Below are 576,716 nucleotides of genomic sequence, written 5' to 3' on the forward strand. Positions count from 1 at the left end.
TTTACTTATACTAATTTAAGGGGTATCTAAGAGGAATCATCTTTCAATAAAGCATAAATAGATTTTACCATCTCTAATTCTGTAATTCTGTGATGACATTTTGTATACAACCTACATGCAGAAATGAAGTTAAACCTCATAAGGATCCTATAATATAGGTACTATTAGAATCACCACTTTACAAATGAGAAAACTGAGGCACAGAGAAGTGACGTAACTTGTCCAATGTCATTCAACTAGTATTTGAGGTCATTTGGTTAAGAATCAAAAACAGACTGTGTCGCTCCAGGATCCACACTCTAAAGAACTATCTAATTCACAACATATCAATCATTTTTCTATGATTCAAATAATCATATTTCAGAGAAGGCTGATAGTAACTCATAATTTATTTAGTAACTGCATTAAGCAAAGTAAAACAATACAGCCATTAGAAGGAGCTTGAGAAAACCATGAGCATTTGGAATTATGAGCCTGATATGCAGATTAAAGTCATAAAACCTTTAACCTTCCTTTACAGAATGCCTCATTGACCATCCTTTCTCAGAGGAGTTACAAAGAAGATTGATATACAATAAAATCATTATGAAAATAAGGGTATTTAACTTTCCAATGAATAAGCAAACATGAACTAGAGAGTAATAAGACCAAATATTTATTAAGCACTCAAGAGAGCTTGAGTAACAGTTCTTGCACAGCTGAGAATCTCTTTCCAGTTAAAATAATTTTTGTATATAGCCTTCCTTCTGTTATATCATATGTTTTCTTAACATGAGACATAAGAAGCTAAGACTACTGTGGGATTATATTGAAATTTTTAAAGTTTGGGGGTTTGGGGTTTTTTTTACTAAAATTGATACCATTTTAAGATAAAGCCAAATACAATCTCTAAAAGTAAGTTTTAAAATGTTAATAACCAAGAACATAACAATAATAAACAATGCTATGTTTTGGATCATTAAGAAATAGACAATACTAATCTGCTGTTTATACTCTGAGCCCAATTCTCTGAGGTACAGGAGAAATACAGGGCAAAATTCCTGCCAGTAAGAGCATACAATCTGGCTTGAAAAACAAAAGGAACCTACATGAAACAAGCACAGACTGATAAATGAGGGTATGTTTTGTTATTTATTTATACTCCTAACCCATTAAAATATGTATCTGGTCAACTTCAAATAGCAGTATATAATCCAGCTATACATTGTGGGGATACAAAATAAACATCTAACAGAGAAGGACAAGAATGGGGATACAATAGTCAAGGATGATATTTTGTAGCAAGAAAGTAAGACTTTCTTTACCTTATCCTCCAAGATGAGAAGTATTTCAATAAGCAGAAAGAAGGGAAGAATTCATTTAACTCCAGAAAAGCAGCATAAACATAAGCTTGGGGACAGGCAGTACTATACTGTGATTGTCCTTCCAACATCCATTCTTGCCTGTAGGTTAGAAGATAATGTACCCAATTCCAGGAATGAACCGGGCCCCAGGCAATCAGGGCAAATCCAGTTTTTTATCCACAGTCACTGGTCCAGATTATCCAGACCTAAACCAATCAGTAAGTGGTATCCACTGGTCTGAGTGGTTCAAAGGAGGGCTGGATTTTGTTGTGGGAAGGGGTGCTTTCTCACATAGTGAAGCTTATATTCTTCACAAGTATTCTCAAGTATTGAAACATGAAAAGTGTGATTCTTCTTACTTGTGGGAAATAGAGATGCTTTCTACTGAAGAAAGCCTGTCAGCTTGTAATACCACTGATTTGTGATTCTATTCACAGTCCTTAAAATGTGACATCTATAAACAGGAGTTTTGTGTTCTGGTTGTATAATATTCTCATTGATAATATATATCAAGAATGAAGATTTGCAAAACATTTCTACTGTGTATGATACTGACCAATCTACTTGACTTCAATGATTATCACTTCATTAAAAGTGAAATACAATGCTTTTGTCCCTCTGTCTCACAGAGATAGTTTGAGAGCCATTGTCTATAAAAGCAGGATGTTGTGGTGATGCACAATAAGCTTTTAGGAAGGATACAAGCATAATTGCACTAAAACGAAAATCACTACTAAGCCAAATTTATATTCTTTTTAAATAAATAAGTTTCATTAATGTGTTCTAGTTTCTAAAACACCCAGAACACTAGTCATAAGGCTTCTTTAATCAGAGTTCTTCTGAATCATTTTCTTTTCCAACATAGTTGAGACATTTGGAATGACCCAACATAGAGTAAAAACAGTAACTTTATATAACTCCTACTTCAAATAAGGAAAAGTACAATGAAACTAATCCATATTCTTTGGAATGAAAGTCAGTTACAGTATTACTTCAAACAGCTGAATTTCTTATTTTTCTCTTGAAATCTAAACAGTCCTTTCATAACTTGCAGGCAGTGATTTTTAACTGCAATTTGGGTCACCCAACTGTCCTCTTTTTTCCCCTACTCTAGTTTCTAAATCTCTAAATTTCATCAATTCATTTTCTGTCAGCACAATACATAAATACACAAAATCAATACTCAATCTGAGAGATACAGGACTAATTTTAACAAAATTTCAATCAAACCTTATTCCAGATGTTATCTTTATTTTAAATGCCCTATATTACTTAGTGTTTTAAAGTTATTTTCATTTCACTCTCAACACCTCTCTCTTCACACTGTCAACAATAGCTTGTCTATTTTCTCTTATTTTCAATTTGGAAATTTTTGCCATTGAAGAAGGAGCAGGAATTGATTCCTTTTTCACCTCAGTTACATCTTTCTAAACATTTTTAATGTACGGAAATAATGTCTTCCTCCTGAAAAGAATACTAATTAACCCTCATAGATCAACAGTTCTGGTTTATTAGACTTCCATAATACACTTAGATTTGGGGCAAATTTTAAAAGAAAAAAAATTTAAGTCAATCTCTAAGAAATTAGTTTTCTAAACTCCTAATCACCTCAACAGAAGCATGAAATTAAAACTTTACAAGAAACAGAAATCCTATTTTTGTCAAAAGGTATTTGTGTAATATCTTGCTGAACCCCCCAAAATATCACCCAACAACCTGTTAATAAAGCCAAACCAAGTTCATTTGGACTCACGGCACTAAGGGAGAATACCACCTCAACAGAGTGTTAGCAGTATCTCAGAAGAAGGATGTCAGAAGTGAAATATTTATAAGACTTTGGAGTTTGAGCTTAAGTGGTTAAAGATGAGTCTTTCAAGACAGGGAATTAGTTAAGATTCAATAAAAATTTGTGATACAATAGCTTAGGATTGGTAGACATAGCAAAGTGAGGGTCTTGAAGAGACTCTTGGAAAGTAAACCTCTGTTTGAAAAGTGAGCAGTTTGCCCAGGTGAGCAGATTATATTGTTTCCAATAAATTGATCTATAGGAAATTCCTGAAGCAAACACTGAAGTTGTTTATTGGTTTATAGCTGTATCTCTCCCAGGCAAAATTTTCTTGGAACAAACAACTAAGTCATGTTGACAACGTTGGTCTAAAATCTTACTGAAGTCCTGTTGATACAGATGGTAGTTCTCATTCTTCCCTTTTGATCATTCTTTAACCTGACCTGGAGTATAGATGGTTATCATAAGGGGAAATGATTAAAGAGATGTTTGTAGAGCCATCATTAAATATCAGGGTCTGTTGTTCATCATTTCAACAATTACACACATCAGGTTTTCTTGTTTTCTGTTGTATTATCGTTTGATGGAACAGTGCATATGAAAGGCACTTAAGATTCTAAGGGTTACATATTTGAACATTATAACACAAATACTTAGAATACTATGATCAGATTCTATAGTCCACATCTAAGCCAGAAGCTAAGGGTGATCTAATTAAACCAAAAGAACAGATTGCATCCATAAAAAAACCTCAGACTAGATATGGGTATATTAGCCTAACTGCCTAACCTCATCATTTTCTTTGTTTCCTGGACCTTCTTAGTAATATTAAAATTCTCAGAAGTACCTATAGGAATGGAAATGCAATATTCTCTTCCTAAAGTGGTATTTGTAATACCTCTGCAGTTCAGTTATGTCTAGGGCTTCTTCTTTTTATTCCTTTTTTTGGCTGCACCGCACGGCATGTGGAATCTTAGTTCTCCGACCAGGGATCAAACCCAAGCCCCCTGCTGTGGAAGCATGAAGACTTAACCAGTGGACCCACAGGGAATTCCCTAGGGCTTCTTATTCTTTGAACTGAGAAGGAGTTCTATGGATTTCTGACATTATCTAACTCTCCTTTCAATCTCTGAATAATGGCATGTTAAGATTTTCTTTACCATCCATGCCTCTAGTAGAGTGATATAAAAGCCTTAAGGACAGAAGAAAATCATCCCTAATGTCCCTTGAGTAGTTAAGCTTTCAGATCTCAAGAGAAGCTCAGTTTGTTTTTTCTCCTGCTTGAAACAAGCTATATAATTATCTCCTTTCCTGAGAGTGTCAAATAGTGGACCAAAATGTAGCCTCAGTAGTATCGTAGACTCCTGACTACCCTGAAACAGGTATCAATTCACTAAGATAAGAAGTAGCTGTCTGATTTGTTGGTAGTAGTCAGTAGGCTTTTGTGCCACAAATTCAATACCTATGGTAGGAGGCTGCCCAATGACAAATTCTTAGGCAAAATACCCATGGGTGGATGCCAAGTCTTATATAGTTTCAGCAGTATTCAAAAGTATTAGGTACTAGCTGGGTGAATATATAGTAAAGATGTCATGAAATAGATGAAATGTTCTGTTTATAGGAAATCCAAAGATTTCCTACATGGTAAACCTTGTTTGGAAGGGCTATAAACATGAGACAGGTGTTAAATAAATTATACAGGTTCCCTTTCTGAGTCTTACCTCTTAAGTTCAGTTATACAGAGATGTGCTCCTACAAGTGATACCTGGGTATTACATAATCCTCCCTTTCTATCTTCTTAGGTATGACATAACAGGGTGTTTTAGTTTTTGGTTATCTGCTTGATGTGCTATCTTCCACAAAAAAAAAAAACAGCAACAAAAACCACACATTAGTAATTGAGTCATATGATTGATGAAAGCACATTTTTTAATTGTAAAGAACTGGAACGAAAGGGAGCTAGTTGACATGGAGAAAATGGTTACAAGTTCAGCCATTGGTTCAATTGTATGTTTTACCCAAATCCAAATCATGAACAAATTGCATCCAGATATTGGACTTATATTTAGGTGTGAATAAGATGGAAGAAAGCAATGTTGATCACAGAGAACTCATAAGTAACATAGTTTAAAAAAACACAGTTAAACATAGTTAAAAAGTAACAAGTGTGTTTCTTTAAAATTCAGATTTTTAAGCCAGAAAAAAAGGGGGAAATGGCTAAAAAATTAAATAACAAAAGCATGTAGATTAAAGAATGACAATCTGTGGCTCCAGTCCTTTAGAATCTGCTCCATAGCTCTGAAGTAGAAGCTATCCATGTCATGCAGCTGTCCTCTTCATTCAAAACTCTTGGTGGAAGCTGTCTCCTTTCAAAGACCGTCTGCTGCTAAGGATTCTAAGAAACCTCAGTTTTATAATAGACATTAGAATGGCACTCCAGGTATCAGTGGGTATTGTTGCCTACCACTTCTTGGTACTCACACCCTTGTGTAGTCCCACACTGTATCAGGTTTGGTCTGTGTGATTAATAGATTATGGCAGAAGTGATGGTATGTCACTTATGAGATTAAATGATAAAACACACTGGCTTCCTTCTTGGTTGTGTTCTCTCTCTCTCCCTCTCTTCCTCTCTCTCTCTCTTCCTCTCTTTCTCTCTTGTCTCCAATCATTTTTGCTCTGGAGAAAGCCAGTTGCCATGTCGCATGCAACCATATAGAGAGGTCCACTGATGAGATACTGAGGGCTCCTAGCCAATAGTCATGTGAATAATCTTGGAAATGGATAGTCTAGTCCAGTCAGGACTTCAGATGATTGCAGCCCCAGCTGATAGCTTGACTGGAACCTCGTGAGAGACCCTGATCCAAAATCACCAGCTATGTCATTCTCAATTCTTGACCCTCAGAAATTATGTGGAATAACAAATGTTTACTGTTTTAAGTCACCAAATCTGGGGGTCATTTGTTGAATAATTTGCTCCTCAGTGATAGATAACTAATACCGAGGGTGAAATCCTGTGTCTTTTTAACTAGAAGACATAAATCTAGGGATCTACACTGTAGAGTTTAACTGCCGCTAGAGTGGCTGGAAGTATCTGATAAAGTTCTTTCCAACATGCCTCCTAACAGTTTTGTTTTCCCCTCTTGTGTCTTTTTCCTGAAGAGGAAGTCTCCAGGTTTTAGCCCATATAGAGTTGCTTAGGAGGATGTAAAGGAAAGACAACTTGAATCTGTTGCAATAAGAATGGATATATAGCATGAATGGTTTGCAGTAATTTGCCATGTATGTCTGAAGTAGAGTCCAAAACCAAGGAAGCAATGTCATAGGGTAACTTGTAACAAGTTCACATGGTAAGAATTGATGAGTGCCAGAGGGTGTGAACCTCAGGATCTTGAGAGTCAGAGGAAGCCCAGAAGTGTCAGTTTTGCTAGCTTCAGTTTTAAAATATCATTAATTCTGTCTCATTTTCTTGAGGTTCGAGGAGATGAGAACAATGAAGTTTCTGAATAAGTTCAAGGCTTTACAAAATTTTCTAACAGTCCCATTAAAATCAGTGCCTCTATCATTGGAGAGATTGATTGGACCTCCCCAGGTTGGGAACATAAAATCAACAGTGTGTTTGCTACTGTCAGAACATAGCTCTCCAGGAAGGAAACGTTTCATCCACTCTAAGAATAAGCAAACAATGATCAGAAGGACATATTAAAAACCCATAGAAGGAGGCAGTTATTTGAACTCCTTCAAAAATGTCCATGGGGACCTAGAAGCCTGGGTTCTTGTCCATGTCCATCCTTACAAACATGTACAATCCTAGTAAAAATTTCCCCATCAGTGTTGACTGACTATAGTAGTCAATTTGTACTTCTTATGGTAGGTAATTTCATGTGAAATTTTTGTCAAGGTTCTAGTTAAAGTCCTTGAGTGACACCGAGTATCCACTTTGAAGTGTCAGAGATTATCTTCATGTAATTTACAACTGGAATTTTTCCAATAACTCTTCATATTCTGGAGCCAATCACTGCCATTCCATAAAAACTTCCTTCAACCTCTCAAAAGAATGGGCTTCTAGGGCCATCATGGGAGCCAGAACCTTAGTGAGACCTGCCTGCCATATTGATTATCTAGGCTTTTTTTTGTTTCTCCATGCTGTTTTTGCATGGCTTCAACCTTTATGACAGCCAACTCCTTAGGAAGTACTAGAGCATTTAAAAGTTACTTAATCTGTTAATCTTTTTTTTTTTTTTTTTTTTTTTGCGGTACGCGGGCCTCTCACTGCTGTGGCCTCTCCCGTTGCAGAGCACAGGCTCCAGACGCGCAGGCTCAGCGGCCGTGGTTCACGGGCCCAGCCACTCCCGGCATGTGGGATCTTCCTGGACCGGGGCACGAACCCGTGTCCCCTGCATCGGCAGGCGGACTCTCAACCTCTGCGCCACCAGGGAAGCCCTGTTAATCATTTTTAACTGAGTTAACTGCTAAGGTGAAAAACCTTTACTGTTACTACTTCACACTCCTTAGGATGGATATTATTAAAAATATGGAAAATAACAAGTGCTAGCAAGGATGTGAAGAAATTGCATTACTAGCAGGAATGTAAGGTGTTGCAGCCACTGTGGAAAATACTTTATGTTTATATTAATATATTTACCTTAATGTTATGTTATGCTAAGTGAGGTAAGCCAGACACAAAAGAAAAAACATTGTATGATTCTGCTTATATGAGGTACCTAGAATAGGAAAATTCATAGAGACAGAAAGTAGAGTAGAGGTTACCAGGGCTGAGAAGAGTGGGCAGTGAGGAGTCACTGTTTAATGGGGATATAATTTCTGTTTGGGATGATGAAAAAGTCCTGGAAATAGATCATGGTGATGGTTATAGGCACCTTGGACTTGGACTTCCCAACCTCCAGAACTGTGAGAAATAAATGTTTGTTGTTTAAGCCACCCAGTCTATGGTATTTTTGTTATAGCATCCCAAATGGACTAAGATATATATGTGTGTCTACACAGATACATAACCATAATTTTTAAAAATCTCCTTTGTTTCCAAAGCATTCCAAAATCATGGACCACTCCAACAGCCTACCTTCTATAAGTGTATATATTAACTCTTGTCTCTTATCAATTGGCAAGTACAAAAAAATTTGACCATCTGGGCTAAATTTACTTCGGATGAAGGGTCATATCCTAAGAGTGAAATGAGATATGTCATGACATATCTTGTCTAATATTTCCCAGTTTCAGAAGTAAGAGTTGACTCATCAATAAACAATACTAAGCCAGGATTTTCTATGGATGTTTATAACAAATCCGTTCAAGGCATAGTCAGTTCTTGAACAGACTCTAGACAGCCATGGAATTCCCTTTTCTGGGTAATAAAGATTAGTAGAATTTAAAATACTACAATGATGGATACAATGTGTAAGAAAAAAGCAATAAAATTTCATTGGAAGTAAGCCTGCTTGCTGAATAATGTCATCTATTTTCAGCAAGTAGTAAAGATTACACAGTATGAGATACCATCATGTTTAAGGAAGATCCTGAAGCCAAGTCACTATAATGTTCTACTTGTTTGGCGGCTGCTGCTTAGACGAGGAGATATGGGTCTAGGAAAAGGCTGAAATAAACACTTGGTCTGTGATGGTTCCCATGGGTTTGTATCAGAACATTAAGAGAGTATCCCAGGGCATTGATGTAGAAATAGGTAGAAAGTTTTGTAGTTCAGAAGACCCAGAATATAAGGCTTTTGAAGAAGTCACAAAACAGCTGCTAATATTTAGATTCTCAGGAAAGAGTTTCAGTTACCAAGGACTAAACAAGTTATATGGAGATGTGACTCGCAGTAGCTAGTGAAAACCAGAAAATCTGTTAATTGCCTCTTAGTAATCTGTCTAGGAAAGTTTTGAATGGCTTGTAATCTGTCAAGCATGAAAAATTTACTCTCCTTAGAATAAATTATATTCTGGACAATGGACTCTCTTCTGAGGAAATTGTAATTTTTCTTTGGAAATGATATAACCTTTAAAAGTTAAAATAGTAAGTATGCAGAAGCTAATCTTTAAGCCCACCTCATCTTGAAAACATAGCAAAAGGTCACCCACATATTAGATAAGAAAAATTTACAGTACTGAAGTTCCTAACTAAGAAGCTGTGGAAAATAGGAAGGTGTCTCAGTAAATCTCCAAGGCATAACTGCCCAAAAAATTGTTGAACTTCCAGTTTTTTGGGGGGAGGGGCAGGGGTTGACTTTTTCAATCTAGAGAAAAGCAGAACATGTACTTATAATGTTGGTACTGAACATAAAGTAGTATTGGGGTTTGGTACCACAGGGAAGCAGAGATAATATGTTTATTTGGGCTTAAGTTCCTAAACAAGTCTATATCTTCACTCATTGATTTCTTTGACTAGAAGAATTGGAGTATCACAAAGACCATTATAAGGTATGACCAATATTCTGTGTCTACTTGAATTTCAACTATTGACTTGCCTTTTTTAGCTTCTGGTTTTAAAGGATATCATGAAAGCTTAGGATATTATGAAATCTGAACCTTGATGAGTTCATCCCCAATAATTCTGCCAATATCACTAGAATTTTTTGCCCACAAAGAACCTGGCATCATGCAGTGATTTTCAATCAAGGCTGGATTTACACAAAAAAATACTGGAAAGCCAAAGTTTAATTTAGCTGGGCAGCTATGATTTGATAACCATAGAAATTCTGAGAGACGTGAAAAAAAAGACTATGAAGAGAGGTTTTAATTTAGCATGCCACTGCTTTTCCAAATCTTTCTGGGTTCCTGTGCAATTCAGAGTCTTCCTAAGTAACTGTATGCAAAATGCATCATTCACTGCATTTGTGCATTTTCTACCAAAAGGGTCCATATCTTTCCTCAAATGAAATCATATAACAACCATAACCCTTTTCTGGTTCCTTTTGATGAATACCCATTATGTGAAATCTGTTTTTTTTTAAACATCTTTATTGGAGTATAATTCCTTTACAATGGTGTGTTAGTTTCTGCTTTATAAAAAGGTGAATCAGGGCTTCCCTGGTGGCGCAGTGGTTGAGAGTCCGCCTGCCGATGCAGGGGACACGGGTTCGTGCCCCGGTCCGGGAAGATCCCATATGCCGCGGAGTGGCTGGGCCCGTGAGCCATGGCCGCTGAGCCTGCGCGTCTGGAGCCTGTGCTCCGCAACGGGAGAGGGCACAGCAGTGAGAGGCCCGTGTATAACAAAAAAAAAAAAAAAAAAAAAAAGGTGAATCAGTTGTACATATACATATGTCCCCGTAATTCTTCCATCTTGCATCTTCCTCCCTCCCACCCTCCCTATCCCACCCCTCTAGGTGGTCACAAAGCACCGAGCTGCCCTCCCTGTGCTATGTGGCTGCTTCCCACTAGCTATATTTTACGTTTGGTAGTGTATATATGTCCATGCCTCTCTCTTGCTTTGTCCCAGCTTACCCTTCCCCCTCCCTGTATCCTCAAGTCCATTCTCTAGAAGGTCTGTGTCTTTATTCTCATCTTTCCCCTAGGTTCTTCATGACCGTTTTTTGTTTTTTTTAGATTCCATACATATGTGTTAGCATACGGTATTTGTCTTTCTCTTTCTGACATACTTCTCTCTGTGTGACAGACTCTAGGTCCATCCACCTCACTACAAATAACTCAATATCTTTTCTTTTTATGGCTGAGTAATATTCCATTGTATATATGCACCACATCTTCTTTATCCATTCATCTGTTGATGGACACTTAGGTTGCTTCCATGTCCTGGCTATTGTAAATAGAGCTGCAATGAACATTTTGGTACACGACTCTTTTTGAGTTATGGCTTTCTCAAGGTATATGCCCAATAGTGGGATTGCTGGGTCGTATGGTAGTTCTATTTTCAGTTTTTTTTAAGGAACCTCCATACTGTTCTCCATAGTGGCTGTATCAATTTACATTCCCACCAACAGTGCAAGAGGGTTCCCTTTTCTCTACACTCTCTCCAGCATTTATTGTTTGTAGATTTTTTGATGTTGGCCATTCTGACTGGTGTGAGATGACATCTCATTGTAGTTTTGATTTACATTTCTCTAATGATTAATGATGTTGAGCATTCCTTCATGTGTTTGTTGGCAATCTGTATATCTTCTTTGGAGAAATGTCTATTTAGGTCTTCTGCCCATTTTTGGATTGGGTTGTTTGTTTTTTTTGATATTGAGCTGCATGAGCTGCTTGTATATTTTGGGGAGTAATCCTTCATCACTTGCTTCATTTGCAAATATTTTCTCACATTCTGAGGGCTGTCTTTTCGTCTTGTTTAAGGTTTCCTTTGCTGTGCAAAAGGTTTGAAGTTTCATTAGGTCCCATTTGTTTATGTTTGCTTTTATTTCCATTTCTCTAGAAGGTGGGTCAGAAAGGATCTTGCTGTGATTTATGTCATAGAGTGTTCTGCCTATGTTTTCCTCTAAGAGTTTTATAGTTTCTGGCCTTACATTTAGGTCTTTAATCCATTTTGAGTTTATTTTTGTATATGGTGTTAGGGAGTGTTCTAATTTCATTCTTTTACATGTAGCTGTCCAGTTTTCCCAGCATCACTTTTTGAAGAGGCTGTCTTTTCTCCACTGTATATTCTTGGCTCCTGTATCAAAGATAAGGTGACCATATGTGTGTGGGTTTATCTCTGGGCTTTCTATCCTGTTCCATTGATCTATATTTCTGTTTTTGTGCCAGTACCATACTGTCTTGATTACTGTAGCTTTGTAGTATAGTCTGAAGTCAGGGAGCCTGATTCCTCCAGCTCCATTTTTCTTTCTCAAGATTGCTTTGGCTCTTTGGGGTCTTTGTGTTTCCATACAAATTGTGAATTTTTTTGTTCTAATTCTTTGAAAAATGCCAGTGGTAGTTTGATAGGGATTGCATTGAATCTGTAGATTGCCTTGGGTAGTAGAGTCATTTTCACAATGTTGATTCTTCCAATCCAAGAACATGGTATATCTCTCCATCTATTTGTATCATCTTTAATTTCTTTCATCAGTGTCTTATAATTTTCTGCATACAGGTCTTTTGTCTCCTTAGGTAGGTTTATTCCTGGATATTTTATTCTTTTGTTTGCAATGGTAAATGTGAGTGTTTTCTTAATTTCACTTTCAGATTTTTCATCATTAGTGTATAGGAATGCAAGAGATTTCTGTGCATTAATTTTGTATCCTGCTACTTTACCAAATTCATTGATTAGCTCTAGTAGTTTTCTGGTAGCATCTTTAGGATTCTGTATGTATAGTATCATGTCATCTGCAAACAGTGACAGCTTTACTTCTTCTTCTTTTCTGAGTTGGATTCTTTTTTTTTTTTTTTTTTTTTTTTGGCAGTACGCGGGTCTCTCACTGTTGTGGCCTCTCTCGTTGCGGAGTACAGGCTCCGGACGTGCAGGCTCAGTGGCCATGGCTCATGGGCCTAGCCGCTCCGCAGCATATGGGATCTTCCCAGACCGGGGCACAAACCCGTGACCCCTGCATTGGCAGGCGGACTCTCAACCACTGCGCCACCAGGGAAGCCCTGGATTCTTTTTATTTCTTTTTCTTCTCTGATTGCTATGGGTAAAACTTCCAAATCTATGTTGAATAATAGTGGTGAGAGTGGGCAACCTTGTCCATTATGTGCAATCTTGGTGAAAATATCAAAATGCCATCTTTCCATAGCCAACAGTTGAGCACATAACCTAAAGCAACCAGTTTTCTTCTCTCTCGTCTCTCTTCTCTCTCTTTCTACCTCTTCTCTCTTTCTTCTTTTAATTTTAACTAAAGTGATACAAAGGCATCAAATATAAGCATAATAATAAGGCTCTTCAAAAGATACTGTTAAGAAAATGAAAAGAAAAGCTACAAACTGAGAAAACACTTACAAATCACATACTTGATAAAGGATCTGGATTAAGAATATATAAGGAACTCTCAAAACTTAATAAAAAAAAAGCAAACCAATATTTAAAAATAGGCAAAACATATAAAACTATTACCAAAGAAGTACAGAATACAATTACAATAAAATAATACTTTCACCTATCTAAATGACAGATTACTTGTTCCGTACTTGCAAGAAAATGTGAGGACAAACATTCATACTTTTGTAGGAATGTAAACTGGTAAAACTTTTCTAGAAGGAAATTTTGATGCTATTTTAGTCTAGAGTTTTAACTGTGTTCATATTTTTTGACCCATATGTTCCCTTTTGTGTAGGTAAACTAAGGAAATAATTATACACATAGTCAAAGATACATTCAGCATAGGAAACCATCAGCACTGAAAGGCAGAAAGATGTTCTCTCTTGTCATTTATAAAATATAGGTTTCTGGCTATATATTTTTTTTAGATTGTGGATAACTTTGTCTCCCTTATACTTTACAATATTTTGTACAATAAACATGTATTTCCTTTATATAGAAAAACAGATTGTTTTCTTTCATTTATTTTAGGTTGTACAGGAATCATTCAAGTGACGGTTTTCAGGTACTGATTTATCACAAGGGACAATGAAGTTGAAATACAGATCTGGCTTTGTGTTAATCTTTTTAAAACACAGATTAAGAATAATAAACTCAATCAGCATGTTCTTCAAGAAAGCTAAATCAAGTGACAATTTTCAAAGTTTTATGTGAATACATTTTTTAAAATATTTATTGAAGGCCAACTATATATATATATTTTTAATTCATTTATTTATTCTTGGTGTGTTGCGTCTTCGTTGCTGTGGTGAGCAGGGGCTGCTCTTCATTGCGGTGCGTGGGCTTCTCATTGCGCTGGCTTCTATTGCTGCGCAGCATGGGCTCTAGGCACCCAGGCATCAGTAGTTGTGGCTCGTGGGCTCTAGGGCACAGGTTCAGTAGTTGTGGTGCACGGGCTTAAGTTGCTCTGCGGCATATGGGATCCTCCTGGACCAGGGTTCGAACCCATGTCCCCTGCATTGGCAGGCGGATTCTTAACCACTGTGCCACCAGGGAAGTTCCTTATGTGAATACATTTTTAAGGTTGAGTTTGAGAGTGGAGGGCAGAAAGTAGAGTGAATCAATGATCTTTCCTTTGACATTGCAGATGGACAGAAAACATATCGCTAGGTAATGGGTTGACTAATTGCTTTTTATAAGAAAAATAAATAGAGATTGTTTTGCTCAACCTTCTCACTTTATAGATTGAGCATCTAAGACCTTACTACAATCCCCATGTTTAAAAATCTACTAATACTAGCTAGTTACTATTTTCTATCTCCAGATTCAAAGTGCCTACCACTACTCAGAATTTCATTGAGACTTGGGACATCAGTTACCCTTCCTATTTGTTGTGGTAAAAGACATAAAGGAATGCAAAGGCAACCAGTACAATAATAAATAATGGTGAAAAATGTGGCCCAAAGTATGTCGGAATGAGCTTCTGCTAGTTTTATTGCTACAAATCGTCTCCCTTTCAAACTGTGCCTGAGTGATTTCAGACAATTTTCCAGTGTGCTACCTCTCATGTGCTCTCATGTCCTATCATCAGCTGCTCCCTCAGGCCAGCACTGCTACTTTGATGCTGATGACCCTCCTAAAATTGCTTTACCATTGGTTATAGCTACCCTCATCCAGTGGCCACCTCCACTATCATCATCTGGCCTCAGAGCAAGAACTCTGCCCATTCATTGTCTACTTTGCCATAAATGTTGACCAGGTACTTCTCTTTAATTCCCCATAGCACACCATCAACCCTTAATTACATGGGAAATTGAAATTTGTGACATGTCTTTAGTGAAGGATCAGGGATAACAGAAAGGAAACTTAAGGAAACCTACAACCCCCCATGACCATCACTTGAGTAAATCACACAAAAGTAGTGCCAATGGATTTACACCACAAAAAGGCGGGGGGCGGAGGGAGGGCTGTTAATCACACATTCTATTTCCCCTACACCACTGTGTCCTCTAGTAAGCAAATAAGCCATGCCCTTTCCAAATGTCCAGAGTCTTATTTTTTCTTAGATGGCCATTTGCTTGTCAACGATACATCTAAATCGTAAAATCCCTTTCAACCTGAGATAAAAATGCTTTTCCCATCACTAGGTTTTACTACCGTGGCTCCCCTTCATATTTGCCATTCCTTTTTTTTTTTTTTTTTTTTTTTTTTTTACGGTACGCGGGCCTCTCACTGCTGTGGCCTCTCCCGTTGCGGAGCACAGGCTCCGGACGCGCAGGCTCAGCGGCCACGGCTCGCGGGCCCAGCCGCTCCGCGGCATGTGGGATCCTCCCGGACCAGGGCACGAACCCACGTCCCCTGCATCGGCAGGCGGACTCCCAACAACTGCGCCACCAGGAAAGCCCCATATTTGCCATTTCTGAATTGTTTGAATATTTACATTTGTAACTCTGAAGGATAGGTATTACATTACATTTGTTTCATTTATCTAAATTCCATCTCCACAGCTAAATGGCTAACATTTCAAGGATAGGAACTACTATTTCTTTTTCACTTTCCATAATACTTTGTACAATACCAGATACAGAGTAGGCTTTTGATACTCAAAGACTTCAGTGAATTTGACTTATAGAACTAGGATAATTTGAGATTTGAGATACGATGGCAATGGTCTTTCTTCAAATGTTTATTCTCTTTCTTTGGTGATTGAATTTAAGTGCCTTTGCCCTAAATATAAGAGTGAACATAAATCATTGTAAACACTACCAGGAAACAATAAGGAATTAAATCCAGGATTAAAAAGGAAATAACTATGTATACATAAGATTAATTATTTGAATTTTACAATCCTGTGTTATTTTCTTTCTTTATGTAGCTTGCTTAAGCTTTTAATGACAAAAATCTTATTTGAAAAATGTATTCTATTTTATTATCAATCCAAGAAAACACACGGATCAGTAGCATCCTAAGCACATTAACCTGCTGACTAGGGATTATCTTAAAAAACAACAAATCTAACATTCATTCACTGGAACAAGGACAAATAGAATAGAAAAACTGTTCACCTCCAGACTCAGGCAATTAGTTTTAAATATGTCTAGATGAGTGTTGCTATGAGAAATAAACGCACTGAATAGTAACTATGAAAAAAGATAAACTGCAAAAGAAGCCAAGGTATAAGTAAATACCCTAACAGAAGGCACTTGAAAATAAATCCTCACTAATATTGGAGGTTTCAGAATATAAAGATCTATTAAGTTTTATTTTTGAACTTCTATAACTGTCCCCATGGTAACAGTCCAGGGCAATTCAGATGGAAAATTTAAATTAAGAACCGTAGTTTGGACAGAAATCACAAATGTCCATAAATCGCTAACCTAATTGAGAAAATGAATTCTAGCATTCATTTTGTAAAAATAGCAATAGGCCTTCTGTCATGATCAGGAGATGGGGTAATCTGAAGACAATCCGATAATACTTTGTTTAAAAATGTAACCATAAAAATACAATGTGGCAAAAATTGTGAAGATAATATTTTTCCTTCCCCAGAATGGCAGATATTCTTTTCTAAGTAAAAAGTCTTCTATTTTGCTCTTATTATAAGGGTAATAGGTGTAATAGAAACAAAAATTTTAAAAATACAGAAGGGTTTAAAATGAAAAGCAAGTCTTTCTTCCTGCCTCCCACTCCCAATTCCATTCCCCATAGATGACAATTTTTTATACAATTTCTGGCTTTAGTTCTTCTAGCGATTACCTTCGTTATCCCCTTAATAACAAGGATTATCTAGATTCTAGGTTATCTTCTCGAGGTTATCTATATAAGCATATAACAATATTGCTGATACCACTACACCTCTATTTCTTTTATTGATTGTTGTCTCTAGCAGAAAAAATGAGAAATTAGCTCGTTTTCTGCACCTTCCCCTCCCCATTCAGTCTTTATTATATTTTTATTTTATTAGGTTTACTTGAAAATTTTAAGTAATCTGCTTAAACGTCTCGTTCTTTAATTTACATTCCCTAACTCCTTGCTATAAACATGAAAAATATTAGTACTTCTGTAGCTCATTCTACTTCTCCAAAACTCAGTCAGATATACCATTATTTTACTGTCAAGGTCTATAGAATTTGCATCTTATTCTCTAACTAAGATAAATTTTTTCACTTTGTCTATATGTTGATTCTGAAAACTGAAAACCAACAGAAAGCATTTCCTTATCATTCATTACAGAACGACATTTCATGATTGGATTTAGAGAAAGAAATCTAATCTACAAAACTGAACCTTGTAAATAAATATTCCAAGAGCATGGGTCAAAAGGATTCTCAGTGTTTACTTGGCTGCTTCTCAAAGCCTTTGACTAGGAGGGAATATCTGAAGAAATAATGAAGTTATATTTTCCAGAATTTTTTTCTAAAGGTGAAATACTTCAGATTGAAAAGGTCCTTGAAGTGTCAAAGAGAAGAAACAGGGAAAATCCACCTTGAGACACACCAGAGTGATGTTTATGGGCATCAAAGACAAAGACAGGCTTCGCTAGTGGCACAGTGGTTAAGAATCTGCCTGCCAATGCAGGGGACACAGGTTCAAGCCCTGGTCCAGGAAGATCCCACATGCTGTGGAGCAACTAAGCCCGTGTGCCACAACTACTGAGCCTGTGCTATAGAGCTCGTGAGTCACAGCTACTGAGCCCGTGCACCCAGAGCCCGCGCTCCACAACAAGAGAAGCCACCGCAGTGAGAAGCCCGCGCACCGCAACGAAGAGTAGCTCCCGCTCGTTGCAACTAGAGGAAAGCCTGCATGCAGCAACGAAAACCCATTGCAGCCAAAAAAATTAATTAATTAATTTTAAAAAATAAAGGTTACAAAGAGAAAGAACAGAGAATATACAAAGGAATAAGAATTAGACTGACTTCAGATTTTTCAGTAGCAACACTGGATGAAAGAAGTCAATGGAGAAAAGTCTCCAAAGTATTAAAGAACAAGAATTTAGAATCTAGAGTTTTCTATGTAGCCATTAAAATGTGAAGGCATGATAAGGTATTCTCAGATCTATAAGACCTCGGAAGCTTTGCTGCAATGGGATTTTTATTGAATTCTCAATTCTTACCACAATGGCTGACACAAGGTAGGCACTTAATGAATACACAATAAAGAAAGGAAGGAACAGTGGGTGGGAGGACAAAAGGAAATGAGAGAGGAAGAAAGAAAGAAAATCCAAAAGTAAACTCAGTCCTGAGTTTTATGAAAACACAGAGACACTATGTCCTATGTAGTCAAACAGTATTTGCTACGTAAAGACCTACATTAAAAATAATTTTGGATACTTAAATAAGAGGAGAGAAATTCAAAAGATGTTGCGAGAGAAATTTGAAGTAAAGGTGATAAAATATTTTGGTAAAATTTATTGTTGCCTTTTAAAAAATCACTGAAACTAATTATTCAGCCTTGGACAAAACCTATGCTACACACAAGTGAAGCTTGAGGACATTATGCTAAGTGAAATAAGCCAGTCACAGAAGGACAAATACGGCATGAATCCACTTATGTCAGGTGTCTAAAGTTGTTAAACTCTTAGAAAGTATCAATAGAATTGTGGTGCCAAGGGCTGGGGGGAGGGAGAAGGGGGATTGTTGTTCGATGGGAATAGAGTTTCAGTTTTGCAAGATAAAAATTTTTCTAGAGGTAGCTTGTTCAACAACATGCATACAGATAACAATACTACACTGTACATCTAAAAATGGTAAAAAAATAAATTTTATGTTATGTATTTTTTACCACAATTTAAAAAATAGCTGAAACTAGAGCTTTTGTCTCTGCAATTCACTAGCAACATAGAATAGCTGTCTTTCGAGTTCCTTAGAGAAGACATATTAGCTATCAGGTTTTTAAATAACTAACACTTTTTCTCCTATCTTCTGCTGGGTATTGATTCCACTTTCCTCACTATTTTGACTTCTGTGACTGTGAGCCTAAACTAAGCCAGTGAGACTCCCTTTCTCAGTGTTATGGACTGAATTGTGTCCCCTGCTTCCACCACCATCAAGTTCATAAGTTGAAGCCCTAACTGCCAGTTCCTCAGAGTGATTCTATATGGAAACAGGGTCTTTAAAGAGGTAATTAAGTTAAAATGAGACCATGAGGATGGGATCCTAATCCAATATGACTGGTGCTCTTATAAAAGAAAGATACTCCAGGGGTGCACATGCACAGAGAAAAGGCCATGTGTGGACACAGCCAGAAGGTGGCCACTCGCAAGCCAAGCGGAGAGGCCTCAGGAGAAACTAAACCTGTCGACACCTTGATCTTGGACTTCTAGCCTCCAGAATATTGAGAAAATAAATTTCTTCTGTTTAAGCCACCCAGCCTGTAGTATTTTGTTATGACAGCCCCAGCAAACGAATATACTCAGAAACCTTATTTTGAACAGAGCCACCAAAGACTAAAGTTAGTTGGTGTGATAGAGCAGCTAACATTCTGGGGCAGGGGTGGGAGGTAGAGGGAAAGATAATACACACAAATAAAACTCAGTGTCAAGAAGCAATCAGTCCAGGACTTCCCTGGTGGCACAGTGGTTGGGAATCCTCCTGCCAATGCAAGGGACACGGGTTCGATCCCTGGTCCGGGAAGATCCCACATGCTGGAGCAACTAAACTCGTGGGCCACAGCACCTGAGCCTACATGCCACAACTACTGAAGCCCGTGCACCTAAGGCCCATGCTCCGCAACAAGAGAGGCCACCACAATGAGAAGCCTGCGCACTGCAATGAAGAGGAGCCCCCGCTCGGTGCAACTAGAGAAAGCCCGCATGCAGCAATGAAGACCCAACGCAGCCAAAAATAAATAAAGTTCAAAAATATAAAAATTAATTAAAAAAAAAGAAGCAATCAGTCCTATGAAAAAAATTACATGAGAATAAGGGAATATAGTGATGGAGGATGAGGGCCTATTTTAAGGTAGTTAGGGAAGAAAATATTGAGAATTTTTGTTTATTACATGTTTTTCTACAAAAAGGAAAAAATCCTCTCTAGTATCAGCAAGAGTTTTCTGTACCTTTAGGCGCAACTGGTTCATTGTCACCATGTTAAAACCACAACACTTGTGACTGTTCACATTACCCATGTAACATTTGTGATTTACCCTTATCACAGGGTTACCAACAAAGGAAAGACAACTGGATGGACAGCTGACAACAGCAACAACGGAAGACAGAAAACATAAGGAAAATATTTTCAAAGTGATGAGAGAAGACACCATCATGAGATTGTCTGAAGTCATATTTTAAATGTAAACCACCTGGGTCTAATAGCAGGTGTGTCCTTGTTATGGAGATGGCTACATCGGCTTACTGATGTTGAACATTTGAATCAGGATAATAGCTGATAAAAATGTCATCTGCCTACAATGCACATACAATCTCTAATCCTCAAAACAACCCTAAAAATAGACATTATTACCTCTATTTTATAAAACAGAACCAGAGGCTCAGGGAAGTTAAATTACATAAAACCATACAACTAATCGAAACATCCACTGTTACATTTCATATCCCATATTCTATACATTAAATCACTGGCCTTTCTAAATTTGCTCTAAATTTATGTCCATCAAACAAACTTCATAACATTTATGCTTATATAAATTTTCTCTTCAGGGAAAAAATTGCATACTGATTATTCATAAAATTCATGTCAGAAATATATTTGAAATATTAGGGAATTTACATAAATTTTATTTACACAAATCTTTAGAAGCATGTCTATGATCAAAATCTTTACAAGCATGTCTATGATAAAATGTATTTAGATTTACAGAGGTAAATCTTACAAAACCCATTTTTTCTAATTGTATTTGTAACCTACCATCTTTAATAGATAAAGTACTAACCTATCATCAGAAGGACTTGAAGACTGGGATTTTTCTCAGTAGAAATGAAATGTTAGTACTTCTCTAACTTGCTTTCTTACTTGATTTAATTTATGCCTCTTCCACCCCCCCAGTTGCAAGATGGTCATGATTAAGTGTTTAACTCAGCCATAGAACATTCTGACCCACAAAGAAATCAAATTCATGTCCTTGGCCTTATTAGAAGTTTCACGAATCATCGTTATCCAAATTTATGTTTTAAAAATTCCAATAGTAATTATTGTCTGTAGAATCCTTTTGGTAATTAATCATGTACTGCTTTGTGACAAACCTATTGTTCTCTTGAACTGTTAACTATTCTGTTATTTATCTTGATGCTACAGTCCCTCTTTTATACTGTCAGAAAATTATCTTCCTAAAGCACAGATATTATGGTCATGTTATTGCCCTGCTCAAAAACTATGAAAGGCACGTTCTCAGGATTCCCTCTGGCTTTCAAGCCCCTTGCTTCCACTGGATTGGTGCATTTTACAGATCATGACACTGTTCTACCTGTACTTTCTGTTCTTCCCTACAGGGCAGAGTAATGGACCCCCCAAAATGTCCCCATACTAATTCCCAGAACCTGTGAATATATTAGCTTGCATGGCAAAAGGGACTTTGCAATTGTGATTGAGGATCTTTGTGAGTGTGTGTGTGTGTGTGTGAGTGAGATTAAGAATCTTGAGATGGGGACTTCCCTGGCGGTCCAGTGCTTAAGACTCCATGCTCCCTATGCATGCTCCCAGGCAAGGGTTTGATCCCTGGTCGGGGAACTAAAATCCCGCACGCCACATGGTGCGGCCAAAAAAAAAAAAAAAAAAAAAAGGAGAAGAAAGGAAAGAAAAGAAAATCAAAGCATCATATAAGAAATTAAAAAAAAAAAGAGAGAGAGAATCTTGAGATGGAGAGATAGACCTGAATTATGTAGGTGGGGCCAATGTGGTCACAAGGGTCCTTATAATGGAAAGAGGACAAGAGAGTCAGAGTCAGAGAAGAGGTGACAACAGAAGCCAAGATCAGAGGGAGAAATTTGAAGATGTGATGCTGTTATCTTGGGAGCGGGAGGAAAGGGCCACGAGCCAAAGAATATGGGAAGCCTCTACAACTGGGAAAAGATGAAACAGATTTTCCCCTAGAGCCTCCAGAAGAAACCAGCCCTACTGATACCTTTGTTTTAGGCTTATAGGGCCCATTTTTGGACTTCTGACCTCCAGAACTATAAGATAATAAATTTGTGTTATTTTAAGCCACTAAACTTACATTAATCTGTCATAACAGGAATAAGAAACTAATACAGACCCAGTTGAGGAAATCAGTCCCTTCTCTCAACTTGTAAAACAGGACTCCCAAAACTTTACTGCAGATTTGGGGAGCTTGAGCAGGGAGTTCACATTTCAGAATAAGGAATATTAGACATCTCTGCTTTTAAAATACTCACCTATAATTTTTTCTCTCCCTCTCTGTTGTACTCTTCCCCATTTTCTCAAATTATTGTATATCATAAATACAAGTTAAGCTTTCCCCTCTGTTTGACTCCTGATAATCCATGCCCTTAGGATCTCATTTCCCAGGTCAAGTGATTTTTATCTAAGCATTTCCTCAGTAAATTCAAAAGGAACTCTGAAACCAGCTGTTACTATAACTGTACAAACTACATGAGACAGAAATCTTATATATATTATTTTTACCTCTACAGGTCCTTTCTTATGGTAGATGTTCAGCACGTTTTTCTTTAAATTTACTTGATGAGAAGTGCTATTATCTGAATTCAGCATATAAGTTTTATCCACATACATAGTTAGATAACCTTCTGCTGAAAGCTCCTGGAATTGCCTTTGAATTTCCTGTCAGGAAGAGGTCAATGGATCTAAACTTAGCAGGACATTACTTTATTTGCTCTCCTTTAGTGCTGATAGTTTACACAGAATTACACGCGACCTCTCCAAATACTCTCTGTGACTAATGGTATATATTTTTGAAATGTTTGCCCATAATTTTTCTTTCTCTGCTCTGTTTTCCTCATAACCTGAAACAAACAGAGGTCTCTGAATTAGAATTATGACCATGACCTACGGTTTTTTTCAGAGAAAGAGATATACCTGAGACCAAGAGATTTATATTAGACTATACTAACCAATAAGTCTAGGAACACAGACGGTTAGAAAGCCAGCAACAAGGCAGGTGGTCAAAAGTCAAGCACAAATACTGACAAAGAAGTACAAGGAATACTACAGGATACTATTATTAAGCCAATTTCTTGTCTTTATTTCCTAACTTTGTAGAAAGTTAATAGCAAAATCATTGAATGTGGCCAATATGAGGCAAGTCTAGGCTGCCTGGAGTTTTTATCTTTTGTATTTACAAGAAAAGTGTCTGATTGGTTTGACAGGAAGGAGCCAAAAAATGTCATATGTACCACTCTATAAAGGAGTTTATTTTATAAACAGCATTCTCCAACTCAAGGTAAGGAAACTACAGCACATAAGCTGAAGTCTGCATTTGACTTTATATTACCTGAGTGGGAACATATTATATCCAAAGAAGGTTTTCTGGTATTTGACCCTAGCATACCCCATTCAGAATGGAGTTTTATTTTTGAGATTTAAAGATCAGAACAGTTGAAACCTGACTAATAGTGGTTAATTAGATACTCACAATTTCAAAAGGCAGAGATATTTGATCATTTGCTTAAAATCCTATAGTTCAGGTAAATAGTAGAATGTGACAGAAAATTATTTATTTCCAATTCACTTCCACCATGGGAGACTCAAATTACTTATAAAGGGCATCAGTCTTTTAAAGCCCTTCCTTGAAAAACTAAAGTCTCAATTTCTCACCAATTCCTCACATCTAAGTTCAATAGACACAATATAGAAACATGAGATTATTACTAAAATAAAAGGAAAGCCAATAACACAGATAATATTCAACAGACATATGACAGTAGATCAGATGCTTGCAAATGAGCAAGCAAATCTCAGTGTCACACATCGTTTCGTGTGAAAATATGCTAGACAGCATGTCCCAGCCTCAATTACATGGCCCTCCCCTTGCACTCTCCGCTGAAGTAATCATTCTCCTGTGACTGCTAACAACCTTCTTTGGCATAAGCTGCTTTCAAAAGGTTTTGTTGTTATTTTTTGTTTTGTTTTGTTTTGAATTGTCTTCTACCCTACTGTCTTCTATGTTTACCCCTGCTGCAGAAGCAGATATCACCAAGTGTAATTCCAAGTGTATTGCTGAGGAGTATTCTACTGTGAGATATTCCATAATTTATTTATTCATTCACCTTTTGATAGGCATTTGAGCAGTATCCAAGTTTTAGCTATTGCGAATAATATTGCTATGAACACTTCTGTTCATGTCTTTGTGTGGAAACCTGTTTTAATTTCTTTTGGTAAATTCCTAGAAATGAAATTATTGGATCATACAGAAAGTGTATATTTACTTTCTTCAGAACTGGCAAGCTGTCGTTAAAAGTGGTTGTACCATTTTGGTTTTTTTTATAGTGATCTTGGGGTCTTCTTATGTATTTATTTTTATTTTATTTGTTTTTGGCTATGTTGGGTCTTCGTTTCTGTGCGAGGGCTTTCTCTAGTTGTGGCAAGCGGGGGCCACTCTTCAACGCGGCGCGCAGGCCTCTCGCTGTCGTGGCCTCTCTTGTTGTGGAGCACAGGCTCCAGATGCGCAGGCTCAGTAGTTGTGGCTCACGGGCCTAGTTGCTACGCGGCATGTGGGATCTTCCCAGACCAGGGCTCGAACCCATGTCCCCTGCATTGGCAGGCAGATTCTCAACCACTGTGCCACTAGGGAAGCCCCTGTACCATTTTTATATGCCCGGGAACAGTGTATGAGAATTCCATTTTCTAAACACCTTCACCAAAAGGTGGGCAGTCTGGTAGGCTTGGTTGGCCCCCAGTCTGGTTGGTTGCCAGGCCCCGCCTTGTACAGATGCTGCTGGCTGCTGTTTACTGGGGCCTGGTCACGAGGCGGCTGGTCGCTGGCTCACTGGTGGACAGAATCAGAGTCCTGAAGACTCTGGGGCTGTTGCCTATTCACTGGTGGGTGAAGACAGATCCTGGGGTTAGTGCTGGACTACTGGCAGCAGAGCTGGTTCCTGGAGTATAGCTGCAGGGCCGAGGGATCCCAGAGCTCATTTCAGAGCGTTAGTGGGAAGGGGTCGGTTCCTGACACAGTTGGTTATAGGGTCGGGAGTGTCCCGAAGGTTGCATTGGTCTAGTGGGCAGGGCCAGGGCCCTGCTGGCCCCAGGGTAGGGTCTGGCCTGCGTCTGGTACCTGCCCTCTGGTGGTGAGACTGGTCTGGAGGCTTGTGGAGGCTTCCTGGTGTGAGGGGCCAGTGCCTGCCCACTGGTGGGTGGAGCTGGGTCTTGGCCCTCTGGTGGGCAGGGCTGTGTCTAGGGGCGTGTCCAGAGGTGGCTGTGGGCTCTTTAGTCTTTAGGCAGCCAGTCTGCTGATGGGTGGGGCTATGTCCCCCAACCCTCGCCCCCCAGTTAGTTGTCTGGCCTGAGACACCCCAGCACTGGCACCTCTAGGCTGTTGGGTAGGGCCAGGTCTTGGTGCTAATAAGCCACCAGTGGGAGCAGTGTTCACATGGCAGAGTGTTTTGCCTTATGCATGTTTTCCCTTATGAAATGTTTATTCTTTTAGGCTATAATTTGTTACACAGCAAGACATATCTAATATACTGGAGTGCATTCCTTTCACTCACATTTCATTTAGTTTCTTCGACCACATATAACCAAAAGAGTCTAGGAAATATAGTCTATTTATATACCCAGTAAGAAAGGGAGAACAGCTTTTGGTGGAGAGCTGGCATTCTCTGCAAAACACATTCTAGTATCTGGACATTATTTGACCTGTGCTTCAGTTTCTCCAACTACATTGTGAAAATGGAAACCCAAATTTTAGTGACAATTAGCTATTTCTGCCATAGCTGATTTGTGTTAAATGCACGCACTTGAACCAAAGAATGGAGGCCAAGAAACTGGATTAACAGCTACTAATATGACAGCTGTCATGGTATACAACTGGAGACAAAGGGAGTAGTTTTCAGAAGATCCATGGACGGGAGCACTAGGAAGGCAATTGCATAGACACACACTACATTTCTCAATAAATATCTTCAGAATGAATTAATTAAATTGGACTTTTCTACGAAAGAATGTTTAAAATATAAGACTGTTAGTGGGCATGAGATAGACGTATATATCATGACATGGAAAGGGCTCTGTGGTATACTGTTAAGTGATAAAAGCAGATTATAGAATAGTCTGTATAAAATGACCCCACTTATAAAAGCAAACAAACGAATATGAATAAATATATATGCATGAAACAGCCTTGGAAAAAAATGTAACTCAAACTGTCAGCAATTGTTGCCCCTAAGGATATTCACTTTCTTTTTACTGTTTGCTATTGTTTGAATTTTTCTACTATTTTTTACACACTGCATTAAATTGTTTACAATAAATATCTATTACTTTTATAGGGATATGTAGTAATAAAAAGCAAAAAGAGCAATAAAAATAAATATATTCTTTGGGGAAAAAAAATCTTTCTCTCTAAAATGCTTCACAAATCTGCCTTTTTCTCTCTATTGCATGCTATTTCCTTAGTTTAGTCTTTACCATTTATTAACTAAACCAGGATTCAGCAAACATTTCCTGTTACGGGCCATATAGTAAATACTTTGGCATGCAGACTATATGTTCCCATTCACATCTACTCATTCTGTTGTAATAGCTTGAAAGCAGCTGAAAATGATACCTAAACTAGTGAGTGTGGCTGTGTTCCAATAAAGCTTTATTTACTAAAACAATTGGTGGGCTAGCCCACGGGCCATAGTTTGCTGACCACTCACTTAGACTACTTCAAATTATATCTCTGACTCTAATCCTCTCCTCCTCCCCCTCCCATATCTTACACTGTTCCTACATATGTCACATAATTTATTCACATCCCATGTTTTTACTTAAGTCTCATCTGTCTGGAAAATTCTTAGATTTCTGGTGACATCTAGATCATTTTTTAAGACCCAAAGTGCCTTCATGACCCTGGTAAACAAAATTGACTGTTTTCTTTCTGTGCTTCCACAGTCTTTGTACATACCTTGATTGACACCTTGTATTGTAATGATTTCAATATGTGTCTCTCAGTCAGACACAGGAGGGCTGAGACTATGCTTCTGAATTCCTGGAACCTAACAGAAGACAGAGCAGAGAACAGGGATTCAGAAATGTTTGCTGAGTGAATAAAGACACAGAGAGAGGTATCTCTTTGGCCTTTTAGACTTCCAAATTAAGTGCAGAAAATTCCTCCTTCCAGCAGTCCTTTTTCCCTCCACAATCAGAGCAATCAATACCTGTTAGCTTGGATCTTTCTTCTTTCCTTCCTTTTTATATCTCTGCATGCTTTAATGCCCAGAGCAAATAAAACCATATAGATAATATCAACTTTTTGAATCTAATTTGTCATCTGATCCAAAACAATACACTAAGCATTTACAAGTTACATCATTCAGGGGGATGGTTCATATTTGCCTTCTAGTCCAATTTATAAGGATTTTCCCCCAACCCAGGTTCACCAGATGGTGAGCCACTTGACTATGGGGAGTATATTTTTGAAAAGCTGAAAAATATCTAGTGCATAAATGAATGGCTCCCTAGGTCACAGCCTGCCAAGTTCAGAATGTGCCCCAGGTATGCTTAGGACCTTTTCACAGGGCTTGTACATAGGAAAAATATTACTTATATGCAATAAACTATCAAAAAGCCCATTACATGATTTAGCTTAATCCTCCCTCAACCCTTCAAATGGCTATTATCACCAATTTGCTGATGAGGAAACTGAGGCTCGTGGTTGTTAATTATCTAGCCCACTGTCATAGTGAACAAGGAGGGAGTCCTTCAGATTTTAAATCCTGTGTCCTTTTCTCATACGTGACTTACTCCCATCTTCCCTTGACTCTTAACACTTGGATGATAACCTTTTGCATATCATTTAAAATGAGTTATTAAGCTATCCTGTTCAGTACTAGAGCTTTTGCAGCTGACTTTCTGCTTAACAATATGGTTAATTATGCAAATTATTGTTAAAAGGGGTTCCAAAAGTTTGCCTGTTGAATAGTTTTTAAATGTTTAAAAGAGATAATTAACATGGTTTTAAGCACCAGTCTATACTGAGCTTTGTTGAGCTGTCCCTAGGTTTTGGCGGGCAGTGAGATGGACTAGACTGAGATGACCCACATCTGAAGCCTCAATAAATATCCATCCACAGAAAAGGCAGGTGAGCTGCTAGATCTGAGCAGCCCGAAATGGTCAGGAAAGGTTAATGTCAGTCATAGTACTGGAAAATTCAACAGTAGGTGGGAACTCCAGTACATGTACAGAATACAATAACAAAAGATCCAGAGATCTACCCATCATCCGAAAGATCCTGAAGCTAATAATAGAAATCTACTCTTATGGGTAGAACTGAATCAACAAAAAACCGGGAAGAAGCCCAGCCCCATAGGAGCTAGAATACCTGTCTTAGGACACAAGGCTGAGACTCATGCACAGGGGAACCAGACAACACATCAGGGGCAAGAAGGAGGCTGCAAAGTTAAAGTGACAGCAGCTGACTTGACTTAGGGCCTTCCCATTCTCTCTTCCCAAAAGGCAGAAATGTACCAAGCAGTTATATAGGTTGAATTCTGTGGGTGATGGATACAATCTTCCAGCTAAGAAGAGACAGGAAAAACAAGTAGAGATTGCTGTGCACCCATCTCCACTTCACTCTTGTCTGCCTCCCTTTATTCATTTCACCTCAATGTTCAAAGGTTTTAAGTAACCAAAGTATACTTTGGAGTATTTGTCTTAATTATTAAGTGATGTTTATTTTTCTTGTTCTGAATTTTTAAAATAATTGAATTTTTTGTATTTCGCTATAAAAAAATATAATATCCAATTGATTTTTCCCCCTTTGTGTCAACAGCCCTCTGTAGAATCCCTAACCTTGCTTTAACCAACTCTTTATTCACCAAACTGAAAATTGCAATTAATTCAAACTGCACAGATTAATGTTTTTAAAAAAATCTCCACACTGGGAATTCCCTGGTGGTCCAGTGGTTAGGATGCTGCGCTTCCACTGCAGGGGGTGCAGGTTCGATCCCTGGTCAGGGAACTAAGATCCCACATGCCGTGTGGCACGGCCAATAAAATAAAATAAAATTAAATTAAAAATCATTACACTACAAAAAAATTAAGGGTACACATGACTCTTAAATATTCACAAATGATGAAAGGGTTAATTATTGTGCATTCTCTTGATGAAATATTATGCACTGACTGAAATGATATTTTAGAATGCCAAGAAACCAAGTACACAAATGCTTATATTTAAAAAATTAAAATCTGAATCCATAACTACAACTAGATAAAAGTTTTATACGTGGGCAAAAATGATAAGAGAATACTGAAAAAACAAAAATGTGGTTTTATAGAGAGACAGAAAGAAAGACTAATAATATAATAAAGACTAAATAATAAATAAATAAAATAATAAATAAAGACTAATAATATAATAATAAATTATATTTTATTTTTTGGTGTTATAATGTTGTTTGGGCAATTAATGACATTTCTTAAAATGAAATGTATATCCCTCACCTATTTTTATTATATTTAACTTTTAATTAATTGAGATGAGTTCATGAGCTTACATAACATATAGTTTCACAGAACCACCGCCCTAAAAATGCTCAGCTGTTCCACTGTGGTACATCTAAAACAAAGCAATTCAAAGAATCTAGTATCTTTGGGAAATGGAGCTGTAACTTCATGTATCTAAAAAAAAAAAAAAAAGTCTTTCCATGCTAGACATGATAAAGGAAGGTGTCATTCAACACAGCTTAGAACAGAGTGTCATTCAACACAGCTTAGAATAGAGTGTGTTCCAGGGAAATCTCTATCTGTGACCTCCTAATCACCTCCATCCTAATCACCTCCATCCCCTAACTCTATCCCTCCCATCCTCCTGCAGTTTTCATTTGTGATTTGAAATTTTTCTCTAATCCTCAGTGTTTTCACACAGAACGCTAAAAGATTTTGCCCTTCTGCTTTTTGATATGCCATTTTTGGTTTCTAATTTGAATGCACTTAAATCCTGCACAAAATTAAACTCTGATTATGCATTCACTTACCTTTTATTCCTTAAATGTAGTTTTCCTTCCCCTGAGTTCATAGTGGCAGGCTGATAAAGGCCTGCTTACATGGGCAATTTTATTAAATTAATACACATTCAGTGGAAACATTCAGATATGATTATTTTACTATGCATAATACATAATTTGTTTCCTTTGAGGAATCGTTTATTCTTCCAATAAATAACTTCAATAAAATACAATAACATAAGATTGAATACATGGATAGGCCTTTTTCATTGCAAGGAAGTATTAAAAATATGGTCTTTTCCCAAAAGAACTTTTTAAATATCAGTGCTAAAAAGATGAAGTAAAATGAATTTTTATAATAGTATTAAAATTTTTGGCAGCTTAAATGAAAGAAGATTCTAATATGAAAATGGTTATTTTTTATTGTTTATATCTTCAGATTTATTGCCACTATATTGTTTTGGCTGCTAGCTGTGACCTAGTTTTCATTTGCTTATATTTTTTATTTGCTTTATTTTAAAAATCTTACGGCAAAATAAAAAATACTGAAAGTTTCTTTTAAATAACATCAAAGATTTTTATATCAACTGTACTACAAAACAACCTGAGTATTAATGAATATAAATTTGGAGTGGTGATTCTGAGGCAGGAACTTGCTTAGAATATTCAACAATAGCAAGGAGGCAGGATGACTGAAGCAAAGAGAGGGAAGAAGAGGGTGAATGTAGAAGGTAACATCAAAAAGGTAACTAAAGGGCAAGACATTGGGCCATCGAGGTCTTTAGATATTATTATACATGCAGTGGGAAGCCATTGCATTGAACAGCATAGTGACATGACCTTCTTTAACTTTGAATGACTTTGACTTTGAAAAGTCAAAGGCTCACTCAGGCTGCTGTGTGGTGAGTAGACTGTGGAATGAGCAAGAGTAGAATTAGGGTAATGAGGACGGTGGCTTTGAGGTAGCTTGTTTTTGTACTGTGTGGTAAGGTGTGGTTAGATTTTGGAGATACAGAAACCTACAGATATACCCATTACCAGGTTCACCTGCTGCTAATATTATATCCCATGTGCTTTATCATTTCTCTCTCTCTCTCTCTCTGTGTGTCTCTCTCAGTCTCTCTCTCTTTCTCCCAGGCCTCATTCAAATAGTTCTTCTGAACTATTTGAGAATAAGTTATATTCATCATATATCATGGTCCTTTACTTCTAAATTCCTCCATGTGCATTTCACAAATTCAACTTCAGTAAATTTAACATTGACACAGTATCTAATTTTATCTAATTTACCATTTGTATTCCAATCTTGTAAGTTGACTTAGTAATGTCCGTTATAGCACTGTTCTCTTCCAGTACAGGATCCAGTATTACCTTTAGTTGTCATGTCTCTTTAGGCTCCTTTAATATGGAACACTTCAGCAAACTCTGTCTCTTATGAATATATCTTTAACGTAGAGCCAACTGACAGGACTGAACATTTATACAGATGGATTTGACATGGGCTTTGAGGAAGCTGAGGATGATCCCAAAATTTTTAGCTTGAGAAACTGAATAAATGTCATTTATTGTGATAACCAATACAACAAAGATGAAGGGGGGGCAGGTGGTAGGAGTAGAAACCACTAAGGAGGTGCCTCTTTGTGAAAGAGACTTATAGTTCTTACTCATGTCTTATTCTCCTCTCCCGGACACACTGCAGCATTTTACTTCCCCACCACCTTACACCTACCTGGGGCTATATTATCAGTTCTAATAGATTGTGTAAAAAATTAATAAACAGAAACCTTAATTAGAGTTGGGACTCTCATGCCCTGTGATGATAGCAGAGCCCAACAGGAAGAAGAAAGACCTCTCTCCTTTTCTAGCAAGGATTTAGCCAATGAAAGGTCAAACTCTGTTTACTGTAGCCCTCCCAACTTCCTTTTCCTCTATATAAAAGCGTCCTCCTTCCCTTGCTGTGTATCTGGGAACTTGCGCATGGCTCTCTGTGGTTGCAGACCTTGAATTTGCAATTCTCTGCTAATCCCGAATAAACCCATTTTTGCTGGAGAAATATCTGGCAGCCTATTTGGTCTGGGTCAACAGCTGTAAACTGAAATGATAGTATCACACCCCAAGTGAAGCATTCTATTCTCCTGTCTCACTGCTCAAGGAGGCTGCATGTTTCAAGTGGTGCAGCTGCAGGATGGTGGAGGCTCCATCATTCTGGATTATTGAGTTGTCACATGAAGAGCATTTGCCCTGGAGAATTGCCCAGACACACAGCAGACTTTGTATGAGGAAATAAACATTTGTTATGTTAATCCACTGAAATTTGGGGGTTGACTGCTACCTCGCCTGTCATGACTAAGTCACTATTAGACACGCAAGTGAAAATGGTAAATAGACATTTGGATATAAGATTTTGGAGTTGGGATCGGGTCAGGTCTAGGAAAGTTCGGGAACCAACAACATGCAAATGATGGTTAGAGGCATGAGATTCCCCCATCTAGAGAGTGTAGGCATGGATAATTGATTAATAGGTGATTGATTGATTGACACATACATATAGACATGATGGCCTAGCCCTCTACTACCTGCCATAAATGATCATTCCAGGAAAGAGCATATGACCAAAGTCAGCCACTCAAAGTCTTTTTGCAGGATTTTTCAAACTAGAACAAAGAGAACCAGTCTCTCTTATGTGGTGGGAGTCAGAGACCACAGTCTATGAGGGTCAAGAAGTTATGCTCCAAGCCATGTGTATGAAACTAGAAACAGTGGGTGAGAGGAAAGTAGAAGCAGAGAGAAAAGAAGAAATAAGAGGGAGTCCCAACACCATTCAGTTCCCTAGTTCTCATTGTTCTTGAGGCCATTTCCTTCACGTCTAATGGATAGTTTGGTCATTCAACAAAACTATTAATTACAAGAACCAGTAATTCCCATATTCTCCTAATATAGTTTGAATAGATTTCCATGACCTAAAGCCCAAAGGATGCTGGATAGTAAATGAACGTTACCAAGTTAATAAAATATAAACTTCTAACTTAAAAAAGTCATGATTGGCTTCTCCTGTTTTTACACAGAGCTCTAAGTGAAAGTCATCATTTACTTCCTATCCCTTCCCCCATTTAAGATCCTATTCCAGTTATCTATAGATGCATAAGAAACCACTCCAACACTTAGTGGTTTAAAGTGACAATCAATCTGCAATTTAGGCAGAGCTCTGTGGGGAAGGCTCATCTCTGCTCCACATGGTGTCAGCTGGAAGACCTGAGCAAGAATATTTGAGTACAAAGTGACCACTGGCCACGCCTGGTTGTGGGGTGTGTGTGAGTAGGTGTAACCTCCCAGGTATGGCAACTCCACTTAAGTGAGGGCTGTTCTCCAAAGGCTGCAGTTGTGAGTGCTTAGCATCCAAAACTCACAGTAGCTGGGATGGATATACCCACCCAAGAAAGAAGCTCTGAGCAGGGCAACAGCATGTTCGCTACACATCTTCTTTTGAATGTTTTACTAGAAGTTGTATATATCAACCTGATATCTAGGCATAAACTGAGAAGAAAATTTGACTAGCCCTTAACTAGATACAGAGTGAATAGCAAGTCTTACCATTGTCTGTTGAGTAGAACTCTCCTTGTTTGAAGATGAAGGTAAAAAAATCAACATAGTATCTATGAGAGGGACTTCAAGAAATTTTAAAAAAACCATTAAACTCAACAAAAGTGGATCACTGGGACTTCCTTGGTAGCGCAGTGGTTAAGAATCCGCCTGACAGTGCAGGGGACACGGGTTCAAGCCCTGGTCCGGGAAGATCCCATATGCCGTGGGGCAACTAAGCCCGTGAGCCACAACTACTGAGCCTGCACTCTACAGCCCGTGAGCCACAACTACTGGAGCCCACGTGCCTAGAGCCCGTGCTCCACAACAAGAGAAGCCACCGCAATGAGAAGCCCGCACACTGCAACGAAGAGTAGCCCTGGCTCACCACAAGTAGAGAAAGCCCGCGCAGAGCAACAAAAACCTAATGAACCAAAAATAAATAAATACATGAGTTAATTTTTAAAAATATATTATAAAAAAGTGGATCACTGAAAATTATTTATTATATACAAAAGAATTGGGTGATTTTAATAGTTTTGTTAAAATACAATTTATATGTCATAAAATTAATTGATTGAAATAATTGAATGAATAAATGTTTTACGTTTACATATACAACCTTCACTACAATCTAATTTTAGAACATTTCCATCATTATTAAAAAAAATCACATGCCCATATACAGTCATTTCCCAAGGCCATCCCTCTGCCCCCAGCCCTGGGCAAGCATGTTGTATCATGCATCAGGACATCTTTGTTCTTTTTTTTTTTTTTTTTTTTTTTTGCAGTATGCGGGCCTCTCACTGTTGTGGCCTCTCCCGTTGCGGAGCACAGGCTCCGGACGCGCAGGCTCAGCGGCCATGGCTCACGGGTCCAGCCACTCCGCGGCATGTGGGATCTTCCCGGACTGGGGCACGAACCCGTGTCCCTTGCATCGGCAGGCGGACTCTCAACCACTGCGCCACCAGGGAAGCCCATCTTTGTTCTTTTTATTGCCTGTTACTACTGAAGAGTATTCCATTGTATTTTGTTTACACATTTACCAGTTGATGAACATTTGAGTTGCTTACATTTTTTGGCTATTGTGAATAATGCTGTTACAAATGTTCATGCACAAGTCTTTATGTGGACATTTTTACTTTTCATTTCTCTTAGGTAGATATCTAGGAGTGGAATTCTTGGATCATATGTTAACGCAATGCTTAACTTTTTGAGGAACTGCCAAACTGTTTCCAAAGCAGCTGCACCATTTTACATTCCCACTAGCAGTGTATGAAGATTCCAATTTCTCCACATCTTCCAACACTTGTTATTATATTACTTTTTTGTTGTGGCCATTCTAGTGGACGAGAAATGACACCTCATTGTCATTTTGTTTGCATTTCCCTGATCGCTAATGATTTTTTTTATGTGTTTATTGGCCATTTGTGCACTTTCTTTGGAGAAATATCTATTCTGATCCATTGCCCGTTTTAATTAGATTATCTATTTTTTTAGTATTGATTTGTAAGAGTTCTTTATTCTGGATATAAATCTCTTATTATATATATGATTTGCAAATATTTTCTCTCATTCTATGAATTGCTTATTGACTTTCTTGATGGTATCTTTTGAAATGTAGAAGTTTTTAGTTTTAAGTCCGATTTATCAATTTTTCTTTTACCCCTTGTATTTTTCTGTCACATCCAAGAATCACAAAGGTTTTCCCCTATGCTCTCTTCTAAGAGCTTCATAATATTAGTTTTTACATTTAGGTGAGGTCTGTGATCCATTTTAAGTTCATTTTTGTGTATAGTGTGACATAGGAGTTGTGTCATTTTTTGCATGTGGATATTCAATTGTCCTAGCATTATCTGCTGAAAGGACTCTTTCCTATTGAATTTTCTTGGCACCTTCATCAAGAAAACTGAATGATTTTAGAAAAGCAGTAGATATACTCAGTCTGACAAGTCCCTGACCTATATCAAAGAAGAGTAGACCATTAGGAGAAAACAGTGTGACATTAAAACAAGAAGAGAATAATATGAAATGGGTAAAATAAAGAAATAATGCAAAGGAATAAATAATATAACAGAAGCATTAACATGCACAGTACAGAGCAGGAAAGGAACTACTGAATGTTTAACCTCTTCCAGTTATATACATATATATGCACATATAAATAGATAGATGGATAGCTTTTTAAAAAAATTGTAAAGCAGAAGTTGATAAATATGACAGAATAAAAATGCAATATAAGAACTTTAGATGTTTTTCAATTAAGAAATTAGAATAATTTGAATAATAATTAAAGACATAGCTGAAGAAAGAATCCCTTAAGTAAAGATGTGAGTATATGGATGAGAAATGCTCAGAGCTTCCCTAGAAAAAAAATCCAAAAGAAATCTCCACATAGATTTATTATAGAAAAAATGTATTAAAGGAAAATTCCTTTATAATCTAATTAAAATGGGCAAAAATCTATGAGGAAAAATGCTTTCTTTGCATGAGAGAGGCAATTGGATTGCTCCAGTTTCCTCTACTAAACAATAAATGTTAGAAGACAGGGGAAACATTTCAAGTTTTGAGTAAACAAACCTTTTATTTAAAAAAAAAAACAAAACAAAGACTTTAAAACCTGGGAATGTTGTCTTTCATTTGAAAGCACCTAAAAAACATCTTAGAAATTCAAGGGTTTGCTCTCCACCAATTTATTTGAATAATAATCATAATAATCATAATAATCATGATAATAACAGATAACACTTATTAATGTGCCAGGCATTGTTCCAAGCACTTTACATATATATATATATATATATATATAAACTCATTTAATTCTCACAACAACTCTATGAGATGGATACTGTTGTTATCCCCATTTTACAGGTGAGAAACTGAGGCACAGAGCACTCAAGGAACTTGCTCAAGGTGACATGATTAATAGGAGCCAGATTTAGGTATGAACCCAGGCAGTATGGCACTGGAGGTCATGCTCTTAACCACCAAGATAGGCTTCCTCCACTACAGATGGTACTATATTTTTCTATATTCACAGCTCCTAACGTCAGTGAAAGGCACTAGAAGTTGTTTAGAGGTTGAAAGAAAGTATTCAACTTTTAAAAACCTGAATTGCGTATTATGTACTAGTCGCAATGCTAGTCATGGGGCTACAGAGAAAAAGAAAGACTCAGCAACAAAGAGCTCCCCACAGTCTAGCACGAGAAGCAGGCGAGTCAGCAAAGGCAGTCCATGAATGTAGCAGGGGGATGCAGAGTGCACAGGGAGAAGAGGCACTGAACTGGCAACCTGGGGGCTCAGCACAGTATTCCTAGTTTCAGTCTGCAACTAAACTCATTCTCTGAGTTGGACCAAAAGCCCGTAGTATTAGGCACCCACAGCTGGGCCCACCAGTCTTGAGTGAACTAAAGATAGAAGTTTTGCAAGTTCAAAAAGCAGCAGCAACAATTCTTTTTCCCTTTTCTTCCCCCTAAACAATGACTGGTTGTTACCCTTTGATTCTCTTGTGCCTAATTAGACGCTGAAGAAGCTAACCAGGCTTCCGTTAAACTTAACTGGAATGATGTGTTTTACAGAATCTTGCAGACATGAAAAGTGAATTGGTACCCACTTTCAGGTTTGACTCTGTTCAGCAACTGTCCAAGGCAATGGACAATGGAAGCTACAGGAGGCTGAGCAGTTAAGACTGTAATTCTCGGGCTTCCCTGGTTGTGCAGTGGTTGGGAGTCCGCCTGCCGATGCAGGGGACACGGGATCGTGCCGCGGTCCAGGAGGATCCCACGTGGCTGGGCCCGTGAGTCATGGCCGCGGAGCCTGCGCGTCTGGAGCCTGTGCTCCGCAACGGGAGGGGCCACAACAGTGAGAGGCCCACGTACCGCAAAAAAAAAAAAAAGAAAAAGAAAAAGAAAAAAAAGACTGTAATTCTGTTTCTTTCATAAAAACCATGGTCGAATAACCCAGAAATAGACCCCCATAAATTCAGTCAACTGATCTTTGATAAAAGAGCAAAGGCAATACAATGGGACAAAGATAGTGTTTCAACAGATGGAGCTGGAACAACTGGACATCCACACGTGAAAAAATGAACCTAGACTCAGACCTTACACCATCACAAAAGTTAGCTCAAAATGGATCACAGACCTGAATGTAAAATGCAAAACTATAAAACTCCTAGAAGATAACAAAGGAGGAAACCTACATGATGCTGGGTGTGGTGATGCCTTTTTAGATACAACACCAAAGACAACTCATGAAAGAAATATTTAACAAACTGGACTTCACTAAAATTAAAGACTTCTGTTCTGTGAAAGACAATGTCAAGAGAATGAGAAGTCACAGACCGGGAGAAAATATTTGCAAAAGACACATCTGGTAAAGGACTGTTACCCAAAATATACAAAGAACTGTTAAAACTCAACAGTAAAAAAAACAAACAGCTTGATTAAAAAATGGGACAAAAATCTTAAGACATCTCACCAAAGAAGATACACAGATGGTAAATAAGCGTGTGAAAAGTTGCTCCACAGCATGTCATCAGGGAAATGCAAATTAAAACAACAATGGGACACCATTACATACCTGTTAGAATGGCCAAAATCCTGAACACTGACAACAAAGGCTGGTGAGGATGTGGAGCAATAGGAACTCTGGTAGCATTACTGGTGGGAATGCAAAGTGGTACAGCCACTTTGGAAGACAGTTTGGTGGTTTCTTACAAAACTATACTCTTACCACACGATCTGACAATCTCGCTCCTTGGTATTTACCCAAAGGAATTGAAAATTTATGTCCACACAAAAACCTGATATGCAGTTTTTTTTATAGCAGCTTTATTCATAATTGCCAAAATTTGGAAGCAACCAAGATGTCCTTCAGTAGGTAAATGAATAAATAAACTATGGTACATCCAGACAATAGAATATTATTCAGCATTAAAAAGAAATGAGGGCTTCCTTTGTGGCGCAGTGGTTGCGAGTCTGCCTGCTGATGCAGGGGACACGGGTTCATGCCCCGGTCCGGAAAGATCCCACATGCCGCAGAGTGGCTGGGCCCGTGAGCCATGGCCGCTGAGCCTGCGCGTCCGGAGCCTGTGCTCCGCAACGGGAGAGGCTGCAGCAGTGAGAGGCCCGCGTACCGCAAAAAAAAAAAAAAAAAAAAAGAGCTATTAAGCTCATGAAAAGACATGAAAGAAACTTGAATGCATATTACTAAATAAGCCAATCTGGAAAGCCTATATACTATGATTCCGACCACGTGACACTCTGGAAAAGGCAAAACCATGGAGACAGTAAAAAAGATCAGTGGTTGTAAGGGCATAGCAGGGAGAGAGATGAATAGGTAGAGCACAGAGGATTGTTAGGGCAGTGAAAATACTCTGTATGATACTATAATGATAGATATATATCATTATACTATTGTCCAAACCCGTAGAATGTACAACACTAAGAGTGAACTCTAAGGTAAACTATGGACTTTGGGTGATTGTGATGTCAGTGGAGGTTCATTCTTGGTAAAAAAATTTTACTTTCTCATGAGTGATATTGATCATGGATGGGGAAGGCTACGAATGCATGGGGTCAGGAGGTCTTTGAGAAATCTCCATAGCTTCCTCTTAATTTTGTTGTAAACCTAAAACTGCTCTTAAAAAATAAAATATTTTTTAAAGGGTCAAAAAAAAAGAAATTCAAGGGTTCAAACTCAATGAAAATTTCATTGTCAAATTCAATGAAAATATGACATCCATGTACCTTACTGGTATATTACCGTATGGGAAGGTGTGATGGTCTGCCCATACTCTTTCTGAACCCCAAAGGAGGAAATATAATTAGATCTGGTTTTCAGGTTGGTGGAGGAAGGAATGTGGAGGTGGGAAGAGTGTGAACCTGTGATGCTTCACTCAGCTGTTTCATCAGGCTCTTTCTTAATGAAATGTGTTATTTCTTGAATTATGACCTATAGTCCACAACTTAGGAGGCCTCACACTGTCAATTTAGTGCTTAATTTTCTCCTGTGAAGGGAGTAATTTATTGAAAAATATCGTTTCCTTATCCAGACCATGTGAGCAGAATTCTTCTGCAGACTTACCTCCCTGACGGTAATTTGCTAATGAGAAAAGATAAGGGAAAAGAGAGTGAGTGCCCTTTGGATATAGCCTCTTTTGGAGTGAAGGTCATTCAAAAATGCAACTAGCACAGAGGTCCAAACTCTGAGATTAACTGAAGTTTCACTTAGATTTAATACCATACGAGCACAATACATTTCAAGATTTCCAAGTACCTCATAAACTGTAAGTTTTCTGTCTTGATTCGTTCAAAATTGTACAGCTAATGCACTTAACCTTCACTTGGAGGTTCATTTCCACCTCAGATACTGAAAGCAGTCTTCACTGATGAGTGTTAGGAAGAACCCTAAGTCAATTTGGTTTAACTCAACACACTTACTTTTATATTTGCCCTGAACTTGGCACTATGCAAGCTACTGATGACAAGATAAATAACCACAAAGAGAAATCAAACACAGGCTTTATTCTTTAAGTGACTGCATAAGAACTGCCTGAGAGGTTGTTAAAAATGTAGGACCTGGCCCAGTTCCCAGAGGTTCTGGTTCATTAGTTCTTCTAGCGGATCCGGAGTGAGAGACTTCTTTTTGGAAACATTTGTCTAGAAGCCAAGCACAGAATAGATAGCTCAATACGATGTCAAAATTAACCATTATTTTAATAATGGTTAAAATCATAGACTTTGGCACCAGAAATTCTAGATTTGAATCTAGTACTACTACTTACTACTATATGACATTAGGTAAGTTATTATTATATCTCTATAAAATCTTACCTCCTAGGGTTGTTGTTGATGATTATAATAAATGAAGGAATTTAAGTCTAAAGAAATGAATTAACACTTATAGCTTTAATAATTCTGTTTTACTGAGGGGTACTGTAACAAAATGTCCCATTACAATAAAGGGACTTGGGAATCAGTGTAGGCAAAGGGAGAGATGAAGACAAGATCTAGAGTCTGCATGGATGAAGAGTGAGATTTTGAAATGAGAGATGAACAGAAATATCTAATTAAGAAGGTTGCTTAAAGTTTGCTCTGTTGTGTGCAAGGTACATTTCCCAAAGAAAACTTCATAACATTTACATTACTAGCCAATGTTTTTGAAGTTGGACTTGCTTTTGCAGGGAATGCCAGAAGAAGTGCTGAGTCTGTTCTCAGAGTGGGCTGGGTGCAAGAGAAAAGGCTGCTCAAAGGGTATAGTCATATTTTTATTACATAAGTAAAATGCTACTAGGCTGACATATAACAAACCTCCAATAAAGCTATGATTCACAGGATGCCACGTGCTCTAAAAAGACGCATGTAGTAGGTTGCATAGAGACTCCCCATAAAGACATGTCCACACCCCAGAACCTGGGGTTGTCTTATATGGCAGAAGATGTGATTAAATAAAGGATTTAGGGCTCATGCACAAAATATCTGCATGGGCCCTAAATGCAATCACATGCATTCCTATAGATATGAGGCAGAGAGGGTTTTGAGACCTAAGAGGGGGAGGCAATGAGATTGGAGCCATGAGGCTGCAAGCCAAGGAACTCCTGGAGCCACCAGCAGGTGGAAGAGACAAGGAACTGATTTTCCCTCAAAGCCTTTGGAGGGAGCAGAGCCCTGTTGACAGCTTGATTTCAGATTTCTGGCCCCCAGAACTGTGAGAGAAAAAAATATCTGTTGTCTTAAGTCACCCAGTTTGTGGTAATTTGTTACAGCAGCCATCAGACAAGAAACAACAATTTTTTCTGAGAAATATAAATGGTGGCCATATGGAGAGATAAGAAATAAAATCAGGTATGTTCAGTTCGGTCTTTGAATGGCACAACTAAGAAGCCAGAACTCTAAGGCCTTGGTACTCAAAGTGTAGTTTTTGGAGCAGCAGCATTACCTCAGAGCTTTTTAAAACTGTAGAAGTGGGGGCCACATTCCAAACCTACTCAGTTAGAATCTGCATTTTAACAAGATTCACGGATCATTTGTATGCACTCTAATATTTGAGAAGCATGCTTCTAGGGAAAGGCTATTGGAAGATTTTGAAAGATTTAATGCAGATCAGTGACAAGGTAATATTTGCATTTTAGGTCAAACAATCTGGTGGTATTATGAAGAAGAGATTTGACAGGGGTAAAACCCAAGGCAGAGACAAGTGACTGCAACAGTACTAGTAAGAGATTATGAGATGGTGGTAATAGAGGTGGTAATAGAGATGAGGAAAAAACAACACAAATTTAAGAAATATTCAGACCCTGGTCTGATGTGTACTAATGCTGCTCACACCTAGGTTCTATAACGTGTCCTTATTCTTTGTGCTTCTATTTCTAAGAGGATCTCAAAATGGGATTCTTTCTGGCATAGTTTCTACTGAAGCACCAACAGATGACAGGATACCTAAGTGAGTATGAGATACCTTCTCCTCTCCATAGGCAGGTTTACAAAGGAAATGTGTTCAAGAAACTGTTACATGGGACTCTCTCTGAGTCTGCCCGTGTATCTATCCACAAGTACTATACTTTTTTCTCCTAATAAATACTTGTTAAAAAAACAAAAAAAGAAACTATTACATGATTCTCTGAGCCTTCAACCAGATTTAGGATATAAACAAGTGTCACAGAAAGTAAAGAAGCTTCTTCAGAGAACTGCAACTATGTTGTAGACACCTACCCCCTGCAGGGAATAGAGTATGATCTTCCAATCTCACATCTAGTGGGGTTACTGCCAGGGGACCAGAGGAGAGCTTTGAAATGTGTTTTCTGCACGTGGAAAATGCAAAGAACTTGTGTACTGATGTGCCAAAATGCTTAAAGTGCACTGTACACTGAGATGTGATTCCACTTCCACCCCAGGAAACTTAGAGGCTAAGAGCATGACTGACTACTTGGTGGAGCCAGAAGCGTGCCATTGCTTTAGGACTGGCCTTCACTCCCAAAACTTACCAGGGCAAGGGGCGTAAGCCAGGGAGAAGAGAGCTAGAGTGGCTCATCTTGGGGTCTGTCCAATAAAGCCATCTGGAGGAGAAAGAGGTTCCCCTCAGAAAGAAAGTATAGGTGCACAGCTAGCTTCCCAGGGTCTGAGGAAGGAAAGATGCTTCAGTCAGGGGACTGCAGGAGTTGGGAGCATCTAGTTGAGAACCTTCAGAGTCCTCAAAAGTACCCCCCAACAGAAAGAGTCTGCTTTAATCATTTGCCTTTAATCAGGACCTGCCAGGGCCCCTGCTTTTAGAATCAGAGAGGGAAACCACCAGGCTGTGTAGCCAAGCAAGAAATTTCCTCCATCTCCTGACCTCCATTCAAACCCCAGCTTGTAAGGAATGTGTGTGTCCCTGGAAATGACAGTGCTAAGTGGGGTGGGAGGATGTTGCCATACGTAGAAAGGAGAGAGAAGGCCCACCCCACTTCTTCAGTTCAGGCCTTCGGCTCCAAGTAGGCTTAAATAAGCTGGTGGAAGGGAGAAGAATTTACACTAAATCCAATTCTTCACTTTCGTTTTTATACTCTAGTGAATAGTCTAGTATTAAATAGTCTACTGAATCACAATAGCGTTTGTGATCCAAAATGACAGTGGAAAGTTACATTATCTAAAAGTAAACAATAACAACAACAATAAAACTATAATCTCATGGGAGTTTTCCTCTGGGAACAAGTAATCCATTCCAATAAAATTTAAACGAACTGTGAGAGAAAAAAAAGGTTTCATTTTGGCTATGTCAAAAGCTATGCTTGCTCCAGTATGTAGACTAAATTAGAATTTTAGTAAATATTGCTCATCACCCCTCAGGCCAAGAATCTAGTAAAGTGACAGATGACCTTCCAGAGCCTGAACCTTCAGGAGCGATGCCGGCCTCAGAAGGCTAAGAGGAGGAAGGGGCCCTGGAGGCCATGCTGGCTGTGCCTTGCAGGTGGGGCCATCCTGTTGGGCCCCTGGCTCTTCTCACCGCGCTCCACGCACACACCTCTGAAGCCTCACTTGCGCTGCACCTCTATGATGAGGCATCACATTCTGGAGGAGTTCTTTGCTAATTATCTCTTCAGTCTTTGCAGAGGTTTTGAGATCTCATCTTCAGGAGTATAAACAAAAGGATCTTTTGTGGGGCTGGGCAATGAAGTCCATCTTCTTGCAAAGCACTTCTGAGAATGGATTTGATTGCCTGAATATTGAGGACTATGTACATTTTTTTGTCTTTAAAACACATAAATGAATTTTATATAAATGGGTTTCAATAAATTTCTGCGTTAACAATTTAAAAACATAACTAACTAAATAAAAATAATACCTTAGATGTTGGCTTCCTCAGAGGAGTGTGGGAAGTTGAATTGGTTCATTTAGGTTAGAAGATGGCTAAACAGAAAAAGACGGCTTCTGGCACTTGTGTCAGTTGTGGGCATTAGTAACCCCCATTCATTTCTGTGGGACGTGGTCTCAACACACTTAGGATATGGTTGTCTATTTCCAGAATTTCAAACTATGAGAGGATATTTTACTCTTTCTGCTTTTATAAAAGGAAACACTATAATTGGTGCTACACACTTAATAAAAAATTGTTGTTTATACTTGTTTTGCTTATATATGTATTTATAATTTCTTGCTGTGTCTCTGTGAAAGCTTAAAAAGAGAAATTCTCCCATAGAGCGTATATGTCAGAATTTATTTTGTAAAATTCACTTTAGGGGTTGTTAAATAACCAGGTCTGTTCAGAGATGTGTAAATCTGAGGCTTTATGTTCAAGCAGACAATTTTTATCATTGTACATTGATTGTACCTAGATTTTAAATTTTCAAATGACGCAATTGATGAAATCCATATCACATTTTAAATGAAGAACTTATTTTTAAGCAACCTTCAATATATATTTTAAGTACTAATACTAAAATTAATTATCTGTCCCTATTTTTCTATCTTTCTTCTGCATAATAGCAACATAAACACCAACAGACAGAGCTGTAACCAAAACGAGTCCCTTCTTCTGGTCTAGAAAATACTAGGATTCTAGATGATAAACCATTCAATAAAGAAGGGAATGAGGTAACCCTTGACACCTTTGTCATCAGTCCCCAGGTCAAGTCCTCCTTTATGAAGTTCCACATCTTGCCAAAAGATGGGGCTCTTGTATCCAGCACAGAAACTGAAAGTGAGAGAAGAGAAGGCTACGCAACCCGCGAGGGCCTTTTGCTAGCAAGAAAGTTCAGCTTTGGAGGATGCGCCAAGAGGCCTTTAGACGCATTGTCAACCTCTTAGAGACTCAAATTTCCTTACCTGTGAAATCTAGATAATAAAAGTGAGAATAATAGAGTTCTGGAAGAAGTGCTTATTAGCACAATGCCTGGCAAAAGGGCAGATAGATGGGCAATGAATGTTAGCTGCCATCCCTAAAAGCCAACAGTGTTTGTCTTCTCTGCTATTGTGTCTGCTGACCCATAGTAGGTATTCAATACACAATACAGCACTTGAATGAAAGGCTGAATGAAGCTTTGAATCAATCTATAGAGTTAGCTAAACATAGCTTTTAGTCTGAGCCTCCTGAGCCTTTGAGATCGGAATCTTATCCATGACTTGAACCTTGCGCTTCCTGACCAATGACTCTATAATATCTGCCTGCCCGACCAGTGATTTGATAGACTTTAATTGTTCTGGTCCTACTAAGGTGGTGTTTCAGTTTTCAGCCTGTTTCAGTTTGTTTTGTGTCTTACTATATCTTAACAAGAACAAAACAATCACAACTCATTTTAAATTAGGAAGAGAGCTAAACCTATCAAAATAGTAATAAAAATTATTTTAAACAGAAATTTGACATAAACAACAAGTGGCACCTTAACTCTTTAAATCTTTTAATTTCATTTTAAGCCATAATGGCATTAGTTCCTCAGAGACAATTCCTTAACACATTCATTTTAATTTCATTTTAAGCCATAATGGCATTAGTTCCTCAGAGACAATTCCTTAACACATTCATGTAAAGAAAAAATGTTCAAAATATAGGGACGATTTTAGACAATTTCACCCTTCTTTATGGAGGTTTTTGGGAGTTTACACTCTTTCTAGGGGAGTCTTACCCAATCCCCAAGCCTCAAAATCACTGAAATGTTGCTAACTCAGCCTTGTTTTTTAGTATTGTCAGTTCTGGTATTATTGCTCCTGGAAAACTCTCAGTTTTATTGTGTAGCAGTTGCCCAACTTTCAAAAGTACAAGTCCGTAATCTTGGTAGAATCCTTGTATTTATATATATTGGACAATTAGGGAGAAAGAAAATGTTATTGCTCCTGCTCCAATCTTAACTCTCTTGTCAAATATGCTGAGATACTTCATATAATTCAGAATCCTTAAAAATACAAACTCATGGGCTTCCCTGGTGGCGCAGTGGTTGAGAGTCTGCCTGCCCATGCAGGGAACGCGGGCTCATGCCCCAGTCCGGGAAGATCCCACATGCCACGGAGCGGCTGGGCCCGTGAGCCATGGCCGCTGAGCCTGCGAGTCCGGAGCCTGTGCTCCGCTACGAGAGAGGCCACAACAGTGAGAGACCCGTGTACTGAAAAAAAAAAACAAAAAAAACACAAACTCATGAAATTAATCATTGAGAAAAAATATTTTGAAGAAACAATTTAACTTCAGGTTTCAGAAACAACAAATTCTCCAGTGAGAGAAGTGAAGATTTAGGGGTTATGTAGTAAAGAATTGGGGCTCGCCCAAAGAGAAGGCCTGGCTTTTGCCCTCAGCCTTACAGTATCTGCCGTTTGCCTGAGGGCCTTGGGTCCTACTGGGTTGTCTAACAATAGGATCTAGGGTGGGGACTGGCCACACCCATACAGTCTTAGGTTGGGGGCTGGCCCTTCCAAAGGTCCAACTGTGTGAGTTAGGGTGGGGGCTTTGAGTCACAAAGTATCCATAGACCTGGAAACTGGGGTTAAATAACTGGGCAATCCATCAAGCCTACATAGTAAGGCCCCCCCCAAAACCTCTGGACACCAACCTCAGGTGAGCCTCCCTGATTGGCAGTTCACTGTGAATGTTGTCACACATCAATGTTGGAACAGTACCATGTCCTGACTCTGTGGCTAGAAGACAACTGAAACTCTGCATTTGAAACCCTCCTGGACTCTGCTCTATGTGTGTCTGCTTTTGACTAATCTTAATCTGTATCCTTTCCCTTTAATAAAACATAACCATGAGTATAACAGCTTTCAGTGAGTTTTATGAGTCTTTCTAGCAAATTATTGAAACTGAGGTAGTTTGGGGACCCCCCACCCACCCCTCACTTCTGACACCAAGACTTGCAGTTGGTGTCAGAAGTGAGGGTGTTTTTGTATAAGAATGGTGCCTCTAACTTTGTAGTTGACCTAAACTTCTCATAGGGGATTTCCAGATTTGTCTGAGTAAAAAAGTCACAGCAAGTTAACTTGACTGTCATTTTGGAACTACCAAGCTGTACTATAATAGTGCAGGATGGAGTTACGCTGGCCTTGCCTACTTAAAGTAAGCACAAACTGTCTTTGAAGTTCAAAGACCAATGACAACTCTAATGTATATTACTACCTACTAAACACCTTTTCCATACTTTTCTAGGGTTTTTCCATAAGAAAAGACTTTAAAATGGAGGGTGGAAATCTCTCTTTCAAGTATCAACAAGCCTCACAAATTAAGATCAAGGTAGCAAAAACCTGAAAAAATGTTGCGTGATATATTATTTTATTTATATGAATTTTAAAACTAGGAATATAATCTATATTGATAGAAATCAGAATAGTGGCTTCTTTGGGGTGGCTGCGGTGGAGTGAGGGGATTTGAGTGCTGACTGGGAGGGTCATAAGAATATCTGGTAGAGTTAGAAATGTTCTATAACTTGATTTGTGTAGTAGTTACATGAGGTGGTATATGGCACTGTACAATTAAGATTTGTACACTTTGGTACATTTCAGTTTTTTAAAAAAGCTATACCTCAGTAGAAAAATGTTAAGTCCTTTGTCACATAATAAAAGAAACACTGAGGGTAAAAGAAAAATTGTATTTATTTAACAGATACTTGGTGTCTAATATGTGTCAGAGCATTCTGTTGGTACTTGTGGATACAACATAAAGCAAAAAACAGAAATGGCACTTGTTAATAGATGACCAAATCAGTCATTCTTAGCCTCTAGGCTACCATCAGCAACAGCTTGCACTTTAAAATTCAGTATGTGTTTATTCTCTAGGATTAATCCTACAAATAAACCTTTCATAATTTTGCACATGAAACATTTTGTTCTACCTATTCTTATATGCCCAGTTCAGTTTTCACTATTTCCACAAAGGTTTTTAATGCCTTGTATCCAGAGGTGGCCTATCTTTACTTTGAATTCCTTTTGCACTCATAAAGTAAGTATCATGCAACTCAGCACTTAATTGTTCTTGAAGCGTCTTGAGTGTTAAATTTGTCTTCTACCCAAACTGTAAATTCCTCTAAGTTCCTTGAGACTAGAGATCATATCATGTGTTTCTTTGGAATGTGTCACACTGCTTAGCAAAGTGTGGATTTTGTGATATATGCTTAATTTCTTGTGGGTAGAATGAATGAAAACTTCACTTTGACGACATTGAACATGCTTAAGAATAGGTTAAACTTCAGGAAAAATTAATCCTTAAAGTAATTACTGTTCAGGATTTCATTTTGCCAATTTTTACTAGCTCACTTTTTATGTGTTAGAAAGAGATAAAAGTTATTCTTGACATTCTCTTCTGTTCCCTTTGGCTCAGTTCTGGTAAGAAGGGAAGAGAGGCTATTCTTATCTGTTTAATACCAGTATATTTGCTTTAATTAAGAAGGAAAGTATTCTGGGTGAAACATTTGTCTCCAAATATTTCCTACCTCCTGATTATTTAACTTAGTAAAGGGTTGCCTGAAATAAATACTACATTTCCCAGCTTCCCTTGCAACTCAGTATGGCCATGTGACTGTGAGTGATAGGTATACTTTCAGTTTCCCAAGGGATGTCCTTTGGTTCCTCCTCTTCCTTAGGACTGCTACTTGGAATATGGTCATGACTGTGAGTCATCTTGGACTATTAAATGAGGACAACACCCTAGAAATGGCAGAGCAATGAGAAGGTGCATGTGTCCCTGGATGAATAAATCGAGAAAGAAAGTACAACATTCTAGGATCATCCAGGCATCCTGTATATGAGATGTCTATTGTTTAAGCTACTGTTATTCTGGGTCTCATTATATATAGCTTAAGCAATTTCCCACCTTATCCATGGGGGTAATCACAGAAAGGCAACAGTTAGCACAGAATGATTCTTCCCTTCCCACACAGTACTTTAAGGAATAAACATGTTTCAGCCCCAAACTTAGGGTGGATCATTTGCTTGTATAAGACAACCAGACCTAGCTTCTGCTATCAAAAGACTAGTTAAAAATTAGTTTTGAAGCTAACTGCCTCTAATCTTTTTTCTCCAAAGTCCCATTCACACACACAAACATATACTCAAATGCATTCTCACACTGACCACGGGGTATCACCTGGCATTTGGGAAAACCAATTGGATATCAAGTTAAAACAGCCAATAAGAACTGGGTGAATAGTAGTTTTCATCGCATATTTTATATTGACTTTGAGTGGTGTTGCTTTTTAATACCTAACCTTGACTGCATCCTTGAAATTGGCTTTTGTATTTTGTAATATTTTATGAAAATTTAATGTATCTTATTATCTTATAAGAAATAGTTAAAAATATTCATCCACTGAAAATTCATAATTTCAAGGCTGCTAAAAGATGCACAACTTTCATTTCATATGTTCAACTTGGAAATTTTTATAGCTACACATACCTCAATACCTTGAACTTACTCCTGTATATTCAAGCATCTTCTACTTCTTCTGTCCTATCTCACAGAAAAACTTCCTTCTACCAAGATAAAGAAAAACCTCACTCATGGTCTTCAGTGCATCCTTGTTTGCCCTTACCTCCTTATTTCCTTACTTAGCTCATCTCTTTCTTATAGGTTCTTTCCCTTTATCAATCCTTGCCCCTCCTCTTCTATCTTAAAAACACACACAGACAAAAGTCTCTCTCGGACTCTAATATTTCTTCATGTATTGCCTTGCTTTTTTAGACAAAAATGATTATCAGTGGTGTTTTCATTTTCCCACTTCTCATTTACTCGCTTACATTTCCATATGATTCCGTCTTTATCAGCTTACTAAAAGTGATTCCAATTCATCAATCACCTAAATCTCCAAGGACATTTATCCAGTCTCTACTCTCCTTGACTTTGTGCAGGAATTAACCTTGTTGATGACTTAAAAAAATAATAATTCTATATATCTTAGCTTATCACTTATCTCTTTGACCACTCTTCTCCTTTGCTAGCTCTCTTTCTTCCTCCCAGTCCTAAGTATAATGGATACATTTTGTTTTGATCCTTTTCCTGATAATACCTTTTCTGAATTTCTTTTAAGGAACTACCCCTGTCTACATTTTACCCTTGCACCATTTGATTTACTACAACTTCATTTTTTTCAAATCCCCTACCTTACCATCTATTCTACTGAATGCCCCCTCTACCCACCCCTGCCCCCACCCCTGCGTTTCCTCCTCTAAGATTTGCTCCTTGAACCCTTCAGCTTTGTGCTCCCATCTACACTGCTTCCTCTCTAGACGATGCACGGCACTCTTCCATGATTTTTTTCTTTGCCTTTTTCTAGGATTGATACACCTTTTCCAGAATTCCATGGTTTCCTCTTGGTTTTTGCCCTTATTTTGCTGGAGTATATGGTCAAGTAACTTTCTAAAAGATCATACCAGAGGAAAGTGTTCTGTAGTTCTCTATCCTTGCTGAACTGAAAATATCTTTAGTTTGCTCTTGTAGTTAATTGATAAATTGAATGAGTACAGAACTATAGACTGAAAAATATCTACCATTAAAACTTGAAAATATTCTGTAATTGTCTTCTAGATCCAGTGCTGCTGAGTAGGTCTTATTTTTATTCCTTTGTTGGTAAAATGTTTATGTCTGGAAAATTTGCAGGTTTATTATTATTATTATTCATAGATTTTATTCTTGTTTTTTTTTCTCACTTAAAAAAAATCTCTTTCTCTTCTACTGATTAAATTGGCTGGTTGGATTGGCTCTCCATGACTCATCTGTTTTCATGTTTTCTGTTTATGTCTTTATATCTTATGTTCTAGATTTCCTTGATTTTTATCTCCAATACTTCCAATGAATTTTTTATTTAAGTATTCATGTTTTTAGTGTCTCGGAACTCTGTTTTCTTCGGTGGTTGCTCTTTTTTCAGAATATTTGGTTTGCATCTTATAGATCCAATATATCCTGAATACTGGAGTATATAAATTGGAGTGCTTTTAAAAAATGTCCTTTTTTATTTCCTGAATTTTAATGGCTTCCTTTGGAGTTAGTTACTCTGTTTTTCTCTGTCTTTCTCTTTCAGAATGGTGATTTTCCTGATTTGCCTGTTGATTCTTCACTGTATGTTCCTTCATAAAAAGAGCTGGTCATTGATGTGGTTTTCCTTTGCTTTTAGTAAGTAGGATGTCTTCCAGCTCTTTCTCCTGTGTGGAAATTGTGAATACACGGCCAGGGTAGGGCCAGAAATCAGGTTTCACTTTAGGACTGGTGGCCAAGTAGCTAGCTGGCTCTCTGAATGCTGGCTCTGAATGCCAGAACAATAGTGGTTTTGCTCTGTGTTGTCAACATAAAAGTTTTCACTTCTTCTCTACTATTTGTGCAATTAATTTGGAGGAGACTTTGGGGTCTTTTTGGTTTCTGTTTTTTTTTTAAATTAATTTATTTCATTTATTTTATTTTTGGCAGCGTTGGGTTTTCATTGCTGCATGCGGGCTTTCTCTACTTGCTGTGAGTGGGGGCTACTCTTCGTTGAGGTGCGTGGGCTTCTCATCGAGGTGGCCTCTCCTGTTGCAGAGCACGGGCTCCAGGCACACGGGCTTCAGTAGCTGTGGCTCGTGGGCTCCAGAGCACAGGCTCAGCAGTCGCGGCACACGGGCCCAGCCGCTCCGCGGCATGTGGGATCTTCTCGAACCAGGGCTCAAACCCGTGTCCCCTGCATTGGCAGGCGGATTCTCAACCACTGCACCACCAGGGAAGCCCTTGGTTTCTGTTTTTGTCTGGTGGCAGATGTGTCTTTGTCTGCTCACAGTGTGCATGGATGAGAGAAGGAAATGTGTATTGTGACTGATTCACTTGTACCATATTTAGAATGTTACCTCCATTTTCAGCCCTTATTCTCACTTCTGCCCTCTGCCATGCTCCCAACCAACTCTTTTGTAGCGTCTTCACTATATTTTTTTAGGCGTTCGTTTTGGGTGTTATTACTAGTCAAATCACTACTATTAGCTTTTTATCCAGGAAATTGTTGAAATATCATTTACTTTTCTCCCCTTCTCTACCTACTGTCCTCTCCTTAACGTAAGCACATACATAAAAACACACATATCTTTATTCTTTTATTTACTCTTTGGTTTTTCTACTTCTACATTTTTATTTCAGTAGTGTCTAGGAAAGAATAGTTGGCAGATGGTATGCCAAGTTCACCATCTGGAACAGAAACCCAAGAACAACTCTCTATATTTTATAAGCATATATTTTGCCATTTGAATAAAACATATTGCAGAATCCTCCCTAGCTGACTATCCCTTGGACATGTGACCACCTCTACAACATTCTTATTCAAACAGAAATAGAATTACTACCAGGGTAATGGGAGGAGCTCACATTTCTTTAGTTCTTTGGAACTTTAACAAATTCATTTTATTAAGTGAGGAAGAGGACAAAAATGGTGGTTGGGTAGGCAACCAACAGTCTGCCATGGTAGTGATCTTTTTTTCCTTCCCAACTCAGTTCATTAAAAAGTTTAGGGAGGCTTATTTTAGAATTGAGGTTTTTTTTTGTGTTTTTTTTTTGTTTTTTTTTTTTGTGGTACGCGGGCCTCTCACCCTTGTGGCCTCTCCCGTTGCGGAGCACAGGCTCCGGACGCGCAGGCTCAGTAGCCATGGCTCACGGGCCTAGCCGCTCCGCGGCATGTGGGATCTTCCCAGACCGGGGCACGAACCCGTGTCCCCTACATTGGCAGGCGGACTCTCAACCACTGCACCATCAGGGAAGCCCCTAGAATTGAGTCTTTTATTATTCGGTGTCCTCCAGCAGTTAAGTGTCAGCTCCAGGTAAGGAACTGCACTGGGGTCTATCAAAGATGGACTTTTAAGACCCAATGTTGCAAGCTGGGGTAGGGAAGACGGCAGGACATTGGACTGAGAATAGGTAAAACCAAAAAAGGCCTATAAGCTAAGGCTGTGGGACACTAATGAGCTGGGCAGACCTACTGGTCTTACATACTGAGATACTAAGAGCCTGATGGGCTGGAAATGAGTCTGGAGCTTATTAACCCATGCCAACAACCCATGAGGTGACAAAGGCTGAGACTGAAAGGCTAATTTCCTAATATGATGGAACACAGACATGAAAGAGCCAAAAACATGGATGACTTCGTTGAGCCACTGAAAATACCCCACCCTGAGATTTTGTTTTTGAGACAATTTTGGAATAATTAAGGTCATTTTAGTCAAATGATGTAGTTACATACACATACATATTTAATTTTTCATATATGGGGTCATATTGTATATATATTGTTTTGTAAACTACTCAATTGTATATCTTGATATGTTTCCATATCAATTGATTCCACTTTATAGATGTGCTATAATTTATTTAAATCAACCCTCTATTGAACGTTTTTTGGTATAATACATTTTTAAGAACAATGAGTTTTAATTGGTTGCCCAACCACCCATTAATTTCAACCCACTATACTCAATATTGCCAAGATAATCTTACAACCCCAGTTGGTAACTGCCAAATCCCGACTGCCTATAGAACTAAATTCAAAGTTGAGTCTCTCCTTACAGACCAGTTTCTAGCCAATTTTCACTTTGTCACTACCTTCTAATAAGAACCTTCCACTATAGACAAACAGGTTACTCACCACAGAATGCATCTGCAGTCTTGTTTCCTTGTCTTTGCTCATGGCGTATTTTATGGACAGTCTTCCTTCTCTTCATGAGGAATCTTGTCTTTCCATTAATGTTTTGGAAAATACCCCAAGGACTACAAAGGGTACAAAGATAGTTCTTAGAGTTCAATGAAGTATATTTCCTTCTAGGTCAGGACTATCTAATAGAACAAGATACAAGCGACCTATGTAATTTAAAACTTTTCTAGTAGCCAAATTAAAAAAGTGAAAATAAGTGAAATTAGTTTTAATATACTAACCCAATATCTACCAAATATTTCAACATGTCATCAATATAAGAATTAAGCTATTTTACATTTTTTTCTTTGTACTAAATCTTTGAAATCTGGTGTGTATTTCACACTTACTGCATGTCTCAATTTGGACCAGCCACATTTCAAGTATAAATATTCATATTTGGCTAGTGGCTACCCTACTGGACAGGGCAGTTCTAAGCAGTCTATTTTCGATTTCCTTCTTGTCCCCTAAGTCTCTGAAACTGTGATGAGAACAATCTGTCATGTAGACTTCTAGAACTTATTGTTAGTACCTCTCATTATCATATAGCCTCCTTGCATTTTTTACCTTTTGATGCATTTGACTTGTCTCAGAGCTAACCTGTAAATTCTAAGGCTGGAACCATTAACTGATTGACTCTCAAGGCTGTAAACGCCTTTAACAAAACCATCAACTAATTCTTCTCTTGATGCCTGTCTCCCCCGCACCTAGTTCCTATTAAATAAGCCTTCAGAATCTACTTAAAGTCAAATCCAGGGGTCAAGGCATCAATGTAACCTAAAGCAGACACCTTCTCTGGCGAGTGCTAGAAGGGGATCCTCTTTTCAGGGTCTGAAATCTGTTTCTCTCAAGTCTGCATCTCTCTTTTTTTTTTTGCGGCACGCGGGCCTCTCATTGTTGTGGCCTCTCCCGTTGCGGAGCACAGGCTCCGGACGCGCAGGCTCAGCCGCCATGGCTCACGGGCCCAGCTGCTCCGCGGCATGTGGGATCTTCCGGGACCGGGGCACGAACCCGTGTCCCCTGCATCGGCAGGCGGACTCTCAACCACTGTGCCACCAGGGAAGCCCTCAAGTCTGCATCTCTTGAGACCACATGAAACAAATCTATGTTACATGATGAGTTTTTACATATTTAGAGATAGTCCCAGTAGCTTTCTCTCTTCTGTGAGAATCTTCCTAAGTTCAAAGAGTACTTCTTCATTTGTCATGCTTTTGAGCACTCTTCATCATTTTGCTCTTCTCTGAAATAATTCCAACTTCTTTGAGGTCTTCTTAAAGTGCCTGATCTAGAACTGAACGCAGAACTACAGAAGTAGTTAGGGCAGTGAAGTGTATAATTGGATCACTATTGGCTGCCTCTCTATAAAACACGGTTCTATGAGGTGTCAAGGCACATTCCTTACGAGAGGGGTATGGAAGTGAAAAAAGGAGCCACAGCACATTATTAACTCATACCGCCTTTGCATGCGCGGCTTTTAGCCTAGAACTGTACACACATACAGCACATTCTTGAGGTTAATTTTTCTTAATGTCATCTTCCTGATTCAGTTGAGCCAGGGAATCTTCAGGCATTTTGTTTTTGGTGGGGTTCGTCCGACAAAAGGACCGACTAGAAGAGGTAACTTTAAGAGAGCTAAACTGAGAATCCAGAAAGCTTAAGGAAGGCGGGACTTGAAAGGAAGGAACCGTATATAAAGTGACCAGCAGCCAGGATTTCTGGCTGGCGATGACAATGACAATTACTTGGTTCTTCACTCATACTCAGGGCTCCTCTCTACTTTACCTGTAATAGGAATTACCTCCTCCGTGTCTTCACCTCACAGAGAAGGGCGGGGAGAAGATGGAGCCGACTCAAGTAACTACAGGGAAAGATGCTCAGGTAGCGATCTGGAGGTGGCAGGCCCTGCCTCGCAAGGGCACCCCACAGACACCGAGTCCCGGGAACGCGCGCGCCCGCGCCCACGCCCGCCCGGGGGCGCGCCCTCGCCGCAGGCCTGGTCCCCCTCAGCGCTGGGCGGGCGGCGGGCGGGGCGGCGGCGCGCGCACGCGGGGGGGTGGGGCTGGGGGAGCCGACGTGCAGACGTTGGCGCCGCTGCGGGCGGGTGACGTGTAGGCCCGCGCTTGCTCCGCCCCCTCCCTCCTCTCCGGATCTGTGGGTTTGTCCGGCTGTCTGGCTGTCTTCGCGTACCCTGCCCCGTGGCTGGAGGGGACCCGGCAAGCCCGGCGTGGGGTGCGGACTAGGACGCGGCGGGGCAGCTGCCCGCTGGCATCCTCTGCACTGCCCTCCGGCCCTCACCCGGCGTGGGAAGTAAAGATCAAACCGAAATGGAGGGAGGCGCGGAGGCAGGAGCTGGCGGAGAGATGGGAAGCGCATGAACCGGGGCCGAGAGGTGAGGAGAAGGAAGTGGGAGGAGGAGAAGGGGTGCTGCGGCCCTGAGAAGCCGGTAGGAGGCGGGGCCAGGGTGCCCCTTGGACGATTCCCGTTCGGCCCCGGAGGCAAGCCCGGACCTGTCATCCCTCTCGGGGCCGGAGACTTGTCTGTGGTCTCGGATAGTCTCGTCCTTTTCATGGAATTTGTAGGGTGGGGGTGGGAATCAAAAAATGAACCAGAGTCACATGTTGCCAAGGTGTTAGGCCACAACGTGATGACCAGATGGGTAATTTTTTAAAATTTTTCCTGTGCGTGGGTAATTTGTTTTCATTAGGGTTTTTTTTTTGTTTTTTTTTGTGTTTTTTTCCCGTTACAAAAATGTAGTAACTTTTTCGTTTTCTTCACGTGGACTTGGGAGAGAAATCAGCTTCCTTGTGTTTTTTACCTCCACACTGAAAAGTAAATAAAGTGGGTGGGGAGTGGACCATGGTGAATTTAGCAATCGAGGAGTCTAGAATGTTACTTCGAAATAAGTGTTGTATGTGCAAGCGTGCTGAGGTGTTGTGGGTACGTGGGCAGTTCTTTTAAATAGGCTTCTTATCACACATTAACTCATTCATTGACTCCAGTGTGTTCGTGTATTTTGCTATTTAGTTTAAAAGAAACATTTTAGCGGAAGCTAAAAATTTTATATGAATGGTATCACATGTGTAGTTCAAACTAGTAATCATATTTTCTGTCTTTCTTTTCCTAAGTAAGATTAGATTGAAGAGCGGTCACCATCACCAGATTGCATGTTTCATAGATTGAAATCACTTTTCTGATTTTCAAAGTGTTCTCAGAAGTTGAGAATTCAGCTTTTGATTCCACTCTGGATCGTGCTTCTCTTCATGTATCTTTCATTTTTAATGATAATTATAATAATATTCTTGCATAAGAAAAATGCTTCTTAGAGATACCAGTTAAGTGTAAGCTAAATAATATTATTTAAATGAATTAATTTTTCATAGCTTAAGTTGTGATCCCTGCTGAATAGTTTTAGTTTTTGTTCATTCGTCATTCACTTATTTATGTCTTCATATGTACCAGGCACTATGCTAGGCCTAGGAAATCAAGAGACATAGGATGTCGGTACTTATGGAACTTTCTGTAGTCCATCACCCTTTTAATAGAGAATCTGGACTAGGGCTCCTCCTCATGTCATGGATCTCTAGTTGACCTAAGCAAGGCTTTTTGCAAGAATAAGTTATTGTCAGTGTTTATATGTAAGTGGCATTGAAAGAGGAGCAGATTATTTTACTTGCACAGTATGACTTGATTTTGCCTTTGATCAAAAAGATGGTATGCATGCTAGTGTTTTGCCAGTTAAGAGGAGTAAGTTTTCTTTTTGCAAAGTTGGCTTAGTTGTAAAATTCACAATTGGAAATCAGTTTCTACCTGAAAAATAATATTTTATTTTTCCAGTTTTTACATTGGTCTGAGTGATCTATGTGTTAATAACTTGTAATTCATAAGCATTCTATGCACAAAGCATATTCATGAGGAAAATGTATAGTACTTGTTGAATGAAGTAAATTTATTGCCCCATAGTACCTTCCATGGGGAGGTAGTTTACATGAGCCCTTTAAGTACAGAATAATCTTGATGTAATGTGACACAGTTTTTAACTTTGAGCAGATATCTACCTGAAACTGAAATTACAGCAAAGACATTTATGGAAAGAAAAAGTGCATAATTACCAAGGAGGAGAGAATAAGGTATCTAATATGTATTTAGTAATCATCCAAAGGGAGGCATTGTGTGTTATACTCTAAAGTTACTTAAAGTAGGGACTGGATCTTATTTCTCATTTCTTTTGCCTGGTATAATACTTAGCACATAGTTGACAGACCCATATAGATGTTCATTAATTCAATATGTACCATCTCATTTGAGTATTTTGCATGTAGATGAGCAAGTATGTTTAAGTGAGTTTGTCTATTGTTTGTTCATTTTCCAGCTCTGCGTTGGCTGTGGTAATGTCTTATAGGTTGTCCTAATTTATTTCTGAAACTGTCTCTGTGATTCAGAGTTAATGCAATTCAACCCATGTTTGAGTATTCTGATTTTAGTCAGATCATTCAGCCTGAAAGGGGCATAAAAAATCATTTTGTTATTCCTCTTCATTTTATTGATCAGAAAATTGATATCCTGAGAAGTTAGCTTGATTTTCTACCATCAAACAAAAATTGGCATCTGAATTAATTTCTTTTTATTTTTATTCTGCTTCTTCCTACTACAGTCTGTCTCTCCTTGTTGTTATTTGAATAGAATAACTCTTGGAGACCTTTGTAAATTAAGATAGATTCCCATTTTATCTTCCTGGTTTTGGAGTTTTTGACTAGTTTTCCTCTACTTCTGTGATTTCCTCTTTAAAGATAATTCTTAGGAATTGCATTCATCATCAAAGGTTTGAACTGACATGGAAAATAAGGGTGCAATTTTGAGAGGTACATGATTTAAAGATATAATATGTAAGACAATTACCGGTAACAGTAAGCATTCTCAGGATATGTTTTAATAAGATAATTGACAAGAAATATTTATAGTTGAAGAGAAGAAAGTTCATACCTAGTTATTTAATGACTAAACCAAAGATTGTCAAACTGCTGAATCATACTCTTGGGGGATGGTGTCTAGAAATGTCTTATTTTCAAGCAACTCCCAAGTGAGTCCAGTGCCACCAATTCATATTGTGAAGAACTTCTATATTAAAGCATATGAATTCAAGAGCCTCTTAATTTTGGATAATATCTATCTTATTACACCAGAACTTCAAAAGAAGGAAGGTAGTTTATCTCAGGATTATGGAGTAGTCAGGGAGGCAGTTGCTAATGTTTTCCAGCATTTTCAAAGACTTGCTAGGTCATTTTCAAACGAAGTCAGTAACTAGCAAGTTACTCAGTTGTGTGTAGCTAAGAAACATGGCATATGAATTTGATAAAGGAAAATTTATATTCCATTCCAGGTGAGGAAATCCTTGCTTACCAATGAGACAACTTGTCCTTGTAGAAAAATTCTTGAAAGTGAATAAAATGTCCAACAAGCCAATCAAATAGAACAATGTAAAAATGATAAATGCTACTCTTATTTATAAATATTGATAGATATAAGTATGTCTTAATCTTTATTTAAGAAACTTAATTATAAAAGTCTACATAAATGATTTATAAGAATAAATTAATGACAGTATACAATCTGCAAAAATAATTTCAGTGCATCCTTTCCCAGTGCACATATATTTTCTAAAATGAGACCTGCTTTAAGTAGTACCTCTGACACCAGGGAGGCTCACTAAACGTTCTTTTTGAGCGTTCTTTAAGGAGTGAAGGAAGCTTTGCAAAACTATTAGCAATGCTTTTACTCTGAAGATTGGTGTGGTAAAGAATAACCTAAAAATCAATTCTGGAAAGCTTCACAGTAATACTCTGAGTACACATCATTGAACAGATACTTATTGAGTTCTTTGGCACAGACCAAGAACCATACAGGGTACCAGGGAAAAGAAGACATACATCACTTTTGCACTCTTGGAGATTATAGTCAAGATGTTGGCTTTGGGAGACTGTTCAATGAAATTCTTTAAGGAATTTGAGGGGTGGCTTGGCTGAACACCAGGTTTTGAAAACTCCTCTGTTTGTATTTATTAGAAACAGAACACTGGAAGAACATAGCTAAAATTCTATATCCAATGGACATTTTACCACATGTCTTGACAGCGTTTGACATGGTTGACCATACCTCTTCCTTAAAACTTATCCTTTCCTTGGTTTCAGAGACACCACCCTGGCCTTATTTGGCCTCCTGTTGTTCAGAATCTCCTTTATAGACCTTTCTACCCATTTATTCTGTAAGTCTCATGTTCCTCCAGCTTCTGCTGTTCTTGTCTTCTTAGTCGTCACACAAATCCTTGGGTGATTTTTATCTCTTCCCATGATACTCTTTATGATTCTCATGTTTGTATCCAGACCTCTCTCCTGAACTTCACACCTGAATATTCAGCCCCTACTGACCGTTTCTACTTGAATGTCATACAGACATCTCAGACTCAACTCATCCGAGATTGAACTCATGATATTCCTAACTGCCCCCCCTACCCAAGAAAAATTGAGCCCTAATTCAGTGAATTCTGTCATCAACCTGATCTATACATGTGGAGGTCAGCTGAGGTCCTTGCCTCCTTCCCCACCACAGATAGAAATAATCAGAGTAAGCCAAATAAATTTAATTGAATTACCTGATTCCTCCACTTTTCTCTAAATCACTACCACTACTTCGTTTCAGGAACCCATCATCTCCTCATCTTCATCTCTTCATCTGGATTACTGCAGCAACCTCCTAGTATCTTTCTGCTTCAGGTCTTGCCTTCCTGTGGTCCATAGTACTGCAGTCATAGTAATGTCTATTAAACACAGCTCAAGTCAAAAACTCTTCTGAAGATTTCTCTTACTATTAGAACAATTTCTAAACAACATAACTTATGAGGCCCTTCACGACCTCATTCCTACCTATCTCTCCAGCTCCATCTCTTGCCACATTACATACTCTTTGACCGCTATGCTCCAGTCATCTTTTCAGTTCCTTGAGTGTGAAATGTTCTCACCCCTCATCTGGAATATGTTGCCCTTTTTACCTAACACTTCATCCTTGAAGTCTCAAGTAAGAAAGCTGCTTTTCCTTCCCAACCTCCTTTATTGCTAGGCTAGAGGCACCTGCTTTGTGTTCCGATAACACTCATTACTGCCTCCTTTTATAGATAGCAGTCTTAGTTTGTATTGAGATAGCTTATTTAATTGGGTTGTCTTCCCCACCAGGCTGTGAGGTTTGCAAGGGCAGGTAGCAGATTGATTTTGCTCACTGTGGTTCACCCAGCCTGGTGTCCAGCATGCAGTGGAAATACTAGTTAAGAAATATCAATTGAGTGAAAGTTGTTCCTGCATTCTTCTACTATGATATTCCTGCTGAGCCCACTCCTACCCTAGAGTTTCTAGCAACTGTTGACTATCCTTTTACCCTTGCTTTTGCTTTTCTACTTTATTAGCTTGAGATTTTGAAAAAAACTTACCCCCAAAATAAGAATTACATTTCTGCATATATAAGTTCTTTGAAAAGAATGGCATCATGAGTTGAATAAATCACAGTAGCTTTTGATTTCTTTTGTGTTTGAGTAAACTTCCTTGTTTGTAAGACCTCTTTTCTTAGGGACTGAAATAAATTAATCAAATAATTAAGCTAATTTCTGTGAAACTATATTTTTGAGGTCTTGAAATAAAGATGATATAAGCTTCAAAAAATAAATGTATAGGAATCCAGACCTGTAAATTCTGCCTCTTTTTTTTGTGGCAGCTTTGGCTTCCCTTTATTCTTCCTGTCAGTCCATCCATCCAGCCATTATACAAATATTTACCGAGACTGCACGAGGCCCCAGGCACTGTTGAGGTGCTTTGGATACTGCAGTGAACAAAGCAAAGTCCCCACCCTTGTGGGGATCTTACTCTATTGGATGTAGCTGACAACAAGCACAGTGATAAGTGCCTTGAAGTAAAGTGGGTTGGGTGCAGAAGGATGAAGGAAAGGGTGCTGTTTTAGATAGGGTGGTCCGAGAAGGCGTCTCTGGTAAAGAGATGTTTGAGCAGCAACCTGAAGGAAATGAGGGACCTACCTTTGTGGCATCTGGGGGAAGAGTGTTCATCCAGAGGGATCTGCTTGGTATGGTTATATCACTGCACCAAGGCCAGTGTGGATGCCCCAAAATGAGCAAGGAGGAGAGTTACAGGGGATCAAATCAAAAGGTTGGAGAAAGCCAGATGCCTTGGGAGTTTTGAAGTTTACTTAGAGATATGGGAAACCTTTGGGGGGTTTTGAGCAGAGGAGAGCCACAATGTTATTTGTTTTAGAAAAGAATCATTCTTGTTTATATGTGGAAATTAGATTGTTAGGGAGTAAGGGTGAAAACAGGGAGACTAAATAGGCCATTGCAGTAAACTGGGGAAGAGATGGTAATGATGAGAAGTGGTCAGATTCTGGATATATTTTGAAGGTAGAATTGGGAGACTTTACTGATAAGGTGGATGGTGTAAAGCATAACTCCAAGTTTTTTGGTCTGAGCAGCAGGCAGAGTGGAGTTGTGATTTATTAAAGTGAGGTAGACCATAAGAGGAGGTTTGCATGGGAGATAAATTTTGACAGTTTTAAGTTTGAGCTCACTATTAGACATCTAAGTGGAGATGTGGAAGAGGCATGGGTAGACAAATCTGGAGTACAGGTGAGATGCGCAGGATGGAGATAAGAATTTGGTGTTAGAATATAAATGATACTTAAAGCCTTGAGACTGAAGGATCACATGGGGAATGACTGTAGCTAAAGAAAAGGTCTGAACTCTGAGCTTAGGGGCAAAGCAGTGTTAAAGGATAGGAGGATGAGGAGGAACCAAGAAGAGTGGAAAGAGCCAAGAGATAATGTAGGAGAAAAAACAAGGCATATTGGTGTCCTAGATGCCAAGTGAAGCAACTGTTCAGAAGGGCTGGGTCAAAATCTCCTGACAGGGATCAAACAAGGACTGAGAAGTAACTGAATTTGGCAATGTTGAGCTTATTTGTGACCTTTATAGCTCTTTTGGTGGAATAGTACAGGTTAAAGCCTGATAGGACTGGAGTGTCTGCTGTAGATAGCGATCAAAAAAGTGGGGTGTTAATTGAAAAGGGCTGTGGAGTTTTTAAATATGGGAGCAGCTACAGCATATTTTGGGGTTTTGGAAATCATCCAATAGAGAAGAAAATATTATTAACAAGGAGAGGGGGGACTTTCACTTCAGCAACTTTATCACTGTGTCCCCACTGAATGTTTTTCTTTTTTTTTTGGCTGCGTTGGGTCTTCGTTGCTGTGCGTGGGCTTTCTCTAGTTGCGGCGAGCGGGGGCTACTCTTTGTTGCGGTGCACAGGCTTCTCATTGCAGTGGCTTCTCTTGTTGCGGAGCATGGGCTCTAGGCTCACGGGCTTCAGTAGTGGTGGCATGTGGGCTCAGTAGTGGTGGCTCATGGGCTCTGGAGCGCAGGCTCAGTAGTTGTGGTGCATGGGCTTAGTTGTTCTGTGGCATGTGGGATCTTCCTGGGCCAGGGCTCGAACCCGTGTCCCCTGCATAGGCAGGCGGATTCTTAACCACTCTGCCACCAGGAAGTCCCTGAATGTTTTTGTTGAATGAATGAGTTAATGGATGGGTAGAAGTATTTTCACCAGATGCAGTATAATTTTTTTTAATCAGTGCTGAATAAAAAGTGGAAGAAAGAACACTTCAGTTAACACCTCCTTTTCCAGATCTTGTGGGATTTTTTAGGCTTCAGTCTTCTTTAGTTAGATTACCATCTTGAAGTTTACTTTTTCACCCTGGTGAACCTGGTGTTTCTCAGGTCTTTGCAGCTGCCCTCACAAATGATCTATTAAAATGTGTCACCACTACAGACTTGTCTAATCTTTTACTTTTTGTTCATTTTTCTCATTTGAACTTTTAAAGAGTTGGTACCTATTTCAAAAATTTTGAGACCTCTTGTTAACTATTATTCTTGACTTAAGAAGATACAGTATTTGCCAGAAGAGTGAAGGAATACAGATTTTTGAATGTTCAGAGTAGGGTTGCCAAATAAAATACAAGATGCAGAGTTAAATTCGAATTTCAGGTAACGACAAGTAATTTTTTTAGTATAAATATATCCCATGTAAGTATGTCCCAAATATTGCATGGGACATATTATACTAAAAAATTAATTGAAATTCAAATTTAACTCTGACTTTATATTTTTATCTGCTAATCTGGCAACTGTAATTTAGAAAAAAAGGTTTGTATGATTCATAGTCTGAGAGTATAAACACAAAGGTAGATCTTCAGAGTCTGGGTCTCTGGAGAATGTAATACTGATGGTGTATTCATACATAACTCTGATGATCAAGAAGAGAGAGGTATCTCAAGAAACTGATGTTGCTGTGCCTGAATATTTTTAAAAAATATAAATTGAACATGGAGAAGGAGTACACGAACTAAGAATGAATTAAAGAAAAGAGAGTTTGTGGGATCTGTGATGCGTATCCTTGAAGAAACATAAAGGTTAGCAAAAACAGTTTTTAAGCTACATTCAACAGTGTGTTTCTTGGGGCAGTTACTAGGATGTTAAAAGAGAATATAGAGTTCATTAACTACTTGATCTCTTCTTTCTTTTATGCTAAGGAGAATGGAGAATGGACTCTGGATTGAAAATGGCAGAATTGATTTGGGTTAAATGGAATTGAAGCACATTATGGGTAGCAATATTAAAAGAGCACCCAAATGTTCGGCGTTCAGTCTCTCATAAGCCTGAGCATTTTCAGTAGTGCTTTCAGACCTGCGATTTGGCAGACATTCAGTTTGATGCTTTCACAACTCTTCTCTCTCTTATTAGGCTTCTGTGTTTATTTAAAACTTAATTAAAACTTTTAATTGTGGAGTATTTCAAGAATATGGGAAATTTTCAGAAAATAATGTAATACACTCCTATACTTGCCATACAGATTTAACAAGTAGTAATTTTTGCTTTATTTGCTTCAGTTCTTCTCTTTTGAAAAGTATTGCTAATTTTTTTTCCCTCTTCTGTCACTTCTGTGCTGCCTCTCAATCCATTACCTTGAAGCTGGTGTATATAGTTCTCATGCATGTTTCTACATATTTCTGTGTGACAGGATATAAGCCAGGGATTAATGAGGGAGATTGATGGAAAGAAATGGGATTGATTAGCTTGGTGAAGAGAAAATTTAAAGTAGGATTACAGGTTCCTTCAACTATCTAGAAGTCACTCATGTGAAAAGAGTACTTAACTTTGATAACTTATTGACATTAGGCAGTACAGATAATTTTTAAAGTACTTTTAATATCAGAAAGCAACATGTAGTACTTAGTGACCTAATTCTTTTATAGTCTATACTTACATGGAAACTTTTATAAAACATTGAAAAACATCAATGTTCAACCTACACAAATGTCATTTTTTAAAAAAAATCAACAACAATCATGATTTTCCTAATGTCTTTACTGTAAATATGGTTAACCAGCAATCTTTAGAGAAATGACTATATTACTATTTAAAAATTTGTTAAGGGTACTCATCATGAAATATTTAAGACATCAGAGAAAGTGAATTTTAAAAAAATGTTCTTCATGTTTTTATGCTTTTTGAAGCATGGTGTTTCTTTCAGTAATTGCATTCTAAAAAAGGTGGGAGGTATCATTAACAAAACCTATTTTTCTCTGAACTGTAGTATATATAATATGTTGGTAAGAAAAATGGCTTAGAAGTTCGAATGTAAGAAAGAATGAGAGATATGGGTCTGACCCTTTCACACACCTTTCAGTTTAGGAAACTGAATACCAGAGGATGGAGTCGATAGGGAAGTGAGAGTTCAGCTCAGAACAAGGCACAGAGAAAACATTCTTATGGACTATATTTGCCAGGGCACATTTCTGACTAACACAAAGTGAAAGAGAGTACACTGTTTTTGTAAGTAATTAAGTTTTTATTCATAAAGATTGAAACAAACAGTTCAGACCAGAATGTTAAATAATGGTCATGGCAATACATTCTTTCAGAAAGATTAAGTAAAGCATACATGACATGTAATATAGTAGCACAATAAAATTCTTACCATGTGTTTGTTCTAATTCATAATGCCCAATAAATTAGTGATTTACTTTCCTGTTTTTGTATTTCTTGTTTACCACGTAAATTCATCTGAGTCCTGATTTTAGTGTCTAGTTTTTCTCTACTTGAGAGAGAGGGGTAGAGATTTCATTCTGCTATTACGAGGTAGGTGCCAACTTCTTTTACACAGCGTCAGTGTTAGAGTGATTTAAGAATTTCCTCTACACCGACCTTCAAGATGGCAGAGGAGTAAGACGTGGAGATCACCTTCCTTGCCACAAATACATCAAAAATACATCAACATGGGGAAAAACTCCTACAGAGCACCTACTAAATGCTGGCAGAAGACCTCAGACTTCCCAAAAGGCAAGAAACTCCCCACGTCCCTGGGTAGGGCAAAAGAGAAAAGAAAAAACAGAGACAAAAGGATAGGGACGGGACCAGCAAATCTGGGAGGGAGCCGTGAAGGAGGAAAAGTTTCCACACACTAGGAAGCCCCTTCACTGGCGGAAATGGGGAGTGACAGGGGTGAAGCTTAGGAACCACAGAGGAGAGCGGAGCAACAGGCTTGCAGGGGGCAAAGCGGAGAGATTCCTGCACAGAAGATCAGTGCCGACCAGCACCCACCAGCCTGAGAGGCTTGTCTGCTCACCCACCGGGGCCGGCGGGGGCTGGGAGCTGAGGCTCAGGCTTCGGAGGTCAGATCTCAGAGAGGACTGGGGTTGGCTGTGTGAACACAACCTGAAGGGGGCTAGTGCACCACAGCTAGCTGGGAGGGAGTCCGGGAAAAAGTCTGGACCTGCATAAGAGTCAAGAGACCATTGTTTCAGGGTGAGCGAGGAGAGGGGATTCAGAGCACTGCCTAAACGAGCTCCAGAGATGGGTGTGAGCCATGGCTATCCGCGTGGGCACCAGAGACGCACATGAAACACTAAGGCTGCTGCTGCAGCCACCAAGAATCCTGTGTGCAAGCGCAGGTCACTATCCACACCTCCCCTCCCGGGAACCTGTGCAGCCCGCCACTGCCAGGGTCCCGTGATCCAAGGACAACTTCCTTGGGAGAACACACGGCGTGCCCCAGGCTGCTACAACGTCACACCAGCCTCTGCCGCTGTAGGCTCACCCCACATTCCATACCCCTCCCTCCTCCCGGCCTGAGTGAGCCAGAGCCCCCGAGTCAGCCACTCCTTTAACCCCCGCCTGTCTGGGTGAAGAACAGAAGCCAGAGGACGACCTACATGCAGAGATGGGGCCAAATCCAAACCTGAACCCCAGGAGCTGTGTGAACAAAGAAGAGAAAAGGGAAATCTGTGCAGCCCCAGGAGCAAAGGATTAAATCTCCACAATCAACTTGATGTACCCTGCACCTGTGGAATACCTCAATAGACAGTGAATCATCCCCAAACTGATGCGGTAGACTTTCAGAGCAACTGTAGACTTGGGGTTTGCTTTCTGTGTCTAATTTGTTTCAAGTTTTATGTTTGTCTTAGTTGACTGTTTAGAGCTAATTATCATTGGTGGATTTGTTTATTGATTTGGTTGCTCTCTTCCTCTTATATGTGTATATATATATATATATTTTTTTTTTTTTCCTTTTTCTCTTTTTGTGAGTGTGTATGTGTGTGCTTCTTTGTGTGAGTTTGTCTGTATAGGTTTGCTTTTACCATTTGTCCTAGGGCTCTGTCGTTGTTTTTAGTATAGTTTTTAGTGCTTGTTATCATTGGTGGATTTGTTTCTTGGTTTGGTTGCTCTCTTCTTTTTCTTAATTAATTACTTTATTATTTTATTTTAATAATATATTTTTTAATTTTAAAAACTTTATTTTTTTAAAATTTTTTCTTTCTCTCTTTTTTTTTCTTTTCTCACTCTTCTTCTGAGCTGTGTGGCTGACAGGATCTTGGTGCTCTGGCTGGGTGTCAGCCCTGAGCCTCTGAGGTGGGAGAGCTGAGTTCAGGACATTGGTCCACCAGACACCTCCCGGCCCCTTGTAATATCAGTCAGTGAGAGCTCTTCCAGAGATATCCCTCGCAACGCTAAGATGCAGCTCCACTCAGTGACCAACAAGCTGCAGTGCTGGACACCCCATTGCAAACAACTAGCAAGACAGGAACACAACCCCGCCCATTAGCAGAGAGGTTGCCTAAAATCATAATACGGTCACAGACACCCCAAAACACATCACCAGACGCGGCACTGCCCACCAGAAAGGCAAGATCCAGCCTCATCCACCAGAACACAGGCACCAGTCCCCTCCACCAGGAAGCCTACACAACCCACTTAACCAACCTTACCCACTGGGGGCAGATACCAAAAACAACAGGAACTACGAACCTACAGCCTGTGAAAAGGAGACCCCAAACACAGTAAGTTAACCAAATGGGAATACAGAGAAATACACAGCAGGTGAAGGAGCAAGGTAAAAACCCACCAGACCAAACAAATGAAGAGGAAATAGGCAGTCTACTTGAAAAAGAATTCAGAGTAATGATAGTAAAGATGATCCCAAATCTCAAAAGTAGAATGGAGAAAATACAAGAAACGTTAACAAGGACCTAGAAGAACTAAAGAGCAAACAAACAATGATGAAAAACACATAAAATGAAATTAAAAATTCTCTAGAAGGAATCAATAGCAGAGTAATGGAGACAGAAGAACGGATAAGTGACCTGGAAGATAAAATAGTGGAAATAATTCTACTGCAGAGCAGAATAAAGAAAAAGGAATGAAAAAAATTGAGGACAGTCTCAGAGACCTCTGGGACAACATTAAATGCACCAGCATTTGAATTATACGGGTCCCAGAAGAAGAAGTTAAGAAGAAAGGGACTGAGAAAATATTTGAAGAGATTATAGTTGAAAACTTCCCTAATATGGGAAAGGAAATAGTCAAGTCCAGGAAGTACAGAGAGTCCCATACAGGATAAATACAAGGAGAAACACGCCAAGACACATATTAATCAAACTGTCAAAAATTAAATACAAAGAAAAAATATTAAAAGCAGCAAGGGAGAAACAACAAATAGCATACAAGGGAATCCCCATAAGGTTAACAGCTGCTCTTTCAGCAGAAACTCTGCAAGCCAGAAGGGAGTAGCAGGAGATATTTAAAGTGATGAAAGGGAAAAACCTACAACCAAGATTACTCTACCCAGCAAGGATCTCATTCAGATTCGATGGAGAAATTAAAACCTTTAAAGACAAGCAAAGCTAAGAGAATTCAGCACCACCAAACCAGCTTTACAACAAATGCTAAAGGAACTTCTCTAGGCAGGAAACACAAGAGAAGGAAAAGACCTACAATAACAAACTCAAAACAATTAACAAAATGGTAATAGGGACATACATATCACTAATTACCTTAAATGTAAATGGATTAAATCCTCCAACCAAAAGACATAGACTGGCTGAATGGATACAAAAACAAGGCCTGTACATATGCTGTCTACAAGAGACCCACTTCAGACCCAGGGACACATACAGAGTGAAAGTGAGGGGATGGAAAAAGGTATTCCATGCAAATAGAAATGAAAAGAAAGCTGGAGTAGCAATTTTCATATCAGACAAAATAGACTTTAAAATAAAGACTATTACAAGAGACAAAGAAGGACACTGCCTAATGACCAAGGGATCAATCCAAGAAGAAGATATAACAATTGTAAATATTTATGCACCCAACATAGGAGCACCTCAGTACATAAGGCAAATGCTAACAGCCATAAACGGGGAAATTGACAGTAACACAATAATAGTAGAGGACTTTAACACCACACTTTCACCAATGGACAGATCATCCAAAATGAAAGTAAATGAAGAAACACAAGCTTTAAATGACATATTAAACAAGATGGACTTAATTGATATGTATAGGACATTTCATCCAACAACAACAGAATGTACTTTCTTCTCAAGTGCTCATGGGACATTTTCCAGGGTAGATCATATCTTGGGTCACAAACCAAGGCTTGGTAAATTTAAGAAAATTCAAATCATATCAAGTTTCTTTTCCAACCATAATGCCTTAAGATTAGATATCAGTTACAGGAAAAAAAACTATAAAAAATACAAACACATGGAAGCTAAAAAATACACTACTAAATAACCAAGAGTTCACTGAAGAAATCAAAGAGGAAATCAAAAAATAACTAGAAACAAATGACAATAAAAACATGACGACCCAAAACCTATGGGATGCAGCAAAAGCACTTCTACAAGGGAAGTTTATAGCAATACAATCCTACCTTAAGAAACAAGAAACATCTCAAATAAACAACCTAACATTACACCTAAAGCAATTAGAGAAAGAAGAACAAAAAAACCCCCAAAGTTAGCAGGAGGAAAGAAATCATAAGGATCAGATCAAAATTAATGAAAAAGAAGAAAACAGTAGCAAATATCAGTAAAACTAAAAGCTGGTTCTTTGGGAAGATAAGCAAAATTGATAAACCATTAGCCAGACTTATCAAGAAAAAAAGGGAGAAGACTCAAATCAGAATTAGAAATGAAAAGGAAGGAACAACTGACACTGCAGAAATACAGAGGATCATGAGAGATTACTACAAGCAACTCTATGCCAATAAAATTGACAACTTGGAAGAAATGGACAAATTCTTAGAAAAGCACAACCTTCCGAGACTGAACCAGGAAGAAATATAAAATAAAAACAGACCAATCACAAGCACAGAAATTGAAACTGTGATTAAAAGTCTTCCAACAGACAAAAGCCCAGGACCAGATGGCTTCACAGGCGAATTCTATCAAACGTTTAGAGAAGAGCTAACACCTATCCTTCTCAAACTCTTCCAAAATATAGCAGAGGGAGGAACACTCCCAAACTCATTCTACGAGGCCACCATTACCCTGATACCAAAACTAGACAAAGATGTCACAAAAAAGAAAACTACAAGCCAATATCACTGATGAACATAGATGCAAAAATCCTCAACAAAATACTAGCAAACAGAATCCAACAGCCTATTAAAAGGATCATACAGCATGATCAAGTGGGGTTTATTCCAGGAATGCAAGGATTCTTCAATATATGCAAATCAATCAATGTGATAAACCATATTAACAAATTGAAGGAGAAAAACCATATGATCATCTCAGTAGATGCAGAAAAAGCTTTCAACAAAATTCAATACTCATTTATGATAAAAACCCACCAGAAAGTAGGCATAAAGGAACTTACCTCAACATAATAAAGGCCATATATGACAAACCCACAGCCAACATCCTTCTCAGTGGTGAAAAACTGACACCATTTCCACTAAGATCAGACCAAGACAAGGTTGCCCACTCTCACCACTATTATTCAACATCGTTTTGGAAGTTTTAGCCACAGCAGTCAGAGATGAAAAAGAAATAAAAGAAATCCAAATCGGCAAAGAAGAAATAAAACTGTCACTGTTTGCAGATGACATGATACTATACATAGAGAATCCTAAAGATGCTACCAGAAAACTACTAGAGCTAATCAATGAATTTGGTAAAGTAGCAGGATACAGAAGTAATGCACAGAAAACAGTTGCATTCCCATATACTAATGATAAAAAATCTGAAAGAGAAATTAAGGAAACACTCCCATTTACCATTGCAACAAAAAGAATAAAATGCCTAGGAATAAATCTACCTAAAGAGACAAATGATCTGTATGCAGAAAAGTATAAGACACTGATGAAATAAACTAAAGACGATACAAAGAGATGGAGAGATATACCATGTTCTTGGATTGGAATAATCAACATTGTGAAAAGGACTGTACTACCCAGAGCAATTGACAGATTCATTGCAATCTTTATGAAACTACCAATGGCAGTTTTCACAGAAGTAGAAAAAAAAATTTCACAATTTGTATGGAGATACAAAAGACCCCCAATAGCCAAAGCAACCTTGAGAAAGAAAAACGGAGCTGGAGGAATCAGGCTCCCTGCCTTCAGAGTATACTACAAAGCTACAGTAATCAAGACAGTATGGTACTGGCACAAAAACAGAAATATAGATCAATGGAACAGGGTAGAAAGCCCAGAGATAAACCCGTGCAGCTATGGTTACCTCATCTTTGATAAAGGAGTCAAGTATAAACAGTGGAGAAAAGAGAGCCTCTTTAATAAGCTGTGCTGGAAAAACTGGACAGCTACATGTAAAAGAATGAAATTAGTACACTTCCTAACACCATACACAAAAATAAACTCAAAATGGATTAAAGACCTAAATGTAAGGCCAGGCACTATAAAACTCTTAGAGGAAAACATAGGCAGAATACTCATGACATAAATCATAGCAAGATCCTTTTTCACCCACCTCCTAGAGAGAGGGAAATAAAAACAAAAATAAACAAATGGAACCTAATGAAATTTAAAAGCTTTTGCACAACAAAGGAAACCTTAAACAAGACGAAAAGACAACCCTCAGAATGGGAGAAAATATTTGCAAATGAAGCAACTGACAAAGGATTAATCTCCAAAATATACAAGCAGCTCATGCAGCTAAATATCAAAAAAAAAAAAAAAAATCCAAAAATGGGCAGAAGACTGAGTAGACATTTCTCCAAAGAAGATATACAGATTGCCATCAAACATACGAAAGGATACTCAACATCACTAATCATTAGAGAAATGCAAGTCAAAACTACAATGAGATATCACCTCACACTGGTCAGAATGGCCAACTTCAAAAAGTCTACAAAGAATAAATGCTGGAGAGAGTGTAGAGAAAAGGGAACCCTCTTGCACTGTTGGTGGGAATGTAAACTGATGCAGCCACTAGGGAGAACAGTATGGAGGTTCCTTAAAAAACTAAAAATAGAACTACCATACGACCCAGCAATCGCAGTACTGGGCATATACCCTGAGAAAACCATAATTCAAAAAGAGTCATGTACCACAATGTTCATTGCAGCACTATTTACAATAGCCAGGACATGGAAGCAACCTAAGTGTCCATCAAGTGATGAATGGATAAAGAAGATGTGGCACATATATACAGTGGAATATTACTCAGCCATAAATAGAAACGAAATTGAGTTATTTGTAGTGAGGTGGATGAACCTAGAGTCTGTCATACAGAGTGAAGTAAGTCAGACAGAGAAAAACAAATACTGTAGGCTAATACATATATATATATAGAATCAAAAAAAAAAGTGGTTCTGAAGAACCTAGGGGCAGGACAGGAATAAAGACACAGATAGAGAATGGACTTGAGGACACGGGGAGGGGGAAGGTAAACTGGGTTGAAATGAGAGAGTAGCTGACATATATACACTACCAAATGTAAAATAGATAGCTAGTGGGAAGCAGCCACATAGTACAGGGAGATCAGCTCGGTGTTTTGTGACCACCTAGAGGGGTGGGATAGGGAGTGTGGGAGGGAGTCGCAACAGGGAGGGCATATGGGGATATATGTATATGTATAGCTGATTCAGTTTCTTGTAGTGCAGAAACTAACACAGCATTGTAAAGCTGTTATACTCCAATAAAGATGTTAAAAAAAATTTACTATGCATACAACAGTGAGTAAAGATCAAAGCCATCATATCCTTTGATAAATACTTTTTTGGATTTGGAGTATATAATCCTAGTTGTTTGAGTATAAAAACTTGCATCAGATTTCTAAAAGATCACCAGAGCTCATATTCGGGAATGTAGTGGTGTTCCGTATAATTGTGGTACAGAGGAACAAATAAGTGTACAAAGTCATGATAATTCTTTCTCTAAACAGCTAAGGCTTGCTCCAGAGCATCACTTGAGCTTTGGTTTGGTGTATGAGGGTACCTCCTGAGAGGTTTCAATTCAAATTAATCTTTTCAGGGCTTATTAGGGGACAGGCACAAATTCCTTGGGTCTGTCTTTAAGAGGCCCATAGATTGGGATGGAATGAGAATGTTGCCTTTGTTAGCTAATCTGGCCCCAGACCTTTTTCACTGGAATGGAAATATGTGCTGCCTCGTATGTTGTGGGTCTCCTCCATGTGTTCTCTACAGTATTGTGTGCTGGTTTGTTCCTTGTGGGATGTTCTTTCTTACTATTCTTGTTCTCATCTGTGCTGATACGTTATTCTAGCCTCTTATTTTCGCAAGAACATTTAAAAGAAAACTTTTCTTATCCTTTGTTAAAATATAACCATGGGGGTCTTCTGTAGACTCTGGTTTATAGTTATGAGCCTGGCTAGGTTTTCTCCCCCACCTTTGGATGGGAAACCTGGAGTTGATATAAGTAAGTAATTGGAGGGAAAAGTTAGAGAACAACAATCTCATTTAGATAAATTTTATTCTTAACAAGCCATTATAGATTTTGATTTATACAAAAAGTATATATGTATATACTTAATCATCTTTCCCTTTCTTTCTCTGTTCTCCATGCTCTGAGTGTGTTCTAATTTGACTGGAAACTATTCAAGAGCAGTTGCTTCATGCTTGAGAATGAGTTAGGATCTAAAGTGAACTTGTTGGCTGGAAACTATAAATAGTTAAAATTTCCCTTGAAAATTCTTTAGGAGGACACCAGGTTGTCACAACATACTGTCTCTAAATGTGTTGTATGCAGCCACGTTTTTCCTCCAAACTTGGAACATATCACAGTTTCTGAGGGTGCACCAGATGAAAAAGTTGGCTTGTGTTTAATGGCCATGTTGTATATTTTTTTAAAAGGGAGCTTAGTTTTAAACATTGGAGTCATGCAGTGCAGCAAGATTCTCAGTTTGTTATGCATGTAGTGATTGAAACAGATTAAGAGAGCATCATATTCTTGTTGCTCACCCCCATTCACTCTAGAGCATGTATTGAGTACATGAAATAGTGGGCAGAATCTCTAATATTACTGTTTATGTCTGTCTGTGCCTTATATTTGGCCTCTTATGTTTGATTGTTTCAAATAATTAAATGCACCTGTAATGTGATTCCACTACATTAACCAGTTGGTGGCAATAAAATACAATAAAAGTAAGGAATACAGGTTCAATACGATTAAGTTAAAATTTTCTATAGGATTTACCATGAAAAAAACCACCCCATTTTGAAATGACATAATAGAGGATTATATATATAATGTTTTACATATATTAAGGCTATTAAGGCTGATGTTTTCTGAATTCTGATCTAAACAGTGTAAACTATATCACAACTTGATTTTTTTAACTTTTTAAAAATAAATTTACTTTATTTATTTTTGGCTGTGTTGGGTCTTCGTTGCTGCACGTGGGCTTTCTCTAGTTGTGGTGAGCGGGGGCCACTCTTCCTTGCGGTGCACAGGCTTCTCATTGTGGTGGCTTCTCTTGTTGCGGAGCACGGGCTGTAGGCGTGTGGGCTTCAGTAGTTGTGGCGAGTGGGCTCTAGAGCGCAGGCTCAGTAGTTGTGGCGCACGGGCTTAGTTGCTCCGTGGCATATGGCATCTTCCCGGACCAGGGCTCGAACCCGTGTCGCCTGCACTGGCAGGCAGATTCCCAACCAGTGAAGCCCATGGCTCGATTTTTTAAACTGGTGAATTAAAATATAAATATTTTAGCTTACTTTTTTTAACGATATGGTTTGTGGGCATATAATTTTATTTTAAGTATTGAAATTTTAAATTCTAATTTTTACTCCATTCATAGGCCACTCAGTCTTTTCAGTGTTTTTATTCCTTACCTACATTATATCCCTTTTACTTTTTCTTTTTTCTTCCTAATAATTACCTGGTATCCATGATCACCAACAAGTAATTGCTTGGCTTTATACTCATTAGGAAATACGGTTTGTCTCTTCTGGAGTTTTTGTTAATTTTTTATAATTAAAAATACTGTAATTATATTTTCCTAAAGTTGCTATCAATCTGTTAGACCCTTTTTAGACTTGAGAAGCACAGGTTTGGAATATGAAGAATAAATCCTACAATTTTTTATGTGATACTTCAAAATAATGTGTACTAGAATTCTAACTTACTCATTATTGGTTAATATCATTTCACAAAGGGAAATGCATTACTGTCAAATTTTTATCTTCCCTATTTGAATGTTAAAAAGGGCAGTTAACTTCTTCAAGACAGTTCCTTTTTATCTGTACATATATCTAATCACTGTAAAGATTCATTCAGATAACCATAGTGGGGGTTACTTCAGGCCAACAGGAAAATATTGACTTTTAGGGTTTCAGTCTTTTAGCAATTGTATTTGTTCAGAGGGATCTTTTTATGTGTGCATTTGTCATTTAGTAGGCCACGCTAAATGTGGAATAGAAATTACTGTGGTAACAATTGCTTTGCAGGCCAGTTTATCTTGATGAGCATTCACTGTGTCTTATATATCAGAAATTTTAACCATAAACATTATGACGTTGTATCTTTAAGACCTCCTAGGTGAATGTTTTTTCCTTTCCTTTGGATCTCAAATCCAGCACTTAATCATTTGCATCATTTAGGCTCCACTGTCCTCCTACTGTCCCTGTGTTATAAAGCCTTAACCCTCTATAATACCAACCTTCATTCCTTTGCCAGATTGTTGCCATTCTAAATTTATGGTTTCCGGTATGAGATGAGCATTCATTTGCCACCTGAAAAATCCTTTTATGGTTTATTAATCAATTTCCTCTCATTTTTGGTGGTAAGGTCAAACTTTTGCCTCTGTCTTTAAAAATTCCATCTCATCTTCTTTTGAATAGTCTTGGCAGATCTCAAAGAAAATAGGAGTCATTTTGGTGGAACTCTCTTTTACCATATTTTTTCTCCCCCATTCACCTTCTGCTTCCCATATTACAAACATATCTGCACTTTGACTCATCCATCCCTCCATGTTCATCCTTCCATCCAAGTCTTATCACTAGAACCATGATTCTCTCTCCTGCGTTCTCAGGGACCCGGCTCCCCTAAGTCATAGTCTTTCTTCTGGTTATTCAACCTCTCTCTTTCTCTATTGGCTCTACTCTGATTATAGAATTGTGCTCAACTCTCTCCTGTATTTCTAAAAACTCTCAACAGCATGCATTTTGCTATTTCTTGCCTCTTCTCCTTTTCTTTTCAACCAAGTTCCTTGAAAGAGTAGCTAGTACCCATTTTATTTCCCCATTTCTTCCCTTTCTGTTTATCTTTTCTTTAAATAAATTTTATTTTTATTTTTGGCTGCGTTGGGTCTTTGTTGCTGCGCACGGGCTTTCTCTAGTTGTGGCGAGCAGGGGCTACTCTTCTTGTGGTGCACGGGCTTCTCATTGCAGTGGCTTCTCTTGTTGTGGAGCACGGGCTCTAGGTGCGCGGGCTTCAGTAGTTGTGGCTCGCAGGCTTAGTTGCTCTGCAGCATGGGGGATCTTCCCAGACCAGGGCTCGGACCCATGTCCCCTGCGTTGGCAGGCGGATTCTTAACCACTGTGCCACCAGAGAAGCCCTCCATTTATCTTTCACCCACTGAAATTTTCTTTCACTGACCATTTTTTTTGAAACTATGTGTACTAAAGTCATCTAAGACTTGAGAGTGGCTAAGTACACTGGACTCTCTAGCATGACACCTGAAACTTTCTTTTTTCATGTGATACCACTTTCTTCATATGACAGCTCTTTGCTGATCTCTTAGGACGCTGTCCTTGGCCCTGTACTGTCTACTCTCAAGAGGTTTTTCGGGGTACATGGATAGGTTTCATGACATTCATGCAGCCTCTGAAATGGATTACAAAATGTTTATATGTGTATATGTCTATTTTCTTAGGGAGAGGGTCCACAGGTTTATATATATAAATAATTTGACTTAAAGGAATATGTTCATCCATGATTTTAACTACGTTGAAGTGATAACACTAAATTCTGTACTTCCAGCCCAGACCTGTGATAGGAAACCCCAAACTGTATATCCCACTTGATGGCCCATGATCAAAACTTTCCAAAGCAGAATTAATCATCTTTCGTCTTCCAGTATGCCCTCTGTACCCATACACTCTGCTGTTCTGCTTCTCCTGAACCAGAAATATGGGTGTCCTGCCCTTTTCCCCTTGATCTTCACATCCTGTCCCGTGATTTATTCTATCTCCCCAATATAAGTATCTCTCAGATCCATCCTTTTCTGCCTTTCCCTGCCTCAGTTGTATCCTCTGTCTCTCACCTGGTTTCTTGAAAAAACTTTCCAACTGGTTTGCTTGTCTTCAATTTAACCCCACCTTTCATCTGTTCACTACACTTATATTTGAGTCATTTCTGTACAATATGTTAAATTTTTTATCAGGATAAAAAATGCTTAAATTGAGACATGTTGTTGGATCTCTGCTTACATCTTTAGTCTTATTTCATGAGTCTCCAAATGTACTATTATATAGGGATTTTTTAAGCAATAATCTGTTATTTTAGTTTTCTTCTTTATATCTCTACCTTGGAATAACCTTTTCTTCCCCACCAGGTCAGCTCATTCAAGTCCTTTAAATCTCAATTTCCTTTCTTCTTATCTACCTTCCTTCTCACCCTCTTAGGTGTTTTCTCCCTTGTCTTCCTGCAGTTATATCTACACAATTATTGCAACTATTTTTCTTTCTTTTCAACCATACTGTAAACTTGTTATTTAGGGCAGCTGCAGTCATACCAAAATTTTTATTCTTTTAATCTCTAGATCCTTGCAGTGTATCTAATATATTGTGGGTGATCTATAGATATTTGCTGATTAAATGAATAACCAAAGATTTAAAATAGGCTTTCTCATTTTGACCTTTATACATTTCAGATACCCTTAAATGTTGGTGATCTTTTTACTGGTACAGAATACAATGAGTTTTGAAGAATAGAGTTCTGTAAGCCTTATTTATACTCAGTGCCTAGCACAGTTCCTACTAGATAGGAGATACTCAAGTATTTGTGAATAAATGATTTATAGGTGACTATGAGGAAATGAGCTGTTACATTTTACAGTGTTGGTCATTTAACTGGAGGAAGAAAATAGATAAAACCAAATTAGAAAACCAAGTAATGTGCTTTACTTCATTTTTTGACAAGTATAATTCATACTGATGATTTTGATGAGCCCTCAGGAAGCTTTAGAGTTTCCTGTTCGTGCAGTGTATAACAGTGTGACCTCATTACCAGGCCCCATTGTTAGATCTCTTCTTAGAGTTTCAGTGTGAGTGGTATCTTGTTTTGTTAGGGTTTGTTAGGTTTGTGAATTAGAGTAAAAATCAATGAACTCTTACTGCCTGCTTTTTAAAGAGAGGGACAGGACATTCAGATTATTGTGAGATATGTCTAAATGATAGAAGTAGTGGTCCCAAATACTTGTTAATTCATAAGACTTTGCCTGAGGCAGAATAGCCCATGTATCCCATGTCTCTTGTTCTGATTCTACATTTTGAAAGCACTAACGTGTGAGGTTAAAAAGTAGGTTCCGAGGCAGAATACTGTTCAGTTTAGTGTCAAGACCTTTCTTTAAAGACTTCTGACTTAATGTCAGTCATCATGAATAGCGTTCTTGTCTTTGAATAGAATTCTCTCAATCTAGGTAGAGAATTTAAACTCCAGTGCCCTAAGGCATACATTGTATGCTTTACTTCTCAATGGATGATATTAACTATGTTCCATCTGTAGGAGAATTGAGAAAAAAGTCATTCAGTTCACTTTCAGTAAGACCTTGTTGAGAAAGACTGCTGGGAAGCAGATTATGCAACCTAACTCAAGCCACCCAATTCTTAGTATAGATGGAAACTCCTTGGTTACTATTGATTTGAGACAAAATTGAATGGTGACTTCAGAATAAAAGATACTATCTCTAAAACTGGTTCTCAAAGTATGGTCCTTGACCTGCTGCATCACTGGAGAATGTGTTGGAAATATAAAATTTTTGTGCCCCATCACAGTGCCATCTGATCTGCTGAATCAGAAACTTGGAGGTGAAGAATAGGGTGGTGGGGCTTAGCAATTTGAGAAGCCCTCCGGTGACTTTGATGCACACTAAAGTTTGAGAGTCTCTTTGCTGTCCACTGACTCCTACTTTCATTTCTTCTTCCAGATGCTCCAGAAAGTACGTTATCTAGTGTTAGAAAAATCCAGATGTGGTTCTCGGAATCATCTCGTTTCCAGAAATGCTCTCCTAAATTCACTCCCAATGGATACTTGAAATTTGAAGTCAGCTAGCTAGGGAGTTTATTTGCAAATTGGATCATTTTACTTTTCTGATTAAAGTTCTTCAGTGTGGTGTGGATAATCCATCCATTTTTTGCCCCAGCCATTCTCATACCATTTCCTTACAGATTTGTAATGCAATCATCTATGTTTTTTAATCTTTTATGTTTCTGATTTCTAATCTAATTGTATTTTGCTCAGAAAATATGAGCTATATCAGGGGTCAGCAGACTAATTTGGTCACCCTGAGCCCAAGAATGGTGTTTTTTTGTTTGTTTTGTTTTTTTAAAGAAAAAAAAAAAGCAAAGATTATACAGCAGAGACTGCATGTGGCCTGCCAAACCTAAGTATTTACTCTCTTTCTGCAAAGTTTGTTGACCCCTGATCTATATGATACTTATTTTTTGAAATTTGTTGAGATTTACTTTATGGCCTCGTATACATAGACCATTTAAAATTGTTACAAGTGTTGAAAAGAATATATATTTTCATATATGTTAGGTTAAATTTACTGATTTCACGGCTCAAGTTCCCTATTTTTTGTTGAATTTTTGTTGATTTGACCTATCAATAGTTAATCAATTATTGAACTTTCACTTTGATGTTGGACTTGTTACTTTCTTTTGGAGGTCTATTTGTTTTAACTATTTTGAGGCTATTCCATCAGGGCATGCAAATTCAAAAGTTTTATACCTTCTTAGTGAGCTGTATCTTTTCTTATTATGTAGAGAAGTGGGTTTTTTTTGTTTTTTTCCCCCCATCCCTAATAATACCTTTCGTTTTTAGAGTCTATTTTGTCTGATCTGATACTATTGATATAGCCACCAGCTACTTTTGGTTATTATTTAACCAAATATTATTATTATTTATTTGGTTATTATTTACAGCTACTTTTGGTTATTATTTATAGGAGGATCTTATTCTATCTCTTAACTTTCAACCTTTCTCTGTCCTATTTTAGGTATAGCTCTAGTGTTTACTTGATTGCTGTTTAGTAATTCAGTCTGTCAATCTTTTGGGTGTTAAGATTAATTCATTTACATTTATTGTGAGTATCGATATATTTGGACTTGTTTCTCTTTGATCTACTTAATGTATACTTTGTCTAGTTGTAACAGCATACTGGGTTATTTCTTCAGATCTCTCTTTCAGGTCACCACTTTTCACTGTATTTAATCTATTGTTTAACTTATATATTGATAGTTTTTAATTTAACAAGTATTTATTTTTAAAAGTTATATTTTCAAATTTGCCTAGTCATTTTATTATTATTCATTATTTTTAAATTCTCTCTTATTTTGTTAAACATTTCATACAGTTATTTTATATCTAATTACACTAATATAGGAGCCAGAGATTTTTCCAAGTATTAAGCTTTGTAATAACTTCAAAGGGTATATGCAATCAAGAAGAGCAGAAACAAGGAGTGGTCTGAGACATCCTGTATGTCCCCCTAGTTGTTCTTTCTTTCAGTCTCACAATAGACACATGCTCTTTGGCCCAAACAATTAGTGAGGTCTCTTAATTGAGTTTTGTTGGTCTTTTCACACTGTGAGAAGTGTTTGGGTTATAAAACATCTCTGTTTTAGACTAGAGTAGGTTTTTATAAGCTCTGCACTATTGACATTTGGGGCTAGATAATTCTTTGTTGTGAGGAGGCTGTCCTGTGCCTTATAGTATGTTTAGCAGCATCGCTGGCCTCTACCCACCAGAAAACAGTAGTACCCTCCCAACCCCCCAGATGTGATGTCCCAAAGTGTTACCAGATATTGCCAAATGTCCCAACGGGGGCAAAATCATCCCTATTTGAGAACTGTCCTAGGGACTTACATAGTTTATGTGACATTCTCCAGGCAGTCATGCCTTATAAACATTGTAGTTTTGTTGTAATAAGCTATCTTAAACCAGGATAACCCTCTAAGAGTATTCCATAGATGAGGACTCCCCTCATAGCAAATATAATTAGTCTGTTTGCCAAAAGATTAGTTGTTTAGTTGTTAGCATATAAACAAGATTAGGTCAGATTACCTGACTTCTTTCTTTCCCTGGGAATTCTCCCCTTCCTCAGCTGCTCTAATTCTTTTCTCATTCTTCAGTCTCCCTGTTACCATGGTCTCCTTTTCTCCAGTTTTCTTCCTTTTATTATTAACCAAATAGTTAATGAGTGCCAAAAATATTTTAGTACTGTTTTGTTTGCTAGGGGAGATCAGTGAAATGAAGGTCTTTTTTGTCATGAAGCTTACTCTTTGTGGGGTAAGACAATATATAAATAAGTAAATAAATAAGAGAATGTCAAATATTAATTAGTGCCTATAAAAATAATTGAAATGTTGTACTATGATAGACAGTAACTGGGTAGCTGCCCTGTCTAAGATTGAGTGGTCAAAAAAGGCCCCATCTCAGGAGGCATCTTTTAAGCCAAGACTTTTGTGTCAAGGAGTCAGCTGTATGAGGATCAGAAGAACATTCCAAGTAATGCAAATGCAAGTAGGTGGAAACATGCTTGATACTTTAAGAAGAGAAAAAGCCAGTGAGACTGAAAGTAAGGGATAATGTGAAATGAAATCAGTGAGTGTAAAATGAAATTGGAGAAAAGATGGGCAGGTGCTTTTATCTCTCTCAATATTATTGGCTGTAGTAATAAAGTATTTGACACCTGTACTTAGGAATTGGTAGAATTCATTTGAAGGAATGTTATGGTAGTACCCACAAACAAGTGGGGTTTTTTTTTGTCTGTTTCTTTTTCACCTATAAGCCAATGAATTATTAAATAAACTACTTGGGTAGAAAATGTGTCAGGAGAATTTTTCAACATTGGTAGCAATTGCTTTTTAACTAATTAGTTTCTTTTTTTCTTATACAGGCTAATTTGTTGAATTTGATTACCTCTCCCACCTCCTCTCTACAGATAAATATCATCTTGTTTTGTTTCAGTTTCAGGCTTCTCGTTGTATGGATCGCTGATTGAATAATAGATGGCTTTACCTCGTCTCACAGGAGCCTTGCGCTCCTTTTCAAATGTCACCAAGCAAGATAATTATAATGAAGAAGTGACTGACTTACAGGTAAACGTTTTAGATGAAAACCGTTATAAACATAAGATACGGGTAAATATTTGGCATTCTTTTTCTCAATTCTGTGTGCTTTTTTTTGTTTTTTTTTGGCTGCATTGGGTCTTTGTTGTGGTGCACAGGCTTCTCTCGTTGTGGCACGCAGGCTCAGTAGTTTGGTGCCTGGGCTCTCTAGTTGTGTTGCGCAGGCTTAGTTGCCCCGCAGCTTGCGGGATCTTAGCTCCCCGACCAGGCATCTAACTCGCGTCCCCTGCATTAGAAGGCTGATTCTTAATCACTGGACCACGAGTGAAGTCCTTGTGTGCATTTTTAAAAATGGAAAGTTTTACCTTTTTTGGTATTATACCAAGAAGGGGAATGTGCATATTGATGTTTGCTGTGGGAATACTTATCTTAAGTACTTACAAGTTTATTGTGAAAGAGAACAAATAGAACTATGATATTGAATCCTTTGTTAACTTTTCTGTTCCTAAGATACCTGCCTTAATTAATTTTGTAATTTAATCCAGTAATTTACCTCTAGATCATCTGAGTAAGTTTTCAGATCTCTGGTCAAATTCTTATCAAATGTGAATATTAATCTTTTAAACTCTGTAGCTGGTCTCATAATTCACTTCTGTCTTGTCCTTATAATTGGTTGTGGATGTAATAGGCCTAAAGGTCCATGAACTGTGCATATGAAGGAATGAGCCATTTAATATAGTATATGAAGGAACTGGCCCTATGCTGTTTTTTAAAAAACAGCAGTCCCTTTTCTGACTCCTTATTTGACTCTTGTAGAATATTAACATTGTTTCCTAGTAGGTTGGAATTTTATTGCTTAAAGCCCTTATGCAGTTTTACAATTAATAGCTTCACTGAAAGATTGATACTAGGAAAAAAAGATTTGTAACAGTCTTTAGGTAGATTTTTCCTCTAATGATGATACAGAATTTTGCTACACACAAAACAGTTAACCTTCTTTATGATGGGAGCTATTTTGCATTTTCACAGCAATTAAAATAAGGATATATTCTATACAGTTAATTAATATTGCTATCTTAAACTTGAATTATTTCCTCTCATTGCCTAACCAAGGCCCTTTACAAGTTATTTTTTATTTATTTATTTATTTATTTTTTTGCGGTACGTGGGCCTCTCACTGTTGTGGCCTCTGCCGTTACGGAGCACACGCTCCGGACGCGCAGGCTCAGTGGCCATGGCTCACGGGCCCAGCCGCTACACGGCATGTGGGATCCTCCCGGACTGGGGCACAAACCCGCGTCCCCTGCATCGGCAGGCAGACTCTCAACCCCTGCGCCACCAGGGAAGCCCTACAAGTTATTTTATATAAGAGACGCAACAGAAGATTTTAAAATTTGTAAGTTATAAGGACGACATGCTCATCCCATGTCATTCAATTTGTTTTTGTAGGCTTTTAAACACATTTTCCCCCTCTGGGGGAAGAAAGTGGCAGATATAATGAGCCTCATTTTAATGTAATTTTTTATCTTGGGAAATATCCAACGTATACAAAAGAGAGAGAAAAGTAACGTGAAGCTTTGTGTACCTATGACCCATTATAACAATTCAACTTTGGGCCAGTCTTATTTCATCTCTACATTTGCCTGTTTTCCTCCCCGTAAACCCAGATTAATTAGCTCCATTTCAGTTTAGAAAACTGAGGCAGGGAAGTAATAGTGAATTATGAAAGTAATAGGAATATTGTCAATAGAACCAAGAGGAAAATTACAGTTTTCTGTCAGACCTGCTACTTTTCATTTGGTCACAAGACATCATGAAGTTTAATCCATGGATCAAGTCCAATGATATGAAGTAAAATTTTTATTGCTTTCTGTGTCAGTTCTTGAGAATGGAAAGATTTATAGTCTCAAGGAAAGTGTGTGTATAGATAAGAATCCCCTGGATGCCTAACTTGTTCTAGGATCAGACTTAGGAAAGCAATACTGATTTGAATATATTGAACCTGTCATAGGAGTCTTATTTTCTTTAAATGCCTTTCATCAAAAAGCATCACATAAAGTTCTTATATACAGTATGGTTTAAGCTATGTTAAAAACGAGCAGGAGGGGCCTTCCCTGGTGGCACAGTGGTTGAGAATCTGCCTGCCAATGCAGGGGACACGGGTTCGAGGCCTGGTCTGGGAAGATCCCACGTGCCACGGAGCAACTGGGCCCGTGAGCCACAACTGCTGAGCCTGCGCATCTGGAGCCTGTGCTCTGCAACAAGAGAGGCTACGATAGTGAGAGGCCCATGCACCGCGATGAAGAATGGCCCCCACTTGTTGTAACTAGAGAAAGCCCTCGCACAGAAACGAAGACCCAACACAGCCAAAAACAAACAAACAAATAAATTAAAAAAATAAATTAAAAAAAAAAGCGAGCAGGAAAATGGAAAAGAGGTATGTGGGGTGTTACCGATTGTTATCTGGATGTTGGACATTTTGCTTTTTACTTTGCCGTATGAAAATTATTTCATAATGAGTATTCATTGTGATTAAACTGTAAAAAAAAGAACCTTTTTTAAAACATATCTTTAAACAAATGAGATTCTTTTAAATCACAGTTAAATAAAGCTCCTTCTGGGAGATGTAAATTTGGATGTGAGTAGATACAATTTTGAATTCTTGTGGGTAGTGCCAAGTTGTATAATGTAATGCAAAATATATGTAATAAATGATAGAATTGAGAAAATCTTTAATCAGTATGTTTCTGTATTATTCTGTCTGTTTCAGTTGAAGCGGTCTAAACTTCATGAACAAACTGTAGGTTTGGACCTGACATGGATGAAGATTGTAAAATTTTTGAATGAAAAGCTGGAGAAGAGTGAAATGCAAAGTGTAAATGAAGACTTAAAAGATATATTGCAGGCTGCAAAACAAATAGGTATAGTTTTGTTATTTTTTTTAATCCACTAAAGTTCAAAAATAGATGCCTTTTAAACTATATACTATAGAGTGAAAGGTTAAAATTTCCAGGGAAGTATTCATAATTATGAGACAGCCTTATCTATCAAGGAGCTTAGGATTCAGGGAGGCAAAAGTAAGTAATTATAATACAGTCAACTTGAGGGATTTATAGGAATTTAGAGTTTTAAACCACTGTCTTTATTGAAATAAGGATTAGGGTAAATTAAAAATTTTCTGTAGTTGGAAGGAACCTTAAGATGCCCACCTAACACACAGTGAGGGCCAGTACTGAAGCTGAACTTTTCTTCAATTCCTGTTGCACACTAATATTTACATCATTTGATTACATTTGAAGGAAATTGTAGTTAGAGATTGTAACACTCTGTTACAATCAAAGTTAGTTTCCCAAAATTGAAGACAGAGTAAAATCATGTGACTCTTTGGTAAAACATCTGAGTTTGTTCATGGAAATTCATTGTCCCGTTCCAGACTCTGATAATTAAAAAGCATAGTTAACACTACTGTAGTTCTAACTTCAAATTCAGGTTTCTACCTATAAAAAGTTCAGACTGATAACTTTGGCTCTGTATGATCTGGCCTTCACCTTTCTTTCTGACCTTGAGTCATCCTTGCTTTCACTAACTGTGCTTCAGACACATGGCCTTTTCTTACTTCTGCAAACTCACCAGGTTGGTGCCTATTTGGGGATCGTTGTACATGCTGTTTCCTGTGCTGAGAATGTTCTTCTGTCCTAATCTTAGAGTGTGTAGATCCTTTCTTGTTATTTTGAGCTCACCTGAAAATTATTTCCTTAGTGAGGCCTTCGCTGATCATCTAATCTTAAGCGGTTACCTAGTCATTCTTTATCTTGTAACCCTCGGTAACATTTTCTCCATAACATTTATTATCTGATATTTTGCTTGTTTGTTTATTGCCTGTGTTTTGCTACTAGGATGTAAGTTTCATGAGAATAGGATCTTATTTTTCTTGTTCAACACACTCCATCCCCAGTGCTTAGAATAGTGCTTGGTATATTTTAGGGTCTTAATAAAATTTCACTTGATAAATAAATGAAAAAGTTTTCTCAGGTGATTTCTTAGTAGAACGAAAATTTAGATCCTAACTTCACCATATGCTGGTTGGCAGTTTTCTTCCCTTCACCAGCTTTGTAAGGTGTTTCTATTATATCTTGTATACTTGAAGACTTTTTATTTATAATCATCAAATCTTAGAATTTATTATTCAAATATTTTGACTTTGATGTATTATTTATCATTGGTTTGTAGTATAGTACAATATTGAGTTTAATGCCCCCATAATTTAAGTTGTGAAAGTACAAAATGAATGTCATGTATGTTTTTGCAGTTAGATGATCTTTTGAAGTTCAAGGGCTTTGGTGAGAATTGAGATTACTTACTAAGCCTAGGGAAAATAGAGCGCACTGATGTGATTTGTGACAGCATTTGACATAGACTTTATGTTTTAAGAATACTGAGGCAGTTAGGTTCATTAGAAAATAGTAGCAAAAATGCAAAGTCTCCAATCTACCTAGATTACCTTGAGTAGGATCGTAACCCTTCTGGGCTTCACTGTCTTCATTTCTAAGATGTTAGAATTATTTGTCGGGGGGTGGTCTGACTTAAGCAGTTTTCAAAAACTGTAATATCCTTCCTTTAATTTTATTATGAAAATACCTCAGAATATTTAGCAAAAATAGTATAAAATATTGAGCTTATTCAGTACCATGACTAAATATTTCTTTATTAAATGATGTGGAAATTAAGATTATTAAAAAATAAGTTATTCTTTAGACTACTTCCCCCAAATATCTCTGAAAAGTCAAAACTTATTGTTTTAAATAGCCGATCATTAAACATAATTCTAGGAGTTTTGCCTGTTAGCAAAGCATCTGAGTCATACTCAGGAACTAATCTATTGACTGACGTGTTTAAGGAATTGATTATTTTGAGATGTAATGTCTCAAAAGAATATTTTCATGACAGATAAAATCTTAGGGTTGTATTTAGGAAAATGCTCTATTATATCTACTTTTTAATGGTGTGTTTAAGTTGAAAAACTATTAGTGAAACTAGTAGTTGACTAGTAGTCATCCACTCTGTCTGAATGAAAATACTGCTGATACTGGAAGTGTAATTAAAACTAGCAGCATTGAAATGATTAGTCTTATGGAAAAAATGTCTTTGTGTTTCCTCTTATATCATTCTTTTAGCACAGGTAATTTTGGTGTAATTGTGTTAAAAACGTGGAGCAAGAGAATAAAGTAAAAAGAACAATGACTTATATTTCAGTTGAGCATAGTAGTATGAGGTACATGTGTATTGACCAGTCAGAGTAATAGGTATTTTAAGCTGGAGGGGACATCAGGGAACATTTTGTCCAATCCCTTCATGTTGTATGTGAAGAAACAGGGTCCTTGAAGGTTAAGTGAACCCCGTGGTTGATTTGTGGCACAGGCAGGCCTAGACCAAAATTCTGAAATGGAAACATGATGGAAATCCTAAATTCTTTCCTTTCCTTGTAGTTAGAGATCATGTTCTGTCCAAGTCTACTTTTCAGCTATTCTCAGATTGACTCCCTTTGCATATTTGCCCTAGTTTAGGCTTTTACTATAGCATGTCTGAACTACTGCAGTAACCTATCGCCTCACCCTTCCTTTCTTATTCAACTTCTTCACAGTCACTAGACTTATCTTTTTTTTTTTTTAGACTGATTGTTATAAGAAGCAAAGCTCATTTTTATTCCCAGCTTGCTCTTTAGACCAAATTCCTTAAAATGGGAAAGGAAAAGTTCCTTTATGAATTGAAATAATTTACCTTTTCATCTCCTTGCCATTCTGTCACATGCGGCCTTTGTTCCTAACATATATAATGTTTACTATCTTACTTTCCTAAGCAGTCTCTCTGTCATTATATGTTAGCATAACTTTCCCCATTGTGATTATCTGGTAAAATGCTTCTCATCTCTGAAGAAATGGCTTAGGCTTCATCCATGTCCTTTGTTATTCCTTTCCAGTGTTAATAGACAGTGTTCCATTAGAATGGCATCTATTCTATATTTTTTCTCATTATTTGATATTTACCTCTGTCCTCTCCCTCATGGACTGTGAATGCCTTGATGATACAGGGATTCTAGGAATCACAGTGCCTTTGTACTCCAGTGCCTAATGTGGTGCAAGGGATACACAGATGTTCAATAAGTAAATGAAGTATTGAGAATCCAACTAAAAGTCAACCATGGTCTCTACTACCTCTGATGCTGACATTGTCTTACAAGTGGTAGCTTTTTAAAAATTTTTGTAATTTTAAAGTACTTATTTTTCTCTCAGGTTTATATTTGATATATTCTTATACCTTTTTACAATTTCATTCTCCCCACAAAGAGTATTTTAATAATAAAACTTAGCTTGAGGGAGAAAATACTATAAATTATTTAAAAATAGTATTCTTGGCACTTAATCTTAGTTTATTTAATTACTCATTGTAGATATAGCTATCTCCTCCATGGATTTTGAAGGATAAGCATAGTCATATTAACCTATATTCTGCTCATAATGAAACTTTGTCAATATATTTTATGTGCTCTAAGTAAAAACATTTTTGAAAATAAGAGGTCAAGATTGAGAATGACAGTGAGTAAAATGCATTATGTATTAGGCATGTATTTCTGTTATTTAGAGTTTTAAATGATCATTTCAGGAGGCTAAGATTTACACAGAGTACGTAGAAAGTAGGATGGGGGTCAAGAATGGTGGAAAGATCAGTAGAAAGACCCAGCAGTTCCCTAATCAGCTTTGTAAGTGAATCTCTCTCCTAAGGCCAAGCAGAATGATGTAATAATTTTACTCTGAATCCTCAGTACAGATCAGGACTCAGCCAGAACTGAACTAGTTGTTGTTTTTTTTTTTTTCAGTGTTCAAGTTATTTTGCCATACACAGACACATTTGTTTTGCCTTCTTTAATTTATAACCCCTGCTTTATTTGGATTTTGGTGTTTTTATACATTTTACTTTTAATAACTTTATCTTTGAGAAAAGCATGAACCAAAAGGTAGGACAGGAGTAACTTACAAAGTGTGATTTAGGGAATTTGGGAATTCATTATGTTTTTTGAGTTGTCAAGGAAATAAGATTTTACTATAAAAAAGTGAGGAATCAAAACTGAGAGTGGAAAGCAGTTTATAAAGTAATGACTGGAAAAAGGAAGTATAAGAAGGTATTAGCAGAATCTGGCAATTCTGTCTATGGAAGCAAGCGTAGGCATTTAGAATAATAAAGGCCTGTTGTGTATGGGATATGGCAGGAGGTTTTGCAGAAGTATTTGTGAAAATAGCTATCTTGAAAATTGTGGATTCCAAAAAAGTTGACTTCTACTTCTCATAGATTGGCAGACAAGGTAATTTGGAACAACTCTCTGCTGAGAATAACTAGAAAAACTATAAAATATAAAATTTGTTTGACTGCATCAGCATACTACCAAAGCAGTGAAGAATTATGGGGCCAAGATCTAGAAGCAGGAATAAACCCCAAAAGCATGACCCTGGTTTGGGCCACTTTTTCCTAAAGGTGACTGTCCATTCTGGAAGAGGAGGCCAGATGGAGAAGAAGAAGATGAGACAATGAGCAAAGCTTTTGACAGATTCAAAGGACCAAGATGACAAAAATGACTAAAATGGACAAAAGAGGAAATAGAAAATCTGAATATATGACTATTAAAGAAATTGAATCTGTAATTAAAAACTTGCAGACAAAGAAATCTATGTGCCTTTTTGGCTTTACTGGGCAAGGTCATTCAACGTCATTTAAAAAGGAGGATATTGTTGATTAAGGGAGGTTACAGGCATATAATAATCAAATGTAATATACTATCCTTGATTTAATCCTGAACCGGAAAAAAAGTATAAAGATATATTTGGGGCCATTGTAGAAATGTGAATATGTGTTGGGTATCATTAGGTAATATTAGGTAAGATCTTAGGTGAGATAGGTGGTGTGGCTATGTAAGATATCCTAAATCTCAGTGTCATGAAGACTGCAATATACTGTCAAATGGATCAGTTAAAGAAATACATGTGAGAGAGAGGGCGCAAGTGCATGTGAGTGCACAAAATGTTAATTATTAAATTGTTAAATGGGAAAAATAGTGTGATTTCATGTAAAGCAATAAAGGTTTAAAAGCCATATGATTATTTAGTAGATGAAGAAAAAGCATTTTATGAATATCTAAAATCCAATTGCGATTAAAAAAAATACTTAGCTAACTAGGAATGGAAAAGGAACTTCCTTAATTTGCTAAAGGGTATCTATAAAAAACCCTAGATCAAATGTTATATTTAATGTTACAGTGTTGAAAAATATTCTCTTTTGAGATGGTGAATTAGAGAAGAATGCTATCATCACTTCTGTTTCTCACTGTACTTGCTAATGTAACAAAGCAAGAAAAAGAAAGAAAGAGTATAAAGATTGAAAAAAACTGCCATTAGTCAAATGACTGTATTGTTAGAAAATGAATTTAGCAAGGTCAGTATAAAAATCAATTTTACTTCTACTTACGAGCAGCAGTTTTTCAAAAATGCCATTTTCAAAAGTGTTAAAAATCATCAGATACCTAGATATAAATTTAACAAAAGGTGAGCAGGGTTTTCTCTTGGAAAACTAAAATATTATTGAGAGAAATTAAAGATGCCCTAAATAAATGGAGGGATATACAAAGGCTTGAAACACTCACTACTATAAAGATATCATTTTTACCCAAATTGATCTACAGGTTCAATGTGATCCCAGTCAAAATCTCAGCAGGTTTGTGTTTGTGGGTATGTGTTTGAATGTAGAAATTTACAAGATAATCTGAAAGTTATGTGGAAATTCAAAGGTGAAGAACAGCCAAGTCAACCTTGAGAAACAAAGAGGGAGAGCTTACTCTCTGGATATTGACTTATTATAAAGATCAGTAATTTAGACAGTGAAGGATTGATCCAAGGATAGACGAATAAACCAGATGGAAGAGAGTCCAAAAACTGGCCCACAGATATTAAGGATACTTGATTTATCATGAAGGACTTCAAGTAGTGAGACATGGCTGAATGTCTCACTACTTGAAGTCCTTTTGGGGGAATAAACTTCAGTTATTTAACCTTTCTATATCTGTGTTTCTCTGTAAAATGAGGAGAATGATTGTAAGGTTCATGTGACAACTTTAGATAACATACTTGTTAGAAAAAAAGTACATTAACAGGCAGTGGACACAAATATGTAAGAGGGAAAAAATGATGAGAGTATGGGATAGTTATGTTTAAGTTGAATCATTTTTGTACTTTTTTATATGTAATGCTGTCCTAGGAAAGTTGCTGGTACAAGTATTTTACATACTTGTAAAATAAATCGTCATAACTATCAGTTAGCTAATCTCTATTCAAATATAAAATGTTTATAGCCACTTGCCTGCCTTGCTGGTATTTTTAACAAATGGAATGAGTTTAAGTTAATGATGTGATGCAGGGTTATAATATATTGGTATTTACAGTTACAGATCAAGTGTCAGGGATAAAATGGACATTTAAAGTTTGGCCATAACATGGAAAAATACATTTGTAAAATACTTTCTCCTACACATTGAAGAATTAATTGTTCAAGGAACTCATTTGTTGACAACTTCTAAATTGAATATTTAGCAATTAAGGATGTAAACAGTTGATGGATATTTTTATTCATTTTTCAATTAAAATTTCCTACTCATCCTTTTTGAAGAATTCCTCAACTATAAAGGTAGGCAACTAAAAAGTTATAATTTACAACCTTTTAATTCTTAATATTATGTAATCAAAAGAAAAATACATAAGTAAATTGTGTATTGAGGATGATTTGATTGTCACTACTCTAATTTTACAAATTTGTTTTATGTTACAGTAATCAGTTACTAATTATATATTTACACTTTTACATTTCACATACATCTCATTTATTCTCAATATAACTGTAAAGCAGGCAGGGCAATGATAATTTATTATTAATAAAAAGTATTCTAGGGCTTCCCTGGTGGCGCGGTGGTTGGGAGTCCGCCTGCCGATGCAGGGGACACGGGTTCGTGCCCCGGTCCGGGAAGATCCCACATGCCACGGAGCGGCTGGGCCCGTGAGCCATGGCCGCTGAGCCTGCGCGTCCGGAGCCTGTGCTTCGCAACGGGAGAGGCCACAACAGTGAGAGGCCCACGTACCGCCAAAAAAAAAAAAGTATTCTAGTGAACTTTTAAGCATATCTCTTTAAATGTATTGCAGTTGAAGTGCTAGGTGCATAGAGCCAGTTTTCTGGGCTATAGCACCAGTGTTTTATGTATAGAAAATTAGATGTTCAAGTGGTAGGTAACTAGACTAGCTTCCTTAAAGGTTTGGAGATCTTAAGTTTCAAACTTTAGTCAATTGATTATTTAATGAATATTTTATTCTTTACTGAGACTTTATTTTGAGGACAAAACGAATTTCCTAAAATCCCTATTCCTCTCAGAAAGATCAGCACAGTCAGTGGTGTAATTGACCGAAGAGTTTCAGACTAATAATCATTTAATCTTAGCAGTGGCAACAAATGCTGTTTGCTAATGCTTCTGAAAAACTGGAACTCCCAGACTCTCAAGTAGCGCGCTACAGAGATTCAGTTTTGAGAAACCCCTTTGTGGTGTGGACACGTGTCCGTTCTTAGCAGCCCAACGCAGAGATGGGATGGAGTAGGTTGTGCAGAAGAATTAGTAGTTAGGCAAGGATATTCACCTGAATGAACCACCCTTACCGAACAGGCTTAAGAGTTTAAAGTATTTGTTATTTTTGAAATTTTGTAGATTACAGAAGGGCTTAAATTAAAAATTTGAAACCTTGAGAAAATTGGTTTTGATCTTTGTAGATGTTTTATGAATCTGCAGTTATTTTTTTTCTTCAGAAGTGAACTCATAACTTACATTTTTTTCTCACTTAACGTATTGTGGAGGTTATTTTACGGCAAGATATATGGATCCACAGCATTATGTTTAATGAATGTAATGTATGGCTGTAACATAATTTAACCAGTGACCTAATGATAGGTATTTAAGTTAATTCCACTTTTGGTAATAAATTGACTATTCTCAAATTTATTTATTTCCTACAGTGGTGATTATTTGTTTGTTTAATAAATGAGAATTAGAGATAAATCTACTTTCTAGAAGTGTAGTGTAGTAGAAAGAACTTTTTTTAGGAGTTAGAAGATTTCTTTGAATCTTTTTTAATAACTAAATAGCTATTTGATCTCTCCCAAATTTAATTCTGAATCTCTATTTTAGCATCTAAAAGATGGAGATGATTTTGTTAGGAAGAATTGAGATAATTTAATGTAAAAGTTCTTAGTAAGTTGTTTAAGGAAAATCCCAAGTTGCAAAAATGATACTATCTTTACCAAAGAGTAACATTTACAATGTTAGGTAAAGAATGAGTTTGTAATTGTGAATTCCGGTTTTGGTCAGACTTTGGTAGTCCCAAACCTGTTGAATTATCTGTAGAGTTATTACAATCCCTAAGTTATCCAAAACCTAAGTTCTCCAAACCACATATGTAGACTGAATAAGTAAAATATACACAAATCCTATTCAATTAATTCATTCAAAAGCATTAGTTAATTTCTAGAAGATTTTTGTCATGTATTCTCCTAAATACTAAAAGAATAATTATATGTCAGATGGTGTTTTATAAATTCTTTATAATTGTAAAAGTAGACTTCATACTTAAAGAATTAAATAACGACATACATCGTAAAATTTCCTATCTTCACTTACATAAACTGTTAGTCTTCTACACACATTTGTAAACATCAAATGAAAAAAAACAATAAAAAGTTACTCAGGCAATGTGGTATAATGTAGGAATACTAGTTTGGTGTCATTGAGGCCTGGGTTCACTTCAATTCAACAGTTTAAATCTCTGCTGAGACACCTATTTTTGGCTAGGTAACAGTGAGGGAATACAGGAAGGTACACAGTATTATCCTGACTTTGAAAGAGGCAATTGAGCTGGATTCTGAAACATGGGTAGTATTTGAATAATCAGAGGCCTTGGGGAAGATTAAAATAAAGGCATAGGAAATAGGCATAGAATAGAACAGGACCTGAGTTTTGGATGTTAAGAAATTCTTGTTGGCTGGAGCAGGAAATGTATAATAGCCAGTAAAGCTGGAAAAAAAGAATGGGGTCAGTTCCTGGCATGACTTGAAAACAAAGTATAGGAGTTTGGGTTGAATTTCTGAACTATATCATAAGCTGCTCAAGATTTGTGATTAATGTGATTGGAGCCATGGTTTCAGGAAGATGATGGTGTTAATTATATTATTGCTAACTTTACCAATATTACTTTAGGTTAAGTCCCATTGACTTTTGGGACCTTTTCAAGATTGAATTTCCTTTTTTCTGCTCTTAGAATATTCTTTGAATTCTATGACACATATACAGGTTCTTCTTTTATTTGAGGGAATCAGATATGAGATATTAATGCCTTAAAGAAATTAGGGGCTGCTCCTTTTTACTTCCTCTTACTTTAGTAAGAATTTACCTCTGGCCTCTTCTCAAGAGCAGAATTTAAAAGAAAATGTGTAATATGGCTGACTTTATTTTAAAAGATTCTTTTTATGTTCATCCTTGACCTTTCTACCCTTGTAGAAAAGGTATTAACTGTTGTTAAAACTTTATTTTTTATTGAAGTATAGTTGATTTATGTATTAAATATTTTTGAATGAAAACTATGTAAATTTATTTCTTGCCATCTCAAGTGTATAGTACGTGGAAAGGAAGTTAGGGATTTGTGAGGCTTGCTTCCAGCTCCAAAAGTCTATAATTCAGACTTTTTTTGCACCTTACTTATTTAACTAGCTCATCAAATCAGTTTTTAAAATTTGGTTTTAAATAAGATTTAGCTAATGCTTCAAATTGTTTTTAGAAAGAGATCAGGGGTTGTTGTAGGTAATTACTTTGCTATAACACTGATAATGGGTTATTTACCTAATACAATTCTTTGGGAATTTGGGAATGGACTTAAAGGGATTTACCTGTTCCTGAATTGGCTATCTTTATCCATCTATAGCAAAATGTCAGTGTGTTTTCACTGTTGGATTTACTCAAAGGAAGATTTGTAGTAGTTTCTTTGAAAATGGAAACTTCAGCCATGATCCATTTGAGCTAATGCTGTTTCTTTTGTCTGAATAGTTGGAACGGATAATGGGAAAGAAGCAATTGAAAGTGCGGCTGCATTTCTCTTCAAGACATTTCACTTGAAGGACTCTGTTGGTCACAAGGAGACAAAGGCTATCAAACAGATGTTTGGTCCCTTTCCCTCATCATCTGCCACTGCAGCTTGTAATGCTACTAATCGAATTACTTCTCGTTTTTGTAAAGACAGTCTTACTGCTCTCGTCCAGATGACAACAGATGAATATGGTGATAGAGTTTTATTTGGTAAAAATTTAGCATTTTCCTTTGACATGCATGATTTGGACCACTTTGACGAGCTGCCAATAAATGGTGAATCCCAGAAAACTATAAGTTTGGATTACAAGAAGTTTCTGACTGACCATTTTCAGGAGCATTCCGCCCCAGACCTCAAGCCTGTGGAAAAAGCAAACGACTCCTTTTTGTGGTGTGAAGTTGAGAAGTACTTAAATGCAACTTTAAATGAAATGGCCGAAGCAACAAGAATAGAAGATCTTTGCTGTACTTTATACGATATGCTTGCTTCTGTTAAAAGTGGTGATGAACTTCAGGATGAGGTATAGTTGAAGTAATTGCAGTTTTATCTTAATGTGAATTATCTTAATGAAATAGCCTTTTAAAATATGGGTGGCTGGCAAAGAAAGTATTTCTTTAATATTGTGCTACAGTGGTCAAATATATAGCCAAATGGTTTTACATAGTAGACATGTGTATCTTTCCACTACGTAGTTGTAGGAGGACTGTGGGTGTAATGAATAGTAGAAGAGTCTAGGGCAGTAGTTTGGGTGTCCACAAGTCCTGGTTACTGGGACAGTTCTGGTTAAACCTGTTGTTACATTGTAATAATTAGTAGTGTCTCTTCTTCAAAAAGTATATAGGTTTGAATGATAAATTATATGGTTAATCTAGTAATAACTGTTTACATTTGTACAGCATTATATATTTCTATGAGTTCTTTGATGAAAATATAATAAACTTCAAAACATTAGAAATTTTATCTATATACTGAATGACTTACTGATTTAGAAAAATATTTTTGACTAGTTTCTATGATTGAAAGAGTAAGCTTTGAAAAACAGACTGATCTAGAAGTAATTGGACTGTTTTATACTACTTGTTCAATAAAGAATTGTGTCTTTATAAGTTTTTTATATCACACAAAGGAAACATTATTTTAATTCCTTTCTATGCCACCATTTGCTTATGTTATTCAAAATGATGAATTACTCTTACCGTCACATGAAAAGTTCAGTTTTGCTCTCAGTTACTGGCATTATATTCATTATCTGATATAAATTTAAAATAATGTCAGCCCAGTTTTAATACTGGATGAGTAACATATTTGATGAAGTATTAAGAGAGGTGGCATATTGTTGTAGAAAGGGCAGAGACTGAAATCAGAAGTCTTTCCTTTCCCACATTTTGGTAGTGAGAGTTCAGGTAATTGAATCCCCTAGAGGCTTTTTTTGCTGGGTTCTCTCAGGATAAAAAGAATGTGTAGATTATAGAATTGGTATAAGCCTTAAATGAGATACCATGTGTGAGATGATAAGTAGCATTTAATAAATACTCGTTACGTGGTAGCTGTGATTATTTTTGTTATTTTTGTTATTATTGAAATTAAGAATTTGAAAATCACATGGAATATCAGGAATGTAGAAAAAAATCTAGGTTTCCCCCACCCCCAGAGGAGAATTAATTTAGGGAATTATCTGTTTCCATATATCAGAGTTTTATTAGAGTGTATACCTGATAGATCAGTAAATAAATTTTTATCTATGTCTTGTTATATATAGATGTTTCAAGTAATTAATAAAATGATGCTTGGAGGCTGGGTCTTAATTCAGAGAATTATTATTTTTACCGCTATTTTTTTTTTTTCTGTTTTGCTTTTTTAAGTCTCACTATTCTAAAGAAAATCTTTTGAATTGAGTTTTTGAAGTGAGTTCTGATTTTAAGTCTTTGGTAAAATAGAAAAGGTGTTAATAGGAAAATACTTGGGAATATTGGAGATGGCATATACATATCTCTTGGTATTATTTCAATATTAAATGCTATTTGCAGTTATTAATATTGATGTAAGTATTGATAGAGTTCTGTAACAAGTTCTTTGGGAAAGTGAATTTTGAGTTATTGATATTATCATAGTTCGTGGTTGTACAGCTGGGGTTCATTCTTTATAGCATTTCTTTTTTTTTGCGGTACGCGGGCCTCTCACTGTTGTGGCCTCTCCCGTTGCGGAGCACAGGCTCCGGACGCGCAGGCTCAGCGGCCATGGCTCACGGGCCCAGCCGCTCCGCGGCATGTGGGATCTTCCCGGACCGGGGCACAAACCCGTGTCCCCTGCATCAGCAGGCGGACTCTCAACCACTGCGCCACCAGGGAATCCCATCTTTACAGCATTTCTAATTTTACATTTGCTATTAGCATTATTTCTTGACTCTATGCGGATGGTGTTATTGACCCATGTGAGTTCAGTCCTGAACCTAGCCCTGTTCCAGATATGTGCCTGATCCTAAACTTGGTTAGAATGTCTTCTGAGGGAAGACTCTTTTTCTAGTACTTATTTGCATTATAGGTGATTCCAGCATCCTTTGAAATTTTGATATAGAGTAATTAGCATGGTTTAATACAGTAGTTCCCAAACTTTGTTCTCAAAACTCCTTTACGCTCTTAAAAATTACAGAGGATCTCATAGAGTTTTCCTTATGTTGTTTATCAATATGTTCTATTGATATTTATTGTATTAAAAATTAAAACAAAAATTTTAATATATTATTAAATATTGTATTTATTAAAATAATACTAAAATAATACTAAATCTATTAATATAAGTAACTAAATCTATTACATTGATACTAATAACACTAAATCTGTTACATTAATATAAGTAGCATTTTTATGAAAAGTAACTTCTCTGAAATAAAAAATAGTATGAAGAATGGCATTGTATGACATTTTTTCAAATCAATTAAATGTCTAGCTTAATATAAGACAGCTAGATTCCCATATGTGCTTCTGCATGCAGTCTGTTCTGATATTACACATTATGTAGCCTCTGGAAATCTCCACTCACTTTATACTCATGGGAGGATGAGATGAATGAGGCAAAGACTATTTTAGTGTTATTATGAAAATAGTTTTGGCTTCATGGACCTCCTGAAAGGATCCTGGAGATTCTAGACCAGACTTTGAGGATCACTGATTTAATGTATATATTACAATTTGGTAAGGAGGCTGTCGTGATGTTTTTGATACCCAGAGTAGGAAATCTAATATTACCATGCTGAATGATTAACATTAATGTTTCATGAAAAGGTTTTATATCTATTAGGTATTGTACATTCTTTTTGGTAGTCTTAGCCCTGCTAGAATATAAGGACACCAACATTAACCAGGTTGCCATTAAAATAATGTCTCTTCAACTGTGAGGACAAAATATGTGCTGCTTTTTCTGCCGTCTTTCCACCACATAATCAGAAGAGCCCTTCCCCTGCCCAGAGTTTGAATAGAGAGCTACCATTGGGTAAAATTATACTTAGAGAATATTTAGAATCATTGAGTTCCCCCACCCAATGTATTATTTGTGTGTCTAGCATTCTATCCAAGTGGTGCCCATATAATAAGGGCTACTTACTCTAATGAAGAGTTTCTTTTTTTCAAAAAGCATCTTATCCCTTGCTTGAGTAGTCCTCATGTAACTTACTTGTTTTGCTGACTGATAACTGCTCCTGTTACGTCTGCCATTTAGTCTTGTGTCTGTACAGGGGCAGTGAAGTTGTAGATGTCTACTCTTTTATATGACTGTGTTTTAGACATGTGATGGCAGTTAAATTTTTCCCTTCCTTAGCCTTTTTTTCTAAGTGTAAAACTCCTTCAGTTTTCCTCTACATTAACATTAATCCATTATATCAACACAGTCTGTGTACAATTGTTCAGTTCTCCATAGATCTAACAGTATTGACCTGTAGAATGCTTTCATCATCTCATTTCAAAGATATCAAACTTTCAGTTGCTTATCCAATCTAAGAACAACTAACCTAATAATCTCATAGGAAAAAGAATTAAGACTATTTTGCCATGATTTTACTTGTGAATTCTGTTCTTCTGTTACATTTCCATGTGTTGATATTTAAGTTATAATAATTTTCACAACCCATCATTTTTATCATTTCTTTTTTAAATTGGGGAATTTTGCCTTCATCTGGAACTTCTGTTTTCCTTTGTTATTTCTCAGAGATATTAATGACTCTGACCTCAACTCTGTAAGCAGTTCTTGAACCTTGGGATATGATTCATCAAGGTCTGAACACCTGAACTTATTTATTTGAACAAGTTAGGTAATTCCTTACTACTTTCTTCATAAGGTAGAACTCAATATTTCTCCATGGGTAGCATTCAATATTTTTGGTATTTGTTCTGCTCTTTCCTGTCTTAAGCTAATATTCTCTGTAGGAGAAGATGCATGCAAAGTGAGAATGGACTTGCTTCTCCCATCTTCCTCAGGGAAGAACATATATCCTGGTTTTATTTCCTTGCTTCAAGCTTGGTAAAAGAACTCTGTCATTTCTCTCGTTTTTACGTGCCTAGATATTTTTAGAGCTTTAACCATATAGACACTACTATAATAGGTTTTAAAAACATATATGTAATTATGATAGTTTTTATTGTGATTTTGCTACCATATTGTCTCTCATGTCCCTCTAATATTTTTCAGTTTATAGTTCCTGCGTAGCCATAGTGTTTTATTAAAATCCAATTTTTTTCTCTTATTTTTTTCAGGATTGTGGTGGAAATTCTCGTCTTTTATGCCATTTCATTTTTTAATGCCAACTGTTCTTTACACAACTTTATTTTTCTAATTTAAAACAAAGTATCATTGTAGAAAATTTAGAACATAAAATGTAGGAACGAAATCATCTGTAAGATTCTCACTACTATCTAGCGATGGCCACTGCAAATATTTTGGAGTATATATTTTAAAAAGTATGAATACTTAAGAAAATGGGTCCTATAGTATATGTAATGCTTTTTTGTTACTTAACACTTCTATGCATGTTTTTATGACAATAAAACATGCAATATATTATCTATTGTATTTTTTTTAGTTGAAGTATAGTTGATTTACAATGTGATTAGTTTCAGATATGTAACATGGTGATTTGATTAATAAATTTTAATGGCTGCATAGTATACATTTATCATCATATCCTAGTTTATTAAATTAATACTCTGCTATTGAAGATTTAAGTTAAATGTAGCCTTTCCCTATTATAAATAACATTGCAATAAAAACTTTTATGCTAAATATTTGCTAATACATATTTTTCCCTTGAATATATTACTAGTACTGAAAATTTTGCATGCAAAAGTACTGACGAAATTCTTTCCTGAAAGAATCTACCAGTGTACATTTCTGCCTATAGTGTATAAGAGTATCCTTGTACTTACGTTCTTGCCAACCCTGTTTATTAGGGAGATAATTATATCTCACTGTTTTAATTACACTTCTTATTACTACTGAGGTTAAAGATTTTTTTCCCCATATATTTATAGGCCACTTACTGCTTTCTAGTGAGAATTGCCAATTTTTCATTTGATGAAGTTCAATTACTCTTTATATGAGAATTTATAATGAGATTAAAAAAAATTTTTGTGATGTTTTGAGTGTACAAATAGGCAAGTCTATTCATCTTTTCATTTAGGAATCTTTTTTTGGTATTATGCTTAGAAAGGCGATTCCCAAGACATGATTGAACCTCCCATCTCTCTTGAACTTTTTTCTTTTTAGTCTCACTGGTTTTAGTCAGAATGTTACTTGGATCAGATGTATCTTTGTATTTAATTTGTAGGTGCATATCTGAATATGTCCATATTGCATACTCGAAAGTGATCTAGCCATTTTCTCCCAAGGTTCTTATTACTTCCACATTGTCTGCCATTTTAGGTTATTCATTCCTACTTTTACTTTTTAAGGGATGAAATTTTCATGAGGAAAGTTCATGTTCTACTTTTAGCTGAATGTAAAATTTAGGAAAGGTCACGATGGTTGAAGTGTTACCTGCTATAACAGGTCTCTTAAGTTTTATGGTCTATATTGGGAAAGCACTGGCTGTATTTTTTTATTTATCTTGGTTGAATGTTGCTTTTACCTCCTTCTTTGTGGCTCAAATTGTTAGAATAATGGGCTGAATATTACGATAAAATAGATAAATATAAGTTCATATACTTGTAACCAGGAACACTGTTAATTATAGGTAGAAGATCTAGTTCAGCAGCTTTCTCTAGTTGCGGCGAGTGGGGACTACTCTTCGTTGCAGTGTGCAGGCTTCTCATTGCGGTGGCTTCTCTTGTTGCAGAGCAGGGCTCTAGGTGCACGGGCTTCAGTAGTTGTGGCATGTGGGCTCAGTAGTTGCAGCTCGTGGCCTCTAGAGAGCAGGCTCAACAGTTGTGGTGCACGGACTTAGTTGCTCTGTGGCATGTGGGACCTTTGCGGACCAGGGCTCGAACCCATGTCCCCTCCATTGGCAGGCGGTTTCTTAACCTGCGCCACCTGGGAAGTCCCGAAAAGGTATTATTAATATGTTAACTTAAACTCACAATGAGGACTTAAAAATACTTGCTTGTTTCCAATTTGTGGTAATAACAGATTCCAAACTATTTTGCTCATAGTTGGAATGGTTGTTCGAGGAGTAAGACCTTTTACCAAATTTCATACATTTAGTCTTATTCTTCTCTGTTTGGCACTGTTCATTCACTCGTTTATTCATTCATTCTCAGCTGTGTGTCAAGTACTCTTAGGTTTGGGGAGACAAAAAGGAAAGGTAACAAAGTTCAATCAACTCACTTCCATTATCTTGCTTTCTTAAGTCTCCTCCTCTTGGAATTTTCATACATATATTTAAAAGGAGAATGGGCATGAAAATCATGTTTGATATAATGAATCTTATGACTAATTTGGAAGAGCATATGGATTTTATAAGTTGAGCAATATCTGTAATGTTTCGATATGGGAAAGAAGATAAATACATTTTATTAGCAGAATAAAGAATAAATTTCTGTGTTTGAGATGAGTAAAAAACGTTCTGGATAATGTTTATCCAGTTGAAAAACATAGATAAGTATGACTTAGATTTAGAAATTGCTGTAAGCATTTTAAAAATATTTAAAATTTAATACATTATTTGTCCAGCTTTATACGTACATGTGCACATACGCACATACATACATATGATGGCTGTAAATTTCTTTTCAGTAAGGCAACTAAAAATCAGCATATTTTGTTTTTAAGAATCAAGGAAGCTATCAATTTGCCATGTGCATGAAAATGTAAAGTAAGCTTTTAAATATACAATGGTACCTAGCTTTAACCTTACTTACTATACATCTAATTAATTATAGTATGTGAGGAATAAATAGCATTTACATTCCAAGTAGTTTTAACTAAGTCGTGACCTTGGTTTTAGCTTTGTTAAGTTGTTGTGTTAGATTAAGTACCTGTAAATAATGAACATTAGTTATTCTGAAAATATAATTTATCTCATTCTCTGCAGTGCAACAACAATTTGCATAGCACATTTTTCTTGAGAGATAAATAAATGCTAAATAAATGCTGTCCTAATTTTCACAGTCATTTTCCTTTGTTGTTTAAGACTTTATTTTGGAATGTATGAATACTTAATAATTTTTTATGCCACAAACCAAACTAAGAATAATTTACAATGTTATAAATAACATACTCTGCTTTATGTAATTATTCTGATACTGAGTTCCATACGGACTGTTAATTCAAAACTTTTTTCAGAATTACTCAGTTAACATTTTCTTTTAACATACTTCATTATTCTTTGTTTTCAATACGCACATCATTTCATGTGCTAATCTAAAATTGCTTGTTATCTCAAAGGAAGACATTCCCTAAATTGAGTATAGTTTTTCTTTGAATACCATGTTTACTACAGTGTATAATGTATGCTGTTTATGCAGTAGAGGTGTAGATACAAGTCTAAGTTTTAAAATGCCTCCCTTTATAATTAAGAAAGGAAATACATGGATTTGCCTTAGTTTAATTTATGAGAATCAGAATGCCTCCTCTTTTTCTTGGGGCTTATTGGATAGTCACTGGTGCATCACATGGTTTTCCAATCCTTCTACTATTCTTAGAATCCCAGCCTGAGTAGAGAATTTGTAAATTACCCTGTTTTAATACTAATACCTAAGGTTATTCTGACTTCATAAAATAAACTTCTGGAACTTTATTTATCTGTTTTTTAAAAGGTTTCTATAAGAAAGCAATTATTTCTTTCATGAAAGTTTGAAGCAAGTATGCTTCTAAAACTATGTTGCCTGGTGTCTTTTTGTAGGGCAGACATTAATTAGCAATTCAGATTTTCCGGTCGTTGGCTTATTCAAATTTTCTATTTATTCTTAAATCAAATTTGATAATTTTATATATTTTCTGTGAAATTAGCCATTTCACTAGCCAAGTATTCAAGCTTTTTGCTCTAAAGTTATTCATAATGTCTTCTTATTTAAAAAGAAAATTTTTTTTACACTAGCTTTTGGTTATGTTGCCCCTGTATTTCTGTCTGTTTTCTACTTTCTAATTTTTGATAGAGGAGTGTTTGTTTTCAGAGAACCAGCTTTTAATTTTGTTGCTCTTCTTTTTATTTTTTTTCCCCACATATGTTTTAGCTTTTATTCATATTGCAGGTATTAGTTTTAAATAATAAGACATCTGGCAGTTTCCCAATCTTTAGATATGAAGTAGTTGGGACAAGCCTGATGTCCTTGTAGTCACATCCAGTTATAGCAGGTGTATTTGTTTCACAGTGGAAATGGGTTTCTTCTTTAAAAATTTTAATCTGTTTATAACTACTTGTTTTCTTATGCAATCAATAATAATGATGATAACATTTGAAATACTCTAAAAATATAAAGTGACATCAAAGACATTTATTATATCTGAAAAATAAAGTAGATTCCAATGAGAATGTTAAAAGAGATGTATATTTTATGACCCGATAACTAATGCTGATAGAAAATGACCTCATATTGATCATTAATTACCTCTTTTCATTACTTACTCATTTTCTCCACAAAGATTTGTTAGGCATCTTTTTTATATTTTACTAGGTAGTTTTTGTTTAAACCACAAGTGTACAATCATTTAAACTTTACAAATATTTATCAGCAGTAGGAGAATAATCACCTTGATTGATATAGATTTAAAATTCTTTTTTCCTTGAATCATTTATCATCTTTTTTTAATTAATAAACTTTTTAAATAGCAGCCTTAAGTTTACAGAAAAATTGAGCAAAAAGGATAGAATGTTCCAATATACCCTCTTTTATTTTGTTTCATAAATTCTTTTAATGGAAGCAACTGCTTTGTTACCTCTTGGAGCTTTGTAATAGTACTTACTTGAAAGTCTTTATCACATTGTTCCATATTACCTTCTTCTGGAGTGAACTTAAGTTCCATTGTTGATTTTGTTGACTGTCATTTTTAGTTTAAGATTTCTTCATATGTTTTAGAATTTTAATTATGCTGATGGTGATGTTGATTTGTAGCTTCTTCCTTCCACATTCCCCCTCCTCCCCATCTTAGATTGCTATAGATTGTGGCCGCAAGTCTCATTTTGGTAGTAGTTCTTTTCAGCCCCATCTTATAAACAGGGGAGCCCCATGCCCATGCTCTGGCCTCAGCTAAGCCTTGTTCTGCTTTGCACATTGTTTACAAGGAGCACTTTTTTTTTTTCTTTTTACATTTTGACCATGCCGCAGCATGTGGGATCTTAGTTCCCCTACCAAGGATTGAAGCCGTGCCCCCTGTGGTGGAATCGTGAAGTCTTAACCATTGGACTGCCCGGGAAGTCCCCACAGAGCACTTTTCATCTAGGTTATCTCACAGGAGCCAGACTCCTGGCCTTGCTGTCTAGAACTGGAGCTCAGCTTGTTACTTTAGCCCTACTCGGTGTTTTACTTTTTTTGGCTCAGTTTCTGGTCCAGGGAGATATTTTTCTTCTTTTTAAGTTTGAAGTGTCTTTTAGGTTTTTCTCTTTTTCAGTCTTACCAAAAGAGGTGCATTCACCTTCTGCAATCTTACCAGAAGTGCATTCACCTTCTGCAATCTTACCAGAAGAGGTGAATTTTGTGCCATACCTTCTTTTTCATCTTAATCGCCAATACTTGTTTTCAGAAGTCAGCTTCCTTCACATGTTAAGCATAAAAGGGAAGGGAGTTTTTTCAAGATAGTTTTAAGAAGAAATTTAAAAGTAAAATATATTTTAGTTTAGTTTTTTTTTAAGAGAAATGACTGTGATTATCCTTATAGGATCATCATATTTTTTATTGTGACAAACTGCTTAAGGGTTTTGTTAGTTAGAAACACTCTAAAACTTGAAAATAGTAGAATAACTAAATTCAGTATATAGAATGTCAATTGTACTGTCAGAAACAGTGACCGATAAACACTTATTCAGCTATTCTTTCTACTTAGGGTTAAAATTGAAATCTTAAGTTTGCTCAAGGCAATGGAAAATTAATCATGACAGTTATGTAGTTTTAATAAGAATAACTTAACTATAGACTTTACAAGTATTTTGATAATTTCAACAACAACAAAAAACCAAACCAGGAGCTCATGGTTACTTATATTATTAGTAAGCCTTATATATTTTTTGCTTTATTTTGGTATTTTTAACCCTGTCTCTTGTTTTATATGAGTACCTGGTTATCATAACTTCATTGCTTATGCATTTTATGTATCACCTGATACCCAGAAAAAGTGATGTGTGGTATAATATTCCTGGAGATTCAATTTCTGTATAGAGAGTTAAGTGTCTTGAAAATACCCCAAATAGAAAGATCCCCTAATAAATGCTGTGATTTTTATTGTCTATGCCAATAAGGAAAGAGGCTAAACATTATTCCTTGCATATTATCAGTCTACCATGAAACATAATAAATCTCATAACAATAGTAAATGTGTATTTTAATAGTTACAGGTATTGCTTTCTGTGAAAAATGTTAATTTTCTTTTGATATACAATTAAATAAGCTTACTTGGAGAGTAATACTTTACCCACTTGCTCCATTTTGTAAATCTGGCCATATAGATGCTCAAGCAAATTTTTCATTTCTGTTTGTAAGCTGCTCTTCTTTTCCCTAACCAGCTTAGTTCAAAGTGCCATGCATGGCTCTTCTACTTGGAAAGAATATAATGGACATTCTGCACTTATTGCATCTCTTAAGTAGTTCCAGTTAGATATTAGGATAAGGGATTTGCTTATTACCTCAAATGATTAAATTGTTAAAACATCTATTTTATTGCTATTATGAACTAATAATAACTATATTATTAAAATTACTGAAATAGTTTTTCAGTGATAAGAATTTTTAGAAAATGGTGTATGTTAGCGTGATTCCTATGTGGTTACATTGTGCTTGATTAACAAAAAAGGTTTTTCATTTGAAAAATAAGATTTGGTAGAGGAAATAAAGTTTAAATTATTCATTGGTCCTTGTACTATTAGTTATCAGCTGATTTGTCTACATGATTTTTTTGGTTTATATAATTAGTGTTCATTCCAAATATGGCAATTTGTGAAAACCTATTTTATTTATTAAGTTAGTGATGCTTTGTGTCCTTAGCGGACAAAAAGTTAAAAAAATTGGTAAATCAGGGCTTCCCTAGTGGCACAGCGGTTGAGAGTCCGCCTGCCGATGCAGGGGACATGGGTTCGTGCCCCGGTCCGGGAAGATCCCACATGCCACGGAGCGGCTGGGCCCGTGAGCCATGGCCACTGAGCCTGCGCGTCCGGAGCCTGTGCTCCGCAATGAGAGAGGCCACAACAGTGAGAGGCCCGCATACCACACACACACACACACACACACACAAAATTGGTAAATCAGAATCTGGTTTGTATTATTTTTATTTATTTATTTATTTTAAAAATAAATAAATATATTTATTTATTTTTGGCTGCATTGGGTCTTCGTTGCTGTGCGCAGGCTTTCTCTAGTTGTGGCGAGCGGGGGTTACTGTTTTGTTGCGGTGCGCAGGCTTCTCATTGCTGTGGCTTCTCTTGTTGAGGAGCATGGGCTCTAGGCGTGCAGGCTTCAGTAGTTGTGACTCGTGGGCTCAGTAGTTGCGGCTTGCAGGCTCTAGAGCGCAGGCTCAGTAGTTGTGGTGCACAGGCTTAGTTGTTCCTTGGCATGTGGGATCTTCCCGGACCAGGGCTCGAACCCATGTCCCCAGCATTGGCAGGCGGATTCTTAACCACTGCACCACCAAGGAAGCCCTGGTTTGTATATTAAAAAATAAATAAATAAAACCTCTTCTGATTAAATAGTATGTGTTCATTGTAGAAAATTTGGAAAAGAAAAAAAATGAAAAGTGTGAAATTTAGTGACATTCTTTCCTCATTTCTCTGTATAGGACTTGCTTGCATATTTTTATGGATGAGATAATTTGAGTAAAAAACTGAATTTAATGAAATAAAAAATAAAGACAACTGTCAGTAGCAAACAAGATATTCTTCAGTAGGGAAATGGATAAACTGTGGTATTCAGTGATAAAAGAAAATGAGCCAGCAAGCCATGAAAAAACTTAGAAGAACCTTAAATGATTATTGCTAAGTGAAAGAAGTCAATCTGAAATGGGTACACACTATATGATTCCATCTATGTGACATTCTGTAAAAGGCAAAATTTTGGAGATAGTCAAAAAATAAGTGGTTACCAGGGGTTGGGGAGAAGGGAGAAAGGGGTGAATTGGTGGAGCATAGGGGATTTTTAGGGCAGTGAATCTCTTCTGTATGATACTGTAATGATAGATACATGTCATTGTGGTCATCATACATTTGCCAAAACTTGTAGAATATACAGCACAAAGAGTAAATAAACTCTAATGTAAACTATGAGCTTTTTAAAAAAACCCTAATTTGATAGTCAGTGTGATAAACTAGACAGATAGATTTTGCTGTGTAAACATATTCTATCTAGATCTAAGCAGTGTTTTACAGTACAATCAAAATATCTCCTAGACCAGTGCTGTCTTTTTGTGATGATTGAAACATTTTGTTTGCTCTTCAACACAGTAGTCACTAGCCACATGCGGCTGCTGATCTCTTGAAACATGGTTAAATGTAACTGAGGAATTGTATTTCATATTTTGTTTAATTGTAATGACTTGGCATACAAATAGCCTTGTGTGACTAGTGGCTACAATACTAGATATTGAAGAATCTAAATTAGACAAGATATATCGAGAAATGTCAGCAGTGATTAATACAGTTAAATGGAGTTAATAGTTGATTGAAAAACCTTATTGTAAATATTGGTTCATTGCCAGTTTGGAATCAGGTCTCCATTCTTTATCTTGTAGTTTTTTACTTTTGTCCTGTCCTCAGTACTTTAATCAGTAATTTGTATAAAGGCACAGTTATTGAACTTGTGTTCTGGACTGGTTCAACACTGATAGTGTTTACTGATATAATAGATTGCCAGAATCCAGATTTTAAAGGCTCTCTAAAGACTACTAAAACAAAAAAAAAACAAAAAAAAGAAGAAAATTATAAGAGATCTATTTGAAATTTTGGGCTTAAAAATTATTATATAAAGTACAGGATATGGGAATCTGCCTACTAGGAATTTATGTGGAAAAAAACTAAAACCAAATACTTTTACTTGGCTACACATTCAATTTGAGCCAATAGTGTGATATTGTTACCAATTTAAGCTGTGTTTAGAAAAGTTTAACATCTAGTCCAGAGTTGTTTTAATCTCTGTGATCTGCCCCAATCAAATTATATTTGAAATGTTATGCTCAGTTTTGGATGCCATTAAAAGTAAAAGGCTCAGTAAAAGGTAGATTTCTAAACGAACCTGGATAAAGAATCATCAAGAAACCAAGTTATGTGACTAATAGTAAGGAATTGATGTATTTTTACCTGGGAAGCAAAAAACTTACGAGTGAAGTGTGCCTAATACTTTACTTGGCCTTATCTTTAAATTTTTGAAGGGCTGTCTTGTAGAAATATTATTAAGATCATTCTCTGTAACCCCAGAGGGCACAGCCAGTGTTAGGTGAAAGCTATAGTGAGTCTGATTGGGCTTAATGTACAGAAGGATTTTTTGACTGTAAGCATCCTCTAGCAGTGGCATGAGTTTCCTTATGAAGTGTTCTACTTGCTGGTGGAAGTATGCTGGGTGTTCATTAGCCAGGAAAAAAAGAAAAGTCAATAACAGCAGTAAATATGTATAGAGCACCTGTTGTCAGATACCATGCTAATTTCTTTTAACAGAAAGGAAAGCTGAGGCACAGAGAACTTAAGAAAGTTCCCATAGTCATATAAGTAGGAATTGACAAAATTGATAAACTTAGTTCTGAGTCCAAGCCCGTGTTCTCAGCTGTCCTGTTTTTCGGACTCCTTTGGCAGTAATTATTGATTTTTGAGAGCTTTGTTTAGATGTCCTCCAAGGTCCCTTCTAAACTGAGCTTAGATGAGATTACCCCATTGTAGTTTCTACAATGTATGGGTGCATGTGAAAGCTGTGAGGGAGATTCATCTGGTTCTTTTATTTAACAGACTGAAATGGAGGAGACATACTGGTGGTTGTCAGGAAGGTTAAGGAAGCTGTGATCTAACCAGTGATTAAAGTTTTAGTTGAAGCAATGGTTTCAAATCTATCGCTGCTTTTTACAGAACACTAGTATATATTGTATTTAGTTTCACCATTGAACCAAGAATAATTTTACTAGCAGAAGTTGGAGTTAGAATATATGCATGCACATATTTACAATCATGAGCACACTTTCTTGAGAAAAAATGCTGAAGTAAATATGCATGTCAGATATTTGTGTTAATATTTGTTGTATGTTCATTTATTTCCTGACAAGTGATAGTTGATTATTCATACTTTTGCAGTATTTTCTTTGAATTATTATTCTATCATGATTGCTTTTAAATGATAAGTGCATTAGTATTATGTATATTTAGCAAAGATTCACTGAATATTTCTTCAGATGAAGACTGTGAAAATGTTTGCTTTAGACGTAAAGCACTTAGTTACTTGCCTGGGACATAACTAGTGTACAAGTATTAGGTTTTGTTATCATTTTCACTGTGATACAAATTATTTTGTGTACTTTTCTTACTCCCTTATTTGATTATGATTCGTTTATTTTGGTAATACTAAATACCTAATGTTAATTACTTATTATATGCAAGGCACTGTGTCATATACATTTACATACATTATTTAGTTCACATCACAACCCTGTGAAGGGTATGTATGTACCCTTATTCCCACTTTACAAATGAGAAAAGGAGGCTCAGAGCAGATGTCTAAGCTCCTAAAGCCAATGAGCAGCAGGCTTATGATTTGAGCCCAGACTGACTTTCTCCTAACCTAAACTGCTGTGTGTTACTAGTGTTCATAAGCTTGGTAAATTATTAAATTAAGTTGACTGACAGGGGGTAATATAAAGTAAAAACTGAGTTGCTGATGTAGAATGCACTTACACAAAAGTTTTGAAAATATGAGTAGCAGTGGTATCAGTGGATTGTACCTAATCTGTATTTCCTTACATTCTATAATTATAAATTAAATATAATTTAATATTTAATATATTAAATAATTTATTTAATATAATTTAATTTATAATTTACATATAATTATAATTATGTGATTTAAATTATAATTTTATAATTTAAATTATAATATTATAATTCTACTGACCATTTTCAGAAACACCATTCATGTAAGAACATTTTCAGAAAAAATATTATATTAAATATAAATATTGGTTATAAGATATATCCAAATAAGAAAACTTACATTGTGCAAAACTTTCATAACAGAATGATACTTTAAAGCATTCGTCTCCAAACTTTTTTGATTATACTTTCTAACCACGTTTGATAATGTATCCCTGATATAAATGCAGTTATTTAATTTTAAACTGTATATGATATACAGTATAATTTTAAATTATGCTATGATACCTTACGCTCATTATAAAACATACATAGAAATGGAGAATTAAAAAGGATGCTGTTTTAAAAAGAGTATTTAACTTTATTAATGATATTAAAATTCTTTCTAGTCAGAGTAATGTAATTGAATATACATCAGTATTTTTGACTCTTAGTGTAGCACTTTTTGATGTTTTGAGGTTCTGCTTCTGTGTTCAGTTCAATTCAGTACTTCATCTTGAGAACAATGGAGAGCAATTGGAAGTTTGTTGGCAAGGGTTGGAGGGAAGGTAGCATACGTTGATCAGACCTACATTTCCTAACATCTTCTGTCATTGCTATGTGGAGAATGGACTGGAATGTGTTTTGGATAGATGTGCAGAAACTATTTAGGAAGCCCTTTGCATGGTACAGGCAATAACTGTTTGGGATCTTAAAACAGACAAGGAGAAAGGCTTGAAATCTGTTTAGTAGTTGAGATCGAGAGAATTTAAGAGTGAAGTGGATGACGGGGTAGGATTGGGTGCGATGCATAAAGAGGTGGTAAGGGTGCATTTTAGGCTTTTGTGTAACTGGAAGGATGGCAATGCCATTCATGGAAATAAAGAATACTTAGAGTGAAGTGGGTGGAAAACCAAGAGATGGTTTTGGACATATGTGGAATTGTGAGAGGCCTTAAGATCTCCAAGTGAAGATGATAACTGGACAATTTGTTAAATGAAGCTCAGAGTAGAGATCTGGGAAGGATGTGTTATTTTATGAGTTTTCAGTATATGCTTGCTAATGGGAGCTGAGGGCTTGCATGTGAACAGCTAAGGAGAGAACATGGAGTGGAAGAGAAAGCCTGGGATTAAACCTTAAGGAACTCCAACATTTAATAGTCAAAGGGAGCCTAAAGAAGAGATAGGAATGTACCAGCCAGAGTGGGAGGATACATATCAAAAGAATGGCATGTCTAGAGAACAGACTTGTGGTTGACAAGCAGGAGAAGGGGAGGGAGAGGGATAGACTGCGAGTTTGGGGTTGGTAGATGCAAACTATTACATTTAGAATGGATAAACAACAAGGTCCTACTGTCTAGCACAGGGAACTATACTCAATATCCTGTGATAAACCATAATGGAAAAGAATATTAAAAAAGAATGCCTCTATGTGTATAACTGAGTCACTTTGCTGCACAGCAGAGATTGGCACAGCATAGTAAATCAACTCTACTTCAATAAAATAAAATAAAACTACTTAAAAAAAAAGAATGGTGTGTCAAGGATATCAGAGGAAAAGTATGTTTCAAGAAGAATAAGGGGTATTTAGCCATGTGGCGTGATGCATGGAGGACGATCCAGGAAGATGGGACCAGAATAATATTCATTATCTTTATCAAATCTATGAATGAGTATCCTTCAAACAGAATGGATAATAGTAACATCTGCTATCCTTCAGACAGAATGGATAATAGTAACAGTTTGCATAGATATCTTATTTTTACTTTCTTTTTCATGTTCTTTTCTTTAGTTTTTTATTGTAACCTTCTTAAAAAGTATAGATTAGAATTGAACTCAGCCCTCTAAATATGGTTCAATCAGTGTAGTATCCTTTGAGATGCTAAATGGGGTTTTGGAGATACAGTGTTGCTATTACTACATTAAATTTTTCCCTAGCCTTTATTACATTATTTATTCATATTGAACCTGTAAATATCCAACCCCCTACCCTTTCAGGATTTTTCTTAGGAATTTATTTGTGGGATAAGGTTTCCCCATCTTGTACAAGTACACATGAGTTTTTTAAACCTAATTGTGGGGTTTTATATTTACCTCTATTGCTTCTCCTTAGGTCTGGCCAGATTATATCAGACTATTTAGAAAATTTTAAAATTTTGATTCTATCATGAACTAAATTGACACCTTTAACAAATTTAATTTAATATCTTCTAGTTTATATATAATTGATAAAATTTTGAACAGGACAGAGCCATGACCACTCTTTAAAGAACAACTTTAGTGGGTGATCTCCATATTGAGAATAATTCCATACTCTGCTTAACTGTATTGTCCAAAAGGATACCTCATTCACATCAAGATATTACGCCTACCGTGCATCACTAGCTGTTTTTCAGAATGCCCGTTGACTATTTGCTAGGGAGAATGGTTGGTCTCTCTTTTTTTTTTTTTTTTTTTTTTGCGGTACGCGGGCCTGTCGCTGCTGTGGCCTCTCCCGTTGTGGAGCACAGGCTCCGGACGCGCAGGTTCAGCGGCCATGGCTCACGGGCCCAGCCGCTCCGCGGCACGTGGGATCCTCCCGGACCGGGGCACGAACCCACGCCCCCTGCATCGGCAGGCAGACTCTCAACCACTGCGCCAACAGGGAAGCCCTGGTCTCTCTTTTGAAAGAGGTCTTTTCGGAACTTCAGATGGACTTATTTTTGACTTTTTATGAATTCTTTAATATTGACTAGATGGAAACAGAATGGAACTGACAAACCTTTTATAAATATGAATTTTATTATCGTTAAAGCCTGTTTTAGTGATTAAATACTTTGTTCAACATGTTTTGACTAACCTGAGAAATAGGGTTCAAACAGGACATTAACATGACCAGAATTGCCTTTTACTTGGAAATAATGTTTTGCCTCTAAATCTTTGAGTAAACCCGTAATGCAAGTGTGTTTGTCATGTTTATTCTGTGGTTTCACAAACCCTCAGCATATCTGCATACCCCAGCTCTTGAACAGATTTATAGTTCTTATTTAGGCCCATTATAACTTTTTGTTACCAATTTTCCTAAGATTTATAGTATAATTTTCTGTTATATTATTTAAAGGTTTTCATTACTTTATATTTTGCTTTTATGATGATGTAATGTGTGTGATTCATTTTGACACTGTGTTGGGGATATAGCATCCACTAGAGCATCGTTCCTATTGGAATAAAAATGATATAACACAGAATACAGTGGAAAGTGGTGTTTACCTTTCCTGAGAGATTCACAAACTACATTCATCTGTTACAAGTGTAAGAAATAAGGAAGTAATGCTGCTTATTAGTAATGTTAGTCTGTACAGGGACTTCCCTGGTAGTCCAGTGGTTAAGACTGTGCTTTCAAGGCAGAGGGACTGGGTTCGATCCCTGGTCGAGGAACTAAGATCCCACATGCTGTGCAGAGTGGCCAAAAAAATTAAAAAAAAAAAAAAAGTTTAAAAGGTAGTCTGGGCGTGTTCTGCAATAATTTTTTTTTGTGGCATCTCAGGAACATAGTCTGTTGGTTAATTTTTTTACTTTAATGAAGAACTACTTTAATTTGATAATTTAATTTAATGAAAAAGGAATTATAATAACAATGAGAACCCTGAGCACCTTTGTCTATTGAGAAGTTCCTTAATAGATAATAATGGCTTTAGCAAAATCTACCAGGAAAAGGATATTACCTGTCTATTCCTATTGTGTTTCCTTTGAATCTCATATCCTTAATTTATAGCCAGAGTAGTAAAACTTGCCTTTTTATTGTTTTGAGAGCTGCATTTTTGTTTTTTTAAACTCTGTAGTTGATGCCTGTTTCTCTACCCATAGCTAAATTTTCCTGCCTTTTTTTTCAATTTGATAGCTTCTGGAACTTGTATCAGTGTATAGAGCAATGATCCAGACAGTTGCACCTTTACAGACAGTCACTCTCAGTGCCAAATTAGTTTGTAGTGCGAATCTTGAATGAGAACTGCACCTGCTCTCAGTGTAGATGAAAATGACAAATGTTAGGGAAAGCGTAATTTGGGATTGCTTTAAATCTGATGGCAGCTGATCTCAGAATTCTGCTGGGGATTCTTTATTTTGGGTTATGGAAGTCCTGCTATTCAGAGCAAAACAGGCTTCTTGTCTCTTTTGCTAGGTCTTAGGTGTATTATTTTTAAGAAATAACATGGTCTTTGTGCTGTGTTTCTGTATCTGAGATGTTTTATCTAGAAGTTATCTTCCAGATACATTGGTGGTTTCCTAAAATTATGTTGGACTAAAAATTTCTGAATCTCTAATTTATCATATGTCAACATTATATTTCAAATATGCAAGGGTAGCTGCCACAATAAATCACATTCTTATGGAGGAAATGGTCTCAATTTAAGAATTAACATGTTCTTTGAAGGTTGATAACATATAAAAGACATTTCATACTGTATGTAGAGAGCATTTGCTACTACAATTTGTTTGGAATATGAGGGGAGAAGGTATCTTTGTAGGTATGTATTACATTTATCTTTTTTGAATTTGCTTATTCTTTAATATCACCCTTACCTTAAGCATGGGACTTGTGTCTAAAAGCAATTCAAAACACTCACTTAAAATGCTTATCAGGAAAATTGTATTTAATCTTTATTTTTCAACCCTCAACAGTTTATTGGTTACTTTTAATATCTTAAGTCATTTTGGTTCATAATTTTTAAAAATAGCTTCATTGATATATAGTTCACATACCGTACAGTTCACCCACTTAAAATGTTATAAAGCAGTGTTTTTTAGTGTATTCATAGATATGTGCAACCATCACCACAGTCAATTTTAGAGCATTTGCAAAACCTCAAAAAGAAATCCTAAGCCTTTAGCTAGTATTCCCCTACTCCCCCGCCCCCTTCTCCCAACCCCCAAGCCCTAAACAACCACTAGCCTACTTTCTGTCTCTAGAAATTTCCTTATGTAGGACATTTCATATAAATGGAATCATAATGCGTGGCCTTCTGTGACTGGCTTCTTTCACTTAGCAAAATGTTTTGAAGGTTCATCCATGTTGTACACTACTTCATTCCTTTTTTTTAAAAAATAAATTAATTTATTTATTTTTGTCTGTGTTGGGTCTTCGTTGCTGCGTGCGGGCTTTCTCTAGTTGCGGCGGGCAGGGGCTACTCTTTGTTGCAGTGTGTGGGCTTCTCATTGCTCTGGCTTCTCTTGCTGTGGAGCATGGGCTCTAGGTGCACGGGCTTCAGTAGTTGCAGCACACGGGCTCAGTAGTTGTGGCCCACAGGCTCTAGAGCACAGACTCAGTAGTTGTGGCGTACAGGCTTAGTTGCTCCGTGGCATGTGGGATCTTCCCTGACCAGGGTTCGAGCCCGTGTCCCCTGCATTGGCAGGCGGATTCTCAACCACTATGCCACCAGGGAAGCCCTACTTCATTCATTTTTATGGCTTAGTAATATTCTGTGCTGTGGATGTATACCACATTTTGTTTATCCATGCATGAGTTGATGGACATTTGGGTTGTTTCTACCTTTTGGCTGTGTTAATAGCCCTGTTTGTGTGTAAGTTTTTGTTTGGACACATGTTTTAAATTCTTCTGGGTATATACCTAGGAATGGAATTGCTGGGTCATATTGTAATTCTGTGTTTAACTTACTGAGGAACCAGAAAACTGTTTTTCACAATGGCTACACAACTTTGTATTCCTGCACTGTATGAGAATTCCAGTTTTCTCCACATCCTTGCCAACACTTACTATTTTCCATTAAAAAAATAGTTGTTCCAGTGGTTCTTCTTTGCATTTCTTTGATGACTAATGATGTTGAGCATCTTTTCACGTGCTTATTGGCCATTTATATATTTTCCTTGGATAAATTCAGATCCTTTGCTCATTTTTTTCATTGGTTGTCTTTTTATTATTAGTAAGAATTCTTTATGTGTTCTGGATACAAGTCCTTTAACAGATATATGATTTGCAAATATTTTCTCCCATTCTGTGAGTTGTTTTATTCACTTTCTTGATGGTGTCCTTTGAAGCAGATGTTTCTTATTTTGATGAAGTCCAAATTATCTGTGTTTTCTTTTGTTGCTCATGCTGTTGATGTCATATTTAAGAATCCCTTACCAAATCTGAGCCCATTAAGCTTACTTCTGTAAAGAGTTTTATAAGTTTATATGTTAAATATAGATCACTGATCCATTTCGGTTTAATTTTTGTATATGGTATAATGGTCCAACTTCAGTTTATTTCATGTGGCTAGCCAGTTGTCCCATCATATATTGAAAAGACTGATCTTTCCTAACTGAATGGTCTTGGCTCACTTTTTGAAAACTTTACTTATTTATTAGTTCTAATAGTATTTTAGTACATTCTTTAGTATTTTCCACATAGAAGATCATAGTGATCTATAAATAGAAATAGTTTTACCTCTTAATTTTCAATCTGGTTGCTTTTTATTTCTTTTTTCTTACCTAATTACCCTGACTTGAACCTCCAGTACAATGTTCAGTAGAAGTCACAAATGCACATTTTTTTGTCTTGTTTCTGTTCTTAGTGGGAAACTAATCCAGTGTTTCACCATTAAGTATGATGTTAACTGTGGGATTTTCATAGATGCCGTTTATCAGGTATTAGAAGTTCCTTTCTAGTCCTAACTTGTTGAATGTTTTTACCATGAAAGGATGTTGGGTTTTATCAAATGGTTCTTCTGCATCTGTTGAGCTGATCTTGTGATTTTTGCTTTTTATTCTGTTGCTATAATATATAAATTGATTGTCTTATGTTGAACTAACCTGATATTCCTGACATAAATTTCACATTGTCATGGTATATAATTCTTTTTATAAATTGCTGGATTTGATCTGGTTTGCTTGTATTTCACTGAGGATTTTTGTGTCCATATTCCTAAGAAGTACTGGTCTTTAGTTTTCTTATGACGTATTTATTTGTCTGGTTGTGGGGTCAGAGTAATATTGACCTCATAAAATGAGTTGTGAAATATTCTTTCCTCTTGTTTTTGGAAATGTTTGTGAGGAATTGGTTTTAACTTAAAATGCTTTGTAGAATTCATCATTGAAGCCATCTGGACCTGCCTGGACTTTTCTTTGTGGATGTTTTTTGATTATTAATTTAATCTTTCACTTGTTTTAGGTCTATTCAGGTTGTCTGTCTTGGGTTACTTTTGGTAGCGTGTGTCTTTCTAGGAATTTGTCCATTTCATCTAGTCTACCACCTCCAGGGCTTGTTACTGTCATTTGCTTGTTTATTTGTTTAGTGACCTGCTGGATTATTTTAGTGCAAACAGTTCCTTCTACCCTCACTCCACAGTGTTGAGCTTCTGATGTCGTTCCCCAGGGAGCCGCACCTGTGAGTATACCCATAGTCACTTTGGGATGAAGGTAGTGTTAGCACAAACAACCCTTTTCTACGCTTCCCCTGACTCCATTCAGCTGTTCAGATCGGGACTTGAACCCACATGTGATCTTTACTAATTCCCAGCTGACCATTCTGATGTTTACAAAAATGCCCCTGGGACATAAATTCCTCCATAAACTAATCCAGTAAATTTGTGACCCCTTTGAAGGAGTAATTCCAAAGGTCAGTGTTGATACACAGTCTCACCCCAAGAGGGTCGTCCCAGTTGTCTCTCCCCTCAGTTCTCTCTTGTAACTTAGTTGTTGAATCTGTGAATCTTCTCCTAATTGTGGTTCACCACAACCTCTGCTCTTTCTGAGATAGCCCTTTGGCTTCAACTTCATGGCCTGGTTGCAGATGTGGTCTATTTCTTTGGAAGAGATTGGGATCTTTCTGTTTTATGGCTTGGTTCTACCCTCAGGCAAGATTTCTGAGGCAGAACTCTGGAGCTAGGAGTGGGGACAATGGAAGGCTTCTTTCTGAGTGACACCCCTGCTTTCGAATCTGAGTACTTGATGGAAGGGGTAGGCTGTAGCCTAAATTCTAGGCTTGCCTCTCCTTGTGTGGAATCACTGCCCTATCAGCCAGAGTGAGAGTGATTGGATCACCAGTATTTTCCTTGATGTTCTGCCCAAAGATAAGGCCTGTCCACATTTGGGGACAGGGTGGAAGACAGGTGGCCTTCTGTTTAGATAGCGTCAGTAAAATGAACAGCAAAAAGAAAATATTTACTAAATATTTAATGCCTTATTATATACTCAACATAAAATTCCTACTTTTAATGATATTTTTATTTGTGTGGATCCTCTAAGAACAGTTGGAATTTGTTTAATATAAAATCTTCACATGTAGAATTAAAGTATAACATTTCTGGACAGGAAATATATGTATACCCCCAAACCATATTTGAGGAAATCTAAAGGCTTTCTGGCACAGTTGTTTCATACAGTTATATAATTGAAAGTCTCTGAATCCTAAAACTGGTTCTGTGACTCTGGAATCAACTTAATCTTTGGCAATCACTCTGCATAGGAGAGTAGAATATGCATAAAAACTTTTAATAAAGTTACAGAAAGCACTTGCAGTACTGTGTTTCAGATTTCACATATATTAAGCATTGAAAATTATTGATACTAATTAAGCAATAATAAAATAATAAAAATACACTTTAACAGAAAAATACAATTAATTGTTTTTTAAGCACTAAAAATTTGGCAGGTCATGATTTATTAAAACATTCTAATGATTTTTAACTCTAAAATGATAGCTCTTATTAGTAAGTTGTAAGAAAAATGATACTCTGCACTCTATTTGGGAAAAGCAGAATGGTATGTTAAAAAGCAAATTAATTTTAGAATTTCACTTGGTTATACCAAGAAAAAAAAAAGTGTCAGAATTTTTTATTCTGTGATTTAGAGTTTTATATATAAATCATAATTATTTTAACAGTTGGATCGTGCTCTTTAATTATATAATTGCAGATAGTCTTAGGAAGCCGAAAGCTCCTTAGCAATGTGAAGCAATGTAACTTTCCTAAGTTATTATTTTCTTATGATTGTTTTCTAAATACTTTTTAGTTTCTTCTGTGTTAGTTTAGCTTCACAGCTGTGTTGAATAGGGTGTTAATAACTTGAAAAAATAATTAATTTTGAGGTAACAGTTTGTTTTGATTTTCCTCTTATAAGCTGTTTGAACTGCTGGGACCTGATGGACTTGAACTTATTGAGAAGCTCCTCCAGAACAGAATTACGATTGTGGACAGATTTCTTAATTCTTCAAATGATCATAAGTTGCAAGCTCTTCAAGGTAAGAAGTGTTCAGTGGTAATTCTATTTTAAAGGAAAAATTCATTGTTTAGCAGTCTATTTAATACAATTATACTTTTAATATTCTTTGGTTGATTATGTAGCTTACTGATACCATTCTCTTAAGTAGATTTTAGGTGTGGCAGATTATGAAACGTGTCAATGCCCTAAATAGGGTATTATGTCAGAGATTCTGTTTATGTTTAGGTATAGCAGAAGATTTGGAAAGACAAAAAAGAATTTTAAGGAAATACATATAGTGCTTAGAGTGGGTCAAGTAGAGTTATAATTTATAACCACTTTTATTTTGAAAACTTTCAGACCTTAGTAGTGGTTCAAGGATAGTGTAATGAATACTCACGTACTCTTCATGTAGATTCACCATCACTAACATTTTGCTTCCACCCCCCCATTATCATTCTCTACACACACACACACACACACACACACACACAGGCGTATGCACACATGGACACACACATATGCACATTTAAAATTTTTGCTGAACAATGACTAAAAGTTGCAGACATTATAATACTTCAGATATAAAATTTCAACATACAATAAGAGTCTCCTGCTTACCTGAAATACAGTTATCACACCCAGCAAGTTGAACATACATATAGCTATGTATTACATATGTTTGAAAACCCCAGAAGAATTAGAAAGAGTTGTCAAGGAAGCTAAAATTTTTTTTTTTTTTTTAAAAGCCTGACTTACTATGAGACAACTGATGCCAAACTCAGGTTTTAGGTGGTAAGTAGGAAAACTGAGTTTCTTACCTTTACCCAAATGTCTTTGCCAGCTTTATAAATAGCTTGGAATTTTTAAAAAGTGCATGGGCATAAGAAATTAGACCCCCTTCTTCAAACTAGTCAACATTTACCCTTCTTTTATGTAAGTGACGTCACCTTCTCCTTATGAGTGTGGCACTGAAAGGAAATTACAAAAAGAGCCTTAATTTAAATCCAAAATTTCTTATGGGTTTTCTTTATCCTACACTTTGATTACTGATAGTTGCCTTGGAGTTACTTTGAGATTTCTAGAAACTTTGAAGATTGGAGTTTAGCCACTTTGTCTTTCTGCAAGTCTCTTGGTTCTTTAAGTATATTGAACACTTATAAACTACCTTGCTGTAAGAGGACTTTCACCTGTTAAACAGTGCTTAATCAGACATTGCAATAAGCCAGCAGAACTTAGGAGCATTTAAAATGTATATCTGCCAGAAGAAAAGGAATGAATTTAAATATCTGGTCTCGTGATGTAATTTCTGAGGATTTGATGTTCATTTTGTCAGCCTTTTAAGTGCTGATACGTACTGATTCCACCTTTTATTAGTGCTAATTTATTAACAAAAAGTTCAAAATGAGTTCAGCTTCACATATTTTTTTAAGAAAGCTGTGGATGATGAGTTAATGTTTTGTAGTTTCATTATGTCCATTTTTGTTTAACATTTATACACAAACTTTATTCTACTAGGATAACTTTAAGAAGCAACACACTTTTTAACCTAAAACCAAATATTAAATTTGAATTATTAAAAAATATTTGAACCATCAGTCTGCCCTGAAATATTTTCTACTCTTCTCAATCAGCTTTTACTCTTTTAGTCTATGCTAGATTGTTACTAATGTTGCTACTATTTAAGAATAATAATTATACCATAGAAAATTGGGGGCATTTAAACAAACTTCTTCTAAGGACTGTGGTAAAAGAAGAGCTGACAAATGAGCATATTAGGTTTTTTGTGTATCTTCATTAAAGATGATTTTCCTTATTTTGGGGGGGAGGGAGAAAGAAATATTCTTGAAGAAAAGAATCATTAGACTCTGTTACTTTATCACTGTTCTCATCCATTTATATCTTTTGATATAAATTTTATGTTAACGATCCTTCAAAATTCTCTTAAAAATACCAAATTGTATTTGTATTCTCTATTAAGCTACCTTAGTAAGACAGCTGCATCCTGCTCTTTTCTCTGTTCCAAAAAATCATGGTCTTAGAGAGCAACAGCTTCCTGCCATTTAGCATTTTCTAGCTTTCATACTGATTTTCTTTGAATCCTTTTATCCAGATATATATACATCCACCCTACTTTATCTCTGTTCTTATAACCGGGAAATGTAAGGTAGGTGAGAAGTGGGTGGGTATTGTGTACTCACTGCTAAATTGAGGATAGTTGTGAATTAAATTCTGTTTTGGGGATGGTTGTAGAGAATGTTTAGTACGAGATGTATCATAAAATAAAAATTAAGTTAGCTCATGCTGTCAAATGACAGTGTTTTGAGTAGTTATACAAGACTTTTTCTGTCATAATAACATTTTAAAAGGATACAAGCTCTACGTGTTCTTCAGTAAAATTTTGTTTTAGAATTGCTGTTAAGCTTATTCGTTTCATTTCTTCTTGTCAATCTCTACAGTTAACTGAACCCAACAAGGGGAATCATGCACTTAAGCATTTGTGCTTTATAACTTGATTTTTAAAATCACCTATTATGTTCAATCTTATGGGGGATTTCAGTATATTCTGATTGAGGCCTTATAAAGCTATCAATGAGGTAGACATATTTTCTTCTTATAATTTTAATTTCCTTATTTTGATGATCACAAATGTGTCCAGTAGTATTTTGTTACTGTCACATTTGTTTAAAATGTTAATGTCATTAGCATAAAATATAGTATGTCACCCAAAGTATTTAGTTTCACGTACAAAATATTTAACATTCATTTATAGTAATAAGTACATGGCATTAGTCACATTTTAAAAAATCCTGCTTAATATCTCTGTCATTGAATGTGTGACTTTGAAAGCAGGTTAATTTTTTTCATAGTTCAGAGTACATTTGGAAAATGCCAGTATGTTGCTTTCTTTCTCTAACACTGAGAGTTAGTTGGTTATAAATTCAATCATTATAGTAGTATATAAGATTTATTTATAAAGTAAAACATATAAGACTTACTTAGAAAAATACTTTTGAGCTCTAAAATGTAGTTCTAATATAGATGGGATTATATCTTATTTCATAATTTTGAGATGTAATAAATCTTTATTTCTCACTTTCCTTTTTGCGACTTATAGAGCCATTATACGGAGGGGTTATTTCATGTGATTGAGAGTTAAAATGACTTATTCAAAATCATGTAATGAGATAGTGACAAATGTCTGAGAATTGTGAAGATTTGACTTAGGAAGCTAATTTCCCCCTCTTGATGCTAAGCTTAATTCCTTCCTTGTTCTGTATTGGATCTTGGAAGTTGATAAAATAACTTGCACTGTGCTCCTTCAGAGTATGGACCAATTCCATTCTTCATTGTCTTCCTAGCCTAGCAGCAGTGCCTGGCACCTAGTAGGTCCTTAACACAATAACAGTATTGACTTGGTTTGCTTTCAGTGACATTCCTATCAGTTCTTTTAGGGCTGGGGCTGCAGTGAGCCAAGATACTACTACTTGGAAAGATTGAATTAAACACAGAAAGTAATCCTGTTGGAAGAAAATTTTTCCTGTATATTGAGTTGACCAACCACAGGTTTAAATTGTACCTTGTAAACACTGAGCTTTGATTGACCTGATTCCTCTTAGTGGTTCTAGACTTCTTCCATTTTTAAAATAACTGCATTTCCCAAATCAAAACTACAATGAGGTATCACCTCACACCAGTCAGAATGTCCATTGTTAAAAAGTCTACACATAATAAATTCTGGAGAGGATGTGGAGAAAAGTGAACCCTCTTGTGCCTTTGGTGGGAATGTAAATTGAGACAGCCACTATGGAGAACAGTGTGGAGGTTCCTTAAAAAACTAAAAATAGAACTACCATATGACCCAGCAATCCCACTACTGGGCATATACTCTGAGAAAACCATAATTCAAAAAGAGTCATGTACTAATATGGAGGTTCCTTAATAAACTAAAAATAGGGAATTCCCTGGTGGTCTGCTGGTTAGGACTCTGCACTTCCACTGCAGGGGCCTGTGTTTGATCCCTGGTCAGGGAACTAAGATCCCACAAACTATATGGCGTGACCAAAAAACAAGAAAAGAAAAACTAAACTGAAAATAGATTCACCATATGATCCTGCAATCCCACTCCTGGGCATATATCTGGAGAAAACTCTAATTTGAAGGGACACACGCACCCCAGTGTTCATAGCAGCACTATTTACAATAGCCAAGACATGGAAGCAACCGAAGTGTCCATTGACAAATGAGTGGATAAAGAAGATGTGGTATATGTATGCAATGGAATATTACTCCACTTTAGAAAAGAATGATATAATCCCATTTGCCTCAACATGGATGGACCTAGAGATTATTTATTTTTTTTAACATCTCTATTGGAGTATAATTGCTTTACAATGGTGTGTTAGTTTCTGCTTTATAACAAAGTGAATCAGTTATACATATACATATTCCCATATCTCTTCCCTCTTGTGTGTCCCTCCCTCCCACCCTCCCTATCCCACCCCTCCGGGCGGTCACAAAACACCGAGCTGATCTCCCTGTGCTATGCGGCTGCTTCCCACTAGCTATCTACCTTACGTCTGGTAGTGTATATATGTCCATGCCTCTCTCTCGCTTTGTCACAGCTTACCCTTCCCCCTCCCCATATCCTCAAGTCCATTCTCTAGTAGGTCTGTGTCTTTATTCCTGTCTTACCCCTAGGTTCTTCATGACAGTTTTTTTTTTCTTAAATTCCATATATATGTGTTAGCATACGGTATTTGTCTCTCTCTTTCTGACTTACTTCACTCTGTATGACAGACTCTAGGTCTATCCACCTCATTACAAATAGCTTAATTTCGTTTCTTTTTATGGCTGAGTAATATTCCATTGTATATATGTGCCACATCTTCTTTATCCATTCATCTGATGATGGACACGTAGGTTGTTTCCATCTCTGAGCTATTGTAAATAGAGCTGCAATGAACATTTTGTGGACCTAGAGATTATTATATTACATGAAGTAAGTCAGACAGAGAAAGACAAATATCATATCACTTATATGTGAAATCTAAAAAAGAGATACAAATGAACTTATTTGTAAAACAGAAGTAGGCTCACATAGAAACAAACTTATGTTTACCAAAGGGGATGGGGAAGGGAGATAAATTAGGAGTTTGGGATTAACATATACACACTACTATATATAAAATGGATAAATAACAAGGACCTACTGTATAGCACAGGGAACTATATTCACTATCTTGTAATAACCTAAAATGGAAAAGAATTTGAAAAAGAATATATATATATGTAGCTGAATCACTTTGATGTACATCTGAAATTAACACAGTGTAAATTAACTATAATTCAATTTAAAAAATGGTTAAAAAACCTGCATTTCCATGAAAAGGTGGATCATACTGTTTCTTTATTTGCTTTAGTCATCTTCTAAATATATCCTGAGCTGTATTTTAGTTTTATGTCATGTATAAATTAGTAGTGACATATAGACAATTTAACAGAGTAAGGCCTATTACATAGGGAAAAGTATCATATATGTAAAGAATATCTTTATTTTATTATTATGTTAACAGTAAATGCTAATTAGTATTGATAATTATTATATTTATTGAAATTATATAAACAGATTTCAAAATTGTGAAATAGAAGTTTTAGGTTTCTGATGTTATATCCAAGAATTTATAACATTAAACTATTTAGTCTGTAAGAAGAAAATATCTGCTGACTTTTCCAAAACCAGTATACCATTTAGAAATTGTGATTTAGAAAAACTCTCCTTAAAACATATAATTGAATGTGTCAGTTAAAAAAAAAAAGAATTCTTAGAGCATTGTGCTATCTTATATTTTGGTGAGAAGGAAAACAATGGTTTTCCTAAAGGTTAAGCTTGTAAAATATGATCTTAAATTTGCTTTGCAGACAATTGCAAAAAAATTTTAGGAGAAAATGCTAAACCTAATTACGGTTGTCAAGTCACTATTCAGTCTGAACAAGAGAAGCAGTTAATGAAACAGTATCGCCGGGAAGAGAAAAGAATTGCCAGACGAGAAAAAAAGGCTGGAGAAGATGGAGAAATTGCAGAAGGACTCCTGTGCTTTGATCCTAAGGAACTGCGGATACACAGGTAATAAAAGCCAGAAGCTGAAAAATGCTTGTGTTGTAATTGCTACTTTAATGTATCATTATCATTATTTAGTTTAGTTTTAACAAATTAGATGATTCTTATTTCTAGTCATGTTTTCGTACAAGAATAGAATTTTGTTGTATGAAAACCTAATTTTCTGGGATAAAAAATCAGTGATCCGCTTAATTAGAATATTCTTGGTTGCATCAGCATAGGTGAGAGATTTTGGTGCTGTGCATACACCACTAGGTTAAACTTTATGAAGCGTACACAGATTTATTTTGAGACTTTTTTCTTTCCTACCTTATTGAATACATTTTCCCATTTTGTTATCAAGAAGTAGAAAGGAGAAAAATGAAATAAAGGCATTATTATACATGGTGTTTAAATATTGAAACCCATTTAAAAAAAGGATTTTACACTTTGTTAAATATCTTTGGATTGTGACAAAGAAAATTATAAATAAAAAAACATTAAGTCAAACTTATCAGATGATGTTATCTAAAAATAGTACCTGAAAATGTGTTGATGCTTATATGGTTACACAGAAAATTTCAGGATTGCTAATTACTTCCTTTGTGTAGTTTAATTTCTTCACTTTTATAGTGGAAGCCTGCGTGAAATAGTTATTATAATGACTTTGTTTTAGTATATGCTTTCCTTTGCAAGATAAAAATTACAAATTTAGCCTATTATTTTTGTATTTACAGAGAGCAAGCACTTATGAACGCTAGAAACGTTCCAATTCTGAGCAGGCAGAGAGACATGGATGTTGAGAAAATACGTTATCCACATGTTTATGATTCCCAGGCTGAAGCCATGAGAACATCTGCATTCATTGCTGGTGCAAAGGTATGCATTGGTATATGACCACTTTTGGATAACATGTCTGTTCTGAGGAAATGACACATTGATTTTCCCTGTTTCTTTTGTGATTCTAGTACTAGTTGACTCTTCTATGCTAAATTGTATTTATAAATATTGAGGAAAATGAGATAGTGCAGTTTACGTAAAATTCTTAGCACATGGTAGGTTTTCAAAACGTATTTGTTCTCCTCCCTTTCATTATTTATGCACCTTGTGTTTTTGAGTTTTAGTAGTTGCATCACTTTTTGCCTAAACTTTACACTGTGTATTGCACATTTTCCCTGGCTACATGACTACATTTGTCTTCAAGAATACCATCTAATTAATGTACACTTAAAATTCATCAACATAATATGGTTCGTGTGTTATATGAGATATCTGATTCATGAATGCTTTGTGTGTGTGGTTTTTTGTTTGTTTTGTTTTTTCTTGTTTTCCTTTAAATTAGCTAAATTTATTTACCAGTGCTATGTCATAAAACAAATAGTGTTCTTTTTTCTCTCTTTACTTAAAGAATCTTTACCAAAGTAATTGTTCTGTTTTGTATTATTATTGGATTTTAATTTTTGATGTTTATAGATGATTTTACCAGAAGGAATCCAAAGAGAGAACAACAAGATATATGAAGAAGTAAAGATTCCTTATAGTGAACCAATGCCAGTTGGGTTTGAGGAAAAACCAGTTTATATCCAAGACTTAGATGAGGTAAGATTATCATTTTATAAAGTTGATATTTTTGATGCTTGTTATGTTTTTGAATGCATTCGTATTGGAAAAATTATTTTTAAAAGTTTAGTTGGTTAATACAGTAAAGAGATACATGCAGTTGGTTACTAATGAAGTAGGAGAGTTTAAATTAAAAAAAACAGATATATTTCTTTACACATTGAACATATTTATGTATATTTTGTGTATGTATTTCTATAATTTTATGTTTATTTTGGTTATTTTAGCTAATATTTCATTTAACCTACATAAGGTGACTTAAGTAAACTGTTTTAAAGGATTCATGTATTGATAGGTCAAATGTTCAACCTATGATAAAATAGAATATTATTTGGGGCCAGGACCAAATTCCAAACTATTTAATTAACTTTCCCTCAGCTTTTTTTTTTTTTTTTGCGGTACGCGGGCCTCTCACTGTTGTGGCCTCTCCCGTTGCGGAGCACAGGCTCCGGACGCTCAGGCTCAGCGGCCGTGGCTCACGGGCCCAGCCGCTCCGCGGCATGTGGGATCTTCCCAGACCGGGGCACGAACCCGTGTCCCCTGCATCGGCAGGCGGACTCTCAACCACTGCGCCACCAGGGAAGCCCTCCCTCAGCTTTTAAATTTTGAATAATTTCAGTCCTATGGAAAAGATGCATGAATAGTACTATTCTTATACCCTTTTGTCTTGATTCACCATTTGTTAAAATTTTGCCATATTTGCTTTATCTCAAAGTAAAATATTTCTTCATTTAGTTTAAAGTATATACATTATTTAAGGTTAACCTTTTCATCACCAAAATGAAGTTGCTTTATTTTCATATATATATTTCATATGAAGTCATTCAGAAATATCAAATAATATAGGCAAGCAAAAGGAGCAGCAAAAAGAATAACTACAGCCAACCAAAATTGACTCCATTCTATACATGTGTGTGCATGTTTGTTTTGTTTTTACAAAAATAGAATTATATCACACATTTTGTTCTATGTTTGTATATATACTTATATACATCTTTCTATGTCAGTAGACATATTTCTACAGCATCATTTTAAATCACTATACAGTATTCCATTTTATGTCTTTATTAGTTTTAAACCAGTTTGTTATTATTACAATTTCAAGTTGTTTCCTTCAATAAGTTTTTATAATAGACTAAAATTATAATTAAATCTTATATTAATGGGTTTCATCCTGTGCATCAGAATTATCTGTAGAACTTTTTCAAAATCCAGATGCCTCGGTCCCTGTTACATCATAATCTCTTGGGAGGGGCCCACATATCTATATTTTGAATATGATTTTTAGAGCTCTGTAGTTGATTCTGAAATGCAGCCAGGACTGAGAGCCTATAGGATTAAATAATTATATATATAATTCTTGTTAAACCTTACCAGTCATTATAAGGATTATCATCATGAAGATTTATTTAATTTTATATATTAAATATTAACATTTTTTCATATAAAAGCATCATGGACATTCATTGTCTATGTAATGAACGAGCCAGACTTCTTAGTTTTTTTCATACTTATTTCAAATAAATACTTTGTTCATTTTAATTTAGATTATAGGAATGGGTTAATTCCATCTGCAGCCTTAATGTCTCTTTGCCATGTAACCTAATACACTTGTAGGTTCCGTGGATTAGGATGTGAACATCATTGGGGATCATTATTCTCCCTGCCACACATGATATGGATGACCACAGTTTAGCTGTTAACCTGTTGAAGGACATCTGTGTTATTTACAGTTTTTGGCTGTTATGAATTTTATGAGTCTGTTTGGGCTGCCATAACCACAGCCTAGTTGGCTTAAACAACAGACATTTATTGTTTCGCAGTCCTGGAGGCTAGAAGTCCCAGATCAAGGTGCCAACAGATACGTTTTCTGGTGAGGACTCTTTTCCTGGATTGCAGCCAGGTGTTTTCTCTCTGTGTCCCCGTGGCCTCTTCTCTGTGTGTGTACACAGAGAGACCTCTGGTTTCTTTTCCGCTTCTTATAAGGACACCAGCCCTATCGGATTAGGGCCCCATTCAGATGACCTCATATAACCTTAGTTACTTCCCTGAAGGTCCTGTCTCCAAATATGGTCACTTTGGGAGTTAGGGCTTTAATTTATGAAACTTGGGGGGGGGACATAATTGCATCTATAACATGGTTAAAGCTGCTCTAGACATTGTACAGGTTTTTGTGTGAACATACCTTTTCATTTCTCTGGGATAAATGCCCAAGAGTGCAATTACTCGATCATATTGTAGTTGTGTGTTTAGTTTTCTAAGAAACTATCACAGTTTTTTTCTAGAGTAGCATTTTATATGCCCATCAGCAATCCAGGGTTATCTAGTTTCTCTACATATTTGCCAGCATTTGGTGATATCACTATTTTTAATTTTTATTTTAACCATTTTAATTCATATTTTTATATATTATTTATATTTTTATTTTAACCATTCTGATAGCGTGTAGAGAGTTCTCATTGTGGTTTAAATTTGCACGTTCATAAGGGGCAGTAATTGGGGAATAATACATTCAAATGCAATGTGTCATTATAAGTACATAAGTAAACTGTTTGCCGTGTTAGCAATGTAGATAATGATCCCACCAGATGTCGTTAACCATGGATATTAATATAGAGCTCAGGAGAAAAATATAGATGTTAACAGAATGTGAGTTTAGTTAGATGCTTCTGTTGGTTTGGATCTTTTTTATGCAAGGCATAAAATCTTTAAAATCATAGGATGTTTCTGTATCAGGAAAAGTGCTCTTGAATATGGTATCTTTCTCTTTTCACTAAGATCATAATTGCATGCCATTCCTGACAGTCCTATGGAACTATAGATAAAACAGTTTTATGTCCTCCCACTGACTGAATGTCGCTTCAGATAAATTTGTCCTCTCTACTTAAATTACTTCTATAATTTGATTAAAAAGATAACGAGAATTTTAAAATTCTAAAATGATGTGCAAATTTTCTGTTAATACTGTTAAATGGGTTTTATACTTTCTTGGAGAGGGAATAATCTAAAAAAAAATTGATGGATTTCTGTATTAGAACTCACTCAGTTGGAAGTTAGAGAAACGAAACTGAAATCAAGTTTTAGCAATGCAGGCAGAATGTTGGCTTTTCTAACCAGAATGTGCAGGAGTAAAGCTGCCTATGTGTCCAGATGGATATATAGGTTCACATGATGTCATCAGATCTTTTCCTCTGTCTTCGTCGTTCTCTTTCTCCATCTCTTTATTTCCTTCTCTTCTCTTTCCTTTCCCCCTTATCTCCTCCTCCCTCTCTTTTACCCCTTCTCCCCCTCCTTTTATTTCTCTGGTTCTTTTCATCCCAACTCCCAGATATGCTTTCTCCATATAATCAGGGAAGAACATAGGACAGCAACTCCAAGCATATCTGCTTCCCTCTCCTCTAATTCTAAAAGCAAGACGGTTTTCCCCACAGAAAAGCCCTGGGATGCCATCAAGAGTCAAGGAGGAGTTTACCAAAGAAAGATGAGTGCTGTTATTACCTAAAAAAGGAGAAAGAGAAAGATGCTAAGCAGATGGAATTATGTCTTTGATATTTTGGTGAAAGAGTGAGGTTTGCTTTTTTGTTGGTGTTAAGTAAGTTGACTGCTATCTATTTCCACAGTTGGGAGTTATATTTTTTAAATAGCCAATAGAGTGTTATTCAGCAGAATTGAAATACTGATCCAAATATACTGTTTAGTTTGGAAAGGTAATATAAAAGATGCATATAATGTTTCATTTGAGAAGTTAAGAAAGTTGAGTCCTATGAAGTCTGAATGTAGAAAATTTGAGATTTTCTGTGACCCCAGGTTATTGAATTCCATGCTTACAGGCTGGGTTCTGGGGGAAATGATGAATAGGGTATTATCCCTGATCTTAAGTTATTCTGTGTAGTGTATCTGCCCCACACCATTTCCATGGAAATAACTAATACAGTAGGGTATGTTGTACAAATTTCTATGGCGGCACAGAGAAGGCAGACTAAGTTCACAGAAGAAGCCATCATGAAGGTGAATGAGGGCACAGGATTTTGCCAGATAGACAAAGAGGGTGGGGGGTGTAGATGAAGGATGCTCCATGAAACAGTTTGTGACCTTTTGTAAACAAGTATTTCAGTATTATTAGCATGTAAGCTACATGTGGAGAGTGGCAGCAAATTAGTTTAAAAGAGACTTAATAGTGCACACGAAGGGCTTTGAAAACCATAGTAGGTTTAGACTCAATATTGTGGGAAATGCTGCTTCTTAAAAATAAAAGTAAATGATCAAGTATTTTCACTTCCAGAATTACTGTGGTTGCAATAAAAAGCTGATGATTGAGGGTAGAACTGCTGCAGTAGTTCAAGGGAGAAATGCTATGTGCCTGAATGAAGAAAGTGGAGCCTATATAGAAAGTGGGACAGTGGAGAATAGTTTAGCTGTTAGTACATGTAACGTCTGATGACTGGTTTAAGTGACAGGAGATGAAGCAGAGAGAAGAAACTGGAATGACATCCAGGGTAACATGGGCGAGTGCCAGTATCATTTATTAAGATGAGAAATAGGAGAAAAAGAAAAGGTTTGTGCATGTTAAGTCCGGGAGGCAGTGTGTTGGTGAAGCGCAGGGCCTGTGAGTCCAAGCTGACAGCTTGAATCTTGGCTCCCCACATTCTAGCTGCGAGGCTTGGGGCAAGTTACTCTCTGAGACCCAGTATTTCACTTGTAAAATTGGGATGATAGTACCTACCTCATAGTTTTATTGTGATGATTATATGAGTTAATATATGTAAAACACTTTTAAGTGTGTTGAGTACTTAAGACATTTTGGTAAAATGTTTGCTTAAAATGATAAATGTAAACTGACACTGTGAGAGCAATCATAGTATGGATAAAATGAAAAGACTTATTGTTTCTTTGGAAATTATATTTATTAAATAAACTACTTCTGTGTTCATTTATGCTCCTCAGCTATTCTGTCATTCCAAATACATAAGTCACTCTATGAAGACATAGGGTAGTTTTCAGTTAATTGATAGAAACTAAAGAAACCAGTCATTATAATTATTAACGTTTGTGGTTATCGCAAGACTTAAAGTTTGGGAAAAGGGAAATAGAAGAAGTATAAAAAATGTTACTTTTCCTTTGGTTTTACTTTGTTCTCTGAGCCTGAGTGCATCCTAAAGCTGAAGAGTTTAATGACACAGTTTGATTCAATCAATTTACAAAGGCAAGAAAGCTAAAAGAAGCATCCAGAGAAACACTTCAGAATGTGAATCTTTTTTATGAGATCAATTTGAACAAGATAAAATGTCACTAAAATCTGGACATAGGCCCAAATAAAAAGCCTTTCCCTGAAGCATCCCACAGCCCGCTTATTATACTGTCAAGCATATCATCAGTTTCATCAGAACATGACCTTGAATCACTAGCTGCCTTTTTAAGAGGTGGTATCAAGAAATAGTTACAAAATATAAAGTTTAGAACTGAAAAGTGAGTTTGCAGTGTTTTTCACACTGATAGGGATCTTAGCAAAGAAGATTTCATAAATTTCATGATGAAGGAAACAGTGTGGCAAAAATTAAATTTCTAATCATTTTAACAAATTTGAATTTCCCTTGATGCATGCATAGCCTCACCTGGCAATTAAAGCCATGAGTATTCTGATAAATTTGCTGCCATATTTGTTTGTCAGATTTTCACCACTTATTACCACTAAAACAAATAAATGAACAAACAAAACATGTAGATGTAGACTCCTTCTACATCTATTGTAAACTCCACAATACATTGTTATTCTTTTTGCCTTAACAGTCTTTTAAAGGTATCATTTAAGATATCTAAATAATAACCAGGAAAAGTTTTTATACTCGTGCACCTATCTGGCACCTTTATGCCTTTGTGTAGGTAGATTCAGATTTCCATCTGGTATTCTTTTTTTTTTTTTTTCCAACCTTCTTTTTTCTTTTTGTCTTTGTTCTTGAAAGATATTTCATTTGTTATGGAATTCTAGGTGGACAATTTTTTTTCTAGTACTTACAGATGTAGCTGCATTGCCTTCTTGTTTACATTGTGTCTGCTAAGCATGCCCTCATTCTTAATCTTCCTCTCTATGTAATATGTCTTTTTTTTTCAGGTTGATTTTTAAGATTTTCTTTGTATCACTGGTTTTAGGCAGTTTGATTATGATGTGACTTTGTATTAGTTTTCTGTTATTGTATAAGAAATTACCAGAATACTAGAGACTTAAAATATCCATTTATTATCTCAGAGTTCTAGAGGTCCAATTTGGGTGGGCTTGACTGGGTTCTCTGTTCAGGATTTCACAAGGCCCAAATCATGGTATTGGCTAGACTGAACTCTCACCTGGAAGCTCTGGGGAAGGATTCCCTTTCAGATTCATTCCGGTTGTTGGCCAAATCTATTTCCTTGCAGTTATAGAACTGAGGTCCCCATTTCCTTGCTGTTATTCTTAGCTCCTAAAGGCTGCCCACATTCTTTGGCATGTGGCTCACTCCATCCTCAAAGTCAGCAAAGGCTAGCTCGAACCTCTTGTGTGCTTCAAATATCTGACTTCTCCTGGCAGCTGAAAAAACTCTCTGCCTGTCACTACCATGGTGTGGTTTTCTTCAGGTTTTTTTTTGTTTTTGTTTTTTGTGCTTGGCATCGGTTAAGCATCTTGGATCTGTGGATTTATAAAAGTTTTCATCAAATGTGGGAAATTTTCAGCCATTATTTTTTCAGAAATTGTCTGCCCCCTTCCTTCCTTTCAGGAACTCTTATCATAGGTATATTAGGGTTCCTGAAGTTGTCACACAGCTTAATGATGTTCTATTAACTTTAATTTTGTTTTGTTTTGTATTTTTCTTTCTTTATGTTTTATTTTGGGTAGGTTTTACTGCCTTGTCTTCAAATTTAGTATTCTTTCCTTCTGCAGTGTCTAAAGTGCTGTTAATCCCATCCAGTGTGTTTTTCATCTCAGTCATTGTAGTTTTATCTCTAAAAGTTTGATTTGAGTTCTTTTAATATCTTTTATGTCTCTACTTACACAATCATTTCTAGAGCTTAGGGGGTCATAAGACTTTTTCTGTAGAGGAACAGACAGTAATTATTTTAGGCTTTGTGGACCATATAGGGTCTCTGTTCCATATTTATTATTGCTTTTTTTTTAAGGTACCCTTTCAAAATATAATAACTATTCTTAGGTTATAGGCTGTACAAAACAAAACAAAACAAATGAAAACAGGCCTCAGGCAGATTTGGTCCACAGGCCGTAATCTGCTGAATCTTGCTCTAGTTTCTTGAACAGTCTGTCATTTATGTTATTTCTGGATTGGTTTTAATCAGTTTTTCTTATTTCTTATGATAATTTTTTTCTGGTTTTTAGTTTGTTTGATCCTTTTTGACTGAATCCCAGAGATTGTGATTTTACCTTGTTGAGTACTGGATATTTTTCTTATAAATATTCTTGAGTTTTTTTCCCTGGGACATAGTTAAGTTACTTTGGATCGGTTTGATTATTTCTGGTCTTGCTTTTAAAATTTCTTAGGTGGACCAGAACAGCATTTTAGTCCAGGGCTAATTTTGCCCCACAGCTGAGACAAAGTCTTCTGAGTACTCTACCTAATTCTCAGTTAATTAGGAGGATTGCTGCTGTGGCTGGTGAGAACAAGAACTATTCCAGATGCTGTGTGGTCGGGTTTGAATTTGCTTCCTCTAATTCATTCGGATGGTTCTTTCCCTGTACCTTGGGTAGTTTTCTCATATATGTGTGCTGTTTAGTACTCACCTAAAGACTTGAGGGAGACTCTCTGTAGATCTCTGTAGCTATCAATTCTCTCTGATTATTTTTTTATAATAAAAATATCTTCCCCAAAAGGAGAAACTCAGCTCTAGGGAATAAAGTAGGACATAAAGCTGATGGAATGGAACGTGAAGCTGTGTTATAACAGAATCTTCAGTGTTTATCTGTGGATTTTATTTTTCTTTTTTAAAATCTGTGGATTTTATTTTCTGAACCAAAAGCAGCAGATAAATCTGGAAATTGGGAATTACAGTCAGCCCTTCATATCTGGGGGTTCTGAATTCGTGGATTCAACCAACTGTGGATGGAAAATAGTCAGAAAAAAAATTCCAGAAAGTAAAACTTGAATTTGCCACCAACTATTTATATAGCATTTACCTTGCATTAGGTTTTACAGTAATCTAGAGATTACTTAAAATATACAGGAGCTGTGTACAGGTTATATGTAAATACTACACCATTTTATATAAGGGACTCGAGCATCTGCATATTTTTTTTATCTGCTGGAGTCCTGGAACAACCCTCTCAGACACTGAGGGACGACTGTATAGCAAGACAAAAGGTATGTTTTCCCACCTCTCTCTGAAGGAGGCTAATGGCTAATGCGTTCCAGGATAAGTTGTTATCAAAGGAAGGAAAAAGCCTTCTTCTCACGGTTAAATTATGAAAAGTAAGGTGTACTTTCAAGTAAGGTTTTAAGTAAAATGAGAAAGGAAAAAGGAGTTGACCCCACCTCTCCTTTTCCATTCTTTACCTACGATGGCGGTTCTCATTCAGCATTTTGCCGCCTCCCACATCCTCCTCGGGAGACATTTGGCAATGTCTGGAGACACTTATTTGTCACATCTAGGAGGATGCTACTGGCATCTAGTAAATATAAGCCAGGATGCTGCTAAACATTATACAGCGCATATGACAGCCTCTCACAGCAAAGAGTTACCAAAATGTCAATAATGCCAAGATTGAGACACCCCTAAAGAACAGAGCTGTCCGCCAGAACTTTATGCCGTCCATAGTTGGATATCTGGAAACTTGGTTCTTTTCTCTTCTTCTTCTCCTCCTCCTCCTCTTCTTCTTCTTTTTTTTTGGGGGGGGTCTCTTCTAAGCATTGAGCAGATCTAAAACTATTACAGAATAAGTTTGTTAAAACTTTTAAACTTCAATCACTTCCTTCCTAACTTCTTTGATGTTGTTTTCATGTACTTTAGTTCTATCTTGTTTTAGTTTTTACACCAGATACTATTATCGTTATTATTATTTTATAGTCAATAGTTATTTGGATTTCCTATATATTTTGCTCATTGTTTTTTAATTTTATCTAGTGCTTTCATGTTCTGTGACTTTTCATTGCCTAAATTTTCTTTATTGGGAATCTGGTGGTGGCAGATTAAGTTTCTTTTAATCTTTGTTAATCTAAAATACCTTTATTTTACCATTATTTGCAACAGATATTTTAGCTGGTAATAGAATTCTAAGTTCACAGTTATTTTCTCTTAGCGTATTAAAGATATTACTGTGTCATCTGCTTTTCATTTTTGCTTTTGCAAAGTCTGCGATCAACCTAGCTGTGATTTGTTTTAAGATAAGATTTCTCTCTGGTTGCTTTTCAGATCTTCCCTTTGCCCTTGGAATTTTCTAGTTTTACCACCATGTTTCTAGATAAAGCTTTTTAACTTCTTACTCATTTTCTCATTCTGTTGTCTGCTTAACATCAGCAGACAAAGAGGAAGGAAAAAGGACTTTACGTTTTTCATGCACCTAAAACATGGCAAACATCGGTAGATAGTATTTTTAAAAAATCAGCAAGATGTTTCCCCTGTCTTCAGTGAGCTTGCAGCATAGTTGGGGGCATAAGATGGCATCTCTGTTGAGTATTTACCAACAGTATACTGTGGAATGTACTAAGTACGAAATCAGTAGTTTGGATTTAATGTAATCTTAAATGGAAGGCAGAGGGATCAGTGCAGGTTATAGCTGTTAATGAAGATTTTTTGGAGAACTTGAGACTTTAGTTGTTTCTCGACTGCTATGATCTGGGGGATTGGGCTTTTTCTGAAGAATGACAATGAACTGAACAATGTTTTTCATGATGTGGGGTGTATAGAGAAAGGAACAGTTCCTGATTTTGTGTTGAAAACTTTGTGTAGACCTTGTATAGAATATTGGAGATTATGTCTTGTCCATATTACTTTGTATATAGAAACTTTAAAATGGTATTTTTCTTATAAAAACTTGGCCATTGTCAGGAGGGCCATTATATTATGTATTCAAGTATTATTTAAAGTATTACTATGGAAGGTGTAAGGAAAATCTTTAAAATTTCTCAGCTTACTCTCAAAAGTAATTGGGATTGGATTTTGATGCACTCAGTCTGCTGTGTGTGGAAGTATGCTTTTGATAATATATTGTCTTCTGTTTTAGGGGTCAATAAATGTTCAATATGTAAAAATTTGTTCCATTAGATAAGCTTTCCTATAAATGAGATTTTTATATATTTTTGACTCAGCAAGCATTTAAATTATATGATTAAAAAGTAATGTTTACTTGCTATGAAATTTCACTATAGTTCAAATATATGAAATAGCTAGGTCTCATTTGAAGGGAAGTGCTATTTATATTTTCTTTTCTAAAAAAGAATTAATTGTGTCTGTATGCCCTGAACTTTTTCAGGATTGCAGTACCATAAAGTCTACTGGGAACACTTGCAAATAGCTAACTAGGAAAAGGGCACCAGCTGCTTGAAGAATACCTGCTAAACTAAGGAGAGTTATACCTAGCATCTAGCTAGGAATAATCGAACAAAATAACTTTCTTTACAACTTATACTTTATTGATTTTATGGGGAGGGAAATTAGAAGAGAGAGCATTAAAAGCATAATGGCATATTGAGCTACGCCAGAATGATAATTTTAGAACTCAAATGAATTCAGAAGTCTGAAAAGTAGATGAATTTAGCTTATAATGTGGGAATTTCAAGTGCTTTAGAAATGGACTTAGTCCATATCTTCCAACATATCTATGTATTGTGGTTACACAGGCCTATCATAAATAAACGAATATTGGGTATGATTGTATTGCTACTCACAGGTTTTCATTATTTGTCTCTGAAAATATGTACGGATTGGTTATCAGTCATCAGCAGTCATTTCTTGTACTCTTGATTGATGCAAGGCACTGTGCTATGGTGGGTACCAAAAGATTTAGAATTATGATCGTGCCTTTGAGGAACTTACTATCCCATTAGGCAAGTAGAACTGATGTTGAATTCTCAGCTTCACCATTCGCACATTTTGTGGTATGGATCAAGTTACGTAGCACATCTAAATTTGGTTCCTCATCGGACTATTTATTCTGAAAAGATTACATGAGTCAGCACACAGAATATGTGTAGCACTATCTGTGATATATTTTGGGAGATTAGCCACCCAAACTGCAGTATGATATTGCAATCCTGAAAAAGTTCAGGGCATACTTTGAATCTTTCTGTTAAGAGACACTGATAGGTGGAATTATTTTGGTATAAATAACTTTAAAATTCCTCAAAGATGAATACTGAACGTAATACAGAAGATAGCTTTAAATTAATAAAGATAAAGCACAGGAACTTGCATTTTTTTAGTTAATACTGTGCATTTCTTTAGGTACCTTATATCACATTATTTAACTTAATCACCTTGTATAAACACTGAAAACAAGAGGTTTTGGAGAGGACAAGTTTAAATTTGATCCAATGGTGCAAATATCCAAGAGTGACTAAATAAACGTAGGTAGGTCACCTTGCTTTTTGCATTCTCAACAAGCTCTTACATTCTTGATAAATTTCAGAGTTGTATGAAAATAATAATTATGTAATTTTGGGTAATTTTAAATGTATCAGAGGAAATCAATATATAAAGAAATCTTAATGAATTCTTAAGCAGTCTGCATAATATCATGTTTTATTGCATATCTTTCATGATTTCTTTAAATGTTTTGTTTATCCTTTAAATCTTTACATATTACACAAGAAGTTCAAGTAAAGCATTTATCTTACAGGGGGTCCCCTTACCTAACTTCTCCCTTCTAATTTGATACATGTTTAAACAAGTTTTTCTGAGTAAAATGTACTTTGTTCTTTCCAGAGTAGGTTGTGTTAAATTATGAAAAAATCAGATGACTAAGAAAACCTTAATCACTGTGTTGGGAGTGGGTAGGGAAGGTTGAGCTAACAGTTCTCAATCCTGTTTGTACTTGATAATCACCTGGGAGACTGTTAAGAAACGTCCAGATTACTGTTCCCCACATTAGCAAATAAATGAAGATCTCAAGGGTTGAGTCCTGAAAAATCTGTCATTTTTCAAAGCACCAATACTCCCTACTCCAAGTAGGAAGAACCTGTTCTCAAAGCATCAGCCGCCTCAGCACACCCTCAGCCGAGCTCCTCCCTAGCAGTCTTTGACTAGGTCCTTCCCCCACTCTTTTGGGTGGTGGGTTCAGTGTATTTGTAACGCCTCTTTTTTTTTTTTTTTAAATACTCATTTATTTATTTGGCCGTGCCGGGTCTTAGTTGCGACACGTGGGATCTTCATTGCCGCATGAGGGATCTTTTCGTTGAGGCATGCGGGATCTTTAGTTGTGGCATGTAGGATCTAGTTCCCTGAACAGGGATCGAACCCGGACCCCCTGCATTGGGAGCCTGGAGCCTTAGCCACTGGACCACCAGGAAGTCCCTGGAACCCTTCTATGTGAGCTTCAGATCTCATGAGGGGAATGAGCAGTAAATTTCAATTTAAGGAAGCCATTTATAAGTCCAGTTTACTGCTTGTTTCCCTAGTAAGGAAAATTCTGAGATCATCTCTTTAATGGGAATGAGTTAATGACATTAAATTGTGTTTTTAAAGTATTGGAAAATTTAAAAGGTACCAATTTAAATAGGCATTTATAAATTTTTGTTCTTCAGGAAGTCAGTACCAAGTATGTTATTAAGCATTGGAATGTTTGAATACACACGTGTGTGCACATTTGTATATTGAACTGACTATTCTAAATAAGTCATTAATACTTTCACTTATATAACACATTTTTGCTATATTATTATTACCTTACATTAAATGGATTCTTGGATTAAAATCTAATCTGTTAGATTAGTGAAAATAGCCTCTTATCCTTCAAAACAATTCATTTGATGAGGATTCTGTTAATATGAAATTTTCTTCTTTAAGGAGATATATATTTAAAATGACATCCTTGCTTTATTTAATTAGTTTTGGAAAGTTTAAAGTCATTTGTACTGTAAAAACATTTTAAATTAAGAAATTACCTATAATTTAAGAACTGTAACATTTTGTGAGCTTGACCGCATAAGTGCCCAGATACTTTACCTTCTTTAAAGATTTCAAGCAAGCTAGTGAAAGTAATTTACAAGTTAAGGTCAAAGCTGAAACCGGTTATTGCTACAAATATCAGCCAAGAAACTGAAAACGACATATTCTGTGTGGGACTTAACAGAATTTGACAGAGACTCTTTTGCCTCTATTTTATTGCTGTGGTTAGAAGTGCGGCTGTTTATTAGAAGGCAGGCCCCACAGTTTGGGTCAAAAAGACTATAATACCAATTAAATAATAGTGTCTTACATTTTTAAGATCTAACACTTAAAGTGACATCCTGGAAGGATATTTATAATATATACATGTCAGGATAAGTTTATCTCCCTTATGAAAATAATTGATTAACTTAGTAGAAAATGCCAGGTTCTTTATCTCTAATTTCTTTATCTCTAATTGCATCTGAAGTTTGTATATGTAATTGTAATACTGGTTTTGTGAATCAAGCCCTCGCTTATTCTGATGCTTCTGTCTAAACACAAGCAAACAAAACCTAGCCAAATCAAACTCATAAGTGAGGTTCAGTCATGTCTTTTGCTGTCTTCTTGTGCATTGGGAATGTGACTCTCGGCATAGCACGTTGGTGAAGGTGTTTCAGAAGGACATCTGACCTGCTGACTTGTTAAGAGTGTGCTGGTAGAAACCCACATGTGCAATCTTATGGTTCATTGGTGGACTTTGTTACTGTGCAGCCAGAATCTTGTTTGTCTTTTAAAATTCCCTCTTGAGGTTTTTTCTTCAGTTTTCTCAGCAGGTAAGCCTTAGCTCAAACCTGGGAATGAGGAGCGTACCTTACGCTTCCAAGAAGAGGTTAGTGCTCCTTTCTAACACCCATTATGCCTTAAGTCCTCAATTAAATCTAGCAGTGTTGCTATTATTCGTTTTTCTCTCCTTGTTTTCTTCTCTTCAAGGCCAGTAATACCTACTTATTTATCATTTTGTCATCAGGGAGTACAATATATTTAGAAGTCCCATTTGGTTGTTGTGAAATGGACTATTTTCAGGATGAGAGAATTTTTAGGAATTGACACTTAAGGGCATATTGAGTATTTTTGGTTACTCTTCTAAATGATGTAAATGCATTCCTTTAAATAATATGAAAGGATTATGAATTATGCATTGTGATTTCTTACTGCTTTTTTGTATGTAATGCAAATTGGCTCAGTTTCATTTTAGACAGTAACTAACTTACCTGTTTTTCACAAAATTTTACAATCTTATTTCCTTCAAAGACTTAACAGCAGATTACTCTCCTGAGGTCTTTTGTTGCTAAGACTTAATTTCCTCTACCCAGATTGTCTGGTTCAAAATGAATTAATATCATGAAACATTAAAACACACAACTCTTCAGTAAAGAGGAAATAATAGTGGCCATACACTGTCTTTCTTATCTCTTTTTTCTTTTTTTAATCTCTTAATTAACAGAATTCAGTAATATTTCAGTTTTCAAGTGGGAGTACAAATTGGAAATTTGGGGTTTGGTAAAGATGTAGAACTCTTTATATGACAATGAAAAACAGGGTGAATCAGTTACTTTATATTGACATAAAAACATTAGGTATTTATATCTGTCAAGAAAGAAATTATTATTACTTTTAATACATAAGACACCATACAGTAGGTCTTCTTCCCCTTTTGTTTTTCCTTAAGATAAATTTTTTTTTTATGTAAAGAGTAAAGCGTTTTTGTGAAGCTGATTATAAAATCTGTTCTATAAAAAAAGTAATATCTAAAATGTAATATCTAAACTTACAAAACAGAAGGTAAAACTTCCTTTATAATCCCAGATCCACTGGAACAGTTTGATGTATATCTTTCCATAATTTTTTTGTATTAACAGATTATATTTAATTATGTTACCGTTCTGTGGCATGTTATAAGCATATATATCTTCCTCATCCTATTTAACTACTGTAATTCATAAAGAATGCATCATGAATTACTGATCTCAGTCTATTTATGGACATTCAACTTGTATTAGTTTTTTTTATTATAAATAATATTTTAGCAGACATCTTTTTGCTTATTTATCTGACATTCTTGTTGTTAGTTTAACTTGGATACATTTTTGGAGGTAGAATTTTTAGGTTAAATGATATGCAAATTTATTAATGTTGATCATTTAAAAGCAATGTGTATGATGCATATGAAGATGTAAACATTACCAAGAATAATCAGTTTTTAAAAAATCTTAAACACCCAGATTAAAAAGTACTCTGACTCTATTTTGCATTTATTTGATTATTAGTATGGTCAGTATTTTCATTGACTTTATATTTTTATATTTATTTTTATAAAATTAAGTTACTTTGTTAAAAAATCAGCATAAGGAATAAAAGTGTAAAGTAATGAAATCAGTAAGCTTTACAAGTTTTTAACTTGGACTTTAAAATTTGAACTTTTGTTCCAGTCCTTGCTCGACTACTTACTGGCCATTTATCCTAGGGCAAACTCTCTAATCTCTCCATGCCACGTTTCCCCATCTGTAAAATAAAGGTAATAAGAAAGACCTACTTCGTGGGTTTTCTTTTGATGTTGAGAGAAATAATCCCCTTAAAGCATTTAAAGCAAAGCCTAGTGTGTAGTATGTGCTCAATTAGAAGTGGTAGCTAACTGGTACTATTATCATTAAATGGATTAGTGAACAACTTAATTGCCAACTTAAATAATAAGGAATATATTATCTTATGTGTTTATCTCTAATTAAGAGCATTAAAGATAACTTAACATTTTAGGTTTTGTTTTTATAATGTATTAGTCTACTGATCTGGCCACAGATCATCAGTTTGGGGTTGGCCGTCAGTGGAGTAGCGTGCCAGGTCTTCCCTGGTTCCGTTCCTTCAAAGGTTAGGGTGTGGACGTGTGTGGTAGCAGAGGTATAGTTGGGACCCAAGTAACAGACTCCTGGTGGTCCAGATTCACTTGCTTCGCCTTTAGCTCTTGAGGACAGAGAGTAAGTCCTCACAGCTTGGCACTTGGTAGGCAGAGTTCAGTGTACGATGAACGAATGGGAGGGTACGTTTTAGATAATGGCCAGGTGTGGTTTAGGCTTTGCAGTTAATAACAGGTCTGTACTTTTGTTGAAACCATAGAGTCCTAGGTGAGGTCCCAGCTCTAATGCTACAGGTATTGGATGTAGGAAGAGAACCTGCTGTTTCTTCTATTCCTAAACTTTTAATTGAGAGAAACCTTTGAGGAACTCAGCCTATTAAGACCAAAAAAGAGAATGTTGAGGAGGACAGTGAGTGGAGGGACATATGACTTAAATTGAATTACTCTTCTGAAGGTTTTTTAAATTACCTTTTTGTCTCTGGAGGGTAAAACTCTAGGAATAATAAGAACTTTTTAATATGAAATATTTTTGCAATACTTGAGAGCTCATTTAGGCATCTCCATTTAATCAGACAGATCTTTAGTTTTTCCGTTTTTTTAAGGAAGTCAGTTGTATATCTTTGTGTGTGTGTGTTTTACCTTTTTCTTTTTGCATAGGTATTATCACATTTTAAAAGCTAGAAATCTTTAAGTAGTGAAAAGTCTCATAATTTATCCTTGTCCCCTGTCTGCCCAGATCCTTATTTCAGTCTATTAAAAATCACAGTATTAGATTTTATGTATTCTCCCAGAATGTCTACAAGCAAATATAAACATATTTTAGTGTTAACTGTTAAATATATATAAACAGCAGATTCTTATTCCCTACTCCCCACCCCCACCATCTTTGAGAAAAGTAGCATATTATAATATGGGTATGCATCTTGCTTTTTTCAAATAACAAGATCTTTCCATCTTAGTGAATAGAATACCTTCCATGGCTGTTAAGTAGTTTGTGGTGTGGAACGTGGTTTGTGGGAAGAATTAGAGTGGTGGATTCCAGCATATAGAACTTGGACTGCCTATACCGAGCTGTGATCATCTCTGATTCTGAAATTTTGAACCTAAGGCACATGCTATCTAGAGCCAGAGGAAACTCAAACTGTGAAGATTATATAATGTATGTCTTTGGTATCTATATGATTTTTCCTAAATACATGCTGAAATTGATGTTTGCTGTTAGAATATTTAAAACTTAAGCTTATGATACATATACTAACTTGGAAGGGATGACATGATCCTTGCTTCATCTTAGATACCCAGTTAATGCATTTTAACTGACTGGCAGTATAAGTACCTACATTTGATTACTATAAACAGTTAGTGCAGTATGTGTAGTGTACATTTTTAAAATAAATTTATTTATTTATTTTTGACTGTGTTGGGTCTTTGTTACTGCACATGGGCTTTCTCTAGTTGTGGCGAGCGGGGGCTACTCTTCGTTGCGGTGCGCGGGCTTCTCATTGCAGTGGCTTCTCTTGTTGCAGAGCATGGGCTCTAAGCTCATGGACTTCAGTAGTTGTGGCGCATGGGCTCAGTAGTTGTGGCTTGCGGGCTCTAGAGCACAGCCTCAGTAGTTGTGGCACACAGGCTTAGTTGCTTCGTAGCGTGTGGGATCTTCCCGGACCAGGGATCGAACCCGTGTCCCCTGCATTGGCAGGCGGATTCTTAACCACTGCGCCACCTGGGAAGCCCCTAGTGTACATTTTTGTTCTTCCAGGTAAATAGTATCATCCAGATTATTTTTTAAAAATAAAGCGTGCATTTGGTAACGGCCTGTGTAGCTAGTGTTTGATAAAGTATATCAGAAACATATTTTCTATGGGATTGCATATATGAGTCATGTCATTTCTGTAAGATTAGTAGTCTGATGAATCTGAAATATACATAGACAAGTGGATTTAGGATGAAACTTGTAACGTTTTCATCTACTGATTATGATGTTTTGAAAATGCTTAGTTAAAACTAATTAAAAGGGAAAATGGTACATATTTCAAATGACTGTGCTAAACATAAAGCCTTTATGATAAATTAGCCATGATACTCATTTTTCTATTTAAGAGCAAATACTAAGATGCTAAGAAAAATAATTGCAGTTCAATTTTGTATATTCATTCATGTATAAAATGAACACCTGTGTTTCTTCTAAGTTAGAAGAATATCAAATATTTGGAAGCAATGATTGTTAGTGCCATTTAATTAGACATTAGTGTATGTATGAAATATAAATAAAACAATGAATATTATTACTACATAGTTCTAAATTTAAGTAAAATAGAGTTTTGATATAGTCACACTTTTTCTTCCTCTTTAATCTTTTGTTTTCTTAAGATATTCGTGAATATAATTTGAATATTATATCAATACAAGAAATTCCTTATGCTCAGTGAACTTTAACTTAATTATCTCATGTTCTAGTAGCTCACAAACATAACTTGAAACATACTGAATCCTCTAGTGATATTTTTTAATACTGTTAAAGTTGCTGCCTGTACACATTCCTTTTATTTTTTTTGCCAACAAGTTTATTTTGAAAATTATTTCATCCATTTTTCTAAATTTAAAATGAAAAACAAAAATAAACTTTGGGGGGAGGGGGCAGAATGTGGGCTGTGGAAGTAATTTATAAATTTTTGTAGGGGTTTGCTTTTTTTTTGGTAACTTGTTTCTCATCAGCATATTCTGTTGCTAGTAAAGACTATATATATGCAACAGTAATTTAAGGAATCTTTTGCAATGGTTTTTAAATGAATGTCGAGACTTTTTAATTGGCAAACTGAATCATTGTATGGTAGTATTTTAGACGGTATATTTGGTGGTAATTTGTGTTTGGAGCTAAGACAAACTCAGTTCAGGTTTCATCTCTTCCACAGTTTACTAGCAGTGTGGACTCGGGTGAGTTGTTTAACTTTTCTAGGCCTTAGTTTCCTCCACTACCCTATATTCTTTCAGGAAAATCTTTAGAGGTAGGTGAGTCTCTATGGTAGTCCCGTCTTCATAGTCTGGTCATAACCTACTTTTCCATCTTCATTATCTCTGCTTCCCCTTCCTCCCATCTCTGTCACACAACTACTAACTTTTAACTAGTTCCAGGTGTTTTTCTAATAACTCAGTTCCTTCTACCTGAAAAAGCATCCTTCTTAGTGACGCTCTCTCCCCTCAGATAGCTCAACATATAGTCCATGTCTTTATTATAGACAACTGAAATGACGTAATATAATTTTATCACCTTTTTTCCCCCTTAAACCACAAGCTAAATATTCTAAGGATCATTTTAGACACTGTCTTACTTTTGTTAAGAGAAGAAATATTTATACTGACATAAATTCTTAGTATAGTAATATTTATACAAGTGATCAGTAAATGATTGTTGAATTGAATAGAATGTTATAAACCTCCATGTGTAATAGGTTTGTTTGTGAGTATATTCTTCTAATGCCTTAGTTTGCTTCTTGATTGAACTGTAACCTTTAGGAACAAAAGAAATGTTTCTTATTCAAGATTGAATATAGGTTTTTTCTGGAACTGCTACATATTTTGCTTAGATCCAGTTTACTCTTCCTTTGGAAGATATTGTGAATGAAGTGTGTATCTTTTTAAGATTTTTAAGACTTTTTCCCTCATTTATTCAACTGATTTATCAATCAGTGAAAATTTATTTAGAGACCTATTATGTTCCTGGCAATTGGTTAGGTACTATGGTAATGCAGAGAGTAGTAAAACTGAATCCTTAGTTTAAATCCAGTGGGCCGGATATACATATAAATAAATCATTTCAGTGTTTGTGGTTAAGGGCCATAATGGCAATATATATATAAAGGGGGTGGTGTGAATGTCCAGCTGCTGAGAGAAATGGGAGTTCCCTAAATCTTTTGAAATATGGCAGAGTATAAATGCATAAATATATTAATTGTGTATGGAATTGGAGGGGACCAGAGATTACATTTGAACTTGAACTTGAATGATAATGAAGAGCTTCTCAATGCTGGGAAAGGTATTATAGGTTGTGCAAAGGCACAAAGAATGTCCAGAGAATAGTATGTATAGATGGCAGTAGTGGAAGATAATAACAAGGGTTCACATTTTGAAGGGTTCTATTTGCTATACCTTCTGTGCCTTGAAAGATCTTGTATGCTACATACCCTGTATAGTTAAAATGGACAGTGAGAAGTCTCAGAAAATCTTCAAGCTGGAATGTGACATGATCAGATTTATAGTTTAGGAATAGTGGACTTCTGTCATGAGTCTATAAAGACTGGAAATTGTAGGATTCACTTACCATAGTATTTTAGAAGCTTCATATAAAAACAAAGATGATATATGACAGTGATGATAATAGATGCTATTAATTTATTTCAACACAGTTGCAAGTACCTACACTATGTATGGTTTATACTATATGGTTTATAAACATTAGCAATTAAAGACTATGATTCTGAAGTTACACTATCTTCGAATCCTAACTTCACCATTTATAGCTGTGTGAACTTAAGTCTTTTGAAATCTCTGTTTCCCCATCTGTAAAATAATCTGGTATGGTTATTACAAATAATTAGGATATTCATATGAAGGATTTACCCTGTGATTGGCTCATAATAAGAACTCTGTAATTGTTGGCTATTTTTATTATTTTTTTAATTTCCTTGTGTGATAGTATAACCTTATTTTACAGATGAGGAAATAGAACTCAGAGGTGTTAATTATGTTCTAAGTTACATTGCAAATACAAAGCCAATCTTTTGACCTGGGCCTCTGACCCTAAGCCTCGTGTTCTGAAAAATGTGCTGCACTGCCAGTCCAAGGCTGAGTCATCAGCAGAGATCGATGAGAAAGTATCGCTGGTACTCTCAAGGTGTTTAATCGGTCTGCCCAAGAGTTTCTAGGCCCTAGAGATACTACTCTGATATCTTCAAGGTGTGTGTATCCAAATGAAGGCATAAGTGGATATAACAGATAAGTCTATAAAATTATTTTTAATTTTAAAAAGACAGCTTTATTGAGGTATACTTGACATACAATAAACCATATATATTTAAAGTGAAAATTTGATAAGTTAGAGTATGTAAACACATGTGAAACCATCACCACAATCAAGATAGTGAACATAACGGTCACTTTCAAAAGGTGTTTCGTGCCCCCTGCAAGCCCTCCGATCTCTCCCTCCACCCACCTCCCTACCCCCAAGCATCAACTAATCTGCTTTCTGTCACTATAGATTAGTTTGTATTTTCTAGATTTCTATATAAATGTAACCATGCAGTATGTATTCCTTTTTTTGTCTGGCTTCTTTCATTCAACAATCATTTTGAGATTCATCCTTATTTTACATGTTTCAGTGATTCATTCCTTCTTATCACTGAGTAGTATCCCACTGTATGAATGTGCTACATTGTATTTATCCATTCATCTTTTGATGGACATATGAGTTGTTTCTAGTCTTAGCCTATTACAGATAAAGCTGCTATGGACACTTGTTTACAAGTTTTTGTACGTACATATACTTTTTTTTTTTTTCTCTTGGGTAAAACCTAGAAGTGGTATGGCTGGATCACGTGAAGTGTATGTTTAACATTTTAAAAATTAAGTGCCAGTTCCTTCACGTCCCCACCAACACTTGCAATAAGCATTTAAAAAATTTTGAGGCATTTTAATAGGTGTATAGTGTTATCTCATTGTGGTTTTAACTTTCAATTCCCTAATGACTCACGGTGTTGAACATCTTTTTTGTGTGCTTATTGCCATCCGCATACTTTCTTTGGTGAAGTGACTGTTCAAATCTTTTGACCATTTAAAAAATTGGATTGTGTGTTTTCTTATCATTGTGTTTGGAGAATTCTTTATATATTCTGGATGCAAGTCCTTTAGCACTTGTAAGCTTCACAGAGATATTCTCCTGTGCTGTGGCTTCTTCTTTCATTTTCTTAACATTATCTTGAAGACTATAAGTTTTTCGTTTTGCTTAAGTCCAGTTTATCAATTTGTTTGTTTATAGATTATGCTGTGTTTAAGAAATCTTGGCCTAACTCAGGACCACAGAAAATTTATCTTTTATTTTCTTGAACACGTTTTATAGTTTTAAGTTTCATTTTAGGTCAGTGATCCATTCTGAGTTAACTTTTGTATATGGTAGGAGGTATGGATCCAAGTTTATTTTTTGCATGTGGCTATCCATTTATTCCAGCATCATTTATTGAAAATGCTATCCTTTGTCATTTGCATTGCCTTTGAGCCTTTGTCAAAAATCAGCCATCCGTATATGTGAGGGTTTCTTTGTGGATTCCTTATTCTGTTCCTCGATCTATTTATCTTTATGCCAATACCATGCTGTTTTGATTTCTCTAGTTTTTTAATAATCCTTGAAATCAGGTAGTTTTAGCTCTCTTACATTGTTCTTTTGTTTCACAGTTGTTTTGTCTCTTCTAGATCCTCTGTGTTTCCATATGGATTTTAGAACCAGCTTGTTAATTTCTATAGAAAAGCCTGCTGAGATATTGAATTGGATTTGCACTGAATCTATATATCAATTTGGGAAGAACTGACATCTTTCATAGATTTTTTTTCATTCTGTTAGCAAAATTACATAGTTTTTAGTACATAAGTGTTTCCTATCTCTTAAATTTTTTATAATTTTGATGCTATTGTAATTGATTTTTAAAAATTTTTTACTTTCAGACTTTTCATTGATAGTATACAGAAATATAATTTTAAAAAAATGCTGGTCATGTGTCCTCCAACCTTCTTAAATTCACTTATTAGTGTTAGGAGATTTTTTGTAGATTCCATCAGATTTTTGCCTAGGAAATCATGTCATCTCTAAATAAAGACAGTTTTTCTTCTTCCTTTCCTATATGAATGCCTTTATTTTTAAATTAAAAAATAATTTTTTTTTCCTGGATTGCACTGACTGGAACCTATAGTACTATGATAAGTGGTGAGTATAACATATAGTATGGCGTTAAGTGGTGAGTGTAATATCTTGTTCTTGATTTTAGGGGAAAGCATTTAGTCTTTAACCATTAAGTATAGTATGAGCTGTAGGGTTTTTTTAGATATCCTTTGACAGTTTGAGGAATTCCCTTCTATTTCTAGTTTGCTGAGACATTGTTTTTCTTTTTGGTTGGGAATGGGTGTAGGATTTTGTCAAGTTATTTTTCTACATCTATTGAGATGATCATATGGCTTTTCCATTATAGTGTATTATTATGGTGAATTACATTGAGTTTGAATGTTAAACTAACCCTGCATTCCTGTGATAATCCCCACTTGGTAATGATATAGTATTATGTTGTAGAATTCGATATACTAAAGTTTTGTTTATAATTTTTTTCTATGTTCATAAAGGATATTGGTCTGCAGTTTTATTTTGTCTGGTTTTGGTATTAGGGGAAAGCTTGCCTCATAGAATGATTTGGAAAGTATTCTCTCCTCTGCAGTTTTTCTGAACAGTCTAAAACTCCATGAAAAATTGGTGTTATTTCCTCATTAAATGTTAGGTAGAATTTACCAGTGAAACTGTTTGGGCCTAGAGTTTTCTTTGTGGGAAGGATTTTAACTTCAGCCTTAATTTCTGTAACAGATACAGAGTTATTTAAGTTGTATATTTCTTCATGAATGAGCTTTGGTAATTTGTGTCTTTTAAGAAAGTTGTCCATCTGATCTAAATGGTCAAATTCATTGGCATAAAGTCATTTATAATATTCCCTTATATTATTTTAATATCTGCAGCATCTGTAGTGATGCCATCCTTCTCATTCTTGGCATTAGTAATTTGTGTCTTCTCTTTTTTTTTGGCCACACCACGTAGCTTGTGGGATCTTAGTTCCCCAACCAGGGATTGAACCCAGGACCTCGGCAGTGAGAGTGTAGAGTCCTAACCACTGGACTGCTAGGGAATTCCCTGTCTTCTCTCTTTTTTTCCTGATCAGTCTGGCTTAGGGATTAATCAATTTTATTGATCTCAAAGAATAAGCTTTTCTGTTTTCATTTCATTGATATCTACTTTGATCTTTATTATTTCTTTTATTCTGTTTTACTTCGGTTTTAATTTTTCCTTTTTCTAATATCTTATTTTGAAAGATGAAGTCATTCATTTGAAACCTTTCCTCTTTTTTCATATAGGTGGCTAGTGCTATATATTTTTCCTTGAATAGTGCTTTAGCAGCATCCACAAATTCTCATACGTTGAGTTTTCGTTTTCTTCAGTTAAGAATAGTTAATTTCCCTTTTGAGTCCTTCTTTCATCCATGGGTTATTTAAGAAGAACGTTATTTAGTTCCAAATATTTGTATATTTTCTAAGGATATTTCTAGTAAGGATTTCTAATTTAACTCCATTGTGATCAGGGAATATATTTTGTATGTATTGCTTCCTTTTCAATTTATTAAGACTTGTTTTATGGCCCAGAATATGGCATATATATATATATATATATATATATCTCTTGTTAAATGTTCCATGAACAATCGAGGAGAATTATTGTTAGATGAATAAATGTCAGTCAGGTCAAATTGGTTGATAGTGCTGTTCAAATCTATTGTAGCCTTGCTGATTTTCACACCTACTTGACTTATCAGTTCTTGGAGAAGGATGTTGAAATCTCTGACTGAAATTGCAGATTTGCCTATTTCCCTTTGCATGTCTGTCAGTTTTTGCTTCATGTGTTTTGAAGATCTGTTATTGGGTATATAAACATTTAGGATTGAATGATCTTCTTCATGAAATGACTGGGTCTCTATTCCTGGTAATATTCTTGGCTTTTAAATCAATTTTTTTCTGGCATTAATATAGCTATTCCAGTTTCCTGCCATTAATTCCATCCAGTGTTTTGTTTACTCTCAGACATTGTAGTTTTCATCTCTAAAGACTTTTCGTATAGAAGATCTTAGGAAAAATTAATTAACCACTCTGTGTCTTTAATTTCTTCTCTATTAAAAGGACATAATAATGGTACCTATACTATAGAATTGTTTTGAGGATTAAATAAATAAATATATGAAAGTGCTTACAATTGCATGTGTCACAGTGTAAGTTCTGAACAGACATAATCTACAGCTGTTATTCCTACTCTTAAGGATGCCTTTTCAAAAAAGTATCTTTAAAAATCCATAACATATTGAAACAGAATTTCTTATTGATTTATATCCCCAGGAATTTTCTTGTTTGCACTTTCATTTGTTATCCTCAATCTAAATAAACTAGGCTATCATCATATGAAATCAAAAGATACCTGTTTAATTTTGTTTCATTACATTATTATCATGGTTTTGTACTTAGGATTGTGTACAAAGATACAGGTATAGTCTCATTATCATATTTTTCAAATTTAGTGGGTTACAATTCCCAAGTGCATTAGAATTGTACAATAGTTGTGAGTTGTCAACTGTGCACACTTAGTTTAAATACAGGACACATTGAGAGACTAAACAAATTAGTCATTTGGTTTTTTATCACTAAAAATTTGCATTTAATGTTTTGTATGAGACCTTCACGTATTATCATTTATAGTGGGTCATGTCGTTTTTAGATTGGACAGCTGGCTTTTAAAGGGATGAGAAGACTCAATAGAATCCAGTCAATTGTGTTTGAGACTGCCTACAACACCAATGAGAACATGCTGATTTGTGCCCCTACTGGAGCTGGAAAGACCAACATTGCAATGCTTACAGTTTTGCATGAAATTCGCCAGCATTTTCAACAAGGTGTTATCAGAAAGAATGAATTTAAGGTAGGAAATTAACAAGTCCGACAACAGCTTCTTCTTTTTTTTTTTTTTTTCCCGACAACAGCTTTTTAAATTGTAAAATTTAAAATCATTTTGCAGTTGTACATGTTACATGAGATCTGGAAGTTTTTAAGGATATTATACATGAAGTCATGTAAAGAATGCTGCATGATTTACTTCATTACTTTTAGGCAATCCCTATTTGTGTTATGAAAATCCCACTACCCCTGTGAAAACTATGAAAGGCACTTAGCTTTGAAGCACCAGTTTTCAAAGTGATAAGACTATATCAACAAATTCCATTGTCCTGTAAACAGCTGCACACTTATACAACAAAGATAAGTACTTTTCATATATCACTATTAAGATTTTTCGCCCTAAGTGGCTAGAATCATATTTCACAATAAATAGTGACTTGTATTGACGTTGTAGTTTTTGCTCATTCATCAAGCTAGTGTTTCTTTGGCGCAGATTGTATATGTTGCTCCAATGAAAGCGTTGGCAGCTGAAATGACAAATTACTTCAGCAAACGTCTAGAGCCACTGGGCATCATTGTGAAAGAATTGACTGGTGATATGCAGTTGTCAAAAAGTGAAATTTTACGAACTCAGGTATGTTGTATACTTAGATTTTTGTTGTTGTTGCTTAATACCATTCTTTTTTTTTTTCCAAGCAATTGTTAAACAACTATACCTTAAGTAACTATAAAACATAATACGAATGTGACATGGTGAACTTCTTTTTTTGTAACCACAGCCTATCCTCTACAGAAGAGGTTTTTGCTGGTGCTTTGTTCTATTATAGCCCTTCTAATAACTTCCATGATTCTTGCCATATCTTGAATATTGTTAGATTCCTGGTGTAGATTTTAAGTCATTGATAGTAAATGTTGATCTTTTAAAACAATAGGCAATGAGGATTTTCATAAGACCAGACTTCAGTTTTAAGAACAGGAAAATGTATCTTTATACTTTATATGTTATAGATCTTTAAAGGATCCCACTAGCATTCTAAAGTATTCCATAAGGATGGTTTAACGTATATAAAAAAGTTTTTAGTCATTCTGTATTTTAGCAAATAGGAAGCTACTAAATCTTACACTGTATATAGCACTATATTAGGTGAAATGTATGACAAGCAGGGCATTTAAGATACCGTTCCTGCCTTCAAGGATCTTATGACTGAGTAGAGAAAAACTACATTAGAACTACAACTAGATTATCATTAATGGATGCAACATGTAAGTAGGTGATGTTCATAGTGCTTGTAAAAAATAAAATAATGTATAACCAGATATTAATGGGACAATTCAGGGGAGTTTAATGGAAAATAGATGATGTAGCTTTTGAAACAATGACTAGACATGTGATTTGAGGGGCTTCCCTGGTGGCGCAGTGGTTGAGAGTCCGCCTGCCAATGCAGGGGACACGGGTTCATGCCCCGGTCCAGGAAGATCCCACATGCCGCGGAGCGGCTGGGCCCGTGAGCCATGGCCGCTGAGCCTGCAGGTCCAGAGCCTGTGCTCCGCAATGGGAGAGGCCATAGCAGTGAGAGGCCTGCGTAATGCAAAAAAAAGAAAAAAAATGTGATTTGAGGGTACCTTCATTTCCTAGGGCTGCCATAACAAATTATCACAAACTTTGTGGCTTAAAATAACAGACACTTAATTCTCTCACAGTTCTGGAGGTCAGAAGTCTGAAATCAGGGTGGCGGTAGGATTTAGTTGCTTCTGGAGGCTCTGATAGAGTATCCTTTTCGCATCTCTCTCCTAGTTTTTGGTGGCTGCTGGCAGTCTGTACACACATCACCCCAGTCTCTGCCTCAGTCCTCACATAGACTTTTTCCCTGCATTGTCCTTTCCCCTAATTTTCTAAGAACACTATTTTTAGATTTAGGATCCACCCTAATACATATGATCTTATCTGCAGGTCCTTACCTTAATTATGTCCGTAAAGATCCTTTTTCCAAATAAGGTTACAGCCACAATTTCTGGGTAGACATGTGTTTTGGGATGCCACCATTCAATCCATGACAATGGGTATGCCAGGTATACTGAACCACAAAGCAAGGAAAAAAATCAGGTTCCAGTTAAATGTATTTTGGACTTGATAAGGATAGAGTGCATTATAATAAACATTTCAGTCAGTTTTACCAGTTATTCTTAAGTTTGCCTTTCATAGACACTATTTTTTTCATAGACACTCTTGAAAAATCAACTCTTAATATTTATATACAGGCATGTTCATTGTAGTATTTTTAAAAAATATAAAACAGAAAGAGTAAGAAGAAATTAAATATCTATGAATAGAAGACTAGTTAAACAATATGAAATTTCACTTGATAAAATAAAATATTCCTTAAAATGATGTTTTCTGGGAATTTTTAATGGCCTTAGAAAGTGAAGTTTAGAAAAAAATACAGGAACAGCTCTTTATGTTAATACAATTATGTATTCTATGCAATAACCAAAACGCTATCAGGAGGAATAATTATAGTAGTTATGTCTGGTGGTAGGATTATGGAAGATTTTTTCCCCACTTTTTCTACTGTAAGACTGTGTTAATGTTATAATCTAAAAAATAAGCATAATTTTTATTTTACTCTAGGAATCATTGTTTTATTCAGCATAATTATTTTTCTTCGATATAGTTGTTTCATAAGCTATCACCCAATTACCTAATTTTTTGATAAAGGCTAGGGAAAGGAAACTAAAATTTATGGGACACCAGCTAGCATGATGCTCTTGTCACTATGCTAGTTGCCCTACAGACATAACAATGCAGTTCTGTTAAGGAGAGTAAGGCTTATTGAGGTAACAGGTCTTGCCTGGGCTCCCATTTCCAGTAAATCATGTAGATAGGATTGGATTCCAAGTCTTCAGATTTCAAAGTTTGTGATAAATTTCTACTAAAATATGTCACTTTTGCCCATCTTTTATATCCACAGTTTGTTGTTTTAGGTGGTGATGGTGGTGGTTTAAACCACCAAGATACTGAAGGAGCTTGGTAGTATTTGAAAGAAAATCAGTAAAATGAGGGTTTGTCATGTGAGGGGAAAAATGCCTATCTATAGATGTTTAGTTTTCAGGTCAGTTCAATATAATGTGTATAGCAAATAAATGAAATAATTAATTTTTAAAGTTACTGAAAATAACAAAATTACCTTATTTAGAGATCAAAAGTTGGGAAAGTAAAGGTGTGTTAATTTTTTAAAGAAATTCCAAAATGCCACCATTTTAGGACTTAGTGATTAATAATGAAGGCTCTAGTTAAGAGTACTTTTAGAATTTTGGAAAATTTCCCAAAATGTAGAGATAGTGAAGGCTTTAGTTCACTGAAGCATTTGTTTTTGTATTAATAGCTTTAGTTTTTGGAATGCTAAAATTAAAAAATTTTAAACTCATCTCTAAATTGTAAAATAGAATTTTGTCATATCAGTGGTGACAGTATTTGTTACTATTCTTTTAGTTTGTGAAGGACTGATATTCAACTCTTCTCAGGGTATACGACAGTACCAGTTGTTAAAATATTGAAATACTTTTTAGCTCGTTGGGAAATGGATACTGCTAAGACCCTCCAAGTGCAGCTCCTACCAACTCATAATCCAGCAATTAAAGGGTTAGTACCTGGACCAGCAGGAGGCCTTTAGGATGTAGTTTTAGCCCTAGGGCAGCTGTTCCTATTAGTTGGTTTTCTTGAAGTTAATTACCCTATTTCCTCCTTTCCTGTACCAATGCTGACTTCCCCAGGCCTCAGTGCTTGTCTGGGGTGGGAATGAAAGAATACATTTGCCTGTCAGTCTGGCATCCTTACCACCCTGCCTTTCTGGTGGACAGTTGTCCATTCATACTGGTTGTTAAATATTTTAAATATTATACCTGATTTTTTTATTAATACTACTAGAGTTTAAAGATTTATTAGTGAAGACCAGTATCTGTTTCAGTAAAGGTTAGTAGATAAAAGCAACGATCAAGGATGTAGCTCTGGTTATTAATGAGAGTTTCCTTCAATTAAAAAAATTTCTTTTACCATATTTATAGTAGCCTCTTTAAAGTCATTGCTGAACACAGCATGTGGCCCATTAGGAGCCAGATTTCATTGACTGCCTTTTTTTTTCTGTGAATGAGTCACATCACCCTGTTGCATAGCTAGTAATTTGGGGTTGAAAATAAAAAGTTTTAGCAACTCTAGATTCTATTCATCCAGCCTTTTCCTTGAAACATTTTAAATTTGATTTTGTTAAAAAATATAGAGAATTATCACCTAAAAACAAGAATAACAATTATATTTGTATATAATCACTTTAGCTAAGAAATTTTTATTCTTTTTATATAATTTGTAGACTTGGCACTTTGAACTGAATCATGTTTAAAATATTGTCTTTATACAATAAAGAGAAAGGATTTTTACAGATTTGTGTAACAGTACAATGTTATGTACAGTTTCTATATTTATGGACACATTTGTAGAAATAGTGTTATGTATGATAGCTTTCAGGGCTAGCTGAACATATAATTGCAGAGATCATTATCTTAAAACTACACATCAAGGGGCTTCCCTGGTGGCGCAGTTGTTGAGACTCTGCCTGCCGATGCAGGGCACACGGGTTCGTGCCCTGGTCCGGGAAGATCCCACATGCCGCGGAGTGGCTGGGCCCGTGAGCCATGGCCGCTGAGCCTGCGCGTCCGGAGCCTGTGCTCCTCAGTGGGAGAGGCCACAACAGTGAGAGGCCCGTGTACCGCAAAAAAAAAAAAAAAAAAAAGAAAAACAAAAAAAAACTACACATCAAGATAGATATTTTTTGTGTGTGTGATTTTTACTTTCATAATGTCTTATGAAGTCACACAAATTAGATAAAAATTTGACACATAACCATCTTTATTAAAAATAAAATTTCCTGAAACTGGAACCATTCTAGAGCATCTGAGACCATACCTATGATATAGCCTACCTAAAGAAATGAGTTTTATATCCTGGTGGGTACAATGAAATTAAGGGAAGAAATTAAGTCAGTTTGTTCCTCTTTTATTACTTGCAAGTCCAGACTTACAAAATTTTCTGTAAATGTTAAGTTTGACTTTGGTAATCTTATCTCACTGCTATGCTGTATCCAGGGTTCTTCTTCTGTATCTTTCTGCTTTAGTCTTTCTGTATACCGTTAACAGACCAGTTAAGAAAACAAAAAAACAAAACAGACCAAAAAACCCCCTGCATTGACCTACTAGAGAATGGACTTGAGGATACGGGGAGGGGGAAGGGTAAGCTGGGACAAAGTGAGAGAGTGGCATGGACATATGTACACTACCAAACGTAAAATAGATAGCTAGTGGGAAGCAGCCGCGTAGCACAGGGAGATCAGCTCGGTGCTTTGTGACCACCTAGAGGGGTGGGATAGGGAGGGTGGGAGGGAGGAAGATGTAAGAGAGAAGAGATATGGGGACATATGTATATGTATAACTGATTCACTTTGTTATAAAGCAGAAACTGACATACCATTGTAAAGCAATTGTACTCTAATAAAGATGTTAAAAAATTTTAAAAAACCAAAAAACCCCTGCATTGATTTGGTCTTTTGCGTTGCTGTAGAGAGGCAACTCTCAAAATTGATATGGGGACACCCAGAGTTTGCTAAGACTCTTCACGGGATCAGCGAAATTAAAACCAGTTTTTGTAATAGTATTATGATGTTATTTTCTTTTACTCTCATTTTCTCACAATAATAGAGTTGAGTTTTCCAGAGGCTACATAACGTGTGATGTCATCATCACTGACAACTAATGGAATGAGTACTTTGTAATTTTGTGTTGTAAAAATTTCTTAGTTTCAATTTCTCAGGTAAGAAGTATTGACAGATATAACCCAGAAAAAGAAAAGCTGTTTGGGGCCTCAGTAATTTTTAAGAGTGCAAAGGAGTCCAAAAGGCAAAACGTTTTGAGAACTTCTATTATAGGGGAAAGCTCCTTATGTATGACATTGGATTCTCTTCATAATCTACATCCAGCCTGATTTTCAGCCTAATGTTCCCAGCTGCTTTCCAATATAAACTTCAGCCAGACCATTTCTGCTTTTTCTAAAATAACATTACTCAACATTTTCTCAAATGAACTTTGCTAATTAGTAAGTTTCTGTCTTGCGTTTTCTTTTTCATGATGTCTTCCTTTATTCATTGACATTTCTCTAAATCTTATCCATTCTACTAAACTCAGTTTGAACTCTAAGTACTTCATTTCCTCTTGCCTGAGTCCAACAGCACCATTCATTTATATTCATGAAATAATACCTTGACCCCAAAGAACATGCTTTTGGATCTTGTGTGGTCTTAGAAATCTGGGCAATCTCAAACAAAATTTTGATTGCTCTTATACCGTATTCAGTTGTGTTAATGAACTGATGCTAGTGAAAGAGTATTTATGGAAAGAAAAGGCAGGTAACATTTGAATTCAAATTATGGGCCAGTCACTATGCTAAGTGCATATATACCTCCTCAGTAAGTCATTACAAAAGCCTTGTTGAGTAGTGTCTCCATTTCACACATACAGGAAGCAAAACTCATTAAAATCTATCTCGATTTATATATTATATATTCAGAAGGTTGATGAGCATCTCTTTGTCTCTCATTTGCTTGTCTCTGTACTTCCCTAGATCTGGGCAGGGGCCATGTGCTTGGCCTCTGTAATAGTTTATAAGTGGAACCTCGTATTTTGTGCTTGCTCTTTATTCTCCTCCAATGTACCCCTACTATCCATGATGGTAATTTCTGTAGACCTGAAACTATATAGTTATTAACCTCTTCACACTATCCTTCTACCTATTCTCACATGCTCACAGATTAATAGACTGTGCTGCTATCACTGCCTTTGAGATTGGGCTGTAGAGAGAGCAAAGCAGGAGTATTGCAGGGCATGTGGGAGTACAGACACACTCAACTTTTATTTTTGAATTTCCTACTTTCCCTACTTTTTCCACTTTTATAATTTTTAATAGCTTTTTAATGATTCCCATTGTATATTTCCTTTGGTAAGTAAGTTTCCTAATAATTAACACAATTAAATATAATCTTAAATTTTCCCTCTTTTTTTTTTGCTTTTTCATATTTTACTACAGAGGTACTTCTGATGTATTATTAGTTAATATGTAATTTGTAAACTGCTACTTCATATCCTACCCATACAAAATCATTTTACAAAAATATTCTAAAAACTAGTAGATAAAACGTGTTCTGTGCTGGGCTGTTACTGGAAGGTATCATTCCCTGTCATTTTTAAATACGTTTTCAGTGTTGTTTGTTTATCTTTTTTTTTTTTTTTTTTTTTTAGTATGGGAAGCCAAATTAATCTCATTTGCAAATTCTCTGTCATGCTCTTCTGATCATATTATTTCCTTGCTCATAAATTTTCATTGGTTCTTTACTGTTTAGTGAATTAAGTACAACTACCCAGCTTGTTAAGAATCTTGTATAAATTAAGTATAATGCGAGATGTGATCTGTTTTGTGGTTCGCTAGGGATTTTCAGGTCTAGCAGCAGTTATGATTTTATTGAGGTTTGATATAAAATTTCCTTTTACAAGAGAGAATTATATAATTCTAAGATTTATTGTCAGAAGAAGTAGTCTGTGTAGGCAACAGATACCTCTTTGGTGTTCAACTGAAAAGCAACTTTGAACAATTTAGTAAATTTGTCATCAGTGAAAACATCAATCTACTTTTCCAACCTTATTTTTCATTATTCTACATCTACTGTTAATTTCAAATGTCTCCCCCTAAATGTACTCTTTATCAAAAATTGCTATTTTAAAATATTCATTTTGCTTTTCAGTGGTTCAGTTGAGCAGTTGAGCTTTTTCTTATACTCTTTCCTCAACTCAGATTATCCCTTCTACATTCTTTCCTAGTATCATAGATGCAGTATTCTTTTAAATCTCAGTGAAAATACCGGTCAGAAATTTTAGAAAAGGTTTCTCCTCTCCTAGCAGTAACTCTGTATCAAAGCAAGGCATTTGCTCTGAGTTCTGAAATCATTATCCTTTTCAAAAAATTTGTTTGCTCATCCTTATCCTGGGCGGAGTTTATCTCTGCAGCTTTGGAAGTTGAAATGGGTTATTTCAGGTTTTGTTTTTGTTTCCATTTTGGCTGGGGATGAAGGGAGCTTTGTCAAATCTGTTAGGCCCAGGCAACAGCAAAGGGAACCCTGAATTTCTGCTGTATTATTCTGCCAGCTCAGAGCTCATCCAGCAACCTTAGTTGGGAGGGTGTGTGTGGTGTGTATATATGCATGTGCTTATGTCACATTCAGTGTTCCTGCCCCAATTTACTTTTCTATTAAGGGGATTCTTCCTCTGGCATATATTTTCTTGATTATTTCACTGAAAAATGTGTATATACTTAAGGGTGGAGGGGAGGAAAAAGGGGAGGAAAAATGGTTAGAAATTACACATGCTCAGGTTACAGTTTTATCTGGATATATGTGTATATGTTTCATTTAATGTTGCTACCTTTCTGTATAAAATCGGAGAATATCTTTATTGTATCTCCAGTTCTAAAGGGTATTTTTGCTGGATATAGATTTGTAGGTTATAAGTTCTTTTCTTTCACCACTTGAAAAATGTGTCACTTTTTCTGACCTCCAAGGTCTCCAAAGAAATATTCACTGCCATTCATATTACTGTTCCCCTACAGGTAATTTGTTTTTTCTTTCTCTTGATCACCTTTCAAGATTCTTTCTTTAACTTTGCTTCGTGTCTATAGATTTATGTCTTTTGTCAGGTTTGGGAAATTTTTATCCTTTATTTCTTCAGCCCTTTACTTTTTCTCCTTTCTTTGTTGGACTGCACTGATGGGAATGTTAGTTTTTTTGTTATTGTCCCACAGGACCCTGAGATCTGGTTTTCTTTTTCTATTCTTCAATATGTTTTCTCTGTTGTTCAGATTGGATAATTATGATCCATCTTTGAGTCCACTGATTCTTTCATCTGTTGTCTGAATTCTTGCTATTGAGCCCTACCAGTGAGTTTTTAATTTAGGTTGTTGTAGTTTTCAGTTCTCAAATTTTTTTTGGTTTTGCTTTATGTTTCTTTGCTGAGACTTTGTTTCATTTGTTTTGAGTGTGTTTGAAACTGTTCTTTAAAGGATTTTTATGGTAGTTGCTTTAAAAGTCTTGTCAGATAATTCCAACGTCTTTGTCATCTCAGTGTTGCATGTTTTTTCTCATTTGAGTTGAGATTTTCCTGGTTTTTATGTTATTTTCAGTCATACTCTGTACATTTTGGGTATGGTGTTATGAGACTCTGGTTCCTACTTAAATCTTGTTACCTGTTACTCTCTGGCTGGGATAGTTGTCAGGACTTTTTCCACACGTGTCCCCAAACCCTCAGTGCTAGTCTCATTACACAATAAGTTTGGGGAGGAACAATTTTTTTTTTCATGCTGTTTGGCTGGTGTTGTCAAAAAGTTTCTGTTCATGGGACTTCCCTGGTGGTGCAGTGGTTAAGAATCTGCCTGCCAATGCAGGGGACACGGGTTCGAGCCCTGGTCCAGGAAGATCCCACATGTCGCAGAACACCTAAGCCCATGTGCTGCAACTACTGAGCCTGCACTCTAGAGCCCGCAAGCCACAACTACCGAGCCCACAGGCCACAACAACTGAAGCCTGCATGCCCTAGGGCTGCGTGCCACAGCTACTTAGCCTGCATGTTGCAACTACTGAAGCCCGCGTGCCTAGATCCCGTTCTCCGCCATAACAAGAGAAGCCGCCGCAATGAGAAGCCCGTGCACCCCCACTCGCCACAACTAGAGAAAGCCTGTGCGCAGCAACAAAGACCCAATGCAGCCAAAAATAAAATTAAAAAAAAAAAAAGTTTCTGTTCATCAGGGCTGCCCTCCATCAGTACTTTGTTTAGAGAAACTTCTTGTATCTTGGGTGTTTTGTTTTATTTTGTTTTGTGGGTGAGTTCTGTACCCTTTCACTTTCCTAGTTTTGAGCTTCTTCAGCACCTGGTTGGGATATATAGGAGTCAAAGAAAGAAAGAAAGGAACTCACTGCCAGGTTATTCCTTGAATCCTGAGATCCCTATGCAGTCTCACTTCTTATTTCCAATTTATAGAGTCTTCTGATGTCTGTTTCATGTATTTTGTCTAGGTTTTTTAGATGTAATAAATAGGGTAAGATGAAATGTGTCTACTCTCTTTTGCCCAGCCATACAGACTTAAAATTATAATACAGTCAAATTTATCAACATCCTCTATGGTTTGTGCCTTTTTTTTTTTGTTATATTTTCTTGGAAATACTAAGCATGATTTGGAGATATTGCTGGTTTGGTTCCAGATGACCACAGTAAAGCGTATATTGCAGTAAAGCGAGTCACATGAATTTTTTGGTTTCCCAATTCATATGAAAGTTATATTTATACCATACTGTAGTATATTAAGTGTGCAGTAACATACTGTAGTATATTAAGTGTGCAGTAACACTGTGTCTTAAAAAATAATGTAATACCTTAATTTAAAACTACTTTATTGCTAAAAAATGCTCACCATCATCTGATAGTGAAGGGTTGCCACAACCTTCAATTTGTGAAAAACACACTATCTGCAAAGCACAACAAGGTGAAGTGCAATAAAACGAGGAATGCCTATACTATGACCCAAGTTTATGAGATCCTTTTCCTATATTTTTCTTCTAATACATTTAAGGTTTTGTTTTTCACATTTAAGTCTTGAATCTCTCTGAATTTTAGTTGTTATTTTGGTGAGGGCAGGGTTCTAATTTTATTTTTTTTACCTAAGGAAAGCCAACCATTTTCATCCTCATTTTCTCTCTATACTTTCCTGGTAACTTTGAAATGCCATCTTTATGATATTCTAAATTCTACTGTTGTCTTATGGGTATTATGGGGGCTTTTTGTTGTTACATTGTTGTATATGTCTGACCTGGCCTCGGGACTATGCCATTTTAATTACTATTATTTCAGAATAAGTCTTGAACGTAAAGCAAATTCCACCTCCTTATTTTATTCTCATTTTTCAGAATAACCTTAGCTATTCTTCAGCCTTTACTTGAGCATTTTCATTTTGAAATCAGACTCGTAATTTCAGTACATCAAAGGACCTGTTGAGATTTTATAAGAATTGCAGTGGGTGTATGGAATACTTCGGGGGAGAATTGATACTTGTATCATGTCATCTCTCCATCCATGACCATTGTATATTTTCCACTTTTTAGGTCCTTTTTGACCTTCAAAAATGTGTTATAATTTTCGTCATGGGTCTTATATTATCTTTTTTAAGATTTGTTTCTGGGGATCTTATATTATTTGTTGCTGTCTTTTAAAATTCCTCTTATGTAATGGTTATCATTGGAGTTTAAGAACACTATTAATTTTTGTGTGTTTATATTATATCCCACAATCCTGCTAAATGCTCTTATTAATATTAATAGCTTATCTATAAATATCTTTGGTTGTCTATATACATGGTGATAACAATCTACAAATTAAAGCAGTTTGGTCTCAATAACTTTGAGAGTAGCCCAGCCTTAGACACTGATGTCTTTGGCTTTTCTATCTTAGTGTATGTGTGTTTGTGTTGTTTTAAATATTTCCTCTTATATGTTTTTGAACTAGAGAGGGTAGTTTACATCAGCTCATTCTGCTTTATTGAGTGAAAGTTACAAAATTCACTGTTCTCATGCTAATGGACAGCAAACAATTAAAATGATCACAGAATAATGACTAAGCTATATGTGTGTGATTACTAAGAAAGTTTTTTTGTTTTGGAAGTCTGGAACTTCTAAATATTTTACTATTTAAAATTACTATTTTATTGAATTAAAAGTTGAAAACAGAGGACCATATAGTTAGCTCTGAGAAGAAAAACTTTCATAAACAGAAATGTAAAAGTAGTATAAAGTTCAGAAGTGCAAAAGCATTCAGCCTATATTTTTTACTTGTGAAAAAGAGGCTTAACTATATTTGGAAACATCATTTGTCATTTTAAGTTTGGCTAATTGAATATAAATATACACTTAAAGCAAGTTTTAAAGTACTAGTGCTTCTTTGATTAATAGCAGTTCCAGACCTCATTTTAAGGGAAAAATCCTGATAAATTACTTTTGTGTCCTATTCTTAAAAAAAAAAAAAGATTCTTTAAATATATGAATCTTAAACCTCCTAATGACATCTGTAACCCTAAAATATTTTATTTTGTATTCTTTTCCAGGTAGACACATAACTGAAAAAAGTAGAGACTACTTTTAGTAACTTCACATCTAAAAAATTCATATGTATTCTATTTATAATAAAGATAAATTGACTCTTCTGACTGAATTAACCAGATCATTTTATAAAATTATCACTCGACCTAGTACTTTTAGATAGGAAATATAAAATGTTTTGCAAAAGAATCCTAGAAGTGAGTTGTAACAAGGTTGATGTTTTAAGGGACACATTTGAGGTATATGAAAAACCATTCACCAACTATTTGCTGAATTATGAACTTGTATCTCTAAAAGTGTCTTAATCCTATATGCTTCTAAAGGGCTAATTTGTTGTGCCTCATTAGTAGTTTGGAAAGTATCAGAGTATTAGTTTGTCTTAGCTGATTTTAAATGGGTCTGACTAGTCTGTGTAAAAGATGAAAGAGAATAAATAGCTCTTGGTGGATTGTGGCTGTGGGCATGAGGTATCAAGAAGATGTTCAGTGGGGGGACAGACGCTACTTGTGGAGAGAGCTACCCTGAAGTTTTGTGTGTGCCTAAGATAAATTTTGCTGCACACTTTTTCAATATTCAGTACGAGGATTTTATGTTAAAGCTAAAACTAGGAACTTATTAACTTTGTGATTTCATTAGTTCTTTGTTTTATTTATTACTGCTTAGGGAGCAAAAATGAAAATTACAGAAATAATTAATAATTTTAACTTTTATTATACTCAAGAACAGATTGTCCCACTATATGTGTGGCAGTACAGTATTTTGGGAAGCCGCTGAGTGAATGACAGAGTTCTATGGTCAGATAGTCAGGTAGTCTGATCCCTGTGAGAGACTGATAATCCTATGAGTATAAGAAAAACTAAGATGCCTTGCAGTGAACTTAACTTATCTAACTTTAACTTAGCATTTTCCAAACTTAATTGAATATAGATCATTTCTTTCCCAGAAAAATTATTACTAGAACTTGATTTGAGAAATGCTACCCTGGAACATTTTCACAGATTTAGTGAAGTCATGTTCCAGGGGGAAGAGTTAGTCTTACTTTTGATAGTTTTAAGAAATCAACCTCAGGTAAGTGTTCTATGTTGCTGTGGTCTTTGGTATAATGTATTTGGTTCTGACCAAATCTGAATATATTAAAAGTACTTTGTTTTAAACCAAACTTTCTTTTCAACATTTACAACTTCTTAAAATATTTTACGGATAATTATGCTTTTAAAATTTTGTACTGTTGATACATGTATTCAAGAAAATTCTATTTGTTGTTAGTAGTGGCTTGCAAAGCATTTTTTTCTTAAAACAAATAACTCAGATACATTAATTATAAAAGGAGTGTGAATTTTCAGCACAGTTACTGAATGGTTGAATATTTGGACTTTAATCATGGTCTAAAACTAATGATAAACTAACTCTTCAGGTCTTCCCGAGAATACGCAGAAATTGCAGTATCAAATAGTGTACAGATTAAAGATTATATTTTTCTAGACAGTGTTGTTCTGTGCCAAAATAAGATCTCAAAAAAATGTTGTCTTTTTTAACGTAGTGTCTTCTTCATTGGTGTCAGATTCTGTTTTAGAAATGTCAAGATATTCTTAGAGTAATGAAACTTTCTCCTCTAGGTAGAAGGCGTTTTTTTATTTGTCCATTTTTCCATGCCCTTTTATGACATTTAACGCAACCTCCTTCCACATCATATCAATTTAATTCTGATTCTGGTATTTTAGGACAGCCAATAGCCATTTTTATTGTGAGAAAATACAGTTTTTTGCTGTTGAATATTTTAGCAACAAACTACTTATCAGAGATCTTGGTCAATTTCTGTCAAATTTAAGACATTAATTAAAGTTTTTACTTCTTCTTTCTCTAATTTTCAATTTCAACTTACAAGAAATTTAAATATCACCAACTTTATTTTGTTTATGTTACTTGGCACTTATGTGTATATTAGGGTACAAATTGAATAGAATGTCATCTTCAAAATGTTAGATTGCTAAAAAATCTTTGATCAAAAACCTTAGATCAGAATGATTGATTGGTAAAGCCCAGATCCAAGCTTTAGAGACCCTCCCACATCTGTGTTCTGAAGAAGGCCCTTTCATTTCTTATGTATTTCCTATTACATAGAAGCAGAACAAGCAGGAAAAATAGCTTGATGGGTATATTTTTAATTTTGTGCTTATTAGATTATTTACTTTCATTTTTCTCATACTTAACTTCACATTTGAGAGTTTTGCACTTAAACTGGTATTCTGGATTTCAAAAGAAACAATAATATAAAAAAAAATACTACACTTAAGCATATTCTGAACATCTTATGTACAGAAACTTGAAGTGTTTGTTGCATAAGTCATACAGTTTGGTCAAAATCTATGCAGTGGGCATCGTATAACTTTTGGTTGGCTCATGTAAATAGAATTTGGGTCCATTTAACATTCTGGACATAGTTCTGACAGGTTGGAGGGTAAATTGGATGTAATATACCAAAATAACATTTTCCTAGCAGACAGTTTTGAACCTGAATACATGGTAGGACAAAATAACTTCTTATAAGAATAGTGAGTTTGGTTTTAAACATGTAGATCATGAAAAGATGTCTGGAGTTATAAACAAAACTGAGTTGGAAGGGCAAACAAATCCAAAAAGACTCTGGTAACATTTCTGGAATAAGTTAGAAATATAATGTCACCTGGGTTTTCACATATAATTCCTAATGGATCTGGTGAAACGTGCTAAATGCTCTGTACTTGGGGGTTAGGATTTCCTGAATCTTATTAACTTTGCCCTTCCAGTTTCGTAAAAGGTTTCATCTCTTTTACATGGGTGTATTTAAACAAACAAACAAACACAAAACAGCAAGATAATATAGACTAAAGGTAGTTGAGAAAGGCAAAGGAAAATATGGGCCAGGTTAAAAAGAGGAGCCCAGAACAATACTGATGCACTAATGCATGTAACATTATGGAGAGAGGCCTGACCTGGTTTATATATCACAGTGACCCTTTCTTTGCCCAGGAAAAGCTATTCTTGAGGTAAGAAGCAAAAATATTTCCCAAGGGCTCTTAAAAAGAGAAAGATAAGTGATCTGATGAAACAAAGTGTCAACAATGTCTGTCCAGTAGATTCAATGATAGGTTTTATGGACCTTTTAAAAAAAACAATAGGTCTGGCATGTAGGAATCTATGGGTCTCTATAAAGTGGAAGGGTAATCTGTGTTTCCTTTTCACTTAGGGAATTACAAATATGCCATATGTCCCCCTGTTCAAGTATTATTCAGTATCGATGACTGCCATATATTTGCTGGGGTTCTCACTGCTTGCTTTGCATGGTAGTGCAGGACTGTGAAAATCACCATGCAAACTGAAACCATGCAACATGATCTTCATAATGGAAAAATGTTTCCAGAGGGGTTTTGGGCAGCAACCTGTAGTCAAGCACATTCATGTTTTTACTGCAAAACTTTCCACACCAAGTGTAAATTTACATATCAGTTCAGGTCAGGTTTTGCCAGGAAAGATTAAAAAAATACTTTGTCTCTCAGAGTTGGGTTTTTGTTTTTTTTTTTAATCTTAGAATTGGAGGTACAATTATGGACCTGCATTAGGTGTCTGTGGGAAAATGCATTCACGTTAACAAATTTGGAGGCCAGAAATATGTAGCACTGCCTTTGGTTAGTTTTGGAAGCATTGGTAGGGGCCTGGGGCGCCTTTCCTAGTTTGTGACCTTCATTTTATCCTGTATCAGAAATTCAGAAGCCTGGATAAGGAACTCCAATAGGATAAGATTTAGGTGTAAGGTAGGAAATAGTATAATTGCGTTGCATCCTAAGATTTGAAGCAAACTTATGATAGGCATTTAACTTTTATTTTCTATAACTGAGTTAATGCCCAACTATAAAGTAATAAAGTGGATCAATTTTACTCTTAAAGATGATTTTCAGTTTTTAAAATATTTCATATAATTATAATTGAAAAAATCTGCTTTGCTTTATTTTATGTAATTCAAATGGAAAACTGGGATATTAATATTTGTATTGGTCATGCAAATGAGTCTCTCCATCTTGAGGCAAATTTTAATGTGTAAACCTGGATTTATATTGGAAATGAACATGAAGGAATGACCTAAGGGCACTGTTCTCAGACATGTTTGGATCATAGACCAGTGAAAATCTGATGAAAGCAGTGGACCCTGTCTCCTGCAGTTTAGATTGGGGGAGCAAATACGCAGAAATATATGCAGTTCTGCACAGTATGTTCTAACGGTTCACTAATTTCAGGCAAGGGAACCCTTGTAACCATTCTTTCATAAAGCAGAGGGTGCCATGACTTGGGAATTATAATCCTAGACTACCTTGGTTGGGCACAGCATTCACTGGAATCTATACAGACTTGCATGGCCCTTAGTTTTAGTAGGACACTACAGATTTTAGCTGTGCTGTGCTGGCTGTTTTCCTGTATTGGGGATCAAATGTTTTATGTAAGAGTGGTGGCATGTGTATATATATTGTTAGGTACTACAATAATACCATTATTGTGTCAGTCATGACATAAAAGCACCTGAAAAGTTTTGTAAAATTTATTCTATAAAAAGTGTGCAGTTATAAAAAAACATAGATTTGGTTAGTGAGCTTCCTATTTTATAAAAGTTAGATGTGATACATATATGCAATGGAATGTTACTCAGCTGTAAAAAAGAATGAAATAGTACCATTTGCTGCAACATGGATTTACCTAGAGATTGTCGTAGTGAGTGAAGTTAAGTCAGAGAAGGACAAATATTGTATGATATCACTTATATGTGGAATCTAAAAAAACGGTACAAATGAACTTATTTACAAAAGAGAAATCGAGTTACAGATGTAGAAAACAATCTTATGGTTACCAGGGGAGAAAGGCAGGGAGGGATAAATTGGGAGATTGGGATTGACATATTCACACTACTGTATATAAAATAGATAACTAATAAGGACCTACTGTATAGCACGGGGAACTCTACTCAATACTCTGTAATGACCTATATGGGAAAAAAATCTAAAAAAGGCCGGATATATGTGTATGTATAACTGATTCACTTTGCTGTACAGCAGAAAGTAACACAACATTGTAAATCAACTACAATCCAATAAATTTTTTTTTAAAAAAAGATTGATTCTTGAAGACTCTAGGGCAAATACACTTCATGAGTCTTGATGATACAGCATGCATTTTTCAGATATTGGTATATAGCCAGTAACATATGATAGTTCCAGGGAAGCTGTACTGTCTTGGCAGGCATAATTTACTCTTTGAACAGTCAATTCTTCTAAAACTGAGCTGCCTTGGGTAGGGCAGGGACTTTATAATTCAAGCATATCTTCAAGTTTCTTCCCCCAAGGCATCCACAGAAACATAAGAGCATTCTATATACTCATTAGTATCTGAGATATATTTTGAAAATTTGTATTTATTCTTATAATTTACCTCTGGAATTAAAAAAAAATCTCTGCTTAAAGGATCTGATGAATAAAAACATTCTCTGTTAATCTAAATTCTTGCACTTTCTTGAACAATACCAAATGCTTATACTTTCTTCAGAAATTTCTAGTTTGATATGGTGTGATGTCAGTGAGAAAATACAGTCTTATAATAATATCCTGAGAGCTTGATAGGTCAAGGCAATTATTTTAGTTCTTGATTTGAAAGCAAGTTTTCTGTTGTTGACAGTGCTTTGGTTACTCTCCAAGGAAGTTGTTGTCAAAAAGGCTCATCTCATAAACACTGCAGCAGAACTACAAAGTTGCTATAAACCTAAAATGCAAGTCCAGAGCTGGCTAATTTTAGGATTTGTAGGGAGCTGTGCTTTCTGTAATTTCTATGACTGATCTAAATAGCTTCTCTAAGATGTATAGTTTTCGTTTTCACAGTATTGTAAAAAAATATTTTTCATGTATCAAAACTAGAAATATATGAAATCTTATTTTTGCAAAGCTTTGTGCCACTACAGCTGTAAATAATTTTCCTTAAGGGTACTAATTGTACTTGGATTCATCATGGATTTGAACTTTTTTTAATTCATTACATAGAAATATTTACTGCCTATTGTTCTTGGATAAAGTCATCCCAACGTTAGAGGGCACGCCTATTCATATTATGATAAATATTATGTTAGATCACATATTTTAAACCATTTTGTATCCTGCAGGTCATTTTCTGTGTATTTTGTTGTGTAGTTTTACATCTCTAACTGGAGCTTTGTGGCACTTTTGAAAATCAGTGTGAATTAAAAGTTAATTTTATCTTGAGAATTTCTGTACGCCACATTTTTTTTTTATTCCAAAGGATAACATGCTCATTGTACGAAAGTTTTAAAAATACAGAAAATTACAGAGTTTAGTATATATCCTCTGAATCTTTTTTTGAGGCAAGGATGTATAACATTAAAAAATGAAAGTTGATTGTTTATTATTAAATTTTTCCAGTAAATATTTTTGCATTTTATTAAGGATTAGTTCATATTGCATGACATTTGATGGCTGCAGAGTATTCCCTTTACTGGATATAATATGTTTACTGTGCACTTCTGATGACTTTTACTTAAAAATAACATTTATTTTCTTATTCATAGCAGATTGAATATTGAGGGAAAAGAGCTAAATAGGATATTTCAGAAACTAATTTGATATAGTGGAGAAAAAAATTTTCTCTTCTAGTTCTTAAGTTGATTCTTCATAAACTGCCAGTTAAAGGGTTTCCTTTACATTCCCATTTATCAATCACATTACCATAAGCATAGACTTCCGTTTCTTTAAGTGCAGCGATTCACTGGGTCTAGTTGAAAGGGAACTAGAAAGCGTTCTTTGTCTTTTCTGTTGATGGGTGATAGTTATATATATGATGCACTCCCCTAGGCGTACTAATAGGATGGGCCTTGGGTTATCTAGTTCCTGGTGTTCCACTTATAATTCTTTTTTTAAGCAAATTTATTTATTTATTTATTTATTTTTGGCTGCATTGAGTCTTCGTTGCTGTGCGTGGGCTTTCTCTAGTTGTGGCGAGCGGGGGCTACTCTTACTGCGGTGCGTGGGCTTCTCACTGCGGTGGCTTCTCTTGTTGCGGAGCACAGGCTTTAGGCGCGCGGGCTTCAGTAGTTGTGGCGCACGGGCTTAGTTGCTCCGCGGCATGTGGAATCCTCCCAGACCAGGGCTCGAACCCGTGTCCCCTGCATGGGCAGGTGGATTCTTAACCACTGTACCACCAGGGAAGCCCCAGTCATAATACTTTTTTTCTCCATTATTCAGAGCGCCTCTGAATGCAAGCTAAGTTTGGACCTGTTATATTTAAAAAATAAACAAAAATTATTTTCTTTGGTACTTTAATATGGTACCTTAATTCTCATTGCTGTCTAATTTATATGTTGTAAATATTTCTTTTATCTTAAAGAAATACTAGGCACCTTATCTATAGCGTGTAAGGCATAGCACTTGTGTTGGGGAGTCAATCGTGTCTAAGGCAGGGCCAAGCCTCAAAAGCTAATAGTCTAAAAGAATAATATCTAAGCAGGAATAAAGACGCAGACTTCTTAGAGAACAGACTTGAGGTTATGGGGAGGGGGAAGGGTGAGCTGTGACAGGGCGAGAGAGTGTCATGGGCATATACACACTAACAAACGCAGTAAGGTAGATAGCTAGTGGGAAGCAGCCGCATGGCACAGGGATATTGGCTCGGTGCTTTGTGACAGCCTGGAGGGGTGGGATGGGGAGGGTGGGAGGGAGGGAGACGCAACAGGGAAGACATATGGGAACATATGTTTATGTATGACTGATTCACTTTGTTATAAAGCAAAAACTAACACACCATTGTAAAGCAATTATACCCCAATAAAGATGTTAAAAAAAAAAACCCCAAAAAAAAAATTAAAAACAGTAGTAAGCAACAAGGATTTACTGTATAACACAGGGAACTATATTCAGTATCTTGTAAAAAAAAAAAAAAAAAGAATAATATCTGTGGTCTTGCCTGTTTGCCTTAAAAACATTTTCATTGTATAGCGCTTTGTTCCCTCAAGTTATAGAAGACTAAAATATTTTAAGTGTCTTACTGTTGTTATTTGATATAACATATAAAAGGTCTTTTGGAGTTAGAACTTTGCACATAGTTGTCCTTCAACAAATGTTAGTTTCTTTCTGCATCATCATTAGGTTCTTTATTCTTCTCCTAACCCACTGTACTTCATGAGAAGTAACCCCAGGGTGTATACTTGATTTATGCTACACTGACACTTTGAACTATACCTGGCTGTTTCAGTCCAGGAGAAAAGAAAAAATTGATGGCTTTCCCCTCAGTTTTAGAAGCGACAGTATAGTTAAGTTGAGTGGCACTTATTTGGTACTAAGTAGAGTATCCTTTTGACTTAGCCCTTGGCAGAACAATAATCTGTGCAATTGATTAAGAATACCTTTTGAGAAGGCTTGTTAAAAGAAGGCTTTTATGTTAAATCTGATCTTCTTTTTTGTAAGAGAATTAAAGCTATTGATTCATTCCTACATTTGAGACTTTTCTTGCTAGAAGGGAAAATAATAATCAATTATATTCTAAGGAAAGCTCTAGATACTACTACATGTTATATTTAATGCAGGCGTGCTAGTTGATCTCTAAACATTTTATTTCAGGTTTATTGAGGTATAACTAATGTGCAAAAAACATACATATTTAAAGAACACAATTTAATGAGTTTTGACATATGCGCATACCAGTGAAGCCATCACCACAATCAAAATAATGAACATATTCATCAGCCCTAAAAGTTTCCTCACATCCCTTTGTAATCCATCTCTCACCATCTGCCACTCTCATCCCCAGGCAACCACTGAAATGCTGTCTGTCATTAAAATAAAAGTTTGTTTACAATAAAAAAAAATTATGTAAGTAGAATAATACAGTGTATGCTTTTTTAAAATCTGGCTTTTTTCACTCTATAATTATTTTGATATTTATCCATGTTGCATGTATTAATGGTTTATTCCTTTGTACTGCTAAGTAATTTTGTGTCGCATGGGTATACCATGAATTGCTTATCCATTCAATTTTGATGGATATGTGCCTTGGTTCCAGTTTTTGGCTATTACAAATAACACTGCTATGAACATTCTTTTGCAATCATTTTTGTGGACATAGGGCTTTCATTTCAGGGTAAGTACCTAGAGGTAGAGTTGCTGGGGATATGGTAGATGCATATTAAACTTTTTAAGAAACTACCAAACTGTTTCCAAAGTGGCTTTCACATCCTCTTTAATACTTCAACTCTTTAATTTTAGCTATTCTAGTGGGTGTGTGGTAACATCTCATTTTGATTTTAATTTGCATTTCCCTAATGACTAATGATGGTTGAGCATCTTTTCATGTGTCTTTTTGGCATCTGTATATCTTCTTTGGTGATATATCTTTTCAAGTCATTTGCCTTGTTTAAAGTATTTTAAGTGGGTGGTTTGTCTTACTATTGAGGCATAAGACTTTTGTATGGCTCTAAATACAAGTCTTGTGTTGGATATGTGCTTTGCAAATATTTTCTTACCATTAGTAGGCTTGCCTTTTCATGTTTGTAATAGTGTCCTTTGAAAAGTAAACACTTTAAATTTTAATAGAGTCCTAATTATTGACTTTCTCTTTCATAGTGCATGCTTTTTGTGTCCTGTTTTTAAAATATTTACCAAACCCAAGAGAAGTAAGATTTTTTCCTTATGTTTTCTTCTAGAAGTTTTATAGCTTTAGTTGATCAATTGTTTGTTTTTTGCTTTTTTTTTGTGGTACGCAGACCTCCCACTGTTGTGGCCTCTCCCGTTGCGGAGCACAGGCTCCGGACGCGCAGGCCTAGCGGCATGGCTCACAGGCCCAGCTGCTCCGCGGCATGTGGGATCTTCCCGGACCGGGGCACGAACCCACGTCCTCTGCATCGGCAGGTGGACTCTCAACCACTGAGCCACCAGGGAAGCCCTGTGATCTATTTTGAGTTAATTTTTGTGTAAGAGGTAGAGGTTCATTTTTTTTTTTTGAATATGAATATCTGTTGTTCTGACATCATTTGTTGAAAAGGTTATCTTTTTTCCATTGAATTACCTTGGCACCAATACTGAAAACGAATTGACCATATATGTGACTATTTCTGAATTCTATTCTGTTTCATTGATTTGTATGTTTATCTGTACCACTGTCTTGATTACTATAACTATATAATATGTCTTGAAATCAGGTAGTATAAGTCCTCCAACTTTGTTCTTTTTCAGAGTTGTTTTGATTATTCCAGGTCTTCGCTTTTCCATATAAATTCTATATATTGTGGTTGATTTTTGATAACTTTTTTCCATCTATTATTATGCAATTTTACCTAGTAACCATAGAGAGAGAACATGTTATAAAAGTGTGAATTGGGGGATTGTAGCTGTTTCTTTTTAATTATTTTGCAAAACTTGAACCTCCTGAAAACATTGCTTTAATGGCAATGGAAGCTGAAGTGACTAAAAGAGATTAGAAATATTTTGAAAAGTAGGGAAAGATATCTACAACACCCTAGGATTATAGATCTTTTAAAAGTATTTAATTATTTTTAATACTTTTAAGTTTTAATTGTTTCTCTTCTCTTTTCAAAGCACATTCTTTCATTGCAGAAAAATTTTAAAATAGGCAAACAAAAACACATGTCCAACTGTAAGTTATTGTAAGTGTATACTTTCTACTTCTCATTTTTGTGCCAAAATATATACATCTATTTAATGAATGGTAGTATGGCATAGTGGTATGTGGAAGTTAATTCATTTTATACATGTGAAGTGTTTAGAACGGTGCTTGGCAATAAATTCTTAATAAGCAATAGCTATCTTTTAATAAAACCATACAAACAAGCTGCTCTGTATTCTGCCTTTTTTATTATTTAACAAGGTACCATGCATGAACAGCTAACCATCCATGTCAATAGGTACATGTGTATGACAATTTTAATGTTAACTAATTGAACAAGCAGATTACTGATTGTTGCAAAAGGACCACACAACACAAACCTGCCATGTATTCCTCATTAATTAAATTGGGAACATAGAGCAGTGCTGTTCAGTACAGTAGCAACTAGCCACAGGTGACTATTTAAATTAAAATTTAATAAAATTAAAAGTTTTTTTCCTCATTTGTACTAAGCTCATTTCAGCCGCTCAGTAGTCACCAATGGTTACCAAATTAGATAATGCAGTTATAGAACATTACTACCATCACAGAAAATTCTACTGGACAATGACAGTATAGGGCTTAAGGAAGCATTGTGGTAATATAGAGAGCAGAAGCTTAGGCAGTGTACATGCATGCACATGCAGTTTCTTTTGTTATGGGGCAACTGCAGTGTTCCAGTATACAGAAGCGTCCTGGGACAGTTGAGAAAGAAGCCAAGTGTCACTCAGCCACTCCCCTTTTGTAGAATTCACACTTACAGTCTCTGGGCCTCAGTTTAAGGGAATGTTTACAAACATCAGCCTTTTCTAGTTCTGAACCAATTTTGATTCAATTCTCAATTGTACAGTTGAGAATTCCCTGCTTCTAGATTCCCAGGGTCCTGCAGAGCCCTCTCCTCATAGTAGTACACAGCATTGTATGGGTGTTTTATGTTTTATTTAATTCTTGCTTGGATGTTTGTTTACAGTGTTTTCAAACTTTCCCGTTAGAGAAATCAGAAAGCATGCATGATTGGTTGAAGGTTGCGAACAGCCCTGTAGAGCACCAACATTTTAACACGTTCGAATTAGTAATTGGAAGTAGACTTTTCATCAATTTGTCATTTCAAACGTTGTCATTACAAAATTATTCTTGATGCTATCCTTTTTAATTATTATCTATAGTCATATTAGAAACCAGCTTAATTTCCAGTCCACTTTCTTTTTATATTACATATCTAGGCATTGAATTTCCATATTGCTATGTTGATTATATTTTGCTCTGGAAAATACAACAGCACAGTTTTACAGCTTACTTATAATAATCACCATCCCTCCCCCACCTTCCTCTCCCACCCAGTGCTATATTTTGTATGAGGAGCTAAAAAGAAAATAACATAAATTTAAACCGCTTGATAAAATATGGAATAAAAAAGTAAGAGGAGGTGAAAATGAGGCACAATGAAAATTTTATCAGCACAAAAGAATTTGTTTCAACTTCTGGATGTTGTACAGATCTGAACTTCTGCCATGTATAACTAAGGACATTCAGGATAAAAATCATCGATCTAGCTCATTAAAACACTATGTATCTTTTTAATCAGTGAAGAAAGCTAATCATTTAAAATCACTATTTACTAAGCTACTTAAGCATAGTTTTAAACCAGTTGAAAAACCCAGAGTCTTAATGGTGAAATCTAAATATTATAGGTATGGATTTAGTTTAGAAATTAGTGTGGTATTTATATTTGTTATAGTGTTAATACTTCTTATTTCTCTAGTTGTCTTCTTTATTTGGTTTTGGTTTTTTTTAATATTATTGGTTTTTTAATATTACTGGTTTAAAAGACAACAACAATATTCTTTTGTATTTTCAAGGCAATTCTTGACTGTTTAAGCTTAATTTTTCAAGTGACTGCACAAGCGTAATTAGTGTGTTTTTGATGGCAGTAATGATTTTTCAGTCCTTTGTAAATCTAAACATTTTGCTTTTTCTAGTTTTTTTAATTTGTATTTACAGTTTTATCGAATTAAGCAACTAATAACCAAAATGAATTTTTAAACCTCATTTCATTAAGAGACATATCAAAAAATGGGAATAGAACCTGAAATGTGAAAGCTTTGATCTCTAAGAGAACAGATAGTTTTAAAAGGCTTAACCATATGTTTATACATAATGGAATTAGAAGGCTACCACTTTCAAGATCTCTTGATGAAATGTAAATATTATTTGCCGGGATAACTATTTGCCAGCATTAAAGCATGCCATTAAGAAGTAATGAGAGTTCTGTTTCGAAGAATGTCTCGTTACTTTTATTAGTAAGTAAGCTATAGATTACTTGGAAGCTTCATGGAGTTCTTAGTGTTAGTTGTTAAGTTATTATTTTTACTTTTGCAAGGTTTAATAGCTACTCATTAAATACATTAAAATGCTTTGAGTAAAAAAGCCCATTTCTATATATAAACTACTGTTTTCAACTCTTTTGTTCTTCTTAATATACTTGGGTTGGAGGGGGTAGTGAGAGTGCTGTAATTTTTGATGCATAAAAATCTGTCTAGCGAATGCAAATTATTACGTGAGATCCTTTTCTTAGAGAATAATTTAAAAGCACTCAGGAATCTAACTACCTTTGCTTTCACTGAGATCTTTTAGAACAGCTTTGCCTATTCCATGAGTATTCTTTTGCAGAAAAATAGCTTGTTTCATAGTATTAGAGGAATGAAGAAAGGAGTGAGGGTTATATTCTATTAATGTCGTTTTTCTTCTGTTGTATTTGTTTTACATCAACATTTAGTTACTTTTTTATCATGTGATTATTTCATATTCTTATAGACATTAACTAAATAAAAGTAGCAAAGTAATTAGAAAATTTATTTTTAAATTAATTCAAGACCCCTGCTTGCAAAGTATATCATGCTAACTTACTGAAATACAGATCAAAAGCCAATAGAAAGTTTATTATTTTCTTCTTCCCAAAGTGAAAAATCAGAATTTCTTCTATTGCAAAATTATACTACAATACATAGCATCCTTAGAAGCAATCTGGTTTCCCTATAAACAAAGACCTAAAAATAAAAGGAAAAGTCAAGAGAACTATGATGCTCATCCCAAGTATTCTAATTACTTATTAAATTTCAGAAAAATCCTGCTGCCATTAAGTGGTAAGATGGGAACTCACTAACCACAAATATTAGTATCATTTTGAAAAAATTACTTCCCTTTCTCTGGAATATGACATACATGTATTAAATATTAAAGGGTAGATTATGTGGTCTTTCATAATTGCAAATTCCTTAACATAAGTATTTTTCTTTAGTTCTCAAAGGCTATCTAATGAAATCTGCAAAATATTTAAAATTTTTGAAACGTTAATTATTGTCAATAAATAATAGGCCTCAACTTCTAGAATTCCTTTATATCTTGTTTTTTGTTTGGTTTCTTTGTTTTTCTTTTAAGCTCTTCACTTATCTTACAGCTATTGGGGTTGAATCTGTAAAAAGGAGTTTGACACATAAGTAAAAGTGTTGGCAGCTAATGACCTAGAAAAGATAGATGAAAAGGCTAGCCAACTTTAATTTTCTTTTACTATATTATCAAATCAAGTCAGAAAATTTTTCTCAGAGGGTGACTTGTAGCTGTATTGAGTATTTCTTAATGTATTATTTGTGATTATCTCATCCTGAGCAAGGAGATTAGGAAGGAGAAGTAAAATATCTGGCACATGGGGAATTTTCTGCAGCCTATGTTTTTATATTATATTACATATATATATTTTAGAAAAAGTCATTGACTATATTTAGCTTAAATATAGCCTATATTTAAATATAAGGTAAATATAGTCAATCCAGCACCAATTTCTATTGATTATTGATTTTATCTCCTGAATATTTCTTACATTTATCCATGTCCTCTCCATCTTCACCAGGACTTCTGCCTAGCCTGAGCCTCCAATCATCTTTCACCTTGATTACTTTTATAGTATTCTTACTGGGGTACCAGCATCCAGTCTGCCCCCTCCAATTCTTTCTCCACAGATAATCAGAAAAGCAACCAGGTCAGTTTCACTCCTTCCCTTCCTACTCCCATAACTCTGTGCTATGAAAAACAAGAGCAATAAAAAAAAAGCCACTCATAGTTTTCCAGGCTACTGTAAGGGGAGATAAGAATACAACTTCTGGAGGTGGCTAAAAGGCTGAGTAGTCTGCGCCTGCCCGTCTTATTTCCACTAGTCTCCAGTCTTCTCATCCTCTTTGCTCCAGCTACACACTGCCTCTCTTCAGTCTCTCCCATTCATTTTTCTCTCATACGCATGATCTATGCCTGTAACTGCTTCTGCCTATTATTCTCTTTTTTTTCCCTTCACCTGATTAATTCCCTTTCATCCTATAGATGTTAAGTCAAATGTCACTTTCTTATTAAAGGCTTTTCTGATTTCTCTGGTTAGGTCAAATTTTCCTATTATAAATTGTTGTAACACTGCATAGCTTATTCTCAGTAGCTTATCACAAGTAAAATTTTGTATTTTATGGCTTTTTGATTAATACGTATTGCCACTCAACCTTCACTACAATGTAAGCCCTATGAGATCAAGGGCTGTCTGCCTTTATCTTTCCTCACCATTGCATAGTGCATGGCATCATGCCTGGCACATTGCGATGAGGAGGAAGAGAATGATGCTGATGATCTTAGAAAACCTAATTGGTCCTAATTTATGTCAGGCATTATTCTAAACATTTTATTGTATTAATCTGTTTCATTTTCATTATAACCCTATGATATGTATGTACTGTGTTTTGTTTTTTTTTTAATTTATGGAGGAAACTAAGATTTGTAGTAGTAGAGATAATATCTGATAAATGCATGAATGAAAGATACTGAATATGTTTTTATTGAGCATTCACGATATATTAGAGATAATGTATTGATAAATGAGACATGGCTATAAGAATACTTAGAAGTGTTGATAAATTTGCTTATAGAAATATAGGTTTCAGTCCGTGGTTACAGGACTACCCACTCTGCTTTGCTTTGGAGAAAATTAAGGTAGGAGTCCTCAGCTATTGCCTGTGAGACATAAGGAAGTGAAAAGCTGGCGTGTTCTGATGGGAAAGGCCTGGGAGGTGGAGGGAGAGAGGTAGGAGAGGAACATTATAAAAATCTGTAAGTCCTGATTGCAGAATGTTCAAGTTATATTCATTCCTCTTTGAATGATACTCTGAGATACAATTGTGCTCTTCCTGAAAAGATGAGGATACAGGCCACTTAGCTTCCTTAGCTTACTCCATAAGGAGCCATGAAGATCATCCCACCTTTCCTCAACAACATTCACCCTAAGTGAAATAACATCTAGATACCAGAAACCTGGAGTATCACCCGCCGAGGCCACAGGGCGGGAAGTGGGTGTACCAGTGCCTTCTTTGTCCAGGACTCAGTAAATGGGCCTCTTTCTTGTATAAGCTTTCAGATTTTTCAATTTGGTGAATTTACGTGAACAGAGTAGGGAAGAGAGCATTTCCCTGGCTAATTCACAAAATCCATTATATGACAGTATCTTAAGCGTAACTTTCTTTTTTTTTTTCTTTCTTTCGATACGCGGGCCTCTCACTGCTGTGGCCTCTCCCGTTGCGGAGCACAGGCTCCGGACGCGCAGGCTCATCAGCCAAGGCTCACAGGCCCAGCCGCTCCGCGGCATGTGGGTTCCTCCCGGACCGGGGCACAAACCCATGTCCCCTGCATCAACAGGTGGACTCCCAACCGCCGCGCCACCAGGGAAGCCCTTAAGCATAACTTTCTAAACCTAAATATCTATGTGGTAAAGCACAAGTTGTGTAAATCCTGCTATTAAATGTAGAAGTATTTGTTCTACGTTTTTTTTTAACATCTTTATTGGAGTATAATTGCTTTACTACTCTCTTATTAGGCAAGGATAGTTACCACCAATATTGTGGAGTTAATAATTACTATCTGCTAAAATATATAATCCATCAACAGTTCTTGAGTATGTACCATGCAGCAGACCACTTGAAGACACTGTAGATACAATAGCTGTCAAGAGAGTCACTGCCCCTGCCTTGTCTGTGCCTGTGGTTTATTAAGGGAGACAGATATTTAAGCAAGCAATACAGTGTAATAGATGCTGACAGAGAAAATATGAGCACATATTTTCTATGTGTGAGATGCTGCAGAAGCCTATGAAAAGGAAATAGAGTATTGTGGTTTAAAAAAAGCCTTCTAAACATTTCAGCTCAGGAGCTGAGAATGTAGAGAAAAATATGGATATGTGGTTTTGTTTTAGTTTAATAATAATGGGATCATATTTATGTACATATGTGTATGTGTTTGCATAAAATGCATAATATTTTGCCTTTTCCCACTTAATATCAATGCATATAGACCTACATTATTGCCTTCTAAAGAACTTCATGCATGTCTGTCTGTCTGTATGTCTTTATTCTTGGGTAGAACTTTGGAAGTGAGATTGCTGGACCTAGGGTTTGTGCATTTACAATTTTGATAGATTTTGCCAGTTTGCCATCCAAAATGGATCCACTAGTTATACTTAATATCTCTATTAATGGGTGAGTTTATGCAAATTGATGATGTAAACCCAAACACTGAATACAAAAATAGACTCTTACTACAAGGGAAAAATGCAAAGTTTCATAAAGTAAGATGTTAAACATCACTAAAAATCAAATAAATGCTAAAGTAAAATACAAAGCTGTTTCTCCATGATAAATTAGTAAAGGTAGTGAAAATGCCCCACACAGACAAAGCTACACTGTAATTTCAGCTCTCAGCCATTGCAGATAGTGTGGTAAAATCTTTTAGGTGACTGATTTGCTTAAAAGAAATCTATATAGTATAGTGAAAAACAGTTTACTTAACTGAATAGAGAATGGATGGATATTGGAGTCCTGGGGTCCTGGAAATTTGACAGATTTAGCCAGTTCTTCTTAACTCAAGTTGCAATGTCAGAATTACTTGGGCAGCATTTTCCTACTACACACACCAGTATTCTTTTTTGGTAATAGACATCCTAACAGGTGTGAGGTGAAAGATCATTGTTGTTTTGATTTGCATTGCCTGATTATTAGTGATTTGAGCACCTTTTCAGGTATCAGGTGCGGGTTCATGGGAGCCTGCTGGCAGGTGCCGTGGATGCTGCCTGAAGCTGTGGGAGCCGCCCTGCCTTGGGCTGCTGGAGCTAGTAGGTGCTGGGAGTAAGCGGGGGGCCTGGGTTTGAGAGAGCCTGCAAGGGGACACCTAGGACCTTGGGGTTGGCCTGATGCTGGGAACGGCCAGCTCTGGGACTGAGGTGAAGTTGGGCGCTCGCTTTACTTTCGTTCTCCAATGGGGAAGGTATCTCTCTCTGTGCCGGGTTGCCTGGGCTTAGAGGAGGAGCGATGGGGGTAATGTGAATCTATCTTTCCTACCTTCTTACTGTGTCTTTTCTTATTTTTGTGCTTTACCTACATGCCGTAATCTCTCACCTGGGATCCTTCGCTCTTGCGAAGCAATCTTTGTGTGCAGATAGTCTTCAAATTAATGTTCCTAATTGGAGGGGATGAACACTAGAAATTCCCATACAGCCATTTTGCTGACATAACTCCCAGTTTTTCTTTTTCAGTTAGGTGTTAAGAAAGCTTAGAGCCGGGTTTTATACTTAATCATGGATATTATATTAGCTAATTCTTTGGGCATATTTTCTTTTCTCCTTATCACTTTTCTAAGCCTTGTTTTTATTGAATATGAGTTTCTGTTAAACCAGTTCAGCACCAATAACAAATAATTGTTGTTTGCTCTTTTTCTGTGCTGCTGTAAGTTTGTTGGATTGTAGGAAGTGGAAGGGAATGGAGGAGAAAAATGCATAAAAATGTATAATTTCACTCGGTTCTGCATTGTAGTGATTTTGGTGCTATATGTGTAGCTTATATGTGTAGTTGTGGGCAGATTCAGTGGCAGTTGCTTGAACAAGGTTAACTGCCCCCTCATAGGTGACCTTTGCATTTCATAACATTGTATGAGAGAGTTTAGACCACATTTCACTTCTTTGCTGTGTTTTCACCTTGAAGTATAAGCTTCTAAATTTCTTGCCTTTATCTTTGTGGGTTTTTTTTTTTGCAGTATGCGGGCCTCTCACTGTTGTGGTCTCTCCCGTTGCGGAGCACAGGCTCCGGACGCGCAGGCTCAGTGGCCATGGCTCACGGGCCTAGCCGCTCCGCGGCATGTGGGATCATCCCGGACCGGGGCACGAACCCCTGTCTCCTGCATCGGCAGGTGGACTCTCAACCACTGCGCCACCAGGGAAGTCCAATCTTTGTGTTCTTAACCATAGACAAATGCCTGAAGACACTGAGTTGAGTGAGTTAATCACAAACTTTTATTGAGAAGTTCTTTCGATACCCATAAATTCTGATTAAATAGTACACATGTCCTGCCTTTTTAAAAAAATAAAATAGGATCCAAATAATGGAAGTAGGTTAACAATAAAGACAACTAATTTCCTTAGTTTGCAGTCATTTTCAGCAGCTTATGTCCTGCCATAATTTCTTCATAAGATTTTAGAATCCTCCCTTCATCCATCTCTTCTTTCTGATAATAGACCCCAAACAAACTTTTGATTAATTTTTCTTTAATTAGTAAAATCTCTTAGTATTGAATGCCTCGAATTAGTTTGAAGAGATGAAACTGGTATTATCTTGGTATTATCATTTTTGTGAAGAGCTGCAGAATACATTTTTTTAGCTCATCACATGTGAGGTTTTAAGTTTGGTATTACAATGTGATATTTAAAAGTGTTTCATTTTAGTGAGAAATCGATCCTCAAACGGAGCTCTTCACATGCAGCAGGAAAGAGGTGGTGACTATCAAATGTTCAAAGTCACAGGAGACAAGATTTTTTCCCCCACTTTTAAAGGGCACATATACCAGTTAGATTTGAAAAACAAAACTGCTTTATAATAAACCAAAGAAACCCATTCACTATGAGCCCTATCCCAATTGTACAAGATAGAATTTACAACAGGGCAGGTTTCTACCACAAATTAGTCATATTCAAGAACTATGTTTTATGAGTGAGCAGAATAGGAGTCATTGTTTAGTTGTATCAGACCCTTGCTCTATGAGCCTTTAATGGAACAAAATCCTGGGGTATTATGGACAAGCAGTTAGAATGATGAAAGCAAGGTCTTTATGGCTTATACACACTGCAATATAAACAATTTTGTGTTTTTCTCTATTATGTGTAATTACTTAAGTTTTAGGGTAACCAAGCATTGTATTCTTTATACACTTATGTTGATGAGGCTAGAGTTCAGTGTATAATGTTCTGAGATTGTTGGAAAGTATTTTAAATCAACAAAAAGAACTGCAAAGATAATTCTACTACAGTTATAAACACAATTCTACCACAGTTATAAACAAACAAAGTATTTTCTTAAATGTTCAATTTTGAATTATATACTACAAGAGCTTTTTCTCCCTTACCCCCAGCACTCCATGCTCTGTTCCTTCAAAAGTATTAGGTTTTCATATTGAATTATATACTTTGTTTCTTTATTTAGTAAATCTTTACCTTTGAACTTTTAACTAAAAGTAGTATCATACAGATTTTTTCCCCTAACATCAAAATGCGAAGATACATGTCAGATTACAGTATCCTTTATGATTTTGCTTGACCGTATCTGTACTTTCAACAAGAATATGCATAAAATACATTTGTACTTGAAGATTTTCTGATTAACTTTTATATTTTCATTTTATAATTGAAAGCTGTGGTCCTTGACATTAAATAAGTATAGCTAGATACTTCAGAAGACTTTGTGCTTTACATGTGTGAGTGTGCACTCAAGCATGTGAATTGGTGGGAGAGGAGGGAGCATAAAAAAGGTAGAAAAGGAGTTGGAACTAACTGATTTGTTGTAATGTCCCAAGGGGCAGGTATAATCTGCAAGCTGTCAGGTTCTATTACAGGGGCTGTTGCCGTCAATCAGAGCTCACATTTGTATAGCAGAGGTTAGTATAGCTGTAATTATATGTGTGTTTATGGAATTTAAACCATGTGACATTGTAGATTTTATCCTTAAATTAAAACATTCGTATAATTTATAAGCTTTTTGGTTGAGTAAGTATGGGATTATGTATTTTAAAAAGGAAGACAGACTTCCTAAATCCTGCAAACTGTTGCGCAGTCTACATCTATAGCATTATAATGTGATTTGTAACAACTCTCGGCTGACTGTCTTCAACGCAGAAAATGTATTAAGCAAGCATTCTTAAATATTGTCCTTTAGCTTAGTTAATAGATCCCTAACATTTTCAACTAAATGTACAATATTTCATCAATTGTAAGACATTTAAAAACTTTTTTTGGTAGTCTTTTTTTTTAACTTCTTAGTGACACATAAAATGAAGGTGTGGCTTAAAATTAATAGCTCTTGAGATTTGATGAATTATAGTAATATACTCTTGGATTTTAATGACTATATTTTGGTATTTTACCTTTCTGGCTTTTAAAAATGTCATTTATGTAATGGGTTTAAACAATTAAAATTTTTTTCTATAGTCTGAATACCAAAAATTTCAAAATCAATTTTAAATATTATACAAGTAAGAAAGTCTACTTCCATTTCTTATATTCCGTTAACATTTTAAATCTAGTTTTAATTTATAGCCGTCTGCCTCAAAGAAGAATACTGCTGGAACAGTCAAAATGTTTTAAAAACAAATGTTTAAAATTCAGTAGGATATCAGTGTGACTTGTGTAACTTTAAATAGGTATAACAGGATTTGTTAAACATAAAACAGACTGCTTTTAGACATCACAAACATTCTGTGTGTCTCAGTGTTCACTGCAGCTCTATTTACAATAGCCAGGACATGGAAGCAACCTAAGTGTCCATCGACAGATGAATGGATAAAGAAGATGTGGCACATATATACAATGGAATATTACTCAGCCATAAAGAGAGACGAAATTGAGTTATTTGTAGTGAGGTGGATGGACCTAGAGTCTGTCATACAGAATGAAGTAAGTCAGAAAGAGAAAAACAAATACTGTATGCTAACACATATATATGGAATCTAAAAAAAAAAAGAAAAAGGTTCTGAAGAACCTAGGGGCAGGACAAGAATAAAGACGCAGATGTAGAAAATGGACTTGAGGACACGGGGAGGGGGAAGGGTAAGCTGGGACGAAGACGAAGTGAGAGTGTGGCATGGACTTATATATACTACCAAATGTAAAATAGATAGCTAGTGGGAAGCAGCTGCATAGCACAGGGAGGTCAGCTCAGTGCTTTGTGACCACCTAGAGGGGTGGGATAGGGAGGGTGGGAGGGAGACGCAAGAGGGAGGAGATGTGGGGATATATGTATATGTATAGCTGATTCACTCTGTTATAAAGCAAAAACTAACCACCATTGTAAAGCAGTTATACTCCAATAAAGATGTTAAAAAAATAATTCTCTGTGTCTTAGACTGGATATGTATTGCTGTTAGTAATATAATTTCAAGACTATGTTTTTCTGTATAATGAATTAATTTATTGGAATTAGAAGGTTTTATGGACTGGCCTATCTTTGAAAAATATGAATATGGAAAGACAAGAATAGATTTTTTTTAATAGACAGCAACAACAATAACATTAAGGAAATACGGGTATTATGATTTCTAAATTAGGTGTCTAATTTCTCTTCTTGGTTCAAAGACTTTCCATAAATATATTGAACTTTCTTATCTTTTTGCTTTTGGTATTTATAGAGGTCTCTGGTTGAGAAGAAGATTGATAAGTGGGCAGGAAATTGGCCTAAATGTAGAAGTTGTATCTGTATTTAAAAAAAAAAAAAATCCAATCAGTAGGTTGAGGAACTTGGACTTCCATGTAAAAATTTCATATTTGGTACCTTCCTCAAGATGCTTGCAGCATACATAGAAAGATCACGCAAGAGATGCTATGTGGTCCATGCATATTAGAAGCACAAAGAACAAATTTTGCTTATTTTTTCTTCTTAGCCTGGAATATCCTTCTTTCTTTCTTTGTCTGACAAACTCTTATTCACCTTTTACCTGTTCAGTCCAGGTATCCTTTCTTGCCATTTAACTTTCGTTTTTAATTGTAAGTTATATGTAATTATAAGAGCATGTATGTGCATAGCTTACTGTTACTGAGTAAAATACACAGTCAGAATAGTACAGAAATTGTAAGTGAACAGCTTGATAAAATTTTTGTAAAGTGAATACACTGATATAAGCACCACCCTGATCAAGATAAAAATATTACCACACCTCGGAATCTCTCCTTATTCCTCTTCCATTTGCTGTGTCCTTCTTCCTTCCCAGAGGTGACTCCTATCCTGCTGACACCTTGTTAGTTTCATTTTTTAAAAGTTTTAAAACTTTACATATATGAAATTATATACTATGTAACTGGATTCTTTCATTAACAAGATTTTCAGGTTTTTACCGTGTTACTGCATATGGCAGTAGTTTACTCATTTTCATTGTTGTATAATTCTTTCATTGTATAACTGTGTTATAAGTTATTTGTCCATATTATTGTTGATGGAAATTTGGCTTACTTCCAATTTTGAAGTATTATAAATAGTACAGCTATGAAAATTCTAAAATACATCTTTAGTTTCAAATACGTATGTATTTCTGTTCAGTACATAATATACTAGGAATAGAATTGCTGGGTCACAAGGCTTGCATATGTTCAACTTTAGTAGGTAATACCAAGCAGCTTTTCAAAATGGTTGTGTGAGTTTGTATTTCCACGATTATTTCATGAGAGTTCTAGATGCTCTACATCCTCTCCAAACACATGGCATTTTATGTCTTTCATTTTAAATTTTCTGATAGTTGTGTAGTAAATAGTATTTCTCACTCTCTTCTTCTCCCACTCTACTAGTTTAATCTAGTAATTATATGGGGAAAAAAAGGTAAAATGTATATATATATACTACCAAATGTAAAATCGATAGCTAGTGGGAAGCAGCCACGTAGCACAGGGAGATCAGCTCTGTGCTTGGTGACCACCTAGAGGGGTGAGATAGGGAGGGTGGGAGGGAGGGAGACACAGAGGGAAGAGATATGGGAACCTATGTATATGTATAACTGATTCCCTTTGTTATAAAGCAGAAACTAACACACCATTGTAAAGCAATTATACTCCAATAAAGATGTTAAAATAAATAAATAAATGGTTTTTAAAAATGCACAATTGAACATGTTCCTCTTGCACTCTTACAGGTATGTTGACAAGAGGCTTTGTGATCTCTTTAGTAATTCTTACCTTGAAATTCAAAGAATTTTATTTGGGACAAGTCTGTTAAAACTTAGATTCAAGCATGACATTCTTCTGTGAAACACCACCTTTCTGGTGTGTTTTGATAAAGGGTTGCTATAGTGTCCAATTAGTGGATTATGCAAATAATTATAAAAAATTCAGCTTAGGGCTTCCCTGGTTGTGCAGTGGTTGAGAGTCCACCTGCCGATGCAGGGGACACGGGTTCGTGACCCCGGTCCAGGAAGATCCCACATGCCGCGGAGCGGCTTGGGCCCATGAGCCATGGCCGCTGAGCCTGCGTGTCTGGAGCCTGTGCTCCGCAATGGGAGAGGCCACAACAGTGAGAGGCCCGTGTACCGCAAAAAAAAAAAAAAAAAAAAAAAAATTCAGCTTAAAAATTTTACTGTTTTTCTCCCCTCTTACCCTCCCCTAGGAGGAATATATTTCACTTAGAGAAAAAAAGTATTTGAGTAGTCATGAAACAATCACAGAAAACTAAACATTGTAAATTTACTGTTTATAGATGTAAGAAAAGTTTTTTGTTTTGTTTTTGTTTTGTTTTTGTTTTTGTTTCCCCTTTGTTTTAAAAGGCAAAAGATAATAATATTAATGTTTAAGTTAATTACCAGATGAGGTGGTTCTAGCAAGTCATAGGTCCTTTGGTTTTGCTGTCAAATGGAGCATTTTAAAATTGAATACACCAAATTGTTGGCACAGTAGTGGTGTATAGCATCTCAACTCTGCCATTTTCCCAGTGGTCAGGCTAAAATTGGAACAGTTTGGAATAATGATTTTCATACTCCTGAGGGAATAAGTACATGTATTGAGAGAAATTTGAGTTGACAGTAAAAATATTGACAGTTAACCCATGCCCTAATACAAGAGCAGATGGAAATGTCTTGCATGAGTTCCAATTCATTAAGCAAATGTGACACTTTATTTTCTAGCCATTTTCGTTCAGGGGATTAGAGTAATGAAATGGTAATATAAATGAAGCCAATTCTCACTGTGCTGAAAGTAAGGTGTATAAAACAAAATGCTAAAATGGATTTTTAAGGTTTGGTAGTATTTTCCGATATCTGAAAAATTTTACTTTACAATTTAATCATTACCACATTATTATCTTTGTAGTGTACTTTGTAGCTTTCTTAACATTTATTAATAGTAAGCTTATTTTATATTTTAATGTGACATGAATTTACAGTTTAAGAGAATTACTGTTTTTGAAATCACATGGGCATATTTTTTAGGACTTTGAGTGAAAGGGTTGTTAGTAAGTGATCCCTGGGTATATTTATAATGATATATCTTGAGTTATTTTAAATTTGTCATTTTTCAAAGTAGAAGTCCTGTTTAAGTTATTGGAATATAAAAGAGATGTTAATTAATGCATACTGAATGCTTCAACCCATTTTAGATCTTAAAATCCATTATACATCTGTTTATACTTAATTCCAAAGCATTTTTTTAAATGTAAAATTTGATGTGATCTCAACATTGCCATTTGGCTTTAGCAAATTAACTAAGTAGCTTTGGATTTGTAGTATTTCACACCTTAGATATGAATGCCTTAATCTATTTCATTATAGTTCACTAATTGTTACATCGAAGTACAACTGCTAAATTTTGTAGTTGATATAGTTCATTTCAAAATGATAGCAGTGATATCTCTAATAATGCAACAGGTTATATTGACAAACTCGGATTATGCATTTGTTAAGAATTATACATCAATTGCAATCTAAAAAAATAAGATTATCATCATTCCCATAAGAGACTTCAAAAACAGACCTGAGATAACACAACAAAAATGTTGAGAACAATCTGACCCCCTTAACCTCTTCACTCTTCAAAGCATAGTGAGTTTTGATTGTCATCAGTCTCTATAAGCTGATATACTGGATAAGAAAAGCTTTGGTTTTGATTTGTTACCTCATGTGTTCTTTGAGTTATATAAGGGCTTATTTCCTAGTCCAATATTACTGTAGTAGAAGGTTTATTAAACTTTTCTTTTTTTCTGCTATAGTATGCTTTTAGGGGACACAAACAATTCAATATGCAGAAAGCAAATAGACTTATAATCACAGCTCATGTCAAATGGTCTCTTCTAAGAACTTTATATAAGTACCCTGGGCTTACCTCCTGCTCTTAGTACCCTGGATCTCCGGTGACTCATTGCTTGTGTTGCTATTTTGTGCCAGTTATGCTGTAGTATATGTGTTGTTTTTTAGTATAAACTTCTGCATATACTAGTTGATATTAAAGGGTAGTTTTTAAAAACTGTGTGTCAATAGTAAAGCTTCCTCCAAATTTGGAAAAGTATAAACAGATAACCATTCCTAGAGTGGATCCTTGGTTTCCTTTTCATTTCCTTTTAGTGATTTATTCACTTATTTTTGTCCCTTTTCAAATAAAAGCCATTATCGGTACACACTTGTTTAGAAGACAGTGTCATTTGGTTTCTTACATTGTAAGACACGTTTTAAGTAAGCCTGTGTATTTTGTACACTTCACACTACAATTTACAGACAGACTACCTTTACTGAGTTTTAATGAGTAACTGCTTAATATCACAACTTAAAGAGAAGTGACTGTTGTCTACAGTGAGTCAGATATCATTCTGGGATATTTGTAACACTTTATTTGATCTGTGTATAGGTGGTTAATCATATTTCTTTTTGAATAACACAGTGGAAGTTTAAATAATATGTGACCTCTTTCCCCTTTTTAATTTATCTTTTCTTGTCTTATAGATGCTTGTGACCACACCAGAAAAATGGGATGTAGTGACAAGAAAGAGTGTTGGGGACGTAGCTCTTTCCCAAATTGTAAAGCTTCTTATTCTTGATGAAGTTCATTTACTTCATGAAGATAGAGGACCAGTATTAGAAAGCATAGTGGCACGTACTTTACGTCAGGTAAGGGGAAGTTATTTGTAAGCTTATTTTGAGGGATAAGTTTTTAAACTTAAATGTAACATTCAAAGAAATATTAGTATGTATTGTTCATGGGGATAAAGATAATTTTCATAGGGAGAAACCTTCAGCTATTTCATTTTTATGTTAAAAGTACCCTATTTTTCTTCCTCCCAGGTCTTATGTTATTGAAGTCTCTTTAAATTAACCAAAATAAATACAGGAAAACTTCTATTCTAAACCTGTGTTTTAAAGCTAAATGTAACTTTGACTAAGCAGTATTAAAATATGGTAGAACATAGGAGCATATTAATTATTCATCCATTTCTCTCCATGCCTGACCTCTCCCCCCACTGAAAAATATCTGGAAATGATTTATATTTTCCTTAATATACTAGATAAAATGAAATATCTCCTAATGTGCATAATCTTAATTGTTATTTTTAAAAAGGGACTCTAGTTTTGGACCTTGTGGTAACTCACAAATTGTCCAAATCAAAATTGGTAAATTCATCAATGATCTGTGATTGTTTTCTGTCACCCCTCTTTTCATTAAGTGAAAAGATATCTTAAAGTACCCATGACTATTAGAATGATGTTTGTTGGTAGATTGTACATGTAAAGACAGTGGATGAACACTAGTTTTTTAACATAATCAAGAACTCTAATTCCTTGACTTCCCATCTCTTATTGTCTCTGATCCATATTCTCCTGGCTTTATTTTCGTTCTGAAATAGCCAAGACTACATGACCAGTTTTTTCTTTTGTCAATAGCCTTAACTTATTTATCCCCTGACTCCCTGGCAAAATTCCAATCATGAGTCAGTTGAACAGTATGTTTCCCTCCAGTCAGATTGCTAAACACTAGCTGAGATCACACAGGGGTGGTGGAGACTAAGGTCACTACACATTTGTAGACTCTGAGTTCACCTGAATCGTCGGGGATTTACCCCGTAACTTCGGAGCAGCTTTGCTTCTTCTTTCCAAGCTTCACCAGACTCCTCCCTCCTTCTCCCCACCCTGTTGTGCCTCATTCTTAGAAGACAGTACTTTTTACTGAGTGGAAACACAGGCCTTCATGGTTGAACTCCCTCAGTTTGCATCCAGAAAAAACCTCCCCACCATCCAGCAAAAGCCTCAAACCCCTTCCCAAATCTATCCTCATCATTCCATCCCTCATCCTTTAGTTAGAGGCCCCCTGTCCCCTTGTCTTCGACTGCATTCCTTTCACTCTGTAAGTTATCCCTTTTCTTTTTCCTGGGTCTTTAACTTCTCCTTCTCTGTAAGCACTGTGCCTTCAGCTTTAAAGAATTGCAAAGTCCCACCGATCTTTACCAAAACACCTCCCTCAAACTATCCTGCTCCAATAACTTCTGCTTTGTAAAGCTGTTTTTACCACTCAGCTTCTAGAAATATTAATCTATATTCAGTTTCCCTTTTGATTTCCAAACAACTGTGGTCTGGTTATTGCTCCAGCATAGGTCATAAAAAGTTGTTTTTGTTTTTTAACCAGGATATAACTCATTATTTCTTCAGAATTGAAACTCTTTTCTCTTGGACTCCATGATGCCACCCTGCCTTGATTTTCTTTACTTGATTTTTTTGGTCACCTACTTAGCTGCTCTTTCTCAGACTCCCTTGCTCTCTCCTTTTCTCACCCTTGAAATGTTTACATTCTCCACGATGTTGGTTTGCAAATTGGCTTTGTACACAGAGGGCAAGGAGAGAACTGAAAAAAGAGGCAGACCACTCCAGATTGGTAGGTGACAGTTTTAATAAGCAAGGGAACTTACTTTTGAGGCTTGTCTTGGGCAACTGCAAGATCAGTCGACCTCTACACCTGCCTTAACTGTATATAGAGGCCTTAACTGACTTCAGTCACATATACTGTCCAGATGGTCTCAACACCACATTGCTATCTCAAGGCTGCATCCTCGGGGAAGCTTCTAGCTCAGGGAAGGCAAGCGGAATGCATATTCCTAGGACAGCAAAGAGGGTGAGGATCCTCTAATTGACAAGGTCTAGCTGCAGATTAATTGGCAGTCACATCCTCTCAGTGACCTTTTCCAACACAGGACTCTGGTCACTTGCCATCTTCTTTTTTTATTCTAAATATTTACCCTGGGAAAATAACACTTCTGTGCCTGTGTCACTTAAATCTCTGCATGTAGTCCAAATCTCCCCGCTGACTTCTATTCCTATCCAAAGACAGTTGTATGTTTCTACTCTGATATCTCATAGACATCTCTTGCTTAAACACGTCAGAAACTCTGCCATCTTCCCTCCCTATTTATAAATGGCATGACAGTCCATTTGATTCTCAAGCCCAGATTGTGTGTGTGGGAGCCACACTCAATTGTTCCTTCTTCCTTAATACTCACCCTCACCCCAATGACTAGTTAGGTGTCAGTTCTTTATATTTTGTATCCTGAATAGCTCTCATCTAGAACTAGGTATGGGAATTTAATATGAAGGGAGTACAAAATTTGAGGAAGTTTATATTGCATTTTCAAATGTTTTAAAATAATGTACTTTCATCTGGTAAATCCAACATAAAATTCTAGATGAATTAATGATTTAGCTATACCAGACAAAACTCAGTGCATTAAAGAAAATATGAAAGAGCATTTAAAAAATAACCTTGAGGTGGAGAAGCTCTAAGCAAAATGCAAAACTCCAAAGGTTACAAAGGAAACATGTGGCGCATTTGGATATGTAACTATTAAAAACTTCTGACCAGTAAAGATACCTTCAAAAAGTTCAAATGTAAGTCAGAATAATAGAAATTATTTGTAGCACATAAAATAAAGCTTAAATGTCCTTTATAATTAAAAGGTTATTGTAAACTAGTAAGAAATATGTTTTTTTAAAAATTTGGAAAAAGCACTTTACAGTAGAAATAAAAATTCTGAAAATCATAGAAAAGATGCTTAAAAGGAATCCAAATCAACATGAGACATTTCTCTTACATAGATTGGCAAAAGTGAAAAAAGAATGTAATTTGAAAATGCTCTCTAAACTGTGTTTTTACTTCTAGAAATCTAACCTATGGAAATAATAGCACAGACACATAGATATAGTAACACCAGTATTCACTGACGCTTTCTTGTTAGCGCAAAATATGTTGGAAACAACCCAACTGTCCAACAAAAGAAGAAATAGTTTAATAAATTCCATTAATTCATAAAATAAAATGCCACTTTGCAGTCTTTAAAAAGAACGAGGTAGAGCTATATGAACCGGGTTTAAAAGATATCCATGTTATATTCTCATTGAAAAGACACAATATACAGCACAATCCCATTTGTGTAAAGAAAAAAAATGCAATATATTTATATTCTCATTCACTCATTTAGTGAACATTTATTAGCTACCTGCTATGTGCTGGCTACACAGTTCTAGGTGCAGTGGTTATAGTTACCAAATAAAGTTCTTGCTTACAGTTAGATTTTTAAGGTGGGGTAGAGTAGGGTGCATAGATGTGGAAGCATATGCAACACGCTGTAAGAGTGGATTTATAGTAGGGATGGGATTAGAGGACTCTTTAGAACATGTTCACTTTTTACTATATAAAAATATGTGCATGCACATGCACAGATGCACGTACATAAAACACAAAGCATTGAAATATTCAAAGTAGACACACAAAAATCAGAGGTTTTAGCTAATACCCAACTTAAGAATAATGTCAATAATACACGTAGTTGTGAGACAGAGGTGAAGCATGGAGAAGTCTGCCACTGCCATCACTGTTCTCCTTTCTTGCCACGGTGGATCTGCTCTGGCACAGATTTTACTTGTGAAGCATGCAGGGCATCATTTACACAAAAGAGACCTATTTTGATCATGAGTTTTTTTTGTGTGTGTGTGGTACGCGGGCCTCTCACTGTTGTGGCCTCTCCCGTTGCGGAGCACACGCTCCGGACGCACAGGCTCAGCAGCCATGGCTCACGGGCCCAGCCGCCTCGCGGCATGTGGGATCTTCCCGGATCGGGGCACGAACCTGTGTCCCCTGCGTCGGCAGGCGGACTCTCAACCACTGCGCCACCAGGGAAGCCCTGTCATGAGATTTTTTTAAAAAATTTTTAACAGCTTTATCGAGGTAGAATTGATATACAAAACAGTGCATATGATTAGTGTATTAGGTAAAGTGAGATTAGTGGTTAACAGAAGGTACTGTTTGCCAAGGTGATACTTTCCGATCACGAAATGTTTTGATTTGATACCTTGATACGTACATAGCTTAGTGATCTTTTCAGGGAGCCAGGCCACGTAAGTCCATACATTCCTGGTTTGTTTGCATTGAGCCACCTAGAGAGCATGTCCATCAGCTAAAAGCATTACAAAGATAAAGCTTTCCTGCAACTACAGAACATTAGAGGTCAAGTAAATACCATTAGTACATTTGCCAGGAGGTCTGTCATTAGCATGTTTACAAGGGGATTTGACCAGGGCATCTTTCTTTCTTGAGGATTCCCAGTTGAGAGAGAAAATAGATTGCAGGCCTGCTGCTGGTGCTTTCTGTACATATGTACACAGACACACACATTATGTACCATATGTACTTTGAAGCATTCGTTATAAATATTTTGTAAATTATGAATATATAATAGTATAATTTTCTATATATAGTTAATAAACTGTGAAGTAAAATATATAAAAATTATATATTATAGGTTTATTACATATGTAGTATAATTATAAACAGATCATATGTTAACATATGATATAGGAATATATAATACATTGTATGTAACATGGATATATAATATGTAAATATACATTAATTCATCCTGCACATTGGCTTCTTCATAATATAGCCAAATTCCAATTGTATAGTTTATCACTTACTGTGCTTATAAACCTTTGATGACTTGCTGTTTGTTATCTTAAGAAAAATGTTTAAATACTTTAACTGGACGTTAAACACTACTGAAGCCCTGACCTATTTGTCCAATTTTAACTTCTCCATCATATTCCTTACCTGATGTAGGTTCCAGCCACACAAAACCATTTATTCCTTCCCCACTTTTTTTCCAATGCCATTGGCCCTCTTTCAGAGGTAAAACTAATCTTACTTACGTCAGAGTTTATTGTTAGTTATGAGATGAAGGGTTGTAAATGCAAAATTATATATTATTGCTCCACACGTCCATCTGTTGAAAACTTACTATTCTTTTGAGTCTGCCAAATATCACTTCTTCTATGAAGTGTTTCCTAGTTTACCACTCAGAAAGAATTACACCTTTTCTGTGTTCCCTCTGTACTCCCTTTCTTTGCACATTTTTAGCACTCATCACAGTCTTCCTTATAATTTCACAACTTAACTATAGGTAATTCTGTCTTTATCTGTGTCTCTCACTAGATTTTAATCTCCTTAACAGAATGATCTATATGATTCTTCTCATATTTCCAGTGTATTAGTGCAGTGCTCATAAATATTTTTAGAAAAAACGAAGTTCCTTTTTGTTTGTTCCTTGTGATTACCAGACATTCCCAGTAGATGGCAGTGCTTTACATGGCACTTCAACAATTTGTAACTAACATAGATACACCATAGGTAGCTATTCTAATGCAGTGTAGATTCTGTTCAGGTTCTGAAGTTGCATGGTGGTATTAGGGACTAAATTCACAACATACTTGGCATGAGTGAAAGAAATTTGGAAAATAAAAAAGTACAATAAAGCCCTAATCTGTTATATTTAACAACATTGAACTAACATTAGTTGTAACTAAATTTACTTTCAGTGAATAGACTTTGTCCAAACTTAGATATTATGTGAGGGACAATGCTATAAAAATTTACTGCCTAGTTTTTGGGCTAATGATAAAGAAGAAACTGTAAAATGTTAATTTTTCATAGCTTTCAACTATTAATATTTTCAGATAACTCTGTATAGTGTATGGAGTTTCGAGATGTGGTTTAAGACATAAACTTCCAAATTATCCATATTTAAAAGAATATATTTCTCATACAGGCTTATCTGTGTTGAGAATGATATGATTTTTTTAGATTAAAAAATACAGTTGTTGTAAAATGGGGTTTTAGCAGAAAAATATCTCTAGTGTTTGCAAGGTATCATACATTTAACATCAAAAGTCCTTAAAAATATACTCAATAACTTTTGTGTTGAATGATTTTAAAACTAAAAATCACCTTCATATCCTTTCACATCACCACCAATAGGAAATAGAACTATGGTATAATTAAAATTATCATTCTAATTACTGTAAAGGATTCTAATCATAGCATGTAAAGGAGGTTTCTTAAATAGTAGGTAGGGTCATCAGTTCCCCTTATTTAGGGTTCTCTTGTTTGGGTTGGGTTTGGTTTGGGAGCCATATGTATATCTCATAGGTAGTGTTTTATTTAGTCCTCAAAGAAGCCCAGATAGAACCCATAACAGTGAGTAAGCAGATTCATTTTTGTCCTACTTACAGAATGAGTTTGGAAGGCACAGGGCCTCTCTAAGTGCCTGTAAATAATATTTGTGTGAGGGAGTGAACTCAGGCCCTTGGACTTTCCCAGCCCATATATGCACTGTATAGAAATATCCAAGGAGAAATCTGACATTGGGAGCTGCTTACTTAGGTATAATAACTCGAAGATACCAGCATGATGCAAGCAAGTTTTGACTAAAATTAGATGTAAATAAGAGAGACATAAAAACTGAAAAAATAGTTAAAATATTTGCCCAAGTAAATATATCCCATGAATCCCCTTATTTTACTTATGATAGCAAGAAGGTGAGAATGACTTAAAAGTTCCTAGATTTAAAAAATAATAATATTGTATAGTCTTTTGTTAAAGATTGAGAATCTTTTTATATGCATTCTCTCATAAAGGAATTTGGTCAAAGGTTAATTAACTTACCGAATTCATTCCAAGTCTTGTGTACTTTTAAAAATCACATCAGAGGTTTTCAAACTTCTTCCCAGGTAAGAAACCCTTTTTTAAATTAAACTTTTACATGGAAGCCTAGTATAGAAAAATATGAAAGCATGTGGGATTTGAAAACCCGGATAGAAAGGATATTATAGGTGCATGGGGCTGCAGAATGCCCCCCATACTTCTGCAGAACCCCTAGGGCTTACCTGTGAATGGTCCTGGACTGTTCCCTTTAGCAACATTTGGCATCTTAATTTAAAATGGGAAGTTTTTATGTGATGAAAGTAATACTTTCTCTTGGCAAATGTTTAACTTCCTGTATTATAAATATAAAATATAGAGAATTTGAATAATATAATTAATGTCATAAAGTGGTCAAGCATATAGAATTGTATACCCTAAAAATAGATAAATTATGTTCATCTTAGGTGACCATGGGACATTTTCTCAAAGCAGAAATTGAAAAGATCATAGTCTTTACAAAATACAATAGAGGGACTTCCCTGGTGGCGTAGTGGTTGAGAGTCCGCCTGCCGATGCAGGGGACGCGGGTTCGTGCCCCGGTCCAGGAGGATCCCACATGCCGCGGAGTGGCTGGGCCCGTGAGCCATGGCTGCTGAGCCTGCACGTCCGGAGCCTGTGCTCCACAATGGGAGAGGCTACAACAGTGAGAGGCCCACGTACCGCAAAAAAAAAAAAAAAAAATAGAAATTTAGAAACAACTTCTATATGGTAAAACAAAACTATATACACACACACATACATATCTATATATGCATATGTATATACAAACACATATATATGTACATACATTCTACACTTTTGTATTTGATAAACTGAAGACATAAAACCCAACCACTTGAAAGAATAGTCTTCTGACACTGAGAGTTCAGTAAGTGATCATGAAAGGAAGGAAGGGAAAGAGAGTGACAACACTATTATTAGAAAATAATGAAAGTTTATTAAGTACAGACAGAGTTTATAATTCAGAGTTTGAATTATACTCAAATGAAACAGGAATGTTGGGACTATAGTAAGTTAATTATTAAATTTTAAATGTTGGGTAATTTTAAACAGAATGTTCTAAAAAAATGGAAAAATAGTACAGTTGAAAAAAAATTAAATACAAACTAGGAAACCAATAGAATTAGATTTATTAGCTACAAACCTTCTATATTTTTAAAAAAGCAAAAGCTAGGTTTTAAAAAAGTAAAATAAACATAACAAATCCAATCACAAAAAAGTAGAAAACCTATGAGTAAACAAAATTAAAAAGGATAAAGATCTTTTAAGAACGTTTAGAGATGGAAAAAGATGAGAATACTATCAGCTATCATCATAAAAACGTAATTGAAAGAGAATGGAATAGTGTCGTGTGCTCATCAGCAGTAAAATGGAGAAACTCCTTGGCATGCGAGATTTCTCATGATCATCTCTACACTTCTACATTTCTAGCTCGTGCCATTAGTGTTGCTAAGTACAGTACCTTAAACACCATTCTTCCTGGCCTACCTGGCAGGTCCTAGCCGCTCTCTTAGAACACCGACAACTGTCACCTCTGCGTGCCTTCCCTGACTTACCCGAGCTTGATTAGTGATCTCTCTTCACTGTTCTTAGTTTTTAGAAGGTGCTACTATTAATGGGACACATTACAGCGTTTTTTTGTAGTTTTTACAGACTCTTAAACCCCTGCTCTCCTGGCTTTGTGCCTGTCATTAAAAGCTTAATAAATGATTGACGAACAAATTAATTGATGTTTTCAGCAGAGTTCAGCCACAAAATTAGAATATTACACCCCACCAGTGAACACAAATAATGCAGCTTAGGACATTCTTTGAGTAGTTTGTGATTTTCTTCCCCCAAGTTTTGGCTGTTGTTCCACACAAACTCTCTCTTATACAGTATATCATTTTAAATTTAAATTTGTGAAACACTAGAAGAATCTACCTTAATTATTTCAGACTTCTGTGATTGTGTGTTTAAAATGAATTTGAAATTATTGAACTTGAGAATAAAGAGCATATACTTCTAACACCTGAAATTATAAAGTGGTACAGCTTACACTAAAACCTAACACATGTCACTTGCCTTGTTAAATTTTTAGGGGGGAAAACAACAAAACAGAAGAAACTATTTAAGAATTTTCCAGTTCAGAAAATATACTAAAATTACACTTCTAATCACTTTATATCATTCCACATGCCAGATTTAAGCCAGTTTTTTTTTCACATTATCTGTCTTTTAGACTGTGTTGTTATTCTCAGTTTCTTCAGTGATCTTATTTTATTGTGACTGTTTCATCGTTTATACTACTAAAACTTATTTTAAACTTGGTACAAATCCAGATGGGTTGAATCTATCTCATATGTTAATTAAAATAACCCCTATAGGTTGAATCCACACAGAGTATGATAAGAATTCTTGGACTGTCTGCAACCTTACCCAACTACCTCGATGTTGCTACGTTTTTACACGTTAATCCCTTCATTGGACTTTTCTACTTTGATGGCCGCTTTCGACCTGTTCCTCTTGGACAGACATTTCTGGGGGTTAAAAGTGCAAATAAGGTAAACATTTGTTTTAAAACTTATACTTTTCTTTTCCAGAAATATTTTTGTTGATGTATTGTTTAATACTTGTTTGAGGTTAGAGACTCCAGAAGACCATTTCAGTCACATTACAAATATCACAGCCTAGAAAAAAAAACTCAAGCATACTTCCTCAGCTATATGTAGTAGAATGTCTCCTGCTCCAAAAAGCTGCTTGTAGTAGTTTGCATTGCTATTATCAGTGTATATTTTGTATTCTCAGCTAAGAACACAAGTTATATATAAGAATATGTTTCAAGATGTTAATTTGATAGGGTTGAAGGCCAATATGAAATAATAAAAGACTTTAGTTAAGTCAGGAATATATATCATGATATAATATTATTCATCTAAAATAAGTAATACCTTATATGCAATAGAAAAATAATTTCATGATAGCAACTATTAAAGGAGGGGCTCTATTTAACTTATAATATTGTATAACTATCATATTAATTATATACATAAGTGGCATTTCTGAAATTCTTTGCAATGTTTTAAAAAGTCTGTTTATCTAATTCCTTAAATAGTATTACCATGTACCATTTGCATTATCAGGGTGCTTATTTTAGGCTTTTATAATGTCATGAAGGAATATTTTGCTTAAAATTTATTTGTTTATCATTCTGTTTAATGACACTTCCCCCCCCCGTGGAAGAAATAGTTTTAGGAGAAGATTCACGGGCCATGTGACCTCTTTATAAAAGAAAGCAGGATAGAATCGTGTGTTACTATGTCAACCTTGGTCTTTAGTGTATTACATTACTTTTGTCTAAAAACAATTGTATTAGTAAAACAGGGTCATTTTTAGCCTACAGTATTATAAATAAAATACTCAGCTTAGAAAATACTAAAAGCCAATGTCACTGTAACAGTTAATATGCTCCATCTGCATTGCATAAAAGTGAGGTATGTTTAGAATTGTGGGGAGCCATTTCAGATATATACATAGAAGGACAGCTCATGATATGGTAATAGTTATGATATGCATCTTTTACCTTCATTGTTTCAAGGGCTTTTCAGTATTACTTGTTGCTTGTTTTTTTCAGCCATATCTTAATATATGTTTGATTATTTAGTTTATTTTAATGTATCATTAGAACAGATGTAGAGCTGTTTATAACATTAGATTGTTCTTTCAACTTATAATTTAAATGATAGCAGATGGTTCTCACAGAAAGATGTAGAGAAGAAAGTGTTTTCAGATGCTTGTCGGGGGTCTTAAAACTTATTTTCTTTTAATTTCATCATAGAAGGTGGTAAATCACTTACAGCTAATTAACTTCCATGTATTTTTCACCACAGTATGTTAGCATTGTAATCACAAAAGGAATGGTGTGAGATGTTGAACTGTCATAATTATTTTGAAGGTTTAAAAATTTGGCAAAATTTAAAAACTATTTTTACAAATCTTACACAATGTAAATTAATTATATATATTAGTTATAAATATGCATTTTTGTCTTACTAAAATGTATTAGTTTTACGCTCAGCTGACATACACAGTTGGTAACAAGAATTCCCCCAGGGATTTGTTTAATATATTCTAACCATTGTTAATTTGTCATTTCTTATAGTAAGGAGTCCTTTTAGATTTCTTAGAGTTTCATTCAGAAGCTCACGATGTGATACAGTTGTGGAAGAACACAAAATAGGAAAATGGTGTCCATGACACGTCTAATTTGAAATAATGGCTTTGACCAGAGCTCAATCCAAAATTCACCAAAAAAATTACTGAGAGTTTTGTTTGGAGGAGTTTTTGGTTTGTTGTTTTTTCCAGTCATTAATGGAGAGTAAATTGTCTTGTGATTATCTCATTTTACTTAATCACTATAAGAGTTCCAGAATGTTAAAGTGTTTCCTTTATTAAAACAAAAAATCTAAATTTTAGTCATTTCAGTTGTGTAACATTTTCATCCCCTCCAGACTCTTAATAAATGTTAAATAGAGAGATGCAGGCTGTGTCACATGCCTCCTCTTTGAGGTAACTACCTTACCTTTTTGGTTGGAAGCTGTCTCATCATTAATAGGGAAAATGAGACCTTTTTTAAATTCATTAATTTGATATTAAATTTCCAATTAATCTGGAAAATGTTTCTGTAGAAAAATATCTACCAAACTCTGTATACATTACAGAAATAGTATGTTGCCTTACATTTTAGCTTTGTATGTCATGATATTCTACTGGTAATATTCCGGTGATTTTGAGAATTACACAGGAAAGCTCTATGTATAGTTTTATAGACTGAAATAGAAGAAAAACAGTCTGAAGAATGGGCTTCTCTGGGGAAAACAGTGAAAAGAACTTTAAAATTATTTTAAAATATCTCTCACTAGAATATTATTCTTAAACTTAGTGTCTTTAAAAAACTTGCATTCTTATAAAGCTAGTACACTGAAAGTATTGCATGAGGTATTTTATTTGTATTTTTTAATTATATTGTGTTTATTTCCGATTGGGTTGTTATATATCAGGTGCTGATATTGCAGTTGTTGTTTCTGCATTCTGGCTAGTCTGAAAGTAAAAGGAGATGCGTCGTAATTGATAAAGCTTCCTTTGTGGTTAAGAAGTTTATAATTGCTTCATCTGATATTTTTCATGTTTTAAAAACTTTAAGGTGCAACAGTTGAATAACATGGATGAAGTATGTTATGAAAGTGTTTTGAAGCAAGTAAAGGCTGGACACCAGGTACACTTTTTTTTATCCTGTTTTTAGAGAACACTTAATGATTAAAATTATTAATTTTTATGCTCTTAAAAAGGTTCTTCAATTCTGAGATAATGATTCACAGGTTTTATTTCTTAGTAATTTTTTAGCCCACTGGGTAGCCATATAAGTCATAAAATATTCATAGGTAATATTATCATTCCAGTATTGATAGATCATGCTGTTTTGTTTGCCACTTTTATTAAATAGATAAGAGAAAGAAGAATTTCATCCTTTACATTTCAGGTTACTTCTTTATTTATTTTAAAGCACCAACCTTCTCTCATACGTCAAAAATTTTAATTTACTTACATAATGTAAAACATTTAAATGTTATATTATTCTTACTGTTTTCCTGAAGTAGTAGCAATTGAAATATATATAATAAATTTTCATATTGTTTGGATATTAAGCACTTTTAAACTTCAAAGTTCAAGATGCTCCAATCAAGATTGTTAAAAAAAAAAAAAAAGTGGAATGATGTGTGTAGCCTTTTCAGATTGGTTTCTTTCACAATGTGTATTTGAGGTACACAAATCTCTGTCTTTTCATGGCTTGATAGCTTATTCTTTTTAGCACTGAATAATATTCCATTGTCTGGATGTTCCACAGTTTATGTGTACATAACAGCTGTGGATGGGTTTTATGTGGACATACGTTTTCAGTTCCTTTGGGTAAATACCAAGGAGTGTAATTGCAATATCAGTATTTATTAAACTACTCAGCCTTTCTCCATATAATCTTATGTTATAAAATATGTCTTTAAAAAATGGAATGCATCCTTATTCCTGAATGTTGGGAAATGTAGCAGTTGTATCTTGTAATGTAGGTAGGTAAAAGTCCAAGTAAATGTAATTTAAAGAATCCTAGGAAGATTATATCCTCTTCCTCTTCTGGCATAGTTCATTCTCTCACTGTTACCGGGGCTAACATGTCCCGCTAGAAATCATGATTTACAAAGTTCAGATGCTGGCTGGGGGTGTTTGGTCAGTAGAGATTAGATCTCACTGCCAGCCCTTTCATTCTTAGTGTGAATCCATCCATTGCATTACTTTTCAAAATGAAAACTGCCACAGGGCAGGCACTTGTAGTAGTAAGTTCAGACCAAAGTTGAGATGGAGAGCTAGGTTCACAGTGCTGGTTCCTGTTTAGAAAGGACAGACTAGGTTGGGAAACACCAGGGGAGGCTTCAGGCGGTCGGGGGCCAGCTGCTGTAGGGCAGGAGGAACCCGGAAATGAAGAGTGTGCAAAGACGAGGCAGAAGTTGCACACAGGCATTACCTCCCACCTTTTGTGTGCATGTCTTGGCATCCACCAGTGCCAGCCTTTTAAGGACCACCAAGCTGTCTCCTTCCCCTACACTTTTGTCTGGCTAAAAATGCACTGTGGGTGACTCTGTAAAGTGTGGTTACAGTTTAAGAACCCACTGAAACACTTCGGTATCAGAGTTCCTGTCCAGATCCGTGCTTACATCCCTCTCCCAAAACAAGAATGGAGCAGGATAAGCATGATCGTTTTCAGGTTCTCTGCCATAAGAAGTAGGGTTTAGGTTGCAGGTCTCCCAGTTTCTGTTTCAGTGATTAGTGATGATGTTTGTTTTCCATAAAAGTAGGACTTTCTTCAGTTCTCTAGACATACCTACATATCTATTTACTTTTTTTAATTGTAAAAATAAAATAACAATATTAAGGAAAATTTTCATAGTTCCACTATTATTTTACCTTTTCAACATTATTATTGTAATGTTTATACATGTCCTGCTGGTCTTTTTTTTTATCCGTTTGCACATGTAGCTTTTAATTTTGCTCATTCAAACTTAATTTTAATTACTGGCTACAGTCCATTGCTAAATTATAATTATACTGTATATACAGTTTTATATTCAGTTTTCCTTAATGAATACTAAAGATTTTTCATTGTTTCTACCTGGTCTTCACAATTTTAATGTCTGTAATAGAGAGAACGGAGTTTTTATTCAGGTTCTAAGTTTCAGATGCCATGTAGTCACTTCGGACTTTTAATCTTCACAGTCTTCTGACATAAGCATTAAATCTCCTTTTGTTAAAAAAGAAAATGAACCTACGACATGTTAAGAAGCTTCTCAAGGTCATACAGCTAGTAAAAGGTTGCTCCAGGATTGCAATACAAGTCCGCGTTGATAAAAGCCCACAGCATCTTCAGAACTTTACACTGCCACTTTGCCATTGAGTTGACATTTGTTCTTCCGTTTATTATTGGTTATTCCTCCGTTATTGAGTGCTTTAAATGTTTGCAACTTTCTGTTATTAAAAAATAGTGCTGCTCTAGTGATCATCTTTCTGCCTATTATTTTTTCTGTTGAAACATTTACTTAGGGTAAATTCCCTGAAATAGGATTATGGTTCAAATGGCCATATTTTGTGGTCTTACCACATGATTCTATAATACATTCTGAATGGGTTATAATATCTCGTTGTCATAGCAGACCTGCAAAGAATTTTATTAAATGTATGCCATTTTCTTCTGAACAGCATCAAGTAGTGTGATGTAAGATTATGATCTGATGTGTGTTTGCCATTTTGAATTTGTTTTACAATTGTAAGTTATATAAGACACAGTGGTGTTTTACCAGTGAAATTTTTTTCTTAGGTAGCAACAATTACCTCTAAATCATGATTACAAAAACTCATGTTTTACGTACCATGTTATTCATGATTTGCTATGGGTATGCACTTACCTTTCAATTAGAAAAACCCATTCTTCCCAGTGCTTTTGCTTCATATGTGATCCTGTGGTCTTTAGCCTCTGTAATTGTGTCTTTAAAATGTTTAATATAAAATATGATTAGTATAAAAGAGGGTGACCAATAAAAGAGTGTAAACAGATTTAACACTTGGGTACACCAAAAAGTGAAAATGAGGGGAAAAAAAACAAAAATGAGGGGAAAAAAATCACTGACTTCTATCACTCAGAGATAGTTTCTGTTGGTGTATGTCCTTCCATTTCTTAAAATGCATTTTACTCCCTTAATTTTCTATCCTTTTTTCTCCATTATCTCTATAGTTTCTCTATTTTCTCTACCTCAAAATATGACAGAACCGTACATAGAAGCAATAACATGTAAATTAACATCTTAGCTTAAAGATGTTATAGTTTAAAATTTTGTGTTCTACGCAGTGTTGTTTTTTTAGGCTTTGTGTACCAGTAGAACAGGTCGTACTACGTAAGATTGGGTTGTAAGGAAATACTGTTGGTTAAGTTCCTAGTATAGTGTCATGTACATGGGGACTCTGGTAAATAGAATCTCATTGTGAAGAATTGCTCATCTTCAAAGATCCTTAGTGAGTTGGGGCTGTTGGAAAATATCAAATGCATCAGGACCATGGCCCATTAGTTGGTATTTGCCTCTAGTATTGCTAGTACTACAAATGCCCAGGCCAGTGCCCGCAGATTGTAAGTACTAGGTTAAGGCAGCATCTTAGTCTTTTACATTAATGTAATCGTCTCAAGTAAAAAACTCTTTTACAACATAATTTGAGAATAAACCTCTCTCTTTTTCATTTCTTTAAATTATCTGTATTATGTATGTAACTTTGGGAAAGTTGCCCAAAACTAAAATCTTTTTCTGTTTTAGTCTTTTCAAAGGGATCGCTCTGTCTGTTTAAATCTTCTGTTAGCAAGTTGCTCTGCCAAGTACTATTTGGCTTATAAGTTCAGTTAGCTTGATAAGTGACAGCTTCTGCTGATTGTCTTTGTAATATGTCCAGAACTGGAATTGCAGTGTGCATACTTGGAAAAGAGGACTGTTACACATTTTGATTTTGGAAGCTGAGGTAGATACCTGTTTCAACAAGGCTAGCAATCTTTGATTTAATCCATCACAGAAGAATTGCTACTTCACAGTAGTCTTTGATTACTGAGGCTCATGTGGAAGTTTGTTTTCGGGGGCTTAGAACCCCTCACTGGATTATTTTTCTCTTTTTATCACCTTGAAGAAATACCTTCTCTAAGCTGTGGTCCTCTGCTTTTATTAGAAGGTTAACAAAGAACTCCACAACAGAATAGAGTTTCTGAGTTTAGTTTTTTCCCTTGTAATTGAGGTTGATTATAATGTTATACTAGTCACTAGTTGTCTTTGTATAAGGTTCCAAGTGATAAATTTCAACAAACGAATTTATACGTATCCATCTGTCAGAAGATGAAAAATATTGATGAATATTGTTGAAATATTGTTGAATAAAGATGAATATTGTTGAATATTGATGAATATTGTTGAAAAATTCAACAATCTTTTACCTTATTATCTAAAAAACTGACAGCCAATTTAACTCTTCAGTTACATTATTCTGCCTGACTCTAATGACTAAAAGGTCTAACTATAATGCTTCATTTTAAGAGACTCTTCTGTATAAATGTTTTGTTGTACATATAAAAGTACAGTAAATTTTGTGTGTGTGTGTGTGTGTGTGTGTGTGTGTACACAGAGAGACAGATACAGAAACAGAGACAGAGAAACAGGAGACAGAGAGAAACAGAGCTTTGCTCTGGAATTCAGTTATAGTTGTAACTAACTGGACATTAGTGCATTGTTATTAAGCAGCCAGCTATGTATTTGATCAATGTGCTTTTCCTTAGTAATAGGGGAACATAAGTTATTTCTTGTAGCACTGTGTACCAAACAAACTTTAGCTTTATTTTGTTGCCTTTTAAATATATCTTAGCAGTTAGTATATAGTAGTAAGAAATTGTAAGTCAGTCTATTCTAATCCAGGAAAGCAAATTGAATTTTCCTTGTGACTACCTCATGTCCCCCTCTCTTTTTGCCAGCTTGTGAAAAATTCTTCCAGTGAATACTCCTTGATTCTATTTGTTTGCCTTCAGGTTGTTTAGTATTTTGGATTTTCTCTCTAATTGTGGTTTCCCTAAATAATTTTATTAGTGCAACTACTTTTCAGACCATTATTAAGAAGACTAAAAATATGTGTCCATTAAAAAAAAAGAACTATAGGGCTTCCCTGGTGGCACAGTGGTTGAGAGTCCGCCTGCCGATGCAGGGGACACGGGTTCGTGCCCCGGTCCGGGAATTTCCCACATGCCACGGAGCGGCTGGGCCCGTGAGCCATGGCCACTGATCCTGCACGTCCGGAGCCTGTGCTCCGCAACGGGAGAGGCCACAACAGTGAGAGCCCGCGTACCGCAAAAAAAAAAAAAAAAGAACTATAACTCTAAGGCAAATAAATACTTTTCATGCTAAAAATTAATTTCCTCTTAAATATATAGACGAATTAATTTTGTTTCTCTCTGCTTAGATTAAATTAGAATAGAGCAAATTTCATGTTCAAAAGCCATGCTGATGTTCTCTGATTATAGTATTCCATGGGTTTCAGTATACCAGTCATCTACATTTGTGTGTTCGCGTACTTAATAGATTTCATGTGCGGCTTTGTCTTAAAAGTATTAAAAGCGGTAGGAGGCAGTTGTGTTCCACTCAAGCATGTGTGATGACAGGTGGAGAAAATCTTTTCAGGTTGACTTTTCAACAGTCGTACTCCGCAAGACTTCAAGCTCTTCTTGGCTATTGGGAAATTAAAAGTTGGCGATTCAGCCTTTAATTTTGATCCGTCTGCTCAAACTAATGAGACGTCTCATTTGTAAGCTTCTCTTTGGGTTACCAAATGCAAGTACAGCTTTATCATTCCAGTTAATAATTCCCCTCCTCCGGTGTAACTCGCAGAATGGGAAAATAGTTGATGCCTTAACCCTATTGAGATTTTTCTTGTTATACAAATTTTGTTACAGTGATAGGAAAAGAAGTTAGAAACTGCCTCAGAGATTACGGCATATTTTGTAAGTTAACTTGTTCTTTTTTCACATTATCAAAATGTTAAGATCCTTAATCAGTAACTTCTTACTCAAAATCTACCTCCAGTTTCAAGAATAAAAGGTTTTGCAGTGTTAAAGGGAAAAAAATCATCTTCAACCTTGGATTAATGCTGAACATCAGCTTTTCCTGATTCACATGTGTCTTCTCTTTCTTCATTGTTTATAAGTTTTTCGTAGATGTTGCTGTCTCTAATAAGAAACCACCTTTAAAAATTGGCCGAGGGCTTCCCTGGTGGCGCAGTGGTTGAGAGTCCGCCTGCCGATGCAGGGGACGCGGGTTCGTGCCCCGGTCTGGGAGGATCCCGCGTGCCGCGGAGCGGCTGGGCCCGTGAGCCATGGCTGCTGAGCCTGCGCGTCCGGAGCCTGTGCTCCGCAGCGGGAGAGGCCACAACGGTGAGAGGCCCAAGTACCGCAAAAAAAAAAAAAAAAAATTGGCCGACAATTATGGATTAATTTATTACTATCTAAAGGGAATTCTTTTTGTTTCCTAGTGTTGCTTTTTAGCTTATATAAAAGTAATTATGTACAATTGAAAGAAATTTTACTCTGCTAACTTCAATAATGGAACTTTTCCTTTGGCCCTTTTGCCTAAAAAGTTTCCTTCCTCCAGGTACAAGCATCTCTAATTCTTGGTACTAATGTTTCTGTCATATCAAATTTGTCTAACATGAACTTTATTGGTAAATTATTTGAGAGCTTCTTTCTTTTCTGCCTTCTTTGCTTCCCTCCTCCCCCAAACTGACACATAATCCCAAAGGAATATAAGAGCAAAATTCTTAAGAAGGAGACATTTGAACAATTATGAGAACAAGAATTAAAGACATTTCTCCTTCATCTTTGTTGCTAAAGATGGTACTGCTAAAGAAATATTTCAGGTGTTTTTTTACTGTAAGAAAATCTAAAGGAAGCATTCACTAAACCTCTACCTTTGGAAACAGAAAATCCTCCCCACCTACTAGAAAAAAGCTCTCATGAGTCTTCTATCAAATTGAGATTTCCTTATCCCTCCTTATTTTACAGACAAAAACTAGTTTTTGGTACTTTTTAGTTCTGTATTTTAGTTTTTAACTAGTATTACTAGTGTTTGCTTAGAATTTTTTTCTTCTCTCTGTATGATTTCTATAGTATATCTGTGTACAACATTTGGTTAAAGTGAAGGCAAAAACAGAATATCATCATCATAGAAGGAATTTCTGGTATGACATAATGAAAATTCATTAAAGAAAATTTAATTATATATTTAGCAGTCAAAATTTTTAAATTAGTATAGTTCAGGGGCAAAAATTTCTTATCACTGTCAGCTGCAAGCTTGATCCTGTGATCACTGTACTGCATATTTTGGTCATGCCTAATTCAGGAACATGGAAAACGATGTCAGTCTAGGCATTCTGCTGTTTCCCCTGCCACAGGCCAAAGGCAAAGAGGGTTTCAACTGAATATTAAGTCAAAGCAAAGCTTGACACATCCTTAATAAAAGTTTACTTTTCTTTTAAGGCAAAATTCCCTTATGACAGTAGCTCATAATTGAGAATAAAATAATCAGAGGATTACAGAGAGGTTGTAGAAGTGGAAGTAGTTGCAAAATGTCAATTTTTCTTTGTGCCTTTCTTTTCTGGCTCTTGCGATACAAAACTCTCCTTGCTTTTCTCTGTCTTCTAACCTTTTGAGCCATCCTTTTTCTTTCTTTGTAGCCTTTTCCTTCTCTACCTGGCTCTTCCTTAGACCCTTTTTTTTTTTTTTTTTTGTGGTACGCGGGCCTCTCACTGCTGTGGCCTCTCCCATCGCGGAGCACAGGCTCCGGACGCGCAGGCTCAGCGGCCATGGCTCACGGGCCCAGCCGCTCCGTGGCGTGTGGGATCCTCCCAGACCGGGGCACGAACCCGTGTCCCCTGCATCGGCAGGCGGACTCTCAACCACTGCGCCACCAGGGAAGCCCCTTAGACCCTTTTTTTAATTTAGCACTCTCTCTTGTATCATTCCATCCCAGTTAAAACCTTTGTAGAAATAACTCATATATTTATATTCCTAACCCAGACCTCTTCCCTAAGCTGTAGACCCATGTGATCGTGGCTGGCCTCTCCTCTTGGGTATCACAGATGTAGTATGTCCAAACCAAATACATAATTTCCCCTCTAAACCAGTGGTATTTCATCCATTATCCCCTGGTTCAGTGAATAGCACAACTATAGATTTAGTTCTGTAAAACAGAAGCCTAAAAGTCACCCTTTTCAACTCTCTCTCCTGTGTTCTCATTTCTGATCCCTCGTGAGGGCCTGTCCATTTGACATAAGTGTCTCTCAGACCTGCCCATTTCTTTCCATTCCCTCCTCCTTCTGCACCGTCATCTCCACCACTTAATCCAGATACGCATCATGTCATCCAGGACACCTCTTAGCTGCTCTACCTCTCTTAACTGTTCGATGTCCATTCTGGCCTTGCTCTAGCTGTTCTGTATGCTGCAGCTAGCTAGAATGATCCTTTCAAAATAAAGCTCCGAGTGACACATGAATACTTAAAGCTCCTTTAAAAGGGCCCAGGGGTTCCTATAGTCTTGGGCCATTACCTCCCTCCTTTCTTCTTCATCACATACATGTCTCTTCCTCATTTCCTACCTCCCTGCTTCCTGGCCTTCTTTCAGACCCTCATCATAGAGATGCTTTTTCACTTAACCTCTGAGCTTTTGCGAACTTTTTGTTCCCTCTGCCTCACACATTCTTCTTTATTCTCTGCTTAGTTGACCTCTACTAAATCCTTTAGATTTCATCTTTCTTAGAGAAGCCTTTTTTTAACCTTCCTCTCTCACCTCCCTATTATGAACTATATAATAACACGGCATATGTCTTCCTCCTGTTTCTTGCTGTAGTTTTACATTTTTCCTGGCTGTTTTTGATTAATACCACTTTTCAGTAGAAGATCATAAGTCTCATAGGAAAGGGGCTATCTCTGGTTTTGCTCATTATTGTATTATCATGGCCTCACCAGTACCTGGCACACAGTTGGTGCTCACATAGTGTGTAATGAATAAGTGAACGGAAGATGTGGTAGTCTTCGTTAAGTCTGAACTTACTCTTAAAGGATTAGGGAGCAACGAACTTCAAAGAAAATCAAGAAAATAATAATTAGTTCCACAGCAAGCCAAACATCCAGGCTGAGGGGAGAACAACCTGGAGAAGTGGAACGACATCAAAGATCACTTGGATTACTTTCTTAAGGAATTTTTTTCCCCCTGTAGTCTGTAAAGATCAATGAAAGAATGTTGGTATTCTCCTTAAAAATGTTTCATCCCATACAGTTACTCTTAATATTATTTCATCTAGTTATAGTCTTTTCTGTTAGAAGTTAGAAGTATTAAATTATCTCATTTTCTCCTAAAATAAAATATCCATCTGACTTAGCTATTTTTCATGATATAGATATCATTTGTGCCACCAGTTATTTTAAGTTAATATATTCTTTCTTTATTTCTATTCATTAAGCCCTACAGGAGTAACCTTTGAACCCTTTTAAAATTTCACATTTTTAAGGCAACAGAGAAAAATTCCATTTTTCTGAACTATAGCTTACCATAAGAGTACTCAATTATATTCTTGAGATTTTATATATAGCAGTTTCTTTGTTAACCTTGTAATGTTCTCTTCATTTGCAAAGGGAATACTTTTTGATGAGGAATATTATTATTGCGTTTTTCCTTCATTGTTCTTAACATTATTTTTTTCCTAAGTCTTCGAGGATTTTTATTACTGAAATAACACATTCTTATAACAAGGGAATCAACACAAACGTGTAAAGAAAAGACTAATGAATTACTTTCTCCTCACTTCGCCTCACGCCCAGTACCCTTGCCCCTGAGTGTATTCAGTTTTCTCCTGGCACGTATAGATATATACAAGTATGTCCATGTTTATAGGCATTTGAGCTTTTTAAAGTTGGTAATCAGTGGTTTCTGGAATTACAACACAAATTGAGCACATGGAACAGTTTGTCTCAGAATGATGTTTAGAAACTTTCAGGTATAAACTAAATTTTGATCTGTCCTTGTATAGTTTACAGATCTTCAGCCAAAAGATCAAAAGAAAAAAAAAAATGCTGTGCCTAATCTTGGAATAAAATTGGAAGCAATACAAGTGGTTTTATTTTCCTGAAACTGGTTCTCTTTATATTTTATACATTGTTGAACCCAAGGAACATATATAATGATTCAGACCTGGAAGGCAAAGCTTTATGCTCCATCCATTTCATCTCATCCACATCATCTATTAAATAGTTGGACATGGGCTTCCCTGGTGGCGCAGTGGTTGAGAATCTGCCTGCTAATGCAGGGGACACGGGTTCGAGCCCTGGTCTGGGAAGATCCCACATGCCGCGGAGCAACTGGGCCCGTGAGCCACAACTACTGAGCCTGCGCATCTGGAGCCTGTGCTCCGCAACAGGAGAGGCCATGACAGTGAGAGGCCCGCGCACCGCGATGAAGAGTGGCCCCTGCTCGCCACAACTAGAGAAAGCCGTTGTGCAGAAGCGAAGACCCAACACAGACAAAAATTAAATAAATTAAAAAACATTTAAAAAAAAATAGTTGGACATTATCTCTATTTTTATATGTCAGGTCCGTATAACTCCCTCATAGAAGTTATCACCACTTCTATCCATTTTCTCGTTCTCTGTGTCTTCTTTGGTGCCCCTCTTCATATTTTAAGTAGCAAAATATGAAGATAGTACAAGTTGCTATGTCCTCTTACTAGATACTATTACCATACTGTTGTATAATTTTCCTCTCAGTTTGTTCTGTTTCACACCTCCAGAATGTCTTGCATAGGAACAACTATAACTATTGGGTTTTGCATATATGCTTTATGCATGTAGCCAATGCATAAATGCATGTTTTGTGTGAAAAGTTAGTTAAATTGTATATAATTTGTTATAAATTTTGTTGCTTGAAAGATTCTATATAGATCCACAGTTGATTTAAATCAAATATTCCAGACTTACAAAGTGAATTTACTAGATTATTTTGTCATTTATTCATGTGATTTGTGTAATTATAGTATTAAATTACAGTAAATATATAATTATCAGGTTAAGTAATATAAAAGAAACATTGAATCTATTTTGTGGTATTTAATTTTGTCATATACTCTGTATATTTGGTATTTTCACTAATTCTGTTGAAAATAAAACCTAATTTACATACATGTTTATACTGTTATTTTAATTATTTATATTTTTTGAATAACAGTAATAACATAGACTTGGGAAGTACTAAAACAGTGTTTGACTGCTAGTAATCATTTTTCTTTTATAACACCATAGAAAATTCTCTGGACAGCTATTCAGAAATTTTACATTAAATTGTCAGAAGTTAATTTGACAGCTGTTTGTTTCACTTTAGATAATGATATATTGAATCTCTATTAGCTGGTTTCCAGCTGGTATTTGGACTTAGAAGCAATTGGTAGGTATATTTAATAAGTTTCGTTACCACCACAAGCATTTGTTGATTACATTTTTGTAGCCATCTTTTGATAAAATTGAACAAACAGTATTTTTATTAAAGTTAAGTATAATATTTTGTGTCCCAAGGAAATCTGATACAACTATTCCTGTACGTGCTCAAAGTGCAAAAAAGGGAGTTGAATATTTAAACTCAATGAACCATTGCAAACGTTTACTGTCTTTCCTGTAACTAGGGTTTTTATTTTTCTTGTTGTCATAGTAGCATATTTAAGTGAGAAGGGGTGGAAAGGAAGGAACTGTGTCTCTGTAGTGAATATTATAAAATATGATTCTGTTTTTAAGAGAGTAGTGTAATAGTCTCAGATCTTATCTTACTTTTTTCTTGGTTTTATGAATGAGTAGATGGGAAATGCAGCTCTAACTGTATTATGGCAAATAAAGTGGGCATTTCCAACCTGTACAGCATTCATCAAGTTAGTGGCTGCTCTCGAAATATGGTCAGAGACTTAAGTCTTGTTAAGGGTCTAAGATATTCGTGCTAGCTTGCCATAGGCTAACTTCATTGTATAACACACACACACACACACACACACACACACACACACACACACAAATGCACACGCACATAGGCGAAAACAAGAGACACCTGGGTAGGGAACCGACCTTATATTTATTCACAGAGCATGGTGTTGGCTGCCCCTCTCTAGCTTTACAGGGTAACATGGTAAGAGCCAGCTACCTCTGTGCACATAGGTGGCCCCATAGGAGTGCTCCAAAGTTATGAAACTTGAAGCGTATATAGTTGTTGCTGGCACATCCTCCCTTCTGGTGGGGGGAAGGGAGGGTATAAGGAGAAAGGGGAGGGAGAGGGAGAAAGAAGGGAGGAAGAAAGGAGACAAAGAAGTAGACCAACTGACCTGCCCAGGGACCTTTCTCTTTCACTCTGGAATATAAACAGATTCCCTCTTGAGGAGGGAAGGGGCGGCCTGTACCCTGGAATATAAGCAGTTGTCTCTTTGAGTGATAAGAAAGGAGCCTCTAGGCTTTATTACCTATAGAATGGGAAGAAATGGCTCTGGGGGAGTGGAGGCATTCTCTACCGTTAAAGCCCTTCAGTTTCCACTGCTCAGAAGGCCCTGACCATGTAGGATCACCAGGAATTTCAGGGAGGATTGTTTTCCAACAAGACCTAAAGGTGTCTTGAAAGGACATGTACTCTACTAAACTATCCCAGTATATAGTTTGCTACCACTGTCTGCTTTATAAAAATCTTTCTAACCTTACCTAGATTTCATAGTCTCTCTGGTGATCCTTTGTTATGTTCTCCATGGACTTTGGTCTCACTTTTTTTTTTTACTATGGTATTTTATTTGCTCTGTCTTGTAGCTGTGTTTTTGAAATCATGGAGAAGGGCCAAATGCATGGCTTAATGTTGGTCAGATGGCATTGTACCTTTTTTTAAGTGCAGTGTAAGTATCTCAACTTGGGTTTGTAGATAAATCTTTTTTTTTTCTTGTTTTTTCCTTTCTCTTACCTTTTTTTCTTATTAAAGAGGGTCAATTGAAGAGTACAATACAGATTTATGGAAAACCGAGGTGTTTTTCATTTTGTAAGCACAAATATTAGAGCAGCCTCAAAAAAATGGAGACAGTTAAGAGCCAATCTAAGAGGAATTACAACTTTGTGATTTTTCCCTTTATAGCAGTACAGTTTTAATTAGTCTAGCTAGAAAATTTTATTGAGAGTATATTGCCTTAGTGGGATTTCTTCTGCTCAAGTAAGTTTAAAAAAAAAAAGCGTATTCTTTTTAGGGAGAATCTATTCAAGTGTGTCACTTGAGAATATTAAATGCACAGTTGGATGTTTAGAATTATAAGTAGTGATTATTGTCTAAGGAAATAAATGAAAAATACTGATAGAAATCTTAAAAATACATTTTTATGTTGTTATTTTACTGAAATTAGATTCAGTCCAGAACATCTTATAACGTTGAATAATAATAGAACTTCAAGTCCAGCAGCATCTTTAGAAATGAAATTGTTAGCTCACTAATGAATTTTATTTGCATAGTAATAGACTAGCTGGTCTTGCTTAATTTGCTCTACAGAATAGATGTATTTTGGGGCTGTCAATAACAAATGTCAATGCAATTTGGATTGTCATAGAGGTCAGTAAAGTATTTTTCTGTGTGTGATGCTACAGTGTATTAAAGTATTCTTTATTCTGTCTTATCAGTCTTTAGCGGATTGACCTAGGTTTACCAATGAATTAAGTTGACCCACAGTTGTACTATGGGGAGTAACTAAGAACAGTGTAATTTGGGTCAGATTTTAGTCATATTTGAAAACATCTTCGATGAAGCATGAATTCAGTGGTTGGATTTTTAGAACTTCATTAAATTCCTTCATTATTAAACTAATCATTACAAGTAGGCCAGCTTCAACATAATGTTTCTTAAAAGTTTTGCTTATGTGTGTCTATATGAACATTTTATAATTAGTAATGCTTATAATCTTTTAATACTTATAATGTAGGCTGAAATTTAAAGTGGAAAGAGAATTCTAGACTTTTTTTTTTGCGGTACGCAGGCCTCTCACTGTTGTGGGCTCTCCCGTTGCGGAGCACAGGCTCCGGACGCACAGACTCAGCGGCCATGGCTCACGGGCCCAGCCGCTCCGCAGCATGTGGGATCTTCCCAGATCGGGGCATGAACCCGTGTCCCCTGCATCAGCAGGCGGACTCTCAACCACTGCGCCACCAGGGAAGCCCGAGAATTCTAGACTTTTGAAGCTTGTAAATTACTGAGAATGGTTCATAATTTGGGTTCTTTTTCTGTAGTCTATTTGCCATGTTAAGGTAAGAGTTACAGTGGGTAGAGTGCCAAATATAGAAACTGCTCCTCTTTTCTTGTAGTGTATGAACTATATCTGAGTCATCAACCTTAATTCTAGGTATTGAACAGGATGGAGATAGATGGTGTTTAAGACTAAACCAAGGCAATACTGTTAATATTCAGCAAGTCTTTATTGAATAGCCAGTGTGTGCCAGAGATTGTGCTGACAGAAAACAGAAAGATACACTCTGCATTAGTGTTGCTCATAATCTGATGAGAACCAAAGGTTAATCAAATAATTATGCATAAAATGTAAATGTACAGATTTCGTAATAAACTTTCACCCACTTGTTTTAGCATTTATTGATGATTTTCTAACTCCCATCCTTTCTTTCATTCCATTGTATGTAAGAAAGAGCTTTCCCCCTTCCCATTTATTCATTTATTTCTCTGTCAACTCAAATTCTTATTGTATTCAAAAGGTTATAATCCATTATTACAAGATGACCATATTAGCCCAAATTTGGCAATCGGGAACCCCTTCAAGTTGCCTTCTTTATCCTTTTGACATGCCCACATCCCAGAATTGGAATTAATCATTTCTGATTAATCATTTCTGCAAGCAAACCTGGTAAGAGAATGGTATTTAGAAACCAGTGAAAGTATTTTATTTCTTTTTCTTTTTCTTTTTTTTTTTTTTTTTACGCGGGCCTCTCACTGTTGTGGCCTCTCCCGTTGCGGAGCACAGGCTCCGGACGCACAGGCTCAGCGGCCATGGCTCACGGGCCCAGCAGCTCCACGGCTTGTGGGATCCTCCCAGACCGGGGCACAAACCCGCGTCCCCTGCATCGGCAGGCGGACTCTCAACCACTGCACCACTAGGGAAGCCCGTATTTTATTTCTTAATATTTCCACTTATTTCTTTCCCCAAAATATTATCCAGAAGAATGAAAGAGATTTGAGGTTTTCAGAATTTTCAAGGAAATATAATGTTGAGCTGTTCCTTTCCCCTAGTAGAGTTCCTCTCACAGCTGTTATTTTCAGACTGCTCCAGCGTGCTCCAAGGGGCCACGGGCATTGTTGGCGTGAGGTTGGGAGAGGTGTGCTGTTTGGGAGGAAGAAGTGAGATACGAGATTTGGATCTCTGAGGACCACTCAGGTAGCTTAATCTTTATATATATATATATATATATATATAGAGAGAGAGAGAGAGAGAGAGAGAGAGAGAGAGAGAGAGAGAGAGAGAGAGAGAGAGAGAGAGAGAGAGGGAGAGGGAGAGAGAGAGAGCGCTCCTGCAAAAGAGTTTAGTGAAAGAAAGAATTACACAGCCAAAATGAGTTTTTAAACCACTGTTCTGTGGCATTAACTTTTCATAATTTCCATAGGATGAATAGTTTCTGTTCTTGTGGTGGTGATACCAAGTGGACTGATACTTGTGGTGATAAGCAAGTGGACTGATCTTTTCCGTATGCAGTATCAATTTAGCTTTTCAGTAGAGGTGGGATTTCATCTTCCACTTTGTCATGTATACATTGGACTAAGCAAACCAGTAGTTTTGCCCTTCTGGGCCTTGAAAACCAGGTGGAATCCTAATGGTACATACTGGCTGAATGCAGTAGCCTGGAAGTTTTTATGTGTAGTGTCAGTAGTCACAGGCAACTGTGACTCCTCTGTTGCTCAAATCAGGTACAAAGTAATGTATTTGCATATATGGTAAGACAGACCTGTAGCTGAAAATGCTGTACCACCCCTACAAACTAGGGTTTAGCCAGAAAGTATAGTTTTCCACAGCCCCTTAATGCTTAAGAAAACATTTTTAATTATGTTAAGTTTATAGCAAAGGGAAAATTTATTCAAAATACTTACTATTTTAAAATTATGTTTTAAAAGCTCTACTTTCTTTCTCTATTTTTTGTGGTCTTAATATTTTAGAGACCATACTGAAATATAACTATCTTATGCTTCAAGTGTATTGTACAATGTCCTGATATATGCAAATTGGTTGTAAGATAATACTTTTTACAGTGGACTTAGCTCTGATGTTATATATTTTTGCTGTAATGGTACATACGGACACTAAGTCGTCCAACTTTGTTTTTTTTTAATTATTATACATTTTAATAATGAGTATCTTTTAGGGTTTAGAAGATGTAAAGCATTGTGGATTTCTTTTAACCAACTTTAGCAGTTTAAAGCTCTATATAACTGAAATATAGAAGCTGATAAATATTAAAATGATTCCTTTAGAGAAGTTGATGAAGAATATATTTCACATTCAGGGTAATGCCCTAAAATGTAATTCAGTAATGATAACCTGAATCTGTTTATCACTTTAAAAGTTTAGGTTTCTTGAGAAGAACTGCATATTCTCAGCATGAGAGCCCAGAGGTGGCTCTGAACTGCTGAGTGTAGATCTAATTACACAGCTTGGAGCTGTGGAACCACTTCTCTCTCTACCTCCAGATTACTTTCGTTGGTTTATTTGCATAATTTAATGCATGAAGACTAGTCAGTGAATTATACAGTTTTCTGAGACAGCTAAGACAAGATAAATTAACTGTATTTGATGTAGTTTGTATATGTGATAAGCCTTTTACCAGGTCTTTTTAAACTAAAAATTATGCTTTAGTAATGCAGTTCATTGGCAGGAATATCTGATAATAAATGCTAGTTGTTATAGTCGTGATTAATAAGTTTAAATTTTATTAAGAGAAGTTTAAAATTTATTATTTTAGCCCTATTTTTAGTAATAGTTTTATTGATGTAATCCAAATATAGTAGTGTTAAATTTTCTACCATTATAAAACATAAAAATGCTTTCTTTATTCATGTCCATCAGTAAGACATTATTTTGGTTAATGGATCTGAATAATTTGATTCATTGTAAATGTGAGTAGCTTTGATTTAGGAACTGTCTTTGACTTCAAAGTCGAGAATTTTTTTTTAAGATGCTCTTAGACTAGCTCATTTTATAAATTGTTTCTTTTTAAAAATCCAAAATTTTTAACTTTGCAATGGCATTAAAATGTACAGTTGACCCTTGAACAACGTGGGTGTTGGGGGCACACCAACCCTCCATACAGTCAAAAATACACCTATACCTTATCATCAGCCCTCAGTATGTGCGGTGCCTTCATACACGTGGTTCCTTCAGATCAGCGATTCTGCATGGGATTCAACCAACAGTGGGTCGTGTAGTTCTGTAGGATTTACTATTGAAAAAAATCTGCAAATAAGTAGACCTGCCCATTTCAAACTCATGTTGTTCAGTGGTCAACTGTATACACATAGCTTTACAACAGTATCAAAAGACTAATAGTAACTATTTTAGTTATTAATTATCAGTGGAACATTTGCTAATAAATTTAAACAAAACTATCTAGGAAAATTAATTATCTAGTTGAATAATTGGAAGTTAGCTTTATACCCCAGATTCTAATAAAAGGTATCAGTGAAAGTATTAACTCAGCCTACATCCTATTATTATTTATAAACTTTTAAATTCATATCTCTGCTCAAAAATGTGCTAAAAATAAATATTTTTTGTGAAAGTTGACCATTTTTAACATTGGAATTTCAGCAGTCATTTATGAGTGCCCACTGATTTGGTGATAGCAGGGAGAGTGGTATGGGGGATGACAAGGAGACCTCAAAATTAGTAAGGTGTAAACGTGCCCTCAGGCAACACCCAAAGAGGGAATATAACTTGGTGGAAAGAAAATAGGCTTTGGACTATCAAATCTGAGAATAATTCCCAGTTCTGCTCTTGAATGAGTAGAAAGTTATTAAAACTCTGAGCTTCAGTTTTCTCATCTGTAAAATTCTAATAGAATTACCCACCTAATTGTGTTGTTAATAGTAAATTAAATAACTATGCCTGGCACCTAGTACTGGGCCTAGCACATAGTAAGCACTTAGTAAATCATATCTTTTATTATTAGTCCTAGTAATTGTGAACAACAGCGGAGAGACCTATATACATCTCAAGATTACACAAGGCACAAGTATGAACAAAGTGCTGTGGGAATGATAGCTTTCCCTGGAGAGATTGGAGAAGAGTCATTAGAACTGGGCTTTAAAGGTTTGTAGAATTTCCCCAGATGAAGTTGGCAGGAGAACTAAGTAAAGTAAAACATGGGTAAAGGCCTAGAAATATACAAATGCATGGAGGCTTTGAACAGCAGGAAGGATTTAGAGAGATGACACCCCAAGGCCAATAATGAAGAAACCTGGAATGTCATCACCTTTAAATCAAGGAATTTGCTAATTTTGAGAGAGGACCCCAGTTAATTTCTAGATTATGCTTTTATTTCTTCTTCTTCTTTTTTTTTTTTAACCTGCATCTTCTTCCTGTAGTTGTTCATGTAATGAATGGCAGCTTCTGTGTTCACCATTTCCCAGACTCCAGTCGTGCATCATAGTAACTAGATATAAGCTCCATAAGCACAGGGCACGTGCCGGCCTTGCCCACCGTTACATCCCCAATACCTGTCATGTAATTGTTGGATGATCACAGACTCACAGAGGAGCTAAATCAAGCACAAAAATAGTTCAAAATAAAATATAGTCAGTGATAAATGCTTAAGAGAGGGGCCCGTGAATTCTTTGGATGCTCAAAAGAATAAAGTATCACTTGTACCTGGAATCGTCAGGGAAATTTTTATGATTTTAATTTAACCATAATAGTGGCATCATCTCCCCCCATGTGGGTATAAGGGTTTCTTCTTTTCTTTCTTTCTTTTTTCTTTTTTTGAAGTGACTTTTATAAATTGGTACCAATGTTTCAGGTAGTTTATTGGCTACAAAGCTATATTTTAAAATGTTTAAATCAGAGTTCTTTTTATAAGATCTGTCTCAAACAATCACACTGTTTCTCAGGGAGACCTCCCTAAGTGCTTTCTCACTCAGCTTCACTCTTCATAAAAAACAGGGCCACCTTTTTTCTTTTAATAACCCCAGCCTTTTAAAATTGTCCTGTCCATTGTTCTATCCATTTACATTCCAAAATCGTCTTTAGGTTTTTCCTATGTTTTATCCACCTTTTTCTTTTACACTTCCTTGAGTCATAATTTTTTTTATCAACATGTAATGTATATTCCTTTACAAAAATTCATGTTTTTTCATGATGATGGCATTCTCTTTAACTGCTCAGATTAAAATCTTTGTCTAACATAAAAATAATTTTTCAAGTATTGCTTTTAGTGGTATCATTTTTTTCTGAGTCTTGAGTGAATTTTCTCTAAGTATACATTTTATAATGAGGTTGTATTTTGCCTTTCCAGCTATTACTGCTCTTCTATCTACATGTCCATTTCTGCCTAGAGCCAGTATTCACCAAATCCATATGGATTTGCTATCTTCTCTGTGCCTTTGACCTCTGTATACTTTTCCAGGAAGTACTATTTATTTTCTTCTGCTAGACCATGTCTCTTTTTTCTTCTTAAAGCATTTCCAGGTGAACTAAAACAAGATAAATGTGTCTCTTCGATCAAAAGTACCACTACCACCCTTCTCAGTTCATTGTTAAATATGTGTTCTTTAAGTTTTTACTTTGACACCGTAAATCCCTTAGCAATAAAATAATCATATCAAATATGGTAGTACAATAGTATATTATAAACATACTATTACAGCCTCATCACTGATCATTTCTCCTGTTCAATATAATTTATATATTCATAAAACTATTAAGGCTTGTTTCAATGGGTAAGATAAGCAATATAAGATATACAGAGAACACATTATCTTTTTATACTCCCCATCCCATTTTCATTTGTGAGGTAATTACTTTGGTGGGTTTCCATCCATATCTCCCTATTTTTAAACACACACACACACACACACACACACACACACACACACACACCCTTTATGATATACTCAGAATAATACTATGGAAATTGTTCTTCAACTTGATATTTTTTTATGTGGCAGAACATTATGGATATCTTTGTAGATGTCTTTGCAGATAGATATGTGTGTTTGTGCATGTACAAGAGCAAAATCCAACTCTGCTTGTGCCCACCATTGGATTTCCAGAGCCACACAGTGCTACTGAAGTTTAGCACCTTTTCATATGTTTATGACTATTTTCACTTTCTTGCCTATGAATTTCCCAGAAGTCATAGAGAAAAATCCTGGCAGATTTAAAGAAAAATTAACTATTTCCATACTGAATAAGATATCATAAATAAAGTCAAAAGATAAAGCATAGAACAAAATATTTGCAATATAGAAGAAGACAAAACGTACTATCTTCTGTATTGTAAGAACACCTACAAATTAATAAGAAAAAAATGCCCAATAATAAAACAGACAATATTCAGAATAGGGACATAGTTCAATGATCATATATACTTTGACCCAACAATTTCACTTGTATGAAAATATCCACAAAATTGTGAAATGACTTGTATACAGAGTTATTTATTACAGCATTGCTTTAAGCAAGAAAGGATTAGGAACAACATAAATGTCCATTAAACAAGGACTGGTTAAGTAAATTATGGTATTTCTAAGTAAAGGAATACTATGCAAATGAAAAAATAAATGAGGAAACTGGGTACTGGTGTGACAAGATCTTCAGATGACCTAAGTGTCTTTAGCTGGTCAGTATTGGCAGGCCTAAAATGAGAACTGATTCACAGCAATCAGAATGAAGCCTCTTAAAATTGCATTTACTTAATATCACAGATAGGGTAATATAATCACAGCAATAAAAACTGTTTTGTTGCCTACATGCCCTTGTGGTATATAAATCTGAAATATACCGGCAGCGGCACTCCTCATTCAGACTATAGAACATGGAAAATGATTTGGCTATTTTCTTCAGTCTCCCAAAGATAGTACTTAAAGAACCATTTTAAATGCACAGAGGACAGGTTTGGGGGGTTTTGTTTTTGTTATTTTTTTTTACATACAGTGGATGCCATTTCACTGGGCTCTCAAATTTTAACATTCATCTTATTAATGGCTTATTAAACCAGATTGCTGGGTCCCAGCCTCAGAGTTTTTGGCTCAGATGTGGGGTGACGCTATTAATTTGTAGTTGTAACAGGTTTCCAGAGGATGCTCTTAGTCTGGGGACACACTTTAGAATCACTATTTGTTTAGGTCATTGGGACTTAATTCTCTTGAGGATCCTGGGTTAAGAAATTTGGGAAGAATTGAGAACAAAACAAATAAATGGCTGTGCTGGTTAGAGTGAAAACATAAACACCATGACATAAACTTCCTCATCCTCAAGCCTCATTCTTTAACTAACAGTAGACAATACCATAAATTATAAAACATTATTTCTCAGCAGCATTTCCTGTGGGACATCTATCTGCCATGTATTTTTTCCAGGTATTTCGATTCTTATTCTTCCTTCTTAGTGGAAATTTCTAGAGAAGAGAATTTGATTCAAGATTTCACAATCTTTGGCCTCCTCCCTCCAGTTCTAAAATAATCTCAGGCTTAAATATTTCTACTAATTGTTTTATTCCTAGTTCATCTGGCACAACACCCTTACAAAGGTTGTTAAAGGTTAAGTGTTCTTTTAAATTGTTTTTTGTGGTGTTAGATATGCACACACACTTGCATTAAGTGAGGAATAAATGCTATATAGGTGTCAATTTATAATATTCATTCACTGATCTAACCACTTAGTCTTTTAGGTCAAGTTAATTTTCTTAATGCTTATTAACCTCATCATGGTGTTAATACTTACCAGCTCTGAGGAAGTCTCCAAGTTCCTGTACAAAGAGTTTTAGCATCTCCGTTGAACTTGTTAGAAATGCAAATTCTTGTCTTGCCTCAGACCTACTTAATTAGAAAGGGGGTAGAGGGGAGGAGCAGCAGTTTGTGTTTTTAACAAGCCTGCCAGGTGATTTTGATGCATTCTAAAATTTGAGAGTTGTTGTTTTACTAAATGCAGTGTTTCACTTACAGGATATCCTTTAATCCTTACCATAATCCTATGACTCTAGTAACTATCTATGTACTAGAGGAAATAAAGATCAAAGAGGTTAAATAATTTGTTCTAAATCACACTGCTATTTAACAGTATTTCAAAGTAGAATTTTTGGTCTTTTTAAAATAATATGTCCTTCTCTCCTTTGAATACACTGAAACAATATCAGTTACTTTGGCAGTTTGGTTTTTTGAATGATCATTATCTGAGCTTTTATTTTTCATTAATTTTAATCAGCATCTCATTTGAAGAACACTTTCTTTGATAAGTCAAATAACAGGACCAGAACTCAGATTCACATACTTTCTTTCCCAGTCCAGGACTGATTCCATCATACATTTTTTAACTAAATGGCTTTTTAAACCAAAAATAAGTATATAAAATATTTTTAATTGCATTAACCTAACAAACCTCGAGTAAAAATTTAAACAGTTTTACAAAACAGTCAAAATTTACCAACATTATTGAGTTGAATCTACTGTTCTAATCTTATTTTAGACACACGCCCATTTAACTGCTGTTTGGTTACCAACAGCGTTTCTAAGATTAATTTGGAGTTATTTCTGCCGTATGAAACAGTGCTGTCCTCTCTGTTAGTTATAATTTTTATATGAGTCTATTTAAATTAATTAACCAAATTAACAAACCATAAAATCAAGTATGTTTATAGAGACCCCAAACCTTGTAATGGCCTCTGTTGGAGCCTGAGACAGAAAATTCTTAATAAGAAAAAGAGTTTATTTTACTGAATAAGACATGATGGATTCTTTAATAAAAAGAAATTGCTACTTTAGTTGTAACTAATATTTCTCTTGGCTGCAGTAGAAAATAATTTGCAAAGTGATAAGTTGACAAGTCAGACTTAAATAATTAATGAAGATTTAGGGTCATATTTTATTTTCCCTTATGTTCTCCATATCTGTTATTTTAATGGGATTTACATAATGTGGCATTTAAATTATGGAGAATAGAAATCGGGTTGTATTATAAAACCCTAGCCCATCTGGAGAATGATCTTGGGGCTATAGTGGTTATGTAAAATATCTTAATAATCCCTGATGTTTCATATGTATAGGTAAATAAAGATGGGTTATTAGGGAATCTTTGTAGTAGTGGTATTATATACGTTTTATTTATGTTTCCTTTTGAACTTCTTTTAACTTAGAAGAAGAAAACTAAGTTGGTGGTAACCATTAACTAATTTCACACAGTAGTACAGTGGAGATTTCAATAGTCGTTAATAATTCAATTTTTAGACCCCACTGCTAGATATTTTTACTCAGTTGGTTTTAGGGGAGGGCTCAGAAATCTATTTCAACAGGCCCCAGCAGTAATTCTGATGAAGTGGTCCCTGGGCCTCAGAGTAAGAAACTTTGAACGAAAACATACTTCTTCAAGCTAACACACTAAAATTACCAAGGATAAATACTCTAGACTAGTGTATGTAGCCTCCTCCATGCAGACTGCATCCTGCTTCTCCAGCCAGCTAGGGCTGATCCCTAGTGATTCTCTCTTGCCGTAACAGTAGAGTTCCAATTTGGTGCCTTGGAACATATTCATCATGGTATCCCCGGTGCTTTGGCCACTGTTTGGCATGCAGGAGGTATGTGTAAATGTCATGGCGTGGATGAGTGAAGGAGACCAGCTGTCTCCATGTTTGGCATTCCTGTGTTATCCGCACTCCATCCGTCTTTTGGATCAGCTCCCTAAATTATGTCTAGTTTTATCTCCCTCCTTAAATTGTATAGAAGAAGGGACTATGTCTTATCCATTTCATATCTCTCCTTCTAACAGTATTTTACACACACACATGTCCAGTAAATATATTTTAAGTAAAAATTATTTTGTGCTTATTTAATCCATCATACAAGATTCCCATCTCCATGAGGGCAGGGACCTTGTCTCTCTGTTTTTCACAGCAGTTTTCTCAGGGCTTGGTAGTGACTGCATGCTCAGAAACGTTTGAATGAATGGATAAATTAATAAAATAATAAATAACTTCATTTTAATTGAGATTTTTCTTAAAATTTAATGTTGGGGGTAAATGAGGTTTTGTGTGTGATCAAATTTATTTTTATATAAAAGAAAATAATCTGCCTTCCCCTTTAAAAAGAAACTCGTAGTTGAAATGTCCCTACCTTGTAGAAAGACAGGATGGTAGAATTTGACAGATTCTGAATTGAGGAAGCTTCAGCAAGGCATTATGGTTAATAGAATCTTCCATCTAACTTAGTATTAAATAGCTGATGTCAGGAATTATGAAAATATCGCAGTGAACTTAAATGGCAGTCTCTTGACATCCTGTGAGGTAAAGATGGTTCACCAGAAAGCTAGAGAGCCTGTGAAAAGCAGATTTGGTTTTTGGCAGGGGTGGGGGGTTGAAAATAAGGAAAACAAAAAATTTTCTAAGTATCCATGAAACTCTCTGAAATAAATTTTAGTAGCGTACTCTTTAGAAATATTCTTTTGATCATATTTCTTTTCAAATCACATTGGTATCAGAAAATAAGTTAGAGCTCTGATAAAGTGTGAAGTCTCAAGCTTTATGTCCTTGAAGGCTGTGATTAACTTACGTTAAATTTCTCCAGATGACTTGCAGGGCTTGTTTTACTTTCTCTAAGCACTTTGGGAGATTTTCATTGAGGAACTTCTGCTCTTCTCCAGATTATTTTCTCTCCTTTACTTTGAATACGCTCTAAAAGAATATTAGTTAAGTATTCCAGTTTCTTGAATGATGGTTATCTGAGGTTTTACTCTACTGTGAATTTTATCAGATCCTATATGTGGAACATTCCCTTTGACAAGTTTACTATGGGCTAATTATAAGATTACTATGAGTTAATTATACAGCATGTGCTCTAGATCTTTGTCATTCTGTCTCCTTTCTGGTCAAAGCCCAGGCCTCCTTCCCTTTTTCACTTTTGTTGGTCCTCAAAATGATCTTGTCTTACTCAGGTCAACTCTCATGAACCTATTAATTCCCTGACTAAAAACAATGTTGCGTGTCCTTCTAAGTGCGTAGCCTGCAAATAACACCAAAGTTCCAGCTTCTGGGAAAACAATTGACAGAAGAACATGGAGAGACACTGGGAAGACAGGCAAGAATTAGGAATTAGTCATGGCTCTTTGGGAAGGCTGGGGCTGAGCTATGGAGGGAGGGGACAGGGAGGTGGAAGCCAAAGAAGAAACATCACAGAGGAGAGAAGGCAGGCCCTGACAGGCAGCAAATGCAGACTGCTAGTCACTTCCTGATTTTATTCTCTTCATTTGCCTTCACATTCTTCCTGACTACTGTCCCTGGAAGGACTTTTTTTCCACTTCTTCTTGACAAAGCATCCAGACACTCACCTTCCCCGTAATTCAGATTTCCACAGTCGCTTTGTGAATAATTCCACAGGAAGGTCTGCCACAACAGAAAATTCCAAGTACCTCTCTAGAAGCTTTTTCATCTCCAGCAGTCCCCTAAACTCTATTCTAAATGGTTGTTCTTAGACATGACTTTGTCCAAGGAAGAGTGGTCTTTATTGTTTCCAGTTTCTTTAAACATCTTTATGATACTGGCAATTTCATTGACTGTGGAGAAATAAGGCTCTAGTATATTTTTATACTCTGTCCTCATAAGATATGACTGTGCTAATGAATCATGTCTTCAGAAGAGAAATGCACAAATTAAGTTCCACATTTTATATAATCCATTAATTGCATTCTGACTTCTGCCAATTATAGGCTAATAATAAAGCTATGTTATTGAATTTTACTTAACTTGCCTTTATCCTATATATACTTTGTTCTAAAATAAGCAAATGTTGAAGTATTCATAAACTGGGGGTTTATTTTGAAAAATTAATAGTTATTTATATAGGGTGATTTCCAGACTAGTATTAAGCCATCTTTTAATGAATTTGAGTATTAAATAAACTGCTTTCCTTTGTTTTAGGTGATGGTGTTTGTACATGCTCGAAATGCCACTGTAAGAACAGCTATGTCTCTAATAGAAAGAGCCAAGAATAATGGCCAGATTTCCTACTTTTTACCTACTCAAGGACCTGAATATGGACATGCAGAAAAGCAGGTAGGGAACAAATGGCAGCACAATACAAGAACTAAAGCACATAATGTACCAGATATACCAGATATTTTATATATGAAAGATCCATGGTTTCCAGTTTCCAATAAGTTAATTTTACAGATTTATCATGTTATAATTTTGACTTTTTTCTTGACTTTCAAAGGATCCGAATACATGTTGTGTCCAATTATCACTTTTTTCTATATGATTATAATTGTAGTGTTTAGTCCCATAGTTAAAGCATAAAATAGTTACATTTTATAAAATACATTAACATCTAATGGATTATTGTTCTTTTAAAGATACAATAGATAATTTTTTTTTAATTTCTAAGGTTAACATGGACAGATGTAATTTACATAAACAGAAGCTCTTTTTGAGAGTGAAAGTTTGAGACCAAAAAGGTTCAGAACAGCTGCCTTGCCACTCACTATACGCTCAAAGGACCTAAAAAGTCTGGGTCCTCATTAGAAACGCAGAACCTCAGGCCTCACCTGAGACTTACCACATCATAATCTGCATTTCTACTTGATCCCCAGATGATTTATGCACATTACAGTTTGAGAGGCACATCTCTAGGTAATTTGAGTATCGATAGTATTCTAATATTTATAAAAGGTTTTATTTAATTGTATCAAGTAATGATTTAGATCAAGAGTGGGCAAACTACAGCCCGAGGGCCAAAGGTGGCAACCTGTTTTTGTAATTAGTTTTATTAGAAAACAGTCAGAGCCCTTCCTTTGTCTTCTGTGGCTGCTTCTTTACACACAAGAGAAGAATTGAGTACTTGCTGCTGGGATTATATGGCTCACAAAGCCTCTGTCCCTTTGCAGAAAATTTTGCCCTGATTTAAAGCTATAAAAATAAATTTTTAAATAAAAAAACTATAGACATAAAATGGTAGTATCTTCAAAATATTTTATATGCATAACTTAAGATTTAACTGAGATTTGCTGAACAGCTGCCTGGCATTGTGCTCTGCGCCTTCACATTTACCATCTTAGTACAATGTATTCAGTTATTCAGATTGTGCTGTAAATTTCACCATTTTATATTGATATTTTAAATTCTGACTATGATAATCTGATGCAGGTTGTTTTGAATGTCAGATTCTCTTTCAGTGTAGCTACAAGGTTTATTCATTTTTTCCTTTTTTTTGCTTTATAAAGTTTTCTATTACAAACCACCTATTATGCAGCTTTGTATTCTTCCAGTTATTTATTAATTATGAATTTATGAGAGTCTTTGAAAAGTCAGGTCAGCATTCATAATGGTGAATTATGAAAGGTCTTGTTTCATTTCTTTGGAAATACAAAGCAGCTCTATTGTGTTTAAAAGCCAAGCCTTGAGAGCCACCTTGTGGATTTCTGGTTATTTTATACCTCTCAGTTCTGAGAGTTATTGCTATTCTAAATCATGAAGGTTTATTGTTTCATTGTTATAATAATAATATTCAATATTTATCAGCGTTTACTTGGGCCAGGCATTGTTTTCATTGCTTTCTATAACTCATTCAATGTTCACAACAACCTGTAATGTAGGTTTGTACTATTATTATCTCTTGATATGGCATTTGTGTATAAGTAATTCAAATATAGCATGAAATACTCTAAAGCATATAGAAATAATTTATGTAGAGGCATTTTCAAATGATATTTATTTAAAACCATGTCACCAAACGTATAATGACAGATCACTATGCTGAAAAAAAACGTGGAGACTGGAAAGTCCCTAGTCATTTTATTATACCTTTCTTTTTTTGATACTTTCATTATACTTGATTTTTATCCTGACCCACCTGTTATTATTGGGGTTTTTTAACAAGAATGGATTCCACAGACATTATTAATAAGTACATGTTTTCAAGGAGCGCTGTCCTATTCACCATTATACTCTTTAGTATAGCATTTGGCTGATAGTAGGTACCCCAAAATTACTTTTTTTTTTTGCCTTTGTTTCTTGGAGGCAGACATTATTAAGATATGTTCTTACTTTAGTTTTCTCATTTGATCTCTACCACTATTCTGCCCTTTAAAGATTCTTATCCCCATTTTACAGATAAGGAAACTGAGAAAAGAGAATAATTTTCCCAGAGACTCCCATGTAATAAGTGGAGCTATGATTTGAACCAGACTGACTCCAAAGTCTACCCTTTTCACTACAGTGCATCCTGTTTGTTCAAAAGCAAACAACAGGGCTTCCCTGGTGGCGCAGTGGTTGAGAGTCCGCCTGCCGATGCAGTGGGACACGGGTTCATGCCCCGGTCCGGGAAGATCCCACTTGCCGCGGAGCGGCTGGGCCCGTGAGCCATGGCCGCTGAGCCTGCGTGTCCGGAGCCTGTGCTCCGCAACGGGAGAGGCCACGGCAGTGAGAGGCCCCGCGTACCGCAAAAAAAAAAAAAAAAAAAAAAAAAAAAAAAAGCAAACAACATATCCAACCTTTAGAGCTTTGAATCTTTTTTTTTTTCCTTTAATAAAATGGAAGAACATTTCTTCAGCTCACCTATATCCCTCATTTCTCCGAAAGAGAGATTCAAAACAGTTGGCCCCTCCACAGTGAAAATTATTTATAACAAAAGATAAGGTAATCTTTCTGGATGTTTTCTCGAAGCTCCAGAATTTTAGATTATTCTTGTAAATCTAAAGTTGAATGTTTGTTCCTATTACTTGAAGTGCCTTTTAAACTTGAATGGTATTAACTTACTAGCAATTCTAAGGATGCTATTATGATGATGGCAGGAGATATTTCTTCTGATGTTTTTGAAAAATAGGAAATTAAGTACTCAGAACATTAAAATAAAATTAGAAGGTAAGTTTGCTATGGTAGTACATAGAAATTTAGCCTCCTGACTCCTGTTAATGGAAATACAACTAAATCCCTACCGTGCCACGGTGATCCTTTATCCCTAAGTGTTTAAAGTAACCGTCTCAATTCCTGACTCAGCAAGTATGGTTTTTAAAAGCATTTCTTCACAGTTTTATTCAACACACTGTAACTTTATTTGTATAAATAATAAATAAAACTCCATTAAGGATTCTTTTTCCCTGTGTGTGGGGGGCGGGTGTAGGGGAGGGCAGTGTGCATACATAATAAGGCTGTGTCTGTGCCTTAGCCACAGCTGAAGATGAGTCATTTCTTTCCAGTAAGTAACGGTTATACTTCATGACCCCTCATACCATTCCTATCTTTGATATCAAATTTACTCCCAGCTGGAAAAGCAACTATATTTCTAAATTGTCCACTGAAACAGGAAAATAGGGAAAAGAAAGTGAAATACCCCAAGGGTAGATTAAGCTACAGAGATGGAGCTTGCAGTTCTCCCTGGGGAAGGGAGTGTCTGAGGAATTACAAACGAGGCCCAAAGTAAGAGGACACATTAGCAAAAAGCTCTGGCTGTGACTTCACCTCTAGAAGCCCTGTGGCCTTAAACACCTAAACATTTCTTAAAGGTACTTTTTCTTCTATCAAATGGAGTAATAATGGGGTAAATAACACCTATTCTAGTAGTTTACTATGAGAAACAAATGAAATGATATATGAAATTATTTTGGAAACTAGCTGAAGAATGATAAAACATTACGTATCATATTCTGGAAATCTCCTTCTAGAAGTTTACTTTGCATATTACTTTTTGCCTCCTCCCACAAAGAAACTCTCTTAAGAAACCACTGTTTTCTGTAAGATAGAACATACCTTAGGGAACAGTAGCAGCTTGCATTTATACATAGAAATATATCATTAGGGATACAGACATTTTCATTATTAAGCCACTATTTGTTTGTTTAAGATTTATTTATTATTTATTTTATTTTTGGCTGCGTCGGGTCTTAGTTGCGCCACGCAAGATCTTTATTGAGGCATGCGGGATCTTTCGTTGTGGCATGCGGGCTTCTCTCTAGTTGTGGCAGGCAGGCTCCAGGGCAGGTGGGCTCTGTAGTTGTGGCACCCGTGTTCCAGAGCGCATGGGCTCTGTAGTTTGCGGCACACGGGCTCTAGTTGAGACACACGAGCTCAGTAGTTATGGCGTGTGGGCTTAGTTGCCCTGTGGCATGTGGGATCTTAGTTCCCCAACCAGGGATCGAACCTGTGTTCCCTGCATTGGAAGGCGGATTCTTTACCACCAGACCACCAGGGAAGTCCCCATTGTTTTTAATTATAATTTTAACTTTAAGTTGAATGAATTATTCCAATTAGGATCTTCAGATTCTGTTTCATTCTCCATCTCAGTCAAATAAATTATTTCCTTTAGGGACAAAACTTTTAACAGGCTTTAAATATTCTAGTACTAGGATGGATATTCCCACCCACCCTGTACGGTATTTCTCTGATTAATAGGCACTGATGTTGTTCGATTTCTTACATATATTAATGATATTAAAAGTTTTCCGTATAGGTAGATACAGTCTGTCATGCAGCAAGCCTCATGAATGTAGTGATTAGGAATATCTGTTAAACAAATCAGAACACTAGGAAAAATCGAGTAATAATATGTACCCTCAACCTACCTTAAAGTATCATTTTATGACTTTTTATTATTATCTAGATCTACCAACCATCGCCTGCTTTCATAGGTTAGCTTTAGCCTTTGCCTAAATTATAGGAATTTGGCTTTGATGTAAGTAATCTGATACTTAATATTGATCGTTTTAATTATTTCTGGTTTAGCAGCTTTCCAGTGTCAGTATAACCAAATAAAGTTAGAATTTCCTCTTCCTGGACTAGATGATATCTGTTAGCTAAAGAGAGTAGCAAGTACCTAAGAGCCCCCTTTCTCTTGTTTTTTTACTTTAGATAAGTGTAAACTTGTCTCAGAGTTTATTCTTTCCTCAGGCATGTCAACCTCCTTTCCTTTAGGAGGCTAATATATTAATTCTACTGTCTGTTTGTAACCACATAGAAAGAATGTTATAAGTATATTAATTTTTTTAAGTCAAATGAAAGAAAATAAATAAAACATAGATTTGAGTGTTTAATTGGATTTTTTTCATTTTCAAAGGGAAATAGGCTCTTTAGAATAAAGATTTTGAACCCAGGCAAACCTTGAAGGCCTATGTGTATTGTAGCAAATGGTAGGATTTCCTCATTTTTTTATGGATGGCTGAATAATAATCCACTGTGTGTGTTTGTGTGTGTGTGTGTGTGTGTGTATGTGTTTGTATCACACATTTGTTATTCTTTCATTCATTGCTGGATACTTAGGTCGTTTTCATGTCTTGGCTATTGTAAATAATGCTGCTATGAACATCGGGGTTTAGATATCTTTCCAACTGTTTTTGTTTCCTTTGGATATCTTCCCAGAAGTGGAATTGCTGGATCATATGGTAGTTCTATTTTTAATTTTTTGATGAACCTCCATACTGTTTTTCATAGTGACTGCGCCAATTTACATTCCCACCAACAGTGAGTTCACAAGAGTTCCCTTTTCTCCACATCTTCACTGGCATTTGTTATCTCTTCTCTTTTTGATGATAGCCATTCTGACCTTCTGATGAGTGTGAGATGATATGTCATTGTGCTTTTAATTTGCATTTCCCCAAAGACTGACTAGTGTTGTTGAGCTTCTTTTTATGTGCCTGTTGGCCATGGCCATCTTCTTTGGAAAAATGTCTCTTTAGGCCTTTTGCCCATTTTTAATTAGATTATTTGGTTATTTGCTATTGAGTTTAATGAGTTCTTTATATACTTTGGTTATTAACCCCTTATCAGATATATGGTTTGCAAATATTTTTTTCCCATTCTATAGGCTGTCTTTTTACTTTGTCAATTTCTTTTGCTGGGTGAAAGCTTTTTAGTTTGATGTAGTCCCACTTGTTTATTTTTTATTTTGTTGCTTGTGCTTTAGGTGTGATTTTCAAAAACTTATTACCATGACCCATGTCAAGGAGCTTCTTTAATGAGACCCTTTTTAAGACACACAGAAAGTAGCATTGGAATTTTATCTTTATTTAAGTAGCCTTGATTGCAGCAATTTTTGTTCCTGTGCTTTAAGATGTATTTTAGAAACATACAATAAATTTCTTAAAGCAAGTTTATACATCTTGTTAAAGAACCTTGCTGTGTTGGAAAAGTGTGTATGTTAGAATATTGTTGCTCTCTCATTTGAAAATACTTTAGTAGGAAAACCATTTTAAAAACATATAGATTTTATATGTAAAGATGTCTAATCCCTAGTGGTACAGAGATTTGTATTGATAAAATTTAAAGATCAAAATCACACTTCACAGTGATTTTTTAAAAAATTTTTTATTTCAGCATTTATTTTAAAATGGCGAAATGGGTATGAAGAATACAATTTTAGATGCGATTTCTCTTCTACTGATTAGGGTGCTCTCTCTAGAATGCTAACTTGTGTCTGTATAATTGGGTTGTAGTTAATACCAGGGTAGCTCATATGGGAACCAAGACCATCTTTCAAGGATTATAACGTGGAACAGGGGACACAGTACTTCTTTCTCCCCAGTTAAAGTACATAATTCGCACAGCTAGAATGACATATGGAAATTGGTTATGGGAATTAGGCTAGTCTGTGTCATTGTGAATTGACTATATACACATGAACCTCAAACTGTTTTTAGTGGTTGTCACTCAGTGAATACTTACTGAGTGTAAGCTACCTACCAGTCACTATGGTAGATCAATAGGTATCAAGATAGATAAACTCTGCTGTCAACCTGTTTAAAGTGGATTGAGAAAATTGTGTTGTATCAATCAGGATTCATTAAAGGAAACAAACCATTGTTCTATATTTTAAATAGAAAATAATTTTGTGAAAAGAAGTTAGGTAATTCCTAGAATGTTGATAAGGTTGGAGTTGTAGAAGTCAGGCAACTACCACTGGAACTGTTGAGTTTAAGAACCAGCAGCCATACCATGGTGGTGGTCCAGCATGTAGAAGCTACACCTGCTACTAGATACCTTTCATCCTTCATGAACATGCTGGAAAACCAAATTTTGAGTATATAGTACATCCATTATAACTTTTAAGCCTCATTTCTCCAAGATTTTGCTTGCCAGCAAAAGAAAACAGCAGAAAATGGTTTCCTCTTCACTTCCATTGCCTAGATCTTGCATGAGTGCATTTAATAAGCAGAATGGATTTTTGTATCCAGTACCCTGACTACAAGAGATCTGGGAAGTACAGATTTTACCTTCTAGCTCATGCAATACAAGAAGGCCTCATTGAAGGAGGTGGACTTGCATGCTGATTAACATTCTTTGTGTTAATTGAGAATGGAAATATATTTTGGAAGAAAAAAAGTAGCTGCCCATTTATTTTTATGGAGCTTATGTTCTGGCTGAACAGAAAGATTAACAACTAATTAAATAATTGATTTTAATTACATTGTATTAAATAATAAAGAGGGATTAAGTGCTAAAAGAAAGTAAAATTGGGAGGACGCTTAGCTAACACAGTGACATTTAAGGTGAGATATGTACACAAAGCAAAGGACAGCAGAAGAATGTTCTAGGAAAAGTCTCTGACACCAGAAAAGCAATAGCACATTGAAGGATGTGGATAAAATCAGAGTGACTAAGAAACGCAGAAAATGATGGGGAGTGGTAGATGCCATGCTTATAGCATGAGTCTAATGTTGTAGGCAAGGACCAGATTGTGAGGGCCCTGTTTATCATGTTACAGATTAGGTATTTTATCTTAAAAGAAATGGGTTATGATTAGAGAAGTTTGAGGAAGGGAGTGGCATGTCATTAGCTATATTCCCCTCAACTAATAATATAAAAATAAAATGACAATTTGAGCACACAAAACAAGTAATTTTCCTAACAGAGTTGTGCTTTTAAGAAAGATCACTACACACAGGCAGGGCAGGAGAGAGTGGGAATACCAGTTAGAGATGTGGATTCATTGGAGCATATTTAGGAAATAGAATTGATTGACTTGGTAGTTAATAGGGTATGAAGGGTTGAGGAAGAGAGATCTGGAAGTTTTCTGGCTTCTTAAAGATGTCTGGCTTAATATTGTTGAGTGGTTAGTTGGGTCATTTATGAGGAAAAAGTAGTAGAGAAGGATTACTTTTGAGGGAAGGGTACATATCATGAATTCCATTTGGACGTGCTGAGATGAGGTGCCTGGGATACTTAGAGGTGTAGAGTAAGCATCTGGATGGATATGTAAGTCTAATGTATCAGAAGCTCAGTCTGTTTTGGAGTGGGAAAACCATAGGAGTGGATATGAGTGGTAAAAGAGCCTAAGACCAAGTCTTGAGGAATTCTGCTATTTAATGATTAGAGGAGAATGAGCCAGCAGAGGAGCCTCCAAGCACTGGAGTATACCCCGGAGTAAATGTCATAGAGGCCAAGGAAAAGAGCGTTTCAAAGAGAAGAAAGAGATCATCTATACTGACTGCTGCAGTGAGTGGTCAAGTAATGTGAGGGCTGCAAAATACACTGTACTTAGCCACGTGGAGGATATTGGTGACCTTATTCAGGGCCTTTTCACTCCCAGAGTGGAGAGCAAAAACTAGATTAAGGTGGCTGATGAATGTAGATTAAAGTGTAAACATCAATTTTGAGAACTTAATTTATATACAAAAGGAAAATGGATAGTATCTAGAAAATATGAAATAGTACTCAGAAAGGTAGACATACTATTTTTCTTTTCAAGGTGGAAGTGATAGGCTTATATTCTGTGGAAACTATTCAAGAGAGAGTGAAAAAGGATTGAAATTGATTGATTATTCATATAAGAAAGGAAAGAGACCACAGATAACCTATAAGAGTCCTGAGAATTTTCAAGAGGCATGGGATCCAAAGAAGAAGTAGAGATTTTCCTTAGATAGGAGTTAGGGCACTACTGTTAAAACAGAAGAGAAAATTAGAAAGATGGGTTCTGATGCAAATAGGTTTTAGGTGTATGGCAGGAAGATAAGGAAGCTTCCTGTGACGTATTGTATTTTCCTTGGGAAGTAGTTGTTAAGGTCATTCTCTAAGAGTCAAGGATAACCAGGTGGTGAGAAGTTTGTGGAGAGCCAGTCAATGCATAATGTAGACATTGTGAGACATGCGACAACAAACTGACCATAGAGACATCACAGAATTGCTATCCAATGTTAAGGGCTTGTTGAGATTGTGATCATGGATTTAGACTGGTCTCTAGTTGCCCTTGTATGTAATTTTTCTTAAGCATTAGCTACCTTGGGTCATCTGAGTTTGACATTCTGCCAGTCTTACATGGCAAAAGGGCAGATGAGTTTAAGAAATGGGCAGGAATGTGATTAAAATCTTGGACTGTGTCATCTGCACTGGCGAAAGAACCAGAATAAAGACTGGGGCAGGGATGGAGAGGGCGTGCTGCTGATGAATATTAAGAAAGTAGAGGAACTGTGATCTGGAAGTATCATTAACGATAAAGAAAGAGCTTAGAAAAAATTAGTTGGGCATGCTTGACATATAGGAATCTTTGGTCAGAAATTGAGGTGTTTGCACCAGCGATTTTGGTTTTGGAAGTAGTACAGTTGTGGGTTGATGACAGGCCTAGAATACAATTGTTGGTATGGCTAAGATGAGACAGAGGAGATGTCAGTGGAAATGAGGGTGTCAAGGAATTGAAGAGCGAAGGTTTTAGATGTCCACATGGAAAATACTGTCACCGAGGATCATGATAGGAAATGGGATAGACAGAAAGACTAGGAGCCATACGTATGGAGTCTTCATTGGATAAGGTAGGGTAACAGATGACATAGCAGATATACTGAACCTTAAAGGAACAGAGGTTTTTGTAAAAAGTTAGTACAGGCTGACCTGGTAATGGTGAGAGGGAAGAGAGAGATCATCCCCCACCACTTGAAAGATATGCATGGAAAACAAAAGTCCATGGAAAAGAGTCAAGTTTCAGTTAAGGCAGGGTGGGAGATGAGGTTGATTTAGTTTGCTTATTACTGAGTGGCAATTCCAGAGAATAGAGTGAAGAATTTCATACCCTAAGGTGGAGCAATAGTAGAGGAAGTAGGGAACCGACTCAAGAGTGAAGAAATACCAAGTATTATGGGAACAATAGTATAACAGGGCATTGGTTCCCCATTACCTGTTTCCATGCCAGCTGTCAGAATCAGAGTATCTGGAACTAAGACACTAACATTTTAACATGATCCTCAGAAGTTCTGATCATAGCTAGATTTTGTTGATCGTGTGAACAGATGGCTAATAGGCCTTATCCTGAGAACAGGGTGGGAGGTATGATGTGTTTCCTTCTGAAAGACTTGTGGAAGACAGAACATTGCCATTCTTGGCTCTCTTGGTGTGGACGCCAGAGGAGCGATTTCAGATGTCTCGGTGATAAGGGTTTAAAGTGGAATAAGAGCTTTGAAAGAGAGAAAGAGAAAGGATGGGGAAAGATGATACTCCTTAGATCTCTAAACTCCCTTGTCAAAAGATAAGCCAGGTATTGGTTTATGCTCCTAACAATGTAAGCAGGTCCACTGATTAACTTTATAACTTTATTGAATGATAAAAATTGCACATACCAAAGATGAGGACTCTATAATATTTTGTCCGATATTGATAAGGCATACATACTCACTAGTAATTGTGAAAAGAGAATGGTATCATTTGGGAGAAACTATTTGCCTCCTTCTGGTTAAATTTTAGTTTTTATAATGACTGTTAAGTTATTTCTTCCTAATGGATTTGAAATAATCCACATTAAAGCGGACCTTATCAAGATAAATTACCTCAGAAGGCTTACAAAGGTCACTAAATTATTTATGCCATTTCTTATTGTTCTTTCATGCAGAGTTTGTAACTGAGCTGAAGGTCTTGTGTTACTTCTGTATATTTTTTTGTCTTATGGAGGAAAAAAACTAATTTGTTTCCTTTTAATATCTTCAGTTACTTGCTGTCAGCCTTTGTTCTTTAATCATGTATTTGTGTTAGTTTGGAAGTCAACTTTGGCAAGTGGTTACATTTTATTTTAACCTTATTCATTTTAAAAAGTACTCATACTGATTTTCTGTGTCATAGGTAGGAAAAAGATATGTAAAGTCATGGAAGGAAACTTGGGGCATGCTTTCACTAGCGGAAAAAAATTTAGTATCCTCTGTGTGCTAATGGATTCTTAGCAGTTGTCCATTCTATTCTAATTTTACTGACAATAAAGCTATGTATGGGAAGTTCACTTGTGACAAGTGGAAATATAAAGACTGAGGAAAACAGGTTTACACAATTCTTCTGCTACACACCTGACTCCGTTTACCTTTCACAGCTGGTGTTCTTTTGTGCTGAATTTCCATGTATAGAGATACTTTATCCAGTGAGTATAGTATTGGATCTCAAATGGCTTTCTCAGAGAATCCGATGCTCTGTTCAGACAGTGTGAACAGCGTGAATTATACCCCTCCAGTCCTGCAGAGGCTAGCAAAGCCCAGACTCCAGGTATAGCTCACGCTGAAAAAACAGGTGGAAAACAACTACTGTCCTGATACTTGAGGAAGCAGCAGGCATCTTATAATAAGTTTAGCTCCGTAACTCATGGTCTTAACCATCTTTCTCCATTGATTTCTCCAAATAAAACTCCTATTAAAAACCTTCTTCCATTTATGTTTCTTTCAAGGGAAGGTTTTGTACAAACTGCCATTGTGTGTGTCTGCATGTGAGTTTCAGTATGAAAAAATTGGATTGTGTTAGGCACACTTTTATGTCTCATACTTTTTTCACTTAGTAATACATCATGGAAATCTTTCCAGATCAACACTGAAAGATCTAATTCATTCTTGTAACAACTGCGTAGTGTGCCCCAGTGTGGACATTATCTTAATTCATTTACCCAGTCTGTCTTGATGGATACTTTTGTTGTTTCTAATTATGTTGTATTGTAAACAGTGCTGCAGTAAACATCCTTGCTCACACTCTTGGCAGTTGCAGTGATGTCCACTGGGAAAATTCCTGGCAGTGGAATTTATTTATCAACATGGTACATGCATTTAAAATTTCGGTGAATGAGTGGTCCTGAATTGCCCACTGAAGAGATTGTTCCAACTTACATTTCCTGGAACAGTAACTTCCTCCCACCTAACTTTGCCAGCACTGAACAGCGTTAGAGTTTTTGAGATTATGACAGATTAATAGGCAAAAAAATGGTACTTCATTATTATTTTGACTGTCATTTCTTTATGAGTGAAGCTGAGCATTTTTCATATTTGCCATTTGAATTTCTTTTTCTGTAAATTGCATGTACTGTTCTATGTGTTACAAACATTTTTCGTACTTAATCTTTGATTTTTATTAATTTATGAATATTTTTACCATAATGAGATTTTTTTCAGGTTATTTACAGTATTTGGGCTTAGTCTTACTTATAAAGATCACACTCACTTCATCATGATTTCCTCCAGCCCCCTTTTTTTTTTTTTTTTTTTTTGCGGTACGCGGGCCTCTCACTGTTGTGGCCTCTCCCGTTGCGGAGCACAGGCCCCAGACGCTCAGGCTTAGCGGCCATGGCTCACCGGCCCAACCGCTCTGCGGCATGTGGGATCTTCCTGGACCGGGGCACGAACCCGTGTCCCCTGCATCAGCAGGCGGACTCTCAACCACTGCGCCACCAGGGAAGCCCTACAGGTTTACTTTTAAGGATGAACTTCAGTATCACTTCCAAGAAATAACGTTTATCTTTTAGTTGAGTTAGTGCATTGATTTACAGATTAAGTTAGTGAGAATTGGTATTTTCACCAAACCAAGTTTTCCCATCTCAAAAGCAAAGCATTTCATTTCATTTCTTGAATGTCCTTCAGCAGTATAATAATGCTTTCTTCATGTAGGTGCTACCTATTTCTTGTTTTTTCTGTTTTTGACAGCTTTTATAAATGTGCTATTTTCTTCCCTTTTATTTTCTAACAAGTTATTGTCTATATACAGAAAGACTTTTTAAAAATATTGATTTGGGGGAGTGTCACCTTTCTGAATTCAATCATTATTTTAGTTAGTAGTTTTTAATTAATCCTCAGTTTTCTAAATAAATGTTTATTTCATCTGCAACTAATAATTGCTTTGACCTCTTCTGTTCCAGTATTTCTACTTTTTATTATTTTCTCATGTCTAGTTCCATTGTCTAGGACATTGGTAAGCTGATTGTAAACATCTTTGCCTTGTTCCTAACTTAAATTGATATACGCCTAATGTTTTATGACTCAGTGTGGTTTGAAATCGATGTTTCGTCGCCTCTGCTTATCAATGTGGTCTTTTGTGAGATTTCAGTGCCTGGAGATGATCATACATTTTTTCTTCTTTGACTTATTAATAAATATGTTAATATATTTATAGGTATAGTGCCCTTGCATTCTGGGGTTTAATTTACTTAGTTGTGGTATATTGTTTTAATGCACTGGTGAATTCTGCTTTCTAAAACTCTTTACTATTTGGATTAATATTCTTAAGAGAGATTTCTCTATTGTATTCTGTTTTCTGCTGCTTTATCAGGTTTTAATATCAGTGCTATTACACTGCCTCTGTAAGATTAATTTTTAGACTTCTATTTCTGTGCTCTAGGGCCTCTTAATAACACTAGAATTAATTTGTCTTTAAAAAGTATGAAAGCCTAGATGTTAGATAGCCTTTATATTTTCTTCCATTGCTTTTATTATAATTTTCTATCACTTTTAATATGAATGTTAGTAACATTTTCCTAGAAAATCATCTGTTCCAAACATTTTTAATGATGGAATATATTGAATTTTTCAGAATACTCTTCTGATTCTTTAAAATTGTGATGTATTTCTGAACACTTCTTTTTCACATTACTAATTTTGTGTCTTTGTGCTTGTGCTGTTGTGCTCGTTTTCCACTATATATCTCCTTTTACTTAAAAGCTAGACAGTAAATATTTTAAGCCTGGAAACATATGATGTCTGTCACACTCCTCAACTCCCCTATTGTAGCTCAAAATCAGCCATAGACAATATGTAAACAAACTGATATGGCTGTGTTTCAATAAAACTTTATTTACAAAACAGGCAGTTGGCACATAATTTGCCAACTCCTGCTGCCCAGTAATAGACATTGTCTATTTTTATTTTTTTCTTTTAAGATTAGAGTTTTTATGTTTACTTATCAATTTCACATCTTAAAAATCAGATTCTATTTTAACTTTATTAGGGCATTTCTCCTTTTTTCCTTGGCTTTGTTATATATTTTGTTTTTATAGATTTCTGAATTAGATGCTTGATTTACTTATTTATTATATTCTTATTTAGTTATATAAATATTTCAGGTGTGATGTTTTCTGAGAGCACAGCTTTACTCCATCCTATAAGTTAGGGATGGGGAACAGATCAGGGGGTGCCAGGAGTTGTAAGTGGGGAGGGTTTAACTATAAAGGAATAACAAGAGAATTTAAGGGGGGTAAAGGAACAGTTTTGATCCTGATTATTATGGTGGTTACACAATTTGAACATATGCCAAAATTCGTAGGACTGTACACCAAAGTGGAAAGAGAATTTTACTGTATGATAATTTTTTAAATAAGATTCTAAAACATACTCATCCCTGGGCCTCCACCCCAGGATTTCTTGTTTATTTGTCCTGTGAACTAGGCTAGATCGCAAATGGCAGATTCAGATTCAAAGACAGTTGAGAATGAACATCCCAGTCTTATTTTAAGATTGTTGTCACTTCATGTCTCTAATGAATCAATAAAAAAGCAATGCACATAAAGCAATTATACTCCAATAAAGATGTAAAAAAAAGTATTAAATATGCTTCATAATTTAAAAAAAAAAAAGCAACGCACAGAATGTGAGCAGGAATAGAGACAAAGGCGAAGTGACTCCTGGCACTTCTTGGTTGCTTACAGAGAACGAGCTGGTTGAACCCACCTGGTCAGAGTTGGAGGTGATGTGTCAGCACCCCGTGATCTACCTGCTACATTATAAGAATATTTTTCACCGCAGTTACATATTTCCTGCGTTCAGCTTCTTGCTATGTCATTGGTGTCACAAGCCAAGTCTTACCTCAACTGGATGTTGACTGAGAATCTGCATTTATAACAAGCACATCAGGATATTCCAGTGCAGGGGTTCACGGACAGCAGATTCACCCAAAACAAAGAGCCATCCAGCAGTATGATTTTTTTTCCGTCTGTCTCCAAGCAGTATTTTTTAGTTTCCTCTGTTAGCTCTGAATGTTCACTCATGAATATTAGCGAAGAAATGAAGTAGGTGAAGTGTTTTTCCTTCTTCTACTTTGACCCCACTAGGGAGCTCTATTATATACTAACAAATACTCCATAACGTGGAGCCCGTATTTGTGAGACCGACAATAACACACGTCTGAAAAGATGGAAGTTAAGGCAATATGATCCAAATGTAGTTAATAATAAAGTATATTTATACAATTATTTCTAAGAGGCTGACCACACGGCACAAAAATGAAATAATACCCTTCCCTTGAAACTTAATGAAGATAACTTTTTTGTGTATATGTGTATTTTGCTTGGGACTCAACAAGGCTCAAAATTCTAAGTTGTTATTTACTTGGCTGGCCACTAGATGGTGGGGTTTGTTAATGTTTTCCCTTCCATTTTATATCTGTAGCAGATTTCATGGAGTGCAGTTTTCTTAGATCATCTTCTTAGTTAATTATTATTAATTTAGAAGTTTAAAATATTAAGTGACCTTAGAGATAATCAGCGTGACTATACTAGAACCCCATTCCCTGCCAGTGTAGTGCCCCTTACGTGAAAACTGTGGAAAACGCTGTTTCAAAAGAAGCTATCAAGATGTTGATCGTGAAATTTTCAGAGCAGTAGCAAATAAGCACAGAATGTGATGCCCAAACAGAAGCTTTGACTATATGGACACTTTTGTTAATCCATAGTCTTTAATTTTGCAGAAAAGAATTTCCCCGTTGTACAGTGAGTCGTCAGTGAATTTTGTAAGATCTGCTGTGGCACTCATACAGATTGCAGATAAGTGGACCATATCCCACATCTGAGGTCAGACCAGGCCAAAGAACTGACCTCAGAAGCGAAGTTAGTATATTCAGGGCAGATGTAAAGTTGAGGAGCTAAGACAGGTGACCGGTGCCCTCCTGTTAGAGATCAGCAGGAACACAGGTGTTGGGGAAGCACAGTTGGGTTTATTGGCTCTTACTATGAGAAGGAGCGCATGTCCCGTGGAACCAGGGGCATCTCAGTAAGAGGGAAAGGCTTCCAAGGCAATGGGTCTGGAACAGAAAGTGTAAAGACCCTGAGGCAGGTGTGGATTTGTCAAAAAAAAAAAAAAAAAAAGGGTTGGGGGGCACTTAGAGAAAAAGCCAGCTCTTGTGTCTGGCCTGAGTAAGTAAGTGAGGTTCAGGAATGGGAATGATTTCTGTAGGTCTTGCATCCTAAGGACTCTGGCCTTTACTCTGAATGAGTTGGAAGCCACTGAGATTTATGCTTATTTTTAATAGAGTTTTTTTGAAAGGATAGGAAGCAGGTAATACTGATTGATTGCAAGAAGAGGACACCTGAGTGAAAGAGACACTTGCTTTTACCTTCTTTCCTTTTGGATTTTGTGCCATGTTCAGGGTTACCTATTTTTTAAGATAGAAGAAATAAAATTTTTAATGATTTTGTATAAAACATTATATACTAAGACTTAGTAAGACCTTAAGATACTTAAAAATAATTCTGTGCTCTCTTTGATAAACTCATTCAAGAGACGATAAATAACAATTGCTTTTAAATGCTAAATAACACTTTTATGTTTTGTTGATATCTACTCTAGGTGCAAAAGTCAAGAAATAAACAAGTACGAGAATTATTTCCAGATGGTTTTAGTATTCATCATGCAGGAATGCTTCGTCAGGACAGAAATTTGGTTGAAAGCTTGTTTTTTAATGGGCATATCAAAGTCCTCGTCTGTACAGCTACATTAGCCTGGGGTGTCAATCTTCCTGCTCATGCTGTTATTATTAAGGTGAGAGCTTACCTTCCTTTGCGCATGGATTTGTGGTATCTTAAAACAAACCTGTGGATTGATTTATTTGAAAATATTGATTTGGCTGCTTCAGTGACTTTGAATGTTATTTATATAAGGTCAGAGCTATATTCTCCAAAAGAATCTAGTTTATATTGTGAAAATTTAACGCTATCACAGATGATGAAAGGATTAGTTAAAGTACACTTTTGAGATCTTGCCATATTTGCCTAATTTCAGTATTCAGCTCATCAGGATTATATTTGTGTGTGTTTATGTAAATTTTTATTAACTTTTCCTCATCTAGGGAACACAAATATATGCTGCAAAAAGAGGCTCCTTTGTTGACCTTGGAATTTTAGATGTCATGCAGATATTTGGTCGAGCTGGAAGACCACAATTTGACAAATTTGGGGAAGGAATCATCATAACAACCCATGATAAACTCAGCCATTACCTCTCTTTGCTCACTCAACAAAACCCAATTGAGAGTCAGTTTCTGGAAAGCCTTGCAGATAACCTAAATGCAGAGGTAAGATCTAATGAGTTAAAGGTTGGAATAGAATCCTCAGCTTCAAGAATGACCAAGAAAAATAGAGTTTGAGTTGATTGCTATTTCATGATATTTAATAATACATTTTATTTCATATGCAGTCATAAGACACAAGAGGTGGAATGGCAATATTATTGATGAGTTCAGAGCAATATAGAATGCAAATGATTAACTGATAAGAACTCATTGCTTAAAGACGATACTTTTAAATCATGAGGTTTTGTTATAGGACAGAAATCTAACCAAAGCTATACAAACTGGGGAAACAGACATAGCAATAACAACAACTATATTTGTCCTGCACTTCAATAAAGTTTATTATGAAGTATTTTATAAAGTTTTTATAAGGTTAATAATGCTCTTCTGTCTTAGATCATTTGATTAACTTTGTTATAGAAAATATGATTGCTTAAATTGAGCTACAATATTATAGTTTATTTCATGTGTGATGTGTGTTTGTGTTAAGATTTTGTTTTTTGTTTTTTTTTACTCAGGATTACTTCTATTGTTTTAATTCTAGAATTTTCAACCATAGCAACCATTCACAAATAGTTATAGGTTAGCTTTACATATAAAACCTTCCAGTAAATACTCTGGAGAAGAGCAAGCACATATGAGTTTAGTCCCTATACTTTAAGATCTTAAAATAAAATTATCACAATAACTTATGTTGACCACCTTTCTGCCATTGTGTAAAATAATGTTTTTGTTATACCTTTCATTTTCAGAAGTATGTCTTTAAGGCCAAATTTTACTGGACCCTATCAGAATTCTGAGTGACATCACATGTTAGGAATTCAGTTAGGCTCAAACATTTACATTAAAAAGCCACAGTCAAGATAAACCTTGACATTTTAATAGACTACTAAAAAGAAAATTATTTCCTTTTCTTGGAGGTACAAACATAACACTTTCCACTAATAAGACTCCGTAGATAAGAAATTAATGTCACAGGTGACTTGTATAGTCACCATTATTGTGTTAAGATTTAAATAGCAGACCCTGGACGCCTAAATAACATCTTAACTGGTAAAGAGGATGAACATTCTTAAGAGTCTGTGTGTCGAACAATCAAATGAGGTTTTGCTGTTTTCACTGCATTTTTAATTGTTGCTCTGTCATCCAACACTTTCCTACTTCTTTCCTATATCCCTTCTTACCATTAAAGCTGACTCAATTTTTGAAAGTAGGTGGGATATAACTATTAAATAAATGAATAAGTGAAATATTTGAACTGAAATATTACAGAAATTTCACTTATATTCTATTCATGTTATTTAGAAGTCTTTTTAGAGGATGAAAAACACACTCAGTATGCAGTTTCCTCTGTTTTAAGGAGTATATAGTCCAAAAGGGAGAAAAAGACACAAAAACACAGTGCAATAATGTTGGTGAGTAATAAGTTCTAAAGAAGGATTCAGTAGAAGGAGAAAATACTCTTGGCCCCAGCTTATCAGGAAAGGCTTTGTTCATGAAGGTGGTAAATCTGGGTTCAGAAGATTAGGTAAGGTTTAGAAGATCTAGTTGGAAGTTAGAAAAAAATCATGAAAGATGCTGGTTTCTAGTAGCATAATTACAAGAAAGTGAAAAAGATTAGGAAATGAATTATGATATTAGGCATATCTCCAAAGGAAATATATCTCAGTTTCAATCCTCATTACCTATTATGATGGCATGGTTTAAATAATTAGGTCTTGGTCATGGGTCACCAGTATCTATGATGGATTAGTCTAATGTACAAAGATAGTAATAGTAATCCTTCAGTGGACTGAGGACGCACAAACCTGCTGGGTGCTTTTTGTATATTCTCTCAGTACTGCTACTAAGGAGATATTATTGTCCTCAGAGAGATAGGTAACTGACCGAAGGTCATTCAAGTACTAACCTTTGGAGTTCAAACGCAGGTCTTTTTAACTACAAACTTAGTCTTCTTATTATAGCCTAGATTTCTGATATATAAAATATAGTAACTTAAAGGTGAATACATTTCTCTATATTAATCAACCTACCATTTGCCTTCTTCTAAGACCAGGACTAAATATTTTCCAAAATGGTAGTAATAATTTCTCTGACTTACAATAAAAAGCAAGGCTGTTTTTTTTTTTTTTTTTTTTTTTTTTTGCAGTACGTGGGCCTCTCACTGTTGTGGCCTCTCCCATTACGGAGCACAGGCTCCAGACGCGCAGGCTCAATGGCCATGGCTCACAGGCCCAGCCGCTCCGCGGCATGTGGGATCTTCCGGGACCGGGGCACGAACCCGTGTCCCCTGCATCAGCAGGCTTTCTGTCAACCACTGCGCCACCAGGGAAGCCCAGCAGGGCTGTTTTATACAATTTTTCTAGAAAAACATTTCAAGAAAGACTACATCTTTGTAAACTTAGAATTATTTTCCTTGATAGCTTTTTGTAAGTGGTAAATTAAACACAAAATGGTGATGTTTTTATACAGAAGACACAGGTGAGTAAAATACTTCTCTGGTCTTCAAGAAATTCTTTTTCTTAGGGACTATAATAAAATAAATGAAACTATTTGGTCAAGCCTTGAGAAATTAAAAATCAATTGTAGCCCATAGATTCACCTCATATTCATAAAATACTTATTAGGGTTTGTCATTTTCAGAAATGTCAACTAACTGTAATGATAATTCCATTTAATGCCATAAATGGCATTCAAATAATGAAGCATATACCCTGAAATTTTTAGGTAATATGGTGAAGTATAGCCATTGCTAAAATTTCTTTATCATATTTTGTCTACTAGACTAGCTCCCATTTAAAGTAAATTTTCTTCTTAGGGAAACAAACTCCCTTAAATTATAGTTGAGTGTGAAATTAAATTTGGTAATCTGTGGAAGCCAAGTGTGAAATTAGTTTATAAAATGAATGTGTGCTGTGCTCTTAAGGTAATGGATTTTTAAGTCTTTAGACTCCGAAAATCTTTGCAAGACTGTACAGCAGCAGTGATCAACATCAAGGTCACGTTAGATTAGGAATGTTGCCCATACTAATATCTTTGATAACACTAGTTTAGAAGAACTGGAGAAAGTATCATATTAAGGTATCATTTTATGAGACATCTTTGCTGATTGATGCCTAATGGGGCTGACTCCTGAATGCTAATTAATGCCAAAGCTCACAAGTCCCAGCCCTGTATAAAGCCTCTTAATTTTGCACTGAGAGAAACACTGAAGCATGTTTGAGGCTTATTAAAATTTATTCAGCAGACATTACTGGGTATTGTTTCACGGTTTCACCTGTGAAACCGTTCTCTCATAGGTGACATTAATTTCTTACCTATTCTGTGCCAGTCCCCTATGGTCCATACTTTAAAATGTATTAATCTTTCTATAATCTTACGTACATTCTTTATTCAGAGTTCCTCCCATCTCCGCAGGACATAGTACAAACACTTTGTCCTTGGATTTAAGGCCTCAGCAGTCTGACACCTTCCCAGTTCTGGCTCTGGTTACTTTCCAGCACAGGTCTTCTGCTCTAGACAGTCCCTTACTCTACTCACGTCACTTATAAAGTACCAGTCTTCCCATGTATAAAATAGGAATAATCTCACTAGATTGTTGTGAAAATTTAACAGACACCTGTGCCAAGTTGTTTTTCGGTACAGAATTGTAGCAGTTACATTATCTTATAGTCCCTTTATCCTCAGCCCCAATCATACTTACTACCCGCACTCAAATTTTAGTGGAATAGGTAAATGAATGGTGGCATAAATGGTGTTTTCATACAGTTACTAAAGGGGTTTGTGTATACATATGTATTTATATACACATGATTATTACATTTGCTTGTTTAGTTTTATATGATTTCAACTAACTTTTTGAAAAACACATGCAAATAAACAATTAAGATAACCGTAATGACTAAAGTTTAAATAGGTAAATTAGATACAAAGTGATACTTTGAGCCTTACTTCTAAATTACCAGATTTGGGGTAGTTTCTTTTCCCCCCTCTTTTACTTAGAGCGTAAAGCTGTATTACACTATATACTAATGGCACTTTTATAAGTTTCACATGTTAGGTGTTTTTCTTTCAAAGCATTTTTGAATAGGTATTATGTCCTAGGCACTGTGGATAATGGTTTCATAGATGTCATCTTAATTCGTTACATGTATACCACCTATAAGACTACAGACTTCCTGAGAGCAGGAGCCATGCTCTATTTATTGCCATATCCATTGTACTTTATACTTTACATAGTGCAGTCTTGTTACTGACTTCCTATATGATTACTGAGATGAATGAATAAATTTCAGAGAGATACTGTGAAAAATACTTGTTTTATAAAAGGCTCCTGTACTAAGTAGCCACTGGACCACAAATATTTGCAAGTAAATTTTTGTTTTTGTCACTAGGTGGCATTCAAAGATTAATCTCACAATATAATGTACCATTATAAATTTACATTCATTTTTCTGAGTAGTCTTTTCCTTTTTGGTGAACATTTGGGAGACTTGCATTACTTGATCCAGTTTTTGGTACCTACCTACTTCATCTTTTCCTTTATTCTTCTCACTACCTGGCAATAGGTAATTATTATTGTTAATTTACTGAGTCTGATTTTGAAAGTACAATAATAGCAAGCTTATTTTATCCTTTATAAAATTTTCTACTCTTAGGAGTTATGTGGTGTTATTTTAAAATATCTATAAGTCATAAGGGGATTAACACAATTTGGCTGTCAAATAATAGAATCACAAATGGAGGACGCTGTCGGATTTTTAGCCATATCATCAAACTAGTTTCCTTTGCCTAAGCAGACTAGAAAATGTTTAACTGTGTTACTTGTTAATATTTAGGAAGTATTGTAGAACTAACTCCTTAGCTAAATTTTAGTTCTTGTTACTCTTTATTTTGTGGAAACTCTTACAGTTCACATTTTAGGAAGTGTATGTTTACTTATATTGTGGGTGGTTTAGTCATTTGTAAGTACATTAATGTAAATTTATTTTTTCCTTATATTGTATTTACTTATATTGTGGGTGGTTTAGTCATTTGTAGGTACATTAATGTAAATTTATTTTTTCCAGCTTTATGAAGATATAATTGACATGTGACATTGTAAGTTTAAGTTGTACAATGCAATAATTTGACACACATATGTATTTGTGAAATGTTTACCACAATAAAGTTAGTAAACACATCCTTCACCTCACATAATAACCATTTTGTTTTGTTGTTATGATGAGAGCATTAAAGCTCTACTCTTATATCAACTTTCAAGTACACAGTACAGTATGATTAACTGCAGTCACCATGCTGTACATTAGATCCCCAGAACTTACTCATCTTATGCCTAAAAGTTTGTACCCTTTAACCAACATCTCCTCATGTCCCCTACCCCTCAACTCCTGGCTACCTCCTTTCTGTTCTTTGTTTCTTTGAGTTTGATGTTTTCAGATTATTTGTATAAGGGAGATCATACAGTATTTGTCTTTCTCTGTCTGACGTATTTCAAGATAGTGTAGTTTTTAAAGTAGATAGAATCTGCCTTACCATTTATTTACTTTTGGTCTTTTTTTTTTTAAGGACAAATAGTATGGTGTAATATTGCTATATGTCATCTTCAACTAACTAAAGATACCTAAGCATTCTCATACCTATTTTACAAAATTAGTTATACAGAATTTAAATTATAATATGGGAATAAAGCAAACATTAAGGTTTATATTTTCTTTACTATTTAGTACTAAAATAGGGGGATTTATTTTTCCTTCTTTTCTCCTAAAATTTGGTTATTTAGGTAGGGGTCATCACTTCTCCTTTGATTAAAGTATTAAGAGGTTAAAAAAATTTTTTTCAGTTACAGATTCAGGAAAAATTATTCAACTGTGAAGTTTCACAACTTGGATAAATTTGTTAATTAAAATGAACACTCTAAGTATAAAAGCACAATGACTGCATATAGATCCAGTGGCTAAAGAAATGTATTTTTAAGAAAACTTCTCACTGCAATTCTGGCTTAAGGTCATTTTCTAACAATTCCCTTTATTACACAGATTTTATATGTTATTATTGTGTTTTAAAATAATTAACCTTTGGTTTCATTAAATTAGCATGTTATAAAGCTACATTAAAATGCTATGTTAAAAATTATATTTTCTTTCAGAATATAATCTAAAGAATTACCATGTTTATTATAATTCAAAGGTATAAATATCTGTTTTTTCCATAGGTTGTTTTAAGTTTACCAATAAAAAATTAAAACCACTCCCTGTTCTTGTATGATCTTTTTAAAGTGTATATATTATTAATATGTATAAATCCCAATAAAATATGATTTTGTTTTATGCAAAAATTACTGCATTTACCATTGTATTTATATTATATATTTATACTAGCTATACTGCAAATGGGTATCTTTAGAGGAAAAAACTACTAATGTTATGCTCTTTGTGATTTTGGTAATGACAGTATACAAAATCACAACAAAGAGGGATAGAATCAGCAATATTATGTTGTTTTGATTGTGGTGCAGTCACATTTAAAACTGTCAGTAATGTTGTCACATAAAATGAAACCAAAATTTAAAAGAAGCAAAATGAAGAAGAAAAATTAATGAATACCAAAATGTTTATAATACTATATGGAATTAAATTCAAATGGGAAAACTAATCAAATGCCATAATAATAAGTAAAGTTTGGGAATATAGCATTTCTAATGTACTGTTCTCAATTAAATGAGGCAGGACTGATTTTTAATTAATTGGAGAAACATCATGTCCAATAATTGTGCTTACCTTCTTTTAAATACAGCATAATGATGTATTTTAAAAACTTAACTTTCAACAAAATGGTCTTTGATGTAATGTTTATATTCAACTTTAACGCATTAGTTTAACTTTCGTTATATTTTTGATTTGCAGATTGCTCTGGGAACAGTTACTAATGTGGAAGAAGCAGTGAAGTGGATAAGTTACACTTATCTTTATGTACGGATGAGAGCAAATCCATTAGTGTATGGCATCAGTCACAAGGCTTATCAGGTAGAAAACTCATTTACTAAAAAAAAGTCAGACCTCCTTTTTAGTTCTGTAATCCTTTCATGATATGAGGATAAATATTTGCTACTTCTGCTCATCTGAAAAGATTTAGGTACCTGGAAGAAAAACAAAGAGCTTTAATCTTTTTTAGAAAATACTAAGGAAAATTAAATTTGTCCCTGGTAATTATTTCACTTTCTTTATATATCTTTTCCACTAATCTTTATGTTATTATCAATTTACTGCTCAGATAAGTTTCCATTTGATATTAGTATCTTGCTATGTTTTTTTAACTATATTTTTTAAATTTAGTTTTTAGAATAAACCAGACATGAGGAAACTTACAAACCACTTTTAATGATAGGCTTATATTATATACAGTATATTCTTCTTATCAAGTCCTTCTAAGCCTTTGTTGCTAAATTAAAAGATAGCATTAATGAGTTACTATCTTAACAGTTTGGAGGCTGAATCAGTTCTGCTGTGCACATAGACTGAGAATCAGATGCATATGGTCACAGCTCTTCCTATAAACTTCACAGCTCTGTGGTCCACATAGCTTACAGATTCTGTGACATCTTGTCTTTTCTTTAAACTCTGCTTTATACCCTGTAAATGCTTCCTAATTACAGGTAAAATCCAGTTGTTGTCTAATGAAAATACGATTTCACCACCATCATATCGATATTCATTAGTGTTAAAATTAGCAAAGAAGTTGAATTTAACTTGGAATTATAGTTTTCCTCTATTTACTAATAATGATAATTTTGTATGTGTGTGTGTGTTCCATTTTGTATCAAAGCAGTTGCCTATCTTTTTTTTATCTTTCCTTTTCATATACAGTAACTTTGACCATGGGAAAATTGAAACTTAAGATTTAGGAGGGAAAAAAAAGAAGAAAAATAGCAGCAGCAACTAGTTATGAAGCTGTTCATCTGAGATCATTTGGTTTTTATACTTAGGTTCACTGTAGATGGGGGAATTCAACTACCTTTATTCTTCTCAGTTAAAATCTGTGCTAATCTTCAAATGGGTATCTTTTACAACCAGATTGCTCTCAGTTATAAAATGTAGGTGTATTGTAACCTGTACCTTTATAAATTTTAAAGAATAAGGCACTAGCTATTCTTCCCCATTTTTTTTTTTTTTTTTTTTTTGAGGTAACGCGGGCCTCTCGCTGTTGTGGCGTCTCCCGTTGCGGAGCATAGGCTCCAGACACGCAGGCTTAGCGGCCATGGCTCTCACGGGCCCAGCCGCACCGTGGCATGTGGGATCTTCCCAGACTAGGACACGAACCCGTGTCCCTGCATCGGCAGGTGGACTCTCAACCACTGCGCCACCAGGGAAGCCCAGCACTAGCTATTCTTATTACAAATGTGGGTTTTGTGAAAAGAGTCAATGGCACTATGAAAATATTCTGAAGGGGTAAAGGAAGACCGAACACAACATGTATTTTTTCATGGGCTAAGGCATATCAAATCTTGGGACAAGATAAACACATCAATTGATTTTTGTTTACGTACCAGATTAATATTGGAAGTCATTTTTTTATAATTTTCTAGTGTAAAAAGTGGGTTTTTTTCCTTTCTGAGATACAAAGTTTTATAACCTTCACAGTTCAGATAATCTTACCTTATTTTTTTGACCTGTTTTTATTTTATTACTCAGAAAGACTGTGTAGCCACAAGACTTATGTGAATTAACACAGATCATGTAGTTTAATTCTTTTTAATGGTTTAATAATATGTGATTAATAAAATGGTTTCATAAGATGAGCCTGAAATATACAGTATGTTACCTACAGAAAATATTTAAGACTTTTTGTATTTGCTAATGTGACTGGATTCCATCTTATTTCCCTACAGTTGATTTTCCTTTGTCTCATTATGATTTGCTCATTTATTTTAGCTATATTTGATGCATGAATAAGCTGCCATAAAAATCTAAGTCAGAACAAGTGGTAGGAGTATTAACTCATTAATTGATTTCTAAAGTATTTTATACTTCCCCCTCCCCCCTTTAAAGGTCATACTTCACTTTATAGCTATAAATATATACATGTATTTATATACACACACACATCATAGTAACAGGAATGTTAATATCTTGTGTTAAATGTCCTTTCTGCTTAGAAAAATACTGTAATAATTTCTAAACTATTCAGAGATTCATTGTCAAATTGATTTTACTCTTTGCTTCTATTACCATTATAGGCAGAATGGGTTTTCCCATCAACAGTTATAAAAACTGCTAGAACACTAAAACCATGCTTTTGAAAGGACGACTTTTAATTTATTTTTGTATGCCTTTATTTGAATGGAGGAGAACATTCTCACTATCATTTCTTTAAATAGGACTGTGGTTTGATATTTTTAAATTCTTATTTATTTTAGTGTGGGAGGGAGAAAGCAGTGATTTTTTTTCATGTATCTAATTCCTAATCCTTATTAATCTTAACGATTATAAGACTATACAGGAATTTTAGATTCTAAAATATTACTATCTGAAGATAATATACAGATTAATAATTTTAGTTAATTTTAAAGCTTTCTTTACTTAATGGAATAAAGTATTTTCTTATTATGTCCTATCTTTTAAAAAAATGCATTCTTTTAAAATTATAATAAAAAATTTTTACTAACTAAAGCATCAACAGAAAATTTTAATTTCCATAACAGGTATACATTTGCAAATGATGACTTTCTGAAGAATTATTCAAGTGTTTTTTTTTTTTCCTGTAGATTGACCCAACATTAGCAAAGCATCGAGAACAGTTGGTCATTGAAGTTGGACGGAAACTAGACAAAGCTCGGATGATTCGTTTTGAGGAACGAACTGGATATTTTTCCTCAACTGATTTGGGTAGAACTGCCAGCCACTACTATATTAAATACAGCACTATTGAGGTAGTATACTGAGTGGAACAAATAGAATAATATGTTTGTCTTTACATGCAAATACTTTCTAGACTTCAAAATATAGTATTCATGCAAAATAACAAAAGCTACTAATAGAACAAAATGCATTTGACTTTTATGAATTCAACAACATACACTTAGTAAAGATAAGAAAAAAAATAGAACTATAAATATTCAGGACCCTCTTGCCATCCCGTTCAGTGAGTATATCCCAAGCAGTAGACGCACCCAAACCTAAAACCATTGAGCACATTGGTGAGACCTCTGGAATGAGTGCCTGAATGATTTAAAGTGGGGTCTGATGGCTTAATGATATCCATGAATAAAAAGTTGAAAAATTAATTGCAAGTTGAGAAACACTGACTAAAAAGAATTATAAAAACTAATGAAAATATCAGGGCACTGAGCTGTACTATTTGGATAATTGAAGAGATTTTTCAAAGGTAATTTTTACTACACAATTGTATCCTTGCCTGTTACCTTTTAATGTAATCTTATGTAAGGTAGGGAGCCACTATAATATCTACATTTTAAAGAATATATACTTGTCTTCGTGTGTATTTCTATACCTACGTATATACCTTCACATGTTAATACATGAGAAAACTTAATAGTGATTACCTGTGAGGAGAGGACTTAAATTTGAAGGGAGTTGGATTAAGGTGAATTTTTACTCTTTACTCTTTTTATAGAGAGAAAGTTTGATTTTTTTTATGTTCATTTTTATTTTTGTTCTTAAAATTGTTTTTTAAATGAAAAAGTAATAGAAATCACTAAGATGAAATTTCTTCAGAAATATGAACACCAAGGCCTATATGAAATCTGTATTGTACTTATTTAACATGTGCTTATTATGCAGATAACATGTTTCAGAAAACATTTTCACATGCATAATAGCTTTTCCTCATCTTGCCGCACATAAATCTTGTGTTTGTACAGCACTTTAGGTTTCTTCAAAGTCTTTTAACATATATTACTCACAACCATGATCTGGTAGTTCCTCAAACCAAAACATTTTCCCTCTCCCTCTGTTGCTGCCATCACCTACTCATGTCAACTCATTTTGTCCATTAAGTTACCTTTCTCATTTGTCCACTTGGTAGTGTGTTGCTGCCAAACTACATCTTAAGCCTGTTTGCAGCTCTCTTTCAGGGACTGTAGCCTTTCTTCAGCTTTGTTTTTGTTTTGATTTTTTTTCTTTCCAGTTTCCTGAACTTCTGTATGCCCTAACTAGCAATGTTGTGATATATTTGCCAGAATCTTAAGTTACATATTTTTAGTTACTCCTCTCTGAATTTTATGTGATATATGATCAGCTTTAAGTTGATGAATGGTGCAGATTTACATATGCCCGTGCTGAAAATGAGCCAAGACAAGAATGTTATGCTGAACATTGTTTTAGATATCTGTTGTAAGTTTCATTAACTGATTTTATAAATCTTTTTGCTTCTAAAGGTCTTCTCTAGCTAATTTTGTTTGGGGAATGTTTTTTAGTCTTTGATAAATTTGACGATGTTTAAAATGATGATTTTGGAACAGTATGCTACAGACATTATAACTCTGCATATTCTAGGGCTCAGATGTTCTCTTAGAATGTGTGATTTATAGTCACATTTTTAATTTAAAATATTTTACTGGACCTTCTGTTTTAATCAAATATAACACTTACTTTGGTAGACCTTCAATGAATTCTTTGATGCTCACAAAACAGAAAGTGATATTTTTGCTATAGTCTCCAAAGCTGAAGAATTTGATCAAATCAAGGTAAGATTACTTGAAGCTTAAATCAAATGCATATAACACATATGTGTTGATTCATTTATAAAAGTTCATAATTAATTGTTATTCCTCATACAATATAAGCTGTATGACACTTCACATTTTGAGTACCAGCAATGTTCTTCCATTTATCAACAATGTCCACTATCCTAGATTTTGATAGTATGTCATACCTGACCTCATTCTTTGCTCTCTACTGCAAATCAAACATAATTTAAATAGGTTTTGCAGTAATGAAACTAGCAGAGAATATAGTGTGTAGATTTTGGTTTATTTGCAATATAAGGTTCGCTGAAGAAAATATAAAGGACATGCATGATTCAAACTTAGATATGAATATTTCTGTACCCATATTATAATTTAATCTTATTAACAGTGAAAACTTTAATACTTTGAATCATAGTACTTCACAGCTTTAAGCTATGAATGCCTTATACCATATGAAAATATATGACTGTAATGGATGCGTTTGAAGATAATTCAAGTTTGCCCTAATCCATTTGGGCAGAGGTTTTACTCTGGTCAAATAAAAAATGAAATCTCATCAGTTGAAGGATGGTGAGGTCAGAAGACTGAATTTTTGTGACATATCAAATTTATATATGTCAATGGCAATTTTAATATTGGCGATGAATAATAAAATGTAGTCTTATCAGCATCAAGATAGTTTTTCATTGTATTTTATTAGCTACCTATGAAAAGATTGCTATTATTTTAGTATACAAAAGGAAACTTGAGTTATCACAGATGGAAACTTTTAGAAAACATGCAATGTGGTTTAATTTCAATATAAAAAATTTAAATAAATCAGCCCAAATAATCCTATAAAAACATTGATTCTTCCAGGTCAGAGAAGAGGAAATAGAGGAGTTAGATGCCTTATTAAACAACTTCTGTGAACTCTCAGCTCCTGGAGGTGTAGAGAACAGTTATGGGAAAATAAACATCCTACTACAAACTTACATCAGCCGAGGGGAGGTGGACAGTTTCTCCCTTATATCAGATTCTGCATACGTTGCACAGGTAAGAATATTACTCCCTTCCTGTTTTCCTTGGTTACTTTTAGAGATTCAAGGAATTAATTCATGCTATACTATGAATGTATTGCATTGTGACATGCTGTCAAATTACCATTTTATCTTAGAACTGTTTAATTTGTACATTTTTTATGCCATCTATGCTGTTAGATCAGGAACAGGGGTGGGATTTGGTGGTTGGTTTGGCTTTTTTTGATGTTGCTATTATTTACATTTTAGAGTTTAAAAATATCAATATCTGATTTTTTTCTGTTTTAAATGATAAAGTTCACATCTTTTACTTAGGAAGGGCAATAGTACAAGAATATTTCAAGTGAAAAGAAAAGATTGTGGAACCTTTGTAGCATTCCCCAGATGTCAGAAATATAAACAATTGTTTTTAACAATTAAACAAGGCTTAATAAATATACCCCATACCATATATTAAGTATGATATATCTTTTATAAAAAAGGTAATCTTTCTTTCCTACTGTCGATACTTACAAATTGAGTACTGAAGGAAAATTAATCCATAAATTACAGCTCATTAAATGTTTAAGTTTTTTAAATTACTGTAGTATAAAATGTTGTAATATTTATGTTTTTAATATTCAAGCCTTTATATGATATAAAGTAGATTTTGTTTTCAGTATTTACCTTTCAAATGAGAGGTTTCCCTTCTAGGTGTACTTTTTTAAAAGATATTTTTTATTTATCAAGAATACTTTTAAAATTATTTTTATTGAGTAATGCCTCCTCTAGGTTAAGGAGAAATAAAAGGTTAATCTTATTTTAAATATAGAAAATATTCCACTGTGTATTTTATGTTTGTAATTTTGCTCAAAGACTTAATATAGAAAGAGTATGTTTGTGTTAAATGAATTATTATTATTATTATTATTTATTTTTTTTTTTTTTTGCGTTACGCGGGCCTCTCACTGCTGTGACCTCTCCCGCTGCGGAGCACAGGCTCCGGACACGCAGGCTCAGCGGCCATGGCTCACGGGCCCAGCCGCTGCGCGGCATGTGGGATCCTCCCGGACCGGGGCATGAACCCGTGTCCCCTGCATCGGTAGGCGGACTCCCAACCACCGCGCCACCAGGGAAGCCCCTAAATGAATTATTATTAACAGCTATGAATACCCCAGAGTGCTTTGAAATAACTGTAAACGTGAAATATTTGCAAACATAAACCAAGATATATTGGTAAACAGTTTGAATGAATGCAGTAATTTAATCAAAGTAACCAAGAAACCAGGTAATGATTTCATATATTATATAAAGTAAATGTGGATGTGGTGAAAACATATTTTTTTTTATTTTTCATTTTGGAACACATATGTTTGTGCCATAGAAAAATACATATATTCTCAAAAACCTAAAGCCTCTATAAGGAACCATTGTTTTTAAAGTCTTTTGTTTTATGTTTTTCTGAAAAATAATATAATATTGTCATTTTATTTTATCTAATGATTTTATATTGCAATAGTTAATGATTTAACTAAAAGGTAAAGCTTTACTGTGTTCTGGATGAACAATCTGGCCACATTTCTGCTTGATTCAAGATTATGAAGATATCATCAGAGACTGATTTACGAATTGCTTTACAATATAAAACTTACAGTTTCTTCATGATTGGTACCCAGAAAGTCAGTCTCAAAAGATTGAGGATATATCTATAAGAATCCCTTTTAAAAAAAAAAAAAAAAAAGCTATTATGGGTTTATCATTCTTGAATATGTTAGGTAAATTATTGTTGATTTTTTGGGGGGGGGTTGGTTTTGTTTTTGTGTATGTTTTTTTTTTTTTAGTTTTAGGCATCAGTAGTTCCACAAGCACTCTCTCAGCTCTGTAAATTGGTACTTCCTTGTATATTTCTGAAACTTTATTCTCTCAGCCCTTAAGATAAATCCTTAGCTCAGATATTCTATGATTTTATAAAGGGGCCTATATTTATCTTCTACATGTTAGAGATTTTGATCATTATTCCCATGCAATTTATATCATTTCAGATTAAAATGTCCTGTTGGTATCTTCTCACATGGGATTTCTCTTTCCATTTCTTTTAGCTCTTAGGGAACAAATAGGTTCTGAAATATAAAAACATAATTTCAAACAGTTGAGAAAATTAGCCTGGCAATTTTTTTAGAAGAGCAACTGAGCATGCTGTAGGAAGATCTATTTGATAGCTATAAAAATCAAAATATTCATTTTACGTATCATTTTCTGGGCCTAATAAGAGATATCCCGTCAATTTTTAACAGGTGTTACAGCTATCCCCATACGTCAAATACCATTTGTTCTTAAATTTCTAATACTGAAACAAAGTAGTCGAATTTATCTAAAGATGAATAACACTTTTTATGTAAAATATAAAACCAAAGTCCTTAATTCTTATGATCATTTTTCACCTCATAATTCAAGCGGGATCATCTGTTTGCTATTTAAAATCTTACTCTTTTCCATCTCTTTTTATGATTTTGATCAGATTTAACATTCTTCACTTTCAAATACAGATGTAATGACATATTTTTATTTTTTATTTATCAAGAATACTTTTTAAATTATTTTTATTGAGTAATGCCTCCTCTAGGTTAAGGAGAAATAAAAGGTTAATCTTATTTTAAACATAGAAAATAGATATTGTAAGATGTCTCTAAACTCATGATTTTAAAAATAATCTTCCATAAAACAGTCTGCAAAGTTAATGATAGAGGGAAGGAAGAAAAACAAACTACAGAGATGTGAAAAAAGGCTTCAATCATTGTAACTTTCTGTATGTCTACTAATGAAGTTATCCTCAGATCACTGAATTTAGAATTTTGGAGTTAAGTTTGGCATTGTTTAGTTCTGACTTTCAATAGGTACTCTGACACCAACTCTCCTGGTCAAATTATTAACCTCACCAAACTTTAGTATCTTCATCTATAAAATCATAATAACAAGACCAGTCAAATGCAGTTGTCATAAAAATTAAATGAGATAATATATGCAAAGCGGTCAGCATACTGCTTGGTTTATACAGGAGCCATTAATATGGGTTAGTTGCACTCATCAGTATTTCTTTGTTGCTCTTCTCTCACTAATTGTTCTCTCTGACTGGATCCCAAAGTCTTCCTTATTTCTCTAAATAGCTTTATAAATTTAATCATTCCACTATATACCCAAGGGCATCCTTGGCTGTCTCTTAGATTCTAAAATGGCCTCAGCACCTTCCCAAATACTTTGTATTTTTTTTTTTTGTCTCTTCCTACTCCATTCCTGTTTAGGGAGTGTGAGGTGGAGCTTCCTAAGGACTGGGAAATAAAGCTACTCTTGGAGAGTTAAACAGGATAACATCCACATATAAAGGATATGATTATTCTTGTGTAGAAGTAATAAAGATAATTAGGGTTATATGAGGATAGATGTTGCCCACAATTAAAGGATGCAGCTAGACATACTTTTGAAACTGAGTCAGAATAATAAATTTATTGACAAATTTAAAATTACATTGGACCTAACCACCAATCCCCCTTTTCATTCTTCAGAACGCAGCTAGAATTGTCCGTGCTCTTTTTGAAATTGCTCTGAGGAAACGTTGGCCTGCCATGACCTATAGGCTCCTGAATCTTAGTAAAGTCATCGACAAGAGGCTCTGGGGTTGGGCTAGCCCTTTGAGACAATTTTCAGTCTTACCACCACACATTCTAACAAGATTAGAAGAAAAAAATCTTACTGTGGATAAGCTGAAAGACATGAGGAAAGATGAAATAGGTAAGAAGGAAGCAAAAATGTTTTAATGTACTGTTTCATGCAGTTAAAATATTTCACTTGATGTAAAAAAAAAAAAGTATTGTGAATTTCCACATTACTAAAGATGAACTTTTACCATTTTTATGAAATTTCTTTTACATTGATCTAAACTCAGGCAAAAGTCTCTCTAAATTTTAAGTTACTCAGTAGAATTAGAAGTTAAAATGGAGTTTAGATTGTCACACCCTTGAGTATTTTACAGATAGAATCTTAGCTACAAATGATGAGAATTAGTCAGTGAGGCTTATTCTCAATTTATTTCTTTTGTTCATTTCATTTCATCGTCTTTTGTTATGTGTATTAGCAGTATTACAGCAAAAAAAGTATGTCAACATTAAACCCTACATTTCTTCAGTTTCTAAATGAGCTTCATCATTACACATGTATAGATCTTTAAACATAGTTGGTATCGGTGTGTAAATAGTATTTGGTCTTCTATGTTTTTCACATAATATTGAAAAATTATCCCTACATACATTGCCATGTACCTTAACATTCTGTTGGACAAACATTGATTAGGTAATATTTCAGATTCTGAATAGAATAGACATTACATATGAAGGGAGTCAGGCTGAGGAGAAATACAGGGACCTGGTGAAAGGTTCATAGATGTGTAGAGAGGCTGAGATAGTTATTTCCCTTGTATAATAAGAAGAATACTTCTCAGATGGAATGGAAAAGGGGAGGTATCAATAAAAATAGAGAGAAATTGAGAATACAAACTAGGAAGTTGAGATTACTCACCTTGGGTAACATAAATATTTTATTAAAATAAGGAAAATCACTTTAGATTTTCAAACTTTGGTGAACATAAAACATTTTGATTTACTTGTAAATATGCTTTTAAAAATTATATTATGAAGTACCAAGACATACAAGAAATATTGATACTATAAGATAGAATCTATTTCCGCTTAGTCACTTGGCCTGGAGTAGGAAAATGTTTAAAGTTGATCACATCTGTTTGTGACCCTCACCCCCACCCTGGTGCCTCCATTTGTATCTGTATTTCAGAATCTGATCATTTATGAAAATATGTATAAGTGGTTAATTTTGTGCTGGACTGGCCATATTTTATATTTTTATCTTTGTTTTCTGGAAATGGTATGGATAAGTTAGTTATGTTTGATTAGTAAAGCATTTTCCATCATGGTTATAGAGTTCTGAAATAGGCCTTGAATAAATTAATGACTGTTTTCACAAAATACTGAATATTTCTATAATGAGTCTTAAACTGGCTAGGAGAAAAGTGGAACTGTTTATAGTAGTTTAAACACTATCAAGTCTCAGTAGTTTTAAGAACCCTATTAGTAGCTGAGAAAACCTTGATACTGGTTTACAGAGCTATGAATTGCTAATTCAAGTTAACTATTACAAAATATTCAAACATGCCAGGTCAAGAATGTCAGCTATTCTACATAGCAAATCATAAAACAAGCAATAAAAGCACCTTCTCTGAAATCCCATTTACAAGTCAGATTATATTGCTTTTTTTCTGTCTGGACACATTTCTTCTAAGTGACATTTTCCCTGCAGGTCACATTCTGCATCATGTGAATATTGGGCTCAAGGTCAAACAGTGTGTTCATCAGATTCCGTCTGTTACAATGGAAGCGTCCATTCAGCCCATCACACGGACTGTCCTCCGAGTGACGCTCAGCGTCTGTCCTGATTTCACTTGGAATGATCAGGTAGAAATGGAAAACACCTAAATCTGCATTAAGGAAAAATGTCTGTACTGCAGGTTCAACTACACCTCCTTACGTCTGTCCTCAAAGCATATAGAAAAACCTTTAAAAAGAACATATATCGAAGAATCATTTAAAACATTGTATCAATAGTATTATTTACTCTCATCCTCCAGATAAGCATGTGGTATAATATATTAATAATATGTCAACCAGTGAGACCCCTTCAGAACATTTTAGGAAACCTAAATTTTCACATTGTATAATGGTTTAGTGGATTCAGCTCCATAGGGACTTTGCTTAATTCTATCTTCTTTCATTTTTCTCTATGTGATCTTCATTTTTTCCAGCTCTTCTTACACTGTCATTTTAACCTACTCAAAATTCAAGATTCTTCATGCTAAAAGGGCCCTTTTAAAATCCTGAGGTTTCTCGAACTATCATTCTCTTCTTTACCATTAGACTTGTAGAAAGAGTAATCTGCATTTTCCTCCTGGTCACCTGTTTCCTGCTGAGACTACTTCTTCAGTGATCACCAAAGACTGACTGATTGCCATAATAAATGACTTTTCCTTAGTTATTATTTTCTTTACTTCTCTGAACATTCAGTCCTATACATTGTCCTTGAAAATGTCCTTCTTTGGCTCCCATCACTTTTCTGTTTCTGTTTTTACCCCTACTTCTGTTCTTTCTTCCAGACCTTAGCTGTTACTATATACTCTGGATCCTCTTCTTATTCAGTCAGTAATTCTTAAGGTCTGTCTTTGCACCAGTTACTGAGCAAAGAGTACAGTAAAAAAGAGATTGTACATACAGGCAAGTACGTGTCAGTCCTTTCATTCAAGAAGCCAGTGGGGGAAGACAAGTAAATCAGTAAATGTAGTATAGCAATGCTTACTTTACATGGTAATTGTAAGGTTCTAGTTAAGTGTAAGTAAATATCTTCTGCATTACCTGACATTAGTACATCTTTAAAGTGAATGCATTTTATTCTGTGATGTTACACAACCATAGTCCTAACCCAAATCTACCACTGATCTTAAAGTGTCCTTAAAGTGTCCTAACCATTCATTCCTTCAGTTTCCTCATCTGTAAACATGTATAATAATAATAATAATTATCTTTCTCCTAGAATTTCTGTGAGGACAAGATGATATAAAATTTTATTTAATATCTTTATAAATATAGAATTTTACATAAAGTATAAAATTACAAGTAGCCATAAACTCATTTCAAGTTTTTATATTTTCAAATGCATAAAAGTTTTATGTTTTTTCATCCTGTTTTCTTGTATCAAGATCCATAATAGGAATTCCCTGGTGGTCCAGTGGTTAGGGCTCCGCGCTTCCACTGTTGGGTGCCCAGGTTTAACCCCTGGTCAGGGAACTAAGATCCCACGAGCCACCCAGTGTGGCCAAAAATAAAATAAAATAAAAAGGATCCATAATAAGTCTCCCACAATTTGGTTTAATTCATTGTTAGAATGGAGTACTTAATTGTTCATGGTTGCTTCTATCAGTTAGAATGCTGTTGGCTGCAAGAATAGCAAATATGACTTGTCTCAAACTGACTTAAGCAGAAGAAGATATATCATCTTACATAATATGATAGGTCCACAGGTAGAATAGGCCCTGAAGATGATTGAGTCTTCTGTTTAATGATACTCTTCCGGACCCAGAATCTTTCCATCTTTTTGCTCTGCTGATATTGTTGGCTACTTCCCAAATGTTTTCATGCTTCCTTGTTCACATTTAACAGAGAGAGGGAAAAATACCCCACCTGCAGCAGCCCAGAGCATGGGCCAGAACACCTTTTCTTCAGCCTAACTGGGCCAGTATTGGGCACATGCCTACCCCTCACCACAACCTGTTGTAAGGGGGATACCATAAGCTGATTAGTGTATGCTAACCAAAATTATCCTGGGAGGTGGGGTTACCTTCTGAATTACATGAGAGAGGTGTGAGTACTAAACAAGACTAGGCTTTATTAGGAATAAAAAAAGAAAGAGCAATGAGTATACAAAATACAGTATATCTATCCAATGGAATATTATTTGTTAATAAGAAGGAATGAAGGACTGATGCATGCTATGACATGAACAAAAACATTATGGTAAGTGAAAGAAGCCAGTCTCAAAATCATTTCATATATATGATTCCATTTATATGAAGTGTTCCAAAAAGGCAAATCTATAGAGAAAGAAAGTAGATTGTGGTTGTCCAGGGTTGGAGGTTGGGAGGATGGGGGATAGATAGGTAGGGTACAAGGTTTCTTTGGGGGATGATAAAAATGTCCTAAAATTAGATTACGAAGATGGTCACAAAACTTTGTAAATGTATTAAAACTATTGAACTGTATACTTTAAATGAGTAAACTTTGTTATGTAAATTGCATATCAATAAATCTGTTAAAAAGAGAGAGAGGAATGGGTGCTGAGAATACAAACAACAGTATCCCTTACTCGATTTACAGTATATAGTATTAGGATAGTATTTTTCTTCCAGGTCCATGGGACAGTAGGAGAACCCTGGTGGATTTGGGTAGAAGATCCTACAAATGATCATATTTATCATTCAGAGAATTTCCTAGTTCTAAAAAAACAGGTAAATATGTATATATGGCTCTATCCTTATTATGTTGCTGTCATTAGGAAGAAAATGTAAACTAAATAATTTCTATTGTTACTTATTTCTCTATAATTTCATAGTGCAATTAAAGCTTTATGTATTATTTTTTATGTTTCTGTTTGGTTTTAAAAGAAAATAGTAATTAAATGTTATAGTATTCATATATTCAAAGTGATTTTCATTTGAGAAATTTAATTATAATCTTTCTAATGGTTTAAGGCATGTCTTCCAGAGGGGTGGGTGGGATAAATAATATTTTTAAAAATTAAATAAATAAAAATTAATAACTTTAGGTGTTACGTAAGCACAGTACTAAAGAATATTGAATCACATTGTATAAAAGGTATTGTTTTTTAAATTCTCTATAAATTTCAATTTGATGAAAGCTGTCTTTAACTGTGATGCTTCATTCCTAATTTCTCTTTTTATCAAAGAGAAAGCAAGCTAGCTTTAGGCTTGAGTGGACGCCCATAGAATTTTATAGCCATATTTTATTTTCATTGCATTTGTGTTCATGATTATCTTCTATTTATGTCAAGTGTTCTGTTATTCCACTTATGGTAGTCAAAGAATTTAAAGAAAACTATTGAGTAAATAATTTGGTAAAAATTAATGAAGTAAAGTACTTGAATGAATGAATTTTGGAAAATTCTGATAATGAGTCAAGTTGATAACCTGTTAATACATGATGATATGCATATGTAAATAATATAAACTGAGTGTATGTTTTTCCTTCTGTAATATCACGTATCCTCAGAAGGGAACCACCTACAAGTTTCTGAAGTATCTGAATATCTCAGCTATTTAGAAATCTAAGATTTTTTTTTATCTTTAGTACATACTGCTATAGATACGATTGTTTTTACAAGAGACTAATAAAGCCTTTATGCTACTAGAATAGCCATATTCATTTTAGACTTTATTTCACATTAGGTTATTAGTAAAGAAGCTCAACTGCTGGTGTTTACAATCCCTATTTTTGAGCCTTTGCCTTCTCAATATTACATCCGAGCAGTGTCTGATCGATGGTTAGGAGCTGAGGCTGTATGTATTATTAACTTTCAACATCTGATTCTACCAGAGAGACATCCTCCCCATACAGGTAACATATGGAATAGTAACTTGAATCATTGATTTTTCCAAAACTGTTGTTTTAGCTCATGTTGAAAAGTGTCTATGCTTTAAAGTTGCCTGAATCTGAATAAAAATCCAACCTATTTGTCAATACAGTTTGAAAAGAGACTTTTCAAAATCAGATCAAATGGCAGGCCTTAATTTTTCTTTTATTTGAGATCCTAAAACATTAAGACTAGTTCAATTTTTATAATCTAACAAGCATGAGACTCACTGATTCTGTATTACTATGCCTTGATCTCTATTTTTACATTATAATTTCTCTACATCTCCTTCCTTTTTCATTGCAAGTGTTGTCATTTTATCTGTGCTCTCTGTGAAACTTTTGAGATATCCTTTTTTCCTTGCATTTATTACTGTTAAACTTACTTTTAGTATGTTAATTTAATTAAAGTGAATTGTAGGGTTTTTTCCTCCATATAGTGTGCTTCTACACCAAAAAGTGCTAATACTAAGGAGTCAGGTTATGGTATTACTACAGAATGGATTCACGTATACTTCGAGTCAGTTTGTGTCTTACAAACAACATATACTCTTTATATTGGTTCTTTTCTTCCACACTAACATTATAAAAGGGTATGCAGTGATCTGCAGTATCATTTAACAGTGTTTTTCATTGTTTTCAGTGTTTGATAGTTGACAAAAATCCATTTAAAATTTTTATAACATGATTGAGTGCCTTTCTATTTTGACTTGTTAAAGAAGCAAATTTTCATGAATAAATATTTATAATGATACTTTTAAGTGGCCTATAAAATATTCTATTTCAGAAATATCTTGAGGCTAATCTATTAACTAATTAGTATATTAAGTTTATTTCTTCTCATTGAGAATTCATAATGGATGAGTAAAGATTTCGAGAGACCCTTAATTTATAGCAAAATGAAAGTCAATTTCTCTTTTCCATATAAGTCTTCCGAAGACAAACTCTTTGTTTTTTCAAAATAAAAATAGTAGTTTTTACTGCTTTCAGTGAGCACATTATTTGACAATCTTTTGGGGAAGTAAAGTAGGCATTAATGTGACTTTAATCTTTGTCATTTTTGTACTTTGTTCATTATCTTAGCATATCTTAAAGAGAGATACTTTAAAATACAGCTTAATACCACTTTGATATCTTGACAGAGCAAAACTAAAAAATTGTCAACCTAAAAAAATAATGTGATTGCAGTATCTACTGATCTACTCATTGAAGAGGACCTTTCTGGTTTTCTTTTATCAAATATGCTTTGTGATATCTGGAATCTCAAAATAAAATACATAAAAATGTTTGGTGCTTTCATTTAAAACGTATGCTACCAACATCACTACTGGGTCTCTCTGGCTGCAGTACCTGATTTTAACATGTGTTAACATTATATTTTAATGCTCATTTAATCACTTCTTTGTTGAGTGGCCAAGCACGTCACCTTATTTATATAATTGGCTGATTTTCTGACTACATTTTTAAAAGAAATAAATGTACCACCATGACATACCAATTGATATTAAAAATGCATGATGTGGGACTTCCCTGGTGGCACAGTGGTTGAAAATCCGCCTGCCAATGCAGGGGACACGGGTTCGAGCCTTGGTCCAGGAAGATCCCACATGCCGCGTAGCAACTAAGCCCATGCACCACAACTACTGAGGCTGCACTCTAGAGCCTGCGAACCACAACTACTGAGCCCGCATGCCACAACTACTGAAGTCTGCGTGCCTAGAGCCCGTGCTCCACAACAAGGGAAGCCACTGCAGTGAGAAGACCGCGCACCGCAATGAAGAGTAACCCCTGCTTGCCGCAACTAGAGAAAGCCCACGCACAGCAATGAAAACCCAACGCAGCCATAAATAAATTAATTAATTAAATTTTTTAAAAAATGCATGATATAACCTCAATGATGGCTAGTTCTGTTTGGCTCCAAGTATACATATAGCCATCTCACTGAGCTCAAATCAGTCAGGAAAATATCTTCATCTTTCACAGAAGTAAAGCATCTTAATTTAGCATTGTCAATAAATGCCAAAATATTTATTTTTTTAGTCTTTATTAAGAATATGTCTATGCTTTGATTAGCATTGCAAGTTAAGACTTCCTCCCTTCTTGATTTTCAGTGCTACAAAAAATATAGGATATCGTAATCTGGTATGAAAAACATTCAGTTCTCAATTACCTGTGTAATAGAGTAGAGCAATGGAGCAATGATAATATTTTTAAAATTAGCTTTTTTACTTTTAAATACCTTTTCTGAGGAGAGAATTCTGCATACTTTCCCATCTGAAACTGTACAATGAAGATCTAACTCAAGATACAAACCACCATGTCCCCTTACTGATTTCTTTTCCCTTCTTACTCAAACTTCAAATGAGTAGAGTCATCTTCCAGGAAGTAATCCTGAGAGTAGCCAACTGATACCTTTCTGGATTATATGAAAATGAAATGACTATCAAGTTCAAGGGTATCTGGGTATGTTTATTTCTCGAAATCATTTTTTATTTTCTAATCTCCTAGACCTCTAGTCTACATAATGATTTACAATTAAATCTAGTTTCTTTCAGTGTTTTCCCAGCACAGTTCTTATTTACCCAGTCAGGCTATGATTTAAAACTCCCACCCAAGTTTCTTCTTGGAATTATTTTAAGTTCATATTAGTTTGCGGTGGCTAAAACAGCAGTTCACGTGACCATTCTGTTTTGTCAATTGTCTAACAGATGAACAGTAACTTGTTATTAGTAACCATTCTACTACTGAAGTTTGCAAATGGTTTTCCTTCTTCTACAGATTGGTATAGATTTAGTTTTCTTCTAAAACATGCATATTTTCATTTACCTGTCATTCAAATCACTTTCCTGATTGGAAGAGAAAGATGTGTCATTAGCACTGTCTTAGAGGTAGCTACCCCAGAAAAGTTTCCAACATGTCAATATTATAAATGTCATAATGGAAAAACAGATTGATAACTAGTATGTAAGAATTTATTAATCCTTTTTTCCCTCTAAAGAATTGAGGATTATTATAATTTATTTCTAAGAGACAGTATTCAATATTGTGCATATTTTCCAGTTATTGTATGTACCTGTTGAATCTTTTCAGAATTACTGGATCTTCAGCCTTTACCAGTCACAGCTTTGGGATGTGAAGCATATGAAGCACTATACAATTTTAGCCACTTTAACCCTGTGCAGACACAAATATTTCATACGCTGTATCACACAGACTGTAATGTCCTACTTGGAGCGCCCACTGGATCAGGAAAGACTGTTGCAGCTGAATTAGCCATTTTCAGAGTCTTCAACAGGTACCCTACTTCAAAGGTCAGTTGGAAACACTCATGCTTACATTCAATTAGAAAGCATAGTTTATAATCTGTAAACTAGCCAGTTCTAACCATACTGGCTGGACTCGATGAATAGATATGTCACTCTTGGTGAATTTTCCAGGGGAGCCCAGATCAGTATTAGAATAACTGGCCACAAGAAAATTTATATTAAACTTTGGAGTCCTTTAGTTAGATTTCTAATGTAAATATCGGTGCTCACATGTTCTTTCCTCATTGTAAGATACCTAATTCATAGCCATATTTTTAAGAAATATAATGATTCATAATCAATCATAATCAAATCCTTTGGCTATGAAGGAAATGCTAATACTTTAACATATACAGCTTGATTACACAAGGAAATACAGAGGCAGCTTTTATTCTCCATTTCTCCAAATGGCCATGATATCATTAATGTAAAATAATGTGGCAAGTCAAGTAAGCGTTGATTTTAAGCTTTCTTGAAATATGACATACTCTCACTTTAGAAACATTATTTTCCAAGAAAGCTAACATTTCCAAGAAATGTTTTAACTTCCTTTTTCAGTGATTTCCAGTTAGTAGCTGTTCTTCCCTACTTAGCTTTACATTTTCCTACTCCTCAGTTTATTATGTGGTGAGTGATTCATTAGGAGGCACACTAACACAACAGTAGAGCTCTGTTCTAAGTTTGAAACATTTTATAAAGGAAAGAATTTTTTTTCAGAGAATAATCTGTATGTAAGTTTGGATTATTAAAGATCGGGAGGGGGGGTTGTTTATTTTTGTTTTTTAAAAGGTAGAACACCTAAAATGTATGACTGGCATTGGTGTCTTCCATAAAATATGCATTAAAATTTAAACAACCAGATTATTTATCTTTAGAATTTCAAAATTAGTAACTTTTTTCATGAAAGAATTATAACTCAGGTAGCTCTTGATCATAAAAACTTCTATTTTCAGTAGAACCTTAATTTTCTCTAGGTAATGTATTATCTCATAGTTTTTTTAAATTTTTCACATTATGTTAAAAGATAATTTCATTATAAACTACCTAAAAATAATACAAATGGTGCTTTTAAAAAAATACTTAAAATGTTCTATGTCAGTATTTTTATGATGTGCTATATTCATATCTTACTCTGGATAAGTGTTGTTTAAGTTAATGACTTTTTTCTGTTAATTTAAAATTTTAAGTCTTTCATCATTAAAAGATACATTTTTTAAACGACAGTTATATTTTGATAAATTTTATCGAGTTTAACTTTATTTGAAAATGATGTCACTATTTTCATGAGATCTTTTTGCACCCCCATTTTAGGCAGTATATATTGCACCCTTAAAAGCCCTAGTACGTGAAAGAATGGATGATTGGAAAGTTAGAATAGAAGAAAAACTTGGTAAAAAGTAAGTTCTTACTTTTTCAGATGATATGTGTTGAATAATCTAGAAGGATCAACCAGTAAAAGATTTGCATAAAACTGTTGAATGCTTTTACAGTGATTTTCATAGTCTTTTTATTTAAAGGTATGGTAGTTAAAATATTATCAATATTCTCATTTGTTTTAAGATTGCAAGTAAATTAAGGGCTTTCATTTTTCACTTTTATTTGGCAAGATAATTTTCTCAAAATGTCTAGACTCAAAAGCAAAAGCAAAATAAGATACATCTCTTTATTTTTCTTTCATGTCTTTCAGGGTAACTTCCAAAAACCACTTAGAAGGCATTTTGCATATAAATAATTTACCAAAAATTTAAAAATCATTGAAGAACATGACTTAAAAAAATTGTACTGTTGACAAGGTTATTTATTATCGTACTGTTTTTAATAGCAAGATTGCATTCTAACCTGAGTGACAAATAGAGCATCACTAAATAAATTATGGCATATTCACACAATGCAAAAATATTGTATTACTCTATTAAAAAATGAACTCTATATACTGAAGAAATGATCTTCAGAGATAGTTAAAAAAATGTTTTTAAGTTAAGTACCCCTCTTTTGTTTTTAAAAAATGGTAAAGAATATAAATATGTGGTTCTTTTAGAATGAGAACTGGGTGACTGGAGAATATCCATGTTACAGAGACTATTTACTATATATTTTTTGAACCATGTGAATGTATTACCTAGAATGTAAAAAAAATGAATAAAACTAAGTAAAAGTTTTGGGAATGCTATACTTGGAGGAACTAATCTTGACCTTTTTCTGTTTTTCGAATCAAAACACATATAAAAATGACTTAATGATTTCCTAAAATTTGGAGTTAGTCTTCAGATTTCCATCTTTCTCACTCTAAATCTGATATCCTCTCAGAATGGGGTGGCACATATTTGCCCCAGGTTATCTTTTTTCTGTCCTAATATGTTTGAATTTGCCTATAATATCTACAAAATTTCAAGGTAAGAAAAGAAATGAAGCTCACACATAATCATATTCTTGGTTTTTTTTTTAAAACATCTTTATTGGAGTATAATTGCTTTACAGTGGTGTGTTGCTTTCTGCTTTATAACAAAGTGAATCAGTTATACGTATACATATATCCCCATATCTCCTCCCTCTTGCGTCTCCCTCCCTCCCACCCTCCCTATCCCGCCCCTCTAGGTGGTCACAAAGCAACTAGCTGATCTCCCCTGTGCTATACGGCTGCTTCCCACTAACTATTTTACATTTGGTAGTGTATATATGTCCATGCCACTCTCTTACTTTGTCCCAGCTTACCCTTCCCCCTCCCCATATCCTCAAGTCCATTCTCTAGTAGGTCTGCGACTTTATTCCCATCTTGCCCCTAGGTTCCTCATGACCTTTTTTTTTTGTTTTTAGATTCCATATGTATATGTGTTAGCATACGGTATTTCTTTTTTACTTTCTGACTTACTTTACTCTGTATGACAAACTCTAGGTCCGTCCACCTCACTACAAATAACTCAATTTCGTTTCTTTTTATGGCTGAGTAATATTCCATTGTATGTATGTGCCACATCTTCTTTATCCATTCATCTATGGATGGACACTTAGGTTGCTTCCATGTCCAGGCTATTGTAAATAGAGCTGCAATGAACATTGTGGTACATGACTCTTTTTGAATTATGGTTTTCTCAGGATATATGCCCAGTAGTGGGATTGCTGGGTTGTATGGTAGCTCTATTTTTAGTTTTTTAAGGAACCTCCATACTGTTCTCCATAGTGGCTGTATCAATTTACATTCCCACCAACAGTGCAAGAGGGTTCCCTTTTCTCCACACCCTCTCCAGCATTTATTGTTTGTAGATTTTTTGATGATGGCCATTCTGACCGGTGTGAGATGATATCTTATTGTAGTTTTGATTTGCATTTCTCTAATGATTAATGATGTTGAGCATTCCTTCATGTGTTTGTTGGCAATCTGTTTATCTTCCTTGGAGAAATGTTTGTTTAGGTCTTCTGCCCATTTTTGGATTGGGTTGTTTGTTTTTTAGATATTTAGCTGCATGAGCTGCTTGTAAATTTTGGAGATTAATCCTTTGTCAGTTGCTTCATTTGCAAATATTTTCTCCCATTCTGAGGCTTGTCTTTTCATCCTGTTTATGGTTTCATTTGCTGTACAAAAGCTTTGAAGTTTCATTAGGTCCCATTTGTTTATTTTTGCTTTTATTTCCATTTCTCTAGGAGATGGGTCCAAAAGGATCTTGCTGTGATTTATGTCATAGAGTGTTCTGCATCTGTTTTCCTCTAAGAGTTTAATAGTGTCTGGCCTTACATTTAGGTCTTTAATCCATTTTGAGTTTATTTTTGTATATGGTGTTAGGGAGTGTTCTAATTTCATTCTTTTACATGTAGCTGTCCAGTTTTCCCAGCACCACTTACTGAAGAGGCTGTCTTTTCTCCATTGTATATTCTTGCCTTCATTATCAAAGGTTAGGTGACCATATGTGTGTGGGTTTATCTCTGGGCTTTCTATCCTGTTCCATTGATCTATATTTCTGTTTGTGTGCCAGTACCATACTGTCTTGATTACTGTAGCTTTGTAGTATAGTCTGAAGTCAGGGAGCCTGATTCCTCCAGCTCCATTTTTCTTCCTCAAGATTGCTTTGGCTTTTTGGGGTCTTTTGTGTTTCCAAACAAATTGTGTAATTTTTTGTTCTAGTTCTGTGAAAAATGCCATTGATAGTTTGATAGGGATTGCATTGAATCTGTAGATTGCTTTGGGTAGGATAGGCATTTTCACAATGTTGATTCTTCCAATCCAAGACCATGGTATATCTCTCCATCTGTTTCTATCATCTTTAATTTCTTTCATCAGTGTCTTACAGTTTTCTGCATACAGGTCTTTTGTCTCCTTAGGTAGGTTTATTCCTAGATATTTTATTCTTTTGGTTGCAGTGGTAAATGGGAGTGTTTTCTAAATTTCACTTTCAGATTTTTCACCATTAGTGTATAGGAATGCAAGAGATTTCTGTGCATTAATTTTGTATCCTGCAACTTTACCAAATTCATTGATTAGCTCTAGTAGTTTTCTGGTAGCATCTTTAGGGTTCTGTATGTATAGTATCATGTCATCTGCAAACAGTGACAGCTTTACTTCTTTTCCGATTTGGATTCCTTTTATTTCTTTTTCTTCTCTGATTGCTGTGGCTAAAACTTCCAAAACTATTTTGAATAATATTGGTGAGAGTGGACAAACCTTGTCTTGTTCCTGATCTTAGACGAAATGGTTTCAGTTTTTCACCATGGAGAATGATGTTGTCTGTGGGTTTGTCATATATGGCCTTTATCATTTTGAGGTAAGTTCCCTCTATGCCTACTTTCTGGAAGGTTTTTATCATGAGTGTTGAATTTTGTTGAAAGCTTTCTCTGCATCTATTGAGATGATCATATGGTTTTTCTCCTTCAACTTGTTAAAATAGTGTTTCACATTGATTGATTTGCGTATATTGAAGAATCCTTGCATTCCTGGGATAAACCCCACTTGATCATGGTGTATGATCCTTTTAATGTGCCGTTGGATTCTGTTTGCTAGTATTTTGTTGAGGATTTTTGCATCTATGTTCATCAGTGATATTGGCCTGTAGTTTCCTTTTTTTGACATCGTTGTCTGGTTTTGGTATCAGGGTGATGGTGGCCTTGTAGAATGAGTTTGGGAGTGTTCCTCCCTCTGCTATATTTTGGAAGAGTTTGAGAAGGATAGGTGTTAGCTCTTCTCTAAATGTTTGATAGACATAATCATATTCTTAATGAATGTCTCCTTTTGTCTTAATAAGTTAATAACACTTTCCCTCATTAGAAAGGTGTTTATTCCAACATACGGAGGAGGTATGAGTTCAACTCTATAAAATCACATAGGGCAGAGACTTTGTAAACATAATCAAAGCAAAGGTTGATACTCTTGCATGTCTGCATAAAAGTTAGATTTCAATGATTGCTTTTATACATTCTTCATTTTATGGAAGGAAATCATCTTAGAATTATTAAGAAACATCTGTTTCGGACTCAAGTCAGAAAATTTCAGAAATCAAAGGGAAATAAAGTAGTTTTAAGCATAATAAAATTTTATTTTGAAAGACATATTTTTGCTTTTCCAAGCCCATGTGTTACCTGAAAAATTAAAGGGATCATTTTTATTCTTCTCCAGAGTTATTGAACTAACAGGGGATGTAACTCCTGATATGAAATCCATTTCCAAGGCTGACGTTATCGTCACCACACCAGAGAAGTGGGATGGAATCAGCAGAAGCTGGCAGAATAGGAACTATGTAAAGCAAGTCACTATTCTCATCATAGATGAGATCCATCTGCTAGGTGGGTGCCACTATATCTGAGTCCAGTTTACAAACTTCGACTCTTCATACTTGCAGCAGCCAGCATCAGAACTTGTGTTAAATGATTAACATACATTATTCCTATTTCTTAGGGGAGGAAAGAGGCCCTGTTCTAGAAGTCATTGTATCTCGAACGAATTTCATCTCATCTCACACAGAAAAGCCTGTTAGAATAGTTGGACTGTCTACCGCATTGGCTAATGCCAGAGACCTTGCTGATTGGCTCAACATTCGTCAGGTATGTGGAAGACTGATAAAGTAGGCATTTAATAGTATGGCTCAAGGCTATATTAAGGAGGTGCTATAACACTATAAACTAAAGTATAAAAACTGGAAAGGTTTCTCTCTCATTTTTACTCTAGATGGGCTTGTTCAACTTCCGACCATCAGTGCGTCCAGTTCCACTGGAAGTTCACATTCAAGGTTTCCCAGGTCAACATTACTGTCCTCGTATGGCTAGTATGAATAAGCCTACATTTCAGGGTAAGCTTCAGATTCTTGGCATGAAATACCAACCATTTTGTATGGTAGCCTTTAAATGCATTCTAAATGATGTAGGTTTCTTTGAAAGGGTGGTACTGCTCCAACTTCTACAAATATCTAAAACCATTTACCTTAACTGTTAAGGAGTATAAATATATTTTGAATTAACTATTGACAATTAGATTTCATAAGTGATAATGTCTTTGTAGTAGAATAAATGTATGTAACTTTTTAAAATAATCAAATTAGTCTTAAAAATAATTTATTACGGTACCATGGTAGTAGCTTGAGTATATGATAAATAGAGGGTACAAGTTTTAAAAACTCACATAATATTGATTTTTATCAGAAATCATCTTAAAAATTTCAGTACTTTTTTTGGCAATGCATCTGTTTATATGTTTTGTTTTGTTTTTCCCTTTCTAACAAATTAGGCAAGCAAGAAAGATTTGAGAGTAACACTCCTATCTTACTAAAACATGTTTTCATGTTTAGGCTGCATAAGGAATATTTATTATATCAATTAAAAATAACCTCCAAAATAAATTCCCTAACGTGAACCGCTGTTGATTGTGAGGTGACAGTTGTGAGGTGACTTTTTAGCTGCTGTAATTAGCCTTATGACAGAAGCAAAGTATTGATTGTGAACTGGAGACCAATCTTGGCAGTTCAGATTATTTACACCTCCACAGAAGCATTGTACAAAATCACTAATGAACAATAAATCTGTTGTGAGCTGTTCAGCCACACCTGTTCTTGCAGCAGCAAAAATCCATTAAATGTTGAGGTTTTAAAAAGAGGCAAATTCATTCATGGTTATGTGTACAAATGATACCAATATTGTACTAATATGTGTATTTTAAACGTTGTATCTCTAATATGATTTATCAAAGCATTACCATTTGTATTCTATAAATTCTGATAAACTGTGTGTTCATTTTTCATAGTATGTATTGTAGATTGCTTATATTTATTTAAGGAATGGCTGATTGCAAACCAGTGATTGAAATGAAGCATTTTGTGTTATGTAAATCAATAGTAAATAACCTATACCTGCACTTCTCTAGATATGGCATAAGTACAGTAGCTGTCCTTGTAAACTATTTATTATACCTGTAGAGGATCACTATATTTCTTTCAGTTTAGATTTACGATTTTGTGATAGCTTTATTTCTCACTCTTAGGGTATAAATATAGTCAAAGTCCTGTCAACATTTCCATTTATGAACCTTGTTTTTTAGCCCATAAAAAGAAATTCTGCAGTTCACATTTCAAACAAGATATTACAAGGAGGTTGAACTTTTTATATAAAATAAAAGTTTTTAATAACTCTGTTTTAAGAGACCTGTGTACACCTAAGTATAAATTCTACTTGTGCCATCTTATCAGCATTTTGGAGCCTATGCATAGCAAAGAAACCTCAACTCCAATTAGGTCAAATGATTTATGTGGCTCTTTAAGTAATATTTTCAGTCTTATTACCCAGTTTTCAAATTACTCATCTTCTGTGTGTCTACTCCCTATGTTTCGTCACTCAGATATAGATTCAAGCATGGTATTCTTTTGAGCTCTCTTCTGCATTCTCTTATCTTCCCTCTTGAAATCTTACACATATGTTTTTAGAAAAAACAGAAGGAAGACATTCTTCTGACTAATTTATTGATACAAACTCTCTAAATTTTTCTATCTACTGGCAACAGGACAAAAATAAAAGGAATTTTTTGTGGCTTTTCTTCACCACCCGCCCCAGGACTTGACTCTCTCTTCAGACCCCAGGACCGATTAACTGTGGAATATCACTGCTCAGGCAAGCAGAAGCACAACTCAGAAATAGAAAACCCCACCTAAGATTTAGTATCCATATACAGCTATTAATGGAGAGTCGGCTTTTAAGTCTCCTTCCTTGGCAGTTCAGAACAGAACCGGGAGTCGAGATAGGTCAGTCTTCCCTGTCCTAGGCAGAATACTCCCCTGAGCAGAGGCAGCTACCTTTCCTTTCCTATCATTTCTCCGATATGCTGTCAGATCCAGGTAGTAGCTCAAATAATGCTATACTTCATGACCAAATCATGAATTCAATTAAATCATTTACACCATTAGTTTTCATGTGTCCATTTGATGTCCTGATGAAATTCGGATTCTGGTATAAGTGGCTTACCATTGTATTTTCCACAACTTTTCAACAGCAATTAGAAGCCATTCTCCAGCCAAACCTGTTCTGATATTTGTCTCATCAAGACGTCAAACCCGTCTTACTGCTTTGGAATTGATAGCCTTTCTGGCTACTGAAGAAGATCCAAAGCAGTGGTTGAATATGGATGAAAGAGAGGTAAGCAGCATATTTTATTTCTACTTCTTTTACATGTCGAATTAGTTTGTATTGTAGTATAATGGAAATTACGCATATAAGTATGTTTAGTTTTAATCTATATTAAAAGTTTCATATAACATTACAGAAATTTGGGGAAAAGATAGAGAAAATGCATAAATATTGCCACCTTAAAACTATTAATATTTTCATGGATTTTCTTCCAGTATTTTTCCACTAAATATTTTTTTTACATCATATTTATTCCTGTATTTTTCCCTTTAACATCATCACCTATGCATATTTTAATATTCAGCTAAAATTTCTCTAATATTTGAGTGTTCACTGCCCTCATGGAACTTATAATCAATTTTGGAAAATTAACTTTTTATAAACTATATAACATGACCATTTTTGAAAATTTAGAAAACACTGATAAGTATGTGAAAATTAAAAACCTGTTGTTATCCTTTAAGTAATAACCATCATTAAATTCTTTTATGTCTATATAATAATATTCTATTATGTGGCTATTCCATTGTATTTTTCTCCTATAATTAAATAATTATGTAATAATTATGTTTATTATTGTAAGTTTTTCTTTGTTAGAATTATTTTCTAAGTATAAAGTTCTAAGGTTAACATCAATGGGTCGGATAATGTGGACATTCTTATAGCTTTTCATATACACTGATAATTACTTTCCAAAAGGGCAATAGTAATTGTGGTTATCACTATTGATGTATGAATTGTCAGCAGTATATGAGAGTAACAGTTTCACTACATCCTCATTTGTCGTAATTTATTGTTATACATAAAATGTCTCTTGTTGCTTTAGTGTTTATGTGTGCCTTAATTTTTTTGTGGTTGAACATTTTTTTAATATATATTTGTTTAATTTTTTTCTTTTTTGTCCGTTCATTCCTTTGGGCTTTTATCTGTTGCAGTACAGCAGTTTTTCTTATAGACTTGTGTGGGAGCCTTACCAAATTAAAATACCACACACACACACACACACACACACACACACACACACACACACACACACTCCCCTAAAACTATACAAGTTTACCTTGGAGATATTGTAGATTGGGTTCAAAACCATTGCAATAAAGCAAACCTTGCAATAAAGCAAATCACACGAAATTTTTGGTTTCCTAGATCATAACAAAAGTTATATTTGCACTATACCATAGTCAGTTAAGAGTGCAATAGCATTATGTCTTAAAAGAATGTACATACCTTAATGTAAAAAGACCTTATTGCTAAAAAGCACTAACCATCATCTGAGCCTTCAGTAGTCGTAGTAGTGACATCAAAGATCACTGATCACAGCTCATTGTAGCAAATATAGTAATGATGAAAAAGTTTGAAACATTGAGAGAACTTCCAAAACGTGACACAGAGACATGAAGTGAGCAAATGTTGTTGAAAAAATGGTGTTCATAGACTTGCTCAACGTAGAATTGCCAGAAACCTTCAATTTGTAAAAAAAACAATATCTGCAAAACACAGTAAAATGAGGTATGCCTTATGATGTCACTTTTTTCCATGTATATGTATTGATTATATATATGTATTAATCTTTCATCTACTTTATTAGTAAATTTTGGTAGTTCACTGAATGTCATTTATCTTAGTTGTTTCTTCGAATAGCAGTTTTTGCATTTTATGTGATACAATCTGTTTATATGGGCTTTGTGATTCCTTCTAATACTTCTAAACGTAGGTATACCTCCTCCCCTCCATAGATTTGTAGACAGTGATTTTTCTTTTCTAATACTTTTCCAGTTTTTTAAAATATGCTCCTAGTTGGAGTTATGATGAAAAAATAGTTGATATCGGTAATAAAACTGTTGCATTGTCCTCCTTCTCCCTGCACACCTCCCCTATCTCATCTCACGCAGCCTGAAGAACAGTAAACATGCTGCTCCTAGCCCACTAGTGTCAGTGTCAACAGTCACATATTTCTCCCCTTCCACATCTCACGACTCATTTAGGGTTAGTACCCCTGTTGGATGGTACTGTGTATATTATGGTCATACATTAACTAATATTAGTTAACTAATAATAGTTAATATTTCAAAGCGTTCTTGCATAGGACCACAGATGACCCCAAAATTAGCTTCATATAAAAGGTATCACATGACTCCGTGAAGTAGAGTGAAAGTTATCATTTTATCTTTTAAGTTTCATCATTAGTTCCTTACTGTGACTTGTAGGCATATACAAGGTGTATAATTCAAGATCATTTAAAATCAAAATAATTTTGTCAAAAGTTCCTTGTCCTGTGTTATTTAATTATTGTGCCCAAATAATCACCCTGTTTTGTCTAAACAGTATCTTGACTTAGAAGGCAAATGCTGAAAAATAGTTGTATGGAATATTGACAGTTTAGTTTATGTGCAGCATCTATCTAGGCTTAGTTTTGTTTTTTGTTTTTGTTTTCTTCTTGTGTCTTATCCCTAACAGTGTTCCTAATGGAGACTTTTCTTAGAAGTCAAGGTGCAAGCTACCTACTTATTGAATCCATTTTGGGATGTTTGCTTATATATGTAAGAGCTGGGCCTTTAGCACATATGTGACTCACATGAACCTCAAATGTGAACCTCATGTGCTCTCCCCAACTATAGTACAACTCTACTATTCTTTATTTTTTTATTTTAAGGTATGAGACCTAAGGAATTCTGGACAGCACAGCCATTATATGGAACCACCTCTCTGTTTTGTTTTGTTTCGTTTTTATTTAACCCAAGAATCTATCACCAAGGCTCATTAGAAACCATAGAATTTACGTGCATGGTTTCTGCTGTTTCACAGACTTTCATTGCTAAGGTAGGACAGTTAGAAATTGCCACTTCTGCACATTTTGTTTCACTAAGCCCATCTCAAGAATAAGACAACCCAGGCTTTGTTTTTATTCCTGCCTCTAAAAGCAATCACCTTTAAAATCAAAATTTCCGAGGGTTTATAACCAATTATTATGCAAACTCATTCTGATTATACGAAAACCTCCTATAAAGCAGGTGTTTCCGTGCGTTGTTGAATCCCCTAAATAATTAAATTAGGAGGACTTTTTAGCACTTTAATTTTGTAAGAGTTATTTTCTGTAATATCCGGGGCTAGACACTTGATGACGATTCCTATTGCTGCTTCTTGGACAGTGTCAGGTTGGTGTTCTGTGGTAGGTCATGAGTACTCTGGTTAGGACTCTAGTGTTGACAACTTGATCATTCAAGGAGACAGAGTAAGCATGGGAGCAGTTATCCTGGCAGCTGTGAAGCAGGGTGCTTGTGGAAGAGGGTTGCATCAAAGTCATTCTGAAACTGAATGGTGTGAAGTCAGAAAGTGTCCCTAGATGTGGAGGTGGGAGGGGAGAGGTTCAGTGGGGGAGTAAAGAAAGCCAGGGCAAATCTGAAGAGGCTGGAGAAAGAGAATGTGACCAAGGAAGAATATATGTGTTGTATTTTGTTTCTCAGCAAAGACAAAAGGAGTTGTCCATCTAACTTTTTAACCCAGTAAAGTCTCTTTACTTTACCTAAAGTAAAGTATTAGGAAGCAGATCCTCTTCAAGTGGATCACTGATATGAAATCATACTGCAGAATGAGAAAACCCCAAAAGTAATGCCCTTTCGTATTTGCCATTATGAAGACTTCTTGCACTGATTTCAAAAGTTTGTGGGCATGTGCTGCCCTGTCTCTTGAATTCTCAGTTGGACAGCCACCACTTCCACCATTAACCTCAAACTATTGTTGGGCTTTTGCCTCACTCTCTCAAGCTTCAGTTTCAAGACAGAAACATCTGAATGCCTGAACTTCAGTCTCTAGCATGCAGCAGGAATAGGGAATATCTTCTTCACTTTGGCCTCTACTGAGGGATTTTCAGATACTGGCTGTCTATAAACAGTGTAGGTACAAGCAGTGAAGGTTCACTATAGTCTATTATTTGTCCAAACTCATTGATACACAGTCTCTCCAAACCTACACTTAAAAAAACAAATTTCTTCTAACAATGCAATTCTCCCTCATATAACCAAAATCCACTCATCCCTCCCCAAGGGGGGCAACTGAAAATTTCATCATTAAATCCATTAATCCTAGATCTCTTGACTATATCCAGTCACCCTCTGGTTCTTTGGCAATCCTCTCTCAATATTCTCTAGCCAATGGACTAAATGATAAAGTTGCCCACAATTAACACATGCTATATTCAACAGTAGAGGATAGGGAGAGGAAAGAGAAATGAAATTAGTTAAAATATGTAACATATTGTTAGTTAAAATATGTTAGTGCAGGGCTTCCCTGGTGGCACAGTGGTTAAGAATCCACCTGCCAATGCAGAGGACACGGTTTCGAGCCTGGGTCCGGGAAGATCCCACATGCTGCGGAGCAGCTAAGCCCATGCGCCACAACTACTGAGCCTGTGCTCTAGAGCCTGTGAGCCACAACTACTGAGCCCATGTGCCACAACTACTGAAGCCCGCGCGCCTAGAGCCCGTGCTCCGCAACAAGAGAAGCCACCGCAATGAGAAGTCCGTGCACCGCGACAAAGAGTAGCCTCCGCTCGCCACAACTAGAGAAAGCCCACGCAAAGCAATGAAGACCCAATGCAGCCAAAAAAATAAATAAATAAATAAAATATGTTAGTACATATATGAGATAGCAAGGGTAGAGACCACAGTGTTTGTTTCTGCAACTGACTGGGGAGCTAGAAAGATATTTGTGGTTTATTTTCTCTGCTATTCATCACCTGTACACTTCTTCAACCAGCCCCTAAGCTAATTACGATTCTTTATCCAGTGGAGTTACCAAAACCCACATTACTGAGACACTGGAAATTGGATGTTCATATATGCTTAGTATATAGGGTTTTTTAGAACTTCGATTTATTTTCCAAATGTGAGAAGATTTCTCTGAGGTCCATTCAAAGTTTTCCTTCCCCTTATTGTATAGCAGTAGCTCAGTTTTTCCATCAGGGTCTGTCACCTAAACTACACCAGGACCATATTTTCCTTGCTCACCCTGTAGCATAAGGGCCTCAAATGGCCCTGTGGCTGTTTCAGCTTCCAAGTAAATTGTTACATCCCTTGGATATTGTCTGTAAACTAGAAGAGCTAGAGGTGTAGGGAAAGGAAACAAAAAATTTCCAAGTGGTTTATTAGCTATGTTTGCCGAAGACACTGACTACTTGGTTCCTGGAACTGTATGTTCTGGCAGTGAGAGAAGTAGTATCATTTAATGATTGCGTAGTTCAGAGCATACACCTTATCCTACAAAATAACACCCCAACCTTGCCAAAGTAGTGTATCTCAGCTGCCACTCAGTCATTAATCTATAAAACCTGCTCTTTCTGGGTAATGAGAGACATAATAGGAACAGTGGATCCCATGGCGTCCATTGTCTTAATCTTTCTCTATGATGTGAACTCTTCAGTCAGAAAAATTATCATACAGGATATCATAAAGATGTATAAAGCATTCAGTAATCCTACCATTGAAGCCACTGGCAGGACATGATGGGCAGGATAGGAGAATCAAAATCTGTAGTGTCCATTCTAGACATCATCTCAAATAGATGTCCCCTCTGTGATAGAAAGGGTCCAGTATAATTCCCTTACCACCAGATAGCTGTCTGTTCCCATGGCGAAGGTACTTATAATGGGCCCAGGGTTGTCTGCGTTGGTGGCATATGGGGCACTGAGCAGTGGCAGTAGTGGGTCGGCCTGAGGAAGAGGAAGTCCATGCTTAGCCCAGGCAGAGTTTCATCTCTTCCACCGTGGAGCCACTTAGTACGTGAAACCATTGCACAAAGACCTGGGGCCTGGGAGGGAAGCTGCTGGGTACCCTCAGATGCCCACTTGACTGTTAACAGCATTTTCCACACTGCTGTTAACTTTTTGGTAAACATCTTCATGGGATATAGGTAGCTGTTTATTCTAGCACCATTCTAAAAGTTCATCTACCTAAAACTTCTGCCTTTCTTGCCACCTGTCTTCCAATAGCACTCTTGCCAAGCTCCTGACCATTTGGCTAATCCAGTAACTACAGAGCAAAGGATGGATCATCAATTTGCATCATCTCTACTTTGTAGGAAAGTGACAAGGAAATACATAACACTCAACTTTTACTCCTTTCCTTAGAGTCATCCGTGAAAGGACCATAATACCACATCAGTGTACTTCTTATGGTGCCACAATCTTGTTCAAAGCCATTTGGAATTTGGAATTTTTTCCCCCTCAGTCAATTTGACATAAGAAATACCCCATGGGGCCTAGGTACATAGGTTGAAGTCGGGATAGTATGGCAGGAATAGGCACACACATGGAGGGTTCATGGATCACCTTTCATGATATTCTTCCATCAGCTCCTTTTATTTCTAATAATGATGAGTGCTGCTAGATAGCTCAGATAACATCCAGTTCGTGATCAGCACCTTCAGTTGCAAGGTTACCTGGTATTACATAGTCAGGAATTCTTTCTCTCCCCGCTCAAAAATATCCATTAAATAATCCTCTAACTTAAATCAATAGGTAGCTCTTAAGAGAATTTGTAAAGTATTCATTTATTTAACATATATTTATTGAATGTCTACAACTTACCAAGCACTGTGTGTTAGCCTTACTGATCCCAAATCTCAAAGAGCTTAAGTGAAGAAAATAGAAATTTAAAAATATATGCACGATTAAATAAATAAGGTGATATCAAATTATGAAAATTGTATGGAAGAAACCAATAAGAAATGGAATAGAATAGGGGAATGGGAGGCTTCTTTAAATAGATTAGTCAGAGAAGACTTCTCTAAAGAGATGACATTTAAGCTGAGCACCAAAGCATAAGAACAAGCTGGCTACACAAAGAGAGAAGATACAGCGTTTCAGGTGAAGGGACAGCATGTTAAAGGAACAGTGAGCAGATCGGTTGAGCTGGAGCCGCATAAGCAGGAGGAGGGTGCTACAAGTTACACTTGAGAGACAGGCAGGAGCCAGCTCATGCAAGGCCATAGCCCCATGGTTAAGGAGCTTGGATTTTTATTCTAAGTACTATGGGAAGACAGTCATTTTTTCATTTATTAGACCAACATTTATTGAGCTCCTTCTGTGTGTCAGGTGTCAGGTAAAGTTCCTGCCCTATGGAATTAACATTCTAGTGGGAGTGATAGCTAATAAACAAGTATGTCAAGTTGTAATAATTCACATGGGGGAAAAAAATAAGCAAGTTAAAGGGAATAGGGAATGCCAAAGATGGTAGTGGAATGTTGTACATTAATACAAGTTGAGAAGGCCTCCCTGATGAAGGTACCTTTGAACAAAGAACTGAAGGAATCAAGGAAGCAAACTAAGCAGGTATCTGAGGGAGGAGTGTTCCAGGGCATTAAAAGGTTTTAAGCTAAACAAATTACATACCCCAATTTACATTTTAAGATCACTTTTGCTGCTTAGTGGAAAATGGATTGAAATGGAAGTAAGCATGGAATTAACGATGGTGGTGACCTAGGGGCCACCTAGAGCGGTAACAGTGGGAATGAAAAAATATATTTGGGGCTAGATGCAATAGGACTTTCTAATAGATGAGAAATGGAGATTCAGGAACTGAAAAGAATCAAGAATGGTGCCCCAGTTATTAACCCTAAACATCTGAGTAAATAATAGCGTCATTTATTGAAATGGGGAGAACCGAGACTGTAGGATAGAGAGGAAGGAGGAGGCAGATTTAGGATGGAGAGAGACAGATGGAGAAGACAGATCTGAGCTTAAAAAAAAAAAAAGGAAAGAAAAGAAAAGAAAATTATATTTTGGACATGTTAATTTGTATCTCCAAGACTTTCAAGTGGAGATCTCAAGGCAGTTAAATGTCGGAAGTCTGTAAAACCCACAGAGGATGTGAGATATATGAACTTGGGAGCATCTGCAAGCCTTTAAACCCAGGTGAGCACCTGAGACCCTCGGATAGAGAGGGTGGAGATCAAAAGGCAAGCCTGAGGGACTCTCTCATTGTGAGCTTAGGTAGAAAATGAGCTGGCAACGAACCCTGAGAAAGAAGTGCCAGTGAGGAAACACAGTGTCCTAGAACACTGTAGACAGGAGGGGTTCGTGAAGGAAGGAGTGCTTGACTACATCAGATGTTAATGGGAGCTGAGTGAGATGAGAGCAGAGAAACACCGGTGGGATTTAGCACTTGGACATCTTGGACGAACTTGGCAAGTAGGGTCAGTGACATGTTGTGAACATAAGCCAGTTTGGAAGGAGTTGAGGGATAAATGGGTGGGAGGGGAAGGAAATGGAAGCAAATAGCGTATACAGCTCCTTCTAGAAGCTTTTCTATGTAATTTAATTAGTTATAATTTAGTGCCTAACAAGTGTGGTTCGTTGGCTTCTGCCAAATACTCTGCAATCTGGTTTGACGTGCAAGGGTGAATGGTGCTGGGATCTGGATGGTTGCCAACCTGCTTGGAAAGATAAAAGAGCAGAGGGAACACCCTTTCTTCTGAGCGGGTTTACTGATTGAAAGCTCGGAATACTGTGCGTATTTCATCACTCACACCTTGCATGAGATGCATATCTGGGATGGGAAAGCAGAACCCTGGCTGAAGATTAGACTTTATTCTTCAGTCTTACTTATATTCTCCTCCTCAACTCCTCTGTGTGTCTGTCCAATTAGCAGCAGGGCTAACCCTTTCTTCTTCCACACTGTTAAATAAGGTCCAGGTAGCTAAAAGAAAAGCACATCAAAGACAACTAGCTTTTTTCTTTTTTCCCCCCTTACATCCTTACAAGCAGGAATGAATTAAACAGAATCCTAAAAGGCTTTTTGCCCTGAAGGTCCTGGACCACAATGTTTGAGTTGTGTTCTAAAGTCTGTGGTACCACGAGAAGGTAGATGCTGGGAAATAATCTGAAGCAGGAAAGGGGATAGCTTTCTGACTGAAGCACGATAGGAAAAGAATCCAGATGTGGATAACATGAAAATCGGAGGAGTATGGAAGACAAGAATTCCTTGGAACATAGTATTGTTAAACCTTGTTAATTCAAATTAATTGGCTAGAAGACTCACACAGATGACACTGAATATAATTAAGGAAATGTACTAATTATAAATTTACACAATGCTTCAAAGTGAATTAATGAAAAACTGTAGCATAGGTACACAGGAGGGGCACGTTCATGAAAAGTAGAATTGGTGTTATTTCCGCATGCTTAATACTGAAGGAATTTTTTGATGCTTGAAAATTATTTCATTTTAAGCTAAACATAACTCACCCAACCTCATTACAAGTAAAACCTTCATAGACGTACAAAGATGAACTATAGCCTAGCTTTACACAAAATGATCACAAGTTCAGATTTGGTGGAGTTTCTACTACTGACATTTTACTATAGCTTTCTTTGATTCATTTGCTTTTTCACTCAACATATATATATATTGACCTCTTCCTGTAGGTAAGAAGTTAGTACCAGGCTTTGAAAATGGACTTGGAGATTGTTAAAAATCAGAAATTAAGTTGAGTTTAATGTAGGGTAACCACATTTTCAACTTGAACAATCTGTTTTATCAAACTAAAATAGATTTAGGTCATGATACAAAACTCTCACCCAAGTGCTTTCTATTTTGATCAAGCTTCAGACCTCTTAATGACTACCCGATAAATAAAACTATTAGGCTCAGAATATTAAGTGTCAAAACAGACATTATCTACAGATTTACTGAACATTGGACATTGAACTGAGTTGGGTCTCATGGAATATTTGTGTAATTAAGAGCAGCTTCAAGATAGGAGACTGTTCTTTTTTATTTTGTCTTAGTTGATATCATATATGTCCTATTGACTAAAGAGGCAAAGCTCTTATTATGCTTAGTAATAATTGCTGTATTTATCAAGTACTTTATAGTTCACTAAAGACTTATCCCATTTAATCATGAACTCTGGGAGGGTCGTTCCTGTTATCCCAATTTTACAGATGCAGAAACTGAAACTTAGAAGAATTAAGTGACTTGCCCAATAGCACAAAGCAAGTAAGCGCAGCGTGGGAGCTCAAAACCAGAGTGGCTGTCTCAGAGTAATGTTCTTTTACTGTCCCGCACAGTAATGGAATCATGGACAACATACTGTCTAGAGAAGATGGAAAAGTCAAAGTAAGGGTGTGTGTCATTTGACGGGGACGCAAGTCAGTAGCTAAAATATCAAATGCAAGCAACCAACAAGAGCTGTGCCGTTCTCAATCATGAAAGGTGATATCTTAGTTTAGAAAAGAATGTTATTTTAAGTATTCTTCATTTTGAGGCGTGGGAGTAGAAATACTCAAATAATAAAGAAAAAATAGATTTGCAAATCATCTGCATAACGTTCCCCAGCTGTGTGAGTCTAGGACATTACTCATTATTTCAACTCTTATCTGTTTTTTGTATACCTTTTAAAACAATGTGGTCCACCCCTAAGTCAAGTGGATGATGTCATTACTGCAAGTAGTTATTTGAAATATCCCTCATTCATGTGATGATTAGAGGGTGGCATTGTGGTTGAGAGCATGGACTAGAGCCAGGCTTCCTGGGTTCAGTACTGACTTCCCACTTCAAGTGGGATGTTTCACTTCTGAGCCTCATCCTTTAATCTGTGAAAGGATGATAATCTCTCCCCACAAGAGTCTTGCGAGGATTAAATGTATTAGTACATTTAATGTACATAGAACAGGCCTGGAACAGAGTTAAATATTCAATAAATGTTATTACATTGAATAACATCTTTTAAACAGATAGATTCTTTTTGCTGAAAGCACTGGTAAAATTTGGTCATATATTTATAATCTTTTGCTTGTGGTCCTTCACAAATTTAATTCATATTAATATAGTATTTGTTCATTTAAAATTGTGCTACTTTAGAAAATCAATTCTATAATGTCCCTTTTATCAGCTTTCTCTGCATTTTAAAAGCAGAGATGTATGAAAATGTTCTCCAAGAATGTTTTGGAATTTGAACTCACCAGAAATTGAAATAAGCATAAAATGTATACTCAAAAATTACCAATAGCATAGTGAATTAAGTTGAAAACATTAATAAGGAAAAATTTGTAATATCTCAGCCCTATATAGCCCAGTTTTGATATTTCTATTATTAAGAATCAAGTTAACCTAAAAGCAGACATTGAAAATAGTATTGTGTTTATTTAGCAGACAATAGCAAAGATTTACATGTTATTATTTAGATTTCATTTATATATTTACTTCTCATATAATTGTATTTTTAATCATTTATAAATGTATTTATATATTAACAGTATCATAAATTACTTTGAGGTGTGCTTGTTTTGGGTTTCAGAGGGGGCAGCAAGAGAATATGTTCTGAGGTGTATTGGTAAAGTTTGGAAACTTACTACCTTTAATTAATTTTATTTTTTTATTTTTTTCCTATTAGTAGATCAAAAGAATGTTCTAAAGGTTTCTTTCATTTTAGTTTTTCCCCTTCAGTCTGTAGGGTTTATCATAAAAAGTGTATTTTAAGAATAAAAGTAATTATGAGGAAATGTTTTAACTTCATTTAACATCTGTACCAGATGTGATATATTTAATTATTTTTTTAAAAAAGAAAGTCTTTGTAACTTTCATTATTCTTCTGTATGGTACATCTTTTATTGAGTGTTTTATACAATTGATAAGCATTATTCAGTGGCATATGGTCTGAGTCTGATGTGCTTTGAAAAGAGTACAGAGTTCTGATAATGAGGATTCTGTGAAAATGGGAAAACCAGCACAACAGATACGCTTTGAGAAAGTATGGGTTTTTAGCATCTTGAAACAATATATCACACTCAAAGGGACAAAACTGGGCTGCACAATCTGTTAGCTCATTCTTGTCCAATCTGGTCTCCTCCTTTCTTTTGGAGCCAGCATTGTCATCAACTCACTGAATTATATTCTGACTGGAATGTATTTCAGGCACAGAGTAATGTATCTACTTAAATGGAATCCTATCTTTCTACAAAAGCTTTCTGAGTATAATAAATTTAAAATATAAAAAAAATTTCTATTAAGTTAAAGTAATTGGTTCAACAGTTTACATATGTGCCTTCTCCCCCACGCCCTAAAGAAAGACCACTGCTTGGAGGAGCATAGGTCTGTTTTTATTTATAATACGGAAAAAAATTTTTGGTTTAACTAACATACAGTCAGACGTATTTCAAGGACCGCTTATCGGAAAGATACCTGCACATTACAGCAGTTGTTCCTTGAACAGAAATGAACTATGGAATTAAAACTTCTTCTATCAAAGTGTTTTAGTTACATGATTATTCTTTTTAAAATTCTATAGCAGCCTTTCTTAACAAGAATTAAGCCTTCATGTCCTAAGACATCCAATGAATGTAATAAATGAACTTTTCTCCTAACCATCTAGAATGGTACTAACTATCCTTAGAAAAATTAAGAAGATGGTAATTCAGATATTTTTTTGTGAGTCTCAGTTCTCTCAGGGAACCAGAATTGAGAAAGACTACTATATAGTACTCAAGGCCACTGAGTCTTTTAACTTGAAGCATAGTGTGTTGTATAAAAGAATTAGGTGTTACTTTAGGGCTATATGTATGTAAAGGATTCAGTGTGATAATCTTTGTAAAGTGATAAGCACAATGCCTGACGCATAATAAGTACTCAACAAATAATATCTATTATCATGTTTTAAGCTTTCATTATCCTAAATTCCTGAAAAATTTTGCTTGTGTTATGTTGTTTTGATCCAGATGAAACCTATTTTAAGTGTAGGGATGAAGATGCATATAATCTAATCAAAAATTATATTTTCAAAGTTAAAAAGACTGTCCTTGTAATATTTTATGCTTAATGATTGAATAACATTACTATAAATTTTGCTTTTTTTATGATGTACAAATAATTCAGAATTCATCCACAGTAACCGTGTAATAAATGAAGTTGTTTTCTGTGATTGTCCTCATGAGGATTTTAGGTCATTACCAGTTTAGATAGGCAAATAGTTCTTTTTAATGCATTGATTTATGTGAAAGTGGGGGAAGGGAATGAGAAACAGCCAGGCTTCCCTAATGCGAAAGGACGCGATATTACTGCCTCACCAAACCTCCTGCCACAGGATTCCTCAGCTTTCCTATGGTAAATGGTATGTTATTTTTTGGATATGATTGGCATTGCTGTGGAATACTGCAAATTATACAAGTTATACATACACACTGCTATTTAAGTTGTGAAACTGAAAAATCACGAAACTAATTGTCAGAGTAAGAATAATGAATTATTCTTGATAGTGTAAATTGAAGATATTTTATGCAGTGAACTATTGAACGAAAAAAGGATGATACGCAGTCACTTGAAAACAGCTAACATAATTTATGAGACAGGACAGTACCTTTCTTTATAGCATGCATTTGTAGTCAGCATTTATATTAATACATTTCCATATTCTTGCTAAACAGATTGTAAAGAAAATAATGCAGGAATATCAGGTGACTGTACTGTGACTATGAAACAGAATGAATTCTTTATACATTGCATTCAATTCAGGAAAGTGGGTAAATAAGATTTCTGATGTGTATGTTATTAAAATATTACCTAGTCTATGCAGTGCTTTTTATACATTAATAATTATTATAAAGCCAAACTCCATCTTTCTTTTTTATTTTTTTTTTGATTATTGGAGTAAAACAACTTTTTCCCACATAAAAGACTTGGAAAACTTTTCCAACCATTGAAAATAAAATTAGTAAGAATGAAAACAGTTGGAATGCTTCATTATATGAATATGTTTGTCCTTTTTTTTTAATTGGGGTATAATTGATTTACAACGTTGTGTTAGTTTCAGATGTACAGCAAAGTGAATCTGTTATACAAATACATATATCTACTCTTTTTTTAGATCCTTTTCCCGTATAGGCCATTACAGAGTATTGAGTAGAGTTCCCTGTGCTATACAGTAGGCCCTTGTTACTTATCTATTTTATGTATAGTAGTGTGTATGTGTCAATCCCAATCTTCCAATTTACCCCTCCCCCCTGAATATGTTTGTCTTATGAATTTTTAACAAAATGGCAGCAGCCACCTGAAGTTTCTCTAGATGGAGATTTTGTGAACTGTTTACTGGTTTATGCAGAGCCAGGAGCATAAGTGTATTGCAGGTATACTTGTGTATATTCGAGGTGATTAATAATAGAAGGCAAAAAGGAAATGAAGTCTGAAAATAATGTCAGTCTTCCAACTTCTATCTCAGTCTTCAGGCATATAATAGTTATACATGTATTGATGCCTACTTCCAAGTTCCTTCTCCACTGTTGTTTACTGATGTGGTCATGAAGCTGTTGACATAACTAAAACATGTCCTTCTTCTGAATGCTCATATATTCTCAAACCACTTGGTCTCTGCATTGCTGCCCTCAGGTAGTTGCCCAAAAAGGTTCCCAGGCTGCACCTAGTGTCGTCATCTTCTTTAGGGACAAGTAGAGGTCTATCATTAAGCAGAAAGAGATTGGGTTTTCTGTTTAGTTCTTTACAGGAAGTAAGTTTTGTAAGAAAATAAGATTTGCTGCTTGTTGCCATAAAATCTGTGTTGCATTAAGAATTTTCCATGTAGAATGGAAAGTGATAAAATATTCTGAGAGTATATATGAAATATAAGTTTCAGAAACTGTTTACACATATAAAATTCAATGAGCTAAACTGAGGCTGGAAATGCAATCTGTTTTAAAATGCAAAAACTGGAATGTATAAGAATTCTGAATGCTAAAGTTAGCATTTAAAATAAGTGAGGTAAGGAATTACTTAACCAATATTGCTAGAATAATTAACTATTTAGGAAAAATAAACTTAGATTTCTACCATACTTTCTATTACAAAATTACAAGTTAATTATTTAAATGTAAAAACTATAACAGAAGTTAAAGGAATAGTAGGTGAATATGTATTTGATCTCAAGATGAGGAAAAGTTTTCTAAGCAAAAAAAAAATAAGGGACCAATTTAAAATTTTAAGTCCATAAAGTAAAAAAATTAAATAAATAAAATGAAGTACTTATAAAACTGGATGAAAGTTTATACCATGTGATGGACAAGGGGTTGATACCCTTAATACATAAAGAGCTATCACAAACCAATAAGAAAAAGGCTACTCAATAAACGGAAAGATAATTTACCAAAAAGTCAAACAGTAAATATGAAAAGTATTTAACTGAACTGTTGATTAAAGAAATGAGAAGTAAGCAAAAGTATATACCAGTTTGATTTTTTAAATGAAGAAACTGAGGCTCAGAGAAGGTATGTGACTTGCCCCTGGGTCACTAAGTTCAGTGAGAAAGCCTAAATTTGAATGACTACTCTTTGGTAGGATTATGACTGATTTTTCCCATTAATTTTTTGTCCATACTTTCTAAATTTTTATCACTGAGGCAAAAAATAGAGGTCTTTTCTATAACAAGACCAACACAGACACCGAAACGTTTTAGGCAGTATTATAGCATTTTAGTAGTTGTTACTCAATAAGGGGTAATGAGTACAGATTTTTTCCTTGATGCATAAAAATAAAAGGGATAACGTTTACATTTTAATTAATTTACAGTATACATTCTCACTAAGTAGATATTCTTTTCAACTAATTTAACTTTAATCATAACTGCAGATGGGACCTATATTTTTATGCCCATATAGCATAAGAATTAAAAAAACAAAATGAAAAATGTGAAGCTAATGCACTGACATCTTGTAATTGTGTTTTTATTTGCAGATGGAGAATATCATTGGCACAGTAAGAGATTCCAACCTGAAGCTGACACTTGCTTTCGGAATAGGAATGCATCATGCTGGACTACATGAGAGGGACCGAAAAACAGTAGAGGAACTATTTGTAAATTGTAAAGTTCAGGTAATTTTTTTCCATGAACAGATATTTTAAAGTAACTTAAAAGTTGTATTTTAGTTAGATATAAAATATTATCTTTTATTTTTTAGGTTCTTATTGCTACAAGTACATTAGCCTGGGGTGTAAACTTTCCAGCTCATTTAGTAATTATTAAAGGAACAGAATATTATGATGGAAAAACAAGACGATATGTGGATTTCCCCATTACAGGTAATATTTTTAAATTTTCAAATACATTAAACGTCTATTTTAGCGTTAGTAATTTGAATTTGCATGAATTAAATTTTAGAGAATTGGTCACATGTCAGTGATGAACAAATTGTAAATTTTTTGTTTCCAGTAAAAATATTACTCCAAAGTATTAAGCCATTTTATTTACTTTTACTTATCCAGTGTGTTAGTGAATGTCAAAGGCACAAGTAATTGTTTTAAATTTATAAATAGATAAAAGTACTGATTAGTAGGAGTTAGTGACTTAATAAGTTATAAGTAAACATTATGTTTAATTTTAAATCTCCCTCACTAGACATGATATTTCCTACAGGACTTCTAGAACCAAAGCACTTGTTGCTATAACTTGTACATGAACAGTCTATTAACATATTTTAAAACTTGATAAAAGCATTTTCAGTGAGTTTTGAACAGGAAAATATGCCAAATGTGTATTTCAGCTCAATGAATACATATAAAATCTGTATCATTTCTCAATCATTACTTACCTCAGAGACTCCTGCAGTATAAAAGAAAAATTTTATACAGTGGATGGGAAGAAGAGGAGGCCTAAGTGGATCCGTTATTCATGGGGAAAAATAAGCAAATGACTGCTGAAGAGGTTTTCCTATATAAGAGTTATATAGTTATAACTCTTAAATAGCATTTTTAAACATTTACCTAAAGGAATCTTTGATCTTTCTTACTTTTACACACTGTAAGACTCGTTTGGGGACTCAGTTTTCTATCATAGTGAATTAATTATTTAATTATTAGGGAACTCAGTAGTAGGCATCAGAGAGAGCATCCCTGGTCTTAAAATACTTTTCTCCCTTTTATTTTGTTGTGTTGTAGAAACATGCTATAATCCATCAATATTTCTTGTGCTACATGCCACACTGCAGAATACCTCTTGTTCTCTTTCTTATAGATGTACTCCAGATGATGGGGCGTGCTGGGAGGCCTCAGTTTGATGACCAAGGCAAAGCTGTAATTCTGGTTCATGACATAAAGAAAGACTTTTACAAAAAATTTCTTTATGAACCTTTCCCTGTAGAGTCAAGGTAAATTTTGCTGTAAATTAATTTAAATGGATTATGTCATAGCAGGTTGATATTTTTGTGCTGACATTGTATTAGATGAAAATCAGTAAAACTTCTAGTTCAAAAGAATTATTTGAAGTGAAACAATATATTTATCACAATAAGACAACATTAAATTGTAATTTTCACTATAAAAGAAAAACACGCTGTTTAAAAGAAGCAGTGAAGGGACTTCCCTGGTGGTGCGGTGGTTAAGAATCCACCTGCCAATGCAGAGGGCATGGGTTCGAGCCCTGATCCAGGAATATCCCACATGCCACAGGGCAACTAAGCCCAGTGTGCCACAACTACTGAGCCTGCACTCTAGAGCCCGTGAGCCACAACTGTGGAGCCCGTGTGCCACAACTACTGAAGCCCACATGCCTGGAGCCCGTGCTCTGCAACAAGAGAAGCCACTGCAATGAGAAACCAGTGCACCGCAACGAAGAGTAGCCCCCACTCGCCACAACTAGAGAAAGCCCTCACGCAGCAACAAAGATCCAACGCAGCCAAAAATAAATTAATTACTTAATTAATTTATTTTTAAAAAAAGAAGCAGTGAAGTACATTGTTCAGTCACATTGACTCTGGAGCAAGACAACCTGGGCTTATGTTTGAGCTCTCCACCACTTACTTGCTTGATCTTGAGCAAGTTATTTAAATCCTCAATGCCTTAGTGCACTGTCTGTAAGATGGAGATAGCAGCAATACTGGCCATCTCGTAGGGTACTTGTACTGATCAAATGTATCGTGCTTGGAACTGTGTCTGGCACATAGTAAGCATTTAATAAAGTGTTAGTTTGGTGTGTGTTTTTGTAGAATAGTCTATAAATAAATATCCAAAATAAAGGGATTGGTAATGAATAATTTAGGCTAGTGGCCAGTTTCAGAATTATCACATACTTCTTTGTGGATCCAGTAACTACCACCCCTCTGATGAAGTCTTTCCTCATTTTCTCAGCTGAAAATAATCTTTTGTCTGTCAGATTTATACATTTTTCATTCCTAACATTTATCACTTGCTACCTTTTATCATAGTCTTCTTTAATATACTGAATCGCCTTTACCATATTCTAACTGCAAAGGACAAAATATATTTCTAATTTATACTGTAAATAGTTATTGAGTTTTTTACTGTGTTAGAAGTTCTAATGTTCCTTTTTTTTTTAATTTGGAAAATATAAAAACATTTAATATTGTGGGAGATAGCTAACATTGTGCTGAGAGAAAATTTATGACCATAAATATATGTATTTTAAAAGAAACAGTGAAGGGCTTCCCTGGTGGCGCAGTGGTTAAGAATCTGCCTGCCAGTGCAGGGGACACGGGTTCGATCCCTAGCCCAGGAAGATCCCACATGCCACAGAGCAACTAAGTCCGTGCGCCACAACTACTGAGCCTGCAACCTAGAGCCCATGAGCCACAACTACTGATCCCACATGCCAAGAGCCTGTGCTCCGCAACAAGAGAAGCCACGACAATGAGAAGCCCGTGCACCGCAACAAAGAGTAGCCCCCGCTCGCCACAACTAGAGAAAGCCTGCGCACAGCAACAAAGACCCAACACAGGCAAAAATAAAAACAAACAAATAAATAAATAATTTTTAAAAAATAAAAGAAAAAGAGTGAAAAATGAATTATCTGAATATGCATCTCAAGAATTTGAAAAAAAATTAGCAAATTGAACTCAAAGAAAGGAGAAGATAGAAAGATAAGAGAAAGAATTAATGAATTGAAACCAAACATACATTAGAAAAAAATCAACAAAGCCAAAAGTTGGTTCTTTGAAAAGAAGAATAATACTGATAAACCTTTAAGTCTGGTCAAGAGAAAAGAGGGAAGGAACAGCACAATATCGGGATACAAAAGAAATCTAAAAGGTAATAAGATATTATGAAAAAATTTATACAAATTTTAAATTTTAGATCAAATGGTAGAATGCTTTTTTAAAAAAATTACTAAAACTGACACAAAAAGAAATGGAAAATTTAAATAGCCTCTTATCTATCAAAGCAATTGTATCTGAAATTTAAAATCTTTCCACAAAAATTTTCTGACCCAGACATTCCACTAGTGAATTCCTTATAACATTTAAGGAAGCAATTGAACTCATGAAATTGAACACAAACCCTTCCTGTAATAGTCGAAAAGATAGGACTATTTCCCAACTTATTTTATGAGAGTAGAATAACCTTGGTTCTAAAACCTGATAAATTTACAAGAAAGGAATGTAACAGGGCTGTGTCTCTCATGAATATAGATATAGAAATCCTAAATAAAACATGAGTAAATCAAATCTAACAATGTATAAAAAGATAACATATAACTAATTACAATATCAGTGCAAAGATGACTTATTACTTGAAAATAAATGAATATAATTCACCACGTTAGCAGGAAAAGATGAGAAAAATTATATGATTATCTCATAGATATAAAAAAAAGCATTTGGTGAAATTCCATACCCATTAATTATAAAAACTTTTAGCCAACAGGAATATAAGGGAATGTTCTTAATCTGATAAAGAGTCTCTACTAAAAATCTACTGCAAACATCATGATTAATGATTCAGTATTGAAAGCTTTCCCTTTGAGATAGGAAATGATACAGGGATGTTGTTTTCACCACTGCCAGTAAGCGTTGTGCTAGAGATCCAAGCCACTGCATTAAGGTAAAGCAAAGAAATAAAAGTCAAAATATCCTTCTGAGCAAGAGGAGTGACTAAAAAGCATAAAAGGAAGACTTCTGGGGCGCTGGTAATGCTTGATCTTGGTGGTGGTTACACAGATGTGTTCACATTGTGAGTATTACTTGAGTTGTACATGTATAATTTATGTAATTTTTTCTATGTGTACTTCAGTAAAAAGTTAATTAAAATTTTAAAGTTTAAAGTTTAAGTTTAAAGTTTAAGTGTACCTTGATATGACTACTATTAATATTTTATTTCTACAGAGTACATATACAGAAGTTATATGTTAACTTCTCTGTTAATGGGCATTTAGAGAGTTTCTAGTTTTTAACGCTTACATATATTGCTGCAGTGAAGTATTTTGCTTCCCTATCCTAACCTATAAATGTTTCCCTATCAGGTGATAATGAAAAAGTGAAATTGCCAGGTCACAGTGATTGTTCAAATAGATATTGTCAAATTGCCCTCCAATTTAGCTATATGGATTTATACTCTGCCACTGGTGACTGGAGAGTAATATCGCAACTTTTTTTTTCATTCAATTTATTATGGCCACTTTCTTATATCCTTAAAAACATCCTTTGCAAAAACTGTTTTTTAATACCTGCATATGTATCATAATTTACATGGCCCTTTCTTTTGTTGGACATTGCTTCCCTTTTTTGTAATTTATGTAAGAAACTGAAATGAACATTTTGTTATGCCAGTCTTTCAACACATCTGATCATCTCTGTATATTCCACAACACCTAGCACATTTATGTCTTATATGACTGAACTTAATATTCACAGAATGAATGAAGGGAATATCCTTGCTCTATCCTAACCATCCCTCCTTTCTTACCAATTCTTTGATCTGCCTCAGTAACTCTTCTCTGCTCTCCAAGGCATATCGTCCCTCGTCTGCTCTTACCTCGGCTCTCATCTTCTCCTCCTGAAAGTTATTAGCTCCCTTCCTGTCAGCCTGTGTTTATTTCCACCTAGCAATTTATTTTCCCAAAATTATATACAAAAGATACAAATTACACAAAACATTTGTTCTGTATCCTGGAACATCAAATCTGAGTCTTGACTATGTGAGAAAAGTTGTTTTTCATTTAACGTTCATGTATGTTTCCCATGTCTTGTTCACTCTGTAGCTTATTAGGAGTGCTCTCTGACCATTTAAATGCAGAGATTGCTGGTGGTACAATAACATCTAAGCAAGATGCAATGGATTATATCACCTGGACTTACTTTTTCCGACGTCTTATCATGAACCCCAGGTAAGTGCGGGGCAAGTATTTTTCTGTTTTGCACTAAAATAAAATATGTTTGAAGGTAATCATCTCTAAATTCAGGTACATAACAAAAATGCCAGAACATTGGACATCCTAGGTATAGGAATTTGCCCAGAGAATCAGATAATATCTCTGATATGTTCACAACGTATTGTGATATATTAGAAAATAATGGTATGCATTTTATTAACTTATTTTAATTAACTTAGAATGTTCTCAAGGATTTCGCTCTGTAGTTAGGGAGACAAGACACCCGATGTCATTAAGAAATGTGCTCAGTTAAATTACATGGTAGTGGCTGACTTGGGTGCAGTTGGAATTCAGAGAAGAATAAGGCCTGTGAAATTGTAGGGGGAAGAATTTGTGAGGCATTTGTAAAGGTTAATAAGAACCCTGCAAGATGAAATAAAACTGGGGGAGTTGTGATGGAGTATCTTTTTACTCCAGGCAGGGTAGATTGTATCTTCATTCAGCACCTGTTTATCAAATATTATACTAGACATTGAAGCCTGAGGATGAGTGTATATCATCCCTTATCTTCAAGGGCTGATCTTGTAATGTGGAGATGGACATAAATGATTACAGTGTAAATCATAAGTGCTCTAACAGACTGTATTTAAGCCTGTGAGAGTGAAAGCTTCACAGACGAAGTGATACTTCACCCAGAACTTGAATCTGGAACAGAAGTGGAAAAGGTGGAAGGCACAAAAATACTAGATGGGCGGAGGCCCTCAGGGCTTGAAAGAGTCTCTAGAGAATGCCAAAAGTTAGATGTAAAGCTTAGAATGTGAGGCAAGAAGATTTTCTTGCCTAGAAAGTGGACCAAGCACCAGAGAGTAAAGGGCCTGTATGCCATGCTAAGGGGTTTGCATCTGATCCTATTGGCTGTGGTTGGAAGTTTTTAAATATAGTTTAGTATCACCAAATTACGTTTTTGTTATTGTTGTTGTTTCCTTTGTACCTTTTGAGCCCTTCACCCATTTCTCCCACCCCCACCCCCGCCTCTGGCAACTACCAGTCTGTTCTTTGGTGTTTTGTTTTGTTTTGCTTTTAGATTCCATGCATAAGAGAAATCATATGCTATTTGTCTTTCTCTGTTTGACTTATTTCACTTAGCATAATATCCTAGCGGTCCATCCATGTTGTTTCCAAGGCATGATTACATTTTATTTATTTATTTATTTATTTATTTTTGGCTGCGTTGGGTCTTCATTGCTGCGCACGGGCTTTCTCTAGTTGCAGCGAGCGGGGGCTACTCTTCATTGCGGTGCGTGGGCTTCTCATTGCAGTGGCTTCTCTTGTTGCAGAGCATGGGCTCTAGGCATGCAGGCTTCAGTAGTTACAGCACACAGGCTCAGCAGTTGCGGCTCACAGGCTCTAGAGCACAGGCTCAGTAATTGAGATGCACGGGCTTAGTTGCTTAGCAGCATGTGGGATCTTCCTGGACCAGGGCTCAAACCCATGTCCCCTGCATTGGCAGGCGGATTCTTAACCACTGTGCCACCAGGGAAGTCCCTACATGTTTTTATGGCTGAGCAATAGTCCATTCTTTGTCTATACTACAATTTCTTTATTCATTCATCCGTTCATGGACACTTAGGTTGTTTCCATATTCTGGCTATTGTAAACTGCTGCAATGAACATGGGGGTGCATATATCTTTTCAAATTAGTGTTTTTGTTTTCTTCTAATAAATACTGGCTTTGTTTCAGTACTTGCAGCACTGTGGTAGGGAATGAGCTAGAATGGGGAAATATTTATAGCAGGGAGACCAGTTAGGATGCTTTTTAACAATAGGGCAAAGACACATAGGACCTTAACAGATGCGGGGGGAATGGAAGGAGGCCAAAGGTGAGGGACATTCCTGATATGAGTAAGAAGAAATATCAAACCATTGTTAAGATCTTGAACAGAGAGATCATGATGAAAATGATGAAATGAATTTACTAAATCTTACCGGTTGGTACTTTAAGAAATTTGTTTCTCTTCAGCCAACATTTCCACTTACATAGGTAGGAGTTTGAGAATATGGTGATGTTTTGCTCAGTTCCGCCTGTATTACAGGCCTCTGGATTAGGTACAAAATTTCATTTGGGAAAATGACTACAAAATTAATGAGATAGTCTTACAGTACCACAAATTTTCCGTAGTAAACAGATCACAGATTAGCACTGTTGAATCGTACAATGGGATAGACTTTACATGTACTCTAGTCCAACCTTCTTGTTTGGTATTGAAGAAATGGAGGCTGGAAACTTAAAGTGACTTGTCTTGTATCCCATAACTACTTTGTGATAAAGCTAGAACTTAAAAACGTAAGTTTTGTGAATTACTACTCTTTATGTTTTTGGAGGGAGAAGAATCATGGTGTATAACTGTAGATATATTCATTTTTCTTATATCACAAGAATGGAGGCAATTAATGTGATAGAAAGAGCTTTGACTTGGAATCAGAACACTGATTTTTGTATCAGCACTGCTTTTTAGAAACTGTGTGACCTTGATCGCTTCACCTCTCTTGGCTTCACTTTCTTCATCTGGAAAGTGAGTAATAGCCTACCTCCTTCACAGGGTCATGTTGGGAATCAAGTACACGAATTAAAGCCTTTCTAAGTTTTGTATAATTATGAAAAACTTAATTAATGTTATTAGTGAGCTGTTATTCTTGTACTCCTTTCCAGTTGCTTTACTGGTCTATACCATCCTAAAGACTCTAGGGCATTTTCTGGCGGTACAGTGGTTAGGACTGCACGCTTTTACTGCCAAGGGTGCGAGTTCAATCCCTGGTCAGGGAACTAAGATCCCACAAGCTGCATGGCCCAGCCAAAAAAAAAAAAAAAGACTCTAGTTTAGAGACTTAGAACCTAATCATTTCTGTCAGCTTGTCTGATCAGCAAACAAGGGAATGATTCTCTGAGGCAAATTGAGTTCTTTTGCGACTTATAGTTCTTTATTGAATCCACAGATACACTGAACTTTGTGTGTGCGTCTTCTTTTCTTAATTAAAAATTTTAACTTTTCATTTTCAAACAATTTGAGATTTTTTTAATTGCGAGAATAGTGCAAACAGGCACTGTGTACCCTTCATCCAGCTTCCTCAAGTGTTAACCTCTTACATGACTGTACAGTTATCCAAACCAGGAAATTTACATTTATGCAATACTATTAAGTAATCTACAGCCTTCATTCACATTTCATCAGTATTTCCACTAATGTCCCTTTTATGCTGAAGACCCAATTTAGTAGTATCCTGCATTCCATTTAGTTGTTCTGCCTCCTTAATTCATTTCAATCTGTGACATTTCCTCAGTCTTTCTTTGTCTCTCATAACCTTGACACTTTAGAGGAACCCTGGCCAATTATTTTGTAGAACATCCTTCAATCTGGGTTTGTCTGAAGTTTTCTCATCCCAGAATTCAAGTTCTGCCTTTTGGGGCAAGAAGACTGTAGAAGTGATGCTGTGCTCTTTTCAGTGCATAATATTAGGAAGTTCTTCTCTAGAGATCCCTTCTGTATTTAAAATATCACTTGTCTGTGAAAGACCCAAAAATAAGTTATTCCAGCTGTTCCCCATCCCAAGTTACAGTCTTATTTCTCCACCTGCCTTCTGAATGTTGCCACATGGACTTACCGCCATCATTTCAAATTCAGCATGTCTAAAACTGAATCAGATATCAAAATTTTGCTCTAATATCACTTTCTTACCTTAATGTTATCACTCTGCATCTACTTATGTTGACTTCAAATATCAAATTTGCTTTTTAATTTTTCTCCTCCCTTAATTTCCTTAGTTCTTTACCTGCTTAATCTTCTTTTAGTCTATCCTCAATCTAGCCTGATTTGCAAACTGTCATTGATCAGAAATTAAATGTATTGGAGACGGGAACTAGATAAGTTGTGCTTAGTAGACATAGAATAAGTGTTGACACCTGAACAAAGACTTGAAAGAAGTAAGAAGGTTGACCACATGAATATCTAGCGAACAACATTTCAGGCCAAGGGAACGGGAGAAGTTCTAAAGCAGGCGCATCTGGTGCGTTGAAGGCGCAACAAGAAGAAGGTGTAGCTGAAGTGGAATAAGCGTGGGGAGGAGAGTAGTAGGAGATAAAGCTAGAGATGTGGGTGGTCAGTGGTCATACTGGTCATGTGGGAGATTAGACACCATGGTAGGGACTTTGATTTTTATTCTGGGCGAAATGAGAACCATTGTAGGTTTTCAATCAGCGGACTGACAGGATCTATTCATACCGTTAAAAAGGCCAATTATAATCATAAATGTTATAAATAATTTAAACTTCCCTATTGAAAGACAGAAATTCTCAGATTTATTTTTTTAAATCCCACTAAAAATGATTTATAAGCAACATATCAAATCAAAATGATATAGAAAAGTAGAAAATTGGGCATTGAAAGAAGACCTGAAGGAGAGTACCAAAGAGAAACCAATAGCTACAGAACTAAAATCAGACAAAATGAGATTCAAGGCAATAAAGATTAAAAAGGACAATGAAGAATGGTTATATTGATAACAAGTACAATCACTAAAAGTTACAGTAGATTATAAATTTTTAGATAACTAGAAATATAGCATCAAAATATATAAAGCAGGGCTTCCCTGGTGGTGCAGTGGTTGAGAGTCCGCCTGCCGATGCAGGGGACACGGGTTCGTGCCCCAGTCTGGAGGATCCCACATGCCGTGGAGCGGCTGGGCCCGTGAGCCATGGCCGCTGAGCCTGCGCGTCCGGAGCCTGTGCTCCGCAATGGGAGAGGCCACAGCAGTGAGAGGCCCGCGTACCGCAAATATATATATATATATAAAGCAAAACCAATAGAAATCTAAGATGTTAACTAAATTATAGTCATGTTGAGAGACTTTAACACATATCCCTCAAAAATCAGCATGTCAAAGAGATATAAAGTATTTCATAAAATAAAAGATTTGAATAACAATAGCCTTGAATATGTGTATGTGTTCGTAGTACCCCCAAAAAAGAATATGCCGTACTTAAAAACACTAATGGAATTTTAGTTATAAAAATATACCATGAAAAAAATATATATATATACCATGGGGCTTCCCTGGTGGCACAGTGGTTGAGAGTCCGCCTGCCGATGCAGGGGACACGGGTTCGTGTCCCAGTCCTGGAAGATCCCACATGCCGCGGAGCAGCTGGGCCCATGAGCCATGGCCGCTGACCCTGCGCGTCTGGAGCCTGTGCTCTGCAACGGGAGAGGCCACAACAGTGAGAGGCCTGCGTACCGCAAAAAATACATGTATATACCATGTACTAGACTACAAAGAGCAACTCACTGTATTTCAGAATGTAGAGATCATAAGGCTACATTCTCACAGTGTAATGCAATAAAACCAGAAATAAACAAGAGAAAGGATGGCAAAAAAACTAACTGCTTGGCATTTAACTACTTTTATTCTAGTGAAAGATGAAATTTTTTTTAAAATAGGTATAAGCTAGAACTATACAAAAATAAAGATGTTTTAGAACAAAACCTATGAATTTTAATCAACGCACAGTTCCAAGGAACATTCATGTCTTTAGGGCACCTACAGGAAAGCGTGAATGCTTGAAAATAATTAAATATCCGTCTCAAGAAACTAGAAGAACATTAGCAAAAACAAATACAAGAAGAATATATAAAAATAAAAATTGAAGTTAATAAAATGGGAAACAAAAACTACACTAATATTATTTATTATTGTGTCTGCTGTATTTGAGATGCTGTTTCAAGAGCCTAACTCATTTAGTACTGTTATGACCCCCATTTTATAAATGAAGAAACTGAAGCACAGGGAGATTAAGCAGCTTGCCCACAGTCAGGCAGGTCTGAGTGACAGAGGCAGAACTACTGATAGAATCCAGGCATTCTGGTTCCAGAGGCCACATTCTTCATCCCTGAGCCCATTATCAGGTCCAGAATTCAAATATCCATACTTTCTCTCCAGATCTCTTTTCAGTGCTGTGATGGAAAATGTGTTCTCTTTGGAGACCATACCATACTAATTCTGAATGTATAATACTTTTGTTCGTTTGATGCAAAAAAAAATTGTCATTTTTAATATCTATACCTTTACATCTGGATAAAAATGGGAAAACGTGCCTAAATAAAGTTTAACAAGTTACATATTTTACTTAGTCTGCTATAGCATGCCCTGCAATTTTCTTTCTGATTGGCCCTTATATCTTTTTATTATTGTCTGTGTTAAAATCACCTATACACAAAGCTAGAAGCAAAGAAAGGCACAGGAAATTGGTACACTTTTTCTACTTATTTGTAGATCTCGTAAAAGTTTTAAGAAACCTAAAATCATTGTCTCAAATGAAGAGCTTGTGTTATATGTAGTTTTAATATATACTTCATGCTTCCTGTCATTCAGTGCCATAAATTGAGATTTGACTTTTCTTTGGGTGGGAGGGTCTTGTATACACACATATGTGCATGCATGTATCTGTAACAAGGAAAAGCTGAAGTTTATTTAAAATACAAAGGGCAAACACCACTCTCAAAATATAGTCACATATAGGTAAATAAATATGACCCAATTCTCCAACCCCCTTCATTTAATCATATTACTGTAAAGTGTCCCCCCAACACCACCACCAAAAATAAAATTTATGTTGAGAAAGATTTCAGTTCCTGGTTGTTCTCTGTATGTCTGTGTATATTCTTAAGTTTTTGATATGCATGTATATGCAAATATATGTATGCTTATAAAGATACATATTTATATGTGTAAATATATATGTAGACACACATACATATATACATTAGTTCATTCAAATATATATAAACACATGTATTGGTGCATCATGAAATCTAATATATTTCAAATTGAGTTCTGGATTCAATTTGTATGTTCAATTTTACTCTCTGTTTTCCCCTGAGAAAGCTTCTAAATAATTCTAGGGCAAAAAAATGTTGTGGTAGTTTCAGCTGTCCCTGCAACCACTTTCATTATTTGTGTCATTATTACTGCTGCATAATCTGAACATAAAAAAACATGGTGCTGTAACAAATGACTTCCCAGTACTGACAGTTATAGCAGCAGCATTTCAATACTGATGAAAAATTTCCCAGCGAGGTCTCTGGCCAGGTTTACATAAACCAAACAGGAAATAGCTGCCACTATTCACATTAAATCCAAACTGTTTGGTGTAACTTTATCTATGTTTTACATTACAATAAAATCTCTTTCATTTTCAGCTGGTGAAATTGCGTCCTTATTAACGTTGGAAAAAGATAACTTGAAGTTTCATGTGTGGTATTCTTGTTTGTCCTTTGATAAGATCTTTTAAAGATAATATTTTAAAAGTTGTTTTACTTTTTGACTGTTTAAATTTAATGAACTTTGTAAAATTTTATGATAGGGAGAGGTTTGTTTATAATTTCTTCCCAGTGGACTGCTAATAGAAGTTAGCTTGTCTAGCCCATGTGCTAGATGCTGTCAGTATCAAACTGCCTTTGACTTTCACACCTCTCAGGGGACTAGTAATTGTTGTGTTCAAACAGCCTGTAATTGTGATCCCGCTGGCTTTCTCAGTATGCTTCTGGCTATTAGAATCATTAAACAACTCAGCACCTGTTAACAGCATTGTAAATATTCAACCCTGCTTGTGTGCAGGTTGAATCCAATATAGAGAAATCTTACAGAGCTCAGCCTCATAAATTAGGGCCTCTGACAAGTCAATTATTGTGAAACTGGGTTTCTCTGTGAAATAAATGAAATAGCATGCTGACAAAAAGGTAGGCTGTCTGTTTATGGCAAAGAGAAGATAATGACTTGAGGATTCAATGCAGTGAGCGTGAAACTACATTGTATCCTTTATCCATAATTAAACAGTTGTATAATATTTCTGTTTTAATAACCAGTAAATTATGAATTTTCTACTGTGGAAAGTGCAACATGAAAACAGACCTTTTTACTTAGCAGTTGCATGCTTTTTTCAAGTTAGTAAAGTGGTTATTGAAATTAATGATATGTAATTTTTTTAAGCTAAATGCTTATAATTATTTAGGCTAGAAATTGCACAGTGACTGAAAAGTTTACATGTTAGAAGCGAAGGCCATATAATGCTACTAATGAAGATCATGTAAATATAAACTCCATCCTTTATTCACAAAGAAAGTGTTAGAATATATTCTCTCTCAAAATTTTATGGGACCAAAAAATAATTCCATTTACACTTAGTTTTATTACTTTAAAAAGTGTCTTATAAATTATACATTTAATTAAGATGTAGCAGTATACTTTCTTAAGGATTTGAAAATATTTATGTAACCTTAGAATCTCAGTTCAAATATTAACAAAGAATAATATTTGGTATAAATCAGTGAAGTCATACCACTAACAAAAATAGATGCATTTTAGTATTTGTGTTGGCTGCATGGGAGAAAGTTTTTTAATGATTGAGATTTTACTATTATATTTAAGAATGTAATATTTTAACTAGCCCTCTCTATTTTTAAAGTTGTCACTTTTAAAAAATAAATAAAGTTATCACATATGCCAGAATATCTGAAGAAAACAATTTTAGGGATTTTTAAAATTCTAGATTACCCCTCCAGATGTAATAAGGATAAAAGTTTTGATATTGAATAAATTGAATGTCAATTCGATTACTTAAATTGAGTTTTTCATTTCTCATATGCAAGTCAGTAAGAATGTTGGTGAGCATATTGAAAAAGAACAACTATATTAAGAAATAATCCATGGAAGTTTTTAAAGTTATTCTGTTCAAAAAATGCATTAAGTTTTAGCAAGTTAGATTATGATATTTTAGTGTAGTCATCAGATAATTTGTTGCAGTCTCAGAGCCATGATTTTACTTCATTATTTTTTCTTTTTTACAACTCACTGTAAATGTTTAAAAAATATTTACCCTGACTGTACTTTCTCTGGATAAAAGCCACAAAGTAGTCTAAAAATTTTTCCAATAGATGTAAATGAACAAACTTCAGAAGGGATATTAGCCCATCAAAATATATCTTGTAAATACATAAAACAGTGAGTAAAATAATTATTAAAAAAAGAACCTATAATTTTTGGAGAAAAGTTTTTATCATTAATGGTTTTCAGTATTATTTGTAAGTGTACCAAATTATTCATTTAAGCATAATATGGTAATCTTGGCATTCCAGTTATACCTACATGGGAATGACTTATGGTGATCCTTAGCAGTAACCATGAGATTGTTTGTTTTCAAATGGCCTAAGAAACTTATAGATAAAAATGGAATCATAACTTTTTGTTTTTCACAGTAATATTATTTTCATAATGTCTTCCTTCTGTAATTTTAATTGCATAAAGATAGCTTGATTCTTGCTCTGCAAATAGTACTACTTATTCAGTGTCCTGGGCACATTTTCACTGTTTTTTTTACTATTTAGATATAACTTTATCAACTATATATTAGTCCAGACAGCTGAAAATCGTGTTGGAAAATTTATAGGCTTAGCAAGCCAAAAGAATGTGAAATATAAAGTAAGCACTTACGTTGCAGAAAGTTTGGCTGATAAATTTCATTTGTTGGGGGAAAAAAATGAAAGACAAAAAAATATTGTTAATAATCTGAAACAGCTTTGGGGATCTGTCTCTTTTATGGAGGCTTGAATGTTCAGAATTTTTATTTTCACCTCTAATGCAGAATAAATTATTCTAACTATATACTCTCACAGTTCAGGATAAAGGAAATATTTTCTAATGGTTTCTAATGCTGGTTTTTCACCTTCACATATGCCTGGCTAGATAAAAGTAGGTGCATTTTGTTTAAAGTAACAACAGCAATGATCTGTCTAGTATTTGTTCATTGATAAATATTGCTTTATTTTGGTTTATGAAAAGAACTTTTCCAGGAAGGGCAATAATTTCTCTACAGACTAAAATTTAAAGTAACTAATTCTCTTTTATGAGAATTAAAATCCTCAGCATATAACTATGATTTACAGTTATTTTCCCAAATAAATAACCTATTATTAATCCATACTCAGTGGAAACTCATATATTTGGTTGTACCTAGACTTTTGGGCTAACTTCTCTTTCTAGTGAAAATATATCCTGCCATGATTTAAGTTCTGCTTTTTCTGTTTTTAAATAAATTTTTATAGTATTGACCCCAAATCTTTCCCTTGGAAGAAAGGAAAAGAAAAAAAAAAATCACCATGCTTGAGAGGCCTTTAGACCTCTCCCATTTGAGATTGTTAACACTTTCTTCCTCAGGCTGTGACCACCCCCTTCCTAGTCCTGTACAGATATAAATCCCTCGTGCTGGGCTTCAGTGATGAGAGTCTGTTCTCTGAGGCCACTTTCCACTCCTGTTCTTTGACTTGGGTAGAGGTAGGGCATGTAATTCTCCATGCTGACTAGTGGACAGGGTTCACACAACAGGAATTAGCAATCTGCCATGACTGTGGAGGCAGTCCCTCACCTCTTGGATCTTTTCCCAGACACGGATTCCTAGTGATCTTAGGGATTTGCCAAAAATCTCTTGGAGTTACAGGGAGTAGCATTCAGGTGAATTGCATGTCCTTAGGTTTTTTACTCAGAAGATATATAGAGCTGAACCTATGTGTTTTCTGTATAGGTAAGCTTACTTACAAATGCTTATTTTGTTAGTCTGATGATGTTCCTTCTAATCTTTAGAATATTTACTCCTTAAGCATTAGGGGAACAATTGACTAAATTTCCTAAAAGAACTCATCTGCCACCCAAATCAATTGTTCTTTGAGTTTTTTAATGTTACTGAGGATGAGATTTTACATAAAAAAGGGAATTATATATTTATATATAATATGCTTCTCACTTTTTCTAAATCTAGTATATAAGTTTAGTTTGCTGTAGATGTGTAAACTGAAATAATGTCAGTTTTAACACTGGAAAATTCGTATCTTTTTAATGTGCTGCTGAATTTTATCTGCTTATCTTGCATATTTTTAACATATTGCCATTGTTCATCAGTGTCAATAAACCTTAGTATGGGGATTTTGATCTGTAAAATGGAAGTGGTAATTGCAATTGCTTTATTCCTTTGATTTGCTATAAATGGATTTTTTTTTAATTCTGAAAAGAGCAAGGTGAAATTGAAATGATGGTTTTAATAAGAAATATTTTGAAACAAATAATGACCTTGCTTGTTTTCTAGCTACTACAATTTGAGTGATGTGAGCCATGATTCTGTGAACAAGTTTCTGTCCAATCTGGTTGAGAAGTCCCTGGTTGAATTGGAGCATTCCTACTGTATTGAGATGGGAGAGGTACGACTTGGTCATACACATTCCAATTGAAAAGATGGCCCAGCTTTTTAACAATAGGGCTTTTGCTTCTAATGATAACCAAAAATTGTAATGAAACAGTTGGAACAGCAACCTACAGTATGAATTATTAATTTTACGAATATATACACTTCTATTGTACTTTTTATTTATGTTATTTTATATTTCTTTTGAAACAGGATAATCGGAGCATTGAACCACTGACATATGGCCGGATTGCCTCTTATTACTATTTAAAGCACCAAACAGTTAAAATGTTCAAGGAGCGTTTGAAACCTGAATGTGGTACTGAAGAATTGCTTTCAATTCTAAGTGTGAGTTTCATGATATTATTGCATTGTTTTTAATACATAGAGATTATATTTTATATATTTCATACCTTCACTTTTAATTTGGGTCTTAATTTGTTGCCATCTAGTTCCTCTTGAAATTTGGCAGAAACTGTTTATGAAGTTCTTTCTTCTGTCAAACACGATCACTACAAAGCAAATCTGGACTAAATTCCCCATTAAGATTACCGTGTAATTTATCATCCAAACTTGGGTCAGTCTGAGAATGGAATGGGGCACTATTGATATTTAAGCCAGGATAATAGGTATAAACTGGCCTCTCCTCAGCAGCCAGGTGATCTCCCTAGCCTTCAATGTAATAACCTCTCTGGATTATAGTTGAAAGCTTTTCTTATTGCTTTTTTTGGGTAATTCTTGTTGGAACTATGCTGTTGTTGATGTTTCTTAACATAAGGCTCCACTTGCTTAAGTTCTCTTAGAATTAATGCCAGATAAGTTAACTCCTCCCATTCCCCCCTTCCAAAAGAAAATATACAATCAAATTTATCACATGGTAAAAAACTATACTATGTTCATTTTGCTTTTTTGCTGAGAAGCTAAGAACTAAATTTAATATTGAAGTTAAAATTACTATTAGGAGTATCTTCTCCACTTCCTTCCTTCATATTATATATGCATTATTTTGTTGTTGTTGTTGACTTTAAGTGTAATAATTTACCATAAAACTTTGTTGGCACATTAATCAGGATATACATTATAAGTAAATACGGTATTTTATTTTACCCCTCAGGTGTGTTGGTACTTTTTTAAAAAGTTAAGACCCATTGGGCTCTAATGTCTTTAAGGTCCTTCTCTTATAAATACACTGATTCTGCTGTAGTTCACTTATTAGCTTTTTTCCTACCTCTCCTATTGCTTTATCATTCTCAATAGACATCAGTATCCCATTCACAGTTTTCCAATTTTTCAGTGTTTTCCCTTTGAGAAACTAGTGTAGAGATTTTGCTTATGGCATAGGGCCAAATACATTGTAATGAGTCAGAAAATATTTGTTCATGAATTGATGGATGGGTGGATGGGTCCTGTATAAATCAGTTTTCTATTGTTTGCTCTATGGAAATGAGTAGAGGATTAAAGTACATGAGGCAGCTTTCAAGAAAATGATTTTGCTGTCAAATTAACAATTCATTTCTGAGGTAAGAATATTTTTTAAAAATTAAGAATCTCTTTTAGATTTCTAAGAATGAGGTTTTTATCATTTCCTAGACAGATATTCATAAAAACAGGATTTTTCTGGGGGGAAGACAGTAAAATCATGGTTAGTTAATTTCAGCAAGCATCTTAAACTAGTATCTGTTAGATTTAAGAATATAATGTTTCTTTCAGATTTACCTCCCGTGATATATTTACCTAATTTAGTATTTTAAAGTACTTGGGAACACATAATAACAGCTACTACCTCTGAGCACTTTTCATGTGACAGGCCTTATTCTAGGAACTTTACATTGATAAACTCATTTAATCCTAACAAAGCCACTCATTTGATATTGATAACATCCCATTATTATTCCTATTCCTATTATTTAAGAGTAACCAACTTGTCCAAGGTTGCACATCAAGTGAGTAGTTTGCAGTCTAGCACCTTAGTATGCGTTCTTAACCACTGCACTGTGCTGCCTCTCATGCCCCTCCCTCCCTCCCTCTCTCTCTCTCTCTCTCTCTCTCTCTCTCTCTCTCTCTCTCTCTCTCTCTCTCACACACACACACACACACACACACACACACACAGAGTGAGCTGGAAAATACCGAGTTGGGAGGTTCAAAGTATGTCTAGACTAGATGCACATTGTTCGTAAAAGTTTGTGAAAACCATATGCCTATTCCACCCTACTAAAAAAAAAACCCAAATGTATATAGTACCAAGGGAATTCAGTCATTTTTCTCTTCAGTTTTTTCCATAAAAAGGCACTGATGGAGCAAGAGGTCTGTTCACATCCTTTCAGTAGCCTGTTTCTTTCCAGCATCACACTGCCTAAAACCAGTACTGATCTCATGGTATATCTTTATTAAAATAAAGTCAACTCTTTTGTGAATAATACAAGAACAACTCATCTGCAGATATACAGAAGGTAAACTACAGTATTTACATAGATATTGTTCTGCATTGTCCCTTAATGATTTCTACAGCAACAATGATATAATCTCTTCATCCTATGGTGTCTAGTCCATGAAACTCTCAACTTCTGCTACGTAGTGTCTAAGTCTGTAATATCTAAGTGAGACCTCTTTTTGAGGGAGGACACTGGGACATTAGAAGTATAGGACTCATATGGATAAGGAGATCTGCAGGTACCACGATTTTGCTAATTTCTTATCTAGAAATTATTCTCTATGTACTAGAGAACATATGTGTAACTAACAGAGAAACATTAAGTAATAAAGCAGGATTGTGTTTGAAGTAATTATAGTACAATTTCTAGAAATCATTCTTTCACTGAAAAGTGTTTTTAAATATTATTTTGTGATCACACCAGAGAGTCCTAAATGACTCACATAGCTTCGTTATCTTCTCTGCTCTTACCTCCAAAACTGCATATTAATCTCCTTGTGGTTTTGAAACAAGGAGATACAACTGGTCAAGCAGGAGCTATAGAGAAGAGGATGACAAGCACAACAGGACAAAGAAAAGCAGTGTGTGTGAAAGACCTCGTTCCACTACCATTGCTTTTGTTTTTATAATGTTTAATAATGTCACATTATGTTTTCGAACAATGCAGTATTATAACTTATTTACTATCAGCTTCTCCTTTTACTAAGATACAGTGACATATTTCTGAAGTCATTTTCAAACTTTTTTATTTCTATAATTTATTACTTATTTTAAGAGGAATTTTTAGTATTCCCGAAAAGATCACAACTGAGAAGCTTCTAATCTCTTGAGTATTATTTTGAATTCACTATAATATTTCATCAATTTAATTTTGGCAGTGAATAAAGTTTTCTCATTATTTCTTAGGCTACATATTGTATTTAACTTTTGGTATTTGCTGTCTTTGGTATTAATGATAGTGTAGAAATTATGTTCATTAAGATTTTTATTTTAGGTGTTCTGAATATGTTGCAGTATGATTATTATTGGCCCAGAGAAAACAAACTAGAAGGTAACCACAGAATGAAAAAAGGAATATTAAAACATTCATTGGGGCTTCTCTGGTGGCGCAGTGGTTGAGAGTCCGCCTGCCGATGCAGGGGACATGGGTTTGTGCTCCGGTCTGGGAAGATCCCACATGCCGCGGAGTGGCTAGGCCCGTGAGCCACGGCCGCTGAGCCTGCGCATCCAGAGCCTGTGCTCCGCAACGGGAGAGGCCACAAGAGTGAGAGGCCCGCGTACCGCAAAAAAAACAAAACAAAAAACATTCATTGACTTTCATCAAGCATTTAAAAATACATAAACTTTTAAGTAGGGATACAATTGTATTGCCTTTAGTTTTTTTTTCGAAACTAAAAAGAGAAAGCCATATAATCAGGTCATTTCATGGTATGCTTCCTTTCACAGTGTTTTTGGCCCTTCAGTCTTCCCTCTTCCACAGTGTTCCGTAGCAGAAGGTTGTCAGGTTTGGTTAAAAAAAATTTCCATACATTAGGTACATGTATACCCTAACTTTTGAATTCTATCCTTTTTGTTCTTTTCCTCTGTCAGTAGGCTTGTTGGGGTCAGCCTGGTATTTTGCAGAATAGTATTTATTATATTGACAGTATCACCCTTTTGACAAAGGATGGAGGCAACAGGAAATTTCTGAATTTAATATAAAGATGAAAACTGAACTCTTCCAAATAGTAAGGAGGTAAGCTAAATGGAGTTGTCTTAAGAAATATCTTAAGCATATGATGAAGTATGTATAATTTAGATGTTTTATCCTTAATATGTTATTCTACATGTGTCCATATTAAATTCCATCAGTCACATTTCTACCCACAGACTATATATTGATTCATCCAAAAAATATTTACTTTGTGCCTACAATGTGTAAGGCTCATTCTAGGGGCAGGAGATAGAATAGTGAACATTAGTGGCAAACTGTGTGTGTGTGTGTCTGTGTGTCTGTGTCTGTGTTAATGCACAGATAATCTATGGGCCATGGTAATAAACTATGAAAGACTTGGGTGTTGCTCCTGACCTAGGTCATCAGTACAGTGTGACGCTCCAAGAAGCATAGCAGAATGTTGCCCACCATCAAAAAGAGTCTCTAGGGCTTCCCTGGTGGCGCAGTGGTTGAGAGTCCGCCTGCCGATGCAGGGGACATGGGTTCATGCCCCGGTCCGGGAAGATCCCACATGCCATGGAGCAGCTGGGCCCGTGAGCCATGGCCGCTGAGCCTGCGCGTCCAGAGCCTGTGCTCCACAACAGGAGAGGTCACAACAGTGAGAGGCCCGCGTACCGGAAAAAAAAAGAGTCTCTAAAAACAGAACAGGATATAGTATTCTTCCTTCGTGTTAATCTTCCCTGTGCACGAGGTTTGCTATATACATTTCTGCTGACCCCACATCAAAAGAACATCATGGAGAAAGTTTGAATGGGCCCAAGGGAGCCGCTCATATGATGGGAGGTATGTGATTGGGGCATTGCAGTCTGCAGAGGCAGAGGATATGAATCAGGTAACAGATATTAAAATCATGGACCTTATGAATGGAGGCCCTCTTTAGATCATGAACACAAGTAACCTTTTTAATTAATAGGAAGTTCCATCTGATCCTGCAAGTAATAAACTCAGAGAATTTATTACTTCACTTGATGAATATAATGTAGGCCAAAAATATATAGATTAAAAAAGGGCTAGAAAGAATTTATGAATGATAAAACTACTAATGAATTGTGCGTGTCATATTTGGTGTGGCAGATGCTGATTATTCTGTTACAGACCAAGGAGACAGGAATGAGGATTAGATGAAAGTGTGTCATCTGTATGGTATTTTTCTCTTGGTCCACTAGATACTTGGAATATTTTTTTTTAAACATCTCTATTGGAGTATAATTGCTTTACAACGTTGTGTTAGTTTCTGCTGTATAACAAAGTGAATCAGCTATATGTATATATATATCCCCATATCCCCTCCCTCTTGCGTCTCCCTCCCTCCCACCCTCCCTATCCCACCCCTCTAGGTGGTCACAAAGCACCGAGCTGATCTCCCTGTGCCATGTGGCTGCTTCCCACTAGCTATCTGTTTTACATTTGGTAGTGTGTATATGTCCATGCCACTCTCTCACTTTGTCCCAGTTTACCCATCCCCCTCCCCGTGTCAAATCCATTCTCTACTTCTGCGTCTTTATTCCTGTCCTGCCCCTAGGTTCATCAGAACCATTTTTTTTTTTCAGATGATACTTGGAATATATTTTATCCTTCAGAATATAGGGAGTGGGGGGTGTTATTTGATTTTCTAAATGTGACAGTCTATTATACTTTCAGGAACTAATTCCTGTTGATCACTATTCCATTATATGTAAATCTTTATTTCAGTCAACACCAAAAAAGAAAACACACTTCCACTAATTTTTTTTCTCTGCTAACACCTCTTTTCAGATTTCTGTTTTCACTTACTCATCTTCTTCTTAAGAAACTGAGCTGTTTCTAGCTTACATTTTTAGATGTCATTGTCTTTAAATGATAGTAAAGTACTCTATTCTAGGTGTAAGACTGAAGATTTTTTTAAAACTATTTCTCTTCACTTATTCTATGACAGCAACCCATTTATTTAAATCTAGTCTTTTCAATATATTCATTAAAAAGTAATAATAACTACCTTTTATGGAGCACCTACTACATGCCAGGCACTTAATATACATTATTTATAATCCTCAAACAACATGGTAAATGTTAATATATAGAAAATGAAACTGAGGTTTGATGAGGTTATTAAGTTTTCCCAGGTTCCATACAAAGTAGCTCTTTAGAACTCTCTTCCCTATTCCTTACTTCCTCTCCTAGACATATTTATCCTTATCCTATGATTTAATTCCAAATGTAAAAAATTTTTTAAGTATTGAAATGTAATGGTATATACTTTTTAAAAGTCAGTTAAGAAACAGAGTTGCTTTTAAAATTATGTGTGACCTTGTGACTTAGAATTACAGGTTTTAAATACACATGTTAATTACTGGCAAAATAGTTATTTCAACCTTCCTTATGGAAAACATAGATTTTAAGTTTTAAGCAATATCTTGCTATTTGAAAAGGTTAGATATTTTATAAGAACTCTTGCCAAGTTTTTTCTCAACACCATGAATTAATAAGCTTCGTAATTAAGGCAGCTGCTTCACACTTCTATTGTTAACCAGTGACATTACATCTGTCTTGCTCCATTGATGCCCTCCTCCTACTTATTGAAGCATTTAGCAGTTTTGGCAACAGCGATTACATGGCATGGAGTAAGTAGTCTAATTAGAAATAAGTGAAAATCCTGAGGGAAAAGGATATTTAAAAAGTAATTTGAAGAATCTCTTAATGATGTTGGCACTGAAAGCCAAGTCTAGAGTAGAAGGTGCCAGTCATCGTGACAAACAAGGATTATGATTTGATATGTTCAGTGGACTTTTAGAAGGTAGCCTAAGAGTAATAGAAATAAAAAGATTTCAAAGTTGGGGAAATTTATTTGAGTGAATTTTTCATAATATGCTTACCGTAGTATTAATAGCTTTGAAAGAAAGCAAAATATGCCCCAAATGTATTTTGTCTCTAAATGAAACAAATGAACTTATTTACAAAACAGAAACAGACTTACAGATATCAAAAACAAGCTTATGGATACCACAGGGGAAACATGGTGGTGGGGTGAGGATAAATCAGGAGCTTGGGATGAACATACACACACTACTATATATGAGATAGATAACCAACAAGGAACACAGGGAACTCCACTCAATATTCTGGGATAACCTATATGAGAAAAGAATCTTAAAAAGAATGAATATCTGTATATCTCTAACTGAATCACTTTGCTGTGCACCTGAAACTAACACAACATTGTAAATTTTCAGTAGATTTTTTAAAGATAAACTCAGTTGATAAGGTTCTTGTGACTACACAGAAACATGAGTTTATATATCAAATATCCAATTTGAAAAGTTGTGAAATTCTTATTTCTCCACAAAACCTTAGATATTGACTAAAAGTATGGGTTTCGTGTGTTAACATAAAATAGAACCATTCCAAATTTAGAAAAGTACCATAAAAAATTAGATTTTTATATATTAATAAATTTCTGGGGACTTCCCTGGTGGCACAGTGGTTAAGAATCCGCCTGCCAATGCAGGGGACACAGGTTCGATCCCTGGTCCAGGAAGATCCCACATGCCACAGAGCAGCTAAGCCCGTGCACCACAACTAATGAGCCTGCGCTCTAGAGATCGTGAGCCACAACTACTGAGCTCACCCGCGCGCCTAGAGCCCGTGTTCCACAAGAGAAGCCACGGCAAATGAAAAGCCTGTGCACCACAACGAAGAGTAGCCCCTGCTCGCCACGACTAGAGAAAGCCCATGAGCAGCACAAAGACCCAACGCAGCCATAAATAAATAAATAAACAAATAAATAAATTTGTTTGTTTATTTATTTATTTCCAGGTTTGACAGTTTTCTGCACTGCTTTATTTGAAAGCATACTGGTTCTTTCTTTGCTCTGCCCATATAGACGACATTTTCAGTGATATAGCATTTTTAATGCTTGAATTTTATCCTCTTTGGCACACAACCACAAATCTCTTGGTTGAAAATTACAAACGTATCTTTCTTAAACATAGGTTTGGAAAAATAAGCAAGAATTTTTTTTAAGAGAGAAATTTTAAATGGAATAAATAGAAAGGACAAGCCAGATACGAATACCATTGGTAGGGGACCCCACATGTAAATTAAAGAGTTCATTAAAGGAAAAATGAAAGGAAGGAAAGGTTAACCGAGTAACAGTGAACATCACCAACCTCATGGCCTTCCATTTCCAAATAACCTCGTGACAATTGCAGGATCCCATCTGCTACTCTTTATCATCCTAGTGAGGAAACCTAATGGGATATCTTCCAGGGTTCATGAGAAAGAGCTTCCTAACCCCCAGTCTGGAGAGCTGCTTGGCATCTTTTGGAGAGGCACAGATGGCAAATGTCTCGAAAAAAAGTATCTTTCTACTTCTCTTGGTCTCTTTTCCTTGAGCCCTTCCCTATTTTCCATTATTTCCTAGTTTCTTCCTAGCTTTCTGCACTTACAAGCTTTTCTTAGCACAGAGAAAAGTGAAATATTTTCCTGGTGAAAACCTTCATTCTCAGATCTGTTGTGATTTAGTAGATTCCTCTAAAGATTTTTAAGCTAATTGTGTTCTCATGAGCATAAAATGTATTTTTAATATTACCTGAAATTTGTCCTGTTTTAAATTTTTGATACTTTTTAAAAAATTACTTTTGGCTTCCTAAACTGTCCCACAGAATAACTGTCAATTACTGAGATTCTAAATGTTGGTGATTAAATAGGGTTGTTAATTAAGAAATAAGTTTAGATACCAAAGTATGACTATCCTTAATATTTCTTTCATTATTACCTAGTTTAACTTTCTCATTTTTTCAAAAAACAAAGACCCAGTTTTGCCCAAGATGACACAAACCGGTATGGAAAAATAATACAAAAACTCAGATCCCAAAGGGCAGAGTTGAAATTGGAATTCATATCCCCCAGCAACCTTTTAAATGCTCTTCTCTTTCTTTTCCCCTTTGCTATTTTGTACTTTTCTTTTTCCTCTTCTTGCATCTTATTTTGCCCTTTTATTTAAATAAAACTTACAAAACATGGTATGTAAAAGGGATATACCATTAACCTTCTCCGCCTAAGTTATAAGATTTGCTAAGTGTTCTATCCAATACTCATTGCTCTTGGGGGAATACCAAGGAAATAATAGATAGACCTGTATCTTTTAAGGAGATTTGTCCTAGAGCCCAAAGAACCTAATAAAAACAAAGGAGTAGGCTTATGTCGAGTCTATCTGTCTCTTCTGCTGTTGCTGCTTCATATAGTTCTGCCTCTGCACGGGAAGTGTTCAGTCCTGCTTATGGCATTCAAGGCAGAAGTGTTGCTGATGCTGTCCTCAAAAGTCAGAGTTACCAGCCTGGCCTACGTGCAGGATTGGATCACCAAACTCCTGGGGGTCACGTTAAAAGCATTTGCAAAAGGAGACTCCATTTAGACATTTTAAAATTACAAATAAAATCTTGAGTGGTTGCATATAAATTAAGTCATATTTGTAAAACTCCAGGGTAGTCTGCTTTTCAGGGAACCCCATCATGAATGACTTGGCAAAGTAAATCATTGTTAATTTGGTTTTGGATATATTTTTGTTTATCGTTGGTAGTAACTCTCTGCTTAACTTAATGATATCATAACTATTTAGAATTGTCAGTACATATGCGATCACACTGGGGAAATTAAAATGTAATGAAAATAAGATTGAAGATTATTATCTTTGTGGGAATAAAATCTCTTCCCTAAATTCTAACCATTTGTCACTTCATTCTACTTTGAATAAACAGAGCATTGTTTAGACTAAAAATAAGTGGAAAGTAAAAACTTTAATAGTGGATAAAACATTTTAAAATGTAATTTTCATATGCTAGAAATTGGTTTCTGCTCAGAATGTTTCTAATTTCATCCCAATAAAATTTAAGTACTCTAAAATTATGGTTAGGGTTTCATTGGTCCAGCAGGTGGAGCAGTTCAGAAATCAATGCTAGCTCACTCCTCAATTAATAATGGTGATTAGAAGTATTCCAAAAGGTTCATGGTTCCTGTCATAAATATCTTCCCAGTAGAAATAATGCCAAAACATTGCCTTGTATTTTAACAAAGCAGCCAAGTAGGTAAATAAGTGTGACCATTCCCAATACTTAAAGCCAACTAAATCTACTTCAATATCATTTTCTGTGTAATAAAGCAAAAGAAAAATTAAACATCCTAAAAGAAAAATTAAATATCCTTCCCAACCCCCTATTGGTATAAGCAGAGTCCTTCAGTATTACATTGTTTTGGAAACATGTAATTAAAAAAAAATAACAATAGAAATACTCCTTGGTGCTGAGAGATATACAGCCCTTTAGGTTAACTAACATGCCAGACTTTTTCTCTATGTAATAATGTATAGAAACACTATGCGCCCTAAAAAAAAATTTTTTAACTGTATTGACACAGTTTCAGGTAAAATTTTTAAAAATTCCCTATCATAAAGTGTGTTAAAGTGTATCCTAATATGTGTTTAAGGATAAGATATTATAGTTAGCCATCTTCTTGTTTTATTGAATCTTGTTTTATAGATAATACTGCTTTTATAAGTTGGGGGGGAGTTAATGAAAGCAGTACAATTACCCTTTTTTTATACTTAATAAATAGTGGATTGTTCTCTCACCTCATTGGTTATTACCAGACCACCACAAGTCCTCATATATTAGCCGTTATTTCAGTTGTGTAGGAATTTATATCTCCTGGTCAGTTTCTCACAAGACAGTTTCTCGTCCACTAATCCTTCTGAGTTGTTCTTTTTATAATCATTTAAGAAAAGACCCTATAGCCCAAGTAAAGAATGATTCCATAACTATGGCTTTTGTGATATTACCACCATAAGTATCTCATAGACTTATTGGGGAGATTAAATTAGTTAATAGAGGCAAATCACAGAGCAGTGGTCATTTGCTCATTTGAAGTACTTAGTTAATGTTAGCTCTTCTTATATTTAGTAATATTTATTGAGCACACACTATGTTCCAGGCATGTAATACACTGCAGCATGCTAGGCTGATGAAGTTCCAGTACTCATGGACCTTATCTTCATAATGGGGTTGGCAAACAAGTTAACAAATAAACATGTAATATAAGTTCAAATGTATGTAAGATTTTTTTTTTTTTAATAAGGCAGGAGTCTGAAGGTAACTAGGGAGGCCTGTTCTTCACAGAACAGTTAAGGAGAGCTTTTCTGAGGACATGATATTTGAACAGAGAACTGAGTGACATGAAAGAGCAACTCATGAGGAAGCCTCAGGGGAGAAATTCTAGGCAGAGGGAACAGCAAATGCAGAGGCCATGGAGCAGGAGGTACTTGTCAGAGGTTCAAGGAACGACAAGAAAGCCTGTGTGGCTAGCGTGGAATAAGCACTTAGCGGGCATGGTGGGCAGGGCCAAGGTCGTCTTTGGCCCGGCTGAGGAGTTTGGATTTTATCCAAAGTGTTTAGAGAAGCCGTTGGAGGAATTTTGATCAAAAGAGCGATGTGGTATTATTAATTCCGAAAAGACTGCCTCCTTAGTAGAGAAATGATTATTGCAGAAATCATTTATCATTTGGGATGTTTTGATGGTTGAACCAACAGTAATTAGCTGATTGATTATAAGTAAACAGAGTAAACAGAAGAAATAAAGATGATGCCTAGCTTTGGGGCTGGAACAATTCAATAAGAGAGAAAACCATTTATTGAAGTGAAGAAGGCAGAGTTAAGAGCAAGGTCTATGTTTGTTTTGGGGGCTGCTGGTCACAGGCCACATGGATAGTATTCAAAATTTCAGAGTCCAGAGGTGGGTTGAGATCATCTGGGCAGTGAGTATTGAGCAGAGGTCTGCAGATTGCACTCTGGGAACTCTAGCTTATTGGGGTTGGGGGAGGAGGTGAGTCAGCAGAAAACCGAGAGTGAAGGATGATAAACAAGAAAGAAAACTTGCAGGAGAGTGCACTGATCTGAGCTAAGGGAAAAAGGAATCTCAAGAAGGGCGTGATGGTCAACTGAGTTAAAACTGTTGATACAGAATGGATGAGAGCTGAGATTAATCACTCGACTTGATACGATAGAGCTCCTAGATGTCTTTTTTTTTTTTTTGACACCATTATTGGAGTATAATTGTTTTACAGTGGTGTGTTAGTTTCTGCTGTAAAACAAAGTGAATCAGCTATACATATACATATATCCCCATATCCCCTCCTTCTTGCATCTCCCTCCCACCCTCCCTATCCCACCCCTCTAGGTCGTCACAAAACCCCGAGCTGATCTCCCTGTGCTATGTGGCTGCTTCCCACTAGCTATCTATTTTACATTTGGTAGTGTATATATCTCACTGCCACTCTCTCACTTCGTCCTAGCTTACCCTTCCCGCTCCCCTGTCTTCAACTCCATTCTGTAGTAGGTCTGCGTCTTTATTCCCGTCCTGCCCCTAGGTTCTTCATGACCTTTTTTTTTTTTTTTCCTAGATTCCATATATATCTGTCAGCATACAGTATTTGTTTTTGTCTTTCAAATTTACTTCACTCTGTATGACAGACTCTAGGTCCGTCCACCTCACTACAAATAACTCAATTTCGTTTCTTTTTATGTCTGAGTAATATTCCATTGTATATATGTGTCACATCTTCTTTATCCATTCATCTGTCAATGGACATTTAGGTTGCTTCCATGTCCTAGCTATTGTAAATAGAGCTGCAGTGAACATTGTGGTACATCACTCTTTTTGAATTATGGTTTTCTCAGGGTATATGCCTGGTAGTGGGATTGCTGGGTCGTATGGTAGTTCTATTTTTACTTTTTTAAGGAACCTCCATACTGTTCTCCATGGTGGCTGTATCAATTTATATGCCACCAACAGTGCAAGAGGGTTCCCTTTTCGCCACACCCTCTCCCGCATTTATTGTTTGTAGATTTTTTGATGATGGCCATTCTGACCAGTGTGAGGTGATACCTCATTGTGGTTTTGATTTGCATTTCTCTAATGATTAGTGAAGTTGAGCATCCTTTCATGTGTTTGTTGGCAATCTGTATATCTTCTTTGGAGAAATGTCTATTTAGGTCTTCTGCCCATTTTTGGATTGGGTTATTTGTTGATTTGATATTGAGCTGCTTGTATATTTTGGAGATTAATCCTTTGTCAGTTGCTTCGTTTGCAAATATTTTCTCCCATTCTGGGGGTTATCTTTTCATGTTCTTTATGGTTTCCTTTGCTTTGCAAAAGCTTTGAAGTTTCATTAGGTCCCATTTGTTTATTTTTGCTTTTATTTCCATTTCTCTAGGAGGTGGGTCAAAAAGGATCTTGCTGTGATTTATGTTATAGAGTGTTCTGCCTATGTTTTCCTCTAAGAGTTTGATAGTGTCTGGCCTTACATTTAGGTCTTTAATCCATTTTAAGTTTATTTTTGTGTATGGTGTTAGGGAGTGTTCTAATTTCATTCTTTTACATGAAGCTGTCCAGTTTTCCCAGCACCACTTATTGAAGAGGCTGTCTTTTCTCCATTGTATATCCTTGCCTCCTTTATCAAAGGTTAGGTGACGATATCTGCGTGGGTTTATCTCTGGGCTTCCTATCCTGTTCCATTGATCTATATTTCTGTTTTTGTGCCAGTACAATACTGTCTTGATTACTGTAGCTTTGTAGTATAGTCTGAAGTCAGGGAGCCTCATTGCTCCAGCTCCGTTTTTCTTTCTCAATATTGCTTTGGCTATTTGCGGACTTTTGTGTTTCCATACAAATTGTGAAATTTTTGTTCTAGTTCTGTGAAAACCATTGATAGTATGATAGGGATGGCATTGAATCTGTAGATTGCTTTGGGTAGTATAGTCATGTTCACAATGTTGATTCTTCCAATCCAAGAACGTGGTATATCTCTCCATCTGTTTCTATCATCTTTAATTTCGTTCATCAGCGTCTTATTCTTTTCTGCATACAGGTCTTTTGTCTCCTTAGGTAGGTTTTATCCTAGGTATTTTATTCATTTTGTTGCAGTGGTAAATGGGAGTGTTTCCTTAATTTCTCTTTCAGATTTTTCATCATTAGTGTATAGGAATGCAAGGGATTTCTGTGCATTCATTTTGTATCCTGCTACTTTACCAAATTCATTGATTCGCTCTAGTAGTTTTCTGGTAGCATCTTTAGGATTCTCTATATGGAGTATCATGTCATCTGCAAACAGTGACAGTTTTACTTCCTGTTTTCTGATTTGGATTCCTTTTATTTCTTTTTCTTCTCTGATTGCTGTGGCTATAACTTCCAAAACTGTGTTGAATAACAGTGGTGAGAGTCGGCAATCTTGTCTTGTTCCTGATCTAAGTGGAAATGGTTTCAGTTTTTCACCATTGAGAACAATGTTGCCTGTGGGTTTGTCATATATGGCCTTTATTATGTTGAAGAAAGTTCCCTCTGTGCCTACTTTCTGGAAGTTTTTTATCATAAATGAGTGTTGAATTTTGTCAAAAGCTTTTTCTGCATCTATTGAGATGATCCTATGTTTTTGCTCCTTCAGTTTGTTAAAATGGTTTATCACATTGATTGATTTATGTATATTGAAGAATCTTTGCATTCCTGGGTTAAACCCCACTTGATCATGGTGTATGATCCTTTTAATGTGCTGTTGGATTCTGTTTTCTAGTATTTTGTTGAGGATTTTTGCATCTATGTTCATCAGTGATATTCCCTATAGTTTTCTTTTTTGGTGACGTATTTGTCTGGTTTTAGAATCAGGGTGATATGGGCCTCATAGAATGAGTTTGGGGGTGTTCCTCCCTCTGCTATATTTTGAAAAAGTTTGAGAAGGATAGGTGTTAGCTCTTCTCTAAATGTTTGATAGAATTCCCCTGTGAAGCCATCTGGTCCTGGGCTTTTGTTTGTTGGAAGATTTTAAATCACAGTTTCAATTTCAGTGCTTGTGATTTGTCTGTTCACATTTTCTATTTCTTCCTGGTTCAGTCTCGGAAGGTTGTGCTTTTCTAAGAATTTCTCCGTTTCTTCCAGGTTGTCCATTGTATTGGCATAAGCTGCTTGTAGTAATCTCTCATGATCCTTTGTATTTCTGCAGTGTCAGTTGTTATTTCTCCTTTTTCATTTCTAATTCTATTGATTTGAGTCTTCTCCCTTTTTTTCTTGATGAGTCTGGCTAACAGTTTATCAATTTTGTTTAACTTCTCAAAGAACCAACTTTTAGTTTTATTGATCTTTGCTATTGTTTCCTTCATTTCTTTTTCATTTATTTCTGATCTGATCTTTATGATTTCTTTCCTTCTGCTAACTTTGGGGTTTTTCTGTTCTTCTTTCTCTAATTGCTTTAGGTATAATGTTAGGTTGTTTATTTGAGATTATGGATATGTGTGTTCCTATTACCATTTTCTTAATTGTTTTGGGTTTGTTATTGTAGGTCTTTTCCTTCTCTTGTGTTTCCTGCCTAGAGAAGTTCCTTCAGCATTTGTTGTAAAGCTGGTTTGGTGGTGCAGAATTCTCTTAGCTTTTGCTTGTCTGCAAAGATTTTAATTTCTCAGTCAAATTTGAATGAGATCATTGCTGGGTAGGGTAATCTTGGTTGTAGGTTTTTCCCTTTCATCACTTTAAGTATGTCCTGCCTCACCCTTCTGGCTTGCAGACTTTCTGCTGAAAGATCACCTGTTAACCTTATGGGGGTTCCCTTGTATGTTATGTGTTGCTTTTCCCTTGCTGCTCTTCATATTTTTTCTTTGTATTTAATTTTTGATAGTTTGATTAATATGTGCGGCGTGTTTCTCCTGGGATTTCTCCTGTATGGGAGTCTCTGTGCTTCCTGGACTTGATTGACTATTTCCTTTCCCATATTAGGGAAGTTTTCTAGTATAATCTCTTCAAATATTTTCTGTCCCTTTCTTGTTCTCTTCATCTTCTTGGACCCCTATAATTTGATTGTTCGTGCATTTAATGTTGTCCCAGTGGTCTCTGAGACTGTCCTCAATTTTTTTCATTCTTTTTTCTTTATTCTGCTGTGTGATAGTTATTTCCATTATTTTATCTTGCAGGTCACTTTTCCATTCTTCTGCCTCAGTTATTTTGCTATTGATTCCTTCTAGAGAATTTTTAATTTAATTTATTGTGTTGTTCATCATTGTTTGTTTGCTCTTTAGTTCTTCTAGATCCTTGATAAATATTTCTTGTATTTTCTCCATTCTATTTCCAAGATTTTGGATCATCTTGACTATCATTACTCTGAATTCTTTTTCAGGTAGACTGCCTATTTCCTCTTCATTTGTTTGGTCTGGTGGGTTTTTACCTTGCTCCTTTATCTGCTGTGTATTTCTGTCTTCTCATTTTGCTTGACTTACTGTGTTTGGGGTCTCCTTTTCACAGGCTGCAGGTTCGTAGTTCCCATTGTTTTTGGTGTCTTTCCGCAGCGTGTAAAGTTGGTTCAGTGGCTTGTGTAGGCTTCCTGGTGGAGGGGACTGGTGCCTGTGTTCTGGTGGATGGGGCTGGATCTTGTCTTTCTGGTGGGCAGGACCACATCCAGTGGTGTGTTTTGGGGTGTCTGTGAACTTATGATTTTAGGCAGCCGCTCTGATAATGGGTGGGGTGGTGTTCCTGTCTTGCTAGTTGTTTGGCATGGGGTGTCCAGCACTGGAGCTTGCTGGTCGTTGAGTGGAGCTGGGTCTTAGCGTTGAGATGGAGATCTCTGGAAGAGCTCTCACCGACTGATATTATGTGGGGCTGGGAGGTCTCTGGTGGACCAATGTCCTGAACTCAGCTCTCCCTCCTCAGAGGCTCAGTCCAGACGCCCAGCCAGAGCACCAAGACCCTGTCAGCCACACAGCTCAGAAGAAAAGGGAGAAACAAAATAAATGAATAAAATAAAATAAAGTTATTAAAATAAAAAATAAATTAAAATATTATTTAAAATAAAAATTTAAAAAGTAATTTAAAAAGAGAAAGAAAAAAGAGAGCAACCAAACCAATAAACAAATCCACCAATGATAACAAGTGCTAAAAAGGATACTAAAAAAAGAAAAACAGACAGAACCCTAGGACAAATGGTAAAAGCAAACCTATAGAGACAAAATCACACAAAGAAGCACACACATACACATTCACAAAAAGAGAAAAAGGAACAATATATACATACATATATACATATATATATATATATAAAAGAGAGCAACCAAATCAATAAACATATCTACCAGTGATAATAAACTGAATACTAAATTATGATAAACATACAACCAGAAACAAATTAGATGCAGGAAGCTAACCCCAAGTCTACAGTTGCTCCCAAAGTCCACTGCCTCAGTTTGGGGATGATTCGTTGTCTATTCAGGTATTCCACAGATGGAGGGTACATCAAGTTGATTGTGGAGCTTTAATCCGCTGCTCCTGAGGCTGCTGGGAGGGATTTCCCTTTCTCTTCTTTGTTTGCACAGCTCCTGGGGTTCAGCTTTGGATTTGGACCTACCTCTGCGTGTAGGTCGCCTGAGGGCGTCTGTTCTTCACTCAGACAGGACGGGGTTAAAGAAGCAGCTGATTCGGGGGCTCTGGCTCACTCAGGCCGGGGGGAGGGAGGGGTACGGATGCGGGGCGAGCTTGTGGCGGCAGAGGCCTGTGTGACATTGCAACAGCCTGAGGTGCGCCATGCGTTCTCCCAGGGAAGTTGTCCCTGGATCCCGGGACCCTGGCAGTGGCGGGCTGCACAGGCTCCCGGGAGGGGAGGTGTGGATGGTGACCTGTGCTTGCACACAGGCTTCTTGGTAGCTGCTGCAGCAGCCTTAGCATCTCATGCCCATCTCTGGTATCCACGCCGATAGCCACGGCTCGTGCCCGTCTCTGGAGCTGGTTTAGGCAGTGCTCTCAATCCCCTCTCCTCGTGCACCCCAAAACAATGGTCTCTTGCCTCCTAGGCAGGTCCAGACTTTTTCCTGGACTCCTTCCCGGCTAGCTGTGGCGCACTAGCCCCTTCAGGCTGTGTTCACGCAGCCAACCCCAGTCCTCTCCCTGGGATCCGACCTCCGAAGCCCGAGCCTCAGCTCCCAGCCCCCACCCGCCCCGGCGGGTGAGCAGACAAGGCTCTCGGGCTGGTGAGTGCTGGTCGGCACCGATCCTCTGTGCGGGGATCTCTCTGCTTTGCCCTCTGCATCCCTTTTGCTGCGCTCTCCTCCGTGGCCCCGAAGCTTCCTCCCGCCACCCCCCATCTCCGCCAGTGAAGGGCCTTCCTAGTGTGTGGAAACTTTTCCTCCTTCACAGTTCCTTCCCCGAGGTGCAGGTCCAGTCCCTATTCTTTTGTCTCTGTTTTTTCTTTTGCCCTACCTAGGTTCGTGGGGAGTTTCTTGCCTTTTGGGCAGTCTGAGGTCTTCTGCCAGCGTTCAGTAGGTGTTCTGTAGGAGTTTTTCCACATGTAGATGTATTTTTGATGTATTTGTGGGGAGGAAGGTGATCTCCACTTCTTACTCCTCTGCCATCTTGAAGGTCCCCTCCTAGATGTCTTTAATGAGTAATTTCAGTCGAGTCACAGGAGATAAAAGCCTTATGTGAGAGGACTCGAGAGAATGAGTTTTAAGAAAGCAGAGACAGCAAATACAGCTAATTCTTGCTTGGAGCTTGGGAGGGGAGATGATATGAAATCAATTTCCTTTTTTTTGTTTAAGATTTTATAGCATATTTATATGCTGATGGAAATGATCCTACAGAAAGGGAAAAAATGATATAAGAAAGAAAAAATCCTTAAGAAAATGAAGGGGAAATAGGAATCACTGCATAAGTGGAAGAATTGGCTTCTGGTAGAAGAAGAGACAAGCCATTGTAACAGGAGACTAGATGGTGTTAGAGCATAGGTGTCAGGAGTTTGGTAAGAGATGATAAGATACTGAGGAGATTCCCTTGTTTTTGCTTTGAGTTTTTTCATGATTATCAGCTGAAACTGAGGAGGTTGAGAAAGACCTATAAATGTGAGTGATGGCCATTAATAGACTGAGGTGGCTGTAGTGTGGGGGAGTGAATATGGTATTTGCATTTAGGAAACAAGGGTTCAAATCTCACAATGGCCAGTTTAAGTCTTTGTATAAGTGGCAAGTCATTTCATCTCTCTAAACCTCAGTTTCCCCATTCATTAAAAGATGTGCAATCAGGGCTTCCCTGGTGGCGCAGTGGTTGAGAGTCCACCTGCCGATGCAGGGGACATGGGTTCACGCCCCAGTCCGGGAGGATCCCACATGCCGCAGAGCGGCTGGGCCCGTGAACCATGGCTGCTGAGCCTGCGTGTCTGGAGCCTGTGCTCCGCAACGGGAGAGGCCACAACAGTGAGAGAGGCCCGTATACAGGTAAAAAAAGATGTGCAATCAGACCTGCCCTACTTATAATCACAGGATTAGTGTGAACAGCTAAGGTATAAGATACGTATTAGAACATATCTTGATCTAGATAGATGTTTTGTTTTGTGTTACATTTTAGTTTGGGTTTATTATTTATGTTTTACTTTTGTTTTACATTCAAAACTGCCTTACACTAAATACCTTTACATTTCGTAGGGGTTCAGAACACTTAGTCACTGTCAGAAAGGCTGGCCTTATTGGACTTACTCAGAAACTTTTAATTTCATTATTAATATTTGGAGGGATAAAGAAGAATACAGTCTGGGTTTCCTTATGATCTCTAAGAAAACTTTATCCTCACCCTAGCATGTATCCTTTAGTGAGTTTTATTTTAGTATTGCTCCCCCCCCAAAGAACATATGGTAACTTCATTTGAGAGATCTTGGTATTCTTTTTTTTTTCTTGAATTTTATTTATTTTTTTAGACAGCAGGTTCTTATTAGTCATCCATTTTATACACATCAGTGTATACATGTCAATCCCAATTGCCCAATTCATCACACCCCCACCCCCACCCCGCCACTCTCCCCACTTGGTGTCCATACGTTTGTTCTCTACATCTGTGTCTCAGTTTCTGCTCTGCAAACCGGTTCATCTGTACCGTTTTTCTAGGTTCCACATATATGTGTTAATATACGATATTTCTTTTTCTCTTTCTGACTTACTTCACTCTGTATGACAGTCTCTAGATCCATCCACGTCTCTACAAATGACCCAATTTCGTTCCTTTTTATGGCTGAGTAATATTCCATTGTATATATGTACCACATCTTCTTTATCCATTCATCTGTCGGTGGGCATTTAGGTTGCTTCCATGACCTGGCTATTGTAAATAGTGCTGCAATAAACATTGGAATGCATGTGTCTTTCTGAATTATGGTTTTCTCTGGGTATATGCCCAGTAGTGGGATTGCTGGGTCATATGGTAATTCTATTTTTAGTTTTTTAAGGAATATCCATACTGTTCTCCATAGTGGCTGTATCAATTTACATTCCTACCAACAGTGCAAGAGGGTTCCCTTTTCTCCACACCCTCTCCAGCATTTATTGTTTGTAGATTTTCTGATGATGCCCATTCTAACTGGTGTGAGGTGATACCGCATTGTAGTTTTGATCTGCCTTTCTCTAATAATTAGTGATGCTGAGCAGCTTTTCATGTGCTTCTTGGCCATCTGTATGTCTTCTTTGGAGAAATGTCTAGTTAGGTCTTCTGCCCAGTTTTGGATTGGGTTGCTTGTTTTTGTAATATTGAGCTGCATGAGCTAGTTATATATTTTGGAGATTAATCCTTTGTCCATTGATTCGTTTGCCAATATTTTCTCCCATTCTGAGGGTTGTCTTTTCGTCTTGTTTGTAGTTTCCTTTGCTTTGCAAAAGCTTTTAAGTTTCATTAGATCCCATTTGTTTAATTTTGTTTTTATTTCCGTTACTCTAGGAGATGGATCAAAAAAGATCTTGGTATGATTTATGTCAAAGGGTGTTCTTCCTATGTTTTCCTCTAAGAGTTTTATAGTGTCCGGTCATACATTTAGGTCTCTGATCCATTTTGAGTTTATTTTTGTGTATGGTGTTAGGGAGTGTTCTAATTTCATTCTTTTACATGTAGCTGTCCAGTTTTCCCAGCACCACTTACTGAAGGGACTGTCTTTTCTCCATTGTATATCCTTGCCTCCTTTGTCATAGATTAGTTGACCATAGGTGTGTGGGTTTATCTCTGGGCTTTCTATCCTGTTCCATTGATGTATATTTCTGTTTTTGTGCCAGTACCATATTGTCTTGATTACTGTAGCTTTGTAGTATAATCTGAAGTCAGGGAGTCTGATTCCTCCAGCTCCATTTTTTTCCCTCCCACTTTAGCTCTTTGGGGTCTTTTGTGTCTCCATACAAATTTTAAGATTTTTTGTTCTAGTTCTGTAAAAAAAATGCCATTGGTAATTTGATAGGGATTGCATTGAATCTTTAGATTGCTTTGGGTAGTATAGTCATTTTCACAAAATTGATTCTTCCAATCCAAGAACATGGTATATCTCTCCAGAGAGATCTTGGTATTCTTCATCACACTGTCATTTTTCTGAGTTTTCTCTCTTAGGTTGTTCTGCTCTTATTCCCTTATTGCCTCTGCCTTTCTCCCCACGTTAATATTTTACTGGAGACCATGGTTTTGGGTTTTAGTGTACCAAAGGGGAATGACAAAGTCTGTTAAAGTAATGATTCCCCACTGCCACATTATCCTACCTCCAAATTAAAAAGCATTACGATTCTTTAACGAGACATTACCCTGACTTCCAGACCAATGTGCTCCTAAGAGTGCTCATCTATTTATAGTGGTTAAAAACCACTTAGTAATTAGAAGAAATCATAAAGTAATTATGATTTGTAATAGTGATTATGGCTGTGTGATTTCTCCTTCACTAAGATGCTTTGCAAATAGATTAGCACTTCTTTGAATTAGAAACTTGGGCTTGAAATCTGTGAGGAAGCTGTATTAGTAAGAAAAATGTTCTTTCTTTTGGGACTAAGTAGAAAGCTGTAAAATAGCCAGGAAGCCATTGGAACCTGGCTGACAGAAAAATCAGGCAAATCAAATTGGCCATTTTATTAGGCATATATTCATCTGGAAAAATTCTCTTCATTCAATTGCAGTTAAAGCGTTGGTCAATTTAATATAGTTCATTAGTAATGCCAGCTCGAAGTTGGGCTGAGATATAATAGTTTCTCTTCCTGAACAATTAGGTAAACATTACATTGCTTAATATGAAACTTGGGGGAGGGGGCCATATTTAAAGTCTAGATGCTTGCTAAATATAGCTTTTCAAAAATTAGCATTTTTGATACACAAATAATGCATTGCTTCATTTTAATTTTTAACAGGGAAGTAAATGACCGTACCTTTTTTTCCCACACTTCTCTAATCGCTTCCTTCCTCTACTTCAGTTTCTTCTTTGCGTCCCTTACTAGTTACACTTTGTCTTGCTTGTCCGTCATTTTCTCTTATTTGGAAGCTTATCTGTTCTATACCTATATCACTATCCTACAGACATTCTCAAACATACATCTTCAACCGGCCAGCAAGTACTTATTTAGCATCTACTGTGTTAGGTGCAAGAGGACAAAGATAATTTACGGTCCCTGCCTTCAAGGAGGGAAAAGGCCTATGTCTAAGAAGTAATTATAGTTTGATATTAACTATTTTAAAAGTGTAAGTTGTACCAGCATGTCTAGAGTATGCTGAAAGTCTAGTTATTAAGAACATGGGCTTTAGAGTCACACAGACCTGACTCTGTCATTTTCTAGCTATGTGGCCTTGGGTTAGTCACTTAATCTCTCCAAGCTCCATGCTCCTCTATAAAATAAAGGGGAAGATTAAATAAAAGAATGTGTGTAAAGCCTCAATACATTACCATATGATAATCATTCATCTCTGTTCTTACTAGTTTTTATTAATAGTAATATTTTAACGTTAAAAAGTTCTAGTAGTTGATTTATTATAAGTTATATAAATCATACCAACATAGGACAAATATCATTATCCTCTTCTATTGAAAAACACCTCATAACATAAATTCTGATTCCTTGGCATGCCATATGAGACTGTTCCGAGCCAGCTCCAGGATAGGCTAGAGTAGAAGCAGCCTCCCTCTTCCACTGCTCTTCCCCTTTTGCATCTCTGTGGAGCTCCTTCTGCTCCATAGGCCAGGAATGCCTCCTTTCCCACCTCAGCCAGGATTGTTTTCACACATTGGTCAAGACCTATCTCACTTAATCTGTGTGAAGCACTAACCAAATAAAAGGAAAACATCATAAAATCATTGTTAAGGGATAGTTTATTCAACGGATATTGTTGGGTAAATTGTGTAACATTTTGGAAAAATATTCGTTAGAGTCTAATTTCATAGCATATACCAGAATAAAATTCAGTCAGATTAAGGATCAAAGCCAAGAAGAATGTTTAAATTTCAAGGGAGAGGGGAAGAAACAAAAAGCATAAAGGAATTGAAGAAATTATAAAAGGAAATGAATGAATTTGCCTACATAAAAATATAAAATATATGCATGTCTCTATATATAAAATTTTTAAAGCATTAATATTTGTCATTATTATTTTTTATTATATCAAAAGGGTAATATATTTTAATTTTTTAAATCAAAAAATTGAAAAAACAACCACTATGACTCCAATGATAAAATGAAAAGAAGGCATTGAATAACAACTTACAGAAAAACAAATTCATTTTTAACAAACATAAAAAATAAACCCTCAGACTTCTCAGTAATCAAGGAAATATTAACTGAAACAAAAAACAGCAATCATTTTAGCCTGTTAAATCGTTGGAAATTCAAAAAGGATAATATCCATTGATGGTGCGTGTGCTGTGAGTTGCAGCATTCCCAGATGCTGCTAAATATTGTTGACCCAAACTTTCTAGAAAGAAATTCGACAATATCTATCAAAGTTTAAAAAAAAAAAAAAAAAAGAAAGGTTTAAAAAATTTCTGCTCCATGGCATTGTAATTCCATTTCTAGGAATCTGTCCTGAGGAAACAAGTCAAGATATATGTACACAGATGTTCATCACGGCATTACTTATAATAGAAAAAAAAAAAAATGGAAAACTTTTCTTACAAGACCAATATCTCTTTAAGAATAATTTATAATCACTTAAACTTAATTTTTGAAAGTGAATCAGTGGGGAAAGTGGGTTTTGTTTTGATACGTTTTCATATAGCCCTATATGTGAATTCTACTATTGAGATATTTATAAAGCTTGCCTTGTTAGACAATAGAGGATAACTTACTAATGAACTGAATAGTTTTGAAAAGCTCTTTCAAGAAAAAGATCTAAATAGTTATTAATAATTCTTAGCAAACTATAGTCTTCCCACTGTGAGAAGGACTAAAATGAATACTCTTATGCCGAGCCATATACATATGGCAGAAACCTAGAGGAATTTCCTCTCCAGAGATACATTAAAAGCTGAATATCTTTTGATTTCTCAACCCAAAGAAATGGATGTGCCCCATTCTCATGTGTACATGTATTCTAAAAATTCGTGTTGTTACTACCAAATAAAATACATCGAGATGGTCTTTATTACAGTAGTATTATTCACACCATCTGCATTTTATTTTTACGTTCTCCTAAAAAAGAACTTCACTTATTTTACAATGTTTTCCAGCTGACAATCCAATAGAATTTAAGCATGTCTTAGAGGTTTGATTATGTCAGAAAGTTAGAACTTACCTTGCTTTAAAAACAAAAAAAAAACATGAAACAAAAAAATCTGGAAGGTAAGAAGGATTTACAAATGTCATTCTCCTCAGATGCATAAATTCTACACATTCTTATGTTCTAGTCATTTTTTTATATGTAGTTCGGAAGGATAATACAGTCTGGCAGAAGCACTATAATCTGTTTTAAGGATTTTAAAGATTTCCATTGGCAACAGAGAATTCTTCTATATACACTCGCTTCAACTTACTAAAACATAGGTCCTCCATTCCATCTCTGTAGGTATTTTCTGTTATTTATTAAACAGTGTCAGCAAATTTGTAAGACAAATGCCAGACAGGTGTCATCTGTTACTGACAGATGAACAAATAAACTGTCTTGCAGAACCAGTGACCGAGCTGGCAATGTATTGCTCAGCTGGGCTGAGAACACAGAAAGGGTTGTAACGTTGAACTACTTTTACTTTTTTTGTCAGTGAAAGAGGAAGAGAAGTGGGAAAGGAAAGAATCAGTAAGACATCGAAATAACCAGTGAATTGCAAGTAAAATCAGAGAAAAAGGAAAGATGAATTGTCACTTGGGACCCACACCAAGTCATGTGGGTAATACCAGACTAGCTTAAAAGCAGGGTGGGCTTTTTTCTTTTTTTTTTTTTTTTTAATTATAGAATGGAAATATGCTGTGATAATTATTTTAAATATTTTTGTTAATAAAATTTCTGAATATATGTCTTATATGGATTTCAGAATTCAAAGAACTTTAATGGTATAGAATACTCTTAGAACTGGGCTGAAAATTCTTTTCTTTGATCATTCAGAAGGCCCATAAAGATATTGCAGAGTCTTGAAGCTATCATTATAAACATCAATTATCATTACATTATGGGTATATTAAAATGCTAGAGGCCTCATTTAAAAAAGAGCTGACAGAGTCCTGATAAACTGAATTTTGCTATTTACAGACCAAAAGCAATGGTTCTTTCAGTTTTAGAGCAGGCAAATGTCCCAGATACCCACTACATCAGTGTGTCAGTACAATAAAGCCAAGTGAAATCAAAGGTTTCTCTGTGTAATACTTTGTCAGAAACTGATTTTACAGCCTTATTTTTCTTTTTGAAACAAGTAGTTGGTTGCTACATCTGAGAATCTGGAAAAGTGTATATGCCTAATGTATTCTCATATTGCACTCTAAAAGTTTAATTTTGAGTTAATCAGCCCCATATGAATACCAAACTTAAGACCTATACTTTACAAACTCTGAACCTGTACTCTATTTTCCAACATTTCAAGCACCAAGGAAATGCAAACTAAATTGAGGAATTGGGTTAATTTTAATTTAGCTTACAGTATGTGATTGCCTGTGATCGAGTAGGTAGGTAGGTAGGTAGGTAGATATAAATACAGATATTCCTACAGGATGTTATGGGATTTGAATATGACTTTAGCCATAAGAATGCATGTTTGCTTTCTTTTGATTCACACAGAGCAGATGGATGCTTGACTGCCTGCTAATCCACAGCTGGAATGGTTTCAGCAGTTTCCACGTTGCTGGGTTAGAGTGGCTTTTCTAGTGGACTGAGAGGGCAGCAAAAGAGGGATATCATTATTCATCAGTATCCCAGTGGGAGCGCTGCCAGCAGAGATTAATTTTTTCTGTTATGCTTGTAAAACAAGCTCAGGTGGAGTCTCTAATCCTCAGGGCACGGGTGGCAGATCAAGGAAGATGCTACAAAGCTAGTTAATTTTCTGATTCTGGGAGAAACAGAAGCTCTGTTAGATGTATAAATACATGATTGCAAATTTAAGTAGCTCAAATCCAAATGGGATCTTCCCAGACATCTGGTACTGAAAATCTCTGTTTTTCTTTGTTGTCTTTAAATATAACTTCTTAAAGAAGTTTGCCCTGAAGCCAAAATATTGGTAACTCTAAATATGAGGAAGTAATTACTTTTATGAGTTAATAACAAAATATTTAATTTTTACAAACGTGAACAAAAGCAAAATCCTTCTGCCTAAACAGACTCAAAGTTAGATGCCTAAAGTACCCACTTAAGTATATTACCAGAAAGTTATGACACTAGCTATCTGATTGGCAGGATTGGTTGTTTTTGTTTTTTAATGTATATCCAGTCTATTTTTTAATGGTTTTATTTTTATTCTCTCAATGTATGATTTCTGTGTGACACCTGTTCCCTGTATCTTATTATATGATCCATCAGTATGTTCACAGTTTTGAGCAATTAATATAGGCTTCAAAATAGAGTTAGGTGACTTTTTTAAAAACAGAACTTATACATCCAGTAGCTATTGTCTTCTTAAGATTATTTATCTATAAAAGCTATTTACTACATTTATTCCAAAAAATATGTACTTCTTCCAGGCCCGTGGCACGTTCTGTTGATTATGTTGGGTACAAGTAGACATTCATTAATGGTACTTTTTTGTTTGGATGCTTGCTTTTGTTTTGAGAAAATGACAGGCAGTTATTGGAAGCCTAGTCAGAAGACTAAATTTGATTGATGAAGTCAGAGAGTATAATTTTGGGTTGTAAAATTGGTTATGACTACAAGATAATGTGTAGTTCCTAAAGTCATTCTGACTGCAGTGCCAAAAAAGAAGTTTCAAAATGTTTTGAGTGACAAAAGCCTTATTGAAAGGAATTTATAACCTGTCAGGATATTTATTTTGCGTAGCATGACATACCTATGTTCTGGGATATTTATTTAAAATCAGTCCCTCCTGTGACTCTAGTCACACCTTACACACCTTTCTTTTGGTTAACTTTTGGATTTTTGTTAATAATGAGTCCCAATCTCATTGTTTTACCAAGAGCATTTTGTAGTCCAAGAGGAGATATACATTTTAAAAAGCGCTAAGTAGAATGCAAAAACCAGTACTTCATGGAAGAGGCTCCTACAAAATGCAGGATTTGTGAGGGTCAGGAAGGCTTTCCAGTCGTGAAGAAATAGCCAGAGGACATAACATGGGATGAGAGTTAAGCAAGTCTCAGAGGGACTAGAGAACTAACTGAGGAGTTAGGATGAAGCCCAGAGCCATTTGTTAATAATTTTTGAAATAGTAATGACTGCTAATAAATTTAAGTAATTGTTTCCCCAACCTGTACCAAATAAGCCAGCTCTTGTTGTCAGCTACCTGTCCCACTCAGAAGAAAATATAATAATTTAAATACTATACCTAGCCTTAACAAGAAACTCAAAATCCCACAAATCTGTAGTTTCTTCATTTGTCCTTTTCAGATAGGCCTTGCAAATCATGTGATTAATTCTGTAGCGTCATTTGCCTCTCTCCATAAGGAACATTGTTTCAAGAGAGAATAGAAATTGTTTGTTGAGTCATTCCTTAATTGTAAGCAGTACATTTTTGAATCCAAGTAGAAAATTAGAATACTTATCAAAATTTTTTGGAAATTTTAGGGATATCTACATTTTTCTTCCTAATCAATGCAGACTTTGCTTCTTGATGGAATAGTTCATATATACACTAATGTATGCAAGCTACTATTTCAGTAAGTATCCTCTGAGAACCTAGATTTTTGCATTTCAAATAAATCCGAAGTTCCCTTAGACTATTTAAATAGATTTTAGAAAAGGAAATTTCTACTTAGTGAATAAAAAACAATAAAATCTAATACATTTGGAGAAATACCCTAAGCTGTTTCTCCAGTACCAGTAGGAGCCATCCAGTCAGTATGGCTGACTTTCTATCACTCTAGGTGCTATGGCACAGGTCTCTCTTCTTCCAAACTCTGGACATCAGTAATGAGTTTGTTGATTAGACATCTAGGAAGAGAATTTTTTTTTTTTAACTTACAAGACTGTATTTGTGCACTGACCTATTTCACAAGTTTTACTATTACTGTTACATGTTTTCTTTGTAGCTTTTAGTTTCTTTTTTTTTTTTTTTTTTGCGTTATGTGGGCCTCTCACTGTCGTGGCCTCTCTCGTTGCGGAGCACAGGCTCCGGACGTGCTGGCTCAGCGGCCATGGCTCACGGGCCCAGCCGCTCCGCGGCATGTGGGACCCTCCCGGACTGGGGCACAAACCCGTGTCCCCTGCATTGGCAGGTGGACTCTCAACCACTGAGCCACCAGGGAAGCCCGCTTTTAGTTTCTTGATATTGGTAAACTATCCTGAGGAGCAACCATTTATAAAAATTAAATTTTATATTAATGATAATACTGTCCAGATAGAATTCTATGATGCATTTAATATATTCAGCATATGTTCAAATATGCAGATCTACATACCCCGTTGTAGCTTGAAATTCAGATTTTTACCAGTGGCGTCATGTTCTCCCTCTTGGTACTCTGTGTTAAGACTTTCAGGCCATTGATACTGAGATTTAGCGTAACATTTTTATACAGATATATAGAATTACTCACTTGATTGTGAACTGAGAGCTTTGTACATAATCGTATTTTTATTAAAGCACAGAATTTATACCACATTCAAAATCTAATTAATTGGGAGCCTTGTTACACCATTGCACTAAGATGGAAAGAGTCAAAGAAGAGGCAGTACTAGAAAACTGAGGATACTAGTCCCTAGAAAAAGCCACTAAAATTTAATCTACTTAAAAGAAAGCCTAATATTTTATAGTAAGTGGGGAGAAGGAAGACCGTTTATTTTGAAGAAAACAAATTTTATCTTAAAAAATGAAACTAAAAGCTGTGGAGAAAAGTTCATTTTCTTTTATATTCAACAGAATTTGAACTTATATCTCAACTACCTCTTATATCTTTGCTAACTCTTAAAGGCTGAATCAGATTTATTTTGTTTGTGGTGATTTTTTGAGGCACACTTTCAAAATGACACAATTTTCGAAAGACACAATTTTTCTAACATAATTATGTATCAGGGTATAATGCTTTTCACTTTGGGTTTAAGTTTTAGCATACAATTTTTTTTTAAGTTTTTTGATGTGAACCTTTTTTTTAAGTCTTTATTGAATTTGTTACAATATTTCTTCTGTTTTATGTTTTGGTTTTTTGGCTGCGAGTCATGTGGGATTTTAGCTCCCCGACCAGGGATCGAACCCTCACCCCCTGAATTGGAAGATGAAGTCTTAACCACTGGACCGCCAGGGAAGTCCCCTAATATACAGTCTTAAAGAAAACTATTTTTTCCAAAAATACACTTAAGGACATCATCAATTTTCCCAATAACCTATCTCAGTACTTTGATATTGAAATCATTTGCTTTTGAGCACTTATGGTATCATCATTCATATGTATTTTTCTTCTTCAGTTGTTAATCAGCCTAACTCTTCCTGATTCTCATTTGCCAATGGATTTGCATGTTATTCAGACAGTTTCTCTAGTGTCACTTTCATTGACTTAATGAAATAATGCATCTTTACCAAGATGTTTAGTTTTACTTTGCAGTCATTTTTCTAATTTGTTTTGCATTGTATTGTTGAATTGATTTTAGACAGAGACTGACAAAATTGTTGACTGATGGCTAGGGATAAATGATAATGTTCAATCAGGAAGAATGCTAAAATGACTAATTTTTAATTGGTTGAAATATTTAAGAATAGTTGGGGACTTCCCTAGCAGTCCAGTGGTTAAGAATCCACACTTCCACTACAGGGTGCACAGGTTCAATCCCTGGTCAGGGAACTGTGATCCTGCATGCCACATGGTGTGACCAAAAAAAAAAAAAAATAGTTATGTTATGACTCTTGCTTGCTTGCACAACTTTGTAGCAGACTTAGATAATGAGTACTCAGATGACAAAAACCCCTACATAATAGAAAGAACATGACTTTGGAAATTTATACTTGTAAATGCCTGTATTAAAGAATATCTGAAATCAATAACCTAACCTAATTTGAGAAGCTGGAAAAGGAAGAACAAGCTAAAGGAAGCATAGAATAAAGATTAACATTGAAATAAAGGAAATAGAGAATATAAAATCAATAGAGAAAGTCAATTTTAAAAAGTTTGTTCTTTTAAAAGATCAACAAAAATGACAAATCTTTACCTAAACTCATCAAGAAAAACAGAACATTCAAGTCACTCTGTTTCAGTAATGAAACAGAGGTTATTACTAGTGACTTCACAAAAGTAAAAAGGATTATAAGGGAATACTATAAACAACTATATGCCAAAATTTTGAATAATGTAGATGAAATGGACAAATTCCTAAAAAGACACAAGCTTCCAAAATTTACTCAAGAAGAAATAGAACATCTAAATTTGGCCTATTACAAGAAAGAGATTGAATTAGTAACTTCAGTACTTCCCACTAAGAAAAGCCCAAGCTCAGATGACTTTATTGATGAATTCCACCAAACGTTCTAAGAGTTAATATCAATTCTATATAAATTCTTTCAAAAATATGAGAGTACACCTCCCAGCTCATTTTAGGAAGCCAGTGTTACCCTGACACCAAAACCAGACAAGGATATCACAAGAAGACTTCAGACTAATGTCCCTTGTGACTATAGATAAAAAATCCTCAACAAAATACTAGCAAACCAAATCCAGCAGCTGAGTAAAAAGATTGTACACCATGACCAAATGGGATCTATTCCAGGAATGCAAGATTGATTTAACATTCAAAAGGCAATTAATGTAATTCACATTTTAATAGAAAGGGGAAAAAACCACATGATCATGTCAATAGACAGAGAAAAAAACATTTGACAAAATCTAACACTGCTTCACAATGAAAGCACTCAACAAAAAGGAATAGAATTGAACTTCCTCAGCCTGACAAAGGGCATCAACAAAAAACCCTCAGCTAACATCATGCTGAATGATGAAAAACTAGATGCTTTCTTCCTAAGATCAGGAAGAAGATGAGGATGTCCATTCTCACCATTTTATTTAACATTGTACTGGAGACTCTAGCTAGGGCAATGAGAGAAGAAAAAGATTTTAAAGGCATCCAAATTGGAAAAGAAGTAAAACTATTTCCAATTCCAGAAGACATGATCTTGTATATAGAAAAGCCTTAAGGAATTCACCAAAATACTAATAGAGTTAATTAAAATGTTTAACAAGATTTTAGGTTACAAGATCAATATACAGAAATCAATTATATTGCTATATCCTAGAAATGAACAATATGAAGTAAAATCAAGAAAATAATTTCATTTATAACAGCATCAAAAAGAGTAAAATATTTAGGATTAAATTTAACCAAGGAAGTGTAAGTCCTGTACACTGAAAACTATAAAACACTGTTAAAAGTAATTAAAGATCTAAATAAATGAAGAGATATCCCATGTCCATGAATCAGGAGACTTAATGTTAAGATAGCAATACTCTTCATATTCATCTGCAGGTTCAAAACAACTCCTATCGAAATCCCAGCTTTTTTCCAGAAATTGAGAAGCTGATACTATAGTTCATATGGAAATGCAAGGCAAATAGCCAAACAATCTTGAAAAAGAAGAGCAGAGTTGGAAGACTCACACTTCTTGATTGAAAACTTACTACAAAGCTAGTCTGATCAAAATAGTATGGCAAAAGCATAGTCATATAGATCAATGAGATAGAATCGAGAGTCCAGAAATAAACTGTTATAGTTATGGTCAGTTGATTTTCTACCAGGGTGCCAAGTCAATAAAATGGAGAAAGAGTGGTCTTTTCAGCAAATGCTACTGAGATAACTAGATATATACATACAAAAGAATAAAATTGGACCCCTCCCTCACACCATACACAAAAATTAACTCTAAATTGATCATAGACCTAAATATAGTAGGTAAAACTATAATACTCTTAGAAGAAAACATAGGTGTAAATTTTCCTCGCCTTGGGTTAGGTAATGGCTTTTTAGATAAAACACCAAAAGTGCAAGTAACAAAAGAAAAAAAGTGGATAAATCGGACTTCATCAAAAAAGTTCCTGTGCTGCAAGTGTTACCAACAAGGAAGTGGAAAGAAAGTATTTCACTGTCACCAAATGGAAGAAAGTATTTGCAAATCATATAGCTGATAAAAGACTTGCATCCAGAACATATAAAGAACTTTTAAATTTCAATAATAAAAAGGTAAATGGCTCAATTAAAAAGGATCTGAATAGACATTTCTCCAAAGAAGATATGCAAATGGCTAAAAAGCACATAAAAAGATGCTTAGTATCAGTAATTATTAGAAAAATGCAAACTAAAACCACAATGAGATACCACTTCATACCCACTAGGATGGTTATAATCAAAGAGACAGACAATAACAAATGTTGACGAGGATATGGAGAAACTGGAACTCTCATACATTGCTGGTGGGAATGTAAAATGGTGCGGCCACTTTGGAAAAGAGTTTGGCTGTTCCTCAAAACATTGAGCAGAATTACCGTATGGTGTACCAGTTTCACTCCTAGGCATATACCCAAAGGGATTAAAACATGTTCAAACAAAAACTTGTACACAAATGTTCATAGGAGCATTATTCATAGTAGCCAAAAAGTGGAAACAACCCAAACTATGAATAAACAAAATGCGGTATATTCTGATACATTTATTTATTTATTTTTGGCTGTGTTGGGTCTTCGTTGCTGCGCATGCGCTTTCTTTAGCTGCAGTGAGCGGGGGCTACTCTTCATTGCAGTGCGCAGGCTTCTCATTGTCGTGGCTTCTCTTGTTGTGGAGCACAGGCTCTAGGCATGCAGGCTTCAGTAGTTGTGGCACGCAGCCTCAGTAGTTGTGGCTTGCGGGCTCTAGAGCTCAGGCTCAGTAGTTGTGGCGCACAGGCTTAGTTGCTCCACGGCATGTGGGATCTTCCCAGGCCAGGGCTCGAACCCGTGTCCCTTGCATTGGCAGGCGGATTCTTAACCACTGCACCACCAGGGAAGCCCAAAATGAGGTATATTCTTAAAGTAGATAACAGTTGATTCTCACAAGCTGGCTCTAGTACTCCACTGGTTCTCCCCCTCATAACTTTTTTGTTGTATAAGTTTCTCAGTAGATCTCTTGATGTTGTTTCTTATAAACTTTAAAACAACTTTTTTAACTTAACAAAATATACTTCTAAGCATGTATAGGTCACCCTTTGCCTGGGGAGATGAAGAAACCTCTTTATTTGGTTTTAACATCCTCCTCGAATTACCATCTTATTTTCTTTCTCCCATTCGGTGCAAAATAAAAAAACGAAATTTCAACTTTCCATTTCTTTTCAATCCATTTATTCGTAGCTTCCTATAATCTGGATTGCTATTATTCAAATTTTTCAGAGGCCCCAGTGCCCTCGTAATTATTCAGTGCTATTGTCTTTTCATAGTGCTCATTCTCTTTGATCTTTTTATAGCATTTGACATGAGTTACTTCTTGATACTCTCTTCATCCTTAAAAATGAACTTTCACACCATATCCAGTTCTTTTTCTTATGATTTGACATTGGCTCCTTTTCCTGTGTCTAACTCTAGTTGGTCTCAATTTTTTATGCGTATAATACAGCATTACTTCCTTAACCTGGGTATCAAGGCTCTCCACAACGGTCCTTTTTTACCTGAACCTTCTCTCACCTTTAAACATGCTATATATATGCTCAACTTCACACCTTTGCCTATGATTCCCACCTGGACAATGTATCTAACATTCATCCATGCATCTTGGCTCAGCTCCCTCTTAAAATATTCCCTTATTCGGATGCAGTGGTTGCTACTTTTTCTAAATTCATGACACCAGTGTCTGTTTCATTCATTCATCAATCACTCCTGTATTATCTTGTGGTATTTCTTGTATATTGGCCTATTTTGATATTTCACTTTTAGATTTATTTTACTTTTTGTATATGTATATCTTAACTCCTGGAAGAAAGATACTCAGTAGATAATAAGTAGATTAGAAGTGGGGTTTTGGGTTTTTTTTTTTGTTTTTTGTTTGTTTGTTTGCAGTACGCAGGCCTCTCACTGTTGTGGCCTCCCCCGCTGCGGAGCACAGGGTCCGGACGCGCAGGCTCAGCGGCCATGGCTTACGGGCCCAGCCGCTCCGCGGCATGTGGGATCTTCCCGGACCAGGGCACGAACCCGTGTCCCCTGCATCGGCAGGCGGACTCTCAACCACTGCGCCACCAGGGAAGCCCTAGAAGTGTTTTAATGTTTCCACTTTGGTTTTTAGTTTTTAGTTTTTTGCTTGTTTTTCATTTGATATTATCTCATAGCCTGTAGAAATGCAAATTATAAAGAAAGTCACCCTAATAAACATATGAAGTTTTAAAGACAGAAGCAAGGTGGTTAAAAAAAAAAAAAACTTTGTTTAGCTTTTAAAGATGGATTGCAAAGTGTGACATTTAACCATACATAATTATTATATATTGCTGCTAATCTCAGTTATTCCCTTTTAGGATTCAAACCTGATAGCCTTAAGAGGAAAATATCTAAACATTGTTAAGCTGTAAGGCATTTTTATTATATCCTTGAAAACTGAGGAATTTTTTTTTTAAGTTTCATCAAAGAACAATTTTTTAAGGACTTAGCTATAAATCCTGCGAAATAGAAGTTTCTGATGGAATTCTTACCACTGAAATTATTTTAAGCACAAGAGACCTGCTGGTACTCACTATTGTAAGATCCCTTAAAATCCAGCTGTCAACCAGGTGGTCATTCTTACACTGGAAAGAGTAAGGTATTATTTCTTGTGCATATTTATTTTTGGCAAATGATTCTGTGCTTGCCCTAACTGGTTGAAGGCCAAACATATGTCCATAAGTTTAAGACATTGATACAAATCAGACACATATTTTCATATAAGCCCTGACAGGAAACACACATAGATCTATGAGTAATTACAATTACATCTGTCAGTGTTTTCATGTTTGCCATCTGCATATAATAAAATTATTTTGATATTTCATTTTAGTGAAGCAAATTGTATGCATATTGGACAAATATTTTATTGCTTAACTAGATCTTAGTTTTATCATTTTCCAATAAATGTTTTATAACCAAGGGCTCTTGTTTTACTTTTTTTTTTTAACTTGTAATCTTATTAAGTTCATTCCTAGTATACCTTTCACTGCATTTTGAGGTTATTGTAAGTTCCATGTAAGTCTAGTTTATAGCAGTCTTTTATTTTAGAGATACACTTTATTCATATGATTTATTTACTTTGAATAGATAATTTGAATAAAAGTAAGAATCATAAGTGCTAGAAACCATACTAATTATATACATAGATTTGATTTTAAAAACAAGTTATGTTAGTTTTTTCATAGATTAATTATTGAATAAAAGGTAATCTGAAATAATAAAGATAAAAATAGGCTTTTTTTTAATCCCTTAATATATCTTGACCTGGCTTGGTAAATGCCAGATTATTTTTCAAATATTATTATAAAATATATAATATACAATTATACAGAGAGGCACAGAAATTAAACAGGGTTCCTATCAGGGAAATTTACTGAAATGCTTTTTCTACAGCTTCAGTGGCCAAAAGACAGCACTGGAATGTGAGAAAATAATTTTGGCTTGTTTTAACGCCTCAGAATGTTACAAATTAATCAAGTGCTACTTAAAGTCTAGAACTCATTAACTTTATAAGTTTTGCTTTTCCCATGACAGAGATTAAGTTATAGCATAAAGCTTCTTTAGTCCCTCACTTGATCAGGTTACCATCCCCACTGTTCAAGTGCTCTCTTACCAACTACTTAGTGAGTTCAGCATAGGCAGTGCCGAGTCCAGCAACATAAAAGTACTAGTTTACTGTTACGTAATGCTTACACGAAACCACACATGAATCCATTCTGGCTGTTTCTTACCTCAGTAATTTGCTTAGGTAAAGCAGACTCATATAGTTACTGCACCTAGAATAAATACACTCACACATACACAGTCAAACAGAATTCACTTGTTTACACACGCTCACTAAAGAGAAAAAGCAAAGTCGATTTTAAGTATTTGATAAGCTTCTTATTAACGAATCTAAAAAGTAAGCTGTACAACCAGTGGATTTAAGGGCCACAAGGACATGTAAGTGTTACATATGGAATAATGCTACGAGAGTCCTAACTAAACCCAAGTGCCAGCTAATCACTAAAAGACATACCATACCTCAGCAGTGTAGATTTGCCAGATTGTTCTCCAGAGAACAGGCAAATAAGTTAGTGATACAGTGGTGTGAACAAGCCATTACGTAAGAGTGTGTATCCTCAGTCAACTAAAATCAGTGTTCATATACAAGCAAAATGTAGTAGCATACATACATATGTTTGCAGGGGTTTTTTAATTTTTTACTTTATGTGGAGTAGCTGAGTCTATGGCATTTGTAGAACAGATTGAGGTTTGTGATGAAAAGGGAAACAAAAGGAAAACTATTGAGTGAACAGCAGGGCCCATTTGATGTGATTATGAAAGATGTTTCTTTATTCTGATTTCTCTTTTGCAATCTGAAGACAGTAGCAGGGGTTGCAAGCAGAGTTTATCATAGGTTGTCAATCACTGTCGTTCAGCATTTTCAGGGAAAATGTCTTTATTCAAGGACAGCTGAGCAAATCAGAGACATAGATTTGCAGTTAGTAGCCTGTCCAGCCAACACTAAATAAACAGGGACAGGGTAGACAAACCAGCCTCTCACATAAAAATATAATGGACTCCACTGACCTCGCTGCCCTCCATTCAGCTTCAATCCCAGTTGCATAAAAGCTTCACTGCCCACTTTCAATTTCCTTTAATTACCTACATGATGTAGATAAGAAAATGAACCTCACTTGTAGTCAGTGATCACACACAGGAAATTAACTAGACAAGTTGTTTAAAATGAGAGGAGTAATTTGGAGGTAAATAGAGTGTCCTACTGAGGAAGAAGTAGCTAGAAAGGGTTTTTGTTTGCTTGTTTGTTTTTAAGCAGGGATTTTATTATTTTACTAGCTCTCTCCGCTGATCCTGGGTTTGCTGCTTTCCTAATCAGTCTAAGTAAAAAAATCTCCATTGCAAGTATTCTGAAACACCCAGAATAAAATACTTTGAAGGAGGTAAGAGCTAAGTAAAGTAGTGAAGCAAACACACCACATTCTAAAGAGCTTAGAAAAATTGTGAACTGGAATCCCAGGAATAAATGATCATGGTTTTCACAGGAGGGTCTGGCGGAGTAGTTGAGGGTTAAATAGCAGTGTCTTCAGTGAGTCTTCATTTTAAATTGCTTCCTGAGTCCATAATCAAACCACGAAAAATGAAAATGAAAATGCTGATAATATTTTTATGTATTCTAATTGATCTAAAAATCAATATTTTCTGTTTCATTCTTGTGGTTCACAGCACTTAAACTTTAATTAGAAAACACTGTAGGGTTTCAGGGTACTATAACTATACATAATACTTTGTCTTCAGAAAAGTTGGAGCAAGTGTCTAATATAAATGATTCTTCCTCTTCCCTGTCTCTTCATACTATTTTGAGTTAGGTCACTGCAGAACACTGAAAAGAGCATCTTTCCTCATCACACACTGATGTGCTTTTGTGAACATTTAATTAATATGAATTTAAAAGAAACCTAATTGGAGATTGGAAACTAAAGCCTGCAGTATCAAACCTATAGTTCAAGAGGATATAATTTCTCAATATTTTATCTTTAATTTGGCTGTCTCTTGTATTGAGAATATTGTCTTTCAAAGAATGAATATTTCCTGTAACACAGTTACATAAAAATTGTATGATTATTTGGATAAAATGTATGTGCCACTACTAGTAAAGCATTGGTTAAAAGTAATAGTATTCTTGTTTCTTTGAATAATATTTAAGAATCATGATTTTTTAAAAGTGAGTTAATGAAATGTCATTTTAGATAGGGAAGTATTTTTACATAATTGTAAACAAAGGTTTACAACTGAAAACTGTAGAACAAAACTCAATAATTGAATCTTAAGCCTCAGTTAACATTTTGTATGTGATCAGATGTGGGGATGATTATTATAGTAATAATGCCTGACATTATACCAAGTCTTAGAGCTTTCAAGTGTTTCATAAACACTATCACATTGAATCCTCACACCAAATCCCAATTTAAGACAGGGAATTTGGGACTTAGGGAAGTTCAGTTAGTCTCAGAAGATCACATAGCTTGTAAATGGCAGAGCTGCAAACCAACCTGTTGTATCAGTTCCCAGACCAGTGTTCTCTCTACCACCTCACACCGTGCATCCCACACTCGTGATCTGTAATGTCTCTAAGGGGATGAATTACTTACTACATTCTTTGGATTCCCCTTTAATTCAAACACTGGAAACAGAAAAGGAGGGATCCTCAAAGGAAGTAATAGCTTTTGATGAGACCTCATTTAATTATGGATAATTTTTAACTACAGAAACTATTATTGATTTGATATTTTATAAACATAAATCTAACGTCAGCCCTTTGAAAATCTCAAAAACATTGCCTGGGTCAAATTTAATAACGAAAAAGACATTACTTCTCAAAAGAATATATTAAGTAATAAAATCTACATAAGCATTCTAAAGAGTGTTTTCCTATAATAAGATTCCGTGTCCCTCTTTTCCACCTCAAGTATGAACCTTATCCTATCTCTTTTCCCTTTTTTACCTAAAAAAAATGTTTTACTGTCTTTCAGCTCAGTTGAAACCTCCCCAAAGATACCTTCCCCGACCCACTGTTATTATTTGTACTCCTCCTTCCTTATACTTGTCCACTTGTCATTTTACATTTATTCATGGTCAATTTTGATTGAGGTCTGGCTCCCCCACTTCACTGTAGAGCTTCATGTAGGTAGGGGATCGATTGTTTGTTTTTGTGCATCACTTGTACCCAGCAGTAGTATATGCTGAATAAATATTTGGTAAACAAGTGACTCAGCACACCAAGACCTTGTCCATTGTAGTTATTAAAATGCTTTTCATTATTATTATTAAAGTGTATAGATTTTGCCAAGAAATTAAGGAACCCTTAGCTTAATTAATAAAGGAACCCTTTGATTGCTTTTATGCACCAAGAAAAGGCATCACTAAATTAAGCTTTTCACTAAGATCACTGTCTTTGGGTAATCTACATTAAAGATCTGATTGCTCCCCTAATCAACCTAGAAGGATCTCTCTACTGCAGAGCATTTTTTCTGACCTAAAATATACTCAGCTGTTAGCAGACTCATCTGATACTGATACTGCTGGCAGTGAGCAAATTCACAATCCTGGTGAAGCAGGGGATAAAAGCAATAAACCAGGGGTAATTCAAGCATAATTGTCGTGGTTTGGAGAACAGTGGAGTCACATCTTACATGGAGTTCAGATTCTAAAGCAAGCAAATAGAATAAAAATCACTAATGATAAAATTTACCCGAAAATAACCCCAAAAGTAGAATAAGCATAATTTTAGTAGTCAGTCTTGTTCAAATACACTGGTTCTCAGTGAGTTCAACACTACTAGTTTTCCCTCTAGTGTTGGAGCAGATCATTGTTTCTTTAGTTTAGCACCACATGAAGTAGTTGACTTGCATTTAGAACTCATAAGTCATACTTTATGAAAAAAATGTGCATCTTTGGATACTAGAATCATACGTCACAGAAGGATGTTCACACTTTCAGAGGTATTTGGGAACTAAGACTGGGAAATACCTAGTTTATATTCTTGCCTCCCAGTCAGTCAATCAATATCTAATCTCTCTCTCTCTCTCTCTCTCTCTCTCTCTCTCTCTCACTCACACACACACACACACACACACACACACACACACACAGTATGGGGAAGAAGGGTGTGTACGGTATATAATCAGATTTGAACAGGATTGTACAGAGGGAAGTGGATTACTTAGATAACACTATTCATTAGTGCTTTCAGCCAAATTCTTACTTTCCATATAATTTGATTTTAATTTAACTTTTCATATAATTTATAAGTCTAAACCTATTTCCTACATAGCTAAAACCTGGAGGACCGATACAGTTTACAGTATTAAAATAGCTATTCGGGGCTTCCCTGGTGGCGCAGTGGTTGAGAGTCCGCCTGCCGGTGCAGGGGACACGGGTTCATGTCCCGGTCCGGGAGGATCCCACATGCCGCGGAGCGGCTGGGCCCGTGAGCCATGGCCGCTGAGCCTGCACGTCCGGAGCCTGTGCTCCGCAACGGGAGAGGCCACAACATTGAGAGGCCCGTGTACCGAAAAAAAAAAAAAAATAGCTATTCGATTTTCTTCTGGAAAAAGATCAGAGGAAGTTGTATTTTATGAACAGTAGAAAGAAATCTAAATATGAATAAATTTTAAACTGTGAAAAAAAAATTTTAAACTGTGAAACAGATTTAAAGCTGATTTCTTCTCCCTCCACCTCCACCCAGCTATCTGGATTGTGGTCCTCTCTTTAAGTGTATTTTGCACGCTTAACAGAAAGCTCCTGCTCACTGAGTGTTCCCAACCTCTCTTCTATTAATAGCATCATCATTCTCCTCATCCCTGAGGCTTAAACCTTAGACCCCTCCTTATCTGTTTTTATGGATCTGCTCATACTATTTTCTGTGCCTGGAATGCAAGGAATCTTTCTCCCTCTCTCCTCTTCTGCAAATTGTTCTAAGGCTAGAACAAACAGTATCTCTTTTAGGAAACTTTCCAACACATCCAATTCACTTCAGTGCTCTTCTCTGAATAACAGTATTTTATTCTGCACTTAGAATAATTATTTATATAAATTGTTTTCTCCGATATCATTTTAATTTCCTTTAAATAAAAGGTCATGTTTTAGATTTCTGAACCATCTTTTTCCTTATCTGCTGTTATATTTTTCTTAAGCCATTTGGCAAGGCTAGGATGGATAGGTGTTGATGGGGTTTTGGATGGAGCCCAGATATTAGGTTGAGATGTGTTAGTTGTCAGGTGACAATGCTTCAGTCCTGAAATTCACCTGAAATCAAAAATAATAGCACTGCCATATATAACTGGTCCCTCTTTAGCAGATGACTTCGGAGAGAGCAGGAACGAACAGAAATGGCATATGAAAAGAAAACCAAAATGACACGTAGGGGCAAAACATTATTAACTGCTAGTGTGTCAGCATATACTTCTTACATAAAACAGCACAAAGTGGTAAAGACAGTGTTCAAAATAGTGTAAAGTGCTGTGATATTTTTGACTGTTGCAAAACAAAGACAAGACAATTCATGAATGAGAGAAAATGTAATGATTATTTTAATATTCCTATTAAATATGTTTAACTGAATATTATAAAATTTTGTTTATTTATTCAGTTCAGTTAAACAGAGTGTTCCAAATATTCACTTAGGATATTTTTTCAGATGTTACATCAGTTGAAATTATTTTTACACAACATTTTTCAGTCTCTTGGCCTTACCATTTTCCCCCCCATTATAGAGCCTTTGCATATACTACATACTGTTCCTAGAACACTCTTCACGTCTCTGTTCATCTAGTTACCATCTGCTCATCCTCTATATCATAGCATATCTACCTTTTCCTTCAGGAAATTTTTATGACCTTACTAGGTCAGATTTCTTTGCTAAACTCTCATGCTTTTATGTATTTCTTCTTCATAGAATTTGTCACCATATCAAATTCACATTTATTTATGTGACTGAATAATGTCTGTCTCCCTCATAGGGTGGATATTCAACAAATATTTCTCACTGTTTCCTATTTGTTGCCCTTGTTCTCTGTTCCTGTTTTTGTCTTCTACTTTCTCTGTCTGTTGTGGTCTTAATTGAGCTGTTTATATGATTCCATTTTCTCCTTTCTTAGCATATCAGCTATACTTCTTTTTTTGCTTTTCTTAGTGGTTGCCCTAGAGTTTACAATGTACATTTACAAGTAATCAAATTCCACTTTCAAATAATACTATACTACCTAATGGGTATGGAATCTTATAAAATAATCATAATTCCTTCCTTCCATCTCTTGTATCATTGCTGTCATTCATATCACTTATATATAAGACAAGTCATATACATAGGCATATAAAATACGTAAGCATACATAATTGTTCAAAAATATTATTTTGAACAAAGTGTCTGTTAGATCAATAAAAAAATAAAAGTTTTTATTTTACCTTCACTTATTCTTTCTTCAGTGTTCTTCCTTTCTTTATATAGATCCAAATTTCTGACCTATATTATTTTCCTTCTCTCCAAAGAACTTCTTATATTTCTTGCAAGGCAGGTCTACTGGTCTGCTGGCAACAAATTAACTCAATTTTTATTTGTCTGAGAAAGTTGTATTTCTCTTTCACTTTTGAAGGATAATTTCACAGGATATAGAATTCTAGGTTGGTGGGGTTTTTTCCTCAACACTTTAAACATTTCACACCACTCTCCTTTTGCTTGCATGGTTTCTGAAGAGAGTAATTCAGAAGTAATACTTACCTTTGTTCCTGTACAGGTAAGGTGTTTTTTCCCTCTGGCTTCTTTCAGGGATTCTTCTTTATCTTTGATTTTTAGTAGTTTGAAGATAATATGCTTAGGTGTAACTTTTTTTTTTTTTTTTTTTTTTTGCTGTTTATTCTGTTCAGTGCTCTCTGAGCTTCTTGGATCTGTGGTTTGGTGTCTGACATTAATTGGAGAGGAGGGGAATTCTCAATCATTATTGTTTCAAATATTTCTTCTCTTACTTTCTCTCTACTCCTTCTGGTATTCCCATCATACATATGTTACATCTTTTGTCGTTGTCCCACAGTCCTTGGATATTCTCTTGTGTTTTTTTCAGTCTTTGTTCTCTTTGCTTTTCAGTTTTCAGAAATTTCATTGACATATCCTCTAGCTCAGAAATTCTTTCCTAAACCATGTCCAGTCTACCAATAAGCTCACCAAAGGCATTCTTCATTTCTTTTAGTGTTTTTGTATTCACCATTTCCTTTTGATTCTTTTTTAGGATTTCCATCTGTCTGCTTCCATTGTTCATTTGTTCTTACATGCTGTCTATTTTATCTGTCAGAGCCGTTAGCATATAAATCATAGTTTTAAATTCCTGATCTGATAATTCTGACATCCCTGCCATGTCTGGTTCTGATGATAGCTCTATTTCTTCAAATTGTGTTTTTAGCCTTTTGGTATACCTTGTAATTTTCTTGATAGCTGGACAAAATGTACTGGGTAGAAAGAACTGCTGTAAATTGGCCTTTAATAATGTGGTGAGGTGGGGCATGGCGGTGTAGGGGGAATATTCTCTGGTCCAATGATTAGGTCCCAAGTCTTCAGTGAGTCTGTGCCTCTGTGCTGTGAACTTCACAGCCATTTCTACCCTCACCCCTTAGGTGGGACAGGATGGCTAGAGTGAGCTGGAGTGGGGTATTTCCCTTCTCCCACACGCAAAGCTTGAGCTGGTTACAGTTGGGTACTTCCATTCCCCAGGTCAGTTAGGTTCTCATAATATATCCCAGCAGGGTTAGGCTCCAGTTAACTAGTTTCTCCTGAGAGCAGGCCTTGTTAAGGACAGAGTGCTCTAACGTATTTCAGGATGGTTCTTTTCCCCTCCCCTTGCTAGAAGCCCAAGGCGATTTTTCTCTGATATTTACTGTGGGAATCTGGTTGAGCTCCTAAAGGTAAATTTCACAGTATTGTGGGGGCCCCCTATGACTGGGTCCCCCTGGAGTTTTTAGCTCTCAGAGTTGTCTGCACTGTACCTCCCACAATTCATCAGTTACAGTTCAGGTTTTCTTACCTCGACACTGATTGCCAAGGCATTTTCTGCTTGTGAGCCTCTGCTCCTCTTAGCCGTGACTCCCTGCATTTGCCTGTGTTTCCAATCTTGGAGGCAGCGGTTTGCCCTGTGTTCTGCCTTCTCATGGATTCAAGACGAGTTGTTGGTTTTTTCAACCTGTTCAGCTTTTTACTTGTTAGGATGGAGTGGTGGCTTCTAAGCTCCTTGCATGTGGAACCAGAAACCCCCAAATTTGAACAATTTTGTTTTAATCTAATTTATTACAGTAAGTCTTAAGTTAATGATCCTGGTCTTCACCCTTTTCTTATCTCACCAACCCTATCCTCATCCCCCTTTCTCCCAGCCCTGTCTTATTTCTTCCACTCATTCTATAGATCCTCACTTAAATATCTCTTTTTCCAAGACGCTTTCCCTGACCTTCTAAAATAACTAAGTCCCCAAACTGAATATCCCTTCAGCAGTCTGTGCTTACCATATCATAACATTCATTTCCACTTTCAGGACTTGTTTTTCCCTGTTGAACTCTCAGTTTCTGGTTCGTTGCCCGGGTCCACTGTCAAGCATAACATTTGATGCTTACTAGGATCTGTATTGTTTTTGTTGACTGGATAAATAAGAAGAGCATTCATGAATTTCAGATGTATTATACATTACTAGCTTTTGCTTAATATTAATAGTAGTACCGACCAAAGCAGAATTTTAAGGGACATGGTTATTTTACAGTTTTTCTAAAGCATGTTTTAAATGTCAGTAGTTAAAGCTAAGAAGTACATTAAATATTATACTTTTGATACAGTACATTTATATGTACATTATAGATATATGGGTTTGTTTGTTTTTTCAGGATGCAGAAGAATACACAGATTTGCCAGTAAGACACAATGAAGATCATATGAACAGCGAACTGGCAAAATGTCTTCCGTTGGAATCAAATCCTCATTCATTTGACAGCCCTCACACCAAAGCTCACCTCCTACTGCAGGCACATCTCAGCCGAACCATGCTGCCCTGCCCCGATTATGACACTGATACCAAAACAGTGTTGGACCAAGCTCTCAGAGTATGTCAGGTATGAAAGCCATTTCCAATTACCTACATTTTCTCCCATTCTTTCTGTTTTTTTTCTTTTTAGAATAAAATATACTTGCATTTAAAGATTTTTATTGTAGCATTGTCGAGAAAAAATCTGGTGACTCAAATTAAGGATTTTTGAAGGAAAAGCAAATATAAATGCAGTAAGATAACAATTTTAGTCATCCATTCAATCAAAATTTACTGAAGGTAAACTAAGTGCCAGGTACTTTGCTAGGTTCTGAGCATACAGCAGTGAACAAACAGAAGAGAACCTGCTGTAATGGGCTTTCACTAGAGATGGCGAAGACAGACAATTAAATATATATATAAGTCAAGGGGCTTCCCTGGTGGCGCAGTAGTTGAGAGTCCGCCTGCCGATGCAGGGGACACGGGTTCGTGCCCCGGTCTGGGAGGATCCCACATGCCGCAGAGCAGCGGGGCCCGTGAGCCATGGCCGCTGGGCCTGCGCATACGGAGCCTGTGCTCCGCAACAGGAGAGGCCACAGCAGTGAGAGGCCCGCGTACCGCAAAAAAAAAAAAAAAAATATATATATATATATATATATATGTATAAGTCAAGTGTTGATCACTGCTATTTTAAAATAATAAGCATAATAAAGGATATATGGAGAAAGATGGAGGGTGCCATTTTGTACTATTTTTTAATGTGGTATTCTGGGACTGTCCTTCTTATGAGGTGACATTTAAGAAACAAAGGAAGGGAGTGAGCTGTGGGGTTATTCCAAACACTAAGAAGAGCTAGTGCCAGGATTCCTGTAGGAACTTACTAGGTATATTCAAGAAAAACCAAGGTGGCCATTGTAAAAAAGATGAAAAGGGTGGGTAGAAATGAGGTCAGAGAGGGGTGGGAGTGGAGATTATAGATAAAATGGGGTCACGTCACGTAGGGAGTTTGTAAAACCATGGTAAGTCTTTTGGATTTTACTCTGAATGAGAGGGAAGCTGTAGAGCAGCTTCACTAATGGTTCACAATGTTCACTAATGGTTATGGTGTCTATATCTATGAGTATTTACCATATTAATGAAAATGGAAACATTCTCAAATATTTATTACTCCATTTTAAAATAACACTAATATACCCATTATTATGTAACGATTTTTCATGAAAAATAACTATTTTCCAAAACAATTAGTGAGACCTGTAATAGCATTTTACATTTTTGCAAGTATCTTTCATGTCTAGCTTAATAGAAGTCAGCTAAATTCGTTTAACACATTTTGCAAGCAGTCTGTTACAATATGGTGTTTTAATTGAAGTATATGAAGGAAATCCAGCCTCACTGAGATATGTAGTTTAAAGAAGGAAGAGTATTTTTATAGCCTTTTCAGAAAATTGTAGATATTCTCTGATACTATACAAAACCTTGACATGTTATATTCCTTAGTTAGTTGCAATGTGGAATCTGAAACCATATCAATGAACTTTATACCTTGAAAGCTGTAAGGCTAGGCAAGAAATGATGGTGGCTGGACCAGGTTGGTATGGGTGAGACTGGTGAAAATTGGTTGGGTCCTGTATATTTTTTTAAGGAGAATCTGCTATGCTAATGGATTGGACAAGGGTTTTTAGGGAGAGCAAGGAGCCAAAGATGATTCCAAAGCTTTTCTCCAGAGCAAGTGGAAAGCTGGAGCTGCCATTTGCTGGGAGATGACTGTGAGAGGAGCAGGGTGGGAGAAGCACACCTAAAGGATTGAGCTTATAAGAGATTTTGATTTTCTACATTATGGCTTTTTGGACATTTATATATAAAAAGCATTTTTTTTAAGATTTTCAAAAGACTGATGTTTTTAAAGGTAGAATAAATGAATCTGTGAAGATTTGTGTATAGGCATTTGCAAAATTAAAGACTTAGACATAACCCAAGCATCTTTCAGGTTATAGAACACTGCCAAATATTACAATTCCATTTACTAATTCTGTATCTGTGTAGAATATCTACATAAATATATGAAAATATATCTAGAGAGAAGATCCAGAATAGTATTGACCAAAAGATTAAGTAGCCGTCTCTGTGTAGCAGCATTTGGGATGATTTTTAATTTCTTCTTTATGCTTTTCTGAAATGTTTGAATGTTTTCAAATGAGCTGCTAACAATTTTATGATCAGGAAAAAAACGCTTAATTTTATTATTTAAAAGAATAGGCCTGTTTCATAAAATAGAGTATGCACAAACTATCAGGAATTAGAAGGGAAATAAGGCTATAATAAACAAGTAAATTATTTTTACACCTTTTTTGTAACTAACACTTGGTTTATCTCTCTAGGAAGATGGTTTGCCACTCTTTATTAGTCACACTTTATAAACGAAGGTTAAAGTTCCTAAAGTTTTAGCTGTGGCCCTGGATACTCATTTGTGTTTCCTCTAGCTATTTTTTCCCCCTCAAACACGGACCTGTTAATGAACTCAGGGGTCGGGAAGGGTTGGAGAGATGTTGCAGAAGGAATTAAATTTTTATACTTACAGGTATACTTAATAGGTGTACATATTTATATCATATATAAAAGTTACAATGTATATCGACTCATGCATACCTTTTCACCACTCAGTTAATAATGATTCGAAGGCTATATAATAATAGAAATTAGCGGTTTCACAAGAAGTCTATTTCTAAATTTACTGTAAGGGAAAAGTATTCAATCAGGTACTTTTAGCCTCTATTTCGATATTATGTACAGTTTCGTGGATATTTATATTTCTTGATTTTTTTTACTCCTTCTAAATAACATCTAAAGAGAAATAGTTTTCTCTTTAATTATAAAAGTAATACACTTCATTGTAGAAATTTGGAAAAACAATGTATTAAAGTCGTTCACAGTAATTATATCTTCACCCCCATCAATATGAGGCTCTTTTTTTGTTAATGAATTAATTTATTTTAATTCAAAAAAATTTTTTTAACTTTTTCATTTTGAAATAACTTCAGACATAAAAAGTTTGTAAAAATAGTACGATGAAATTTCCGTATATCTTTCACCCAGCTTCCCCTAATGTTAACATCTTGCCTCAGTACTGATCCAGTCCTGTTAAGTAATCTACAGACCTCATTCCAGTTTTGTCCATTTGGATTTTATCCCACTAATGCCTTTCTCTGTTCCAGGATCCAGTCCAGGATCCCACATTGCATTTAGTTGTCATGTCCGCTTTAGTCTCCTTGACTTTCAGGACGTTGGCACTTGTGAGGAGTATTGGCCAGGTATCTTATAGAGCTATCCATCAGTTTGGGTTTGCCTGATATCCCCTCATAATTACATTGACGTTATATATTACTGGCAAGAATACCATAGAAGTGATGTTTTGTCCTCTCTGTGTATCATATCGGGATACTTGTGACATGGATGTGTGTTACTACCGGGGATGTTAACTTTGTACACTTGAGGTGGTGTCTGCCAGGTTTCTCCACTGTAAAATGACTTTTTTTCCTTTTGTAACTAATATGTTGTGGTGATATACTTTGAGATTATGCAGTTATCCTGTTTCTCATCATATTTTCCTACATTATTTTCATCATCCATTGGTGACTTTTGCCTGAAACAATTATTACTACTGTGATTTTCTATTCCCATCATTCCCAGAATTTCTGTTTTCCTCCATTTATTTATTTACTTTATTCATTTATTCATTTATTCATTTATTTATTTATTTATTTATAAGTATAGGCTCACGAGTGTTTGTTTTTATTAGAGAGTGGTTTTAGAGACTAAAATCTGGGTGCTTGTTGACTCCATCACTGCCTGGATATTATTGCCTCTGGCCCCCTCAGTGGGCAAAGCTAGGAAATATAAGTATGTATACATAGACATCTATATCTATTTGTATATCTGCTTAGCTGTGTGTGTGTGTGTGTGTGTGTGTGTGTGTGTGTGTGTGTGTGTTTGGGTATGTGGAAAACATTTGTTTTCATAAAACCATGAGTTCATTCTAATACCTCTAATTCCAGTTTAACACCAAGGGTTCATTTTAGCCTTCCCCTTTTTTAAATTGTAACTCTTTTCTCCACCCGTGAGAAACTTGGCTCTCATTAATCAAAATATGTTTACTTAATTCCTCCATTCTAGCATACTCCTGATGTAGTTTTAGAATGACTAACGCTTACTCCTGCACAAAAACAAGTTTACTAACTACAGTAGTTGTGTATAGTTCTTTTTTGTCTTTGGAGGCTCAGAGTTTCTTTTTCTTTTTGCATTTACACAAATACACACTTGCTCTCTCACTTTCTTCCTTTGCACATTTTTATCATGTTTTTGATAACCTTTTTTAACTTAATAATTTACAACATTAAATATTCTTCTCAAGCATAGTTTCTAATGGCTGCACTATATTTCTTCATAAGAAGGTCATAGTTTACTTAATTAGTTCCCTGTTGTCAGACATTGTGTGTGCAGTTTTCCTTTAGTGTAAATTATAACATTAGTTATGCTTATAAATATGGATTTGGCTTTTCAGAAGCCACCTGGAAAGAAACTTAGTTGTAAAGAGATGGCAACCAGCTTCATATCCTAAATCCTCTCATTCCTGCAGTTTCTTTGTAAGATTGTGATAAAAGTAACAAGTCAGGAAGAGGAAAGAATATTAGGGTTGCTAATGGAAAATCTGGGGGGGAAGTCGTGACTTGATAAAAATTCCCAGGACTGAGTGACAGTTTTCATCATTGTACCCTATTGTTCTCATTTGATACATGGATACTGTTGGCCTAGAAAGCATTGGTTCAAGCAGTTTTCCAAGCTGCCGTCCTGCTGGCTAATTGAAAATTATACTACTGCCCTCATGGGACATCAGCATGACCTTGTGTTCTGTGTATGGGACTCGGTGCCACCAGCTCTTACTATAAATTCAGCTCTGCTACTTAGAGCCTTAGTATAAGGCCTTAGGCAAGTCACTGAACCCCTGCTGTCTGAGTAAAAATAACACCTTACAAGAGTGGGACATTAGTTAATATTTATAAAGTAAACAATGATTTGAGGACTCGAACTAGGTCTATCTTAGTCTCCTCATTCTTAGTAATTCTTTTACTTCTTTGCTTTTTCATGGTCATTTAACTCTAAATTTTTTATTCCCTTTAATTTATAGAAATGTACCTTTTACGTGAGCTACCATTTAGATTATGAAAACTCTGTATGACTACCCTTGTCCTGGGGAATCTTTTACAAAAGGAAAACATAGTTGTTTTAGTACTATTCACTCTGGCTTGAGGTCAGAATGCACTGTATAGCCTGCCTTCTCTTCTTGTACCCATTTGAAATTATGTATCAAGGTCATTTATGTCATTTTTGGGTTTAAGGTGTTTTTGTCATGGTTCTTAATATTTTACTGTTACTAGCATTTCCATCTCCATCCCACCCAACAAAAATAAGAGTAAAAATTTCTGTACATATCTCAAATTTTTTAAACCTGCTTAAAATACACTAGTTTATAAATTGAGCAATTATGGAATTGATTATTCTTGCCATTAGTCTTTGAGATTCTCTTCTTGATTATGTTCACTCTAAAATATATTTGTAATATGTAGTAAATGATGTGACATATTTTGTGTGCCAGATGTACCCAAGAAAAACTTTATGTTAGCTTTTATGGGAAGATGATACGTAAGAAATGCCAAAAATTAAAGTGACTTGCCTAAATTTTTCAAATTTGATGGCAAAGTCAGAACTGATGAAAAGTGTCTGGTGTTTTGATTAGCCCCACACTGTTTTTTTAATCAAGGGACAAAGAAATTGGTTTTCAAAGAAGTCAAATAACTTAGTTAAAAGGTGATCTTTTGAGGCAGTCCATGCTGACACCAAATGGAGATACCAGGACTTTAAATCCTGCTCTAATAGCTCTGATCTTTTCTAATAAGCGCCCTAAGTCTTTACGTTAAAATCATCTTCATTTAAGTGAAAAATAATTAAATACCAAGCCAAATAGTATAAGAGTACAGGTTTATATCTTAGCCACGCCCACTACCTCCTCTGTGGTATCTACAGCAAAACCGCCCAGTAACTGGACACTTTCAGATGTTTAAGGAAGAAAGGGAAACCATGGCTCGAGGAGCTGACTCAGTGATCTGAGGACCAAAGGGCTGTGTGATTCAAAGTATAATTGTGCTGTCAGTTTGCTGGGTTAATTCTGGAAAGTTGCTTTCAGATATAGTAGAGGCCATATTTACCCTTCAGCTAATGCTATCTACCTTGCAGCCTAAGTTTAATAGATCAAAACATCTGTGTGCACAGTAATACTCTTAACGACTACAAGATACACCTCATGAAAGGAGAACACACACACACACAGAAATATGACAGTGTAGATTGATTAGAAAGATCTCTGGAAACCTATGCTTCCAAATTGAAATTGGAATTAATGTATATTAAATACCAAATTCAACCAGAATATTTGGAGAACTGCATACCATCCCTGTACTCCACACCAAAAAATTGCTATGTAATGACGGTCCATAAGGCAGGCCATCATTAACAGTGGTGCTAATGAACATTTATTGAGGATTTTCCTTGTACCAGGCTTTGTTCTACTTGCTTCGTATTGCATAGACTCATTTGCCCTAATAATCCAAGGAAGCAGTACAATTATTATCCTTATTTTACAGACGAAGACTAAGTAACTTTCCCAAGATCATAGCAGAAAGAAAAACAGTTTTCAGCATAGGTTGGATATATAATAAAAGTTTATCTTACTGGGTTCCCTTTGCCCTGTAAAGATGGATCTAAAAATTGTACTCAGGGCCTAGTCAGGATTTATTTTAAAATGTGAGAACTTCACAGGAATTTCTACATTTTTTTAGACCAAGAATTCCCACTAGAACATGAATAATATTTTTTAATTAATCCCTTCTTTTCAATGTATACTCAAGTCACCTCCCTTTAATTACTCAAGTTCCCTTTCAACAGTCTGCCTATAATTACTTTAACCAGTTTCCAAGAGGGACTTGTTAATATGACTGATATTTGTAATTGCTTTATTATATCACTCTATAGTGTCCAGTTGATATGTTTTTTGTTTCAGCTGCTTATGATCCTTCTCGAGGTTTTTATATCATGCTAGGTAACGCAGTGAATTAGCCATTTACCTCCTCAGAGTCTCCCCTAAAACTACAATAATTGGAAATAATGGGGGGAAGATCAGATCGCTGATACAACCACAGGAAGAAAAAGGAATGCCATAATAATTATAAGATACTCCTAATAATAAGTAGTAATGCACACTATAATGACTGTGCTTAGGTTTACTATTACAACACACATACACACATTTTATGTTCCTCTTTCATTCTTCACCGTTTGCCTTCTCTGCTTAGGTTAGGTTCTGGGCTTCTTTCACTGGGTAACCACCACCACCACCACTAGCGGGGCTCCCCTGGAGGCAGCTTTTGTCTATCCCCCTAGTCCTTTTTGAAAAACTTCAAACGTCTAGTAACAATAGGCAATTTCAGAGATTCCCTGTCCCAAGATACAGAACTACCAATTCCCCCAAAAGATAACAGACATCTCCTCTTTACTATTGAGGGAATGTGAAGTTCTGTATTCTGTATACCAAGGCACATGTTTATATAGATTGAATTCATGTTCCATTGCACTAATGGAAGTAGGCAAAAGGTAAACCAGGAGACTGGCTTTGAAAATAATTTAGGTGATTCAGTGCCTGAAAGGAAGACCTTTGAGGAGCTATGTTCTGGTGGGTAAGTTTCCATTGTTTCATAAATTCTTGCATCTGACTTTAATATAGGAGCTGTCATTTTACATCATTTTCTTTAAGGCCCAAGTTTTTTTGAACAACTAAGTTTCCAGCCTTTCTTCTCTTTCACACAAGATAGTATGTAACTCATATACCACTCAAATTAATGTTATCATGTTCCAATAGGATTTATCAATTGTCACAAAAGGTGCTTGTCAAAAAATAACTTTAATAAGCTGCATAAATAGAGAAAGGGGGGAAATGTACAAACTGGCATGCTTTCCTCTGTTCAGAAAACCCTCGTAAATTTGCAAAACCGAATCCCTGAAAGTTTACTGGTAGGGTTGTTGTTTAGCCCAAACTTCAAAACAATAATTTGACCTCTTTATCTCTCTAACAGTTTCTGATAAACTTAAAGTGTATTACATTTCAGATAACTAGTATCATATATTTTCTATAACCCACAGCTATTCTGAAAACACATTGTGTCTTCAAACTATTTTTTTAAGTATTTTAATCAATAAACTTAAGATATGAATGTATGCATACATTAGAGTCTGAGAATAGAAAAGAATAGGATAAGGGAAGCAAAAGATACAATGATATGAATATTTTTTATTGATCTGGTTATTTTAACTGAGAGATACTTTGACTATAGCTGGGTCTATATTTCTATTAACAAATGATCCCCATTTTTAGTAGATTAAAAAGCTAGAAATATTTGATGATACCAGGAGATAGAACTGCCATGGAGCAAGGCTAACATAACCTTTGAGGAGTATTTACCTATGGATGCACTAAGCACAGGCTCAGTGGGCTATAAATTAAATGTATTGAAGAATGTCAGTGTCAGTTAAATGAACAAGTTCTAGAATCATAGAGTCAAATACAGTTAGCAGTGAAAATAGTCCAGGTGGTGCCGAGCTTATCAAAAGAAGTACTTGGTCAAATCCTTAATCCGATACTTGTAAGAAATGTTTTGATGTAGCAATGGTAGATAAAATCTCCTGTATATTCTTAGTAGAATCCTTTCACATTTTTTAAATGCTTATAATTATTATGATTAGATCAAATGAAAAGCTTATCTTTAAGTGGACAGTAGAGCACAATAGGCTTCAGAAAGCTTCTTCAAATCATTTTGAGAAAAAGATGGAAGGGTGATAAATAAATAATTTTTAGACTTCCAAAATTGGATTATACATAATTAGTAATCTACAAAGAGTTCATTTCTGCAACTGAAGTCGTTAAAGGATCCTAAGATGAAAATTACACTATTAAGTTTTAAATATATCTTTTATATTTTTATGGGTATGTTTCAAGGAATATTAATACTATGAGCATACATTTGGAGGATTCTGATTCATATTCAAAATATGCTGGAACCTCATCAATAACTATTTATAGTGTCACTGACTGTTAAGGTGACTTGGGCATAATTCTTGGCACATAATAGTTCTCAATATATCATGGGTGAATGGAATGAATAAATATTTCACTTTTTCCTTTCTAGTTCTTTCTTAAGAGAGGATTGAAAAGGGAAATTTACTGTGTGTGGATTCTCACAATGTTTTTAAAATTATCTGCCAAATCTGAATTGTCTACTAACAAATGTAGTCTGTTTGTTGTAAACATTCATGTGACCTTATCAAATTCATAGAGACAGGGAAGTCTAATTCAGGCTGCTTTCCTAGCAAGACTGCCAGGAGCTCATATCTTGCCATAGAAGCCTAGTGAGGTTTCATTAATGGATATGTATTTCAAAACAAATAATTTTAAATGAACTTAATCCTGAGTGATTATTCTTCCAGATGCAAAGATCTGCACTGTGGTGCAGAATCATCATCCAGCTAGTGCTTATTTTATCCTGTATCAAAGTTACATTTTAATTCCACAATAGAACACCCAAAACACCTAAAACAAAGCACCATTCCCCACTACAGACGCAACATAGAGCTAATGCATTTAGCATTTCCAAAACTAACACAAATGTGTGGATTTTGAGGTGTAAAACACCTTCACTTACTCGTGTGGATTTACAGGTGATCTCCCTTCAAGGACTATAATATAATTTGGAAGGCTATTTCCCCCTGGATGACTCTACCTGTAAGCCTTTGAGTGACAATTTGGTGCTGGTTTATTGATGATATGATGCTATTATGAAGGATCCTTCTACCTCCAGCTCTTCTCCTCCTACCCACATAACAACCCTTTTCCCGTTTGGGGCTGTAGGAAATGAGTAATGCTTAACCCATTTGTGTGATCAATTCACTTAAGCAGCTACTGTGAAATGTTAATCACAACTTTAATTTGTACTGCATTAGCATTTTGATTAACTTGTAGGCTTGCTAGCACACTTGAAGCGCTTTTACTCATAGTTACAGCTCGGAAATGACTTTTTGATTAATTAAGTTTGTTAGACAGCAGCTGAGCTTCCTGAATGCTAACCTTCTGGGGGTAAAAGTTCAGGAGAAAGTTACTGTGAACAACTGTTGCTATTGAAAAAGATTCTTGTAAATGTACTTATAGCATTTTAATTATTGACAAAATATTGTATCATTACTTGCAGCTGACCTGAACCTTTAAAGGAGTGTGCCTTTCTGTCAAGAAAGCTTTTCTTCAGGTTTTCCCATCATTGTAAAACTTCCGGGAGCTCTTGAACTAAATAGTGCAGTTTCTAGCAGATGTCTAACAACTAATGTTTTAACAGGCTGCCTAGGATGAATTTCCATAGTTTCTGTTTCAGGTAAACTTTGTATTTTAGAATAGTTTTAGACTTACAGAAAAGTTACAAAGATAGTACAGAGATTTCCTGTATATCCCACACTCAGTTTTCCTCTGTAATTAACATCTCACATCAATATGGTACATTTGTCACAATTAATGAATCTTTATTGATATATTATGATTAAAGTCCGTACTTATTCAGAATTCTTTAGTTTACTTAATGTCCTTTTTCTATTCTAGGATTCCATTCAGGACACCACATTACATTTAGTTGTCATGTCTCCTTAGGCTCCTCTTGGCTGTGAGTTTCTCACACTTTCATTGTTTTTGATGATCTTTCCATGGTATTTTGCACTTTCATGATGTTCCATAAGTAACAACTTGGTTTCTATAAATTAATGAAATTTTTTTTCTCATTCTGGACTAAATAAGTCTTTCTCTTCAACTCTGACCATGTATTATGTTTATGTCATTTCATTTGAACAAATGTAGCAACATTTTCTAGCCATTTCAACCTTCCTCATGACCTTATTTTCATGTGGTTTTTGCAGTCCCTACACTATCACTAGATACGTTAGGATGACTATCAGGAGATGTGAGGAAAAGGAGAAAGTTTCCTTGAAGAGGAGAAAGGCTAAAGGGAGGAAGAAGAGAGAATGCAGGTCATCAAGATGCTGAGAGGGAGCAGAGAGGCGGGAGCATCTCTGACTGCTCCATATGCTCACCCTACAGCCACAGCTGGAAGAGACTGAGGACTAAATTCACAGACTTTGCAAACTGAAGTTTAGAAAGTTTTTAACAATGGATCTTAAAGCTACATCTCATTATGCATCTGTTAACATGCCTCCTGATGCACATTGAAAATGATAGTTTTTCTTTTAGTGACCTAAGTCAGTGTTGCTATTTCCTTGCAGTGAAGTTGACTTAATTCAGTCACAGTAACTTGGATTCTTTAAACCCAGAATTCACTTATGTTTCAAAAGATATTTAATGCCTGCATATCAAATATTAAGATGTAGTTTTATAACCAAGTGGTGGATTAAAATTTATTTTGAAATTTTAGGTTTTCAAAAATCCTGTTGACAAAATTTGTTCAGAGACAATAATCAGTTAAATGCATAATGCTTTTGTCTGGAGTCTGCATTTTTCTGTTAGGTAGGGAAAAAAAGGATAGATGTAAACCACTTTAAATCCTCCTTGAAATAAGACAGGGTATATGTAAATCATTCAGAGGTTGTAGACTGTAGTGTGATGAGCACAGAAAATGAAATTAGAAAACCAAAATCAAGTCTTAACTTACCACTTTTCACCATTGCGATTACAGTCACTGGACTTATGTGAGTTTCAGTTTTCCCATCTGTGAAAAGGAGACAGTACTAATGTCTGCCTCATACTTGGTATTAAGAGCTATTTACAAAAGTATTTTATAGTCTGCACACTACTGTGCAAATATTTTCATCACACTACATGTGCATACTGTCTGTACAGTTTGTATATATTTCACTGCTACTTTTCACAATAATTGAATGAAATGTATTTGATACAAAACACAGATATATTGTCAAGCTTGCATTTTTAAGTATAATCTACAGTAGCAGAAAACAAAGGAAAATATCTGTAGATTTGGATAAATCTATCCTTTGCAGAAATAGTTAACATCACTATGAAATGTGGTTGAATTTAAATGCCAAGACCCAGCTTGATACGCTTAGGGAATTCTTGAAGTCGATTCACAGTAAGTATTGAGGACATGAGGTGTATTCAAGTCAAAAAGCATGCTGTTGGTTTCAGGACCCTTACAGCCTAAAAAATTCTCTTCCAGAGAGTGTCCATTCTCTGAACTCTAGTTCATTTTGATTGTGGGAATGAGGGGCAGGTTGTTTCTGGTGGGGGTAGTGGTGGTGGTTTGACCTTTGCACAAAGCCGGGTTCTTGAGTTTGCCCTGTGAGTTCCGCATGAGGATGAGGTCTGGGCTGTGTAGAGTATGTGTACCCCTCTTTGTTTTTGCCTCTCTCTCTCTCCTCACCCATCTCGTCTCTCCTTTCTTTCTCTCTCCCTCCCTCTGTTGCTCTCAGTCAGACATAGGCAGACGCAAACACCACCTCATTTCTACATTCCCTGTGAAACTCCTGAGCTGACTCATTCTTCCTGTTTTGCCAATAATCAAAGTCTACCTCCTCAGAGCTCTCCAGTCTTTCTTCTCAGATTCCTCCTTCTTTTACCCGTGTATATTTTACTTTGTGTCTGTAAGATTCCTTTTTCATCTGTGTTCTTAAGTCTGAATCTCTTTCCCCACCTTCCTCAAACCCCAGTTCACAGCCTTCAGCTCCATTCCAGCTCCTGCGGTCACCAGAGTGGCTTCAGCAGATGACCTTTTCAACACTGTAATCGCATGCATCCCAAACTCCTCTGCTGTAATCATTACTATATCCACACCACTTTTGCCATCACCTCCATGGTATCACCCTCTGACTCTCCTCTCTCACCTCACTTCTTTACCTGTCAGCTTGACTGAACGTTTCTGTTACTCATCAGCCGGGCATCTCTCCTCCCCTCCCTGATCCCTCGGTCCAGTCCTCAGTCCCCTGTGTCTTCACTTGTCACTGGCCCTAGAGTTGTCCATTTCAACAGTGATGTCACCAGTAACCTAAAATCTCAACATCCGAATTCTCTGCTTTCACACCCAAATTAATCCTACTCGTTATTGTCGGAAACAATCACAAAACATTTCTAATTATTTCTACAATTTCTACTTGTTTCTAATAATTTCTATAATTATTATTTCAAAGTCATGCTGTTGAGACTCAACACTGCTCTGGTTTTTATTCACATCACTAATTCCCCCAGTACTTACTCCAGACCTTTTCATGCTCCTTTACAGTGCTTTTTCCCAGGAGGAGGCATCACCTCCAACTCGCAGAGGTGACTGAGACCCTGTGATAGGAGTGCTATCAATTTCCATTCTCTTCCTTCAGAGCTTCCCTCTCTCCAGTGAATTTGTGTGGGGTCTCAGTGACCTGCTGAAGCCTCTCTTCTCTGTGAGGCCCTTGCTCACACGCCCCAGCAGTGGAACCCTCTTCTGATCCCAAGAGGGTCTTTTGTCTCTGCATCTTATTCTGTGCCTACTGTGGACTGCCTTCTCTTTTGACTTAGGCTTTTCTGCCCCTAACTCCAAGGGTGTTACAGTCCATCTGGAAAGATAGAAAGTGAGCTTTATAAAAACAAGCAACACTATAGTGTGAGTATATTGGCATTTTATTGATGAAAGAGTAAAGCTTACAGAAGATAGACACAAGCCTAATCAAACTCCTTGGTTTTTAAAATTTTTTAGATGAGAAAAACAAATACCATTAAGTCATTTGCCTCAGGTCTTACGGTTAATTTAAAGGCACAAGCCTCTAACCTCTGAGGCCAAGCCTCTTTCTAGTATACCACACCATCTTCAAACCAGTATCAGGTGTTCATGAATTATACATCTGTTTATGCTTCATCCAAACTTATTGTTTGCTTTAAACATTGTGTTGTCGGGAAACCTTCTCAAAGTCTCATTTTATCTCGTAGCACATTCATCAAGGAATCTTCTGTTCTAATCTAGGGCCCGATGGAATTCCACACACTTTCCTCTCATCCTGAACTTTATAGGCAGCGTCCTATTCTGGTTAAAAGCAAGCACTTTGGAGTCAAGCTCCCCAGAATTTGAATCCCAGCTGTACCAATTAACCAGAGCTATGCAGCTTTAGGTATATTTCTTTCCCTCTCTGAGCCACAGTGTCTTCATCTGTACAATGGGTTTTCGTTCAGTAACTTTCATAAGATGGTTATCAGAGTATCCGACAAATAGTACATGCTTAACAAAGGACCACTGTAAGCAGTTATTTCAGTAGTGCCCTTAAGAGTCCCTTACATGCTCTTACCCCTTTGGTCTTTCCTGCGTTTCCTCATCTTATCTCCAGGTAACTGCCGCTCTGCTATCCTCAGCTCTGCCCCAAAGGTGCTCATTTTAACTATTCTGGCTGCCCGCTTTGTGCCCAGGATATCTGAGTCCACATCCCTAGCCCATACTCTCTCTCCAGAGCTCATTTATACCTGGGCTTCTCACCTGGCTTCATAGTGGCACCTCGGTTAAAATGCGTTCAAAACCACACTCATTGCCTGCTTTCCTATAAATAAACGACAACCCCACAGTTTCTGTTAATTATGGTAAGGTTTTATTTGTGGTGTAACTTCATGAATCAGTGCAATGCTAGGAATCATATTTCCACTCTCACAGCTGGATGACAAAGAATTCTGAGTCAGCAATCAATTGAAGTTGACTCTAACTTAGTAGGAGAAAGTCTCGTGCGTGGAGTCAGCCTCCACCTATTTGTTCCCATAGACTTAGAATCATCCTAGCTTTGTCTGATAGGTAGCATGCCCAGTAGAGGACGGCTAAGAGGTAAAGGGGGATTCAACATTTGCCTAACATTAATACTAAGGTGGAAGAATGTGCAGAGTTTTTTCTCTTCGGTGTACTAAAGCACCCTTTTGTTGTTTGAGTATTAAATCTCTGTAAGGAACTTTGAGGTGTCTTGGGGAACTGAGCCATGATCTCCAGCTGTTACCAAAGCCAGCCCCATTCTAAGGAGGAGCATATACCTATTAGTCCTTTTTTTTTAATACAATTTTTAAAGGTTACACTGCATTTACAGTTATTACAAAATATTGTCTGTATTGCCCGTGTTGTACAATATATCCTGGTAGCCTGTCTCACACCCAGTAGTTTGTACCTCCCACTCTCCCACCCCTGTATTGCCCGCCCACTGGTAACCACTAGTTTGTTCTCTATATGGGTGAGTCTGCTTCCTTTTGGTTATATTCACTAGATTGTTATATTTTTTAGATTCCACATATAAGTGATATCATACAGTATTTGTCTTTCTCTGACTTATTTTCATTAGCATAATGCCCTCCAAGTGTATCCATCTCACTGCAAATGGCAAAATTTCATCTTTTTATGGCTGAGTAGTATTCCATTGTGTATATATACACCACATCTTCCTTATCTGTTCATCTATCGATGGACACTTAGGTCACTTCTGTATCTTGGCAGTTGTAAATAATGCTGCTATGAACATTGGGGTGTGTGTATCTTCCGAATTAGCGTTTTCATTTTCTTTGGATATATACCCAGGAGTGGGACTGCAGGATCATATATTAGTTCTATTTTCAGTTTTTTGAGGAACCTACATACTGTTTTCCACAGGGGCTGCACCGATTTACATTCTCACCGACAGTGCACAAGGGTTCCCTTTTCTCCACATTCTCGCCAACATCTATTTGTGGTCTTTTTGATGATAGCCATTTTGACAGGTGTGAGGTGATACCTCACTGTGGTTTTGATTTGCATTTCCCTGATGATTAGAGATGTCGAGCAGCCTCTCATGTGCCACTTGGCCCTCTGCATTTCCTTTTTGGAAAAATATCCATTCAGTTCTTCTGACCATTTTTTAATTGGTTGTTTCTTTTTTTGATGATGAGTTGTATGAGCTGTTTCTGTATGTTGGATATTAACCCCTTATTGGTCACATCATTTCCAAATATCTCCTCCCATTCAGTAGCTTGTCTTTTCGTTTTGTCAGTGGTTTCCTTTGCTGTGCAAAAGCTTTTAAGTTTAGTTAGCTCCCGTTTGCTTATTTTTGCTTTTATTTCCTTTAGGAGGTGGATCCAAAAAAATATTGCTGCAATTTATGTCAAAGTGTTCTGCCAGTGTTTTTTTTCTAGGAGTTTTATAGTATCCGGTCTTACATTTAGGTCTTTAATACATTTTGAGTTTATTTTTGTGTATGGTGTTAGAGAGTGTTCAAATTTCATTCTTTTACATGTAGCTGTCCAGTTTTCCCAGCACCACTTATTGAAGAGACTGTCTTTTCTGCATTGTATATTCTTCCCCCCTTTGTCGTAGATAAATTGACCATAAATTCGTGGGTTTATTTCTGGCCTCTCTATCCTATTCCATTGATCTGTGCGTCTGTTGTTGTGCCAGTACCATACCGTCCCACCTGTTAGTTCTCATCTACCAGCAAGACTGCTGTAAAAGGTAGTGAGACATAGGAGTCCTTTTCCTAGGCTCAGTCATGCAGGGGTATGTCAGGGTGACCTGCCAGACCCTCAAACCCATCTACCTGGACCATCCCTTAGCCTTAGCCCCTTCAGGTACCTACCTGCATGGTGACACGGACTTGTCCACTCAAACTGAGAACGAGGCCCATGTCCTCCAGTTTGGCCTGGGCTGCAGGGTCTGTCTTTGGCTTTATGTGTCCCCTGACTTTCTTGCAGTTGCTCACCTCTGCTGATGAACAGTTCTGCCCATTCCATGCATTTGCTCCCCACCTTACATGCCCTGCTCCTCGAATCCCTGTACTACTCAGTGTGGAAATTAACCCCCAAAGGTCCAAAGGAAGTCCCTCTTTGGGACTTGAATGAGTTGTTTTAGGGTGTTCTTTTCATCTCATCATAGAGGAACGTTAAAACAGGTACCTGTTTACTGAGATCTAATATTGAGGCCTAACAGAGCTATACTGTTCCAGGCAGTATAGTAGATATCTTACATCATACATCATCTCATTTTACGCTCATCACACCCCTATATGGACATATAACACCCTTCTATCAGTGAGCAATCTAGCGGTCATAGGGTTAAGTGATTTCCCAAAATTTACGCATAGTAAGTGGGACAAAATCAGGGTTGAAACCTATGTTTGACATCAAAGCTTGTAATGTTTTCCTGCGCTGTGCTGCCTTTGGCAGGTGTGCAGTAACTTAGGTAGAATGTTTGTTATAATTATTGTAATTGGATGTTTACCAATATTCTTTAATAAATTGAATATTTCTTGAGTGCTCTGTGCTAGGGCTACAGTTCCAAAGACTACTTCCAGAACCTTGCCATCAAGGAGTCTATATTTAATGGGCACATGTATAAACAAAGATTCACAATAGGATAGTGGTGACCTGTGTCAAGATTAGCAGATGCGTAGGAAAAGAAGTGCCTACAGTCCATCAAGTAGCCTTCACAGGAAGAAGTAACATTTGAGCTCAACTTGAAGGATGAATAGGAATTTCCCATGTAGACATGGTAGAGGGAGCAGGATTTATAAAAAGAGAACCTGCAGAGAAGCGTTAACTTTTGTCCTCTACACGGCGTGGAGCTATTGAAGAAATTTAAGCAGAGGAATGACGTGATCAGTTTTGCCTCTGTAAAAATGTACTGTGGTAACAATATAAAATATGGATTGAAGAAAAATTAGATGAGAATGAGGATAAAGGGATATTTATAATATTGCAGGTGAGAGTTGATGAGGGTCTGTGCTACGGCAGTGGCAGGAGGGAGCAGAGAAAACAGGACCCACAAGGGAGTGGTTGGGCACAGCCGTGTGGCAGCATTTTGTCCAGCACATTTGGGTCGTCACAACCTTGTCTCATCCTGGATTCTTGGTCTCCCTACCTGCCTTTTCTTGAAATTAAAACAAGATAAATAAATAATAGTTTTCAATTCATAATACAGCCTTTTCATTTACTTCATGTAAGCAATCACTTTGCATGATTTTTTACGTTTCACATCTGGATCATACAAAGAAAGATTGTGGGGAACTCTCATAAATTTTATGAAATCTTTCAACTTCATCATGAAAACTTCAAAGTTAAAAACATATGGTCCATCCATCCAGCTCTTCTAGTATGTGAGCTTGTGGTCTGGAATTTATTTCCAGTCAAGTTGTAATGTAAAAATCACAAGTAAAATCACCATAGTTACTCCACATTACAACTTCTGACATCATCATGATACTGCATTACTCATGAGGTATATTACTCATTTCTCTTCCCTTACGGAGTTCGCGAGTTGTGACTTGTGAGCTAATACTTTTATTTTCATCTGAGTAGTGTTCCTCATGACCAGCTTGTCTCATATACTTCAAAGACAAAGTGTTTAAATCAGTTGTGCAGAGAAATAGGAAGAACAGAAGTGAGCTTTCCCTAGATTTATAAACATATACCTTTGTACATGTAAACACTTTCATATGCACACATACACGTATACATACATATAAGTATACCTATTATACCAGCCATTAGGCTTTACGATGTACAATTAGTAGGCTCATGGGTGCTAAAGACCAATTTGACCATTCCGTCACGCTAACCATGGCATCCAGAGACGTGGATCCATCTCCCTGTAATGTGTGTAAAAAGACCACAGATTGGTTTAGCCAAATGTTTTTTAAACTATATTACTTTTCGTAAATTAGAGAACTCTAAGTAGGAAATTCAAAACTTAGAAGGAAAATATGTCTGATTCACTAGTACTAAGTAGTATGGCAAATCAATTTTACTAACATAATAGACCTTTAAGAACCATTTCTAAAAATGTACTAATAGATTTTGTACAACATTTTATAAATATTTTACCATCAGTGAAACAGTAAAGTATCATTTTAGGCATTTACGAAGTACATCTGATTTCTCTTACCCTCATCTCTTCATTTCCCAAAACAAGAGAGTACACTCCTAAAACTGTATAACGTAGCTGCCTCAGATCATGATATTAACTTATGTGTCTTTAAGTCAGCATTCACCAGAATCTAATTTAATTGAACTAGCTTTGCCTGTGTAAACTTCTCCATTGTTTAAATAAGATTTCACTGTTTAGTTTTGCCTTAAGCAAATGCAGCCGTTTGTTTGTCCATAAAACATTGGATTAAATGTATAGACTAATATGAATAGCTTTTCATCCTTCCACGTGTACCACTGGTCCTTCCCGCTTTTAGTGTGTGGTATAGAATTTTCATTGAAAACCAGGGCTCTGCCTTTAGCCTGCTGTCTGGGGAAAATTCATTTTTGGCAAGAAGACTTCCTATCACCTTGCCATTATTGCTTTTAAATTTGGAAAAGACTACCTGAGATTTATGCTTTAAACGCGGCAACTAGTGCTCTTGATACAGTGGATTATAGAGGTACTTGCTCTCGAGGTACACTGAGTTTTTCTCTTTGTTTTATTACTAGGTGCCAATATTATCTGCTTATCTTTGCTGACCTAAAAAAGTTAAATATTTGGCGCTTTGTACAAAGTAATGTTCAAAAAATGCTGTGAGAGGTTCAGTGTGTTCCCTCCAATCCAACTGTAGTTTACTTTTTGGTTTCTATTTTAATTAATAGTAATTTAGAGGTATAATGCTTGGGGTGGTTTTTTTGTTTTTTTGTTAAGGCTATCCTCATCAGACCCCCCACTGAGGGGGCAGGTGCCATGATATAACATGCGTTCTCCCTGTTCAGGCAATGCTGGACGTGGCTGCACACCAGGGCTGGCTGGTGACTGTCCTGAACATCACCAACCTGGTGCAGATGGTGATCCAGGGGCGGTGGTTGAAAGACTCTTCTCTTCTTACGATACCACACATAGAAAACCACCATCTTCACATTTTCAGGTAAGTATTTTAATTTTCGATGTAATAGGATTTTATTATTTCCTTTACATGTATGGTCACTTGAATTTCATGTGGTGCCTAGAATACTGATTCTTTACAGTGAAAACGCCCATGTTTCCCAGAGGGAGACATGGCCTAGCGACATAGCGTTCCCACTTGGAATTTGGCCATTGGTCCCAAGCTGAACCACAGTTCATTTTAACCTTCTATTAAGTTGTTTTCCATTTGCAACATCGAATACATTTTCATTTTAACTGTGTTTATTCCTTTACAATATCAGCCTTCATTTTAAAAGATGTTATTAAAGTGCTTTGTGACCTAGAGCAAAATAAATTACCAGTTTCTTTTATTGCAGAATAGATTTGAGGGATCAGAAATCTGTTGTCAAAAGTAAACTGTACATCTGCAAAATGTCCAAAACTGAGCAATTATATATACTAGCAGCTCAAGATATAACCTGCGTTTAAAAGAAGAGTTTATATTCCTGATAAAATTTTTCAATTCTTAGGTCCTATGTACATGGCTACATATATTTTAGCAAAGGAAATAACAGTACATATTACAGGCAAGGTGGGCAGTGTTCAAATGAAAATGTTTCTTTCACACCAGCTGAGAGATAGTTTGCAGCCAAAATATTGGTTCACAGTCATGTAAACAAGCAAAACTGTCTGGCTGTGCTTGCCATCATGCACCCTCTCCCTCTCATCAGCTGGACAAGGAGTGGCAGCCCTTTGAGGCATCTGGAGACATACGCCAACCAGAACCTCAGGCACACATGGGGGGGTCTCCTCAGGGAAGGCCCTCCATTTGACTGAAGTATACTGGATTCCAGGGCAGGTGTTTCCATGGTGCTTGAGTCCCCACCACAGGATGTCCCTGGTAACTAAAAGGCACGTTCAGAGGGGGTGGGGGGCACACCAGCAGCAGGTGGCCTGGGGGGAAGAGCAGATACCTCATGTGTCTGCAGGTCAGTTTCAGGAACTCTTCCGATATGGTACTAAAACTTACGGGAGTTGGATTTCAGCAGAAAAGGAGACACATGAGGGTACTAACCCGACAGCACATGGGTCTGTTAGGGAAGCTGGTTGGGGCCTAGGAGATTTGATCCAATTCTTTACTGTTACCCAGAAAAGTGCTGTATTTGTCTAATTTCAGTGATATTGTTCATCTTGCTATATAAACAGGAAATAGATTTAGGTAGATTCCATTCCTGGTGATCCAGCACTATTTATGCTATAGATCTCAAACATTCCCAAAATGCACTTTTAATTTTATGATCTCAGCAACTTACAATGAAAACTTTATTCAAGTACTTATATTAGAGACATTTGCCTGCATCCATTAAAAACATGTCAGGGGGCTTCCCTGGTGACGCAGTGGTTGAGAGTCCGCCTTCCGATGCAGGGGACACGGGTTCGTGCCCGGGTCCGGGAAGATCCCACATGCCGCGGAGCGGCTGGGCCCGTGAGCCATGGCCGCTGAGCCTGCGCGTCCGGAGCCTGTGCTCCGCAACGGGAGAGGCCACAACAGTGAGAGGCCCGTGTACCGCAAAAAAAAAAAAAAAAAAAAAAACATGTCAGGGCTCTGCCAGTTCCGTACTTTATCCACATGGAAGCATTATCACACTTTAGTGCCTTCCTATAGAAATCACCGTCTGTCAACCCTAATTATCTACTGAGTTCACATATGATTTACACATTTTATGTCATGATAGCCAAACTGCCTTGGATTGATGAGAATGCTGTCTCACTGAAGCTTAACAACAGTGGCCTTGGCATGGACATATATACACTACCAAATGTAAAATAGCTAGCTAGTGGGAAGCAGCCGCATAGCACAGGGAGATCAGCTCGGTGCTTTGTGACCACCTAGAGGGGTGGGATAGGGAGGGTGGGAGGGAGACGCAAGAGGGAGGGGATATGGGGATGTAGGTATACATATAGCTGATTCACTTTGTTATACAGCAGAAACTAACGCACCATTGTAAAGCAATTATACTCCAATAAAGATGTTAAAAAAATTAAAAAGCTTTGTAGTAACTTTAATTTCTAAACTGTTCTAATCATATAAATCATCATTGTCAGAAAATCTCATTTGTGCTATGAAAGAATCATTTGGTTGGCGTTATTCTTTCTCAGGAAATGGAGCCCAGGTATAAAGGGTCCACGTGCCGGGCACGCTGGCTCCATCGAGTGCCTCCCTGAACTGATCCATGCCTGTGGAGGGAAGGAGCATGGATTCTGCTCCATGATAGAAAAAGAGCTACCAGCCCCAAAAATGAAGCAGGTAAGGCCATCACTTCCATGTGTCGATGCTCCCTCACTCTGGGAAGTTGTACCAAGAGTTTTCTAACTTAGAGTGCTGCTTTCAGAGTCAGACTCTCCTGAGTTTAAGTTCCACCCGCCATTTACTAACCTGATTATGAACATGAAAACATTATACCCGTCTCATGAAGTTTTGGGTAAGATCAAGCAGGATGTTATTATGTAAACTGCTCTATGTAGTTCCTGGTACAGAATAAGAGCTCAACAGATGGTATTAAATAATGACAGTAACAATAATTAGAAGCAGCGTCTGCGTTATTAGAAGGTTGTTTCAGTATAATGCTGTTAAGCCGGCTGAGAAAGGCCTACTATGACTTGCCCATCGCTAGACTGCATTGCTCAAGAGCCCTTCTAATCCCTTCTTCAGAGTGGGTTTTGTTTTTATGCCTGGGTATATTTTCGTGCAGTTCCCTCAATTACTCTTTTATGCCCCCACCCCATTTTAATCACTTTATTGTTTCTAGATTCTAAAGTAGTCCTTCAAAGAAACTCCTTATTTGTATACCCTATAATTTAGATATAAATCTGAATCTACGTTGTGAAAGACAACATAGACCATTGCTCCAAACTCTCTTTGGAAAGATCAAAAACATGAACGAACAATGCCAGAAATATTTGGCATATATAGACTTTTAAGTCTTAAGCAATTTCACCCTAAACATGTCAAAGTTAATGTTCAGGATTTATAACATAATTAACATATTGACTTGCAAATGCAGATACTAAAATAAAGAAACTTCTAAACCATGTCATTTTTTTTTTTCCAGTGGAACTTATTTTCGAGCAGGACTTGGAAAAAGTATTACAGGCATCAAAGTCTGATTGTTCAATTTCTGTTGAACCCAAAATTGGCACCAAAAGCTACTTAAATATTCATAATAAGTGCCTACCTTTCTAACTAAATTATCATCAAAATTATGAATAAAAACAATATATTTAAAATGAAAACAAGGCTCCTATTAGCAACAACAGATTTCTAACATAACGTACAGTGATTTCAAGCCAAGTTTTAGATGTGATAAAAAATTAGAACATTGTTGTAATTAGTTCAGGGAGAACTCAGAAGTAAACTTACTTAATTTATTTGCATAAATTGCCATTCTGTTATCTTTAAAACCAAATGCAAATTGGCTCAGTCTGATATGATGATGGTTATTTGGCTCAAAAGTGCTTCAATTTGCAGAGCAATCTGGTGTCGGCTCTGCAGTGAGGCGATCCCAGGTAACATACAAATCCTGAATTATTCCAGAAATTAGTATGTTTAAAGCATCAATTTAAGTGCTAATTGCAGTAGTAATGAGAAAAAGCAGTACTACTGTGAGATTTGCATCTTCTACCCCATCAGTATGCCTGCAACGGCTGCTGACTGGCAGAGGATTTGGCTGCTAATTAAATAATTGTATGCATGGCAGTGCTCTTGCCTGATTCAATAGATGAAGATTAATCCTCAGATAAATATGTTTGGCTGGTGTTGAAATGTCTTAGCAATTTCTTTAAAAACAGCTCATGTTTTATATACGCATATGTGAGTGTGTGTGTATGTATGTATGTTTGTGTGTGTATATATATATGTACAAATATATACACATATAACAAATACATGTATATACATTGAAGATTGAAAATAATAATACCAAGTGCTGCAAAAGATTACAAATATATAAAAGTCAGATCTGACTTTGGGGAGCTTTGTGAAATAAAATTCCAACGAGTTGCTAATACTTAAAATATTATATTTGTAACTCATTTAAAGGTACAAGTGAAGAAACATATGAAGTCTTGCTTCATGTGGTAAATGTTACCTGTGTTGTCTCACGAAGTTAAATGCTTTACAGAAATGGTGTATTTGTGTCTTCACTCTGGCCAGTCTTAAGAGAACATCCAGTGGGTACAGCTTCTAGACTCGGTGACTGTTGGTTCTAGCAAGGGATAAGCCATCATTTGTACCTTGAAACACAGGGTAGACCATTCTGTGGCTTGACTCTTTCAAGATCTATTCCAAACGTAATTTCAGATTCACAAGACAAGTTATAGGATTGGAGTTGAATTGAAAATTTGCACTGGATTTACATTTTTTGAATTCCTAAGGGATAGTTTGATTCATCAGGGCTTCTTCATTTCAATTAGGTGGTATACTCAACAGCAATAAAGTCTTAGCAAACAGGAAATCAAAGCCTATCAGGAAACCTGTAGTATATATTAAAGAAATACAAGGAAAACGAAAATTAAAGTATTCATGTGCTTTTAAAAACTAACTTAGAAGGTAACAACAGATAAAACAGCCAATATATAGAGAAGTTTTCTTGACTGATAGTGATATTTGCCACATATTTATAAATGTTAGAAAAAGAAGACCATTAGTTATCTGAGGACATTAGGTTTATTTTTGTAAATCTTTTCCATAGACTTAGGAATTCATTCATTTATTCATTCATTCAACAATGATAGGGTCTTCCCCAGTGGTCCAGTGGTAAAGAATCCACCTTCGAATGGAGGGGATCCCTGGTCGGGGAACTAGGATCCCACCTGCCCCAGGGCAACTAAGCCCACACACCACAGCTACTGAGCTCACGTGCCTCAACAAGAGAGAGAGAGAAAACCCGCAAGCCACAACTAGAGAGAAGCCGCATGCGTCAGCGAAGATCGTATGTGCCACAACTAAGACCCGACGCAGCCAAAAAAATAAAGAAAATAAATTTTAAAAAACAGAAAACAAAAAAAACTGGGCTTTCCTGGTGGAGCAGTGGTTGAGATTACGTCTGCCGATGCAGGGGACACCGGTTCGTGCCCCAGTCTGGGAAGATCCCACATGCCGCAGAGCAGCTGGGCTCATGAGCCTGTGCTCCGCAGCGGGAGAGGCCACACGTACCGCAAAAAAAAAACAAACAACGACAAAAAAAAACTGATAAGCACTTACCATCTGCATTTTGATTTCTCACAAATATTTTCAATTAAAAGAGCAGGAATAAAATTGGTAAAATATTTTCTACCCCTTTAATATGTGTCATTTAAATTGGTATTCTCAATATGATAATGCCAAAATAAAATATTTCTTTCTAGAAAGAACCCTAGACTTAGAGGGTTCCTTATGATATATATACAAACATATAGAAATGTTTTCCTTTCAGAATAATTTGCACTATGAGCAAAAGAAAAACCCATTTTGTACAATAAATGATCAATGAATGACACTGACTGACATCAACAATTGCATCACAACATTTTTCAAGTTGCTTTTATATCCCCAAGTAATGCTCTCTGCCTTAGAAGTCACATAAATGCTATACTAAATGCTTCTCTAAAACTAACCAGTTCAACAACAGTTATTTTAAAACTTATTTTTTAGTGTAGTCAGTAGTCACTCAATGTCCAGAAGGGATTTACAAGAAAGGGGTCACAAGTTTAGGTAATGATTAATACTTCTTTAGGTGTTTTTAAAGGGACTTCACAAAGATTAAAAGCACACTATTTTACACACAAATAAATGAGTACAAGAAAAACTAGGAAATCTGAACAAGAGCTGTGGCTTGTATCACTGGTATTAATATTGTACTTTAGTTTTGAAAAATGCTACCCTTGGGGGAAACTGGGGAAATGGTGCACAGGATCTCTCTGCTTTATTTCTTACAACTGCATTGAATCCAGAATTAATCTCAATACAAAGAGGTTGATTTTTTAAAAAGCTCACTGTTTCTTAGTTGCTCACTACACTTTGCATTAACCACTCCTTTTCTTTTTTTATTCAGGCATGGAGTTTCTTATCTCATTTGCCTGTGATAGATGTTGGCTTAAGTGTTAAAGGCTGGTGGGATGACTCAGCGGAAGGACACGATGAGCTCTCTATCACAACCGTGACTTCTGACAAACGCAACGACAACAGATGGGTCAGATTGCATGCTGATCAAGAGTATGTGCTTCAAGTCAGCTTGCAGAGAGTCAGCCTTGGGTTCCACAAGGTATAGTGTTTGGTTTCCATTCTCAAATGCTTCACACCAGATCCCAGCACGCACCAGCACACATGTCTTTTATATTACTAATGCGTCCGTGCCCTTCACCAATCCCGCTTCCTCAACTGGCCTTAAGTAGCAAGAGTCAGTCTTCTGCAGTTAGTCAGTTCTCCTCATGTGCCATTTTTCAATCCCAGAATACCCACGCGACATAATAATATAATGCCTAGAGTCCTGGTCTCGAAGTATGGTCTACAGGCTCAGCAGAATTTTCTGGAGTACCTTTAAGAGTGCAGATTCTTTGGCCCTACACCAGGCCGCCTGCACCAGAAACTCAGGACTCTGAAGGGATCTCAAAATCTAGACTTCCGCCCAGCACCCCAAATGAAGAAGACGCTAGCTAGACTTTTCCGCGGCTCACTTGCCACATCTGTCTGCTTCCTTCATTAGAATGCATATGAGGAAGCTTTGTCAACGTTCGTACAGGCCAAAAATTTGCAGTATTTTTATTTTAAATGACTGTGCTCTTTTCTGTTGCCTGTGACACCAAAAATAATTATTGGGCCCTCTAAGAATATTAGTACACAGCATGTGGGCAGATTGTTTTTTAGCCCATAATAATCGAAATAAGAATTTGCCTTTTCGTTAGCTCAGTGGAGTCAGGGGCTTTCCCATATCTAGAACTAGCCCTCAGGAGTGAGGTTGTAGTTCGTTAATACTGTCCCCTCTGTTTTCACACACGAAATGGTCAGTAACTTTCTGTTGGTACAATATCTTTTCAATACTGTGCCTTTAAGTCCCATCTCATTAGATTTCTAATTCTAAAAATCCGTCAGTGTAAGTATGAACTGATTGGCCTCTGGCATTTCAGAGGCTTTAATATGAGCATTTTTAGATGACAGTATATCCCAACTTACAAAAGAAAAGGCAGTAGTAATCATACCGATAAAATCATGAGAAAGAAAACTAAGCTTTTTTTTTTTATAGCTGCCGTGTGAGGCGTAAAATTCCCCATTTTACAGAATAATGGAACTTGGGGAGTATAGGAATTTGCCAAGGTCCTAGAGTCAGAAAATATGAGAGCAGGCTGGGAGCACAGAGTTCTCCGATTCAAGTCCCTGTTCTCTTTGCACCTACCATGTGCAGACACGCTGACAGAAGCGAGGCCTGTCACAAATAGCTAAACAATGTACCCCAGCCTCAGGGGGCTCACAGTCTCAACAAAGAGCTGCTCAAGCAGCTTATCATAGTGCCTGGATAAACAGTGTACCGAGGTGTATCTAAGGTACGTTGAGAGCGCTAATTAGAGAGAACTTCATTTTGAGACCTTTACAAACATTTCCAACAATATTGTAGTATAAGGGTTTTTTTTTTTTACTATAGTATTAGTACTTAAACATTAGCTTTAACTGTGCTAGAGAAACTCTAACATTTTGTTTCTAAGTGCTGTAAAAATACATTGCTCTCTGACCTCTCTTTTTAAAATGCCTTAAATGAAACAACTCTCTCTGGAATATTGAGTGAAGTCTGATTAAGAGCATGTCATTATTAGTACATTTTACCCATAAATCGTTGTCTTAAGGAATCTCTAGAATAATCTTGGATTTTGTAAAAAATCAGTCTAAAATAAAGACATCAAGTGTTGTCATTATGGTGATAGTTAATCTTGTATGATGGTGATTAATATATTTTATAAATTGTTTGGCTTACAATTTCCCATTCCTCAGAGAAAGGACTTTTTAATATCACTGTATGAGAATATGTGCTTTTTCATGTGAGCTTTATTCTTGGGTGATGGGGGAAGATGTTTATGTGACAGAGTGCTTATTATCCTAAGATCCAGAGTCTAGCCTGGATTGACTTTTTTCCCCCAGTATCAATTTCTTGCAAATAAGATTTTGGAAGACTTGGTTGATATGTTTGTATCTCAGTTTGTTCATCTGCAAGTGGGGAATTAATTTCATTTATAAGAATGGTGTGAGAAAGATTCGAGGGCTTTCTGTTCTCATGGAGCTACAAAGTAGTGTGGCTAGAGTGTGCTTCGAGAATCTCGAAAAAAGGTAGATGATAGCATATCAAACACACCAAACCTGAAAATTAAACACATCCCAGATACTTAGATTTATGGCCTCCAAGAAAGACAGCGTGGCCTTTTAAGCACAGCCAAGTGGTATAGAAAATCTAGCCATTAGTAATGCTTTATCTTTCCTTTTTTTTTTTTCTGGTTTACAGGGAAAGCAAGACAGCCATGCAGTCACCCCTCGATTTCCCAAATCAAAAGATGAAGGATGGTTTTTGATATTAGGAGAAGTGGATAAGAGAGAACTTATCGCTTTGAAAAGAGTGGGATATGTCCGAAATCATCATGTTGTCTCCATCTCTTTTTATACTCCTGAAGTACCTGGAAGGTAAGCAGAGTCTTACCCCACCAGAGTTCTGAAAGAATTAACCGCAACGGTGATGAGAACGGTGGTTTTACCTTTTCGTTCGTTTTTTATATTCTAGGTATATCTACACACTGTATTTCATGAGCGACTGCTACCTTGGCCTGGACCAGCAGTACGACATCCACCTCCACGTCACACCGGCCAGTGTTTCCGCACAGGCCGACGAGATCTCCGATGCCCTGACTGACCTCAAAGTGAAGTAACCCGACCCGAACAATCCATTTGAAAGAAGTGGTGGAGAAGCCTGACTGTTCAGTCATCTGGACAAAGTCGAATTACTTGACATTTGCCTTGGAGGAATCAACTTCCAACCTCAAGGCACTGCAGAAACTGGCGTTGGCTGCAGCTCTGACTCGAGCAATGCAGAGTCAGCTGCGGGGGCCTTTTAACAAATGTTGCCTTTTATAACGTTGTCTCCACGGGTCTCTTGATGTGTAAAATGACTACGCCCGTAGGAGAATCTTTCAATTTGTGTATATTGAATTGATACCTAGGAATTATCAAATCTTACTTTTCACAGTGTACTGTTTACAAGAACATCGGCTTCTCTTTTTTTAAGGAAAACTAACTGCACAGGGGCGTGACAGTGTTAAGATTTGTTATAACAGATTTCTAACCCTGCAGCATAAAATATATAAGATAAATCTGTACAGTAACACACTGTGTTTTGTTCACAAAATTTATACTTTGATCACATATGGAAGTAATTTCAAGAATTTCTTATTGTCACAAATGTTAATAATATATGATGTAAAATTACATTACAGAGCCCAATGATGATTTAAAAGAAAACAGAATATACTGATCTTAGAAAATGTAGATACTGTAACTGGTAGAAATAAAATATTTAGAGTGCCACTTCAACACAGCCTGACTCACTTATTCCCTCTGCCTCCTTTCCATTATAGCCCCTCTTACTCTTCTGTTCTTTTTTTCTTTTCCTTCTCTGTCCAGACTTCACTTCCATTCTCTCTCTTAATACTTACTTACACAAGGAGAGAAGTGTAGTCTAATTCATACAGGCCACGTAGTACAAGTCTTTGTCTCTGTGCTCTTCAGGGCGGGCCTGAGGCAAACCTAGAAAATTTTCAGCCCCTACAGGTAGGTTTTCACCTGTGATACAGGAAATTTCCCTATGTCCAAACAATTTCCATCTTGAAAAATACTTTTTTTCCAAATAAAACGTTGGATTCCATATCCATATAACATACATTTTCTAGTGAAATGAAGTTCTGTTCTTTGCAAAGAAATTTCAGTTATTCCTGGTCCTGTGATCAATTATTTCAAAATACTTTCCAATGTAACCACCGCAAGTACTGGAATTTAAAACTTTTTCTGAAACTGGAACATATTGCTTGTGTGTACCTCCTTTTCCATACCAAAGAAAAAGGTGGGAGAAGGAGGAATAAAAGTAGGGTGGGGAGAACCAGGCGTTCACTTCCCAAAATTAAATCTAAATAACTAATGTGAATGCACCGAGTGCAGTGGGCATGAGGTGTCCAAAGGGCTATAGTCTCAGAAGTTTACTTCATATAAAGAGGTCTTTCTGCCTTTCCTTTGGCAGTTTATTTCCTAATTGCAATTCATACCTAAGCACTGTTAGAGTGAAATTAAAAGAAAATGAAGATGATTATATAGACAAACAATTACCAGTCCATACAGGAACCTGAAGAGAAACAGCTCATGGTCTTCATGTTTATCAGCATCGTTCTTTTTTTTTTTTTTAAGAAAGCAGGCAACTTTGGGGAGGTGGGAGAGATCTTCACTGGACATGCAGCAGAGGACATAGAAGCAATAAGAAAGAATTTCTGTTATATCCGTTGAGAGAAAAAGCATGACTAATTAAAATTAATTTTAAAATTGAAAGTGATTAGTTCACAATAAGCTGCAGAAGACACTCGTAAGGCAAGGTGTGCTTGGATGGAAAAGTTCATCTTATTCCGATGAGTAACCAATGCTGTTTGTCTACAATGTTATCCTCACTCATTACCTGACCAGAATTTTAGTGTTAAGTGTGCACTGTAATATAGGGCATGTGCCAACACAGATCAATTCCGTATTTCATTTTTAATTCCATATTCCATTTCATAGTCCCCTGGATTTTATCAACTCCAAATAATGGAAGTCCCAGTCAGATATTCATTCTAGGTATGATGTGGAGGTACTCTGATATCCACACGAATCAGAAACATGTCCTTCCTCTTAAAGGTGGCCTGGTGACGAAAAGAAGATGTAGATAACTATAACAAAAGGAAGTCATTGCAGCAATGAAATATTTGGAAAAGTCATGAAGGGACATTTAGGCTGAGTTTTGAAGATGGTTATGAAGATGATCAGAGATGAAAGAAGCCTTTCGGGTAGAACAGCATTAACAAAGGTTCTGAGATAACCCAGTGTGTCCAGTTGGTCTGCATTTTCAGAGACATGAAAGGGACTGAACAAACAGACAAGAAGGATGGAAAGGTATGTAAATTCTTACCTTGAATTACAGGGTAAGAACTGCAAATCTTAAGTGAATGCAGTGGAATTCCTTGGGAAGGCACCAGAGAAGATGAGAAGGAATTCTGAGATTAGAACAGAGAACCAGTGGAGATGGAAGGGTATGCAACCATGCCTGTGGTGGGGAACAGGTAATAAATACCAACAAGACTGAGTCTCTCCCTTGGATTTTGACGTTCCCTTCTAGTGAAGTAATCCAGTAGCCTTAAAAAACTACACATACTTCTCAAACACACACTTCACAATTTCCTCCAGTTGCTCAGAGGAAAGACCTTGGAGTCATCCTTGACTCCCGTTTCCCCGCCAGCCACAGTGGTCACCGTGCTGCTTGGTGAACATCCCATGGCCCTCGGCTTGTGCTTCTCCATCAGCCTGGCTTTTTCTCCAGACGCCCACAGGTCTAGCCATCTTAGTTTAAATGTCAACCCACCCAAGCTCACCTATCCCCCCATCCCCTTTCCTGTATTTTCTCCATTGTTCTTATCACCACTATAAAAATATTCATTTATGGGAATTCACTAGCAGTCCAATAGTTAGGACTCGGCATTTTCACTGCCATGGCCCGGGTTCGATCCCTGGTCAGGGAACTGAGATCCCGTTAAGCCGCAAAGCGCAGCCAGAAAATATATATATACACTGGTTTATTATTAGTCTCTCCTAACTAAGCTTCCTGATTAAGCTTCAGGAAGGGTTTTTTCTCACTTGTGTTCAGGGCTACATAACCAAGACCTACAACATAGCCTGGCACATGGTAGCTGCTTGATAAAGCCTTGCGGAATGACTGAACACAGAGACACCCATGGATTCTAAAATATCACACACCTACTTCAGTTGACACCTCCTCTTCTGGAGGTGGCGTCTACTCTCAGACTCACCAAGAGCAAGTACTTGCCTGGTCCTCATGTCACCTGTCAACAGAGGAGAGGTATACTTAAGCTAATTGGTAGCTTTATGATGACGATGACTATGGAATATTTTTATATAGCAGTGGATCTTGGGTATTACAGGTATTTTAAAACTTCAAATTATCGTAAAACCTTTTTAGCCTGAAGTTTTAGTTCTCCCTTCTCTCACCAGACCCCTTTCTTTCCTCCATCACTGCTGCTAACTATTCACAGTGAAAGGATCCCCAAACAGGAACTCCATACATTTAAATAATACGAACTGATAACTTCTCTCTTTCAGAAATAATTCCAAATGAGTAGGCAAACATTATTTCATGAACTAGCTTCTTACAAAAAAAACCTGAATTAAGTTTTAAATCTTTCAACAGAGTATTACCAAAATAGAACTTGGCTTCAAAGATATATATTGAGCCTCTAGATTAGCTTTCTTTCTCTGCTTTCAGAAATCTAATTTCTAAATCTAAGAGACACAAGAAGATAAAATATTTGAATTTAATGAGTTCTAATTATAGTATTTTAAGATCCTCAAAAATGCTCGGAATGGTAGCTGATTCCAGCTTGTCCCGAAAGCCTGTTGTTTTGGTAATGGAGGATGGCGACAGAGACTTCTGGAAAGAGTTATTTCCACAGTTTCAAGCTCCGTTCTTTCACTTTTTCTTGTGGAGCATTCCATCCTATTTCTGAAAAATAAAGTTCTTCAAATTTGAGGACTTTAAATGAGATTTCAAAGATTCTTCTTTGCACCTTCTTCCCAAGTCTTTTTTTTTTTTTTGGTGGAATATATATATTTTGGTAAAAAGTAAAGCATCAACATTTATTATCTTTATACATTGCAGAATGTCTCCCCCACTCACCCGCCTCTTCCTGAACCTCTTCCCCCTTTTTTTTTTAACATCTCTATTGGAGTATAAGTGCTTTACAATGGTGTGTTAGTTTCTGCTGTATAACAAAGTGAATCAGCTACACATATACATATGTCCCCATATCCACTCCCTCTTGCATCTCCCTCCCACCCTCCCTATCCCACACCTCTAGGTGGTCACAAAGCACCGAGCTGATCGCCCTGTGCTATGAGGCTGCTTCCCACTAGCTATCTATTTTACATTTGGTAGTGTATATATGTCCATGCCACTCTCTCACTTCGTCCCAGCTTACCCTTCCCCCTCCCCGTATCCTCAAGTCCCTTCTCTAGTAGGTCTGCATCTTTATTCCTGTCTTGCCCCTAGGTTGTTCTAACCTTTTTTTTTTTTTAGATTCCATATATATGTGTTAGCATATGGTATTTGTTTTTCTCTTTCTGACTTAGTTCACTCTGTATGACAGTCTCTAGGTCCATCCACCTCACTACAAATAACTCAGTTTCCTTCCTTTTTATGGCTGAGTAATATTCCATCATATATATGTGCCACATCTTCTTTATCCATTCATCTGTTGATGGACACTTAGGTTGCTTCCATGTCCTGGCTATTGTAAATAGAGCTGCAATGAACATTTTGGTACATGACTCTTTATGAATTATGGTTTTCTCAGGGTATATGCCCAGTATTGGGATTGCTGGGTCATATGGTAGTTCTATTTTTAGTTTTTGAAGGAACCTCCATACTGTTCTCCATAGTGGCTGTATCAATTTACATTCCCACCAACAGTGCAAGAGTGTTCCCTTTTCTCCACACCCTCTCCAGCATTTATTGTTTGTAGATTTTTTGATGATGGCCATTCTGACCGGTGTGAGATGATATCTCATTGTAGTTTTGATTTGCATTTCTCTAATGATTAATGATGTTGAGCATTCTTTCATGCGTTTGTTGGCAATCTGTATATCTTCTTTGGAGAAATGTCTGTTTAGGTCTTCTGCCCATTTTTGGATTGGGTTTTTTGTTTTTTTGATATTGAGCTGCATGAGTTTCTTTCCCAAGTCTTTTGCATGCCAATTTGAGAAAGATCTTGGGGTGCTAGTCAGATGTTGAGTCTAGTCCCACCCAAGGTCAAGCTTTGGGCCCTGACAGCCACATCTGAATAGATGCTTAAATTTTTATTGTTACTCTTCAACTGGCCTGCAATTCAGAGAATATTTTTTAAATGCACTTGATTGAATTTTCACGGGTAATACTGTGTCTCTAATATTAAGCAGTTCCTTATGGAGACTTCCTAGAGAACATAATAGACTGTAAATCAATCCACGTTTGGTTAAGAAGAATTAGAGCACCTCCTTCTAATTAAAAGTTCTTTGAATCCCCAAACCCATGTTTCCTTACTTATTAAGTTTATTATTTGTCTGTTCTTGATTTTATTTGCACTTGTTAAATAAATCCCATAGATGCCATGCTCGTCCACTGAAAACAAGTATAATCAACTTGAATGATTGTACCCTTTGATTCCAGTTATATTGGAGGCAGTTTTTAATGATTTGAAGATCACAGGGCTGATCTAAGATGAATTTTATTTCTGAACTTTCATCCAAGCACAGCTGGCTCTTGATATCAAAATACTTCACCTTGCAGGGTGTGGATTGCTCTCACCAGTTCAGGAGCTCCCTACAGCCAATGGCCCATTTTCCCAAATAGCCTTGAAGGTGCCAACATTTCAGAGGAGAATGGAGCTTCTGAAATAACCAAATAATTCCTGCAAGTGAGATGGCTAGTAACACTGAGTAATGCTGACTGCCATGAAAGTGAAACACCAAAGACAATTAGAAAAGGGAGATTCTGCAGAAGTTTTTCATGGCAATACATCAGAATTGGTGCACATTCTCTAAAAGTAACTGTCTACAGGGAAAAAGTTCATTTGGATGTGTCAGTTCTAACCAAAGTGGACCAGCAAAACATAAAATCGACTTAAATTACAGAAGGGAAGGTTTGAATTGGAACAACAACAACAAAACTTCACAGCGCGTTTATGAAATAATGCATAGCCAGGCTACCAACGGAGACCTTCATTAACCAAACATTATCTGCCTCAACATCATAGCTGTCTCTCCACCCAACTCCACACTAGAGACGGGTCACTGCATACTTCAAGTATCTGAAATTGAATCCACATGAAAATGTCTGATAGTCATTCTGACAAAGAATGCCAGTATCTTCAACTGAGCTTTCAAATAAGCTTGTCTAATTACAATACAGAAATGGCCTAATTGTGGGCAGTATACCAGGAATGTGCATCTTTACCTATGTTACTTAGCTGGGAATCATCAGAAAATATGCTCTATTTCCTATCACAACACAGTTTTACCAGAGATCTGGAAGGAATAGATATGGGTTAGAAAGAAAACTGCATTTGCTGTATCAAGAGAAGCAGTTTGGGTTTGGGGGTTTTTGTTGTTATTTTCCTTTCATTACCTCTTACCCCTGTATTGTATTTGGTGATCAACCCCATATTGGAAGATTTTAGGACAATATATCTGATCAGCTCTCTTCTGTTCCCATTTCCTCACCTACAGAACAGTGGTAGTACCTGCCCGTGCTTCCTCTCAGAGTACCTGGCTCCATCATAAGAAAGGCAGCCATCTTCATCACTGTGGCACAGCAAGTGTTTTACCAATTTTGTTGAACTAATCATTTATGTGAACATGCTTAGAAAATGATAAGGCACTATAAAGAGGAACTGAGATGTAAATGAAAGTTTAAGGTGATAAATTATAAATCACCTCGTCTGCAGGATTGATTTTATATGTCAACGAACAATAGGCTAAGAGCCCACCTCATCATTGCTACTCCCACCAGAAACAATAAAATCTTTATGCCCAGAGAGGGACGTGCTTGTGTTCCATTCCTTTGTGCTACAGTATTTCCACCTCTCCAAACGCAAATGCATGCACACTTTCAGTTGTAGCTCAGCACACACAGGGGAATGGGGATTACTTCAGTGGAACTTTTCTGAGGATGCTTCCTGGGAACATGTTTTGACAGATAGTGAAGGGGAGACAGAAGCCTCAGGCAGTGGAGGAGAAGTCTGACTGCCTCATTTCTGCCCCTTCTAGCTTCTGAGGACAAACTTCACCACTTCACAACCTTGCCAGGGTCATTTCTGATGTCCAAATTAGCAGAAACAGGGACCATTCTGGAAGCAGAACAGCTTTTGAGAGCAAGAGCTGCGGGCACCTCACACTTTGACCAAGAGTTTGGGTTGTAAGACATATTGCACCCAGAGTGATATGATATTTTCAAGTAAGTTCTAAAATTTCCTTAAGAGCATTTATGTACTTTCCTTAATATTGCAAGCAATACCCACTCTGTCCAATTTCCCTGGGAGTTGCGTTGCTCCCATGCTTGTATAAGCACGAAAATCAATTTAAGTATATTCAGTAAAAACCTAAACCCTTTCCTTTTAAAAGCAAATATTTGCTTTTTCTTTCAGAAGTAACTATTTTTATACCATTTTGTCCAACTTCTGAAACCTAACTCTAGCCAAAAAATAAGGAGGAGAAAAATGCAGCTGGCTTCTAAGACAGTATATTAGAAGCAGTGAGTATCATACAGACATCTCAATAAAACCTCAGTCTTATTTTCTGATACTTTAGAAAATGCATTTCTCTAAAAACACATTACCCTTCAAGTGGCCTTTGGAGAAACTGAAACATTGAAGAAATCCTTGGATTGCAGTAAAGAACATTCTCCATGGACAATTCTAATCAATTATAGAAACATAAATGTACCCAGATCATATAATAAACCAGTGATGATCCTGGCTTCTGTCCTTCTTATAAAATGCTGCAACTCACAAACATCGGTCCTGCTGCTAGTTGCAGCTCTCCAGCCCAAAAAGATTTACTCTCAACTGATCGTTACTTTTCATGCTGAAAATGATTGTACATCTGCATCTTCTATTTCAGTTTTGTCATTTCGTTGTCTTTGCCCACTGTGTTAATTATTTTTGGATGCTTCAATCCTATCTCCAGACAATATATTTGAAACACTCATGAGGATGCATTGCATAAATATTGAATGTGTTAAAGACAGAGTCTGAGGTAATTCAGAATGAATTTAAGTAAATTGATTGGAATCAGCTTTTATTTAGGAAATCTTCTAGGGACAATTCCGACATTTAAGATAACTAACTGTTCACAGAGATGCAATCTGCATGTGCATTCCAATAAATACATGCATCAGCAATCAAAACAGAAATACATGCCTTTAAGATGCCGGAAAACAGATAAAAAGTGATACCAATTACAGTAATAAAATAACTGGGGAGCTCGCTTCGGCAGCACATATACTAAAATAACTGGGAATATTCTTCAGAACAAAAATGCTTTAATAAAATCAGATAAAGATAATGTAACAGTGATGAGGTGTTAAAATAAAAAGGGGAAATGTAAGGTACACCCAAGCTGTAATTACATATGTGTTTTATAGGTTCAGTAGACAGAAAAATTAGATCTGTTCCACCCTGGTGAACGGTGAGGGAAAGAGAAGTGGCAACTGTAATTAAAAGTCAAATGTCTTGGGATTTCCCTGCTGGTCCAGCGGTTAAGACTCCATGCTTCCAATGCAAGGGACAGGGGTTTGATCCTTGGTCAGGGAACTAGATCCTGCATGCTGCAACTACGAACCTGCATAACGCAACTAAAGATCCCACACACCGCAACGAAGACCCGGTACTGCCAAATAAATAAGTTTTTTTTTTTAAATCAAATGTGTTGCATTGGGTTTGGCAATGATTTCTTGGGTATGACACCAAGGGCACAGGCAACAAAAGAAAAAATAGACATTTTGAGCTTCATAAAAGTAGTGCATCAAAAGACACTATGTATTAGCCATAAAAAGGCAACCCACAGAATATGGAGAGAAAATATTTTCGAATTATATGCCTGATAAAGGATTAATATTCACAATATATAGAGAACTTATAAAACTCAAAAACAACAAAAAAACCAACCTGATTCAAAAATGGGTGTTGGCCTGCACCCCACAGGCTTACAAGCCCTGTACTTGTCCAGCTTCAAGACCAAAGAGTCTGGAGTCAGCAACAGAAACATCAGTGGTTTAATGGATGGGCGAGCTTACAGGTCTGAGGCAAGGTTCTGGACGGCAGACAGGACTTGGCTGCAGTCTTTGCTCCCAGGCGGAAGGGGAGACTACCACTTATCAGGGAATTGACATCAGGTGGGCTCATTGGTTACCAGGGAAACCAGTAGAGGGGCACGCCCCTCACCACCCCTTTGCTAAGAACAATCACCAGCTGGGGCCTGGAGCAAGTACATAGGAAGGTCAGTCATGTGCATAAGATATAGGTGAAGCAAGCACTGGTCAGGCAAGGGATGTACAGAGAGCAAGAGAACAGCCCTCTTGAGTGGCCTGACCATACAATGGGGAATAAATAAGCACCCCCCAAAACATAGATAAGTCTCAAAAAAAGATATGCAAGTAGCCAATGGTCACATGAAAAGATGCTCAACATCACTAATCACTAGAGAAATGCAAATCAAAACCACAATGAGATATCACCTCACACCAATTAGATGAAAAAAAAAAACAGAAAATAACAAGTGTTGATGAGAAAGTGGAGAAATTGGAACCCTTTTGCACTGTTGCTGGAAATGTAAAATGATACAACCACTGTGGGAAAAGAGTATGGCAGATCCTCAAAAAACTAAAAATCGAATTACCATATGTTGGGCTGCCCCCCACAGGCCTACAAGCCCTGTGCTTGCCCAGCTTCAAGACTGAAGAAAGAGCCCGGAGTCAGCGACAGAGACATCAGTGGTTTAATGGATGGGGGAGCTTACATGTCTGAAGTGAGGTCCTGGAGCAACGCCCCACCGTGTGCAGTGGACAGCAGAGAGGACACAGTGTCAGTCTTTGCTCCCTTCCAGAGAGGAATGGGAGATTACCACTTATAAGAGAATTGATGTCAGGTGGGCTCAGTAGTTACCAGGGAAACCAGTAGCAGAGCACACCGCCCTCACCACCCCTTTGATAAGCTATCACTAGCTGGGGCCAGGGGCAAGTACATAGGAAGGTCAGTCATGTGAGCAGGGTGTAGGTGAAGCAGGTCCTGGTCAGGGAGGGGATGTACAGAGAGCAAGAGAACAGCCATCTTGACTGGCCTGACCACACACCATATGATCAAGCAATTTCATTTCAGGGTATATATCCAAAAGAACTGAAAGCAGGGTCTTGAAGAAATATTTATACACCCATGTTCATAGCAGCATTATTCACAGTGGCTAAAACAAGTGTCCATCAACAGATGAAGGGGTAAGCAAAATGTGGTATATACATGTAATGGAATATTATGCAGCCTTCAAAAGGAAATAAATTCTGACATATGCTGCAACATGGATGAACTTTGAGGACATATATGATTCCACTTATATGAGGTACCCAGTACAGTCAAATTCATAGAGACAGAAAGTAAAACGGTGGTTACCAGGGGCTGGGGGAAGGGAGCATGGGGAATTAATAGATAGTTTCAGTTTTGCAAAATAAAATTTAGGAGATAGATGGTGGTAACAACTGCATAACAATATGAATATACTTAATACCACTGAACTGTATACTTAAAAAATGGTTAAGATGGTAAATTCTATATGTGTATTTCACAATAATAAAAAAGATGTGTTTTTTTTTTGGCCACGCTGTGCGGCCTGTGGGAGCTCAGTTCCCTGACCAGGGATTGAACCCAGCCGCTTGGCAGTGAGAGTGCAGAGTCCTAACCACTGGACCACCACGAAATTCCCTATTTTTCCCACTTCTTATTGAATTATCTTTCATTTCATAAAAATACACATAGCTCAATAATATTCAAGTTAAGATTTTATTTCAGGAATCAAAAGAGACTAGACACAAAGAATTTATGATTTGACTAGACTAGTATGACGTGTTTATATTTTTAGGGCAAAGTGTAATCTGCCGTGTATTTCTCCACAGAAACATATCTAAGTAGGTGATACTGAAATTGTAGAATACAATAAAGGCAGCCATGGAACCATATTCCAGGCCAAGGCTGATGCAACACAGGCAGCCATGGTCTCATGATTCCCTGATTACGTATAAACCGAACTAGTTAATATGCATTTTCCTCTTCTGCGGTTCTTTTAAGCTTAGACTGAACCATAGAATTTCCCAGTGGATGCTTCTTTTGTGCCTCAGTGGGCGATGTCCTCAGGTGGATTCTCTAGGCGTCACCTGAAGAAAAGAGTCAGGGAGCAGAGCCCCAGTTTTCAGTGCTCTGCTGAGCAGGGTTTCAGCAGGCTCCGTCTGGGGGCTGCAGGCCCTTACCCTTCCTGTACCACAGGAGCTAAACTGAAGTTGTCAACCTCCTAAGAAATGGGAATATGCCCTGTCATCATCTCTCCTGGCAAAATAAGACTGGTTAAAATGTCATCATGAATTAACAAGCATGCCTGCGTGCTTCACGGTGTGACAAAGGTCTTAAAAGGCTCTCTTCTGTTTTTGATTTGCAGATTTTTAAAGCTGGCATTAAAAATATTCCTTCCATACAGGGTATTTGGTCAAATGCTATCACATTTTTGGATAAGCTTGGTTATTCGTATTAAACCCATTTCTTTATATTTCCTATCACATGTGATAGGAAAGGAGAATCCTACAGACACTTGCCTCCCAGTTTTAGCCAAAGCTAGAGCAGCAAGCTACCCCCAACACCACCACCCTCATGAAGGCACAAAAGTACTAAACAGAGAAAAGCCGGCTTTGATGGTGAGATGCAAATATAGTAACAGCCCTCCGTGTGTTGCCTTGAATGACTGTTGTCCTAATGCACGCTGAAGGGGTGATCTATTTAAAGGGATGTCAGACACTTCAAAGAACTTGACTTACCACTTCACCACAACCTAAGATTTATTCAAGAAGAAACAAAAAGATCACATTAAAAAATTCCTTCATGGGGACTTCCCTGGCCATCCAGTGGTTAAGACTTCGCCTTCCAATGTAGGGGGCGCGGGTTCGATCCCTGGTCAGGGAACTAAGATCCTACATACCTCCAAAAAACCAAAATATAAAACAGAAGCAATACTGTAACAAATTCAATAAAGACTTTAAAAATGGTCCACATCAAAAAAATCTTAAAAAACAAAAATTCCTTCATTATTTGAATAATTTTCAGAAGCGATCTGTATCTCTCAGAGTATGTATATTTTATCTCCTGAGCGTCCACTGAAGAAATACGTACTAAGCGCAACCTTCAAACAAAACTGAGCTATGCAGATGCTTCAGAACACAAGAAGCAACAAAAATCGGCCACTGTCGGTCTCCCCAGCCTGCCGGTCCTCAGTCTGTGCTCCTTTCCTGACCCCAGAGCCGCAGCCTTTCTCCTGGGCACCAACCGGTTCACCTTATACCCTCACCTGCAGAGCCCACCGCCTCATATATAGGAAGCGCTTGAGAAATACCTGTGGCACAAATACAATTTTAAAATAATAGAGTGGAGGACTGTCTCATATAGACCATGAAGCTAACAGAGGAAACTGAAGGTAATAAAGCTTCTGCAGCACCCACGACGCCCACTGTCCTCTCTCAAAGGGATGGGGTGAGGTGTCTCCAGTGAGGGTCAGCAGAACAAAGTGAGGTTACGGAATATCCTTCCTGCTTGCAGGTCATTAGGCAGACAAATGCCTTCCTGTGCTGGGAAAGATGATCTGAAAGAGAACCAAGTAAGTGCGGAATTTAGGAAATTAAAGGTATTTTTCAGGCAGTGGGTCCAGTAGTAAATGTCCCTGATGTCTAACCCCCACTGGAGAATATCTTACAGCCTCCACTGCAGATTGCTATTCACTTAACATGTTCCCAACCAAATGTGCAAAGCCTTAAGAACTCGGCGCTCGCCATAGAATAATTCTGGAAGGATATATGAGGAATTTATGAGCAGTGGCTTCTGAGGGGGGCCCTGGAAGGAGAGGTTTAATATGTAATGTTTCGCACTATTTGATTTTTTTTTTACCTTGTGCTCACAGAGTATTTTTCCATTGAAAATAGTTGGCTTAAAATGTTTGATAAAAGAAAACAAAGTCTCTCAAAAGTGTAACCTGCTTAAAAAAAACGGAACCAAACCAAAAGATTGTGCTTGGTATTTCCTTTACAAACTGATTGACTAGTTGTGCGCCTGAGGGGATAGGGGTTCCATGTCAGGTTAAGAAAAAAAAACAACAAAAACAAAAAACCCTTTGATTTCCTGTTGAGGGAAACTTTGGGAGAAAGAGGGTGATTGCTGGCTCACGCCAGGGAAGGGACCCCCCTGAGAGTGGGCACGGCTTCTCTGATGTGTTTGCTGTATGTGAAAATGGAACGGTCTGTGCTGAAGCCCTCAGCTCCTCCATGAGGCACTGTGAAGCTGACTGGATTGTCACTAGCGATGATTCTCCATTAAAGGACAATTAAAACAAGGGAAGATTCGGTGTTTTATTTAGGGAAGAAAACTGAAATTTTTCTGGGGAAGGGGTTTTAGTTTTGTGCTTTTTGTACTTCAAAAAATCTCAAGGTGCTTTCTCTCCTTTCATCCCTATTATGGGTTGAATTGTGTCCCCTGCCCAAAAAAGATATGTTCAAGTCCCAGCCCCCAGTACCTCAGCATGTGACTGAGTTTGCACACAGGGTCTTTACAGAGGTCATCAAGTTAAACTTAGGGCCTTGGGGTGGGCCCTCATCCACTATGGCTGGTGGCCTTATTAAAAGGGAAATTTGGGGCTTCCCTGGTGGCGCAGTGGTTGAGAGTCCGCCTGCCGATGCAGGGGACACAGGTTCGTGCCCCGGTCCGGGAGGATCCCACGTGCCGCGGAGCGGCTGGGCCCGTGAGCCATGGCCGCTGATCCTGCGCGTCCGGAGCCTGTGCTCCGCAATGGGAGAGGCCGCAACAGTGAGAGGACTGCGTACCACAAAAAAAAAAAAAAAAAAATGGGGGAAATTTGAACACAGAGACAGATATGAATGTGAAGAGGATGTGAAGAAACACGGGGAGGATGCCTGTTAAGAAGGGGGCAGATACAGGAGTCAAGGAACGTGTGGGACGGCCAGAAGCTGGACGAGGCAAGGACAGATCCTTCCCCTACAGGTTTCAGAGGGAGCGCAGCCCTGCAGATGCCTGGCTTTCAGACTTCTAGCCGATGCCACTGTGAGACAATGGATTCTTGTTTTTCCTAAGCCGGCTAGTATTGGGTACTTCGTTATGGCAGCCCTAGGACACTAATACAAACCTTTCCTGTAACTTCCGGGCATACAGGCCCTCAGTGACCTCTGCCAGGTCTCAGTCCCTGTGGCCTTTTGCCTCAAATCCGAAGCCTTGTGTTTTGCCTCATTGCTTTCAGTTCTTTCGTGCTGCCGGCACCTCCAGGCCTTAGCCCAGTTGGTCTCCAAGCTTGGAAGGACTTCGGGGGCTTGGGGGCCTTCGTGGCTGTCCACCTGTCACTCATCCTCAGGTCTCAGCTTGGAGGCATCTCCTCAAGGTTGTGAAGCTCCCCTTCCCAGCCCTACTGTTCCTTGTCCCTCCTTCATTGCTGCACCTGCCCACGATGCTGAAAGTGTCTGTCTGTGGGTCTGTCTGGCCTGTGAGAATAACTCTTTCCAGGGCAGGGACCATGCCGTCTTCAGCTTTTACTCCCAAGCCTGCCACAGTGTCTGACGCACAGACGCTCAGTGAATCGTTCCTGAGATGAACTGCCCTCTGAGCACCTACCGCTGGTGGAACGCTGTCAGGAGACGCTCTGTCATTCCAACCACCCCCAAGTAGGAGCCAATGCCCAGAATCTAAGCAGCCTGTGGCAGACTAGAGAGGAGATACATCATGACAAGGAGAAATAGGGCATCTGGTCTGTTTCTAGCACTTCTTTAACTATCACTGGCCCCACTCAGGGGTCCCATGAGACAAGAGCCCAGAGCAACAAACAGGTTCCCAGGAAAGGCATCTAGCCTGGGTTATAAATCTGCACTGTCTGGGGTATTTTCCCCCCATTATCTCTCACTTGTCTACTTGCGCATCTGCCTTGATTGCATTTGGGGCTGTAACCTCCTCTTCCAAGAGGGGCCTCTGGGAACTGAAGAAATGATGGCTGGATTGAAACTGCAAAACCGGGAGACTGAACCAATGGGTGGATCTGAACGAAGGCTCCGGAAGAAGTGGATGGTCTCATTCCCCCAACTTGTTTATTATAAGACCAAAGGAACATGTTTGAAGGACTAATGATTTAGAAGGAAAAAAAAAAAGTGAGAAATGAAAGCTGTATTTTTCTAAGGAAAGAACATTTTTCTCTTGATCATCCACAAATTATAAGACGACATACATCAGCATGCTATTTCATTAACAAATTACAGTCCCTTCTCCACAGTGGAGGAATAAAGAAAAAGTTCACCTAATAAGAGAGGTTAGCCCCTAATTAGGATCAGGCTGTAGAATTTGCCGGGTGTAATTTTCCACTGCAAACTGTTCTCGGGTTGACCTTGGCTGGTATTAAGGACATGGGTTTGAAAACACATCTTGTCTTTGCCAGCACGTCCCCACAAAGCCCTGGTGCCTTCCACAGACCATTACTGAGTCTGTCTCCGCCCCCCAGCCCCCTGCTCCCCAATTGGCCTCCCTCCCTCCCTCCAGCTTTAAGGGATCTTTTTGAAGAGAAATTACCATTTACTGAGTACCTGCAGGGTAGCAGAAAAGACATAGGACTTGGAGTCAGTCTGGGCGCTGAATCACGTCTCCACTGTAGCTTCCCTGAACCTGGGTTCCCAGCTGAATGTTGAAATGATGACACCTGCTTTCAGAGTTGTTGTAGGGCTTAAGGGTGGTGTGAAGGTATAAGGCAAGCGCTCACACGTGTTATTTTCCTTCTGATTCAAGTCCTGTCAGCAGCTCTGTGAGCCTGGCATTCCTCCTCGTTCCGCAGCTAAGACACCCGGAGAGGCCAAGTCAGTCTCTCACGGACACGCAGGCCAGATACGGTGAGGGCAAGATTTGAACCTCTGACCCCAAAGGGTCCAACTCAGCCGCTTTGTCCACCCAGACACAGTGACCTTGAAGATTGGCTGCTCAAGCTCAGACATGGGGTGCGGGTCCCCAAAACTAGAGGCACTAAGCACAGTGGCTCTTCATGCCTTTCCACCCTTTGGGGCTCAAAATATGAGTCTGGGATGGCCAAGGCGGCCCTGGGCATGGCTTTCCTCCTTTCCCCCAGCCCCGCCCCCTCGCCAGCCTGTCACAGGGGAGCACCTGCTCACCTTGCTACCCCGGTGGCTTCTTAAGAGATTGTGTAAAAGCCTTGAGAGGTGAGTGCTCTTTACTTCCAAGAAACCCTCACTACCTACCCTCTCACCCCGTCTCACCTCCTCCCCGCAAATACCCTGTGAGGCCCCAGGTGTGCTGGACCTGTGGGCAGCTGAGGTGCTGATCTCATAACGAGGCAAGGATCAGAGCTGTATACAGTCACTTCATCCATATTGACTGCTTCACCACATGCATAGGAGACCTGTGGAAAAGTTCTATAAATGCACAGCAAGAACCCAGCTCCCTAGGTTAGCACTTTGGAAAACTTTGGGGTTTTGAAAAATTTCCAACGGTTCCAGAGATGTCAGTGTGACCTTCAGAGGCAGGACAATCGCGGGAGGGGAGGGAGGAGAGAATGATTTTGAGTTCAGGTGAATTGTGCTCTCATATTACCACAATGAATAGGTATCTGGGAAATCTTACCAGAAAAGAAGTTGAAAATAGAATTAATAGAATCTCCTCAGACTTCAGACTTTCCTTGATTCCTTTTAGGGGTTGTTTTCTCTGTTTGCCCTAAATGGTCCCCACCTTGAGCTGCCTGAGATCTATCATCAAGAAAGGAATTTCAAGAAAAACAAAATCAGTTAAAATCTCTAAACTTTAGAGATTAAAGATTGCCATAGGTTGTGGAAGATGGAGAGGTAGAAAGAATGAAAAATAAGAATGGGAAAGTAATTCTTCTTAGCCAGTACTTATGGCCGGTGATACAAGGTCTTTTCACAAACACAAGAACCTCAAAGCAGAGTTCTTAACAGGTCCGTGCGTTTTAAAGGGGAAGAGAAAAGATTTGTCTTTTCCTCTTGTGTCTTAAAAGGAATTGTACAAATTTCAACAATCTTCCTTTGGTTAAAAATGACTTTTATGAATTTGGTTATATAAATACTCAAAATTACAGCAATTGGAAATTTGGAAAGCAGTCTGACTTTTAGCAAATCCCCAGAATGGCCCCTGAATGGGTATTATTTACTTCAAAGTCATCATCTCAGCAGACTGTGCTTATTTCAACAATGCAGTTATATCCCACAAGTGTTTGAAACTCCCCTTCCGAACTCCCTTCAGAACCCAAGGTACATTTCTCCCCAGTGTTGGCAAACACTGGTTCTCTGAGAGATACTTTGATTTTTGGAAATGACCAAAAATGAACACAGTCAGTCTAGGTAAAAACAGCTTGGGTCAAAACCAAAATGAGACTATGATTCTGGAGTAATTGCCTTTGAAACCAGTTCCCCAAGAGGAGTTTGAAAAAGTGTTTTCCCCAATGGCAGCCTGTTGGAAGTAGGAATTTGTCCTCCCAAGATGGATGTTCACTCAGCTGTATGAAAAGTCATTCTCTACTTTTCTTGAGCCTAAATCCCAGTAATGAGTTTTTTCCTAGCTGTTTTTCTCAAAGTTTTAATTAGACATTTACAACTTGATGATACTATTTCTCCTTTCACCTGGGATCAGTGATTTTTGTTTTTTCATTTCTGATGTAGAAAATTAGTTCTCTTAGAACCCACAGAACTAATTAGCTGTGAACCCACAGAACTAATTAGGGGCCACTGTGGATTTGCTCAATTGATTTATTCTTCAGTTTACAACATTTTCTGGCATTCATAAGCTATTAAGATTAGTGCTAAGTTGTAGCTTTACCATGTTTCTGATGCCAATAGCATGTGGAGGTGAGCTGGGCCTCCTCTCCTCTCTAATTTAGAAGCTCATTAGGGGACATTTATCTACTTCAAAAGTGCATGACTGGGCTTCCCTGGTGGCGCAGTGGTTGAGAGTCCGCCTGCCGATGCAGGGGACACGGGTTCGTGCCCCGGTCTGGGAAGATGCCACATGCCGCGGAGCGGCTGGGCCCGTGAGCCATGGCCGCTGAGCCTGCACGTCTGGAGCCTGTGCTCCACAACGGGAGAGGCCATAACAGTGAGAGGCCCGCGTACCGCAAAGAAAAAAAAAAAGTGCATGACCATCAAGGTTATCAAGTGCTAATCTCTGCCATCTCATCAAAGGACTGAGGGACAAAATCTTTCTACACCCACAATGTTTATAAATGCCTTTTGCCCAGTTCCTGCGGCAACTTCTCCATATTCTGGGGAAAGATCAAGGGTAGTACCTATGGGAAGAAAAAGGATAAAGTCGTTTCTAAATGATGCTCTCTCTGCACTCACTTGAGGCATCTGTGTACTTCCTTGTGGTCCAAGTCTGCTTCTTTCATCCAACCGAGAATAAAGCACCTGAGCATCTTCCCTTTTCCATTAAATGCCGAGGCTCAGCCACAGGGGCTGAGATGGAATCCTGGTGTTTGGGAAAACAGTGGAGTCACCCAGGCTACCAGGGGTGCCTGTTCCACAGAGGTCAGCTGTCATGAGCCCATCTGAAATTGGCATCAGGCTAAAACAGGGTGTGTGTTCCCTTGGGCCATATCAGAGGAGAGTGCTCAGAGGAGGAGCCTCAGGCATCTTAGAAAACTCCAAGTCAAGCGGCACAGGGACCTGCCTGCAAAGAGCCTTTCAGATGGCAGCTCCTAAAAGCAGGTGTTCCGCCTACTGACCCACCCTGATATTTTGGGGCTGGGGGGTCCGGGTTTTCCCTCCCCTGGACAAGAAGGAGGATGAAGGACTTCATGCCGGTCTATTATTAATGTGAGTGTTTACCTTTGTCACTGATGTTTACCTGGGGATTTTTATTGGATTAATGTAACTTAATGTCATATATGTAAGCTGAGCTCTGATGTATATATTCGTTTATTTAAATAATCAAATCTTTGTGACTCTAGATTAGAGAAAGTTGCCATATTTATTCCTTTTAAGTTTAGAATTACTAAACACCCAGGATAGCTTCCCAAAATGGAAAGTGAAGACAGGTGATTCTTCTAAACTAGTATCAGGTGAATTATTTGCTCAGGAAGACGAAGAATGTAAAGTTAGATTCTGAATCGAATCCCTAAGTTTGCAATAATGTTTCTCTAGGGTACATTCTACTGACAAATTTGCTGCCACTTTAAAATACACAGAATCTGCTTTGGAAACTGGGTTTTGCCTAGAGTCAATGTTTTCCTGTAGGATCACATGGCCAGTCTCAGGTGGTTGGCTGCCTAAGAGGTAAAGAAAGAGAAAGGACCAGAGGAAAATTATGGATAAACTAAAAAGGTTATACCCTATGGTCCGTCCCTCCTCTGCCCCCCTGTTGCTTTATTTCTCAATCGTCACTTGAGAAGCTGGCAGTAACTTAAATATATGTTGTTTGTATAGATAACTCTAATAATTTGTCACAGTATTGTCAGCACAGAGCAATTTTTATTGAGAGAAATCTGCTTGCAAAATACCTTTCCTCCCACTCTGCCCACAGGTCAAACTACCCCCTGTTTTTGACACATATGAATGTGACTAATAAGGGAATAAAATACAGATTCACCAAGCATTCCCTCTCCTTTGTTTCCTCAGCCTCTGTCTCTATGTCTCTGTCTCTCTGTCTCTCTTCACTTTTTATTTTTGAATTTGCTTGTTTGTTGGGGAAGAGAAGGGGTGGGTAAGTGCTATGCGGAGACAGTAGTGATGAAAATCTCTAGCCCCTGAGTGACACAGGTCAAATTTCTCTGTACGCTGGCAAAGGAACCCACAGTCACTGCCAAAACCACAGAGTAAAGTCTTCTAAAAATCCCCTCAGACATCGATGTTTTAAGAGTTAAGCCTTTTCATTTATATTTGGACAACCACCTGTTGACTTCTACTGGCGCTTGTCAAGGGCGGATAGATGGCGGGAACCTGTAGCAGAATTAGTCCATTCAGAGGGCTTGATGCTCCCCTTTGAAGACCTTGCCATTGTTTTCAGTGGAGCCTAGTCAAGGCTCATAAGATCAAAACATGAAAAACAAAAAGGAAAGAGTTTACTTGAGGCAGGGTCTCACTCTCCTCTTGTGATTATCACGGCATCCGCAGGCCATCCTTTTAAATCCAGGAATCGATCAGGCCAGTCTTTACAACGCATTTCCCAGTCCTGAAATGCGGTGGGCGAGAGCCAGGGAAAAGACAAGGGAGAAAGTCCACGATGGCAGGGCCTTCCCCATGGCTCCTGCTCTGCCTGAGCATTTTCCAGGGCAAGCTCTGCTCCTGCCATGAAGAAAGAGGGGAATATGAAGGCAAAGTAGAGCCAGAGGAGAGGGAACACAGTGCAAAGTGTGCTTCAGCTAAGAAAGTCTCATTTAAACGAAATCTCAAATTTGTGATGGGAAAGTCGACCACCATAGGATGGCATCTTTGGCAAGGTGCAGACAGTTCTAGGCACTGACAGAGATGCCTAATTCTCCAGCCTGCCTTGATCAAGCCGCTTCACAAGTGTTCTGTGAACGTTTCCTATACCCTAGGCCTTATGGCAACTCAATGGTGAACCCACCATGGATCCTGCCCAGATGAAAATGTACCTTGTCAATTACCCTTAACAACCCCTAAAAGAGATCAGAAGACAAAACTCAGAACCATAGGTCTGGTTTTGCTGAATAAAATATTCCAAAGTCTCATTTTGGAAACAATTCCTTGGCCAATTCAACAGCATGAGCAGCGGATGGGGGCTTTTATTTACCAACATGACACTTATTGTGTACACGGCAGATCCAGAATTATGCGCAGGACAAATAGCTGTAGAGGCAGCTGGGGTAAGGAAGCCAGCCTTGCCCTCCTCCTGTGAGGGCTGTGACGTCTTGACAAGGGTGCACCTAGCTCCACCAGCTTCCTCCTATGGCTCGCCTTTCCCTCCCACAAACCACTCACTTCAAAGCCACTTCTTCCCCCACCTGCCACGGACACGGGCTCTGCCACAGCTTAGAGTTCATGGCCCTTTACTCTCATCCATACCGACACCAGCCAGCCCCTCAACTCACAGCAGCAGCAGGGTACGCAGACTCTCGGCTGGGCACTGGGGAACCAAGGCTGAGCCCTGATGGTTTGTCCCTGCCCTCAAAGTCAACACCGTCAGTCCTAAACTGGGGTGTCTGTGAAGTGCTATGGGGACCTAGAGGGTCTGCATTGGATTTTGCCAAGAGAGAAACAAAGGCTTCTGTAGTCCCGATTAGATGCAGCATCAACTGCCACCAGACCTGAGGCAGGGCTCCAGCAGGCAAAGCGGGATTAGGGCTTCTATGGCGCTATGGTTGCTCACCAGATGCTCAGTTCCCCGGATTTATCTTTCAATTCCCCAGACAGGCATCTAAAAGCGGCATTCGGCTTTCAAAGCACACAATGAACATGCGTGTCATCTCCACAGTGTAGTCAGGAGCAGAGGAAAAGAAAGGGTGTTTCCAACTGCATTCCTTCCCACCCTTGCGTCACTGCCCCTTCTATCCCAGGGTCTCACCTACCCCTTCTCTCCAGATGAATCCCATCTGTCTATCCACCTTGAGGGCCACTGCCAGACTGTTCTTCCCCAAAGGCCATGTGCACCTTGTCCTGACAGATTCTAATAGAAACAGACAGGCACACTGACAGGGTTGAAGTGAGAAAAGTTTAATGAAGGGACTGTGCAGAGTGGTACAGGGTTTTGGGTGCCACGAAAGGATGATGGAGCACCTAGAAACTAGCAAGAGTAAGAAGCCCTTACCACCTCCAGGTCTAAGAGGGCAAGGAGAGAGAGACCTGCAGCTGTACAGGAGGGGCTGTCCACCAGGGCTGGAGCATAGAGGAATATGACCACCGCCAAGGTTATGGCAGGAAGAGGACAAAACACTAAACAGTCCAGCATTTCCCTCTCCCATTCTCCAATGGCTGCCCACTGGTGGAATTCAATCAGAGGCTGAAGGGAGCCCAGCTTCCCCTTGGGATCCTCTGAAGAGGTTCAGTACTGGGGAGAAGAGAGCAGGGTCGAAAGGGCAGAGAATGGATCTGTCGGGGGAAGGGCAAATAGAAAATAACCAGCACACAGCTACTATGAGATTGTTCAGAAACCTTCAATCTAATGGACATTTATTGACTCCCGAGGATACACATTGCCATGATATTACTTCTGATTCACACCAGACCCGTGAGCCCTGTGGGCTTCAAGCCATGAGCTGCAATGGGACAGACAAGCCTCTAAAGTAGGCAGCTGCTGGGTGGGTGTGTCAGCACACAATGTGGATGCAAATCTGGAACGCATCTGGAGGTCTCAAAGCCAAGAAGAAACGCTGATAGCCATGGGAATGGGGTGATGGCTGACACCTTCGGGTAAAGAACACTTGGGGAGCTTGCTGGGCAAAGATGAGACAAGGACCGAGGCAGGGCCTTCCAAGACCCCTGCACTGAGCAGTTCCTCCTGACTTGAAGAGAATTTCGTATTGCCTAGCGCGGCACACAAGGCCCTCCTCCCCTGGGCTCCGCACACTTCAACATTCCTTCTCGCTGATTCCAGAGACAAACCCTCATCTCTGGCCCAACCTGCCTCCGCCTTTCCACCCCTTCCTCCTTTCCCATACTCTGTGCCTTGGCTTGCTGACGCCCTGCTCCTCCTTCACAAACGCTTTGGCCTGGCCGATGGCTCCCTTTCTTGACCCTCGGTAGTTCCCACATCTCCACCACACAGCACGTGCTGTCTTATAGGGCCTGGGTCTTTTGTCTCCACCCCATATGGAGAATGAGGCGCTCCATGTGTGTTGGATATAGATGGATCCAAAACCAGTTGATTCAATCACTTGCTTATTTTGGAGGTAGCCAAACATCTTTGCATCCAAAGGCCAACTTTTTTGTTTGTGTCACATTAGCCCAACAGTGTAGACTAATTTGTTATTCCTAAAACAGCACTCCAAAAATAGTAGTGGTGGTATCACTGGACTAGATGGGTAGACTTCCAAAGGGAGTATGCAGAAAGGACAGTACTTATTTGGAAATATATTACAGTGGCTAAAGGCATGGGAGGCTCAGGAATCAGATCGTCTATGTCAAATTCTGCCACTAGCACTCAATTCCTTGCAATCTGGGGCAAGTTACTTCATCCTTCTGTTTTCTTATTTGTAATAGTGGTACTTATTTCATAGGTTTGTCAGGCAGATCAAATAAGAGAGTGCTTGGCTCAGGGCCTGACAGGTAGTAAGGCCTTAATAAATGCTAGAGATCACTGTTATAATTACTTTTAGCCCCTAGAGTCTAGCTCATTAAAGCTAGAAGGAGCCACACAGAAATTCTAGTCCAGTCACTTCATTCACAGATGTGGAAATGGATGCTCACAGCTCAGGCCGTGATCAGGCAGAGCTCAGCTATCATAAAACAAGGCTCGGGCTTCCCTGGTGGCGCAGTGGTTGAGAGTCCGCCTGCCGATGCAGGGGACACGGGTTCGTGCCCCGGTCTGGGAGGATCCCACATGCCGCGGAGCGGCTAGGCCCGTGAGCCATGGCCGCTGAGCCTGCGCGTCTGGAGCCTGTGCTCCGCAACGGGAGAGGCCACAATAGTGAGAGGCCTGCGTACCGCAAAAAAAAACAAAAACAAGGCTCATGTTCTTTCCTTACTGACCAGTATTATTCAAGGGAAAGCATGATGGTTCATACCTGTACGGGTCCACGCTTTCACTTATATTACAAGCAGGGGGGCAGAGTGATCTGGATCTGCTCTTTGTTTTTAATTTTCCCTGAAGATTCCTGGTGATCCTTATAGGAACACTGAAAGCAAACGTGGAGAGTATAGCTGGAGTAGAAGTCATTGGGGGTGTTTTGTGCATGACACGTTTTTGTTTTTGTTTTAGACTAGTATCTCAGTCACGGGCAAACACTTGTAATGAAAATGTCCACCTATAGGTGGCAAACTTACACTGCTGGCATTCTGTCCTTGGGTGCCCTTGCAAACAAATGCCACTGGGGATGGAGATGAAAGTGAAATTTAAAGAAAGAAAACAAGAAACCTAAATGCACCCAGAAATAACAGTCTCACACAAATGTACAATGAAAAAACACCCACATAATTTCACAAAATACTTAGTCTGATTCGTCTGCAAAAACACCTCGTGGAATTGCACCAAATGCATTTATTTGAAATATATTTCCAGAGGCCCTACAACATAGCACTCCCTGGCTTGCAGTGAAAAAGACATACTTCACTGCCTTCCCAGCCCTGACAGTCCAGCGGGTGGCCTTCCACACACAAAGCACTTCCAGCAACAGCTCTCATTTGGTCACAGCCATTGTTCCCGATTTCCCAGACGAGGAAACAGAAGCTCATAGACACCGAGGGCAGTAGCAGCGGAGACTAGAGCCCAGCCCTTTGGATTGCAAGTCCTGTCTCTGTCTGCCCCTGTATGCTGCCTCCAACACAAGGCAGAAAGGGATGAAATGATCCAGGATTAGGGAATAGGACTAATTCTGTTAGGGTTTATCACTCACAAAGGAGCCCCAGCTGGTTCTTCCAGAGTTTTTCTGAATAGAGTGTCCTCAGCTGCCCCCGCTAACCCAGACTCGCTCCCTAACCATGGGGGGTAGGGCTGCTTCCCAGAGTACAGGTCTGGACCTCCTGGGACCTCTAAGGGAGGTAATGAAGAATCTAATTTATCAACAAGAAAAAAAATCCTTCCACACTACTTAAAAAAAATCTTTGGATATAATTCAGGTTTTTTTAATGTCTTTAATTAGAACAATATTAAATGACTGTTTAAACACAGAGAGTAAACTCACTCCTTGCTCCTTTCATGAGTTTCCTACATATTATCCCAGACCTATGGCTGTGTATTTACAGAGATGGGGGTACGTAAGTGTGCAGATAGAGTTTTCTTTACCCACTTTATGTATCATTCTGCTACTTGCTTTTTTCATTTAACGGTGTATCTTGGAGAGCTTCCTGTAGATATCTGTCACTCGGTTTAATGTGGCATGGTAATTTATAGTTTGGATGTACCATAGTATATAAAACATTCCCCTACTGGTGGGTATTTAGGTTGTTTCTGCTTTTCACTATTACAAACAGTTCTGTAGTGAAATCCTTTTACACATAACTGTGCACATGGGCAAGTAGCCCTGAAGGATAAATCCTAAAAAGGAAAAATTGTTGGAACAAAGCACATATACATTTTAATAAATACTGTTAAATTGCCCCCCAAGAAGGCTGAACTCAGGTTTCTGTTGGCTCTTTCCATCTTTATTTTTTCCTTTCTCTCTTACTGACTTTCTATTCTCATCCAATTCTCTGGGTCACTTTTTTTTTTTTTGCGGTATGCGGGCCTCTCACTGCTGTGGCCTCTCCCGTTGCGGAGCACAGGCTCCGGAAGCACAGGCTCAGCAGCCATGGCTCACGGGCCCAGCCGCTCCGCGGCATGTGGGATCCTCCCGGACCGGGGCATGAACCCGCGTCCCCTGCATCGGCAGGCGGACTCTCAACCACTGTGCCACCAGGGAAGCCCTCTCTGGGTCACTTTTATCCCATGTTCTAACTTTAACCTCCAAGGCTTCCTTCTCCCTCCTTCTCCCACATCCAGTTCATCAGAAAGTCCTGTTGTATATACCTTCAAATATGTCCAAAATCCAAGCCCTTCTCACCATCTCCACTGCTAGCACCTGGTGGAAGCCACTGTCATCTCTGTCCTGGATCCGGTGTGGCCTCCTACACATCTCTCTGCTTCTGCTCTTGGCCTCCTTCAATCTGTCGTCAACACAGCAGCCAGAGTGACCCTGCTAACACCAAGTCAGATGGTGTGGCTCCGCCTTCACTCAGTGACGTCCTCATGATGGCCTCCACGGCCCCCGTGATCTGCCCGTCTTGCTGCTTATCCTCTATTCTCCCCTCCGCACCCCATTCTGCTCCAGACACCGACCTCCTGCTATTCCACGAGCGTGCCCCCCACTTTGGGTCTTCGCTCCAGCAGTCCCCTCCCTCCAGACATCGCTGGACTTACTCCTTCACCCCCCTTCAAGTCAGCTCAGGTTGCGCCCTCTCAGCAGAGCCACCCTGACCCTCTTACTTGATCCTGCAAACGCCCCCTCTGGATCCCTGTCCTCTTTTCTCCTTTTTCTATTCCCTCAGCACTTAAAACCTCTTATCTGAGCTGTGACTTTTTATCATGGTTTATCTCCCCCCATCTGAGTGGAACGGCCCCATAGGTGGGGATCTTTGCTATTTTGTTCACTGAAAAATCCCGAGTGCACAGAGCAGTAGCTGCTACACCAGAGATGCTTAATAAATATCTGTGGAACTGGAATTGCCATTCATCCCCCTGTTGCAATTATGAAACAGCTTCACAGAGGTGTGGTTTTGACACTGAGGCATTTCCTAATGGATGATGTTGTGCTATGGATTGAAAAATAAGTTTCAGAAAGAAAAGGTGGAAACATTGGACATTATCAAAATCTAAAACTTTTGCTATGTGAAAGACCCTAGAAAGGGGATGAAAAGACAATTTGGGGAGAAAATATTTGCAAATCACATATCCAACGAAGGGTTTATATACATAGAATACATACAGAAACTCTCAAAACTAACAGTAAAGCACCATAGAATCCAAGTAGAAAATGCCCAAAGGACATCAACAGACATTTCATCAGAAGGGAGATAAAGATAGCAAACAAGCACATGATAAAATGCTCAACATCATTAACCATTAGGGAGATGCAAATTAACAGCATAATGGTATCAGACCTATCACGATGACTAAAATAAAAAATAATGATAACATCAAATGATGGCAAGGATATGGAGAAACTGGATCACTCATACATTGTTGGTGGGAATGTAAAATGGTACACTCTCTCTGGAAAATAGTTTAGCAGGTTCTTTTAAAACTTACAAATGGACTTCCCATACAGCCCAGAGGTTGTACTCTTGGGCATCTATCCCAGAGAAGTGAAAACACATGTTTACATAAAAATTTGTATCCAAATGTTCATAGTGGCTTTATACATAACATCCCAAAACTGGAAACCACTGGACTGCCCTTCAGTGGGTGAATGGTTAAACAATCTATGGTAGCTTCATAGCATGGAATACTGTTCAGCAATAAAAAGGAATGAACTATCGGTGCATGTAACCACGTGGATCAACCTCAAGGGAGTTATGCTGAGCAAAAGCGCCAATCTCAGAATTCACATATTATAGGGTTCCAGTTGTATAACATTCTTGAGATAACAAAATTATAGAGATAGAAAACAGATTATTGGTTGCCAGGGTTTAAGAATGGGAGCAGGGGAAAGGGACAGGTGTAGCTGTAAAGGGCAGTGTGAGGGAACCTTATAGCGATGTTATAGCTCTGTGTCTTGATGTTATACTAAGCTACACATGTGACAAAACTGCATATGACTACAGACACACACACACACACTCAAGTGCATACATAACTGGAGAAGCTTGAATAACCTCTGTTAACATTGGGGCAGGCTGGGTGAGAGTGAGAGGGGTGCGCTGAACTTCCCCGTACCTTTCTTTGAAACTTCCTATAAGTCTATAATTAGTTCAAAATGAACAGTTAAGAAAAATTTCAAGAAGAAATCCAGGCCAGCTAGTAAGCTCCTCTTCTTTCAGCCCAGAGATGCTTCTGCTTCCTCGACTTCGTGGGGATATTTGTCCCTTGGGTTACTCTCTTTATCTTTAATACACGTCACCCCTTTTTACTTGATCGTGTTCTAAAAGTTTCAATCACTTTTTGAAAGAAAATCTGGAAATACTTACTCCGGTGAACATTATTCCTGTGGGGTTCTGGGGAAGTTACTCAGATTTCTGTTCTTCAGCCTTCCCTTTGGAAACTTGGAGAGATGTCATCTGTCCCCTTCCTCACAAGAATGCTGAGGATTACAAATTCACAGAGGTTCCAGGGAAGTCCTGAAATCATGGAGTGAATGAGAATCTCCTCCACCGAGTGCCCTTCACATTCTCCTCACTGCACAGGTGCTTCCTTTGCACTGTCTCCTTGGTCAGGTGTCAGCTCATTCTAGAAAGATGTGAAGGTTCTGTATGAGCTATGGCATTGCTGACCATTGGATAACTGGTGGTTAATAACACTATTAAATATTCTGGGCCTATGGTGATTTATACCCTTCCTCAAATTTCAAATTACTCAAAACGAGTGTGATTTTTCAAAAGTTACCTTAAAATGCATAAACGTATTGTTGAGTAAATAGAGTTTTTAAAATAAACACATTCAGCTACCTTAAAGCATTTTCCCCCTGAATTTGGCCAATAGATTTCAAAACTTTTCGTGCATGTCGATGTCAACACTTTTGACAAACTCTCCCCACGGTGCTTCCCACCTGCACGTGTTCCCCTCTTTCTCTTCATCACAGTAACCTTTCTTTTTCACTCCCCTACTTTGCCTGGAACATGCCCTCACTAAACAAATTTGCTGTGTCACTTCTACTCTTATACTCCCCTGGAGTAAACCATTATTTGCTGGTTGCTCTGACCAGCACTGGCAGCTGGGGTTAACCACTGAAACCCCTGCATGATGATTTGCAAGGGTCGTGATAAACATTCCTTGACATGTGTCACATAGCCTAGAATCACCAAGGAGGGCAGTGTTAGCCCAAGCGAGAGCTACTCCACATAGCGCCTTTGTGCAACTTAGAAAAAGGTATCTATCCTCCCTGGGTAGGACATAGGACTGAGTCCTGGCTGAATTTCAATCTTGACCTGCCCAGGTGGGGCACAAGCTCCGGAACTGGACTCAGATGCTCTAGACCAAGCTCAGGTACACAAGCTCAGCTCCTTCTGACCTTTGCACTGACTCCATCATTGACTTGCAGTTTCTAAGAGCAATCACCTGATCCATTTGTGACACATTTTTTCCCTGGGTCACAGTAAAAATTATAAAACACTTAGGCACAACATATTACAAAGCCATCCTGTTACAAATTTCTTTTTTTGTCACTGTGACAGTGCCAGTACTCATTGGGAGATCAGCAGGTCACTCGGCTCTAGGACAAGCTCAGACCATTTTGGTTTCCTTTAATGAGGCTATTTTTGTCCTTGTTTAGTTTTCCCTTTTCAGTGCAGTGGTCTGTGACTCACAGACTCCATTCATGACTTGCTATTGGGGACCTGAGGCACACATTCTCTCAAGTTGAATGAGAACATTTGACTCTCTCTGTCAATTTGCAGTAGAACACAGCTCCCAGATTTTCCACACTAAGGGATACCAGCTCTGGACATTTCTCATTCTGTGTTTATCTCTGTCAGCTAGTCTGAAAATTGGAACCAGAAACACTTGACAAATCACTGGCCACATTATGGTTACAGGTGGTGACATATTGCTGCTGCCGCTGCTGCTTATTCATGAAACTGGAGGTTAAGACCCCATTTCTGAGATGTAGAGTAGGGAAAATCCCACATAAAACACCAGCGTTGGACACAATATCGCATAGACAGTTTCCAACCGAAATGCCAGTTATTAGAAGTCATGTGGAGTCAGGAGTTGCCATGGAACCCATTTGTTTCTAAACCAGATCCTCCTGCTGGAATCGTTTTTCATTATCATGTCTTTCTTAGGGGGGGGAGGAGGGAAGAGGGGCAGAGAGAGAGAGAGAGAGACAGACACACAGACAGATGGATGGGAGTGGTGTAATTTGATATAAAACGATGTTATAATTCTTATATACTCAAGCCCTAAAATTAATCAGAAATTTAAAAGTTTAAGGAGTGTTAATATCAGCTTTAACATACATTCATATTGCTGTCTGGTTTGGAGGAAAACAGTCACATTGCCATCACGTGACTTCTGACAATTCAGGGAGAATATACAGTGGTTTATCATATGACATTTACCTTCACAAACAAGTTGTCAGATCTCTGGGCGTGAAAATAAACATCAAAGCAGATCTAAACTACGGTAGGTAGGCTGCACACTTGCAGCACACTGGTCTTCCCTGTTTCTCCTATGTACCATTTTTATTTAGATTCTTAACCAGATCATTACAAGTTTTTCCTCTGAAACTTCTGCCAGGATCCATCTGTCCCCTTGTTCCTCCAAGTTATGTGCTTAAATCTTGAGATGTGATTGGCTGGCGTATGTTCCTGCTTGAGTTGTTTTTGTGGTAAAGTCTCCACGTGTTTGTAGGTAAAATACAAAAACAGTTGGTTCAAATATCAACTTGGGACAACTGAGTTTCAAAACATACAGAATCCATAAATTAACCACTATTTTAACATACGTACAACACAATTGAAGATAACTAGTCAGGAGATCAGTTGGATGAAGACACATTCACATTATATTTGCATATTTATCTTCTGTGTTTTGCACTAAAGAATATTTCATATGGGGGTGGGGGGAAGTGTCGGTAGATGACTCCGGAACCTTGAATCTGTATTTCTGACTTCCCAGAGTTCTGGTGAGCTCTCTCCCAGGGGTTCAAGAAACCCTTACCTCCATTAAAAGCCAGGTCCCAGCTCTTCCTCCAGCCCAGGGCCCTTAACCCTGTCCAGAGCCAAGAGGGCCCCATCCTCAAATGTTTCTGGAAAGACAATTCAAGAGGAGAGAAACTTGAAAAGCCCTTAGGCATATGAAAAGATGTTCAACCTCTATAATTAAAGAAAAACAAATTAAAAGTAGACTGAGTTTTTTTCACCTATCAGATTGGCCAAAAAAAAGGTTATAATGCGCTTCATTGCAAGGCTGTGGAGAAACAGCCCCCCTCGTGAGCTGCTGGTGGGAGTGTCAATGGGCACAACTTCTGTGGAGAGCAGGGTGGCAATATCTATTAGGAGGACAAATGCACATACCCTTGATCTAGCAACTCCACTTTGGGGAGTCTGTCCTGTGGTTACACGGGTACACAGGTAACCGACATGTATACGGTGTTCATTGCTGCACGGCTTGTAGTAGCAATGATGGGGAACGACCTAAAGGCCCTCAGTGGGTGACAGGTTAAATAAGTTATACTGATATATTCTTAAAATAGAATGCTTACAGATGTTTAGGAAAGAAAGGATGAGGAAGTTGTCATGGAAAAAATCAAGGTGCAGGACAGTGTGTAAAAGTATCAATCCTAACGTTTGCTTGAATACACCTAAAGCAACTCTAGAAATATAATAAGAACTTAAATACTGTTGCAAAATAGTGGACACCGATTGGCAACCAAAGGATGCATTTGCTTGGTTTGCAAAGCATTTTAAAATTGGATTTCACTTAATAATCTGATATCCAGGTGAGGAAAAAACGTGAAGCAGGCCAGGTGTTAAGATAAGAAAGGGTGCTGGTAACTTAATCTGTTTGGATTTTCCACCCAGCTTTAGGGTCATACCTCAGACACAACTGAAGCTGGGTGGAGGGACTCTGCAGTGTGAGCACGGAGGAGTTGACCCGTTTTACACCAGGAATGGGGCTGTGACTCACGGATAAATATCCTGGTCCCAAACCTCTCTCCAGGTTTCCAGGCTCAGGAGCCGCAGCCAGGAGAAGGCACACGTAGCATCCCCATCCTCCCAGGTGTGCTAGGAGCAGCATTTGTCACAACAGGTACAGGACCTAGGGCCCATGATAGTTTCAGGAGCCCACAGAATGTTTTTATTCTAATCTATTTTACAAAAGAGAAGAAAAGAATAAATCTAAGATTAATGAATATATGATAATGAATTCAGGCAGAATTACACTAGTCTCTGCAGCAACCCAATTGTAAAATATAATCTTTAGGATTTTTTATGGAGGAAGGGGCCCATAGAAACATGACAAAAGCGTCCAAAGACTGACAAAGTCATACTGTCCCAACGTGGCCCTGCACGAGACGGAGCACGCGCCACTGAAGAGGAGGCTATGGGGCCCAGCCAGGGCCTCTTCCTCCAGGGACAGTTCCCCTGCACCAACACCACAAACATCTTGGGTCCTTTATGCTCAAGGACTCTGGCAAAATTAGGGAATGATTTCAAGGCCAAAAGGAGAACCAATAGCTTATCTGCTATTTTTCCAACGTGTCCTACCCGAGGTGGATTGGCCCAAGCCCCCTGGACTTCTTCTCCAGTGAGAACCCTGGAACTCTGGAACCTTCTGGCGGTGCTCTGAGCACTTTCCTGCCCTTTGGAGGCCAACCACCCCCCCTCAAAGGCTGGCCTGGCTGGGTTCCCCCGCCTCCTCTCCCTCATTGTGAGGCCACCGTCCTCTTTCTTAAAGAGGTAGGAAGGACCCATCTTCACAGCCATGAGCCTCACCCCTGGACCTCAACTAGACAGTCATATTATTTTATGCCATATGCCCAAGCTCCTACAGTAGGACTCCCACTTTAAATCTTTTCCCTCCTGACTGACTTCTCCAAAGACAAGCTGAGAAAAGGCAGACAGAAGCAACGGTTCTCAAAGTGGCAGCAGTGGTTCCCTCACTGGCCGCATCAGTATCTTCCGGGAACTTGTTAGAAAGGCAAATTATTGGGTCCCATCCCAGATCTGCTGAATCATAAACCCTGGGAGTGAGGGAAATCTGTGTTTTCACAGGCTTCTCCAGGCAGTTCCCATGCAGGCTCAATTTCCAAAACCATCAGCTAGGAGCAAGGATGCCCAGACTTTCAAAGGGCAGATCCCCAAGTCCTAGGACGCAGAGGTGATGAGGCCAGCTAGAGTGGGACTCCAGTGTGCCCCAGAAGCCAGGGGCACTTGGTCCCCGTCCCAGAACACAGAGGTACAATACTTCGCCGGGATCCTGCGGTGACGCCGGAAGGCAGGAACGAGCGGCAGCTCTTCCAAATTTCAGTCTGGAGGCGCCCCAGCCGAGTTAGGCCGCAGAGTCGGGGGAGGGGGAGGGCGGGGAGGGAGGTCCGGGCGGCCTTCACCGCGCAGTGGGAGGCGGCGCCCGCACCCCTCTCTTAGAGCTTGTTCTCACCCCTGCTTCTGCGGCTCGCGGAGCTGCCTGGTGCTCGGACCACCCCCGCCCCTCCCATACCTTACGAATGCCAACCCCAGAGTCCAACAGGGATTTCCGATTCCTAAATCAGAATGGAGCCCAAGGTCCATATTTAAAAGCTGCGCTCCGCTGAAAACTGCACCCTAAGGGACCCCGGCGCTCAGCCAGGTCTGGAAGCCCCGTCATCTGTTTAAGGATTACAGGCATCCGCCTCCAGAGAATGCACTCACCGCCTAGAGAGTGCAGGGCTAGGGGGTCCTTTTCAGGCGCTCGCGGCACAATCCCAGGGCACACTGATCCCAGGAACTAGACTCAAAGTTGGGCCTCAGGGAAGGGGAAACTCTCCAGAAACCTAATCCAAAGGCTCTCAAAGCAAGACAGTGAAGCACAAGCCCTCTGGATCCACCCAGTTCTGACGCCCCTCACCCGTTTCGAGGCCGCGGGCGCCTCTCCGCCCCCTTCCGGCCACCTCGCCTCCTCACCCCCGCCCCCCGCACGTCCCGGCCACCCACTCGCGCGCCCCAGCCTGGCGTGCGCTCCAGCAGCGCACCGAGAGCATGATTTGGCCTGAAAATCGGAAACCGATTTCGGAATCAGAGTGTCTTTCAACCCCAAGTCGCAAACCAACGTTCATCTTCAGCTTTTTGCACACCCCGATTTGTGCTCCTGGGCCCTGCTTTGCTGAATTATACACACACACCATCCACAGCTCTATTTCTAGAAAGGAAAAGTGTAAAATGTGCCGGCGGTCTGAGCCGCAGTCACCCACCCGCTCCTGTCCTCAGAATGCGCAGGTCAGAGTTTTTCAGCTACTGTTAATGTTTGAATCATTCAGTTCTTTAAAAGTGTGCACAGTTTAAGAAGCACTGTTGTTTTTCAGCGACCAATTCAAGGTTATATTAGACTACAATTTCAAAATCTGGGTGAAAATATTATCCAGAATATTTAGAGAAACTATATAAAATCTTTACTTGCCTTTGCCACTCTCATTTTTCAAGTTGGAATATTTTCCTTTCCTTCCTTCCTTCTTCCCTCCCTTCTCTCTCTCTCTCTTTCTTCCTTTCTGCCTCCCTCCCTTTCTTTTTTTCAGTGTGTAACCACTGAAGCTAATTTTTTGGACATGTTAATGGTCAATTCAGACAGGCACCTGAGAAGTAATACCTCAGAAGAGAGCTGTTTTGTTTTGTCATAAAATAATGTATACTTTCCCAAACCTCCTAATCAAACAAGTAATATTTACAGTAATTTAAAAAATATTAAATATGCCCCTAGACTTTGTTTTCTAGCAGACTCGCCCGGGTTAAAGTTATAAGGGACCTTTGTTTCTGCCTCAACATCACAACGTCTAAATGTGGTAATAAAATGGGGCTAGAACAGGATTCACTTACATGGAAGAAGAAAAATGTTAGTATTTCCCTAGACATTAGTATTTCCCTAGGTAAATTCTCCTTTCCACTGGTAGAGAGTGAACATCTGGATATAACACACAGCGATATTGAAGTGACCACCTTCAGATTTTGCATCTTGAATATAAATACATCCGTCATCCTGACATTGGCCATTGAATAAAATCTGTGCCTGTGTGCTTTGTACAGTTGTGTATATGTGATATACAAGAGTGTAAAAGTGCATGTGTGCGTCCCTAGCAGTCTGTTTTTGTTTTTGTTTTTTTAAGCGTTACGGGTCGGGGGCGACGTGGGAGACAGATCACTCTAGTTTTAAAGCAGCAGGGCTCAGGGAGGAGTTACCAGAGATAGGATAGAGGTCTGTGCCCGAAGCAGGGGTCGGGGCCTCTGTGCTGAAACCGGCTCGCTGGTTTGCGCCGGAATTCCTCTGGGCGTTCACTCGTTCTTTTACAACCCAACTCAGCTTCTCTAGACTGCGACGTTGGGAGCGGACGGGCGGCCCTCAGAGGACCCTCCTTTTCGTTCTGGGCGCTCAGAGCGCGCGGGACTCCGCACGCACAGGCGTGTAGGTTCTCGGCTCCGCCACTGTGGGCACGCCTTGCCCCCCCGCCCCGCGAGCTTGAGCCCTGGACCTCTGCACGTCTTGGCGCCCAGGCCCGCGGAGGGCGGCATCCATGTGGGCAGCACCCAGGGTCGTCTCGGAGGAGGAAGAGACTCCCAAGTGCGCGATGTCGCGGCCTCTCTGGGCTGTTTGCTCCCCTGGGGAAGGGGGTGTGTGGCGTGGGAAGGAAGAGGATGTTTGTTTATAGGTCGGCTCCGGTTTCTTCCCGCGTTAGGACCGCGTAGACAGTGCCCGATCGCCAGAGGGCTGCAGTTTGAGGCACCCGCGCAAGGAGGAGACGGCCTAGCTTCTCCTAGGGTTCCTGTTTGGTGTTGGTGGGTCGCGTGTGCCCGTCTTTTTCCTTTCTGGGGCTTTTCCCCTTACATTGGCAAAGAGGTGGGTAGGATTAGCCTCTTAAGCCTCAAGAAATTCGTTTAAAATTTCTCCTGCTAGAGGCGAAAGGCGATTCTCGGAGCACGTGGGAGGCTCCCGAGGTCCCGGCTCCAGCCCCTACAGGCGTGGTGCGCGCGGGGCCGCGGGCGGGGTCTCCGGGAGGGTGCGAGGCCGGGGCCGGCACCGGGCGGGGGAGTGCCGGAGCCGCGTTCCCGCTCCAGCCGGGGTTCAAAGATTAGAAAAACAGGTGTTACGTCGCCATGCTAATTCACTCTCTCGGTAAACGCGGCTCAGACAGTTGTGTGCGGAGGACTTAGTGAGGGGGCCGTCACCACTTGGCCGCGCATTCACTTTGTTTATTAAAGGACACATTCCCAGTTCATCGACTACTGAGCTTCACTGGGACACTGGAGCAGCCCTCCTGGCCCCCACCCCCAGGACGTCGGCTTTGGTGTGAAGACTTCCATACTCATCTTGCTGCTGAAGGCAAAACACTACATTTCTTCGGCGCAAAACGCACCCTGTAATGGGAGGCGTGCACTGCCTGATCCCCCAGAGCCCCTGCGACGGCCAAGGGTTTCAGACCGCAGCAAAGCGCCAACACACCTACATGTTGTTTGAAGTAGAGATAGGGTTTACAGTAACCGCCGACTTAAGTGACATCCTTTCTAGAACAGTCGGAAGAGAAAACTGCTTCTTACCCCCGAAGGGTCATTGCTTCGCCTGGCTGCTCCATATTACCCCTAAGTTCTGTCCAGGTTGGGGGCGGGGAGAGTGGGGAGAAAGAAGGATCTCAGGAAGGTTCTTTCAACCTTTCCAAACAACCGCCCCCACTCTTTTTTTGTAGGGGTCAACTTGATCTTATCTGGTCTTTCTGCAATCTTGTGTATAAGGGAGCCACAGTACATCTCTCTCTCTATTCCTACTCATCTCTTGTTAAGAGTGCGTTACTTGGTGGTTGAACCGCCCAGAGCCGGGTCTCTAAGTGGCTACAGCCTCTGGGGAAATGACTCCTCCTTCTAGATTAGAGCCCATTTGCTGGATTCCAGTTTTGGAACACCTACCACATCTCTATATTTAGTTCTTTTTCAAAAAAGTTTTGTTTTGTTTTTCTGTCCAGAACGTTCACAACCTCCTCCTGCCAGGTGTTTCCCAGATGTGTAAATACCCCGAGGACGCTCCCATTGTCGTTCTTCGAGCTTACGGCCATCGGGCGGCAAGGAGGGGGCAGATGTGTGTATTTTTGAACAACCACTCAAAGTTGTTCCGAATATCAGCAAGATGGCACACACCCCTCTTCAGAGTATATGTTTTCTTGGAGGCAATCAGCGCCACCAACGAGGAGACGAGTGCAACATGACTGGTGTTCTCACTCTTTTACCGCTGATGAAACAGTTGCCTCCGAGTCGACCTCCAAGAGCAGAATCGTAGTCACCAGCAGCACCAAAACCAAGCAGGGAATCGCATCTGTAGGGAGTGATTCGCAAGCAGCAATAATTGTCTTCCGGGACGAGTGAACTTCTTCCCGTCGCTGTTTTCTATCCTCAGATGACAGGGAAGGCGATTCAAATGAGAGGTTCTCTTAAATATAACTTGTCAGCAATAGTACTTACAAGCGTTTGTTTAAACGGCTCCTGTAAGGGGTCGTAAATGCTGTAGATTCATTCGTGCAGACTGTGTCCCTTCTGTAAGCAATATTCATGTTGGACTTTTGTTTCCTGAAACAAAACCCAACAAAAACTCTTCGCTCACGTTTAAGGTAACGGATTATTGTGAGATACTTTATATCAACGACTCTAACTCTATTTTGGCCTGAAATGTAACCTCTTTTCCCCTAGTGTCCCCTATCTGCTCCCCATAGGAAAACTCCATGACTGAGCTTTCTCCCGTGAACAAATCAGCGCCTAGATTAGACCCATTTCCGAAAAGACGCTCCTCTTTGGGATTAATTTAAATACGGGTGTATTTATCCTCTCTGGCGATGCATTCGGTGTCGCCGTGGTTTCAGAGAAATGCGAAAAAGAAAATATAAGCCAAAGAAAACATAACCCACCGGCCCCGTGCACGCTGTGGGCCCCGCGACTTGCCCGCGGGAAGGGAGCGGCCGCCTGGTCGGCCTTTGGGCGAACATCGCCCGCAGCCTGGGCTATTCCTGCCTCGGCTGCCGGGCGACCCAGCCCCCGGGCCCGACCTTTGCGGCCAGGGGCCGCTGCCCACAGCTTTGGGGCGCCCCTAGCACTGAGGGGCCGGCGCTCGGGGCTGAGTGCACAGACTCTCAACCCCGGGGATCGCGGGGAGCGCGGATCCTGCACGTCGCCCTCAAGGCCCGGGAGGCCGAAAGCAGGAGCTGCTATAGCCGGGCAGTGCAGACACCGGTGCCCCCGGCTCGTGAGGAGCGCTGCGCGCGCGGGTAGCAAGGCAGCGAGCCGGCAGCCGGGGTGCGCCGGGGGGAGGCGCGGTGCGTGCACGCGTCATTCAGCTCCGTCGGCCAATGAGCGCCGCGCCCCGGGACGCGCCGGGCCAATCAGAAGCGAGGAGGTTTGTGAGTGGCATTAGGGGAGGGCGGGAGAGAGGGAAGCCGGGAGTGAAGTTGAAGCTAAACCCCGTAAACCATTAAGAAGTTAGGGGGGCGTTTTCGGCTTCCAGTCAGGAATAATACTGGCTTCGTAGCAACTACCGAGGAGGAGGATTCTAAAACCACCTCACCCGTCCCAAAGCCCGCATCCCCCTCCTTCTGCCACACACCCCTCCCCCAGTTCATGACCAAGAAAAGAAGAGAGAGCCAAGGCACGCTCTGCTCCTCTCTGCGGGTGGGAAGCAGAGAGGCCTGAGGAGAGGCTTAGTTGGACGGTAGGCATGAGTACAATTAAGAGGTGGGCGCCTGCGCACGCTTTGCTGCCAGCGGGGACTGAAGGTAGGTGAAGCGGAACACGCCCTGCGCCCGCCCATCCGCGCCCGCAGCTCTACGGCGGAGGGGGAGAGGCCGGGCGCCTCCCGCCCCCCGGTGCCTGCGAGGGGCTGTCGCGAATGTGCCACCTGTTAACCTGGCGCAGCCGTGCCCGGCGTGTTGCCGCCCCTGCTGGGCAGGGAGAGCGCTGGGTCGCCTCCTCGGAAGTCCTGAGGGACTTGATGTGTAAGTGCTACATTTTGAGGAATCCCCGATGCTTGAGACCCAAGTTAGAGAGCCAAGTTCCGGACCTGCCAAAGTGGGGGGACGGAAAGGTGCCCGAGCGCTGTGGAGGAATTGTGATTTGCGGAAACCTGCCTTCCTGGGACTTGCGCCTGGCCTGGGCAGGGGCACGGGGACCGGCGGCTGAGGGGCTCCTAAGGGTCTTGCAAAATCTGCGTTTTGTTGTTTGGGCAATTTCCCAGGGGGCTGGAGAATGTGTCTGACGGGGGGTGAGAGAATGGGAGCGTTATTTGCAGGGGACTCAGTCTCGCTGCTGATTTCTCCAAATCTTAACCAACCAACCAACCAACCAAAACACTGAGCCCGGCGAGGAAAGCTGAGGCGCGCTGAGGCCCTTCCCGGCCATTTTTCAGAATTGGGGCGAGCGCGCGAGTGATTGTGGAGCCGCAGATCTCTTACGCTCTGATGCTGTTGTCTTCACAGTGGCCTGAAAGAGTTGTCCGGCATTCCTGTTCTTCCCAAAGCGGCTTGGAGCCACCCTAACGGCCGCGGGACTGAAAGCAAACGTCGGGGATTATTATGTCGATTTCCCGAGAACCGGGGTTCGCAGCGCGGAACCGAAGAAAAGGCTAGCTCCTCGGAGGTCCCGCCGGCATTTGATACCCAGCGACGCCTAGGATTGCCCAGATCGCCTGCGGTGGATCAGCAACTTTCCTCTACTCGCATCCCATATTTTTAAAGAAAAAATTTTCTGTTCGCCGCGTTGGTCTTTTACTGCCACCAAAATACTGAAGCAAAGACTTCAGTCTCGTCATTCAAAGTATGCTTTATATTTTTGCCAAATATGATCTCTAATTGAAAGTTTATTTTTGGTTTTGGATGAATCTGTGGAACTTATGTTGTAAGAAGAAAGGGGGAACGAGACACGATGAAAGAGAAGTCCAAAAATGCTGCCCGGACTAGGAGGGAGAAGGAAAACAGTGAATTTTATGAACTGGCTAAATTACTGCCTTTACCCTCGGCTATCACCTCTCAGCTGGACAAAGCATCCATAATCAGGCTCACCACCAGCTATCTCAAAATGAGAGTAGTGTTCCCAGAAGGTAAGTGACTTTGCCCAGATGGAATTTCAAAGGCAGAAGGGGCACGGGATCTGCCAGTGAATGAGCCTACGCCACCGGGCAGAGAAGTACATTCATACTTAAACACACACTCTCTGCGAAGGGAAGTTTAGCATGGCTGCTTAACTAAGGACCTCTCTGCCTTTAGAATTTCTGTTGCCTTTCCGTGGCTCTTTCTACTTCCCCATGAATACTTTCTCTTCAGTCCATCGGATATGTTTGATTGGGAAGCAGCTCAACAGTGCTTTTGTCAACACTTAGATACTGAGCTCAGTTGAAAGTACTACTAATCCAAACATGACTTTCTTTTTTTATTCCTCTTGTTAGAATTGTATCTAGCAGAGAGCAGGAACATCTCTAACTTCTTGTATTTTTGTTATGTCTAGATACACCCATGTACATGGAGCTAGCTAAAGCAGATACTAATTTCTCTATATGTCAGTAATCCTGCAGATGAAGAGCAGGCATATTCATGAACAAATATGTCCTGAATTTACCCAGTCTCTTGACTGCTTCTAGCAAATTTATTCTGAGTTGTTCACAGATTCCGAAACTAACTCTGGGACTTGGTGATTTGCAACTCTGGGCTTGATATTTTCTCTAAGATATAAGATTGAATTAAGATCGCTAGCCCGCTTAGAAAATATCTGCTAGCTGGTAGGTTGGCAAATGGATCCCTGGGAAAATTGTCTCATAAGGCCTAGAAGTTAGAATAGCTGAGCTTTTGACATGGTTTAAAATGTGTATTTAGATTATCAAGATTCATTGTGTGAGGACAGAGTAGCCTTGAAAGAACACTGTCCTGTATAAAACCATTTATACTCCCTAGGGGAAGGACTCTTCTATTTCCCCATCCTTTCCTTTACCCACATTCAAATAACACATAAACAGATTTAAAAAAAATATTTTAGATATGTCTTTGCTGGGAGAGGAGGATTTGGAAATGTAGAGAATACTAAACAAACAAAAATTCAAGAGAAGGAACCCTGTGTACTTACAAACCAGAACTTCTTATGTGACAAAGAGAGGTTTATGTTATTGTTGATTTTGGATGTTTGGAGTTTGTTGTTCTCTTTTAAGGAAATGGGGGGAGATAATCATTATTGGGCTTTGAGTTTCACTTTGCTTCATCTTGACTAAAAGTTATTATCTGAATCAAAATCTTGCAAAACACCTCCTCATATTAGTCAGGGGCACTAAAGGAAAACTTCCAAATTATAGTTCGGTTTTACCCCAAAACTATAAATAGTAGTATGGTCATTTTGTCTTAAAGCAGTTCCTTGAACAATCTCATCTGAGCCTCGAAACCACAGGAAGAGAGGAATCAAAACCTAACATACCTGAAAAGTTTTAAAAAAAGAGAAAGAAAAAAAGGAGGGGGAACATATATTAAAAACCATATTTCCCATTCAAACTGTGCTGAGAATTGCTGGTGGGAAAATTACTATTATGCTACATTGTCTTCTGTTTAAAAAAGAGATCTCGTTGTCTTTATACTGTCAGCGCCTACTTTATAAAAATAAAGCTATTGCGAACTCCGCTGGCCGCTCTGTTCCTAACAGGATTATTAGCAGTGATTTGTCAGCCCCTGCGGTCTCAGTGGGCTCCCTTTCTGCGTGATTTCTAGCGGGTCTCGTCAATTATCGGTGCCGATGTCGCTCGCTGTTTGATCAGAAGAAGCATATGGTGCTGCTTGTGAGGCTGCGAGTAATCGCGGAGGAAGAGAATAGAGGGTCGGCTTCCCCGGCGGGCACAGAGAGGGACAGAGCGCCCGGGGAGTCGCCAGGCCAGGGCCTCGTTTGTGTCGTGCAGACCCCGGGCAGGCGCGGCCGGAGGGAATCGGGCTGATTCTCGTTGTTTTGTTTTTGTTTTAAAGAGAGCAAGGTTTCTTGTTTAATTAAGTGCTAACCCCACAAATTATAAATTGCGTGATAAATAAATAGGAAAAGTAAACTCTCTTAGCCAACTTCTCGTTATTTTTAAAAAGAGCGCCGGTGAAGACTCCGGCTGGAGTCCCCTTGGTGCCCAGGCCGGTCCCCTGTGGCTACTTTAAAGGCGACTGTACTTTCTGCAGCCCCACTCACCTTCCTTCGGAGCTCTGGGCCCCGGGCCCCTCCTTCCTCTCCCTTCTTCTGTGGATGCGTGTGGGTTTATGGGGAGAAGGGGGATGGACGATGTGTGAACTCTGGGCACATCATTTATTTCTCCAGCTACTGTTGAGCTCATAACTCACCCGTAGCCTCCACCGGGTGAGTTAGACAGGGTCATCCGGACAGCTGGTTCCTAGGGATGAGGTTTTAATTTTGAGGATAGATTAGCTTCAAAAGTCCAAAACCCTAGACACAGCCCTTTAAAATATTAAAGGACAACACCAACAAACAGTAAAACCAACAGTTTTTAAAAGGAGTGAAATAATCACAAGCCCGCAGAGCCAAGCACAACCTGCAGAGGGTGCGAAATTTGGGTTCAGCTGTTGACTGACGGCAGAAGTGGGGACAAGAGTGGGTCCATGGCAGTGGGGGAAACTGAGCACTTTATATGGGGGTAAACTTTTTTAGTGCTGAGAAATGGGAAAGAATTTGTTTGAAATGAAGTTCATTTTCATATCTGTCTTAACACCATCTTAGCACATAGTAGGGCTTCAGTAAAATTTTAAGGGTGGGATGAAAGTAGCTATTTCATCATGGTAAGCCTGCTATCATATGTAACATGGAGTGTGCAAGGTATATAATCTAAAATACTTCTAAATCTGGTGACATCTTAGTTACAGGCATAAAAATGACTGTAAAACTCCACTGTTTTTGCTCATATTACATTTTATTTTTAATACCCTGTAATTCTAAAAGACTTAAAACAGAAATCTTTCCATACTTATATGTGAAAAAAATTAAAAATCCTTAATTTTCTCCCCCCTCATTTGCTGAATACAGTTTTTCCCACCTAGGATAGCAGATTCCTTGTCTGGGAGCAAACTTCAGCTTTTATTTATCTGAGTAGATAAAATTGAGCTGTTGAGGGAAAAATGAGAGAGAGAGAGAGAGAGGGAACAGATGAGTGGGCTGTGGGTGCTCGGAATAATTAGGAATAAAGCATTAGATTGGAGATTTCATAGTAAAAACAAAAACTCTGGTACAATCACTGTCATTAGAAATCATTAGAATTGCATATCTCCCAGGTGGTAACATAGTCTATTCTAAAATAGCCTTGCAAGGAAAAAATTGGCACATCTAGATATGTATGTCTTTGGTGTTATCAAAACCAAAAAGGCAGGATAAAAAAAGTGATGATATGACTTTATTTGTGTGCAAAAAAGGGTAAATTCAACTAAAATATATATATTTGTTATTTAGATATAAGATAGTTTTGACTAGGGGCGTAGTGACTTGCAGAATAACCTTTGAAAGGATCAGATGTTTTCAAATCTATGGCCATTCAGAATCTTGGTAACATCACTACTATTTCATTGTCAAGGTGTCTTGGGAAAATAAAAATAATGACAGAATTGAAATTAGTAGCTGTGTATGAAAGAGAGTTTCTACAAAGGCTGGAAGGACAAGGATGGTTAAACAAACCTCCACAAACACTTTCTGTAATAGTCACCTCAAGATTGAAATCCTTAATCACCTTATATTTTTTTGAGGCCAAGAACTGAAAGAGAAAAAGAGGTCCCATTTCCCACGTGGACGGGTGATTTAAAGCTGTTTTTCTTGCTGCTTGGGGAAATGATTGAGCATTAGGTTTCCATGTTTATTTTCTTACAGAAGTTTTTCTCATTTAAACGCCTTCAAGCACAGTTTACGCTCCACGCTGGTTTTCTCTCTTTAATTCCAGTTTTGATGTTGACTTAAAATGTAGAGTGCAGAAATAAACTCCATGCAGAGCATTTGCAAGGCAGATTTATGTGCTAGAAATTATAGATCAGATCAATGAAAAAAGTACTTTTTTTGAAAAGGGAATGATCACTAATAAAACCAATAACAACAACAGCAACGAAACTACAAAACAGGGTATGATAAGATATGGCAGGGTACAATCACCTGTCTGAAGCTAAAATCAGGTTAAATTTCCAGAGGACAAATCCGATTTCTAGGGGAGTTATTTTTCAATTCTGGGGAGATCTTTGCAGCTTCCAGCTTTTGCAGCTACAAACGTGGACACAGAATTCGAACCTATGGATTCTCGCCTCATTTCTCTATCTGTCGGCTCAGGTATTTCTCAAGAGAATGAGGTTTAGACCCAACTAAAACCTTTTGATTTTAGCTGCTCACCCAGTGCCAGTCTCTGATCCACGGAATTTTAAATTTTTCGTGGGGACGGGGGATCCTCAATTATTTCGCAGTGGGCCTGCGAATCAGAAAACACTAAAACAGTGTGTGAGAATTGAGGAATAAAGCTTCTTCCTAGGGTAGAGCCCTCGGGCAGGCGGCTCCTGCGTGGAGTCACTCGACCTCGGTGGCTCGGACCAGCCCGGGAATAGCGACCTCGTCGAAGCCCCCGCCGCGCCTCCCGCAGGGCCCGCAGCACGCAGAGGGGAGAAGCATGTAGGCCGCGGCCGGCCGGCCAGGTCGGCGCCGTGCGGCCCATTCTCGCCCCGCGGTGGTGGCCCGCGACCCGCCCGCCTTTCCCCCGATGGCCGCAGCCGAGGGTGAGCCTGCTCGCGGCCTCCTCACGGCGTCTCGTCACTCCCCGCGCGAGCCCAGGTCTTTTCCCTCCCGGGACGCGAGGGCTTCTGCGCCCGTGCGCCCGCCGTGCCTCGTCCTGCGCGGGCCACTGCCCCGAGGCCCGGTCCTCGTCTAAAACTTAAGCCAAGATCCCGCCCGAGGGGCCGCTGTGCGTCTGTCGAGTCCCGACCGCCAAGTGGAACAAAAGCGGGATAGGCCCGCGCCGCTGGGCAGACCCGTCTGCCTCGCCCGCGCCGGCCTTCGGACGCCCTGTCAGGCTACCCTCGAAGGCCCGGAGTCTTGAGTGGACACCGCCTGCCGCTCTCAGCCGCCTCGCAGCACTACCGTCAACCCCTCGTGCGTGTTCGTCCCACGGGTTAGTTGGCACCTGGCCGAACCTTGCCTGTCCCTCGTTCCTGCAGTACGTGTTCTCTCGGGGCTAGGCCCTGCCCGGGAAGCCCTAGCTTCGGGGCCGGGGCACTACGAGGGCGCAGAGGGAGAGTCAGCGCAGCGACCGTCGGTCTCCACCCCAAATTCACACTAACTTCAGCGGATCCCCCGCCCGCCAACGCCCCCCCCGGCGCGGCTGGGGGTCTCAGAGGCAGGCAGGGGAGGGCAGGGTACACACGCACGGTGGGGGCCAGGCCGCCGCACGGGATAAAGCCCGGCCCCGCGCGGCCACCGACGCCCTCGGAAGGTCGGCCACACCCGCCAGGTGGCCCAGAAGGCCGCGCCGGGCGTCCGAGGTAGGCGTGGGTGCGCCTAGGTGAGCGAAGTGGCCTCCTGCCCAGTGACCGCTCCAGGCGCTCGGCCTCGGCTAAGCGCGCCCGACCTTCCCCAAGGAGCCCAGCCGCCCAGGCTCCCGGCTCCCTAACACGAAGGGCGCTTGCTTGTGGCTTGGGAGGTTTGGACAGTGAGCTCTCAGTGAGCACGCGCAGGCCCTGTGGAAAAACCAGGTGGCTGAGACAAGTCCCCCCCCCACCCCCGGACCAGAAGTTAGGAGCGCGGTCTCGGAGGGCTTTGCCCGTCTCAGTCACCAAGTTGTCGCCAGGTCATGGGACAGCTCCCCCATCAACCCCATACTGGCTAAAGGGCACATCGCGATCCATCCAAGAGAAGGTTCCCAGGAACGACAACAAGGAGGACACCTTTCTGTTCACGTATAGTGTTTATTTATTAAAGGAGGGAAGAAAAAAAAAAAGAACAGTAGAACAAGCTCTCCTCCTCCTCCTCTTCCTGTCTGAGTGAAGGAGGCAATGATGCCAGGTCTGTAATCTACATTTTGTCAAGGGTATGAAATTCATTCCGAAGGAAAAGCTCGATCAATTTATTTTTGCTGCTTGCAATAACACAGCTGGATGATGCTTTGAGCTCACGCTAGACTGGGGCTCATCATTCATTCGCCAAGAACGGGCCTAAATTGTGCCTGTGGGATTAGGTCAATTTTAGTGGATCTACTTCGCCTCATTTGGTTACTAATTGGTTTCTTGTTTTATAAATCGAAATCTCATTTTCAGGAAATTACAAAAACCGTGCAGTCAGTCCATTGAGGTAATCCTTGGGTCAGGGGGTATTTAAATGGAAATGGCTCAACCGAGCACTGAGGGTAAAGCAACAGTGAAACTTCGCCCGGGGTTTCACGTGAAATGTGAGCTAGCCCTTTAGATCCAGGATAGATACATCCCTTCTGATACTACTTATGTAAATATGATAAACCAGACTTTAAGGGAGGAGGGGGGCGGGGAGAAGCAAAATTTATCTGCTAAGGTTAATGTGGCATATCTTGGAAATCTTCCAAAATAGATTATGTTTTCTTTTGTCTTTGGCCACTTTAGCTGGGGAAAATCCTTTCGTCTAAAACCCGATTTAGTTATCGCCTCCCTCCCAGAGCTCCTTTTCTCCTTTGCAAAACCCCCGTTCTCTCGGCCTCACCGAATTACAAGAGAATCTTTAGATCTTGTTCCCACTGTAATCCTGCCGCAAAGGGAGTTGGTTTCCTCCTCATTTTAAACAGACAATCAAAGGATTTGCGAATTTTCTGCGGTAGGTCAAGTGCAGAAACGAAATCTCAGCTTACCCCCCTCGCCAACTGAAATGGGGTGCGGGAGCGCGTCACTGCAGGCAGAAGGTGAGGGGGTCCAGGGAGAGGGGTCTCTAGCCCACTCGGGGCTTTTCGGGAGGTGAAACCCATGAGCAGGGCTTCGAAGGTGTCCTGGGCAGGCTGACTGGAGAGCTCAGCCCTGATATTAGGTCAGGAAAGCTCGGCAGGTAGACGAGGGCAGCCAGTCCCTTATAAAACATTAACCCAGGCATAACTGTGTGACGGAGCTTTCAACCGGGAACAGAAGAGAAGGCGATGCTCGGTGAAAGCAAAAGGTTCCTTAAAAGGTGGTGGTGGGGGTGTGTGTGAGGGCGGGTACAGGAAAGGGCGACGGAGGCCCCTGTCACCCTGCGCCCGGCCCGGCTGCTTATTAACCTGCCGGTAAGTCTTATTTTTCCCTCGTAGGCGCATACTAATGAGGCCGCAGCCCGAGACCACAACCAGCCAAGGCTGGCGCCGGGAGTTCGGAACCAGTACTTAACCCTGAGCCCAGCTCGGGGGATTTTCGGATGATCTGGGTCGGGAGGCGGCTCCCCGGCGTCCCCAGCCGCTGTGGGGGGACCTTCATAATTTTAGAATAAAGACCTGTGTTGGCTGCAGGCGCAGGCTTCGCACTCTTCCGGGAGCTGAGGAAGACGGGATTCCAGACACAAGGCGGCCGCGACCAGCTCCCTGCACGCCCGAGCGCCCGGCCCCTCGCCCCAGCGAAGCTTTGGGCTTTCAGGCCTCGGCTGGGCCCGCGGTGTCCAAGGGTCAGCGCCATGCTGGTCCCGGGCTTTCCCAGCAAGATCCTTTCCCCTTTCCCCGTGCGGCCTCCCCGGCTAACCCCTCCCCCCGCTTCTTCTGGGTGTGTAGGTGTGATCCGGGATGAAAACATGAACAGGTCGTGCCAGAAACCAAGGAGGATAGCTTGACTGAGACGGGAGGAGCGAAGGGAAGGTGACAAGGCGAAGGGGTGTGTACAGGCGGCTGTGGCGGAGGACCTCCCGCATGGTCCAGGGGGACCACAGGGCTCAGGGCAGTGGAGTCACTCTGGGGAGGAAAACTGGGGCGGGCTAAAGAATCAGGAGGGGTTGCCGAGACGCGAGGGAGGGAGAGGAGTCCGGGCGAGGGGGGGGGAGGCGGGGAACATCAGTGTTTGCAGAGCTGTGGGGAGATCGTTAGATTTATTTAAATGTGCAAACACCCAGAAAGACCCGATTCGAGCTTAAGGGGCGCTCACGGTTACTCGTTACCAGGGTTTTGATCGCTAGCTTCGGAAGCAGCTCCTGGCCAACACATTTCAGGAGTCCGACTCCGCGTTTTATTCTGCAAGATCCGCCTCCACCCCCATATTACAATGCGAGTGTTTGTCATTGGGTACTTCATAGTGATTTGTCCCGTAATGCAGTAAATCACCCCCCCCCATTTTTGGGTCACATTTAACCTTGTTTAATCGTGTAAGCACAAAAGAATTTAACTACCTAGTTACACTAATTTCAGCAGCAACATTGTTAAAAGATATTTCCCATAAGTAGTGTAACCTCGGTCTTGGCAAGTTTCTTCTGCCTTATTTTTCATTTTCTTCCTGAAAACAGGTACTATAGCAGATTCCATATTAATTTTTTAAAAAATCAGCCACGGGCATACAGGGAGTTTTATTTTTTAGGCATCACCGGAGAAATGATGTGTGGCAAAGCCTGGAAAGATCTTAACGTGGTAGCATCAAGGAGAGGAAGGGGCAGTCTTTGTTAATAGATGATACCTGGGAAGCAGAGAAGAGGAATGATTCTCTACGTCCAAAAGGGAACGAAAATATTGTAAGACGGTGTTAGCACCTGAATGAAAATAAGTGACTTTCAGAGAGCTTTTTCTTGGAGTAGGGAGGGAGCTGAGGTTAGGACGTGGAAAGGAAAGGCAGAGGCAGGACTGCGGAGGGTAGCTGGTATTGGAAGCCATCCGCAAGCAAACGGATTTTTCCGAAGGGGATTAAAGTCAGAGGCCAGGGAAGGAAAATGGCTGGAGAGCCCCGCAGCCAATCAGAAAGCCCACCAGGACGAGCCGCAGTCTCAGGTCGTTCCCGGCGGGCAGCGGTATTCGCTGGATGGGTGGACACCCTCGGCCTCTTGATAAGGGTGATGAAACTTGGGGTGGGAAATAGTGTCCCTCGCCCATCTAAGCACACTAGTGAACCTACGCCAAAGTTATCGCTCTGGTGGTGTCGGGGCCCCTCTGGGCACAGACTGTCCCCAAACTCGGCCACTTGTGGCGGGGGCGGGGTAGGGGCGCTCAGCCAGGACCCTGCCCTTCCTGAGAAGCCCAGGCTGGTCGAGCAGAGCGAGAGGGAGTCTCACTTCTGTTAAACCTGTTAGAAGCTGAGCGGGCAGAGCCGTCATTTACCCTCTCGCGTCCCTGCGGTCTAGGTGGGGAGGGAGCCCGGGTATCTGGTCGTGTGTGCAAGCTTGCCTGGGTGACAAAACCGCGAAACTAGTCTCAAACCGCCAGCCGGGTCGGAGTGCGTCTTTTAAGGGTGTCTCTGTGTCTCCACAGGGCTCGGCGAAGCGTGGGGCCACTCGAGCAGGACCAGCCCCCTGGACAACGTAGGCCGCGAACTGGGCTCCCACCTGCTCCAGGTACTGACTTGGGCCTCCCGGCGGCGCACGTGCTTCGAGGGCCCGGGTGCCGGCCCCCGAGCCAGGATTCTTGTTTCCCGGAAAATGGGATCCCGTCCAGAGGTGGCCGTTTCGCAGCCCCTACGACTCTTTGTAGAGTTAAAATGTTTAGCTCTTAACCTCGCTGGGTGTGGAAGGCGCCTCTCGAGGTGACAGTCGGCGCGTTGGGTTTGGAAGGGAGCCCGGTAAGGCCCGATTCAGGACGGCTGAACGGAGGGAAGGGGCGCCATCTGACGCCATTCAGCAGAGGGAACCAGAGGCCAAGCTGCCGAGGCCGGGCTGCAAAACCGTCCCAAATGAAGAATTTATCCAGGAAATAACGGGAATCTGGTAGAAATACCCGTCAGTGCTTTAAGTCCACACGTCCTGGATCCAGCTGCGTCCGCAACTCGTTTCACCTCCTCCCTGTAGCCCCCGGGATCCCTCCTCTCTCTCCACGCGCCCTCACCCCAGGCCTGCCCGGGCCGTGTGCGGACCCTCGCGCGTACACACATACACCTCCCTGAGTAATGAGTTTATCCAATGTGGTGGCGCCCATTACCGCGCTGTTTGCAGTGTACACCGTTTTAAATTGCCCGTTGCCCGCGTAAGTCGCCTAGCAAATATTTAAAATAGTAAAACTGCCGGGGGCATTTTTAGGCTTGACACTTTTATCCCACCCTGCACTCCCTTATTCTTATTATTCAAGTCCACCACGGGCTCCTCCCGTGGGAGCCTCAAACCCGAGCAGCATCGGACTGGGGACTCTGAGCCCGTCTCCCTCCTGGACCAGACATGAGAAGCATCTCATGGCAGGAGTGCCGTGGCCTTTCCTGTCCCATCACTACCCTGTGCCTCCTTCAATCCCAGAGGCCAAAAGAGATTTTGGTTTCATAGAGCAAAGAGAGGCCCTGTGTGAGCATTCCCTCCCAGGCCTGGCCTCCGAATTTAACTAAAAAGATTCTGTTTCTCCCCTTTCTCAGGGGAGAGAAAGTTGTCTTTCATCAGTTGTCTCTCAACAACTGACCCCCCACCCAAAGCTCTCCATATTCCCAGCTAAGTTTCCTCATCAACGTAAACAAGAGAGCAAAACTCAAACAGTCCCTCACCCCTTCTAGTTCTTGCCCAGTCTTTTTCCTAGTGTTCATCCCAAACTCCTTGTAGGACTTAATGATCCTCCCAATTTCCATTGCTTACGCTGCCCCCCTCACTCCCACACCGCTTGCACTCTGGCATCTCTCACAGCTGGTGTGCTCTGCACAGGCTTCACAATATTTTGATATCCAACATAAGATGCTCATCTCTTATCACACCTGACTTTGTTCATTCCACAAACATAGGAGGCCCAACTGTATGCCAGACAGAAAGCCCTGCCCTCATGGAGCTGACACTCTAAGGAGAGCAGCCTTGCAAACCCACACAGGTGCACAGCATGGTATGACAGGTGGTGTAGGTGCCATGGAGAAAAAGAAGAAGGGGAAGGAGGCGAGCTGTGTTTGAGTGGCACCATTTTAAATGGGGACGGTTGCAGAGGACCTCACTGGGAAGGTGACATTTGGGCAAAGACTGGATGGAGGTGACACTGCTTACTTGACATTCTGCCTCTCCCTGGGTCTCTAAAGTAGCGGAATTTCCTGGATTATTCTCCCTCTCTGCCTGCTTTTCTAGGTTTTCCCACTACTGTCTGGTTGTAAAGGCTGGCATTCCCCCTAAGGTTCCAGCTCTCACAGCTTCCTGGGTTATCTCAACCTCAACCAACACCACCACTTCAACTCCTTTCTTCTCATTTGCATGACCCCACTGGTTTCTTGTCTAGACACCCCTCCTGAGAGCCAGACCTTTATTTCCTACTGCCAACTGGACACATCCAAATGGAAATCTGCATATACCTGAAGTTTAGCATACCTAAGACAAGAATTCATTATCTCCTTCTTCCAGACTTCCACTCATACAAAAACTCACCAGGCCTCCCTAAATGTTCAGTGATCTTGAAGTCAGTCTCAGCTTCTCTTTCTGCCACCAAAATTCCACAACAGCCAGAACCACCTTTGACTTAGACTCTTCCCCCATCTCATCTTCCTTGTGACCACCCAAGTTCAGCTTTGACCATCTCTGATCTCCTCATTTCCACTCTTTCCTCCTATAGATCACTGTCCACATTCTGCCAGGAGAAAAAAAACAAAAACAAAAAAACACATCTAAGCATGCTATTTCCCTGCTTAGAAACCTCTGTTGGAATCTGATGCTTGCAGGAGCATCTCCAAATTCCACAGACTGACATCTCAAACTCTCCAAAAATCCAGCACCAGTGTAGCCCCTCAGCCTCATCTCTGGTACACCAAACTCATCAAACCTGAATACACCAGATCCACCCTCCACCCCCAGTCCCTGCTTTCCATACGCCATTCCTTCTGCCTAGGATGCCCTTCCTCCCTTCTCATGTTCAAGCTTCCTTTCAAGGCTCTACTCAAACAGCTCTCCTAAAGCCACTCTGGTTCTCCCCAGGTCTCTGGCCACTAAGTCTCCAGGCCCTCACAGCACTGTCTATTCAGCTGTATGTTCATTATATCTGTCTTTAGGCCAATTGTCTGTTTTGGACTTCCAGATCCTTGAGAGCAGGATCTGACTCATCTTTATGCTTCACTGCCTGGACTGAAGCCTCATTCACAGAGATAAAGGAACAGTGAAAATCTAAGACTTTTCTTCATGGAGAGCCTGCCAGTTTGATGCATCAATGTAAACACACACATACACACTGTAGCACTACTCTACGGACTTGCTGCCGGGAAAGCCTCCCATCTCCTAAATCCCCCTCTCCTGGACTCTTTCCAGAGCCACTGGCCTGCTGCCTTCTATCTACAAACTTTTCAAACTGCCAGCCCTTCCACATCTCCCAGTGCCTACTATTTCCCAAACCCTGCTAGCACTCTTTCCATTATAGAATATCCCACTATGAAACTCTCCAAGACTGACACAGGAAACTTCTGGTTTGCTCAGTGACCATCACCCCAAGAACCTAACCCACCTCTTATCACAGGCTGTGATTTTTTTCCCCCCAGAATGTTTGTGTATGTTCCAGATATGCCTGCTTTGTCCATTTTGGTGAATCCTCAGTCTTGAAGGGCAGTAGCCTTGTCCACCACTTCCTGGAGTCTCTCCTAGGGTGCCGCATGTCCCATGCTTACAAATTTGGAATGAACAAAAGAGAGACTCTTGTGGCTGGTTTTCTTTGCTCTATTTCCTGCCAGGCCCTGTCTACTCCATCACTCTGCACTTCTGGCAGAACATCTCTAACTTCTGTACCCCCCCCCCCACCGCCAGTTTCTCTCGATGGCCCAGAGGGCTCTCCATTCAATGGTTTCTGTCTCCCCAGACCTTGGATGGCTTCATCTTTGTGGTGGCCCCAGATGGGAAGATCATGTACATCTCGGAGACAGCCTCAGTCCACCTGGGTCTTTCTCAGGTAGGTGAGTGGTCCACACCTCCAGCCTTCAATGTTTACAGCCAGGGCTGGAGGTAGGGTCGGGTGGGGCTTTCCCAAAGCTTTTATAGGTGTTTCTGGGACTGGAAACATCTCAGCTGGCAGGAGGTCTGGATCTCCCTCTTTCTCTACTTATCCTTTAGCATCCACCAGCCAAACAATGGCTACCTTTTTGAGCTGCTACCATAATCCAAAGATCATGGGAGGTGGTTACATACTCATGTCGTGATGTCTTCACCAGAACATTGCCAGGAAGCTACTACTATAACTACTTCAATTACTATTATTATTCTTTCCTCTCATAGATAAGGAAACTGAGGCTTAGATAGGTTGCAATAGGTAGCAGGCAGCAGAACTGGAATTAGAACTCAGGACCGACTCTAGAGCTGTGGCTCCTGTCCTCATAGCCCTGCAGACCTCCGGCTGAATCTTCCAGCCCCTCTGTGGGGCATCCCACCTCCTCGGAGACGGTGATACCCCCCTCTTTACAGGTAGAGCTGACCGGGAACAGCATTTACGAATACATCCACCCTGCGGACCACGACGAGATGACGGCGGTGCTCACTGCCCACCAGCCCTACCACTCTCACTTCGTCCAGGGTAAGGCGGACGCGCGCCGGCCACACTCCGGCCCATCGCAGCCCCTGGTAGCTCTTCCTCCGTTAGCCGTGGCAGGGACATGGCGCCGCGCCGCCGGCCTCACGTCCTGCGCCTCCGTCCGCTCCTCTCTCCAGAGTACGAGATCGAGCGCTCCTTCTTCCTGAGGATGAAGTGCGTCTTGGCCAAGAGGAACGCGGGCCTCACCTGCGGCGGCTACAAGGTGCGTGGCTGAGAGGGGAGATCCACGCCCCGTGGCGGCCGCGGCCACCGAGCCTGGTGCAGGTGAACGGGGCAGGACCAGAGGCGCGTGCGGCGGCGTGGGAGGGAGGTTCAGGCCGCCGGGACCACAGTGCCCCGCACGCGTCACAGCGCCGGGCGCACCGCCAGGACCATTAAACTTCGCGAGCACCTGGGGACTACGTTTTAAGATTGCATACGTCTCACTGGGGCCGGGTGCTGCCTGGCCGCTGGGGGTCTTAACCTGGGGCACGCAATGGGCCTTAGGGGTGTGTAAAGCGTCTGAAACTGTCGTTAACTGCGGTGGATTCGTAGAGTTTACTCACAGCGTCAGATTCTGCCCCCTCCCCTGCCAGAGGTTAAGAACCAGCGCTTTAGCTGGAATCCAAGTTTTTCTTGTTTAATAAGCACTAAACATGATCAGAATGCAGGTTCCAGGGCCCCACTTTGCGATCCGGATGCATTAGGGTTGGCCGGGCTCAGGCCTCTGCATTTTCCTCAGCTCCCAAGTGAGTTCACTGGGGCAGTACAGTCGTTCCCTTGAGACACGTTGGAGCCGCAATAACTTTGGACACTTCAATGCGCGGGTGTGGCCCACAGGCGTTTGTGGCCGAGGAGAGTCTCCAGATGTTTCAGTCCCTTCGCCCCCTTTTTGGATGTTTCCTGGCTGTGGCTGAGTCTCCCGCCCTCGCCGTCCGCCTCAGGTCATTCACTGCAGCGGCTACCTGAAGATCCGCCAGTACAGCCTGGACATGTCCCCCTTCGACGGCTGCTACCAGAACGTGGGCCTGGTGGCCGTGGGCCACTCGCTGCCTCCCAGCGCCGTCACGGAGATCAAGCTGCACAGCAACATGTTCATGTTCCGCGCCAGCCTGGACATGAAGCTCATCTTCCTGGACTCCAGGTGGGCGGTCAGGGCGGGAAGGGGTCACCCCTAAAGGGAGGGCGGCCCCCACTCAGTCACCGAGAGCTCCTCGTCTACCTTGTGAGCCCATTTTGCAGATGAGGCGACTGACAGGGCCCTGCGAAGTGAGGGTGGGCACCCAGCGCTGAGGCGGCTGTCGAGGGTGGGGACGGCCCAGCAGCCCGCGCTCATCCCGCCGGGGTTGCTCTCCGCAGAGTGGCGGAGCTGACGGGGTACGAGCCTCAGGACCTGATTGAGAAGACCCTGTACCACCACGTGCACGGCTGCGACACCTTCCACCTGCGCTGCGCCCACCACCTGCGTAAGGCGCCACGCTGCCCGGCCCGGGGCGGAGGACGGTGGGGGGAGGGGTGGGGGATGGTTGGAGAGGCCCTGCGGGCGCCTGCCCCAGCACCGGTCCCACTTCATTTCCCTCCTCATCCGCGGGCCCTCACACAGGCCGAGGGAGAGCCTCTGAGTTTCTGAGTGAAGTTCTCCCAGGAGGGGTCTTGTTCTCCTATTGATAGCCGCCCCCCTCCCCCACCAAGATGGAAGCGGAAACCGAGGCTCGGCCACTTGGCTCACGCGCGTTGACTCGCTTCGGCTTTGGATACAGCTTTGCTTTGAGTTTAATCTCCGAGACAGGGAACGTGAGCATCGGAGTTGAGCGGCCCAGACCTTCCGTAGGTAGAACATCGAGTGCCGGGAATCCCCCAACTTTAAGTGTTGCCCTCCTTGCTAACCGCGAGGGACCCGAGCACTCGATGCAAATGAACAGGACAGTCGGTTCATTTGGGAACGTTCTAACCAGAACGTTCTCTCCCTCCTGCCCTGGGAGCAGTTATCAGGGCTCACGGGGGACCCGCCCTCCCACCGACAGGGATTACATTTGGACCGGTTCAGGAGCGGGTCCGTTCACCATCAGCTGCCTTGTGTCTCTCCATCAGTGCTGGTAAAGGGGCAGGTGACCACCAAATACTACCGGTTCCTGGCGAAGCACGGCGGCTGGGTGTGGGTGCAGAGCTATGCGACCATCGTGCACAACAGCCGCTCGTCCAGGCCGCACTGTATCGTCAGCGTCAACTATGTCCTCACGTGAGTGCAAGTCTGGGACCCCTTTGCCCACTGCAGGCGACCCTGGTTTCCACGAGGGTGCAGGTGGTGGGCACGGCCGTGTTAGGCGAGACTGGGGTCCGCGGGGACGCCGGTTTTGACCCTGAGCGCCGGCTGAGGGGCAGCTCCAGCACTTTCGCCGCTATGAAGAGACTTTCTTACGTTCTAGAGAAAGATTTAGGACTTTTCCTATCCACAGTCCATATCTGCTTTCTACTCTCTCTCTTTTAACCTTTTAATCTAACTCTGCATTAAATAAAACAATGCGGCAGGAAAGAGAGAGAGAGGAGGGTCCCACGTACGGAGCCGTTTATAGTTAATAAACAGGACATCTGTTTCACTTTTTCAAAGCTGGGTTTGAAGTTCTTAATTTTAACCAGAGTCTCCAATCAAAGTTAAGAGTTCTGAGAGAGTGATTCCTTCCTTGAACCACAAAGGGGGTTTAAGTGACCAGGAGGGTCTAACTTTAACCTCCAGAAAGCAAAGGGACCCGACCTGAGCTAAGACTGCAAGTCTTGGCAGGCGCCCAGGCCCGGCTTGTCGTGCAGCATCCTCGCTGCGTGAGGAGCCGGCCTCGCGGTGCCACCTGCGGGCGCGGCTGGCTGGGCGGCCTCGGTGGCTGCATTGGAGCCTTACTCTTTCTAGAAACAATAATCATTTCTGGTTAGCGGTGTGGCCCTGCAGGCTGACCACGTGTCCTGGTGTGCCCCTCGTGAAGAAAGCACGTTCTGTATAATGTTTGTGAAAATAAAATTGCTTGGGGTTGAAGCCTTTATGAAGAACCCTTTTGTGTGCAGAGTTACCTTTTTCTTTTTTCTTTTTGGTAGAGGTTGAAATTCTTGTGATTTTAGGTTACCTCAGCAGTTATTTACTTTGGAAGCATTGACACACCAGGGCACTTAGTAGAAATGCTATTTTGACATTAGGAAGTTGGTTAAAGGGTGCTATTTGGAATAAGACTGTACTATTGGCCATGAGGAGTAGATTCATTTCACGTTCTTTTAAATTAACAAATGAAAAATGTAGTAGTTGGAAATATTATGCTTGGCAATAAGATTATTTACTCTGTGCCCTGTTTAATAAGAAAATTTAATTCAGTAGGCTTGGAAAATGAATTTGGTTTAAATGAGGATTCAGTATTCAAGAATAATAGCTGGTTATTAAGAAGAAACGTTTTATTTCTTTCCTTTTAGTAAGTGGTATTAAAACAAATACTGTTAGGTTCTTGTAATAGCAAGAGAGCTGTGGATTTTAACAGAGAGCAGAAAACATACCAGTATTTGGGGTACCATGAAACAAAACCATCTATTTTATGAATGCAGTTTTTCATATTGTTAAAATAAACGTAAGAGAAAATGGCAAAACATAATTCATAAAATAAGCCACTTTGTGGAGTAGAAGTATTAAAGAGTGAAAAATTATGTCTGCTCACCATGGAAAGGAAATGGACATTCTTTAAGAAGGTGCTTTGTATGTCTGAGACATCACGAGCATTATACATACATTCTGTTCTATGGTGGGTGCCTGTGGTTATAATCATTTTTTATCAAACAGCGGGTATATAGTCACACAGCCCCATATAAATGATCAGAATGCAAGTTAGACCTCCCAATGGGTAAACTTAATTTATGTTTAGAGTCATTTTGAAATATTCTGTTTTGTTTTCCAGGGGATAAGTGTACTTTCTTTCTTCTGTTGACTCTGTCATTCTTCACTCTACACACTCCTTCAGAGCTGCAGGATTAGGCTCCCAACTCTACATCAGATTAAAAAGATGTAATGAGGATAAATGATTTACAGAGGGAAAAATAACATCGCACACATTTTTCTGAATGTTTTATACCTCTGAATGAAAGTAGAAATAAACACACAGAAGCACACAAGATGAAAAGCTGAAATTGATTACCCTTTTATGAGGCTCAGCTCCAATTCTTTGTATAAAAATTCTTAGGACAATTTTTATAGCTGCAAATGTGGAAACTGCCTTAGATGGAATGTCATCAAGTGGCTCTGTGTGTGTTGACAAGATTTTCATAATGAACAGGTTGCAGTTTGTTTGATGTGTATATCACACATCTGGCTGGAAGTTACTAATTTACATTGTCTTAGCAAATTAAATAGATGGCTATTGATTCTCTATGGTAGCAGTGAACTACCACATACATTTGTTTCAGGGCTAGTTCTCTATGAAGCCTGAGAATGATAAGTGAATTCTTTCCAAATACACCACCTCAAACAATATACTTAAAACCACAAGCCCCCCCAAATAACTTGACAGGCCAGATGTTTTCCAAATTTAGACAGTTTAATAGCATACTTTGTGAAGGGGTTTTCATGTCATGAAAGTAGAGAGAATTTTAAGTAGTCATTGGTCAAATGAAGGTGTGGCATTTTGGTGGAAGCTACATTCATCAGAAACTCATTTTTTTTTAATTGGACAAATCTGGGAATTTATTTGAAGTATATTTTTAAAAATTCATTTTGAAATAATTTTATACTTTTGGAAAAGATGTAAGACAGTATAAAGCACCCCTGTATAACCTTCACCCAGATTTTCACCAGTGGTTAGCATTCTGCCACTATGCTTTGGCATTCCCAATCTCTCCCTTCCTTCCCTTTCCCCCTCCAAATATATACACATGTGCATATACATGCACAAATATTACTATCTCTTTAATGAACTATTTGAGAGTAAGTACAGCCATCATGCTCTTTTACCCCTAAAAGCTGAAGTGTGTGTTTCCTAAGAACAGGGACATTCACTCATATAACCACAGTAGAATTATGAAAAGCAAGAACTTTAACACAAATATAATACTATTATCCAATATACATACCTTATTCAAATTTCTCCAGTTGTCTCAATAATGTCCTTTGTAGAAAAACTTCTATTATTTTTTTAAGGTCCAGGATCCAATCCAGGATCACACATTGCATTCAGCTTTCTGTTTCGCTAAGTCTCTTTTAGCTAGAACATTTCCTCATGTCATTTTTGTTTTTCATGAAAGTGACCATTTTAAAGGGCACAGGCCCACTATTCTATACACTGTCCTAGAAACTCATTTTTCTAAGTTCCTGGTGGTAAATTTATTGTTGAAGTTAAAATATGCCTAGAAAAATTAGTCATTATTATCTAACAAAAGCAATGATGAATAGAAATGTTCAGTAACCTTGTTTTAATAAGCGGCTGCGACAGTGATTGTAGGAATTTTAGAGGCAGGTGGTGTTTTTACTGGCTTTTGTCTGACCACTGTACAAAATGTTGGTGTTCTGGAAATCTGGAGAAGAAAAGGAGAAGACATTATGATTAAATTTAAAATTTTTTCTTAGTTTTTCTCTGGGTCCTTGAGGTTCACTGAAGCTTGTATAGCTCTTCATTAAAACTCGCCCCCCCCCCGAAAAAAAACTCCAAAACAGGAAAAAAAAAAAAAAGCTGACCAGCTTGCGACTTTCTATAAGACACACATACCCTTTTAGCTTAAAAAAAAAAAACTTTCTTATAAACTTTGAGTGCCCACGGGGTTTGAAATAAGTGTTAAGTATGACAGGCCCTGCTCCCTGATTATTTTCAAGAGGAGAGGTGAATGGAGCTAGTGTCTAGTAACAGTGAATGTGGGGAAAGTCCGGAAAGTATGGAGAGTGAAAGAGAGCATACTGTGTAAAACCAAAGTAATTTTCTTGAATTTGTATGTCCTCGAGTTTGTTTAATTAGTAGTGTTAGTTATTCATAGCCAGTTCAGATGGAAAACATTAGTACTTAATGTGAAGAAGATTGAAAATGTGGAACATCCAATAAACTGTGAAAAGTAATTTCTAGAAAAATGAACAGTCTTGCTTCTCTTTATGTTTTAATAATTACACTTTTTAAATCTACTTTTAAGGATCAACCAGTAAGGTGTAACAATCTCATTTTAAAATATTTTAAAACGTAAATTTTTCAAACATACAAAAAAGTTGGAAGAATAGTACAATGAATATCCATATACACATCATCTATAATACAAGCCATATTTGCTTTCTGTCTCTCTCTTCCTATATGTATGTCTATTTGTATATACATTTTTTTCTCCACTGAATCATCTTAAAGTAAGCTACAGACATCATGATACATCATCCTTAAATAATGTTCTCCTATATAGCCACTGTACATTTATTATGGCACATTTTAAGTGTTCAAATTACTGTGTGTAGAAGGTTGCAAAAATATACATGAGATCTAGTTTACTGATGCCATTAAAGACAATCCGCCACTGAAATTCATCAAGTACTCACTGATGCGTGACCTCATTTAGGATGACTGATAGACAGTATTTTGTGAGGGGACTTCTGTAGGATATAGTAGTAAATGTTAGTGTATTTTAAACTAGACTTCTAATGAGAATTGTAAGCTAATACAATTCTGATATTTCGCTTGGAAAGTAAGAGAGAAGATTTTCAGAGTAATTTGGTAATTTTGGAATCAGATACATTTAATATCTTCAACCATTTTTTTGTTGTTATTGTTGTTGGTAAAGAAGCCTTCTCTGTTTATTTCCTAAGTTTAGAGTAGAACAGTGTTTCAGTGGAAAATCTCACATGCTGTTTAGAGTGATTCACTGAACATATAGAAGAAAGTAATTTTCTTTCTTACAGTTTCTATCTCAGTGTTACAGAAAGCAGAACAAGTAGACACAATTTACATTAGTGGTCTATATAACACTTGCTATCTACTGAATAATCCTTTGAATTTGTAGAAAAGTTAGGGCAAATGCCAAAGGAGACATACTTCCTTCATAGAAAAGAAAAAAAAAAGATGGTGTCTACACTGTAATTATTGCAGGTCCCATAATTTTTGTTCTTCTTTGCATAAAACCACTGTAGTTCTCACAATTAAAAAGGGTTTTTAAGTGTTAGCATATTCTGTGAATATAAACCCTTATGTATCCTTACCATAAAGCAGCAGACATTAAAATATGCTCATATAAGTTTGCCTTTCAAGTGTGTTAATAGTGCTGAGCTAATTTGAGCACTTAAATTTTAAAAAAATTTAATTAATTTAAAGGCCCCGTGATATTATTGCTATTACTACTAGGAAATTTTAGAAAATGATTTTTAAAAACTTGACCAATAATTTGAGTAGTTATAAAAATGGACTTTATTTTTCTGGCTTTTGTAGCAAAACCACCCTTTTCTATTACAAGTAATGTCAAATGAAGCACCTTTTGACTTAGCAATCTACACCAAGATATGAAATAATTTATTCTCGTGCCTCAGATCGATGGAGCACTCATTGCATAGATTTAATGTTTTTGATCATGAAAAATAATAATCATGTACCAATGTATACCCATAAATTAGGTTTGATCCCTAATTGTGTTGAATTATTATTAGGATAATATTGAACATCAAAGCCCCTGTTGTCCTTTTCAAATGATCTTTTATGTAACTGAATGGTCATAGAAACAAATTGAAAACACATTTGTATAGACAGTAATTTATAACAACCAAAGCTATTAATAGTAATTAATAATAATTTTATAACTACCAAAACACTTTATTAAAGGAAAGGACTGGGACATTTAGTCTGTTTTACAGTACCTAATACCAGTACTCACTTAAATAATCTTATCCTTCATATACTTTTCACAAGTTGTAATTTTTTTAATCAAAATGATCTGTATTTAGTTTTGAATTTCTCATTTATACTCAACATTTTCCCTCTATGCTGAATACATATTTCTTTTAAAGCGCTGCCACATTCATTGCTTAATTTGCTCTTTTGACATCTCTGTACAGTGGTTGGGGCCAGGATCACACTCCCCATTTTCTAGGTGAGGAAGCTGAGGTCAGATCTGCTGAGTAAGTAGTGAAGCCAGGGTTAAAGCCTGGAATGTCAACTGTATTCCCCAGTTCTCTGTATGGCGATGGTGGGGGAGAAAATGTCTGGGAGAGAGGAATGGCTTTAAATGAGTAAGGCCTGTAGTGTCAGGCCACCCAGCTTCTGGATAGATTTTCATCTGGTCTCACGATGGAACATTAAAACGCTGCCTCTGTGTTGCTGCTTCACAACTATGTTCAGGTATTGACAATTGAGGGGGTTAAATGAGCAGTGCTACCTTCTCAATGACATCCAATTAAGAATGTATCTTTTTTTTTCTCCTTTAAGGGCATTTTCACTGTGTAAGAAAAAATGTGGCCTGCAAACATTTTAGTTTTTTATTGAATTGCTTGCCTTTAGATTACCCAGATACAATATTGCTATTACTAATTATTTCTTTTCTGCAACCAGATTTAACATTTTATGTTCTGGTTAAACAAAAGTCAGTGAATTGGCAAACCAGGTCATCCTTTTTTTTATCACATGAGACACCAAATTACCTCCTGTGGTGGCAAGCTATTTGAGAGAGAGAGAGAGAGAGAGAGAGAGAGAGAGAGAGAGTGTGTTTCTGGGGGTCAGCACTGGCCCTTTTCTGTTTTTGAAGGATAATGGCAGAAAAGGTTGTCCCCTGGGGACTCTGTTCAGGGGCTGGGGATGGAGAGCTTCCCAGCATGCTCTGGGCAGGTGCGTCATCCTCTGCCCCTTTGGCAGCGCTGCTGCCTGGCTGCTTCCCCTTCCGCAGGCCCCTCTGGCTTCCACTCCTTCCTTTGTTGTTACCCTGACCTGGATGGCACTGACTCACAGGACCTCCCCTTTACTTCCTGGGTGGAGGCCGCTTGGTGCTTACTAAATGATCAGCCTGACCACTCTTCTCTGGCTGTTGGGAGGAGAAGGGTTCTGATCTTTGAGTCACATCGTGGAAAAACATGGATCATTACATTTGAAGGCAGGGATTCATCCATGTTATTGTGAATGGATGGACAAATTCAAATAAGGCTTTACTGGAACTCCAGAGAAACATGTTTTTGTCTTTTGACTTAGTGTGGTCATGAGGGAAACGCTGTTATGTTTGGTACAAGATGTGTGTGTGTGGAGGTGGGTGGATTATGCATACCTTTTTTTTTTTTAAATTGAAGCATAGTTGATTTACTTTTTTTGGATTATGCATATCTTGATAATTTAGTAAAAGGCTGCTACTTCCTTCCGCTTATCCAGTGCTTTCCTCCCTGTTTTCTGTTCTCATTGGCTTGTGACATCTTTCTAGATGAGCAGGCAGTGATAGAAGACTCATTTGGGTTGAAGTGCTGTTGTCTGTGTTTAAGCCATCATGCAAAAAGGATTGGTTGGGGTTTAGATGGAACCTGGAAATACCCGCGTGCCTATGGGTGGAGGGATTTAACATTCTGCCTTGTCTGAAGGAGTAACTTCCCATCTCCTTTCCCCCTGCTGCAGGCATCCCAAGGTCCAGAGAGCTGGCAGTGGGGAGAGGTGATCCATGGTGAGGGCAGGGCTAAGGGCCATGAGAGAGGAACTTGCTTTTGTTGGGCACTGACAACGTTAGGGGTCTGGCTGAGTCTGGGCCATCTGTTTACCATCTGTGACTTTTACTCTGGGAAGTTATATTGCACTAGGATCGTGATTTTGTTTTTTTAAAAGCACAGTATCATTCGAAGCAAACTGCAAGGGAAAGGCGTGGGCTTTGGTGTCAGATGGATCCAGGTTCAAATATGCGTTGCTGCATAATAGCTGTGAGACTTTGAGCACAGCTCTACACCTTTGACCCTCTGTTTTCCCATCTGTGAAATGGAGACATTTGCATACACTTTTTAAGGACCGAGGGGGGATTAAATAAGATAATGTACGTATAGCACAGTACCTGGCAGAGAGCAGATGCTCAAAATATCTTAACTGTTGTTACTAGCTCTTGCCAAATATGTGACTTCAACTGAAATACTTTGGAAGGAGATGAATAATTCCCTCTTTAACTTGGATTTCAGGATCCTCGAATCCACAAATTTAAGTGTTTATTTTCTTTCCCCTCCCCAGTCCTTCCATTCACACCCCTCCAAGCATTGTGCTCTTTGTGTGTGGTGGCTTCTATAGTTTGACTAGGCTCACCCTGTTTTTCACTGGTGTCGCTGTATGCTCTAGAGGGAGCTGAGATTTCTGCTTGGATGGAGGTAAGCCAGCATTTACCAAGTGCCTTATTTGTGCCAGGCAAGCTAGAAGGTGCCTTACATGGTGAAATGGTGTTTACAAGGAAAAAGAGGGTTCTAAGAAACTGAGGTTAATTTCTGAGGTTAATTTTGTTGGAACCAGTGTTTTGTCAATTTTACCAAGTCAGTAATTATAATTTAAAGTGAATAAAACCTGTGACAGTGGCATTTTTGGTGATCAGTGGAGGCTTTTGTATGTTCCCTATCTCTCTACATGGACTGGGTATGGCTATCTCACCAGTGTTTTACAGAGGATGGCAGATTGCAATGATTTATTGCATGTATACATGAAACAGAAGTCTTGGCTTCTCTTGAGTAGTTTACAATTTAGTTGACAAAATAAAAGAGTTTCATTTAAATATTTAAGAACTCAGATTAGTCTAGTTTAAAATGATATGGTACACTTGCACTATTTGCTAAGGGCACAGAATTCAAAGGAGCTTTAAATGAAGGTGGAGGTGTCAGGGAAGGAGTAGAATTTTAAGGGTTGGACAGAAGTGGAATCTTTTGAGATGAAACAATGACTTCCACACATTTGTCCCATTGTTCTTTTTCCATAAGTATTTCTGTGACAGTCACTCTTCAAATTCGATTCAGCTGTGCTTGTCTCACTGCTCTTGTCTAAGCTGGGTTTCTCTCTCTTTTTTTTTTTTTTGTGGTACGCGGGCCTCTCACTGTTGCGGCCTCTCCTGTTGCGGAGCACAGGCTCCGGACGCGCAGGCTCAGCGGCCGAGGCTCACGGGCCCAGCAGCTCCGTGGCATGTGGGATCTTCCTGGTCCGGGGCACGAACCCGTGTCCCCTGCATCGGCAGGCGGACTCTCAACAACTACACCACCAGGGAAGCCCAAAGCTGGGTTTCTTTCTGTCTCTACCTTTTTACCTGAACTTTTTTTGTTGGAACTCAGCGTGTTCCATCAGGATTGGAAACTATTTTCCCCAAAGCTCGTACCTTTCCCAAATGAGTACTAGTATATCTTCAACATGTTCATTTGACTTTAATAATGAATATATATATATATTTTTAGCATCCAGGCATAGGACATAGTTTTTAAAGTTTTAAGGGATGTCAGTATTCTGAATTGAACTTAAAATCTTATTGAAATGAATACACAGTGGCGCCACAGTGGTATAATGGTTGTATTTAAAAAATTATTTGTAGGAAGTAAATGTGAGATATACATTAGGACAACAAACAGAAGCAGAATGGAGGAGAGGGAGGTGCAGAGAAGCTATGTGGCCAGCTCCAGATTTGCAGAACCGGAAGGCCTCCCCAGTGCGGCGTTTGACATTGTAATCCTACTACTAGAATATGATGCAGCCTAACCCCCAGGCTTCTTACTTAGATGTTTCAAACTCTGATAACCATAGGGACATTTTACAAGATATTTGAAAAATGTGTTATGAAATGAGATATCACTACATTTTATCATGCAATATCATATTAGTTAAGGGTTTGGGCTCTGGGTCTGTTGCCTATTTAAATCCCAGCGCTGCCACTAACTCTGTGATTGTGGGCAAATTGCCTAACTTCACTGCCTTTTTTTTAATCTGTAAAATGAGGGTAATAATTATATCTACCTCATAGAGTCATTGTGAACATTACATGGATAATGTGTGGGGTTCTTGGCACTGTGCCTGATTACAAAGTAACATGGGATAAGTGTAAATTATTAGGGTGATTATTTCAGTGAAATTAAATAGAATAATTTTTGGCCTGCCAGTAAACGCAGAATAAATGTCTGTGAGTCTTTGGGCTGAAGGAGGGAAAGCACAAGTCTTCAGAAGGCTGAGGGTTGCCCAAGAATAAGTCACCAAACATTCTGAGGCATCTGGAAAGGACTGTGAGACCATCCTTCAGTTGGTTAGTGCTAATAGGTCTTTAAGTATTTATAAATGATTTATTGAGCACCTATTATGTGTCAGGCACAGTGCTAGGTTCTGAGGACATCGAAATGAACAAGACAATATCTGAAGGAAAAAGAAGTAAGCACAAGTCCAAGCTATAGCCTACCTTGATTTCTCCATAGATTTACTGATGACTGAGATTCCTTCCTGGAGGGAAGTGCTTCCATCCACAATTAGAAGGAAGAGGGCCCAAAGTACCTTGGGACTGTTAGGGCGCCCTTGGGGAATAAGCTTGCAGGGGCAGTCAGACTCCCCTCTGGTTAGATGGTGGGGAGGGAGCGGATGCAGTGAGAGGAGCCGGGCCTCTGGAGAGAGGGGTGTGTGTGTGTGTGTGTGTGTGTGTGTGTGTGTGTGTGTGTGTGTGTGTGTGTGTGTGTATGGAGATCATGATTGGCAGCAAGGTAACCGATTGCAGGCTAAGAAGTCCAATTTTAATTCTCACAAGGATATTACCCAGGGCAGGTCCTGTGTATCTCATTACCTGAGCCAGAGAGAGAGAGCAGTTGTGCCCAGGTTGACTTTTGTCCTGTTGGAATGATGTTGAGAGTAGATTTTTGTTCTGCTTTGACTGTGATTTTTGAATATTTTGTGGGGCTGACTTCTAATAGGGTTAAGCATCTCAGCAAATTTTAAATTGAAGAATCTCTCTAGAGTCAAAATAGTCTTTGCCGATTTATTACATTTTTAGGAAGTGTTGCTAATTATTTTAGGTTAATGTAATTAAACTTTTCTTTTGTAAAGGGAAATTCCCAGGCATTGCTGCTGCCTTGCCCCGGAGAGACTGGAAGATGGTTGTCAGCTCCAAGCTGAAGGAGGGGTGGGAAGGTGCTCTTGTTTGTTGCCAAGCTTAGAAAGGTTGGGGAATAAGAAGGACTCGCATTTGAGCGGCGGTTATTTTGTGCCAGAGGCTCAGAGAGGCCAAGTGACTTAGCCAATATAACACAGCTCAAGAGAGAGCATACCACCCCAGGGCCCAGACTCCAGAGCCCATCCAACTTCCTATTTGGTATGCTGTTTTTAAGCTGGTAACATTGTACTTAACAGCTTACATGTTAAGCTGGTAACATGTACTAACAATGTTACTCAATTGTAACATTGAACCATATGAAATTGCCATTTCTGTATATTGAAATAGTCCAAAATTGGCAATTTTATGATTCCACCTATTGCTCAGGAAGTAATAGGATGTTTTGCAGAGATTTTACCAAGGTCTATGGATAGTTCACTCTCTTGTTCAATATGGGGTCTCCATTGCTTCCCAGAACCAGTCAGCTGCTATGCAGTATGCTCACTTCCAGGCCCCAGCCCATCTCCCCTCCACCAGTTTAAGCACCAACGGTCATGACATGTTCACAAAACAGCAGTCCAGAAGCATCACCTGTAGACCATTATTTTATTCAGAACATCTAATATTTTACCAGGATTCAAATGCAAGTTGCTGTCTTTACTAGAAGGATATCTTTCCTTTGATTGATTGCTAAATAGATAGAGCTTGTGAAAGGATCTCTTTTTTTTTTTTCCCTGGGATTTCTTGTTCAAACAGAATTTGTTGTATCCACATCAGTAAAGCCGTGCTAATATGGGCTGCTGGCCAGATCGTGGAAATAGCCTCATTATGTTGAACTGGATGTCATAATGGTACCCATTAAAGTGGGATTCTCTCTGTGTTTGTACTTTTAAATCCAAGTCCCTTGCCACTTTTTACATCTCTCTGAGAATAGCAACATTCTCTAGCAATGCAATCTGAGAATGTGCTGGCTCTCTCCTCCTACTATTGAAAACCACGATAAAAATAGAATCCTGGTTTCAGAGCATTCTTAGGGGTTTGGGGCTTGCTTCTGCTCCTCGGTCATTCATTTCACTCTCTGCGCTTGTGATGACTGTAATGTGTTCTGGTGGCTGAAGGTAAGGACCCACGAGATTTACTTCTTTCAACACTCCCATTAATTGATATCGGTGTCCAAATATACGACAGGAAAAGAGCAGCATTTTATTTCCTCCAGAACACAGACCTACTAGAGAATGGACTTGAGGATATGGGGAGGGGGAAGGGTAAGCTGTGACAAAGTGAGAGAGTGGCATGGACGTATATACACTACCAAACGTAAAATAGATAGCTAGTGGGAAGCAGCCGCATAGCACAGGGAGATCAGCTCGGTGCTTTGTGACCACCTAGAGGGGTGGGAGGGAGACGCAAGAGGGAAGAGAGATGGGAACATATGTATATGTGTAACTGATTCACTTTGTTATAAAGCAGAAACTAACACACCACTGTAAAGCAATTATACTCCAATAAAGATGTAAAAAAAAAAAGCCATTAAGAGACTAGTAATGTCACAGCATTTCTATTAGCTATGGAAATCTTGCTACAGTCCTGGCAAAGTGAAGTATTTGTTGTGCTGGATTTGGGTAATGGACCCCTGCAGGGTTACAGCTCAGAAATGCTGGAAGGATGAAGCCCACAAAAGGGAGGGCAGAGTGGGTGTCAATCTCATTCCTGCAATTAAAGCAGTTCAAGAAATAGCAAAGTGCAGGGTGGTATTTATTGTGAGGGTTAATTGAAAACCAGGGGAAAATATTTAGAGACGCTACATGGCATTTCACATTGTAATCACTTTTCTATTTGTGTCTCATCTTGTTGACTCAATAGGACCTTCATTATAAACAAATTTCTATCATTAGAATTAGCTTAATTTCTGTGACTGTAATTAAGAGGATGGTAAGAAATGTTGTAGAGCCTAGTCCTCTCTACTGAAAACTGGGCGTGTTTCTTGCATTTGCTCCGCAAGTATTTCCCCAGTGTCTACCACATGCCAAGCTCTGTGGTAGGACTCTGGTATGACCAAGACAGACAAGGTTCCTACCCTCATGGAGCAAAAATTTTAGTGGGAAGAAATAGATAGTACTTATAAACAAGTAAATATGTTGTATAATGTCAGGAAATGAGGGGGAAAAAATTAAGGGAAAAAGAGATAGAAGTGGTCAGGGAAGTCCTCTCTGAGGACTCTTAAATGAAGGGAGGGAGGCAGCCATACCAAGACCTGCAGGGAGAATATTTCCAGCAGTGGGAAGCAAGTGCAAAGGTCCTGAGGTGGCAATCAGCTTGACAAGTTGACAAATGGAGGAGGTCACTATGGCTGGAGCAGAGAAAGAGAGGGGAAGAGCAGAAAAAGAGGATGCTAGAATAGGCAGAGTCAGATCATATTGGATCTCAAAGGCTTTGGGAAGCCATTGGAGAGTTTTGAGCCAAAGGCATGGCATGACGTAGTTTAAGCTTTGAAAGGATCGTCTGGATGATGTGGAGAATAGGCTTTGGGGTGGGTGATGGGAAGAGGCAGGGAGACCAGTTAGGAAATGATTGTAATTGCCTAGATGAGGGAAGATGATGGCTTGAAAGAGGGAGGTTGTGGTGAAGGATCAGATTCAGGATGTTTTGAAGGCAGACCAATGGGGTTTGCAGATGAACTGGATATGAGTTGTGAAAACAATAGGAGTCAAGAGCAGCACCTAGGTTTTTAGTCTGAGCAACTTGAGTGAATCATGGGAAGAAGCAGATTTGTAGGAAAGGGCAGCAATCAAGGGTTGTGTGTGGACATGTTTAGTTTGAGATACCTGTTATTCATCAGAGTGGAAACACCAGGTAGGCAGTTGGATCTGGGTGTCTTGGAGTGAGGAGGTCTCAGCTGAAGATGAGGGTCATCAGCATATGGAATCTAAAGCCAGTGGAGGGGCTGAGGTCACTAGGGAGTGGGTGTTAATAGAGAAGCAGCCTGAAGACCAAGCCCTACAGCTCTGAGTGGTTTGGGGTCTGCAGGAATGGGAAATGCCCAAGAGGAGGCTTGAAAGGAAGCAAACAGTCAGGGATGGGAATTGTTTGGTGAAATATATGCAGTCAGGGCAGGCCCTGGGGAACATGTGAATTTTGTCTTTGGAATGTTCCCTCCCTTTTCAGTGGTTTTCCATCTTCTCTGTGGTGCCCTTTCTTTCAACGGATTCTTTTAGTTTCTCTCATCCCTGATAACAACTGCTCTAGTTCTCAAAGCGTGGTCCCCTGACTGGTAGCGTCAGCACCATCCAGGAGCTTGTTAAAAATGCAAATTGTGGGCTCTATCCTAGACCTACAAATGAGAAACTCTGAAGAGTGGAGCCCAGCAAGCTGTGTTTTAATACATTTTTCATGTGCTTCTGATGCATGCTGAAATTTGAGAATCACTGCTCTAGAGAAAGAAGCTTATAAACTGAATCAATGAAGGATAATAGATGAGGCTTACCCTATTATCCTTTTCTGAGCCATCTGTCTAAAGCCAAAGAAATAAATGTCTAACAACAGATATTGAGCATCAACCACTAGACCAGTCTTGAGACATATTCACGGGAGCCAAGGAAACATCTCCAGCCCTAAAGATAATAAAAGCAGGCACCTGTCTTTAGTAGTAGGCTGTATTTATAACTATATATTCTGTATAGTATTATACAAGCTCTCTGACTCCAAATATGGGGACAATGAAAAATTTGGCATTTCAGTGGGCAATTCAGAATCTCTAGCAACAATTCAGAACTTATTTTGTTAAAACACAGCTTATTTACCAGGCAATTTAAAATATCTGAATACCAAGACATATAATAATAATGATAATAAAACATTTGTTGAATTGTGAATTCTTATTCATAAAATACATCTCAAATTTATTTTAGCTGTTTAAATAATAGAGTTTAATGTATATTTAGTTAAGCATTACAGTAGTAAGGACTTAAGGAGATTAGAAATAAATGAATCCAATTAAAGAACACATCTGTGAGATTTGATATGTCCTAGGTATGAATGAACTGTTTGCACAGCAACTGTAAAGAAACCGTTAAATGATTAACTATCTAGAAGAGGTTTAATCAAGAATAAATGCTATAGGACACATTTTAAAATATTTAAGTTAAACAGATGAAGACTTTGTGCATTTGAAAACATCGCATCATGCCATCATTTTTTGCTGCATCTTTTCCCAGGGAGTTCGAAGACTGAGGTTCAACTTTTCTGTGATCTGCAGACATGTCAGGGCCTTGTGTTGTGTAGGAAAGGGCAGCGCTTCCAACAGTGCCATGAGGTTTGGCTTTGCGGGGCCTCCTCACACACTGTGGGGAATTGGGGGACCCTGAGATCTTGTGGATAGGATCCCAGTGTTGGGGAAAGATGATTTCTTCGCGATTACAGGTATTTTTCTGTTCCTGGAGTTTGTGGGGAGTTGAAAACAGGAGGTGTGCCCTTTCACCCTCTCTGCCAGAGGATTGTAGGGTTTAGGAATCAGCTTTGTAAGGGTCAGAAGAACTATGTGAGAAAGCTATTCCTGTGAGAATAGAACCTCAGCCAAATATAAGGTGTTAGGTGATGGATTCCCCCATCGCATATCTATCTTAAACATAGGCAGGGTTTTAAAGAGAACATATATTTGAAAAACATCAGCTTAATAATTGACAGTGAAAGTGAGAGGGATGGACAGAGAGGGTGGAGAGGTGAGACAGAATGCAAAGAGGGGGCCAGAAAAACATGTGTGCATTTTATTTTCTATTTGTGAAAAATTTTAAATGTAAGAAAAACTTGGTTGATATTAATATCATTTTTTACTTTCTTTATATTTGGCTTTTTTTTCTCCTCCAGAAGTGGGCTAAAATTAGGGATTCTCCTGGGAAAGGAGACCGACCATTTTTAATTTACGCCTTTGATGAAAGAGGCAGCACATTTTGCATTTAATTTATTCGAATCTAACTTTTAAAGTCCACCTCAAGAAAATAAGACACAGCACAGCTATAAGATCAATAGGATTTGGAACTTAGACCAGGAAGATTCACAAACATACCTAAAACTTTAGTAGCTAGATATAGAATGAATTCTGAACGTAAAAAAATAAGTTCCTCAGAGCAAGAAATGTGGCCCCAAAGTAGGGTTTATGCCATTTAAACAATGACAAATATGTCATCTATAACTCATATGAAACTAAATTGTTTTAAGAAGCTCCGTGGCAAGACTTTCTTTTTTTCAGTTATAAGTAATATTTTAAGTTATAGTCTCCAAAGAAGGAAACATAAAGTCCTATAGTTCACTTGAAAGGCTTCAGAGACAGATAATTCTGTCAGGTAGGAAGGGTGGAAAATAGATCAGAAAGAAAGTGAAATGTACAGGCACCAAGAGAGCATAAAGTCATTTGGACATTTAAAAATTATAAATAGTGTGCATGAGAAGTTGAACCTATGGGAAAAGAAGTTTAGTAGTGCTTTCTCTCTTTGTAATTTAACATTCACAAAGAAGAAACCCTGGATATATAAGGAAAAGAAATTGGGGAACCATTTCACAATGAGGTAGGAGTGCCTGAAATTTGCCTCAATTAGTGTTTCTTTTTCAATAATTTTTTTTCTGATTATAAAACTCATACATGTTTATTACAGAAAAAACTAAGATAATGTGGAATGGTATAAAGAGAATGTAAAGAACATCGTTAATTTATTTTCCAGAACTCCTCTGTTAACATTTTAGTTTTTTGCCTCCCACTATGGTACATGCATATACATGCCTATACAGTACATGTTGATTTAAAAAGAGAAAATTTTTCACATTGTCAATAGTATTTTTCACATTGTTAGAGTAAAAAAAAAAATGAATGACTGCATAGTATTTTATCACATTAGTAGGCCATAATTAAGTAATGCTTCTATTGTTGGTTCCTCCTATTTGTTTATAATTAAATACAAGAAATTACACTGATAAACACCCTTGTATATAGACTTTTGATACTCATCTCTGATGATTTTCATAAGATATATTCCTAGAGGTGGAATTACTGGATTTAAGGTATGAACATTCCTAAGACTCTTGGTAAACATTGCTAGTTCACTGTCTTAGCAGTAGTATATAGAAATACCCATTTATTTCACCTTGCCTTCATTGAGATTTACTGTCATTTAAAAAATCTTTGCCAATTTGAAAGGCAAGAATGACATCTGGTAGCTGCCTTAATTCACTAGTAGTGAGGCAAAACCTTAAAAAAATTATTTCTCAGCAATTTGTGCACTGCTTACATCCTTTTCATGTTTTTCTGTTGCAGAGATATTGTATTCATTAGTGATTTTTGGAAGTGTTTCTCTGGATGTTTAAAGCACTATTCCTACTCACCCCTTCATTACAACTGTAATGGTTCCAAAGACATGGTTGAGGATGAAATTAATTTAGTATTCTAGTTTGCCTAAATATCACATATGCCATGCCTGAATTATAACTTGATAAAAAATAAGTGCATTTAATTAATATACATACCACTAAAACGGTAGCATATGATTTGTTTCTTTGACTTAAGATCTCACAGAATTTCAGAATGATCATTATTAATTATAATCTGGGAATTTAAGAATCCCTCACATAAACTTGCTTACTTAGCAGATATTTCTTTCTTATTTATGTAGAAAAGTTTGCCAGTTTTTTGAATTTTTGGTCATTCGGATTGGAGTAGAATAACAGTTTATTGCAATGAGAATTATTTTGTTAATCACTTGCAAGTGAGCGTCTGTTCTCTGTAAGATATTTGTGCTAGACAGTAAACAGAGACTACTAGAAGAGAAGGAATTTAAGATATGCCATTCACTGTGAGACAGATTTACAAGTGCCAAATGAGGGTGGGACAGTGACTGGTAGAGGAGCTCAGAGGAGGGAGCAGGGAGAGATCACTGTGGCCAGTGGGGAGAAGGGAACAAAGTCAGATGCAATATGGTGACCGGTCTGGATTGAACTATATTTCAACTTGTGTCGTGGGTTTGTATGAAAGTGTTACACTATCCCTGTTGTGAGGATGGTTGGTCTTGCCACATCTTACATTATAGTTTTTGACTTACTTTTTGGTTGTTGTTGTTTGTTTACATCCCTGTCTTTCCTTCTTGAAATCACAATGTGATAGTAAACCTCATTCACTATCATGTAATACTTACTCTCACATACGAGAAGGGTAAGTCATCCCTTACCCTTGTGAGGCCATCCACTCCATAGCATGTTGGATGAAACCTACAAAATGGAGGAGAAAGAGGTTTCTAGGCAATGTTTATGGAAACCCCAAGACTTTTGGGGAACTACTAAAATCACCAAATCAAATGGAGAAAACCACAAGGGGCAAACACAAATCCACTTATTAGTATGAGACTATTACATTTAGTATTAGTATGAGACTATTACTAAGGGTAATAGTCTCATATTAGTATGAGACTATTACATTTCCAAGGGTGCCTTAGCCTAATTTCCCAGCAGATTGTCTAAGTCTGTGAGCCCCTCACAGTATGGAATCCTCCTTATCAGATACCTCTGCTGGGCTCTGTGGGGGCCTGAAAATGAAACAGAAAGTAGGTCTCTCTGCTGCAGAGGTTTACCCAGTGGCCAGGCAGCAACTCTGCCAGAATAAAAAGAAGGTCATGCACTTCGTGTAACAGTGACTCTAGAATCCAATTAAAAAGTTTAGTATAAGGCACAGTCATTCCTACTTAATCCGATCACGGTTTAATGCAATCCTTTTCTTATTTCAGTCAGTGCCTTTGGAGCCAAATCAATTGTATGGTCTTTGTTTCCACGTTTTCCTTGGTAATTTGATCACCTTCAGCCGTTAAAAAACAACAAAAAAAGCTCAATTGGGAAATCTGGCAACATCTTTTACGAATTGCCACATAACATAAAGTCAACAAACTCCAGAAGGGCCAGCTCCAAAACAGACATGACAGAAACCAAAAATTCAGTGGAAACAAAAGCAGAAAAGGGTAAGGCAGAGCTGAAGAGGGAAATTCTTGCAAAGAATCTTGACTCAGCATGAGCTGATCAAATACTGTTGATTACTTCTCTGTATAATCATCCCAACTCGCTTGAAGGCCGTACATATGTTGGTGCTGCTGTTGGCATCATGGATGCCAGTCTCCCAGTCAAAATGCTAGACATAATATTGATGCATTTCTCTGAAGCGGACAGTACCTTTCAGCAGCGAAGACACCTTTCATTTGCTTTGCAAGGGCATCACAGTGAGCTTCCCATATGGCAATTTGGCATTTACCTTGTGAGTGGTCATGGAATATTGCTTAAGGAAAGGCTGAGAAGGCCAATGATGCAAAAATAGCCCCTTTTATTCTATTGGAATTTGAGTAATTCCAAATATGTACATGCCTATTATAAAGTTTAGAGTAGACTCAGATGGTTAATTCTGCAAATTGAATGATTTCTGACTGTCCATAATGGAATAAGAGGATTACTTTGGTCTGTGTAAATATGGGTGAGATTGACAAGCTGCAAGTCCTAGTGATTGCAAATTACCCATTTCACATAGCTTTCAGAGCCTAGGTACCTGAGGATGTCTGTGGCGCTGGTACAAGTCATTAAAAAGAGAACCAAAAAAAAGTAAATTGAAAAATATGCCAAATGGCATATGTCAGTTCCTCTTTCAATATGCCAATCATATCTGGGAGAACAGCGTGAGCTGCCCTCGAGAGGGTTACCTATGGGGTCCTTAACATGGTCTATGAGGCACTTCTCAAGAAAGCTTGAGCAGGGCTGAGTCCTTCCTTTATTAAAGTCACCTAAGTCAAGCTCCTCACCATTCTCATTTCAGAGTCTAAGTTCTGTGCACCCACGTATTTTATTTTGTCCCACTCCACAGGGAAGCACTGAACGGCTTTACTAGGCATACACCTAACTTTGAGGATGTGTGTGTATACCAGAATACACCTCACTAGGGGAAGGGGGAGAGGTAGAGCCAGACTCTTCTTTGTGTCTGAGTTTGGAGGAGGGAAATGGAACTCAGTAATGTGATTCCCATCAGCATCTAGACCTTTAATCTATACAAATGAAATACTCAATTTAATAGAATTCTGAAAGTAAAACAAATGCTTTGTTCTCAGTGAATCTGCCATGCAGAGTTGCTCTTGGCAGTACATCAACCGTACTTGAAATGTCTTTAAGTGGGTATTTTTTTATTGTGCTTTTCATCCTAACACATCTTTTGAGCTGTTAGAGTCTCGAACAGAGAAACAGGAAGGCCGAGCTCCTCTCCGAATGCCAGGTCTGTTTTGCTCTATGGTCTTCATTTGCTGACTTAGCAATAAAGGACTTAATGAACTTAATAAATATGTTGGCCACACTACTATACAGTTTAGAAGCTAAAAAGGAACAGAGCAAACGAACATAAGTTTGAGATAGAAAGGAAAGAAATACAGCATAGGGAAGTATTTGTAATGAAAGGTATTACAGTTGCTACCAAAGTGAAACTATCGCTTTGGGGAAATCAGGTGCCAGAAAGTGCCATCGAGGGTGGAAGTGAAGAAATAATACTATTTATTGAGCATTTACTATGTTCTAGGTACTGGGCTATAAGCTTTCCACATAATATTTCATCTGAACCTCAGCACATCCCTGTGAATTTTTTTTTTTTTTTTTTTTTTTTGCGGTACACGGGCCTCTTGCTGTTGTGGCCTCTCCCGTTGCGGAGCACAGGCTCCGGACGCGCAGGCTCAGCAGCCGTGGCCCAAGGGCCCAGCCGCTCCGCGGCATGTGGGATCCTCCCAGACCGGGGCACAAACCCGTGTCCCCTGCATCGGCAGGTGGACTCTCAACCACTGCGCCACCAGGGAAGCCCACATCCCTGTGAATTTTAAAGAGGAAATTAAAGTCTAGACAGGTTATCACACAGTAAGAGGCTCAAACTGTGATCTACCTGACTTCATGATCTACTGCTTAATTTTGGCAGATTTGTTTTTGTATTTTTTGGTGCACCAGAACATTAATATTTTAACTGGTGTATCCAAAGTATAACTCTTTTTGTATTTATTAGCTTTTTCATGTGTATATGTAGAAATTAAAAGCATTTACTGGCTTTCAAATTTTATTTAGGCCTATTTAATTTGGAGTGTTTTCTTCATTGGAAACTATGCAAAAATTTTGGAGAGACTTTTTCAGTAGTTGAAATGCATACTCCGGGGTCTGATAGTGTGCAAGAGAAAAGTGAATCCTTGTTTACTCTCTGCTTGTAGCCATGAAGTCTCTGTGCTGAAATGTCGCATTAAGAATGAGTTGACAAAAATGATTTGACCAGTTTTCAGGGGTGCATGATTTTTGCTGTCAGTCTTAGGGACTGGATGGATACTCTGCTGCCCAGCAGACAGAAGTACACTTGACACAGAAGATGGTCAAGGATGGGGGCTCTACCCCCTGTCAGAGCCTAGCTTGCTCACTGTCATATCCATATGATCTCAGGGCCAGGTGGGTCTGGGGACTCACAGCCCACAAGGGTCTTTTTCCCCAGAGAAAGGCTTTTGGGCTCCAAGTTATTAGTCGTCATTGAAGAAAACAGTCCTTTTTTAGTTGCATCCTTACCTTCTTCCTCTTCCATCTATGTGAACTCTTGTGCAAAATGCCATTGGGGGCTTCCCTGGTGGCGCAGTGGTTGAGAGTCCGCCTGCCGATGCAGGGGACACGGGTTCGTGCCCCGGTCCAGGAAGATCCCACATGCCGCGGAGCAGCTGGGCCTGTGAGCCATGGCCTCTGAGCCTGCGCATCCGGAGCCTGTGCTCCGCAAAGGGAGAGGCCACAGCAGTGACAGGCCCGAGTACAGAAAAAAGAAAAAAAAAATGCCATTGGAATAAAGTAGGTCTTGACTCTAATCTTCTAGGAACTTAGAATACACTGGGAAAGATAAGACATAATCTCTTGAAAAATAAGATTAGAGGAGGAAAGAGATAAGCTCCTGGGTCCTTCCCCACTTCCCTCAGGAACTGGCCCTGGTGCCTTGGTCATGAGGGTAGTGGCTTAGTGCTTCTGTTCATTGCTGTGTCCCCACGGCCACCACAAAGATGCTTAGTAAACACATACTGAGGGAATAGATGGGCTTAGCAGCTGGGAAGGGCTTCCTAGAGGCGAGTGGGATCTAAGATAGTTCTTTATAAGAGGGGTTTTATAAGTATGTGTTGGAGTAGAGAGAAAATCAGGAAAGTATAAGGTCAGTTTGGGGAGAACTGTTTTGGATGAAGTGAGGGGCTAATGAAGGAAAATTCTGAGATATTGTCAGAAAAATAGGTGGGCACCACATTTTGGCGGGCATTGAGGTTCTGACCAGGGAATGATCAGAGCCTGTGCCATGTGTTGTCCTTGGGAGTCGATTAGAGCTTAGAGTGTATAGCAAACCAGTGATGTGATCAGACTCCCCAAGCCCAGGAGACAATTCCCATGCCTACCTTCTAAATTTGGGGTTTTTTTTGGCCACGTGGCAGGTGGGATCTTAGTTCCCCGACCACGGATCAAACCCATGCCCCCCACCATACAGCACAGAGTCTTAACCACTGGACCGCCAGGGAAGTCCCTACTTTCTAAATTTTTGTTACTCACATAGGTGAAATTTTTTTTTTTAACTTTCACTGAGTAGATGGACTGTTTGATAAGAAGCCATTGCAATTTGATGACATCTATCACTACACTCCAGTTAATTGCATTGATATTATTGGACCTGTTTTAGCTGGTTTCTATTCCTGGTCACTTGAGGAGGAACTCCTTGCCTGAATTATACTTTTGCTTTTGCCGGATCTCTCTGTAGAAGAATAGGTAGGGAAAAGGAAAAGAAGGTTAATGAATATTCGCTGAACCATGGACATCTGCCAGTCACTTTAACATATATAATTTTATCAATTTGTTACACTGAATATAGCTATCTTAATCTGAAGAGCATTGAAAATGCACAGAAAATGTTTAAAAAGGTGAACCCATTAGAGAAAGGAAAAATAAGATAAGAAAAACATAAAGGAAGCCATGGTGTTTGTTGCCCAAAATGCCTGACCTGAGGACTTGTATACTTGCTAGAGGTGGTGACACATCAGCCTTGGGCTCAGGGCTTTTTGACTTCATTGCAAAGAGGGAAACATGATGAATGATATGATTCACAGTGCTCGTGAGATAAAAAGAAATCAGTTACTCAGGAGCAGCTCAGCTAGTTCTGGAACCTGAGAGAAAATGCTCCCACGAGTCCTCACAAAGAAGACTCTGAAACATTTTAGTCAGGCTGCCAGTGGGAAGGGGTGAGGAGTGAGCTGAGACTCCCCGCTGCCTGGAAGCAGGCTGAGGTGGTAGCTGGGGGCAGGGCCAAGCTGTCATCTGTAGTCCCTCAATGCCTCAACAATACCTTTGTAACGAACTTTCTGAGATACACTCTTTATCCCGGTCATATCACAGTCTGCAGTTATTATGTTTATTTGGTTATTATTTCTTCTCCCCAATAGATTGTAATCTGCACAAGGGCAGGGACTCTAAATGCCTTATTTATCCTTTCATCTCCACATAGCACAAAGTCTGATATATATTAGCAGCCTAATAAATATTTACTGAATGAAGGAGTAAAAAGAACTGGTGGGAAAGTGTACCCTAAGGTAACTGAATTAGTTAGCCTGTTGAAAGGGATTTTTAAAAAATATATAATTTAATTAATTAATTTGTTTATTTTTGGCTGTGTTGGGTCTTCATTGCTGTGCGTGAGTTTTCTCTAGTTGCAGCGAGCAGGGGCTACTCTTCGTTGCAACGTGCGGGCTTCTTGTTGTGGTGGCTTCTCTTGTTGCGAGCACGGGCTCTAGGCGAGCACGGGCTTCAGTAGTTGTGGCACGTGGGCTCAGTAGTTGTGGTTTGCAGGCTCTAGAGTGCTGGCTCAGTAGTTGGGGTGCACAGGCTTAGTTGCTCTGTGGCATGTGTGATCTTCCTGGACCAGGGCTCGAACCCGTGTCCCCTGCATTGACAGGTGGATTCTTAACCACTGTGCCACCAGGGAAGTCCCGAAAGGGATTTTTAACTAATAAGCTAGATACACTAGTTTGCTAGCCATACGAATATTTGGAATGTTTACCTAGAATGATTGATCTAGGAGCAGCTGATAGAAGACATTCTTCTTGCCAGTGATCAGATAGCATCAGATGGTCAATTGTCTATGGCGCTCACCCCACACAGACAATTTTTAGAGTAAATTTTATAATCCATATCTTACCAGTGAGGACACAAAAGCTCAGCGAATTTGAATTATAGATTTATTTTCTACTTATATAAAAATAATGAAAAATGTATTTTTTAATCAAGACATCTTCATGAGTATATCATATAATTTAGCTGTGGTACCTGGGGCAGCTGCATTCAGAGGCATTAGTTAAATGTTAGGCACTTCTAAAATAATCAAGGTGTTTGTGGAAACCAGTTACATGGTTAACTTTTTCTTGCTTCCTTTTTGAATATGAATGGCTGTCATTTCTGGTAAGAGAACATGTGTATCCATTTCCTGTGGTGGCCGATTAAGGGCTGTGTCTTCCCACCCTACAGAGACACGGAATACAAAGGGCTGCAGCTCTCCCTGGATCAGATCTCAGCCTCCAAACCAGCCTTCTCCTATGCAGGCAGCTCCACTCCTGCCATGACTGACAGCAGAAAGGGGGCCAAGTCCAGGCTCTCCAGCTCAAAGTCAAAGTCCAGGACTTCCCCATACCCTCAGGTAGGTGCACGGCCATTTGGCCACTTCCTGTTTTTGTGACTTGGTTTGGTCTCACAGGAGAGGAAGTATTGAAGCTGTTTGGAATTAATTATCTGGCTTTAGTACATTTAAAACTTCTATAAATCTGGAAAGCTTTCTAAAAATATCTTCTTCCTTTAAAATAACTGTGCTAGTAAAAATTTGAAGTGATCTTGTGGTTTACTGCTTTTATATGAAGGTTGTGAGAGGCTTAGTGGCAGTCAGAGCCATAACTTTATTTCAAGGAGATTGGTCCTAAATTTTTTCCTCTACACTGATTAACCAGAAAGAAGTAGCCAGCATAGAAAAATATGGAAAACAAGAGCTTGATGTAGAAAATTGAATCTTAGGACAGGAACTGAAGTCAAAGGATAAATTAAGAGGTGGAGGCAAAAAGATCAAGGATACATTTCACCATGAGATTTGAGCACAGATGGACTATTTATGGGGAGGAATGAAACAAAGAGGGTCTTCCAGATGGCAGGAATGGTAGAAAAAGCAACCCTCTTCTCATCTTTGCAAGGTGGTGAGCTGATGAGACCCAGAGGAGGTATTCCAGAAACACTGCAAGGTACAAAGATGAGTCCTGATGCTCAGAAGGAAAAAAAGAATGTCTTTCTTCATTAGCCACTGAGATATAGAAGCTTGTCTGTGTCAAGGTGTAGGGACAACTCTCTGCTGGCCTGAAGGAAGTGGGACAGAACTGAGGATTTCCCACTCTCCATACCCTGTGACCACCTCCACCTTTAAGGGTGCCACATCCAAATTCCTGCAGTTCATTAGAGTAACTCAGGAGATGATTCCTTGGCTAGTATAAAACCAAGCTGAATTCAGAGGCATTTCATCAAGGTGGTCTTTATCATTTGTGTTTCTAAATATATTTTTTTAAGTAAAAATGGCAAACCAGTGGGTCCAGAAACTATTATTTTCTTACTTATCAGAGCTATATTATTCTGTTGACTTCTACAAGTGGGCACTGCTTGAGGAAATGTCATTCATTGAACTAATGGTCACTAAGAAGCTACTATTTGCTAGATTATTTTAGCAGCTTGGTGTGCGAAGGTGAGAAGATCATGGGCCCCAAGGGACTGATGTCTGGTGCCACAGAGACCAGATTTCTTTACCCTGACAAAAGGGAGGGGAGTAGATGTGTGATGCCTGGACATTTTTCTTTTTTCTTTTTTCTTTTTTTTTTTTTTGCGGTACGCGGGCCTCACACTGTTGTGGCCTCTCCCGTTGCGGAGCACAGACTCCGGACGCGCAGGCTCAGCGGCCATGGCTCACGGGCCCAGCCGCTCCGCGGCATGTGGAATCTTCCCGGACCGGAACATGAGCCCGTGTCCCCTGCATCGGCAGGCGGACTCTCAACCACTGCACCACCAGGGAAGCCCTGGACATTTTTCAATGTACACCTTCTTTTATGAGGACTGAGCACGTTACTTATAAAGTGCATTTTAGTTCAAGTCACTATGGAGGAGGAGTTGCTTCTTTTTATTGAATATCTGAGCAGCTTTTCTTATTACTATCTTATACCTTGGGAAAAGAGTTTTACTGTCTCTTTTTAGTACTTGGAAGGATGAATTACTCCTTTGGGTAATTCTATCCTTATATGGATAGGAGTGCTGGACACTTAGATGAAAGGAGAATTTAAATTAGGAAATACTAAGTTAAGAAGGAGTTTGTCTGTTGTTATATAGAAATTAAGCCACAAAAACAAAATCTCCCCACTGGACTTCCAAAACCTCATTGCCTATGTTTTCTTTCATGCTCAGCTCTTAAGTCTAAAATTTCTTTAGTTTACTCTAATTGTAGACCACCTACACATTTTTAAAAAAATGTTTTAACTGACATTAGACTGCTCCTTGTGTTTATGTGGGGAGGAGTTAATTTGAAAGTTGTACATGTTTCATAGTTTTAAAAAAAAACAATGCAGAAGAGTGGAAAGTAGAAAATCACCCACTGTTTCCTCCTTTTCCCTCTCCAAAATGGTGGTTTCTTCTAGAAATATTCTATGATGTATCTATAAAAATCAGTCACATGCACACACATATATCAACATAGGGTTTCTCTTGACTTTTTTGTGTTCATTTTTGTGATTAATACTTATATAAATGTAATCCTTAGAATTTTGGCCCTATGTCTCATTTGAAGTCTCAGTCATGAATTAAGTTCACTTAACATTTATGTGCCTAGTAAAGCTTATTCTTTAATTATGTTTGCTTTAGATAATCATGGTGCTAGGTCAATCATTGACTGAGTTTCTAGTACATGGGCTACTAATATGTAGAAATCAGAAACGGAACACAGTCTTGCTTTCGAGGAGCCACTTGTGTAGACAGAAAAAGGAACAGTCTTTGCAGTGAATTGTCATGGGGTGAGCAGAGGGTCCTCTGGGGACACAGTGGAAAAGCGTGACATCCAGGGCAAACTCATCTGTTTCTGCTGGAAGAAAACAACTCAGTACCACCATCTTGGATTCTAAATCCTCAGAAATTTTAAAGAAAAAAATAATTTAGCTTCTCAAAAGTCTTATTTGGTCCAAATTGCCCTTATATTATTATCTTTTATTATTTTTTTAAAATTTATTTATATTTTTTGGCTGCATTGGGTCTTCGTTGCTGCACACAGACTTTCTCTAGTTGTGGCGAGCGGGAGCTACTCTTTGTTGCGGTGCATGGGCTTCTCATGACGGTGGCTTCTCTTGTTGTGGAGCACGGGCTCTAGGCGCGCAGGCTTCAGCAGTTGTGGCACACGGGCTCAGTAGCTGTGGCTCGCGGGCTCTAGAGCGCAGGCTCAGTAGTTGTGGCGTACGGGCTTAGTTGCTCTGTGGCATGTGGGATCCTCCCGACCAGGGCTCGAACCCGTGTCCCCCGCATTGGCAGGCGGATTCTTAACCACTGCGCCACCAGGGAAGTCCCACCCTTATATTATTAAGGAGTACTCATTCTTCAGTTTTCTTGCACCATTGCTCTTATGTGTCTTAGACTCAGTAAATGCTAGCTGAGTGCCTACATCAGAAAGATGCTACACTGGCCATTGTGATGAATGAGGGTAGAGGGTAGGTGTTGGGTAGAAGGTGCTAGAATATAAAGAAATGGTATAAGAAATGCCCTTGAGTGTTGCAGTACAGTTGGAATGATAAGTTATATACTAGGATAAGGAGTGTATAGAAGATGATGTATACAAAAGGCTTTAGGAGTCGTGTTAGCCTGGATGACTGGGGAGGGTGTTGACCTGGCTTTGAGGGTAGAATTCAGGTATATGCACATAAGGGAAAGGAGAGGACACTTCAGAAAAACCAAGATTCTGAAGAGATGCAGGAACACACTGTTAGTGTGACTGGGCCTTTGGGTGAAGTGCGGTAGGGTAGGTCCCTGTGGATAAGGCCAAGGGGTTATATGTTTGGAAGCATTCATTGATTAGTGCCAATATCTACTAGGCCAAGGAGTTTAGATTTTGCTGTGTGGAAAACCTGTAAAGGCTTTGAACAGGAAATGAGAGCATTAAGTTGGTGGAAGCAAGGCAGACTACTCGAGATACTCGTTTTAGTAGTCTTGACGTGAGTCTAGGAAGGTCTGAGCTAAAGTTCTCAGCTGAAGTGAAAAGCATCGTAGAGGAAGGATGAATAAAATTATTTTTATCCTTGGTTCTTGTTCTTCTTCTCGTCGTAGATGTATTTTGATCGTTATAGATTTATTTTGAAATTATATTTTAAAGCTTACATTTTTTAGTTAATGACACACACTGAATTTCCCTTTATATTTTCACAGACCCATAATAAATACATTTTTATTCACTGAATGGTCAAGCTTTGCTTGGTATTTAATTTTAGCTGCTTTTGCCTCTTCTCAAAAATAAAGAGAAAAATCTTATTTTTTGTTATTTCCATGTTTACATGTTTTTAGCATGCAAATTCTCCTCAGGTTTTTTCAAGAGGCCATTTCCAGAGCAAAATTGAGCTCGTAGGGTAACATCTTGTACCTTTTATTAGTTATGAAATGGTGATTTAATGATTCTATCAATATTATTTATTAGGCTCTTTGCTCTATTATATATTAGGCATATCTAGAAATTTCTAACGGACGTTCGAAGCATGGCAAACAGCAACATTGCTTTTTGGAATTATCTAGGCACCCTTATTTGAAGACGTGAGACATGCACAAATTGTAATGCGCTACCATCACCGAGTTTGTCTGCAGTAGTAGATGAACTTTCAGGTCCCCTCCTGGTATGAGATGCCCTTGGGAATAACTTGATTATATTATAGTCACTTAATGAAAGACTGAATCACCTTTGTACCTCTATGTATTACTCGGGACAAGAGAGGTCAAAATGGAATTGTTTTGAATGGTTTTGGAAAAATTGTTGTAAGAAATATTATAGATAACTTCCAAAGATTCTGCAGCTAGCTACTGTGCTGCTGTAGAGCTATCTTACCACTATGACAGTTGTATTTTATTGTTATTGAGTTTATATTCATGAAAATAGCAACTTATTTTTTTCACAGTTCTGTTGAATTAGAAATATTGAGCTTATAGAATTTATTTTTCAGATCTTATCTCTAGCAATTGTTAGCAGCAATTGCTAGTCTTCTTCACCTATTTTTTTGGAACTAGTCATGGCTACTCTAATACAGTTGGAAGTTATCCTGCCATAGTTTAGCCACGTCAATCATGAATAAACTGTCTCCTGATTCCAGTTTCCTTTTAAACTTCTCCTCTTGGCATGTTTATAGTTGTTACGTTTATTAGAGACAGTGCGTGCCCTCTGGTTTTATTGCATCATTCTGTCCTCCTCTTGCTTTTTCCCTAGTCAGTAATAAGCAATACACTATATAATTCTGTAATAACAGTGCATGCATAAAACCATGTATGCTTCTGAAACCTGAAAATATTTAATCTCTTGTTACAGATACACTGTAACACTTGCAGGTTTAACTTCACATCTGTTACTTTAAATAATCCCACAGAACCCTCTTAATTTTCACTGCCAGCAATCTGGTTTCCTTTTGGTGAAGGTAGAAACTCTCTCCCTGCAAAGGTTCTTTCTGGCCTCAAAAAAAAATACATCAGTGACTGCTATGCTGACTTTTTAGGCTACAGAGAACAGAAGGACCGAGAATTTCTCAAGTGTAGTTTTCCCTTACACATAGTAATTTTATCTCTACCAGGATAGATGTCCTTCATTTCATGTTTTATGTTAAATGAAAACATGTAATCCTTGACCATTACCAATGACAAAAACTTTAATGCATCATGCAAAAAAAAAAAAAAAAAGAGGTTATCTTCTCTGAAATTCTTATACTACAGGCTTGTTTATATTTTCTGGCCATGTCTAAACTTCAGATATCTTCTCTTCTATAGAAATCTCAGGAGATTATTAAAGTGGACACTTACGGTCTTTTTAGATTGTCTTCATAAATAAACCTCTAAGTATTATTTTAGAAAGCACTTCACTCAGTAAGGTGAGACCTCTGTGTTATAGATTTGTACTTTGGTTTTTACCAACTCTTGCATTTAGTTAAATATTTATTATGTGCACTAAAATGCTAAAGGTGGGCCCTTAAGGAACCATGTCCCTGGTCTCACTGGGGAGGCAAGACCAACATTTTAGAGAGGAATTGTAAGATGTGGCTGGTCATGGGACCTCCAGGCCCCTGCAGCTGCCTTTCCATTCCCTTGGCACGTGGTTGGGGGAGGGGCAGACTCCCCATTAATCAGCCTCCTTATACCCCCAAATTTACCTTCCACTACCCTGCTTCTCTCTCTTCACTCAGCCACATGGGTTTCAGGAGGAACCTGGGGCCTTGTTTGAAATACGCCAGTGAAGTCTGCTAAAAAGCACACACAAATTTGCTGAGGGGATGTGCAAGGTCAAGGAACGGTCTGATTAAGTGAGTCTGCAGAGAAAGTTGACATTTTAGGAGGTGTGATGGATAGAATGGGTGATGAGATGGAAGGAAATAACAATGGGGCCGGGCAAAAATGGTTGCTTCTAGGACAGTCTACCTGCCATTACAGGGAACTTCTTTGTCCTTCACCTTGCTTGGGAGCACGATAGTATAAATATTTGTAAAGGTAAGGTAACCATTTATGGTAGATAACTAGGTATATGGGATTCGAAATAGGACCAAAAGATGATATACTTTCTTGCTAAATAGTTTACTCAAGGAGGCAGATATCACAAACAACACTGTTTCATTGGTGTTTACTAAAACATACGATATATAATGCTATGTGTTGTGTAAAACGCATTCCCAATAGCGAGAATCCAATGATGACAAATCTCACACAAATTGAAATAAACAGATGGCTGTGTTTAGTCACATTAGATTTATATGTTAGGCAGCAGGACTTCATTGAATAGGAAAAGACCAATGAGAAGAAAAAAATGAAAAAAAGTGGCATGAATGAGACTTTGCAAAAATTATAAGATGAAAGGAAGAAAATTTGGAGGCAGTAAATGGGGACTTTAAGATCCTTGAGGACAGGAGATGTTACCCTTGATAACAAGGTTGCCTTGGGCACCCAAAAGCCCTCAGGACATATTGAGTGAGTGGGTAAATGAATTGAGGATGAGCCCACCAAGGTGAAGTGGATAAGATAGGTGGATGAAGAAACAGAGGAGAGAGGAGATGACCTGGGTAGACAGCCCTTTCCGCAGAGGCTTACATATTCAGTGGGGGAGATAAAAATGTAAACGGATAATTTAAACACAGCATAGTATGTAGGTGATAAAGGCATGTGTTGGCAGTGGTGTAGCTATGGTGGTGTGTGTTGGGGGCTCACCTGTCCTTCCATCAGTGAACTGGAGGAGGGAATTGGGGGCTGACAGTGAGAGAACCAATAGCCTATAAGCTTAGAGACCTTCATGCCATGGGGAGTTTCCAGCAGGTTCAGATTTATTCCTATTTTCAAGGTTTGCAGTGAGCTGCAGGTTGACAGTTAATAAAGCCCTGAACCCCTTGGGTGCACCCTCAAGGACCAGACTCATGCTCCATCTCTAGCTGTGCTCTCCCCCCCTCACCCATTTACCCTTCTTCTCCCATTGCCTGTGTCCCAGGAGCTCCCTCACTCTGGAGGAGTGCAGCGCATCTTAATTTTCTCTCCACTTTGGAAAATTTTCCTCTCCAGTCTTCCCTGCTTCTCAGATTGACCTTAAAAGACCACTGATCAGTGTTTGGAGACTTGCCACAGTCCTAGCTGTCACTCAAGGTCACCTATAATTGGGTCCTAAATTACCTGCACCCTCTGATCTGGCCAGACTTCTCTGCTCACTATTTGCTGAACACCTTGTCCTTTCCTGCTTCCATGCTTGTGCTTATGCATTTACTTCTGCCTGCATTGCCTCTATTTTTCAAAATTCTGACTATCTTCTAAGGCCTGGATTGAATGCTGCCTCTTTCATGAAATATAACTGAGTTATATTTCTCCCTTGTGCCTCCATTTATAATAATCTATCTTCTACTGCCTTCTAGATATGTCAGATCTCCTCTCTTGGACTATAATATCTTTGAAAGTAGTTAACCATGTCTACTTCATTACCCACCCCCAACCTTGCCCCAGCATCTAGTATGGTGTCCTCCACATACTCACTCTCTAAATGTGAATGAAATGAATGAATGGATAAGTAAATACATTAAAAAATTATGCAGATACTTAGCTGGCTGCCTATAGAGACATAAAAACCCCAAGTAGGGAAAATATTCTGCTACTATGGAATTTATAACCTATGTAAAGAGGCAAAAGATACACATGAAAAACAACCTAAGGATGGTTTCACAAATGCAAAATCTTGCAGTACAAATCAAACACCTACCTGCTGAGGGGGAATTACATGTGGTAGAATCTAGAGGCTCTTTCAAGAGTAAAACTTTGAATGAGCACTCTCTGGCTCACATTCTAGGGAAGAGAACTGTCCACATCCTGTCCTGAAGTGTGCTTTCTAGTCTCCACGTCTCCACTGTGATCTCCATTGCAACCATGGAGAGAGGTGACAACTGATATTAGCTCTGTGTGTGTATGTGTGTTTTGGTTACAAAATAACTGCCCTGATGTGAGTGTCTGTACAAGAAATGCCATTTGGCTCTGTCTTCCATCTCAGGAACCTGTCTTTGTTTATGGGCTCAGCCCTAGTTCCAGGGCCCACTTCCATGATCAGTAGACATTTTCTTTTTTTTTTTTTTTTTTTTTTTTTCGGTACACGGGGCTCTCGCTGTTGTGGCCTCTCCTGTTGTGGAGCACAGGCTCCGGACGCGCAGGCTCAGCGGCCATGGCTCACGGGCCCAGCCGCTCCGCGGCATGTGGGATCTTCCCGGACCGGGGCACGAACCCATGTCCCCTGCATCAGCAGGTGGACTCTCAGCCACTGCGCCACCAGGGAAGCCCAGTAGACACTTTCTAGATCACTCTCTTATTCTTTAATAATCTATGTGCATTTTCGGTGCTACACCTTTATATCTAGGAGGGATCGATTTCTTCCATAAGAAAGGGAAAAGTCTTAAATTTTGGGTTTCTTTGTTTAGTTGGTTTGGTTTTTGACCTTTGAACACAAAAGGCCTTGTGAGGGTAATGTTCCTTCATGGTGTGTCTTGACCCTTAGCTCCTCCTCTACCTGATCCCCACTGTCTTTGTCCCGTTCCAGGCTCTTCAGAGCAGGACATCACATTTAGACTGCTTCATCCCTCCTTATTGTCCTTTCAGTCTCTGAGCATTCCTGCTCAGAGTGAGCTTCCTGAAATATCATTTACATCGTGTACCTCCCACCCCAAGCCCTACTTAAAAACCTACAGAGGCTCAGTGTTGGTTATAGTATGAAGTCTGATCTCCACAATCGGCCCAGGCTACGTCTTTGCCTCTTCCAGCCACCTCTAGCCCCACCACATCAATTCTCCATTCTAGCTGTGTACTTGCCCTAAGGACACCTTTCCTGCTGAGCTTCTTAAATCCTACCCACCCACCAAAGCACAGCTGCAGCCTACCTCTCATCTCCCCAGATCCCTGGCTATAAGGCATAATTCATGTTAAACACATCTCTGTTTCATAATGTAGGATGGTTTGGATCTAGGGGAGAGTTAGTGTCCAAAACGACATTGAGCAGTGGGCGAAGCAGCTGTGCTAAATCAGATGGAACGCCTCTGCTTCTGGCTTAATGGAAATGAAGGCTGGGATTTGTGATTCTGCTCTGCAGCTGAACAGAGGAGAAGGGGGAATGGCTGAATCCACCATCAAAATGTGCCTGGGGAAATTTATTTTAACAAAACCTATAAAATCAAATTTTATTAAAACTAAATAGTGAAATTAAAGACAGCAATGCCTTATTTGACAGTGCTTGGTGGGATCTGACCCCCTCATAATGGGACCTTTGTAGAGTTAAGGAAGTTGGATTTGGATATCTTTGTCTAAGAAATTGAGATTTCTTTAATTCTTCCGTCTTTCACAGATTTTTAGGAAACTTCTTTAAGCATATTGTAGCACACTGAATTGCAGTGTTTTCCTGGAAGGTCAAGGTCTGGATGTATATTATTTAATAGCTAGCTTATGCTCTTTTAGTTTTCCTTATTATTTTACTGTGCTTGGCTTAGAAGATGAGAAGGTAGATCCATCCTTCCATTTACAGACACCAGTTTGAAATTGATTAACTCAGTAGAGGGCCTTTGAGCTTCAGTTTCTTTTTACAAAATTACAAATCTGATAGATCTCCTCTTTTAGTATGCAGAAGGCCGGTAATACGCCTGCCAATCTGTTGGCCCAGTTCTAGGACACTGCCAAGAGCAGCTTGGTCAGCCGTCCTTTGTCCAAACTCAGAATAAACCAATGGAAGGCCAAATAAAGCAGCAGTAAGGGGTTGGAGCAGGTGGCGCCACCTGTATCCATCTAATTCAAGCCCATGTAATCTGCCACTTATATGTGAAAAATCAGAGAGTGAGTCAGAGTATCAGTGAAAAGATGGATGTGGTTCTGGCTTATGCTCAAAGCCCATCATGGAAGAAGATTACCACTAAACCTAGTGCTACTGGTCCTGGAAACCCAGGATTTATCCAGTGAGCTAGAGCCATTTCTACATTACCTATGCAAGTTGGGATATTCTTGATCATTTACAGCTGTGTGTGCCAGGACATAAAGGGCCTAATTAAATGTTTATTACCTGTTTAAAATCTTCAGTGCAATGAAGATGCCTGCCAGCCTTTAGGACTTTACCTTCGGATTTATAAGAGGATGTGGACTGTGGATTTCATGGTTGGGAACAGCTCTCTCCATATGGAACCCTATAGGAGAGTCCTTATAGAGTTACACTGGAGGAAAACTGGCCTCTGGTTCCGAGTGCTGATTCCCTTCCAGCTGCATGTCAACCTGACAGCCAACGAGATGTCGACTATGCTTACTTTTCTGTGAGAAAAATGAGTGAACCAAATCCCAGGAACATTTTTGTAACTGTTGGTGGGGGGTTGGATTAAGAGAAGCCCTAAGTCATTTCAAACCACATTTGAGGCATATTAAAAAACTTCTCATGTTTCTACTTCATGAAATATATCAGGAACTTACAGGTATGAAAGATTTCTCACCAGAATATTCTTTGAACTAAAAATAACTAAAATGTGGATTAAAGGTAAAAACAACATCACAATAAATAACAGATTATACTGTAAGTGGAGCAAATCATAACAATAATGAGTGAAAATCTTGTGAACCATTCTTAAAAATTGATTTTGAGAAGTTGACAATTTATACCATTTTCTAAATTGAGGGGAGAAGTGGCCAAAATATTTAAAATTTTTAAGAATTGAATTTTGAGTCAGTATTTGCTTTCTAATTATTTACAGTGTAAATGGAAATATTTATTGCTCAGTTCCTCTAGTGAAGCCATCCTTGACTCTGGAATGTGACTCAAGATGGATATTTTTTTCTTTTAAAATGTATTCTCTAATTTTTCTTGAAGGTTTCCTTTCTTACAATTTCTAGGTAGTAAAATTTTTCAAGTCAGAAATGGAATCTATTATTTGACTGCTGTTGAGTTACAGTATCACAGGCAAATGTTTTCAGTCCGCCTCCCAGATTAGCAAAATAACTTGCATAATTGTCATTTTAAAATGCATTTGATTTTGACATTAGTTTTTCTCTTACCCTTATGTTTATCGTTGAGAAGACCCCCGGCAATTTCCAATGTGTGTAAGCCAAAGCCGTTCTTTACAGTAAACACGACTCCTGTTCAAGGGAAGCATCCCCAGCAGTGGGGGTTATTTTAATGGACATGCTGTATTACTTTAATCTAACCCTTTTACCATCTGTTCTTCCCATAACAGTGAATGAAAAAAAAAAAGGACATATTTTATGTTTCAGGGTTACATTAGTAAAAAGTAAGATAAAAGTGATTTAAAAGCATGCATATGTTCTTAGTACAATGCAGTCTGCATCTGTGATGTTTTTTCTCATGGTTCAGATACAAATCAAGAGGAAAGCTGCTCATGCCCGATAGAGTGAAAGTTTTTCATGGAAAACAGGACTTTACCATAAGAGGGTCTCTCTCTATATTTTACAGCTAAAAATGATAAAAATAAAAACCTCAGTGAGCTGCCAGAATAAAAGTAGATAACTGTAGCATCTATTGTTGGGACATCTGGTGTTTTTCCTGAGTTGGCTTGCTGCCGCCACATCCAGATGAATGCAGAGCACCTGTCTGGAACATGCTCTGGAGGCAGGAATGAATCTCATGACTGTTTTCAAAAGGGGAATATCTGTGTTGTAATTGTGGTGGAAGAACGCTTCAGTGCTATGAGGATGTAACCGAGGCTGTGTGGTGTTGGTCTACTGGGGTGTAGAGGTTGGAGAAAAACCCCTTTGTAAGAACATGCTTAGGGACCTGAGATCCATTCCTGCATAGAGGGTAGGATACTGCTGTCTTTGTTATCTAGGTATCTAAGTCTAGGTGAGTCCAGGATTCTGGAAGGAGTAAGGGCTCTGGAATTGCATCTCTCCTCTTAAACTTCCTAATCATGTGAACTTGGGCAGTTCTGTTTTTTGTTTTGTTTTTTTTTTTTTGAGCTTCATTTGCTGCATCAGGAAAGGGATTAATGATACTTTTAAGATGTTGTGAGCATTTAGTAAGATAATGTCTGTGGGATCTCAGTATGGTGACCAGAGCATAGCAAGTATTTGATAATGGTAGCTATCGTTATTGTCATGGGCATTAGTTAGCATAGGCAAATCATAAGGTAAATTGCCTCTTAGTCATAGTTCACTTTCCCTTCCCAAGCAGCTACAATGTTAAAAGAGAGTGATAGCTCCCTTCTTTGAACTCCTAAACGGTACTGTTTTTTTCTTCATTCAGGCCCTTGCCATTTTTCAACTTGTATTAACGTTATGTTCTGTGGGTTATTTATACCCCTCCTAATATGAACACCTTGAAGGTGGGGCTGTATTTCTCACATCACTTGGCACACTGCCTTGCAAATACTAGGTACTCAATAAATATTAGAATGAATCATAGAATGAATTATTATAAATAGTTCCCATTGAATGCATATAAAACCCCAGCTGATGGCTCAGACCTTTAACCGGATGAGGTATCAGTCTCTTCTAGAAAGAATGATTCTTTCATGAGCCCTGAATCTCAGAGAGGAGCTGGGGGATGTGGCTGGCATCTGACATCCATTTCTGGCAGGCATCCAAGCTCTTTGCCAGTCAACGTTAGCCCACCTTTGGTGGGTGGCATTTGGTTTCATAGTTATTAGAACCAGGGCATCCTTCGTCTAACTCTTTTTTTTTTTTTTTTTGGCCGTGCGTCATGTGGGATCTTAGTTCCCTGACCAGGGATGGAACCCGCGCCCCCCGCAGTGGAAGTGCGGAGTCTTAACCACTGGACTGCCAGGGAAGTCCCCTGACTCATTTTTAAATTTACCAATATGAAAGCCTGTTTTGAAAATTAAATTTTAAATAAGAAATAGGGGTAAATTAAGGTGCAGAGTATTCATAATAGTAACAACTTTTCTAAGAAAGAGAAACAGAGATTTCCGCAAAATTAACCAAAAATTAGTTTCAGTGAACTTTCTTTGTTGATGTAACCTAATTAAAATAGGGAATTGAATCATTCAGTTTCTTAGCTTTAAACAAAGGAGGAAGTGTTGTTACCTTTTCAAAGGAAGAAGAGCAGATATTCTATAGCTCCTAAAATGTGATTTTGTTTTACCTGAAAATAGTCTAGATATCAACAATTGCTAGGAGAACCAACCACAGGTTCCAGCTAGCTAATCGATCATGAGTGTCACTCTCTCTCCACCCTTAAAACAGATCTGTGGGCTTTTAGTCAAAGTTTAAGTGATAAGAATCGTTGGTACCAAAGAGCAGTTCAACTTTGAAAATCAGAGCATTTGGAAGAAAAGGCCCTAATGTTTAAGTGATTGGCCAGTGGCCTGATTTCTTTTTGCAGCTGGGATGTTGATTTTTTAAAAAATTTTTATATTGAAGTATAGTTGATTCACAATATTGTGTTGGTTTCAGACGTACAGCAATTGTGATTCAGTTATATGTATATATAATATATTTCAGATTATTTCCATTATAGTTTGTTATAAGATTTTGAATATAGTTCCCTGTGCTATACAGTAAATCCTTGTTGCTTATCTATTTTATGTATAATAGCTTATATCTGTTAATCCCATACTCCTAATTTATCCCCCACCTTTTCCCTTTGATAACCATAAGTTTGTTTTTTATGTCTGTGAGTCTGTTTCTGTTTTGTATATAGATTCGTTTGCATTATTTTTTAGATTTCACATATAGGTGATATCATATAATATTTGTCTTTGTCTGAGTTGCTTCACTTAATATGATATTTTCTTGGTCCAGCCATGTTGCTGTAAATGGCAATATTACATTCTTTCTTATGACTGAGTAATATTCCATTGTAAATATACACCACATCTTCTTAAACAGATCATCTGTTGATGGGCACTTGGGTTGTTTCCATGTCTTGGCCTATTGTAAATAATGCTGCCATGAACATTGGGGTGCAAGTATCTTTTCAAATTAGAGTTTTTATTTTTCCCAGATATATACTCAGGAGTGGGATTGCAGGGCCATATGGTAGTTCTATTTTTTGTTTTTTAAGGGACCTCCATACTGTTTTCCATAGTAGCTGCACCAATTTACATTCCCACCAACAGTGCACAAGGGTTCCCTTTTCTTCACAAGAGATGTGGATTTCTTTATCCTTTAACATACATGTTTTATCTCTGGCATGTCTGTAGGATGGGACTGAAAATATGGCCTCTAGATCAACCGTCCCCAACCTCTTTGGCACCAGGGACCGGTTTCGTGGAAGACAGTTTTTCTGCGGACGGAGGGTGCCTGGGGGCGGGGCATGGTTCATGCAGTAACACGAGCAATCGGGAGCGGCAGGTGAAGCTTCACTCGCTCGCCCGCCGCTCACCTCCTGCTGTGCGACCGGTTCCTAACAGGCCTTGGACTGGTACTGGTCCGCGGCCTGGGGGTTGGGGACCCCTGCTCTAAATAATACAGTCTAGGGAAAAAAATCATTTTTACAAGATGGTGATATAACTATTCCTGTCCACCAAAGTGAAAGTCGTTAATCAAGGACCTTTACACAATACATACGTATCTGTAACATTTGCATTTTTTTAAAATTTATTTTATTTTTGGCTGCATTGGGTCTTTGTTGCCATGCGTGGGCTTTTCTCTAGTTGCGGCAAGCGGGGGCTACTCTTCGCAGTGGTGCGTGGGCTTCTCATTGCGGTGGCTTCTCTTGTTGCGGAGCACGGGCTCTAGGCGCACGGGCTCTGGTAGTTGTGGCACACGGGCTCAGTTGCTCCGCGGCATGTGGGATCTTCCCGGACCAGGGCTTGAACCCATGTCCCCTGCATTGGCAGGTGGATTCTTAACCACTGTGCCACCAGGGAAGCCCCAACATTTGCATTTTTAAGAGTACTTTGATACGTATTATTTATTTGATCTTCCCTGTAATCATATAATGCAGGTAGTCTGTTCCTATTCTGCAGATGGAAAACTCAAAGCCCACAGGAGGTGATCTTTTGTACAAGTCATGTTGGATGATAATAGATCAGGGTCCTCCCATATTTGAGTTCAGTGCGGTTTCTACTGGAATCCCTAGTTGATACCTTAAAATTACATTTTTTATGCACAAAATATTAATCGTTAATGAAAACAAAGATATTTAATTAAATTATAGCTTTATCAGAGCATGTCTCTATTTCTTCAGAAAAATAAGTTTTAAAAAAAATAGTCTTTTCCCTAATCATTCTATAAAAATAAGATATGTTTGCTATGTAGGATTTTTTATTTTAAAACACTTACTTTGAGGGAATTCCCTGGCATTGCAGTGGTTGGGACTTGGTGCTTTCACTGCCAGGGCCCGGTTCCATCCCTGGTTGGGGAACTAAAATCCTGCAAGCCGTGTGGCACGGCCAAAAAAAAAAAAAAAAAAAAGATTTTATACATAAAGAAAAATTGCAAGAACAATAAAGTATTTTTGCCTACTAAACCTTGGTTCATCAGGGCTTGACATTTTGCCATATTTGCTTTATCATATTCTCTGGGTCTTTTCCCGTCTGCCCTTATTATTTATTTCTTCTGAACCATCTTATAATAGGTTCCATATATGATGCCTCTTTAACGACACCTTACTACTTCAATGTATATTGCCTGGTGTAATGGTTTCTTAGGAGCGGGAAACTGCCGTTTCTGTTAGCTGTTGCCAAATTCCCCTCCATAGCGGCTGTATCAGTTTACATTTCCACCACCGATGCATGTGAGGGAGTACCTTGTTCTCCACACTCTGCCAAACAATATGTTGTCGAGCTTTTGAACTTGGGCTAATCTGATGGTTAAGAAATAGTATCTCAGTGTTTTAATTTGCATTTATCTTATTCAAAAGTTAAACATCTTTTCATATGTTTAAGGCTATTTTACTATTTTTTGTGAATAGTCTATGTCTTTTGACCATTTTTCCTTGTGCTTTCTTTTAGTTTCTTTTGTTATTTTTCTAGCTTTTGAATTGAGAATTGAATTTAGATTTATTCTTTCATTTTTACTGATTTAGATATCTAAAGCTATATATCCCATAAATCCAGATATGTAGTATTTTCATTATCCTTTTCCTGGAAATTCTGTAGTTTATGGTTTATTTGCCTATTTTCCCCAGGAGTTAATAGTTTGGGGTTTTTTTCAGGTGGAAGGGTTTTTTGGTTGTTTTTTTAATTGTTCTTAATTTCTATTTGTTATTCATTGTGGTCAGAGAGTGTTGTTTATAATACTTCTACTTGGTGAAATTTACTGAAATTTTCTTTGTAACCTAATATTTGATTAATTTTGATGATTATTCATGTATGCTGAGGTTTATTCTTTATTATATATAAAGTTTGATATATAGCCATAACATTTATGATTTTGTTTTTTAAGTCTTCTGTAGCTTTTCTTGTTTTCTTTTTTTTTTTTTTAACCTACTTTATTTGTCTCATACTGAGAGTGGTGTCTTAGTCTCTTACTATTAGGATATTTCTCCTTGTATCTCCTATAGTTTCAGCTTTATGTAGGTGGTATCACCATGCTATTTGATGCATAGACAGAAAGGCAGAAAAAAAGAAGAAAGTTTTTAAGCAAGAGAAGGACATCATTAGATGAGAGTTTCAGAAAGATCTCTGAGGTGGTTAGGTTCTGGGAAGCCCCAACACCAAGCCAGGTTGGAGGTTCATGGGGCTCGTTTGTTTTTCCTCTGTCAGGAAGACATCAGCATCAGAAGGACGGAAAGCAGCTTGGTGGTTTCTAGGTGCTGGAGAAAATGGGGAGTTATTGTTTAACGAGTAGAGTCAGTTTTGCAAGATAAAGAGTTTTGGAGATGGGTGGTGGTGACGGTTGCACAGGAATGTGGACATACGTAATGCCACAAAAATGGGTAAGATTGAAAGTTTTATGTTATGTGTATTTTACCACAATTAAAAATAATTTTAAAAAGAAAGGGAACAGTTAAAGAGGACCTGGAAGTGGGAAAACATGTTGTCATAGACATTCATGTATAGGTTTTTGTTTTTTTTAATAAATTTATTTATTTATTTTTGGCTGTGTTGGGTCTTTGTTGCTGCCCGTGGGCTTTCTCTAGTTGCGGTGAGCAGGAGCTACTTTTTGTTGCAGTGCGTGAGCTCCTCGCTGCGGTGGCTTCTCTTGTTGCAGAGCACAGGCTCTAGATGCACAGGCTTCAGTAGGTGTGGCACACGGGCTCAGTAGTTGTGGCGCACAGGCTTTGTTGCTCTGCGGCATGTGGCATCTTCCCAGACCAGGGCTCGAACCCGTGTCCCCTGCATTGACAGACGTATTCTTAACCACTGCGCCACCAGGGAAGTCCCTATAGGTTTTTATATGAATATAATTTTCATTTCTCTGGAAAAAGTGTCCAGGATTGCATACAGTAGGTGCACATTTAGGTTTTTTAGAAAGTGCTAAGCTGTTTTCCAGAGGGGCTATACCATTTTACGTTCCTACCAGTAACGCATGAGTGAGCCAGTTTTCCTTCATCATTGTCAGCACTTGGTATTGTCGCTATTTTTTATTTTAGCCAGTTTAATAGGTATGTGGTGATATTTCATTGTGGTTTGAATTTTCCATTTCCCTAATTGCTAATGATGTTGAGCATTTTTTCATGTGGTTATTTGTCATCTCTTTACCTATTGGGTGAAATGTGTCTTCATGTCTTGGGCACATTTTAGTTTTTTATTGTTGAGTTTTGGGAGTTCTTTGTACATTCTAGATGCTAGTCTTCTTTTATGGAAATGACACTTGTCTGAGGGTGCCAGTTTGGATTTTGCTTGATTTTGGATCCCTTTCCTGTGGCCAGTACTGAGAGCCAGTAAGTATTGACTTGTCTTCATATTTTGGCATTTACTTGTGCTTTTCTTTCAGAGGATAACTGTCTTCATTTTGCCTATGTCCTAATCTCTCTCTCTCTCTCTCTCTCTCTCTCTCTCTCTCTTTTTCATGTAGTCTCTTAAACATCTCGGTACCCTACTCTACTCTCTGTACCCACAGGCTCATAGCAGCTGCTGTTGGACTTTCTTTTTTTTTTTTTTTTTTAACTTATAAGTAATTTGAACTTTGGCATATTCCCTGCCTCCTAGTAATGCTGATAACATGGGTCACGTGTGATTTAATCAGTGCTCCGTGATGAACTTATAGTTTCTTGGGGGAAGATGTGTGAAGAGATTCAGATTCAAATGGATGCCATTATCCTTCCTGCTCAGAAGCCTCTAGAATGGAATGATTTATTGACCAAAATACCTCATTATCCCTATAAAACTTGTGTCATAATGGGATACTTGGGGGGAAATTGATAGTGTAGTAAAATTATAACTGACATCATAACCTTTCCCTTATAATCATGACAATAAAAATTCTTGGTCTTGGATTATAGTTCTAACTAATTATCTACTTTAAATAAGTGAAATATAGGAACAGGCATAGGGATCATATGTTTCAACAGTAGAAAGGATAACAATAATTATATCATATAGAATATTAGAGCTGAAAGAGAAGTTCAAGAAAGACTAGGGCTTCCCTGGTGGCGCAGTGGTTGAGAGTCCGCCTGCCGATGCAGGGGACGCGGGTTCGTGCCCCGGGTTCGTGCCCCGGTCCGCGAAGATCCCACATGCCGCGGAGCGGCTGGGCCCGTGGGCCATGGCCGCTGAGCCTGCGAGTCCGGAGCCTGTGCTCCGCAACGGGAGAGGCCACAACAGTGAGAGGCCCGTGTACCGCAAAAAAAAAAAAAAAAGAAAGACTAATCTAACCCTCTATGTCATTCTACAGCTGAGGGAAGCAATTTTCCTGAGGTTTCCCTGAGAGTTACTAGCGAGGGTGTCCCTGGAACCAAGTCCTCTTGGCTCCCTGTCCCTTGTGCCTCTTCCATTAAATGGTCCCAACTCTGGTTCAGGCTTTGGTAGGTTAAGTATCATCATGACCATTTTCCTGTTGAGACAAAAGAAATCAAATCACTTGCCCACGACTGTACATGTCATTAAGTAGCAAATGCAGCTGCAAGGGAGACTGGGCGGCTTCGCATGCAGCATTCATTCACACGCTGCATATATTGCCTGGCTGCCTTCCTCCCTTTCTGCCCTCTCTCATTTCTCACATACTTAATGAACACCTGAACTATTTCAGATCAAATTATGGGGTGGTAGTGTTAATAGAGTGTGATCTGTTTTAAAGGGTGGACGTGGCTCATAGGTTTTGTTTTGTTTGTTTTTTTGTTTTGGCTGTGCCGTGTGGCATGTAGGATCTTAGTTCCCCGACCAAGGATCAAACCCATGCCCCCTGCAGTGGAAACACGGAGTCTTAACCACTGGACCACCAGGGAAGTCTGCAGCTCACAGTTTTGATGGTGCACACAGGTTCAAGTTTACAGGCCTTCTCTTAAAAAACAAAGATTTACGGCTAGGCTTTTCCTCCGTACCTCTAAAGCAGTGGGAGGGCTCAGTCTAACTGAACCACCCAACTTCTGCCTGCTTGAAGGGCAATGCCCTTGCTGCGGTGGTTTCCTGATTATCGACAAGAGGCTTATCTGTCAAATTCTTCTTTGGGTGCTCTTGAAATGTGTACCTCAGGTACGCCAGGGTTGCCTCATGTTGAATTTTCTTTGTCAGCGAAGGACAGAATGTTCTTCTCTGCTGCGCCAATAGCACTTTCCCAGGTACACTCAGGGAAGGCTTTTCCCCCTCTCAACAGGGCTCAAAAGTCTTGACTGGAGTACTTCAGAAATAGGTCTGGTTTATACTTTTATAAAAACAAGCAGAGTCTGGGCAGTTCCTAGTGTGGAATAGCACTGATGATCTGAATTTTTCCTAGGCAAGCACATGGATGGTGCTACCAAAGGGCAAATGGATAGCACTTTGGTCCCCACTCAATAAGGAGAGAGGGTGGCAATCCCCGCTTGGTGAAAGTGAAGGTGGCATCTTATGAAAAGAGAGGTTGTTGTTCACGGAGAGAAAAGGCAGATAGCAGGTGGAGGCGTGAGGTGGAGAAATGGAGCTCGGGGTGCCTCGATGTGTCCATCCTACAGGCCTGCGGGAAAGAATTGATATTTTCTGGTTTTTTTTTTTTTTTTTTTCGGTACGCGGGCCTCTCACTGTTGCGGCCTCTCCCATTGTGGAGCACAGGCTCCGGACGCGCAGGCTCAGCGGCCATGGCTCATGGGCCCAGCTGCTCCACGGCATGTGGGATCTTCCTGGACCAGGGCACGAACCCGTGTCCCTTGCATCGGCAGGCAGACTCTCAACCACTGCGCCACCAGGGAAGCCCTGGGTTTTTTTTTTCTTGATGGAATATGCTGATAGTCCATATGTACATTTGGAAAATAATTAAAGTAATATTAGAAATGGTCATGGAAAAGTCTTGGACCTGGAATTGGCTGGAACTCTGTCCTAAGCATGCTGTATTTATCAGTGTACTTTGGAGTTGCCCCAGAGGAGCCTCTATACCTCATCTCCCTGGCTGAAAGGGACCCTGGGAGGAGCTGCTTGTTTGCACTGAGCTGGGAAGAGCTGGGGATTCTTCCTCTTGTTCAGGGTGGGGCTAGTAGGAAGGGGAGAGTTTGCCTTGTCCTGTGAAGAATTCATCATTGGTCAAATTTGCTCAATTAGTGTGTGACAGGTGAAGAACACTGGAGCCTGGGAATGTCACCTCTCCCTCCCCACTTTCTCACCACCACACGGGCCGGTCCCTCTTTCTTCTTGGGGCTAAGAAAGAGAATGTAGAATGGACTTGGATTTATATTTTGGTTCCTGAGACTGTAAAGCAGCTCCTGCCACTTTTCTGGAAATCTCTCTAACGTTGAAACTTTTTTTTTCTCCTCTCTTCCTTACCAGTATTTTCTCTCAAGTGTAAAACCACGGTTTAGAGTGCAGCCTTTGAGACCAGATAGACTGTGGCATCTTATTAAAACTCAGTGATGCAGTGTCCTCATCTATAAAATGGAGCTGTGTTACTGTCCAGATGGTTATAAGGATTCATTGATATAATATACAGTGAGTAGTTAGCATATTGCTGGGCACACAGTAAGTTCCCAGTAAATGACGTCTATTATTATTAGAGCAGGTAAACTCTCTATGGTACCTAGAATTGTGTTTGGCATTAGGTAACCAAAAACGGGTAGAAATGATTCTATTACTGATTTTAGTGGCTCTTGAGGAACTTCAAACTGAGCGAACCTCCTAGGGAGGTCCTCAGAGCCTTTTTTGTTTTCTTTCAAGCACCTGACCAAATACTCTGGCAACAGGTGAGCAGCGTGATTCCAACAACAGCCTGCAGCTGTGCTGTCCTGATGAGCCTGTGCATATTTGAAGTTTCACTTTAGAAAGCAAGAAACACATCCTAGTGAACAGGCCTAGCTTATATGGGGCAAGACTTTTCCAAAGTCACATTGAGACTGAATTAAGTTAAGCATTTATTCACTACCTTGCCATGTATCCAGCATGGCCCCCAGAGAGCTAACAGTCCAGTATGAAGCCGTAAAACTTATTTTTGTATTGCTTTTTAAGTAAGAAAAAATGTGAAAAGTCAATAGGAATAAAATATGGTGCTCTCTTGGACTCTCCCTTTGGCAGTACCATTTGTGTAGTGATGGAGAACTTGGGCTTGAATCGTTGCTCTGCCACCTGCTCACCCTGTGGTCTTGGGCAAATCATCTCTGCTCTTAGGGCCCTAGCTTGCCTATCCATATAATGGGTTACTAATATCTCCACTTAAGCGCTTGTAAGAATTATGCGGAGTAATTCACAGGAAGTACCTCCAACAGTGCCTGGCGTTTAGTTCAGTCCATGTTTGTTATTATTAGTTTTATCTCCTCCTTCCGGCAGCCGAAAGGATTGTCTTTTGCAGTACCATGACTGACTAGGTGATCCAAGTCAGGGGTGTCCAGAGTGGTGATAGGGTCTTATTTTGGTGCCTTAAGCCCAATATGATCTTAAGGGTGCTTTCAGACCTTGGGGCCTTTTTTTTTTCTTTCTTTCGTTTTTTTCTGTTTGTTTGTTTTGTCCTTTTGCGGTACGCAGGTCTCTCACTGTTGTGGCCTCTCCCGTTGCGGAGCACAGGCTCCGGACGCGGAGGCCCACCGGCCATGGCTCACGGGGGCCCAGCCACTCCGCGGCATGTGGAATCTTCCCGGACCGGAGCACGAACCTCTGTCCCCTGCATCGGCAGGCGGACTCCCAACCACTGCGCCACCAGGGAGGCCGGCCCTTCTTGCTTTCTTTTGAAATGTACTTTTCTCACCCTCTCGGTTTCAGTACTCGGGATTTCCCGCGGAAAGATCTGAATCTGATCACGACAGCCAGTGGGGCGGCAGTCCTCTGACAGACGCGGCCTCCCCGCAGCTGCTGGACCCCGCGGACCGGCCGGGCTCTCAGCACGACGCGTCGTGCGCCTACAGGCAGTTCTCGGAACGCGGCTCTCTCTGCTACGGCTTCGCGCTCGACCCCTCCAGGCTGGTAGAGGAGAGGCATTTCCACACCCAGGCCTGCGAGGGCGGCCGGTGTGAGGCAGGCAGGTACTTCCTGGGAGCGCCGCAGGCGGGGAGGGAGCCCTGGTGGGGCTCTCGCGCAGCCTTGCCCCTGACCAAGGCCTCCCCGGAAAGCAGAGAAGCTTATGAGAGCAGCATGCCTCACATCGCCTCGGTCCACAGGATCCACGGTAAGGGCGGCTCCAGCGACTCCAGCGTTGCGCCTCTGGGCAGATTTATCCTAGTCCAGCTTTGACCCTGGAGTGATCCCCACCCAATGGTTTCCTCCTTGAATTTGCAAATCAGAAACTCTAACCAATGGGAATTTAAAAACCAAATCCACTCTTTTGAGGTGTATTAATGTTGCTGATGTTTGCTAAATACATTTGTTTCGGGCAGGCGAGTAAACATGATTCCCATTTTAACACCAAGGAAAAAAAGAGTAAAGAAATTAAAGTGAATTGTTAAGTCTATTGAACTTGTAGTATGTATGCATCTAAATTTCCTGTGTATTATTTTCTTCTGTATTCTCACCCTTCCAATGTGGACCGGAGTAGTTTGGGGCTCATCTAGCAGGGTTTCTCAATGAGGGCACTATTGGCGTGTTGGGGAGGCCTGCCTTTGTTTTATGGCCGATCGCTCACGTCACAGGTGTTTTAACCTCCCTGGTCCTCTGGGCATGAAAGCCAGTAACTGTCCCCTTCCCCCATTACATGGCAACCCACAGTATCCTCTGTGAGTTGAGGATGCAGTGAGGTGTGGGACCCATGGGGATTTTCACCTTGGGATTATTACACGGCTCTACAAACACACAGAAATGGGCGCTGCAGTTAAAGCCTTTAGTGTTATTAATGGTCTTCTTTGTCCATTTCAATGTAAACTGGTCAGGGAGAGCTCATTCTGTCCATTCCAAGCTTAGGTCCAGGCAGGTCTTGAAAACCCTTCCCATTTTCTTAAAAGTCAGTGACACTAAGGTGGATCCAATGGCCGTGCTATTACTCTTCTTGCTGTGTCTCTAGGATAAGAAATGTCCCAGACACTGTTGTTCTCACACATAGAAGTCTCCTGCACATACCCCCTAGGCACTTACTGTTTCCTATGAATGGTTTTGCTTTGTTTCCATTTTTGCTTTCTATTTTTCTGCTTTTACTTTGAATTTCTCTAGTTTGGTAGCCTGGGAATGAAAACCCAGGGCAAAGGGCAATTGCTTACCCAAGAATGGAGTGAAGTGAAAATCCTGCCTTAACCCCCCACATGGTCAGGAGGAAGATATTAGAAATAAAATGAGAAGAAAAGGGAAAAGGAAAGCAATGACTAGTGTGATCCCAGGCTTCTCTGTTGCATTAAGCAGTTTACAGCTTTCATATGTCCCTTCCTGTTTCTCTTCTCTCTTCAGACTGTTTTGAGAATAACGTAATTTATGGAATAATATTTTAGATGCACTTTTCCTCCATATTAGATCTCTTTCCTTGTTTCCCAGAACAAGTTGTTATTAACATTTAAAATACTTATGCTTATTTCAGAAGCAATATCAGGGTTACTGTATGATTATGTGTGAAACAGATTTTTTTTACCACTGGATTTGAGAAGGCAATGTTTATATTTTTAATTGGAAATATATATATATATATATGTATATATCCAGGCACACATATACACACACACTCTTATATGAGTATGTATACATATTTTAAACCTTCAAATAGTTTAATAACTTCAAATAGTTTAATTACTAATGTTAGAGCTTTATTGTAACTCTACTTAAGAAACATGTAGCAATTTTAACATTTTAGGTGATTAGTTGGAATTGAGAAACTAGTCCAGCCTATATCATCATCTTCCTCAAACCCAATGGAAAGCATTGTCTAAGCATCACTTCAACATAACACTTCTCTAGACAATAACAGAAACCAAATCCTATGTATTTTTCTTTTATTATTTACAGTCAGACAGGTCCAGGGATGTGCATCCATGGACAAGTATAAACATACTTTACTGTCTTGCTAATTGGCATTCACAACCCACGAACAAGGTTTACCTTCTAGAAAACATGTTATAAACTTCATCTGCACTTAAAAGCCACTGAGAACTATGAATTCCAGGACAATATGTTGACACTGTCATGTGAGCCTGTGTCTGTTTCAAATATCGGTGCATATATTAAAATGGAAAAATATAAGGTTTCTTTTAATAGGAAAAAGAAATACACTTACAATACTGGGGGTGATTTTTGAGACCACTTACTTTTTACTTTTTCTAATTTCTAGGGCGAGGTCATTGGGATGAAGATAGTGTGGTCAGTTCTCCAGACCCTGGGTCTGCCAGCGAATCAGGTGACCGATATCGCACTGAGCAGTATCAAAGTAGCCCACATGAACCTAGCAAAATCGAAACTCTGATCAGAGCCACCCAGCAAATGATTAAAGAAGAAGAGAACAGGTTGCAGCTGAGGAAAGCCCCCCCAGACCAACTGGCTTCCATTAATGGAGCTGGGAAAAAACACTCCTTCTGTTTTGCAAACTACCAGCAGCCCCCAACGACAGGCGAAGTCTGCCACAGCTCCGCTCTTGCCAACACTTCACCATGTGACCACATCCAGCAGAGAGAGGGAAAGATGCTGAGCCCCCGCGAAAATGACTACGACAACAGTCCCACAGCACTGTCGCGGATAAGTAGTCCCAATTCAGATCGCATTTCCAAATCCAGTTTGATCCTAGCTAAAGACTATCTACATTCGGATATGTCTCCTCATCAGACGGCAGGAGACCACCCTGCCGTCTCTCCAAACTGCTTTGGCTCTCACCGGCAGTATTTTGATAAGCATGCTTACACATTAACTGGATACGCCCTGGAGCACTTATATGATAGCGAAACTATTAGAAACTATTCCTTGGGCTGTAATGGCTCACACTTTGATGTAACTTCCCATCTACGGATGCAGCCGGATCCAGCACAAGGACACAAGGGAACATCTGTTATAATAACCAATGGAAGCTGATGTTTTTTCTAAAAGATTTTGTTCTTTAAGGATCTCTGAAACATATTTATCATTTAATGCCCCATTACCAGCATTTACAATGCCACAGATTGTTAGAGTGGATAATTTAAGTTACTGGGTATTTGACATGTGTTCTTGTGAAATCAAAGATAACAGCACTGGCATTCAGGGTTATACACAGGTAATGGAGCTAAAGTGAATATACAAATTGCCCCTCTATTTATATGGGAACCAGGATAGATAAATTTTGAATTGAAAAATACTTGTGTAGTATTAAGTGAGCATATATATCACATGAAAGGACCGATGGATGACAGCAATCATTATGATGATCCAGTGAACTTCATACACACAGATCACTCTCCACAAACTGCTATATATACTTTACATATGGAAATATAGACTATATATCATAAATATACCCCAAGTGGGTAAGTTTCCTTAACCCTAGTGCATTAAGCATCTTAAAGAAATTTCCATTCCCAAAATAACTAAGAAAGAGATATATCTTGTAAACTGCTTTCTTCTTTGTGGTTTCAACCATCCAGCTCATTTCGTTCAGGCATAAATTAGGGAAATGGTTCTGGATATGATACAAGAATGAGTTTTCACCTGGCATCCATTATAAGCAATCAGGAAGTGGTGATTTTTCACCTTACTTTTGAGTTAGACAAAGAACAGGATCACACTGACATAGCGGTAAGGGTTTTTCTAAGTAAAAACACTGAGATATTGGGACACATATCAAAAGCCTGGTGTGCCCAACTGGAAATAGATTAGTAGAGATGGAAAGGCCAGAGGCAGAGAAAAATGAAATGATATCTCAAAACAAACAAGTTCAGGGTCAGCATATATAATCAACATATTTGGGGCTTGTAAAACTAACCAAATAAAAATTCAAACTAATTCACCAAGAAAAAAAGGCTGATAAGTGCAAAAAACACACACACACACACAAAACTAAGGGAAACCAGTGAATGCTACATGACAGCAGTGTATTTGAACACATTTCAAAGCACAGATGTGCAAATGGGACATGTGGAAAGCCTCAGGAGAGGGTCTAAGATAAAAGCCTAGGCTGACAGACAGGTGGTTAGAAGGGTACAAGTAGTACTCTGACTGAAGGAACAGGCAAAGCGTTCATTATTCCATATTGTTTGTAAACAGCAAAAACAAACTTGGTCTCGAGTTCATGTGATACAGTAGAAAGACCAGCAGACTAGATGCAGAGATCTCTGAGTTCCAGTTTGACCCTGCCTGTAACTTATTTTGGGAGCACAGATGTATCACTGACCACACCTGGGCCCCAATTTCTTTATCTGTATGGCAGCTCTAAAGTTCCAAGGGTCTGTGGTTCGTTCTTGCAGCAGCACTGAACTTGTTAACCAGTTATCTCTCTGCTGTGAGTTGTCAAGGCTCATCATTCTGGCTTACCTGCACTCATACAGAGGTCTAGATGCTTTGAAACTTAAGCAGGTGCATGGGCTCTTTTAGGCATATTATAGTTACAATCAACTTTCTAGTTCAGCCGAGGTATAGATGGTAGAAACTGATGAGGGAGAAGAAAAATAAGTAAGATTTATAATGCATCATTCTCTAGTAATCAAAGCAAAGTGACATAAGTGATTAGAGAAATTTTATAGAAAATATTTTCTAGGAGTCCCATGCCTGAAACTCTTGCCATATGGAAGGGGGGAGGGAGGTATTAGAACTTACATTTTGAAGACAGAACATGACATTGAACACTCAGGGATTGGTAGTATATTTTCATCATTTAACACAGTTATTTGGCAGTCCAGAGGCAGGTGACAATCTGAATGATGGTAATCTGAGAGATGAATATGGTTGTTTGTATGTGAGAAAGGAGGCTACATAAAATTAAATAAATAGCTCTTGGGTATGACAGCAACGTTTGTGCTGTAAATGAAAAAGGTGCACGTGAGTGAGAAAGTTAGTGGTTATCATATATACTTTCAAAAATGTTAAAAGAACAATAAAAACTAAAATTTGAACCATACAAGCAAAAGTATTTATGGAAAACCCTGGAGCACTTAAAATGGATTTTTGATCAATTTGCAACATGAAGTAAGGTTTTCTGAATGCTAAAGTTTTTGCAGAATTCTGTAGATGGACAAATGGTTCAAAGGCACAGATATCTCAAGAATATGGAGCATTTTGGAAAGGAAATCTACACAGATGGATTTTACTAATGGATACACATTCTACCAAAAATGTCAAGGACAGATGGTATAAAAGAAATGGAATCTTAAGAATCAAGAAAAATGAATTGATATGAAAGAAAACACTGTCATAGTAATTTCAGTGGGATTTTCCTATGGAAGATAGTTAACTGATGAAAGAAATAAATTATGAACTCTACAATTAGGGGGTAGTCAGAAGGAATAATGCTCTTTAAAATGGTATGACCAATATTTTTAAGTGAAGACAGAATTAACTGAATTACATCTTGATTAAATTTTTGGTAGATTGATCCAGTTTCAAACACAACCTATTTATTTAATTTATGTCTCAATAATTTTATGGTAGCAGCTTTATTACATTACATATAATGCCTATATATGTATGTGTATGTTCCCATTTAAAATTAGACTTAAATTGGCTTTAGTTTTAATACTTGATTTCCGTAACTTTGCTAAATGCTGAGAATTGACTGAAATAGAGAAGTATGATTTTTATATCACTTTGGGGATTCATAAAAATGTGTTATATCCAATTATTAGAACAATATGTAACCATTCATTAGATGATGCAAACCTCATGCTTTCTAGTAATAGTAGGAGTATCTTTGTATCCCATTTTACCTGTCTGCCCTACCTAATTTAAAAATTTGGATGACCAAAGAAATAAATGAATATTTCCCCATCTTCCTTGGGAAAATTTAGTTAAAACTATTATTGAGAATATACAGATTTGATGTATTATATTTGGATGCATAATATTAATGTCACAATCACTACAGGTCAGACATTTAGGTGTGTCACACAGGTTTTTGTCATACTGTGCTGAATATAATGGACTAGCTTTTTCTAAACTGTGATTGCCTGATTTAGGATAATACAACACAGGGCTGGTGTGACATTCAATATGAGACAGGGTGCAATAAATGATTTGCCTTCAGTATTATACAGAAAATTCATTTATTCTCTTTTGATTATATTTTATAGGACTAGAATATTTCATGGGGTGCTATCCTTAATTGTTCCTACACCCTGCTGCCACATGCTGCTTCTGGGCAGAGAATCCCACTTAAACTAGGCTTTAATGGGCTCTTCTAGAAAAGGATAATATGCTTCATTTTCTTGTCTTTTTAATGGTGGATGAGGATCAAGTCAATAAAAGATCATTTGGAAAATATGTATAGACATTTTAAAATAAAAAGATTTTTTTCCCAATACCTAGACCAAATAAGTTTGATAGAAGACACTACAGCTAGAGAGACCTTCTGAATACAGATATAATATTTTATAGCTCTCTTGCTTTCTTTTAAGAGCTGGATGTTACTAAACTATTCAGTGCAATTCTATTAGTACTAGTAGTATTTGGAAATGACAGAGTCAATGCTGATGTTTGGAAAACTGAGGATTTGGCCATTTTGGGGTCACTTACCTTGCCCAGAAGAATAGCTTATGCTTCAATGTACTCTGATTTAAAAAGTTTGAGTGCCCAGATTTGGTACCTTCATTCACTCAAATTACAGGACAGAAAGACACATCTTGTTTTCTTAATGACTTAATAATGAATGTGAATCCTATGGTTCTCCAAATAAGTGATTCAACTTTCATGTCAGTGTCAGCTTTTGTGAATAGGAATTTGTCTATAAGACAGCAAAATCAATTGGTTAGTCCTTCCTGGAAAATGCATTGTGGATAAAACATTCATTTTCATTCTAAACCTCAAATGAATGACAGAACAGCTATGGACACATGCCTAGAAAATATTCTTGGGAGAAATTTCTGTGTGGGGCTCATTTCTTGTGCACAGGAGTTGTACGGGTAATGCTGAACTCAAAAAGTGAGATTGTGCTCATATCCAAATAGGGTTTGCTCAGAATTCCTTTTCTAGGACGGTATGCAGAAAGGCTGTGTGTATGTATAGTACACACACACACACACACACACAACACACACACATGCACACACAAGCAATTGTAAAACAAGTAACAAAGTTCTATTCTGCTGTGCTCCTTAAAAACTGATGGTTCACATAAGAAATCCTGACTGATAATTTAAACCAAACATTTATCATTTTATTTATTACAGTTCTGCTGCATGGGAATTTGCTTTCATAAGCCTATATAGTTTGTCCTAATTTGCTGATCCGGAGCACATTTAATCACAGTTGAATTTGTACCCAACAACCCTGGTGTGTTTACATTTCAAAAGAAATGAAATTGGCATGGAAAAAATTTTAGAAGTACTGTAACTTTTTTCCAATATTTTTCCCCAAAGGGAAATATTTCAAAAAACGAAACATATGAGTAGGCACTTCAAAAAAAGATAAAATATTTTATGTTTGTTTTTTGACTGACATGCTATAAAAGGATTATATTTGTGAAAGAAGATACTGATTGCCAATATTTCAAATACCATCTTGCAATGTATAGTTTTTAGTGATATCATAGTATAAATCTGTAATTTGAACTTTTACTTTGGAATGTAAAGTAGAAAATATTAGCTATGTCAATGATATCTTGCAAAGTGTTCCCATTTATAATTATTTATATTGTAAATAGCTTTCTGAAGTAAATTCGAAGTTAATGTGCATAAAATGTATTTATTATGTGAGGAATTTTTTGGTTTAAAATATAGTTACCAATATGCAGTTTGAGTCTGAATTATTCATTGAAAGGAAAATTTCTATAGGACAAAGACTGTCAACTAGAAGACTAGCAATGTAAAGAAATAAGGATTGTTTTAGCTCTAGATTCTCTTGAAATGGGTAACACGCACACACACACACACACACACACACACACACATTTTAAGAGACCTAGTAATAGAAGCTTACACATATGCACAGTAACTATTAGGTAACGGATCTGATTTTCATTAGACACTGGAGAATGGTTTCTCAATTTTTTATTAGAACATCTTAAGCAGGACTTCTTTGGTCTCCACTTTGCTAAAATAAAGTGAGAAATTTGAAAGTATAGGTTACATGTTTAATGTCCAAGGGGGAAAAATAAAACCTATAATATTGAGATTATCTAATTTGAATATCTAAAACTAGTTTTAGATAGTCTAAATTGTCTCATGGATATGGCCAAATCCTTATAAATTGTCTAATTTAGACTATCTAAATTAGATAGTCTATTGATTATCTAGTTTTGAATATCTAAAAACATAGCTTGAATAACTTTTATTTTGGAATCCAAAGTATTTTTAAAATTTAGAAATTAGGAATTAAGGTCAAACAAAAAATAGATTGCCAGGTGGTTCTCTCTTTTTTCATTTTCATGCCCCCAACATGGGAAATCCGCCTCCAGGGATTTCTGATTTACCTCGATGTATTCCAGAAGTTGTCAACCATTAGCCAATTCAACAAGGCTACACGATATAGTTTTAATTCATTGGAAATGTTATTTGTATTTCATTAAGCTTTTTGACAAAGCTGCACAAAGTATTGCCATTAACATTACAGCATTTATCAGATATTTTCCTACATGATCCCTTAAATACTTGTTTTAGTGCTTTCATTTCTGAAAATAAAATTGTTTTCACCTACTTTACACTTCAAAATAACTGCACTTCCAAATTAATTCACAACATTTATGGAATTCATATTATATGCCCCACATGGGATAGACACCAGAATCTTTCTCATTGAAGGACATTATAGGAAAGCACATACGGAGGGTCTTTGATTTTCCTGATGCGCTTTGAAAGCGCAAATTCTTTAAAATGACAAGCATTTATTGAATCATCATGTGCCAGGCATTGAACCAAGCTCAGATTATCACTGAAATCTGGATAGAGACCATCACAGAGGGAAATACCAATATGCTCTATTTCATTGATGAGGAAAGGGAGACAGAGTGATTAAGTAACTTAGTGACACAGCTTAAGTAAGTGGTGGAGATGAAGGATGAACCCAGGCAGGTTTACTCCACAACACTACCTTACCTAATTCTGCTTTCTTTATATAAACAAACAAATAAATAAATCAAGGAAGTGAAAGAAAATATTGTCTAAATGGTTGCAGAAAACAAGTCCCTCAATCCAGTCAGCAGTGGTTCCAGTAGCCCGATGCGTGGTGTTTGGGCTGGGTCAGCTCATTCTCCATTATCACACTGACACGTGACGACGGGTCCAAAGAAGACAGAGGCCGAGACTGCTTCTTCCTTGCACGATAGTTTGCCTTCCTGCTGAATGAGTGTTCTGATGTTTCTCTTAAATAAGTGTGATCCCAAGAAAAGTCCAGGGCTTAAATAAGCTACAGGCAAATTATCCTCACAGGAGCCCCGTGATAGTTGAAAAAAAAAAAATTGTGTCTTTCTCAATTAACAAAATACAGGTGGGTTAAATAGTAAGTAAAAACTATACATTTTTTTCATCCAATATTTTCAAGATATGAGCCAAAACAAAAGTAGTACTTTTTCATGATTGTCATTAAATACTGTTTTGTTTCACGGAAAATTTTCCTTCCTCTTTGGATAAAGACCAACCAAAGCCCACTCTACCAAGAACCCCTGTGTGTCAGTATTACCTGTATTATTTCAGGGCCTGGTTTCAAGGGTACTCTGCAGGGAGAGCCTTAGAGGGCTGTTACAACTACCACCTTATGTATTTTCCTCACATGAAGAGAAACCGCCCAAAAGTTATCTGACAGAAAGACTGCCCCTCAGAACACAGACGATTCCCGTAAGGTGTCCTTGAGCCATGGTATGAGCTTGCAGGCATCGGTCTGTCTCTGGCTCCCTCTGTGTTGGTGGTAACTCCTGGGTGCCAGCAACCCAGGCAGCCTGTCCAGCCATCCCTGGTCCCTGGCCTCCGCCTCCCAGTATCAGGAGGGTCGATCCTCTGTAGCACTTTTTGGCCTTTTCATAATTATGCTTTATAACTTAATATGTGCTGTATTTACCGATGGAATTAGATCCAGGGTGGGAGAAATGTAAAACAGCCCCTGCTTTGGGGGTTTGTAAATAATCTCCTCTTTGTTCAGCTTCCCCCAGGTCAGGCTCCTGTGTGGGGAGTAATTCCATATGGGAATCTGACTTGAGTGCCATCTAAGTAAACCTTAAAGGGAATCTTGGCAGCATCTCCCAAGCCATAAGGAAATCATTCTCAGTAACTGGTGAGGATTTTCTGATAGCTTTGTATTTTATATATGTATGTGTATATATATATATATATATGTGTGTGTGTGTGTGTGTGTGTGTGTGTGTGTGTGTGTGTGTGTGTGTGTATTTTTTAAAACATTGAACCTGAAGACTCTTTCTATGGTTAAGATCTCCAGAGTTCACTCAGGAATGGGGAATTGAGATCTAATGTGAGAAGAATCATCCAGAAAATAACTGAGGTTCATTATTCAGTGAGTTTCTACATTTCTAATTTCAAATTTCAGCCCTTGTGTTAGCCACATGCCCTGTTAATTTGGCAAGATGGGGTTTGTCTATGGTGCCACGCTAAACCTATTTTTAAATTTAAAAGTTCAGAGACACCTTTTTAATAAACATTTACAATTCTGTTACAAAATTAAAGGTTATCAATAGCTAAGAAATTTTTTTTTCCGCAGGGTGGAGAGAAGTGGTGGGAAGGTTAGCAAGTCTTCATACTACTTAAATATGTCTTTCAGTTACCTGTGTACCTTGTTAATACCCACATCTGCTATGTAATTAGTCCTGATGTTTTTTCTGCATAAAGGTAAAATATGTAGAAAATGTCTTTTAATGTAAGAGATAGAATGTTTTATTTTTGAAATTCATTTTTCTTTCATGGACACTGAAATGTCCATGTTGCTCCATTTAAAGTCCCCAAAAGGAAATAAGACAGAGAATTGTATCACTTTTTCATATCCCCTTTGGTTGGTTTACGGCCAGGTCTCCTTTTTTAGAGACTGTATGTCATACTGTATTGTTCCAAATTTTTATTCTTCTCTCAAGTTCCCCTCATCCTGCAGACATCATGTCATTTTACGTCAGTGACCATGACTAAATGAGGACTTACAAAATATGTATATATAACAAAATATGTATATATAACTCTCGCACCTTACAACAATTAACAGTAACTTCTTGCCACTTAGTATGTGGCATTTTGTAAAAGAAAGAGACTGAGATCAGGCATGAAAATTTGTCCTTGTGTCTCAAAGTCCTGAGGCCTCTCTTTGGACACTCCCAGCCTTCAGCCCTTCCACAGCTCTCTTCATCACCTTGCCCTCATCTTTTTCCTCTCTCTTTTGACTCCTCTCAGCTCCTCCTGGAGATGTTTAAGTGTGCTAGTGTTCATATGACACATACTTAGGTACATATCTACACACACATGCACACACGGTCTCCCAGATGAGGCCAGCCTTCAGTTCATCAGGCCTCTTTACTGCTCAGCTACTCTTAACTCAACCCCCACAGCTGCTGCTTTAAATCCTGAGAGCGACTTAAATCCCACTCTGAGTTGAAGACTAGGTGCTCTGTAGTCCTTGCTTTCCTGAAACACCTCAGTATCTCTTCCCAATATCTCAAAATAGATCTATGTCTTTGCCTGCTTATCTCATGAACCAGGTGACTTTCCTCTGTCAAATGAGAATGCTGGGGCTCCGTATCTCAAAAAGCTGCGGTGGACATTCAACGAAGCAATGACCCTGGAGCCCTCCATGGACAGCAAGTGCACGACAGAAGTTGGCGTATACTGTTACGGGCCTCTGAGAAAACGATCATGCAGTTTTCCACATCTCCTTCATTTGTCATCCAGTCAGCGTCCAACTAACATGTACCCAGTGCCTCCATGGTTGATATTAACTCGCTACTGGCAATACAGACAACACGTGTGGCCCCAGAGTCAAGAGGTCCGCAGTCAGGGGAAGAGGTGAAGGAGGACCCAGATGCCCTGCTACTCCTCGTCCACTGCCCCCTGTGCTGCCCCTCCTCGGATGCCCACCTCTCATGGCCTCCCCTTGACTGACCCATCCCCCGATGGACCGGGATTCACTTTTCTTCTGAACTCCCTGTGTTGATGTTCTCAGCCAGCTTGGCAGCAGTTCTCTAGTGTGTTTATCTGGGCTCTTTCGTTAACAGCAAAGACCCTCATCACAGGGACCGTTCCGTATCCTTCTGCAGCCCTGCCCCCAGCACAGTACATGCACATGATAGAAACAAGGTGAGTGTCTGTTGGATGAGTGACTACACGCTCCCTCACCAATGATGGTGATGTATTTCAGGTTATTTCATCTTGTTCTACAGTCAATATTATAAAACTTCCTGTGGCTTGTGCTACCCATAATAACATTCTGGATTCTATAAACATTACAGTTGCTTCATGATTTATTTTTTTTAAATATTTAATTTATTTATCTATATTTATCATTTTGGCTGCGCCAGGTCTTAGTTGCGGCAGGTGGGATCTTCCTTGCGGCGTGCAGCCTTATCAGTTGTGGCATGCAGGATCTAATTCCCCAACCAGGGATCGAACCCAGGCCCCCTGCATTGGGAGCCTGGAGTTTAACCCACTGGACCACCGGGGAAGTCCTGCTTCATGTTTTCTTTATGGGGGAAGGGTTGCAACTTGCTTTCAATCTTCTGATTTTGAGACCCGAAGTCTCATCCGTGTAAATGATGTTCCCCTGTTACTTGAATACTGAAGGAGATGCTGTGTATGTGACACCCTGGGGGCAGTTTCTGGCTTCTGTGGGTATGAGCAGCATGCCTCCCACCTCTGCTCCCCTCTTAAATCCACCTTGCCTCCTAATTTTCCCAGGGCCTCTTTCTGCACTTCTTATGTATATTCCATATTTCTAAGTTATATTACATGACTTAGATCCATTTCAAGAATACTTTTCCCTAATCTTACCCTGTCATTGTGTGAGATACTACCACAAATTCAACTTTTGTCTTTTCTTCCCAAAATCTCCCTCTTTCCCCTCAAACTTTCCTCCATCATTCTATACATCCCCCTGCTCTTGACAGGGTCTTCTTCCAGAATTTATGCTGTTCACGTACTTAAAAAGGCCCTTTGTGTCTTATTGAGGCTGAGGGAAATGTAAATTCCTGAGCTTGTTACATTAGCTGCTTCACAACTGAGCCCCAAACTACCTTCTTGGTCTTTTCTCCATCTGTCCCCCCAGACACCCTAGGTTTCTGCTGCACTGGGTTTTTCAATCTTCCTGGAATGCACCATGCCTTTCACTCTCCTAGTCTTGGCATGGGCTGTTCTCTGTGTGGAATGCTCCACAGCCATTCTTTATTAAGAAAGTTCCTCTTCATCCTTCATGGCACAGAGTTCTCAAGTGATGCCTGAAGTCCAACTCCCTTTGGGAACGTTTTACACTTCCTTTCTGGGCTCTCACTGTACTTGGTTCATACTTCTCTTATCATGTTTATCAAGAGTTCAGTAAGTTGTAGTCCTGTTTTTTTAATTACAAAAGCAATAGGTGAGTTAAAAAAATGGACACAATACAGAAATGTGTACAGTAAGAAAGAGAATGCACACAATTTTTCGATCTTTCTTTTTCATTTAACAATGTATCATGGGCATCCTTCTACATCAGTATCTATATATCTCTTGGTCTCTTTAATGGATATATAATATTTTATAGTATGGATGTGCCATGGTTTACTTAGCTATTCACCTTTTGATAGATATCTATTTCTTTCCAATTTTTGTTTATTATTTTACATTACATATGTACATACATACAATAAACATCTTTGCAAATAGATCTTTTTGCATCTGTGACTGAATTTCTGTAGAATAGTTTCCTAGAAGTAAAATTGCTGGGTCGAAGAGTATCTTCAATTTTGAGACAGACTACCCAGTTGCCTTCCAAAGACACTGTAAAAGTGGACTCTTCCCCCAATATTATATGAGACTATATCCTTGTCCTTTAACAGTTTCCTACCTTGTTTCATGTAGTCTTGTACATTTCTTGACTTTATTCCCAGGTACTCAATAATTTTGTGAACTATTAACATGTGGACCTTTTTCTATAACTATTTTTTTCTAATTTGGAATTGATAGTGTATAGGAAAGTGCTAATTTTTGTGTATATATCTTGTACCACTTATCTTTTATTTACTCTTATGTCTAATAGTATTTAGTTGATCCCTTTGGATTTTCTGTATAAACAATAATATTTCTTTTCTAATATTTGCAATTCTTTCTTTTTATTTCTATATTAATACATTTTTAAACATCAATAACAGATATTTAATTTTATCAAGTGCCTTTTTGGCACTCAAGATAATAGTACATTTCTTTCTAATTTCCTAATTTGAAATATTCTTTCCAAATGTTGAAACATCTTTGCATTCCTGGCCAAAACCTGCTTCAGAGAATTATTCTTTTAATATACTTCTGTTTTCAGTATGCTAATGTTTAACCTTAGACCTTTTCCTCTATTTTTTCAGTTGTAGTCATTTTCTTGTATTTGCCTCTATTTGAATATGGGCTCTTTGAGGACAGGAACCATATATTGTTCAACTGTAAATGCCCCTCATCTCACGTAACACCTGGTACATCGTAGATGCAAAAACTATGCCTGTATTTGTGTTCTGAAGTCCTGGATTCAAATCCCAGTTCTGCCTCTTACTAATGATGTGGACTGGTTACTTAATATCAGTCTGTTTCGCCATTTGTAAAACGTGATATTACTTCCTTAAAGGCTCTATGTAAAGATTAAACAAAAGAACATGTGTAAAGTATATATTACAGTGTTTAGAGCATAAAAAGTAAGTAGGTTTCTCTCCTTTTGTTTTGCCCCTGCTATAGAAAAACAATCTGAATTTATTTGTCATGGGAGAGTTATCAGGGCAATCCAAGAATTTTTAACCAATAAGATTACGGGTGACTCTGACCTCCACATTCTCACTGCAAAATGAACGGATGGGTGTCAGCCTTCTTTTGATCACTGTCATCAAATAAATAGTCGTTAGGCAGCTCATAACTACAGCTTGAGAAAAATGGAATATCATATAGATGGCAGGAGCCAATTAGTAAAAAATTTACATTGGAATTATAGTTCATCATTTCATGTTTTCTACTTTAACAACATGTGTGCACACTTGCCACACATTTTTTTTTTACATCTTTATTGGAGTATAATTGCTTTACAATGTTGTGCTCGTTTCTGCTGTATAACAAAGTGAATCAGCTATATGTATACATATATCCCCATATCCCCTCCCTCTTGCGTCTCCCTCCCACCCTCCCTATCCCACCCCTCTAGGTGGACACAAAGCACCGAGCTGATCTCCCTGTGCTATGTGGCTGCTTCCCACTAGCTACCTATTTTACATTTGGTAGTGTATATATGTCCATGCCACTCTCTCACTTTGTCCCAGCCTCCCTTTCCCCCACTGTGCCCTCAAGTCTGTTCTCTATGTCTGCGTCTTTATTCCTGCCCTGCCACTAGGCTCATCAGTACCATTTTTCTAGATTCCATATATATATGTTTTCGCATATGGTATTTGTTTTTCTCTTTCTGACTTACTTCACTCTGTATGACAGACTCTAGGTCCATCCACCACACTACAAATAACTCAATTTCGTTCCTTTTTGCCACACATCTTAATTTTTTTTTTATTCTATCCCTGTTAGAACCTGAAAGGATAGAATTGATGCTGACTGATTTAAGTCACCAGTTTAGCAGTAAGCATGAGAATTTTGTGATGAGATTGGTCTAATTTGAGGTTTTTATTTCTTCAAAAAGAGAAAAAACAAGTAACTAGACTGTATAAACCTGAAACCTCCCTCCCCCAAACTGAAATATCAATGTTTTCTCATATACAGGAGAATAAATTCTATTGCCTATGCATGAAGTTGAATCAATGCCTCTGGTGTCATTTCGCTGAATGGTTTCAAATAGGAATACAAAGCCCAAATGAAACTAAGATGAGATGGTAGAAATTGTGACAGGGCTATTTTTGAAATGATGCTCTTAGGAAAAGCTGCTGATTGAAATCGATACCTCAAGACCTGGAATTTGAAAAGACCATTTCTGAGACCTGAGAGGGTCACTGAATAGAAGTGTCAGTTGATGGTATTCAGACCATGCAATTGCTTTCACCAAGGTGCCTCTGTGTTTACTTAAGTGACTTGTGGTAGCTGGTGGCTGAGCATACATTGAGAGAGTCTCCCTCCATCCAGGCTCCAGGGATGAGGAGACTAGAGAGGACATTGTCTGGGGTCTAAATGAGTAAGTCCTGGTGTGCTGTATTGAAAGAAATGAATCGAACTGCATTTTCCTTTTCATTTATCCCCTGGAAAGAAGATTCTGTGAAGGGTATGAAGAATGTAAACCTTTTAAATATTAAAAAAAAAATCAGTGCACCCCAAACCTTGCAATATCTATTTCAGACCAAATCCTATTTAATAAATTATAATTGATCAGAAAAAATCATTTGTACAGATCTCTGCTAATGTTTCCATTTTTCTCCAAGGAGTCATTTCCTTTTTGTTAAGTGTGAGATTTGTGTGTGTGTGGTGATGGCCTGGGGTGTGGGGTGACACAGAGGCTATTCACACAATTCAAATTGCTTTACATAAAAGTTACCAGATTGCTTAATTACACTAAGATTTGAGATGATGGTGTGGGGAGAAATGTAATTTCATGAAGCTATCAGCCTTTTAGGTTTTTTTTTTTTAAATAGCATTAGCTTTTAAAATTTAAATTACAGGGAAATCTGATTTGTCGTTTTTTGTATGTCAAGGTGAGTAAATCGCATTTTAGTGTCTCTAGCACATGGGGTGTATCTTAATTATTAATTTTGTTCACTAAATTTGAGATTGTTCGTTTGAATGAAACTGAACAATTTCAAGTACTCTGAACCCAGCTCTCCACTTTCCCATCAACCCATGGGACTGTCCCAGATTCATGTGCATGTCACAGGTGCAGGTGACCATCACAGGTACGGGAGTAACAATCCTCACCCCCCAGCCAGACTCTGTCACACAGCTGCAGAGCTGGACACACTCTTCAGAACCATAAACATGGCCAAACTGAATGTAAATTAAGCTTTGGATTCTGAATCAATGTTTTAAAATGTCAGAAGAACAGTTTGGAATGCCACACTGCCCCATCAGCTGCCTTGGTTTTGTAAGAACATGTTTAAAATGGGGAGCCTGTTGTTGCCGCCCCTGTTCTGAGAAACTCTCCCAGTGGACAAGCTCTGAACACCGTGGCAGGATGTGAGGTGAGGTGGGGCTGGCTGGCTGGGAGTAATAGGAGGAAAACCAGCCTCAGAGGTTGTAGGTGTCCAACTGTGTCCTGGGGACTAACACATCTGACCTGGAATCAGAGCCTGATTCTTGGACATTCACATTACATGGTTACTATAGCTACTGAAACTTTGCCTACAAGACCCACCAATGTAAATTTGTCTACTAGGTCCTTTTAAAGAAAAAAGAAAAAAAAGAGTTGATGAGATAGGTTAAGCCTAACTGGAGAAATTTTCCGCCATTTCTGGCAGAAAACAAATAAAACCAAGCATTTTAAGAACTCATAAGACCAAGCATTTAAAATGTGACCTCAAAGCCAAAATCTTGCTAATCTGCATTCTATTATACCAGCAATATGACCTTGAGCAAAGAACTTGATCTCTCTAAGTCTCAGTATCTTTGACCATAAAATGGGAATAAGAAGAGTCCCTACTTTATAGGATTGATGGAAGGATTAAAAGAGTAATGTCTTCAAAGCATAGAAACATCATACCTAGGACATAACTAGCTCAGAACTCAAATATTATTTGTTATGATTAGTACTATGATTATTATAATCATTATTGTTTTGATATTGTTCTTTGAGCTAAATTCTGTAATTTTTGTTTCTAGGATTAAACGGAAATCAGAATTAATATTTATGGATTTTTTTTTTATTCAGGGATTCTTTTCCAAAGGATGTTGCATCTCATCAAAAGCATTCTTCATAAAAAGAAAAAAAAACTGTTGGAATGTATATGATAGTTTTATGTTTATTGCAGTTATTTAGTGGAATTCCAATATTATTCAGCATGTTTTATGCTTACAGAATTATTTAGGGTATAATCAAGAATACCATAATACTGTCTTTATACATGTGCACTGTTTTAAAAACTAGGCTTAATTAGCAGGAAGATATTCATAGTGTGGGTCTGACATTATTATGACCTCAATATAAATTCCATGAGGTGGAGAAGACCCAAGAAAGAAGGCTACAGATTTATCATGGTATGATACATTTGCAATATGGATTGTACTTATCTTTTTATTTGCCACAGACAATGTAAATTAGGAACATCTGAACGAAGATTCAAATAACTTAGCATCTGTAGTCCACTATAAAATATGCTGTTCCGATGCCTAGAGTAGAAACAGAAATTTACTGTTTTCTTACTCTACTGATATGATGATTTGGTTTTGGGTCCCAGAGGTAGCCTCCTACCAGTGATGAACAGGGAGCCATCCTGAAGAAAAGGTAGGGAAATGGCAGTGGATCACTTATTATTTCCTCCTCTTCTCTTTTTAGTGTTTTAAGGAAATTTTGCTCTTTGGTCAAGATGTTATTGATGAATAAAACCCTTTGAGGGGGTGAAGTTTGGGGTAACAATGTCTTTAACCCATTTTCCATCTCAATGTTATTTATTCTATTGATAAAATTATACGATTTAAGAAATGTAAATGAGCTATTGAACATTTAAGTTCATATAAATATGTGCAAATTTGGGGGTGGCCTTAATGGCTCTAAATATTTCTGGTTGGATAACTTTCCCAGCATGCATGAAGAACTCCATGGTGTTCAGGGCATGAAATTAATCACGAGGGCAATAGACAAAGGGCAGAGGGCCTGCCACAAGCTGGGACCTCATCATGGGATTTTCATGTTTGCTCTTCCCCCAAACGTTATTATCCTCATTTAACAGATGAGGAACCTGAGGCTCTGAGATTTCTCTATGATTTACTCTAGGTCACTTGGGTCACAAGTCAGACTTTACAAAGCTTTCGTTTTGTAAAAAATAAAATATCATAATTTGGTTGAGGGTAAAGCTGTGGACATATAGCTGAGTAGTGGGCCTCAGACCCTTGAATGCCCTGGGAAATCCTAGACTGCTGTGAGACTGGGAGCAAATCTTAGCTGTGAAACTGCCATGACGAGGACACGGGTGGCCAGAGAGTTTTGAGGGAGAGAGTAGAGGCAGGAGAGAGAACAAAAAGGGGCTGTGTTTCATCGTGGCACTTAACTCTGCTCAGCTTTCGGGCATGACAATGAGGAAGAGCAAGGGAAGATAGTGTGTCCTTCATTCACTCTGAATGGCTGGGTGCGTTTTTTTTAAATTAATTTTTATTGGAGTATAGTTGCTTTACAAGATTGTGTTAGTTTCTGCTGTACAGCAAAGTGAACCTGCTATACGTATACATATATCCCCTCTTTTCTGGATTTCCTTCCCATTTAGGTCACCACAGAGCACTGAGGAGAGTTCCCTGTGCTATACAGTAGGTTCTCATTAGTTATCTGTTTTATACATAGTAGTGTATATATGTCAATCCCAATCTCCCAATTCATTCCTCCTTCCCTTCCCCCCCTTGGCATCCATATGTTTGTTCTCTACCTCTGTGTCTCTATTTCTGCCTTGCAAATAAGTTCATCTGTATCATTTTTCTGGATTCCACATATAAGCAATATCATACGGTAGTTGTTTTTCTCTTTCTGACTAACTTCACTCTGTATGACAGTCTCTAAGTCCATCCACGTACCTGCAAATGGCACAATTTCATTACTTTTTATGGCTGAGTAATATTCCATTGTATATATGTACCACATCTTCTTTATCCATTCCTCTGTTGATGGACATTTAGGTTGCTTCCATGTCCTGGCTATTGTAAATAGTGCTGCAGTGAGCATTGGGGTGCATGTATCTTTTTGAATTATGGCTGAGTGCATTTTTGAAGGGTTCTCAAGTTTTCTCATTAGACAGTAATTTGGAAAGTTTGTGTAAAAGTGGCAGACTCTCTGAGAGGGCTCCTCAGTCTTGTCTAACCTGCAGTCTGACTGAGGCCTTTTTCGCACTGGGGATAAGAGGGGCTTCTCTGTGTGGCACACATTTAGCAACAAACAACAGCTGGGTAGTTTTGATCCAGTTATAGCTACTAATTTGCAAGTTGTTCTAAGCAGATCTGAGCTATCCCACAACTTTCTCTGAGCTGTGTGCCTTGAGTTCAGAAAGTGGAAACATGATGTGCCTCTGCCTCCCAGGCTACCATGAGAGCCTCCGCTTAATGCGGAACTGATTTCATTCTTTGAGCAATAATAGCACAGCGAGCACTTCAAAAAGACCAATCCATCTCCTCTCCATAAAACGTTAATACCCTTCAATGTACCAAAAAACCCTCCCCAAACAAAACAAAACAAAACACCCAACAGGCTTTCATGCTTTGCAAGGCAAACACCAACTGCAAAAAGCAAACAGGACCAAGAACATTTGAGTATCTTCTTTTGCAATCCATCCGTTATCCATTATCCCATATTGTAAAAATTGGAGAAAATACATCCCCTCTGTGGCTTGCTGTAAGCTTGAGCTTTGCTTATTCATGGGGAGGGGAGAGGGACAGCATCCTCCGCGGAAGACACCCCAGCCCTATCCAGCAGGCTGGCTGTGCGGGGCTCCTTCTCCTAGATGTTGGCTGTGCGACTTCACGTCAAAGCCACCTTCCTCAGTTGGAATTGGGACCAGGGATCTGAGCAAGGAAATTCGGTCTTCAAGATGCACAAGAACATGAACTACTGAAGAGCCTGTGACTCTGTCATCCTGGCCCACCTAAACCCCTTTGGGAGATAACACGATGGAGTTCTTGGTTTCTCTTTGCCCTCATCAAATTTCCATACTGTCCAGAGTCAGTCTGATGCTTGGAGCACACAGTCACTTTCAGGGAGAGGTATTTTTGGTAGAGAGTGGGGACAGGAGGAAACTAGTAAACAGTTTCCTTAGTTGCATCACTTTTCCACCTATATCCAGGACTAGGGATCAGCCATTGGCTTGGAATACCAAGTAGTTGTTTTTCTACACAGAAGTGGCATGAGAAAGATTTAACATATTGCATTGAGTATCAGTTTTAGAGAGTTTGTCACCCCTTAGTTTTTAATGACTGGTTGTGGTTAAGAACTTGGACTCTGGAACAAGATTCTCTATTCAAATTCTAGCTTTGCCCCAAACCAGCACCATCACCTTAGACAAGTCACTTAACTTCTCCAGGTCTCCATTTTCCCATCTGTAAAATGGGGTTAGTAATAGAACCTACCTCAAAGTATCCAGACCACCATCTGGTAAATACTCAGAATATGTTAGTTGGAGTTGTCTTATCACAGGTATTAGGAAGATAATTCAGTTTTATTTTGTGATTCCATTTTGTCAACATTATATAGGTAGCTTATTCTTCTTGCTGGAAAGTGATTGAAACAAACTATCCTAGACTCAAAAGGTAAAATTTTTACAAAAACCAACTAGTGCTTTTTTGAAGGGATGTTTTTCCCCATTGATAACGATAGCATCTGTAAAATAAACATAATTCCTGACACATTTCTGAGTTAACTCTTATAGGGTACCATCATGGAAGAAATAAATATGCTGGTGTATTTCAATGGCCTGACAGATACAAGTCACCTTTAGATTTGAATCACGTAATATTTTCTTTCTATTTAACAGGTCTATGTTTGTGAAGGTTGGTTGGTATATTACTCTTGGAAATGATACTCTCTCTTTAATTGGTTTTCTAGGACCTTCCGCAAAAGAAAGTGGAATTCTAGATCATTTTAAAATGAGAGCTATGAGACAGAGAAACTGAGGAAGATCATGTTCTTGATGGATAATACAACAGTGTTATCAGGTCACATAAAATACCTTCGCACTATTACTCTTTTCCACTCTGAGGACTCTCAGAAAAATAACTAAGAGAAACTGAGCTGAGGACTGGGAGAAATAAGGAGCAGGATTATTACAAAATATGGAATTTAATGTTTCTTTAGGGCTTTGGTTTTATCCTTTTATTGCAAAGGATATTCTGTTTTTCTCTTAGTCAAGTAAAGGGACAGTACGAAACATATACATAGGTTTTGAAAGGTCTGTGGAAAGGATGTTGTACGGTCCCACACAGGGTACTTGGTGTACAATGTGCCTAAGATTTGTAAATTCATATACCACAATTAATGAAATAGCTAAAAATTTTTGAGCACCTACTATGGGCCAAGCCATTTAGTGCTCGTAAAATATCACATCATAACTATGCCATTGTTTTGATAGACTGTAAAGACATTGCTTTCTCTTTTCATCTTTACATCTCAAGTAGCCTGCCTACGAACGCCCTTTGTGCCAAGGATGACTAGTAAGAATGAGGATGTCTTTTCAGAACCTTGTTCTCCTCTCTTCTGGGCATGCTGCTAGATTATATCCTCCAGTCTCTTTGCATCCAGGTGGGGCCAAATGATTAAATGCTGGCCAAGAAAAAGTGGTGGGAGTGATGCAGGCTACTTCTGCACTCTCTTGAGCTTCCTTTCTGTAGGCTGGTTGGAGAAGATCCAGTGATGGATTCCAAGGCCATAGAATATGGAGAAGGTACTAGACAGGAGGAGTCTGGGTCCCACACTGGTGAGCAGAACTACCCTTACATTAGTCAGTTAGAGACAGCTGTGGATGGAATTGGAACCTCTGACTTTGGTGTGGTCATGTTTTTCCAGTATTACCTCAAAGAGCAGGGGGACCGGGTCTTACGGTGAAGAAACTTGACCCTATGGGACAACAGACCTGCTCCACCCATCCCGTTCACTTCTCCCCAGATGACGAATATTCTTGACACCAAATCACCATCAATAAACGCTTCAAGGTGCTCATGACCCAGCAACCGCGCCCCATTCTCTGAGGATGTCTTAAAATTTCATGTCTCTTCTGCTGCCTGCTAGCCCTTAAGAGACTTTCTGAAACCAAGCTCTTCAATCTGTGAGCCCTGAAGCTTTTCTACGACCCTTGCTCTTTGGAATCCGGTCTCATTATTGCCTTTGATCATGCTTGTTGTGAGGCAATCATAGTAGTATCCTTTTTAAAGGGAAGAAGTTTAAATCTTCTTTTCATACTTTGAATCACTGTCAGGTTATTAAAATGATTTGAAAGAATAAAAGTACTACCCTTACACCTCATCCTGTAACGTGAACAGAAAACACTCTTGTTGAACTAAGCTCACTGAAATTTTGGAGTTGTTTGTTATACAAACTAACATTGCTTACCCTGACTAAAACAGTATGAATGCTTCTTTACTAACATAGAAATGACTCTAAATAGTTAGAGTAGCTAACATCTGTTCAATATTAACTAAATGCAAGGACTGAAGCTTAGAGAGGATAAGTTACTAGACCAAGGTCATGAGCTAATGAGTGACAGAATCAGCCTTGAAAGCAGGGCAGAATGACCTTGAAGTCATGCACTTAACCATTTTGTTTTGATATTTTCCTATGAAATATAACATTTATTATAACTGTTTTTGTATTATAGAAGTAAATCATGGGGTGAAGTTTGCTTCAACTGTTTTTGCTCTAAGTAGCTATAAGCAACTATAATTTTCATAGCTGAAAATCTCTGTCCTTAGGTCATCGGGTACTCCTTTCAGCACTTGAAACAATGTAAATAGATAGGTATCATCTTTACAGTTTTCTCCCCAGCTGGGCCAGGATACCTCGACTGAGACATAACACAACAGGTCCACCCACTTTTCTGTTTTTGATTTGGCAGGATTACTTTTTATTGCCATTAGTTCCACATCACCCATGCTACTCTGTGCATTCCAACGGTCAAAGGAGTATGGTCTCTGAGTCCCAGTGGTCACAATCCTAGTGGTGATGGTGGAGGTGATCTGTGTGAGTTTGGGTGGGCGGGGCTAGGAGAAATGCCAGAGAAGTGGCAAGATGGGTCTGGTAACCCAGTACATCTTTGTTCCATGGGAATCCATTCTTTGTATTTCTTGTTTGTTGGAGTCTCCTGAAGAACATTATTTTTCTATCTCCGAAGTAAAATGTACACACTCAAACTTCATTGACCTTAAGGAATTTTAAGTATGACTATATGGGTTCCTTGTAGAAAAACCACTTTTAAAGTGTAAAAAAAAAAAAAAAAAGGTTTTTCTTAAAGCTAAATTAGAAACAAAAAGATCTGAAAACTCTGGAACCTATACATATAGAAATCGTTTTTTGGGGGCCATATGTTCCTCTTTGTAATACAAATGTGTCGAAAGAGCAAATATCTGCAAAAATCAACTACAAAGAATACCATGCGAGTTAATGCATATCAAGCCATTCAGTCACGAAAAAAGTTTGGAGTAACCAGCAGTGGGTCCGTCCAGACTCACTCTCTGCAGTGGTGATAAAATCCCAGATGCTGTGCCAGCCGCGTGCGGAGGCTCCAGGTCGGAGGCACCCCTGGGATGTGTGTGCCTGGGGAGAGCGCAAGATCAGCTCAGCCTCGTTTGAAAGCTTTGAACAGTCTGTTTGGAATGCTAATGGGTTGTGCTTTCTGCTGGTAGAGAAGGATGATTTTTTTCTGCAGAGCATTAAATCATTCCCCACCCCCAGGTCTTTCCAGTAGTAGTGCTATCAAATTCTATCAAACAACTCTCTCTGAACTGATTTTTACATTCAAATCTGGAGAAGATACACCACAATCCAGAGGGACATAAGAAAGGCAGAATAAGGAAAGCAGGCCAAGTGAAAAAGGGGTAAAATGGGAAGGTCCTCAAAGGGTTCCTGGAGAAGAGGAAGGGGGAGAGAGGGGTGGGAGAGGGAGGGAATGTGGACCTAGTTACTGTGCACGTTGTCTGTGCAAGGCTGAAACCCGGAGCTCTGGAACACGTAATGGACCTTTGCCTAATCATATGGCAATGTCAATTTTAGATGTGGTTTTGACTCCAGTTATAATATATTAATTTAGAGAGAGGACACATATCACAAACAGGGAGAGCTGGTTTTTAATCTGACAGACTGTCGAAGGGAATTGTGTTAACTAGCAATTTCACACATCTTTAGCTGAATGATAAATGGTGGTAAATGATGTTATGCCTGAAGCAGAATGAGATCCTCCAGGGCCTGAGGGACAGATAAGTTTATTCCATGTAACGCAGTGAGCGTAACGTTTTGCGTTCCTATCTTTGGAAACTGGTGACCCATATGTATATTGTCTATATGGTAACTGGATTTAATTTTATTAACCAGGACATTTCATTTCTAATAAGGATGTGAATAGTTTATACTCAATGAACTCTGAGTTTCTCTAATTAATATTCCTTCTCGTCTTGAAGTGGAGCTTTTCAGGGTACTTAGCTGTGGTCTCTGGGGTTGAAGCTGAGGCTCATTTGCTGAGGACCAGAGAGGAAAATTACATTTAAGCCTTCCCACGGTGCATTCTGCATTCTCATATTCCAGTCAGGCTCTTTCCTTAGGAAGCCTGTGATAATCCTATTCAGGTTTCTGCTCTTACCTGATATGCTCCTGTTCAGTCCTACAGAACTCGCCTTGAATTTGTTTCCAACTTTAGTTTCTCTTAATCTTGCAACTTTTTCTTCCCCACCCCAGCTGTTGAAACTTTCGTTGCCTTCATGGTTCCATCAACAGGACTGTCGAGTTAAGAGCAAACTCACCTCTTTGAAAATTATTGTATTGACTGGCAGCATCGGCACTGTTTGAGAACAATGGAAGGCCAACCGTAGGCGAGCACATCCAGGTCACCTGGCAGTGTGTCCAGAGGTTGCAACCATGACTATGAAAAACAGGGAGAACTTTCCTCGTACCCCTCTCTCTTTTCCAACTGGAGCTAGAAGAAAACTGACAATCGAGTATCTCCTAACTGCTGATTCCTAAAAGGCGGGTACCGTACTAGACCTGACTGCTGTACAGAACAATTCTCAACCATATGCCCCTGGTTTGGAAAATCTCTGGCTCCTACAGTGTCTATCAGACTTGGCACCAAGCTGCTATCACACAACTGAAACATTTTATTTTTCATGACAATTTTATATCACTTCCAGACTTTAAAACTTTTTCCATTTTATTGAAAATTCTTGGTTTACTTGTTGGCAGATCAAACGCTGTTCTTAAGTGCACATATTTAAAAATTAACTGTCCTTTAACTCCAGTGAACAAACCTGGTTAGAAAGCTTTTTTACCCCAACACAAACTCTTTTAATTTCTTCCTCAATTCTTATGAACTAAGGAAATAATTTAATTCCAGGGACCTGTGGATTGAGTGTCTCTCTACATATGGTATACAGGATGTGTGCCTGACTGCCTTCTGAGGCAATAATTTTTAGTCTTGGTTGCTAGTAAATTTTGTGTGATCCCTAGCCTTTGTTAGCACACTGATTTAAATTGCATTTTTTAATTGGAATATATTTATTTTATCTCATGAGAAATGTGGGTCATATCTAGACTTCCGTTGAGGTGGTGCTGGGTCACTTGGGTCCGGACACACCAGTTTCCCTCTCTCTAGGACTCTGGATCAGACAGACTGATTACTCTGAGGGTCCACCGTGACGCCTTTGGTTGAAAACCTGGCTCTGCCGTTTACTAGCACTGTGACCTTTGAAAATTTACTTAAACTTTCTGAGCCTCAGTTTCATAGTTTGTAAAGTGGGGATGAAACTAGTACCTAATTGTAGGGTTGTCCGGACTATTAATTGAATTATTTCACTTAAAAAACGTAGAACAGTGTCTCAGAAAATGTTAGCAATTATTAAGTGGGACCATACCTAAAAGATCGTCTTCAAGGTGTTTTCCTCATTAAAAAATTAGTTCTTGCAGTCAGACAAGAGGGGAAAAGGACTCTCATTACATCGTCTCCTCTGAAGTGAGATTCTGATACTCTATAAACCACTGCAATTCTGCTCTATTAATTTGCTCCTTGGGCCTTTCCATTATTAGTGCTAGTTTTGGCATTTTCCAACCTTCCTATATCTGTGGGACTGTAAAGCCTGTCTGTTTTCTCAGGACACAAAGTGCTAAACCATAGTCAGAGTATCAGCAGTGGATACTTTTGAAGAGTCCTCTTAACCCCTGTGCTATCTATGGCTCCCTGGGAACTGCCTCTCAGCTCCACAAGGTGGGCGCTTGGCAGTCCCATATTTATATGCTGTTACCTGTCTCTTTAGTCACGGCTGTCAGGATACCTGTCCTGAAATGAACCAAGCACATTCTTTCTCCCAATAATTTGACTTTGGGACTGAGACCTCTAGTTGCTGCATGTGGCTGGTACTGTCATATGTAAATCTGGGAGCTGTAGGGCTGTTATGTTGGGCCACTGGTGCAGAGAAGTACAGAAAGCCTGTCTGCAGCCAGAGAAAAGAATGGAGCAGATGAGAGAAGCCAAGATATGATTCAGAGAGATTTAAAGGGAGCTGACCTATGGGATTCCTGGGGGCTTGGCAGACCCAGCTGCATTCTTGCCCGTCAATTTCATGAAGAATTCTCTGCCTACAAAATTCTCTGTTTTTACTTAAGGTACCTGAGTAGCAACCTTAAAGACTCTTGGTTCTGATCAGTGATGATTCGAAATGAAGTTCATAAGTCCATTGCCATCCACCCACGGGCCCCCATCACTCACCTATGACCTCTGTCATTCTATTGCTATTTGTTTTTTGTGCAGTGGAACTTGATATCCATGTGTTTTTCAAACAGTTAATTTTTTTTAAGCTCTTGGAACACAGAACATTTCTGGTTTAGTTATGTAAATTTGGAACAGTCTTATTTTATAATTGTGCTGAAAGTTTGACATGATTACTAATTAAATCCATTTATTTCTAACCCAGTTTTAATTTTAAAGGTGCCCAAAGAATATTTGTAATAGTTGGTGCTAACTCGTGTTTAAGAAAGAAACTGTGTAATGTTTCCGGTATCAGTGGAAGTTGAGTCTCAGAGCAGAAACTTCCTCACTGTGGTCCAGCCAAGGACTTGGTGCAGGAGGGTGGCCCTCAACAGAGCTTCCCAAAGTGTATTCCTTGTTTTCAGTTATGTTAACGAGAGTAATGAATTCAGGGTTTCCACGTACACATATGCTGTGAAATACTGAAAATTAAACACAGTTCATTTCTTTATTAAAGGTTTATGAAAAGATTTTATACAATGCTACCCATCGTGATTCTCCAATTGGTGTATGGTTGTAGTCATTCCTAAAGTATTTGACCGTGGAATCCTTCTTCTGTAGAGAGCACCTTTTGAGACAAGTGTTCCATGGAACATACTTTGGATGTATTGTCCTAAGGGAAGTATTTGGGGAAAGTTGGTGTTGCCTGCCGTGGTTTGGCTCGCCCTGCTTTCTTATCACTTACATACAGTTCTTTCATTTATAAACGATGCCCAAGTCCCTTTGGAAATATAGGGATTTTATTTTTTTTATCAATGCCAGATTTTAGGTGACATTGGCACAAATGAAAACATAGTACGAATGGCACATAGACTACCCCGACTAGATTACAAAACCCTTGAAGTGAAGTGTCTTATTCATCTTGGGATCTCTCTGACAGGGCCAGTTCATGCCGATCGTGTTGGTGGAATTGAATTATTAATTTGCTGAAGAGATAGAATTAAATGGTATCTTTTCAACAGTTAGGAAACTGCACATCTCTTTTTCCACAACAGCCTCCTTTAAAACATTTATTTTAATGTATCAATGCTATAACTGAACTGGCTACATCACGTCGTGCCATTTTCACTCTTGGGGATAAATTACCAGCAAGTGCTTTACTCTTTTACAAGTTTCTTTCAAATTTAGTGAAATATCTGTTGTACTTTTGCGAAAGGAAAGAATGGTAGATCTTTATTAGTTGGGGAAATAAAAATTTTGTTCAGGCCTTAAGTAACAGATCATCACTATGATAATTTAATAAAAGTATAGAGAATGTGATGGAGAACAGTTCACTGTAAGATTCTGTTGTTCTTATATCATTAATGGAATTGACTCTGGCAGTATGAAAACAAGCTGGGCAAAGTTAAGATGCTTTAGATTACATGAGTATTCATACTTATAATGCATATAACATACACACTGCATTTTAATTTATGAGCTTAAGGGAACAGTGATTAAGTAGGAGAGAGAAGAACTTTTTAAACACCTCCTGGGGAGTGATTTCTATTCTTTGCTGTCACATCTCCAATTATTCTTTCTCTTCAAATACTTATTCTCTTTCTTTGAGTTTTCCTGGTACAGGTGGCTGCCATTTGTAGAGCTATCAATTTTGCTGCCCCCTTTTAAGGCCCCTTTTAAGGCTGCCCCCTTTTATTATTTATGCCAGTTCCTGCTTATCCTTCTTTTGATTCGTTTAGACAAGAACAGCTACAAAACATTTTAAACAGCTTGAGAAAAAGGTTCACTTTAAGGATCACATGTTATCATGCATAGCCTCCAAATAAAATGTTTAATCTGCTCCAGCACAACTCTCAGGGATTGTGACTTTAACATGCTTTTAATTTGAGCCACTCTTTTAGATGCCAGAAATGTGGGGATCAACGCCATCCTAGCAGTGTAATGCCAGCAAAGCTATTCCATGTAGTGGCCGAAAACATAAGCTCTGTCAGAGAAAAGGTTTTTTGTCTTTGAAAGACTGTGAAACTCCTGTCATCCGGAAGAGTTGCTTTCCTTCTGTTAATTGCTGTTGTATATTTCACTCTTCCAAATCATTTGGTTTAAAGTTTGTTATGTTAGGATTAATGGCAGGTTTTGTAGTCTGTTAAACCATAAATTACCACTGCTTGTCTTGGTACTGAAAGAGATTACTTAGCCATTCACAATTTTCCATGGGATGTTCTCCAGATGTGTACCATCTGAAGTCTCCTGACGCCTCACTCCAGTAGACTAAGCTGGCCTCTTGTTGAGGAAACAAAGAACTGGAAAATATATACATCAATGTTAAAACATGCAGGTCCTCAGACAATGTTAAGATGCCTTCACACTTTCACTGAGTCCATTTGCGTTTCCTAACAATGCCCCTACTGTGGTGGGCAAGTGCCACGGCTGTACTTACTCTCCTTTCTGTATAATTTTATGCTAATCCCTGAATTGTTCAAGGAGCCTTTAACAGTCAGCTGCCTTTCGCTGTCTTTTGAGGTATCAAATGATGTTACAACTTGGAAATTCCGTAGACGTGGGCAATTGTGTCTTTAAACAATTCTGGCCCATTGGGTTTTCTAATATATTATGTGTTAAGGGCATGGTTCTCTCCAGTCCATCCTGAAATGCTGCGGGGGATCCTCTATTTCAAAGTGGCCCAAAGGAGATAGCCATTAAGACAACGTTACCTCTAATCCAATTTCCCATAATCTCAAACGCTATGCAAAAGCAAATGTTGAACCTGTCGCTGAACCCAGTCTTTTGAATACCAAACCAAGACCCATAATGTATTATCTTAACTATTTTGGGGAGAAGCTGATTGTTTGCAAAATATCTTTGGGTTGCCATTAGTTAGCATTTAATCCTTTAGAAATATTCAGCACGCAGGCCTATTCAAGCCAGCGAGTCTGCGCCCCTCCAGCCCTTCGGTGCGGCCTGTGCGATTGTTTGTGTACTTAGCCCCCACTTATTTTGTTCAGGTTCACGATCAGGCGAGACAGCGCTGTCAATTCAAAAAGACATTCTTTTTTCAAACTATTGATCTCCGTTGCTCTTGCAAATCCTTTAGTATTGGCTCTCAGGATTACTATAATGCTATAATCATTCTGTTAAGGATTCAGATTTGTGGTGGGCTAAAAGATGGGAACATCAAAAAGACTGAAATGCCCTTGAAGCAATCAATTTTTGTTCATCAAATACAAATGCTGAGAGGCTGCTTTTGGCTAATAATTTATAACTGAATTAATGACACATGGCTTCCTTCAGTCTTTTTTCCTTGAATTGTTCCCTACACCCCCTACCTCTTAAATGATCTGATTTTATATCCTGGCAAGTGAATTTGAATTGCATAGTGTTCTAAACAAGAAGAATGCTTTGGGAAGTGAAAAGCTTGTTTCACTTGCTTTCAAACTGCTAAGGCAGTAGACATTTTTTCTCTTTCTTTGGGCAGTAAAAGAAGGTAAATCCTCACACGGTATCTATTCTACTTCCTCTGGTGGATAAACATGTGTGGTTTATGTGTGGGTAACATCCTGGCAGAAGCCTCGATCAGCAAAATAATTTCTGTTAAAATCACAAATGACCGCTGTGTCTCAATCACTTTTATACAAAACAGTTCCAACAAACAAAAGTTTATTAATAATAAGATAATGATGTTATAGGACAGGATTTTTCTTTTGTATTAATGAATATGTTACAGATCTCTGTTAACATAATGATTAAAACCGCTAAAAATTTTTAAACTTCTGAAGGCATTAAGTTATTTTCAATTACATTCCTCACTTTTCTATTTTTCAAAGCAAGAATGCTGATGTTTATATTTTGGACAGTGAGGAGATCTTGCGATGGGAGCCCTGGATGTCTGTACACTTCTTATGAGTCCAGTGAGATTCACAATGAATCATGAAGACACCTAAGAAGAAAGTTCTAAATGTGATGTGAGCCCAATTGAAGAGCAGAATGTAGAAGAGCTGCAGAAACCCAACAAAACTTTTGAATTTGGTCTCCACCCAGGTAGGAATTTTGATTACTTAGCTAGAAACAGTTGAAAATTTCCTTTACTCAGTCACCTATAAGACAGTAAAAGTTAATAGTGTGGAAAAAATGGGGGAGGAGTAAAATGGTTGAGAAAAAAAATGTTTCTTGAATATATTGGAAGCATTTTTGTACCTGTAAAAGCAGGGTCCCTAATCATGTGCAGTATCTGTTTAATTTTGTTAACAGTTCGTTTTGTAAGCTCAGTTTGAGTTACTATCATATTCGAAAATAATGCAACCTTTCTTCTTTGTCTGCAATGAAGACGTTTACTAACTCACAACACCTCTTACCCCATTTCATTCCCGTTTTGGTTCAAATAACTGGCAACAAATACATCGTGAACGCCTCCTCTACCATCTCTGAGGGGCCAGTGCCCAGCATCGAGCCTGGCATATGGTACGCGCTCAGAAAACATGTGTTGAAAGAATGAAAGCCATACTTTGTGTATGTTTTTGGTGTAAATTAAAACATTGCAAGATTTTGAGTCAAATTAATATTTTAGACTTCTTGGTCAATACAGATTCAAGAAGAGAATCATCTCTAAATGTTCTGAAAATGTTGGTCTGTCTCAGTGTTCTTATAAGAGGAGATGAAAATGCATAGAAATACAGTTATAACACCTTGTCTTTGGGCGAGAAGGAAAGTGAAAACTGGGGATCGTCCTCTGGAACACTGTGTATATGTGTGGGACCCCAAGTAATGCTTTTCAGACTTTAATAAAAATCATTTTCATGTGGATAGCATTTTTAACTTTTCAAAGTTTGTGACTTTGTGTTAACTTCTATTCTCACAGCAACCTGTGAGGGAGATAGGGCAGATTTGACATATAAGTGCCTCCCCCCTCCTTTTTTTTTTAAACAGAGGAGAGGATTCTGTTCCAGAGACGTCAAAAACCTTGACTGTAGTCACACAGTCAGTTGAGGCAAAGCTGGAGCTGAACCCCAGGGGCCCTGACTCCCAACATTGGATTTTTCCCCCTTATGCCAAACTCACAGTCTTCAGGCTCCAGCGAAAGTATTCTTCTCACCTTTTTTTCACTTCATTATGCATTTACATTCCATTAAATATTATGCATGTGGTAACAGAAATTGTGGATGTACATCTGGTATAAAAGGAAATTTTGGTGAAAATGGGCTTCCATAGTTATACTTTGATGGTTACTTTGGGGATTCCAACATAAAAATAGATGTATTTTTACTTAAAGAATAGCTCTTAAGATCTCCTGTTCTCTTCCATATTCCAGTTGAAAGCTAAGCTGAGGAAATAACAATATAATTTTCACCAAAGTGTAGATAATGCTTTCCTCAGGGACATAGGCCTTTTGATGAGAGACAAACTATAACCCACAGAAATAAAGCTGCAGTGGAGGAACTTTACTTATCAACAAGGGAGGTCCTTTTAGGCAGCAATGTCCCTGAAATCTTACCAATCTTTACTGTTAATCTTAAGTGCTCCTGCCAATTTCACATCCTTTTAAAGACTGATCTCAGCGGTACAGTGTCAAAATACATATCTCATTGTCTGAGTCAAAATCCACTTCCAGAGATGTCTAATTTAACACTGATAGTTGTACTAGTATTCTCTACAAGTCATTTTTGCAAAACTTTTGACATTTGCTTTTTTTTTTTTTTTAATTTCCCACTGTTTTTCACACTGTTGGGAGGAAGTCATCTTAAGTTCGTTGCTTGCCCGAGTTTCTCAGTGTTGTCTACCTTAATCTCTGTAAACTCATATCTATCGGAGGTCACGGCAGAATGTTTGTTATCCCTCACGTCATGTGATATTTATCTAGCTGTAGTAGTAATACTATTGGTATTTGGAAATAAATACCAGCCCACTTGTTTTAAAAAACCCTGGCATTTATGCAGGTGTTGAGGGTAATGGAGAGCCTCCTATCTTGGAATAACTGAGTTATCATCTTTTAAACAGAGATTGTGTTTTCTACTAATGGCACTTAGGAGCTTACTACACGCAGGTGTGAGCATGGGGGGGTGAGGAAAAGAGATACTCTGCCTGCTGTTGTGGGATCAGACAGAAAACTAAGTGGCAACAACATTTATAGATTAGTCAGGAGAGATGTTTTTTCTTCCTTTAAAGCAAGAACCATTGCTTCCCAATTTGTTATTCACACAGTCCCAATACACGTGCAACTAGCCGGAACAGAAGAAAAACATACATAAGGGTCATAGAACTTTTAGCCACAAGAAGGAGTCTATTCTCTTTATATTTGTTTGTTTATATATTTTTAATATATTTCCCTGCAGTGGCAGCAGAGCATTGAGGGTGACTTTAAAATGAAACATGGATTCACAAAATAGGAGCTGATGCTCTCATCCTAACACAATTCCAGAGAGCGGGTTGTGTTGGGAAAGAAACGTTCACCCTGTAAACCACTGGATATCAAGCCCCACGTTCCAGGTCTGCCGGAACCTTGTGACTGGCCCCAGCATGCTACAAGCACCCTCTAGACTTAGTAATTTTAGCAGCACTGTAGTATACATATAAATAGTAAATAAAATGTGATATGTTTTAAATGAAAATCTAAAGTGACCTAAATGGACCTGAACAATCTGTTAAACACACAGACCTCATGTACTTGGATCATTTATGGCCAACGCCGTGTTGCTCTGTTGGCTGCGAATATTTTGATTTAACGAGGTTGGGGAGGAGAGAGGAAGCAGAAAGCACTTTCTCTTTCCAAGTATGAAGGTTTTTCTTTCCTTCCATAGTTGAAAACAGAATTCTGTTCAGGACAATAAAACCTTTTCTTCCCAGTATTGAAGCATTTGATATTGATTATTTTTTGCTGTCTCTTTCTCAATGATAAGAGATTGGATTTTTCTGATTAATCCAGAGAGAGTTTAATAACATTTCACTTCATGAAATCAGTGTGTTGGCTGTCTCAGGAGGGGAGAAACAGGAGTGTGTTCTGGACCTCAGGTCGTGGAGTCAACTCTAAGGGTCCATGGGAAGGTGAAGAGGCCGGGAAGCTGTCCAGGATTGAAGAGCCTGACCTCAGCGAGGACTGGGGCCTTTTCTAGGATAAGATGGCAACTCTGTCAGTTGCACTTGCCTTTGACTCCACCTTTGCCCTTTACTTTTCTAGCTGCTCTCTTTCCTGCTTCACCAATAACTCCTGTCACAATATATCTCTTGGGATCTTCGTCAGTTGGTGAGGTACCATCCAGGGTGGTGCACATCTGGGGGTGTTTTTCCCTCTGCCAGAGCATTTGCTGGGCTCCAGGGCTCTGGATCTAACCAGGGCTGCCCAGGGTGGCAGGGTCACAGGGGATAAAGCAAGCATGGCAGCCTCCACCGGGAAGAGTGGATGTGAAAGTGCGTCCTAACGTATAAATCTCTATGAGTGTATTATGTGCTACATACCTACTTGTTATATACTATATAATATACATCTTATATAACTACATCTTATATAATATATCTTATATGTTCTTGAATGTAATCATTTAATTGTGCCTGGCACATAAAAGCTTTCAATACATGTAGCTGAAATTTGCAGAGGAGTCTATAGTAAGTCTATGAGTTTATCATGCTCGTGGCTCTGTAAGAGCAAAGAATACCTCACAGTAATTGGGGTAATAATACACACTTTCCCAGCTCTGTAGAATTGTCATAAGGCTCAGGTCAGTTACTGTATGTGAAAGTGAGACCTAGCACTACACACATCTAAGGAATTATTATTAGCTGTGTGTTCAAAGCCAGATTTAGGGAAATTGTAAAAGAGGAAAAATCATACTTTGGGAAATGTGTGTCCATGTTATTGGACATTTGTGTGCATGTTTTGGAAAACTTGTGTTTTGTAGGTAGCTGGACAGTATGAGTAGCACCATCTTCTCAATGTATTCAGATATATAAGCATATATATCAGACTTAGTAATTTTAAGTCAATAGCTCAGAATAACTAATGTATTGGTTCCTTTAGAGTGAAATCCTTTCTCCAGGCCAGAATAGAAAAAGACTAAATCCTGTGTCCACTGGAAAGAGTGAGGACTTTATAAAGATAAAAGGGTGAGCAAAAATGGAGAGGAATAAAAAGAGGGTGGGGAAACAGATAGCAGTTTTGAAGGAATCAGAGAGGGTTTGAGGGGGAGCAGGTGGCTTCCTGTGTGGAGTCCATGGAGAGTAGCAGAAATGGGAAGAGAGGATTTTTAAGATGTTCTATTGTGTAATATTATCCCTTCCCCACCTCCCACCTGATCCATGTATCTTCTGTAGATATTAAATGAAAATTATATTTTAAAAAAATCAACACATCAGAGGATGTGCTCCAGGTCCACCCATATTATTTGAACTGTACCTTCAAAACTATTACTCTCTGAATAAAAAATATTTATTGAGCACCTACTGTATTCTAGGAACTATGTTTGATCCTTTCACGTTATCTTGCAGAATTCAAACAGCAACACAGCAGAAGTGGGTATTATCTCCATTTTATAAATGAGGAACTTGGTGTTCTCAAACTTCAGTTCTTCAAAATCACCTGGAGGACTCGTTAAAACTCAGATTGCTGGGCCCTGACCCCAGAAGTTTCTGATTCAGTAGGTCTAGGGTGGAGCTGAAGAATTTGCAACTCTAATATGTTCCCAGGGGATGCTGGGCTACCATACCTTAACAATCATTGACTTAAGATCATTTCTTTTTAAAGCACAGCAGCCAGGATTTGAACTAATTTGACCACAGAACTGGTTTCCTCCCCTTCAACGCCCATGCCTCTCCAGGCTAAGGTGGTGACTCTCAACCTCACCTGTGAGTTAGAAGCACCTCGGGATGCCCAGGCCACAGCTCAGAAGTAAAACCTCTCAGGTATTTTCAATGAGCTGCTAAGGATAATACTCACTGTTATAAGGTAAGAAAGCATGGAATACAGCTTAAATGTTCCTGGGGTCCCAGAGCCTGTGTGTGTGTGTGTGTGTGTGTGTGTGTACGTGTGTGTTTACACATGCATGTGAGGACCTACATGCATCCTCTCTAGAGAACCAAAGCCTGAAGAAGTTATGTCCTTACCTTATTTGCATTTTCTCCAGTGATACAAACATGGAATAAGCACAGGCACTGGAACCTGACCACCTGGGGTTAAATCCTCTTCAGGCCACTTTGTAGCTGTGTAATCCAAGGCAAATTCCTTTATTGGTGCTGATACATTGTTTATGTGGAATGAATGTGATATAGTCCATAAAATATAAGCAAGGAGGACCCCCTTCCCTTATTGTGTTCCTTTAGAGAGAGATTGGTTTCGTGGCTTTATTTATTTATTTAATTATTGTTTTAAGCCACTATGTTTTTTTTTTAATTTATTTATTTTCTTAATTTTTTTGGCTGCTTCGGGTCTTCATTGCAGTGCACGGGCTTCTCTCTAGTTGTGGCGTGTGGGTTTTCTCTCTCTAGTTGTGGCGCGCGGGTTCCAGGATGCGTGGGCTCTGTAGCTGTGGCGCGTGGGCTTAGTTGCCCTGCAGCATGTGGGATCTTAGTTCCCCGACCAAGGATCGAACCCATGTCCCCTGCATTGGAAGGCGTATTCTTTACCACTGGACCACCAGGGAAATCCCTTGGTTTGGCAGCTTTATATCTAAAACCAGCATTTCCCAAAGTGTGGGAGTCTTACTGCTGGTGGCACAAGAGATGTTGTTTGTGCCCCAACATGGATGAAATAGAACTGAATCATATTATGAGATGATTTTTTCCTTTTCAAATTTTTTCAATTCTTCTGATTATATCAAAGGGAAAGTTTCAGTGTTGTGCTAGCATGCCTTTACAGCGCCTCAAAACTTGCTTCCTAATAATCCATATATATATGTTTCATATATATGTTTATAAGTTATATAAAAGTTTCAGGTGTATGGCATTATCATTTGACATTTGTATACACTATAAAGTAATCACCACCACAAGTCTAGTTGCCATCCATCGCCATATGGTTGAAACCGCTCTTCACCCATTTTGCCCACCCCCACATCCCCTTCCCCTCTGGTAACCACTAATTTGTTCTCTGAATCTATGAGTTTGTTTTTGTTTTATTTTGTTTCTACATTTGTTTTGCTTTTTTTTTCAATTCCACATATGAGTGAAGTCATATGGTATTTGCCTTTCTCCATCTGACTTATTTCACTTAGCATAATACCTCCAAGGTCCATCCATGTTGTTGCAAATGGCAGTATTTCATCCTTTTTCATGGCTGAGTAGCATTCCAATAGATTTATATACCACATCTTCACATACCACATCTTCTTTATCAATTCATCCATCATTGGATTCTTAGGATGTTACCATATCTTGGCTATTGTAAATAGTGCTACAGTGAACATAGGGGTGCATACATCTTTTTGAATTAGTGTTTTCATGTCCTTCGAATATATACCCAGATGTGGAATAGCTGGATCACATGGTTGTTCTATTCTTAATTTTTTGAGGAATCTCTGTACTGTTTTCCATAGTGGCTGCACCAATTTACATTCCCACCAACAATGTATGAGGGTTCCCTTTCCTCTACATCTTCTCCAACATTTGTCTTTTTTTGTCTTTTTGATAATAGCCATTCTAACAGGTGTAAGGTAGTATCTCATTGTGGTTTTGATTTGCATTTCCCTAATAATTAGTGATGTTGAACATCTTTTCATGTGCCCGTTGGCAACATACACCACTAACTATGATGTTAGCAGTGAGTTTGTCATATATGGCCTTTATTATGTTGAGATACATTCCCTCTATACCCACTTTGTTGAGATTTTTTATCATAAATACATGTTGAATTTTGTCAAATGCTTTTTTTGCATTTATTGAGATGATCATAGGATTTTTATCCTTCATTTTGTTAATGTGATATATCACATAGATTGACTTGCAGATGTTGAACCATCCTTGCATCCCTGGAATAAATCCCACTTGATTGTTGTGTATGATTCTTTTAATGTATGGTTGGATTTTGTTTGCTAATATTTTGTTGAGGATTTTTGCATCTATGTTTATCAAAGATATTGGCCTGTAAGTTTCTTTTTTGTGGTGTCATTGTCTGGTTTTTGTGTCAGGGTAATGCTGGCTTTGTAAAATGTGTTTAGAAGGCTTCCCTCCTCTTCAGTTTTTTGGAAGAGTTTGAGAAGGATAGGTAGTAAATCTTCTTTGAATGTTTTATTGAATTTGTCAGTGAAGCCATCTGGTCCTCAGTGTTTGTTGGGAGATTTTTGATTACTCTTTCAATCGCCTTACTAGTAATTGGTCTAATCATATATTCTATATCTTCATGATTCAGTCTTGGAAGACTGTTGAATTTATCTATTTATTCTAGGTTGTCCAATTTGTTGGTGTATTGTTGATAGTAGTCTCTTATGACCCTTCATATTTCTGTGGTCAGTTGTAACTTCTTTTTCATCTATGATTTTATTTGAGTCTTCTCTCTTTTTTTTGTGGTTAGTCTAGCTAAAGTTTTTTGCTTTTGTTTATTTTTTTTCAAAGAACCGGTTTAGTTTCTGATCTTTTCTATTTTTCATTTATTTCCACTCTGATCTTAATTATTTCCTTCCTTCTACTAATTTTGGGTTTCATTTGTTCTTCTTTTTCTAGTCCCTTCATGTGTAAATTTAGGTTGTTTATTTGGAATTGTCCTGGTTTCTTGAGGTAGGCCAATAGTGCTGTGAACTTACCTCTTAGAACTGCTTTTGCTTCCACCCACAGATTTTGGTATGTCATATTCTGTTTTCATTTGTCTCTAGGTATTTTTAAATTTCTACTTTGATTTCCTTGATGGCCCATTGGTTGTTCAGTAGCATGTTGTTTAATCTCCACATTTTTGTGGCTTTTCCCATTTTTTCTTGTGACTGATTTCTAGTTTCATATCATTGTGGTTGCAGAAGATGCTTGGTATGATTTTAATCTTCTTGAATTTGTTGAGACTTGCTTTGTGGTCTAACATGTGATTTATCCTAGAGAATGTTTCATGTACACTTGAGAAGAATGGGTATTCTTTTGGATGGATGAATATATCTATTAAGTTCTCTAGTATAATGTGTGTTTAAGTCTCCTTTGCTAATAATCCTTTTCAATAAAATGAAGATTGGGCCTTAGGCTCAGAGCCTTGACAGATCATGTTATCTAGCTAGAATTCAATGACATTAAACACTTTTATGAATACTTTCTCTTTATTGTACTGATTTTTATTTTTACAGTGTTACATAGTGTTTTGTTAAAATATTTATTTATTTTTAAATAAATAGTTTCTTTGAAAATGTATCAAGTTTTCTTTAAAACAAGTATATTTAACTTTTAGATAGTGAGTTTCATACTATTATGAAAAACAGTAACTTGTGTTGTCTGTGGTATTCTGAGTTTTGAGAAAAGCATCTTGAACCATGGAGTGTAAGGTATCTGATAGATTGTTTTCCACAGACTGCATAATTTCCGAAGTCAAAGTTCCCAGCATCACCTGCAGTATATATATCTGTTATACCCGTACATGTTGTTTTTCATCCCAGCTCTCATATTGCTCTCCGGCTTCTCAATCTCGTTTCTGGTGGTGGTGATGAGGGTACCTGTGGCACCTATCTTGAACCTAACCAGGATCACACTTTTCCTATTCCAGGCTTGTAGTCCACTGAGGGGGAATTGAGGGGCCCTGGGGTAAAGTAAGTTTGAATCACACCCATCCCCAGGGGACTCATTTTGCAATCCAGCATGTGGTTTCATCTCAAATATAGACTTTCAACAAAAGAATTAATGGAGAAAAGACCTCCTGGACAGAGAAGAGCCTTTTCAGAATCCCTGTGCCAGGCCCAGGGACAGACTCTGGCGTTGGTGGAGTTGGGGTGTGATAGGCTGAATAATGGTCCTCCAAAGATGTCTACATTGCAGTCACTGGAACCTGTGAATATGTTACCTTACATGGCAAAAGAAACTTTTTTTCTAATGTGATTAAGTTAAAGATCTTGAGATTGGAAGATTACCCTGGATTAGCTGAGTGGGCACAAAGGTCCTTATAAGAGGGAGGCAGGAGGATGAAAGACAAAGAAGACAATGTAAAGATGGAATCAGAAGTTGTGCTTTGAAGATGGAGGAGGGACCATAAGTCAAGGAATGCAGGGAGCCTGTAGAAAAAGCAAGGGACTGGATTCTCTCATGAAGCCTCTGTCAACACATTTTAGACTTATCTCCAGAACTGTAAGTTAATAAATTTGTGTTGTTTTGAGCCACTAAACTTGTGGTAATTTGTTATGGCATCAACAGGAAACTAATACATGACCCATGGAGGGGCCCGATGACAGACAGGCATCTCAGGCTCCAGGAGGAGCCACTGTTGAAATATAGGAAGAACAACCAGGGTGTCTGGGCCCTTTATCAAATCTGCCTGGTGCTGCTATTCCATGCTGTGTGGTTCACCGTGCCTGTGATTGGTGGGTCCAAGATCCAGCCAGGCCCAAATAAAGAGGAGGTCCTATAAGCCTTGGGGAGGGAGGTTAGGTTTGGGTGTGATCAGAAGGTACAACAAAAGCAGACAGCTTTTGTTACCAGTCTGATTTCTGTTTTCTCTTTTCCCCACCTAAACAGAAACTTAATTTTATTCTGATTCTTCCACCCCACTCAGTGATGTTCTCCTGGGGAAACTGACCCCATCTACAAGTTCCATTTTAGTACATCTCTCGTCTTAGTACTGGTTACTAAACCATTCAGCACATGGCATTTCCTGATGACTGTTATCTGTCCAGAGATGGACACATGACCCTACAAGCCCAACAAGCCTGAAACAAAGCTTCACTCTACACATGCAGAAGAATTTTACTCTCTCTTGTGAACAGGAAGGCATAGCCCTGACTATCATTGGCAGCCATCTTTTGACCACAAAGGGAAACCAGTTTTAGGAAGAAGCTGTCACTGAGGACAGAAGAGCAGATGGATAGAGAGAAACTGAGTCCTCGATAACATAACTGACATAACATAGCTGATCTAACATCCTGGACTTCTATGTGAGGTATTTTATTATTTAAAGTCAGTTTATGTTTGCTGTTACTTGCAGCCTGAATGATTCTATTAAAGTGCTTTCTCGTGTCTGAGTCCTTCTTGATTCACATCTTTCTTGGGAGATAGTAAATGTGGTTTTAACTGGAATGAACTGACTGATATCTGCTGATAACACTCTCATCTTGGGCAAGAGATGTGGTCACCTATATGACCTTGATTTTCCCAATTTAAAGGGAAGATTATAATAATGTCTATATTACAGCATTAGTTTAAGAATTTATTAAGGTCATGCTCATAACCTCATTTTGGAAAGTCTGAACTGGTGAAGAGGTAAAGGATAAGAAATTAAAAAGCTGTCTTCCTGTTGCTATTTCTCAAATATGGAGCCTATAGAATAGTTTATGATGATTTTAGGACACATAGCAGGCACTCCTGTGTCATCTAGCATTTATTTGTAACTTGTTCTAAAAACATTGTGGTAACATGAACAGAAATAAGTAAACAGCCTCCCATGATATTAGTACCTCTACAAATACAACTATTTATTTTCCCATGTTTCCCTTTGATTCTTATCCACACTATGAACAAAATAGTTTATATATGTATTGCACAAACACAATTTTGTATTCTTTAACGTTACATGATAAACACGTTTTTCATGTAACTACATGGTCTTCACAGTTATTTTTAATCATTGAATAATATCTTCTTGAGCTGTGTTAAAATTTCCATAATCATTTTTCCTATTTTTGGGCATTTAGGTGATTCTTTTTAAAAGTTTTTACTTCTGCTGCTAAAAATAACATTTTTGCTAACAAATTTAACATTTTCCTACATATGAATTTTTTGAATGATCGCATGATGTTCTTAGGATGTGTTTCCAGAAGTGGAATAATTGGCTCAAAGATATAAACATTTCTTTGGGTCTAATTGCTTCCCTCAAATTTTGCCAATGTACATCCCCTCCAGCAGTGTGAGTTGATGTTTATGTATTTATTTCAGAGTCCTCTTGCCAGATTTAAAAATTCTTTTAAAATATTAATTTTTTTAAGAATCAGCTTTATGAAGTTATAATTACATCTGGTGAAATGCAACCATGTAAATTCAATAGATCTTGATAATTGCATACATCTATGTAACCACCACTACAATCAAGCTATAAAACATTTACATTGCTCCTCAGAATTTTCCTGTACCCCTTAGCAGTCAACCCACTCCCTATCCTGGCTCCATGCAACCATTGATCTACTTTCAAGAAATTAGTTTTGCTAGGCTTACTAGAATTTTGTATAAATGGAATCATACAGTCTATACTTTTTTATGTCTGCCTGATTTTGTTCAGCATAATATTTTTGAGATTTACCCATGTTGTATATATCAGTAGTTTGATTTTTTTATTACTGAGTAGGATTTCATTGTATGAATATACCACAATTTGTTTAATAATTGACTTACCTGTTGTTGAATGTGTGGGTTAATTCTAGTGTTGGGGTGTTATGTATTAAGCTGATTTAAACATTTGCATACAGTCTTTGTGTGGGCATACATTTTCATTTCTCTTGGGTAAACACCTAGGAGTAGGATTGTTGGGTCATAACAAAAAGCACATATTTAACTTTGTAGAAAACTACCAAAGTATTTTTCAAAATGGTTTTACCAGTTTACATTCTCACTAGACATGATGGGAGTTTCAATTGCTCCGTATCTCTGACAACACTTGATATGGTCAGTCTTTTTAATATTAACTATACTAGTAGGTGTGAACTGGTATCTCATTGTCATTGGTCACTTAATTTTCATATGATCTTTACCTACAGTTTTGGGTAAAAGTGAGGTCATAATGTTTAATTTTTACTATTATATTGAAAATAAGGGAAATGGAATAAAGGTATAATAAAAGTTTAATTTCTGGAATTGTAATGAAAATAAGGGGAAATGAAAGAAGCTGGAAAAAAACATAATTTGTAGAGGAAATAAAAAGACATTAAATAGATTTTATCACATAAGATGATTTCACAAAGTATGGATATTTGGATTTGTTTAAAATAAACAGACCCCCAGTACATCATCAGAAAGGGCAATGGAGGCAGAGACAGCATTGTGAGCTGCTGGAGAAGGCTTGAGACAGGCAGAGCGCCTGCAGTTCGCCTGTAGAAGCAGGCAAACATTCCTGAGAAAGTGCCCTGAGGCTGAATGGGTCCTTTTCTCATGGTCCTGATAGAGGTTTCGTTAATAAGAAGTGTAAAATGCCACTTTCCAGTTGACCCACTCTTTTACCTCCTAAACCGAAGAAAAAAGAGGATGGAGTTGAATATTTGCCATTGTTGGGCAATGATCTCCCTTTCAATTTTTGCTCAGGCTTTGGTGTACTGGGATACCATTTGTACTCAGTCTGTGGGAGTAGAAAGGACAAAGCCAGTCTATTGGTCAACCTGAGCAGGCTTAACGGACCTTAAGGAAAAAGTGGATACTCCTGAGTCAGCAGTGATCATGCCCAAAGCCCTCAGTCTCCATTGTGTTTGTTTCACGGGCGTCAGAGGCTTTTTCCCCAGTCTAAAGGCTTTGTGAAGTTAATCTCCGATACCCTAGAAATTAAACTTATTGCTTATGCAGAACTTGGTAAAATGTATAGAGACATATGGGGGATAGAATTTCAATCCAGTGATCTTTTAAAAGATAAGCACAAGATGATAAAAATGACAACATTCAATTTAGAAATTCTCACAAAGCCAGTAATACTCCCATTCTCTGAAATACCACTGATGCTTATGTGTGTACTGACACATTTTGTCCTAATGGGATATCAAAAAGCTCCCAATCTGAGAGAGATTCTCAAAGAAGAGTGATTTTGAGCAATTCATCATCTGTGATGGGAACCAGTGACAGCCAGAGTGGATGAAATTGCTGCTCAGAATTATTTGGAAACACATCGTCATCACTACCCCCTAATATATTTTTTTCATTGACATTTGTTTATATCTTTACCAAAAAGGAATTTGGGGGGGACAAACTTGAGGGGTCTTGGTCTATGTGAGGGTTATAATCAAAGCACACAGATTTAATCCTGATCCATCCTCTGTTGCTATTGGGACCAGATTTTCAAAATTCAATCCAATGAATAATGCACTGTACTATTATTTTCCATTTTTTGAGACATGTCCTTTTCCAAGTCATGTAAATAAAAACTTACAAGGCCACTTTATCTTTTTTTGCCCAAAGTATGGTTTTTAAATTTCAATGCTGGGCATGTAATACTATAAACTAATTAATTGTCTTAAAAATATGCAAAGTGTGAAGTCATTGTGAGGTTACTGTTGCCACCAAACATATAACTTGAAACTTATGCCTCCAAGCGATGAGTACTTCAGAGAAGACTCCAGAGAGAATTAGACCCAGAATTCTGTTAGGGAGCTTTGATACATTTCAAACACTACTAATGAAAAGGAATAGCATATTGAAAATGGAGATCATATGTATGGTGTAGCCTTTCTCAGGAATTCCTTAAAACAGAAAAAAAATTGGCAATAAAGTACTATTCCTTCAAGCTGAGAAATGGTGCCACGATGCATCAATAGGGACCTGGGCTAAATCCAATATGGTCCATCCTTAGTAAAGAATACTACTCAGCTATTGAAAAGAAAGAGGTAGGTTTACACATACTGACTTGGCAAGATCTCTAAAACATATTTTTAAGTGAAAAATGCAAGAACAATAATATTGTATAATCCCATTTATACAAAAAAGAAATGTAATTGAGATATGAACACACATGTATATAAAGGCATGACATGCATACCAAGCTATTGACAGCTATTCCTACTGACAGCACAGTTGAAGACAGTTCTGGAATTGGTTCTATAACGCCAAAACAATTAATTGAAGATGGAAATAAATACAGACACAATCCAGGGATAAGTGGTAAAGGTCTATAAGTGGTAAAGGTCTTGTTCTCCATTCTATCCCTCATACCTAACACAGATCCCAGCATAAAGCAAACGGTTCAGTAAATATTAGTTGGATGAGTGTTTTCAGTCTGTTGGAAGCATATATTTTTATGACTTAAAATGCAAATATGAAACAAATGATATTATTTAGCATATTAGAGACAGTATGAATTTTACTACCTGGATTAATTCAGTTTCCTTAGCAAAGACCGTCACATCAAGAACATTAGCTGCTAGTGTTTTGTGAAAACAGAAGACTGCAAGAAACCAACATGGCATCCAGCTCCATACCAAATGGAAGTACTCCAGATGATGGTAGTGTCCAGCCTTCCCTAGATGTCACATCTGGCTTCTTGAGCCATTCCTTCAGCAGTATCCACCAGCAGTACATAACATGAAACCAGAAGCAGGGTCACCCACAGCATGCTCCTGGCTCTCAGCCAGGCTGTCTACCCTGTCTGCAACACAAGCTGCCTGCAACACAAGATCTTTGGGAAGGACATATGTGGAGAATGGATGGCAGTGCAGGCTCTGCACTGGGCTGAAACGGGATTGCCATGAGCAGGGTGGGCAGAAGAAACACCGTGAATATCAAATGATAGGCTGCAGAGGTGGGCTTCTGGGAAATCATATGCAACGGAAAAATTCCTTTCGGGCCAAGAGGCCCGCTGGGGAAGGGGAAGAGAATAAAGAATGAAAGAAAAATTTTTTGAAGTTTTAGCTTTGACTGAAGGGATATTATTAGTGGACGGGTGGAATATAAAATAGTCTGCCTACCAATGGCTGTCTTCAGTATGGTCGTAGCAGCGTTGTTAGTTTTAAGTGCAGGGGACTTTGTACAGTTGATCCAGGATATGTCTATAAGCGTTACATTTATGTGGAAAAATTGTTTTCACATAGTCCTGGTGTTTACCTAGGTTTGAGATTTGCAACCGTGTCACATTTTAAAACTTTGGAAAAATAATTCTATGTTCATAATTTCCAATGTAAAATGAAAACACAGACCATCTGGAAATTATCAAAATGCTGTGTAAAGGCAATGATGCCATTTACTGTATAGAATCAATTTAGCACACCAATAAAAACACACACACGTATAAACCTCGAAAAAGAGGCTATTTTTTTTTCCATAGAACTTTTCATTTAAATTCTGTAGCCATTGTTGTGCAGTAAATTTTGTTGTCACACAGCTATAGCTAAAGAGCTTTTTATTTGATGTAATCCTATAGCATCATTAAAATATCAGTATTTTTCATGTTTTGCAAATATTTGTGAACACCATTAAGAAACACAAAACCTAGTGCAGTAACAAATGTCCATTTTATGGCCACTGTCAGACTATATATCGTACAATGCCCCAATATTATCAGCAATCTAGACCTAAATTATCACAACCCTAAGTCCATGAAACACAAGACACATATATAATCTCCCTTAGTCCATGTATTGAAATGTTAGAATTGAAAGCTTGGGCTATCAATTCAGGCAGGAAATGTTGTTTTCCAGAGGAATTTTTCACTCAGGACAAAAAAGGAGAAAAGGCAAAGGAATGAAGGTAAGGGCTGATTTTTGAGAACGGCTCTAAACCCGAGAGAAGATTTTTTTAAAAAATAAATTTATTTATTTAATTTTGGCTGTGTTGGGTCTTCGTTGCTTCACGTGGGATTTCTCTAGTTGTGGCGAGCGGAAGCTACTCTTCATTGTGGTGTGCGGGCTTCTCATTGTGGTGGTTTCTCTCGTTGTGGAGCACGGGCTCTAGGCACGCGGGCTTCAGTAGTTGTGGCACACAGGTTCAGTAGTTGTGGTTCACAGGCTCTGGAGCTCAGGCTCAGCAGTTGTGGTGCACGGGCTTAGTTGCTCTGCAGCATGTGGGATCTTCCCAGACCAGGGATTGATCCCGTGTCCCTTGCATTGGCAAGTGGATTCTCCACCACTGCGCCACCAGGGAAGCCCCTGGAGAGAAGACTTTTACGTCCCCAGAGAAGAAACAGAGGTGAGAGGGGAAGTAAATGGAAAAGTGGGAAAGTTTTTTTTTTTAAATCACTGTGCTTTATTACTATTAATTAACAAAGACATTCAGATTATCAGTAAACAATGTTGGTTTATGGGGTTGGAGATTTCCTCTCAACTCACGATTCTTCTTGAGAGAAAACAAAGAGACTGCTGTTTTAAACTATGATGACAAATTACCCGTAACATGGTTCATGGCAAATACAAAGCAAATAGTCTCTAAGTTGCTCAGGGATGCAACCAGCTAAGGTGCAGCAGGGAATCTGTACAAGACTGGGTCAAAATTGGAAATACTATGTCATGTAATTAGGCAGAATTAGTGTGGGACTTGTTAACACCTGGTGATTCAACTTGCCCTGTGACAGAAGCCCCCTAACTTACTGATAAATATTTCCTTTCTTCTGCTAAATTTCTTTATCACTTCTGTAAATCATAAAAGACAAATCACCCCTCACTTCCCACACATCCTATGGTCTTCTTTTTCTGTAGAGCTTTGAAGGTGGTAAAAGAATCGATTTCATTGACTACAAATGACAATATTAATCAAAAGAGGCTGCCGGAACTCATAACGGTGAATGTGGCTAGAGGGGTCGAACTGGTAGATTACCTTGGCCTCTTGCATTTCCCTTCTTCAGTGTGGTCCTCCATGGCAGCATTTGGAGGAAGCTGCCGGATCTGGCTGCCAGAGAGACAGGCAATGGAGAGGAAAAGTTATCAATTTGAAAAGCAAGTGTTCTGACTTTCAGCTGGGCTTGTATTCAAACCTCAAGGGCATTTTGACAGAAGGCAAGCCATTACTAATCAAGAGAGAGATTTCAAAATCTTTTTCTGAACTATGCAGACCAAATGCACATAAACTGCTTCCTAAAACTATTCTGCAACACAGTACTTTTACTTTTAATTGTCTGTTTATTATGAATTTCACAGCATCTCTTCCAACTGAAGAGTTGTATCTTCCTCTGACAGAAGTTGCCTCATTCATTAGATGATCAGTTTGAATAACTTCCTCCGCAAGCGTTTCTTAATATGAGAGCCAATTTAGAAGTTGGATTTTCACTCCATCGTGAGTCGTTACTGATATTGACAAGATTTGCAACAGGGTTATCAGATGGCTTGATCAATAATTCTGAGTTAATAAAAAAAAAATACAGCTTTACTTGGAGAGTGTATTTCTCATATGAGATAAATTATGTTGTAGAAGAACTAGAAGGGAATTTTATTTTTTATATCTCTAATTAAAAAGGAAGTTTTTAATATATAATTCTATTTCAGGTCAGAATATGTTGAGGTTAACGAATAGTTCCTTATTCATGTAAATGAACAAATTTGGGATTAAAAAATTGTTTTTAATTTATTTTTATTTTTTACAGTACATCCTTGTTGATTATCTTTTTTTTTTTTTTTTTTTTGCGGTACGCGGGCCACTCACTGTTGTGGCCTCTCCCGCTGCAGAGCACTGTCTCTGGAGGCGCAGACTCAGCGGCCATGGCTCACGGGCCCAGCCGCTCAGCAGCATGTAGGATCTTCCCGGACCGTGGCACGAACCCCTGTCCCCTGCATCGGCAGGCAGACTCTCAACCACTGAGCCACCAGGGAAGCCCTGATTATCTATTTTAAATATAACAGTGTGTACATATCAATCCCAAACTCCCCTCACCCTCGCTAACCGTAAATTCATTCTCTAAGTCTGTGAGTCTCTTTCTGTTTTGTAAATAAGCTCATTTATAATATTTTTTAAGATTCCACATATATGCGATATCATATGATATTTGTCTTTCTCAAAATTGGGATTTTTTTGAGGACTTAAAAATAAAGAACTGAACTGAATTACTTTAATTAAAATATTCAAAATATGTTCAGATATAGTAGACAAGCGTTAAAGTTACAATTGATGAGATTTCAAAACAAATTGTAAAATTGAGACATTTTTCTAACTTTAGCTGCCTTTTAAGAGATCTAAATGTAACTTTTTGGAGTATTTTACTTATTTTCATACACTTATGATATAAAATAGATGTGAATGTTAGAATATACATTTTAAAAAATATCTTCATCTCTTACCTAAATTTCTGTATTTTTTAATCTTCAGTCTAAGCAATGGCAGATGAAGTTAGGCTTTTTTTTAGATTGCTTTAAGTAGCAGTTTACAAAAGAAATTTTATATCCTACAAATTAGCTTAGGTTTTTTCCTGACTTGTTTCTCTTTTAGGGTTTTTGATTTTTTTAAATGTGAATATTTGAAAGTTTTCTGTTTATTTGTTTTTTGATTTCATTTTCTTTTGGGACCACATAGAATTGTGTGGATAATTCTCCCTATCACTTGTAGTGTAGGTTTGGATGTATTGTATATGATGAGTCATTAGAACTAGTTACAGGGACTAGAAACAAACGACATACAATTGATGAATTTATGTTAAAATCATGTTTCTTACAAAATATAGTGGAGTATGTAAAAAGATAGTGTTTATGCTTTTCTACACCAGTATTTTAATGATTAAGGCAGAATAGTTTTCCCATTTGTTTTAAAATGGAAGAACATTATAAAAATATTTGTACAATGGTAGGTGAGTATATGTAAATGTGGGTACAAATGTAAACATACATTTCTGGATAGATATATTAAAAAGTTTTAAACAATTTTAGAAAGAGACAGGGGTAGGTGGTTGTGAGAGAAGTGGGGAGATTTTTACTTTCCGTTTTATGCCCTTCTGAACAGCTGGAATTTTCTAACTCTGTGTGTTTTACTTTTATTTTTTAAAGTCAATGATTACAATAAATATGCTAAATGGAATTACGTGCTATTTCTTTTTTCTTTATATTTTCCTGTGTAAAAATTTTTTGGCTAATAATTTTTTTTAAATGAGCAGGATTTAAGTATATTTTTTAAAAAGATTAAGCAGCTTTATTACTTCGCTTTTAGGAATAGGCTAAATACGGTCACCCCCCAGGTTGGGCTCTGTTCCCACTCGGGCGGGTTGGCAATGTTGTCAGTTCAGTGTTGGAAGGATTTCTTTTCAAATTATCATAATTCCTCCTGTGGTTGTTTTGAAGGAACTCTGCCTCACCTAGTGTGTTTTCTAATTAATCCTAATAGGTTATTTTGATGGGAAAAAAACACATGGTCAAAAATATCTTTTAAATTAATTTTGTTTGCTTTTGTTCCACATCTTGCTACAAAGTTTCACATCTGAATATTTCGATGATCATAGCTTTGCTTGATTTAGAGTTAGTTGCTTTTCTGTTGATTTTCTATAGCAAAAAAATCAATACTGAGATCTTTCTGTGACATTGCCTAGTTGCCACTCACAAGTTTGGGAACCATTGCCAGGCGGAAGTGGAATGTCCTGTATAAGTCTGTAGGGATTGCCTGTAATCGGTGTTCTTTAAAGTGATAGGATTTTCTCTATCAACGTTTGGAATTTTATGTTTGCTTGGCATATCATTCTGGTCTGACTTTGCATGCAGTATGGTAGGTCTTCAGTGGACAGTAGAGTGTCTTTCAATTCTAAACATCCATCTGGGTGTAATTAAATAAATGTCTACTATTATTCCTTGTCTTCTCCATTTCATAGTTATAGTTTTAGCATCTGGAAGAAATAATTAATTTTGCCCTACATGGAAATAGGATTATTTTTTAAAATATTTTTTTTATTTATTTATTTTTGGCTGCATTGGGTCTTCATTGCTGCGTGCAGGCTTTCTCTAGTTGCAGCAAGCAGGGGCTACTCTTTGTTGCAGTGTGCGGCTTCTCATTGTGGTGGCTTCTTTTGCTGTGGAGCACGGGCTCTAGGCGAGTTGGCTTCAGTAGTTGTACACGTGGGCTCAATAGTTGTGGCTCCCAGGCTCTAGAGTGCAGGTTCAGTAGTTGTGGCACATGGGCTTAGTTGCTCTGGGCCATGTGGGATCTTCCCGGACCAGGGATCGAACCCACGTCCCCTGAATTGGCAGGCAGATTCTTAACCACTGCACCACCAGGGAAGTCCCTGAAATAGGATTTTTAAGATTAAAAGCAATGTCAACTTTCAAAGATAATACTCATCTACTCCTATAATTAGAGCTATATACATGGGAGGTAATAATTCATTTAGTTCCAAGATATATTCTGCCGTTGGCAAAAAAAGGACAGAATTATGTAGTTCTAGCTTATGTCTAAAAGATGTCAAAACAGTAAGTTTAGTAACAAAGTCATTTGAAACAAGTGTCAGAAAAATTTTTAGCAAAAACGACTGGCCCGTTGAATATTTCAGTTTTTAAGTAGTGTTTCTGATATCACATCGAAGCAAAAATAAAACAAAAAATAATGACATGTTTCTATATTGAATCTATACTACAAAATAAATAAAAATAATATTATTATTTCTGTCTCAAAATGCAGAAAATAATTAGTGAAAAAATTTCACATCATATAGATAACGAGGATGTGGTAAAAATTGTTACCTGGATTTAAAGACAGAAGATTTGTTTTTAAGTTTATAGATACCATGTGGACTTCCAAGATTAAATATATATCTTGTACTCAACTTTTTGTATTGTCATAAAAGGAACTGCTGGAAATGGTAATGAGATTATTGGCCTTTGAAAATTTTATTCAGTGTAGAGACACAATGCTTAGTACTAAGTACCGGAAGAAAAGGTATCTATGATTCAGGATTTAGAAAGTTATTTTATTTGTAGATCATTTTAATTAAGCACCATATAAATTAATTTTTAAAATAAAATAATGGTTTATTCTTAAAAAAGAGTCAAACTCTTGAAGCAGCATTTTCATCATCATCTTACTTTTAAATCAATACAGATTTCATATTTTCTAAAACTTTGATAATATTGAGAAAGCAACTTAGTGACTTAAAATATGTTATCAAAGATCTGTGGTGTCAATTTATCTTCATCTTTTTAAAAAACATAAGTTAGTATTTTTGAGATATGTGTAGTTTGCTTTGCATAATTACTATGACAGTGATTCGATACTTTTTACACAAATATCTAAGTTATGGTTTGGTTGAAGATTTTTTCAGGGAATAATGCATCAACAGAATGATTTGTGTTTTTTTTGCCTATAGCCACAAATTTCTGTCATACAATTTTTTAGAATATTTCCATTTTATAAAAAGACATTTGCCTAAATTACTGCCATTGCTGTTGCTATTATTACTTCCAATAGATAGTATCAAACACTTAAATTTTTCCAGGCACTATGCTTAATGCATTACATGTATCACCCCATTTAATCCTTAAAACACTGCATGAGACAGAGACACTTACTTTACAGATAGAGAAACTGAGGCACAGAGAGGTTCAGTAACTTGGTCATTGTTTCATAACTAGCTAATGACGGCCCTGGGATTTGAAACCCAGGCAGTCTGATGCCAGAGTCCATGCCTTAAATTCTATAGACATGGGATTCGAATCAATTCGAAAGTTTGAATTTCCATTTTATGTTTTGTTCATATAATAACACAATTTTATGAGCAAAAAAATGTAAAATAGTTTGTTGTTGTTAAATATTTTTTCTGTCTGTGGGTGCTGGACAGAACAGCTTGGCTCTTCATGTGTCCACCTTCTTACCTACCCACCTGTGACTTTTTTTTCCCCTGTTCTAGCTGACTCTCCATGTCCATAAGTGTTTAAGTACGGTGGTAAATGTTCTAATCTCAGAACCATTTGCGAGTTGCGTAGTGTGGTAGAATTAAAGGCAAACATGAGCCTGCTTCTGTTACCTCCAAGCAGTAATGGGACTGCTGCTGAAGTATCACCAGGTCCTTTCAGTCTTCACAATGGAGAACTCTTGACCAAAGGTTTTTTTGGGGGAGGGAGAGGCAGTCAGCTGTCTGGTTAAAGTTAATACCAGATGGTACCCCTCATCAGCGTCCTTTTAAAAAATATATACTATAGTTCTAAGTTAGCAACTGTACAAAATGGCTAAAATAGATTTTAGAATCATACAGTGTGTATCTTTGTTCATCTTCAAAATCAGACTGATCTTTGAAACTAGCGGTTTTTAATCAAAGCTGCCTTTACAGGAGGAGTATAATGTATGCACTACTGTTTTAAAACAATTAATGTGAGTGTGTGCATGTGTTTTTTTGTACGATTGAGTCCATTCATCGTAAGTCTAAACTCGTTAGAAATAAAGTACCCATGCAGACTAACAAAATAGTATGTAGATGTGATCTCAGTTGTAAATAGAAAAATCTAATTCAATAAACTCTGTATCACCCCTTCAAAAAATATATAATATAATAACACAATTTTATGAGCAAAAAAATGGTTTGTTGTTAAATTTTTTTTCTGTCTATGGGTAGGCTTTAGATTTACAGAAAAAATAAATTGTGTGGCCTCTTTAGATTCAAGAAAGAAGCTGCAGATAACTAATTAGGGCGTGATTGAACAAATGGAGAATAATAATTTTTTTTTTAATTGCTGGCTTTATGTGTCTACTGATATCTAGAAGTAAGGGCACGACTCCTGCTCTCAATTCCTTGCAGTTTGGTTGGGGAATCAGTTGAGTAAGTAGATAATCAGATGCAGTATGAGCAGGACTAGATCAGAGGCAAATCTAAGTTCACAGAAAAGGATCACCTACTTTCCTTAGTTTGAGGGAGAGTGGGAAGGCTTCCTGGAGGATGTGACCCTTGAGCTGCCTACATTTAGAAGGATGTGTAAAAGTTTTTGAGGCAGAGAAGGAGTGGAGTTGGAGGGCCTTGAAAGCAGAGAAACACCAAACTTAAAGGTACAGAGACATATAGCAGGGCTTGATTTGGAAACGTCATGGCTAGAGCATGGATCATAGGAAATGAAGCTGGAGAAATAAAGTCTGTAAAATAAACTGCTTTGTATACTGTTCTAAGGACCTAGGATTTTATCTTGAAGGTCATGGAGAACCATTTAAAGATTTAAGTAGGAGAGGAAACAATTAGATTTGTGTTTTAGAAAGATTGCTTCAGACACGTAATGAAGGTTTTAACGCTGTGGGGCAAGACCAAAGTTAGAAGATGATTGTAAATGGTTCTAGCAATCCTGGTGAGATATAATTAGAACTTGAATTAAAACAATGGAAATGGAAATGGAGAAGAGAGGATAAGTTTAAAAGCTACTTAGGAGATGACTAAATGATCAGTTAGATATCTTCCAAAGGTAACAATTACTCTGATTTCTGTTACTAGAGGTTAGTTTTGGTTGTTTTTGAATTTTATATAAAATCATACAGTATTCTTTTTTTGGTATGGCTTCTTTTCCTCAACATTTATGTTATTGCACAGAGCAGTAGATTACTCTTTATTCACTGTTATAATTGTATTCCTTTGTGTGAATATATCACAATGTATTTCGCCTATTATTGAGTGACCCCTGGGTTGTCTTTATTTTTGTGTTAATTTAATTAGTGGTGCCTAAGTATTCTTGCACATGTTTTTTTGGTGTGTGTATATATATATATATATATATATATATATATATATATATACATTTCTGTTAAAATTGTATAGATACAGAGAACAAACTAGTTATTGCAAGAGAGAAGAAGATGGGGGATGGGCAAAATAAGTGAAGGAGATTAAGAGATACAAACAATTAGTTATAAAAAAAAATAAGTCACTGAGATGGAATGTACAACACAGGGAAAATAGTCAATAATATTGTAATAACGTTGTATGGTGTTTAATGTATAAAAATATCAAATCACTAAATTTTATACCTGAAACTAACAACTAGTATAACATTGTAAGTCAACTACACTTCAATAAAAAAACACAAAAAGGAAATGCTGGTTCATGAGTTGTATGTTCAGCCTTAGTAGATATATCAAATATTGATAATTTCCCAAAGTGTTTGTATCAAGTTCACACTCTTTTCAGCACTAATCAAGGGACTCAGATACGCTATACTCTCATCAGTAGTTGGCATTTTCAGATTAAAATTTTTTTCACAGTCTGAGGGTTGTGTTGTGGGGTGTTGTAGTTCTATTTCACATTTTCTGCTGACTAATGATGCTCACCACCTTTCCATATGCTTGCTGGTCATTTGGATATCAAACCTTACTGGCCATTTGTAAAATACCTGTTAAATCTCTTTCCCATTAAAAAAATGTGTTATCTGTCTTTTGCTTATTGATTGCTGAGAATTGATTCTATATGTTAGATATAGGTCCCTTGTTGGAAAATACTTTTTAAAATTAATTAATTTTTTTGCTGCGTTGGGTCTTCGTTGCTGTGCGCGTGCTTTCTCTAGTTGCGGCGAACGGGGGCTACTCTTTGTTGCGGAGCACGGGCTTCTCATTGCAGTGGCTTCTCTTGTTGCAGAGCATGGGCACTAGAGCACGTGGGCTTCAGTAGTTGTGGTCCGTGGGCTCAGTAGTTGTGGCTCGCGGGCTCTAGAGCACAGGCTTGGTAGTTGCGGAGCACGGGCTTAGTTGCTCCGCGGCATGGGGGATCTTCCCGGAACAGGGCTCAAACCCATGTCCCCTGTATTGGCAGGCAGATTCTTAACCACTGCGCCACCAGGGAAGTCCCCAAAATACTTTTTTGGACCTACGTTGGGAATATATTTTCCTGATCTGTGGCTTGCCTTTCATTCTCTTAATGTCTTTTGAATAACAGAAGTTTTAAATTTAGTAAAATCTACTTTATTAATCTTTTCCTTTGTGGTTAGTGCTTTTCGTGTTCTGTTTAAAAAATACTTGCCTCTCTCAAGCAAGAAGACATTTTTCCATCTTTCTTCTATAAACTTCATCTATGATAATCTGGAATTGATTTTTCTCTATATTATAAGGTAGGGGTCAAGCTGCATTTTAAAATTTCACATATGTCTATCCAGTGGACCCAGCAGCATTTACTGAAAATACTATCCCTTCCCCATCGCACCGCAGTGGCACTTTTATAATAGATCAAATAACTGTACATGTGTAGGTCTGTTTTCTTGACCATTTTGTTCCACTAGTCTATTCATATATCTTTGTTCCAATACCACACTATTTTATTATTGTAGACTTATGATGTCTTTATATTTAATTGTGTATGTCCTCCAAATTTTCTTCTTCTTGATTGTTATCTCTGTATTTGCATTTCCATATAAAATTTGTCATCATTTGTAAGTTTTCCCAAACCTACTATTACTAATATAGTATGTTGTCTATACATAAGGGAAATAACTGTTCTTTTTCAGTTTGGGATTAATAGAAATAAAGTTGTATGTTTTCCCTTTCAATTTTTTGGATCTCCTGAATTTTAGTCCTTGATTAAGAAAAAGGCAGAGCTTTAGCTGCTTTCTTCAAGTTTTTTTGTAATAGAATGCATTTTCATCATATTAAGGTTAAAGCATTTTCTAACTTTTATTGTGATTTCTCCTTTAATCATTATTACTTAGAAGAATACTCTTTAAATTCTAAACATGTGTCATTGTTAGTCTGATAGCATATTCTGTGTATTTCAATACTATTTATTTACTTATTGAGGTATAGTTGATTTACAATATTATATTAGTTTCAGGTGTACAATATTTTTATAGATTATACTTCATTTACTGTTATTATAAAATATTGGCTATATTCCCTGTGCTGCAAGTTACATCTTTGCATCTTATTTATTTTATACCTGGTAGTTTGTACCTCTTAATCCCCTTTCCCTATCTTGCCCCTTCCTCCACCCTTCTCCCCACTGGTACCACTAGTTTGTTCTTGTATCTGTGAGTTTTGTTTCTGTTTTGTTATATTCATTTGTTTGTTTTACTTTTTAGATTCCACGTATAAGTGAGAAAATATTTTAATTTCATTCTTATACATGTAGCTGTCCAGTTTTTCCAGTACACTTACTGAAAAGACTGTCTTTTCTTCATTGTATTTTCTTACCTCCTTTGTCACAGATTAATTGAGTATATGTGCATGGGTTTATTTCTGGACTCTCTATTCTGTTCCATTGAACTCTGTGTCTATTTTTTGTGCCATTACTGTTTTGATTACTAGCTTTGTAGTATAGTCTGAAGTCAGGGAGCATGATACCTCCAGCTTTGTTCTTTTTTCTCAAGACTGCTTTGGTTGTATTTCAGTGCTTGGAAATTCACTGGACTTTATGACCTAGTATATGCTCTCTTCTGGTAAATACTTCCTGTGCACTTTACAAGTCAATGAGTCTATTTGGTTAATCATATTGTTCAAATCTTCTACAGCTTTAGTGATTCTTTTTTTCTGTTTCTTCTATAAATCACTGAAAGGCATGTTAAATATGTTGATCATGGGTTTATTTTTTCTTTTAGTGTTAATTTTTACTTTACAAGTTTTGATGTCATTAGGCATATATAAATTTTGGATTGCTATGTCTTCTTGTTAAATTCACCCTTTTGTCATTATAAAATATCCTTCTTTATCTCTAGTAATACTTAATAATACTTGTTGCCCTAGAGCTCATTTGTTTGATATTATTATAGTATGGAAGCTTTATTTTGACTGATACTTACATGGTATGTTATTTTTAATCTATACACTGAAAGTTTTTGTGTCATTGTATTTAAAGTGTGACTCTTGTAAGTGTAATATATATATTATATATATTTGTGCACGTGTACACACACACACTTATTGCCTTTTAATTAGGGTATTTATTTGATTTACAGTTAATGTAATTACTAGCATATATTGGTTTAAATCTTCCATTTTTTATATACATTTTCCATTTGTCTCCTCTGTTACTTTTTTCTCTTTTTTTGCATAAGGTCAGTTATGTTAATTATAAGATTAACGTAAGTTAATCTTATAAATTCGAGATAAGTTTGTATAGCAGAAATAAAGTGGAGATGAAGGAGGAATCAAAACATTAATAGAACTTGGAAGACTGGGTCTTCAACATACCATCTAAATTGCCATTATATTCATCCAGGATAATAGTGGAGCTTTACCCCAAATGATGTCACACATTTTGAAGGGTCTTTTTCTGCCAGGTGGCAGATGGGATGCAGACTTTGAAAACTCAGTACAGCAGCATGCGATCTTTGCTGAGAGAAGTTGGGAGCAGTCTTTTTTTTTTTTGGCAGAGAGAAGGCTTGGGAATCAGGAGTGCTTGGAATTAAGACGAAGGTGTTAAAGATGCAATGGTTATTGCATATGCTCAGTCTGATGGTGGTCAGCGCCGAGCTGGAGCAGATGGCAAGGAAAAAGAGACTGCAAATAACAATTCATGTCACACTTTTCTCTAGAATTTGATGTCTTGGGATCAGTTGGGATCAGTTGCTCTGCTGGGATCTCCATGACACATCTCTATACTTGTAAAAGCATCCCACCTGGAAGCTGCTGACGCTACTAGTAGAGAAAGAAGTAGAAGAAGATGGGAAGTGGACAACTTTGTGAGGATAGGATCCCAAATCTGCTTTATTCCATTGAGTAATCCACACATGAAGTTACTTCCCAGCCTGGGGTAGTGGTAAAGGCACTATGCCATACAGTGTACCTTGCTATTTGAAAATTGAATTTACCAGGCAGTTTGGCAAACCAAACAGCTCAAGTCTGTCATTATGACAACAAAGCAACATAGGAACAACAGGGCCGGCAATCCTGAAGACCGTTTATTCCAGGCGGATACCGTGGAATCCCACAGAGTCACAGCTGTTTCACTCCTGCCGGTTTTATGTTGCCCTTGAATCTTTCTTCTCTCAGTTCAGGCAAGTTACATTACAAGTTGGATATTTTGTGTCCCTACAGTGGCAATTTTCTTGACTATACACCAATGAATCCGTGATTTCTTCCTGGCTGAAAATAAAGCAAAATAAAAACAGTTGTGTGCCCCCATTTAGAGAATTTGGACATGTTCTATTAATTCATTTTCCCAGTGAACAGAGCCATTTCGCATTTGGTTGCTTGGCTAGAATCTAAACTTTATAGTTTGGTGGAAAGCTGTTTTGCTTAAACTCTTTGAAATAATCTTTGTCTCTGGGGATCTCTCTTTTCAAGAAGAGAAATCTGAAGTTTTGTTACCATAATAGATAGAGGATTACATGTATATTGAGTCTTACTACTGTCTTAGATTATAGGAGTGATTTTTTTTATGCAACCAGTACATCCTTGTCACACTTTTTGGGGTGGCTGTGCCTTGTATTTCTTTGCTAGAAACATCCTTGTATAATGCATTGGGATGGAATTTACAAAAGCACAGTTAAAGCTCTTAATATTTTCCTTCTTAACCCATAAGATTTCCTCCAACATCCCTTAGAGACAAAAAGCCAAAATCGTCTTTAGAAGATTGTTTTTTTCCTCCCCTCGCTGCTCTGTCAACCCATCTGACTGTGGGGACCCCCATCCATCTTCCTCAAAGAATCAGGCTTCTGTCTTCACAAGTGGTTTTTAACTTAGCACAGTAGATAATTTTCTCTCTGGACATTATCTTAATCCTTAATTTGTACTTAATGTTTTTAGTTAATGTCGGTTTGCAAGGCAGAAATAGAGACACAGATGTAGAGAACAAACGTATGGACACCAAGCGGGGAAAGTGGGGAGGGGGGAGAGGTGGGATGAACTGGGAGATTGGGATTGACATGTGTACACTAATATGTATAAAATAGATAACTAATAAGAACCTGCTGTATAAAAAATAAATTAAATTAAAAGAAAGGAAAATAATTTTTTAGTTAATGTCTTTATCAACATTATAAGTAGTATCTAGAGGTTAAATTGTAATATATATGAATATATGTAATTTGAAAAATAATCTTTTATTTAAAACTTCACCTATAGGGGCGTCCCTGGTGGCGCAGTGGTTTAGAGTCCGCCTGCCGATGCAGGGGATACGGGTTCGTACCCCTGTCCGGGAAGATCCCACATGCCGCGGAGCAACTAAGCCCGTGAGCCATGACCGCTGAGCATGCGCGTCCGGAGCCTGTGCTCCGCAACGGGAGAGGCCACAACAGTGAGAGGCCCTCGTACCGCAAAAAAAAAAAAAAAAACTTCACCTACAGCAATCCATACTCATAAAAACATTTCCACAGCAAATCTATCAGGTACATAGTTACTACCAAGTCATGTGGCTAAAGAAAAGGTGTGTGTCTGTGTGTGGAGGAGCACCTAGGAAGTTAGAATTTCCTACCCAGTTCTCTACTTAACGTATCTTCCTCTTTTACTTGTTTTTTGGCATGCCTTTAACTAAAAGCTAGGAAACGCTATGAGTGGCTGGTGCCATGCACTAATGAGCAATTTCGTGAGGAAGGGTTTGTGAAATGTTTAAGTGAGTAAGTCATGTGGCTGCAAGTAAAACATGTGCAGAAAGGGTTTGCACTGGGTAATAACCAGGTAAGTTCCAGATTTCCTCATCTTTGGAAGGTGACCAAATGAAGTCAATGGAAGATAAAGTATTCCATGGTGAGAAGGGTTTGATCCCAGTCTGAACACTGAAGGTGGGCTGGGCAGTGGAAGAAGTGATTGGAGGAATGTGAGTTCAAAAGCGTGGAGAACACTTTAGCGGTGCTCTTTCTGACAAGACCCCTCTCTCTGGGGGTCTAAGGCGGTTGTAGAGGTTCCTTGCTGGTTAAAGGCAGTGGTTAAGGCTTTGGGGCCAAGGGCATGTATCACATGACCTCCTGGGCTCTTCTCATTGCTATGACCACCTCTTTAGGCTTTACTGTGAAGAGGGCATTTAATTAGAAACCACAGACACATCCTACATGCTCTCCACAGCTCTGGGACTTTGTAGTGGGACCGTCTCATTCCGCTTATCTTCAGTTTTAGGAGAGTTGCTGTTGGGTGAGCTAGAGGGTAAAGTTCCTAAGGACAGGAATGCAAACACAACCCTCACTGAATTGCTTTGTAAAGAACAGAGCACAGGGCTCTGCACCTCACTGATGACATTCACTGAGCCTCCGTAAACTCCCTGTGATGCAGGTACATTTCTTCTCTCCATTTTACAGATGAAAAGCTGAGGCCTAGAGGCAATAACTTCCCTGAGTTAGTAAATGGCAGGGCTGGAGTTCAAACCTGGAAGTCTCCCTCCAGAGACCATATGCCTAACTACTGTGAGATTTGTTGAATTAATTTTAAATGCTTTGATAAAAGAGGAAACTGTTGCTGGGGGCAGAGGAAATGCTGTCTCTAGGATTGTCCTTAGAGTTCTAAGTATAGCCAGAAAACCTAGGGTTTCTCCCAGTGGAGGTGCATACTTGAGATAATTTTATTATCTATTTATTTTTAATTTTTAAAAACATTTTTATTGTGAAATGTAACACACTTACAGAAAAGTAAAACTGCTATGTAGTCACCATGCCTATGTAGGTAACACCATAGAACACTGCCAACCCCCAGAAGAACTTGCATTCACCTTCCTGATAAACACTCCCTAGGAAACCACTCTCCTGGCAGCTACAGGAATCATTTCTTTGCTTTTATTCATAGCTCTATCAACTACATACTTGAGAGAATTTATATGATCCTTATGAGGACGATTGGAAGTGTGGCTAAAATTTGAAACAATAAGCAGGAAAAGTTAATAATTTGTTATTGATTCAAATGGTAAATTTGAAAAGTTTCTGATGAAAGCACCCCTCCTCCTGCAAGCTCAAAAAACAAGCAAATGAAAAACCATAGGGTTTCTGAATTCCTTTTATTTTCTCTTTCCCACAATGCAACCAACAATTTGAATTCTTCTAAAGATTCTGAGTTAATTAATAGACATTTGTATGTAGCCTTCAGGCACAGAGTACTTGCTACTTGCTGGAGACTAAAAAGTAAAGATGAAATAAAGTCCTGGCACTGAGGGGCTGCCGTTCTGGTAGGACGAGAATAGGAGACAAGGCCAGCCCTTCATGGGACTGGTGTGGGAGTGCAGAGAACATGTTGGAAATGGGTACAAAGAGGAATCAGAGAGCATTTCCTGGAGGAGTAAGCCTTGAGTGACAATTTAAAGCAGGGATTAATTGTGACTTGGAAGAACCAAACCTAATTTTGTTATTCTGGGACCCAATGGAGATGGGAAACGGTATACTGACTATTGACCTAACAGAACAAATAGTATCAAATTAGGAAGGAAAAAGAGCAATGGTGCATGAGCCAATGGTTCTTTTAGAGTTACATGTGGAATCTAGTAAAAGAAAAATAAATGCTTTTTTTAGGGTATAGTTTTAACATAAGAATTATTTTGGTAGCAAGTGATAATTCAAAATGGCTTAAATAAATCAGAAAAAAAAGTGAGGAGGGAAAGAGGAATTTATTGATTCACTTAACTGAAGTTTGGCATATCTAGAGTTAGGAGCTCATGACTTGGTCTCTCTCCATCCCTCACTCTGCTTGTCTTTGTATGGGCTTGTTTAGGCAGACTCTGTCCAGAAGGTGGGAACGTGGTCCCACAAACCTCATACTAACCCCATGAGCCTCTCAGCAGCCCTGGGTGACTCAGGTTCACTTGTTTGAGTCACAATCCTATCACTGAGCATTCTGGAGGGATGGGACACTCTGAAGGGCCAGATTTAGACCCAGTGAAGGAGGGTGTGGTACAGTCAGACCCACCAAGCTACGGGGACTGAAGTAGGGGAGGTACCTTAAAGGAAAAATACGGTCCTATTATGACAAGGCAGGGCAAAAAACAACAGATGTTCACAGCAATAGTGCCTTTACTTTCTGGAATGTTCCCATATGGTATTATATTCTAACACAATATAATAAGTACAGTTGTGTGTGTGTGTGTGTGTGTCCTTAAAATAGTTTTAAAGACCCCCGAGCCCTTCACATATGCTCTTTCCCCTGCCTGTAATGTCCCTTCTAGGTTGACCTCCCACTATAAGCTGGCTGATGTTCATTCATCCTTTGTGTCACTTTTTCAGGAAAGTTGACCTAGCAAACAGGCTAGTGCCTCTTTTAAAGGCAGCCCTCAGTGCTTTGTTTTTGTGCACTTACTGTAAGTCTTGTTAGTTAATTTTCCACTAACATTTACTGAACTTTTTGTCTCCCTGACCGCTTTCAAGCTCCATGAGGACAGGAATGTAACTATGTCATTTATTGTTCATTGCCAGTGCTTAGCACCGTGCCTGGCAAAAGTGGGTACAAAAATATTTGTTGAATGAATAATAACCGAAATTAAACCTTAAAAATCTGAAGTATTTGGCTAAAATTTAGAATAAAATTCACTAAGCTTTCTCCTTTATTATTATTATTATTACTATTTTTGTCTAAAGCATATCTGTCTAACAAATGAGCACCCCAAGGTTCTTGTACCCAAAAGACCTGAACTTCCGTTGAGAGTTACAGTAGTTCACTTTTACTTATGGATATTACACATTTTATAACTAATCACACTTTTCTTATTTACTGGATTTCTAGGAAGGTAAAGAGCCCAATTTTCTGAGTTCTTTTAAAGATTTTATCCTCTACTTTGGTAAACTTAACTCAAATACCCTTCAACCACAAGTGAGGTATATGTAAATAAACAATAAGAAGTGGTAGCTTTCACTCTGAAATTAAATTTAAAATTAGAACAGATAATTTGTTCCCCACAATTATCTTTGTTAAACCCACGGTAGATATTTGAGAAAAGCTGAGAGTTAAATTCTTTCATATGATCTCTTCCTACACTGGAACTTGAGAAATTATAAAGCTATATAGTTCTAATTACCAGAAGCAAAGCTGAGTTCATTTATGGTGGATTAACCTCTGTTGAGATCACCTCCCCTTTGCTTTCAGAATACTTGCTACTAGGAGATTTATTTCGCTTAGTTTGGTTCACATCTGCCTCTCAACGAAGTCTTGGATGTTGATAAAGCCATGAGGAATCTAAGAAAGGGGTTCTCCAAGAAAGTGTGAATAACAGCACAGCTGGCTGGCCATCTCCTCTTTCCCCTAGGGCCCCCTTAGTTAGCCACATTTCCAGAACACTTATGTGAAATGGAGGTAAAGAAGGTGTGTCTCATGGATGTACATACCAAAATTTCCCCCACTGTAGGGTGATGTGATAGCAATGCACTTCTTCAAGAGCTGGGGTCCCAAACATATATTATCAGAATCAAGCATGATTGATTCTAATAATCACTAAATGTCTCTAAATCTGCCTCAGAACTTTGAGGAGTAAGAGCAGGGAAAGTGTGTTTCTTGAAGATTCTGACTAATCATGAAGTCTTTCATGAAAGCATCATATTGAAACAATGTGCTTCTTGCTCTGTGTTTATGGAGAATCCTTACACACAAAATTTTCCTAATTCTATTTCTGTACTATTTTTAAATTATAATATTAAATTAAGTCAATCAGTTTTATTGAGATACTTTTTACCTTGGTGATTATTCTGGCTAGCAAACCAGTTTGTTTAGTTTTGTGAAGAATAAAATAGTTCTGTACAGAGTAGATGGACAGTAGTATTCAGGGTTAGTTAAGGAAGAAAAGAGGTTTTTCTCCCTCCCACACCTCTTTTTTAACCCATGTTCTAAAAGTTGAATACATTTAAAAGACTCAAGCAAGACTTGACCTCAAATAATCTTTACGGTGTCTTTAATAAGATAAGTATAAGTGAATGGAAACATGTGGAATTAATTTTCAAGAAAATAGATCTTGATTCTAAATTAAGAGCAGAGTATTTGAAAAAATACATCCTAGATTTCAACAGGTTTAAAATGGCTGGGAGCAAGTACAAGATGTTTCCTGAACTAGAATCCCTTTCCTACTTTTGATTATACCGAGTATGCCTTCTCTCACACTCCTTGTCTATTGCCCAAATTTCAAAGGAAAGAATGGACAATATGATGGGACAAGACTGTGTCAACATAGTATCTAAGCAATGGGATGAAACTAGTGAGAAATTTGTAAAAGCTTTTCTGGCATTTTAAAGACATAAAACAAATTAAAGAAGCTGGTGGTGGTGGTTTAGTACTGGGATGGGATTTCTAAGTGCTTGTCTGTTTCTTGGGTTCTGAGTCTGCTGCTTAACTTCTCTTTGTTTCATGGAAGCCAAAGGACTTTTTTAATTTGGATAAATTCCATGGGAAGAGAAGATGATAATTGGCTTTCCCTGTTGTTTGACTTCAGAGAAAATAGTAATAGAAGCTTTACAGATGGGAACCATAACCCAAGAAATTTTAAAACAATAAAAAACCCTTATTAATGGTACGCTTCTTTATAGAATATAGCAGGCTGTACTCCTCACTACTTTCTAAAATATTGTCATTGATTATCCCCATCTGCCACAATTGCTGCTCCTAGCCAATTTACCAAATTGTCTTTATAATTTCTCCTCTTTCCTAGATGTTTTCTTACTTGATGTAAGATGTGAAGAAATATTACAGTTAGCCGCAAATTCTGATAACTTGGGAATCTATTTATTTATTTATTTATTTATTATTTTTTAACATCTTTATTGGAGTATAATTGCTTTACAATGGTGTATTAGTTTCTGCTGTATAACAAGGTGAATCACCTATACATATACATATACATACATGGATCCCCATATCTCCTCCCTCTTACATTTCCCTCTAACAATCCCTATCTCACCCCTCTAGGTGGACACAAAGCACCGAGCTGATCTCCCTGTGCTATGTGGCTGCTTCCCACTAGCTATTTTACATTTGGTAGTGTATATATCTCACTGCCACTCTCTCATTTCATCCCAGCTTACACTTCCCCCTCCCTGTGTCCTCAAGTCCATTCTCTACATCTGCGTCTTTATGCCTGTCCTGCCCCTAGTTTCTTCATAACCAATTTTTTTTTTAGATTCCATATATATGTGTTAGCATACGGTATTTGTTTTTCTCTTTCAGACTTACTTCACTCTGTATGACAGTCTCTAGGTCTATCCATGTCACTACAAATAACTCAGTTTCATTTCTTTTTATGGTTGAGTAATATTCCATTCTATATGTGTGTCACATCTTCTTTATCCATTCATCTATCGATGGACACTTAGGTTGGTTCCATGTCCTGGCTATTGTAAATAGTGCTGCAATGAACATTGTGGTACCTGACTCTTTTTGAATTATGGTTTTCTCAGAGTATATGCCCAGTAATGGGATTGCTAGAGCATATGGTAGTTCTATTTTTAGTTTTTTAAGGAACCTCCATAGTGTTCTCCATAGTGGCTGTATCAATTTACATTCCCACCAACGGTGCGAGAGGGTTCCCTTTTCTCCACACCGTCTCCAGCATTTATTGTTTGTAGATTTTTTGATGATGGCCATTCTGACTGGTGTGAGGTGATACCTCACTGTAGTGTTTTTTGTTTTGTTTTGTTTTGTTTTGTTTTTTGCGGTACGCGGGCCTCTCACTGCTGTGGCCTCTCACGTTGTGGAGCACAGGCCCCGGACTCACAGGCTCAGCGGCCATGGCTCATGGGCCCAGCCGCTCCGCGGCATGTGGGATCTTCCCGGACTGGGGCACGAACCCATGTCCCCTGCATCGGGAGGTGGGCTCTCAACCACTGCGCCACCAGGGAAGCCCATCACTGTAGTTTTGATTTGCATTTCCCTGATGATTAGTGATGTTGAGCATCCTTTCATGCATTTGTTGGCAATCTGTATATTTTCTTTGGAGAAATGTCTATTTAGGTTTTCTGCCCATTTTTGGATTGGGTTGTTTGTTTTTTTGATATTGAGCTGCATGAGCAGATTATATATTTTGGAGATTAATCCTTTGTCAGTTGCTTCAGTTGCGAATATTTTCTCCCACTCTGAGGGTTGTCTTTTCGTCTTGTTTATGGTTTCCTTTGCTGTGCAAAAGCTTTTAAGTTTCATTAGGTCCCATTTGTTTATTTTTGTTTTTATTTCCATTTCTCTAGGAGGTGGGTCAAAAAGGATCTTGCCGTGATTTATGTCATAGAGTGTTCTATGTTTTCCTCTAAAAGTTTTATAGTGTCTGGCCTTACATTAAGGTCTTGAATCCATTTTGGGTTTATTCTTGTGTATGGTATTAGGGAGTGTTCTAATTTCATTCTTTTACATGTAGCTGTCCAGTTTTCCCAGCACCAATTATTGAAGAGGCTGTCTTTTCTCCATTGTATATTTTTGCCTCCTTTATCAAAGATAAGGTGACCATATGTGTGTGGGTTTATCTCTGGCTTTCTATCCTGTTCCATATATTTCTGTTTTTGTGCCAGTACCATACTGTCTTGATTACTGTAACTTTGTAGTAGAGTCTGAAGTCAGGGAGCCTGATTCCTCCAGTTCCTTTTTCCTTTCTCAAGATTGCTTTGGCTATTTGGGGTCTTTTTTGTTTCCACACAAATTGTGAAATTTTTTTGTTCTAGTTCTGTGAAAAATACCATTGGTAGTTTGATAAGGATTGCATTGAATCTGTAGATTGCTTTGAGTACTATAGTCATTTTCACAATGTTCATTCTTCCAATCCAAGAACGTGGTATCTCTCACCATCTGTTTTGTATCATCTTTCGCATCTTTCATCAGTGTCTTATAGTTTTCTGCATACAGGTCTTTTGTCTCCTTAGGTAGGTTTATTCCTAGGTATTTTATCCTTTTCATTGCAGGGGTAAATGGGAGTGTTTCCTTAAATTCTCTTTCAGATTTTTCATCATTAGTGTATAGGAATGCAAGAGATTTCTGTGCATTAATTTTGTATCCTTCTACTTTACCAAATTCATTGATTAGCTCTAGTAGTTTTCTGGTAGCATATTTAGGCTTTTCTATGCATAGTATCATGTCATCTGCAAACAGTGACGGTTTTACTTCTTCTTTTCCGATTTGGATTCCTTTTATTTCTTTTTCTTCTCTGATTGCTGTGGCTAAAACTTCCAAAACTATGTTGAATAATAGTGGTGAAAGTGGGCAACCTTGTCTTGTTCCTGATCTTAGTGGAAATGCTTTCAGTTTTTCACCATTGAGAATGATGTGGGCTGTGGGTTTGTCATATATGGCCTTTATTATGTCGAGTTAAGTTTCCTCTGTGCTTACTTTCTGGAAAGTTTTTATCATAAATTGGTGTTGAATTTTGTCAAAAGCTTTTTCTGCATCTATTGAGATGATCATATAGTTTTTATCCTTCGATTTGTTAATATGGTGTATCATGTTGATTGATTTGCATATATTGAAGAATCCTTGCATTCCTGGAATAAACCCCACTTAATCATAGTGTATGATCCTTTTAATGTGCTGTTGGATTCTGTTTGCTAGTATTTTGTTGTGGATTTTTGCATCTATGTTTATCAGAGATATTGGCCTGTAGTTTTCTTTTTTTGTGATATCTTTGTCTGTATTTAGTATCAGGGTGATGGTGGCCTTGTAGAATGAGTTTGGAAATGTTCCTCCCTCTGCTGTATTTTGGAAGAGTTTAAGAAGGACAGCTGTTAGCTCTTTTCTAAATGTTTGATAGAATTCACCTGTGAAGACATCTGGTCCTTTGCTTGTTGGAAGATTTTTAATCAGAGTTTCAATTTCAGTGCTTGTGATTGGTCTGTATATATTTTCTTTTTCTTCCTGGTTCACTCTCAGAAGGTTGTGCTTTTCTAAGAATTTGTCCATTTTATGGGCATAGATTTGCTTGTAGTAATCTCTCATGATCCTTTGTATTTCTGCAGTGTCAGTTGTTACTTCTCCTTTTTCATTTCTAATTCTATTGATTTGAGTGTTCTCCCTTTTTTTCTTGATGAGTCTGGCTAATGGTTTATCAATTTTGTTTATCTTCTCAAAGAACCAGCTTTTAGTTTTATTGATCTTTGCTATCATTTCCTTCATTTCTTTTTCATTTATTTCTGATCTGATCTTTATGATTTCTTTCCTTCTGCTAACTTTGGGGATTTTTTGTTCTTCTTTCTCTAATTGCTTTAGGTGCAAGGTTAGGTTGTTTATTTGAGATGTTTCTTTTTTCTTGAGGTAGGATTTTATTGCTGTAAACTTCCCTCTTAGAACTGTTTTTGCTGCATCCCATAGGTTTTGAGTCGTCTTGTTTTCATTGTCATTTGTCTCTACGTATTTTTTGATTTCCTCTTTGATTTCTTCAGTGATCTCTTGGTTATTTAGTAGTGTATTATTTAGCCTTCATTTGTTTTTATTTTTTACAGATTTTTTTCCTGTAACTGATATCTAGTCTCATAGCATTGTTGTCAGAAGAGATACTTGATATGATTTCAATTTTCTTAAATTTACCAAAGCTTGATTTGTGACCCAAGATATGAGCTATCCTGGAGAACGTTCCATAAGCACTTGAGAAGAAAGTGTATTCTGTTGTTTTTGGATGGAATGTCCTATAAATATCAATTAAATCCATCCTGTTTAATGTATCATTCAAAGCTTGTGTTTCCTTACTTACTTTCATTTTGGATGATCTGTTCATTGGTGAAAATGGGGTGTTAAAGTTCCCTACTATCATTGTGTCACTGTCCATTTCCCCTTTTATGGCTGTTAGCATTTGCCTTATATATTGAGGTGCTCCTATGTTGGGTGTATAAATATCTACAATTGTTATATCTTCTTTTTGGATTGATCCCTTAATCATGATGTAGTGTCCTTCTTTGTCTCTTGTAATTGTCTTTATTTTAAAGTCTATTTTGTCTGATATGAGAATTGCTACTCCAGCTTTCTTTTGATTTCCATTTGCATGGAGTAACTTTTTCCATCCCCTCACTTTCAGTCTGTATATGTCCCTAGGTCTGAAGTGGGTCTCTTGTACACAGCATATATACAGGTCTTGTTTTTCTATCTGTTCAACCAGTCTATGTCTTTTGGTGGGAGCATTTAATCCATTTACATTTAAAGTAATTATCAATATGTATGTTCCTATTATAATTTTCTTAATTGTTTTGAGTTTGTTACTGTAGGTCTTTTCCTTCTCTTGTTTTTCCTGCTTAGAGAAGTTCCTTTTAGCATTTGTTGTAAAGCTGGTTGGGTGGTGCTGAATTCTCTTAGCTTTAGCTTATCTGTAAAGGTTTTATTTTCTCTGTCGAATCTGAATGAGATCCTTGCTGGGTAGAGTAATCTTGGTTGTAGGTTTTTCCCTTTCATCACTTTAAATATGTCCTGCCACTCCCTTCTGGCTTGCAGAGTTTCTGCTGAAAGATCAACTTTTAACCTTATTGGGATTCCCTTGAAATTTAATTTTTGCTTTTCCCTTGCGTTTTTAACATTTTTTCTTTGTATTTAATTTTTGATAGTTTGATTAACATGTGCCTTGGCATGTTTCTCCTTTGATTTCTCCTGTATGGGACTCTCTGCACTTCCTGGACTTGATTGACTATTTCCTTTCCCATATTAGAGACGTTTTCCAGTATAATCTCTTCAAATATTTTCTCAGCCCCCTTTTTTTTTTTCTCTTCTACTTCTGAGACCCCTATAATTTAAATGTTGGTGCATTTAATGTTGTGCCAGAAGTCTCTGAGACTCCATTCTTTTTTCTTTATTCTGGTCTGCGGAAGTTATTTCCACTATTTTATCTTCCAGGTCACCTAACCATTCTTCTGCCTCAGGTATTCTGCTGTTGATTCCTTCTAGAGAATTTTTTTTTTTTTGGTATGTGGGCCTCTCACTGTTGTGGCCTCCCCTGTTGCAGAGCACAGGCTCCGGATGTGCAGGCTCAGTGGCCATGGCTCATGGGTCCAGCCGCCCCATGGCATGTGGGTTCTTCCCAGACCGGGGCATGAACCCATGTCCCCTGCATCGGCAGGCGGACTCTCAACCACTGCACCACCAGGGAAGCCCCCCTTCTAGAGAATTTTTTATTTCATTTATTGTGTTGTTCTTCATTGTTTGTTTGCTCTTTAGTTCTTCTAGGTCCTTGTTAAATGTTTCCTGTATTTTCTTCATTCTATTTCCAAGATTTTGGATCATCTTTACTATCATTACTCTGAATTCTTTTTCAGGTAGACTGCCTATTTCCTCTTCACTTGTTTGGTCTGGTGGGTTTTTACCTTGTTCCTTCATATGCTGTGTATTTCTCTGTCCTCTCATTTTGCTTAACTTACTGTGTTTGGGGTCTCCTTTTCACAGGCTGCAGGTTCGTAATTCCCGTTGTTTTTGGTGTCTGCTCCCTGTGGGTAAGGTTGGTTCAGTGGGTTGTGTAGGCTTCCTGGTGGAGGGGACTGGTGCCTATGTTCTGTTGAATGAGGCTGGATCTTGTCTTTCTGGTGGGCAAGACCACGTACTGTGGTGTGTTTTGGGGTGTCTGTGAACTTAGTATGATTTTAGGCAGCCACTTTGCTAAAGCGTGGGGTTGTGTTCCTGTCTTGCTAGTTGTTTGGCATAGGGTATCCAGCACTGTAGCTTGCTGGTTTTTGAGGAAGCTGGGTCTTAGCATTGAGATGGGGATCTCTGGGAGAGATTTCGCTATTTGATATTACATGGGGCAAGGAGGTCTCTGGTGTACCAATGTCCTGAACTTGGCTCCCCCTCAGAGGGAGAGCCTGACACCAAGCCGGAGCACCAAGACCCTGTCTGCCACATGGCTCAGAAGAAAAAAAGAAAGAAGAAAGAAAGAAAGAAAGAAAGAAAGAAAGAAAGAAAGAAAGAAAGAAAGAAAGAAAGAAAGAAAGAAAGAAAGAAAGAAAGAAAAAGAAAGAAAGAAAGAAAGAAAGAAAGAAAGAAAGAAAGAAAGAAAGAGAGAGAAAGGAAGGAAGGAAGGAAGAAAGAAAGGAAAGAAAGAAAGGAAAGAAAAGAAATAGTTATTAAAATAAAAAATTTAAAAATATTATTAAAAATAATAAAATAAAAGAAAGAAAGAAGTAATACAAATAGAAATAATCTTGTTAGGATTTTCTTGAAAGTGGGACAGACATTTAATAAGAGAAATTTCTTAAGAAGCTGTTAAATAAGTAAGTTATATTGACTTTAGGTAATGAAGTTTGGGGTAAATGCTACAAGTCCATTGCCTGAGAAATTAAGATTTGGAAAGTTAAAACATTTTTGGAAAATCAACATATACTCTATGTGGGGGAAGTTATAAGCCCAATTAAATATACTAACACCCAGTACATGATGGTTCTCAATGATGAGGACTATTTTTCTTTCATAAATCACCTTCCTACTCTTCTAACCACAGAGTATTTATTTCATGGGTATCCATGGAGCACAGGTGACTGCTGATTACATTTTAAAATCTGTTGAGTTTGACTTTGGTTCCCTTGGAGTCAGCTTTCTGTATTCTACTTTATTTTAATCAACCTTTGAAAGCCTTTTTACATTCTCCTTTCCCTTCCCACCAAACTCAGCTCTGATAATGTTTTCTGGTATCAGTAATCCAGGTCTTTAAGTCAATGTTTACATTTCTCAGGACAATTTGCACTTTAAGCTTTCTCTAATTCATTCATTCAATCATCTGATGCATACTTTATTGAGTAATTTCTACATGTCAATCAATATATTAGATGCTTGAAACACATAATGGTGGCAAAACAGACTTTGTTCTTGTTTTGTTTACCACCTAGTAAGGAATAAGGACATTAATCAAATAATCCCAGGAAATCTAGCCACAAACCAGCCGGGGTTAGTGTAATTTTGAGGTTAGTCTTGTCTGCGACATTGATATTCTAACATCTCTTGGCCAAGAGATACCTACTTTTGCTCCAAAGAGACCTACTTTTGGAAAGACACACATATATTGCAATGACTTCATGATTAGTGGGTACTTAAAAAGAGATTATTTTTCTTTCTAGAACTCTTGCATCTACTTTCTGAGCATTTCAGAAATATTAGCAATGAAAACATGCTTTATCTGTTACAGGGAGCAGATGTTGAGCAGCAGAAAATGGGAGCTAACTTGATAGCTCTATGTAACCCTTTGGTATCAACATGCAACCCTTTGGTATCAACCCCTTTGGTATCAACATGAGCCCAGTTCTATTGGAAGGAAATGTTCTTGGGGGCAGGCTAGGTTGCTCATTGGTTAACGATGTCTGAAATCTGTTTTGAAAAGGGTAAAGGAATCTGACAACGACCAGAGCTTGGGGCACAGTGATGATGAGAAGAAGAAGGGAAATGAAAATAGTATCTATAGCTTATCTACAGAGCCCAAGATGTGTAAGAAAATTATTGAGAGGATGAGAGTCTGACATGTCCCATATTTCTCTTCATATTTTTTATTTTCTTTTAACATTTTTCCATTTCCATTCCCACTCTCTCACAAATGCCTTCATTATATCTCTATATGTTTTTGCTCTTTTTTGTTCCTTACTTCCCCTTTTAATACCTTTGGGATAGTCTGTTCACAGACTGAAGTTAGTGGGTAATTGAACAACTAACCTACTGAATCCAGGGCTCTTTGGTGTGTAAAAAGTGTGGGAAATTCTGAAGATGCATCATCAGACACATTTTTGACATGTTTTTAAAAGAGTACATAAGAAGTAAAAGTGAAATAATTACCCTACACATAACTCATTCTCTATCCCATACTGTTTATGTTTGAACTATTTGTCCAACTTCTATTTCTATGCCATTGGAAAAGAGCACAACATCAATATTTAATACACAGAAACCCATTTAATACAGAGGAATTCAAGTTTATTGAATATTTACTGTGTGAAAGGTGATAGGTACCTTTCTCATAAGTAAAGTCAATTACTGTAAGTTTCAAAATCTTTTTAGAAGAAAATTCTCGGAGGAAAAGTAGTCTATTTTTTAATTCAAATGACACATATAACTGTGGAAATGTTAGAGGTAGAAAGTAATATTATATTTCAAGGTGCTCCCTTTTAAAGTTCATTGGAATCTTGAATCTGAGAAACACAATAGAATTTTTTAAATCTATAACCTACATTCAGTCAAGCAATATTTATATGCTTTGCAACAAGAAAGTCACAGACACACTCTGTGGTGGGTAGGGTGAGAAGGCACCATTTGTGCTCCCTTGGTAGTCACAATCCACTAGAGCTGATGGGTCTGACATATGGAAAAGTAAACTGCAAGGCAGAATATGATAAATGCTACAAGAAAGGTACAAATTGAGTGCTGGAAGTCCCAACAAAAGAGAACTTCCTTCTACTTTTAGTGTCTGAACAGAGGAAGCATCTGAGCCTGGACTTGAATAGTGAATAGGCAGAGATGTGTATGCAGAGAGCCTACCAGCAGTCATGGAGAACGTGAGTGTGGACCTCTTTGGGGAAAAGAGAATATTCCAAGCTTCCATGAGAGGCTGAGGCCAGGTCACTGAAGACCTCCTTGAATGCCAGGGTACAGAGGTTGGGTTTTGTTTGCTACACCGTACAGATTCAACGCAGGTCATCAGAGGAATGGTAGGGCGAGAACTGTGACTGAGAAACGTGATTGTGGAAGCCACATTGATGACAGGAGCAGGGAAGAAACGTGGAGATAGGAGGCCAGTTAGGAGGCAACTACCAGAGTCAGGGAGAGAGTTGACATGGTGACAGCAATGATGGAGAGAGTGGATGCAATACAAATGAACTTATTTGCAAAATAGAAACAGACTCACAGCCGCAGAAAACAAATTTAAGTTTACCAAAGCGGGAGAAGAGGGGGGAGGGATAAATTAGGAGTTTGGGATTAATATATACACACTTCTATATATAAAATAGACAACAAACAAGGACTTACTGTATAGCACAGGGAACTATATTCAATCTCTTGTTATAATCTACAATGAAAAAGAATCTGAAAAAGAATATATATATATATATAACTGAATTATTTGCTCTACACGTGAAACTAACACAATATTGTAAATCAACTATAGTTAAAAAAAGAGAGAGATCTGGGAAAAGAGATCCACAGAACTTGGCACCTGAGGGGACTGAGGAAGAAGACTGAAGGAGTTGAGGGTAGGGTGGTCAATAAAAGAAGTGTATCTACAGGGTACGTGATTTCAGTTTTGGTTAATAAAATAACTGGATTTTATTTTTTTTAGGAAAATATAAATTTTTTATGATTAAAAAAGAGATAGGATAACATCACATTCCTAATGTTTCACTTACAGAAGGAAGTGCCAAATTAGAATTCCACAGTAAGCACTGTGGGTGACGTCACGATATGTTTATTTATGAGACACCTAGAAATCAAGCAGAATGCCATTTTTTTGGGTCCCCTCCCTGAACCAGCTGGCTCCCCTCCATCCTTTAGATCTCAGTTCAAAGGGCTCATCCTCAGAGACTGCCTCATCCAAGTGGATCTGACTGTTCTTGAGGTGTAGCTTCCCTGTAACTTCTTTTATGGAACTTGTCATGCTTTGTATTATATGTATATATAGTTATATGCTTATTATCTAACTTTCTACTGAATGCTTTAGAGCAAGAACTTTAATTATTCTTTAATTAATTATTTTTAAAAGTATCACCAATATATGCTCAAAACATATCTTATGCTAGCACAGAGTAGAATAAATGAATACTAAGTAGGTGTGGTCATACTCACCAAGGAAACATTTGCAGCTTATTGAAAGTTTCATACAACAGGGGGAATCAGGTGGGTATTGCCAGATAACTAGAGAGGGAACATGAAGAAGAGTGTTTCATGTTCATGGGAGTGTTGACCAAAATATCTTTTTCTGGCATCTGCTCCCTTTCGACCTCACTGCATATAGATTGTTCTTTTATTGAGTCAAATGAAATTCTTCTAGTGAGTGAATGATCTCTTGCTCTTTTCCCTTCCCTGCCCTTCAAAGAGAGTAGGGAAACCATGACATTGCTCAGTATCAGTTCTTGCCAAGGTTGGGACAAAGAAGAGTTCTTCACCGGTGGGCAGAAGACTGAGAAGCTATGGAGCTATTGAAAGAGGCTGCAACCCACATACACCCTCAGGATTGTCTGCACACCATATGCATTCAATAATATGTACCCATTAGCAGATGTTGCGGTTCATAAATTAAAACACATGTAAAATATCTTCTCAATCAAGAGGTATTTTAAAAGACTGGCCCAGGCACTGCATCGTACCACTTAGGGTGAATTTTGACTGTGTGACTTTGGGCAGTTATTTAAAATTCAGCTTTATGAGAAAATGCCAAATTATTCTCCAAAGTGGTTACACCTGTTTATGTCCCCCCAGCAGTGAATGAGAGCACCCCTTACTCCTCAGCTGTTCAGTCTTTTTAAATTTTTGCTAAACCTGTGTGCACAAAATGGTATCTTACCGTGGCTTTAATTCTAATGAAGTTGTAATATAGCTCATTATGTATTTTTATATATTTTGTATATTTATTAGACATCTAGATTTTCTCACCTGTGAAATGCCTGTTTGTGACTTGGGCTTATTTTCAACTGAGTTATTTATTTCTTACTGATTTTTATGCATTTGAAAATATTTTTGGCATGTATCTTTCTTCTGCTTGATTGTATGTGTTGTGAAAATTTTTCTCAATTTGCTGCTGTTTTTTTTTTTTTCCACTCTATTTGTGGTGTCTTTTGATGAAAAAAGGTTGTTAATTTTTCCTTGGCCCAATTCATCAAACTTTTCCTCTACATAGTTTGAGTGTTAAGAAATCTTTTCTCTCCCCAGGTCATAAATGTATTCTCCTTTTTTTTTTTTCCTTCTAAAAATTTGAAACATTTGCCTTCCGTATTTAACTTTTAATGATTCTAACAGAATAAGTTTTGTATACTTACCTTTATCATCACAGTGTTTTTTTTTTTTTTAACATCGTTATTGGAGTATAATTGCTTTACTATGGTATGTTAGCTTCAGCTTCACAACAAAATGAATCAGTTATATACATACATATATTCCCATATCTCTTCCCGCTTGCGTCTCCCTCCCTCCCACCCTCCCTATCCCACCCCTCCAGGCGGTCACAAAGCACCGAGCTGATCTCCCTGTGCTATGCGGCTGCTTCCCACTAGCTATTTACCTTGATGCTTATGCAGCAGGCAACCTACAGCTCCCAATTGCCGTCGTTTAAGTTGAGGTACATTACAACAGATCTGCCCAAATATGGTAACTGTACAAGTCAGAACTACCAACTTTTCATCCTGGAATAGACTTGCAAGCTCAGTCCCAAAATGCAACTGTGTGACTTCTTAGAAAGCGCCAACTCAGTGTTTCAAGTATTTTAAAAGTTGCATGATAATTTTGTATTTCAAACTACAGGCTCAGAACTGTGAGTGTTTTCAGTCCCTAGGTAGCTAACTTGATCTTCTCTGAGCTGGAAGAAAATGCTTTGTGACCATGTGGGATAAAGGGACTGACTAGGGGCAATGCCATGAAAAACATCATTTGGAAACGTTAGACATCAGTAAAAGTAGCCAATGTTGCTGATGAGCAGTAGCTTCTGTTTAAAAGATTTACTGTTAGGTTGTTCTTAGTGACTTTATAAATTTTAGCAAGTCCAACTTCTAGAGGTCTCATTTTATATATTAAAAATCTCTGTGTATCTAACGTAAGGAGAAATATATTTATAAAAAATATCTGAAGTTTTATGTCTTTCTTCTCCCCAAAATGCCTAGCTAAGAAATTCTCAATCCTTTTTCCCTCAAAGATATCAGGGCAATTTTTTAGAAATGTCTAGTCTCAATGGAAAACTCTGGAAAATGGCTTTAATTTTTTTCCAATATAATTTTCCTGTAAGGAACAGTTAAATGTCTGATTTTTTTCTGTCATTTTCTTAGGGAATAAAAGAAGATCTAAATCATATTGACCAATACTAGTATCCCTTGGATTAAATTGGAATGAAATTATTCAAATCATGTAGAGGTGTTGGTCTCTCATGTCTTATCTGTGTAAAATTAAATGATAAAATTGCATCACAGCAGAAACATGCCCCTATGAAGATCTAGGACAATCTCATAGAGAATTAATGATTTGATTTCCAGAAGTGGGTTTAAGGTAGACTGGATATTAAAGCAGTTTGAGAGAGTGACTTTGTTATTTTCTTGGGCATTTAGAACTATGGTTTGGAGATAGCAATAGAGTCTGGTTGAATCAATAAGGGATAGTAAATATTTAAGTATGTCAGAATAAAAAGAAGTACAGTAGTTAAGCTTAATCCTGGGTAATAACCATCGGCACCCCTGGCCTGCTTTTGGACTGAGAACACACCTGCTTCCCTTTGCATCCTTTGCCAGAATGTGTGTAACACTTCGAGCTGGGATTTCAAGGACAGTCAATACAGATTACTGCAGAATCTCATTTATACGACACCCTGGGTGTTCTGAGAAGAACCTGGGAAATCTATGCTATAGTTTATAGACCAACAGGACTTCCATATTAGGCTTTGCCTTGGCTCCGGCCATGACATGATCCCCTGTTGCATAATCCCTTTTGATGGAGGGGTACCTCTTGCAATGAAAGTCAAATGTATTATTTTGGCTATTCAGTCTTCCCAGCTGCCACATATTTTATGTCGAATAGGCAGCTGGTTACAGCTGCCTGGAGATGGTTGTATCCATTAGAGTCTTTTGGTGAAGGCTTGTGTTTCTCAAAACGTAGATCATGTGTGGTAGGTGTCCCCACAATGATGCTGATGAGAGAGCCTGAGCAGCTTTGGGGCTTAGAGAGGACTCCTCTGATGCAGGGGGATTCTAAAGCCTCAGGTTCCAATCCTCACCCCAAATACTGTGATTTGTGGACTATTCATCCTCCTCTGAACTGCATTTTTCCTTTTCACATTGCTTTTGGTCATCCTGCCTCCACCTCTGAATCCTTAAAAATGGATAGAGGGGCTTCCCTGGTGGCGCAGTGCTTGAGAGTCCGCCTGCCGATGCAGGGGACATGGGTTCGTGCCCCTGTCCGGGAAGATCCCACATGCCACTGAGCGGCTGGGCCCGTGAGCCATGGCCACTGAGCCTGCGCGTCCGGAGCCTGTGCTCCGCAACGGGAGAGGCCACAAAAAAAATGGATAGAAATGTCGATATGGGGGAAAGACACAGGATGGTCTTTCAGGGTGTCCTTTCTGCTGAAGGAGCAGTATTTTAGGACTACTAAGAGAGTTTGAACTCTTGAAAGATATTGTTACAATTTTTGTTGCAAACTTGTGCAGGAGCTCCAGTAACCATCTGGGACCAGAAACTGGAAGATGCTTTGTGGATGTCAGAGCAACCGGAGAGAAGGAGCGAGCAAAGCAGGTCTGGATGAGTGCGCGCGCGCGCACGTATGTGTGTGTGTGTGCTGTGTTTGTTAGAGAAGTCACATCAAACCTGCATGCTAATTCATTTTTATGCTTTCTTTCCCTTATGAGGGACCTGCACTTACTGATATCTGGAGTGTTTTGTGGTATAGATATGCAGAGATGCTGATTGGTCATAAAACCTTAGAATAGAACAGAGAACTGATCTACCCACTAATGGAGAAATTTCTTTTACAACCGTTGATGTAAGTGCCACCTTCTGCTGGGAGACCTCCATCCCACTGCTTGGGAGACATTCCATTCCATAGGTGGACAACATGAGTTATAGTTGGAAATGTAAAGACACATCCTAGTCTTTTATTCACAAATTTACTTTCAAACTTTATTGAGTTCTTCCTTCTCTTGAATTTAATTCTGTCTCTTTGTAAACCCCTTTATTGGTCCTGGTTTTGCCTTTTGTAGGTACATAGCAGATTCCACACCCCCTTCCACAGAATACATGAAGAAAGAGTGTGTTCTCTTAATAATAAGGAAGATTAATTGAAGACCAACTACATGCCAGGCTCCATTCTTTACTTACGTCTATGGCCTCATCCAATCACTGTAATCTTATTAGACAAGTCCTATTAGTGCCCTCAGTACTTGCGTCTTAGAATAATTGGGTGACTTGCCCATGGCCACACAGCTAGTAGGAGGCTGAGTGAGGGTTTGAACTCAGGCAGTTCCAGGAGAGAGCCCAAACTGTAACCACTTCTCTTACTTTACTCTTTTTCTTTTTTTCCCCTCTCGGTCCAATATCCCCTCCTGCCAGTGATTACTCCATAACAGAACTTTCATCACTTCTTCCCAGCTCTTCTCTGTCATCTGTGGTCATTGTTGTTTGTCTGGCTTGAGGCCCTGCCCCTCCATGTTGGTCACATTGGTGACACACTCAGTCAGCTTGTGGATGAACGGGGTGAGCAGGACGAAGCCAAGCCTAGGCCTCCTGCTGCTGCGCACAACATAAAAAAGCCATGCGTTAGCCTTTTTGGACGCTCCCCTCTCTCTCTCCCTCGCTGAGCACGTCTTTGTCAAATGCTCAGCTGATTCAGAGGTATAGCTTTCTTCTCTCTCTGTAATCAGGGAAAGTAGATTACATTTTAGAACAAGTTCTAGATACTGTTTCCCCTAATCTGTCACACATGTTTTAGCATACATGCTTTGAGAGAAAGTCCTTGGGTCTGTTAAGGGCTTTAAGGAGGGAAACATCCTAAGAATTGTTATAATGTGTTAAACCTAGAAAGGACAACAAACTGCAAACTCTAGAAAACGAATAATTATTCTAAGCAGCTTTAATAAGTGGAATAATAATGGTACATCTGAATGCTTTCATGGGTTTTTTTTTTCTCCATCCCATTTATATTGTGAACTCATAGACAGTGTACTAGATACGCATATTAAGACCATCTCATCAAAAGTGAAACTAGGAATATTAAGACTATTTCATCAAAAGTGGAACTAGGGAAAGCACATCTGATTTGATTCATAAGCTGACTATTCTCACATTATGTGTGATGTTCATTCTTGGATTAAATCTCTGCTTCTGCTCTACATCACTGTAACTAGATTTCCATTTCAATTCACAGAGATAAAGGGAGCATTAGTCAATGCTGGTAAAAGTTCAAATGTCGTGTGGACCAGATCAGGTTGAAATTAGCCAGTGGAGCTAAAATATTCTATTTTTACTATGTTCACATTGGACTTTGCATTTTGTAGGAACTCTAGAATTCAGAAATAAAATAATGATTTGGTCGTTGGTCTCACTGATTAGATTCCAGGAGTACCCTAGGCAAGGAAATACATGTTGAATATTACGGCACCTGCTGTATGAAGTTGCAACGCCCTTTTACATCACCTGACTCATTGCATAAGGGAAGGAGAAAGAGAAAGAGAGGTATGGGGGGAGAGGAGGGCTGTTGGACGGGCCACTCCTCCTCCATCTTACATTGAGGTCTCAATCGTGTTTAGAACCAATAAGACTTTAGAACCTCTGGAAGGGAAATAAACACCAACAAATAAAATAATGCAGATACCCTTAGTGTTCTTATCAGCACCTGATTTTTGGACTATTCACGGCTTAGAAAATTTTTTTTCTTCACTGTAATTCGATAGGCAGGAAAAATTGTTCTAAGGAAGCTTCTTTCCAATGTCTCTGTGGCATTAGTGTTGAAAGATACTTTGTACAGAAGCATTCAGAAGGCAATCCTGGTTTAAACAAAATTAAGCAGTTTTCTTTACTTTGGAATTTCTCGAAGCCTTGCTATGCCAATGTGCACTGAAAATGTGCGGGGGAAGAGGGGGCAGAGGTATAGTCGTCAGCAGTTCCCCAAACTTATTTGACCGTGGAATTTTTTTTTCCCACAGAATGCCACTCAGATATTAGTATTACATGGAATGCACTTTTTAAAATGCTCTAGTGAAGGCTTGTTGGATAGTTACGATATTAAAATCAAATTATAGTGAAGTAAGTTCAAATTGGGAGTTGAAAATAGGATTAGGACCCACTCACATTAATAATGACATAAGCTGTCAATCCTTGCTGAATATTTTATAAATAATGTTAAAAACTCTGAGTGTCAACCGTAAGTCTAAGGGACTCTCCTGGTGGCTTATAATTTCACTGTGATGGCATCTATTAATAATAATATTGTAAATATCCTTTTGCTTATAAGAAAATATGTTTGGTTGACAGGACATAAACCTTCCCTCCCTTTCTGGTCCTTCATATATTTCATATCCTCTGAAAACCTTTTTAGTTTCTATTGAGTTTTTAAAAGTAATGTGTCAGGTTCTAATGTTCCTGCTGGTTTAAGGAAAAATGCTCTCACTAATAAATTATAATGAATTGTCAGTCTCAACAGGCCTGTGACCTTCAGTCGGTGGTGGGGTTGGAGCTAAACTCCACTTCCCCCTCTTCTGGCTAGAGCCACTTTTCTTGTTCTAGCCGGTCCTCTTAATTGATGGGTGGGCTTCCCACTGGACAACTCACCTGCAAAAATAGTTCCTGCTGTGGTGTTTATTATACTAAGTAGGTTTCATGCTGACTGAGAGTTTTTACAAGGGGATGGAGTTGCTGTCAAGATCTTCCATCATCTGAGCAAAGCTGGCCCTCAAATTCTCTCATATTTCAGCGTATTAAATTTAGTGGGGTGGGAGTAGGATGGATGGGAGTGAGATGGGACACAGTGGTGTGAAATTGGCTTAAATGTCTTGCTCCAGGACCTCTGCAAGTCTGACTTTAGTAAAATGTATCAGTAGGACAGCAAAATAAAAAGACGTGTTAGAAACAGTAAAATGGTGCTCTACTAGCAAAAGGTAATGAAAAATCTCTGTGGTCTACGTGAAGGAATGCTAAGATAAGTAGCTTTAAGCTGACTTTTTTTGGTGAGTTGAGTGAATAGTCACTGGATATATTTTCTTTATTCTCTTATTAGTAAGTATTCCTGGCTTATTCAACTAATATGTTCTCCTTATAGAGAATTTGAAAAGAATAAAATACAATAACAAAAGAAGAGGAAAAAATCCTGCCACTCTTTCTTAGGGGCAATTATTTTTAATTCTGTCGTTTTCTTTCCAATGGGTCTTCTATGCATTTTGGTCATAGTTGTGACAATAGAATGTATACAACTCTGTGCCTTCTGTTTTGCCTAACATTGTATCATAAGCATTTCCCATATTACTAAACACTTTGCAAATACACATCATTTCTAATGCTAAACAATGTGTTACAGCAGGCGTGTATCATTTTGTCATTCTCCTACTGTGGAATCACCTTAACATGGATGGGTCACATGGACTTTTTGTTTTTCTTTTCTTTCTTTCCTCTCCTCCCTTTCTTCCTCCCTGTCTTTCTTTCTTTCTTTTTTTTTTTTTTTTTTTGCAATTATTCAAGTTCCTTCCTGGAACTCAGGGCCTTTACACTGCCTTCTCCTCTGCCCACAGGACTCTTGCCCAGGTCCACAGCGGCAGGCATCTCTAGGAGAATGACTGATGGTGTTGTTCACGGACTGTTGGCCCTCCCGGAGCAAGAGCTACTCGTCTGTCTTGTTCAAAACTAAATCTCCAGCCCTCTAATTGTCTGGCACATTGTTCGTGGTCAATAAATATTTATTACATGAATTTATAATATCAAACCTTTATGCTATTTTTGTGCTCTTTTTTGTCTTTTATTAATAATGTTATGATAAAATTCTTTGTGCTTAAATTTTTATCTGCATTTTATATCATCTCCTTGGAATTGATCACTAGAATGAAAATAATCAGGCCAAAGGGCCTAAGCATTTTAACATTCTTGACATGTGCCAACTGGCTTTTGTTAAAAGTTGTACCTTTTATATCAGCTGTGAAGGAGTATGCTCTTCAAACTTTGGAATGACTACAGTTCTCATTCCAACTAGGATTGGCTCATTTTTAAACTAAATCCAGCAAAAATTAGGATCGTGCAGTTTTAATTTAATGTCTTAGATTACTGTAAGTAGAACTCTTTCATTGTTTGTGTTTCCTCCTTTGTGAATTGAGTAAGTTCTTTAGCCAGTTATCCCTTGGGTGTCTTTATGTTTTCTTATCAGTTTACACAGAGTTTTTGTAAGTCAAAATGTTAGTCCTTTGTATGTCATATTTATTTAAATTTTTAGTTTACTTTAACACTTTGAGTCATTTATAAATCAAATTTATCAGTCTTTTTTTTTTGTAATTTGTTCCATAGTTTTTAATTCTAGAAAATCCTACTCTGTTCCAAAATCAAAGAAATATTCATCTGTCTTGTAACTTCTGTCCTGATACTTCTTTTAAACTTCTATTTGTTTTTTGTCTGAATTTGCATTTGTATGTG

At 37.6% G+C, this 576,716-nt stretch overlaps 2 protein-coding genes and 1 pseudogene across 3 annotated transcripts; all 3 read left to right on the top strand.

The window, feature by feature from the left end:
• Positions 1-55,965: 55,965 nt before the first annotated feature.
• ASCC3 (activating signal cointegrator 1 complex subunit 3) lies at positions 55,966-390,343 on the top strand. 2 transcript variants are annotated; one of them, XM_060167768.1, is made up of 44 exons: positions 55,966-56,190; positions 56,936-57,063; positions 57,849-57,928; positions 82,853-82,983; positions 85,724-85,874; positions 96,128-96,687; positions 120,930-121,050; positions 126,933-127,137; positions 127,848-127,989; positions 128,584-128,709; positions 154,266-154,466; positions 154,935-155,075; positions 193,381-193,545; positions 202,822-202,998; positions 205,638-205,709; positions 231,765-231,899; positions 248,612-248,803; positions 249,111-249,335; positions 256,238-256,357; positions 259,096-259,260; positions 260,950-261,036; positions 261,898-262,074; positions 265,598-265,823; positions 267,399-267,553; positions 270,055-270,153; positions 271,111-271,279; positions 274,385-274,605; positions 275,911-275,996; positions 280,202-280,368; positions 280,481-280,626; positions 280,751-280,871; positions 283,058-283,200; positions 298,908-299,045; positions 299,132-299,252; positions 300,184-300,316; positions 304,162-304,287; positions 315,458-315,569; positions 315,767-315,901; positions 360,660-360,884; positions 380,610-380,761; positions 382,900-383,047; positions 386,832-387,041; positions 389,265-389,440; positions 389,538-390,343. In XM_060167768.1, the coding sequence occupies exons 4-44, from the start codon at positions 82,894-82,896 to the stop codon at positions 389,680-389,682; spliced, it is 6,606 nt and encodes a 2,201-aa protein (XP_060023751.1). In that variant the 5' UTR covers positions 55,966-56,190; positions 56,936-57,063; positions 57,849-57,928; positions 82,853-82,893; the 3' UTR covers positions 389,683-390,343. The 2 variants fall into 2 exon arrangements, with proteins under 2 accessions (XP_060023751.1, XP_060023752.1); XM_060167769.1 differs by lacking the exons at positions 56,936-57,063; positions 57,849-57,928; positions 96,128-96,687; ... (36 more) ...; positions 389,265-389,440; positions 389,538-390,343 and adding an exon at positions 90,481-90,626.
• A 38,944-nt stretch (positions 390,344-429,287) lies between these two features.
• Positions 429,288-495,233, top strand: SIM1 (SIM bHLH transcription factor 1). Its single transcript, XM_060167805.1, has 11 exons — positions 429,288-429,462; positions 438,772-438,854; positions 442,246-442,335; positions 442,845-442,953; positions 443,088-443,173; positions 443,895-444,094; positions 444,310-444,416; positions 445,042-445,189; positions 469,534-469,702; positions 492,024-492,426; positions 494,503-495,233. Exons 1-11 carry the CDS (start codon positions 429,288-429,290, stop codon positions 495,231-495,233), a joined length of 2,301 nt encoding a protein of 766 aa, XP_060023788.1.
• A 19,860-nt stretch (positions 495,234-515,093) lies between these two features.
• Positions 515,094-515,287, top strand: LOC132530863 (H/ACA ribonucleoprotein complex subunit 3-like; annotated as a pseudogene).
• Positions 515,288-576,716: the final 61,429 nt, after the last annotated feature.

The sequence above is a fragment of the Lagenorhynchus albirostris genome, chromosome 12, assembly GCF_949774975.1.
Source record: "Lagenorhynchus albirostris chromosome 12, mLagAlb1.1, whole genome shotgun sequence".
NCBI lineage: Eukaryota > Metazoa > Chordata > Mammalia > Artiodactyla > Delphinidae > Lagenorhynchus > Lagenorhynchus albirostris.

Excerpts from the sequence above, each read along its gene's own strand:
- ASCC3 (XM_060167768.1), top strand. The coding sequence starts at position 82,894 with ATGGCTTTACCTCGTCTCACAGGAGCCTTGCGCTCCTTTTCAAATGTC. Across the intron at positions 96,688-120,929 it reads GTGATGAACTTCAGGATGAG|CTGTTTGAACTGCTGGGACC; the intron begins GTATAGTTGAAG and ends TCCTCTTATAAG. Across the intron at positions 283,201-298,907 it reads TGAATATGGATGAAAGAGAG|ATGGAGAATATCATTGGCAC; the intron begins GTAAGCAGCATA and ends TTTTATTTGCAG.
- SIM1 (XM_060167805.1), top strand. The coding sequence starts at position 429,288 with ATGAAAGAGAAGTCCAAAAATGCTGCCCGGACTAGGAGGGAGAAGGAA. Across the intron at positions 442,954-443,087 it reads CCACTCTCACTTCGTCCAGG|AGTACGAGATCGAGCGCTCC; the intron begins GTAAGGCGGACG and ends TCCTCTCTCCAG. Across the intron at positions 444,417-445,041 it reads GCGCTGCGCCCACCACCTGC|TGCTGGTAAAGGGGCAGGTG; the intron begins GTAAGGCGCCAC and ends TCTCTCCATCAG.